The 576,716-nt window shown below is 41.3% G+C and overlaps 6 protein-coding genes, 2 long non-coding RNA genes and 1 pseudogene across 24 annotated transcripts; 5 read left to right on the top strand and 4 right to left on the bottom strand.

Moving 5' to 3' along the window:
- Window positions 1-47,660: 47,660 nt before the first annotated feature.
- On the top strand, window positions 47,661-127,103 carry RALY (RALY heterogeneous nuclear ribonucleoprotein). Of its 11 annotated transcripts, none has more exons than XM_060124390.1 (12): window positions 47,662-47,922; window positions 48,946-49,018; window positions 57,370-57,571; window positions 83,640-83,722; window positions 119,120-119,384; window positions 120,489-120,561; window positions 120,750-120,797; window positions 122,830-122,999; window positions 123,715-123,828; window positions 124,035-124,231; window positions 125,490-125,538; window positions 126,743-127,103. In XM_060124390.1, the coding sequence occupies exons 5-11, from the start codon at window positions 119,129-119,131 to the stop codon at window positions 125,532-125,534; spliced, it is 903 nt and encodes a 300-aa protein (XP_059980373.1). In that variant the 5' UTR covers window positions 47,662-47,922; window positions 48,946-49,018; window positions 57,370-57,571; window positions 83,640-83,722; window positions 119,120-119,128; the 3' UTR covers window positions 125,535-125,538; window positions 126,743-127,103. The 11 variants fall into 11 exon arrangements, with proteins under 11 accessions (XP_059980369.1, XP_059980373.1, XP_059980372.1 ...); XM_060124393.1 differs by lacking the exon at window positions 47,662-47,922 and adding an exon at window positions 48,000-48,789 and having other exon boundaries at window positions 83,640-83,774; XM_060124387.1 differs by lacking the exon at window positions 47,662-47,922 and adding an exon at window positions 48,001-48,789.
- A 9,312-nt stretch (window positions 127,104-136,415) lies between these two features.
- EIF2S2 (eukaryotic translation initiation factor 2 subunit beta) lies at window positions 136,416-154,123 on the bottom strand. Its single transcript, XM_060123341.1, has 9 exons — window positions 153,979-154,123; window positions 148,516-148,693; window positions 146,941-147,044; window positions 143,742-143,877; window positions 142,940-143,040; window positions 142,185-142,333; window positions 139,790-139,846; window positions 137,545-137,630; window positions 136,416-136,895 (listed from the first exon to the last, which is right to left on the bottom strand). The coding sequence occupies exons 1-9, from the start codon at window positions 153,991-153,993 to the stop codon at window positions 136,720-136,722; spliced, it is 1,002 nt and encodes a 333-aa protein (XP_059979324.1). The 5' UTR covers window positions 153,994-154,123; the 3' UTR covers window positions 136,416-136,719.
- Window positions 154,124-154,337: 214 nt separating this feature from the next.
- ASIP (agouti signaling protein) lies at window positions 154,338-366,491 on the top strand. 2 transcript variants are annotated; one of them, XM_060123983.1, is made up of 10 exons: window positions 154,338-154,451; window positions 156,596-156,671; window positions 156,922-157,043; window positions 252,539-252,702; window positions 263,096-263,169; window positions 264,555-264,636; window positions 265,965-266,011; window positions 363,533-363,702; window positions 364,947-365,008; window positions 366,265-366,491. In XM_060123983.1, the coding sequence occupies exons 8-10, from the start codon at window positions 363,543-363,545 to the stop codon at window positions 366,439-366,441; spliced, it is 399 nt and encodes a 132-aa protein (XP_059979966.1). In that variant the 5' UTR covers window positions 154,338-154,451; window positions 156,596-156,671; window positions 156,922-157,043; window positions 252,539-252,702; window positions 263,096-263,169; window positions 264,555-264,636; window positions 265,965-266,011; window positions 363,533-363,542; the 3' UTR covers window positions 366,442-366,491. The 2 variants fall into 2 exon arrangements, with proteins under 2 accessions (XP_059979966.1, XP_059979965.1); XM_060123982.1 differs by lacking the exons at window positions 154,338-154,451; window positions 156,596-156,671; window positions 156,922-157,043; ... (3 more) ...; window positions 265,965-266,011; window positions 363,533-363,702 and having other exon boundaries at window positions 363,711-365,008; window positions 366,265-366,472.
- Window positions 176,905-179,673, top strand: LOC132505771 (tigger transposable element-derived protein 1-like). Its single transcript, XM_060123981.1, has 2 exons — window positions 176,905-177,266; window positions 177,757-179,673. Exon 2 carries the CDS (start codon window positions 178,716-178,718, stop codon window positions 179,313-179,315), a length of 600 nt encoding a protein of 199 aa, XP_059979964.1. The 5' UTR covers window positions 176,905-177,266; window positions 177,757-178,715; the 3' UTR covers window positions 179,316-179,673.
- LOC132505829 (uncharacterized) lies at window positions 308,220-313,143 on the bottom strand. 2 transcript variants are annotated; one of them, XR_009535550.1, is made up of 5 exons: window positions 313,019-313,143; window positions 311,858-311,955; window positions 311,364-311,559; window positions 309,366-309,451; window positions 308,220-308,488 (listed from the first exon to the last, which is right to left on the bottom strand). It is a non-coding gene; the product is annotated as an uncharacterized LOC132505829 (long non-coding RNA). The 2 variants fall into 2 exon arrangements; XR_009535551.1 differs by having other exon boundaries at window positions 308,220-308,474.
- A 9-nt stretch (window positions 366,492-366,500) lies between the features above and the next one.
- Window positions 366,501-368,434, top strand: LOC132505776 (uncharacterized). The gene is made up of 2 exons (XR_009535525.1): window positions 366,501-366,802; window positions 368,177-368,434. It is a non-coding gene; the product is annotated as an uncharacterized LOC132505776 (long non-coding RNA).
- A 9,271-nt stretch (window positions 368,435-377,705) lies between these two features.
- On the bottom strand, window positions 377,706-394,288 carry AHCY (adenosylhomocysteinase). Of its 3 annotated transcripts, none has more exons than XM_060123443.1 (10): window positions 394,133-394,288; window positions 388,565-388,755; window positions 387,347-387,422; window positions 385,531-385,680; window positions 384,329-384,441; window positions 383,648-383,855; window positions 383,469-383,556; window positions 383,251-383,368; window positions 382,252-382,446; window positions 377,706-378,852 (listed from the first exon to the last, which is right to left on the bottom strand). In XM_060123443.1, the coding sequence occupies exons 1-10, from the start codon at window positions 394,158-394,160 to the stop codon at window positions 378,721-378,723; spliced, it is 1,299 nt and encodes a 432-aa protein (XP_059979426.1). In that variant the 5' UTR covers window positions 394,161-394,288; the 3' UTR covers window positions 377,706-378,720. The 3 variants fall into 3 exon arrangements, with proteins under 3 accessions (XP_059979426.1, XP_059979427.1, XP_059979428.1); XM_060123444.1 differs by lacking the exon at window positions 394,133-394,288 and adding an exon at window positions 391,671-391,735 and having other exon boundaries at window positions 377,843-378,852; XM_060123445.1 differs by lacking the exon at window positions 394,133-394,288 and adding an exon at window positions 391,707-391,728 and having other exon boundaries at window positions 377,843-378,852.
- A 54,908-nt stretch (window positions 394,289-449,196) lies between these two features.
- LOC132505833 (S-phase kinase-associated protein 1-like) lies at window positions 449,197-449,710 on the bottom strand (annotated as a pseudogene).
- Window positions 449,711-455,945: 6,235 nt separating this feature from the next.
- Window positions 455,946-576,430, top strand: ITCH (itchy E3 ubiquitin protein ligase). Of its 3 annotated transcripts, none has more exons than XM_060123057.1 (26): window positions 455,946-456,051; window positions 460,446-460,523; window positions 468,175-468,206; window positions 501,882-501,972; window positions 509,848-509,989; window positions 512,354-512,478; window positions 513,376-513,513; window positions 520,737-520,782; window positions 529,430-529,587; window positions 531,333-531,522; window positions 532,830-532,925; window positions 534,788-534,962; window positions 539,880-539,949; window positions 545,368-545,452; window positions 548,749-548,877; window positions 553,328-553,400; window positions 554,254-554,325; window positions 556,826-556,914; window positions 558,657-558,816; window positions 559,120-559,253; window positions 559,554-559,694; window positions 564,245-564,365; window positions 564,799-564,903; window positions 566,843-566,939; window positions 570,801-570,873; window positions 572,986-576,430. In XM_060123057.1, exons 4-26 carry the CDS (start codon window positions 501,903-501,905, stop codon window positions 573,083-573,085), a joined length of 2,589 nt encoding a protein of 862 aa, XP_059979040.1. In that variant the 5' UTR covers window positions 455,946-456,051; window positions 460,446-460,523; window positions 468,175-468,206; window positions 501,882-501,902; the 3' UTR covers window positions 573,086-576,430. The 3 variants fall into 3 exon arrangements, with proteins under 3 accessions (XP_059979040.1, XP_059979041.1, XP_059979039.1); XM_060123058.1 differs by having other exon boundaries at window positions 468,175-468,219; XM_060123056.1 differs by lacking the exon at window positions 468,175-468,206.
- Window positions 576,431-576,716: the final 286 nt, after the last annotated feature.

The raw sequence follows: 576,716 nt of genomic DNA, 5'->3' as shown, positions 1-576,716 counted from the left end.
TTCCTTCTCTTCTCCTTCAATAATTCTCTGAAATCCCTCTATTTTGCAAGCTATTCAGCCCTCTTCTCAGCTGAACATAAGTGCCATAGTTATCTGCCTTGCTGTTATCTCTGTCTCCTCACGTGAGCACTCAGGAGTCTCGTTTTCTGAGTCATTTTCTCCTTCTTACAACCAATGGTGTCTTTCCTAAGGCATGAGGTATGAAAGGAACCCAAGAGGGAGGAGGCTAGAAAGAGAACTGTCTTCACTGACAATCCCCAGTCTTGGGATGGGCTCCTCCTGATGCACCTCTTTGGGCTTCTCACTGTCTCCACACTCCCCACTCCCCACCCAGTAGCTCTATCTAGAAACTAATGAGATATAAACAAAAGCCTGGAATACACAATAAACCTCGGTGTTTCCTGTTATTTAATATTTATGGAATGGAATAAAATAGTGGATGCAGTGAGGTGTAAACAGGCCCTTGGGTGCATGGGGCTGCTCTCCATTTCAGACAATCTGGAAAGGAGTGAAGCAATGCCATGCAACCAGGGGGTAATTGCTCTGGCAGCACCTCAACATGCAATGCACTGTGGCCTAACAGCTTTCAAATTTGTCTCCACCCTGTGTCTGGCTCTTAGCAGGGGCTCAGTGAATGTGTCAAGCTGAACTGTGAATCTGGTTTCCACACACAGCTAGCTCCCACTCAGTACTGCCCTGAGACCCAGGCAGGTGTGGGCTCCTGCTTCAGCCTCACACCTGAGGGGCCCTGCACTTTGGAGTGCCTTTCTCAAAGGAAGCCCCCTTTTGGTGTCTGAGACCAGATGGGGCTAGCAGTAGTATTCAGGTCTGGTGCCCTAAGCCCAGACCTGGTTCTATGTTAAGTCCTAGTTGCCAGAAACATACCTGAAATTTCTCTAAGAATACCTCTGGGGGCTAGGACTGGCTAGGGTGGGCAGTGCCATCTGCATGGGTCTCCCTGAGCCTGAACTGGGGTCTGCGTGGGTTTCTGTCCTACTTCGCCCCTTCAAAGTGGTCTGCAACCCTCTACCCAACTTGTGGGGTTGACCAGATGACCTGAGGAGCTCCAGGATCATGCCTGTGGGGTGGTCCTGGGGCCTCGCAGCAGGACCTGCTTCAGGAGGGTGGCACAGGAGCAGAAAACTCTCTCTGGCTGGTGTGGTATTCCTTTTGCGGTAGCACATGAGATTGAGTTTCTAGAATGATGCGGACACAGAGTTTGAGTGACTCACAAGAGATGCAGGAGGGGTTTGGAGCTCTGGGCTATTAATGGCCTACCACTGACCCTCGGGCCTGACCCATATACATGGGCCTGGGCAGTGGCTCTCACACATCTGTGTTCAGACTATAGTGCCACCTCTGGTCTGCAGCACCCATGGTTGCAGGGTGGCAACAGGTGTCCTTACCCTGTGCACTTTCTGCTCTTTGACTCCAACCTTTCTGCAGGCCTTGAGTCAGGTGTCAGACAGTCCTCTGGGTGTGGCTGTACCTACTCATTGTTCTGCAGTGTCCACGGGCCTATCAGTGTCCTTCCTTGCCTCTGAGTGATAAAGCAAGTCCTGCTCTTCTGGGGTGGCCTCAGGCTTTGCTGGATGAGGACAAACAGTTTCTGCATGTATGGAACTCTTCTTGCTCCACCCATGGGCTCCTCATCTATGCTCCCCAGTGGTAGTGGGGTGTAGTAGGCAGGAGTGAAGTCAACACTGAAACAGATCCCATTTTAGGAATGCAGTGAATTGGGACCCAAAGTGTTCAAGGGAAGACATGGTTACAAGACGTGTTGTTCTATACTAACAACTAAAAATTCCAAGTTGTAAATTGGACCAGAAAATGAATGATCATTCACAGATTCTCCACACTCTGGGTAAGACTTCTATCAGTGGTCATCATCAAGGAAGCATGACCTTTGAGAGTCAATGGAAGCCAGTATTCACTGGCAGCGCAAGGGAGGATGCAGCCCCATGAGTAATGGTGTAACCATCATTAAATAAAAGGTATTAGGGGGCTTCCCTGGTGGCGCAGTGGTTGAGAGTCCGCCTGCCGATGCAGAGGACACGGGTTCGTGCCCCGGACCGGGAAGATCCCACATGCCGCAGAGTGGCTGGGCCCATGAGCCATGGCCGCTGAGCCTGCATGTCCAGAGCCTGTGCTCTGCAACGGGAGAGGCCACAACAGTGAGAGGCCCACGCACAGCAAAAAAAAAAAAAAAAAAAAAAGTATTAGGAAGATCTGTATTGTTTCAATATAAACAGAGACTGAAGAACATGGCATTGTAAACAATAATAGTGTTACTGCCTTTTTCTCAGAGTGGGAGATAGGACATTAGCCCAGAACAGCACATTTGACAGTAAAGTACAGAAAGCAATGGGTACCACAAAGAATCTTCATGTGCACATACGTATCTCTTCTGTACCCATAAATAAATCTCAATGAATCACTATACCTCACACAGGCCCAGGAATTTTATAATTCTAATCAAGTTATTCACTTAAGCAGGGGGCTCCCCAAAACATATTTGTCTAGGGTCCCATGCACCCTAGGGACAGTGCTGTTCCTACTTTCAGATACAGTGTCTTCCTTGAGCTCACCAATGGACCCCACCCGCATCCATTCATCCTTCTTCTAGTATTCACACCCCAATTTTCCTTGGAGAAAACACTCTGCCCCATAATCAGTCCATAGGGAATCTGATAAAACTGAAATCACTCTCCACTCCGGGGGTGAGATTCCTCACTCATCACATCTCATTCTTCTGGCCCCAACAATTGTTCCTGGGTGGGCATGTGGCCCAGTCAAAGCCGATGAGATACAGTGAGATTTTTACTTGGGATTCTGGAAAAGAGACTTTCTCTTTTCTGCAGTACATGCAACATAAAAACGTATAAAAGCTGCATCTGCTGCTGCCATCCTGTTAGCACGTGAGGCCTGGAACTCAAGCCAGCAACTGAAGAGGCACAAGGAAGGGGCGGAGGGAACTAGGAGCTGGTGAGTTCACCTGATCTTCCGATCAAGCTGCATCTGAAGCCAGACACCCTTGGATTATGAACCAATAACATCCCCTTTTGCATAAATAGTTTTAGTTGGATTTCCTATTATTTGCAGCCAGATTAAAACCGACTAGATTATTGCAACCAGATTATAGCATCTGAGGGCAGTTGCCTTTATTGCCCTTAAGCCAATGCCTTTTCAATTCCATTTTTTTTTTTTTTTGGCTACCTAACAAAGAACGGCTCATGCGATATCCACCAACCTCTGCCCACTTCCTATTCTTGCCCTCTCTCTGCCCTACAACTGAGGCCTCTTGACATCTACTGCAGGCTCAGCCCTTCTCCTACCAAGGAAAACCCTGCTCTGAGTTGGAGGGGCCAGTAACTCTAGCCCCAGTACTGGCTTGAATGAGCCATTCTCTCCCATCCCGTAGCCTGCCCAGCTTTTTCAGTTTATAACCAGGTTCGCTACTCACCAAGCTCTAGGGTCTCAGTACCCTAGAGACCTCTAGGTACCCTCAGTACCTCAGTTATGTGCTTGGGATTTTTAAACTGAAATAATCAGAACGACCCACTTTGCCAGCTTGCAAGCATAAATATGGCCAGTTTTTCTTGATTTTTCACTCATTTGAGTTCTCACATGCCCGCATTTGTAAAAAGGCCCCAAATCTTCCTTTTCAGGCCTCCACTGATCCCCGGATTTTCAAAGCCGAGGGGACGATTTGGGCTTAGGGCATCAGTAAAGTTCTGTAGGGAGCTAGGAGGAAGTGTGATCAGTTCACTATAGCCATTGCTCCCCACTGCCACACGGTGTGGCTGTTGAAGACAGGTTCTGTGTAGTCCCCTGGCTGCTTCTCCGTAGCTGGTGGATGTCCTTGCTGGGTTCCTGCACAGGTCACAGTAGCACCCCCTTTGGGCTTCTTCATAGCATGTATCACATTTTAATTACATATTTGTTTACCTACTCATTGTCTGACTCCCCCATAGTGTGTGTACATTCCAGGGGTGCAGTTTCCATATCTGCTTTATTCATCACTACTGCACTACTGTATTTAGAGCAGAATAGGTGCTTATTAAATATTGCTTAAATCAATGTAAGAATGAAGAAATGCATGCATGCATGAACGAATAAATGAAATGAAGTTTCTGAAGCAATGGCGAGACAAGACAGAGAAAGGTAGTTTTCAGAGACAGAATCTGGACCCACCCCTTGGGAGATAAAAGGCAAACACTTGGCACATATGCTTCCACTCCCCACCCTTTTGTCCTTGGAGTCACTAATCAACCACGTCTTCTTTCTTTCCTACTGAAGCTAAAGACAGTTTTTGAATCCTCAGTACAATAGTCCAGCCATCTCCCATAATGAATGGGGGAGGCAGACAAAAATGAAACTTTTTGCCATGCTTTCCCTGTGGTAATAGGTTACAAGAGAAAGTTCTCATGCTGGCAGTTTTAAAATGTTGCCCCCAAATCTTTGATACTCCCCCTAGTGAATGATGGGATCTATGTCCCCTTCCCTTGTGTCTGGGCTCTGTGAGTGCTCGATTAATGAATACGGTAGAAATGATGTTGTACCAGTTTCCAGGCACAGGCCTTAAGAAACTGGCAGCCTCCACTTTCTGTCTCTTGGAAATCTCTTTCTTGAAACACTGCCACCATGCTGTGAGGAAGCCCAAGCAGCTTTGAGAAGAGTCCTACATGGAGAAGAACTGGCAGCCAGCACCAACATGCCAATCACATGGGTGAGCCATCTTGGAAAGGGACCCACCAGCCTCAGGGAGCTGTCTCAGCTGACATTGCATAAGCAAAGATGTGCTCTCCCTCCTGAACCTTGCCCAAACTGTACGCTCATGAGAAAAATAAATGGTTTCTGTCTTAAGCCACTAAGTTTGGAGTGTTATGTTATTTAGCAGTTGTAACTGGGACACTTATGAAACTTCAGCCTCAATTCTTCTCCTATGCTTCAGTCCCTATAATCAAGTTTGACTCAGTGACCCTGCTTCACATGCCAAGTCCCCTTCTAGACTGGCATTGTTTTTTTATTTTATTTCACTTTTTATTTTAATTGAAACATAGTTGATTTATAATGTTGTGTTAGTTTCAGGTGTACAGTAAAGTGATTCATATGTATATATATTTATGTATACTCTTTTTCATATACTTTTCCCTTGTAGGTTATTACAAAATATTGAGTATAGTTCCCTGTGCCATACAGTAGTAACTACTATATATGTTACTACTATAGTAGTATGTATATGTTAATCCCAAACTCCTAATTTGTCCCTCCCCCACTTTCGTTTTTGGTAACCATAAGTTTGTTTTCTATGTCTGTGGGTCTATTTCTGTTTTGCACATAAGTTCATATGTATCTTTTTTTTCAGATTCCACATATAAGTGATAGCATATGATACTTGTCTTTCTCTGTCTGGCTTACTTCACTTAGTGTGGTAATCTCTAAGTCCACCCATGTTGCTGCAAATGGCATTATTTCATTCTTTCTTTATGGCTGAGTAGTATTGCATTATATATATGTATATATGTGTGTGTGTATATATCTATATCTATCTATCTATCTATCTATATCTTCCATGTCTTGGTTATTGTAAATAGTGCTCCAATGAACATAGGGGTACATTTATCTTTTCGAATTATGGTTTTCTCCGAATATATGCCCAGTAGTGGGATTGTTGGGTCATATGGTAGTTCTATTTTTAGTTTTTTAAGGAACCTCCATACTGTTCTCCATAGTGGCTGTATCAAGTTACATTCCCACCAACAGTGCAAGAGGGTTCCCTTTTCTCCACACCCTCTCCAGCATTTATTGTTTGTAGATTTTTTGATGATGGCCATTCTGTCCGGTGCGAGGTGACACCTCATTGTAGTTTTGATTTGCATTTCTCTAATAATTAGCGATGTTGAGCATTTTTTCATGTGCCTGTCGGCCGTCTGTACTGGACCTGCATTCTGGAGAGGCAGCTTCCTCCTATCCCAGTCATGGCATGGGGTGGGGGACTTATTCTGCTCCTTACGTCTCCCGTCCTGTAGGAGGACTGCTTAGCCTGTGGCCCACGTGGCCTCTCTGGCAGCACATGCTGAGACCTTGGATGTTTCATGACAGACTGTGGCTTTTGAACTTGGGAATGAAATGTGGGTGTCATTTCAAGCCAGTTTCCAGCCCTTTCATTCCGATGGCTGTATTTGTCAACACCTGAGCAGAGAACTTAGAACTTAGCAGAGGTTTTCTGTCGGTTGGGGAAGCTGTGTGCCATGTCCAATTCACTGCTTCCCTGTCATGCCCTGTCACTCTTCCTGGATGCAGACTCCTGACTTGGAGGAACCATGTCTAAAGCCTCTGTTAAGTGCTTCTGAAACATGTTTAGATGCCGTTTAGCCGCTTGGATGAGCCAGTGACTGCCTCGCTAATCTGACGAACTGCTGCAAACAACCTGCTTGCTTCCCTCCTCCTGGCACTGGGCACCAGCAGCCTTCTCACCTTGAAGATACTTTGAATTTTAGGAGGCTAAGGGAGCCTGGCTTTGGAGCTAGACAGATGTTAATTCAAATTCCAGCTTCATGATGTGAATGTCTTACATTCCTGTAAACTTGGGCAGGGAATGTCACCTCCTTCATCCTGAGTTTTCATATCTGTTCATGGATATAATGCCAGCCTCACAAAGTGGCTATGAGGAGTCAGTAAGCTAAGGCACACAACCCATATGTTAGCTGTGTATTAACCAGCCTCTTGAGATTGACCCAAGGTGGGTTCAAATCTCCCACTTGCCCTTCTATGCAGGTTAATGCTTGTTCAGGACTTAGAACAGTACCTGTTCGAAAGTGCTAAAGAAAGTCCTGTGAATTTTATGGGCCACTTTTGTGCACCTCTGACTCCAGGCTTCTGGTACATCTGCCTAGAAAGGTGGTGGGATTCAGTGTTGAGTGTGGACTCTGGGCACAAACTTCCTGGGTCTGAATCTTGGCTCCAATTCTTACTCTAAATGTGATCTTGGGCTAGTTAACCTCTCTGGGCCTCAGTTTCCTCATCTGTAAAATGGAGATGATAAGAAAACCTACCTTTCAAGGTTGTTATAAAGATGGAGTTATAACTGATTCACTTTGTATAACTGATTCACTTTGTTATAAAGCAGAAACTAACACACCATTGTAAAGCAATTATACCCCAATAAAGATGTTAAAAAAAATAAAAAAATAAAAAGATGGAGTAAATCACTGTATATAAAGTGCCCAGAACAGACCCCACGCTGTATAAGTGATTATGATTCTGCACTGTGTTTATCAGATGTAAAGTCTCACCCCTTCCTTAATTCCCATACATAAACTCCAACTCAAAAATTTTTGTGTGAGTACTGCAGAGCTTACAGAAAACATTTGGGTGCAACGGGCAAAGGAGGAATCTATCGCTTGTTACAAAACAACTTCAAGTTGTCTTTAGACATGGCAGTTCCTAAGCTTCAGCCACGCCTCCCGTGAAAACCCCTCACCATGTCACCCCACATGGTCTCCATCCTCTCACCTTCTCTCTGGCTCCTTGTTTCTCTCCCTCCAACTACCTCCATTGCTTCTTCTCAGCCTTCTACCTGGGATTGCCTTCCTCACCCCTGTTCCAATTCTTCTCCCTCTTGTACACAAAATGACTCTTCTCTCCTTAGCCTTTACTTCTTGTACAAAAAACATCCAATACCCTCTAAAGTGCTCAGCAGAACGCAAATGGGGACTTCCATTTAACTGGCCCCCTTCTTGGAAGACGGTTTGATTCATAAAAAGTAGTGCTATGTCATGATGTAAGGATGTAAAGACTATGATAGATTCAGTATAAATTATACAGTTTCAATTATTAGATAAAATTTATATGTATTATTTTATATTTACCCTATTATCCTTCTTACTTCCTTTCTCAGTAGACTTGGGCTCTTACTGCACCAGGGAAAAAGAGCTACAGCTGAATGGGAAGAAAAACCAAAGAAGTTATTTCCTAAAGATCCAAGTCCTGGTGATTAAAAGGTAATTTATACAGAATTTTTAAGGGTAATTTTGGCAACAGGTACTTTTCTCCTTGTAGTGTTGATGTTAGGACATAACCCCCACACGAGACAGAAATCTACAGCATAGTAAGTGTCGATGGTCTTTCCTTAGAAGGAAGAGAATCAGGCTTTTAGTAGAGCAAAAGAATAAAAGTGAATACGTGAAATCTTTGCACAATTATTTGAAAGAGAGAACTCTGATTTGGCAATATGACAAGTTTATGTGGACCCTTGTTCCAGCTACAAACACAGAGAAATTCTGGATAGAAATCTGAAAACATATCTTTTTTTAAAAAAAGAAATTTATTTATTTATTTGGCTGCACTGGATCTTCATTGTGGCATGCGGGATCTTTTTTAGTCGCGGGATCTTTTAGTTGTGGGATCTTTTAGTTGCGGCATGCGGGATCTAGTTCCCTGACCAGGGATCAAACCCTGGCCCCCTACAGTGGGAGCGCAGAGTCTTAACCACTGGACCACCAGGGAAGTCCCAAAACATATCTCTTTAATATACACCTGAGTTTAGAAGGAGAAAAGGGAAATCCTTAAATGCCTGAAAATAAGTGTGATCTTAAAGCAAGCACAGTGAACTCTCAGCTGATATTGCAGCAGCCCCCAGGGGACATCCATGGACTTCAAGGACTAGGGACAGAGGTTTTAATATCCATGCAGGTCAGGAGATGTGGCCTTGGGGCCCTGTGAAACAGTGATCTGGAGCTAAGAGCCTTTCCATTCAAAGCTGGAGCCTGGAAGGACTCTTCTCCCTGTGAAAAGGAGATCAGAAGTCCTCCAGCTCAGAACCAGAAATAGGCCTGGGGACAGGACAGGTGACTAGGATGGGAATACAGACACAACGGGGCAGGACACAACCCCATTTGTCAGTGTGTGAGCATGGATAGGGGAAAATTGACGCTGAGTCTCAGAGTACAAGATTGAATAATAATGAGAATAACAGTGGCCATTTACTGTGCACCTACTATGTTCTGCATACCTCATTTAATTCTCGCAACAACTTGATGAGTTAGGTGCTACTGACGTTGCTACCGGAAGGCTGAGTTTTTGGATTTGGACAACGTTGAGTTGAGAAGGTGGTTGCCTACTGCTCCAGCTTGGGGAGGGTTTTTGCAGGATAGTAGAGGCACATTCTGGAGATAATTTCTCAACCCAGTGGTTTTTAAACTGTGCCTGTTGGAAGTTCAGGGGCTGCCTTAGGCAGCAAGGGGAGGGTTTATTCTGGGAGGCTTTGCTGTACCCATCCCCCCTTCAACCAGAGCAGTTCCCACTGATGTCTCTTTTACATATGGTGCTTCTTCTTCATGAGATTTGCTTCACCAAAAGGGTTCTGTAGCAAAAAACAATAAAAAGAAACTACAACAAAAGAAAAAAAATTAAAAAGAGACAATCAGGTGAGGTATCTAATTGCTATCACACAGCTGTCCCTCACCCTCACAGAATCCCATGATGCTCATATGTTGTTAGCACTTGTTTTGCTGCCGCTGGACCGTAAGCTTGCAGAGGCTTTGTTCTCTGTTGTTTCCCCAGTGTCTGGCCAGAGGAGATCCTCCATAAATATGGAAAAAGAAATTATGCCAGGATTTCCACTCCCTTGGCTGACCCAGGAAACCTGCCTGGTAGAGACTTGGAAGTGGGGCTCTGTCCACAGGGTGTAGGCTGCTTTTTGCCCCTGGGAGGCCCTCCCATAGCAAAAGAAGAATAAAGGTCCATTTCCTGTTCATTATATTTACCTAAAAGGGAAGACATTCTCTGCCTCTGGAAAATCCTTAATTGCGGCTTTATAAAGAGCCTCCACATGCAGAAAAGGGGGAGAAATTAATTGGTCTTCCAGGGAGCAGCTGAACTGAGGTCTGGTAATTGAATTTCACAATGGATGCCTCCCTCTGGGTGGCCTGTGTGTGATCTGGAATGGATATTTGAAGATTTCCTCAAATAGGAGCTCTGGGCTCCTCAAGGTTTACATTTTTCAGTGGGTATTACTCATTTACACTTTCATCTTAGACAAGATGAAGGGAAATTTACATCATCTTACAAATTCTAAAATGATAGACGGGAAAGACAAAGGGGTAGGGGAACCTGTCTTCATCTTGAGATGCATTTGGCAAATCCTTTGCAAAGGCTGGAAGAGCCAGTTCAGAGAATAAATTATTACTCAAATGCAGGCTGCCTCAGAGTGAAGCTGCAACCCAACTAGCAGGTACCAGAGCTTGGGGACTTTGTTCCGAAATGAAAGGTGATAGGTGAGATTGGGAGAGGCAAGGGACACACCAGGGCATGATGATAATTGATACCTTGAACTTGTAGATATATACTGAGATGCCCCACTGAAGAATTAACTAGCACAGTGACCTGATAAGGACTTAATTTGTGTGTTTTCTGTCTCAACAAAACAGTTACCAGCAAATCACCGTGTCCTTGGGAAGGATATACAAGGTAACGCACCAAACCCAACCACTGCCCACCACCAGGGTGGGTATCAGACATTTTGGGTTTCTCAAGTCTAGGTCAGTGCTAGAAATGTAAAGTATATTTCTAGAAATATAAAGTATATTTCTAGAAATATATAGAATAAATAGAAATATAATATGAGCCACAAATGCAAGCCACATATGTTTTTTGCTACAATTTATATTTAAAATATACATTTAAAATATTTTATTTATTTTTCTTTACTTTCTTATTGAAGTATAGTTGATTTACAATATTGTGTTAGTTTCAGGTGTACAGCATAGTGTTTCAGTTTTTTTGCAGATTATATTCCATTATAGGTTATTATAAGATATTGGGTATACAGTAAATCCTTGTTGCTTATCTATTGTATGTATAGTAGTTTGTGTTGGTTAATCTCCTACCCCTAATTTTTCCCTCCTCCCCATCTTTTATTTTTCATTTATATGATTTCTTATTTTATACTAAGTCTTTTAATCAACGTGTGTTTTAGCTTAGAGTACATCTCAATTTACACTAGATGCATTTCAAGTGCTTAATCGCCCCTTGTGGCAAGTGGCTACAAATTGGACCGTGCAGATATAGTTCTTCCTATAGGCAGTGAAGGCAAGGAGTAGAACGAACACTTTGTGATTCAAGGGTTACAAAGGAAACTGAAGAGGATTCCAGGTTAAGAAAGTTGATTGAAATGTCCTAATAGTTTGCTCCTTTTCTAATACTTAAGAAGATGAGCAAAAAATAATAAAAGCAGGAATAAAAAAGCCAAAACAACAACCTGGCAAACTGAATAAAACTGATGACTGTTGTGAGGTGAATTGTGACTCCCAAAATTCATATGTTGAAGTTCTAACCCCTAGGACCTCAGAATGTGACCTCATTTGGAGACAGGGTCTTCACAGAGGTAATCAAGTTAAAATGAGGTCATTAGTGTGGGCCCTAATCCAGTAATGATTGATGTCCTTATATATAAGGGAAATTTGACAGAGACAAGCCTAGAAGGAAGACCAGATGAAGAGACAGAGGCAGAAGACAGCCAACTACAGGCCAGGAGAGAGACCTTCAACAAATGGTTCAGGGACAACTAAACATCCATGTGCAAAAGAATGAAGTTAGATCCTACTTCACACCAGGTACAAAAATTAACTCAAAATGTATGAAACATCCAAATATAAGAGCTAAAACTATAAAACTCTTAGAAAGAAAATAGGTGAAAATCTTCGTAACTTTGGTTTAAGAAGTAGTTTCTGATATATAACATCAAAAGCACAAAAAACAAAAGGAAAAATAGATAACTTGGACTTAGACAAAATTTTAAAACTTTTGTGCCATAATAGTATGGGAAAAGACAACCTACAGAATGGAAGAAAATATTTGTAAATCATGCATCTGATGAGTCTAGTATCCAGAATACATAAAGAATTCTTACAACTCAACAGTTTTAAAAGCCCAGTTAAAAAATAGGCAGGGACTTCCCTGGTGGTCCAGTGGTTAAGAATCCGCCTTCCAATGCAAGAGACTCAGGTTCGATCCCTGGTTGGGGAACTAGTATCCCACATGCCGTGGGACAACTAAGCCCGTGTGCTGCAACTACTGAGCACGCAAGCCACAACCACAGAGCCCGCACTCCTCAGCTACTGAGCCCACGCAGCACAATGAAGAACCCACGTGCTGCAACTAAAAACCCGACACAGCCAAAAATAAAATAAATAAATATATTTTTAAAATGGGCAAAGTATTTGAATAAACATTTCTCCAAAGAAGAAACACAAATTGCTAGGAAGCACATGAAAAGATGCTCAACACCATTAGCTGTTAAGAAATGCAAAACAAAACCACAGTGAGATACTGCTTCGCACCTAATAGAATGGCTATAAAAAGAAAGGAAAAAAATGGCTAATAAGTGTTGGAATGGATGGAGAGAAATTGGAACCCTCATCCATTGCTGATGGGAATGTAAAATGGTGCAGCCACTTTGGAACAATCTAGTAGTTCCTCAAAAGGTTAAACCTAAAGCTATCATATGACCTAGCAATTCCACTCATAGGTTTCAACCAAGATAATTAAAAACATGTTCATACTAAAACTTGTACAGAAATGTTTATGGCAACATTATTCATCATAGCCCTAGAGTGGAAACAACCCAAATGTCCATCAACTGATGAATGGATAAACAAATTATTGTATATCCATACAATGGAATATTATTCACCATAAAAAGGAATAATGTACTGAAACATGATACAACATGGATGAACCTTGAAAACATTATGATAAATGAAAGAAGCCAACCACAAAAGGCCACATAATGTATGATTCCATTTATATAAGATGTTCAGAATAGGCAAGTCCATAGAGACAGAAAATAGGTTCATGATTGCTAGGGGCTAGGGAGGTGGGGAGGGAAGGAGTGAAAAGTGACTGCTTCTACAAATAATAAATGCTGGAGAGGGTGTGGAGAAAAGGGAACCCTCTAATACTGTTGATAGAAATGTAAATTACTGCAGCCACTATGGAAAACAGTATGGAGGTTTCTCAAAAAACTAAAAATAGGGCTTCCCTGGTGGCGCAGTGGTTGAGAGTCCACCTGCTGATGCAGGGGACGCGGGTTCGTGCCCCGGTCTGGGAAGATCCCACATGCCGCAGAGCGGCTAGGCCCGTGAGCCATGGCCGCTGAGCCTGCGCGTCCAGAGCCTGTGCTCTGCAACGGGAGAGGCCACAACAGTGAGTGGCCCACATACCACACACACACAAAAAAACCTAAAAATAGAGTTGCCATATGATGGAGCAATCCCATTCTGGGGCATATACCCAGACAAAACTATAATTCAAAAAGATACATGCACCCCTATGTTCATAGCAGCACCATCCACAATAGCCAAGACATGGAAACAACCTAAATGTCCATCAGCAGATGAATGGATAAAGATGGTATATATGTGGTATATGTATACAATGGAATATTACTCAGCCATCAAAAAGAATGAAATAAGTCATTTGCAGCAAGATGGATGGACCTAGGGATTATCATATAAGTGAAGCAAGTCATAAACAGAAGGACAAGTACCATATGATATTATTTATATGTGGAATCTAAAATATGACACAAATGAATATATCTATGAAACAGAAACAGACATAGAGAACAGATTTGTGGTTGCCAAGGAGGGAAGGGAAAGATTGGGAGTTTGGGATTAGTAGATGCAAACTATTATGTATAGGATGGATAAACAAAAAGGTCCTACTGTATAGCACAGGGAACTATATTCAATATCCTGTGATAAACCATAATGGAAAAGAATATGAAAAAGGATATATATATGTATAACTGAGTCACTTTGCTGTATAGCAGAAATTAACACAACACTGTAAATCAACTGTACTTCAATAAAATTAAAAAGGAAAAGGAAAGTGACTGCTAATGGGTACAGGATTTCTTCAGGGGTGATGAAAATGTTCTGAAATTAGTGGGGGTTCTTGCACAATTTGGTAAATATACTAAAGCCCACTAAATTGTATACTTTAAGGTGGTAAATTTTATGATATATGGCTTATAGTAAAAAAAATTATAAATGCCTAAAAGAAATTCATGAGACTTATTGTTAGAACACAGTAAAATTGATAAAAATCTGTAAATTATAGAATAATTTTATTTAAAAATTATAAAAATAAATTGTTAAAAAATGTAAAAAATATATAAATAACAAAAACTGGGAGGTAAAAAGAAGTAAGAGTGCTCATCATTTTTCAAAGTGGGGAGATAGAAAAAACTGAAACATATAATTTAAAATAAAAACATAATGACCACAACTTTAATGTTTTTGTAATCTCTCCTTTGTAAATTTAGAGAGAGATTTTAAGAAATGATCTCTTGAAATAAAGAAACTTTATTTGGCTTTCAACAATCCCTTTAGTTTCTCTCTAGTTCCTTTTTCTTCTAGTAAATTATAATAACATAAATGTAATACTTTTAAATTAAAAATTGAATCTATAACATAATCCCATTTTAATAAAATATTTCTATCTCACTCTTATCTCATCTTCCTAATTTTACAATGGCATAGAAAGATGTTTCAAATAGTGTTCATCTCTTGTAATTTCTAGACCACAGAATTTGGTGTGGTTTTTATTTCTACTTTCACATTCACCTTTTTCTGCTTTATTGGAATTCTTCATAATAGGGTGGAATAATTTTCCCAAAACAATAGAGTTAATTTTCTAAATGACTGCAAGAAAATATGCCAAGATATGCATCCATCTCTACCCTGATCACAGACACTGGAAAATTAGCAAAGTGAGAACAGTTTTTTTCACTGCTCATGTAATTTATAAAACCAGCTTACCACTGGTGTCAGTGCCTGTAACAATTTATACATGTAACCCAGATGTACCCTAGAGTCTCTCACTGTGGGTGATCTTGGTAAGATTGATTCAGATTCCTGGTCCACAGTCTGCAGATCCACAAAGTACTCTGCAAGAGTCTGGACACTCCAGGGGTCCACATGCTCAGTAACATCCACCTCTGGGGCCTGGTTCCGGCATGAATCTGTGACCCAGATGTGAAACTCAGTCACACACAGACAAATAAACCACCCAAGTCACAAAAAGCATTCATGGGTAAAATTAAATTTTTTTCTATGTTGGTAAAAAATTTAAATACAGAAAAGAACAGAGTAATCTAACAAACACCCATGCCCTCCAACTCTCAGAATTTAATGATATCATTTTATAGTTTTTGCTTCTGATTTTGTAAATCTAGTAGGGTTAAAAGTGAAATCTCCTATGTACACTTCCCTCCTCAGAAGAATTCACCATCAGGAATTTGGTGTCTGACCTTCCAAATCTTGTTTTCATATTTTCACTGCATATATTGTATCCATAAATGCTTATAACATTGTTTTGTGTGATTTTAATATATACAAAAATGGTATCATACTTTATTTTCTGCAACTTCCTTTTTCATGCAATAATGTGTTTTTAGATCTGTCTTTGATGATACATATATATATATATAGATATAAATATATGAGTAGTTCATTCATATTAACTGTTATATAGTGTTTCATTGTATGAATATTTACAAATTCATCTATCTAAAGCTCTACTTATAGACGATTAAGGTTTTTCCAATTTCCTCTATTACAGACAATGCTGCAAAGGGCAAACATTCTTGTACATGTTTCCTGGTACACATGTACAAGTATTTCTCTATAAAAATCTAGAGGTGGGATTGCTGGTCAAAGCGCATGCGCATTTTGTACTGTGCTAGATAAATAATACTACCAAATTGCTCTCCAAAGTAGATGTCCTGGTTTACACTTCCACTAGCAGAGTGGGAGAGTTCCTGTTTCTAAAGTTGGATAGCATGCAAATAAACAAAGAAATGGTTACATCAGTGAAATGCAGAGAAGTTCAAAATAACTATTAGGCTCATCTGTGCTTAAATGTCCTTCTGCTACCCCATCTCCATGCATACAGACCCACGGCCAGTAGGGTATTCCACCTGCTGCTTCTACCCATATTGTTCCCAGTCACATACCATCACGCTGGACAACTTTCTCCTCCTTATCTACTTTTTATGCCTCCACCCCCAGTCTCATCTTTCTACCTCCTTCACTGGGGCAAAAAAAATAAATTCCTTCCATTTTCTCATGGAAAGTTGCTTAATCATCCCTTGTGTTGCTTGTGGCCTGATACTCTTGCCCCAGTTTTACTTTCTATATTATCAAGATGGTTTCTCAAGTACAGTTCTCTCTTGTATCAGTTAAGAATTGCTACATAACTAACCCATCCAAAATTTAACTGGCTTAAAACAACACTATTTATTAGCTCATGATTCTCTGGGTCAGCAATTTGGGCTGGGCTCAGCCAGGTAGTGTTTCTAGTCTTGGCTAAGTTCATTCATACATTGTGGTCAGCTTGGTGCCTCTGCTTCTGGGGGATGGTTGGCTGTTGGCTGGGGAATAGCTATGACTTGGCTGCATGTCTTTTATGCTCCAGCAGGCTAGCTTGGGCTTGTTCTTATGGTAGTGGCAGGCTCCAAGGGTGAGAGCAGAAGCATGCAAGACTTCTGGAGGCTCAGGTTCAGAACTGGTACAGTATCACTTCTGCCTCATTCTATTGACCAAAACAAGTTACAAGGCCAGCCTAGATTCAAGAAGTGGAGAAATAGACCCTATCTCTTGATTGGAGAAGCTGCAAAGTCACATTCCAATGGACGTGGACACAAGGGGTGTGTTTGTGTGTGTGTGTGTGTGTTTGTGCATGAGTGGAGGATTTCAGGTTGAGTTCTCTGGGAAGTAAACTCTGAGATGGAGATTAGCATGCAGGGAGTTATTTGGGGAGTGCTCTTGGGATCAACACCTATGGAAGAGAGAGGAAGGAATAGGATGGAGCAGAGGGAGAAGTCAAACTATGATGTCAGAACAAAAGCCTCAGCTGATTCCATGGGGGACTCTGAAGCTAGGATAACTCTTCAAAGTTGTCCTGAATGGGGGCAAGAGGACCAGGTATCCATGCTCCCAAGTAGATCAATCATTGTATACAGGCTGCCTCAAAAAGGCAGCTGCTAAGGAAATTCTCAAAGAAGGCTTACAGCTAAGGGTCTCCTGCCAGCAGTACTCCCAGCAGCTGGTGGAACAAGTCCTTCATTCTTCAAGGGCGGGTGGCATGTCTGTGTGGAATATCAGAGTCCACAATACTGCCACATCTCCCTAAGAATTATGGTGCTAATTTTTTTTGATAACACAATTGTCTCTTGTTATATATGTACACATTAAACATTTGTAATCATGTGTTAAATGTGTTGTCCTAACTGTGAACAGATTTTATTGATTATATGATCACAATGCTAAATGTCACTCCTTTGAGCTCAGTCTTCATAGTGTCATTGCTCACTCAAAACTTTAAGGAATAAGGAGAAACTTTGCTTTTTCCACTAGAAAGTTAGGCAAGAACAATTTCAAGCCATGCTGGCAATGGAGTCACCAAAATGTAATTAAGGCAGAGATGTGATGTTCTTTTCAGTAGCAGTAGAGCGAGGCTAAGATCTGGGTCACAGAGAGATGATCACTCAAAGGGGAACATGGGAAGCAAGGATGGGAATTTGCTGGAGAATCAAGTTGTGAGAGGAGGAAGAGAATGAGCGAGGCACTAAAGGATAAATAAACAGCTCCATCAGAGCGGCTCTTGAGATCTGAGCAGATATTTTATGCCTTAGCAGGGCAAGTTGTTCCGTACGGAAAAATTCCAGAGGAGCCACTAAGTCAGGATTTGGGCAGTTGGATGGAGAATTGTTTCCACCTGCAGCAAAGGAGAATCCCTGTGAATCCCTGTGACCACATAGGAAAGTCTTTGCTTTTTGGAAACAAAAGGCGTTGACTTTTATATGGAGGCTGACATAGCGGCAAACTTACAGGACAGGCCAAAAAGGAGGAAATTACAGAGTGGTCAGCAGCAAGGCCTGAGAGACCCACAGAATGTCAGGGCCTCTCAATTTAAAGTGGAGAAAACAGTTCAAAGTGATTAAGTGATAGGACCAAGATCACACCATGGGTTTTTTGGCTATTCTCTTTACTCTCCGTATCTATCCTTCACCCTCCCCGCCCCGAGGCATGCTGTGCCCCAGCAGCTCACCTCTATGGACTATGTCAGCTGGATCCTTTACTCTCTGGCTTCCTGTTGGGCTTGCCCAATGGGAGCCACCTGCAGAAGACTGGAGGATGGAAGGAAAGAGAAATGAAGTTATTTATTTCCCCAGCTCCCTCCTCACTGGGGACACAGGCTGGAACCATTCTAGAAAACCCTCTCCTACAACTCCAGCTCTTTCCACATTCCCATAAGCACCCCCTCTCCTTGCCCCTTCAGGCCTGGAGTCATAATGCCCCTTCTAATGGTTGCAATCTCTGAGGTGTTTCCCCATCCTTTACCAGTTTCCCTTAACCCTTCTTGCACCGTTATAAATTCTTCTTTATTCTCCTTGATTCCATTTGAGTGTGCCACCTCTTTCCTAATGCTACCCTGAATGATGTATCACTTGGGCTAGCCCGTTGTCCCTTCTGGCTGCTCAGACTCAGAAACCCATACTTATGTGTGGAGAATTTCCCACCAATATGAGTCTTAGTGGGAAGTAGAGCTCACTTCCTGACGTAGAATGTGGAAGTGCTAGTTGCTTGCTTTCTCAGGCTCCCTTGCAGCTAGGGTTTGGGCATGGAACTTAGGCTCAGGCATTTAGAGGTACACACTATACTTTGACTGAGGAGCCACAGAGACACAGAGACAATGGAGAAGCCCAATCTGGTGACAGTGGCCACAGAGGCAGCAATATTCTGTCTCTGGAGCAGCCCAGGCAGTAGGGCCAGTGGCAGTCCCTAGCGTCAGGTGTGAAGCTTTAGCAGGATTAAAGGGAAGCTGAAAGGTCTGACATTCTGTGGTAGGGGCAGCAGGGTCCTTCCCAGACTAGCCCCGTGCTTCTGCCACGGTGGTGGCCATTCTGGTTCTCCAGCCTTCCCAGCAATGCTGAAAGCTCTCCAGTGTCTATTTCACTGATTCCTCTTCTGCTGAAATCTACCAGAGTCAGTTTCTGTTGCTTGCATTTATGAATTCCAACTGGTTGAGGTTTCCTTGTGTGGAGTGCATCTGGCTTCACAAGGAACCAGAAAACAGCCAGGGGCCATGGCAGCCACTCTCTGCCTCCCACTCTTACCTTAGTTTCACTCACTCTCTCTGTGCATCTGCCACGTCCTTCTCCAGCTGTGGCTTTGTCTTAATTCATGAGAAGACAGTATAGCCTATTGGCTGGGAAGCACCCACTTTGAGGCCAGAATGCTTAGGTTTGAATCCCAGATGCATTGCTTACTAACTGTGAGGCTTTGGTCAAGTTACTGCACCTCTTTCCTCTTCTGTACAATGATCATAGTAGGGTCTTCTTGTTTTGAGGACTAAATAAGATAATATATGTAAAGCCCTCACCAAGCTACTTGGTTCATAACAACCATCAATAATTGTTGCTATTGTTATCTTCACCAGCAGCATTATTACCATCACCATGATTCAAGGGCCTTACAGAGACTAATTAGAGCAGATATCTTAAACTCCAGTTCCAAAAGGAGCCAGGCAAGCAACAGGAATAAGTGACATGGAGCCGTGTGTAAAAACACACTGGGGCAAGGTGGAGACTATGGAATATGGAAGATTGTGTGCCTATCTAGAGGGAACAGCCACTTCTCACCAGCAGCCATTTATTGCCACGTGGAATGTGAGCCCAGTGATGCCCAACTTTCCACTGTTTCAAGAGAAGCCAGAAATCCAGATTTTAATGGGAAGCTTGATGTTTCTAATATCAAAAAACCACTAGATAGGACAAACAAAACACTCCCGGGGCCATTATGGGCTGTAGATGCCACTTTGTGTGTTCTGAATGCAGATCTCTGGGTCCAGTTGAAATTCTCAGGGAGAGAATCTGGTTGGGTCAGGTTTAGATCACTGACTCAATCAGCTATGGTCATGGTTCACTGCCCACCCAGCAGGGAATGTGGTTAAAATTTTTCTGAGAAACAGGTGTGGGCAAGAATGTGGTGATGAGCTCATTTCAGAGAAGAGAAGCAAGGACTGAGGAGGTTCCCCAAGAGTTGCTTCTCTGTGGATGCCAGGGACACTGAAGGCAAATGCATCCGGAGTGTGATAAGCCCCAGTAACTGCAAACTTAAGATGGGGGCTTATTTATCTTATATAAAAATGTGTCTGGTGGAAGCAGAATAGGGCTGGTACAAAGGCTCAGATATAGCCACGTGATTCCAGATTCCTTCGATCTTTCTACACCTCCATCTTAGCATGTAGGCTTTCATTTTCATGCTTGTTACCTCATGGTTGCAAGATGGCTGTAGCTGTGACCATCATGACTATTTTCCAGGCAGAGAGAAAAGGAATCGAGAAGTGAAGGACGGTCCTTATGTAAGGATTTCCCACAAAGCCCCAGTATAGTTCTTCTTCCATCTCATTGGCTAGAACTGACTCTTATACCTGTACCTAGCCACAAGGAAATAGGGAAGGTGAATATTTTTAGCTTGGTACATTGCAGCCCCCAAAAATATCAGGGTTCTGTTCATTGGGAACAAGGAGAAAATAGACCTCAGGTAGGCAATCAGCAGCCTCTGCCACCTCCTCCATATAGGTACTATGTACCCAGACCTTGGATGAGCACTGGACACAACAGGCTGAAATCCACAGCCTGCACAGCAGAAAGTTACAGAAATGGTTGTGAAACCCAATGCAGCTGGGCCTGGATCCAAAGAGAGAAAAATCAGCCTCTGGTTCCTTACAGCTTGGCCCCACCAGAGCCCAAGCATGGTGGGAAGAATGTGTGATTAACACCAGCAGCAGTTTCAGGAGGCACCCAGGGGATGTTCCAGAGAGAAATATGTAACTGGCATATCTGGTTTATAATGTATATATTAATCCCTGACATGTAACTTGAGTAATATATGTAAAGCAAAAAGTCCAAGTGCTGATTTAGGAGGCTTATTAACCCTGTCAGCAGAATTCATGTTCTATTTGCACAGCGCTCTGGGTCCAGCATCTCATCTAGGGCAGCAGGAAGGAGAAGACTTTCTGATGGATGCCAGCTGATGGCAGAGGCCTCACGCTGGTGGGGGTGGGGCATCAGTCAAGTGCTTGGAGCTCCTAGTAAGGGATGGCAGAAGCTCATCTTGGCAAGGACTGTGGAACTAGACCAAGTTCCAGCTGGAGCTAGGGGCAGATCCATCCCCACCCCTCAAAAAGGAAGAAGTCTAGAAAACCGAGGGCTTTGGGGTTCAAAGCCAGCTCTGCCACTTTTTCACCATGTGAATTTGCATAGGTTGCTTCAGCTCTTTGAGTTTCAATTTCCCCATCTGTAAATGGGAATCATAATAGCACTTATCTCACAGGATTTGTTGTGAGGTTTGGATAAAAACAAAAAATGACAACAAACCAACAAAGTACTGAGCATTAACTGTGGGCCAGTAATATTCCAAGTGTTTACATGTATTATCTCATTGAATCTTCACAGCAACCTCATGAGGTAGATACTATTCTGATTCCCAATTGATAGTTGAAGAAAATGAGGCACAGAGAGGTGAAGTAACTTGCTCAAGGCCACACGGCTTATGACTGGCAGAGCTGAGGTTCAAATCCAGACAGTCTGGCCCCTAAGTACACACACTGAGATGCTTCAACAGACTGCTATATTTTGTGCGAAGCACTCAGTAAAGGGTAATTCTCGGGAGTTCCCTGGCAGTCCAGTGGTTAGGACTCGGTGCTTTCACTGCCATGGCCTTGGGTTCAATCCCTGATCAGGGAACTAAGATCCTGCAAGCTGTGTGGCCAAGAAAAAAAAGAGTGGTGGTAATTCTCTAGGCCAGTGACGTTCAATAGACCTTCCTATGATGATGGAAGTGTTTTGTAATTCTGTAGTGTCCGATAACAGTAGCCACTAGCCACAGATGGCTATTGAGCTAGCTTGATTAAGGATCTGAATTTTAATTTAATTTAATTTAATTTAATTTAAGTTTAAATACTCACTTGTGGCTAGTGGCTACTGTGTGGGACATGGAGCTCTAGGCTGCCCCACCCACTCAGCCCTGCTGCCGGGGTTTAACCCCTTACATCTGTTAGAACCTCAGAGAGATTAGTGGCTTGCCTGGTAGGGGTCCAGTAATAGGGTTGTGTGAGCTGAACAAGGAGAGTGATGGTTCAGTCCTTTGCAGTGCCAGTTAGAACATGCTCTGGGCGTCACCATTCAGAACGCTGTTCCTTTAAGAGAATGGGAGCTCAAGATCCCAAGCCTTCCAGAGAACCCCTTAGCTGTAAGCTCCAGGATCCTAGACACTGTCCCAGTCAGTAAGATTATATAACAATCATGGTCCCTACCCTCCTGGAATTGGCAGTCTAGCGGGGGAGAAGGATATTAAACAAATGACCACTCAATTAATTATGTAATAACAATTAATTAAACTCACACCTGAGTGTATGCCAATGTCACAAATGATAAAACGGCAGTTAGAGAAAGTGCCTTGGGAACCCTCAACGGAGAGCAATTAATTGTGTATGGGGCTTTAGGAGATGCATTGGTCAGAAAAGCATCCAAAGGAAGGGAACCTTGAATTTGGTCTTAAGGGGCTGGAGATTGTAAGGATGAAGTGTGCAGGAAGGGCATTCCAGCCAGAAGGAACAGCATGGGCAAAGGCACAGAGGTGTGATAGTACTTCAAGTGTTCAGGTAAAAGGGAACATCATGATTCAAGGGGTGGTGAGAGAGGATGAGCCTGGGAAGATCATCCGGGGACCACATCGTGAAATGTCTTAAATGTCATGCCAGGCTGCTGTTCTTTATCCTAGGGGTGAAAAAGCTTTCTCAGCAGAGGCGAACAGTTAGATTTGTTTCAGAAGGCAGGTTATGCTGCACTGAAGAATGTGGAGTTCTGCCGTTCTCTAGATGGGCAAAGTCTTTCTGGTCTCTCCAATCCTACCCTTAGCCCTTCTAATCCACTCTCGACACAATAGCTAGAAGAATCTTCTTTATTTAAAAAATATTTATTTATTCATTTATTTTGGTTGCGCTGGGTCTTAGTTGTGACACGTGGGATCTTCATTGCAGCATGTGGGCTCATAGTTGAGGCATGTGGGCTTCTTAGCTGCAGCACGCATGCGGGTTCCCCAACCTGAGATCGAACCCAGGCCCCCTGCATTGGGAGCGTGGACCACCAGGGAAGTCCCTAGAAGGATCTTTTTTGTTGTTTGTTTTTCTTGTTTTTCATATGGTTCAAAAGCTAAAAAAGCCAACATTATCAAAATGTCTATACTTCTCCCACCCTCCCCCTTCCCCATCCACTTCTCCCCACCCTCAGGGATTCCTCAGGGAATCACTTGAATTAGTTCTGTGTGTATCCTTCCAGATTTCTCTATGCATGCAAATACTCTCTTCCAATCCTTTTTTTCCTTTCACTTAACTGTGAGATCTTTTCACATCAGTAAAGAAAGCTTTCCCACTCTCTCTCTCTCAACATAAAACATTTATAGATTTACATGGAAGTGTAAGAAATAATACTGAGAGATTCCATGTCCCATTTGTCCAGTTTCCCCAAATGGTGACATCTTGCAAAACTGTGGTGCAATATCACAACCAGCATATTGACATTGACGCAGTTAACGTATAGAACAGTTCCACCTCCACGATGATCGTGTGTGTTGCCCTTTTACAGTCACACCACCTCCTTCTCCTCGCCTTCCCTTGCTCCTGGCAAACACTAATCTGTTCCTCACATCTATAATTTTGTCATTTGAAGAATGCTGTACAAAAGGAATCATACAGTATGTAACCTATTGGGATCAACCTTTTAACTCAGCTTAATTCCTGGAGATTCATCCAGGTTGATGTGTGTATCAATAGTCTGTTCCTACGCTGACTAGTATGCCATGAAATGACATACCACAGCTCTTTTGATCCTTCACCCATTAAAAGTCATCTGGGCTGTTTCCAGTTTGGGGCTCTTACAAACAGTTTGGATTGTATGATAGTTGCATGTTTAGTTGTTTTTTTTTTAAGATTTTTTTTTGATGTGGACCTTTTTTTTTTGTCTTTATTTAATTTGTTACAATATTGCTTCTGTTTTATGTTTTGGTTTTTTGGTCGAGAGGCATGTGGGATCCTAGCTTCCCCGACCAGGGATCGAACCCACACCACCCGCAGTGGAAGGCAAAGTCTTAACCACTGGACTGCCAGGGAGGTCCCTGCATGTTTCGTTTTATAAACAACTACCAAAATGATTTTCAGAGTAGCTGTACCATTTTACATTTCCACCAACAATGTAGGAATGATCCGGTTTCTCTGCATCCTCACCAGCATTTGCCATTGGCACTATTTTTCATTTTAGCTATTCTGATAGGCATGTAGTATTATCTCATTATGGTTTTGACTTACAGTTCCTTATGGCTAATGATGTTGAACATCTTTCGTGTGCTTATTTGCCTTCTGTTTATCTTCTTTGGTGAAAAGTCTATTCATGATTTTTGCCCATTTTCTAATTGGATTTTTTTTCTTGAAAATCCCTTGTCAGATATGTGGATTGCAACAAGTTTCTCCCAGTCTGTAGCTTGTCCCTTCATCCTCTATTGTTAAAAGGAGCAGAGCAAAAGTTTTTTTTTTGTTTTTTTGGGGTTTTTTTTTGCGGTATGCGAGCCTCTCCCGTTGCGGAGCACAGGCTCCGGACGTGCAGGCTCAGGGGCCATGGCTCACGGGCCCAGCTGCTCCGCGGCATGTGGGATCTTCCCGGACCGGGGCACGAACCTGTGTCCCCTGCATCGGCAGGCGGACTCTCAACCACTGCGCCACCAGGGAAGCCCAGAGCAAAAGTTTTTAATAAGTCCAATTTATCAATTTTACCTTTTATGGATCATGCTGTTAGTGTCACATCTAAGAACTCTTTGCTTAGCTCTAGACCCCTGTATTAGTTTGCTAGGGCTGTACCACAAACTAGGTGGTTTAAACAACAGAAATTTATTTTCTCATAATTCTGGAGGCTATAAGTATGAAATCAAGGTGTTGGCAGGATTAATTTCTTCTGAGGCCTCTCTCTTTGGCCTATAGGTGGCCATCTTCTCCCTGTGTCTTCACATGGTCTCTCCTCTGTGTGAGCATGTGTCCTAATCTCCTCTTCTTATAAGGACAACAATCATATTGGATTAGGACCCATGCTAATGACCTCTCCTAGGGGTTGCTCTTGGAGCCCTGAGCCACTGTATAAGAAGTTTGACTACCCTGAATCTGCCATGCTATAAGGAAGCCCAAGCAACATAGAGGAGCCACGTGTAGGTGCTGTGGTCAAGTCCTTACTGAGCCCAGCCTTTGAATAATCCCAGCCTAACTTATACATACTTTTAGCCTTGTTTACTTATATTTTTATGTTAATCTATTTTTTTGTTTAAATATAAAGGAGTTCACAGACTTCATTCCTGGATAGTACATTGGGACAACTAACATTCATGAGAGATGACTCATGTCAGAAGCTGTGAAGGGTCTGAGAGTTTACTCTGCTTACAAGCTGAGAAGCTAGACCGCTTCATGGGTACCAGCAGAAGACGGAGTTCTGGGGCAGAGCCAGGGACTGTATTACTTACAGAGAAAGAGTAGCCAGATTGTCAGGCATACTCTGATTTCCCATGTCTCCCAAGTCCCAAGGAGGTGATACAGGAGGGCCTGCACACACAGTGAGTTGTGTTATAGGAGAAGAATACTGAGTTTGGAGAATCTACCGCTTCTACACTGAGCAGTAACTAGTCAGCTCTTTGTCTGGGGAAGATATTACTTCATCTGTTAAGGTTGCTTGCTACAAACACAGTCCTGAGAAATGGCCTGAGTAGAAGGCAGTCAGAGCCTTGTGTTCTTGGCATATCCAGCAAGAATGTGCATGGAAGCTTAGGGCCCATGGCTTGTTGGGAGAGGTGGATTGCCTCTCCCAACAAACCATATCCATGGATATGCTGACCACAAACTCCATGCCTGAATCAGATAGGCTTAATTGTGCTGTGAGGTCCCAGAGCTAAAACTTCACCATTCTCTCCCCAACTCCTGATTCCACTTAAACCAGTAATAGTAAAAGGTAAAAGATTTGCTCACATCAGGATTTTAAGTTTTATTAGTAAAACAACCCAAATGTTGCCAGTCTTCACTAGTTTGCCTGTTCAAGGGAAATCACGTTAATGTGTTCTGTCAATTAGCTATTGCTCTAGTAATGCCACATAACAATCAACCTTAAACTCTAGGCAGCATATAACCACATTTAGCTTTGGGTTATGAGTTTCCTGGTAGCTGCGTGGTTCTGCTGCATGTATCTCTCATTCTCCTCCTAGAACCAGCGGGCTAACCAGAACTTATTTCTCTCCTGATGATGGCTGAATGGCAAGAGAGGGTGCCCAATGGCACAAACATATTTCAAGCCCATTGACCAAAGCAAGTCGCATGGCCAAGCCCAGAGTCAAGGGGTGAGGAAGTATACTGCATCCACAGAGGTAGAGGGGAGGGAGGGAGATACTCCTGACAACAGTCAAATCTATCATCTATCAAAAGCCCGTGGTGTCTCTTCTCAGCATTTTTTACTCATATAGGACCTCAAGCCCTCAAGCCCTCCTCCATAATTTCCCTTCAATCCCAAAGTATTAAAGAACAATTAACCCTCAAATGATGACTATTCATACAGTGAACTCCTCCCCCACCTCCCACAACAGGGCTTTAGAAAAACTTACACTCATTTTTCTCAATTAACTAACATTTCTTCCCAATAATAAAAAGGAAATAAAACATTGATTCCAAGTTTATTTCTCTAAGCTCCCTCCTCTGCCCACCAGGCTGGGGCCTGCTCTTGGATTGACAAATAACCCCAGTGCTTTATGTTCGAGCTGTTACATGCACATGAGGCCTTCTCTTTGAGAGGAGATATGAATTGTGCAATTCCTCATAAAGAATGGATCTGTTCTAGTTTTTATGGTTATAGAAGGTTATAAAAGGTAATAATTTAGAAATGATTCAGGAAAGAGAGAGAGAATAAGAGTCAGAATAATAGCTAAAGTGTATATTTTCTTTGCTGCCTTATAGAGTGAAAGAGAATACACCGAGGGTCTGGGCTTTACAAGGAGGTTAAATAATAAGTATCTGACTCAGAGTGTTGTGTTATAACAATATGTTTTCCTCAAGGTCTTTTTCCCCTTTATCCCTGATGTGTGTGTGTGTGTGTGTGTGTGTGTGTGTGTGTGTGTGTGTGTGTGAGAAAAGAAGAATTAAGCAGGGGTGTATGTATTCCTAGAAGTCCCCGGAAGGTATTTCCTATATGCAGTCATCTCTGTGTTCTTCTCCCTCTCTCTCCAGCCCCTGCCTGTGAACATCTGTTGCCTGGGAGGCCCTTTGAAAGCTCCCCATCTTTTCCATTGCTGAGGATATCTGTATTAGTCAAAGATTCTTTGCTCGAAGTGATAGAAACCCAACTCTAACTACTTTGAGCAGGAAAAGGGGATTTATTGGCTCACATAACCAAACCATGGATCGTACAGAGTGGAGGTGACCCCAGCAATGACTGGATTTAGACATCCAGTCTAAAATGCTGTCAAGCTTTTCTCTCTCTCTTCTCTCTTGCTTGTTGGAGTCATTCCTGCCTCTCACAGATGGTTGTTCTCTACATGGAGGGGAATGTGGCCTCTGGCAACTCCAGAATCATAGCCTTCCAGCTTTAGCAACTCCTGGAGGATAGAGAACATTTCCTCAGCTCTGGTGTGAAAAATTCCAGATGTCTCTAACTGGTCTGGCTCATGACTCCATTTCCAGAAGAAAAGTGGGGAACACTAGCATAGTCATTGGGAAAAATCATTAGGAACCATGAAACCACTTTAATTTGTATGAAGTGCAGTGCTCCTTATGAGAATTATAAAGTTGGTTCTAAGCCCATTCTCCAAACTGCTCCTTAGAAGGCCCAACTGTATAATGGCTGGGGGTGGGGCAATCTGGGAAAACTTCCCACATAGATGCCCTGTGACCTTGCCATAAAGCAACACACTATCCCAGGAGGCAGCTCCTTCTCACGCTGTCTTTGGGGGCCCTCTGGGTTTTGTCTCTGTGGATCAGTCGGTGGGTCAGTTTCAATTCCTCCAGGGTAGCTGGCCTGGGATGTGAAACTGGACAGCAGTTGCCCATGTCTTTGGAGCAGTGTTGCTGGGAAACATGATCGCCCACTGTCCCTGGGCCCCTGGAAGGGCTGGCGACCAGCGGCTTCACGGCAATTTTGACTCCATTCCAACCTTGACAAGGTTGGCATTCCAACCTTGACAAGCCTTGGTCTTACAAGCCTTGGGACTCACAAGCCTTGAGTTCTAGAGCTGGCTCTCACTGATCAGTTCCCTTCTGTCATCCCCTTGCCTCTTCTTCAGGCTCTCCCCAAGCATATCTCCACTTACCCAGAAGCCTTAGCGAGCAATGCAGAATATTCTGAAGATTAGCCCTTTGTCAAAAGATTGGCACTTAACTATACATTTACTTATTTTAAATTAGACTAAAATGTTTAAGGTATATATGCATCATATGTTATGATTAATCCACATTTGAACTAATATTTTTGATGCACTGATCAAATATCTGTTTCGATAACATGAGATAAAAGAGCTTCTACTATATTTGTTTATTATCTATCATCCCCCCAATAAAATATATAATGGATACGACATTTAAAAAATATTAAATGGATGATGTCTTAGGGTTCCCTTAGATGCAGACCTTGGGTCCAGAATTTGAGACCAACTAGTTTATTTGGGGGATGATCCCAGGAAATACCGATAGTGGAGTAGGGAGGGAAGCAGAGAAGGAAAGCCCGTGAATAAATCATGTGTGATCAAATAATTTACCACTGTGGGCAACTGAAGCCTAATCCCACTGGGGAACTCTGGGAGGCAATTAAGAACACCCCTCAGAGTTATTCCATACAATGGGTGAAGAGGATGGTGTAGCCATCAACTCCCCATTGGTCATTGATTTAAGGGTATTTTTGTGGGCATTACATCACTAGTACTTCTGCCTTGTCCAGTGTACAGGCCAAGCATGCTCCTGTGGCCAGGTCTTTTGGGTCATAGCTGCAGTAATCATCCTTGGAGCTTGGGCGTTGCTGAGGGGATATGGGCGGGGCTCTGGCAGTTGGCTACAGATGGGTTTTCCTTTCTCTAAACCAAGATATCCTGGGGTTTCCTACCCTACCACTGAATCGGGGGGAGGGGAGGGTGGTCCACATATAGGTCCATGTGCTGTCCCCTGGCCTCTTAGGTAACAGTCCAAGGACAGCACAAGGATCCATATGTGGATTGGCCAACACCCAGACACGATCTTGGGTAGAGGAAGGGGTGAAGGCACAGAAAGGTGAACATTTTACTCAAAAGATACTAAGCATTAACTTATGTGAGATGGTTTTAGACTGGAAGAGACTAAGTTACTGTTAATAATCAGGTTTATATTTTTCTCTCTCAATAATAGATAGGGGAGGCACAAGAAAAAAAAAAACCTGTCACTTATAAAAAGTAAAGAACCTATACTTTTTTTGCACCTATGAGATGTAGAGGGTAGATTTCAATCCTCCCACAAATATGATCTCCATGAGGATGGGGTCTTTACCTGCTTTGATTGTTGCCATATTCATAGCTCATAGCACTGTGCCTGGCACATAAGATGCTGAACAAATATTTGTTGAATGAATGTGTGCTCTATAGTTCCCTACCAGTGGCCCCTTCCCTTCTGAGATCCAAGCCAGTTAATTTCAATTAGTTTATTGCAACTTCACCCAGAGGTGGGCAGGAGTGCTGGCATTTTTTCTCAGACGATTAAGCACTTTAGTAGAGAGCCAGGGTGTGAGGGGCAGCTCTCTGCACCCCACACAAGCCCAGCTGGACTCATAGAGAATGGTGAGGCTGTCAGAGCACAAGCTGGTAACTGATGGCCTGCGTGTGTCCCTTCAATTTAATGCCCTCTTAATTAATACAAGTAATGTCTGGGTTGTCCCTTGCTGCCACTACATTTCTGTCTCCAAGGCTCATTGTGATTAGGGATGAACAGATCTCCTCAGACCCCTTAGTCCCCACGGTCATGGAGTAGAGCTGGATTCCTGGCCCATCACTGCCCTCTTAGCTGGACGAACTTGGGTGAGTTGTGTTCTGTCTCTGAGCCTCAGATTCTTCATCTGGATAGGGCAGCAGCCTTGAACATGGCTCTAGGCTTTTCCTTCTGCAAAGCCTTGCCTCATAGTGAAAACATATGTGACTCTTCAACATGGCAGGCCGCTAGAGGACAAATGTATGGACACCAAGGGGAGAAAGTGGCAGGGAGGGGTGGTGGTGTGATGAATTGGGAGATAGGGATTGACATGTATACACTAATATGTATAAAATAGATAACTAATAAGAACCTGCTGTATAAAAAATACATTAAATAAAATTCAAAAATTCAAAGAAAAAAAAGAAATAAAAATTCCAGTAAGAAAAACAAAAAAACCCAACAAAACCCAACATGGCAGGCCACACACTTCTTCACCCACAGGGATTCCCTTAATGATATGGGTCTGGAGTCAGCCAGACTTGGGTCCAAATCCTGGGTTCAGCCACCTCTTTCTGGCTGTATGGCTTTAGACAAGTCACTTAACATCTATGAGCTGCACTCTTTTTTTCTAATTAAACACACACACACACACACACACACACACACACACAGATGCCAGACACTGTCCTAAGACTGCAGAGTTCGAATCCTGAATCTAGTGCTGGCTAGCTATATGACCTTGCAAATCTCTTAACCTCTCTGACTCTGTTTCCTCATCTTTCAAGTGGGAATAAAAATGTTTTCCTCCAGGTTTGCTGTAGGAAGTAACTGAGTTTATATATGTGAAGTACTTAGAACTGTGCCAGCAACATAGTGAGCAAGGATAAATGTTTGCTGTCATTATGGCTACCCATCTCGCTGAAATTTTACAACCCATTCTGGGAGGAAGTTTGAATTTCTCCACTTCTAAACTGAGGGTGATAACGCCCGCAGCATAACCACCCATGGTTATGATTATGAAAAGTAACATAGGCAAAATAACAACAGCTAATATTTATTGAGTATTGCAGTGAACCAGGTATTATATTGTGTGAGTCAGAAATGTGCTTGACAACAAGTAGCATAGATGAAAAGTAACCGTGGCACATACATTTTATGGAGTTTTATTTATCTAACATAAGAAGTCTGGAGGAATCCAGGCTCTTTCCATCTTTCTGCTTTAACATTCTTATCAAGTCAACCTCTGTTCCCAAGATTTCAAGATGGCTGCTGTTCCTCTGTCCATCACGTCTCTGTTCCAGGCAGAACGTGAGGGGAAGCGCAAAAGGCTGAAGAATGTCAGTTGAGCCTGTCTTTTTAAAAAAACTTTTCTGGGACTTCCTTGGCAGTCCAGTGGCTAAGACTCCATGCTCCCAATGCAGGGGCCCCGGGTTTGATCCCTGGTCAGGGAACTAGATCCTGCATGCTGCAGCTAAGACCCAACACAGCCAAATGAATAAATAAAAATAAATAAATAAATATTAAAAAAAACGTTTCTGGTAAGTCACACCAAGCAACTTCCACTTGCATATCATTGGCCAAAACTCTGTCATCTGTGTTGTTCGTGCAACCCTACCTGCTAGGAAGCCTAGAACACCAGGCCAGCCTTCATGGCAAGGGAGGTTGTAAAGAATTTGGGGGTAGCCAATTCACAATATCTGCCAAATATACAGTTTCTTATTTAATCCCCACCAAAACCTTGAGAAACTGGAAACATGATGATTTCTGTTTTACAGATGCGTAAACTGAGGCCAGGAGAGGGACAAGCCCAAGGATACATAGCTTACAAGTGTCAGAGCCAGGATTCAAACCCAGGTGTGTATGACTGGAGGGCCTGGGCTCTTCACCACTAGGTGATGCTATAAAGAGTCTACCACAATGCCTGACACAAAGTAGGGGCTTAATAGGTGTTACTTCCCTTCCACTCTTGGCCCTCCATGAGGCCCTGTCAACTTTAGGCATTTGAGGCTGGATCTCTGCACCCCTTTCCCTATAGTCAGAAGGGTGAGAGGGCTGGAGTCCATGGAGAGAAAGATGGTGGCCACACCCAAGGTTTCCCTGTTACTCAGGCTCTATGAGCTGAGTGGGATAGAAGGAGCTGCTCTGTGTGTGTAGGGCAGAGGAGGATAGGTAGGAATACTTCTTTGATGCCAGTGTAAACTCTGGAAGGACATTTTGAAATTATTTGGTCAAAGGTTTCAAAACAGTAGCCTGAAGGCTAAATGGATGTAATTTTTGGTCCTACACAACATTAAAAATTCAATTGAATTCATAATATTTTAACATTGGAAAACTTTGCTTCATAACCTATATTTCCTATCTCTCTAAGGAAAACATAACCAGGCTATCTGGCCATGCTGGGCCCAGCTGGAGCTGGGTAGCCACGACCTCCCTTAGATGGGCATGCGCTCACCCACTAACACAGCTCCCCCCCACCCCGCACCCCCCCACCCCCCCACCCCCCGCCCCTGCCTGCTTCCCTTGTCTGTTATCGCCCAGGTCCTGTGAACTTCTGAGTTTGTTTCTCCCTCACTGAACCATCGGAAAGACTGAGGCTCAGAGGGGAAAGCAGAAGCAGTTCGAGCTGTCTAAGCTCATACAGCAAGGCAACGGCCAACTTCAGACTGGGCCACTGTGACTCCCAGGCCAATGCTCCTTCTACACAACACTTCCTTCTGCTGCTGTTTATAAGGTTTTTTCATGCGCAGTGGGAAATGCTGTAGAAGGAGCTGATTACGAAGCGGATGAGCGTGGCAACTCTGCCTCTGCTTGGCTGGGGCTGTCGCTTTCCTCCTTGGGCTTCAGCTTTCCTAACAGGGGAACAGGAATCACACTCTCTTAGATGTGAGAAGGCTTTGAGAACTCTGTGGAGCTAGGAAAGTTTATTAAACATGATTGCTGTTTTGTTTTGTTTTGTTGGCTACGCCCCGCGGCTTGCGGGATCCTAGTTCCCGGACCAGGGATCAAGCCCTCGCCCTCAGCAGTGAAAGCATGGAGTCCTAACCACTGGACTGCCAAGGAATTCCCATGATTGCTGTTTTGATTGTCTATTGCTAAGTTAAAAAGCACCCCAACACTTAATGGTTTAAAACAACCATTTAATTTGCTTGTGATTGTGCAATCTGGGCTGGGCTTAGGTGAGTGGTTTTTCTACTGATATTGCTGGTGATCACTCTTGTGGTTGCATTCAGCTGGCAGGTAGGTTGATGGCTGGGATTCTGATTCTCTCCATGTGGTCTCTCCAGCCACACTTCGTAGATGGTTGTTCAGGGCTCCCAAGAACGAGCATTCCAAGAGGACAAGCCAGCATGCAAGCATTTATTGTCTCTGCTTGTGTCATGCTTGCTGATGTCCTATTGGCCAAAGTGTGTCACATGGCCAAGCCCAAGAGGAGATTACATAAGAGCATGGCTAGGGACTTCCCTGGTGGCGCAGTGGTTAAGAATCCGCCTGCCAATGCATGGGACACGGGTTTGAGCCCTGGTCTGGGAAGATCCCACATGCCGCTGAGCAGCTAAGCCCATGCACCACAACTACTGAGCCTGTGCTCTAGAGCCTCTGAGCCACAACTACTGAAGTGCACGTGCCTAGAGCCTGGGCTCCGCAGCAAAGAGAAACCACCACAATGAGAAGCCCGCACACCACAACGAAGAGTCGCCCCCACTTGCGGCAACTAGAGGAAGCCTGCGCACAGCAACGAAGACCCAACGCAGACAAAAAAACAAAAAAAAGAGCATGGCTAATGGGAAGCGTGGTTCATTGGGGTCCACCAAAATAATGGCATAACACAAGTATTTTCATGGTGTCTGACCAATGGCTAGAGTAGAGACAGTGCACCTCGCCTGCAGGATGACATTTGATAGTCCCTGAGTCTCCCTACTCAGAATTCTCTCTCCTGATGAACCAACCCAGAACCTGATGCTACCTTTTGCTTTACAGCTTTGGACTGGCAAGACCAGGTTTTCAGAAACCAGATTAGGTTTCAACCCATGGTACCAATCCAAATGATTTTTTTTTTTAAGAAATAATTATTCCATGCATTTTCTAGCTCTTTTATTTATTTTAATTTATTTGGTTGCACTGGGTCTTAGTTGCAGCAGGCGGGCTCCTTAGTTGAGGCACATGGGCTCCTTAGTTGTGGCATGTGAACTCTTAGTTGAGGCATGCGTGTGGGATCTAGTTCCCTGACCAGGGATTGAACCTGGGCCCCCTGCATTGGGAGTGCAGAGTCTTAACAACTGTGCCACCAGGCAAGTCCCCCAGTCCAAATGATTGATTGGCTGCCTTCCATAGTGAGGTGGGGGGAATGTCCTGATTGGCCAGGACTGAGTCAAGTGCTATCACCAGAGCTAGGGACAATGGGGTCAGCCCATTCTGAACTAAACAGGACTAGTGATAACAGTTGAGATTTAGTGAGTGTTTGCTATGCACCAGCCACACCTTATGTGAATTAACTCATATAATCCTCCCCACAATTCCCCATAATCCATTTTTTTTAGTTTTATTTTATTTTTTTATACAGCAGGTTCTTATTAGTTATCTATTTTATACATATTAGTGTATATATGTCAATCCCAATCTCCCAATTCATCACAGCACCAATCCCACCCCACACCGCTTTCCCCTCTTGGTGTCCATACATTTGTTCTCTACATCTGTGTCTCTATTTCTGCCCTGCAAACCAGTTTATCTGTACCATTTTTCTAGGTTTCACATATATGCGTTAATATATGATATTTGTTTTTCTCTTTCTGACTTACTTCACTCTAGACAGCCTCTAGATCCATCCATGTCTCTACAGATGACCCAATTCCATTCCTTTTTTTGGCTGAGTAATATTCCACTGTATATATGTACCACATCTTCTTTATCAATTCGTCTGTTGATGGGCATTTAGGTTGCTTCCATGACCTGGCTATGGTAAATAGTGCTGCAATGAACATTGGGGTGCATGTGTCCTTTTGAATTATGGTTTTCTCTGGGTATATGCCCAATAGTGGGATTGCTGGGTCACATGGTAATTCTATTTTTAGTTGTCTAAGGAACCTCCATAGTGTTCTCCATAGTGGCTGTATCAATTTACATTCCCACCAACAGGGCAAGAGGGTTCTTTTTTCTCCACACCCTCTCCAGCATTTGTTGTTTGTAGATTTTTCTGATGATGGCCATTCTAACTGGTGGGAGGTGACACCTCATTGTAGTTTTGATTTGCATGTCTCTAATAATTAGTGATGTTAAGCAGCTTTTCATGTGCTTCTTGGCCATCTGTATGTCTTCTTTGGAGAAATGTCTATTTAGGTCTTCTGCTCATTTTTGGATTGGGTTGTTTGTTTTTTTTAAATATTGAGCTGCATGAGCTGTTTATATATTTTGGAGATTAATCCTTTGTCTGTTGATTCATTTGCAAATATTTTCTCCCATTCTGAGGGTTTTCTTTTTGTTTTGTTTGTAGTTTCCTTTGCTTTGCAAAAGCTTTTAAGTTTCATTAGGTCCCATTTGTTTATTTTTGTTTTTATTTCCATTACTCTAGGAGGTGGATCAAAAAAGATCTTGCTGTGATTTATGTCAAAGAGTGTTCTTCCTATATTTTCCTCTAAGAGTTTTATAGTGTCCGGTCTTACATTATGTCTCTAATCCATTTTGATTTTATTTTTGTGTATGGTGTTAGGGAGTGTTCCAATTTCATTCTTTTGCATGTAGCTGTCCAGTTTTCCCAGCACCACTTATTGAAGAGACTGTCTTTTCTCCATTGTATATCCTTGCCTCCTTTGTCATAGATTAGTTGACCATAGGTGTGTGGGTTTATCTCTGGGCTTTCTATCCTGTTCCATTGATCTATATTTCTGTTTTTGTGCCAGTACCATTATTGTCTTGATTACTGTAGCTTTGTAGTATAGTCTGAAGTCAGGGAGTCTGATTCCTCCAGCTCTGTTTTTTTCCCCTGAAGCCTGCTTCGGCTATTTGGGGTCTTTTGTGTCTCCATACAAATTTTAAGGTTTTTTGTTCTAGTTCTGTTAAAAATGCCACTGGTAATTTGATAGGGATTGAATTGAATCTGTAGATTGCTTTGGGTAGTATAGTCATTTTCACAATATTGATTCTTCCAATCCAAGAACATAGTATATCTCTCCATCTGTTGGTGTCATCTTTAACTTCTTTCATCAGTGCCTTATAGTTTTCTGAGTACAGGTCTTTTACCTCCTTAGGGAGATTTATTCCTAGGTGTTTTATTCTTTTTGTTGCAGTGGTGAATGGGATTGTTTCCTTAATTTCTCTTTCTGATCTTTCGTTGTTAGTGTATAGGAATGCAAGAGATTTCTGTGCATTAATTTTGTATCCTGCAACTTTACCAAATTCATTGATTAGCTCTAGTAGTTTTCTGGTGGCATCTTTAGGATTCTCTATGTATAGTATCATGTCATCTGCAAACAGTGACAGTTTTACTTCTTCTTTTCCAATTTGTATTCCTTTTATTTCTTTTTCTTCTCTGATTACTGTGGCTAGGACTTCCAAAACTATGTTGACTAATAGTGGTGAGGTGGACATCCTTGTCTTGTTCCTGACCTTAGAGGAAATGCTTTCAGTGTTTCACCATTGAGAATGATGTTTGCTGTGGGTTTGTCATATATGGCCTTTATTATGTTGAGGTAGGTTCCCTCTATGCCCACTTTCTGGAGAGTTTTTATCATAAATGGGTGTTGAATTTTGTCAAAAGCTTTTTCTGCATCTGTTGAGATGATCATATGGTTTTTATTCTTCAATTTGTTAATATGGTATATCACATTGGTTGACTTGCATGTACTGAAGAATCCTTGCATCCCTGGGATAAATCCCACTTGATCATGGTGTATGATCCTTTTAATGTGTTGTTGGATTCTGTTTGCTAGTATTTTGTTGAGGATTTTTGCATCTATATTCATCAATGATATTGGTCTGTAATTTTCTTTTTTTGTAGTATCTTTGTCTGGTTTTGGTATCGGGGTGATGATGGCCTCATAGAATGAGTTTGGGAGTGTTTCTTCTTCTGCAATTTTTTGGAAGAGTTTGAGAAGGATGGGTGTTAGCTCTTCTCTAAATGTTTGATAGAATTCACCTGTGAAGCCATCTGGTCCTGGACTTTTGTTTGTTGGAAGATTTTTAATCACAGTTTCAATTTCATTACTTGTGATTGGTCTGTTCATATTTTCTATTTCTTCCTGGTTCAGTCTTGGAAGGTTATACCTTTCTAGGAATTTGTTCATTTCTTCCAGGTTGTCCATTTTATTAGCATAGACTTGCTTGTAGTAGTCTCTTAGGATGCTTTGTATTTCTGCAGTGTCTGTTGTAACTTCTCCTTTTTCATTTCTAATTTTATTGATTTGAGTCCTCTCCCTCTTTTTCTTGATGAGTCTGGCTAAAGGTTTATCAATTTTGTTTATCTTCTCAAAGAACCAGCTTTTAGTTTTATTGCTCTTTGCTATTGTTTTCTTTGTTTCTATTTCATTTATTTTTGCTCGTATCTTTATGATTTCTTTCCTTCTACTAACTTTGACAATTCCCCATATTACTTATATGAGGCATAGAGAGGTTAAGGAACTTGCCCTGGTCACACAGCTAGTAAAAGGCAGAGATAGGATTCAAACTCAGGCAGTCTAACTTTGGCATCCACACTCTTTATGGGCTGGACCAAGAATGGGAGTGGAGGTTCATAGGAAAGTCGGGAACTGCTGTCAATAAGACGGGGACATGATACTGTGCAGGCAAAAACAGTATCTGTAACCGACAACCACCCATTAACACCCTTTAAAAACATGATGTATCACTTAGAACACAATTTGAAGAACAATTTTATGTTCTTTATGCAGAAACCTGCATAATTGTGCATCTTCCTCTCTATTCCAGCTAGGACTCTTTCAGTCTTAGGGTCTCCTGATTGGATCCAAAGCTAAGTTTTTGGGCCACATGGTCAAGAACTCTTGAGGTACAACAGCAAAAAAAACATCTGACTGAGAACTGTTAAAATATGGAGAAGTGGATTTGGAGAAGCAGATGGAGAACATAAAGGGGAATGTGCTGGACAATTGCAGAAATGCATCTGGGAGGCCAGGACAGAAGCAAGATAGATTGAAAAATCTCAGGAATTGTATGTGATTCTTCTGAATATTGGGGGTGGAAGCCCTTGCGTATCTGTTATTTCCTGGGCACTCAATCCTTTTTGAATAAGATGCTCTAGAGATGGTTTTTCTCATTAGAACAGGTGCCACAGACGCAAAGCTTTCCTTGTTTATATTTCTTCTAATGTGCTTCTGCTTGAGCAAGCGAGCCCTTAATGTCAATTTCAATTAATGCTGCAGCATCTGATCTTGGTGTTGCTTCTTATGGATGCAATGTGTGGGGGTGGGGGGTGGAGCGAAGTTCACTGGGAAGTGGGGGGAGGTGTCCCCTCTTGTTAGGAGACTGGAAGGCCCTGGTGAGGGATGCATTGGGAGGGAAGGTGTGGAATGATTTTCTCCCTACTTAATGAAGGCCATACTTTAAAGATGCCAGCCTGTCGTTTGATTAAAAAAAAACTAATTTGGAGACCTAGTAGTCAGGTAGAGAGGAGAGACAATGCTCTGAGGGCTGAGCCGGTGAGAAATGTGACACACACAGCCTTGCATTGACATATGAGAGCTTCCCCCATAACCTAGAATGCCAGGAGCAGGTGCTCCAAGCTTGCTATCTACTATCATGGGGATCCCCTAATTCTGCCACAAAGCTGGTGGTCTCACACTAGTGTGAGTGTGACCTGAATTCAGCATGGCAGTGGGGTGGAGCAGTTTGGGGTAGGGGAAGCAGAGCAAGGTTCATAGAGAGGCAGAGACAATCACAGTCTGCCAACTCTTCTTCCTTCTCTTCTTTCCTTCCTTCTTAACAAAGGGATTTCCTTTGTTCCCTGCCAAAGGGAATTTGTTTGGGATAGAGAAGATATGGATTCATGTTTTGCAAGAGACCAACCTCAGGAATGATTCTCTTCCCTTTGAGAAGTCAGGGCTCTTGTTTTTCATCTTCTTTATCATCAATAACAATCATTAGAAGACATTACCATTTCTTGAGGAACTTCTATGTGTCAGGGGATACTATACACATTATTTCTAGTCTTCCCAGCAACTGTCAAGGTAAACATAACTTATGCCCACTTTACAGAGGTGCAATTTGGGGCTTAGCTTCAGGAGCTTGTCCAGTAAGAGACAGGTTTGGGGTTGGAACTAAGGCCAGATCATTTGATTTCTGGCTCTGATGTCACCAATGACCGAACACTTGGGAGCTCCAGGCTCCTAAGACTTGCCAACAGGTGCATCCAAATGTTAAACACAGAATTGAACCTGCCCTGGAGTAGAAGTGGAGAAGGCTCTAGCCCTAGTTCTGCAACTCTCCTGCTTTCAGCGTATGTGATGTGTGAGTTCCCCTCTCTAGGCCTACTTCTCTATCTGTAAAATGGGCAAGTTGGACTAAATGTCTCCAAAGGCCAGCTCAATCCAGTCTAACCTGAGAGCACTCATGGGAGCTTCTTGTTTGACTGTGCTGGAAGGCTACAAAAGTGGACAAGACAGGCTTCCATATTCTAGCTGAGCTGGATGCATGCTTTAATAGTTATAAACCAAGGGCAACAAATCTTGGAGAGTGAAGCATTTCATTTATACTTAGCTAATTGCAAATGTGTGTGGCAAGGGAGATAAGATAGGCTTCTTGGAGGAGAGAAATTCTCCTTCCCCTTCTCTGGCCATATGGTTCCAATAGGCACTGCCATCTACTTATTCACCCAACCTCTCTATTCACAATAATTGGTTAAAGAGTAGGCACCCGGCTCAAGGTGGGCCGGTCACAGTACCTGGCCCCGCACCCATGGATAACTGGTCTAGGGATGAGCACCTACTCCTGTTGGACCAATCTAAGTCTTTCCCTTAAGGAAGGCTTAAAGTTCTGTCAAGACTAGAAGCAGAAAGCCTCCGTCTCACTAGTGGAGCAGCTGAGAGTTGTTGAGTGCTGAGAGTTGCTGCAGCCACGTGTCCAGCCTTGAGGGGAAAAGCTCACACACAGAGAATGAAAGACAAGGACTGAGGAAAAAGAGTCCTAGCAACATCCAAGTCCCTGATCCTGTCATTTCAATTCTCTGAGCCTGGTTGTCCAGCCTTCCCATCAGTTCTGGGAGCTCCCCAATACCCTTTTAATAAATTCCTTTTCTGTTTCTGTTAGCCTGAGCTTTTTAGGGTTTTTTTTTTTTTTTTTTTTCACTTTGTAACTGAGAACCCTGGCTATACCCTGGGGCTCTGGGGCAATGCTAGTGGGGCTACTCCTCACCCCAGTCAGGGAGGGGCCAAAAGAGGGTTTATTCTCAAGCAGGTGGACAGGAAGGAGGGTGTGTCATTCCAGTTGGGAAGTGCATTAGCTTGGGAAGCAGGAATCCCTCCCTGTCACTGAACCTTAGGCAAATCTCTGTACCTTTCTGAGCCTCAGTTTCCTATCTGTTTCCTTATCACCTGGAATAGAATGGTGATTCTCAAAGCCGTGCTCTGCAACACCCTGTGGAGGGACCACTGTTTGAGGGTGGTTTGTGGCTGGGGTGGGGAAGCCTAGTAGGCAGGACTCTGGGTTCCCCTCCCTCACTTCAAACAAAGCCACTCCTCTCCCCCATCCGATTATACATTGCCTTTCTGTGAAAGGTCTGCCTTAAAAGAAGTCTCTGTAGCTTAACAGGTTTAAAACCCCTGGATGAGATGTCTTTGGGGACATTTTCTTTTCTAATAGTTCATGAGTTTATGGGTTATAGGAGAAAGAATAACTTTCACACTGATGATAAAACCATTCTGAGTGTTTTGCTCTATGTCAGGCACTGAATGCTAAGTGCTCTACATACATTTGTCTTATTTTAAAAAGTCCTGGGGCTTCCCTGGTGGTGCAGTGGTTAAGAATCTGCCTGCCAATACAGGGGACATGGGTTTGAGCCCTGGTCTGGGAATATCCCACATGCTGCAGAGCAACTAAGCCCGTGCACCACAACTACTGAGCCTACAAGCCGCAACTACTGAAGCCCACGTGCCTAGAGCCCGTGCTCTGCTACAAGAGAAGCCACTGCAATGAGAAGCCTGCACACTGCAATGAAGAGTAGCCCCCTCCTGCCACAACTAGAGAAAGCCCACGCGCAGCAACAAAGACCCAACACAGCCAAAAATAAATAAAATAAATTAAAAAAAATCTTTACTGTTAATTAATAAACAAACAAATAAATAAAAAGCCCTTAGGACTTCCCTGGTGGTCCAGTGGTTAAGACTCCACGCTCCCAATGCAGGGCGCCCAGGTTTGATCACTGGTCGGGGAACTAGATCCCGCATGCTGCAGCTAAAGACCCTGCACGCCGCAACGAAGATCCCACGTGCCACAACTAAGACCCGGTGCAGCCATATAAATAAATAAACAAGTAAAATATTTAAAAAATAAATTAAAAAATCCTACAGCAACCCTATGATGTGGGCTCAGATAAGACCCTGGGACTTATTGGTGCAGCCACTATGGAAAACAGTATGGAGGTTCCTCAAAAAACTAAAAATAAAGTTGCCATACGGTCCAGCAATCTCACTTCAGGGCATATATCCAGACAAAACTATAGTTTGAAAAGATACATGCACCCCTGTGTTCATAGCAGCACTATTCACAATAGCCAAGGCATGGAAACAAACTAAATGTCCATTGACAGATGAATGGATAAAGAAGATGTGGGACACACACACACACACACACATATATAATGGAATGTTACTCAACCATAAAAAAGAATGAAATAATGCCATTTGCAGCAACATGGATGGACCTAGAGATTATCATACTAAGTGAAGTCATAAAGAGAAAGACAAATACCATATGATATCATTTATATATAGAATCTAAAATATGACATAAATGAACATATCTATGAAACAGAAACAGACTCACAGATATAGAGAACAGACTTGTGGTTGCCAAGGGGGAGAGGAGTGGGAGAGGGAAAGATTGGGAGTTTGGGACTAGCAGTTGCAAACTATTATATATAGGATGGATAAACAAGGTCCTACTGTATAGCACAGGGAAATATATTCAATATTCTGTGACAGACCATAATGGAAAAGAATATGAAAAAGAATAAATATGTATAACTGAATTACTTTGCTGTACAGCAGAAATTAACACAACATTGTAAATCAACTATATTTCAATAAAATTAAAAAAAATTAAAATCAGGGGAAATAAAAAAGAACCTGGGACTTGAAAGGTGAAGTAACTTGCTCGAGAGCACAGAGTGTTGTTAAGCAGTGAACAGGAGTTTGGATCCAAACTGATTAGAAGGCATGAACTGGCAGCCCACAGGCCAAACCCAGCCTTAAGATGTGTGTCTTTTGGCCAGCACAGTGTTTTTTTTCTTTTTAAAATTTGAATTAGTTTCCAGCATTTAAAAACAAGAAGATTTTTGTATAAGAATTTGAATTTAGAGCTTATTTTTCTTCTCAGACCTGGCAGTTGCCCACACTGGGAGCCCATACTCTCACATGAGCAGTAGGTGCCTTCTTTAGAAGGAGCATGAACTCCCAGCTTGCTGCAGACCCCATGACTCCCTACTGTCTTATACCTGACCCACTTTGCTCATTTATGGTACTTACTTGGCTCTGTTGGTATCTGATTTTGCAATCCCTGTTCTAATGACAAGCCTGTATCTTCCTTAATGAATTCTTCCTTCTTACATCCCTCCATCTCCATCTGCTCCTTCTTCAGATCCTGCTGACTCTCCCCATCACCTCTCTGTTGTCTGCTCCCTCCTCTTCATTCACCTGCTTTCCTCATCTCCTTTTTTCTTTGCCTCCAGTGAAGACACCTGTTGGGTCCCTCTACTCTTCTCTCCCCTGAATCCATCTTCTTAATCCTCATCTGGGTAGCTCTACAAATATCATTGTCAAATCCCTGAAAAAGGACTTGCCCATTCAGGGTGAGCTCAGAAGGCAGAATTAATTCCAGTGGTGGACAGAGGAGGTCACTGATAGCATGTGTTGGGGCTCAGATGGCCCTGGGTTCAAATCCTTGCTCCTTCACCTACCATTTGTGAGATATTGGCCTGTTACATTTCCTCATCCACGAAATGCGGACAAAAACAGATCCTAGAGTTGAACCAGATTGCTTTTAAAGGTTCTTCCAACCTTGACACTTTATCATTTCAAAGCAACTTCTGCTCAGAACCTTTCAATGATTCCCACCATCTACGAAGTTGAGTGGAGAAACCAGTTCCTCCAGATACTAGTTCTACCCTACCTTTTATATCTCATCTTTCTCAACTCAACTCATACCTTGCACTGCAGAAACACTTAGCTCTTACATTCCTGCCTTCATATTTGCTATTCCCTCTGTCTGGAATCCCCTTCAGCATTCTGTAAACAAATACCTCATAAAAATGTGAGGCATTAATACCTCCACCTGTTGAACCCTACTCATCTGTTTTTGTTAGGAGGTCTCTTTTTACTGTAAATTACACACACACACAAAATCCCAGCTCAAAATACTCAAACTCTAAAGAGGTATTGGTCCATAGAAAAGTCCAGAGGTGGGTCAAGCTTCAGGTATGGCTTTATCAGGTCTCTGGCTCATTTTTTCTGCAATATTTTCTCAGTCCTACCCTCCTCTATGTGATGGCTTTGTTCTCTAGCTGACTTCCCTCATGGTGGCTGTGATGGTTAATTTTATGTGTTAACTTGATGGGCTTTAGCCCAGATAGCTGGTAAAACATTTCTGGGTGTGTCTTTGAGCGTGTTTCTGGAAGAGATTAGCATCTGAATTGGTAGACTAAGTAAAGAAAAGCAATGTGGCTGGGCATCATCCAATCTGGTGAAGCCTGAATAGAACAAAAGACGGAAGGGTGAATTCACTCCTTTGCTTGAGCTGAGACATCCACTTTCTCTTGCCCAGGACATTGGACAGCAGTGCTCCTGGTTCTTGGGCTTTTGGACCTGGACTGAATTTACTATCGGCTTTCCTCATTCTCTAGCTTGCAGAAGGTAGATCATGGAACTTCTCAAGCCCACACAACTGTTAACCAATTCCTGTAATAAATCTCTTCTATATATCTAAATATATATTATTGGTTCTGTTTCTTTGGAGAACCCTGACTAATATGGTGGCTAAGGAAAAATTCTGCCGCAACTCTAGGCACCAGACCCTATACTACACTGCTCAGAAGGCAAAAGGATGTCTCATCCTCATTCTTTGCCTTTATTGGACCAATAGTGGTAGATCTTTAATAATTAGAAGGTAGGACAGTATAGTGATTCAGCATGCAGGTTCTAAAGTTGGACCCCACCACTTATTAACTGTGTGACCTTGGGAAAGTTAATCTCCGTGCCAGAGCTTCTGTACAATAGGGATTATAATAGTACCTACCTCATAGGGCTGCTGTGGGAATCAGCTTGAAAAGCGCTTAGCAGATTGCCTGGCAACTAGTAAATGCTCCACGTTAGCTAGTGTTGCCAGCACATTTCCTCAGAAACATCTCCCTTTACACTCTAATCTTCAGGGATTCTTCTGGACGATGCAGAGTATTCCTAGCATTTCTTTGTTGAATTCATAGCCATTCATTCAACAAATATTAAATGAGGACCCACTGTTCTGGGTACTGAGGAATGAGCAAAACAGACAAAATCCTATCTTTGTGGTGATCACACTGTAGTGGAAGGTAGGGATGGGAGAGAGACAATAAACATGTAATATTTCAGATGGCGATAAGTGCTATGGAGAAAAATTCAACAAGAAAGTGTGTGAGGAAGTGCAGAGGAGTGGAGCATTGCTATTTTAAATGTGGGTCACTTCCTCAGAGAGGCCTGAGGAAGTGACATTTGAGCAGAGACCTGAAGGAGGAGTGAGCCATGCCAATACCTGGGAGGAAAGCATTTGAGGCAGACACAAGAGCAAATGCAAAGGCCCTAAGGTTAGCCGTATGCTTGGCATGTCAGAAGAACAGGAGGGAGGCCAATGTGGCTGGAGTAGAGTGAGAGGTGGTGAGAGCAATACAAGAGGGGATAAGAAGAGTAGGAGGCAGGTCACACAGGACCTTATAGGGCATGAACATAATCCTGTGTCAGCAGGATGCCAGCGGGGAAGATGATGTCACCTGCACAGGGAAGTTTTATAACTGAGGCCATGAACAGGAAGGGATGAGTGCTTCAACTTTCCTGGTGGGGTGGGGGGGGCTGACGGGAGGTCAGAGAAGGCCTCTCAGAGGAGGTGGTTCTTGAGCTGAGTGTTGAAGGATGAACAGGAGGCATCTAGGCAGAAGGGAAGGAGCAATCCAAGTGCCTTGTCAGAGGGTGCTGAGAGATTGTGGTGTATTCAAGCAAACATGGTAAGGCTGGTACACAGAGAGGGACGTGAGGAGCCAAGGAGTGGCCAGAAACAGAGCAGAGGAGGTTGGGAGGGGCCAGATTCATTTTTTTTTTAATAGATTTATTTATTTATTTATTTATTTATTTATGGCTGCGTTGGGTCTTTGTTGCGGCCCACGGGCTTTCTCTAGTTGCAGTGAGCGGGGTCTGCTCTTCGTTGCGGTGCACGGGCTTCTCATTGCGGTGGCCTCTCTTGTTGCGAAGCACGAGCTCTAGGCGCCCGGGCTTCAATAGTTGTGGCGTGTGGGCTCAGTAGGTATGGCTCATGGGCTCTAGAGCGCAGGCTAAGTAGTTGTGGCACACGGGCTTAGTTGCTCCGCGGCATGTGGGATCTTCCCGGACCAGGGCTCGAACCCATGTCCCTTGCATTGGCAGGCGGATTCTTAACCACTGCGCCACCAGGGAAGCCCGGGGCCAGATTCATTAATTGGTTGACTGACTCATTCATCCACTCAAATTTTTATTGAACACTAAGTCTGGTTACACAGTGCCGTACACAACAGTCAAAGATTCCTGGTCTCATAGAACTTACCTTCTAGTGAGGAACATGGGCAAAAACACATAAACAGATCAGTAAATGACAAGACTAAGAAATGCCATGAAGGAAATGAACAAGAGGTCAAACCAGGGAACATCTTTAAGCTGGGTGTTCAGGGAAGGCCTTTCTGAGGAGGTGATATTTAAGCAGAGACCTGAGGCGTTAGAACAGGTGGGGGAAGAACGTTCCTGGCCTTGGTCTCAGTTGTCACCATCTCTCTAGTTTGATTTTTCTTCCTTTTGAAGCAGCGACAGGTCATCAAACAACACAAGTGCAGCTATAACTGCTGGTCTGGCAGAGCCAGGCAGGATTCTTTTCAAACTCTGCTTCGTGCTCAGGAATCCAGTCTTTCAGGCAGGTTCTGGGGGAAGTGCTGTGAAAAATACAATCACAGAATCACAGGTCGGACGATGCATGGAGAATTTGTCTTCCTAGAGTTCAGGGAAGTCTACAGCTGAGGACTGAAGGGCTTACCATCCTCGTGTGCTCCGGCTGTTCCGTGGAGGCTGGAACACTGATTTAGGTGAGAGTTCTCGACAGGAGAACTCTATTCAGTAGTGAGGACAAACATCCAGATCCAGATCAAATTATAAAACATTTCTCGCACCCCAAAAGGGTAAAGCTGCTTGAATTTAACCTTTTTCTTTTAGGTGAAAGTGGCACCTCCTCCCCTGACCCGCCCTCACGGAGGCGTCTCCGCCCACTCCCAAAAGGCAGCGTGGATCTTCGCCTTCTCTACTCACCAGGTTCCCTTCAAAGGGAAAGGCCCTGGCGCTCCGTCCCACTTTTTCTCTTCCGCATCCCTCGGGCACCGCCCACCGCCCACTAGTTTGGGCCCCATCTCCAGGCCCCGCCCACCTCCAGCCCCCTCCCGAACCCCATCGCCCTTTGGGTCACGCCTCCTTCCGGCTCCTCCCCAGAGTGGCCACCTTTGGGCCCCCTCCTCCCGGCTCAGCTTCCGGGCCCGCCTCCTTCTGTCCCGCTTCAGTCTTTCCTCCGTTTGGGGCTTCTCTTCAGCCCCGCCTCCAACACGCCCCGTTAAGGGCCCCTCCTCCCCCAACCTCGCCCGGGCCTCCCTCCACCCTTGACTCCTCCTCTGGGCAGGCCTCCCTTTAGCCCCGCCCACACCCCCTCCTTTCAAGCCCGGCTCTGCGAGGCCGCCAATGTCTTCCATACTTGTCTCGCGCGCCTCTCTTCACTGCATCATCACTCTCTCAGACCCACCCCTCTTTACGCTCGGTTCCAGTGTAAACCAGTCTCTCTTCCCGCCCTAGCCCCGCCTCCTCAGGGTCCCACCTCAGTCCTTCCTCCCTGTCAGGCCCCTCCCCGACCCCTCCTTCCTCTTCTCCCCGCCGTAGCTCTGGACCTTTCCAAAGCTAGGTTGAGGGGGTAGGAAGAGCCCCTGCGCCTCGGGGGCCGGGCTGTGTCACGGCGGGGCTGCGGACTCCTCGCGCTTGAGTCGCCAGGCCCGTCTCTGCAGACAGAGGCGGGGGCAGGGGGTGGCGGGGCCAGGGCCGGAGTGGCGGGCGGGGCCGAGTTGAGGGAAGCCGCTCCGGACACCCCCACCCCGGCACGCCTCAGTGGTGCCGGCCAAAGGAAGGACTGGCGACTGCGGGGCTCGCGCCGCTGTCAGTGCGGCGGGGTGCGCGAGCAGCTCGGCGCAGGGTGGGCAGAGCAGAGAGAAGCTGAGGGGGCGGTAGCGGCGGCAGCGACTCCCGCGCGTGTATTCAGTTCCTCACGCTGCGGCCGGGGCCGTCTTCTTCCTCCCTCCCTCGCTCCCTCCCTTCCGCCCCCGAGTGCGGCGGCACCGCCTCCTTCCGCGCCGCGCGGCTTCCTCCAGACCTCTCGGGGCGGGTGAGTGGGGGCCGCGGGCGTCTCCTTAAAGGTGTGGGGAGGGGGTGCTCCTTGTTCCTTTTCGGTCACCCACTTCTTCGCGCCGGTCGCTGCCTATTTTTAGAAACTCTTTTTTTCGGCCGTTCGGGTAGTCCCGGGAGCCGGAGTAACTCCCGGCACCCTGCCCCCTCACCTTCTCTCCACCCGGGCCTGCCGCCCTGGGTCCCGGCAGCCCTGGCGTTCCTTGCCCGCCTCCTCCTCGCGGGTCGGACGTGGGCCGGGAGTTGGCGGGGTGGGCCCGCGCCCGCTCGGAAGTTGGAGTCTTTTGTGTTCGCGCCCCGCCCCGCCCGGCGAGGGGAGGAGGGGGGAGCGGAGGCCGCGCTGGGGAGGCCTCGGGCGGGCCGGGTCCCGGCTCTGGCCTCGGCCCCGGGTTTCTTCCGGCTCTCCCTCTCGGGCTGGGTCTGCGGGTTCCTGGAGGCGATCAAAACTGGTCCCGCCTCGCTCCCTACTGGCCTGAGCGCCTCCTCGGCCCCCCTTTCCCGGTCCTGGGCTTGTTGCACACCTTGGGCTCATAGAGGAACAACAGCAGGCCCTCGAGCTGGGGCCGTGTTCCGCGCTTCACGCAGCCTTTTCGCCGCCGAGCCTCAGTTTGCCTTTCAGTGAACAGGGAGAAAGAATGTCGCCTCGCAGGGTGTTTGTGGATTCAGGGAGGAAACTAATGTGTGCGAGAAGTGTTTAATGCCAGCAGGTAACATTTAATGGACTTGACTCAGGAACTTCGCAAGCCTTATTTCATAGAATGCTCACGACGGCCTTCTGAGGTTATCCCCATTTACAAAAGCAGCAATCAAGGCGCAGAGAGGTTAAGTAATGTGTTCTAAATCACAGGTAGGAGCCACAGAAGTGTGAAGCCGTGGTGCTGGTACCTGTTATTTATTTCTTAGTGTGAACTTGTGTAATCTCTTAGTGCAGAACCGATTTTGAGTCACATCGTTAGTTGGGATACCTAACTAACTCCGTTCTCCCTGATTCCTTGCCCGTTAGAAGCTGATGGATGCAGAGGACTCCAGATCTCAAGCACAACTGAAGTTCCCTGGGGTTTTGGCTCAGGGAAGGTGTAAGTCATTTAAAGCAGTGAGGTTCATCCGTTTTTTGTTTTTTTGTGGCTTGTTCCTCCCACCAAACCTTGCTTGTTCTCTATAGGGTTTAGATTTATAGCTCCTGGTTGGGGGAGGGGGAGCAGAAAGTGGTTCAAGTCAATTGCTTCAACTCCCTGCCTTCAAATAGAGATTTATTTCTCTTATTTTCAGATAAGGCCCAGAGGGGTAAAAGTGAACTAAAATTAACTTTGGTAAGTGTTCTAGTTTTCCAGTGTGTTTGATCCCTGGTTTGATCTAAAGATCAGGCAGGGGAGTTCCTAGGCCAGCTCTTGCCATGTCTCCTGATGTGTGCTTTAGTTCTTTGGAGTCTGGAGGTCTGCTGTACTCTCCCCTTTCCAAGATTCTGGATTTAAAAGTAGTGGTATGTAGGACCTGGAAGGGGTCTTATCTGGTCTAACTTTTTTTATCTGCCTTTTCCCTCTTTCCTGTTAACTGAATCTTGGAAGGGGGAAGTAAGTTGTCTAAATTCACAGACTGCTTTAGTGACAGAATCACAACTGGAATTCCAGTCTTCTGACTTCCAGTGCAGTAATATTTTTATTTCTACTGTACTCTGCCACCTTTTGAAAGGGCACTAAACTACTTATTCAGGTCTGAAGACCAAGAATCCCAAGTAACTTGAAATCACAAAGAAGTTGTTTAGTCCCAGCATTAAAAGGAGGCCAGGTTTTGTGCACAGGAGTACCAGTTCTCATAAGTCACCACTGTTATTTTATAGTACTTTATTTATGGTTTATAGGTTTGTTTTATAACTGTTACCTGATTTCATTTCTCATCCAGTTCTGTGAGGGAGCTCTCAGAGTTTGGTTTATATCTCCTTTTTACAACTCTAATTGAGAATTAAGACATAGCAAGGTTAGGGCACTTGCCTTACTTAGATCACTGGATTAACAAGTGGTGAGTACAGGGCATCTCTCATGGACAAAGGATTTCATTTGATGTGGCATCATGAACTCAGTCACTCATTGTGGCTCTCTGAGCCTCAGTTTCCTTATCTGTAAACTATCACAGGGTTGGGTGGGGACTATGAAAAAATGGCTATGAAAGTGCATTGTAGTAGTAGGCTAACATTTATTAAGTACTTTCCATGTACCAGTCACTGGATTAAGGACTTTCTATGGAGTATCTCATTTAGTCCTCAGAGCTACTGTATGAATTAGGTATATTATTAAATTCCTTTTGCAGAAGAAGAAACAGGATTAGAGAGGTTACATGACTTGCTCAGGATCATGTAATTGATAACTGCAGACAATATAACTTTAAAGCTGGTATGCTTTTAATTTATTTTTTGTAAAAATACATGTAAGATAAAATTTACTATTTTAACTATTTTTAAATGTACAGTTCTGTGGCGTTAAATATATTCACATCGTTGTGCAACCATCACTACCATCCGTGTCTAGAACTTTTTCATCTTCCTCAGCTGAAACTCTGTATAAACACTTCCTCTCCTCTCCCTCCTGGCAATCATCATTCTATTTTCTGTCCTTGTGAATTTGACTACTCTAGGTATTTCATGTAAATGGAATCATACAATATTTGTCCTTTTGTGACTGGCAAAGCTGGTACTCTTAGTGCCTCCCTTAAGCCCTAGGTGCTCTGAAAATGCAAAATGATTATTAGTTCTCATCTGCAGTAAGGTGTGGCATGCAGCTCCAGAGCAAGAACCTAGGCCTGGCTGTACCACTCTGTTTAAGCCTCCCCCCCCCCCTCACCTTTGCCCCTTCTGTATCTTCCAAAGGGAACTCCTGCTCTTGAAATAGAACTCAGAGGACTCCCCACCCTTGCTTTGTTTGCATCTTCCTTTCTGGCTGTCCTGGGTTTGGGCATATGGGACTGTAGTGATCAACAATAGCAGTGCTGTGACAGCAGCTTGGATCAGAACTACTCAGGATGATTAAATGGATTATCTTTATGAAATGCTCCCTCTTTGTGCCCTCCTCTTTCCATTAAGGCACACAAGAGCGATTAGCTTTTGGGTTCCTAGAGGGTATTTATGGCTCCTCATTGCTTGCAGGTAGTTAAGATGGGATTAAATGCTGCATTTAGTCTTTCAAAATTCCCTTTGTTTTGACTACTTCTGTGTCTTTGTGTGTTTTGGGTGGTGTGGTGGTGGGATGTGGTGTTTATGTTTGTGAAGTGTAGTTGGAATTTTGTCATGATGCCAGCAGGGGGTTGGGATGGGAGGTGTTCCAGAGATGGATAATAGGGCAACAAACACAGATCTGAGTATGTTGCACTTTCTTTAAAAATCTGATGGCCCAACATTGCCTACATATTAAAGTTTAAACCCCTGAGTGTGATAATAAGGTCAGAGTGTATTGAAATGTTTATTGGATAGAATCTTGTAGTTGAGGGACTTAAAATCATGTAGACCAGCCAGCCACCCAGCCAACATTTGAATAGGCTCCCCGTTGAGATTCTGTTTCATTGGGCACCACATTATTGGAAAATTTTCCATTTACAGAACAGTTATTAAACATCTGCTCCGCACTGTACTAAGCTTGGAAATTTGGGTGTCTCAGGGGGAAGACAGGCAAGGAAACAGGCAGTGTGGGAAGTGTTGTGACAGGAACAAGCACCATGAGAGCACGGAGGAATGGAACTAACCCAGCCTTGGAGGGTCAGGGTGGGGTGGTTCATTGGAGAAATTGGCTAGGCCTAGACCTCAGAGAAAAGACTAAGCTAGGAAAAGAGGAGATTTGGGGAGCTGAGGAGGAGACAGGTAAGACTGTTCTAGGCAGAAGGGAATAGCAAGTCTAGAGATGGTGGTGGTAATAGGTGAGACTTTTGGCCATTTACTATATCTACCAGATGCCATTTTAAGCATTTAATGTGTGTTAACTCATTTCTTTCCATAACCATCTTGAGGGGTACATACTGTTATAATTCCCATTCTGTAGGTGAGGAAGCAAACCCAGAGGGGTTAAGTAAGTTTCTTAAGATTTCTGGGTGGAGCATGAAGCATGAGATGGGTGATGTAGCAAAAGATGAGACTGGCAAGGTGGGCAGAGCAGAGGCCAAGTCATGAAAGGCCCTTATTGCCCAGGTTGAAGAGTTTGGACTTCATTTTGGTGAGGGGACCATGATCCTGTATGCATTTTAGAAGGATATCAGTGGCTCTTTGGGGAGTGGATTGGAGGGCTAGAGCACCATGGGCAAAGAGACCAGTTAGGAGGCTTTTGCAGTAATGCAGGTAAGAGGTGATGGTGTTTCCAATGAAGGGTGTGTGTGTGTGTGTGTGTGTGTAGAAAAGAAGATGGAATTAAGTTGTGAGACACTATCAAAGATTGTTGGCGTGGAGGGTAAGGAAGAAATCAAGGAACACTTCTAGATTTCTACCTGGTGCAGTTGTATAGATGGGGATGCAGTTTATTGAGGTGAGGACACAGGAGAAGGTGGGGGGAAGATTTCTCATGCAGGGTCTTATTACATCTGCTTTCATTTACCTTCATCCAGTTATTGATCATAGTTCTCCAAGGGGAGGAGAGGGGAAACAGGGGTGAGGGAGAGTATGGCACAGCAAATTTGATAACTATCCCTGGCTAAACTGTTGTAGACACTAGTTTTGGAAAGGAGGAAATAATTAGAACCTAGACATTCCAGACCTTGCACAGCTCTGAAGACTGCTTATGTTAAAGTCAAGGAAAGCTTATGTTTTCTCCAGACAACATTCTTTGGCATTGCTCTCCCCATGTGCTAGTGTCCCTCTGTAATTCACCTCTGCTTACTCTGCTAGGCACTGAGAAAGCAAAGATGAATAAAACATAGCTTGAGAAGCTTGCATTCAAAAGGGCAGCAGATCTCAGCTTAGGTACTGTAGTGGAGGGGAGAGAGTGGGGTGGGACAGGATGGGGAGGGACTAAGAAAGATTCTTATTATGGGCAGGAGTCAGGAGACTCTGCTCTGTGTGCCAGTCTTTTCCTCAGGTGGCAAAAGTCTACACCTACTCAAAGGGCCAGGTTTATTCATTTGAATAGTGATGAAAAATAATGACTAGATGACCCCCAGGGTCCCTTCTAGCAATAACATTTTATGATTCTAGATGATGATTCAGACAGTATATCTCTTGCAGAGGTATTTTCTTCCTTTCTTTTCCCTCCCGCTTCCTCTTCCTCCCTTTTCTTCCTTAGGCAGTAGTAGGGATGTCGGGGTGGAGATAGGGTTTTCACATGAGTGTCTGTTAAAAACCTAGTTTTATTCAGTTTTAGCTTTATGTATAAAATGTACAACTGGAGGAGAGATGATGGCAGTAGTAATATTAGCTTGCTGTCCTACAACTGACCCCTGGGTACTGTAAGGAAAGTTTCAGACCCATGATGGATGCAGCTCACAGACTCTCAGGACTAGAGAGAAAGGGGCAGTAGGATAAACTGGGAGCCTAGTCATGAGCCTGAGGATAGTTGGTCTGGTCCCTGCTACTAATAATTCAGTGTATGGGCTTGGCCAAGCCCCTTTCCTTCTCTGGCCCTGTTGCTTCATAAAATAATCAGGGGGCCAAAGGGTGAGCCCTGGGTACAGAAAAAGGATTGGAAGTTCCTCTCTAATGAGGAATAATTATTGAATAACTAGAGACAGGCATCTGCCCAAGTATTGCTAGTTATGTCTTCTGGCTGTTTCTACAGCCCTTCTTTTTTCCTCAGTCTTTCTGTCACTTCATAATGGCCTCCATATGAATAAATCTGCTGTGCCTCCTGGGAGGAGGGGAGGAAGGTTGGGATATTATCTCTGGGTTCTGGTCTACATCCCCAACGAGCCGTTCAGGCTGCCTACTGCCCCCTGCTCTCCATGCTGGGGTAGGGGTCGGGAGTTTTTGGTTGAATACTCAGCTTTTCTTAGGCTCAGACATATGTATTTGGAGTGCTCCACTGACTAAAGTGCCAATCTGGCCATCCTCCCAACATGCCCAGTGCAGTTCCACTGGGGGGGAATAGCATTCAGTGGGCCTTTGATGCTTGCCAAACTCATGTTAATTGTAATTACCTATTACTCCCTGGGATCTCAGTCTTCCTGTCTGTAAAACAAGGGGGTTGGGCTGATGTCTGGTTTTATGGGAGTGGCTTGAGAATTCATTTCTGGAAGAAGAAGGGGCTTTGTTAGAGTATTGAGAGTATCTCACAGGGTTAAATTCTGGGTTTGCAGATACCTTTCAGTATATAAAGAGATGGATATTGCTTTTTAGAGTGGACAGATTGCTGAAAAATTGCTTGTGATATGAATTTACCAAATTGTCTACTGAGTTCCATTATAAACGTGGAGCTGTTGTCCCATTGGACAAACTTGGAGTCCAAGACTAAAAAGTTACATTTAAATATGTAGCAAACTGTTTAAAATTATAGGATAAAAGGAAAAAAAAAAAACAACACTATAAGATTCCCAAACACCACTAGGACTGGAAAAACACTAGACCAGAAATTTACATTTCCTTAGAGCTTTGGCTTTATGAGGTAGATACTCTGCTGTGGTTACCTGGCCCTTGAAATGCCATCTGTAGAGACTGAAGAGTTCTGTTTATTTGTCAAGGTAAGAATCATTGCCTTATTCCAAGTAAGTATTCTCATTTACAAGGTCAGATTTACAACCTGGTCAACCTATTGTTGGCCAGGTTTTCTTCATTCCAAAGGCATTTATCTGGTATTTAGCTATCTCCTGTTTGTTTGTTTTATTAAGGATTTCACTAAGCCTAGTTAACGTGTTTGCATGGTGTCTGTTGATCTGTTTGTCTAGTTTCCTTTGTAATTCTTTGTGCTAGTGAAAGCAAGCTGAGCAGTAGATTTAAAAGAATCATTTCCATAACTCATTATTTCTCTGGGTCTGGGTTTCCTTTCTGGAAGGTATGATCATGCTACACTGAGAAGTCAAATGTTGTTTGCTGCTTACACAGACCGTGTTAAGGCTTTGGGACTTTGTTCTTCCAGATAGTTGTAAGCTGACACTGAGGAATGGTGCTCTCAATATAATGATAGCTGTGCCTGAATCAGTTGAACACAAGAATAACTTCTCTTCATACCTTAAAGACTCACCCTAAATTGATTTTTCACACCAATTAAAGTTAACTAAAATTAGGGTGTTAGGTAGAGTTACCATGCTAAGTAGGTTACCTAGCTGCTGTAGTAAGGTTATGCTTGGAAGTCCAACTGCTTTCCATCCCTAAGTTCAACCATTTGTTCTAGGAATTTGGAGTACCTACTATGTGTTCTCCCTATGGAGAACATACAAACCAAACAATACATGATTCCTGCCCTCAGATTGCATTCAGTCTGGAGAGAGAGACAGATAAGTACAGCAGGTCCTAGCTTATTCTTACCCGTGCTTCCTTGGCCTGTATGGTTGAGGGTTCAGACTGGAAATGGCAGAATTGATGGATGTATCACTAGGCAAGGAGACCTATTTGAGTATCTGACTTCCAGTGTTCCAATTTGGTTTTGGCCTTCCTTCCTTCTCTTCCTTTCTTCTGCCTGTTATCTAGATTTTCTTCTCTATTGCTGACGTGTCCAGCAGCCAGTGTGTAAAGTCAAGAACCTTAGGGTAGGGGACAGCATTGTCCTTCAGGTTTGGGTGTCCAGACATCTGCCTAGTGCTTTCCCTATTCTTCTCACATCAGTTCTTTGGCTGGTTTCCAGAAAGGGTTGATATTGTCTAGCTTCTTATTTAGGAATGAAGAAAATTGTTTCATATTAAATTAAATTTTATACTCAGTTTTGAAATAAAATAGCTATTTTGCTTGCAAATGGAATTATTTGAGGTGTGGTTTCTGGCATTTTTTTGACTATGCTGCACAGCCTGTGGGATCTTAGTTCCCGAGCAGTTATTGAACCCAGGCCCTCAGCAGTGAGAGCATGGAGTCCTAGCCACTGGACCGGCGGGGTTTCCCATTTGGTCAGTTTTTGACTTACTAATTATGACTAAACTGTGGTTCTTGAAGCCCATTGCTGCTATCTCTGCCAGCCTTCTTTGAATGCTTTGCAGCATGGAGCCCTAGGAAATGGAGGGAACGTTGAGGTTACCCTGTCTTGAAGGGCTCTTCCTCTTCCCTTGTCCCTATTCTCAAAAAAAAAGTGTTATTTGGGATGCTGTGTTGTGCTCATGATTTCTTCCAACAATTTCGCATTGCCTGGGAGGTCTAGAAGAAGAGGAAATACGCCTGTGTTCGTCCTCAAAGGTTGGGGACAATATTGAGATCAATTTGGCCAAACTGTATGGAGCCCACTGAGTCCTCCCTTGGTGCTGTGAGGGATGAAAATGTGTAAAGCATACTCTTGTCTTCAGGGAACCTGTGGTCTCTTTGGGGAGACAAGGTAATCATGAAGTTGTAGCTGATAATAAGGCAGTTTGGTGTAGAGAGCTTGGTTTGGAAGACTAAGGTCTTACTCTTGTTCCCTGGAACTAATTTGGCCAGGAAAACTGGAATAAGTCATTTTCCCCTCTCTGAACCTCCATATTCTCATCTATAAAATGGGGTTAATAATCTGTATCTTGCCTTCCTCACAGTGTTATTGTGAAGAGCAAGTTAGATGTTACTAAAAGTGCATTATAAAACCAGATGATACAATTTATATGTGAAGAATTCATGAGTCATTTGTCAGAGGTAATAGGTAAATAGCAGAGTTTTCTATAGAAGGAGAGATCTCTTTGGGCTGGGGTGATCAGGAAGAGTGGTCTGGACCAGTCTTGGGATTGGGAGAAAGAATGCTAGAAGCATTTAGACAGAGGCAATGATGGAGCAAAGGACTATAGGCAGAACTGTTAAGGGGCAGCAGTGAGTGTTTTAGGTTTAGTAGTTATTGACAAACAGTTTTCAGAAGCATACCAGATCAAACTCTCATCAGCTGTGTATGAGAGAATTCCTTTTGCTCCATGTCCTTGTCAACAGTTAGCATTATCTTTTTATTTTATGTCATTCTTGTTGGAGTGTAGTTAGAGAAGTGAATTGTAAGAACCACGATAGGAACTCTCAGGTGGTACCATACAGGGGTAAAGTGATTGGTATAGGAACTCTCAGGTGGTACCATACAGGGGTAAAGTGGTAAGTTCAGAGGAGGGAGAGATTGCTTCATTTGTGGGTGTGTGGTGCCTAGGGAACATCTATGGAGGACTGAGCATTTGAGCTGGGCCTTGTAGGATAAGGACAGTGACCATGTATTATCTAGGACCATCCCAATGTCTAATATTCTGTCTTGCTGTGCTTATAAATTATGAAACACCAATATTTTTATGTCTTGGCCAAATCTCACAGACTACCCAGAAGCAGCGCCCGGATATCTTTTCTCAGTTGCAGTGCTTCTCTCTCCTCCCACTTTGTTTCCAGAAAGTATGATCACAGGAGATTTAGGCTCCAGAGATGGAGAGAGGACATTCTGTGCAACGGGAACAACTTGAGCGGAAACACAGATGAGCAACTAGATCAAGCAGCATCCATATTCCAGCTAATGAGCAGAGTGGGGAGGACATGTCCCATAATTTGGGGGTTGGTGATACCTTCTCATAGTCTCCTGGAGCAGGTGGAAAAGGTAATAATGTACTCAAGCCAATTTGTATTTAAATTGATAGGATGAGAATGACCCCTTTGCCTATAATTACATCATTTCGGGGAAGAAATTAATCCAGCAAACAGTCATACTTGAAGTATGTCGAAAGAGAGTTTGTCTTCTCTTAAAATGGAGGGGGAGGAAGGGGAACGCCAGGACCTAAAGAACTTAGTCTCTCAGCACTCATCTATTACTTGTATATTTGCTTGGAAAAATTATCATTTCTTTGTCAGCTTTTATCCTGCCTGGTAGACCCTAGCTGGGTGTTTATTTTCTGTAGTTTTACCAAATCACTTTGAAGGCTGGTGTGAACACTGATCATGTCTTAGAGTCTTTCTTCTTTGTTCTGTCAGCAAATACTAGAAAATGTACCTTAAATTACCTGTTTTTGGGAAACAGGGTGGCCCTGCCTGCTCCCACAGAGGCATGTTAAACATTAGTCAGCTCCTGAACCTGTGTTAGGTCCTGGGGTATTTGTCAGGGGACACTGGGGGTGTTAGAGCTGCCAGTGGGGACATTGACCAGAGGGTATCTAGGCCTTCTGTCAAGGAGACTTGTCAAGTACTTGATTAAAAATCTGACCTGGGTTCTAGACCTAACTCTGCCATTTATATTAATAATAGCTGCCATGGGACTTCCCTGATGGCGCAGTGGTTAAGAATCCGCTTGCCAATGCAGGGGACACGGGTTCAAGCCCTGGTCCGGGAAAATCCCACATGCTGCGGAGCAACTAAGTCCATGTGCCACAACTACTGAGCCTACGCTCTAGAGCTCGCAAGCCACAACTACTGAGCCTGTGTGCCACAACTACTGAAGCCCATGTGCCTAGAGCCTGTGCTCTGCGACAAGAGAAGCCACCGCAGTGAGGAACCCCCGCTCATCACAACTAGAGGAAGCCTGCACGCAGCAACAAAGACCCAACGCAGCCAAGAAAAAAAAAGCTGCCATGACTTGGGTGCCCACTGTGTTGAGATAGCATATTGGTGCCTTGTGTTCATACTAATAGAGCTGATATTTACTGACGGTTACTATGTGCTGAGAGCCCTTTTGTGTGTGTGTGTGTGTGTGTAACCTTTATAATATAAATTTATATATAATCTTAAGGCATATCTTATATGTAAAATTAATGTATAAGACAAGACATTTCATATAAAGTTTCAACATATTGTATATGTTGTGTATACATATACAATTGTATATATTGTATATAATTTGTATATATTGTATATATAGTATATAATTTAAATATAATATACCTAAGTATATATTAAAAATCATTCTTACCTCAACCGTAAAAAGTAGGTTCTGTTGTTCCACATCATATAGGTAAGAAACTGAGATACCAGTAGGTTAAGAAATATGCCCATAGTCACACTGCTAGTAAATGGAGTTGCCAGGATTTAAACCTAACCAAATCTTCTTTTTTAATATGGAAAATTTCAAACATATACAAAGTAGACAGAATAGGTTAATGAAGCATGATGTACCCATCATTCAGCTTCAGTAGTTATCTATTCATGGTCAATCTTATTTCATTTATACCCTTACATACTTCTCATCCTGTGCTTTGAAACGTGGGTATGATATTTTGTCCTTAAGTATTTCACAATGTATTTTTTTTAATTTTTAAACTTTTTATTGTCGTAAAGTATATGTAATATAAAAGTTACCATTTTAGTTATATAGTTCAGTGGCATTCAGTATGTTCACATCATTGTGCAACCATCACTGCTCTAGATACTTCTTTTGTTAAAAAGCTTTCACAGTGTATTTTTTAAATTATTTATTTATTTATATTTTGGCTGTGTTGGGTCTTTGCTGCTGTGCAGCAAGCGGGGGCTTCTCTTCATTGTGGTGTGCGGACTTCTCATTGTGGTGGCTTCTCTTGTTGTGGAGCATGGGTTCTAGCATGTGGGCTTCAGTAGTGGTGGCATGCGGGCTTGGTACTTGTGGCTCGCAGGCTCTAGAGCGCAGGCGCAGTAGTTGTGGTACACGGGCTCAGTTGCTCCGTAGCATGTGGGATCTTCCTGGACCAGGGCTCGAACCCGTGTCCCCTGCATTGGCAGGCGGATTCTTAACCACTGCGCCACCAGGGAAGTCCCACAATATATTTCTGAAAGATGATTTTTTAAAACACAACCATTATCACATAATAAAATTTAACAATTCCTTAATACCATCAAAATCCAGATTGTGTTCGAATTTCCCATTGTCTTATAAATGGCACAATCTTATTTTTACAGTTTGACTTAGGATTTACATAAGGTCCATACATTGTAATTGGTTGTTATGTCTTTTAAGTCTTTTTTAATTATAAGTTCATCTTTTTCCCCTTTTATTTGTTGAAGGAGTTGGATTGTTTTTCCTGTAGAAATTTGCTCATTGCAGATCTGTGGTTTGTTTAATATGTTTCTCTGTCCTCTGTGTTTCCTGTAGATTTGTGGTTGTATCTAGAGGTCAGTATCTCTTAATCCTCATAGCAGCCCTACAAAAATAGGTATTCTTATTTTGCAGACGAGAAAACAGACTGAGAAAGGTTGGGTAACTTGCCCAGGGCCTCACAGCAACCATGGATTTGAACAGACCTTCTTGCCTTCAAAACCTATGCTCTTTTCTTTTCACCGTTCATCCATTCTGTGAGCTTAAGCAAATCATTTTCAGTTCTCTGGGCCTTAGTTTCTTTGTGTGCATTGAGAGCTCTTACAGAAGTAGTGTTCTGTGTCCCTGTGACCATTTTAGTGCCCACCATTTGACGGCATGATACTAGATGCTGTGGGTGATACTCATATGAATAAGACTGTTTTCAAGGAGCACGTAGTCAGCCAGGGACTGAGGACCATACCCTGTTTCAGACATGGAGCCTATTTTGGCCATTGCGGGGCTATAGGATCCTTAATCCCCCATAGGATTCCTAACTAACCTCCCTACATCCTGTCTTGCCCTCTCTCAAGCCATGCCCCTCTCTGCTGCCAGTTGCCTTTTCCTAAAAACCATTTTTGTTGTGTTCTCCCTGCTCATAAATCCAGCTTGAGGGATCTGATAAATAAGAAAAGTTTTTCCAGCAATAAACCTTCCCTCCTTGGATTGAGTTGCTATTTCAAGGGCAGCTAGTCTTTTTTCTTTTCTATTTGGCAAAAGTATTATTGCTTTTATGGAAATGGAATCTGGAGATGGTAGAATAATGATGGAGTGAAGCATGGGGAATGCCATCTTGATTCAGGGGAGTGCATACATTTAGCATTGTACTGTTTACTCCCAAGAACATCCGACCGTAATGGGGCAATTGTGCTGTTTTGCAAAGAAAAGGAACTTTTAGTTGTGGAGTCCAGGGAGAAGACTCTTAAAGGTATCCTTTTGAGATACCTTCATCTTATTTCTGAACCTTCATCTTATTGGCTAACCAAGCCATTAAAATGAATGTGTTACATAGGAATAGAGTCAAGCAGAGCAGTGTTTTCGGTCTGTAGTAATTTGGGTGGCAGACAGGTGGCATTGGGGTCCAGGTTGATGTACAACTGATACAGGTAGTGAAGTCAAAAGTCAGGAGAAGTAAAGTTTAGGGCATTTGTATCACTGGAGTGCCTTGCATATAATAGTTACCTAATATCTTTTTAGAGTCTTTAAAAAAAATACTTTGACAGTGGATCAAGCCAGAGGAGAAGGCTGTGAAATCATGGATTCTAAAGCTCAGGAGCCAAGTGATCCAGGACCCTGGATAGCTCCTTGGAAAAGCAATTCCTCTGACAAAAGTTAAAGAGTACTTAAGGGACTCCTAAGTCCTTTCTGTTCCAGATCTTTTCAGAGGATCTTACGTTCTGGATCAGAGGTTGCAGACTGGCAGGTCTTGGATTGTGTCTAGCCTGAACTGTATTTATTTTGAGTTGGACCCCAGCCTGGGAACATTAGGGTTTTCAGTGGAGATACTATGTATGAGATCAGAGGCCTGGGCATGTGGGCTATGAGGGTGAGTGATTTCTCCTGAAGAGGGAGTAGGATTTTTTTTTTTTTTTTTTTGCGGTACGTGGGCCTCTCACTGCTGTGGCCTCTCCCGTTGCGGAGCACAGGCTCCGGACACGCAGGCTCAGCGGCCATGGCTCACGGGCCCAGCCGCTCTGTGGCATGTGGGATCCTCCCGGACTGGGGCACGAACCTGCGTCCCCTGCATCGGCAGGTGGACCCCCAACCACTGCGCCACCAGGGAAGCCCGGGAGTAGGATTTTTGAGGAAGAAGAAGGGGCTGGATCCTGATACTGACCATGAGCATTTTCCTATTCACAGGAGTGGGAATAGTCCCCAGTTATTCTACAGGCTTCACTCCTTGAGCCTGGCACCAGGGACTCTTCGTATCATAATTGGCACCAGGCCAATTTGGCAAAATGCTTGAGTTTACAGAATCATGTTTTTCATTTCTCTCCCTCATTCCACATGCTACTTCCTTATTGGCTGACTGTTCTAGATAGGGCATATTTATTCTCAAGTTTGTCAAAGCCCACACCATTTCCTGTTGTTTCTTTGCTACCCAAGCCCAGTGTCTGTTGCCATTTATCACCAGGCTAGCACTTCTTTCTTTGAAACACTTGGTCAGCTGTACTTATTTTTGCTACCTGCTTGGTCCCTCGGGGCCAACTCGGCACTAGATGGAACTCTAATACTGAAGGGACTTAACCCAGTTACAGTGCTCTTAGTCCTTGGGACTAGATGAATTATCTTATTTTACCAGGAACTTTTGGTGCCTCTGTTGCCTAGAAAGTCTGTCTCCTGGCTTGTCTTAGGACTTCATAAGGACAGCAAAGTAGTCAAGTCTCAGTGAACCTTGTCCTTGTAAAATTGGCATTTTTTGCATCTAACAACTCACAGGCGGGGGTGAAGTCTGCCATCTCATGGAAGAAACCACAACATCTAATATAAATCAAAACTGTTTTACTTATAAGTTAAGTTAGTAACTGGTCTTTTTTTCCCCCTAGCTGCAGTGAGAGCAGCTCCTGTGTGTTGAAAGTAGGTGGCTTTCTGAGTAATTGACTGTTCTTGCTGCCTGTTCCCTTTGGCTTCTTGTAATTACTGTAACATCATCATCCAGTATGTGGAGAACCATGGTAATTTCCATGACAACTGATCATGATTTCCCAGATAAAGGGAGGAAGCTAATAAGTGTTAGGAACTTGAAAAGGGTATTGGGCTAAGTTCTTGTGATACTAGTAGAATTTGGAGCTGGGAGTGACTTTTCAGCAGCAACTGCCTAATTAAACTTTCCCAATTAATAGACAAGGAAACAAGTCTAGAGAGGTTAAACAACTTGCCTAAGGGGTCCCTAGGTTGTGGAATACACTTGAGATCCTCAGTCTAGTGTTTCTTTGTGCCTTCTGTTCCGTATGGCTTCTTTCCATTATGTCCCACTGGACCATGAGCTCCACCAAGGCAGGATCCACATCTGTCTTGTTAATTAATGTTTTCTCAGCACTTACCACAGGACCTAAGTATTTTTTGAGTGAACGGATAAACTATGTTGGAGTTCTCAGACTGGGACACATGAAATCACAGGATAAACCATATACCTTCCTGAAGTGTACTCAAATTTTTTTTTTGTAGTTGGATTAGTTTAAATAGTATTACTAGTAGTTTATAAGTTTACTCTTACATTAAGTCATGTTATGGAATGGATAATAAGTTAGCATAAATTTTTTAGATAAAATGAGAAGGCATCAAATAAATTACAGGATTATAATAGGCCCTTTAACCTTTACCCCAGAGGGTCTAGTGTTGACAGATCTCTGATATATTTAAGAGAAGCTAGAAATCTAATTAGAAAAAAGAGGTCTGATTTTAAATGTTGGCAGTTAACTCAAGTTTGTTTGTTTGTTTGTTTGTTTTTTAAACAAATGTGTGGGTCAGACAAAACACATCCTTGGGCCTAAGCATCCATTTGTGACCTATGAGATAAACAGGTCTGGGCAAGAACAAGACTTTGGACAGAGCCACATGGATGATAGTGTCAGGGTTGGCTTCCATTCTGAGTCTGGCTTCTTGGCTTCAAACTGGCCATAGGTCGGAGTGGAAAGAATGAAGTTAAGACTTGATAGGTTAGGAAAATTCCCACATTAAATATCATTCTCTGTGGATAGCAGCTTCTGTAATATCTTAGCCCTTAGAGAGCATCACATTTACTCCCCTTGTTTTGCAGATTGAAATAAAGTCCAGAGAAGGTAACACAGCTTTCCTCTAGGAACCTAAGCAGCAGCCTTAGGTCTTGGGCAGGCCCCTGCTTCAAACGCTAGACTTCTGTTTGGTGCCCCTGCCTCATGCTCTTAGGGCATGGGGCTAGGGGCTTCTGGCATACTTTGGGATGGTTGGTAGAGCTGGGCAAACTCCACTTCTTAGTACAGCCCTATCATCCTAAGCAAAGGGAGGGTTGAGGTGGCAGTAATATGCTCAGCCTCATCTTGGTGCAAAGGGTCTATTTCTGTGACTAGCATCATATTGACCTTATTCTTTCTACCTAGAAAGATGTAGAGGACAGCTCAGCAGCAAAAAGCCTCAGTGCCAAGATAGATCTGTTCCCTCCTGTATCTTCCTTGCCTCTTCTTTTCCTCTTCTTTTTCTTCCCTTTCAGCTCCTTCCTCCTTGAACCCTGCTACCTCCCTTCTGCACCCCCCGCCCCCGTCCTTTCTTTTTCTCTCACTGTTGCCCTTCTCCTCCATGCGAAATTCTTGTGATGCCACTGCAGTAGGCAGAGCCTGGGATTGGACCTGGTTTCCAGGAGTTTTGAGAGGACCTGCTCTAAAGTAGGGCAACTAAATAAAGGAGATTATATGTATTTAAAATGTCCCTTCTCCTTCCCCACCTCCACCCCAGGTTGGAAAGGATAAAATCTCAACTATGGACTTGACTATAAGGCTCATATAGTCTGGTGCCACCTCTCTTTGCTGCCTTCTGTCAGCAGCACAGTGTTTAACACCCACTGTTCCCTGTGCTCCTGTTCAGTAGAATGACTTCGTTTTGACTATTCCCTCTGAGTAGAAACTCTTTTGGCTCCTTGTTGTCTTTACCTGACAAACTCTTACTCATCTTTTCGTACCAGTTCAAATGCTACCTCTTCAGTGAAGCTTTCCCTGATCACTCCATGAGCAGAATTAATTTTGATCTTCTTTCTACTTTGCTCCTACTTCTGTAGTTGTACTCTGGTGCTGTATCACACCTGAATCTGCTTTCATTCCTGAAATTGAGACCTTATGAACCAAGACACAGTGTGTTGTTTATCTCTGTTTCCCATGTGTCTCTGTAACAGGCCTGGCACAAATAGTACTTGCAGAATGAATGACAGAAATATATGTACATAGATACCTGTGGTATTCGGTTGAGTGAATACTATAGGTGCAATATGATAAAGTGCTCTGGCAGTTTATGGAAGTTCTTGGAGATAACTTCTGAGAGAAATCTTGGAAGCTTCTAGAAGCTGGTAGTATTTGAATATTTCTTTTGAGATTTAGGGGAAGTTCAGTTGGCAAAGATGGTGAGAAGAACATTCCAGGTGGAGGGAATGGTTAGAGTAAAAGCAATGAGAGAGTACAGAGGTCAGGCCCCACCTACTAATTTACTCTTGCCCTAAGCTAGAATTCTTTCTAGAATGTGTGCTAAATTTTTAGGCCAGCCTAAAGGAAATTCTCTTTTCTCCCGTCTTTTCTACCTTTTTTCTTTCTGTTCTTTCCTTCCCTCTCTCGTGACCCACTTGTCTTTTACTTTTGATTTCTTCTCAGTCCTTTCCCTTTCTTTCGTCTTCCCAATGCTCCAGTTTTTTGTTGTTCTTTTTTGTAATTTTTTTTTGTCTGTGCTGGGTCTTCATTGCTGCACGTGGGCTTCCTCTAGTTGTGGCATGCGGGGGCTACTCTTCGTTATGATGCCTGGGCTTCTCCTTGCGGTGGCTTCTCTTGTTGCTGAGCATGGGCTCTAGGCGTGCGGGCTTCAGTAGTTGTGGCACGCGGGCTCAGTAGTTGTGGCTCACGGGCTTTAGAGCACAGACTCAGTAGTTGTGACGCACAGGCTTAGTTGCTTCATGGCATGTGGGATCTTCCCGGACTAGGGCTTGAATCTGTGTCCCCTTCATTGGCAGGTGGATTCTTATCCACTGTGCCACCAGGGAAGTCCCCCCAATGCTCCAGTTTTTTGTTTTTTTAGCTTTATTGTTTACCTTTCTCCACCTAATTCCTTCTTTCTTGCCCTCTTCCCCAGGCAACCCAGGAAATCCAGGCCTTTGGGTTGAGATGTGAATCAGCTACACAGTATTTAACTCCAAATACCACCTCCTCTTGTGAAGCTAAGAAGTAATCATGGCATAATTGCTTCTCATCTGTCTCTTATGTTTTATTGGCATTGACTTTTTTTTTTACCTCCCACTATGGTGGGGGTGTTGTTATCATCTTATTTTTTTTAGTAGTTGTGAAAATGTCAATTTTAATGAGAAATTTCTGCAGACAGGCCTGCCCTTGAGTGGTATGAGCCTTCAGGCAAAGCTAGGGCTGGTTGAGTCAGAAATGCTCATTGGTCTGTTTTCTCATGCATACAGGTCTCTGGGTCACACAGACACATACACACTCCCTTCTGTCCCTACAGGTTTGTATGCTTTGCAACACATACGCACGCAACTGAGTTACAAAGGTGCACATATTTCTTCTGTTCCGTACACACCAATACTTATCTCCCTTACACCTTATACCCACACATTTATCCTCCTATACCCTTGTCCCACTGTTTTCTACCTAGATACACAGAATTGTGTGTGCCACGAAAGTATCTGCAAGCCTGTCTTACAGACACCACACTGTCCTCTCCCTTACGTATCCACACAAGTACTCCCCTACATACAGACACATCTGCCCATGCCCCAGTCCCATACACTCAATACCACACCATCTCCCACTATTCCTTAAATCTCCCTCCTTAATTATTTCTAATCTTCTTAGAGACATTTTAGTTTCAGACTAGTTTTGAAAGGAAATATCTTTGTCGACAGCCAAGCTAGCATTAGGAAGTCTGAACCATTTATGACAGATCCTTTGACTAAGGCCTCTAGAGTAACCCTGTTATTGTGGAGGTGGGGGAGGGCTGGCTCAAACAATAGCGGATTGCTTCTAAATGGCACTGTTATGAGCCAAGGTGTATTTGAGCCTAGTTCCAAACTGGATCCTGTGATTTCAGCGTTCACTTCTATTGGAAGGTGATCATATACTGGCAAAAGAGCCAGAGCCACTGTAGATGTTCCAAATCAGACTTTCTAGGGTGGGGCCTGGAAGACTGTATTTTTAACAAGTTCCCAGAGTCCTTCTGTTGTGTAGCCAGGTTAGGAAATACTGATGTAGAGGAAGGAACTAGAAGTGAGAAGATCTGCGTTATCTTTCTGTACCACCTTGGACAAGTTATCTTTTTTTGGACCTTAGCTTTCTCAACTGTAATATAACAAAGCTCATGCTCATAAAGGACCTTTTCAGCTCTAAAATTTTATGCTGCTTTATGATGAGTTCAATCTGGGATACTTTTCTACGATAAAAGTGTCCATTCTCTGTCTACCTTGGCCAAGGCATTTCAGGCTTTGGCCAGAGGCCAGCAGAGGCAGCCTGGGCCCTGACCTTCTGTCAGAAGCACTGCCACAGTTCCTAATTAGAAGTGGATCGATATGGGCCTGCAGCCAGGCCTGGGGAGCCTGGGAGGAAGCTGGAGGAGTACTCCTAGCTGGGGAGAATCTGATTACTATGAAATCGATATGTTTTCCTCACCTTTATAAACTCATATATAATATAGTGCTAGGTACATAATACAGGCCCCCTCAGATGGCAGCATCATTTAGTGTTAATATTGGGTTAAGCCTCTTTGTATGTTCATTTCCCCTAACAACTTACCGGGATAGGTTGAAAAGGAAACTGGAGTGAAGTGACTTGGCTGCCCTATGTCACATAGCATGTTCTCTGTTGTACTGCACTACAGCATTTCTGAGCATTTGCAACACTTTGATTCCAAGCCAATGAAATTTTTTTTTAATTTGGAATCTTTTTCTGTTCAGAATTTTCCTTTTTTTTTTTGGACCCGCCACATGGCATGTGGAATCTTGGTTCCCCAACTAAGGATCGAACCTGTGCCCCCTGCATTGGAAGCTTGGAGTCTTAACCACTGGACGGCCAGGGAAGTCCCTTTTTTTTTTTTTTTTTTTTTTTAAAAACCAGGGCCATCCCTTACCCTTCTACAGACTGAACTGGAGCTGAGGCCTTCTCCCTGGAACCCTTCAAAGACTGGAGGAAATCCCTTAAAACCAGTGGTTGAGGAGGATGGGGGGAGATGCTCTGCTTGCTTTGGCTTTCTCATCTCCTTTCCAAGGTCCCTAAGGAATGAGCAGTCTCTGGTGGGAGAGATCAATCATCATTTGGGATCAGTGGGAGGGCTGAGTCAGGTTTTTGAACTGGCCCCTATGCAAGGAGGGGCAAGGGACTCACGACCAGATATTTCTATGCGTTGTAGAACCCGAGGGCTTAATGTGCTCAGCTACCAGTGTGCTCAGACCAAATTCCCCCTACAGCTGGTCATTCAACAAATATTTGTTGAGTATCTCTTATGTGTCAGGGCTTGCGCTAGTGCTAGCTAAGGATTCCTTGATAAAGACCCAGTCCCTGCCCTGAAAGACCTCACAATCTAACATCAGAGTCAAACAGGGAAACAGACCATAGTATTCTGTATGTGCCTTAATAGAGGCATACGCAGGATTCTCTGGGATCACAGAGGCATGGAAGTGGGTTTTTCTGGGAGAGATAACTTTGATCTGGCTTTGAAGGAAGAGTAATAAGAGTAGAGGCAGGCAAGGCAAGGAGGACACTCCAGACCAGGGAACTAGCACAAAGGAAAGCATAAAGATGTGTCCAGGAACAGTTGATAAAGGGGTGGACATTAGAGTAGTCCCTAACATGTAGCCAATCAGATTGACAGCCCTTGCCCCTCACTATTACAGCCCTAAGGCTGTAATAGTAGTCACTGAATGGTAGTAACACAGGAGCAGGTAGGGAGAAGAAGGTGGATTTATTAGCAGATGCTGACTGAAACTTAGTTTCAGGGAGGAAACTAGGGAGGAAAGCTGAAGAGCAGCAGCCCTCTGCACTCTGGGCCAAGCCTGCAGAGATGCTGGGGGTTCTTGGCAGTGGTTTGAAAGTTCGTTGGCTCAGGCACAGGGCTTTTGCTTCTCTGACTGCAAAATCCTCTGCTTGCCTTCCCCTCCTTTCCTTTAAAAAAGAAATTAATGGAATCTGTTCAAAGTATCCCTGAAATGAAATTACATTTTTAACTCTAATTACCCTAATTAAAACTTGACAGCTGTAATCCTGGAATGGCAGATATGCTAAGTACCCCATGCCTGTGACAAGCTTACTTACCCAGATGGAATGTTGTTCTGTTCTGGGCTTAGGAGAAAAATTCTTTTGTATGTTTGTTTTGTTTTTCCCCATTAGCAATTTAGTCTTTGACCTCACAGCTTGCTCAAGCTAGGATAGTCTTACTTGTAGGCTACAGGCTTGTTCAGGACCCCTTAATCTCAGTAGAGGTCCCTTTGTATCCAGAGGAGATGCTTCTGATGATTTTTACCACATACCTTTGAGTTCTCACTTCAGTTGAGGTTGGATTGAATGCCCTGAGCCTTTCCCGGGGTGAAATCTCCTGTCTTTGGGGGATCTGCACTTGTTAGAAGGCTGTCTGCTGATCTAGGGCTAAATCTGTATCTGGGATCAGTTTATAGCTAGTATTAAGGATACAGTTTGCGGTCAGGGACCAGAAGCTCTGAAAATAGGATCCCTCTTCTCTTCACATGTATCAGCATAGGCTAGAAGCCACCTAATGAAATGCCTGGTCTTGGTCCGTACCTTAACTAGTTACCTGGCCAGACAGGGAACATGATGGGGAGGGAGGGAGGCAGGCAGCCCCTGAAGCAGCCTGAAGGCTCTGTTGATGCTGTGAGTCATCTCATGGTTCTGTTAGAACCAAAGATTACCATGTTCGAATGACTTTCTCTTAGCCCAGAAGCCTGTTCAGTCAGTGGACACTGGGTGTTATGTTAGGTACTGCAAGGGATACAGAGTTGAATAAGACACACTCCATGCCCCTGAGAAGCTTAGTTGAATAAGACACACTCCATGCCCCTGAGAAGCTTGGGGGGAGTAGGGAGACAGTAGTGGGTGAGGGATAGCCATATAGTGACTAATTATGTAAGGCAGAGCCAGAAAAGACTTCTCACAGGTGTTGGCATTTGAGCTTGTCCCTGAAATAGATAATATTGGCAGAGGAATGGAGAAGGGCATTGCAGGTGTTAGGGAAGAGCATGGTGGAAGGTAAGAAGTTGCCAGGTGACAGCCTGCTGTGATGGAGTACAGTGTGCAGGGAAGGATATGATAGAGGATGACGTAGAGTTTAAACTATCCTGTAGGGAAAGGGGATCCATTGAGGGTGTAGGATTGTGATATGAGTGTGTGTGGTGGATTGAGGGACAGGGTGATTGGAGACAGGAGATTAGTTAGAACAGATGTCAGGCAAACTGGACTGTGGGCTGAATCAGTCTGCTGCCTCTTTTTGTAAAGTTGTACTGGAATACAGCCACACTCATTTGTTCCTCTATGTCTGCTTTCATATTACCTTGGCAAAGTTGAATACTACAGAGACTGCTGGCCCTATACAGAAAAAGTTTGCTGACCTCTGAGTTAGAAGGTAATTATGAAAGTTCTGGAAGAGGAGATAAATGTCAGGACTAAGCTGGAAATGAATTGGAGGTGTCAAATGAGACTTTTCAGAAGAAGGGACAGCATGATTTAGCAGAGAACACCTGCCCTACCTACCTCTCAAAACTTTGTAAAGGTCAAATTTGCTGAAAGTCACCATATCACAAAGGACACAGGATGCAGGCAAGTCCTGATTTGCCCTTATTAGCTGTGTGACCTTGGGCAAATCACTTACTTTCCCAGAAGTTCAGGTGAATATTGTGAATAGAACAAAGAAAAGAATCAGATTTTTCCTCATGGCACAGAACTCTTATTCTGCTACTTCTCTATACTTCACCCCCCCCCATTTTATAAATCTGAGGGCCCGCTATTGGAAAGGACAGGTATCCTAGAAAACCTGGAACTTAATTTACAGTTTGAGTTGTGAAGTTGGGGATGGGTGGGCAGAGGGTTTTGATCTCCCGGAGCCGCTGGTGTTGTGGGAGAAGGGCTCATGATAGTTTGAGGACATCCTGTGCCCTTCCCCTTCCCTAACTGCTGGCACTTGTTCTGGCCAGATTGAGTTTATTACTGCCCTTTAACTTCCAGAGCATATTCGCCCCCTGCAAAACTAAAGGCTGGATTGATTTCTTTCTCAGTCACCTTTCAAAGCAGGAAACTATGTAAGTACCACTTGATATCCCTTATGCGTCTCTCCCTGCCACTACACTGAATCCCTTATGACTCACTCCCTTTTTCCTAGAATGTTGTGCATCTACCCTGGTGGATAGGAAAAATCACTAGATGGGAGACCGCAGTGGTGGGTTCCAAACTCATTTCTTCCTTTAGTTTACTGTGTGACCTCAGCCAATTTGTTTCATGTTCCTGGCCCTTCATATGACTTCAGCTACCCCTTAGGATCTGGGCTTTCTTCTTTAAGACCTCAACTTCAGAGCACAACCTCTTCCCTTTTTTTTCTTTTATCCTGTGTTCTCCCCTCCTTTCAATCTAGAGTATTTGTGTATATACGTACGTCATTTGCTTCCAATTCACTGCCTTTGACTGTGAGGAGAATAGTCATATCTCTAGCTGTTTTTACTGGCAAGGTTCTAGGAACTGGCACTCAGTCTAATTACTGAAGTGGAACAGACACTGGAGGTCAGGTCCAGCTGACCCTAGGGTTCAGCAGGCATGGTGTCTCTAGGATGGACAGTCTAGTTCAGTACAGGTAAACATTTGGCCCTGATATCCTTAATAGAGTATAAGAATAAAGGCCAGGCACTGATCCAGGCAATTTACATTTTTTGTGTTCCTTTATCTCATAACTCTGAGACAGGTGATATCATCACAGATATCATTTTACAGATGTGGGAACTTAGTTTTAGAGGATCGTTCAGTAGACAGAGACTGACTCATTGAGGATACAGGGAAATACCTAAATATTCCCTCTTTCCATAGGGGAGAGTGGTGGAAAAAACAGACAGTAATCAAAGCTCTTAAGAGGATATAGGGGAGCAGGTAAATCATAATGCTTAAGGATACCCGGTTTAGGTGGCCAGATCCAGGGCCCAAACCCAGATCTGTATGCGTGGTATTTCTACTATACCATGTTGCCTTCCCTGCAGAAGGATGGGGAGAGTGGCAAACTCAAGAATAAGTCTAGGCTGGCAGGAAGTCTTTGAGGAATGGACACTGGTGGGAAGGCTTAGTCTTGGATTCAGAGCTGGGCTTTAGTCTTAGGAGGGCTTGAGGTGTTAGGCAGGTGACCTGAGGCAGGCGTTCTCACATGGACCTGGGGCCATTTGTAGAATACAGTACATGATTTTGTGCCCTCTAGAAGTTGAAGCCTGGTGGTCAGCAGTGGCAATATCCTGGAATACCACAAGGAACGCCACACTCAACTCTGTAGTACAGGAGAACAGAGAGGAAGGGTTGACATCCAGGCCGTATGGGTAGGAGATGGGAGTTAGGGTGAAGACTATTTTAAATATTTCCTGCCTGAAGTCAGAATTGTTTGAGGACTGGATTTGAGTTGCTGACTCCAACCTGAAGTGATAGAGCTAGGATAGAAGTGAGAGGGAAGGGAAGAGATTTTAGAGGCTGACATTCTGTCTTCAGGTTAAAAAAATAAAAAAGATTTAAAAATTGTGTTAGATTCTACAAATTAGTCCAGTTTAATAACTTGAACCATTTTCTTCTCAGCACAGCCTTTGCATATGCTGGCTCCTTTTCCCAGAGGCTCTGTCTTCCTTTTTCTCTGACCATGGCTAGGCAGGCAGGTCATGGCTAGCTCTGAGCCATAGCATCCTTCAGTCTGCTGCTTCACCCTGGGTCTTTTTCCCTGTGATGCACCCAATAGTGCTAGATTCGAGGCCTTTCTCACCTTCTGAGATGGCCCACACTCTTGTCTGTGGAGTCTGTTTCTCCCTGAGTAAACCATCTTTCATTTTAGTTTGGCTCGCTCTTGAATGCTTTCCTGTTCAAGAACCCACACTCGGCGGCCATCCCAGGGACTCGCCTAAGACCTGGGATGTGAGCATCCTCGTGCCCCACTGTCTTTCCTGCAACAAGGGGAGATGTCACTTGGGGATATCACAGCACAAGTTATGGTAGATCCCAGTTTGTATGTTTTGAAGGATAACCATTGTATAAAGTACTGAACTGAGATTTTGCAAATATCTGTCGGTTGTTAAATTCTTTTTAAAGACATGTCTCCCTTTTGGTGTTGTTATTTAAACTACGAAATTGTCTTAATCCAGTTTCCAGATTCGGTTTTTGGCATGAGTGATCGTCTGCTAGAGATCTGTGACATAGTTGGAAGACTAGGAGAAATACTCCCAATAGATAAAACAATGAGGAATTCCTGAAAGATGAGATAAAAACAGATAAATGGGGTAACCCCAATAAAAATGAGGACAAATACTCCCCACCAAGCGAAAGAGAGAAGTTCCCCCCAAAATTAGTTTTCTGGACAAAACTCTGTGATTACCCTGAGATAAGAAGCAATGACATGGACAGTTGGCCAGAAAATTAAGTAAGATAATCACTGGTCAGTCTCCTTAGCAGACAGTCCTCTGACATTTAGGATAAAGCCATGTGTCTTAGTCCGTTTGGGCTGCTAGAACAAAAACACCTGAGACTGGGTGCCTTCTAAACAACACATGTATGAAAAAAAAAAATAGTGCTAGATTCGATTTCTTCATCTGTGAAATATGAGGTCCTAGTGTTCTATACTAAAGTGGTCTTTTATCTGCCAGACCTGAAATTCATTCTTAAGGCTAGTTCTGACCCCACCCTTGGTATCTACAGTCTTCATGTAACCGAGCTGAATCCCAACTAAAATTAACAGATTGTTTTTTTGCCTGACCATCTACTTGTGATTTAAATTTTGGGGTAAAATTGGCATTGTCTCTCAGATCCCGGCTTTCTGCCCCAGAACCCCAGTTCTGGGACTGAGTCCACTTCTGCAGAGCATTGTCATTGCTTTTTAAATACCTATTCAAAAACTGGTATGTAAACTTGAAATTTGTAGTTCCAGTTTCCAGGTACACTGAGGACACCTCCAAATTTATTCTGTACTAGAGGAAGTCTAGTACAGAATGTGGGATGGGATGATGTGGGAAGTGCCCTGATTGGGAGTAAGGAGACTGATTCTGGCCCTGCCACTGCCTTCCTTCTGTGACTTTGGACAGATCCTCTCACTCTGGTCTTACCACTCCTTCTGTAAAATGGTGGGGCCTCTTCCAGCTCTGGTCTTACCAGGGACAAAAAGCCATCTTCTGTACAGTTCAGTTGCAGAGCACTGTCTGGCCCCAGCTTTGGTGTGTTGGTTACAGATTATAAAGCCTTAGATTCTCGCTTCCAGCTCAAGAGGGGGAAGGGGAACCTTCCAACTGTTTCATTAGCATGGAGAAAAGAAAACAGTAATTACTTGTGCCTCCCTTGAGGATTCCTTTGGGGTTGGTCTTTCAGGGAAGGAGAAAGGGGAAACTGGAGGCAGCTTCAGCTGAGGAAGGAGAAATACTGTTAGCTGCCCAGAAAAAGCAGAGGCAAGAATGGTTGTCTTGCAGGTCTGTTGTATTCTCTGGACATTCTTCCAGGCAGCCTAGAGACTGCCTGGATTGAGTTTCATCTATTTATGGCATGTATAGTGTTCTCATACATGGACATGGATTGGGCTCATGGAGCGCTAATGTCACCTGTCATTAAGAAGGCAGCTGCACTCCAGGGCCTCTTTTTGTGATATGCTGGGCATCCTGACACCTGTCTTTGTTGGGGAGTAGAAGTGGGTTTTACTGAGTCATTTTGTGACTTGGCTGCATTTTTATTATGTTGTGAGGTAATTTTTTTAACCCCCATGGCAACACAGCCAGTTGGTTTATTATGCCAGGGCATAGGCAACACACAATAGAGCCACTCATAAGAGTCAAGGTCAGGTATTCTTGTGACTGGAAGGAGTCTAGAACTGCAGGACCATGGTGTTTGATCCAGGCTGGGAAAAGCAGGCCTCACGAAGATTGAAGCAGTTAGAGTTTCGAGGCCAAGAGGTTAGGGGGCAAGCTGGACAGAACTAAAACAGATTGGCAAGCGTGGCTCCTGGGACAAGGACTATTTGCTCTATGGCCAGTCTTATACTCCCTACTGTCTATGAGCCGTTGTGCATCTTCAAGTGCTGACTGTAGCAGAAATGGGTCTGAGACTGCCTGCAGGTGAGCCCTGCCTGATTGAACCTGGAGCTGTTATGCTAAGATTATGTCCTGTGGCTGCTCACTCCTGTCTCGGTTGTCACCCCGGAGGCCTAGAGAACCTAGCTTCTATTTTCCTTCCCTCTTCTGAGGAAGATATCACTTTAGAAACACCTCTTTCAGGGACTTCCCTGGTGGTCCAGTGGTAAAGAATCTGCCTTACAATGCAGGGGACACGGGTTCAGTCCCTGGACAGGGAACTGAGATCCCACATGCCGTGGGGCAACTAAGCCTGCGTGCCGCAACTACTGAGCTCATGCACCTCAACTAGAGAGCCTGCGTGCTCTGGAGCCCGCGCACTGCAGTGAAAGATCCTGCGTGCCACAAGTAAGATGCGACACAGCCAAAAAAACAATAAAAAGAAAAAGAAACACCTCTTTCAGTCAGTCTTCCTGTATGCCCTGGAGATTGCTCTACTCTAAACACCAGAGGTTTTATAGGGACGTACTATTTTTTTTTTAAATTAATTTATTTTTATTTATTTTTGGCTGCATTGGGTCTTCGTTGCTGTGCGTGGGCTTTCTCTAGTTGCAACAAGTGGGGGCTACACTTTGTAGTGGTGTGCAGGCTTCTCATGCAGTGTCTTCTCTTGTTGCGGAGCACGGGCTCTAGGTGTGCGGGCTTCAGTAGTTGTGGCACATGGGCTCAGTAGTTGTGGCTCGCGGGCTCCAGAGCACAGGCTCAGTAGTTGTGGTGCACGGGCTTAGTTGCTCCATGGCATGTGGGATCTTCCCGAACTAGGGCTCGAACCCTTGTCACCTGCATTGGCAGGTGGATTCTTAACTGCTGCGCCACGAGGGAAGTCCCTGGGACGTACTATTTTTTTAAAAAATTTGTTTTACAAATGTAGGAAATAATTTCTCCTATCAAAATATCTTCTTAGCCCCCTGAAGCACTCCCTTTCTCTTGTCTTAGGTCTTTTGCTTGGCTCCCCACCCTACCCAAAGCTTTTGATATCCAGGCCCCAGTTCTTCTCTCAGATTTTTCTTAATTTACTTCCTGGCTTCTTTCCCCTACTTACCAGCCCTAGATTCCTGGTTTCCATATACTCCTGTAAGAACCTGTTCCCTTTTTTTTTTTTTTAAATTATTATTATTTTTTAATGGAATGCGCCAAAATAATAGTCTGGCCCAAGGGAAGGAGTGCTTGTCTTAAGAGTAAACTTCCAGTCATCTGGGCCATAGTAAAGTGCTTCCCAGAAATAGGGACAATGTGCACACTCAGGACACAGTACATGCTGACTCTTGCAAAAGTGTTCATACGTAGCATTGTATTCCCTCCCGGTATAAGGTGTTTTGATCAGGTATTTGAGTTCTGCCCTGGCACCTCTCATGACTTTTTGCCTGTTTGTTACAACACTAGAACATCTTGTCATTTAGGGTGTGGTATTCAGTTTGGCAAAAGGCCCTGTCTCCTCTTTTACTGTGACAAATGTGAGAGCCCCTTGGGAAGGCCTGGTAAGTCCAGTCTGCAACTCTGGAACTTGATGGTGCACTTGCATTTCACCCCTGCCCATCTTTTCCCCAGGCATACAAAACCAATAGTTGCTTCATCGAGTACAAAATGGGAGAAGTTGGTCCATTCCCTAACACTTCATTATTGGAGCCTATTTTGGTATGTGGGGGACGCCTTATTTTTGAGCATGAGAAAGTGCAAGGTATATATGTAGTAGAAAGGACACAGTTTTGCAGTCAGACCTATTGAAATAAGTTCTTTTTCCCGGCTGTGTGGTTTTAGACAAATTACTTCTCTGAGGCTCAGTTTCCTCCTGTAAGATGGGGATAATTCTATGGATTTCAAGAGGTTATTAGGAATAAATAAGAATAATTAAGGCTTTGGATCTTAATGGTACATAATAAGGTAATAGCAAATGTACATTTCTTTCTTTTCTCCTAGGCCTTTTTTATTGCTTGATTCATCCTTTGTGGTATTTAAATGGAAAAATAATATCTATCATTAAGTCACTTATGCCAGGCCCTGAGGTAAGGGCTTTCCCATGCTATTTAATATATTTCTCCCAATAACACATTTATGAAGCAGGAACCTTTTAAAACAAATGTAGGAAACTGAGGCACAGAAGGTAAATACGTTGCCTAAGGTCACAAAGCTAGTAAGAGACAGAGCTGGGATTCAAACCCAGGTGTGTGATTCTAGAGCCTGAGCTCTTCACCACTAAATTGGTCATTACTACTTTTTGTTACTTTCCCTGAGTAATATGTGACTTCTACTGGTTCTTACCTTCTTTGTACTTGGAACTGTTGGTATTTGCATACATGTAGCTCTTGAGCTTTTTCAGTCTCAGTTGGTGCTTTACTGTCTTTTGATGGAGGTGCAGACAGTGACAGTCTCTGCCACAGCTCTTCCTAAGTCTTTTCACTCAGAGCAGATCTCTTCAAGTGAAAGGTGGTACAGCCCTCTTTTTATTTTATTTCATTTTTTAAAGAGACCATCCCCTCATTCCTTCTTTACCTTTATATCAAACTAAATAGATTTAAACAGTTAAACTGTTTCTTGACAATCTTGTTTGATCCATCAAAAAATCCTCCAGAATAGTAGATACTATCACCCTCATTTTACAGATATGGAAAAAAGGTCCAGGAAGGTGAAATGACTTGACAAGGTCACACAGTGCATTATAGGTAGAACTGGAACTAGCCTTTAGGTTTTCTCTTAGCCCAGGGCTCTCTCTGTTGATTTAGTAAGAAAGAGAGATACCTGTATATAATATGTATATCAGGGCTTATTAGCCTGGAGCAACCTTTGTAGAAGGAGCAGAGGAATAGAGGAAGAACCTTCATGTCTTCTGATCTCTGCAGGCCTCAGCCTAAACCAGGTGAGCAAGGGTTAGGCTGGGGCAGGAAGGTGGTGAGAACTGAGGATGGGAGCCCTGAGGAATTTCACTTTACCTCCTGCTGACAGATTTGGTCTGGGATTTGGACAAGCAATTTCCTTCCATTTAAAATATATAAAGAGGAATTCCTACTACTGCTCTTAAAAAAAAACAACAAAAACAATTTTGTTTCTGGAATCAGAAGGAAAAAAACTTTTCTCAAAGTCTAGGTGTCAGACATTTTAATCCTGCCCTGGCACCCCCTTCCTTTTTGTTTCCTTCCTTACCTTCTCTCCTTTCACCCCTTTCTTCTACCTCTCTTTTATCTGTTAACCACCTAACTTCCTTTCTTATCCTTTTCTCTTCTCATCTCTTCCCTAACTCCTGAAAACAAGAATGGGAAAAGGGTACCTTCGGCTGAGAGACTAGTAGGTAGTTGATATAGATATTGGGGCTGAGAGTCAGAACGTGGAGCTTGAGATTTTGGACCTTACTTCTAGACCTTAGAACAAAGGTTGATAGGGCTGGTGTTTTATTCACTCACAGGTTCCCTAAATACTTAATGCCTCCTACGTGCCAGGCTGTGTCAGATACTTGGGCATTTTAGTTAAAAAGACCCTAAACCTGCCGTAAGGTCACAGTCTTATGGGAAAGACATAGCAGCAGTAAACCTCCTCTTCGCTCCTCTCTTCTCTCCCCAGCCCCCATTCAAGTCATTGGATTTTTGAGGTAGAAAGAACTTCAGAGTTTATCTGGTCCCTTTTCATGTTGCTACATAATGAGTAAGGCAGACCATGAAGTCAGTAAGCAAGCACATTAGGCTTTGGAGTAAAGCAGACCTAGGTTCAAATCTTAGCTCTGCTACTTACCAGCTGTTTGACCTTGAATGACACACTTAGCCTCCTCCCCATCTTCAGTTACCTTGGCTATAAAATGGGCATGCCATCACTTGCTTCACAGGGTATTACAAGGGTTACCAGCATAACACCTAGCCCAGTGCCTGGTGCATAGTAGCCCACGTCTTCCTGTCACCCTGCATCAAGGCCTGACCTAAGCCCTTGCTCTAATGAAGCTTCTGAGGCCACTTCTAGTCAGACTGATTTCTTTCTTTCTTTCTTTTTTTTAAATTAATTTCTTATTTATTTATTTTTGGCTGCATTGGGTCTTTGTTGCGCACGGGCTTTCTCTAGTTGCTGCGAGTGGGGGCTACTCTTTGTTGCGGTGCGTAGGCTTCTCATTGTGGTGGCTTCTCTTGTTGTGGAGCACGGGCTCTAGGCACGCGGGCTTCAGTAGTTGTGGCACACGGGCTCAGTAGTTGTGGCTCACGAGCTGTAGAGCGCAGGCTCAGTAGTTGTGGCACACGGGCTTAATTGCTCCACGGCATGTGGTATCTTCCCGGACCAGGGCTCAAACCTGTGTCTCCTGCATTGGCAGGTGGATTCTTAACCACTGCGCCACCAGGGAAGCCCCAGACTGGTTTCTTTTTCCACTTTTATAATACATAGCACTTTTGAAACTGTTAGGTCCTGCCTAATGTTCTTTTTTTTCAAATTTTTTAAAAAATTGAAGTATAGTTGATTTACAATGTTGTGTTAGTTTCCAGTGTACAACAAAGTGATTCAGTTATGTGTGTGTGTGCGCGCACGCGCATTCTTTTTCCTATTCTTTTCCAGTATGGTTTATTACAGGATATTGAATATAGGTCCCTGTGCTTTATAGTAGGTCCTTGTTGTTTATTTTATATGTAGTTTGTATCTGCTAATCCCAAACTCCTAATTTATCCCTCTCCCACCCCCCTCCCTCTTTGGTAACCATAAGTTGTTTTCTGTGTCTCTGAGTCTGTTTCTATTTTGTAAATATTCATTTGTATCATATTTTAGATTCCACATATAAGTGATATCATATGGTATTTGTCTTTCTCTTTCTGACTTATTTCATTTAGTATGATAGTTTCCAGGTCCATCCATGTTGGTGCAAATGGCATTGTTTCATTCTTTTATTTATTTATTTATTGGCTACGTTGGGTTTCCTTTGCTGGGCGTAGGCTTTCTCTAGTTGCGGTCAGTGGGGGCCACTCTTCATTGCGGTGCACAGGCTTCTTATTGCGGGGCTTCAGCAGTTGTGGCATGCCGGCTCAGTAGTTGTGGCTCATGGGCTCTAGAGCGCGGGCTAAGTAGTTGTGGCACATGGGCTTAGTTGCTCCATGGCATGTGGGATCTTCCTGGACCAGGGCTTGAACCTGTGTCCCCTGCATTGGCAGGTGGACTCCCAACCACTGCACCACCAGGGAAGCCCTGTTTCATTCTTTTTTATGGCTGAGTAATGTTTTGTGTGTGTGTGTGTGTGTGTGTGAGTGTGTGTGTATGTATGTATGTGTGTACACACCACATCTTTATCCATTCATCTGTTGGTGGACATTTAGGTTACTACCATGTCTTGGGTATTGTAAATAGTGCTGTTGTGAACATTGGGGTGCATGTATGTTTTCGAATAGAGTTTTCTCCAGATAATATGCCCAGGAGTGGGATTGCTGGATCATATGGTAACTCTGTTTTTAGTTTTTAAAGGAACCTCCATACTGTTTTCCATAGTCTGCCTAATATTCTTAGTCATCCTTTGTAGGAAGCTGACACAGTCCTACTAGGACTTTACTCCGCAGTTCTTGCCAGGAGCCTAAGGATAAGATTTGTTCTCATTCATCCCTGCATCCTCTATAACCCCTAACCCAGAGTTGTGACCATGGCTAAGAAGGCCCAGGAATTGTTTTCGATTAATTGGGTAGAAGACTTGGGGTTTTGCAGCTGACAAAAAGAGCTGTTAAAGATTTGGCTGGGTCTCCCATCTCAACCCTTCCCCTTTCCTCTCCTGTTGTCACATTGATTCTTACAAAATCCCTATATTGTAGGCTGGATGGGAATTGTATCCCCATTTTGTAGTTAAGGAATCTGAGGCTCAGATTAAAACTCAGGTCTCTTGCTAGGAGATAGATTTAGAGTAAGATAAGAGTAGTAGGGGACTACCCTCGTGGCACAGTGGTTAAGAATCCGCCTGCCAGTGCATGGGACACGGGTTTGAGCCCTGGTCCAGGAAGATCCCACATGTTGCGGAGCAACTAAGCCGGTGCGCCACAACTAGTGAACCTACGCTCTAGAGCCTGTGAGCCACAACTACTGAGCCCTCACGCCACAACTACTGAAGCCCATGAGCCTAGAGCATCTGCTCCACAACGAAGAGCAGCCCCCGCTCGCTGCAAATACAGAAAGCCCCCGTGTAGCAGCAAAGACCCAATGCAGCCATAAATAAATGAATGAATAAATAAATAAATAAATGTTTGTATGTGGTAGGAATTCGAACAGAAATCTTAACTGACTAGGTTTTCCCTGTCTGGAAGCAGTAGGAATCTTTACAAGGAAGAACAACAGGGGAAGTGTTCTGAAGCCTTAGTGGATGGTGAGGCCAGAGCCAGGTAGTAGTCACAGCCAGAGATGTTTCAAGAACATGACAGAGAGGTAAGAAAGGGTTCAGGATAACTTCACTGAATTGCTAGGCCTTGAAGATTAAGAAGGATTTGAATATGTACAAATGAAGACAGGCGTTCCAGGTGAGGCAACAACATGGATAAAAGTATGGAAGCTGGAAAGCCCACAGTAGAGGTAAGGTAGATAGATGATGACCAGACCCATGGTATGACAGTCTAGAGAGCAAGGCTGAGGTGATTGGGAGCCATGACATTTTTTTGAGCAGGGGAGTGGCATTAGGAACATTAGTCTGGCAGTGTGGGCTCAATAGATTGGAACAGGAAGGATCGGGGGAGACTAGTGAAAGAGAGACCAGGGAAGAGGCTGCTGTAACAGCCTGTCCTTGTAATGTCAATAAATTCTAAGAATTATTCCAGCAGTGCAGGCAGGAGATAATGAGATCCTGAACCAAGAGGAAGTTGACACAGTAGGGAATAAAGAAGATGATTTGGATGTAGAGCTGTTAGAGACTGAAAACAAAAACAAAAAAAAACCGTACAAGGACTTGGCAATTGTGGGAATGAGGGAAGAAGGGGTTGGAGAGCATGAGTGAACATTTTGAAGTCTAAATATGTACTTGGTGAGAGAGTAGCATTGACATATATACACTACCAAATGTAAATAGCTAGTGGGAAGCAGCCTCATAGCACAGGGAGATAAGCTCAGTGCTTTGTGACGACCTAGAGGGGTGGGATAGGGAGGGTGGGAGGGAGACGCAAGAGGGAGGGGATATATGTATACATATAGCTGATTCACTTTGTTATACAGCAGAAACTAACACACCATTGTAAAGCAATTATACTCCAATAAAGATGTTAAAAAAAATGTACTTCGGAGAATTGTTGGTGAAACATGGGGGCTGGGAAATAGAGATGAGTTCAGTTTGTTGACATGTTAATTGGAGGTGCTGATAGTCCTTTCCTTTACCACCCACCCATTAGTACGTCTGCCTTTGTGCTTTGACCCTGCCCTACAGGGATCCTTTAGTTCCTTGTGTTTGCTGCTTTGTTCAGGAGTGGAGCCCCTCACAGATCCCTCTACCCAGGTCTTAGAGCAACTGTCATTCCTTCTCTGAAATAAAATAGTACATGTAAGGTGCTTAGCCCAGTACCTAGTCTATTTCAAAGTGTGCATTAAATGTTAGTGGCTATTAAATGGCTATTGTTGTCGTGGTTATCATCATAGCTTTGTGATCACAGTATCCTCTGGAACCACCTGGCTGAAGGACTCGGGAGTCATTCAACTGGCATTCAGTAAAAAACTTGGACTGCAAGTAAATGGAGAGGATCTCAGACTTGGGTATAAATGGGGGCTGTGAGCCATGTCAGCTAGGACTAGAGAATGCGTTTCCTGTGTTTTTTCTTCTGTTTTTGAGAAGTGGTATAGTGTGTGGTTAAGAAGGCAAGCCCCGGAGGTTGGACTTCCAGGGTTAAAGTCCCAGGTCTACCATCTATTAGCTGTGTGACTTGGGGCAAATTTACTTAACTTCTCTGTCTGTTTCCCCATTAGTAAAATGGGGAAATGTAATAACACACCAACCTGACAAGAGTTTGTAAAGATTAAATGAGTTAATACAAATAAAGGGTTTACAACAGTGCCTGGCATGTGCTACTATTCTCCTTACCCCAGTCATTTCTACCCCACATTCCAAGTAATACATAGGAGTTTCTGTTTTCTCTTTACCCCACATTCCAAGAAATATATAGGAGTTTCTCTGTCCCTTACCCAGCAGAGGAGGAGGTGAGCAGAGAAACCTGAAATCAATCTCAGAGTGCTTGAAAGTTTGTCCCAGCTGGGTTCCAGGTTACTGAAGCCTGGAGGAACCTCATTCTTCCCATCACTGTATTCTATGTTGACTTTCTTGTTCTTTAGCATAACAAGCTTACTCTTGCCTATTGTTGCCTCAGGGCTTTTGCACTTATTTCCCCTCTCTGAAACACTCTTCCCTCTGATCTTTGCAGGTCTTAACCCCCTTACTTTATTCAGGTCTCTGTCTAGCAATTGCTTCTTGGAGAAGTCTTCCTTGACGGATTTATCTAAAATAGACCTCATTCTCACTCCTTGTCATTCTTTCCTGACTCTGCTTATTTTTCTTTATAGCACAACCTGAAACTATGTATTTACTTATTACCCTATCTTTTGCTAGGATGCAAGACATGTAAGGGCAGGAACTTTGCATGCCATCATTGACCTAAGTTCATGCCTGTTCTGAGCAAGACCCTGACTGATTTCTCTCTGTTATAGGTGAGCCCTCTTCCCTGAGACAGTTGGTGCTGACCCTGTAACGCAAAAGAGGAAATTGCTGGCTGAGCTCAGCCTTGGTACTGGTGAGTGAGAGTGCCTAGGCAAACTCTGGGCAAACTTGGGCCAAGATACAAGGTAACTAGTTTGGAGCTTATTTTTACCCTTAGTACAGGTAACTTACAGATAATTACTCTCCTACTCCATGCCTAAGAGACTGTCATAGGCAGCCTTTTCTACTGGGAGGAGAATTGAACTTGCTTTCCTGGAGCTGCCATGAGACAGGGTGGGATCATTTGCCATGAATAAAGCAAAGCATGCTCAATTCCTTCTGGCTTCTACCAGCTGCTTTCTGCTGGGGGGTATTCTGGACCTGGCAACTAAACCCCTTCTCCCATAAGCTCTCTTAACGTGAATTCATAGCCCTTAGAGACTTTTCCTGATTTCAGTCTTGATTGTGACCTACCAAGCCCAGAGTCAGCTTCAGAAAATCCTGTGGTTTTATCAGTCCTGCAGAATGTAATCATCAATGGAGGTGAGGACAGAGTGATTAGAGTGGGGCTGTGTGAAGAGGGAAGTCCAGGGAATCTTAGAAGGAAGACTGCAGATGGTGAAACAGGAAGGGAAATCAACATATTAAGAACCAATAGTGTTATGGATCCCATTTAAACTAGACAAAACCCCATCTTATAGATGAGAGAATTGAGACTCAGGAAACTGAAGTAACTTGCCCAGGCTTACACCTGGGAATCCGTAAAGCTGATATTAGAACCCAGGTCAGTCTAACTGTGAATACCATTGTTCTCTCTGCCTTGGCAGGCTTTCCTTGGAATGCTAATCTCCCTGGAATCATGATTTTTCTTACAAAGTTCAAGAAAACAGACCTCCTTAGGGATTCAGGAAGGAGGTCTAGTTATTTGAAGGGCCCAGCAGGGCAGGCAAGAGTTGGGGGGGTCCTTTCTGAGCAATGGCATTTTTAGTGAGGGGGAAAGGAAGAGCCTTCAAGCAGGCGGAGGCCAAGGCTAAATATGACTGGAAGGAGAGGAAAACACCTATAACACGTGGGATTCCATAAGCACTTGGGCCAGCACAGATGGGGACCTGGAGAGCTGAGTTGCAGTTGGAAAACCTGGGTTTTTGTCTTCTCGTTCAGTATTTGCGCTTGGATAATCTCCATTTCCCTATTTGTAAATTGGAGTGCCTCACTGCACCCATATGTCTATTTTGTGTGCACCAACCATACAGGATATTGTAGACAATCAAATGGGAGATGCAAGTTGGAAAGCTTTGTGAACTGTAAAACAGCATGACTGAAATGAGAGGTGAGAAGAAAGTGTTATAAGTATCCTTGGCATCTCAGTCCCTGACCTGATTGCCACCCAACGCCCCAAAGGTAAAAGGGAAGGTTTTGCCTTGGAAATTTACACTGTAAATTTTCTCCCAGGCCCTTCTCCTCCTCTCCTTCTGCAGGCCCTACCGGAAGTTCAGTCTTTCCACAAGTTCAGTCTTTCCAGGGTACAGAGACAAACCAGGCAGCATTGGCAGCCATGATTTGCAGCATGTGGGCTGCAGAGTGCAGGTTTAAATGCACTCACACAGCCTGGCTCCAAGGCCACTGCCAGTACAGATACTATAGTTGGTTTCAAGAGTCCATCCCCAGCATGTTAGAACAGGAGGGCTATTCCTCTTCTGGCCCTAGGTTCCCTGCCTTCCCCCAACCCCCACCCTCCAACTGCTAGTGAAAAAGGCACTTGTACTGCAGTCTCATATCTTATCAGAGGCCGTGGGCATTCCAGTTTTCCCACCATTTCTCTTGCTCTTGGCCAGTGACATAGGTCACTCTCTTCATACTCTGTAACAAGGGGCATTCTGTTCTTCCGTCTGCCTGCCTGAGGGTGCACAGAGGGATCTGTCCTCCAACCTGATGCTCTTGGAATCCACACTGGCCAACATACCCTCCTATTCTGAATCTCCAGACTCTTGCTGTCCTCTCTTTCTGTCTTGGTTAATCTAATGTTCTATAGCTTCTGGCCTTTACATGGCCTGGGCATCAAGCTTGGCTTTTATTGTTTTCGTGACAACTGCCCTGTGAAAAAGTTCCACTATTGACTATTTTAAAATATGAATGATTCTGTGTAAAAGATTGTATAATATACTGATACCCATATAGTATCTTATTTATCTAACATCCTCAATTTTCCAGAGTCCAGCTGAAAAACAAGAAGGTAGCAACGCATTGTCATCCTTAATACCTTGCACAGCACTCATTTATTCCTATTTTTACGTTTTGTTGTAACAAGCTTAGCAATCTGGTTTCTAAACCTCCATAAGATTAAGAGCGGCGTATAAAAAGGGGAGGAGGAGCTGCTATATTAGCAGCAGCTAGTGGTGAGAGCTGAAAGCTAACAGTAAGGGAGAGGTAAAAGAAGAATGATAAGAAAGAGAAGTTAAAATGGGTATGAAGGTCAAACTTTAGGGGCAACAGCCCTATAGACATCTATGCATTTCAATAAGGTGGAGCTAGGTAATTTTTAAGGTAGTTCTAGGTTCTTCTTGAGGGACAGAGGTATCAGAATGTTTAATTATTTGTAGTATCTACGATATTATCAGGTGCTATATTGAATACATAAATTGATTTTGTTTTCATAACAGCTTGGGAGGTAGGTGGTGATATTGTCATTTTATAAGTTCCAGAGACTTAGAGAGGGATACACAGGCAGTGACTGGAAGACCTAAGCTTAGAACTTAGAAGAATCTGGCTTTAGAGAACCAAGTTTTTTCTCTTCTACACTGGTTCTTCCTCCATGACCTAAAACCTTGGTCCTTCTCAGACTCTTGGGACAGTGGTTCCCACCCTCCCAACCCCGCCTTTATTCATTCTCCTATACATGAATATCTTTTTAAAGACGTCCATTCATTCAGTGTGTATTTATTGAGTGTCCACCATGTGCCAGGCACAGTTTTAAGTGTTTGAAATGTAGCAGTGAAGAAAATAGTTTTCTGTCTTGTATCCTAAATTCTAGTGGAGGATAAACAAATGAATACATAGGAATAAAAATAAAGCAAGGTAAGGGAATAGGGAGGGACTGTGTGATGAAAGAAGGCCTCTGTGAGAAAATAAAATCTGTTCAGAAATATGCACGAGCTGAAGTAGTATGAGCTATGTGTATATCTTGGGGAATAACATTCCATGCATAGAGTGCAGCAAGTTCAGAAGCCCTAAAACAGGAGCACGCTTAGTGTCTTGAGGAACAAAAGGAGGTCAGTGTAGCTAGAGATGAAGCAAGCAATAGGGAGAGTGGATTATGGAGAAGAAGTCACAAGGGTAGACAGGGACTCAGATCATGTAGGGCTTTATTCTGAGTGAAATAGGAAGCCACTGGAGAGTTTTGAGTAGAGGAATGACATAATCTTAATGTCCACAAAATCGCTCTGCGTGACTGTACCGGCTAGGACCTCTGGTACAGTGTTGAACAGAATTGGTGAAAGCAGACACGCTTACCTTGTTCCCAATTTTTTTTTTTGGCGGTACGCGGGCCTCTCACTGTTGTGGCCTCTCCCGTTGCAGAGCACAGGCTCCGGACGCACAGGCATGCTCTGCGGCATGTGGGATCTTCCCGGACCGGGGCATGAACCCGTGTCCCCTGCATCGGCAGGCGGACTCTCAACCACTGTGCCACCGGGGAAGCCCTCTTGTTCCCAATTTTAAGGAGAAAATATTCAGTCTTTCACCATTAAGTGATGTTAGCTGTAGGGTTTTTTGGTAGACTTCTTTTATCAGGCCAAGTTAAGTTCTTTTCTATTTCTAGTTTACTCAGAGGTTTTATTATGGATGGATGCTGGATTTTGTTTGTGTGGTTTTTATCCTTTATTCTACTAACATGGCACTATGTTATTGATTTTTGGATTTTAAATGAAGCTCATTCCTAGAATAAATCCCACTTGGTTATAGTGTATAATCCTTTTTGTATGGTGTTGGTTTTGGTTTACTAATATTTTGTTGAAGATTTTTGCCTGTATTCATGAGGCATGTTTGTGTCCCACTGGAGCGGCAAGCCTGACAGAAGAGTGACTGACAGCTCCTAGAGGGCAGTTTTAAGGCTGTTGACTGTGGCAGAGAGGTAGGGATCTGAGCCTAAGAATAAGGCCAAGAGATCAAAAACCCAAGCTGGGAAACCATAAATCAGGAAACCAAGGTCCATCAGCAAGTGTGATACCAGAATCATGAGATGAGTAGGACATGAGTAAAGGGGACTTATGACCTAATGGGGCAGATGCAGAAAAAAGCCCCAAAACTATCCTACAAAAGATCACATTAACACAAAAGCAGAAATTGCTTCCTTTGAGTTATCTGTCATTTTGTATCAGGAGTCTCTACTGGTCTCCCTTACCTTCATCTCCCTCCCCATCTCCTCAGTTAGCATAATATATCAAGAGTTAGTGTACTTAAGTGCATAGGGCAATAGACAAAGTTATCTACAGGATAACTGGTCTTTAGGAAGATTAATTGGATAACTGGTCTTTAGGAAGATTAATTAACTCCATCTTTCCCACCATTGTGTATATTCTTAAAAACCTCAGGCTGTATGCTGCTGGGGAAAGAGAGGAAGCTTTAAAGCCAAAGATTTGAATCCTTGCTGTGACATTCATTTCCTTTGTGACTAACCTCTCCTAGCTGTAGTTTCCTCCTCTGCAAAATGGGAACAATAATGCCTATACAGTTATTGTGATGCTAATAGGAGATGATGAAAAAATGCCTGGTCTGGATTGGTGTTCAGCCACTAGTGGTTGAAATAAATTCTGATACCCTGTGTTCAGTGTCAGATTGTAGTAGAAGGTGAGTATTGTGACCCAGGCTCTTAAGCCTGTTCTACTAACTCAACCTTGGGAAAGCATTTAATATCTCTGGGCCTCAGGTTCCTCAGCTCCAAAAAGAGGGAATGAAGTAGAAATTTGTTCTATAATTGCTGGTATGTCTCTTCCAGTTCTGTGCCTCCAAAGTCACTTTGTCTGTCATTCAAAGGAAAAAAAGAGGAGGGGGCCGAAAGAGAAGACTCAGATTCAGTCCTGCTTAACGCTGCAGCAGAGACAGAAAGGAAGAGCCATTACCTACAACGAGAAGTGTTTGGGAGTCGGCTGCAGGGGCAGTGACCTGCCTGTCACTCAGCATTTGGAAAAAAAATATCAATGAGAAAATCAGAACGGCCTGGAATGTTGGAGACTGAGTAGATAACGAGTATGAGAGAGTCCATGCGACATAGAACCCAGTTTGTGCTCTGTCACCCACTTTCTGGGTGTTCCCAGTCAAGCTGTTTCTCTTTTTGCAGCCTCCGTATCCCCATCTGTAAAATGAATTAGGCAATGTATTCTCCAAGGGCCTCTTCAAGGCTTCCTAAAATTTCATTGTCTGTTCTTCTCTGACTCTCAAGTTGGCTTGTACTCAGCTTTTGCCCTTGGTGTTGAGGATTTCATTTATAGAAGGCTTCTTAACTAGCAGGTTAGCACTACAGTATATATTTAGAATGCTCTTGAAACCACAGTTTCAAGCTGCTAAGAATCATAAAATTTTCAGGTCCTCAAATGCCTTGGTCCACCTGGTTTCACCCCGTCAGTTAACACTGAGAGATGATGCAATAGAGTGGAAAGACTACTGGCTTTAACAGCAGACCTGGAATTCAGATGCCTGCCTGTATTAGCTTAATTTCTCTGAGCCATAGAAAATGAGGATAGTGATAATAGAGTAGGCATGTAAAGAATTGTTATTATTTGGAGGAGAAAGAAAAAACTGAGGCCTGAGAGATGATGTCGCCTGCTCAGAGTCACGCTCAGACCAGCACCTAGGTCTCTTGTGTCTCAGTCCAGGGTTTTCTCCTCTGGAGCCAAGGTCAGCTGTACCCATACGTAGGTAGTAGCAAAGATTGGAACTGAAAGCTTGTCAGCTTTCTTAACATCTCTGCCAGCAGTCTTCTCAATTCCCCTGTGGCGTGTGTCAGTAACACAGCCCGTACTTGTTTTAGAAAGAAGCTCTTCATAAGCACTCCTGTTTGATTTGCTTTGGCTGGTACAGGATCCAGATGCTCTTAGATAGCACAACAGACTCTCCAAATCAGCCCATTCCCATTCTGAGCCACTCACGGCTCTGATATACTTGCTGGGGTTCGTCCCCTAGTCCTCCCTACCTGTCATGTGAATCACGTTCAGTCATCTTTTGCTATTTGCCCTTTCCCTGTTGATGGAAGTCACATTTATCAAGTGCCTACTATGTGCCAGGTATTGTCATAGGTGTTTTAAGTTAAAATTATCTTTGTTAATCTTTATAACTCATTAAGTTATTAATAGCTCCAGAGGGAAAAGCTGAGCCTCAGTGAAGTAAATGAATTTGCCAGAGTTCATATACTTAGTCTGTGAAAGAGCTGGGTTTTGAACTCAGGTCCTCCTCCTTCCATAGACTCCAAGCATTTAGTATAGTAAGCTCTTTCCTGAGTATCATACTTCCTCTGGCCTCTGCCCTTCCAGGAGGGTAGAGTGTTCAAGAGTGCCCAGGAAGGGGTATGCAGGGGCTTTAGTATAATGGGAATATCTCCATGCCTTCAGTGCATTTTCCCATGAGTTTCTTCTGCTCTACCCTGCCTCAAACCAACTTCTCTAGGATCCACGTGTGTGGCCCAGAGGTCCAATCACTAAGTGAGAGGCCGGGTTTCCATCTTCAACATGGAACATGGACTACCTAGTAAGAAGTGTACTTGTCATTTTCCAAGTTGAATGAGGGGAATATTCCAAGCAATAAGCCCCTTGTATGCCCAACTCTGAAATGTAAGGAAGGAAGAGAGAGGGTCTATACATCTCAAGTGTGATGAGCCTCCTTCAGGGACCTGGCAGGAGAAGAGAATAATATAAAAGATTTAAGAATAAGATTGCTCTAATAGGTCTTCAAATCTGTAATCATTTTTCAGTTTACAAAGTACGTTACCTGTAGAGATTTTAGTCTAAGGAAACTGAAGGCATCTGCCTTTATGTGGCAGAGTCAGCTGCTAGAGTCCAACTCCTTAGCCTTGATAAGGCCAGTGAATCTAAGCCCTCCCTGAAAGGGTTCTGTCCTTGGCCTTGGGTTCCACTCAATCTTCATTTGCAAAAGGGACAGGCCTTTAGTCTCTGCCCTTTTCTGAGCCCTCCTCTGCCCACTTGTCCCCTTCCTCACCCCTTCCTACTCAACTGCTAGGGCCTTCTTAATGAGACCCTCTTCTAATGATATGTTTTTAAGTATAGGGTAAGAGGAGATATTTTTGGCTCTGTATTGTCCCCAGGATCATTTGCCATAAAATGATGGAATTTTAGGATGTCAGAGTGGGAAGAGATCTTAACTAACAGTTATCAAGTTTATGGAGGAGCCCTTTATTTAAACATATAACTCAACATCTCAAAAAGAGCTGCTCGTTAGAATTGGCAGTGGTGGGCCCAGAGTCCACCAGTCTAGCCTCCCCCTTATCAAAGACAGGCTGTGAGGCATCTGCCTTAAACGTGCATAGTTGCCAGGAACACAGTTTATAAAACAACACTGACCTAGATCAACTTACCCGTTTTATAATTGTGAAATTGAGGCCCAGCAAGGGGCAGTAAGTAATAGGCCCAAGGTCACACAATAAATTAGTGGCAGGTCTGACTCTCAGCTTTGTGCCCTTTCTGCTACACTGAGCTTTATGTCATTTCATAAGTGACCACCTGTTTCACTTCACTAAATCCTGTGCCTGGATGTCAGGCTTCTTTTGCCTCCTGGCATCTGGTTCCTGTGAGGTAGGTAGGCAGGCCTGTGGATGTGTGTACTATGTCAGGGCGTAATTCTCATCCGTGTGAGCATGTGTCAAGTTTTGTTTAACTCAGTGTGGGAACCAGCAGAAAGAGAATAGCTGAGAAACTGGATTTATGTTCTTAGTGGAAAAAGGATTGCTGAAATGAGATTGCTAAATTAGATCCAAAATTGATAAATGTTCTAATAAAAATGTAACATTTCATGTTATCTTTTCTACTTCTCAGTTTGCTATATGTTAATCTCTAACTTTGCAGAGTTTTAAAATATTTGGGCCCTAACTGTTTGTGAACAGTAAGTCAAACAAAATTCCATTCTCCAAGAGTATCAGATGACTCTCAGATACATACTAAAAAAAATGTCCTAACATGACTTTAAAAGTTCACACAGTTATCTTTTTCCCTTACTTCCAGTTTTTGGATAATTTTCCTTAACAAAGCACCGCTGAAAATCATCAGAGTCTCTGGTATTAAAGCTGGCTAGAGCTCTCCAAGTCAGGAGGGCATCTTTCTGCTCAGGGCACAAACCCGACTTCTTTGCAGAAACTTCTGCAGGTAGCAGCTATTAGCAGGACGTTGAGCTGTCTCCTACAGCCCTACTCACTGGCTTGGAGCTTGGTCTTTGCTAATCCTAGACTTGCTTCTTCCCCTTCACCTAGTCATGGAGGCTTTTTCCCTGCTCTGGTTACCCTCAGGGCCATCTTGGATGCAAAGGGGTCACAAAGTTCCACCTGGAGGAAGTTTGTTCTGAGCAGAGTTTCACTGAGGTAAAGTAGGCAACTGCTTTCATTATGTGGTTTTGTCTCTGAAATGTTTTGCCCATCTTCTTATCCCCAGTGCTACCATCCAAGGCCAGATCTTAATCCTCTCTCACTGAGACTTTTTCATTGTCAACTAGCCTGTCTCCCCATCTCCAGTCTTTGACCCTGAAATATAACCCCCTTTTTCTCTCCATAGGTTTTAAGATATAGATCTTATTCCTATCACTTTCTTGCTCATAAAACCTCTAGAATAAAATCCAGTGTCCTTAGCATGACATTCAAGGCTCTGCAAATACTATTTCTCCTCTTTCTTTCCAGCTTCTTCTCCAGTCCCGTAGGAGTTCATATTAGTGGGTAGAAGTATGAGGGAAACCAACTTTTGGTTGGAAGAACTATCTGATCAAGTGTGCCAGTGAAGGTTAAGAAGTGTTATTAGTTGTGGTGCCATGTTGACATCCAATATGATAAACATTTGTGCCAGGCACAGAGGTAGGTCCTTAGGGATAAGGAGAAGGCAAACACATGGTCAAGGCCTTTGGAGCCCATAACTGATCAAGGAGAAGAGGTAGATAAAGTAAGTAGGTGGCAGTGATGAGCACTATAATGGAAGCATGTGGAGTGCTTTGGGAACTTGGAGGAGGGGGGGACACTAACTGCCTGAGAGATCAAGGAAGGCTTCACAAAAGAGGTGATATTTGAGTTGGACTTCAAAGGTGAGACATTTGACAGTCGTGAAAGATGAAGTATTTGGCAGTTGAGAAGGGGAGTCTGTAGCTTCCAAGCAAAGAGACCAATGAGGGCAAAGGCACAGAAGCTCACATGTGTGTCTCAGAGAGTAAACAGTCCGTTGTAGCCAGAGCATAGGATTTCAGGAATGGAGTATGGTTAGGGTTAAAGTTATCAAAGTAAGTTGGGGCTAAACTGCGTAAGGCCTCATTTTCCAGGTTAAGGAAATACTGTGTTTCACATCTAGCATATGATAATAATTCTTGAATTAAGTGGTATATAGTTGTCTATTTGTGCATGTGTGTAGTTGTGTGTTAGGATGTGATTGTTACATTTGGAGATGATTTTTGAAGACCCTCTGAGGCAAAGCAAATATCAAAAATTGGAGCCAAAAGGACAGGTTAAACCTAAGTTCACCCAGGCTTGAACTTTGAACTTCTGAGATTTTCACCAGTTCCATAAGCCCAGTTAATCATAGCATGCCAGAATTGGAAGGGACCTTAGGGGTCCATTCAACAAATGCCTGATACTATTCCTGTAGCTGAGATATGGTAGTTAACAAAACAAAGACTGCCTTCATGGAACTTGTTTCAGTGGGGGAGACAGAAAACGAGTAAATCATTAATTATTAGATTATTTCATATGTGTGAAGATATGCAGGCTAGGCCCCAAGATAAGAGCATGTTTGTAGAGAAACTAGGAGGCAGAGAGTGTGGTTGGAACAGCACCAAAGAGAAAGAAGAGAGAGGGGAGAGGGGACAGCTGAGGCCAGAACATATAGGACCCTGCATTTGGCCAATGGGAAAATGAGGCTAATAGCCAGGGCCACATAGCAAGTTAGTAGGAAGGCCAGGATTGGTAACTCTCCTGGTTCAGTCTCCCTTCCCTTGCCTGCCTGCTGTCTTCTGGCTTTTATCCAAGATTAACTTGGATCCCATTTAATTTCTTTATTCTCCTCTCCCTCACTTAGCTCTCTTTCTCTATCCCTGTACCCAAGGTTCCTATCATACCGTTACTGTGTTTCATTTCAGGCTTCTTTGTTTAATCACAGCATTAGCATTTCCCAGACTCACATTTGTACACATGACCTGGTAATAGAGTGATTCCTGGAAGGTCAAAGTTAGAGAGGTCCCTGGACATCTTTTAGTTTGATCCTCTGGTATTAGAAACCCAGAAAGGATGAGTGACTTGCCCAAGGCCACTTAACTAGTTAGTGGTAGAACTTGATTTCCTTTGCCTCCCAGTCTATGGCTCTTCAGTTTTGGCATGCTACCTCTCTTTCTTTAGTGTCCAGCAAAGGGGAGTCAAGTTGTGATCCACATAGTTGGCAAGAGCAGCTAGCATTCAGTGACCCTCTGCCATCTGCCCCTTAGCTTTTTATTTTGTCTTTGTCATGTGAGTTTACTGTTTTATTCTGGCCAATGTCTTTGAACTACCACTCTTTGCAAAGACAGTATGTTGCTAAATTTCGCATCTTAGTTCATGCTATCCCCCCTACTTAACCGGCAGCCTGCTCTTAACTTCCAGTCTACATCCAGGCTTGTCTTTTAAGCCCAGCCCATATTATCTTGAGAGAAGCAAATGTAGAAAGAGCATAGCGTTTGGAATTGGATATATCTGGATTTGAATCCCAGCTTTGGCATGTACTGGGACAAAGTAATCTTGGATAAGTTAGTTGACTTCTGAGAGCAGTTTTCTCATCTGTAAAATGGGGATGTTAATACCTGCTTGATGGGATCATTGGAAAGATTATTTAAAATGTTATATGGGTATACCTCAGCATTCTGTAAAGAGAAACTTAGTAATTCTTCCTCAAAAGCCCATCCTGAATGCCCTCTCCCTTTTTCCTAATTATCTAATAGCCAGCACTTCTTGGGTGGGTTTCTATGTGCCAGACACTGTGCTAAGTGCTTTAAAAAAGTATTTATTGGGAAATTCCTTGGCGATCCAGCAGTTAGGACTCCGAGCTTTCACTGCCGAGGACCTGGGTTCAGTCACTGGTTGGGGAACTAAGACCCTGCAAGCCATGAGGCACAGCACCCCCCACCCCCCAAAAAAGTATTTATTACTGCATGTGAATCTATAATTATCTCAAAATTAAAAGCTTAAAAAAATTTTAAACCACTGATCTCATTTTTTCTGTATTTATTATTCCTGCTCTTGGTAGATAGATGCCAGGTTAGGATTCAATATATGCCTGTGTTCCGGTTCTTGCTATTTTCTAGTTCTGTAAATTTGGACAAACCTCTTGACCTCACTCTTAAGCATTTTTCCCACCAGAGTCCTAAAATTCCATTTCATAGCCATTTGGAAACCTGACTTGCTTACCTTCTCACCTTGGAATTTGCCTCTGTTGATGACATTGCAGTGGCAACTGGGCTGGCCCTGTGTGACTTGGAGAGGACAGTATGGGAGCCAAGAGAACTAGGCACCCGGGAGCTATTAGATCAAGGATTGGCAACTCGTCATAAATCAAAAGATTTCTGGGGGAGGAGTCTGGGGGTAATGTCAATGGTGACTCTACTTGGATTATGTTCTCGGGGTGAGATTGCCAACGTCATTGAATGGAAGGACCAGCAATACACAGGCACTCTTGCTTGTGCCTGGGCAAAAGACAGCGTGTTGGTGGCAAGTGTCCAACATGGCCACGGCTGCCCACAGGCCATCTCTGCCATTCAGGACATCAGCTGCTGGCCCTGCCAGCCCTGGGGCAAGGTTGCTGTGGTTTCATAGAAAGAGCCCAGTCTCTGGAATTGCAAGTTCAGATTGTGAGTTCAAATCCCTGTCTACCAACTGCTGGTTGTGTTCTTCAGCTAGTTCCTCAACTAGTTCCTTAGTTCCTTAAAATTCTTACTTTGTCTCTCAGAGCCACAGTTTCTCTGTCTGTAAAATAGTGCTGTTGAGGGAGTTCCCTGGTGGCCTAGTGGTTAGGATTCCAGGCTTTCACTGCCGCAGCCTGGGTTCAATCCCTGGCCGGGGAACTGAGAGCCCATCCTGCAAGCCTCGCCGTGCGGCCGAAAAAGAAAAATAGTGCTGTTGATACCTACTTTGGGGGTTGTTGGGAGGATTCAAAATACCTTAGGCAAATAGGTGTCACACAATACCTGCTACTTAGTTGGGTGAATGGCAAGTTGATCTGCTGCTATTAGCTCTTTGAAGACCAGTATCCTTGGGAGGTGGCATTCAAGTCAGGGCTACTCTGATTCTCTTAACCACCTCCCCACTCACCCCCAGAAACACCCTAGACCCCTTCTCTCCTTCCTCAAGTTCAGAGCCCAGAAGTATTGTCTGTCTCACCAGGTGGCATATTTGAGTAAGCAAGATTGTTACATAGCAGACATACAGGACCAGGGAAAGTAGCTCAGGCAGCAGCTGATGAACAAAAGGCTTCTCTCTGTTCCTAATAAATTGGTCCTTGGAGATCCTAGCTTTGAAATTCTAATTGACACAGGAAGGAAAAGATTCATTAGGCTCTGGTCTCATTAACGTGTTCTGCTGCTCACCTACGATTTATTCTTGGCACTTCATCAGGAGAAATTAAGTAAACCAACAGGCTGGGAGGCTGCTGACAGCATAGTTCCATGTACCTGGTGCTGCTCTTGGGGTGAGGATATTGGACCTCCCATCCTCTGGAGCACACAGCTGGCTTCAGAAGTTCCTCACCCTTAGGACTTAGCATGAGTCTAAGTCTCATATATTGTCGGTGCTTTTGAGTTCATTCATAGATGATAGCTCATTTATGGATGGTCCAGGAAGGACTGGGGCTTGCCCGAGATCACTGAGCACAGCAGTGGTGGAGCTAGAATTAGAAACAGTCAGCCCTCCTGACTTCCAGGCCAAGAATCTCCTTTGGATTTCTAGATCCACTATTTCAGTCATTCAACCATCAACAGATACTTTTGACACATGCTGTGTGCTAGGATTCTATGATAAAACAGACATGGAGGGGGGGCGGTGGAGAGGGAATACCTGACCCAGTATTAGGGGAGATTAGAAAGGCCTCCAGGTCTGAGGGTTGAATAGGAATTAGCTCAGCAAAGAAGCATATGAGGAATGTTCAAGGCTAAGGGATCAGCACCTACAAAGGCTTAGAGACTCTCTCTAGTAATGGAAAGTCTTGCTAGGGTGGAGGAATTGAGGAAGAGATAAGTTATGATGAGTCAGTCTATGAGGTTTGGGCCACTTCCTGTTATAAGATCTCTATACCTGGGATTAGGAGTCCTGGATGTGTTTCTACTGCCATTATTTCTTTAGCATCTTTCTGGTGTGCCAGTGCTGGGCATTGAGGTACAAAAATGCATAAAATATATGTAGCTCTGTCCCCCAGAGATCTGTTAGTTTAATGAGGCTAACAAACTAATAAATAACTCCTATAACAAATAAAAGGAATAATTACCTTTGTTGGAGGAAGTCAGAGTTGAGCTGTGTGTTACCATCAGTATTTTCTCTGGGCTTCGATTATCTCACCTGTCAATTTAGTGATAACCGCTGTCCTGTGTAGCTCATGAGCTGATGGGAAGACAGCTCTGTAATGACTGATGTTTGTGTGGCATTTTGTGGGTTACAAAACACTCTTTCATCATTAATTAATTGAATTTTAACTATAATCTTATGACTTAGGAAATCTTCCACCAATTTACAGATGAGGAAACTAAGGCTGAGAGAGGTTGAGGCTTGTTTATGGTTTTACAGCTTTTGATTAACAAAAGCTAGGATTAGAAATCCAAATCTTTTGCTCTCTTTTGCAGTACAGTGAATCTGAACAAACTGTGGAAGGTAGAAAGATGGCAGCCTTTCTGTTCCATACTTGAGTGGCACATTTCCCTCTCCCTTCAATAGAAATGCAAAGAATGACTTCAGTGTGAGAAAAGCAGACTTAAATTGCCTGGGGAGAAAGAAAAGGAGCTTATTTCAAGTCTTCCCCAGACTGGGCTCTGAACTTTTAAGACCATGTGTCCCAATGCTCTGTCAGCTCCCACTATTCCATCTCATGCCATTTACAGAGTAGATGTCTCAACTATTATGTCACTGGCTACAAATAGCAACTTGTGGGGTAGACAGAGCCTGCTTTACATGTTGGTAAACTGAGGTCCACAGAAGTTAAGTAATTTGCCCAGATTCACTGAATTATATTCATGCCAGAATGAGGACTGGAATCCAGGGCTCCTGACACCACAGGTGCTCTTAAGTCATAGAAGAATGCTCCTTTGATTCATTCAGTTCACACAATTCCTGAATATACCCCATGAGCCAGAGACTTTGTTTTACAAGAGAACCTCTGGTTAGACTCAAACTATGTTGGTGCAGTGCCTTCCTCTCTACGAGCAAGGACTTTGCTATTTATTTATCTGTCCCTGACCAGGGCCTGGTTCCAAGAATGCTTTGCTATTGTTTTTGGCCTTACTCTGTCAGAAGCTGAAGGGAGCAGATGGCCACAGCAGTGTGGATCATGAGGGTGTGATCCCAGGCTGGGCTAGAGAATGAGTTGAGAGCCCTACTCATCTACTACTGTTTCTACGGTCAGGGCCCTGCCAAGGTGTTGTCCATCCCAGAACAAATTGAAGCTGGCCAACCCTGCCCCCTCCTACTCCCATACACAACATACTTATTGATCTTCTGGATAGATTTTATACAAAGGCTTCTATGATCTGCTGTCCCAAATGACCCTTTGGACCTATTTCCCAGGCATGTTCCACTATTTAAGGAGTCTCCTATATCTACAGGCCTCCCAACACTCCTACCCTCACTGCTGTTTTTACTTGTGACTCCTTAAGCAGATTGGCTGCTTAGTGTGACTCTGACAGTTAGCCTAAAGAGTACTCAATACTGGGAAGTTGATGTGTTTTCTGTTTATCCAAAATCCTAACTGGAAAATTCTAAGGAACACTATTTTGGAGCGGGGCGGAGAGGTGGGGTGACTGGGATAAGGACAGTTGGCTTCATGGGACGCCTACAAGAACCTCAAGTACCTTAAAAAATCATGAAAGGAAATACCAACATTTGTTCACAATATTTCAAGTGCCCCTTATATTCATATCTTTATATATTACAGAGCCCTTTCATACCTATTACTGCCTTTGAGTCTTAAGGCAACTCTGAGGGCAGCAGTGCAAGGATTACTATTCCCACTTGGCAGTTGAGACCAGGGAAGGTTAGGGAAGAAGGTTAGTGATCGATCTTCTGGTAATTATGGTGGCAGAGCCCCAAACAGAACCAAGAATTGGGAGACAGGTAGTCCTAGGTTTGAAATCTGGTGCTCATCATATTCTAGCTGAATGACCTTGGGCAAGTTACTTAGCCTCTTCAAGCCTCAGTTTTCTTCTCTGTAATAAAAGGATAACTATCTCTTACGGTTGTCTAAGCATTAAATAATATAATGTATGGACAAATGTGAGCACAGTATGGAACAAGTATTAGGAGCTTGGTAACTGCAGGTTTCCCATCTTAGTGTTTTAAGTGTCTTGTATTCTGACTCTCACCCTCAGAATGGGAGAAAATATTTGCAAACGAAGCAACTGATGAAGGATTAACCTCCAAAATTTACAAGCAGCTCATGCAGCTCAATATCAAAAAAAAAAAAACAAACAACCCAATCCAAAAATGGGCAGAAGACCTAAATAGACATTTCTCCAAAGAAGATATACAGATTGCCAACGAACACATGAAAGGATGCTCAACAGCACTAATCATCAGAGAAATGCAAATCAAAACCACAATGAGGCATCACCTCACACCAGTGAGAATGGCCATCATCAAAAAGTCTACAAACAATAAATGCTGGAGAGGGTGTGGAGAAAAGGGAACCCTCTTACACTGTTGGTGGGAATGTAAATTGATACAGCCACTATGGAGAACAGTGTGGAGGTTCCTTAAAAAACTAAAAATAGGGACTTCCCTGGTGGTGAAGTGGTTAAGAATCCGCCTGCCAGTGCAGGGGACACGGGTTCGATCCCTGGTCCAGGAAGCTCCTACACGCCACGGAGCAACTAAGCCCATGTGCCACAGCTACGAGCCCATGTGCGGCAACTACTGAAGCCCGTGCGCCTAGAGCCCATGCTCCGCAACAAGAGAAGCCACTGCAATGAGAAGCCCATGCACCGTAACTAAGAGTAGCCCCCCGCTCACCGCAACTAGAGAAAAGTCCATGTGCAACAACGAAAACCCAACACAGCCAAAAATAAATAAAATTAAAAAAAAATAATAGAACTACCATACGATCCAGCAATCCCGTACTGGGCATATACCCTGAGAAAACCATAATTCAAAGAGTCATGTACCACAATGTTCATTGCAGCTCTATTTACAATAGCCAGGACATGGACACAACCTAAGTGTCCATTGACAGATGAATGGATAAAGAAGATGTGGCACATATATACGATGGAATATTACATAGCCATAAAAATAAATGAAATTGAGTTATTTGTAGTGAGGCAGATGGACCTAGAGTCTGTCATACAGACTGAAGTAAGTCAGAAAGAGAAAAATACCGTATGCTAACATATAAATGGAATCTAAAAACAATGGTTCTGAAGAGGCTAGGGGCAGGACAGGAATAAAGACACAGATGTAGAGAATGGACATGAGGACACGGGGAAGGGGAAGGGTAAGCTGGGACGAAGTGACAGAGTAGCATTGACATATATACACTACCAAATGTAAAACAGATAGCTAGTGGGAAGCAGCCACATAGCACAGGGAGATCAGCTCGGTGCTTTGTGACCACCTAGAGGGGTGGGATAGGGCAGGTGGGAGGGAGATGCAAGAGGGAGGGGATATAGGGATATATGTATATGTATGGCTGATTCACTTTGTTATAAAGCAGAAACTAATACACCATTGTAGAACAATTATACTCCAGTAAAGTTGTCACACAAAAAAATTAGTACTCTCACTACAGTGAAGTGAACTACATGAAATGAAATTCTGTAAGCCAGAGTATCATTTAAGTGCCTCACTGGGTTAGTGGGAAACAGGGATGCTCCAGGCACTGGTTAAGTACTTCTGATACAAATCACAGCGGGTTAGAGCTGACCAGGGACCCGAGAGATCTATTCCAATGTGTCTTCCTCAGAAGAGACGTTAATAATCTAGGAAAAGTCAGACTGAATAATGCAAAGTACATTTCTTTATTGTTGACTTCTTAGAGCCTTAGTGTGCATGTGACTGGGGAGGGTGGGGAGGAAGGCATGGAGTATGACAAGTTTCCTGTTTTTATTTGATCTTGGAGCCCCTTTTCTGAGGAACTCTCATTAACATCTTGAGGAACACTGGTTTTTCATGGAAGAGTTCATGCAACACTGATATGGTTCAGTTCCTCCATTTTTTGGATGAGGCAATTAAGGTCTGTGATCAAGTTTACAGAGCCAGTCCACAGTAGAACAAAGTCTAAAGTTCAGGGTGCTTGACTGCCCCTTGGGCCACACCACTATTTCCACTCCATTGTTCTTACTCTTCTAGCCGGCAAATCATAAAATTACAGAGGATTCTGCAAACCACTAATCAGAGAGCATTGTTAGAGCATCAAGCTTTCTGTTCTGTTGTGTTTGTGCCAGTAAGCAGGAAAATGAGGAAACAACAGGCTTAGTGGCCACCAAATGTTTCCAAACAGTTGAAAGACCAGGGGTCAGGTAATTTTAGCTCAGTGTCTGGAAAGGTGCCTCTAACCCACAAAGTTTTAAGTCTGTTCTTCTTTTAAGAAGTTTCAGTTGCATCCAGGGGGTTCATCCAAGAGGCCCCATAGTGCAGTTTCCAGTGATGAACACTGATACCAGTAACTATGGGAAAGATCCTGAGAGGAATTTGAAGAGAACGTGTCAGATTTCTGCTTTTCCATCACCATCTTACATGGAATTCAGTGGTTAGGAATGTGCCGCTGGTTTCTATCCAGACCTGGCAGAGGTAGTTGTCCTTGGCATTTATTTGGGGGGGCTGTCCTTGCTTTTACTAAGCCTTCTAGTTTAGCTCTAGTAAAAAATACAGCATTTACCTTTGCAAAGTTGTACAGTAAACTTTCCAGAACACATCTGATACACAAAACAATCCTATGACCTAGAGGTTATCTTCCACGTGTCGTTATGAGGACACTGAGGCTCAGAGAAGGGGTAGTGACTTTTCCAGGGGCTGACAGCAGATTAGTGATATGTTCATTGTTGTATTACAGGTGCCTAGTGCAATCCTGACGTATAGTAGATCCTCAAGTATTTATTAATTGAAAAATCGGTACATTTCCAGGACTGAACTCAAGTCTTCGAACTCTTTGCCCAGTGTTTTTTCCTTTAAACCAGCATGGTTGGGCCCAGTGGTTGGGCTCATCTCAGGGTCACCAGATAATTCAGAGAGTAGACTGGGTCTCCCTTGCTGTGTTGATTTCCAACGAGGATGGCAGTTTCTAGCCTTTGTTGCTCTCTGCTTGGTGAGGACCTTGTACATCTTCCCCACCACAGAAAGCTTAGATTCAGCAGTTTCTGGGCTAAAGATTCAGCCTCTCTTTTGAGCCTCTGCTCCTTGGAGTCTACTGAACAAAGACACCACTGGTCCCCAGCTTCTCGCTTTGATCCTCCTTTGTTGTCTCTCTCATCACTGTTTTGCCTGTCCTTCTGCCCTACTGATGGATGAGGAACTTGGGTTCTTCCCATGAACTTCAAATATACAGTTCACTTTTAAGGAGCTGCCATGTCAGGAACACTGGGGAACCATTTACTGAAACAGTGCCCACCTAGGGTTCTTTCACCTTTTGCATCTACTTTTTGCCAGGGCAGTGCCGGAGGCTGGGATTGCAAAGATTAATAAAAGAGTCTCTGCCTTCTAGGAGTTCAGAGTCTAATGGAGAAAGACAGATACGTAAATCACAAAGGTGCAGCACATGTTTCTGTGTCAGAGGTCTGTAGAGAATATCAGGGTCCAGAGGAGACAGTGACTGTATCTTCCTGGGGGATGGAAAACAAAGGCTATCCTGAAGAGTTTTCATCAAGGTTATGACATCAGTGGCTTTGTGCACTGAAAACCGTTCTGGCTCCAGCCTCCATCACCAAATCAGAAATTGGTTCTGGTCCTGCTTTATTGATGAAGCAATCTCTCTTAACCTTATGCAATGTTAAGAGTGTGGTATTTGGAGCCATCTATTAAATGGGACCAGTAGTAATAATAATTTCATTTAGAAAGCTCCTGAATGCTTCACTTGCTGATATGTTATCTCACCGAATTTTCACAACCTTATGGGGAAGGTACTGTAATATTATTCTCATTTTACAACTGAGAAAACTAAGGCACAGAGGAGTTAAGGCATTTACCCAGCATCATACAGCTGATACATGGCAGAGCGGGGATTTGAACCCAGGTAGTCTGACTCCACAGTCGTTGTCCTAAGAGTCTCAGGGCCATTGTGACCTTGATATAATTCTTAACCTCAAAGAGTTGTTGTAAGAATGAGAAGTAAAATACTTAGCAAGGCATCTACCACAAAATAAGCAATTAATGAATCATAATGATCATTTTTTATATTACAAAACAGCCTTTCCTAAAGGATTGGGCTCCTGCAAAGATGTCTCCTTTCTGTCTCCCAAGTCTCCTGGCTTCGTTATCTGTACCACCTCCTTCTTTGTTTCTTAAAAAGTATGAATGAGGAAGAGGGTGGGGACAGTGGTACCTGGAGTTCACTTCAGCAGGTACTCCCTGAGCACCACTCTGGGCCAGGGTTATCCTGAAAGGCAGGAGGAATGCCGATATTAAATAGATTGTGGTCCCTGCCATCCATGAATTCACAATCTGGGAGGGGAGATGACACAGAAACAGATCATTTTAATATTGCCTCCTCAGATGGATCTTAGGCAGTACATCAGATCCCATTGCCCACAGCTCATACCACTACTAGCAGGGCATGAATGACTTGCTATTATATTAATTGTTGAAATAATCATCCTGTTAATATCCTTGTCATTAAAGCAGATGTTATTAATGTAGAAAGTTGTAATACTTCAGAGAAGGTCAGCAGCTACTCAAAGGAGACTTTTAACGTGCTCAATTGGAAAAACCTATTTTATTTTAATGCGGGGGTCGTGGTGGCACTCCTAAACTGCCAGTAGAGCTGAGGGAGTCCTTGGCTTGAGGAATGTACTATGGGGAAGGATTTATGACCCTCAGGCCACCCCGCTGGCCACCCGATGTGCTGCTTAGTTATCACATACTTTATAGTTTCTTGTACGCAGGCACATTTTTTTATTTGGCAGAAGGAGCAAGAAGCGGGGAGGTAGCTTTCTGAGGCAGTACATCTGCCAAGAGAGGCAGTGACTGAGCTCCCGCTGAGATTGGCTGGCGCTATGCCAGGGCAGTAAGGGTTTCTTGAGTATATGTATTATTGCAGGAGGTACCTCCAGTTAGTTGATCCATGAGCATTATTGGAGCCCCTGCCATGTGCCTAGCAATGTGCTAGGTGCTGTGAAAAATACCCCAAAAGTTCTTCACTGCTTGGCAAGAGAAGACTAACATATGAGACAAAAAAAGTTGACACAGTGGGATGTTGTGATCGGGGTTTGGCTTCTGTAGTTAAGACGCTCAACACCTATAGGGACTTCTGAGGCCCTTCTTACTGAGCTTTCTTCTGCATATGACATAGGACTGGGTCATGGCTCCCATGAAGTCCAAGCTCTTCAACAGTCCCCAAGGGCTTTCTGATCTGGCCTTTTCCAGGCTCTCTGCTATCATCTCTTGCAACATCCAGTCTTAGACTCTACACTCCAGCGAAACCGCAATACATATTATCATTCACTCAGTGTGGAAACACTGTCCAGTTTCCACAACTTTGCTCATGCTATTTCCTCTTTCCTAAGTGTTTCCTCTCATCTATGTATGGGTCAACTTCAACTTATCCCTATGGACAAGATCAGAACTTGTTGATGACTCCTTGCTGACTGCCTCCTCTTCCTTCTGTCCTGTCCCTTTGGTAAGTGACATGCCTCTGAGTCCCCACGTGTTCCTATCATAGCCCTTATCCAGATGAAAGGGATGAAACATAGTTTCTGGTTTTCATCACTGGACTGTGTGGACCGTGAATTCCTCTGGGGCAGGGACTGTAAATACTTTGTTCACTTCCATACTTCGTACAGTGTCTGGCAGAAACAGGTACTCAATAAATGATTTTTTGATAAATGAGTAAATAAATTTTCAGCATATTATTCCTCTAAGAACCTACAATAACTTCTTCGTGGCAATCAAAAACTCTGTAGACTCAAAACTTAGTGTAACAATCGTGGGAGACTATTATTTTCATGTATACATGAAAACAACAATGAGGATTTGCTTTTCCCCTGTTAACTACCCCCACCCCCTATCCCCCCCCCCACCACACATACTAATGCAGTACATGATTCTGGTGAGGTTGCCATGAAAGTGGCATTCATTGGTGATAGCAGTGTAGATTGGTACAGCACTTTTGGACAACAATTAGGCAGAGTGTGTCTCAACCATAAAAATGTTCATACATTTTGACACAGTAATTCCACTTCTGGGACACTCTGTCCTAAGGAAATAATCCAATATATAGAATGAACTTTCCCTCAGATGCTATTATTTATAATATTGAGAAATTGGAGAAAGCTTAAATGACCACCTAAACTGTGACCAGTCTAAATTATAAATCCACTCATGGGGAAACTATGAGTTATTAAAAATGATAATTATTTTAAAATGATGCTTATTGAAAGCTATGCAGCAATAAGGACAGATACGTTATATATACTATGTTATAATGTTAGTTGAAAAAATTATGTTACAGAATTGAATCAGTGATCTAACTATGTAATCCAAATATTACATAGCACAAGAAAAAACACTGGAAGGCAGTATACCAAGATGCTAACAATAGTTATGTCCTATAGAGGGGTTGGGGTTTAGGTGATTACTTACGGTAATTTCAAAAAATAAACACACAAGTACTTGGGCTTCCCTGGTGGCACAGTGGTTGAGAGTCTGCCTGCCAATGCAGGGGACACGGGTTCGTGCCCCGGTCCGGGAAGATCCCACATGCTGTGGAGCGGTTAGGCCCATGAGCCATGGCCGCTGAGCCTGCGCGTTCGGCGCCTGTGCTCCGCAACGGGAGAGGCCACAACAGTGAGAGGACCACGTACCGGAAAAAAAAAAAAAAACAAATAAACACACAAGTACAAACACCCAAATTAATGGCCAAGAATTTTGAAATAATAAAGCAAAACTTTAATTTTGGTTTTAAGCAAAGGAGGCATGTAGTGATATTGTGACGGTGTAGAGGATGAATTGAGTGGTAATATGAATGGAGAAAGAAGGGCTACATTCTAAAAATATTTAGGAGGCCAAATCAGCAGGGCTTGGTTTTAGTATGTGAATCAGGAAATGATTCACTGTGTGGAGGGAAGAAGTATATGGAAGTATGCCTAGTAGAGAATATCAGCTCAGGGAATTTAATGACTTGTCCAAGGTCACACAGTTAGTAAGTAAATGATTGATTGATCCTGATCTGTCTCTATCCAAAGCTCATGCTCCTGCAGTTGAGAATCTATCTATTAAAGTTTGGGGAAAACTTTTTTTTTTTAATACCAGCTATTGCAGTATAGAAACATGTTTAGTGTAGTGTCCTTTTTGAGGGGAAAGGGGACCAGAAAGGATTAGTTAATTCTTTCTAAGAGGATGATGGGGGGAAAAGACCGTAGAGACCACAGCTGCTTCTGTCATGATCAGTTGAATAAATTAGTTTAGAAGTTAGGTATTGGGCATGTTATGCTTATTATTTTGGGGGCTGGCTTTTTTTTCCCCCTAAGTTGTTGTGGTTCATTGGTTTACTTTTTTGGTTTTTTAAAATTTATTTAATTAATTAATTTATTTTTGGCTGTGTTGGGTCTTCGTTGCTGTGCGCGGGCTTTCTCTATTGTGCCGAGCCGGGTCTACTCTTCGTTGCAGTGCATGGGCTTCTCATTGCGGTGGCTTTTCTTGTTGCAGAGCACGGGCTCTAGGTGCACAGGCTTCAGTAGTTGTGACTCGCCGGCTCTAGAGTGCAAGCTCAGTAGTTATGGCGCACGGGCTTAGTTGCTCCGTGGCATGTGGAATCCTCCCACACCAGGGCTCGAACCCATGTCCCCTGCACTGGCAGATGGATTCTTAAGCACTGTGTCACCAGGGAAGCCCTCATTGGTTTACTTTTATTTGATGCTCGTGGTGGCTGGGCCTCCTGAACTTAGGTATGCAAATGTGTACTATATTACATGCAAATGAACATTTTGGTCATTACGCCAAGTTTATCAATGATGCTGCAGCTATGGGAGTGAGAGAGTTCAGATTGGCAGCTTCCAGCAAGGGACATTTATCTAAGCAGCTCCCTGAAGGGGTCACCTGAGCAATAAATGCCCCATCCCCATATTGCATCATATAGACTAGTCCAAGAAAAGGCGGTTGTAAGTTTGATACTTGGGGTCAGATACCTAGCCCTTCAGGAAGAACTCAGTTCATACCAATGTGCTCATTATGTGACCCTGGGCAACTGCCTTTGTCTTTCTGCACTAGGGTTTACTCATCTGTAAAGCGGGTTGACTTATAATCCCTTAGAGGATTGTTGTGTATGAATTTGGTAGCTTTAGTGAAGAGGCTTGTAAACCACGTTTAAGGAGTTGGACTTGATTCTTGGTGGTGCGAAGCTGCTGAAGGGTCTTAAACAGGAGACAAGGATGCACTTGCTCAGTGGTTCACTCAAGAGGCAGAGCTTAGTAATATTTGTTGAATTAATGTTGTTACCAGAGGGACATAGTGGCTATGACAGTGGCATCATTCTCAGTGGTCCTCTTTGGACCAAACATACAGCACTGTGGGGTGATGCTTAGAGCCCTGAGTTGTGTTTAGATCAGCACCCTGGACAGAGGTCAGCTTTCTTTTCTCCTGTCTGAATGTGGGAAATTAAATATGTATATTTATATGCCAGTGCATACGTTTTCGGCAGGATCAAGCCTTAGTGGGACTGTGAGGGGTAGCATTAGGTGTTTTCAAGGAGAAGGATTGTTGCAATGAAGAAAATACTGATTTCACAGGAAAGGATTTTAATCAACTGCCCTTATACCTGAGGGGCACAGTGCTTGGCTGCAGTGCCAAGTTGTGTACCATCTACCGCCTACTTCCAGCCAACTGGCTCACTGCCAGGGTGCCTCTGTCTAGGAAGACCTGCAGGAGCTGTCCATCCCAGGGAATATCCCTGTCCACATTTTTGTAGCAATCTCAGGTAACAGTACACTCCCCTATGTTATCTCCTTTGACCCTCACAACAACCTGCACTGCAAGTGAGCAGGGCAGGGATTTTCATCCCCATTTCACAGATGGGGAGCCTGAACCTCAGAGAAGCGAAGTGCCTTCCCAAGTTCACACAGCTAGTGGAATTGGGGTTCAGGACCTGGGACTCCACAGGCAAGCAGGAATTCAAAGCTAATAATCCCCTGTTACTATTTTAACTTGGGGCAGGGTCTGTCTTGGGAGGGGTTAGGCCGCCCTCTCTGTTCCTCCAATAGGAAAATGGGGACGTGTACACTACTATGGCACAACCTGCTGCAGCCTTGCTCAGAATAGAGTAGCCACAGAATGTGGAGGTTCCATCGGAGATACCGAACAGTGAGCCAGCAGAGGTTTCTTGCAGTATCAGCCCTTGCAGCCCTGTTGCCTGGAAGGGGAGAACAACCTGCCTTCTGGGTCTTCAAGGTACAAAGAGGCCTTTCTGGGAACCTTCACTTAGGGGCCTCTTGCCGCCCGCCTTCTCAAGTTGTACTCTCTGGGGACTGCTTTACTCTTGATACTCATTTCTTTATTCATTTAACACTTAATGAGTGCCTACTCCCATGATTCCTTTTATGTTCAAGGCACATTTCCAGATACTAAAATTTATTGCATCCACAATGATAGTATTCTTTCCTTGATCATAGTTCAGCTCTAGATTAATGTTACAGTAGAACTCACCACTTTTTATACTCACAAGAAAAAGTTCTTCTGGGTTCTAACAATAACAATACTAATAACAGTAGCATATTTCTGATGTGCCAGACATTGTTTTAAACATGAATTAGATTGTTTTATCCTCCAGCAACCCTAGAGATATGTATCACTACCCCCATTTTATAGGTGAGGTAACTGAAGCATAAAGAACTTAAGACACTTACTGAGGGTCATGTCACACAGCTGGTTCAGTGGCAGAATGAAGGCACTTGGCTTCAGAGGTTACTCTCTTGACCATATTACATGGCCTCTCACATGGCAGGAAACATTTAGGCTTTGATTCCTGCTTGATGGCAGCACCCTGTTCACAGCAGCAGGTTGTACCTCTCTAGACACCGTGTCATACGACCCACTCAGCTCTGGGTTGTGCTGAAAAATAGTACTACCCTATTAGCTCAGTTAGAACAGAAAGAAGTTATGTACACTGATGAAATTTTATCCATGCACCTGGAAGATTCAAGGTACATTATTATGTCTTGGCACACTGGTTAAGAGCTGCTCATCTGCCCCAGCCAGTCACACTGTTGGGTGTACAGTGGCATTCAAGAATGAATCTGATATCCATCTTGCTGTCAATAAACTCCCTAGTGGGAGAGAGAAGACTACTGTGTAAATAGCTATGATACAAGACTGAAAATTAGAAATACCAGAAAGAAGAGTTACAACATGCTTCCCCTTCCTGGCTGGTTTCCTCATGTCCTCTAGTCTGGGGAGAGAGGGTCTAGAAGTACTAGCCTCTTCAGGCACATGCCTTCCTTTCAGATCACTGGGCTTCAGGAAGGTGTTAGTCCTCATTAAGCCTGGATCATCTTGACTTGCAGGATATAGCATGATCTAGGGCAGATGAGCAAGATAAATCACCTCCTAAAGCGTTTGGTGGCAAATCCTTGAACTCATCATTGACCTGCATCCTCTTCTCTCTTTCTTGAGAAGAAAGTAAAAAGACTAGGATAGTTTTTTATAGTCTAACACCAAAGTCTACAAGAAATCAGGTTAAAGGACTCGAAAGAAATGAAATAAACTCTATTTTTTGTTTGCTTTGCTTTTTATAGAGGTTGACAGGGATGGGTGAGAGTGGTTTAGAGCTGTGCTACTCAAATTATAGCCCACTGAATAGATAGGATGCTAGTTCGCAAACTTGCTGGTTTGTGATGAGTACAGAAATTGAGACTAAGCGCTTAGAGACCTTTACAGTAATTTGACATTTTAATTGTATTTTACAAATGTATTTGTCTGTAATGGATTGGAAGTTTAAAAAGCAAAACAACAAAAAACTGCTTCTTCACCGCAAGTAGTTTTGAGAAGTACTGTCTCAGTGTGACAAAGTGAAAAAAAGCTTGTCTTGTCTGTAAAACAAGATTAATAATACCTACCTCAAATTGATGTTAAGTAATATTTTGGCATACTTAATATGTGCCTGCCACTGTTCATTGTACATGTATTATCTTATTTAATTCTCACCACAACTCTGAAATAAATTTTGTTCTGAGGCTTGGATAGGTTGAGGGACTTTTCAGAAGTCAAACCCTGTGATAAGTGTGTAGGTGGGATTTGAATGGGCGCTAGCGCTCTTGACCGTTATGCCATGTTCTGTGTAAAGAGCCTGGCATGCAGGAGGGCTCCCTGTCACTCCACTAGAGGTCAAGAGGTCTGGAGACCTGCTTTCTTATTCTGTCACTGATCCTAACTTATTTTGTGACCTTGGGCAAGTCACTTATTTAAACCTTAATGATCTCATCTACCCTCAGTGGTAGGGACTATATTTTATTCATTTTTGGTTCCCCAGCATTTAGGTGGACAGGGCTTGGCATATAATGGGTATTGAGTACTGAGGCAATTGATTACACTAGATGATCTCTAAGGGTGCTTTCAGTCTCTACTCTGAACATCATAGGTACTTTATCCTCTTCCCTCTTGAGCATCATATTCCCCACCTACTCCACCGGCAGCATGACCTTATTTCCGCATGTCTGTTTGTCTTAAGCAGTCTTGATTCTGGGTACTTTGAGACAGCCCACACGATGCCCATGTTTTTACTCGTTTTTTAAATGTGTCTAGAATAAACCCACCAGAGATAACACAAGTATGGGGTGGAAGGGGCTGACTCACAAAGTCAGAAATGTGCCCTTACTCCATTCTTAGCCAGTGGGGCCTGGGCCTAGGGCAGCTCTGCTGGCAGCCCTGCCAGGCCTGACTAATGGCTGCAGCCTGGAGCAGGGTTTTCCATGAACTTCATCGGGGTCTCCAGTAATTGGAACATGGCACCTTCTGCCTTGTAATGGATGGCAGAACAAGAGGGGCATTTGTCACTGCCTGACTTCCCTGCGGGGAAAGAGGCTCATAAGTCACAGCTGACAAACCCTTTGATGACTTTTAAACTTCATTTACAGAAAAGAATAGCTATAATCAACCAACGGCAAGCAGTGACTAATCTTGCCACATCACTGTGAGGAGCCAGCCCCTTGAGTTATGGGAAGGGGGAGGAGTCCATCCCCCAGGCTCACAGCAAGTGCTTATTGGCTCTTGGACTTGAGAGTATGCACTCAGCAAGGCTGCATGAGTTTTTTCCCAAAGGATCAGAAAGTGTTAGAAACTGATCTCCTGGCAGGTAGAGTGCATGCCTAGCACAAAGCCATTCTGGGCCAAGGTTAAGAGCACTACCTCTTGTCTCATACAGACTGGTCCCAGCTCTGCCATTTCCTAGCTTGTGTAGGACTAAGCTCCAACTAAGCTTAGTTTCCTCATTTGTGAAATGGACACTATATATACCACCACCTACCTCATAGCAGAAGACATAGTACAGTTCCTGGCATGTAGTAAGTGCTCAGCAAGTATTGGTAATGTTAACCCTGGAAGGGCCCTTCGTGGTCACATGCTCCCAAACTCATGGTCATGTGGTACATCAGCAGCGAAGCCAGGACCAGTCTTCCTATTGGAGCATGGAGGGGATGACCTCTGGCAAAAATAAAGAAGCCAACAATCATTTGTATTTCCCCAACTCTAACTCATTGTTGGGGATTGTAAGCCCAAGTTTGTACCTACCTACCCTTTGTTGCCTTTCCCTCCATAGCTCTATGGGCTGCTTGTCATAGATGCTAAACCTCAGCCTAAGGCCATAATCAAGGGTAGGGTTAGAGTGCAAGATACAGGGAGGGTAGAGTATATACTCAAACCACACTGTGGGAAGAGATGGCTGAGGCCCCAGCTCTACCTTCTGTTTCTGCTTTGGGGTCTCCCCTCATGGCCTAACAGATGCTGATACTAGTGTTAGAGTATAGGACTAGAGACCTCATGGTGTGGTAGAGAGGTGAGTCAGTGGCTCAGCAAAGCCTGGAACTCCTCCCAACCAGTGTTCTTTCCTCTCTCAGTCCCAAACAGTAGTGATTTGACAGGCATGGGGAGGGGGCACTCTACGAAGTTTTTAGGTTTGGTACCAGATAGTAGGACAAGGGAGAGAGCATGCATAGGCCCCCTACCCCTGACTCCCTTATTCTCAGGTGAAGCGTTGGAGCACTGGGAGACAACCTGGGTAAAGAGGATTAGAGCTGGAATGTGGAGGATCTAGACTGCCAGGCTAGATTCATCTCTTTGCATAGGGCATTGGGCATTTGAGTTTCTTATGTAAATATCTACTGGTCTCAGCCATTATACTGGGCACTTTACAAATATTGTCACTAATCCTGGGAGGTTGGTATAGTTCCTATTTTGCAGTTGAGGAACCTGAGGCCCAGTGAGGATAAGAGACATGTCCAGGGCTATGTCTCATAAGTGGTAGGACTGGGATTAGAACTCAGTCCTGTCTGACTGCAGAGCCGTTTCTGCTATTTCATGTTTATTCTTTTGTTATTAGGAAACAGTCAAGAAACAGGTTCCTGGAGAGAAGGCTTTCTTAAAAACAAGTAGAGGACAAGGCCCGTAAACACTGTTCCCCAGCACCTCCACAGTGCCAGCACAGAGGAGAATACTCAAAAATGTTTGTTGAATGAGTGAAGGAGATAGGAGTTGGGTAATAGAAATAGGTATAATCCCCTATTCATTTATAGTATGTTACAGATGTACAGAGAACTTTCACATCAATTAGCCTACTTGATTTTTATATCAGATTTGAAAGGTAGTCAGGAAAAAGATTCTTTCTTTTTTCAGAATAGGTTGATAAGACTCAGAAATTACGAGACTTGTTTCAGGTCACATGACTAAGAGCAGCGGAGCCAAGCCTCCTGAGCCTGCAGCCTAGACCCCTTAAACTCTCCACCCATTCCAGGGGCCCTCAGTGTTCAGGTTGTTGGGAACTAGGATTTCTCTTGGGAGTGGGAATGGTCAAGAACTAAAGAGCATTCCTTGGGAAATTAGTCCTGTCTGGCCAGTAATGATCATTTGGGCAGTGATAATGAGCTGGGGCCTGGAGAGTTTAATGAGATTAACAGATGTTCTGTCATCCCTAGCCGCCTGGTAACCAGGAGCCTCTGGACCAAGGAGGCCCTAGGTACTGATCAGTATAATTGCTTGGCTTCTCCCCATCACTGATAGCTATTTTCCTTTAAAGTCACCCAGATGGCTCCAGGGTTATCTAAGGGCAGAGGTCTGGCCACAGGCTGGTGTGACCACTCATCCCCATGCTTGGGAATAAGGCTGGAGATGTCCAGCAGAACGGGCCGAGAGAGAGGCTCTAGATAGCACTGGTTGTGGGGGATGGGGACCAAGAGCAGCAGAGATCCAGTGCTGAGGAGGATTTACAGAGTTGGAGAAGTGGGTGTTCTGATGGTTGAGTGCCTCAGAGGTCAGGCTGAAGACTAGGTCCTGATAGGCAGCATTGGGAGGGCATGAGGTTTGATAAGGCAGAGTCACAGGCTTAGAATAGTTGAGACAGTGGCATGTAGGTGTCAAACAAGAAGCCTGGATTCAAGTCCCCTAGCTACTCCCTTCACCAACTGGGGGACCTTAAGTAAGTCCCATATCTTTGCTGATGATCCTCAGCTTTTTCATCTATAAAATGGGATTAACAGTGTCAGGCTCAAGAAAATAAACTGGGGTTTTCTTTACTAAAATCCTGTGCAAATATGAAGCATTGTAGTAGAAAAGGGAAAGGGGTGAGGAGGACCAAGGAGAGGGTGTGGCTGGTTCAGGGTGACACACTCTTACAATGGGAATCAGTACCCAAGGCATCTCTATGCATAGGTTTTTGGAGTCAAACACACCTGGGTTCCAGTTCTGGTTTTGCTCTGTTAACCAGTTACTTGGTCTCTCTGAGCTTTCTTTCCCTATCTAAATTACCTCCTCATAGGGCTGTTGTGAGAATTAAATAAGGTGAGGTTTGTAAAGTCTCGTGACACATAGTTGGCAGTCAGTAATTAGAGGCTATTCTTATTGTGGTACCCCTCTGGGAGGCTCGTTTACTCAAAGTTCAGGGGTTCAGGTACCTTTTAGGGCTTTTCTGCCTTGACAAAGCCCTGTCACTTTACCACATGTTCAGGCTTGGCTCTTCCAAAACATAGCTTCCATCTGAAATGTTTCATCTGGGGAAAATGATTTGTTTTTTGCCAAATTTTCTTTTCTTATTAGCCTGAAGGAGCCAGCCCATCCCTTTGAGCTGTAAATTGCATTTCAAAGCCTGTGTTCCTATGGGTTTTAATTAGCTTAAGATCCCAGCTTTTATGCAGCAGTTGTTTTAGCAGGTAAAAGTGAAGATATTTATTTGGGAGCCAGTCCCCAGTTTTCTCAAACACAGCGTATCTAGACTGCCTTCTCCAAGCTTCTCACTGTCCTGGGGACTTGTCTCCTGGCAGCCCAGAAGGAAAAATGAAATATAAGAACCCTAGACGTAGAGTCAGAGGACCTGTGGGGTTCTTGGCCCTGCTACTCACTGGCTGTGGCATCCTGGCCATGTCCATTCCCCTCTGTTCCTCAGAGTAAGAGCATATAAGCTCCATGCTCACTAAGGTCCCTGCTAATCTGACATTGCAGAAGTCTCTGGGAACAAGTTGGGTTCTTGAATTCTCACCGCTCCCCCCCGCCCCTGCGCACCTCCACAAGAACAATCCCTCTACCCACCTCTCCTTAGCTCATTGCTAAGCATGGGGCCTCCGGGGACTACAAACACCTTGCTCTCAATTACACAGCTAATCTGTGAGGCAGAGCTTGGCCCAGGGGGGAAAATAGCTTATCAAGTCAACCAGCTTCTGCTGAATAGGATGTCAGTATTTTCTAGGGCTCCCACTCTAACCTAGTGGGAAGCCCAGAAGAGCCAAGATAGAATTGTGTGGAGAGGATTGAGTTGGGGATGGTTGGTGTGCGGACCAGGGTGTTTGGGTCACAGGCTAGAAAAAGGTGCCTGGAACCCTAGCCTCTAGTAGTCCCCCCAACTCCTCCATACCCCTACTTAAGGGCCACAGCTAGCCCTTCTCACCACCTTCTGGGATATTACCTTCACTGCCTCGTCCCTAATGTTTATTGAGCATTTACTGTGCAACTTTGTCAAGCTTGCCTCTAACATTTGCAGGGAAGAACAAGAGTATAGATGGAGACCCACGTACCATGTGTCTAAATATTCAAAGGTTATAACTTATAAGTGAGGCTAACAAATTGGTATTTTCATAACCTGGAAGACCGTATCTGAATTTGGGATTCTGTAACTTAACCTAGCAGTTCTAGGAGAGCTAGTCTGAGCATGCTTTCTTTTCATTTTGCACCCCCAACTCCATTCCTCAGTTTGAGGAGCTTCATGGACATGTGAGTGGATACTTAAGCTTTTCTGAACCCCCAGAGATACCTACCCCTTGAGATTATGTACAGCAGCAGCACAGCCTGCCCTCTGAAGAGCGTGCAGGCCTTGAAAGCCGATTGTGGGCTATTTGGTTGGGCAATACAGCGGTTAGGTTCCCGGAGCATGCTTCAGGCAGACATTTCTCCTTGGCAGTGCAGGGCAACCACATACATATATTTCCCAAGTGTCTTCTCTACAGATCAGAAAACTGACCCCCGTGTGACATGGCTTCTGACTGCCTTTCCTTAGCATTGTACAGAATGTGCTCCAGCCTGACCTTGACCCTCATCTAGAATGGGCCCAGAAATGGCAATATTAGTAGAACAGAGATGTTCAACTAGTCAGAGTAACTTTTAGATCTTATAAAGAGCTTCACAGTTTGCAAAGGCCTTTTATATACATCGTCCCAAACCCCAGGTGATGAGAGAAAAGACTGGGTAGAGGCAAACCCAAAGACTTTGCTCACCAGCCAAGGAGTGAATGCTGATCCCACTATAGCACCAAGCACAGGTGCTCAGCAGTGCTTCCTGTTCAGTAGTGTTAGAGCTCACTAACACTACTGAACAGGAAGCAGTCTGAGGGAACCCAGCGATGGTCATGTCCCTGCCAGGGCAGTGGCAGAGCCAGCAGTCGTCAGTAGATCTCCGAACCGTCAACACCCCCTTCTCTTCTTTCTGTCTTGGTCCACACACCTGACCTGGTTGGCTCCCTCCAGCCAAAGCAGGTGGCATCTCCCTGGGCCAAAACTTCATGACTTTGAGCTGTCTCCAGGAGATAGCTCTGGAGATAGCTCAAAGGAGAGAGTTATCTGATGCCCATGGAGGAGCCCCACAAATTTCTTGTATACCCATGGATGCACAAGGAATTAACCTTTGAATGGCTTGTCATCCAGGTAGGAGAGGGATTGTCAGAGAACTGTGAGGAATGGGGAACCCACATACATCGAGCGTTTCTTTCTGCATATGGGCAGTGTGTTAAGTGTTTTCACGGGCAGTCTCTTTTGTGTCCCTCACTGCTTTATAAATGTTTATGATTGGATTCAAAGGCAAACTGAGTAACAGAAGAGTTTGTCTTCCCACGCCAGCTCCAAAACTGGCACCAGCTCCTTCATCAGTAGCAGTGCCCTCTCAGCCCTCAGCCTTTACCTGCGATGACACACACTTGAGTAGTATCCTTGCTACTGCAAGCCCATAATAGGAGCAGGTTCTTCCCCAGAATCGTTCTCAGGTCCAGCGTATGGTTTCCTTGCAAACAGTACCATCTGCTGGTCAGAAAGTGCTAACTTCTAAGCTGGAGGATTGAGGAGAAAAGGGTCTTTAAAACCTAGTGGGACAAAAGATACAGATATCCCAGCTTATACTCAGCTCTTCTCTAATTCACTAAAAATTTGAAACTCCCTATGCCCTAAAATATTAGGTAAATAGGCAGGTGTTTATGGTTAGCCTAAGCTGATGAGAGTTTTTATGCATACTGCCTGGTGGTTCTTCAGCACCTTCTGCAATAGCTCTATTTAAGATAGGAGTGTTCCAAAAGGGAGTTGCACCAACCCATGTTGGTGAGCAGAAGATGGCCAAGAAGTATAAATGCCCAGGCTTACGTAGGCCTTTTCTACTGAAATTGAGCTTCCTTTTCCCTTTCCCTTTGGAGCCTGTGCCCAGATTATAATCTGTCCAGGAAGGGGAGTAGGAGAGAGTTGTACAGCCCTTTGGGGTAAAAAACATTGCCTGAGTATAGAGAGCAAAGAGCAAGTATAGTATCTCTAAGCAAAGGGGACAGAATTTGAATAGTAAGTGTAAAATGGATAACTCTAAAAAATTAATTTATTAAAAACAGTTCTCAGATAAATATGCTGACTTACTGTAGTACAGTTGACCCTTGAACAATGCAGGGGTTAATTCGAGTATAACTTACAGTCAGCCCCTTCCACATCCACAGTTCTTCAGCATCCGTGGATTCAACCAACCATGGGAACCATTCAGTATTGTATTTACTGTTGAAAAGTATTTGCATAAAAGTGGACCCATGCAGTTGAAACCTGTGTTGTTCAAGGGTCAACTGTATTTAAAGTGGATTTAGCTCTGGGAAAGAGAGTGATAAATTTGATAGAAATGGGCTTTAGGGACCAACGACCTGGGTTTGAATGCCTGTTCCTGGCAAGTTAATGAACTTGTTGGAGTCTGGTTTTGGTAAAATATGAAGCATAATGATAACACTCATGGAGTCTTTTTTTTTTTTTTTTTACATCTTTATTGGAGTATAATTGCTTTACAGTGTTGTGTTAGTTTTCTGCTGTACAACGAGGTAAATCAGCTATAAATATACATATATCCCCATATCCCTTCCCTCTAGGTCATCACAAAGCACCAAGCTGATCTCCCTGTGCTATGCAGCAGCTCCCCACTAGCCATCCATTTTACATTTGGTAGTGTATGTATGTCAGTGCTACTTTCTCACTTCGTCCCAGCCTCTGCTTCCCTGCTGTGTCCTCAAGTCCATTCTCTTATGTCTGCATCTTTATTCCTGCCTTGCCACTAGGTTTATCAGTACCATTTTTCTCGATTCCATATATATGCGTTAGCATACAGTATTTGTTTTTCTCTTTCTGATTTACTTCACTCTGAGAGACTGTAGGTCCATCCACCTCACTATAAATAACTCAATTTAGTTCCTTTTTATGGCTGAGTAATATTCCATTGTATATATGGGCCACATCTAATTTATCCACTTATCTGTCGAACTCATGGAGTCTTGGAATTATTCAATATTGCATGCTACCCTTAGCTCACAGTGAATGCTCAGTGAGGTTTAGCTCATTTTTTTTCGAAATGGCTGGTTCTAATAAAGACAGTCATGGTCCATGTCTGAATCAGACTGAGCAATTTTCTTAATATGAAGTTGTTTTAGAGCATACATTACTTGCATTTACCATGTGACCTCTTTACCATGGTTCTACATTGAAGGAACAGAAGAAAAGCTGTGGAAGATCTTCAACTTTAGATCCTGCAAGGGGTAGCGTTTGAGATGAACATTAAAGAAAGAGTGGATTTGAAAGAACTGGAGTCAATATGAAACTTATGTAATGTTATAAACCAATAAACCTCAAGTGTCTCAATTAAAAGAGAAGAATTGAGTCAAGCAGACCAGGGTTCAAATCCCTGTCCTGTTATTCACTAGCATTGTGACCTCTGACTTTGCATTTCCTCCCTTATAAAATGTCCTAATTCTGCTTATCATGTCAGTACCAAACGACAGAACGTATGTAAAACACCTATATGAGGTCAGCAGCCAGTGAAATGAACAAAAATGGGGAAGCTGGATGCTGTAGGGGCGTGTGTGTAGGAAGGCACAAAGCAATCCAGTTTAGTCAGGTTGTGGGCCATGGGCAGCCCTTGAGCCCAATCCGGGTTCCCAGCCTCACAGTGGCTTTCTTTCTTCAGGTGGCCACCATGTCCTTGAAGATCCAGACAAGCAACGTAACCAACAAGAATGACCCCAAATCCATCAACTCTCGGGTTTTCATCGGAAACCTCAACACAGCTGTGGTGAAGAAGTCTGATGTGGAGACCATCTTCTCCAAGTATGGCCGTGTGGCCGGCTGTTCTGTGCACAAGGGCTATGCCTTTGTCCAGTATGCCAATGAGCGCCATGCCCGGGCAGCTGTGCTGGGAGAGAATGGGCGGGTGCTGGCTGGGCAGACCCTGGGTAAGCATCTCTCCATGGCCCTGCCCCTGGATTTCTCCTGGGCAGGTGCTGGCCTGCATTCTTTAGCTTCCCTCTTATCCTCTTTTCTATCTTCTCCAACCGTCACCCACTATAAGATCAGTGCCTGTATGGGAAAATTTTAGAAGTTTCAGGAAAACACTTCTGTTCTGTCCCTGCTTTCACAGTGTAAGCGTTCCAGTTAAAATGCAGATTCCCCAGAGAAAGGGAACAGAGTGGACTAGCACAGCCTCTTACATTGGGCTGCATTTGGCTTAGATTAGAACCCTTTCTGAGAGCCAGGAGGAGGGGCTGGGAGCATAAGGTGAAGCAGGTGCTCTTGGTCGCGGTGCTATGTACATGAGATGTGGCCGTGCTGGAGGCCTGCCCTGGAGCCTGTATAGTGTTTGTATATGTTCACGTACTTCGGTATATTTGTGTATGTTTGAGAAGGATATGTGTCCCTGAATATGTGGTATGTGGATGTAACTGAACATGTGGGGAATATGTGGACACATACTTTACTTACATGTATATATGTAGAGTTATGTGTGTATCAGAATATACTTGAGTGTGTAAGCAGATATTCATGTATTCATTTACCAAATATTTATTGAGGTCCTAACATTTGCTGAACTCTGCTGTAGGCATAAAGATGTTTGGTAGAAGGTTTGTGTAAATGTGCATTGGCTCATTTGCATATGGGCAGTTAAGTATAGGATGTTGGAGCCACGTCTGAGTGTAGTTGAGAGTGTGTGATCTTATTTCCTGGATATGTGAACGTATGTGTGAGGATGTGTGTCTGATGTATGCGTTTATGTGAGTGTACTTGAGAAGGCATATAATTTGATGTACGTGGCCGTGTGTGTGTGTGATTGTGAGCATGCATGCATGTATCTGAATGTATCTGAATGTGTAAACAACTATATGCATGTGATGTGTGGGTATGAGTCTAATTTGTGAAGACACCTGTTGTCCATGTTAGTGAGCGAAGTCCATGTGTATCTCATGTAAACACATAAATTGCTGCACACGTGCATGAGGGTGATATTTGTATGGGTGCTGATATCCTGTCAGCATCTGACTCTGCCTTCTCCCTCCATACAGACATCAACATGGCTGGAGAGCCAAAGCCCAACAGACCCAAGGGGCTAAAGAGAGCAGCATCTGCCATATACAGGTGGGGCGCTCTGTCTTGTTTGTCTGTCTCTGGGTGGGATTGGTTCCTCTTTCCACAGAGGGAGTGAACACTGGTGGTGACGGTATGCCAAGCCTAGAATTTGGGGAGGTGTTTGGAGATGAGGGCCTGCGAAGAGTGGGCTGAGTGGCCGTCTCTAAGCCCCGGCCCTCTCCCCTTTGTTTCCCCAGTGGCTACAGCTTTGACTATGATTACTACCGGGACGACTTCTACGCCAGGTGAGCGGGGGAGGGGCGTGCCCAGGCATGAAACAGCCAAGCTGGAAGGGTCCTGAGAGATTGCTGGTGCAGCCCACTCAGTCCTCCAAGTGGGAACTGAAGCCCAGAGTTGTGGACAGGCATCTGCCCAAGGCTGCTCTGCAAGTTAGTGGCAGAGCTGGGACTAGGGTCCAGTTCTATAGGTGCCCAGGCCAGAGCTCTCCCCAGCCCACACTGTCTCCCAACTCTCTGACCACCCCTCCCCTTCCTAATCCTGGGGTGGGACTCAATGGGACTGGACAGCCAGGGGACCTATAAATGTAGCAAGTTGGAATACAAAACAGGTACAGGGCCAGGTGCAGGGAATTTGAGCCCTCACGCTTCTGCTGTTCAGTTTCCTTACCTCTCTGAGGTGCCCAGCCAGCTGAAGGAACCTCAGAGCTCAGTCTGAGCTTCTTAGCCTTATGTTTATAGCCAAGAGGCCAGCAGTCCTTTGGAGGTCTGAATTAGTCCCTGGTAGGCTGTGGCCCACCCCCAAGCCTACCCAGACCCCAGCGTCCATGGCACCAGCCACATTCTTGTGGAAATCATGGTGGGGGCTGGCCCAAGCTTCTCCTCCTTCCTGCTTCTCTCCCTCCCTCCCTCCCTCTCAGCCTGCCCCAGGCTGTCCCAGAAGAACAGACCTCTCTGAGCCTCAGTTTTCTCACCTGTGAGTGGTTTCAGGAGACAGTGCAATGTAGTGGAAAGTGCCCTAGCCTGGGAATCAGAAGACCTGGGTGCTAATCTCAGCTCTGCCACTGAATAGAGTGCACAACTTTGGGCAAATCCCCTCCCAGTTTGAAATGGGCTTGTACCAAGTGATCCCTCAGGGCTCTTCCAGCTCTGGGATTCTGTGGTTCAGTGATTCTGACCAAGGCCAGAGCCGCCCCCTCCCCTTAGGGGCAGAAATGCAGGGTCTGGGACTGGGTCCATTCCCAGAGACTCTCCATCTCCAGCCATCACCACCCCAGGGCAGGGGCTCCCTAAACAAAGGAGTACCAAGGCATGGGGCGTTGAATTGCCTAGTGATGGCAGGTAACCTGGCTGTCATCAGGAAAGTGATCCCACAGTATACCCCTGTGGCTGCTGTTCTGTGCAGAAGGGTGGTAGCAGCAGCAGCGGTGGGAGAGGCCCCTACTTGGCTTACTGAGTTTCTGCCTGATCAGGAAGAGAAGCCCTCCTGGAAAGGGCTGGGTGATGGCGTCGGGGGTGCAGCATACTGTCTGGTATAGAGGGTCTGACCGAGCTGCCTAACCTTGATACTCCACTGGGCCCCCTGCCCCTCCATCCTCAAAGTCGAGTGAGAAGGATGGGGTGACTGGGGCCCAGAATGAGGAAAGGGGCTTGGACTCCAGCCTCATGCCTCTGAGGTCATAGGCCCCTGAGTTGAGGGTCTCGGTACCCTGGCCCTTCACCTATCACACCTTCTAACGTGTGTTTTTAACCAAGTTCTCTCATGCTCTACCCTCACGGCAGCCTTGGGGGATGTGGGGGGCACAGAGTTTGGGGTAGCCATCCTCACTAGGCAGATGGGAAAACTGAGGCTTAGGCAGGCTTAGGGATTGACTCTCACTCCCTCACCTCTCTGTTTCCAGCTGGGGATTTGTACTGCTTTAGAGAGATTTGCAAACTCTGACCAGAGCTCGGGGTACAGTTGACTGAGCAGAAGTAGGTCAGGTAATAGAGCAGGACTGGGTGTCAGGGTGATCTAGGGAAGTCTTCTTTCTGGGGCTGTTGTCAGTTTGCTCCTCTGTTGAATGGGGCTATAACCATTACCACCTGTCACCTCCCCTGCTCTTACCCAGCTTGAATGGTAGGAAAGGTGGATGTAGTAAGGTCACTGAGGTCCAGAAAGCCCTTCCTCTTCACCCTCAGGACCTAACTGGGAGCAGGATGAGGTATACAGTACAGGCTACCCAGCCCTTCACCAGCCCTACATGTGTTGGTCTAGGGTCACAGTGCCCTCTGGTGGCCACAGGCCATGCTGCAGCCTCTGGCCCGTTTGCTCTCACAGGCTCTTCGACTATCGGGGCCGCCTGTCACCAGTGCCAGTGCCCAGGGCAGTCCCTGTGAAGCGACCCCGGGTCACAGTCCCCTTGGTCCGACGTGTCAAAACCACCATACCTGTCAAGCTCTTTGCCCGCTCCACAGCCATCACCACCACCGGCTCAGCCAAGATCAAGTGTGAGTGACTATATATCTTCTTCCTAGGTAATTTTTATTTTTGTCATTAGCAAAATAATAGAATTACATTTTTTTACATTGGAAAATAGATAAAGGAACAAATCTCCCACAGTTCTGCAGCTCTAATACAACCAAGTGAGTATTTTCATGCATTTCTAAGAGGAAAAGACCGACGTTTGTGGAGGAGGGTCTTGGGTTAGGCACAGAGTCCAGTGCTGTGACGTGGAGCCCAGTGAGGAAATGGTGTCATCTTTCCTTTAGTAAGCACAAGGACAGGTCCACACAGGCTCGCTACTCCACATTCATTCTGGTGTGCACACGTGGTCAGGCACCCAGGAAATCTGATTGTAAAACACTCACATTTACACACCTTGAAAGACAGATACCACTCTCTAACATAAGCAAAGACACATGCTTGCTCAGGTGCACACAGAGGTACACACCACACACCTCCATTCTTATCCATCCCCAGTCCCTTTCAGAGTTGGAGGGGTCGGGGATGGTGGGGGAGATCCAGGTTCACAAGGGCCTCCAGAAAGTCTCAGGGGGAAGCCACAGGCAGCTCAGGCCTTTTCCCTGGCCAGAAAAAGACCGTGGACAAGGATAGTTTCTGCCACTGGCCTGTCTTCCTAGTTGACAGAATGGGGCTAGGGTCTTGTGTTAGTGTCAAGCTCCCAGCCCTTAGGTGACATCCCTGTACTCCCTCCACTCTCAGTAAAGAGCAGTGAGCTGCGTACCATCAAGACAGAGCTGGCCCAGATCAAGTCCAACATCGATGCCTTGCTGGGTCGCTTGGAGCAGATTGCCGAGGCGCAGAAGTCCAATCCAGGTCAGCTTCCAAGGGTCCCTGCCCAGATCAGTGGCCAGGGGCACAGGGCAGAGTGTGGGGAGGACAGTGCATGGGGCAGAGAGGGACTGTGGCCTCCAATCCCACCTGGACCCACTGTGCTGAGGCCTAGGTTACGCTAAGGTGCTACCCCGGGTAGCTGTCCCAGGTTGATTTTTATTCCCCTCATCCCCCGCTTCCGCCTGAAGATGGCAAAAAGAAGGGCGAGAGTGGCAGTGGCAGTGGCAGCGCCATCGGCAGTGGCAGTGGCAGTAGTGGTGGCAGCAGCCGGCCACCGGCCCCCCAAGAGGACACAGCTGCTGAGGCAAGCATGCCCCAGGGAGAAGCAAAGGCTCGAGACGACGGTGATGAGGAGGGGCTGCTAACACACAGCGAGGAAGAGCTGGTGAGGGCATGCGGTGGGGGGGCAGGGGGAATTGGGACTGGGACTGGACTTTGCACGCTTGGTTGCAGGAGGGCTGCAGGGAGAAGGGGAACCTCTGAGCTGGTTGGCTGCCCTATGAGCTCCCTCCTTCCTTCCCAGGGATTCTAGTCCTGTGAGGAAGAGGGGGGAACGAACAGGGAGTACTTAGCTATTTCAGCTGCCAGTCAGAAATCCCACTGAGGACTGGGGCAGACCTCTCTCTAGCCCAAGGCCCATTCTAGACTCTGTCTTCTACATGAGTCGGAGAAGGGAAGAGTCACGGACTCAAGCAAACACACACGGTCTGCAGAGTTCCAGGGAGCACGAGGGGTTTGCCTGGGGAAGCCACGGGGAGTGTGGATATCTACTCCACCTGAGGATTTTCTAAAAGCCATTGTTGCCTCAGAATGAAAACAGGCTGTCTCAAGAGGGAGTGAGCTCTGTTTGCTATTGGAATTCTTCAGACTGAGGCAAGGAGCTCATATTAAGCGGGAAAGTAGACCAGATTCTGAGTCTATAAGATGTCTGTTGTGTGCCTAGTTCTCAGTTACCTAACACTGAGCACCAGGCCCTGTAGTTCACACTTTTTAACTTCATTTAACCTTAACAGCAGCCCTGAACTCTGCAAAGTATTACTCTTGTCACATTTTACACCATGAAGAAACTGAGACTCAAAGGAGTCAAGTAGCTTGCCCGGGGCGTTGTAGCTAATAAGGGTTGAGCCAGGATTGGAGCCTGGCCTTCAGCGGGTCTGTGAATTTTCTCCACATGGCTGGGTTCTGGTGTGAGGACAGATAGGCTTATGGCCATAACAGTTGAGAGGTCTTTCTCATGCCCAGCCTGTCTCTTCTTATTTAAACCTAGCCTGATACCCCATCTTACTCTTTCAGGCATAGTAGTCTCCATAGAGGCCCTAATGAAGGCTTCGATGCTCCTAAGATGGGGAGCTCACCAGTCTACTAGGCTTTCAGTCTGCTCCAACCTAAGAAGGTCTTTCTATGCAGAATGTGCCCCCTGGCACACCTAGAACTTCCTTGACTGGTCCTTTCTCTCCTGCGGGTCCTTCAGACTACCCTGTTGGGATCCCAAGCCAGCCTTTAGTTAGACTGGTCCCATAGTTATCCCCTTTGGCTGTCCCTCCCCCTTTCTGAGTGTGGTCTCCATATGTGCTCTGGGCCCCAGGGTAGGACAGAGCTTGCAGTGAGTGATATGTGGTCCTTTGTTGTCTCCTCCCTATCAGGAGCACAGCCAGGACACAGATGCGGAGGATGGGGCCTTGCAGTAAGCAGGTACGGGGGTCCTGGTGGGGAGGGGTGCAGTAGACCTGGCAGGGTAGTGCTGTGCCCAGCAATGAAGGCTCTGTCGTCCCCAGACATCCTGCCATGCCCATTTGTAAGGGCTTGGTGGGTTGCAGAGCAGGCAGCCGTGGATGGGCTAGCCAGGTCCGCCCAACAGGAGTTCCCTCAGAATACTCCGAGCTACATTGCCTGTCTCCACTTGTAAAGAGCTCTGAGTCTACTGGAGGAGGACAAACCATTACCACCCAGTGTGAGCAGGATGACAGGGACTGGAGAGCCAGGGGCTCATAGAGGGGTGTGGTGGAAGAGGTGATGTGTAGCTGAGCCTGTTGAGGATTGAGGGAGAAGTGTCTGAGGGAACACCCTTATCGGAGGCACAGAACGCTGGCAGTCCTTGGTGTGTGAGAAATGGCCAGGAGCCTCCTGTGGCTGCAGTCCCGGCTCTGCACAGTGGGGAGAGGGAGCTGCTCATCATCAGAGGGTGATGATTATGCCAGACTTAGGGGCTGGGATAGGATCCTGTCAGGAGGAAATGCCCTGCGCACCCCAGCCCTACAAGGTCGTGACTGTGCCAGTGTAACAGATGTAGAGACCTGAGGCACTGCAGGGGGCAGGGAGATGCCACGTATCTCACAAGATCCCCAGGTGGTAATTGATGGAGCCTAGATTTGAACCCAGTGGTGTGGGCCTCAAAGCTCATTCTCTGGTTGGTATTTACCACCCTGCTCTACCCGACCCTAGAGGGAAACCAGGCCACAGCAGCTCTGCCCATACTCTGCCCCATTCCTTTGGGGGCCGTTTCCAGAGTAAGACAGGCTTGGGTGGAGGAGGGCCTCAAACAGCAGAGGTGTCTATACGCATGACACATTCATGCTATGAGATGCTCCACCATACATTTAAGTTTAGGCAATCTTCGTGGTTTGTTTTACCTGGGAGGCTAAGTTTTACCTTGTTAAGCCAGTTTGCAGGAGAGGTGCTGGGGACTCAGGTGAGGAAACTGAGGCTCGGGGAAGGGGAAGATTCACCCAAGGTTTCATGGCCAGAAAGTTATGAGGCCCAAGCCAGAGTTCAGGCATATCTTTGTTTGCAAACAGCAAACACCATTCCACTCTTTCTTCTTCCCACCCCGTGTTATCAAGAGCACGAAGGGGCTCTTCCTCTCAGCCTTAGTCTCTCTTTTGTGTCTGTTTCTCAGTCTGACAGGAGCAATGGCCACCAGCAGGAGAAGGGCGTACACTGTACCAGGCCTCAAGCAGGGCACCCACCCCTGGATAACCACCCCCAGCGGGTCCCAGAGGAGAGCTGGCAGCAGGCACCACCTCCCTCACAGGTCCCAGCCAGTGCCACATTCTCTGCAGATGGAGTTATCAGCATCCCCTTCTCATGTACCCTCCCTCCCTGTTGGCACTGCCCAGGCCAGAGGGCAAAGAACAGAGTTTCCCTACACTCTGCTTCCCCTCCCCAGGACACTCCCAGGCTTGGGGTTTTTCTATAGGTTTGGAGGAGGGTGGGGCCCACAGGGAGGGGACCCTGACAATAAAGAGATTGGATCCCAATTTGCTCTGAGATGGGATGGTTTGTGTTTTCTCATGAAGGTACCCTGGCCCTCCTGTCCAACCAGAAAGCAGGTCTGCTACACCCGCTTCTGTTCCCTCCTTCACTCCTCCCTGCCAGAGAGAGCATTGTCTAGGGTGCCTGAAACTGATCTGTCTGGGCCTTAGTTTCCATGGCTAAAATGGGGATTAAAATGGCCAGTAGGGTTGTTCGGGAGGGTCAGTGCCCATGAGAGCAACTTCGTGGTAGAAGTGCCAAGCGGTTTTGATCCACTTGGTCAGGCAGTGGTAGGTCCAGGCCTCAGTTTCTAAGTCTGCTGTTTCCCAGCTCTAAAATGGTTCTAGAACTCACCACTTCCTCCCCTTCTGTGTCTTGGTTTAGGACACTGTTTTTTCACAGGGATCTTGGGCAGCAAGGGGAAAGAGGCTAGAGGCTGAGGCCTTCAGTCAGAGACCCAGACCTGGAGTGAAAAGTAGCCCCTTGGAACTGGTCAAAAGACTTCAATCTGGAGAGTTGGAGAGTTGAAGAGGGTGTCTAGAGGAAGGGGCTAGGTCCACAGGGAGTGTCTCATCCCCTTGAAGAGCCCTTGGTGGCACATACCACTACAATCCCTGAACCTACAATCTGTCCTTGCACCCAGGACATCAGAGCCTAGCTTAGCTGACCCACTTGCACACCTGGGTAGGTCTTCATGTTCCCCTCTGTACAAGGTGGGGAACTGCTGCCCTTGACTGGAACTTGGGCAAAGTCCAAAGGGGTTTTGGTGCCTGGTAAATATCACACCTAGGGCTGGCACTGTGTTCTGTGTCCCCAGAGCTTAGTGCTGTGCACCCATTGTACTGTAATAACATTTCTAGACTCTACAAGGACTACTCAGTATGCTTTACTGAGGCACTCACTTTTCAGAGCTGGGGGGACAGGTACAACAGCATGGGCCATGGGCTTCTTTAGTATGCCAGGCATAGAGGCCATGAGAAGAGCAGGGAAGACCCTTTCCAGAGTTGTGAGCATCTGCCCTACCCAGAGGCCCTGTTTTATCACCCTGGCACCAGGAAATATCCTGGACAGAGTAAAAATGGGATTCCCCAACCTGGCGCCCCAGAAAAGCCCCTGAACTACTTCAGCTGCTAAGAAAGCTCACAGTTGGGCCCTTGAGTTGAGAGGTTCATATCCACAAAAGCCTGCATATACCTGCCCGTCATCCCTGTGTCTGGGACCAGAAAAGACATTTCCCATTGCATTGCTCAATAGTTTTCATTTTTCTTTCCAAACTCTGAAAAACAAAAGGAGATCATGAAGAAATGTGATACCAGATTCTGCCCAAAGCACTGATATCCTCTAGATACTTTCAAGATCTTAAGTATCGATTGTGATCCTAGCAGGACTATCATAGCCAATGGGTTTCCTGGATTGTGAGCTAATGCTTTCCCCCTTTTACTGCTGCCAGTATGGTTTGTGACCCTGGCAGGTCTTTTTCCTTGCCAGGTCTCAGTTTCCTCATCTGTGTGAGGGACTGGCCTAGATAGGGACAGTAAATGGCCCTTATTTCAGTTGTATAACAAACCACTCTGAAATTCAGTGCTTTAGTGAACATTTATTAGCTTTTGATTCTGTAGCTGGGCAATTTGGGCTGTGAGCCAGCTGGGTGGTTCTTCTGCTTATCTCATCTGGGCTCTCATGTGGCTGAAGTGAGCTGGCAGATTGTCAGGAAGCTGATTGGTCCCAGATAACCACCCACTTGTCAAGTGGTTGGGCAGTGGGGGCAACTGGGCCACACGTTCCTAGCATCTAGCAGGCAAGACAGGGTAAGCCCTGATACGCAGGTGCTCTTCAATCTCCTTGCTTGTGTCATGCTTGTAAGGGTCTACTGGCCAAAGCAAGTCGTATGGCTAAGCCCAATTCCTCATTATGACCGTAATTTGTTTTTAACCTATCTCAGGCCTCATTTCACTTGCCAATTCAAAACATTTAGTAGCAGCTGCTGGAATGCTTTTTGAAGATTTGGAGTTTTTAGACTATTAGGAAATAGTAACATGATAGTTTGGTCATGTTTTTTATGGGCAAGGAATTGAAATATGGGTATGTGACTGTCAGGTATTAGCCAACCCTGGCCAGGTTACATCTTGTCCCATAACATATATACTATGCAGTGGGCCATATGATGAGACCACAAAAATACAGACGGTAGAGTAGGGCAAAAGATTCTGAGCCAGGTGTCCTGGGTTTGAATCCCAGTTGGGCCATTGACTGGCTTTGGGCATATCAAAATCCCTCTACCTGTGGCCACTTTCTGAATATCTGCTGTATAGAAGGCACATTTTACACTTAATCTCCACAACCACCCTTTTAGGTGGATGTAGTGTGAACTTCTGGTTACAGGTTATAGAAACTGAACTTAAACCTGCTTAAGCAGGAGGAAGTTAACTGTTTCACAAATTTAAAAGCCCAGGCGTAGATTTTCAGACCCAGTGGGACCCGGGGGTTCAGGAGCTGCCATCAGGAATCTTTTTCTCTATTCCTCAGCTCTGCTTCTTCTGTTGGTGGTGTTCTCAGGCAGCTTCTAAGTGGTGGCAGAGCATGGCCACAGGGCCTGTGAAGGGTGGAGGGAGGAAAAAATCCCCAAATGGAAAATACGAGTTCTACAGCTAGAAGAAAGGGGGCTTGGGCTGACAAAAACAGGTCTTCGTTGTGTGATTATGACCATTTTATAGATTTTATAAATGTGGATGTTCTAGAACATGGCCCCATTGACAGGTGGTCTTTATATCCTCTCCCCTTTATCTGGACTCTATTTTATCAGTAGAATACAGTGATGGTGATGCTGTTATGCCAGTCTCCCAGTCCTGTTCTTAAGAACTAGCAGTTTCTACTTCTGTGTTGGGACCCAGCCACCATGCTGTGAAGAGGCCATGTGTACATGTTCCAGCTGACAGCCAGTATCAACTGTCAGACATGAGTGAGGGAAGCCTTCAAGATGACTCCAGCCCAGCCACTGTCTGGAGAACCGAGTAAGAACTGCCCAGCTGACCTAGTCAAAGCCCAGCACCATGAGTGATAATAATCGAATGATTGTTGTTGCTTTAAGCCACTAAATTTTGGAGTGATTTGCTATATATCAGTTGATAACCAGAACACAAACTGAGACTCAAAGGTTTAAGTAGCTTGCTCTACTTTGGGGAACTGGGTTAGGAGTAAAGACCTTCTGTTGAATTGAGTTCCTATCTAGACTTTTTGTTGTGTGACCTTAGGCAAGTCACTTAACCTCTGTGAGCCTCATCTTCCTCATCTGAAAAAAGAAAAAAAGAACCATTCTTTTTATGACAATACTTACTGAGAGCACTTATTAGATTCAGGTGATTTTCTCTTAAAAAGTAAGACCATAATTTCCTGTTCTGTTTTTTTTCCTACTTATTTTTATACTTACCTTGTTTCAAAATGTTATTTCAGGCAGCTCACAAAGAAAAAGTCAATAGAATATTATAAAAATGAGGCAAAGGAAGATAACAGCAAGGAGGCCTTTTTTGGTGTAATAACTCTATGAGTTACTGCAGTCAAGAGGAGTGCGTTGGTCTAGTGATTAGGCCCATGGGGCAGCCCAGTTAGCCATCCTGCTTGTATGAATGAACGGATACGTCTCTCCTCTGACTGGTCAGTGGACTCTTGGTGCACACATACTCCTCTCTGCACCTCCACCTCAGTGTACCTCTCTGGGAGCCCAGATGATCAGGGTGTCCTTCCACAAAAGTACAGCAGCCAGGTCTTGTTTGGCCAAGTGCATGGGTTTGGCTCTTCTGTAGACTGAACAGAAACTGACAGGGTTACCCATTCTTACTTTCTGACCTGGACCCCGTCTTTCCCCCCAACTCTCCAGTCCCTTTTAATAAGCCCCTTTATTCCTCAGACCCCACCTTCAGTGTCTTCTCTGTGCCCTGCCCTGCACACCCCAATGTCCAGCTCCCTGACCACACAGGGAGCTGCCTAAGGTGAGAGACTGCCTCATTCATCCTTGCACATAAGGGTTTAAAAAAGGAACATGTGACTTGGTCACCGACATAATTATGGAGCAAATACAAACAATCCAATCCAGCATCTACCTTTGTCTTCTTAATTATATTCTACCTCTGCAGAATCTATAGAAAGGGATATAACATATATACGTTAACATATATGTTAGCATTTCCTGGGTGCTCTGAGTTCTTTAACACAGATCGCGTCACCTTATTTAACCCTCACATCAATCCTCCAGAGTTGGAGATACTCATCCCTTGTTACAGGTTGGGAAATTGAGACTCTGGGTTGAATAATTTGCCCAAAATCTTGTCACCTGGAAGGGGTGGAGGCAGGTTGCAAACCTGGGCAGTTGATCACCACATGCCCCTGTCATAAATGACTCTGAAATTCCTCTCCCGATTCTTGTGACAACAGTCTCTCCTGGCTTTCCTCCTCTGCATACTCAATTTGCTTTGCTGACTCTTCCTCTTATGCCAGCATCTCTTCATCCGCTTTAATTTTTATGTATAAATTCCTGGCTGACCAAACCTATGGCTTCAGACTCCACTTTCAGGCCTCCACAATCTCCAACTCTTAACTTAATCCTCCCCAGGAGTGCCAGGGGACATACACAGATACCCATCTGATAGTCCACAAGGATCTCAGTTGAGCCCTGACCAGCCCCCATCTTTATCTATCTTCATGAGTCCTGCATCTTGAAGAATGGCATTTTTGTCTACCCCGTTGCTCATGTCAACATCTTCCACTCCTAATTGTCAAATCATGTTAGTATTTCCATGGTATGTCTTTGCTCTAACCTGTTTTTCATCCCACTGCCTTAATAGTTAAGCCCTTTTTATCTCTTACATAGACTTTACAACTTCTTAACTAGCCTTCCTGCCACTTACTTCCCATCAGTCTTTCCTCTTTACCACCAATCAGTTATCCACGGCTCAGTGGGTAAATTCCAGACCCCTTAGCATAGCATGTAAGCCCTTTAGGATCTGACCCTCTTCCTTTCTCTCTCTAGCTCAATACCTCCCCCAGTCTGCCCTCTGTTCTTAAGCCACATAGAACTAATTGTGAAGAGAACTGTCTGATTTCTGTGCTTTTACACATGAGGTTGCCTCTACCTGGAATGTTGTCTTCTCCCACTGGTTAACCCTCATTTATCCTTTATAGCTCAGCTTAGAAGTCACCTTCTCAGACACCTTCCTGGCCTGAGTTAGCACTGGCCCCTCCTGTGTGCTACTTTTATTACAGCTCTTACAGATTATATATATTTACAACTGGTTTGGTCATCGGTCATTTTCACTAAACTGTAAGCTCCTGGAGGGCAGAGAACAGGGTCTGGAGCCCAAGTGCCTGGGACTGCATCCTGACTCCCCACTTACCAACTAAGTGACTCCTTGGGTGAGCTGCTTATCCTCTGAGTCTCCATTTCATCTGTAAAATGGAGATAACAGTATACCTACCTCAAAGGGTTGCTGTGCTTATTAAATGAATAAATATATATAAGCACCTAGAACAGGACCTCACACAAATTAGGAACTTTGGTAGTACTAGCCATTTATTATATAAATGATTATTTAAGAATAGCCCAGAGGGAATTTCCTGGTGGTCAGTGGTTAGGACTCGGCCCTTTCACTGCTGGGGCCTGCGTTCAATCCCTGGTCAGGGAACTAAGATCCTGCAAGCTGTGCAGTGCAGCCAAAAAAAAGAATAGCCCAGATTCTGGGCCACGTGAGAGGCATCTGTCATAGTGCATTGGTATATCTGGGACTGAAAAGTGAAGCAGTTATAATTCTCAGAGGCCAAAATAGTTTATGATACTGAAGATGTTGCCCAGCATGATATGATTAGGTTTGGCCAACTTCCCATGTAGTATTTTGGCTTTAATTTCGTTCCTGGCTCATTTAAAAGCTCATGAAAATCTGCAGCTGATGAATATAATTTTAAAAGGTGTCCATTAAAATGGTGGTGTTCAATAAGAATGTCCATTAATACTTATCCTTTAGAACAGCTGGTTCTCCAGTGGCTTCAAATGTTGTGTTAAAACAGAAGACAAGCTTAAATCAAGGGGCAGTGATTAGAAGGGTTCATGAATATCTCCTATTAGGGAAGGTTTGAAGGGACAGGACTCATGGCAATCACAGGGGACCCAGTATTTGGTCCTTTCTTCTCTGGAGAGCACCATGATTAATGGGACAAAGATTGAAGGACTATGCCTCTGTTGCAAACCCTTGGGAGAGTTTGATGCTCCTATGGCCAAGGGTGGCAGGGTTTATCAGGATCACTGAGACAGGCAACCACCCCAAGGACAGCAGTCTTTAACAAGGTCAGTAAACCCACCGTCATCATAAACATAGAAGCAATACCTATAGTCTTCAGGATTGGTACACTTGGCAGGGCCACCCTTTGGGAAAAGGAATATGCTTACAAGTACTATCAGCCATTAAGTCTCCTCCCCTCTGACCAGGGAAATTCACCCTAAGGGAAGTATGTATTCAACAGAAGGAAGATACTGCATAGTGCAAGGCAGACCTGCGTTAAGAACTTTACATACACTATGTCATCATCTTTGAGGTAGGCATTTTCTCATTTTATGGATGAGAATACAGGCTATAATCAATGGTAGAGGACTGCCACTCCAGACTGTTGAGAGCCTACACTCATAGCATTTTCAAGAATTAGCAAAACCCACCAGTAGGGTACTGACTTAATAAACTATGGCATAACATGAATAGACTCTTCTGCAGTTATTTTGTTTGTTTGTTTGTTTTTTTGGTGGTACGCGGGCCTCTCACTGCTGTGGCCTCTCCCATTGCGGAGCACAGGCTCCGGACGCACAGGCCCAGCGGCCATGGCTTACGGGCCCAGCCGCTCCACGGCACGTGGGATCCTCCCGGACCGGGGCACGAACCCACGTCCCCTGCATCAGCAGGCAGACTCCCAGCCACCACGCCACCAGGGAAGCCCTCTTATGCAGTTTTAAAATTCTAAAGATACTAACTTGGAAAAATGTTCTTGATACTGAAAGATTCTATGGTGATAGGATTATGGCAATTAAATTTTTGAAATTATAAATTTATCTTCTCAGTGAGAAAAAGACTATATACCACATACTATAAAGCCCAACTTCTAAAAACACATTGTAAAATCTAATGGTCTGTTCAAATGTGAAAACTTAGTATTGCCAGGGCAAAGAATCTGGATTGGGGAGGCCAGGTCAGAACTGGGGCCTCACACACCACAGTAGTACTTCTTCCAGGCTGACCAGCCCAGCATTCTTTCTGAACACTTAGCCTGCAAAATGTTTGGGGGGAGAAGGGGCTACAAGTCTGCATAGTCTATGTTCCTCTTAAAGAAACTCAGATACTAGAATACTTCCTACCACTTACAATCCACAAGCTAGGCACTGCTTGCTCTAGGCATGGGGATACATCATTGAATAAGCATACTCCCGGCTCTCAGCACCTACAGTGGCCTGAGGGGAAACAACAGTTGACATGCAGTGGGCAGGGACCTCTGAAGTGTAGAGTGAGCCAGGAGATCATCTTAGGGAAAGCTTAAGCTTTTTTGTAGGTGAGGCTGGGGACAGGTATGGAGTCAAGAGGTTTTTATAAAGACTACAGATATAACTGCATGTTTATGTGCTTATGAAAATGCACATCAGCATACAAAAGACTTAGGCAGTCACGGAACATGTTTAGTCTCAAACTCTTCTTTACCATGGAACATCCCACCCCGCACCCGGCATAATTAGAACACTCTTCAAGACTGCTTCCTAAGACACTTTGGAAATGGTGGTCTGGTTCCCTTATAACCATGGCTCTTGATCAGAAACTCTCAATGGCCTTTGCTTTGTCACTCCATGAAAGGTTCCTTCCAGCTGAGCTGTGGTTGGTATGAGGTAATATAGTAGACAAAAGAGAGGCTGATGCTATTGTGAATGGGTAACCTTAGGGCAACCCATCATTTTAAATGGGTCTGCTACAGTCAATCCAATTTTAACCAAACAATACCTCAACTGGACTATCTCAAAGAGTTAGGATCATTCCAGAGAATCTGTTTTGAGAATGGAGTTAAGAACTGGAGTTGAAATTGCCAGCCTCTCACCAAACTGTAAAGTCCCATGTCTCCCCACTAAAGAAATGAACAAAACACACATATATATGCACAAAAGCGCTAATTCCACAAGAGGCACTGATCCTTGCTTTATTCACACGGTAACATCTGACATTGGGAATTGTGTGGTATAGATACAAAAGAAGGAAGATGAAATCATAAACAGCAGTTGAGTTCATTAGGACAGTGCTGGCAGCTCAGCCAGTGTGTAGTCCCCTCAGGTCCTACTGGGTTGAGGGAATGCTCTGCCCCCTCCACTGCTTCTTGGCCAAGATGCTTTACAACACTTGGCCTATACTTTAAAATTAAGGGTCACAGTGATTAAAAACAACACGGTCAAGACATTCAAGGCTGAGTGACTGCTCCTGGAATAGTCTGGCAACAAGAAAGTGAGGAGCAGCATTATGCCCTTATCCTTGGCAAGTACGTGCAAGGCAGATCACAGCAGACATGTAAGATGATCTTTTCCCCTGTGCTCAGTGGAGAAATACCTTTTCGGCCAAAACCACAGAAGGCAGAACCAGAAGGAAGCCCCAGAAGCACCACACAAGCAATATCACCTCTTAGTTTCTCATGATCACATTTAAAAGCTACTTTAATACAAAAATAGAAACAGCATTTGTGGTGGGTCCTTTTCAAATCCAGAACACAAGCTGGGGAGGAAAAAGAAAAGCTTCCTCTAGCATCATGGTTTGGACTCTCAAGAGTTCTCTCTACTGCACATGCCACACCACTTCCTCACCAACAGAGGCCCAACGGGTTTTTCTTGGAGTGCCAGTTACAAGACACACCCAAAGGCTGTTATCTCTAAACTTCTCTTAGTGGCCAATAAGGAAGAAAATGCTAAGGAAGGTACTTAGCACCTTGTATTCCCTCATGTGGTAACAGCTGGAGGACTTAGCAGTGAGGTAGTGGCAACAATCCTCACATAATGAAAAGAATTCAAGTCTATAAAATCGTTCTCTGGACACTGAAAACAAGCTGTCCTCCCAGACCTCATCCTCCAACCACCCTCTCACGTGAAGCTGTGTCTACTCCCGGTATACCGGGAAGCTGAGAAGGAAAATGGCTACCCAGCTGAAGTTTCTCAGGACTAGGATACAGAGACCTCGCCAGAGCCTAGGCACAAACTGTTCTGCTGAATTCATTAGGCATAATTTTTTTTTATAGAAAAGAAAACTGAAGGACAAACCAAATTGAAAGAATCACTGTTATAATAACTTTAATTTATCTTGCATTTTACAGAAGTCTATGAACGATTTTAAAAAAGCACCGCCTTACCCCATCATATTTCTCTGACAGTTGTTAAAGTAGGCAACGAGTATGTCAACAGCTTGAGCAACGGCATCTTGCAAGAATTTCAGACCAACCGGCCACACACCAAAGAACTTGGCAGCTTTTCTATCTTGTTTTTAATACAGTGGTATATCCACTCTGATGGTAAACCTGTCCAGCCAAATCTCCACAACACACTTTGCAAAATCAGTGGTGATTAGCAAATTAGTTAGCTTTGGCACGGAGCTGTGCTCGCTTGCCTGTGACAGCCTGGAAGCCAGTTTTGATGCTGGCAACAGAGCATCGAGAATGACAAGTTTCACACTGTAAGAAGTAGAGTCGGGTGTCCTTTTGCAGGATTGTGTCCGGTGATCGGCACGTGTGACAGGTGACATATTCCTCTGCAGGAAAAGCAACATAAGGAATTACCTGGTAGCCACAGTGAGCCAGAGGTTTCTTTCTTCTGAAACACTTCTACTGACTGCAAGCCCAAACCAGGAAACCCAAACCCAAACCCAAACCAGGAAAGCTTAGCTTAGCTACACTTAGGTATTCTAGGGGTAAGAAAACACAAGCTATCTGATGTGATGCTTCACGTACTTAACAACAGGTTGAAAAAAGACCCCGAATGTCCAAAGAAGCAGTGACATTTGCCAAATGCCTACTCCTGGCTGTGTTTACAGGAGAGCCACTTAGAGAACTTACTAGCTTTCCTAGGTGGGAACAGATCTGCCAATTTTAAGTGATTAGGAAGGTAACAACTGGGTCAGGCCAGGTGTGAGTGCAGACAGATTTCTCTGACTTGGCCTTCAGCCTGGAACCAACCAGCAGCCTTGATCAGCTGGGTCGTCTTAGGAAATCCAAATCCCTCCCCATGACCCCTAATCGGCCACCAAGAGCCACCTCCTACCCAGCTCCCCACCACTATCATTTTCCCTCATCTTCTAAGGCCAGCCTTTCCAGCTTCATTAAAAACCAATGGCGGTCCCCCAAAATATTTCAGCCCAATAAGAACATTTCAGAGCGACATGTTAGAAATTATAAACTTACTGATATATCTTCTCAAAACATTTTCTATCTGTTTCTGTTGGAATCTTCCTTTAATTACAAGTTGGTTATTACCATCTATAGAACCACTGTGAAAGAAAACAAAAATATCTCCATTATTATTTTCTTCCTATAAGGAATCAAATTCCAGGGCCTTTACATTTAATGAACTTAAAATATATTCAATGGCACAGGATAAGTTCTAGGAGCAGTACTACCTGGTTTCTCAAAAATTATTTTTAATTAAGTAGTTGGTACCTGATGACCCTATTTCCTGACATTAAATTCAATTTTCAATTAATTAAGTCTACAGCAACAAATCTGATTCGTTAACTGATTTTAAGTCTAAAACAAATTTATTCCTTAACTGTCTGTGTGATGACCCATTCACCCAACAAAAGGACAATCACACTTTTACTGAATGCATACCACATGCAAAGCAGTGAGGTAGGCTATAAACACATGCAAAGCAGTGAGGTAGGCTATAAATACAAAAAATATGAAAGGAACTACAGATATCTTTAAAAATTCTAAGACTAAATCTTTTGATTCAGTTACATACAGCTGATGAACATGTTCTAAAACTGTGGTGATGGTTAACTATGTGAACAAATTAGAAACCACTGGATTGTACATATTTACATGTGTGAATTGTATCTGTAAAGCTGTTACAACCCTCCCCCAAAAGTACAGTTGAAATCACAGGCCTCATATTGTCAATGGTGCTTAAAAAGAAACTTTTTGAAAAGAAGTTGCTGACAAGTACTTTTGAGAAAGCAAAGCTCTCTGCTAGACGTCATGTGTTAAAAATTACAAATCACAAAGTGAAACAACAAAATTCAGCCAAGCAGCATTAAATTTATATTTGCTCCGTATCTTATTATAAAACTGACTTTTGCAAGAACCTCTCCTGTGATTCTCCTTTAACTATAAGAGTTTATTATCATCCTGCATGAACTGCAACCCCTAATCTCTAGGCTACAGTGACTTCAATGCTTGATGCAAGAAATTTTTTTCATTCACTGTCAAAAGAAATTGAATTTTCTCAACAACCGTGTAATATTTAGCCCATTGACCATAAGTTCACTGGTCACAACTTGTTATAATTTACCTCACCTCTACAAAAACTAAATTATTCTGAGAAGTAGGAAAAACACTACCTTTTACTCCTTCATCAGTTAATACAAGTTAAAAACAATGATTGTAACAAATTTACATTTAAAACAATTCTTCCACAACACAGTCCACATATCTACCACTGGTCAAGTAAATTACTCCGTAACCCCAAAGCAAATACAGCCAATTCCAACAAACTGAGTTTCAAGAGTAGGAAGAGAACAGGACACCTCAGTTATCTCTATACTGCCAGCAAGGCACAGGATTAAGGCTCTTAAGAGTTCGAGCTCCTGAGAAAGGCAGACCTGAGTTTACATCTTGACTGCAATTAACTAGCTATGTTACCAACCATACAACTTCATTTCAGCAAACCTGTTTCCAAATGTGTAAGACAAGGGTAATATTAGTTTCTAACAGTTCACATAACTGTTTAAAGATTGAGATGGTACCCAAAAAAGTGCTTGGCATACAATGGGCACTCAATGTCTTAGTCATATTTATTATGTCCTAATTCTGCATTACTTATTTTTAAAGGGACATTCAGCTTCCTATTCCTAGCACTTATGGCCAAACTAACTGGGATGGGCTCCATGGGACACTGGCCCTCCCGAACGGTGATGGACTGGCGTGGTGTCTTCAACAGGAGAGCCCTAAAGACAGGGAAGTAACTATTTAATTATGGATACCTGTTTCAATGTTTTTCCCATGCCACTAATCAATTTATAAGCTGTACTTCATCCACAGCCTATTTACAATTTAGAAAATAAATTCTGTCCTAAGAAAATGGCTTCCTCTGAAATCTGGTATTTGCTCCATAAAAAGACCCAGGAATTCCAATTAACGACAGGAAATTCTCTAAACATGGCAGAGCCATGGTGCTCACTCTGGTATACCAACAGGCCTGTTCACAGATGAGCCAATGTGAACTTTGTTTCCTATTCCCAAGTAACCAACCTCCCACAGAAATGAACAAGTTTTCCTCCTTCACTGCCCTAAAAGTTCCTCTGACAATAAAGTGAATGTTTTTTTTTTTCTAAGCGTGTTACATATCTTTTCAAGTTAAGAGAATTTCTTATGAAATGTCCATTAATACTGTAAGTAACTATACATAAACGTGAATATAGTTTCTTACCTTGTACCCAATTCAGCCAATAAAAATGCAAGGAGATGTTTGGGCTGACGATGTAATCTAAAAAGAAAGTCGAATAATATAAACCTTATATTTCATGGAAATCTAACCAAACTTCTAAAAACCTCACCCTGTTCACTGTTTTAATTTGTTATTACGCAGCTATTAGGTGAATTTTAGCACAGTTCATCAAACTCTGAAATGAAGATAAATGATACCATTTGTTTACATTTCAAAGCCCATAAAACAATATTACATTTTATTTACAAACATATACACATTGGTAAATGTCTATAAACAGGGACAGGAAAGGTAAATACGAACTTTAGAGGATAAAATCTTTTTCTAGGAAGGAAGGTAAAAGGGATCAGAAAGAGATATAAAGATGGCCTTAAACTGTAACTGTAAAGCCCTCTTTGTAACGAAGCAAAAAGATCTGAAGCAAATGTGTCAAAAGGTCAAAATACAACAAATTGAGGTAATGAATACTTGGGTATTTGTTATGCTAATTCCTATATATTTCCTGTTTGCAATTTCTTTATTTAAAAAGAGCGAAGTGTTTCACAGCAGCACAATAGCAGAAAATTTAAAACAGCTAAAATATTCACCAACTGGGAAGTAGTTAAATAAATTACGGTACATCCATTCTATCTTGCTTTTAAAATAATACAGGTCTCTAAATACAAAAAAAACAAAAAGATGTATCCACATAAAATGAAAAAAGCAAATACAGAGCAAGGCCACTCAGTATTTTCACTTTTTTTTTTTTTTTTTGCTGTACGCGGGCCTCTCACTGCTGTGGCCTCTCCCGTTGCGGAGCACAGGCTCCGGACACGCAGGCTCAGTGGCCATGGCTCACGGGCCCAGCCGCTCCGCGGCATGTGGGATCTTCCCGGACCGGGGCACAAACTCGTGTCCCCTGCATCGGCAGGTGGACTCTCAACCACTGCGCCACCAGGGAAGCCCCTTTCACTTTTTAATTCTATTCATTTGGCACTGTTTGAGCTTGTTCCAATAAGTAGATATTACTATTACAATTTTAAAAAGTTATTTTTAAAAAGTTACAATTTTAAAAAGTTACTTTTTCCCAAAAATGTAATGAGTAAGGGTTGGTGAAAATATAATAATAACACTTACGTTGCTACTGGGAGTATAAACTGGTATAAACTTGTTGGAAAGCAACTGCCAATGTTTGCCATAAAAATGTCCATTCCTTGTGACTAGGCAATTCCATTTTGGGAATTTTTGCCCTAAGGCTCTATTGAGTTCTGCCGAGATACATGTATCTCCCAATGCATCCCAATGCAGCCATAAATAAATAAATAAAATATTTAAAGCCTTGTGCTTCAAAGGATGGCAAGAAAGTGAAAAGACAATCCATACAATGGGAGAAAAAAATTTATCTATATATATAAAAAAATATGTTGTATTCCTAAAAACATTTAAAAGACTAATGATAAGGGTAAAAATTTCACAATATATTAAGAGAAAAATATGTTAAAAACCAGTACAATACCAATTTATTTAAAAATATGTAGATGCATAAAAGTAGCAAAACAAAAATATTAAACTATAATTACCTATCTCTTAATGGTGGACTTACAGATGACTTTTTTTCTTTAGTAGGTCTATATTTTCTAATTTTTCTATAATAAGCATATACTACTATTGCCATCAGCAAAAAAGTCTAAAACCTTTTAAGTCATGCCTAAGCAATGAAAACAAGTGGTTACTCTGGGCAGGGAATTTTTAGTGATTATATTTTCTTTGTTTACTGTTGTTTTCCCTTTTATCTGCAACAAGCATGTATCACTTATGAAACTAAAAAGAACAGGAGATAAGGTCAGTTGCCCTAAGGAACCTGCCAGAAAAGGTGTAGCTGAGGAGCTTTGAGAAGAGCCAGCCCCAGACAGTGACCTGGGGGTGAGACAGGCATGGAATGCGATGGTAATTAAGAATGTCGAAATCTCATCAACTGTGTCTTGGCAATAACCATCCAAGGAAGAAGGACATTAAATTCAGCTGCTTTCCCAAAGCTCACTGCTTGTACTTGCTTGGCAGGCCCACCCCAGGCTGATGAGCTTTTCCACCTCCCTGGGCTCTCCAGGCCCCTGTCTAAGGACTACAGTCAGCCTTCTTACTCTTCACTCCATCTGGTTAGGATCGTCTCATGAGTCAGCATGAGTGGGCTTCTCTCACTTCTGGATGCCCAATAAAACAAGCCTAAAGACCTGTGAGTCAAAAGAACTGACGGACTCGAACTGTGACCTCCCTCGACCCCACCCTGACACCTGTGCATTCTTTCTACTTTTTAATAGAGTCCACAATAAGCATATTTAACATACACTCCACTGAGAATCTAGCATTTGGGACGGAGACTCTGCATTAACCAACTTACAATTTACAGATATCTGTAAAGTTGACAAAAGAAGTTTTCTTGGTTCCTACTCGGACGACCTGTGGAGGTTTCATGACAAATTTCCTTTTCTCTCCAGCAACCATATCTGGATTCTTTTCCCTCATGATGTTGAACACTCGATTCAGTAGCTATAGAGATAAAGTGGTATTCGTGTACAGTCTTATTAATAGCAGGAGTATAACGTTCCCACTTGAGTCATTGTGCTTTTCCTTTAAACAGAACAAACTTTACTTTTTACTAAATGTACACACACATCACATGTTCTGGGAGCTCCCTGAAGGCAAGACTCAATTCTCAACCAGGAACTGGTCCCTTATGGATGCTTAATAGTTCCTTGTTCAAAGTTAAAGGAATGAACAAGCCCCTAATTCTACTGTTTCTGTGGGAAAGTATATAGTACCTGGAGAAGTAAAATTCAGACTACCCTGAACAAGCAAACTCCAGACTACTATGGCCCCCTATTCGCCACTCCCTCTCCCTACTGTCCCCCTTCAGTGGGGCTCCAATGGCCTCAGAAGTTCATGGATTCAGATGGAACAGTGAGTACTATAATGAGTGCCACATTGTGGACAGCCTGCCCCAAACATCGGCATCAGGCAGTGCGACCTCTCTGGGTCTGTTTCATTATCCACCTATACTTCAATGGCCCTTTCAATTCAGGGAACATTTATCCTGCTTTTGTTTTGAGTTCTACTGAACAGTTCAGCCCCCTTTCATAACAGAATTTGTCTTACCTCCTCATATGTGTAGTCTCTTTCTGAACCTGCCCAAGCAGGGCCTGTCTGGTTACTGAATGAGATACCATCATCTTTTTTGCTGTCTTCATCTTCTAAAGCTACAGATAACAAAGACTGTAAGAATGAGGGGTAGAGCCTGATACAGTAACAAAAAGGGGAGAAGGGAGAAGCAGATCTAGAGAAATGAAAGCTTCAAAGACATCTGGTCTTCCTTCCCACAGCTGCATTCACAACAGCCTCAAGCATAAAGGCATCAAGGCTCACAAATAACCCCATATTCCTTAAGGGGATGTTACGATTTTCAAAAACCACCCTCTAGGAATGTGTGGTAATACAAACACATTGAACTGTCTTGATTTAACAAACATAAGATAAAATAATGCACTGGGATAAATAGAGGAAAAAATGTTCAATTGTTTTGAAGCACTTAAACATATACATCCATAAAAACCCATCTGCTGACTATACTAAAGTTCTCTAAAGCAGCTATAGCACTTAGAAGCTAATAAACAGCACTTTTAACAAAATAGTAAAAGATTTTTTAAACATTTAAAATTCAGTTACAGTAATTGTCCCAGTAGTCTAAATCAGTATGCTTTAATGTAATCACAATTGCCAAGTTCTTCCCCCATGAAATCTTTTAAACTGTCATTATGAAGTTAGATTCTGTTTCCTTTTAGCTTCCATTATTAGGCAGTGGAAATAAGGGGCAAGAAAAAATAAATAAGGAGGCCACCCATGGAAGAGACTAGACCAAAGGCTTGTGTAGCCTAGAAATGAGCTAAGTTCCCAGTATTACCTTCATCTTTCTCGAGTATTTCGTCCTCATCTGGGAACTTGACATTCTTCTTTTTCTTCTTTTTATTGCCAAGCATAATGTCAAGGTCATCCTCTGGTTCAGCTGGTTCTTGAACATCACTTTCAATCTTAAGGTCCTAAGAAAGTGAGATAAGAGTCTCAACATTTTGCTACTAGGATTATTATTATTTTTAAATGACATGGGCTGACACGGTTTTGGAGGAAAAAAAGATATTCAAAACTGAAGTTACAGATCAGAACTCTCTCTCACAGGTGAACCGAACTGGTTCAGAGTCTGTCATTTAAACTGGAAAAATTTTAAGACACTTTTGTGGGACCTTTTCCTTTCTTTTATCCACCAGCCTTGGGATCTTACTATAATTATTGTCCATGTTTTTAAATCAGGCCACTGTCAGAATCAAAGAAACAAGGATTCTTAAATCTTCTCAGTGACAATCTTCAGCAGGAATGGGGTTCAGGAATGTTTTAAATAAGTTTCTAAGTATTCTGATGCAGTTCGTAGGAGGGTTTTTTTTTTCCTTCTGACACCAAATACGTGATGTTTTTCCACCTCAATTCTCCAACTCTCTGACACTAACTAGGTGACCTACAATTCAATGCAGTTCTAACACTACCCAGAGTTAGTGACAAACTCCATGGGTTTAAGGGCTCAGTCACATAAGACTGTCTTCATAGAGGCCAGGTACAAGTATAGAGTCCCCACGTTTCCCATACATATGTCCTACTTCAAATTCAGAGGTTCCCACACACCCCTGGTTCAATAATTTGCTAGAAGGACTCAAAGAATTCAGGAAAACACTTAACTATTACTTTACTATATTATATATATATATATATATATATACACACACACACAATATTATAAAGGATATGCTCAGAAATAGCCAAATGGAAGACATGCATAGAGCAAGGAAAGGGAGGCAAGAGTGCAGTGCTTCCATGCTCTCTTCAAGTATACCACTCTCCCAACACCCCAGTGTGGTCACCAATCCTGAAGCTCTCCAAACCCCACTGTTCAAGGGTTTTTTATGGAGCTCACCCATGAAAGAAACCCATGAAAGGTTTTTTGTGGAGGCTTCATTATGCAGGTATGATTGATGAAATCACTGGTTCTTGGTGACCAAACTCATATCTAGAGATTCCAAGAGTCTTAGGAGCTATGTGCCAGGAACCAGGGACAAAGACCAAATATTTTTTTTTATACCACAGCCAGCCTGGCACCAGACTGAGGAGGTCTTTGGGCATCACTTCAATAGATAAATCCATGAAAGAGGGAGAAGGCAGAACCCACGGAGAATTAGGGTCCTATGATGAATGGATAGAGACAAGGTAAAGCTTGATCCCAAGATTAGCTGCTATAGTCATGGATGTAAATAGGGCATAACCTTGAAATGAGATATAAAAAACCCCAGAAGAGCAGAAAGGGCCAGTTTCAGTCTCCAGCCTTCTAATCTCACCTCCTTTCACCAGTGTATCCAACTCCCTGCCCTGAAGTGTGCCATCCACATCACCCATCAATATCTATTTTTGTGCACCTACATCCTGAACTACTCTGTAAATGGCTATAGTAATTTTAGAAATCTAATCAGCAGAAAAGTTGGAATAGCCGGGACTAAAAGAAGCTCAGCCTTGAGATGCCAAATCCAGCTGTGTAGTCTCAGTGCCACTTTTGGCCATCAAAGACCAACCAGCCCATGTGTATTAGCTGGATAACACCAGACAAGAAATCTGATACTAACCTAGTCTCTAATAAGATGGCAGTCAGTAAATGAGAAACTCAGACATGCTAAATATAAATGAGCACACATCAGCCAGCTTCTAGTCCTATATTATTATTTATTTTATCCCAGTAAGATCTATTTCCAACCTGAGGCTAAGACCCAGTGAAAGGTAGAGAATAGCACATAGTGTTTTTGAAGATTTTTCAAAAGCCCTGTGGTGCTCTGAAAATTCAGGGGGAGAGTAACCCAAGATCTTTAAAATACTTCAGCCTCAAGTTAATGCCCATGTCTTGCCTGATAAGGGTACTTGTAACCTCTTACGTTATGACTTCAGTAGCAGAGAAAAAAGTATCCAAGCACTAAATTAGAGCTTGTAAGTGGCTCTTCAGGACAAAAGCTACTAGAGAAATTTGTTAAGCAAGACTTTCTGTGGCACATCTCTGATGTGTCACCTTGTTACCCAGGATATTTATATCTCATTCATTCAACATAATTTGAGCATTTCTCTTTATCAATTTCCTTATAACAGTAGGAAGAGAAGAAAATCCCCAAACAGGGAGAGAGTAGGATAAATCCAGGTAAAATAATCTTGTTCTAAAGAACTCTAAATTATCCCTGAACCTCCAAAAACAGGAAAAATATCTTATTTGTTTCAGTACCCTAACAATTAGCACACAATGCCTGACTCACTATCATCATTAACATATATTTGCTGAATTAACCAAGTCATTAAAATTGTGACATTGTTTCCAAAACTCAATGAATTACTGCTATGTGTGGGATACACCTTATTTACTTGAATTTGAGCAAATAAATAATTTACCAAAGAAAAATTTGGGTAAAGGGCACAAAAGGGGACAACTTAGTGCATGTGTATGTGTATTCTCACTCCTTCTCTCTCATAATTCTGAGATATTTGTATTAGAAATCAATCCAGTAATAAGACAATTACAGGGCCTCAAGTCCCTACAAGATCAGAGAACTCCATAAAACCAACCTGAGTGCTCTGGTTCTCCTACAGACTATAAAATCATCAGCCACCAACCACCACAGGCTGGGGTTCATTCTTTGCTGCTCAGAAGAATACACATAAATTTGTGTATCCTCAACATGCTACCAAAAGTTTAACAGAAGAAACTATATTTGCTCTATAGGATTTCTCACAGAAGTCTCTCTCCTCAGCCAATCTCAGTATGATTAATGACAAGTGGCATTTTGTAATCATCTTAATGGCACACAATACAATGTGTAAAACCTAACTTTACATTCCTTTGAACCATCATCCCTTTAAGATACCTAGTCAGACAAAAATCCCAAGAAACTGACCTTAACAGTGGTGACTAAATACTTAATAACAAAAGCAAAACTAGTAAGAGATGAGACAAACAGGGAGAAACATCAGCCACTAGCAACCTTTCAAGAGGTCAAATTTTACCTTCAATAAGAAAGCAATACTACCTTTACACCTTCCTCAGCTTCATCAATATCAAATATCTTTTTTGTTTTTTTCTTCTTTTTCTTCTGATTAAAGAAGTTCAAGTCATCTAGATCATCAGAAGCATCTAAAAAGAGAATTGAGATTCTCAGTTATTAACAGCAGAAGGCGAAGCATTAAATTATGAGTTAAACCAATGTTTCAGCTATTAATCGATCAAGTCACCAGAATAGCGAGATTGGTATTAATTAGCACAGTAATTCCTCCACAACCACAAAGGTTAGGGTTCTGAAAACAAAATGGCAGGTCAACTCAAAGCTTTGTAGGAGAAATCTGGCTAGGGGACCATGTTGGGAATATTTATTTAGTAATCTGACCATATGATGCCTCATTGTTCCCAAGACAAAGTCAGGGTTCTAACATAATTTCCAAGGCTCTCCAGCTTTCTCTCTCTACTTCTGCTACTCTTTCATCTGTGACACCTTAATTCCTAGTTCCAGCTCAACTGAACTACCTCCACTTCTTAGTGAAGTGTGTGTCTCTCACCTTCAAGCCTTCCTATGGGCCCTCCCACACAGCTCTTACCTTCATCTCACAGGATCTTTGTTAGGAGTTACTTCCACCAAGAAGTCTTCTCTAAGCCTATCCCTCCTGTTCCCCAACTGGGTTAGGTGTCCCCTAGGTGCTTTGATAGTACCTTCTACCACTTCAACAGAGGTGTTTACCAGCTGCTTGTCTATCTCCCAATGAGATATTAAGGGGCTATGCCTTTCTCACCTAAATCCCAGTGCCTAGCTCAACGAGCTACTCAATCAATCAGGCTACAATATGAATAAAATGAGATTTTATCCACCATTAGTGAGTAATAATGGATTTGGTTCAATAAGTTTTCCATTTGTTCTGCCCTACTGTACACTAGAAATATTTTTAAATGCCCCACTACAAAGTTTTTCAAGGAGCTATTTATGAATTAATTTTGTCTTAATAAAAGAATGATTTACTTTCCAAGTTTGTTTTAAACATGTATAAGATGCTTAGCACATGGTATATGCTCAATGAATGTTAATTTTCTCTATCCCTAGTACAGTGTCTTCTATTCAATAGGCATAAATGTTTACTTAATCATTTATTTCTAATTGTCAAATGCTGTCTGTGTTAAAGCACAGAGTGAATAACTCATGCTGGTGTCTAAACCCAAACATTTTAGGCTGTAATTTTAATCTCTTCTATATGTTTTCAAACTTGTTAAGACACAAAACTGTTTATCTTGGTCCCATTTCTTCCTGCCTACACTCAAATACAACCACCATTAAAACTGGAAAAGAGACATCCCGAAAGGCTAGACTAGAAGAACCAGCCCTGGAGTAACAAAGTTTTGTCATCTCTGTCTTGTGGATTCAGTGGAATTTTCCCTGAAACAAGTCTTATCAGAAATCTGGCAAGGTCCCATGCACACAGACTGTTGATGGCCTCAGCTTCACTGTAATAGATAGCCTCTCAGGCTGAAAGGACACTGTGTGCACAAAATCCAAAACACACTGATGGAAGAGAACCAGGTCTCCCAGGACAACAGTGACTCTCTCATGTCTGCCACTTACCTTTTTTCCTACTGTCCTCTTCATCAGCTTCTACATCTTTGTCCTCAGTTGGCTCTGGCTCCACTTCTTTTGTTTCTGAGGGCTGGGTTTCTTCTGTCTGGGCATCCCCTTCCTCATCTAACATAAAAGGCTTCTTCTTCTTCTTTTTCTTCTTGCTCATAGTAGGATCAAAAATCATCTGTTTAAAAGATAATTAAAAAGAAAAGGGGGCCACGTGATTAGTTTTAATGATACTCACATTCCAAGTATGCTGTATTCTCAAAAGGCATACTCTTAAAAGAAAGAGTATTTGACGCATTAAAGTATCTAAAAGGATTTTACAAAAAATATATATATATATATATGTACACACACACACACACGTAACCTTCCTTATACTATTAAAAGTTGAGGGGGTGGGCTTCCCTGGAGGCGCAGTGGTTGAGAGTCCGCCTGCTGATGCAGGGGACACAGGTTCGTGCCCCGGTCCAGGAAGATCCCACATGCTGCGGAGTGGCTGGGCCCGTGAGCCATGGCTGCTGAGCCTGTGCATCCGGAGCCTGTGCTCCGCAACAGGAGAGGCCACAACAGTGAGAGGGCCGCGTACGGCAAAAAAAAAAAAAAAAAAAAAGGAAGTTAAGGGGGTGCTTCCCCAAAACATATGTACATGTCTTTTAATTTAAAATTATCACAAGATAACAGAATTTAGGAAAGGGATCTTAGCAATAACTCATGCTTCACCCCTCGCTTTATGAATGAGAAAACCAACGCCTAGACAAGTCATACGTGTTTTATTTAAGGTTGGTAACCTGGGGTTGCTATACCAGGAGACTTGAACTGATAAAAAAAAACTTAAAAAAATTTTTTATCCTGAAACTCAGACAAGCCTTTAAGGAAATCCATCAGCAGCCCTTCATGTAGCAAATCTCTGAGTAAAAGAAACTTCTATACAACCTTTTACTCTGCTTTTTGTTTCTGGAACATTAAAAAATACAGATAAAGTGTTTAAAAGCACAAGTCTAGAACCTAACTGACTGAATTCAAATCCTGACTCTGGTTCTTACTTTTGTTACCCCAGGTAAGTTCTTGCCCTCTCCTTGCCTCAGCTGTAAAATGGAGATCAGTAGCAGAAACAAAACCAAATCTCACGAGATTATTAGGAGAACTAAATAAGTAAATAAATATAAAACACTTGGCGCAGTGCCTGGCACAAAAGTACTCAATAAATGTTAGCAATTATTATACAATTTATATAATGCTTTACAGTTGACAAAACATGGTATCTCTTGATCCCTATCACTGAAATTTCATCAACTCAGGGTGATCTAATTTCCAAGACATATCAATGAAACTCAAAAAAATTCCCAAAACTGATTCTGATTAACTTAAATTCCTTTATGTCCCAAGTACATTAAGGAAACTGAGCTACACTGAAACCAAACTATGGTCTGTAATAAGGTAGGGTAGTATAAATATAGTCCTCACCCAATACAGAAGGATTTGCAAGACATTCTGGAAATTGATACAGCCTCATTTCAAAGTTATCCCCTCCAACCTTAAGAAGGCTCTAATTGTATAAATGAGCAATTCTGAAAAGCAGTCAGTCTGAGGAACATGATCTGGCAAACTTAGAGAAGAGGATAGAAGAGCCAGGAGGAAGGAGTTCCCCACTGCTGACCTACTGGGTCTTGAGTCACCCTACATGGAGTGCTGTAATCTGTTCCAGGGAAGAAGCTATAATTCATCCTTATTCCTGAAATATGGAAGTTTGGCAAAAGGACAGACAACACTCCAGGCACTATAAATTTGGTTGTCTGGCAGGGCTTATAGTTCACTTACTGCATTTTTTTCAAGCATCAAGTTCCCTAGAATATTAATTATCTTTTAACTATTATTCAGCAAGACAGACTAAAGGTAAGGGGGATCCTAAAATCATCAAAGGACATCCTCACAACCGCCCTGTTATGCTCTGAAAAACATTCATATAGGTCCACAGGGAAACAGTACGGTTGTAGCCTTGTAAAGGGTTATAAACATGAAAGAACTGTACACTGAAGTAATTAACACCTCTCTCAATTACTCTCTCTGGATACTTAAGACATAAACTCATTGCCTCATTTTATTCACACCACTCAGCAAAACCAGACTTTAAAAATATGGAAATAGGGATTCCAAAATAGTGCCCAAAGCAGACGTCCCCCAAACCACAAGGTCACATCAATCTTAACTTTAAAAATGTGGTTTCTGGGACTTCCCTGGTGGTCCAGTGGTAAAGAATCCACCTTACAATGCAGGGAACGTGGGGATCGGGGAACTAAGATCCCACATGCCGCGGGGGCCCGCGCAAAAACTACTGAGCTTGCGCACCTCAACTAGAGAGCCTGCGTGCTGCAAATTAGAGAGCCCGTGAGCTCTGGAACCCGGGCACCACAGCTACAGAAGAGAAAACCCAACACCACAACTAGAGAGAAGCCCGCGTGCCACAATGAAAGATCCCACATGCCTCAATGAAGATCCTGTGTGCCTCAACTAAGATCTGATTGCAGCCGAAAATAAAATAAATAAATCTTTTTTTAAAATGTGTTTTTTTTTTAAGACTTTCATATCTGACTTAACAAATTATCACAGTCCATATGTTTTGTTTATGAAACTAGCTGGGATGTGAGATGCAAATAGTTGCTCACAGTACACTTATGGAAAAGCAGACTCTTCTGGGCTTTCTTTTTTTTAACTCTAGATAGAACAAAGCCTTCAAGTTTTCTCTTTTCAACTTCCCACACTGGGTTGGGTTGAAGAAAGTGAGGAAAAGGGACAGCAGCAAAAGTTACCCTGACAATAGCCTAAAGTGCTTCAGCAAGTTGGAAGCCTACTCCCATCTATCATACCTTATTCAGGATGTTAACTTTAAGGCCACAGCACACCCCACCCAGAAGGCAGGAGTGAGTTACAAAAGCACCCAGAGAAGCAAGGTGAGCAGAACAAATGCTCTGAAGAAATGTGTCGTCATCTCTGGGTGATAGGATTCTGGGAGATTTTTATTTCTCTTTGCATTCTTCTGTGTTTTGTATACGTCATACAACACATATTCCATTTTTAATCAGTTTCTTTTGTAAAACACCTTACTATGTTGTGTGACAACCTGACGTTCCGATACTTTGTGGATGGGGCCTAGTAATAAGCAATAATCTTAGCTATTGACAGCACTTTAATGCCTGCAGATTAGGGACTTTTTCCTCACAAGGCAGCACTCATATTTCTAGAATACTGCTTTTTAGAGGTCATGGTTCCACTAGTTTAAAAGAGATTATGTTATGTGAGTTTTGGGCTTATTTGCCAGGTTTAAAAGGAAGTGTGTGCAGTTTATGACAACTATACATTAAAAAACTATTAAAAGAAAAAAAGGAAATGTGAAAAAAGAAATAAATTACTTTTTAATAGTAGGTTCTTTAATGCTCTATCCTGGCTACCAGGCAGCACTACTTCCACTGTAGGGAATCCATCACAGTTTATAAATCATTTCTATGTACAAATTTTCACTCGATCCTTACGTCTGTAAAGTAGCCAGAAGTTAAGGATCGGCCTAAGAAAACTTATCTATCCAGCAGTATTAAAGGAACCAGAACCTGCACATACCTTCAGAGTGGAAGCCAAAGGCAGGATTCTAGTCATACTAACTTGCTGTGTGATCTTGGGCAATTTAACCTCCCTGAGCCCTTATTTCCTGTTTACAAAATGGACTGGTAGATCTGAGAAATGCAAAGCTGCTTACTACTTTATGGGCTTCCAAAGTCCTCTGCTGGAATGCTAGTTCTGACATCTCTGCTTGACGAAATCCTTTTCACCCTTCAGTAATATTCCACTTCCTTTGACATCTGATCCCACTGCTAAAACTGAACCCTCCAGCCCTCCAAATCGCTGTTAATGGCTCTATTTCTACCTCCTATACCAACTAGTAGTAAATCTCTTACAACACTTGCAAGTACTTTACCACAGAAAACCAAACACAGAATAGCACCCCAGAGAACTCTGCACTATATAGGTACTTTATTTGTTAAAGGTTATGAAAAGCTTAGAAAATGGGTAGAAACAAAACAAGCATGAGACACTGCCAGTCTCAGAACTTTTGAAATACAGTGGCCTAGAGCAATGTCTACCATGACCTCCAAGCAAGAACCACACACCTCCCTTAGACTCAGTTTCCTTCCTAAGAGAGCGAGACCCTCCTAGTCACCTAAATGGAGATTTGGAATTCTACTACTGGCTCAGCCACTTACTATTTGATCATGAGCATCATACAACTCTCTAAAAGCCTCGGTTTTCTCATTTCTAAAATGGGCATAACAATACCCACCTTAAAGGGTTGTCATGAGAATCAAATGAGAGCTCAGAATCCCCTCCAGAATAAAATCCAAATTCCTTAACTTGGTCTTCAAATCCCTCCATGAACTACCTACTACCTATACTTCAAGGGATTAACTCTAACCAAATTGGATAATATTCTACTCCCTTGCCCTGGATCAGGCCTTTCCACTACTTGAGGAAATTCAAAGTATTTCCAGGGTCTACCTCAAAAGCCAAAGCTCGAAAAAGCCTCGAATTTTTCTCTTCCTTCTCTCCGAGGCCCTATTGGCCAAGCACTCAAATGTTTACAGAAATTAATTATAAATTCAAGGGGTTTTTTCTGGTGGGGAGAGCTGGCCGGTAAGCGGTAGCTCTCCCAGCAGTGTTTATACCTACGGATATCACTTAAAGTCAAATTTCATTTTAGGTCGTTTGGTTTTAAATAAACTGGGATAAATCTGGCCAAAAAGGGATTTGAGGAAATTTGCTGAGGTACAAGCACGACAGTATAAAAAGACCCAGGCATCTTTGCAACTCAGACTTCCCGCTGACGTCGCTGAGAGCTCTGCTAAGGAAGGCTCCGGGACTCCCGCCCTAAAACTTTCCGAAAAAGTTAATCACTTTTTCAGGCTGAAGGATCTTTTCCTCTCGTCCTACCCCCCTCTACATGAGAACAAGGGTGGGTGCCGGGCAGGACAAGCCAGCCTGCAAAGTTTTAAACTAGGGCGCTCCACCGGAGCCAAGAGACGCTCCTCTAGGCACCACCAGCGCCCAGAGAGTGAGAGTTGAAGCTGCACCGTCAAATCGAAGGGAATGCAGGAGCCGCCAGCCCCAATCTCGTTCAGCTGCGGCATTAACCGGGCATGCAAGCTCTCTTCTGGAGGGCGACTCAACGTGCTCTCCATTCCGGAAACGCCGGCCACGGGAGGACGCCGGCCTCAGCGCCGCCACCCTGAGGATAGCGGGGCACGGCCAAGCCGCGGTTCCGGAGCCCTCGCCGGCTCTGCCGCTCCGCGTCGCCTAGGCCCGGCTGCCCCACATGGCGGCGGCCGGCCGCTAGGCCGCAGGCCCAGTCTCCCACACTGGGGTGGGTCTGTCTCACTGCCTCCGTCCCTAGACCTAGCGCCAGCCTCAGGCCCTCACCTCGTCCCCGGACATGGCTGCGGCTCGAGTGGGCTCGGCACGGACGGAAAGTCTGACAGGTCAGCCCCAGGCCCAGGCTTCAGCGTTGCTCCTGCCGACACTTCTCCCACCACCGCACTAGGCTCTTGCATCAGCGAAAGGGAACAACACCCCGCCCTCTCTTCCCAAGAGTTAGAAATGCGCCTGCGCAGAGACCGCCAAGGCGCAGGCGCGCGGCGAAGCCGACCTAGCGCGCTCCGACTGGCGCGAGTTACCAGGCGACGCCGCGGCGACAGGCAAGCCGGGACTTGTAGTCCTCCTAGGAGAGGCGGGCGCTAGCGCGGCCGCCCCGCGACCCGTGCGCGTGCGCGTGCGCCGACGTCTGAGGAAGCCGGCACGGAAGGTTCGATTTTGCCTGGGGGCTGCCCTTACCTTAGCTTTTGGAGGCGTGGAGAGGCCGCGCAGTTCTGCGTCGCTTGCGGAGTGAATTCGAGGTGGTTTCTCCTGGGTTAGGGTGGTGGGTAAGGCACTCAGTAATATGAACCCGTCGGGGCTTGTTTCCCTGCTGCTCCCTCCACCGTGCCCCATTGGGGTGTTCTAGTGTTTCAGGAACTCAAAGTTAGAGCTAGAGGCGCACACCTCACTAAAGGGTTTTACTTCACGAGAAATTTAACTCAACAGGCTGGATTTGAACTTGGGAGGTCGGCTTCTCCCTGTAGACGGGAGAGGAGACGTCCCCTGAGGAGAAGCGGCCTGGCAGGAGGCATTCTGTTGGGAAACCTTGAAATCCTTGTTTGCGAAGTCTCTGCTTGAACGCTGCGGGTGCAGTTCCCCTTGAGGCATGATGATAGCAGTTACCCTTTAGGGGGCTTTCACTATTGTCAATGCCTTCCAGCCAAATACCACCGAGATCACCTGTCTAGTTGATCAAAGCTGGGCTTCGACTTCCCTGGTGGTCCAGTAGTTAAGAATCCGCCTGCCAATGCGGAGATACGGGTTCGAGCTCTGGTCCGGGAAGATCCCACATGCTGCAGAGCAGCTAACTCTGTGCACCACGAGTACTGAGCCTGTGCTCTAGAGCCCGCGAGCCACAACTACTGAAGCCCACGTGCCACAATTAACAAGCCCAGGCGCCTAGAGCCCCTACTCTGCAACAAGAGAAGCCACCGCAATGAGAAGCCCGCGCACCGCAATGAAGAGTAGCGCCCCCAGTCGCGGCAACTAGCGCAGCAACGAAGACACAACACAGCCATAAATTTTAAAAAAACCTGAGCTTATTGTCTCCTTGTAAGGAGGGGAGACACAGCATGAGGCACAGGGAGACATCTCAGGAAGAGGGTGCTGGAAAGAATTTACAGGGTTTGGGCTTGTGTTAGGTAATTTGGAGGAGGGCTCCAGGAAGCGGGCCTTCTCTCTGGATTGGATGCTATTAGGAGGTGAAGGTAATTCTATGATGGGGTATTTTAATCATTATTATCTAAAAAGGGAGAAGCACCCTCATGTTAGCCAGGATAGGGGGATATTTGGTCTTTTTGTTTGTTTGTTTTTCTTTTGTGGTTGGGACAGCATTCTTGTTTGTATTCAAACATGTTTATGGAGTGGTTTTGTTTTTGTCTTATCCATCATGGTCACAGAGTGGCTTTGTCTGATGTTGGTGTTTTGTGAAATTGTTTATGTTCAGTAGGGCAGCACATCCTAGTTGATAACACCAGCCTAGCTCCCCATATTCAGGAGGTGCTTTTCTCCCTCTCACTGTGCTTCATATCACTTAGTGTATATTCCATGCTTTGGGCCTCAAAACAACTGTGTGAGACAATCCACAAATAGTTTGTACTCTCCATTGGATACTAGTCCCTAATGTAAGTGTGGTAGGTAAAATTAGGTCCCTGCCTCCAAGGAGCTTATAGCTCAGTGAGAGTGATCCAAGCCCAGGCAATCTGATGCCAGTGGCTGCTGCTTTACCACCTTGAGAATCTGTATTTCTAAGGGGACTACACTGCCTCCTCAGTAATTTTCAGCTACTGATATCTGTGCATACCAGGATTTCTCAACAGCAGCACTCTCGACATTTTGGGCCAGATAATTCTTTGTTATTGGTGACTGTTCTGTGCAGTGTAGGATGTTTAGCAGTATCCCTGGCCTCTATTCACTAGATGCCAGTGGCACCCTCTCCCTAATTGTGATGACCAAAAATGTCTCCAGCCATTACCAAATCACCCCTGGTCAAAAGCCACTGGTGAATACCATGTGTATCCTCCTGGTCTCTGAGACCTCCAAACAAATATTTGGAGCATGACAGTCCCCAAATCACTTTGAGTGGGGAGGCCTTGAAGAGGAGAGAAGGAAACAATGTGGCCTACGTTTTTGAAAAGCCCATCCAACTAGGAGAATGAAGACTGAGACAAAGAGAAGACAAGTGGGAAAAAACAAAGGTAGAAGAGAAATGATAGAGGCAGAGAGGAGCTCATAGGAAATCACCCTTAAGTTACTTAGTTCATGCTAACAAAGTTAGTTCATGTTAATAAAGACAAAGCCTTAATGAGGCCTCGCTGTACTGCCACTCCCTGTTTGGGAAATGCTGGTCTGATTAGCAAATAGTGTTGAACACTTCTGTGAAAATATTTATTTTCTTTTACAGCATGGTACCAGATATGACCTCCCTGAACTGGTTGCTTGCAAGAGACTTTCTTCAGAGATTTCAGGTTACCCTCAAGGTAGTTGTTTTCTTGGGAAAGCCAAGATTCCCTGGGGAGTTGGCAAAAGTCACAAAGCAATGGCAGCTAAGTGTTTCCAGGTTTTCCAAGAGATAGATTGTACTTAGATTACGCTAATAAGAACATCAGCACAATAGTTATTTGTATTTTCCTAACCTGTTTCATCCAGGAATCTGTAAAACATATAGACATTTATTAATTTTTTTCTTATAATGGTGAGGGAAATCATTGACATTCTCCTATTTTATAGATACAGAAGCCAAATTATGGAGTCCACAAAAAGTAGTGAGAAATCCAGAACAGCCTCCTGGAATCTTCACTCTGGGCCATTCTTGATGCTCAGCACCACCCCAGATCTCCAGCTTCCTAGTAGTAAGCTACTGAATTTTATGTTTTCATAGGCTTTAAAATATTCCTTAGTCTCTTCACCTGACCCACAAAAACAGGCCTATAGAGGCTATGATTTTAAATAGTGACGGTACTTGAACTAGAACCCAGATCTCATGATATTAGTCCAGTACTCTGTCTACTTAAGCAAGCCCATACATTCTTGTAGGAGATGTTTAACTTAAAGAAAATATAATTAGGATAGAAATTCTAATGCACAGGGAAATCCAGACCTATTCAATCCTTTTCATTCATTTCATGGGGACTTTACGAGTTAGCTTTGATGAGTAAAAGAGAAAGTCACTGAGGTATTAATGAAAAGCATTTAGTAACTCTGAAATTAAATTTGTCTTTGGGTTGATGAGGTAGATGGGAGGTATAGTGAGCACTGCCCCCTTACCCAAAGAAGTCTTGAATAGTTTATCCTCCGAGAACTAAACCAACAGAAATGAATTCTTAATTATTTAATCATATATAGAAACGACTTATGAGATAATGTGTCAATGGGGAGATTTAGGAATCTAGTCTAATGGAAATACTGTCTCCAAATAATGTCATTATGTCAATGATTCTCAAATCCATTATTTCCAATCCAAATTTCTCCTCAGAATTCTAGCCTTACATGTCCAAGTGCCTATTTCTTTCCATTTGCTTGTCTCACAGAGATCTCAAAGTTATTGTGTTTATAACAGAACTCTGGGTATGTCCCACTGCAAATCTTCCTCATCTCAATTAACAAGGCACTGCTCTCTACCCAGTTGCTTAAGTCAGAAACTCAGGAGTTAACTCAGTTCCTTCCTTTTCCTCACTTTCTTCATCCAATTCATTATCAAGTCTTATTGATTCAATGTCCAAAATAAATCTCAAATCCAACCACTTTTTTCTCTACTGCCACTAGCCTGGTCCAGGCGATAGTCATCTCTTTCTTGGATACTGCAACAGTCTCCTCTTGCCCCTTTACTTCATAACACTTAACACAATTTGTTTAATTTATTGGTCCATTTTTCTTACGTGTGATTTAATAATCTCACTTCACTACTAGAATGTATATAAAGTGCTTGAGGATAGGTACAAAATCTTTTTTTTTTTTGGCTGCATTGGGTCTTCGTTGCTGCATGTGGGCTTTCTCTAGTTGCGGTGAGCGGGGGCTACTCTTCATTGCAGTGTGCGGACTTCTCATTGCGGTGGCTTCTCTTGTTGCGGAGCACAGGCTCTAGGCACACGGGCTTCAGTAGTTGCAGCACGCGGGCTCAGTAGTTGTGGCTCGCAGGCTCTAGAGCGCAAGCTCAGTAGTTGTGGCACACGGGCTTAGTTGCTCCGCGGCATGTGGGATCTTCCCGGACCAGGGGTCGAACCTGTGTCCCCTGCATTGGCAGGCAGATTCTTAACTACTGTGCCACCAGGGAAGTCCTGTTATTTATTTTTAAGTGCGTATGTCCTTTCTTTCCAGCTAGATTATAAAATCCTTGAGGGCAATGACTATGTGTACTGTTGCCTCCTACAGTGTGTTAAGTCTAGTAGGATCTTGATGTAAATTGTGTTGTGATTTACAGGGTTACTTAGTGTCTTGGCATCTCTACAGAAGACTTCAAAACTCTTGAGGAAACCACAATGATATACCACCTCACACCAATTGGATGGCTATTAGGGAAAAAAAAAAAGAAAGAAAATGACAAGTGTTAACAAGGATGTGGAGAAATTGGTGTACTGTTAGTTGGAATGTAAAATAGTACAGCCACTGTGTATGGCTGTTCCCCAAAACAATATGGTGGTTCCTCAGGAAATTAAAAATAGTATTACCGTATGATACAGCAATTCCAATTCTGGGTATGTATCCAAAAAAATTGAAAGCTGAGTCTCAAAGAGATATTTGTATACCTATATGTATAGCAGCATTATTCACAATAGCCAACAGGTGCAAGCAACCCAAATGTCCATTGATAGATGAATGGATAAACAAAATGTATTATATACATGTAATGGAATGTTATTCAGCCTTAAAAAGAAGGAAATTCTGACATGCTATAACATGGATGAAACTCGAGGACATTATGTTAAGTGAAATAAGCCAGTCACAAAAAGATAAATACTGTATGATCCCATTTATATGAAGTACATAGGGTAGTCAAATTCATAGAAACAGAAAGTAGAATGGTGGTTGCCAGAGTCTGGGGGATGAGGGAAAATGGAGAATTGTTGTTTAATGGGTATAGAGTTTTAGTTTTGCAGGATAAAAGGTGTTCTGGAGATTGGTTGCACAACGTGGTGAATGTACTTAGTTGTACACAAAAATGGTTAAGATGGTACATTTTTTTTTTTTTTGTGGTACGCGGGCCTCTCACTGTTGTGGCCTCTCCCGTTGCGGACCACAGGCTCCAGACGCGCAGGCTCAGCAGCCATGGCTCACGGGCCCAGCCGTTCCGCGGCATGTGGGATCTTCCCAGACCGGGGCACGAACCCGTGTCCCCTGCATCAGCAGGCGGACTCTCAACCACTGCGCCACCAGGGAAGCCCAAGATGGTAAATTTTATGTTATGTGTATTTAACCAGAATTTTTTTTTCAAAAGACAACTGAATAGGGAATCAAAAGGCCAAGGTTGGAGTTCCTTGTTCCTTGATGACTAATGAATCTTGAGCAAGTCACTTTTTCACTCATGCCTTGATTTCTTCATCTTTAAACAGGGTAATAAAACATTCCCAGCTTCTGGGTGTATGTAAGGATCAGAGAGAAAAAAAAAAAACAAAAAATGAATAACTCTTAAGATAATATTTTTGAGTAGTAGTTCCAGTATTCCAGTGTCCCTGATCTCCTTTAATATTCATTACAAATTTTATGTCTTATTTCATAACAAAATATTCCTAAAGATGTCTTAGCGATAACCTGTTACCACTTCAAAGGATATATACGCTGAACTCTTTCAACTTGGGTTGCTCACCTTATAATTTGGTCCTGGGAAAACAGCAAATATAAAGCCTTTATGAGGGCTATTGATGACCTAAGATCCTAATTACTAATGTGGTTTAGCATTAATTGAGCAAATACAAGTTTAGGATTCTCATGTGAACATAATAAAGCTGGTCCCAAATTAAGGGGATAAGAGGAAGAATGAACATCTGTTGAATACCTAATAACTGTTAGGCCCTATAACAGATGTGTTACATGCATTATCTCATTTAATCCTCACAACAGCGTTGTCAGATTAATAGCATCATACTCGTTTTATAAACGGGGAAAACAAAGCTGAGAGGTTGTCACTTGCCCAGGATCACACAATGAATGACAGAGATGCAATCAAGTGCAGGTCTGTGTGACTCTAAAGCCCATACTCTTTCTACTGTTACACTGCCTCTCAAAATATATTTGACTATGCCTCTTGGTAATAGAGTTAATGGTAAATATTATATATTTGATATATATTCATACATTTATATCAATTATCTTACCTTAGTCATTACAAGTAAGATAGACTGTGGTAGGAACAATTATCACCACTTTATAGATGATGAAACAGATAGAAAATTTAACTTACCTAACGCCAACATCAACCAGCCAATAAATAATAATAACAGGACTTGAAAATAGGTACTGCAATTCTCAGACCCATGTGTTTTCCACATCAGCCTCATGAGAGCAGAATTTTATCTCTGAATTTTCTGGTTCTGACATTTTTTTATGGGAGCGAAAGAGTGAGCATCTTGAAAGTCCTTCAGTTCTCAGTATACATGGACAGATTAAACACGTCTTCATCCTTATTCTCTCCTCCATTCACTAAAATGATATTGAGTTAATATTTTTAATGTTATCAGTCCACAAGGACAAAGGGAATGAGAAAGATAACAGGGCTTCCCTGGTGGTGCAGTGGTTGAGAGTCCGCCTGCCGATGCAGAGGACATGGGTTCCCGCCCCGGTCCGGGAGGATCCCACATGCCGCGGAGCGGCTGGGCCCGTGAGCCATGGCCGCTGAGCCTGTGCGTCCGGAGCCTGTGGTCCGCAACAGGAAAGGCCACAACAGTGAGAGGCCCGCGTACCGCAAAAAAAAAAAAAAAAAAAAAAAAAGAAAGATAACAGCAGATGAAGGATATCAACAACATTTTGGAAGATGGAAAGTTGAGCCAAGAAAATTGAGTTCCAAATACTGGGGAGGGGTATACTAATGAGAGGCAAGTACGTTCATGTTGCAGAACACTAAAACATCAGGAATTGAAAGGAGCAGATACTGTAGCAGCAGAGATATGTGAGGGGCCAAAAGGAGAGGGATTGGCTGAAAGTCTATTTAAGAAGTTAAACTACCAGGCTCCTTCCTCATCCTGCTCAGTTAGGCAGCTATGCCTCTATGTCCCTGGTTTATTCTGTGAAAAATTGAATTAGAGAAGTTCCAGACTGAGGTACCAGGTACAGCTAAAGGTCATAGCTGAGGAGGCTGGGGTAGGAGGATACCACACTGAAAACAGAGATCAGATGAATATCTACATGCTGAATGATGAAACTCGCCCAGCCTTCTTGCTCTACTTCACTCCAGGGATGCTGACAGCAAGGCTTATATTCTCGAGGCAGGACAGCAGAGGATTAATTTTGGGAGAAACTTAAAATTGGATAACCCCAGAAGAAATATCTATAGATAATGATACTTGAGGGTCTCCCAACAAAACAAATAGGTCCCCACTTTATCAACCTGTGATGAAACCCACCAACTGACAAACTCTTCCGCCTAACATAGACCTTCCAAATACCTTTGTAATGACTCACTCTTAAATATGAAGGGACAGCAAAGGATCACCAGATAGTTGAGATAAACCTTCACCAAGAAAGACAGCATCAAATAGAAATGGAAAACAGGCAATATAGAGAGCAGAAGAATATTTTTTTGAAAACAATAAGCATCCTCTGCCTCTGATAGTATAAAATAGTGCATCCATAAAGCAAAGACAAGTTGCTCCAAAAAAAAGGAGGAATCAGAGAATAATAGCTCTGGGAAATTTTTTTAATAGCAAAAACAAATAATAGAAGTATTAATGTATAAAATTGAGGAAATCTCCCAGAAAAATAGAACGAAAAGACAGACCTGAAAATAAAAGAGAAAAGATAATTAGAGAATGAATCCATAAGGTCCAATGTTAGGCTAACTGCAGTTTTAGAAATGGAGAAGAAATGAAGGGAAGAAAATTATCAAAGAAATCACAAGGTCTCTGATAACTGAAGGACACGAGTTTCCAGATTGACAGAGCCTGCTGAGCGCCCAGCATAATGAAGGGGAAAAAACCCAAACCAAAAGAACTATGGGACATTATCATGAAATTTCTAAAGACAAGGGATAAAGAGAAGATCCAAAAATCTTGTTGATAGGAGGTGAAGAGGGAGCAGGGAAAGGGGAATGGATTATTCATAAAAGAGTAGGTAATAAGAATAGCATATTCCTTAACATTGACACTGGTGGTTAGAAGACGATGAAACAGTGCTTTCAAAATTCTGAGAGAAAATTATTTTCAACCTAGAATTCTATACTAAGTCATGTTATCAATCAAGTGTGAGGCACAATTAAAGATTCAAGGATCAAAAAAATTTACTAACCCTCAAGCTTTTCCTGGGACACTACTGGAGGATGTGCTCTACTGAAACAAGAATGACAAAGATAGAGGTTTTAGGAAAGAGGGGAATCAACCTAAGAAAGGTAAAAAGAAGTCCTAAGATGATAGCTCTACAGCAGACCTGTACAGTGAGGGGTAGTCCAGACTAAAGGGGAAGGAGTGCTCCTGGGGAGTATTTCCAGTAAAACTCTTAGTGTATATGACATGTTTGGGTGTGCTGAAAATAGTTAAGGCATTTTTACATTTCTGTTAGAGAGTCTGGAACAGTTAGTGATAATGATACAGAAAATTTGGCAAACAAAAAACTGAGGCAATTATTAATTGCAAGACAAACAAAAAGTTACATGAGAAAGGAAATGTAATTATAATACAATCAATTGATCCAGAAGTAAACCACACTTTTAGAGTCATAATAAGGTTAATATGAAACATTGATTTAATTTAAATGTGATATAACAATATTGTGAGGCTGAAGGGAGGGAAAGCATAAAGTGTTGGATCTTTATCTTTTATATCAGGTACTGTTTAAAGTTTACAAATCAAAAAGAAAACAGTAAAAATATTTAATTTAGAAAAATGTTAGTAAATATGCAAAGAAAAAAAGCCAGTGAATGAGTCTGGGAGGGTATGTCAGGCTTTGGGGAGGCCACGGCTTTTTTTTTTTTTAAGTCTGTGTGTGTGTTAAAATATACTCCTGCTGTGTTTTGTTATGAGCCTTGTAGTTCCACATGACTTTTTTTAAACCACAAGACTTAAAGTATTTACATGTATTACCTTGATAAACGTTAAAAATATCAAACATAGAAAGAGAGAGCAAGAAAGAGAGAAAGAAAATCTTGTGTCTATCCAGACCTATGATATAAAATGACGTTATGAATTTTCTTTATAGATAAGTCCTGGAAGAATACTAGAAAATAACAACACTAGATATTTCAGAGGAATAAAACCCTAACTATTTAGGCCATTTTTTTAAGTATCGCATTTAGTTTGGGGTGTCAACAGTTGCTGCCTTCTTGCAAAATGAGAGAAATAAGGTGGGATACTAGAGCATTGCTATCCTCTGAGTTCTAATCAGTCTTACTGGCTGATTTTTCTAAATTGTGAAAACAAATGTCATCGATCTTCTGGAATCTCAAAAAGATGTTATCCTCAAAATTAATGTTGTGAGACTATCTCATATATGGAATTAGGAGACCTAGGTTTAAATCCCCTATCTATGACTTACTGGCTCTGTCACCTTAGGTATATTATTGATTCTGGCCCTCCCGTTTCCTCTGCTTACTCCAGAAGCTAAATTGCAATGAAAAATGTTCAAGAAGAACTGCTTCATGCTAAATCCCTCTAGTAGTGAATATGCTCCAGTGTACTTATTAGGAATTATTCAGTCTCCTCTATTAAACTATAAGAACTTTAAAAGTACCAACTATATCTTTGCCTCTGAAATTTTCCACATCCTATTATTGCTGTTCTCTGCTTCTAATGGACACCAAATCAATGTTGCCAGAGATTTACTGACCATATTGTGAGGAGAATGTTTGTCATTAAATGTTCCCATAATTCCTTGTTTAGAAAAGACAAAAAGTTCCATATGCTCCAGGAAGATTCTATTTTCATTGTTAAATTTAGGCTTAAGTTGGACGTAAACAGTAAAGTAAAAACAAAACAGTCTGTCTTCTTCCAAAGAAAGAGTTCCTTAATGATTTTTATATATGTAAATATATATATAAATATATATATAATATATAATATATTTTTAAAAATTTTTGGCCATGCTGCATGGCATGTGGGATGGCATGTGGGATCTTAGTTCCCTGACCAGGGATTGAACCTGGGCCCCCTGCATTGGAAGTGCTGAGTGTTAACAACTGGGCCACCAGTGAAGTCCCATAATGATTTATATTTTTATAAAAAGGAAAGATTTTATCCAAAACCCTGGAGTACCCCCAAAGATTTGGTAAACTTAACCGCTATTGTTACTGATATCTGTGTTCTTATGAGTATTAACAAAAGAATTTATGACACATCTAAACAAAATTATAGCATGAAATCTAGAGGAAGCCTGGTGAAGGAGATATAAAGAGAGTTTTTATGATCTTGAAAAGTACAAACGGGACTTCCCTGGTGGCACGGTGGTTAAGAATCCGCCTGCCAATGCAGGGGACACGAGTTTGATCCCTGGTCTGGGACGATCCCACATGCTGCGGAGTAGTTGTGGCGCACGGGCGCACTACGCCCGTGCGCCACAACTACTGACCCTGTGCTCTAGAGCCCACGAGCCACAACTACTGAGACCACGAGCCACAATTACTAAAGCCTGCACTCTGCAACAAGAAAAGCCACCACAATGAGAAGCCCGTGCACCACAAAAAAGAGTAGCCCCCGCTTGCCGCAGCTAAAGAAAGCCTGCACAGCAACGGAGACCCAACACAGCCAAAAAAAAAAACGTACAGAGTAAGACTTAATTTGTTCAACAATACCTAGAATGTTAGAACTTTAACTCACCTTTGGAAATTTAAAATACACTTTCAGAAAATAAAAATTAAATTAAAATGCCCACTAGATAGTGGACCTTAAATTTTTTTTTTTTATTTTATTTTTTGGCGGTACGCGGGCCTCTCACTGTTGTGGCCTCTCCCATTGCGGAGCACAGGCTCTGGACGCGCAGGCCCAGCAGCCATGGCTCACGGGCCCAGCCGCTCTGCAGCACGTGGGATCTTCCCAGACCAGGGCACGAACCCGCGTCCCCTGCATTGGCAGGCGGACTCTCAACCACTGCACCACCAGGGAAGCCCTTGGACCTTAAATTTTTAAAAGTAACCATTTCATATATTTGAGAACAGTATAATTTTTCAATTAAGGCTATATTATTATAGCTAATATTTAGTGAATGCTTCCTTTTGAACACTCCTCTAAGCTCCTTAATATATTGTTTTCCTAACCCTGTGAAATAGGTACTGTAATTATCCCCATTTTACAAATAAGAAAGTGGGCTCAGAGATTAACTAAATATCATCTTCCAGATGCGATCTGATCAGTTCCCAGATATTATACCTTCTTTAAATATGACAACTTTTCCCCCCTTTTATTTATTTATTTATTTTTAAATTTTTGGCTGCATTGGGTCTTTGTTGCTACATGCAGGCTTTCTCTACTTGCAGCAAGCATGGGCTACTCTTCGTTGCAGTGTGCGGGCTTCTCAATTGCAGTTGCTTCTCTTGTTGCGGAGCATGGGTTCTAGGTGCGCAGGCTGCAGTAGTTGTGGCATGCGAGCTCAGTAGTTGTGGTTCGTGGGCTCTAGAGCGCAGGCTCAGTAGTTGTGGCCCATGGGCTTCATTGCTCCGTGGCATGTGGGATCTTCCCGGACCAGGGCTCGAACCTGTGTCCCCTGCATTTGGAGGCGGATTCTCAACCACTGTGCCACCAGGGAAGCCCCCTAAAGTTGGGTTCCTTTGAAATGACCCAAGGCTCTCTTAATATCTTCCTTCCTAAATTGTACTCCAATTCCCTTTTTTTTTTTTTTGCGGTACGCGGGCCTGTCACTGCTGTGGCCTCTCCCGTTGTGGAGCACAGGCTCCGGATGCACAGGCTCAGCGGCCATGGCTCACGGGCCCAGCTGCTCTGCGGCATGTGGGATCTTCCCGGACCAGGGCACGAACCCGTGTCCCCTGCAACGGCAGGCGGACTCTCAACCACTGCGCCACCAGGGAAGCCCTCCAATTCCCTTTTGATGGTGTTAAACTCATTCCAGTTTAAGATTGTTCTTGGTGTAGCCACATGACCTGGTAGCTTTTATTATCCTCCCACATGTATAATCGCTTGTTAGCCTCTTTATTTCTAGCTTCCTCTAAGTATTTCTTCTCAGGTTCTTGGTTTCCCAACATACAGTGTTACTTCTCTACTGTTAGATAACTTTTTTTTTTTTTTTTGGTGGCGCTGCATGGCTTGCAGCTTCTTAGTTCCCCGACCAGGGATGGAACCCGTACCTCCTGCGGTGCAGGCCCAGAGTCCTAACCACTGGACCACCAGGGAAGTCCCTAAATAACTCTTTTAAACAAACAAAAAAATACCTTTAAATAGCCTTATTCTTTCTGAGAAATCTCTTTTCCTTCCCCAAGGTCCCTTCCACCCAATAACCTCAGTATAAAATAGTCTCTTTCTCTGCTGAAACTTTGTAGTACTTCACTTATGCCTGCTTTCTTGATGTTATTTGTCATGTTCTCTCTAGCATTAGAGTTGTCTGTATTCCTTTACTGTTTGCTAGAATCTAAACCTCATGGGACAAGAGCCATATTTTACACATTTTTGTATTCCTTTGTATTCCTTGCACATAATAAATGTTTAGTGGGTGTTGTTTAATGAATGAATAGGCAAATGAATAAATGGAGTCCTATCTAGTGGTGTGTTAAGAGTTGCTCTTACTAGATTCTGAATGCTAATTGTTAAATTTTCAGGAATTTTGCTAGTAGGCTGTTAAACTATTGGTAGCTTGAAAACTGACCATGGTAGAAGTATTCCCACCAATGTTTTGTTGCACAACACAACAAAGTTTTTTTTTCCACCAGAGAGCCAGTTATTATTAAACAGTTATGTATTTATCAAACATTTACCAGCACACCACTGGTCCTATTCTTCCATAATAGAAAGCTGTATATACCTCTTTGTGTTAATATTAAAAAGCTGAAGAATTTCTAAGCCATCTTTTCTAATCTCAACATTTTACAGATAAAGAAATTGAGATCCAGAGAAGTGAAGTGGTTTGTATATGTCATACATCTAGATAGTAGCAAAGCAGAAACTGGATTCCAGCTCTTCATTCTTCTGGTCATTTCTTCTTTTTATGCCACCACATTGACTTCATTTCTATGTTGTTTTACTGTTTTGTTCCTTGGTATAACTTCAGATAAGGTCGTAAGTATAGTTCCACACATAGTAATTAAGAGGCATCAGTGAACAGAACACAGCTTTCTCTACTCTTTGTTCCTTTTGCAAACAGATTTAACACATTTGTTTTTGGAGAAAGAGCAGATTTTGTTCCTGAGTTTTATGGGCTGAGAAAAAAAGTTTTGCGTTTAATGTTTCTTTATTGTTTAGTTAAAAAATTTTTATTGAATAAAAGAGACTGCGTTTCATAAAAGTACATTAGGGCTTCCCTGGTGGCACAGTGGTTGAGAGTCCGCCTGCCGATGCAGGGGACACGGGTTCGTGCCCCGGTCCGGGAAGATCCCACATGCCGCGGAGCGGCTGGGCCCGTGAGCCATGGCCGCTGAGCCTGCGCGTCCGGAGCCTGTGCTCCTCAACAGGAGAGGCCACAATGGTGAGAGGCCCGCGTACCGCAAAAAAAAAAAAAAAAAAGTACATTACATGACACTTAGAAATGTGTTTGTAAACTTTTATTGCACACTCCCCGAGAATGACTGAAAGCCAGGCAGCAACAATTTTGTCTCTTCCACAGTGGCATGGCTGCCCAGTAATACCTTCTTCACTGACCTGCCTTGTTTTCTAAAATTCTCACCATTAGTTTGACAATATGGGATCAAGGTATTTGTTAAAATGCACAAATGTTACCTCGGAAGAAAAGAGCAAAAAGCCATTTTTAGAACACTAGAGGAATAAAAATAGGACAGATATTTTGTGATTTTGAAGGGATAAGGGTGATAAAGAGAGACCCAAGATAGTGTAGGAATTTCCAGTAGGATAGATAGGACAAGCTTATCTTTGGTGATTTGTCACAACTTAGAACCCGTGGGGACTTCCCTGGCGGTCCAGTGGTTGGGACTCCACCCTTCCATTGCAGGGTTCAACCCCTGGCCGGGGAACTAAGATCCCCATATGCTGCATGGCACAGCCAAAAAAACAAAAAGTTTGAAAAAAAAAAAAAAGAACCCATGACAGCCAGAGGATAGCATGAGAATATTGGTCATAATCAGTGGATTTATTGGAGACTTCAGTGAGATCTTGGAAATATGGTTAACTTCTGAGAACAGAACTAGTAAGAAACAACCTGGGCTTGTCAGACCTCTCTTGGAGTATTATCATTAGAAAATTTGTAGACAAACTGAAACACTTTCCAGGGAGAAGATTGTGACAGAAAAATCCACCTTCAGTAAATATTTATGTTCCAGCACTGTTCTGTACATTGGGATACCATCAGTGAACAAAACAAAGATCCCTGCCCTTGTTTCTGTTTGTTTGGTTGGTTTTTTGTTTGTTTGGCCCCACTGCGTGGCATGCGGGATCTTAGTTCCCTGACCAGGGATTGAACCCATGGCCCTTGCAGTGGAAGCATAGAATCCTAACCACTGGATCGCCAGGGAATTCCCCTCCCTACCCTTAGGGAACTTAAATTTTTGTAAGGCTAGACAGACAATAAACAAAATGAATACTGACTACAGTTTGTTAGAAGGTGAAAAGTGCTTTTGATAAAAAGAAAAAAATAGACAAGGCAAAGTGAATCATGTCAAGAATATCAGGAAAAGTTGAAGGATGATAGTTCTGTTCCTTCTATGAAGTATGTATAATAATATTTACCATTGCTGTAAATATTGAATATGGTTCTATTTGTTAAGTACTTTGTACTATGCCTAACATACTTGACAGTAGACAATAAAAGCTCTGCTCCACATCATCTTTACTCCAGGATCCAGGTCTTCTATCTGAAGTATTGTCTGTTTTATGGAAGAGGGAAAAGAAGCAGGCAAACCACTCACTGGCTCTTAAAGCTTCTGCCCAGAAGTCACACATCACCAATTTTATTAGACCAGGTCACATGGTGTGATGGTTTTCAGAATATGTCCACAAATTCTTTGACACTCCTCCCTTCAGAAAGTGGAGTCTAATTCCTCTGCCCTTGAGTGTGAGCTGGACTTAGTTTCTTGCTTCTCACAAATACATGATGACAGAAGTGATGATGTGTGACTTCCAAGACAGGGTCATAAAAAGCATTGCAGGGGCTTCCCTGGTGGTGCAGTGGTTGAGAGTCCGCCTGCCGATGCAGGGGACGCGGGTTCATGCCCCGGTCCGGGAAGATTCCACATGCCGCGGAGCGGCTGGGCCCGTGAGCCATGGCCGCTGAGCCTGCGCGTCCGGAGCCTATGCTCCGCAACGGAAGAGGCCACGGCAGTAAGAGGCCCACGTACTGCAAAAAAACCCCAAAAAAACAAACAAACAAACAAAAAAAAAGCATTGCAGCTTCTCTCTTGGTCTACTCACTCTGGAATAAGCCAGGTACCATGTCATGAGGACACTTAGGTAGCCAAATGGTTAGACCCATATGGTGAGGAACTTAAGCTCTTCACTAACAGCCAGTGAGGATCAGAGATCTCTTGCCAGTAGTCATGTGAATGAGCTCTCTTGGAAGAGGATCTTCCTGCTTCACTCAAGCTTTCAAATGTCTGCAGCCCCAGGAAACATCTTTTTTTTTAAATTGAAGTATAATTGATTTACAATTTTGTATTAGTTTCAGGTGTACAACATAGTGATTCAATATTTTTATACATCACAAAATTATCACCACAATAAAGCTAATTTCCACATGTCACCAGCAAAGTTATTACAATATTATTAACTATATTCCCTATGCTCTACATTACACCCCCAAGACTTGTTTACTTTATAACTGGAAGTTTGTACTTCTAAATCTACCTCACCTATTACACTCATTCCCCCCTTCACCTCCCCTCTGGCAACCACCAGTTTGTTCTCTGTATCTATGAGTCTATTTTTGTTTTGTTATATTTGTTCATTTGTTTTGTTTTTTAGATTACACAGGTAAGTGAAATCATGTGGTATTTGCCTTTCTCTGTATGGCTTATTTCATTTAGCATAATACTCTCTGGGCCCATCCATGTTGTCGTAAATGGCAAGATTACATTCTTTTTTATGGCTGAGTAATATTCCATTGTAGATAGATAAATAGATAAGTAGATATAGATTTTTAATTAATTAATTTATTTATTTATTTTTGGTTGCATTGGGTCTTCATTGCTGTGCACGGGCTTTCTCTAGTTGTAGTGAGCGGGGGCTACTCTTTGTTGTGGTGCGCAGGCTTCTCATTGTGGTGGCTTCTCTTGTTGCGGAGCACGGGCTCTGGGCACACAGGCTTCAGTAGCTGTGGCATACAGGGTCAGTAGTTGTGACTCGTGGGCTCTAGAGCACAGGCTCAGTAGTTGTGGTGCACAGGCTTAGTTGCTCCATGGCATGTGGGATCTTCCCGGACCAGGGCTCGAACCTGTATCCCCTGTGTTAGCAGGCAGATTCTTAACCACTGCACCACCAGGGAAGTTCCAGTAGATGTAGATTTTGAATCATTGTGTTTTCATTTTCATTTGTCTCCAGGTATTTTTAAATTTAAATTTTCCCTTTGATTTCTTCAATGACCCATTGATTGTTTAGTACCATGTTGTTTAGACTCCATCTGTTTGTGTTTATTCCAGTTTCTTCCTTGTAGTTGATTTCTGATCTCACACTATTGTGGTCAGAAAAGATGCTTGATATGATTTCAGTCTTCTTAAATTTATTGAGACTTGTTTTGTGGCCTGGCATGTGATCTATCCTGGAGAATGTTCCATGTGCACTTGAAAGAATGTGTACTCTGCTGCTTTTGGATGGAATGTTCTATATATAGCTATTAACTTCATCTGATCTAATATGTCATTTAAGGCCAGTGTTTCCTTATCGATTTTCTGTCTGGATGATCTGTCCATTGATGTATGTGGGGTGTCAAAGTCCCCTACTATTATTCTGTTACTGTCAATTTCTCCCTTTATGTCTGTTAATATTTTCTTTATGTATTTAGGTGCTCCTATGTTGGGTGCATATATTTTTATCATTATGTCTTCTTGTTGGATTGATCCTTTTATCATTGTGTAATGTCCTTCTTTATCTCTTGTTATGGTTTCTGTTTTAAAGTCTTTTATCTAATATAAGTATTTCTACCCCAGCTTTCCTTTTGTTTCTATTTGCATGGAATATATTTTTTCATCCCGTCACTTTTAGTCTGTGTGTCTTTAGATCTGAAGTGAAAGTCTTGTAGGCAGTATATATGTATATGTGTGTGTGTGTGTGTGTGTGTGTGTGTGTGTGTGTATGTCTTGTTTTTGTATCCATTTAGCTGTTACGTGTCTTGTTGGAACGTTTAGCCCATTTACATTTAAAGTAATTATTGATAGGTGTGTACTTATTGCCATTTTGTTAATTGTTTTCTTGTTGTTTTATGGTTCTTTTTTGCTCCTTGCTTCTTCTTTTACTCTCTCCCCTTTAAGATTTGATGACTATCTTCAGTATAATGTGTGGATTCCTTTCTTTTTGTATGTGTATCTATTATAGATTTTTAGTTTGTTGTTACCATGAAGTTCATATAACTAACTATAACTCCCTCTCTCCCTCTCTCTCTCTCTCTCTCTCTCTCTCTATATATATATATATATATGATTATTTTAAGTTGTTGAGCTCTTAATTTTTAACGCATTCTAATAACACTGCATTTTTACTCCTTCCCCCATGTCTAATTTTTTTGACATCATATTTTACATCTTTTTGTTTTGTGTATACTTTACTTATTGTGAATATAGATGATTTTAATTCATTTGTCTTTTAACCTTCCTACTAGCTTTATAAGTGGTTGATCTACTGCTTTTACTGTATGTTTGCCTTTACCAATAAGATTTTTCCTTTCATATTTTTCATATTTTACTTGTGTTCTTTTCTGCTTAGAGAAGTCCCTTTAATGTTTCTTGTAAAGCCAGTGTAGTGGTGCTGAACTCCTTTAGCTTTTGCTTGTCTGTGAAACTCTTGACCTCTCTTTCAAATCTGAATTATAGCCCTGCTGGGTAGAGTATTCTTTTTTTTTTTTTTTTGGCTGTGCCATGTGGCTTGTGAGACATTAGTTCCCTGACCAGGGATCGAACCCATGCCACCTACAGTGGAAGCGCAGAATCCTAACCACTGGACTGCCAGGGAATTCCCCTGGGTAGAGTATTCCTGGTTGTAAGTTTTTTCCTTCTATCATTTTGAGTGTATTGTGCCACTTCCTTCTGGCCTTCAAAGATTCTGCTGAAAAGTCAGCTGATTGTCTTATGGGAGTTCCTTTGTATGTAACTAGTTGCTTTTCTCTTGATGCTTTTAAGAGTCTCTCATTATCTTTAATCTTTGCCATTTTAATTATAATGTATCTGGGTGTGACCCCTTTAGGTTCATCTTGTTTGAGACTCTCTGTGCTTCCTGAACTTGGATGTCTGTGTCCTTTATCAGGTTAGTGAAGTTTTCAGCTATTATTTCTTCAAATAAGTTCTCTGCCCCTTTCTCTCTTATTCTTCCAGGACCCCTATAATGTAATGTTAGTATGCTTGATGTTGACCCAGAGGTCTCTTAAACTATCCTCATTTTTTATTTATTTTTATTTTATTTTATTTTTTTACGGTACACGGGCCTCTCACGGACCAGGGCACGAACCCGTGTCCCCTGCATCGGCAGGCAGACTCTCAACCACTGCGCCACCAGGGAAGCCCATCCTCATTTTTTAAAAATACTTTTTTCTTTTCAGCTTGGGTAATTTCCACTACTCTTTCTTCCTGTTCGCTGATCCATTTCTTTGTATCATCTAATCTACTGTTGATTCCTTCAGTGTATTTTTAATTTCAGTTATTGTATTCTTCAGCCCTGTTTGTTTCTTCTTTAATTATGTGACTCTGTTAAACTTATTCCTGTGTTCATCCATTCTTCTCCCAAGTTCACTGAACATCTTTATGACCATTACCTTGAACTCTTTATCGGATAGGTTGCTTATTTCCACTTCACTTCGGTCTTCTTCTGGGGTTTTGTCTTGTTTCTTTGTTTGGAACATATTCCTCTGTCTCCTCATTTTGCCTAATTCTCTGGGTTTATTTCTATGTATTAGGTAGGTCAGTTATGTTTCCTAATCTTGGAGAAGTGGCCTTATATAAGAGATGTCCTTTGGGACCCAGCAGCACATTCCTCCTGGTCACCAGAGCTGTATGCTCTAGGAGTGCTCACTATGTGGGCTGCATGGACCCTTCTACTGTGGTAGAGCCAACTGCTGAGAGTACACTAGTAGGCAGAGGTGACCCCTGGCCTGGTTGGCTGCCAGGCCCGTCCTTGTGTGGTGGTTGTCGGGCTGCTAATGGGGAGGACTGGGTCCCAGAGCAGCTGGCTGCATGACCTGGGGGTTCCCAGGGCTGGTGCTAGCCTGCTAGTGGGTGGGTAAACCCCCAGTGCTAATAGGCTAGAGGGAGAACTTCTAAATGGTGCTTCTAAGCACCAGTGTCCTCATGGTAGAACAAGCTCCCATAAATGGGCTGCTGCCAGTGTTTGCATCCCCGGGGAAGTCCCAGTTGCCTCCTGCTTCTCCAGCAGTCTCTCCAAGATCAGCAAGTGGGTCTGACCCACTTTGAAATTACTGCCTCTCTGCTGAGACTCAGAGTGTGAGATTTTACACACACCCTTTAAGAGCAGAGCCTCTGTTTCCTAGAGCCCTCTGACTCTGTTCTGGGGGCTCCTCTTCTCATGCATGACCCCTCAGCTGGGGAGCCAGATGTGGGTCTCATACCCCTCACTCATTGGGATGAACCTCTGCAATTGTGATTATCCTCCTGTTTGTGGCTCACCTACCCAGGGGTACGGGTCTTGACTATACTGCATCTTTGCCCTTCCTACTAGACTTGTTGTGGTTCCTTCTTTATATCTTTCGTAGTAGAAAATCTTTTCTGCTAGTCTTCAGGTCGTTCTTACAGATAGTTGCTCTATAAATAGTTGTCATTTTGGTGTGCCTGTGGGAGGACGTGAGCTCAGAGTGAGCCATCTTGGCCAATGCTCCTCTCCTCAGCAAAACCATGAGAGACCTGAGCCAGGACTACCTAGCCAAACTACTCCCAGATTCTTGACATACAGAAACTATGACATAATAAATATTCATTGTTTTTAACGGTAAAGTTTTGGAGTAATTTGTTGTATAGCTATAGATAACTAATACATACGGCCACCCCTTAGTTCAATGGGGCAGAATATATAATCCTCATGCAGAGAGAGGTATAGTAAGGAGAGAAATTGGAATATTTGGTGAGCAGTAATATCTATAACAGTAGGTAAAAAATATATATATATATATTTTTTTTTTTTTTCTTTTGCGGTACACGGGCCTCTCACCGCTGTGGCCTCTCCCATTGCGGAGCACAGGCTCCGGATGCACAGGCTCAGCGGCCATGGCTCACTGGCCCAGCCGCTCCGCAGCATGTGGGATCCTCCCAGACCGGGGCACGAACCCGTGTGCCCTGCATCGGCAGGCGGACTCCCAACAACTGCTCCACCAGGGAAGCCCTAAAATATATATTTTAATTTAATTAATTAATTTATTTATTTTTGGCTGTATTGGTCCTTCATTTCTGTACATGGGCTTTCTCTAGTTGCGGTGAGTGGGGGCTACTCTTTGTTGCAGTGTACACAACATCATTGCGGTGGCTTCTCTTGTTGTGGAGCACAGGCTCTAGGTGAACAGGCTTCAGTAGTTGCAGCACGCAGGCTCTAGAGCGCAGGCTCAGTAGTTGTGGCACACGGGCTTAGTTGCTCCGTGGCATGTGGGATCTTCCTGGACCACTGATCGAACCCGTGTCCCCTGCATTGGCAGGTGGATTCTCAACCACTGTGCCACCAGGGAAGCCCCTAGCTAAAATATTTAAATCTAGTCCTCTACCTTTTCATTAGACAAATATCTAAAGCAAGGAATAAATCATATAACCTCTGTACATTTACTCCCTTTTCCCTATCCTGTCGTCCAGGAAGTTCCATAATCAGCAAGTAAGGAGGTGTTTAAGTCTGGGTTCTGATACCCCCTTTCTAATCCCTACCCCCTTCTAATTCCTAGAAGTGTTGTCAGATTCCATTCTTTTCCCTGCTTTTGATCCCTCCTTAGTCCCGAATCAACCGGTTTTATATTCTGACTCTACTACTCAGTTTTACAAAGAAAGGAGATTTCTTTTTCTAAGCTTTCCCCTCTTTTCCAATTTAAGCCTGGAGTCCTTCATTCTCACTTTCTGGATATTTCACTAATACTTCTTTCCTTTCTCCTGCCCCAGTCCCATCATTCACAGAGAGACAGCTTGGAACAGAGCATTGGCCAGTTTATAGGCATTAAAAACTCTCATTCAACCCTAAGCATGACGTTGGCTTTGTTCAAGTTTTTCAAAATGGAAATTTATATTGTTTTTCTGTTTATAAAGGAAATAAAGGCTCATAAAAAATGAAACAATAGAGAAATAAAAACTGAAAGTTCTCCAGAATTTTTATTATGCATATACAAATAAACACATATATTTTTACACAACTGGCATTGTAAAACACATTCTCTTCTATAACTTTTTCAGTTAATAAATTGTGGTCTTTTTTCTATGTCAGTACTAACCGATCTATCTTATGATTATTAAAACTGCACGATAGGGACTTCCCTGGTGGCGCAGTGGTTGAGAGTCTGCCTGCTGAAGCAGGGGACACGGGTTCGTGCCCCAGTCTGGGAAGATCCCACATGCCGCGGAGCAGCTGGGCCCATGAGCCATGGCCGTTGAGCCTGCGCGTCCAGAGCCTGTGCTCCGCAACGGGAGAGGCCACAACAGTGAGAGGCCCACATACCGCAAAAAAAAAAACCCAAAAAACTGCGCAATAAAGGGGGGCCATAAAGTCTGGAAAAATAGGGAAATACACATAATTGATTTATTGATATGACATTACAATACATAATATGTTCAATGCTTTGTCGTTCATTAACAATGTGTAGTTCAATGCTCTGTGCAATATTGCAATGAACATAGTAGATAAATACAGAATTTCTATCAACTCCTACACATGCATCTGAAATGCATTACCTCAGTTGATTGTGGACTTGGTTTCACTGAATAAGCCTGTTCCTTTGGTGTACACCAGAAGTAACCAAGGGGGTAAGTATCTATCTGATTTTTTTAACATCTTTATTGGAGTATATTTGCTTTACAATGGTGTGTTAGTTTCTGTTTTATAACAAAGTGGATTAGTTATACATATACATATGTTCCCATATCTCTTCCCTCTGCGTCTCCCTCGCTCCCACCCCGCTAGGTGGTCACAAAGCACCGAGCTGATCTCCCTGTGCTATACGGCTGCTTCCCACTAGCTATCTATTTTACGTTTGGTAGTGTATATATGTCCATGCCACTCTCTCACTTTGTCACAGCTTACCCTTCCCCCTCCCCATATCCTCAAGTCCATTCTGTAGTAGGTCTGTGTCTTTATTCCCGTCTTGCCCCTAGGTTCTTCATGACCTTTTTTTTTTCTTAGATTCCATATATATGTGTTAGCATATGGTATTTGTTTTTCTTCTATCTGATTTTTAATAAACTTATGCTTCCAGACTCTGTGGCCACTCTATATACCACTGTGTGGATATCCTGTAATTTATTTAACCAGTCCTCTTCTAATGGGACATTTAATGTCAAAATGGATGACATTAGAAATTTGATGTTATTGCCAAACTGCCTTCCACAGAATAAAATCAGCTTATGTTGCCACTAACATTTGAATCAGCTTATATGACCACCTACAGCACATGAGACTGACTCTTCCCCCACAAATTCACCAACACAGGTATCACTAATCATTTAAAATTTTGCCAGTATGATTCCTATTATTGTTTTAATTTGAATTTATATAGGGAAGTCGCTGGAGGTCCAGTGGTTAGGACTCCGTGCGGCATAGTCAAAAAAAATTGAATTTATTTAATTATCAGTGAGGTTGAGAGTATATATTTCAGTGGTTTTAGTATGTTTGTTATGTGATATAACATGTCTGGTCGTTTTTGTTTTTGGTGGTTTTTATTATAAAATAAAACAGATACAGAAAAACACACTCACACACAGAGCTTAGCGAATTATTACAAAGTGCACTCCTTTTTAACCAGTCCAGAAAGATGTGAACTTTCAAAGATGCAAACGTGTGTTCGCATGTCCAATCATGTAAGTTAGTTCACGTGTCTGGCATACATTGTCACATGCATGCATCCTCTACAAGTGCTTATGCTTTTGTGTACTTTACTGTACAGTACTGTATAGATATAGTACAGCATCTTTATTTCAAGCCCAGGATGTCCGGAAGCAAGCATAAAAGCAGCGGTGACATAGCTGGTACTGCTAAGAAGCGCCAAGTGATAACGACGGAAACAAAAGTGAAAATAACTGAGAGAGTGCAGTGAGGCGAAAAGATGGTAGACGTCGCCTGTTCTTATAATATGAATCGTTCAACCACTGGTGCGATTCTAAAGAACAAGGACAAGACCATGAAATATGTGAAGTCTGCTGTGCCAGTGATGTTGACGGTAATACCGAAGAAGCGTGGAAAAGTGATGGAGGAGATGGAGAAACTTCTCAGTCTGTGGATGCAGGATCGGCATCAGCATCGAGTCCTGGCTCAGCTTAATGCTGATTCAAGAGAAAGCTAAAAGCCTTTATGAAGACTTGAAGAAGAAACACAGTGAAGAATCAGAGGGTGCATCTTTTAATGCCAGCCATAGCTGGTTTCATCGTTTCAAGGCTAGAGCCAACCTTCACAACGTAAAAGTAAGTGGTGAGGCAGCGAGTGCAGATACGGTAGCTGCCCAGGAATTTCCTGAAACACTTTGAGAAATTATTGATGAAGGTACGTACTTAACCAAGCAGGCTTTTAATGTGCACGAGACAGGACTGTATAGGAAGAGGATGCCAGACCGAAGTTACATCAGTAAGGAGGAAAAGTTGATGCCAGGCTATAAAGCAGCAAAGGATAGGCTAACTCTGTTGTTTCGTGCCAATGCTCCCAGCAATATGAAGCTGAAGCCACTCTTAGTTTATCATTCAGAGCCCAAGAATCCTTAAAATCATAGCCAAGGGCTCTTTTCCTGTTGTGTGGAAGAGTAACCCCAAAGCCTGGGTTACACAGGCCATTTTCCAGGACTGGTTTTTCCACCACTTTATCCCGGAGGTAGAGAAATATTGCTTGGAGGAGGATGTCCCATTCAACCTTCTTTTGCTGCTCCACAATGCTCCAGGCCACTCCCCATTCATGGAGGACTTTCATCCCAGTGTCAAAATAGTGCATCTGCCACCGAATACTACATCACTCATCCAACCTATGCACCAGGGAGTTATAGTGACTTTCAAGAAATATTATTTATGTCATACTTTTCGTCAGGAAGTAAAGGCAAGTGACAAATCAGGAACAACCTTGCAAACATTTTGGAAGGACTATAACATCTACAAGGCCATAAAAAACATTGACTTTGCTTGGCACGAGGTTACGGCCATCACCATGAATGGCGTTTGGAAGAACTTTTGCCTGCGATTGGTTCACAATTTTTGTGGATTTGAGAAGGTGGATGAGGAGCTGAAAGAGGTCTTCAGCAACTTAGTGACCCTCAGAGAGAAGCTGGAGCTAGATCTGCAAGAGGATGACTTCATTGAATTCCTTGCCATGCAACATGAGGAGCTTACTAATGAAGACCTGATTAAGTTGGAGGCCCAGAAAAAGGACAAAGAGAGACAAGAGGAAGAAGAAGTAACTGAAGAACCAAAGAGATTCACCACTCAGGAACTGGCAAGGGGATTTTCTTTATTTAAGGAGGCACTGTTAGTTTTTGAGGCACAGGACCAGAACATAGAATAGAACATGAAGGTTGCAGCAGCTGTTCAGAATGCAATCCAGTACTACCATGTCATCTATGATGAGAAAAAAAGAGCTACTACCCAGACATCACTGGATTGTTTTTTCAAGAGGGTAAATAGAACTGAATCCAGCAAGGAACAACCTGTGCCATCAACATCAGGCGTGAGTGAAATTGCAGCTTGCCCTCCATCTCCTATTGCTGATGATCCTTCAGCTCTACCATCTCCCACCTCTCCCTCATCCAGTCAGTAACTCTTCTTGCCTGTTCACTCGGTGCCAGCCCCTGTATGCCAGCTGTTGTACTGTGCTACTGTACTTTTCAAGGTACTGTACTGTAAGATTAAAAATGTTTTCTTCATTTTTTGTGTTTGTTTTTAAAGTATTATTTGTGTGAAAAGTATTATAAACCTATTACAGTACAGTACTATATAGCTGATTGTGTTAGTTGGGTACCTAGGCTAACTTTGTTGGACTTACAAACAAATTGGACTTACGAATGCGCTCTCAGAACGGAACTTGTTCACACGTAGGGGACTTACTGTACGCAGGTCAAGAAATAAAACTTCGTTAGCTCCCTCAGAACACTTCCTTGTACCTTATCCCAATCATATAATCACCTTCCTCCTCTCAAAAATAACCACTATCCTGACTTTTATAGCAATAATCTCCTTGCATTTCTTTATAGGAGTGTGATACTACAGTTTAGTCTTGCCCTTTTAAAAAATTAATATATCTGTTTTCTTTGCTCTGTGTTTTAAGTCTCTTTTAATTTATTGTTTCTTTCTCCATCCTTTTCTTTTCCTTAGAATTTATCTGTTGAAGAACGTGGTCCATTTGACTTGTATAGTTCCCACAGTTTGGATTTTACTAACTGCATTTCAAGGACAGTTCAGCATTGTTGTATGTCCTTTGTATTACCTACAAATTAGAAGCTGAATGCAGAGGCTTTATCAGACTCCAGGTTTGATTCCTTTGACAAGACTACACATTACGTGTGATTGCCTGGTTGTTGCTTTTTTGTGTGTGCTGTTAGCAGCCACTGATGCTCCTTGCCTAGATCCATTAATTCAATGGAGGTTAGATCCATTCATTCAATGGAGATCCATTCATTCAATGGAGGTTAGAAATGTTCTAATCCTTTTGATTTATTTGCTGAAATATATCTATAAAGACATGCTCCCAATTATCTACTACTTACTTACCCAATGGTAGAATTCCTAATGGGAAGGCAGGATAAATGCTTGATCCTTTCCCTTTATTTGCCAGTTTTCAAGATAATGAATTGGTTCACTCTCATACTCCAAATATGATCAACTTTTTAAAATATCACTGTGAGCTCAAGGACTTAAGCATATATAATCAGTTTTAATCCATTACACTTACTATTTTATATTGACACTCCAATTGTCCCATTTTTGCCCAGTTAGCGCTTTTTCAAGTTGTTTCCTGAGTCATTTTGACATGACCAGTTGTCCTTTTTTTAAAAAAATAAATTTATTAATTTATTTATTTTTGGCTGCGTTGGGTCTTTGTTGCAGTGCGCGGGCTTCTCATTGCAGTGGCTTCTCTTGTTGTGGAGCGCAGGCTCTAGGCACACGGGCTTCAGTAGTTGTGGCGTGTGGGCTCAGTAGTTTTGGCTCACAGGCTCTAGAGCACAGGCTCAGTAGTTGTGACGCATGGGCTTAGTTGCTCCGCGGCATGTGGGGTCTTCCAGGACCAGGGCTCAAACCCGTGTCTCCTGCATTGGCAGGCAGATTCTTAGCCACTGCACCACCAGGGAAGCCCGACCAGTAGTCTTTGACAGCTTCCTTGCTAGGTGGTATGACAAAATGTTCCAGATTCATCTTGTACTTTTCCTGCCCCGGCTCTAGAATCAACTATTTCTCTAAGACACCCTAGTTTCTTTTAGTGGGGAATGGTATTTCAACATCACAATCAGAGCATTAGAGATTCTTATTACTACTGGTTAGGTCACTGTTTTTAGACCTTGTCTGGTTGTGTTAACATCTTCCCTTAGTTTTTGATAATTTCACTGTACTGTATCTAAGTATGGACTTAGGTTTATTTTTATGCTCAGTATCCATTATGCTTCCTAAAGCTGAGGGTTTTGTTTCCTACATCAGTTTTGAAAAATGCTTAACTTCATTCGAAATTCCAATCAGTTTTCTAAAGTGGTTGTTAATTTTGCACTCCTATCCACAGTGTATGAGCATTCCAGTTATCCCACATATTCATCAACAATTGGTATTGTCAGTCTTTTAAACAACCAATCTGGTGAATGTGTAGTGGTATCTCTGGTTCTTATTTGCATTCTCTAGGTGAATAATGATGTTGAGCATCTTATCAATTGTTTGATAGCCAGTTGGATATCTTTTGTGATACGTTCAAACCTTTTGCTCAGTTTTTTAATTGGGTTGTGGTCTCTTTTTTATGGATTAGTATAGTTCTTTATATATTATGGATACAAATCCTTTGACAGTTGTATGTGTTGTGAATATTTTCTTCCAGTCTGTGCCTTACCTTTTCACTTTCTTAATGGTGTCTGTTGATGAGCTTATAGGCTAATTCTTGCATATTGTGGGATGTTTCATTGTAAATTTTGTAATTTTTGAATTACATTTTGTAATTTTCAAGAACCCAACTTTTTATATGATCTGGGTTGAGATTTCCCCTCGAGAGAGGGGTTGTATTTGCTCTTGTCAAGTGTCTTAATGTAGGACCAATTTTTTACTTTAATGTTTTGACTTGAAGGTCTAAAGACATACAGTTAGTGCAAATATGATCCTCAAACCCACTTGATGGTGGGCCTATGGTTACAGATTCTTGAGGGAGACTTTTTTTCATGCAGAGCAAGCTAAAACAGACATACTTCCTTGTTATTTCTTTTTGATGGTGGAAAAACTCTGATCCCAGTTTTTCCTCGGTACCCTGCTTCACTTTCTGTCCAGGTGTCTTTTAAAACACCAAATCCTTGGGACTTCCCTGGTGGCGCAGTGGTTGAGAGTCCGCCTGCCGATGCAGGGGACACGGGTTCGTGCCCCGGTCTGGGAAGATCCCACATGCCGCGGAGCGGCTGGGCCTATGAGCCATGGCCGCTAAGCCTGCGCGCCTGTGCTCCGCAACGGGAGAGGCCACAACAGTGAGAGGCCCGCGTACCACAAAAAAAGAATCCGCCTGCCAATGCAGGGGACATGGGTTCGATCACTGGTCCAGGAAGATCCCACATGCCTCAGAGCAACTAAGCCCAAGCACCACAACTACTGAGCCTGAGCTCTAGAGCCCATGCGCCACCACTACTGAAGCCCGCATGCTCTAAGGGCCTGCGTGCCGCAACTACTGAGCCCGCGTAATGCAGCTACTGAAACCTGCACACCTAGAACCTGTGCTCCACAACAAGAGAAGCCACTGCAATGAGAAGCCCACGCACTGCAACGAAGAGTAGCCCCCGCTTGCTGTAACTATAGAGAAAGCCCGCGTGCAGCAACAAAGACCTAATGCAACCAATAAATAAATAAATAATAAATAAATAAATAAAACACCAGGTCCTTGATTACTGAGACAGGCAACCTCCTCCACCCCCTGATCAAGTCATATTTATCCAACAATTTTAACTCCCTCTTTATTTTTAGTCCCTCAACTTAAAAAAAAAAAACCTTTCTTAGGAGCTCAAATGTACTATTTAAAATAATGTTTATGGTATTTTAATCAGCAATTTTAGGTGTTTTGTAGCAGGGGGGTTTTCAGAAAATATAGACTGAAATATTAGTAGGAATACGATGCTAAATATTTCTGTACCCATCAAATCATTCCTTCTCTCATCTCCTCACAGTCCCTTGGGAGAAAATATGTAATAAAGATGTGAGAGACTCTCTAGTCAATGCAGACTTACTTGGAGTCTGAAAAGTCAAAACAGTGTAGCATAACTTTCCTCATTAAGATTCTGCTTAATCCTTAAAGATTTTGTTAACATTTGGTTTTGCTTAATTTTACCCACATCCTGTTTTCTCAGAGATGGGCCTTATATGGGGGTTCTAATGGCTTCTTGAACATCAAATAAATCTTAAAAGTAAAACTGTGATAGATTGAGTGTGAATGAATCAAACAGGGATTAAATTTCCATTAAAATACATATGGATTTAATAATTAGCAGGAAAGCTCCTCCTAATCAAAAAAATGTTTTAGGATAATGTTTGAGCTGTTAGAGAAATAAAAAATGTTGCTGGACTGTATTGTCTCAGCTTATAAAGATTCCCTCTGAAACTCTGATGTCACAGCCATAGACCAAATAGTCCCAACCAGCGAGTGACAAAGCTAGTAGTTTCTGGCAAATAGTAAGCATTTAAGAAATTTTAGGTTAATCTCTATTTTTCATGTGTTTGAAACACCCCTAAACTTATTTCAATGGAAGAAACTTCTTTCATACTTGCCCTCAGTCTAGTAGAGGAGTCAATGTGCAAACAAATGAAAACAATAGAATGTGCAGGGAATGGTACAGAGAAAAGGAGGGGTTAGTACTGCAACCTAAAGCAACACAGAAAGTCAGCCCAGATGATGCTTGACCTGAGTCCTAAAAGAAGAGCTGTTTTGCCTGCTGCACTACTATCAGCAGAGGGACAGCATATGTAAAGACTTAGAGGTGGGGAAAAGAGCTTGGGATGTGGGGAGAACTACAATTGAGAGTGGTGCAGTGAAAGACAGGGCTACATGGGCAGTTAGAGGTCTGACTAAAGAGGATTTGTGTTCCAAGATCTTGGGTTTTATCCTGAAAGATCAATATTTTGATTACCATCACAGCACTTTAGCACTCGTTTTATATGTACTTTTAATATCACCTTCATCAAGGCATAATTTATATACAATAAAATGCACCTATTTTAAGTGTACAGCTTTGTGACTTGACAAATTTATATACCTATGTAACCACTACCACTCAGTCTATAGAATTTTACCATTATCTCAGAAAGTTCCCTTGTGCCCCCTTCTCAGTCAATTTCCCCAACCCCCAACACACACACCTAGGCAACCACTATAGATTTCTGTCAATATAAATTAGATACAGATTTTTGAAAGCTTTGATTAAATAGAATTACATAATATATACTCTTGTGTAGGTATATATTTCTTTCGCTCAGCATGATATTTTTGAGATTCACCCATGTTGTTGTGTATAACAGTAGTTTTTTTTTTATTGCTGAGATTTCATTAGTTTTATATACCACATTTTGTTTATCTAATCACCTGTGGTGGACATTGGTCATTTCCAGTTTCTGGCTATTATAAAGCTGCTATAAACATTTGTGTATAGGTCTTTGTCAGTAGTCACTTTAACATGTGTTGTAGCTAATAAATTTTCTGGAAAGACCCTACCATCCCACTACCTCTAGCCAAAGTATCTGTGTGTGTTGCTGGGAGTGAAGGGAAGGCAGCAAGAAGAATTTGTTTCAGGTTGGGACAGTCATGGTACCTCATTCCCCTGCAACAGTAATTGGTCTGAGGAGCAGGCATGCAACCAAAGATTAGTTAGAGTCTTTTCCCAGAAGAAAGAAAATCTTTTTTCCCTTGGGTTGCTAAAATGGGACTATATAAGCTTGAAGGTGCCACATCTTTCTTCCCTGGTGCCATAGAGGAAGCCCTTCTGTGGTAGGAGAGAATAAGAACAATGTATGGGGGGAAATGGGGGTGGGGGGAGAGAGAAAGAGAATTCCTGCCTCCTCCAGGACTTACTTATGCCTGACAGGAATACCCACATTTAGACATAACTGGGAATCCAAAGAACCTAATAAAGAGAAAATGGAGGCTAAAGGAGAAAGACAGTGGAGACAGCTGAAACTCATGGATCATATTCTCAATGTCCTGAGTTCCATAATGCCAACCTTTTCTTAACTTTGAAATTAAACAAGGAAGCTGCCAGCCTGAGGCCTTGACAAAGAGGGGTAAGTTGACTCCTCACCGTGGATCAAGGATATCACTAAGAGAACCGTTTCCCTACCACTCTTGCCTCTCCACCCATCCACAGTTCATTTCAACAGATATGTATTGATACCTGCCTGTGAATAGACTAGTGTGGTGGAGTTTGGGGATATAAAGATGAATAAGACAGTCTCTCCCTTCCAGGACCTCACATACTAGTAGAGGAGGGATAACTCACTCAGCCTGGAGGTGAGGGCTATAAGGAGCTAAATCTTAGAGGATAAAATGAGAAAGAGACAAGAGCACTATAGGCAAAGATATGGAGACAAGAAACATTTAGTGTTCTAGAGTATATGGTCAAAGATAGGGCATAGCCAGAAATAATGCTGTAGAAGCAGGAGTTGGGTCATGAAAGACCTAGAATGCCACACTAATGTAAGACGTTTATATTTTACCTTGTAGACATTGGGAAGTTGTATTAGTTTTTGAGACCTGCTAAACAAAGTACCATAACTTGGGAGCTTAAACAACAGAAATTTATTTTCTCACAATTCTGGAAGCTAGAATTCCAAGATCGAGGTATCGACAAGTTTGGTTTCTTCTGAGACTTCTTTCCTTGGCTTTCAGATGGCTCTCTTCTCCCTGTGTCTTCACACGGTCTTCCCTCTGTATGTGTGTCTAAATTTCCTTTTCTTATAAGGACACCAGTCAGATTGGATTAGGGCCCGCTCTAATGGCCTCATTTCAACTGAATTATCTCCTTAAAGACCCTATCTTCAAATACAGTGACATTCAGAGGTACTAGAGGTTAGGGGACATATGTTTCATAAAAACATATGAATTTTTAGGGGACACAATTCAGCCCATAACAGAAGCCATTGAAGGATTTTAAGCAGGGAAGGGCATGAACAGATCTGTACTTCAGAAACATTACTGGTAATAGTGTGGAGGATGGACTGAAGGAGGACAAGACCAGAGGCATGAAGCCTTGTTAGGAGGCTTTTGGAATTGTCCAGGCAAGAGATGATAAGGGCCTGAATTAGAGAGCCTACTCACAGACTGCTGCCTGATTAGAATATTCGTCACTTCTGGATAGAGTGGCCCATGAGCAGTTGTGACTCTTCCCACTAGGACAACTTTCACTATATAAGATGTTTCTGCACATTTGGTTTGGAGGAGAAGGGTAGGTGGAATGAGGCGGCAAGAAGTTCCATGAAGGATTTTTCAACCACATCATGGTTTTATAAGGTTCCCTAACTTTGGATTGTGTTCCTTTACTTGTCACTGTTTCTATTCCTGTTCCTACTCTTGTTATGGAGATTTGTTTTTGCTGTGGTAGAAAGATCACAAATTATAGAGTTGTGGCTACTTGGAGCCATAATTCTGGTGAGCCATAATTACTAGGTGAGTAACCTTGGGGAAGTCATTTTATCTCTCTGAACTTCAGAGTCTTTTTTAGTGTAAAATGGGATGATAATAATAATATCTACCTCACAGGTTTGTTGAAAGAATTGAATGAGATCATGAATGAAAAGTATTTCGTAGAGACCCGTACATTTGTTATTTATTCTCCTTGGTACTCCCAAAGGATATTTTTATGTCTGTAGGTGGGAGTGGGAAACAGATATTCTTTACAGAGAATTTGGTGGCTATGATTTATTGAGTTACCTGCCAGGAGCCCTAGATATGAGCCCTAGAGTATCTCTTTCTTCTGGATGGGGATCCCCAGGTCACAGGAGTTGATTGGGTGGTAGTTGTATCAACATTTGAGAAAAATATGACTCTTCTCTGGGTTATTTGGATCTGATTACCAGGAAAGAAAAAAAGTACAGTTTGATTTCAGTAAATGCTAGAATTTGGGGGCATATTTAATATCACTAAAACAAAGAAGGGAGAAAGTAGACAAAAGCAGAGAAACAAGGGGTGAGAGCCACAAAAGGGAATATAAAAACAGAAGACAATAAGAGAAGAAACTAGAAAGGAAAAATACAATGACTTTCCCAAAATGTCTCCTATTTCAGACTTCTTATTTATGTCTCATTTCTTTAAGTATTATAAGAACCTCAAGGGAAAGGAGAGGAACTGTTCTGTTTAATATCATTTATGTATGTCTGGACAATGTCAACTCATTATTAATACTGTTGCTAGCAAGACATGATTCCTGGAAATATTGACTTAGGTTTGTTATTATGTATAATAATTAGTATTTCTGTGAACTATATACCTCAGTCAATGCAAAGATTTTGCAACTTTTTTAAAAAGATGATTTAGTTGATCAAACATATAATTCTTCTAAAAACCATACCTTAGAGGGGAATGTTTCTTCAAAGAAGTCTGACATGTTTTCATATGAGAAAACATTTTCTTAAAATTGAAACTGAATACTAACAATATTCCTTGATAATCCACCAAATTTTTTTATAAAGAAACTAGAAAACATGGCAAGAATTGGTCCTCAGGTGAGACCAGGGATCAATGATTCATTCGTTCAACATATACATATAGGACATGAGGTTTTTTGGTCAGGTGCTAGGTGTAGAGTGGCTGAATAAAACATAGTGCCTGCCGATTGTGTGGGATGCCTCAGCCTCAGCCAGTGAATGAGGTGGAGGAGTGAGGGCGAGGAGGAGGAGGGGGAGGAGGAGGGGGAGGAGGCAGGGAGCCAGCGAGTGCCCAGGGTGAATCAATGGAAACCCCCTCACAAAGCTGGGAAAGCACTTCAGCCGCAAAACAACAACATAGTGCCTGCCCTTGTGGAGTTTACAGTCATGTGGGAGAGTTAGATAGTAAAAAATACATAAATAAATATGCAGTCAACATATAATTACAAATTGTGATAACTTTTATGAAGGAGAAGAACAAGTTGCTATGAATTAAAATAGCGGTGGAGACTTTAGATGTGCGTTGTTAAGGAAATGACATTTAAACTGAAACCTGAAGGATGAGTAAGAGTTAGTCCTAAGAAGAATGGGGAGAAAGTAGCCTAGGCAGAGGAAACATCATGTTTTAGTCCTGAGGCAAGAAAGAATTCATCATGGAGTTCGTCAAAGCAGACTCATGTAACAAATCTCAGGTAAAGCTCAGTAAAGAAAATCCTTCTCTTGTTTCTCCTGTCCTTATAGTTAATACTAATGGCTAAATGTCTTGGCTATGGTCAAGGCTGAAATAACTGCTAAGAGTTGAAACCCATGAGATCAGGGCTAACTCTGTCCCTGGGGAGGACAAAGAGATTCGGGGGATGGGGTGGGGAAATCTAACCTAAGGATCTAGCATAAACTTTATTTATTATATTATCATAGGTGGACTACTTAAAATTTAGATATTGGATTTTTCTAGACATTCTGCCATAGTTTTTTTTTACTATGTGAATTTTCCTGGTGATCTAGTGACCTCTGTGATTCCTGTGTTCCCTATTTCTGTTATTGCTACTCCTCCTGCCATCACCACCTCTGTGCCAATTTCCCAGGCCAGGCACCTTGGAGCCACCTTTGACTTTTCTGGCACTTGGCAGGAACAATAGATTCCACCTCTGCAGTGTCTCTCCAATGAGTTGCCTCTGGTCCATTCTCATGGCCACTGACTATGCCCAGGCTCTCCTGCTCAGTTCCTTGGCTCCAGCCTCATCCAACTTAATCCATCCTTCAGGTTACCACCATGTTAATCTTCCTTGAGTACTGTTCTAATTCTGCCCCTTTCTTACCTCTGACCATTTGTTCTGTAAAGAAATTCCCATAAAACTGATTTACTCTTAAGCCTCAGAAAGTGTCATCTTTAAGATTACCTCAAACTTTGTTCTTATTCAGTCTAGAGTACTTCTTCTTCTCCTATCCCCTACTCACTGTCTGGCCATTTCAACCCAACAGTCTTCCAGTGATTTAAGCCATTCTTTTATTCATTCAATAAATATTTATTGAATGTCTATTATGTGTCAGGCATTGTATTAGGCACTGGAGATACACAGTGAGCAAGGTAGATACAGTCCCTGCCCTTGTGGAGCCCACATTTTCACAAAAGGATGGTAAAGGTACAACAAAAGAAATATAATAAGCCAGAATAAAATAGGAGCATTTCCCTTACAGCAGATTAAATAAGTTCCTCAGACCCTTCAAGCTGAAAGGCTGCATTGAAATTAGATTGCGAAGCTAGTGGGTCAAAAGTTACTCATCATAGGTATAGTGTAAGGTAGTAGAGAGAAATAAGGTTGGAGCGGTTAAGACCAGTTCATGGAGGGCCTTGAATACCAGGCTAATGAGTTTTAAACAGTTTATAGACAATGAGAAGGCATTCACTTTTTCTGTTCCCTTAAAATTCAGATTCTAAAGAACTGCCAGCTTTCCTCATACCCAGCCTTCTTTAACAAAACTGGAAAAGGTGCTACCTATTAATCTTTACACTTTATGATTGACTAACAACCTACATTTGAGGTTGTTTCTTTTAATATTTGCATTTTAGCCAGCTTTTGTAAATTTACACCTTTTTTCCCCCTAATAGTGAGATCAGAGGCGAAAGAAAGAAATGTCAGAAATCATAAAGACAAGCCATAAAATTCTGTATTCACCTTCTTCCCAGGCAGACCAAACTGGAACCTCCTAAACTTCCCTAGAAACACTGGGGTCAGAGGACCATGTATCTTCCTAGTCTTCTCTATATCTGTTGGCCCTTTCTGCTTTCTCTGGATTGAGCCTCTCCTTCAGGCCCCTACCAGCCACTCCTCTGAGAGGAAAGCCCAGGAAAAGCTCTCCCTCCTCTGTCTTTACATGCCCTTTCCTCCCTCTTCCCAAGACTTCCAGGTGGTCTATTTGGTGCTATTTAAAATAACATTTAATGATATGTGCAGACCATAATCCTTCTTAACTGACAACCTATGACAATACCTCTTTGCCACCTAAATTACCTAGACTGATAGTAAGGAGATTTTAAAAAGAGCCATGTTGGAATTTGTCCTTACAAGTAATATTATTGAACCCATAGACAATTAATTGTGAACACAGTCATATTACTTCAGTTTGGCATGGGTTTACAACACATCATGCTTTTATGGTTATTTCCAAACAACTTCCTGTCTACTCTCAGCCCATACATACCAGGACTCCCACATGTAACTCTTCTAATCACCGTAGAGGTAGCAATTTCCCAAACCATGTCCCTTTGCTGTTCCTAACTTCTGAGTTTAAAATGCCCTCTTAAAGCCTCTTGAACCCCAACTACTAAGGTATCACTTTGAAATCTGCCTGAAAAAATGTCCAAACTATCTATTTCCTTCCCTGTCATACAAATTGGCTCGTATGTTCTCACCATACTTAGTTCCTTTTCTAGTCGTCTTTACAACTTTTTCTAGAAATGCCTCTTCATACCACAGGAAGCACAGAGCTATATGTATTTTTGTTGTTCTTATTGTCACCTCTGTTCAAATATTAGGATAAATACTAGTTAGGAAAAAACCCAAAACCCAGTTATATTTTGATTATCTTAGCCTTAGACAGACTAGAATTAGTCACAACCCATACACAAATCATGTATGATTGGGAGAATGATGTTGTTTTAGCACGAGAGATAGTGGTAGAAACGATGGAATTTTGTCAGCTATTCCCAATGTAGGCTTCTTTTGCTAAAACTGCATAAAAACATGTGTCAATAGAACTCAGAGCATGATTGTTATGGAACTTGACAGCAGGGCTGCACTTCATCATTCCGGGCAGCACACATCTGGGAATTACCACTGGAAAAATGTCTTTGTGCTGTCCCTATTCTTTATCACAGACATCTGCTTTGGAGGGGAGATTTGGATGGAGTAAAGTTTCTAAGCAAGTAGGGAAGGCCTAGAAACAAACACTTCAAAGTGCAGACCATATTCCTTTCTCCTGATGTATTAGATTCTACAACATTTAAACTTTTTCCTGTCTGGAAGCTGGTACCAGTTTTCTCCCCTTGCCGTTCTTTAAAGGGATATAGAAATTCACTTTGACTAGAAAACACCTGAGAAGAGAACAGCTGGTCTTCAAGGTTGGAAAAACATTTGTCAAATGTTCTCTTGCCTCCTGTGGGGTAACTCTGAGCTATTGACAATTTCCTTTTTCTTCCTGAAGCTGAATCAGACAGGCATTACAGAACAAACACAGTCCCAAAAAAGAAGTCTCAATAGAAAGTTTGGGGTTTTCTTGCTTTCTAAGCTGTCTTGGCTTATCTTCCCTCCTAAGGCTTGCTGATATCTGACTACTTTGGGGTTAAGTGTAGTGGATGGAATATAGGGTAACTCGGAGCTTCTACTATTAAACTCTTTTATTTAAATGTTCTAGGATTAACTAGCTGCTCTTTTACGAAAAAAAAAAAAAAGCCTCTGAAGGAGTATGTTGATTTGAAAGGTTTACTCATCATATTCTAGGAATAGCTTACATTTTCCCATATTCTCTTTCTTTAGTAAGAAGTTCAAAATTAAGGAATCAATACACTCATATTTGTTAATGAAAATGATATCTGGCAAGTTACCAAAAATATAGGTGTAGGAGTAATTTTTTTTTTTTTGTGGCTGCGTTGGGTCTTTGTTGCTGTGCGCAGGCTTTCTCTAGTTGAGGCAAGTGGGGGCTACTCTTTGTTGTGGTACATGGGCTTCTCGTTGCAGTGGCTTCTCTTGTTGCGGAGCACAGGCTCTAGGAGCACGGGCTCAGTAGTTGTGGCTCACGGGCTCTAGAGCACAGGCTCAGTAGTTGTGGTGCACGGGCATAGTTGCTCCGTGGCAAGTGGGATCTTCCTGGACCAGGACTCGAACCCATGTCCCCTGCATTGGCAGGCAGATTCTTAACCACTGCGCCACCAGGGAAGCCCAGGAGTAATGTTTTAATCGCAAATAACTCTTCAGATGTACAAGAAAAATCTTTTCTTCTTCTGACTCAAATAGTGAGATATGAGGTATGAGAATAGTCACTTTAGAAAGACAAGATTAGAATTAATAAGGTCATCACCTTTAGATTTAGGAGGTAAGTGTTTTAGGGCTAGAACAAGGTTATCACCAGTCAGTGCAATCAAGGTAAGGACTCGAGAACAGAGGACTCATTTATTTATGAACCAAGTTTTTCACCCTTCTCATTATTGGCTATACCCTATCCTTAAGATTTGATCTTTCTTCTCTAGTCCTTTTATTTATTTATTTATTTTTAATAAATTTATTTATTTTTGGCTGCATTGGGTCTTCGTTGTTGGGTCTTAGTTGCTGCACGTGGGCTTTCTCTAGCTGTGGTGAGTGGGGGCTACTCTTTGTGGTGCACGGGCTTCTCATTGCAGTGGCTTCTCTTGTTGCAGAGCTTGGGCTCTAGGTGCACAGGCTTCAGAAGTTGTGACACGCGGGCTCAGTAGTTGTGGCTCGCGGGCTCTAGAGTGCAGGTTCAATAGTTGTGGTGCATGGGTTTAGCTGCTCCGTGGCATGTGGGATCTTCCTGGACCAGGACTCAAACCCGTGTCCCCTGCATTGGCAGGCAGATTCTCAACCACTGAGCCACCAGGGAAGTCCCTCCAGTCGTTCTAGAGTATGGTTCTATTTCCTGAATATCTGCCAATATTCCTAGCCAGATCCAATTGTGTTAGCCTAATAGTATGAGGAATTCAGAAGGTTAAGTACTCATTACTTTGGTTTTTACCCCTCATGTTTCCTGTCCTCCTGTCCCTTTTTAAAATTATGAATCTTCATCCTTCTGGATTTTAGCTCTAGTTTTTCCTCTGGAGAAGCTTCTTTGACATTCTGTTTGTGCTAACAACCAGTCCTTCATACTTCACTCTGTTTTGACCCTATCGGGATTTCCCAGGTGGTGCAGTGGTTAAGAATCTGTCTGCCAATGCAGGGGACACGGGTTCAAGCCCTGGTCCGGGAAGATCTCACATGCTGCCAAGCAACTAAGCCCATGTGCCATAGCTACTGAGCCCGCGAGCCGCAACTAATGAAGACTGCACGCCTAGAGCCCTTGCTCTGCAACAAGAGAAGCCACTGCAATGAGAAGCCTGCGCACCGAAATGAAGAGTAGCTGCCACTCGCCACAACTAGAGAAAGCCCGTGCGCAACAATGAAGACAAAATGCAGCCAAAAATAAATTAATTAATTAAAAAAACAAACAAACAAAACACTTATCAAGCTATTTCAATAGCTGTTTATTAGACAGAGAACTACCTCAGAATAGAGGCTCTCATTCATCTCTATATCCCAGACACTGGTAAATAAGTGTCCATTGAATGAATGGATGAATGAACAAGTGAACAGAGGTCGTTCTTAAAAAAAAAAAGACCTGTTTCTAAGGTTACCAGTGACCTCCAAATTGTTAATAGACAGGGAATTTCCTGGCAGTCCAGTGGTTAAGACTCAGAGCTTTCACTGCCGTGGCCCAGGTTCAATCCCAGGTTGGGGAACTAAGATCCTGCAGGCCACATGGTGTGGCCAAAAAATAAATTAATTAAAATAAAATAAAATAGTTAAAAGACAATCTTCTGTCCTTATCATTCTTGACTTTTCTAGAGCATTGGACACTGCAGAATATTCTCTTCTTCTTGAAATTCCTCTTGTCTCTTATCTTTGATGACAAGTCTCTCCTGGCTCTCCTCTTCCTTCTCTGTGTACTCCTCAGTTTCCTTACTGACTTTTCCTCCTCTGCAGCACCTTAAATGTTAGAGTACTCCATACTTCGTTTTCCACCCTCTTTTGTTTTTCAGTACATGCTCCCTGGGTGACCTAATCAGTGGCTTCACACTCTTCACTCATGTCTCTGAAATCTCCACCCTCTAATTCATTTATTCCCTCTAATCAGGGGAAGAATATATTCAGCTATCTATGTCCACAAGGACCTCAGCCTTAACATGCCCTAAACCAAGCTCCTTATCTCTCCTTTTCTGTCTAGCCCCAGTCTATGTTTTTGTTCATGAATCCCCCAACTTGGGAAGTGATACCATCATTGTGCTCATGTCAGCAATTATACATTGCAGAAGAAAAGACTAAAGAACTTGAAGATATAGCAGTAGAAACAATCCAAAATGAAGCACATAGAGGAAAATGACTTACAAATGAAAAAGAGTCTCAGTGGGACAACTTCAGGTGACTTAATATATGTATAAATATATATCCATATATATCCATATATATAAATATATATCCATTAATATATAAATGGAGTCCCCATAGGAGAAGGGAGGGTACAGAAAAAATATTTGAAGATATAATGACTGAAAAATTTTCAAATTTGATGAGAACTATAAAACCATAGATCCAAGAAGTTTAACAAATCTTTAACACAAGAAGCATGAAGAAGACTATATCAAGGCACATCATAATCAAATTTCCTAAAGCTTAGATAAAGAGAAAGTCTTAATCCCTATTCTTCATCCCTGCTGCCTTAGGTTTGGTCCTCTTATGTCTTAGCTGGATATTTACAGTAGCCTCCAACTAATTTCCTTACCTCTGATTTACTTCCCCACCAGTCTTCTCCTTTTCACCACTGTCAGAGAAGGGAGTTCTTGACTACTCACTGAATAAAATCCAAATCTCTTAGCATGGCATATCCAACCCTTTCCTCGCTCTCCAACCTCAATACCTCCCTTCACCCACAACTACTTGCATCCTGTAGCCACGTGGAACTATTTGTGGAAAGAGCTGTCCTCTCTCTGGCCTCTGTGCCTTACATGTACTGTTGCCTTAGCCCTTCCTTTACTTGATTTATAAATCTATGGTTCCACTAATCTCTAAGTTTTTGGAAGGCAGGGACTATCTTTCTTCTCTTCAGTGCCTGCTACATAGCTCAATACATATTTTCAAGTGAGTGAAATTTTCATTTAAAATTATTTTTATTTATTAACAGCCCAACAGTCTGGGAAATCTATTGTCATACACCTATACATTGAGATCAAAGAGAAACTGTCTTTATTTTCACAAGCCAGAAAAGTTTCTTCTCAATACCAGGTATTGCTGGCTGTTAATACATTTGTCTTTGGCTTCACTTAATTTTTAGCTTACTGAGATTCATGAAAAATTTCACTTGATGATGGTGCTTAAATAAACTATTAAAATGGTATCATTTAGCATCAGTAATACGCACTAAAATGCCTGAGAATGGCTGTGTTTTCTAGATGTCTTAAATATGTGGCAGTTTCTTTTATGAATGAGCATTCAACATGTTCCATTTCCACAAAAAAAGATGGGAGCTCTTTTGATAACTGCCAGAAAAGAAAATCACTGAGAGTGTATATTCATTCCTGCAAACAATTAGGGATAGTTTTTACACATATTCAGAGACTATCTGCATAGGTATTACAGCCTCCATGCAGAAACTAGTGGCCCATTCACTGCCATTGGGCTTGTAGAACATGCCCAGGTAGATGGAGAAGGCATAGACTAGGGCTTTATAAATTAGTAAAATTAATGTTTAAGACCAACTGTATTGAGGTAAGTAGAAATGTGATTTCGTTAAATTGTTTTTAAACTAATTGGATTGAAATTCATTAAAAGTTCCATTAGTGAGTTCCCCGTCAAGCAGTGAATCTGAAGTAGGATTGGGGAAGTCATATGCCCTTATGAAGACATAGTGTTGTTTTCAAAGGGCAGTCATCAACCCTTGAAAACTACAAACTATCCACCCTGTATCTGATTATGTGGAAGAAGGATTTTGTTCTCTGATGTAAATGTGCTACACATGGAGATCCATTCGTAGTGGGAGAGACTCAGATGTTAACCCCAAATTATAATGTTATTGGCCATGTTAAGGGTACTATAAGAGGACACAGTTTTATCAGGAAATGTTTGATAGGCAGTGGGAGATATATATCTTGAAAGAGATCTCAAATTCTGGAGATATTAATTTGAGTCATGAATTTGTATATGGGAATTGAAGCACTTAGAGTGGGTGAGATCACTCAAAGAGAATGTATGAAGCTGGAAGAAAATAGTGAAGTCATTATTATCACCATCTCAACCATTTACTGAATGATTCTTACTGTATGCTAGGGATAGTGCCAAGTACTTTCTATGCATTATCTCATTTATCCTTCACAAAAACCCTACACGGTTAGGTGCTCTGGAGTCTTTGGCAATGCTAACATTTAGGAGACTGGCAGCTGAGGGTGCTCTATCAAGTGGGTCTGTAAAGGAGCCATCAGAGAAAAAGGAGCCATCAGAGGAAAAGGAGGAGGTGATGTCATAGAAATCAAGGCAAGATAGTATTTGGGGAAGGGAGAGGTCAGCAGTGCCACGTGCTGCAGAGATGCCAAGGAAAATGAGGAGTACAGAGGAGCCACTGGCTTGCCAATTCAGAGGTTGAGGATGACCTGGGAAACATTTTCAAAAGTGGTGAGGGAGGGATGAGAGACATATTACAAAGGGTTGAGGAAAGAATGGAATGCGCAGAGGAGAGGCAATTAGAAGGGGAAATTTAGGCTGGAAGGGGAAATAGAGTGGAACTTAAGAGGAGAGTGGTAGGGGAAGGGAGAAAAGAACAAATAGAAAAGACAAGACTAAGAGCCTAGCCAAGATGTACCGTTTCCAGAAAGAAGGTAAGTATAGAAGAGAGAGAAAAGATGGAGCACGAAGGTATGATTAAGAGGTCTAGTGTTAGGGTGAGCTTTGAACAGGGAGAGGGTCTCTTAGTGAGATTAAAAGAAAGGAGAAGTAGAAGATATAGAAAGAGCTCAGGGGAGTTTACTACTAGGGGGTTCTGTTTTGTTCTGAAAAGTAGGAGGAAAAATCACCTGCTTCAAATTAGGTGGGCAGGGGTCTTGAAAAAAGTGGGAAAGATTTTGATACGGGGCGTAACTACTCATATTCAAAAAGATGTACTCTAATCTGCTGAAGACTTTAAATCAGAGTTGAAAAATAGGAGAAAGTATATCCTAATAGGTCCTCCTCTTTTATAAAAAACCATGTTCCCAGACTCTCTAGATAGAGCCCTGCCTTGAATTTGGGGCATGGGGTTTTCTCTGTGGAGGGGAACTGAAAAAGGTGGTATGTAAAAGAGTAAAGGAGGAGGACAAAATGTGGAAAGTGCTCAAGAGCAGGTTATACACGTTTCAGAAATGCAGGGAAGGTAATTAAAATAGCCAAAACCCCTGTGTTTTCCTCAAACCCTGGTTTGAACCTAAATGTTGGATAGGCTGCACTCTAAATGTGTCCAATGACAAATTTCTTGGAAAATTAACTACCTCTTGAGCTCTGGGAGAGATCTATACCTAACAGTCATCTTTAGAGGGCAGTGGTGATCTATCCAGGGATGTTATTTTTAAATCAAAGCAAAATGTCTAATGACAAGTTAAGTATCTGTAAGGAAGAACATCTCCATTTCAAAGTATCACTTGAAATGAAACAGACATTCTATTACAGTGTTTCTCAGATTGTGCTCTGAAGTACAATTGCATGGGGAGGGGGTTGGTTAGGGGTTGGGAGCAGGAGAGGATAGAAGAGATGAACGTTGTGTTTTTTTGAATCCCACATCAGACCTACTAAATTAGAATCTCTGGAGTGGGGCCTGAAATCTAAATATTTTACAGATGTTCCAGGTAATTAAAAAAATGCTTTATTATGGAAAATTTCAATCCCATATAAAACCATTATCATACTAGATAATTCTTGGTTACACTAAAGATCTGTCTACTTCGATCATTGGGAAATTATGAGCTTATTCCCACATTTCCATCCACGGTTCCAAGGCTGTATGTATCTCACTGACATATCATTTCCCCAAAGGTTCACGATTATGTTTACATAATGGCAGATAGGTGTTTTAAATCGTGAATGGGTGTAGAATTTAAATTTTTTGGATACATATTGAGATGATTATACAGTTTTGAACTATATAAGTAAAGTTTCTAATGTAGAAGCATTCCGTTATAAAAATCCTTCTTGGTAGTGAAATTGAGTTTGATTCCTTTATATTTTACTTGGGATTCTTGCAACTATGTTTATGAATAAGATTGGCCTGGATTTTTTTTTTTTTTCTTCTCTTACTGTCCTTGTTGGATTTTAGCTTCAAGGGTATGCTAGTCTCATAAACTAGCACAATTTATCAACATGTTTTAGCAACTTTTTTTTCAGCATTGCTTCTTATACTCCCCTATTTCCTTCTTGGTTCATTTTTATTTTGTTTTGTTGTCTTTTTTTAAACCAAGAGTTGACTAGCTAATTCATTCAGCAAATACTGTTTGCTCACCTACTATGAAAAGCACAGTTTAATTCTGACAATACTGTGGTAAGTCAGTTAAAGTATCACTGCCATTGCTTTTTTTTCTTTTTACCTTTTGACCTCCTTCACCCATTTCTCCTACCCCCGCCACGCCCACCGACTTTGGCAACCACTAATCTGTTCTCTGTATCTATGAGCTTGTCGTTGTTGTTGTTGTTGTTGTCGTCGTTGTTGTTTTTAAATTCCACAAAAAGAGCGATCATAAGGTATTTGTTTTTCTCTATCTGACTTCTTTCACTTAGCATAATGCCCTTGAGGTCCATCCATTTTGTCACAAATGGCAAGATTTCATTCTTTTTTATGGCTAAATAATATTCATGTGTGGGTGTGTGTTTGTGTATATCACAATTTCTTTATCCATTCATCCATTGATGGAAACTTGGTTCATTTTTATACTGGTTTGAGTACATTCCTTAATACATCTTTCAGCACGATTGTTTTGATGGTAAATTCTAAGTCTCTGTAGTTCTTTAAATGCATTTATTTTGCTTTTACTCCTAAATTATAGTTTATCTGGGTATAGTCTTTTAGATTCACCCAGTCCATGGAGCCCTCTGGATTTCAACAGTTCTGAACCCACTTTATGTTCATTTCTCAGTTCAGCATTCCTGAACTACATAGGTAGTATGAATTTGAACCACGTGGCTAATTTAGTGCATACTTGGAGATCTAGTTTCTCTCCAATATCTGTTTTCTATCCACAGTCCTGGCTAATGAGCCATAATTTCCTTGTGAACCCAAAGTATCAGAATAAAGAGATATGGGTGTAGCTACTTTGAAAAACAGTTTAGCACTTCCTCAAAATGTTAAATACAGAGTTACCACATGAACCAACAATTCTATGCCTAGGTATATACCCAAGAGAAGTGAAAACACATGTCCACACAAAAAGTTGTGCGTAAATGTGCGTAACAGCATTATTCATAATAGCCAAAAAGTAGAAGCAGGGCTTCCCTGTTGGCGCAGTGGTTGAGAATCTGCCTGCCAATGCAGGGGACACAGGTTCGAGCCCTGGTCTGGGAGGATCCCACATGCCGTGGAGCAACTAGGCCCATGAGCCACAACTACTGAGCCTGTGCGTCTGGAGCCTGTGCTCTGCAGCAAGAGAGGCCGCGATAGTGAGAGGCCCGCGCACCGCAATGAAGAGTGGCCCCTGCTTGCCGCAACTAGAGAAAGCCCTTGCACAGAAACGAAGACCCAACACAGCCAAAAGTAAATAAATAATAAAAATAAAGGAATTCCCTTAAAAAAAAAAAAAAGTAGAAGCAACAAAAACATCCACCAACTGATAAACTGATAAACAAAATGTAGTATATTCATACAATGGAACATTATACAGCCATAAAAATAAATAAGTACTGATTCGTGCTACAACATTGATGAATTTTGAAAACATTATGCTAAGTATCCAGACACATAGGCTATGTGTTGTATGATTTCATTTATATGAAATATCCAGAATAGACAAAACTACAGAGACCTAAAGTAGATTAGTGGTTGCCTAAGGCTGGGGAGTGGACAGAAGGGTGAGGGGGATGAGAATGGCTGTTCATAGGTATAAAGTATCTTTTGGAGATGATAAAAATATTCTAAAACTAGATTATGGTGATTGTTGCAGAACTCTGTAGATATACTGAAAACGATTGAATTGTACACTTTAAGCTGGTGAACCTTACAGTCGATAAATTATATCTAAATAAAGCTTTTATTTAAAAAAAAACTAGAGCAGGGGTTGGCAAATTTTTCTGTAAAGGGCCAAAGAATAAATATTTTAGACTTTGTGCACCATGTGGTCTCTGTCAAAACTATTCAACTCAGCCACTATAGCATGAGAGTGGCCATGGACAATATGCAAATGAATGAGCATGGCTGCATTCCAATAAAACTTTATTTACAAAAACAGGTGGTGGGCCAGATTTGGCCTGTGGGCTATAGTTTGCTCACACCTAAGCTAGAGTGATAAGAAAAAGCTTAAGCCATGGAGGTATTGGAACCAGTTATAGGTCATAGTCTACAATTTTAACAATACTACTGCAAGAGCTATCTGGCTTCAGCTTTCACTTCAACTTCTTTTTTATTTTTTAACATCTTTATTGGAGTATAATTGCTTTACAATGTTCTGTTAGTTTCTGCTGTATAGCAAAGTGAATCAGCTATATGTATACATATATCCCCATATCCCCTCCCTCTTTTGCCTCCCTGCCATCCTCCCTATCCCACTCCTCTAGGTGGTCACAAATCAGCAAGCTGATCTCCCTGTGCTATGCAGCTGCTTCCCACTAGCTATCTATTTTACATTTGGTAGTATATATATGTCAATGCTACTCTCTCACTTTATCCCAGCTTACACTTCCCCCTTCCCGTGTCCTCAAGTCCATTCTCTATACCTGCATCTTTATTCCTGTCCTGCCCCTAGGTTCATCAGAACCATTTTTTTTTTAGATTCCATATATATGTGTTAACATACAGTATTTGTTTTTCTCTTTCTGACTTACTCTGTATGACACACTCTAGGTCCATCCACCTCACTATAAATAACTCAGTTTAGTTTCTTTTTATGGCTGAGTAATATTCCATTGTATATATGTGCCACATCTTCTTTATACATTCTTCTGTTGATGGACACTTAGGTTGCTTCCATGTCCTAGATATTGTAAATACTACTGCAGTGAACATTGTGGTACATGTCCCTTTTTGAATTATGGTTTTCTCAGGGTATATGCCCAGTAGTGGGATTGCTGGGTCATATGGTAGTTCTGATTTTAGTTTTTTAAGGAACCTCCATACTGTTCTCCATAGTGGCTGTATCAGTTTACATTCCCAACAGTGAAAGAGGGTTCCCTTTTCTTCACACCCTTTCCAGCATTTATTGTTTGTACATGTTTTGATGATGGCCGTTCTGACAGGTGTGAGGTGATACCTCATTGTGGTTTTGATTTGCATTTCTCTTATGATTAGTGATGTTGAGCATTCTTTCATATGTTTGTTGGCAATCTGTATATCTTCTTTGGAGAGATGTCTATTAAGGTCTTCCACCCATTTTTGGATTGGGCTGTTTGTTTTTTTTGTTATTGAGCTGCATGAGCTGCTTGTATATTTTGGAGATTAATCCTTTGTCAGTTGCTTCATTTGCAAATATTTTCTCCAATTCTGAGGGTTGTCTTTTCATCTTGTTTATGGTTTCCTTTGATCTGCAAAAGAAGTTTTATCAGGTCCCATTTGTTTATGTTTGTTTTTATTTCCATTTCTCTAGGAGGTGGGTCAAAAAGGATCTCGCTGTGATTTATGTCACAGAGTGTTCTGCCTATGTTTTCCTCTAAGAGTTTGATAGTGTCTGGCCTTACCTTTAGGTCTTTCATCCATTTTATTTTTATGTATGGTATTAGGAAATGTTCTAACTTCATTCTTTTACATGTAGCTGTCCAGTTTTCCCAGCACCACTTATTGAAGAGACTGTCTTTTCTCCACTGTATATTCTTGTCTCCTTTATCAAAGATAAGCTGACTATGTGTGCATCGGTTTATCTTTGGGCTTTCTATCCTGTTCCATTGATCTATATTTCTGTTTTACTGCCAGTACCATACTGTCTTGATTACTGTAGCTTTGTAGTATAGTCTGAAGTCTGGGAGCCTGATTCCTCCAGCTCGGTTTTTCTTTCTCAAGATTGCTTTGGCTCTTCAGGGTCTTTTATGTTTCCATACAAAGTGTGCAATTTTTTGTTCTTCTTCTGTGAAAAATGCCATTGGTAGTTTGATAGGGATTGCATTGAATCTGTAGATTGCTTTGGGTAGTATAGTCATTTTCACAATGTTGATTCTTCCAGTCCAAGAACATGGTATATTTCTCCGTTGTCTTTAATTTCTTTCATCAGTGTCTTCTAGTTTTCTGCGTACAGGTCTTCTGTTTCCTTAGGTAGGTTTATTCCTAGGTATTTTATTCTTTCTGTTGCAATGGTAAATAGGAGTGTTTCCTTAGTTTCGCTCTCAGATTTTTTATCATTAGTTTATAGGAATGCAAGAGATTTCTGTGCATTAATTTTGTATCCTGCTACTTTACCAAATTCATTGATTAGCTCTAGTAGTTTTCTGGTAGCATCTTTAGGATTGTCTATGTATAGTATCATGTCATCTGCCAGGAGTGACAGCTTTACTTCTTCTTTTCTGATTTGGATTCCTTTATTTCTTTTTCTTCTCTGATTGCCGTGGCTAAAACTTCCAATACTATGTTGAATAATAGTGGTGAGAGTGGGCAACCTTGTATTGTTCCTGATCTTAGGAGGTAATGGTTTCAGTTTTTCACTATTGAGAACGATGTTGGCTGTGGGTTTGTCATATATGGCCTGTATTATGTTGAGGTAGGTTCCTTCTATGCCTACTTTCTGGAGAGTTTTTATCATAAATGGGTGTTGAATTTTGTTGAAAGCTTTTTCTGCATCTATTGAGATTGTCATATGGTTTTTATCCTTAAGTTTGTTAATATGATGTATCACATTGATTGATTTGCATATATTGAAGAATCCTTGCATTCCTGGGATAAACCCCACTTGATCATGTGTATGATCCTTTTAATGTGCTGTTGGATTCTGTTTGCTAGTATTTTGTTTAGGATTTTTGCATCTATGTTCATCAGTGATATTGGCCTGTAGTTTTCTTTTTCTGTGACATCTTTATCTGGTTTTGGTATCAGGGTGATGGTGGCCTCATAGAATGAGTTTGGGAGTGTTCCTCCCTCTGCTATATTTTGGAAGAGTTTGAGAAGGATAGGTGTTAGCTCTTCTCTAAATGTTTGATAGAATTCGCCTGTGAAGCCATCTGGTCCTGGGCTTTTGTTTGTTGGAAGATTTTAATCACAGTTTCAATTTCAGTGCTTGTGATTGGTCTGTTTATATTTTCTATTTCTTCCTTGTTCAGTCTTGGCAGGTTGTGCTTTTCTGAGAATTTGTCTATTTCTTCCAGGTTGTCCATTTTATTGGCATATAGTTGCTTGTAGTAATCTCCCATGATCCTTTCTATTTCTGCAGTGTCAGTTGTTACTCCTTTTTCATTTCTAATTCTGTTGATTTGAGTCTTCCCTTTTTTTCTTGATGAGTCTGGCTAATGGTTTATCAGTTTTGTTTATCTTCTCAAAACACCACCTTTTAGTTTTATTGATCTTTGCTATTGTTTCCTTCATTTCTTTTTCACTTCTTTCTGGTCTGATCTTTATGATTTCTTTCCTCCTGCTAATTTTGGGGTTTGTTGGTTCTTCTTTCTCTAATTGTTTTAGGTGTAAGGTTAGGTTGTTTATTTGAGATTTTTCCTGTTTCTTGAGGTAGGATTGTATTGCTATAAACTTCCCTCTTAGAACTGTTTTTGCTGCATCCCATAGGTTTTGGGTCATCGTGTTTTCATTGTCATTTGTTTCTAGGTATTTGTTGATTTCCTTTTTGATTTCTTCAGTGATCTCTTGGTTATTTAGTAGTGTATTGTTTAGCCTCCATGTGTTTGTATTCTTTACAGTTTTTTCTCCTGTCATTGATATCTAGTCTCAAAGCGTTGTGGTTGGAAAAGAAACTTGATATGATTTCAGTTTTCTTAAATTTACCAAGGCTTGATTTGTGACCCACGATATGATCTATCCTGGAGAATGTTCCATGAGCACTTGAGAAGAAAGTGTATTCTGTTGTTTTTGGATGGAATGTCCTATAAATATCAATGAAATCCATCTTGTCTAATGTGTCATTTAATGTTTGTGTTTCCTTATTCATTTTCATTTTGGATGATCTGTCCATTGGTGAAAGTGGGGTGTTAAAGTCCCTTACTATTATTGTGTTACTGTCGATTTCCCTTTTATGGCTGTTAGCATTTGCCTTATATATTGAGGTGCTCCTATGTTGGGTGCATAAATATTTACAATTGTTATATCTTCTTCTTGGATTGATCTCTTGATCTTTATGTAGTGTCCTTCTTTGTCTCTTGTAATAGTCTGTATTTTAAAGTCTATTCTGTCTGATATGAGAATTGCTACTCCAGCTTTCTTTTGATTTCCATTTGCATGGAATATCTTTTTACATCCCCTCACTTTCAGTCTGTATGTGTCCCTAGGTCTGAAGTTGGTCTCTTGTAGACAGCATACATACGGGTCTTGTTTTTGTATCCATTCAACCAGTCTATGTCTTTTGGTTGAAGCATTTAATCCATTTACCTTTAAGGTAATTATCGATATACATGTTCCTATTACCATTTTTTTCATTGTTTTGGGTTTGTTTTTGTAGGTCTTTTCCTTCTCTTGTGTTTCCTGCCCAGAGAAGTTCCTTTAGCATTTGTTGTACAGCTGGTTTGGTAGTGCTGAATTCTCTTAACTTTTGCTTGTCTGTAAAGGTTTTAATTTCTCCATCGAATCTGAATGAGATCCTTGCTGGGTAGAGTAATCTTGGTTGTAGATTTTTCCCTTTCATCACTTTAAATATGTCCTGCCACTCCCTTCTGGCTTGCAGAGTTTCTGCCGAAAGATCAGCTGTTAGCCTTATGGGGATTCCCTTGTATGTTATTTCTTGCTTTTCCCTTGCTGTTTAATATTTTTTCTTTGTATTTAATTTTTGATAGTTTGAATAATATGTGTCTTGGCATGTTTCTCCTTGGATTTATCCCGTATGGGATTCTCTGTGCTTCTTGGACTTGATTGACTATTTCCTTTCCCATTTTAGGGAAGTTTTCAACTATAATCTCCTCAAATATTTTCTCAGACCCTTTCTCTTTCTCTTCTTCTTCTGGGACCCCTATAATTCGAATGTTGGTGCATTTAATGCTGTCCCAGAGGTCTCTGATAGTGTCCTCAATTCTTTTCATTCTTTTTTCTTTACTCTGCTCTGCAGCAGTTATTTCCACTATTTTATCTTCCAGGTCATTTATCCGTTCTTCTGCCTCAGTTATTCTGCTATTGATTCTCCTCTAGAGAATTTTTAATTTCATTTATTGTATTGTTCATCATTGTTTGTTTGCTTTTTAGTTTTTCTAGGTCCTTGTTAAACGTTTCTTGTATTTTCTCCATTCTATTTCCAAGATTTTGGATCATCTTTACTATCATTTCTCTGAATTCTTTTTCAGGTAGAATGCCTATTTCCTCTTCATTTGTTTGGTCTGGTGAGTTTTTATCTTGCTGCTTCATCTGCTGCATATTTCTCTGTCTTCTCATTTTGTTTAACTTACTGTGTTTGGGGTCTCCTTTTTGCAGACTGCAGGTTCATAGCTCTTGTTGTTTTTGGTGTCTGCCCCCAGTGGGTGAGTTTGGTTCAGTGGCTTGTGCAGACTTACTGGTGGAGGGGGCTGGTACCTGTGTTCTGGGGGGTGGGACAGGATATTGTCTTTCTGGTGGGCAGGGCCGCATCCTGTGGTGTGTTTTGGGGTGTCTGTGAACTTACTATGATTTTAGGCAGCCTCTCTGCTAATGGGTGGGGCTGTGTTCTTGTCTTGCTAGTTGTTTGGCATGGGGCATCCAGCAATGGAGCTTGCTGGCCATTGGGTGGAGCCGGGTCTTAGTGTTGAGACGGAGATCCTGGGAGAGCTGTCACCGATTGATATTATGTGGGGCCGGGAGGTCTCTGGTGGTCCAATGTCGTGGACTTGTCTCCTTCACCTCGGAGGCTAAGGCCTGACACCTGGCTGGAGCACCAAGAACCTCTGACATGTTGACCTCCAAATGGAAAAATCCTTTCTTTGTGTGAATAAAGGTGGCCTTCGAGTTCCAGGTTTCAGGGAACTGGCCCACGGTCCCAAGGACAGTCACGGCTTTAGCTGGTGGGGTCCCTCCAGAGCCTCAGTGAGGCCACCCTCCCATTGGGCTCCAGGGCAGCTCAGTGACAGTGGAGGGAAGAGACCCCAAGCCTGGAGTTCCAGCTCTATGGAAACCTGGCTTCAACTTTTTCTTACTACTCTGATATTCATTTCTAGCCCCTGGGGATTTCTTGTTTTGTTTTAGAAATCAACCATGGTTTTAAATGTATTTTTGTATTTTATCCATTAATTCTTTGTGCTTAGAAATGTCAAGGAGACTTCCTGCCTCAATCTAGACTGCCAAAATGGCCAAAATTTACATATACACTAAGTCCCTGTGTATTCCTCCAATCTCATCTTTTACTACTCCTTTACTCTCTCAGTACGTTTTAGTCACACTGACCTCTTTCCTGGGTTAGGACCTTTCAAATAGCTCTTTTCTCTGCCCCTAAATCTTCACTTGGCAGGCAACTTCTTATCATCAAGTCAAATGTCATTTAGCCCTCTCCAGATACTCAATCTAATTTGTTCCTCCTCACCCCCAAAGTCTATCTCACTACCTTATTCTTTTTTCTTCATAAGAGAGTCATTAGGCAGGTGACTTTGTCTCTGCCCAAGCTCTGAGTAGGTACTTTTCTTTTGGGATTCTGTTCATGAGTGAACAGTGCTAACTGGGCCTCCAGCTTTCATCACTGTGTGTTCTGCTTTTGCTCCTATCTGCCCATGGCTTGTGTTCAGTCCTGGTTCCTATGGGTTCTGAGGCTTTGGCTTCTACTTGTTACTGTGGATTCTTGGGTATTTGTTTTTATTGTTTGAGAGAAATCTCCCCATTTTTGCTTCTTGAATATTTTTCATCTTCTTGTTTTTGAGTACAGCCCAAAATTTTAAAAATATATACATTACATGTATAAAATTATATAAAAATCAGCACAATACATATAAATATATATATATTTAAAATTTTATCTACTGTTTTATGGGTTTGTAGCAGAAGAGAGGAGATTGCAATATGTAAAAATTTTTAACAACTTGACACAGAAGTCACAGATAGCCATTCTTTAAAAACAATGTCATTGCTGCCATTGATCTTTTTCAACAAGTAACATGATTCCCTTGATGAAATACAGGACTCAGTCCTGTCTGGAACAACAGTGGGGTTTCTGTCTCTTCTAGTAAGCTCATTGGGGCTCACTAAAATAGGTAGTCTAAAATAGTCTGTTTTATGGCCTCCTACCCTGTTTTCCCCTTTGCTACTTACTGAAGTGTTACAGACTGATTGATTGATAGCTGCTCCTAGCTGCACTCTACCACTGTTTGACCAATCTCCATTACTCTAACTGTGAACATTCACCCTCTTTTCTTTGTCTCCACTCCCCACCTCACCACCCTCCAACACACACACACACACACACACACACACACACACACACACACATACACACCATAACACTAGATTCCCTGCTTCAGTTGCCTTCCTCTTGAGCCTGGAGTTGATAAGCAAAGTTTGATGAGTTGTGCCCAAGTGAAGTAAACAGTCCATTTTAATGGGGCCACCTATGCAAACTACTACTCTAATTTGCTTTATATATGTTCTCCAAAAGTAAATTGCCTTCCCTGCACAAAATGCAGTTATAAGCATGTATACTTTTATTATATAAATATAGCCTATTACTTTTTAGTCTCTAAAATGCAAATGTAGCATGAATACTTTGGTTAAATGAGAAGCAGAGTGGTTCTGAATAGCGAGGCTGCATTGATCTGTTTCTTAGTTAATGGTCACACTTAGTTCAATAAATATTTTTGAGCACTTACTCTGACCAGCTTATAGTGGAAGGTTTAAGCTGCTAATACAGAAGGACTCCAGAAACAGTTATTTAAACAAGATAGATGTGTTTTTCTCCCTCATGCAACAACCTGGGAGGCAAGCATTCCAGCAAGGAAAATGGAGATTGAAAGACAAAGCAATCTCTGTTGTACCAACCTTGTGCCAGGCTTTGTAGTAAGCCCAGGGACAGATCCAGGTTTTATAGATCCTGAAGCTTATACAAAATTGGAGGCCCTCTTTAAGTAAGAGAATATAAAATAATAAATACAAAATTAAGTACAGGAACCTGAGCAAACGAAGGTCCCTAAAGTGAAAGTTTAATTAGCTTTTCAGTAAATCCAGCCATAAGTAGGCTCCTGCCGTCCAGAGCAAGATTTAGATTGTCTAAACAAGTCAATTAGAGACCTATATAAGTTGTAGTATAGTAGTGTAATTGACTAAATGGTCTGAAATAATTTCAGAATCTTTTGCCTTACTAAGTGTTATGGCTAGTCATGAAGGATTGAGTAAAGGGAAAGAGGAATGTTTGTTGGAGTTATCCATAAAGGCTTCTTAAAGAAGGTGTAGCTAGATCCTAAAGGATGGGGCAGACTTGGAAAGGCATAATAAAGGGCAGAAGCTATTCCTGGTAGGGATCCACATATGCAAAGTTTTGAAGGCAGGAATGAGCAGAGCATTTGGGAAATGTGGGGACACTTAGACTTGTCAACTGAAAAAAAAATGCACAACGTAAAAACTGTGAGTTAAGTATTATTCTGAGGACTATAGCCCAGGATATCTCTCAGCCACTCAGATAGCTCTGAGGGAATTCTCCAAAGAGATAAGGGAGGAGCCAGGATACACGTGAACTTTTTTTGCTGGGAAAAACATGTAGTCGAGCATAAAAAGATTACTGCCAATCACAAAGAACAGACATCTCAAATTAATGATTTTAGTGCTTTTCTATGTACAGGAAGTTGCAAGAATCTCGGGGTCACTGAAATTTCTCCTTAGAGAATTATCTTAATTATCTAGGGGCCAGTATATCCAAAGCATAGAAAGCTTCCTGTTTTTCTCCATCCTGAATTCCCCTCAGGATACACTGTGGGCGACTGCAGTGGCTAATGACTTGATCCTAGAACTGGAATGGCAGGCAACATTTTTTTCTTTATAGACTGGAACTAGACTTAATATTGAGGAACAATAGGAAGATTAGGCAGAGACAAATGATGAAGTGTCCTGCTGAGATACCAGAGTGAGGCTTCTGGATTTGATTAGACTAAGAGTGGGCAAACTGTGGTCAGCAAGAGGCCAAATCTGTCTTACCTCCTGTTTTTGTAAATAAAGTTTTATTGTAACACAGCCATGACCACTTCTTTACATATTTCTGTGACTGTTTTCCAGCAAAGGCAGAGTTGAGTGATTGCCACAGAAACCTTATAGCCCACAAAACCTTTATAGAAAGTTTGCTGGTCCCTGAGATAAAGCACTTGACGCAAGTGGGATTTTAGGGAAAGACTTTGATTATTAGTTTAATCTAAGACTGTATGCTAAAACCGATCTAAGACTTAAGGCATTTTCAGAAGCTTTCATCCATAAATGATGAGAATCTTAGGTCAAAGAACAGGGAAATACAAAATCCTCTAATAAAGAAGAGAATTAAGGTTTTACTGGAGACCATTTTTTAAAATCTGATATATTTACAGCTTCTTAACTAAATCTCCAAGGCAGGTTTAGAAAACTTTAACTGAAATTTAATTTCCTACTTTGCAGAAAATGTGCCTTAAGGGATAATTTAGGTTGAAATGAAATCTCATTGTCTTGCTTTAAAACAGTTCTTGAACCATTATTTGTTTTTTCTTGCTGTTCTTTTGTTTCTGAATCTTTCACAAAACAATTGGGACCAATTATCTTCCATGCAATTAAAATCAAATAGTTTGTGCCAAGCAGCTCTTTAATGCAGCTGCTTCCCCTTAATCTTGGGCATTTTTTATGACACAGTTTTCCCTCCTGAAGCTCTCTCATTCTCTGGTGGGGTCATTTGCAAATTAACATTCCCAGCAAATGTTTTATAGGCTTCACATTTTTCTAAACAATATCTTCTTCCCTATGGTGATGCCCAGGAGCACACACACATTCAATGAAGTGTTTTTATATTCACAAACCTGCAGCAGAAAACAGTTTAAGGTTATCATAGCTTGGGAATTACACCTAGGAAATAAAAATGTAACATTTAAGATGATGACAAAATGTTCCCCCTAAAAAATTACTTTCACTTATTGATATCTGTGCCCCAAATTTCCACACTTTCACAATCAATTAACATTTATTGAAATCTTAAAACGTGCATGGCCATGGAGACACCAAGAAATATGACACCTGCTTCCTGATCTCTTATAATCTAGAGCAGCAACTCTTAAACTTTTGGTTTCAGGACCTCTTTCCACTTTGTAAAATTTGAGGATCCCAAAGCTTTTGTTTATGTGAGTTTTATCTATTAATATTTACCCTATTAGAAATAAAGAATGAGAAAATATTTCTTTATTCATTTTAAAATAACAATATTATGCCTATTACAACGTAACAAAAATACCATATTTTTATGAAAACTATATTGTCTAAGACAAAAATGTAAACGGCCTAAATCAGCCAAGAAAACCATATTTCTCAGGTTTTTAAAAACCAATGTCTCTTTCAATATACTGAATATCTTTCTTAAACTACACATAATCTCTTTTTAAATTCCCCTATCTTGAGAAACCCTACAGCAGAAGAACAAACTGCACCAGGGATGCATTCACACTCAGCATAGCCTGTGGAGATGGTCTTAAGGAAGCATTTTCATCACATATATAAACAGGGAAACATCAACGTGATGATTTTACATTCTACACACTTGACTATCTTGTAAAACTTGGAATGTGAATTTTAGGATCAATTTAGAAGGCAGAATTTGTAAATATACTTAGCTTACCAATAAGAAGATTTCTCTTCCAGTAATATATATTAGGGTTGTATAGTTTAATGAGAAGACCAAGTTTATCAGTGCCATTCAATGCAAATATTGCAGTTTCATTCATAATTGCAAAATCTTGGTAGCAACCCAGATGTCCAAAAAAAGTAATGAAAAGATTGGAATTATTTTACATTTATGTGAATCTCTTTAATGTCTGGCCTAATAAAAGACAACTGGATTCGCATATCTGCTTTTGCATTTAGTCTGTCAGGATATCACGTGTCATATAGCATCAAGAAAATTCCACTTGTGAGAGAATCAGAGTTAAAAAGGCAAATAATGTCTTAATATTATTTTGAAAATAGTTTTGACCTCATGTACCAACTGAAAGGTTCTCAGGGACCCCGAAGGGTCCTTGGATCCCACTTTGAAAATCCATGTTCTACAGTGAGAAAGGGGATCTATATATGAAAAAGAAAAATGACAAAATAGGCAGCATATTTCAAGTGACAAAGAAAAGGAATTTCAGATTTTCAAGGGAGCTGTAATAACACTGGTAAAGGGAAAGGTAGAGATAAGGAAGGAGGAAAATGTTCTGGAAAATAAGTAGGATTAGACCTTGGCCTTAAAGGAATCATAGGGCTAATAAGTGGAGCTCTTAGAAGAGGGACTTCCAAAGGAGTAATTGAATAAAAGTACCAGCAGAAATAGCAGCCATATGCAGGAGGCAGTAAGGAAGCCAATCAGTTGAAAAGGAGGATTTTCATGTATCAGTGGGTGAGCATTCTAGCTCTTTTAAGCAAAAGGGAGAATGTTTTCATGTAGAAAAATTAGATCAAGAAGAGCTATCAAGAAGAGCAGGATCCCACCTGTCATCCAGTCACCATAGCCTGACAGGAAATCTGTTAGGAAGGGTGCTGGGTAGGTGGAACTAAAAACCACTACCATATGGTTGGAGGAGCAATAGATGATAGTGATGGAAAAAAAGTTAGGGTCAGCCTATAAAAGGCCTTGAATATCATACCAAAGAGTTTGGACTTTATCCTATGAGCAACAGGGAGCCACTGAAAATTTTGACCAGAGAAAGAATATGATCCTTGAACTTACATAACCCTTGTCACTTTCTTCAGGTCAGACCACGTCTTCTTCATCCCTGTGTCTTTCAGTGCATCACAAATGTAGCCTTGCTAACAGCAGGCTGTCAATAACAGTTGAATTGTTGAGTGATCAGATTCATATAAATAGACTTTGGGGACGTGGTACACAGGACAAAGATAAGAGGCTATTGTGGTGTTTATTATATTATTATTCACTTATTCAATAAATATTTGTTGAATATGAAATATGTACCAAACAGTGCTGGGAATTTGCAATTCAGAAATAAAGTTATCGTTTCTGCTCTTGAGGAGTTTATAGTGTAGTGGAAAGGAGGCAGTCAACAAATCAAACACTATCTTCTATTTGATAAATGCCCTGAGGGAACACAGAAGCAGACTGCCTAATACAGTCCTAGAAGGTTGTGGAAGATTCCCTGTTGTGAAAAAAATCCTCTCTCGTATATGCACAAATGCTTTACCTGGCCAAAACGTTGCTAGCAATTTTAGAAATGAGAGAAATAAAGAACTGTGTCATTTCAGTTGTGAGGGATAGAAGCAAGAAGCATGATTTAACTCAGAGCTTAATACGAATAAAACAGTGAGTCCCGAAAAGAAGTAAACTGCTCATCCATCCCACTGAAACTACTGAGGGCAATTATAATCACACTTTTATTCATGTTCACAAAATGAAAGAACAAAAGAACAGGTGAGTACTAACTGTGTGCAAGGCAGTGTGCTAAACCCTCTACATATATTATTTCCTCTAACTCTTATTGCAGCATTGAGATCATTACTATTATTATAGCTCCCTAAGAACTTTACTCAAAGTCCCAAGACCAGTCCAGAAGCCCAGGCAAGATTGAAGCCCAGGTCTGATGACTGTGTCATGCTGCAGTCTTTATGATCAGAAAAGATTTTGATTCTCCATAAGTGAAAGAAAGAAAAACAGCCTCAGCAAAGGGATGGGAGGGTAGGAAGAAAATGAACAGAAGTGAAATCCATCGACTCCACAGTTTTGCCTACAGCATGCCTTGGTTTTTGATCACATCGGGGAATAATATAAAACAATAATCAAAAGAGTGTTAATCATTGAGTTACAAGAGGACAGTTAGAAATAGGAGGGAAAACTTAGGGTATGAAATTGTAAGTCTGTTATAATGGACTTTTAAACATTTTAATAATTAAAGTAATCTCTCATCTGTAGAGCTGTGGTTACTATAGAAGCATTATGCTTTGGGGGACAGGATCCATTTTCTCAGGACCTACTATAAGTCATTTGAAGAAAGGCCCATAAGATAAAGTAAGTTTAGTTCTTTCAAGGACAATAATGAGCCTAATTTTAGGTATGAAGAGTACATTCAGTTTCAACACAAAGACTTCCTGAAGGGAGACTATTTTCTCCATAAGTAGAAGCTTCTAAAGACTTTAAAGACTCCTATGTCATCTGGCGAGATAGTTCCAGCCAGTTTGAAAGCAGCACTTATGGAGCTTTTAGTAGTGTGGGGGCCTGGGATCTAGTACTGTTTCCGTGGAACATTGGGTGAGTGATTCCACCATTCAAGTGTTAGTTTATTCATCTGAAAAATGAAATAATTCTCTCTCTCTCCCATACTAAGTATGTATAAGGACAAACAGAAGAAAAGAACACTAGTAAAAGTAGAAAGCAAAATAAGAGGTGATTTTCATTTCAAATAAATTATTTAAAACATTTGTTTAAACCTATTGAACTTCTAATAAGTATTAGCTCATTCATTCACTTACCTATATTTCCAAAATAGTCCAAAGCCACCATCATCTATTTCCTGGACCCTGGAATAGACTCCCAACAGGTCTGTCTGCTTGTATTCTTACACCTCACCCAATCCATTCTCCAGCAGCCAAACTTGTCTTTTCAAAACATAAAAGAGCATTTCCACAATGACCATAATGGAGTAATAGTATTCAATTAGCCCTTCCACAATTAAAAAAAATTCTGAAACTGGACAAAATGTATGAAATAAATGTCTTCAGATGTTGGACATGTATAGCACAGGACTGTGATCCTCAAGAGAAGGGAAACAAACAAGGTGAACCACATGATTGTTCTTGCCTTTTTCTTGGGAGTAATTTTCAGCTACAGCACAGGGAAGGGGACCAAACAGAGTTCAATGATTTCAACAAGCTGAGGAAACAGAGATTGGAATTCAAAGTTATAAGGCAGCTGGGTTTTGTGGGACAGTGTACCATAGAAAAGAGATCTGTTCATAGAAGGAACACTAGAAGTCTATACAGGGATCCCCTTGAATCTTTGCTACTTTTACTACTAGTGCTAAACTACTTAGCTGCACACTAATTGGATGAGATTCCATGAGACTGAATAAAGAATAACTACTAAGGAAATAACAATTACCAGAGATCACACTGGGCTGGGAAATGTTCAAGCTCCCATAAGCCAGAGTGAAGAGACATTGCCAAACATTCAGTAGAGACTCCAGAAAGATCCTGGAGACTGGGCATTCAGTAGAGACTCCAGAAAGATCCTGCCTTAGGAATTACAATAACCTAGTAATAGCAAAAAAGTTGTTTTAGAGTCTCTTTAACAAAACTTGAAAACATGCCTCAAAAGTATCAAGATGATCCTAAGTAAATTAACAACTGCTTAAAAAAGAAGAGAAAAAGAAAAAAGAAACTACTTGCTTGAACAAAACTCAACACTATTAAAGAAGACAAAAAAATCCACTCAACAACATAGCCTCATAGTCTTCATAATATCCAGTGTACAATAAAAAATTACTAGATAGGCAAAGAAGCAGGAAAATGTAACCCATAACTAGGAGAAAACAAATCAATAGAAACAGACCCAAAAATGACAAGATGATGAAAACAGTAGACAAGGATTTTAAACAAGCTTTTATAAATATGTTCAAGGACATAAAGGAAGATGTGAATATAATAAAGGAGACAGAAATTCAAGAACTGAAAAATAAAGTACCTGAGGATTTCCACTTTCTGGAAGATGGAGTAGATGTACTTTTTTCTATTCCTCTCACTAAGTACAACTAAAAACACTGGGTGTTATATATAAAACAAACATAAGAAGACTCTGAAAGATGGAGAGAAAAAAGCAAACTGACTGGGGACCTTGGGACCTGGGGACCTGAGGAAAGACACAGTGATGAATTCCCTTGGTTTTATTTTTACCTCACATATCCCAAACAATGCCTATGAATTGGGGGGGTCCGCAGGGGAATGATGTAAAGGGAGGTAAAGTTATTATAGTTCACCAGAACTGGTAAAATGAAGACACGATAGATTGTGATGTTATGTATACATAATAACATACCTAGAGTGACCACTAAAAGCTTACCCTCCAAGATAAGGAATAAGGCAAGGATGTACTCTCTCACCACTCCTATTCAACATAGTGCTAGAAGTTCTAGTCAGTGCAATAAGGCAAGAAAAGGAAATAAAAGACATACAGATCAGAAAGGAAGAAATAAAACTGTCCTTATTTGCATATGATGTAATTGTCTATGTATAAAATCCCAAGGAAGCCACAAAAAATCTCATAAAACTATTAAATGAATTCAGCAACATTACAAGATACAAGACATAAATCGATTGTATTTCCATATACTGACTTTAGACATATGGACACCAAAATCAAAACTACAGTACCATTTATAAATTCTCAAACAACAGCAACAAAAAAGAACTAGTTAGATGTAAATCTCTAACAAACCATGTGCAGGACTTGTATGCTGAAAACTACAAAACTGTTAAAAGAAATCAAAGATCTTAAAAAAAATAGAATGTATGGGTAGAGAGAGGATCATAATATCTGGAACGTACTTTCAAATGGTTAAAAAAAGAAAGAGAGTGAGAGCAAATAATAAAGCAAATGGAGCAAAATATTAACAATTGGTGAATCTGGATAAAGGGAATACGGATGTTTCTTAGACTATTCTTTTGACTTTTGTGAAAGTTTGAAATTGTATTAAATAAAACCATTTAAATATCATATTAAAAATAAATGTATGGAGAGACGTACTGTATTCAAGGATTAGAAAACAGCCTAGTAAAGAGGTCAATTCTCCTCAAATTAATATAGAGTATAATTCAATTCCTATCAAAATATCATAAGTTTTGATATTGACAGACAAGATTATTCTAAAATTTATATAGAAAGGCAAAGGAACTAGAATAGCTAAAACAATTTTGAAAAAAGAATAAAGTAGGAGAATCAGTCTACCTAATTTCTACACTTACTATATAGCTAAAGTAGTCAAGACTGTGATAATCAAATTTCTGAAAATTTGAGGATACATTATATACAGGGAAATAATAAGAATTACTGACTTTTCATCACAAACAATACAAGCCATAAAACAATGGAATGACATTTTTAAAGTGCAGAAAGAAAAAAATGTTAACTCAGAATTCTATATCCAATAAAAATATTCTTCAAAGTTAAGGCGAAATAAAGACATTTAAAGACAAAAGCTGAGAGAACTTGTTGCTAATAGACCCATACTATAAAATTTTTTTAAAGGAACTTCTTTGAGCAGCAGAACTTTGTTCTATAATATGAATGAACAGCATCAAAAATGATAACCATGTGGGTAATGGTTTTCCCTATCTTAATTTCTTAAAAAATAATTGACTACTTAAAGAAAAAATAATAACAGTGTTTTGTGGGATTTATAACACATTTAGAAGTAAAAGTATGACAAAACTACCAAAAGGCAGGAGGAAGGAAGCAGATACTTTCTATTGTAAGGTTCTTAAGTTATACATAAAATGGTAAAAAAAGAAAAAAAATTGAAAGTCTAGAAATAAACCCATACCTCTATGGTCAAAATCAGTTGATTTTTGGTGACAGTGCCAAAACCATTCAACAAATGGTACTGGGACAACTGGATATCCACATGTAAAAGAAAGAAATTGGGCCCATAATTCACACCATATATAAAAATTTACTCAAAGGCCCAAAGGTAAGAGCTAAAACTATAAAACTCTTGGAATGATACAGGTGAAAATCTGTATGACCTTGCATTAGATAATAGTTTCTTAGATATGACACCCAAAGCACAAGCAATCAAAGAAAAAATAGGTAAATTAGACTTCATCAAAAATAAAAAAATTTTATGCTTCAGAGGACACATAAAGTAAAATGACAACAGAATGGGAGAAGAATTTTCCAAATTATATATCTGGTAAGGATCTAGTATCCAGAATATACAAAGAACAATTCAACAGTAAAAAGGAAAATATCTCAATTTTAAAATGGGTGAAGGATTTGAATAGACATTCCGCCAAAGAAGATATATAAATGGGCAATAAGCACATGAAAAGATGCTCAACATCATTCATCATTAGGGAAATACAAATCAAAATTACAACGAAATACAACTTCACACCCACAAAAATGGTTACAATTTTTTAAAAGGACAGCTGTTAGTAAGGATGTGGAGAAATTGGAACCCTCATACATTGCTGGTGGGAATGTAAAATTATGCAGCTACTGTACAAAATAGTTTGGCAGTTCCTCAAAAAGTTAAGCATAGAATTACAATATGACTCAGCAATTCCACTCATAGGTATACACCCAAGAAAATTGAAAACGTCTACACGAAAACACTTAACATGAATGTTCATAGCAGTATTATTCATAATAGCTTAAAAATGGAGACAACTATCCATCAACTGATGAACTGATAAACAAAATGTGGTATATTTCATACTATTTAGCCATGAAAAAGAATGTGAAGTGCTGATACATGCTACAACATGGATGAACCTTGAAAGCATTATGTTAGGTGGAAGAATCCAGACACAAGAGACCACAGGTTTTAAGATTCCATTTATATGAAATGTCCAGAATTGTTCAACCCATAGAGACAGAAAGTAAATTAGTGGTTGCCAGGGATGGAATGAGGAGGAAATGGGGGCTAACTGCTAATAGGTAGTGTACTTCTTTTGGGGTGATGGAAATGTTCCGGAATTAGATAGTGATGATAGTTGTACAACATAGTGGATATACTAAAAACTACTGAAGTGTACACTTAAAAACAGTGAAATTTATGTTATATGAATTATATGTCAATCAAAAATGAAAAACAAATCACAAGTGTTATACTTTAATCATATCAATAATTACATAAAATATAAATGGTCTGAGATAGCTGAAGATAGTGATGGCCACTTGGCTACCTGTCTCACACTGTTTCTTCCAAAAACAATACAAAAACAAAAAATAAATAAATCTATGCCTTCAGGATGAATTAAAGACAGAGAATTCTGAAATTTCAAAATAACTGTAAGAGGAGAAAAATCTCCAAATTAAAGCATGTAACTTCTCTTGTTCCCACCACACTCCTGCCCTACTGTCAGGCTTCATGGTGAGCAGACACATGGAGAAAAACTGGGGAAGAGAGAAGAGATGGCTTAATGATGGGGCTAAAGTCTGGTCTACAACCACTCACTAAGTCTGGATATTTCCAAGAAATATCCAGATAGATTGGAATAGGGGAGGAAATTAAAAGTATAGGTAATTTAAAGAGGAAGTCTTCAAAAGACATAGTTTTGGGGGTGGGGGGAAGGCAAAGAGTAAGTCAAGGATGACTGCATCAAAGATGCACTTTTTTTTTTTTTTTTTTTTTTGCGGTACGCAGGCCTCTCACTGTTGTGGCCTCTCCTGTTGCGGAGCACAGGCTCCGGACACGCAGACTCAGCGGCCACGGCTTACGGGCCCAGCCGCTCTGCGGCATGTGGGATCTTCCTGGACCGGGGCACGAACCTGTGTCCCCTGCATCGGCAGGTGGACTCTCAACCACCGTGCCACCAGGGAAGCCCAAGGATTGACTTTTTAATACATGGTATTGGGACAGCTGGATAGGCATTTGGAAAAACATGAAATTAGATCCATACCTAATGTCATACATAAGAATAAACTCCAAGTGGATTAGAGACCTAAATGTAAAGAATGAAATCATGTACTAGCGGAAAACATGGTCAGTTCCTCTTTAACCTCAAAATAGCAAGAAGTTTCCTATGACAAAAGCCAGAGCAATAAACAAAAAGATTGATAAATTTTACTACATAAAATTTTTAGTTTTGCATGGCCAGAAAAAAATATTCCATAAAGTCATGAAACTTATATACAGGGTAAAAATATTTGCAACATATACCACAAAGGACTAATATCCCTAGTATATAAAGAATTATTAAAAACTGAGTGGCAGGGACTTCCCTGGTGGTCCAGTGGGTAAGACTCCACACTTCCAATGCAGGGGGCCTGGGTTCATGCCACAACTCAGAGTTTGCATGCTGCAACTAAGAGTCTGCGTGCCGCAACTAAGAAGACTGCAAGCCGCAACAAAGATCCTGCATGCCGCAACTGAGACCCGGCGCAGCCAAAAATAATAAATAAGTGGCAAAGGAAAAAAGCCTGAAAATAAGAAAAAGAAAAATGGGAAACAACCTAAACAGACTTTACACACACACACAAAAGATATAAAAATGGCCTTCAGATATATGAAAAAATGCTAGTAGGTCTAAATTATTTCAGAATATAAAAGATTTTAAATATATGAATTTTGTGGTAGGCAGGATTCAAAGATGGTCCCCATGACCTTTTTCCCTTAGGGATTTTGAAGATGCAATTAAGATCACTAATCAATGACCTTAAAATGTTGATATTATCCAGGTGAGCCTAACGTAATCACGGGAGCTCTTTAAAAGAACAGAATTAAAAAAAAAAAAAAGCACAGAATTTTGGGGACTTCCCTGGTGGTCCAGTGGTAAAGAACCTGCCTTCCAATGCAGGGAATGCCCACTTGATCCCTGATCAGGGAACTAAGATCCCACATGCCGCGGGACAACTAAGCTAGCGTGCTGCAACTACTGAGCTCACGCGCCTCAACTAGAGAGCCTGCATGCCACAAACTACAGAGCCCACACCCTCTGGAGCCTGCACACCACAACTAGAGAGAGAAAACCCGCCACAACTAGAGAGAAGCCCGTGCACCACAATGGAAGATCCCATGTACCACAACAAAGACCTGCAGCCAAAAATAATAAATAAATTAATTAATTTTAAAAAGGACATCTTTAAAAGAACAGAATTTTCTCCCTCTGGTGACAGAAGGAATCAGTGAGATTTGAAATGTGAGGGGGATTCTGCAGCTGGACTTGAAGGATTCTGTTGCTTACTACAGTGTGAGAGGTCCACAAGAGACGTAATACATGTGATCTCCAGGAGGTGAGAGGTGCCACCAGCTAAGAGCCAGCAAGGAAGTGGGAAACTCACTCCTATATTTGTAAGAAACTAAATTCTGCTAATAACCTGAATGATCTTGGAAGCATACTTCCTTCAACAAGCCTCCAGATGAGAATGCAAGCAGCCAAAACCTTAATTTCAACCCTGTGAAACCTTTACAGTGAATCCAGTTATGCTGTGCCAGACTTCTAATGTAAGAACTGTGAGCTGCTAAATTTGTGGTAATTTATTATATAGCAGTAGAAAACTAATACAAATGGACTAAACATTCCAATGTCAGATTGGATGAAAAAGCAAAACCAAACTATATGTTGTTTACAAGAGATACACATATATAGGAACACAGAGTAAAAAAGAGGCACAATACTAACAGGGAAGCCCAGTACTAATACATTTTAAAAGTTCAAAATAATAACAGAATAGGCTGTCTTATCTATTATATAGTCACAACAGAATTACATTAAAAATCAATAATGAGGGCTTCCCTGGTGGCGCAGTGGTTGAGAGTCCGCCTGCCGATGCAGGGGACACAGGTTCGTGCCCCAGTCCGGGAAGATCCCACATGCCAGTGGAGCGGCTGGGCCCGTGAGCCATGGCCGCTGAGCTGTGCATCCGGAGCCTGTGCTCCGCAACGGGAGAGGCCACAACAGTGAGAGGCCTGCATACCACAAAAAAAATAAAAATGAAAAGTTATCTGGGAAAATCTCCAATTATTTTGATATTAAAAAAACATGCCACTTCCTAATCTATGAGGCAAAGAGAAAATCTAATGAAATCAAAATATTTTGAAGGGAACGATAGTTAAAAGCACATATCAAAAGTTACGGGATACAGTTATGCAGTCTTCAGAGAGAAATTTATACCTCTAAGTGCTTATATTAAAAACGAAGAAAGATTTAAAATCAAATGATCTAAACTTCCACATTTAGAAGCTAGGAAAAAGGAGAGAAAATTAAACCCAGAATAAGCAAAAGGAAGGACATTATGAATGTAAGAATGGAAATCAGTGCAATAGAATATAGACAAAAATTTGAGAAACTTAGTGATATGACATTGGTTCTTTGAAAAGATTAACAAAATTGACAACCTCTAGCAAAACTGATTAAGAAACAAAGAAGAAACTCAAATTACTAATATTATGAATGAAAGAGAGGATATTCAGACCCGACTGAAAAATATAATAACCAAAATAAAAAATTCATTTTTGAGCTCAATAGTAGAATAAAGATAACAGAGGAGGGAGCCTGCTGAGCTCCCAGGCCGACCCACTGCCCTTCAAATCCCCCTCCAGGCCATGTGGGTCCTTGAGGGCATAGGAGGGAGGCCGGGGAGATCAGGAGAGGCAGATGGGAGGGGCCCACTCAGACCCCAGACTGGAGGAATAGCAGAGGAGAGGAGGGTGTTTGCCCCACCCACTCGAGCCCAGGAAGCCTGCTGGGCTCCCAGGTGAGGTACCCTGCCCTCTGAGACCAGGGGTTGGAGGCAACCTGGGCCCCTTCTGTTCCTTGAGCCTAAGCCCCACCCCCCACAGCCCCCAGGGCCTTTTCCAGCCCTGTGGGTCCTGAGCATTGGCCCTGCCCACTGTCCAAACCTCACCCTTGCTTAGGCACCGCTCTCCACAGCCAAGGTCTGCCCCCCTTTTTTTCCCCCCTCCTCCTCTTTTTTACTATTGTGGTACTGAAGTACCTTCCAGTTGTTGATTCATCTATATTTTTATTTTTACATTCTTTCTAACGTATCTGTTTCCTAGTCTAATTTTATTTTTTCCTTTGTTATTGTTCTCTCTCTCTCTCTCTCTTTTTTTTTTTTTGCCACCCACGTGGCTTGCAGGATCTTGGTTTGCAAGCCCGGGGTCAGGCGGAAGCTCCTGCGGTGGGAGCTCTGAGTCTGCACCACTGAACTAACAGAGAACCTTAGACCCCAGGGAATAGTCATCAGAGTGAGGTCTCACAGAGGTCCTCATCTCAGCACCAAGACCCAGCCCTACCCAATAGCCTACAAACTCCAGTGTTGGAAGCCTCAGGCCAAACAACCAGTAAAATAGAAACACAATCCCACTCATAAGAAAAAAAATGAGACAGCAAAAAAATATGTCACAGATGAAGGAGCAAGGTAAAAACCTAAAAGACCAAATAAATGAAGAGGAAATAGGCCATCTACCTGAGAAAGAATTCAGAGTAATGATAGTAAAGATGATCCAAAATCTCAGAAATAGGATGGAATCACAGATTGAGAAAATATAAGAAATATTTAACAAAGATCTAGAAGAACTAAAGAACAAACAAACAGAGATGATCAACACAATAACTGAAATGAAAAACACACTAGGAGGAATCAATAAAAGAAAAACTGAGGCAGAAGAACTAATAATTGAGTTAGAAGACAAAATGGTGGAAATAACTGCCAAGGAGCAGAATAAAGAAAAAAGAATGAAAAGAATTGAAGACAATTTCAGAGACCTCTGGGACAACACTAAGCTCACCAACATTCGAATTATAGGGGTCCCAGAAAAAGAAGAGAAAAAGAAAAGGTCTGAGAAAATATTTGAAGAGATTATAGTTGAAAACTTCCCTAACATGGGAAAGGAAATAGTCACCCAAGTCCAGGAAGCACAGAGAGTCCCATACAGGATAAACCCTAGGAAAAACACACCAAGACACATATTGATCAAACTAACAAAAATTAAATTCAAAGAAAAAATATTAAAAGCAGCAAGGGAAAAACAAAAAATAACATACAAAGGAATCCCCATAAGTTTATCAACTGAATTTTCAGTGGAAACTCTGCAGGCCAGAGGGAGTGGCAGAGTATACTTAAAGTGATGAAAGAGAAAAAGTTTCAAGCAAGATTACCGTACCCAGCAAGGATCTCATTCAGATTCGATGGAGAAGTCAAAAGCTTTTCAGACAAGCAAAAGTTAAGAGAATTCAGCACCACCAAACCAGCTTTACAACAAATGTTAAAGAAACTTCTCTAAGCAGGAAACACAAGAGAAGAAAAAGACCCACAAAAACAAACCCAAAACAATTAAGAAAATAGTAATAGGAACATACGTATTGATAATAACCTTGAAGGTAAATGGATTAAATGCCCCAACCAAAAGACACAGACTGGCTGAATGGATGCAAAAACAAGACCCATATATATGCTGTCTACAAGAGACCCATTTCAGACCTAGGGACACATACAGACTGAAAGTGAAGGGATGGAAAAAGATATTCCATGCAAATGGAAATCAAAAGAAAGCTGGAGTAGCAATACTTGTATAAGATAAAATAGACTTTAAAATAAAGACAGTTACAAGAGTTAAGGAGGAACACTACATAATAATCAAAGGATCAATCCAAGAAGAAGATATAACAATTATAAATGTTTATGCACCCAACATAGGAGCACCTCAGTACATAGAGCAAATGCTAACAACCATGAAAGGAGAAATCGAGAGTAACACAATAATTGTAGGGGATTTTAACACCCCACTTACACCAATGGACAGATCATCCAACAGAAAATAAATAAGGAAACACAAGCTTTAAATGACACAATAGACCAGATAGATTTAATTGATATTTATAGAACATTCCACCCAAAAGTGGCAGAATACACTTTCTTCTCAAGGGGACATGGAACATTCTCCAGGTTACATCACATCTTGGGTCACAAATCAAGCCTCGGAAAATTTAAGAAAATTGAAATCATATCAAGCATCTTTTCTGACCACAATGCTATGATATTGGAAATCAATTACAGGAAAAAAAAAACTGTAAAAAACACAAATACTAGGAGGCTAAACAGTGTGCTACTAAATAACAAAGAGATCACTGAAGAAATTAAAAAATACATGGAAACAAATGACAATGAAAACACGACGACCCAAAACCTATGGGATACAGCAAAAGCAGTTCTAAGAGGAAAGTTTATAGCAATTCAATCTCACCTCAAGAAACAAGAAAAATCTCAAATAAACAATCTAACCCTACACTTGAAACAACTAGAGAAAGAAGAACAAAGAAAAGCCAAAGTCAGTAGAAGGAAAGAAATCATAAAGATCAGAGCAGAAATAAATGAAATAGAAACAAACAAAACAATAACAAAGATCAATAAAACTAAAAGCTGGTTCTTTGAGAAGATAAACAAAATTGATAAACCCTTAACCAGACTCATCAAGAAAAAAGGGGAGAGGATGCAAATCAATAAAATTAGAAATGCAAAAGGATAAATCACAAATGACACTGCAGAAATACAAAGGATTATAAGAGACTACTACAAACATCTATATGCCAACAATATGTCCACGAAGAAATGAAAAATTCTTGGAAAGGTACAATTTTCCAAGACTGAACCAGGAAGAATTAGAAAATATAAACAGACCTATCACAAGAAATGAAATTGAAACTGTAATTAAAAATCTTCCAACAAGCAAAAGTCCAGGACCAGGTGGTTTCATAGGCAAATTCTATCAAACATTTAGAGAAGAACTAACACCGATCCTTCTAAAACTCTTCCAAAAATTGCAGAGGAAGAAACACTCCCAAATTCGTTCTATGAAGCCACCATCACCCTGATACCAAAACCAGAAAAATGTATCACAAAAAAAGAAAATTTAGACCAATATCACTGATGAATGTAGATGCAAAAACCCTGAACAAAATACTAGTAAACAGAATCCAACAGCACATTAAAAGGATCATACACCACGATCAAGTGCGATTTACCCCAGGGATGCAAGGATTCTTCAATATACGTACATCAATCAATGCGATACACCACATTAACAAATTAAGGAATAAAAACCATATGATCAAATCAATAGATGCAGAAAAAGCTTTTGACAAAATTCAACACACACACACAAAAAAAGCTTTTGACAAAATTAATCTATTTATGATAAGAACTCTCCAGAAAATGGGCATAGAGGGAACCTACCTCAACATAATAAAGGCCATATATGACAAACCCACAGCCAACATCATTCTCAATAGTGAAAAACTGACACCATTTCCTCTAAGATAAGGAACAAGACAAGGTTGCCCACTCTCACCACTGTTATTCAACATAGTTTTGGAAGTTTTAGCCCTGGCAATCAGAGAAGAAAAAGAAATAAAGGAATCCAAATCAGAAAAGAAGAAGTAAAGCTGTCACTCTTTGCAGATGACTTGATACTATACATAGAGAATCCTAAAGATACTACCAGAAAACTACTAGAGCTAATCAACGAATTTAGTAAAGTAGGAGGATATAAAATTAATGCACAGAACTCTCTTGCATTCCTATACACTAATGATGAACAATCTGAAAGAGAAATTAAGGAAACACTCCCATTTACCATTGCAACAAAAAGAATAAAATACCTAGGAATAAACCTACTCAGGAAGTAAAAAACCTGTACTGAGAAAACTATATGACACTGATGAAAGAAATCAAAGATGACACAAACAGATGGAGAGATATACCATGTTCGTGGATTGGAAGAATCAATATTTGAAAATGACTATACTACCCAAAGCAATCTACAGATTCAGTGAAATCCCTATCAAATTACCAGTGGCATTTTTTACAGATCTAGAACAAAATATCTTAAAATTTGTATCGAGACACAAAAGACCCCGAATAGCCAAAGCAATCTTGAGGGAAAAAAATAGAGCTGGAGGAATGAGACTCCCTGACTTCAGACTATACTACAAAGCTGCAGTAATCAAGACAATATGGTACTGGCACAAAAACAGAAATACAGATCAATGGAACAGGATAGAAAGACCAGAGATAAACGTACACACCTATGGTCAACTAATCTATGACAAAGGAGGCAAGGATATATGATGGAGAAAAGACAGTCTCTTGAATAAGTGGTGCTGGGAAAACTGGACAGCTACATGTAAAAGAATGAAATTAGAACACTCCCTAACACCATACACAAAAATAAACTCAAAATGGATTAACAACTTAAATGTAAGACCAGACACTATAAAACTCTTAGAGGAAAACATAGGCAGAACACTCTTTGACATAAACCACAGCAAAATGTTTTTTGACCCACCTCCTAGAGTAATGGAAATAAAAATAAACAAATGGGACTTACTTAAACTTGAAAGCTTTTGCACAGCAAAGGAAACCATAAACAAGACAAAAAGACAACGCTCAGAATGGGAGGAGATATTTGCAAATGAAACAACAGACAAAGGATTGGTCTCCAAAATATACAAACAGCTCATGGAGCTCAATATCAAACCAAAAAACAATCCAGTTAAAAAAAGGGTGGAAGACCTAAATAGACATTTCACCAAGGAAGACATAAGATGGCCAAGTGGCACAAGAAAAGATGCTCAACATCCCTATTAGAGAAATGCAAATCAAAACTACAATGAGGTATCACCTCACGCTGGTCAGAATGGCCTTTATCAAAAAAGCTACAAACAACAAATGCTGGAAAGGGTGTGCTGAAAAGAGAACTCTCCTACACTGTTGGTGGGAATATAAATTGATACAACCACTATGGAAAACAGTATGGAGTTTCCTTAAAAAACTAAAAATAGAACTACCATATGACCCAGCAATCCCACTACTGGGCATATAACCTGAGAAAACCGTAATTCAAAAAGAGACATGTTGGGGCTTCCCTGGTGGCACAGTGGTTGAGGGTCTGCCTGCCAATGCAGGGGACGTAGGTTCGTGCCCCAGTCTGGGAGGATCCCACATGCCGCGGAGCAGCTGGGCCCGTGAGCCATGGCCACTGAGCCTGCACGTCCGGAGCCTGTGCTCTGCAATGGGAGAGGCCACAACAGTGAGAGGCCCATGTACCACAAAAAAAAAAAAAGAGATGTGCACCGTAATGTTCATTGCAGCACTAATTACAATAGCCAGGACATGGAACCAACCTAAATGTCCACTGACAGATGAATGGATAAAGAAGATGTGGCACATATTTACAATGGAATATTACTCAGCCATAAAAAGAAACAAAATTGAGTTATTTGTAGTGAGGTGGATGGACCTAGACTCTGTCATACAGAGTGAAGTAAGTCAGAAAGAGAAAACAAATACTGTATGCTAACACATATATATGGAATCTAAAAAGAAAAAAAAGGTACTGATGAACCTAGTTGCAGAGCAGGAATAAAGAGGTAGACATAGAGAATGGACTTGATGACATGGGGTGGGAAGGCAAAGCTGGGGCAAAGTGAGAGTAGCATCGACATATATACACTACCAAATGTAAAATAGTTGGCTGGTGGGAAGCAGCAGCATAGCACAGGGAGATCGGCTTGGTGCTTTGCGATGACCTAGAGGGGTGGGATAGGGAGGATGGGAGGGAGGCTCAAGAGGAAGGGTATATGGAGACGTGTATGCATAGGACTGATTTGTTTTGTTGTGGAACAGAAATTAACATGGTATTGTGAAGCAATTGTACTCCAATAAAGATCTGTTAAAAAAAAAAAGATAACAAAGAAGGGACTTCCCTCATGGCACAGTGGATAAGACTCTGCGCTCCCCATGCAGGGGGCCTGGGTTCAATCCCTGGTCAGGGAAATAGATCCCATATGCACGCTGCAACTAAGAGTTTGCATGCCACAACTAAGGAGCCCACGTGCTGCAACTAAGGAGCTGGTGAGCCACAACATAGGAGCCCACAAGCCATAACTAAGAAGCCGGTGAGCCACAACTAAAGAGCCCTGGATCCACAACAAAGAAACCTGCCTGCCGCAACTAAGGAGCCCACGTGTTGCAACTAAGACCCAGCACAACCAAATAAATAAATAAATATTTTTAAAAAATAACAATCTACAAACAATAAATGATGGAGAGGGTGTGGAGAAAAGGGAACCCTCTTGCACTATTGGTGGGAATGTAAATTGATACAGCCACTATGGAGAACAGTATGGAGGTTCCTTAAAAATCGAAAAATAGAACTACCATATGACCCAGCAATCCCACTACTGGCCATATACTCTGAGAAAACCATAATTCAAAAAGAGTCATGTACCACAACGTTCATTGCAGCACTATTTACAATAGCCAGGACATGGAAGCAACCTAAGTGTCCATCAACAGAAGAATGGATAAAGAAGATGTGGCACATATATACAATGGAATATTACTCAGCCATAAAAAGAAACAAAATTGAGTTATTTGTAGTGAGGTGGATGGACCTAGAGTCATACAGAGTGAAGTAAGTCAGAAAGAGAAAAACAAATACCGTATGCTAACACATATATACGGAATCTTAAAAAAAAATGGCTCTGAAGAACCTAGGGGCTGGACAATAATAAAGACGGAGACATACAAAATGGACTTGAGGACACAGGGAGGGGGAAGGGTAATCTGGGATGAAGTGAGAGAGTGGCACTGACATATATACGCTATCAAATGTAAAATAGATAGCTAGTGGGAAGCAGCCTCATAGAACAGGGAGATCAGCTCGGTGCTTTGTGACCACCTAGAGGGGTGGGATAGGGAGGGTGGGAGAGAGATGCAAGAGGGAGGAGATATGGGGATGTCAGTATATGTATATCTCATTCATTTTGTTGTAAAGCAGAAATTAACACACCATTGTAAAGCAATTATACTCCAATAAAGATGTTAAAAAGTAAAATACATCTGGAATAAAAAAACAACAACCAACATAAGCAAACTCTTAGAAAAAGAGATTAGATTTGTGGTTGGTTATCAGAGGTGGGGGGAAGAAATGAGAATTGGATGAAGACAGTCAAAATGTACAACTTCCAGTTGTAAGATACATAAGTACTAGGGATGTAGTATACAATGTGATTAAATATAATCAACACTGCTGTATATTATATATGAAAGTTTGTTAAGAGAGTAAATCCTAAGAGTTTTCATCACAAGAAAAAAAATTAAACAGATAGCAAGTAAGAATAAAAATAAATGAAATGACTAAGTGTTGACTTAAATAAGGTTTTTGGCATAAACTCATCTTTGATATATTTTTAAAATTGACTAGGGTAATAGTTTGTTCAAACACTACCATTGTTTTCATGGGCCAGGGACAGATAGTTTGTAATGTCTATTATTGATAATTTTTGGATTCTTGGCATGATGTAAATAAAATGCACTTGGATAAAAGATTTTTGATGTTGGTAAACAGTGCTAGAATATGACATCCTAATGTGTACACACCTAGATAAATCTGTAATGGTTTCTCCTCAAATTGAGTTCAACATAATGTAATATAAAACCAGTTGTGATAAATTCTCCAGTAGCAATGAAGTAAGGAATAAAGCTTAACCATGTGCCCCAAACCTTGAAAAGCAACACCAAAGTAAAGAAAGAAATGATATGTGGAATTTTCGTGTAGCACAGCTTCCGACCCCCACCCCACCCCAAAGAGAGAATACTGAGAAAAAAAAATAAATTATTTGCTTTTAAATCCTGAGTATTCCTACTAATAGCCTTCAATGCTGAGCTATGCTAGCTGATACATAAGTTGAGCAGACCTGGAAACTACAAATGTAAAGCCACTGTGAGTAGAAGTTCTTGGGGTTCAACTTGAGACCGCAGCTTAGATAGAAAGATCATACACAGTTCTTCATCTTTCAGGGCATGAAGCTGAGTGGATGATGAAATTTTGCTATCATAAGAATAGAAAATATCTCTAACTGTGATAGCTCAGACTGGTAAAATTTGGGGATGGTATGTATTTCGTTATTTATACTTTTCTTTCAATGTTTATATTTTTGAATAATGAGTTTGTATTATTTTTATTATAGCAATACTTACTTTTTTTTTACTTTTTTTTTTTTTTTTTTTTTTTTTTTTTTTGCGGTATGCGGGCCTCTCACTGCTGTGGCCTCTCCCACTGCGGAGCACAGGCTCCGGATGCGCAGGCTCAGCGGCCATGGCTCACGGGCCTAGCCACTCCGCGGCATGTGGGATCTTCCCGGACCGGGGCACGAACCCGTGTCCCCTGCATCGGCAGGCGGACTCTCAACCACTGTGCCACCAGGGAAGCCCCTGTTTCTCCTTTTTAAATACAATTTAAATATCTAGTAGCATTGCCTTCATGTTTAAAATAGTATTTTTGAGATTTCTTATGGTTTTCATTTTCAAGTAATAATTCTTTGTCTTCTGAGAAAATGTAATATATGGGCATAGGAATTGTCTTTGTGATGGTAATTTTCAAAATCATGTTGATTTAATGTTGTAATTATGAGATATCCTCACAAGTAGGCTTCGAACTTGGTTTTTACTTTCAATTACCTTTTCAATTAACTAAGAAGTGCTTCACAGCTAAAAATTAGTCCAAATAAGACCTTTGAGAATGAAGGGGTCATTTTGAGAGAATGACCAGCCAAGCACTTTCAAAGGATTATTTTCATAAGCAGAAACATTAAAGAGATGAGGTGCTTTATGATTTTGACAGCCTGTAAGAACATGCCAAGAACTATATTTTAAAATAGATAACCAACAAGGACCTACAGTATAGCACAGGGAACTTGGCTCAATATTCTGTAATAACCTAAATGGGAAAAGAATTTGAAAATGAATGGATACTTGTATGGGTATAACTGAATCACTTTGCTGTATACCTGTAACTAACACATCATGGTTAATCAACCACACTCCAATATAAAATAAAAATTAAAAAAAAAAGAACATGCCAAGATAGTAATGACCACATGAGTCGATAACTGCTAATATTATGATAAACCTTCTTGTGTATGTATGTATTTTGTGAATATCTTTGATTATCCCATTATACTTCTTATATTTCTGCCATGGCCTCTGAGCCTGCGCATCTGGAGCCTGTGCTCCGCAACGGGAGAGACCACAACAGTGAGAGGCCCGCCTACTGCAAAAAAAAAAAAAAAAAAAAGGAGAAACAGGTATTCCTTCTTCTAAATTGATAGCAAATAAGTTTATGACTTGAAATAAAATGTGATACTTGAAGTATATTTAAAAATATTTGAAATATAAAGACATTTACCAACTCTACAGGGAAATCCAACATAGCACCATAAGATATTTTACATCAATATTACCCAAGTCAGAAAAAATTTATAAATAATTTTATATGCAAATACTATCATTGAGCCTGAATCATTAGCATTTAGTAACACAATGGGGAATAAAGCTCAACTTTTGGGCAGTTAAAAAAAAAAAGATGCCGACATAGAGAATGGACTTGAGGACACAGGGAGGGGGAAGGGTAAGCTGGGATGAAGTGAAAGAGTGGCACTGACATATATACACTACCAAATGTAAAATAGATAGCTAGTGGGAAGCAGCTGCATAGCACAGGGATATCAGCTTGGTGCTTTGTGACCACCTAGAGAGGTGGGATAGCGTGGGTGGGAGGGAGACGCAAGAAGGAGGGGATATGGGGATATATGTATATGTATAGCTGATTCACTTTTTTATACAGTAGAAACTAACACAACAATGTAAAGCAATTACACTCCAATAAAGATGTTTAAAAGAATGTTTGATGGTTGAAAGCAAAAATTATGATATTGTCTGATAGGTTTTTTTCTGTATGTATATGTAATATAGAAGACAAACACATCATAAAGGGGGGAGAGTAAAGGGACTAATATAGTGGTGAGGTTTCTATGCTGAACTGGTAAAACTCCAGTTGTAAATGCACTGTGAAAGTTAAATACTTATACTGTAATCCCTATAACAACCATGCACATACACAAAAACTATAGAGTTAAAGAAAAAATAAGCCCACAATAGATAAAATGGATACTAGAAAAAAATTCAAATTACCCAAAAGAAGGCAGGGAAGGGGAAAGAGAGGGACAAAAAGAGAGGAAACAAGCAGTAAACAAATATTAAATGGTAGATCTAAGTCCGAACATATTCATTATTACATTAAATGTATAAAGTTCAAATGTATCGATTAAAACGGAGCTTCTCAGAATGTATTTTTTAAATGGCCCAGCTATATGCTGTCTACAAAAAAAGCTCATTTCAAATATAATGATTAAAAGTAAAAGGATAGAAAAAAGATATAACAGACAAACACTACTCAAAAGAAAGCCCAGTGGCTTATATAAATATCAGACAAATTATTTTTTTTGAATTTTATTTAATTTATTTTTTTATACAGCAGGTTCTTATTAGTTATCCATTTTATACACATCAGTGTATACATATCAATCCCAATATTCCAGTTTATCCCACCACCCCCCACTGACTTACCCCCTTGGTGTCCATACATTTGTTTTCTACATCTGTGTCTCTATTTCTGCCTTGCAAACTGGTTCTTCTGTACCATTTTTCTAGATTCCACATATATGTGTTAATATACGATATTTGTTTTTCTCTTTCTGACTTACTTCACTCTGTATGACAGTCTCTAGGTCCATCCATATCTCAACAAATGACCCAATTTCATTCCTTTTTATGGCTGAGTAATATTCCATTGTATATATGTACCACATCTTCTTTATCCACTCCTCTGTCGATGGGCATTTAGGTTGTTTCCATGTCCTGGCTTTTGTAAATAGTGCTGCAATGAACATTGGGGTGCAGGTGTCTTTTTGAATTATGGTTTTCTCTGGGTATGTGCACAGTAGTGGGATTGCTGGGTCATATGGTAATTCTATTTTTAGTTTTTTAAGGGAACCTCCATACTGTTTTCCATAGTGGCTGTATCAATTTACAATCCCACCAACAGTGCAAGAGTGTTCCCATTTCTCCACACCCTCTCCAGCATTTGTTGTTTGTAGATTTTCTGATGATGCCCATTCTAACCAGTGTGAGAAAATACCTCATTGTAGTTTTGATTTGCATTTCTCTAATAAGTAGTGATGTTGAAAAGTTTTCATGTGCCTCTTGGCCATCTGTATGTCTTCTTTGGAGAAATGTCTATTTAGGGCTTCTGCCCATTTCTTGATTGGGTTGTTTGGTTTTTTGATATTGAGCTGCATGAGCTGTTTATATATTTTGGAGATTAATCCTTTGTCCGTTGCTTCATTTGCAAATACTTTCTCCCATTCTGAGGATTGTCTTTTTATCTTGTTTATAGTTTCCTTTGCTGTGCAAAAGCATTTAAGTTTCATTAGGTCCCATTTGTTTATTTTTGTTTTTATTTCCATTACTCTAGGAGGTGGGTCAAAAGGATCTTGCTGTGATTTATGTCAAAGAGTGTTCTCCCTATGTTTTCCTCTAAGAGTTTTATAGTGTCTGGTCTTACATTTAGGTCTTTAATCCATTTTGAGTTTATTTTGTGTATGATGTTAGGGAGTGTTCCAATTTCATTCTTTTACATGTAGCTGTCCAGTTTTCCCAGCACCACTTATTCAAGAGACTGTCTTTTCTCCATCGTATATCCTTGCCTCCTGTGTCATATTAGTTGACCATAGATGTGTACGTTTATCTCTGGTCTTTCTATCCTGTTCCATTGATCTGTATTTCTGTTTTTGTGCCAGTACCATATTGTCTTGATTACTGCAGCTTTGTAGTATAGTCTGAAGTCAGGGAGTCTGATTCCTCCAGCTTTGTTTTTTTCCCTCAAGATTGCTTTGGCTATTCGGGGTCTTTTGTGTCTCCATACAAATTTTAAGATTTTTTTGTTCTAGATCTGTAAAAAAATGCCACTGGTAATTTGATAGGGATTGCATTGAATCTGTAGATTGCTTTGGGTAGTATAGTCACTTTCAAATATTGATTCTTCCAATCCAAGAACATGGTATATCTCTCCATCTGTTTGTATCATCTTTGATTTCTTTCATCAGTGTCATATAGTTTTCTCAGTACAGGTTTTTTACTTCCTGAGGTAGGTTTATTCCCAGGTCTTTTATTCTTTTTGTTGCAGTGGTGAATGGGATTGTTTCCTTAATTTTTCTCTCAGATTTTTCATCATTAGTGTATAGGAATGCAAGCGATTTCTGTGCATTAATTTTGTATCCTGCAACTTTACCAGATTCATTGATTAGCTCTAGTAGTTTTCTGGTAGCATCTTTAGGATTGTCTATGTATAGTATCATGTCATCTGCAAACAGTGATGTGTTACTTCTTCTTTTCAAATTTGTATTCCTTTTATTTCTTTTTCTCCTCTGACTGCCATGGTGAGGACTTCCAAAACTATGTTGAATAATAGTGGTGAGAGTGGACATCCTTGTCTTGTTCCTGATCTTAGAGGAAATGCTTTCAGTTTTTCACCATTGAGAATGATGTTTGCTGTGGGTTTGTCATATATGGCCTTTATTATGTTGAGGTAGGTTCCCTCTATGCCCACTTCTGGAGAGTTTTTATCATAAATGGATGCCGAATTTTGTCATAAACTTTTTCTGCATCTATTGAGATGATCATATGGTTTTTATTCTTCAATTTGTTAATATGGTGTATCACATTGATTGATTTGCATATATTGAAGAATCTTGCATCCCTGGGATAAATCCCACTTGATCATAGTGTATGATCCTTTTAATGTATTGTTGGATTCTGTTTGCTAGTATTTTGTTGAGACTTTTTGCAACTATATTTATCAGTGATATTGGCCTATAATTTTCTTTTTTTGTAGTATCTTTGTCTGGTTTTGGTATCAGGCTGATGGTGGCCTCGTAGAATGAGTTTGGGAGTGTTCGTTCCTCTGCAATTTTTTGGAAGAGTTGAGAAGGATGGTGTTCACTCGTCTCTAAATGTTTGGTAGAATACAACTGTGAAGCCATCTGGTCCTGGACTTCTGTTTGTTGGAAGATTTTTTATTACAGTTTCAATTTCATTACTTGTGATTGTTTTGTTCATATTTTCTATTTCTTCCTGGTTCAGTCTTGGAACGTTACACCTTCCTATGAATTTTTCCATTTCTTCCAGGTTGTCCCTTTTATTGGCATAGAGTTGCTTGTAGTAGTCTCTTATGATGCTTTGTATTTCTGCAGTGTCCATTGGCACTTCTCATTTTCATTTCTAATTTTATTGATTTGAGTCTTCTCCCTCATTTTCTTGATAAGTCTGGCTAATGGTTTATCAATTTTGTTTATCTTCTCAAAGAATCAGCTTTTAGTTTTATTGATCTTTTTTATTGTTTTCTTTGTTTTTATTTCAATTATTACTGCTCTGATCTTTATGATTTCTTTTCTTCTACTAACTTTGGGTTTTGTTTGTTCTTCTTTCTCTAGTTCCTTTTGGTGTAAGGTTAGACTGTTTATTTGAGATTTTTCTTGTTTCTTGAGGTGAGATTGAATTGCTATAAACTTCCCTCTTAGAACTGCTTTTGCTGCATCCCATAGGTTTTGGATTGTCATGTTTTCATTGTCATTTGTCTCTAAGTATGTTTTGATTTCCTCTTTTATTTCTTCAGTGATCTCCTGGTTATTTAGTAATGTATTGTTTAGCCTCCATGTATTTGTGTTTTTCATGTTTTTTTCCCCTGTAATTGACTTCTAATTTCATAGCATTGTGGTCTGAAAAGGTGCTTGATATGATTTCAATTTTCTTAAATTTTCTGAGGCTTTATTTCTGACCCAAGATGTGACCTATCCTGGAGAATGTTCCATGTGCACTTCAGAAGAAAGTGTAATCTACTGTTTTCGGATGGAATGTCCTATAAATATCAATTAAATCTATCTGGTCTATTGTATCATTTAAAGCTTGTGTTTCCTTATTAATTTTCTGTTTGGATGATCTGTCCATCGGTGTAAGTGAGGTGTTAAAATCCCCCACTATTATTGCATTACTGTCAATTTCCTCTTTTATAGTTGTTAGCAGTTGCCTTATGTATTGAGGTGCTCCTATGTTGGGTGCATATATATTTATAATTGTTATATCTTCTTCTTGGATTTATCCCTTGATCATTATGTAGTGTCCTTCCTTGTCTCTTGTAACATTCTTTATTTTAAAGTCTATTTTATCTGAGTATTGCTACTCCAGCTTTCTTTTGATTTCCATTTGCATGGAATATCTTTTTCCATCCCCTCACTTTCAGTCTGTATGTGTCCTTAGGTCTGAAGTGGGTCTCTTGTAGACAGCATATATATGGGTCTTGTTTTTGTATCCATTCAGCGAGCCTGTGTCTTTTGGTTGGACCATTTAATCCATTCACGTTTAAAGTAATTATCAATATGTATGTTCCTATTCCCATTTTCTTAATTGTTATGGGTTTGTTTTTGTAGGTCCTTTTCTTTTGTTGTGTTTCCCACTTAGAGAAGTTCCTTTAGCATTTATTGTAGAGCTGGTTTGGTGGTGCTGAATTCTCTTAGCTTTTGCTTGTCTGTAAAGCTTTTGATTTCTCTATCGAATCTGAATGAGATCCTTGCCGGGTATAATAATCTTGGTTGTATGTTCTTCCCTTTCATCACTTTCAGTATATGGTGCCACTCCCTTCTGGCTTATAGAGTTTCTACTGAGAAATCAGCTGTTAACCTTATGGGAGTTCCCTTGTATGTTATTTGTCATTTTTCCCTTGTTGCTTTTAATAATTTTTGTCAATTTGATTACTGTGTGTCTCGCCTTGTTTCTCCTTGGGTTTATCCTGCATGGGACTCTCTGAGCTCTCTGGACTTGGGTGGGTATTTCCTTTCCCATGTTAGGGAAGTTTTTGCCTATAGTCTCTTCAAATATTCTCTTGGGTCCTTTCTCTCTCTCTTCTCCTTCTGAGAGACCTATAATGCAAATGTTGTTGTGTTTAATGTTGTCTCAGAGGTCTCGTTGGTTGTCTTTATTTCTTTTCATTCTTTTTTCTTTATTCTTTTCCACAGCAGTGAACTCCACCCTTCTGTCTTCCAGGTCACGTATCCGTTCTTCTGCCTCAAGTGTTCTGCTATTGATTCCTTCTAGTGCATTTTTCATTTCAGTTTTTGTATTGTTCATCTCTGTTTGTTCTTTAATTCTTCTAGGTCTTTTTTTTTTTAACATCTTTATTGGGGTATAATTGCTTTACAATGGTGTGTTAGTTTCTGCTTTATAACAAAGTGAATCAGTCATACATAAACATATGTTCCCATATGTCTTCCCTGTTGCGTCTCCCTCCCTCCCACCCTCCCTATCCCACCCCTCCAGGCTGTCACAAAGCACCGAGCCAATATCCCTGTGCCATGTGGCTGCTTCCCACTAGCTATCTACCTTACTACGTTTGTTAGTGTGTATATGCCCATGACTCTTTCTCGCCCTGTCACAGCTCACCCTTCCCCCCCCCATAACCTCAAGTCCGTTCTCTAGGAGGTCTGCGTCTTTATTCCTGCTTTACCCCTAGGTTCTTCATGACATTTTTTTCCTTAAATTCCATATATATGTGTTAGCATACGGTATTTGTCTTTTTCTTTCTGACTTACTTCACTCTGTATGACAGACTCTAGGTCTATCCACCTCATTACAAATAGCTCAATTTTCTTCTAGGTCTTTTTTAAACATTTCTTGCATCTTATTGATCTTTGCCTCCATTCTTTTTCCAATGGCCTGGATCATCTTCACTATCATTATTCTGAACTCTTTTTCTGGAAGGTTGCCTATCTCTAATTCATTTAATTGTTTTTCTGGGGTTTTATCTTGTTCCTTCATCTGGTACATAGTCCTCTGCCTTTTCATTTTGTCTATCTTTCTGTGAATGTGGTTTTTGTTCAACAGGCTGCATAATTATATTTCTTCTTGCTTCTGCTGTCTGCCTTCTGGTGGATGAGGCTATCTAAGAGGCTTGTGCAAGCTTCCTGATGGGGGGTACTGGTGGTGGGTAGAGCTGGGTGTTGCTCTGGTGGGCAGAGCTCAGTAAAACTTTAATCTGCTTGTCTGCTGATGGGTGGGGCTGGGTTCCCTCCCTATTGGTTGTTTGGCCTGAGGTGACCCAGCACAGGAGCCTACCTGGCTCTTTGGTGGGGCTAATGGCGGACTCTGGGAGGATTAACGCCAAAGAGTACTTCCCAGAACTTCTGCTGCCTGTGTCCTTGTCCCCACAGTGGACCACAGCCACCCCCTGCCTCTACAGGAGACCCTGCAACCCTATCAGGTAGGTCTGGTTCAGTCTTGTATGGGGTCACTGCTCCTTCCCCTGGGTCCTGATGCACATGCTACTTTGTGTGTTCCCTCCAAGAGTGGAGTCCATGTTTCCCCGAGTCCTGTTGAAGTCCTGCAATCAAATCCCGCTAGCCTTCAAAGTCAACTCTGGGAATTCCTCCTCCCGTTGTCGGACCCCCAGGTTGGGAAGCCTGATGTGGGGCTCAGAACCTTCACTCCAGTGGGTGGACTTCTGTGGTATAATTGTTCTCCAGTTTGTGAGTCATCCATCCAGTGGTTATGGAATTTGATTTTATTGTGATTGTGCCCCTCCTACCATCTCATTGCATCTTCTCCTTTGTCTTTGGATGTGGGATATCTTTTTCGGTGAGTTCTAGTGCATTCCTGTCGATGATTGTTCAGCAGTTAGTTGTGATTCAGTGCTCTTGCAAGAGGGAGTGAGACAAATTATTATTTGAAGAAATAATAACTAAGAACTACAAAGTCTCAGGACAAAGAAAATTACCAGGGATTAAGAGGGTCAGTACATAATGATAAAGGGTAAATTCACCAAGAATATATAATAATCCTAAATGTGTATATATCTAACAGAAGAGTTTCAAAATACATGAAGCAAAACTTCATGTATAGAATTGAAATGTATAGAATTTCTATACATGAAGCAAAACTTCATGTATAGAATTGAAAGGAAAAATGGGGGACTCCACAATTATAGTTGAAGTATCAGCACTCCTTTCTCAGTAATTGATAGAACTACTAGACAAAAATTAGTAAGCATATAGAAGAACTCAACCAAATGGATCTAACTGACATTTATAGACTACTCCATCTAACAACAGCAAAATAAATATTTTTTTCAAGTGTACATGGAAAAATTAATCAGGTATACATGGAAAGTATAATCAAGACAGGCCATATGCTGGGCTATAAAATTAACCTTAACAAATTTAAAAGAGTTTATATCATGCAAAGTATGTTTTTGGACCATAATGGAATTAGACTAGAAATCAAAACCAGAAAGATAACAGGAAAATCTCCGAATATTTGGATAGTAAACAACATGTTTCTAAATAATCAAAAAGTCAAAGTATAAAAATTAATAAAAACAACAGCAAAAAAAATCAGAGTCTCAGGTGAAATTATAAAAAATTTTTACTGAACAAAAATAATACAACAAATCAAAAATTTTAGAATGCAATGCTTAGAGGGAAATTTAGCACCAAATGCTTATATTAGAAAAGGAGAAAAATCTCAAATGAATAAACTAAGCTTTCACTTTAAGAAATCAGAGATGAACAAACTAAATCCAAGGCAAGTAGAGGAAGGAAATAATAAAGGTAAGAGAGGAATCAATGAAACTGAAAACAGAAGAAAAAAAAAAAGAAGGAAAAGAAAGCACTTCTTTGAAAAGATGAGTAAAATTGATACACTTCTAGCAAGACCGACAAAGACAAAAGATACAAATTACCATTAGCAGTAATGAAAGTGATTATACACTCTTAATAAGAGAGAGAGGGGCTTCCCTGGTGGCGCAGTGGTGAGAGTCTGCCTGCCGATGCAGGGGACACGGGTTTGTGCCCCGGTCTGGGAAGATCCCACATACCACGGAGCGGCTGGGCCCGTGAGCCATGGCCGCTGAGCCCGCGCATCCGGAGCCTGTGCTCCGCAACGGGAGAGGCCACAACAGTGAGAGGCCCGTGAACCACAAAAAAAAAAAAAAAAAAAAAAGGATAATAAGAGGGACTTCCCTGGTGGCACAGTGGTTAAGAATCTGCCTGCCAATGCAGGGGACACAGGTTCGTTCCCTGGTCCAGGAAGATCCCACATACCGCAGAGCAACTAGGCCCATGCACCACAAGTACTGAGCCTGTGCTCTAGAGCCTGTGAGCCACAACTAGTGAAGCCCATGCGTCTAGAGCCCATGCTCTGCAACAAGAGAAACCACCACAATGAGAAGCCCATACACAGCAATGAAGAGTAGCCCCCACTTGCCACATCTAGAGAAAGCCTGTGAGTAGCAATGAAGACCCAACACAGCCAAAATAAAAATTAAAATTAAAAAAAAGATAATAAGGGAAGACTGTGAACAACTATGCACATACATTCAAAAACTTAGATGAAACGGACTAATTCCTTGAAAATCACAAGTCACTCAAGATGAAATAGATAACCTCAATATTTCTATAACTATTAAAGACATTGCATTCATAGTCAAAAGCCAGAAAGGAATCTCCTGTCCCAGATGTTGCAGCTTACATACTGTACTATTCCATTTTTATCACATTTTCAAAAAGACAAAAAACTATAGTGATAGAGAAAAAAAGAGTGGTTGCCAGGGGTTAGTTAGTGATGAGGGCAGGGTGGGGAGTAGGACTACAAAGGAACAGCACGAGGGAACTTTCTGGGGTTATGGAACTGTTCTGTATTCTGTTCGTGAATCTATACATGTGTTAAAATGAACTGTACACACAAAAAAAGTCAATTTTACTGTATGTTCACTTAAAAAAATTTTTTTTGTATAACCAGGACTCCTTGGGCAAATGATTGATTCCAGACCTGGGGCACAGGAGGTACAAGATGAGCCTGGAACATCTTGTTATGCTATAAAGTAAGGAATTACTCAAAATAAGAATGGGCACGTGTCTTGAGGGCAAAAGAGCCAGCTTGAAGGAGTTCATAATGACAATATCTTGAAATTTTAGCACCAAAATAATTAAAGACAGTAATAAATTATACACAATTAAAAATAGAAATCTATGAATCCCAACTTATAGCAAATAGATACATACATACATTTATACATACATACATACTGTTGCTTACAATAGAACGTCTAGTGCTTACTGCTAAATACAGAGGCAATACTGAGGTTGTGAAGTCATATTTTGCAGCCATCATAACAAAGATCAGCTCAGGCAAGAATATCAATGAATATTAAATCTAGGAGCAAATTTTTATGAGGTGCAGGATATTTGCATGATCTTAAAGTGTGTCCCCATAGATAGTTTATTGGTTATCAGGGAAAAATTAGTAACTCTACAGTAGAGAAATCAAACAACTTGACCAGGTGATCACAACATCACAAATAAGGGATAGATGGATATTGTATGCCTTAATGGATATTAAACTCTGAGGAGAAGAGAGCTTTTATGTAGTATTCTGATCAGAAATGCATAACCTGAATCTAATTATAAGGAAACATCAGACAAACGAAAACTGTTTCTGTTTTTTTGGAATGTTCTATTTTTTAAAATGTCAATGTCATAAAAGACAAAGAAAGGCTGTGAAAATGTTCAAGATTAAAGAAGACTAAAGAGACTTGACAACAAAATGCAGTGCCTGACTTTAGACTGGATCTTGTGTGAGAGGTGGGGGAAATTCCGTAATTGACGTTATTGGGTCAATTAACAAAATTAGAGTATGGGGACTTCCCTGGTGGCACAGTGGTTAAGAATCCACCTGCCAATGCAGGGGACACGGGTTCGATCCCTGGTCCTGGAAGATCCCACATGCTGCAGAGCAACTAAGCCCGTGTGCCACAACTACTGAGCCTGCACTCTAGAGCCTGCAAGCCAGAACTACTGAGCCTGCATGCCGTAACTACTGAAGTCTGCGTGCCTAGAGCCCCTGCTCCGCCACCAGAGATGCCCCTGCAACGAGAAGCCTGTGCACTGCAGCGAAGAGTAGCCCCCGCTCGCGGCAACTTGAGAAAGCCCATGCGCAGCAACAAAGACCCAACGCAGCCAAAAATAAATCAAAAAAAAAATTGGAGTATGGACAATTGACTAAAGTTTCATATCAATGCTAAATTTGCTGAAGTTGATCAACATCGGGTGGTTAAGTCATAGGATATCCCTATTCTTAGGAAATATACTCTGAAGTATTTGGAGGTAAAGGACCATGATGCTTCCAACTTATTCTCAGACTCTTCAGAAAAAAACTGTGTTTATGTGTGTGTGTGTGGCAAGATGTGTTGTGTGACTGTGTAGAGAGACACAGACAGTGAAAATGATAAAGCAAATGGATAAAAATGTTAACAGGTAAACATAGGTAAAGGAAATATAGGCAATTTCTGAACTATTTTTATTTTTCCCAATTTTTTCATAAATTTAAAATTATTCCTACCTCAAATTTTTAAAATTTTTTTCTTCAAAAGACACTGATAAGAAAATGAATAGGCAAACCTTAGCCTAGGAAATATTCACAATACACATACAGGACAAAGGATTTGTATATAAATAACTCCTACTCAATAATAAAAAGACAAACAAGCCCAATTGAAAAAGGGATAAAAACTGAGACAGGCACTTCATAAAGGAAAATGCACAGGTGCACAATTAACATATGAAAAAATCCTTAACAGCATTATGCATCAAGAAAACACAAATTAGGGACTTCCCTGGTGTCACAGTGGTTAAGACTCCATGCTCCCAATTCAGGGGGCCCGGGTTCAATCCCTGGTCAGGGAACTAGATCCCACATTCATGCCACAACAAAAGAGATCTCGAGCACAACTAAGGAGCCCACCTTCTGCAACCAAGACCAGGTGCAAGCAAAATAAATAAATTGAAAAAAAAAAAAAAAGAATCCACTCTAATGGGAAACATTTCATTAAAAAAAGCACACACAGGATATACAGACTGCCAACAAACATATGAAAGAATGCTCAACATCATTAATCATTAGAGAAATGCAAATCAAAACTACAGTGAGATTGATATCTCACACCAGTCAGAATGGCCATCATCAAAAAATCTAGAAACAATAAATGCTGGAGAGGGTGTGGAGAAAAGGGAACACTCTTGCACTGCTGGTGGGGATGTGAATTGGTACAGCCACTATGGAAAACAGTATGGAGGTTCCTTAAAAAACTACAAATAGAACTACCATATGACCCAGCAATCCCACTACTGGGCATATACCCTGAGAAAACCATAATTCAAAAAGAGTCTTGTACCAAAATGTTCATTGCAGCTCTATTTACAATAGCCCGGAGATGGAAACAACCTAAGTGTCCATCATTGGATGAATGGATAAAGAAGATGTGGCACATATATACAATGGAATATTACTCAGCCATAAAAAGAAACGAAATTGAGCTATTTGTAATGAGATGGATAGACCTAGAGTCTGTCATACAGAGTGAAGTAAGTCAGAAAGAGAAAGACAAATACCGTATGCTAACACATATATATGGAATTTAAGAAAAAAAAATGTCATGAAGAACCTAGGGGCAAGACAGGAATAAAGGCACAGACCTACTAGAGAATGGACTTGAGGATATGGGGATGGGGAAGGGTGAGCTGTGACAAAGCAAGAGAGAGGCATGGACATATATACACTACCAAACGTAAGGTAGATAGCTAGTGGGAAGTAGCCACATAGCACAGGGAGATCACCTCGGTGCTTTGTGACTGCCTGGAGGGGTGGGATAGGGAGGGTGGGAGGGAGGGAGATGCAAGAGATATGGGAACATATGTATATGTATAACTGATTCACTTTGTTATAAAGCAGAAACTAACACACCATTGTAAAGCAATTATACCCCAATAAAGATGTTAAACACACACACACACACACACACACAGATTAAACCACAATGAGATACCACTTTACACCCACTAGAATAATAACAACAACAACAACAAAAGAAAAACTGTCACTGCCAAATGTTGGTGAGGATGGATGTGCAGCAAACAGAAATCTCACACATTGTTGATGGGAGTGTAAAAATGATTTAACCACTTTGGTAACGTCTGTCAGTTTCTCATTAAATTAAACACACACCTAACCCTACACACCTGCAATTCTACTTCTAGTTATTTACCCAAGAGAAATGAAGCCATATGTATATAAAAAGACTTGTACAAGGATATTCATAGCAGCTTTATTTATAGTGGACAACTCAAATGTTCATCAACAGGTGAATGGAGAAACAAACTGTGGTATATCCATTAAATGGAATCCTACTCAGAATTAAAAAGGAAGAAGTTTCTGATACAAACTGTGGATGAACCTCAAAAACATTATGCTAAATGACAGAAGCCAGACACAGAAGAGTACATATTGTATGATTCCAATTATATAAAGTTCTAGAATAGGTGAAGCTAATCTGTGTGAAAGAAATCTAACAGTTATTATGAAGGAGGGTGGGGAATGATTGGGGAGGGGCTTGAGGAATCATTCTAGGCTGATTGAAATGTTCTGTATCTGATAAGGTGTGAGTTATACTGGCATATGCAGTTTTCAAAACCACACTTTACACATGCAGATTGCATGTGTATATTGTGTATTGTATGATTATTGTATATTTCATTGTATGTTAATCATATCTCCACTTTTTTAAAAAGGAAAAAAATAGATTATGTCACTACCCTGTTTAAAACTTTTTGCTTCCTGTTGCTAAGATCCAAACTCTTTACTGTGGCTGACAAGGCCCTGAATGATCTAGTCTCTACCTGTCTTTGCAGCCTCATCTCCCATTCTCTCCTTCTTGTTCACTATGCTCTAGCCAGGTTGGTCTCCCTCCTGCTCTTCAAACATGTCAAGCCCTTCCTGCCTCAGGATCTTAGTACTTGCAGTTTCCTCTGTTTAGAACACTCTTTTCCCAGCTCTTTGCATAACTGGTTCATTCTCATTCTTCAAGTCTTATCTCAACATCACCCCCTTAGAGAACCCTTTCCTGACCACCCTGTCTAATGTAAGCCCCTTCCAGTTACTCTTTGGTATTATCCTAATCATTTTCTTTTTAGCACTCTCATTTTTTGCTATGATTCTGTTTTTCATTTTTCAGTTGTTTGTTCTTCATCTCCCTCCACTTCCATTGTTTTCATTGTTCAATACTGTATTCCCATTGCCTAGCAAGGAGTCTGGCACATAGCAGGTACTTAATAAATATTTGTTGAATGAATGAGTAAATTGTCCTCTAAGGGTAGAAAAAATGAGAAGATAATTCTTCAGTAAATACAGAAAACAAAATTGAGGAACATGTGTTTCCATCCAATTTGCCTAAAGAAGTATTCAAGAATTTCTTGGAATAATCTGGTACATCCACTGGGAAAAATTATTAAGGGAAAAAAACATGGTTTAAAACTGTTAAAGGTTTTTGTTGTTGTTGGTTTTTTGGGGGGTTTTTTGCGGTATGCGGGCCTCTCACTGTTGTGGCCTCTCCGGTTGCGGAGCACAGGCTCCGACGCGCAGGCTCAGCAGCCATGGCTCACGGGCCTAGCCACTCTGCGGCATGTGGAATCTTCACGGGATGGGGCACAAACCCGTGTCCCCTGCATCAGCAGGCGGACTCTCAACCACTGCGCCACCAGGGAAGCCCTAAACTGTTAAAGTTTAATTAATTTTATAATACACTGATAAATTAAATTCAGATAAAATTTTTTTTTCTTTTTTTTTTTTTACATCTTTATTGGAGTATAATTGCTTTACAATGGTGTGTTAGTTTCTGCTTTACAACAAAGTGAATCAGTTATACATATACATATTTTCCCATATCTCTTCCCTCTTGCGTCTCCCTCCCTCCCACCCTCCCTATCCCACCCCTCTAGGTGGTCACAAAGCACCGAGCTGATATCCCTGTGCTACACACCTGTGGCTGCTTCCCACTAGCTATCTATTTTACATTTGGTAGTGTACATATGTCCATGCCACTCTCTCGCTTTGTCACAGCTTACCCTTCCCCCTCCCCATATCCTCAAGTCCATTCTCTAGTGGGTCTGTGTCTTTATTCCTGTCTTACCCCTAGGTTCTTCATGACATTTTTTTTCTTAAATTCCATATATATGTGTTAGCATATGGTATTTGTCTTTCTCTTTCTGACTTACTTCACTCTGTATGACAAACTCTAGGTCTATCCACCTCATTACCAATAGCTCAACTTCATTTCTTTTTATGGCTGAGTAGTATTCCATTGTATATATGTGCCACATCTTCTTTATCCATTCATCCAATGATGGACACTTAGGTTGTTTCCATCTCTGGGTTATTGTAAATAGAGCTGCAACGAACATTTTGGTACAAGACTCTTTTTGAATTATGGTTTTCTCAGGGTATATGCCCAGTAGTGGGATTGCTGGGTCATATGGTAGTTCTATTTGTAGTTTTTTAAGGAACCTCCATACTGTTCTCCACAGTGGCTGTACCAATTCACATCCCCACCAGCAGTGCAAGAGTGTTCCCTTTTCTCCACACCCTCTCCAGCATTTATTGTTTCTAGATTTTTTGAGGATGGCTATTCTGACTGGTGTGAGATGATATCTCATTGTAGTTTTGATTTGCATTTCTCTAATGATTAATGATGTTGAGCATTCTATCATGTGTTTGTTGGCAGTCTGTATATATTCTTTGGAGAAATGTCTATTTAGGTCTTCTGCCCATTTTTGGATTGGGTTGTTTGTTTTTTTGTTATTGAGCTGCATGAGCTGCTTATAAATTTTGGAGATCAATCCTTTGTCAGTTGCTTCATTTGCAAATATTTTCTCCCATTCTGAGGGTTGTATTTTGATCTTCTTTATGGTTTCCTTTGCTGTGCAAAAGCTTTGAAGTTTCATTAGGTCCCATTTGTTTATTTTTGTTTTTATTTCCATTTCTCTGTGAGGTGGGTCAAAAAGGATCTTGCTGTGATTTATGTCACAGAGTGTTCTGCCTATGTTTTCCTCTAAGAGTTTGATTGTTTCTGGCCTTACATTTAGGTCTTTAATCCACTTTGAGCTTATTTTTGTGTATGGTGTTAAGGAGCGATCTAATCTCATACTTTTACATGTAGCTGTCCAGTTTTCCCAGCACCACTTATTGAAGAGGCTGTTCTTTCTCCACTGTACATTCCTGCCTCCTTTATCAAAGATAAGGTGACCATATGTGCATGGGTTTATCTCTGGTCTTTCTATCCTGTTCCATTGATCTATCTTTCTGTTTTTGTGCCAGTACCATACTGTCTTGATTACTGTAGCTTTGTATTATAGTCTGAAGTCCGGGAGCCTGATTCCTCCAGCTCCATTATTCGTTCTCAAGATTGCTTTGGCTATTGGGGATCTTTTGTATTTCCATACAAATTGTGAAATTTTTTGTTCTAGTTCTGTGAAAAATGCCAGTGGTAGTTTGATAGGGATTGCATTGAATCTGTAGATTGCTTTGGGTAGTAGAGTCATTTTCACAATGTTCATTCTTCCAATCCAAGAACATGGTATATCTCTCCATCTATTTGTATCATCTTTAATTTCTTTCATCAGTGTCTTATAATTTTCTGCATACAGGTCTTTTGTCTCCTTAGGTAGGTTTATTCCTAGATATTTTATTCTTTTTGTTGCAGTGGTAAATGGGAGTGTTATCTTGATTTCACTTTCATATTTTTCATCATTAGTGTATAGGAATGCCAGAGATTTCTGTGCATTAATTTTGTATCCTGCTACTTTACCAAATTCATTGATTAGCTCTAGTAGTTTTCTGGTAGTATCTTTAGGATTCTCTATGTAGAGTATCATGTCATCTGCAAACAGTGACAGCTTTACTTCTTCTTTTCTGATTTGGATTCCTTTTATTTCCTTTTCTTCTCTGCTTGCTGTGGCTAAAACTTGCAAAACTATGTTGAATAAGAGTGGTGAGAGTGGGCAGCCTTGTCTTGTTCTTGATCTTAGTGAAAATGCTTTCAGTTTTTCACCATTGAGGACGATGTTGGCTGTGGGTTTGTCATATATGGCCTTTATTACGTTGAGAAAAGTTCCCTCTATGCCTACTTTCTGCAGGGTTTTTTATCATGAATGGGCGTTGAATTTTGTCAAAAGCTTTCTCTGCATCTATTGAGATTATTATATTGTTTTTCTCCTTCAATTTGTTAATATGGTGTATCACGTTGATTGATTTGCATATATTGAAGAATCGTTGCATTCCTGGAATAAACCCCACTTGTTCGTGGTGTATGATCCTTTTAATGTGCTGTTGGATTCTGTTTGCTAGTATTTTGCTGGGGATTTTTGCATCTATGTTCATCAGTGATATTGGCCTGTAGTTTTCTTTCTTTGTGACATACTTGTCTGGTTTTGGTATCAAGGTGATGGTGGCCTCGTAGAATGAGTTTGGGAGTGTTCCTCCCTCTGCTATATTCTGGAAGAGTTTGAGAAGGATAGGTGTTAGCTCTTCTCTAAATGTTTGATAGAATTCGCCTGTGAAGCCATCTGGTCCTGGGCTTTTGTTTGTTGGAAGATTTTTAATCACAGTTTCAATTTCAGTGCTTGTGATTGGTCTGTTCATATTTTCTATTTCTTCCAGATTCAGTCTTGGCAGGTTGTGTATTTCTAAGAATTTGTCCATTTCTTCCAGGTTGTCCATTTTATTGGCATAGAGTTGCTTGTAGTAATCTCTCATGATCTTTTGTATTTCTGCAGTGTCAGTTGTTACTTCTTCATTTTCATTTCTAATTCTATTGATTTGAGTCTTCTCCATTTTTTTCTTGATGAGTCTGGCTAATGGTTTATCAATTTTGTTTATCTTCTCAAAGAACCAGCTTTTAGTTTTATTGATCTTTGCTATTGTTTCCTTCATTTCTTTTTCATTTATTTCTGATCTGATTTTTATTATTTCTTTCCTTCTGCTAACTTTGGGTTTTTTTTGTTCTTCTTTCTCTAATCGCTTTAGATGCAAGTTTACGTTGTTTATTCGAGATGTTTCCTGTTTCTTAAGGTAGGATTGTATTGCTATAAACTTCCCTCTTAGAACTGCTTTTGCTGCGTCCCATAGGTTTTGGGTCATCGTGTCTCCATTGTCATTTGTTTCTAGGTAGTTTTTGATTTCCTCTTTGATTTCTTCAGTGATCACTTCGTTATTAAGTAGTGTATTGTTTAGCCTCCATGTGTTTGTATTTTTTACAGATCTTTTCCTGTAATTGATATCTAGTCTCATAGCATTGTGGTCGGAAAAGATACTTGATACAATTTCAGTTTTCTTAAATTTACCAAGACTTGATTTGTGACCCAAGATATGATCTATCCTGGAGAATGTTCCTTTAGCACTTGAGAAAAATGTGTATTCTGTTGTTTTTGGGTGGAATGTCCTATAAATATCAATTAAGTCCATCTTGTTTAATGTATCATTTAAAGTTTGTGTTTCCTTATTTATTTTCATTTTGGATGATCTGTCCTTTGGTGAAATTGGGGTGTTAAAGTCCCCTACTATGAATGTGTTACTGTTGATTTCCCCTTTTATGGCTGTTAGTGTTTGCCTTATGTATTGAGGTGCTCCTATGTTGGGTGCATAAATATTTACAATTGTTATATCTTCTTCTTGGATCGATCCCTTGATCATTATATAGTGTCCTTCTTTGTCTCTTCTAATAGTCTTTATTTTAAAGTCTATTTTGTCTGATATGAGAATTGCTACTCCAGCTTTCTTTTGGTTTCCATTTGCATGGAATATCTTTTTCCATCCCCTTACTTTCAGTCTGTATGTGTCTCTAGGTCTGAAGTGGGTCTCTTGTAGACAGCATATATATGGGTCTTGTTTTTGTATCCATTCAGCCAATCTGTGTCTTTTGGTGGGAGAATTTAGTCCATTTACATTTAAGGTAGTTATTGATATGGATGTTCCTATTCCCATTTTTTAAATTGTTTTGGGTTTGCTATTATAGGTCTTTTCCTTCTCTTGTGTTTCCTGCCTAGAGAAGTTTCTTTAGCATTTGTTGTAAAGCTGGTTTGGTGGTGCTGAACTCTCTCAGCTTTTGCTTGTCTGTAAAGGTTTTAATTTCTCCATCAAATCTGAATGAGATCCTTGCTGGGTAGAGTAATCTTGGTTGCAGGTTTTTCTCCTTCATCACTTTAAATATGTCCTGCCAGTCCCTTCTGGCTTGCAGAGTTTCTGCCGAAAGATCAGCTGTTAACCTTACAGGGATTCCCTTGTGTGTTATTTGTTGTTTTTCCCTTGCTGCTTTTAATATGTTTTCTTTGTATTTAATTTTTGACAGTTTGATTAATATGTGTCTTGGCGTATTTCTCCTTGGATTTATCCTGTATGGGACTCTCTGTGCTTCCTGGAGTTGATTAACTATTTCCTTTCTCATATTAGGGAAGTTTTCAACTATAATCTCTTCAAATATTTTCTCAGTCCCTTTCTTTTTCTCTTCTTCTTCTGGAACCCCTATAATTCAAATGTTGGTGCATTTAATATTGTCCCAGAGGTCTCTGAGAGTTTCCTCAATTCTTTTCATTCTTTTTTCTTTATTCTGCTCTGCAGCAGTTATTTCCACTATTTTATCTTCCAGGTCACTTATCCGTTCTTCTGCCTCAGTTATTCTGCTATTGATCCCATCTAGAGTATTTTTAATTTCATTTATTGTGTTGTTCATCATTGCTTGTTTCATCTTTAGTTCTTCTAGGTCCTTGTTAAATGTTTCTTGCATTTTGTCTATTCTATTTCCAAGATTTTGTATCATCTTTACTATCGTTACTCTGATTTCTTTCTCAGGTAGACTGCCTATTTCCTCTTCATTTGTTAGGTCTGGTGGGTTTTTATCTTGCTTCTTCATCTGCTGTGTGTTTTTCTGTCTTCTCATTTTACTTATCTTACTGTGTTTGGGCTCTCCTTTTTGCAGGCTGCAGGTTCGTAGTTCCTGTTGTTTTTGGTGTCTGTCCCCAGTGGCTAAGGTTGGTTCAGTGGGTTGTGTAGGCTTCCTGGTGGAGGGGACCAGTGCCTGTGTTCTGGTGGATAAGGCTGGATCTTGTCTTTCTGGTGGGCAGGTCCACGTCTGGTGGTGTGTTTTGGGGTGTCTGTGGACTTATTATGATTTTAGGCAGCCTCTCTGCTAATGGGTGGGGCTGTGTTCCTGTCTTGCTAGTTGTTTGGCATAGGGTGTCCAGCACTGTAGCTTGCTGGTCATTGAGTGAAGCTGGGTGCTGGTGTTGATATGGAGATCTCTGGGAGATTTTCGCCATTTGATATTATGTGGAACTGGGAGGTCTCTTGTGGACCAGTGTCCTGAAGTTGGCTCTCCCACCTCAGAGGCACAGCACTGACTCCTGGCTGCAGCACCAAGAACCTTTCATCCACATGGCTCAGAATAAAAGGGAGAAAAAGTAGAAAGAAAGAAAGAAAGGAAGAAAGGAAGGAAGGAAGGAAGGAAGGAAAGAAGAAAGAAAGAAAGAAGATAAAATAAGATAAAATAAAGTTATTAAAATAAAAAATAATTATTAAGAAAAAAAAAAGACAGATAGTACCCTAGGGCAAATGGTGGAAGCAAAGCTATACAGACAAAATCTCACACAGAAGCATACACAATACACGCTCACAAAAAGAGGAAAAGGGGAAAAAATAATAAATCTTGCTCTCAAAGTCCACCTCCTCAATTTGGGATGATTCGTTGTCTATTCATGTATTCCACAGATGCAGGGTACATCAAGTTGATTGTGGAGCTTTAATCCGCTGCTTCTGAGGCTGCTGGGAGGGATTTCCCTTTCTCTTCTTTGTTCTCACAGCTCCCGGGGCTCAGCTTTGGATGTGGCCCCGCCTCCGCGTGTAGGTCGCCAGAGGGTGTCAGTACAGATATTTTTCACTCCACATATCTGAGATTCACTTGGTACATTAATTCATTAATGACTCCTCCTGCTGGTGTTGGGGGGGTCTCCTGCAGAGGTGGGGGGTGGCTGTGGCTCACGGTGGGGACAAGGACACTGACAGCAGAAGTTCTGGGAAGTACTCCTTGGCGTGAGCCCTCCCAGAGTCTCCAGATAAAATTTAATCGAAATTTGGAATATAAAATTAGAAGATGTTAACAATGTGTTCAAACTTGAAAAAAGTGAATATCTTGGGAAATAACAAAATGTCGTCTTGCAGGACCAAGAAGTCATCTAGAATAACCAATATTGCAAAAGTCAGGAGTCATGAATTTATCAGGAATATCTTATATTTGTATTAATCACTTGATCCTCCTAGTCATTTGATAGACAAGCCAGAGCTCACATATAGGACGTCTCTGAATCCCCTCGCCCCAAAAAAACCGAGTTGCCAGCGTTGATGAAAATGTGAAATAGCCTGATATGTTGTAAAGAGCACTGGGTAAGAAATCAAAAGCCCCCAAGTATAGTTCACAATTCTTCCACTAACTAGCTGAGTAAATCACTTAATTGCTCTGGGCTGAGGGGTTTTTAATATGTAAAATAAAAGAGATGTACTAAATTGTCTCCAAGAGCTCTTCCCATAATAAAGTTCTTCAAGGTGGAAATGGAAATAAAATTGGAGATGCATTGCCTAGTAAAGGTGTCCCATGTCCAACATGGTCATATGTGCTCAAGGTTTGAAAATAGAAAGTATTTAGCATGCTTATTTATCTCATTTTTTCTTAGAGAAGGAACAAAGCCTCTCTGAAGTATCTTCCACCAGGGGAATATCTCCACTGATGTCTAGAAAGCTCTTTGGTTGGTGAAGGAAATGACACCATGGACTCCAGAATACTGTCAGGACAGCTTTCAAATCCAATGGGATGACTATACAGGCTAGTAAAAGAAAGGTAACTTACAAAGGGAAGAAAATTCTTTGTGTGCATCACACTCTGTACTAATTACTTTATATAGCTATCTCATTTACTCTTTACTTATGATATGTTTACTATTCCCATTTTTTAAATATAAATGTTTAGATAGAGGAGAAATTGAGGTTCACAGAATATAAGTGATTTGGAAGCCCATACCCTTTCCGCATTCTATCCCATCTCTGTCCAGAGAGTTAAATTCTTCCGTGGAACTTTCTTATTCCTTCCACAGAAGTTTCCTTGACCATCCTGACCCAAGGTGATTTCTTCTTCTTCAGAGATTCTCTGGTGCATATTACCTATACTACCAATTTTACACCTATAACTTTATGCAACGTTGGTTATATTTGACACATTTATTAATCAGTAAGTATTTATTAAACAGCCACCATGGAACTCCACTAGGCAGGGGGATACACAAACGAATAAGACACAGTCTATGCCCTCAGGAGTTAAAGTTTAGTGGAGGAGACAACCTCATCAGCAGTCTATTAACACCCCGATCCATTCTAAGATTAAATCACTTTCTCTACTCCTCTCTCCTCCAGTTCAGAACACTTCCATTTCAGCTCTCAGTCAAAAACAAAACAAAACAAACAAACAAACATACTAATGATGAGCTGGAAAGTAACAAAACTGTGCCTTAAGGGAAAGGGGAATTTTAATTAATGAATTAACAGTAGCAAATACTCTATAAACATCGAGGACAAAACAAAGAGGAGGTAATAATTGACTGAGAAAGTTAAATTCTAAGCAATAGCACTCTTCCCAGGCAGCACAGAATGACTGGTAACACACTGCTGTCTTCCTAACACATCCCGGGGGTCGGGGGGTGGGGGTGGGGTTGGTGGTGGTCGGGGGTGGGGGTGGTGGTGGGGTTGGTGGTGGTTATCTCTTGCTGGTAACTAGGCATGGCTTCAGGAACAAGACTATCTATTCCAGCCACTGTTCTAGCCAGTTACACTACTAACAACATATTTCTAAGATAGTCTTCTTGAGTGAAATGACTGTTTTCTAACAGATGGCGAAAGTCCACAGATAAAAGTTATGTGGTACATAGAGCAAAGTCTGGTACATAGAAAAGATTCTGCTCAGCTTTGGTTTCTTCCTGGTTATTTTAGTCAGTCTAGATCTTGTGCTCTAGCAGTGTTAAGTTACTTTCTTTTTCTTCAGTGTCATACTCTGGGATACTGAGTTAATTTAATCCAATTTAATGAGCACTTTCAATATGCAATATGGTTGGTACTTAAGGGAAATAAACATGAATAAGAGGATTCCTGCTGCAAAGAGTTGGGAGTTGTGCAAATAATTATCTAGACTATGGACCTGGTAATGTCATGTTCTGTGACAAGTACTTCTGCTCTTGAGAGCCATATACAAAATCCAGATATATGGCCTAGCACATTCTACCCCATAGTGTAAGATTAAATTACTGTCATCTCCAAGGTTCTGGGCTGCAGTATGTTAATGAGGAGTCCTGGTCTTGCTTACTAACAGGCTTTTCCCAGAAATGAACTTGCAAGCATTCTCTGAAGTGGAGCTGAATTCAGACAGAGGATCTATTGGTCTTACCAGTGTAACCTAGGATCTGAGAAAGAGAGACCAATCCCTGTGACTTCCTATTACCCAACATCTTTCCTAGAGGTACCCTAGAGGTACCAACCCAAGCCTCACCCCGCCTACTAAGCAAGAGATGAGGCAGGTGAATAGATTCCCTTTAAAATGTAAAGGGTAGGGTTAAGGGACTGAAATTCATTGAGCATCTACCATGTGTTACACAAAAATCTCATTTATAAGTTTATATTAACACTCTGGAGTATCATTGCTCCCATTTTACATCTGAGGAAACTGAGGCCCAAAGAGGTTAAACAACTTGCCCAAGGTCACATCGCTTGTAAGTGGTGTTGATTCAACTTCGAGAATGGCACTGGATGGAGACCTAGTTCAGAAATCTGCTGGATCCTGGCTGTACCAGGGACCTATCATGGCTAAGTGATATTTCAAATTATCAAACTGCTCCAAAGCCATGGACAGGAGGCCCCCACACAGCACGATCAACTCCAAGAAGACCTAGACAATACCTGAAATTCAATTTCACTAAATCCCTTTGGTCTCCAAAATTCAGTTTTTTGCACCTTAATTTCAGGGTGACTCCAGATTAGAAACGTGAGAGCTCAGTTGCCATAAAGCAAAAGAACTCACACCAGGGAAACTCCTGCTGAGTTGGCAACACTCTGGGAAGTGGAGATCCTTGAGGCAGAGGAAGCCAGGGAGCAGGAGAATATAGAAGCCCCGTAGCCCTGAAAGAACTGAAGATCCGGGAGGCCAGGCAAAAACGGATCAGAGGGGTGGCCCCACAGCTGATGGTCATTAACAGCTCAGGGCTGCATAAAAAGCAGTGGGAAGGCAGGGGATGGTTTCTGTCAGGCTGCCAAAGTTGAACCAAATCCTGGAGCCCCAGTTCACTGACCCTTCCCACTCAGCAATTTCCACAGGTAAGTCCAAAGGCGAAGTGCTTCAGGAATCTGACAATTTAATTCTGCTTTCCTGATATAAGGATATCATCACCAAAACTAGAAAGAAAATGGGCCAGTGATTATGACATGATTTTTTAATGAGGTCAACTTTCATTTTTCTGTAGGGAGCTTGCCAGGAATTCTCTAAAACAATAGACAACCCCCAAATCATTTATATTTAACTTTGGGATTTGGAGTGGCACTTGGCATCAGGTTCCTGAGTATGTTTAACCTGGGTTGAAAATAAAAATTGGTAGTCTTTGGGAATGTACAGATTGGTGAATGAGGCACAAAGGGGAACCAACTGTTCATTTAGACGTTGTCATTGATAATCCACAAATGGGGAGGGGAGTTATAAATGAATAATTCTAGCCACCATCAGAAGCTGGTTCTTTGTTAGAATTTGGGCACAGAGCCTCAGCATGAAACTAGGCTGGGGAGAATGATTCATTAGCCTGAAGACTTCTGAAATCTTTTCCACAGCAAGTTTATACCCTTTCGGAGAGGAATTTATTTTCAATCTTTGTTTTCCTTTGGCCTCTAAAGTTCCTTCTCAGAGAAAAAGTCAATTCCCTGCTCTGGACTAGGGCAAAGTACTTGAGGTTTGCCCGTTTCATCCCTGTCCACAGGCCTAGTAACTTTAAGATGGACTTCCTCAGGGTTGCAGGTCTACTGATGGTGTTTTCATTTATCTCTTAGGAGGGCCCTGAATTTTCCAAACTGCCTTTGAGAGACTCATATTTTATTTTATAAATAGTAGTTAGTACAGACTTTATGTATCCATCACTCATATCATCTGTGCAAAATCAAGAAAATATACTCTAGTGGATACAAACTTAGAGTACCAGGCTCTTAGATAGGAGAGGTAACGGAAGTCCCTCGATGGTTTGTTTTCAGTGCAAGATGTACCTGGAGCACATCACTTACTGTAAATGACCTTTACAAGGGGAAGTTACTTTGGAGTGGTTTCACCACATGAAAATGAGACAGGACCATCACAAGTATAAATAAAATCGCTTATCAAAAGCCATATCCTCAAGTCTAAAAGAGGAGGAAGAACTATTCTTTGCAAGGTTCAAACCTCAGAACAGATTCTACTCTGCTGGCGTGTGGCATTTCCGCATCCTGCTTAGACTATCCATCTGCCTCTGCGATACAGACCTTCTTACAGGCCCAGGCCAGCCTTAATGCCTCCTGCTGACCACAGGCATTCAGGGAGAAGAAAATTCTGTTGCTGCCTTATTTCTGTCTCTGGAAAGGATGCCTCTCCTCCTAGCCTGCGGCCCTTGGTCAGGCGGGACTAATGGACTGCTGTCTTCAGGACCCACAGAGGCAGGCAGGCAGGCAGGCTCCTGTCAGCTCTGCCACTGCTCCTCCACAGCCCTTCCAACGCAGGCCACAGGCCGGCCAAGGTCTTCACCAGAAGTCTAGGCAAGGATTTCAAGTCCTTTTAAGAATTCATACTGGGTCACGCTAACCTAGGGCTCTCAGTCAACAGCTGGGAATATCCTCTGTGAAGGATATAAGGGGGGGACTGCTGGCTCCCACCTCCTGCTCATTCAGTGGGTTGGATCTATTGCAGTCTTGGAATCAGCACAATCACACCTGCCTTTACCAGTTAGTTTACAGAACACCTCAGATGAGAGTTGAGTAAGATAAGAGATATAAAAGCAATTGGTAAACTCCAAAGTCCCAGAAAAATGTACAAGACAATATGACCAAAGCTTTCCTAACCCATTCCAGAGTTTAGTCCTTGGATTTCTGTCCTTTTCTCTATTCCCATTCTCCCTGGGTGACCTCATCTGTTCCCCTGGTTTTAATTATAACCTATATGCCAGTAACACCCAAGTCTGCATGTCTAGCTTAAATCTCTCCCCAGAACTTTAGTTTTTATTTCTAATAGATTCCTAGATAACTATTTCAGTGTATCCCACAGATATGGTAGAGTAAACGGAACTCACCCGCTTCTTCACTCAGCCCTTCTCTTCCTTCGGAATTTAGCATTTAATTGGTGATACCATCAGCCACATAGTCACCTGAGCTAGACGCTAGAGAGCCTTCCTTGATTTTTGCTTTGCCCTCATCCCTTTGCATCCAAGGCCCTTAGGTCTGTTGCTTCTCTCCCAAACTTACTAATTCAGGTGCTCATTTGTCTTTCCCCTGTATTATTCTGCTTTAACCTTGATTATTTTCTCTGGTCTTCTTGTTTCCCGATATGTCACATCAATCCACCCTCCATACCTCTGCTAGCACAATATTTGTAAATTAAGTCTGACCATATGTCTCTCCTATTTAAAATGTTTCAGCAGCATCACAGGATATGGTCCAGGCTCCTTAATCTGATATATGTAAGGCTCTCCCTGTCTGTTTCTCCTGACCTTTGGGCCCTTCCTGCCCCCATCCTTATTTCCCTCCACATATTTGCTATCACTGACTGGCCTTTCTGTCTGAAATGTGGTCCCTTTCTGTTGTCAACACCCCAACCCCACATAGCTAAATCCTATTCATCATTTAAGGTTCAGCTCAGATATCACTTCTTCTGAGAAGCCTTCCCTGACTAGCCCCATCCCCTGGTCCATAAGGTGCTGGCATATCTTATATATACCTCTATCAATGCACAAGGCTCATTTATTATTTATTTTTATAATTATATTATATTATCTCTTCTTCTGGACTGTAAGCTCTTTGTAGGCAGAGACAATGTCTTTATATCCACCATTTCTAGTAGAGTGCATGGCATAAACTAAGCCCCCAATAATTGTTTGACTGACTGAATGTCAGAAAATTAATCTTAGCTTTTAAAAAAAGTCTCCAATGGTAAAAACTGAAAAATTATTTTAGCTAACCTCAGTTACCTAGCATCTTCTTGCCCTAAGTCCCTGAACATTTTAGGTAGTGAACTGAATTGATTTCTCTGAATATATTTTAAGTTTATACGAAAAATTACATAGTGATATTGAAGAAAGGCATTCCTTAAACGTTCCAGTACCCAATTTGATGATCGAGTGTCTTGGCTTCTCCCCTTGTCTCCCCACTACTGGGTCTCCAAAGAGTTCCACTGAGACACACACAGCTCAGATATTCTTCTCCCCAAACCAGAGCTCTGATGTGGCCACCTGGGGGCAGTGCAGACTTGTGGATGGACTTCACAGTAAGGCTTAGGGAGTCCCAGCGCTGAGCAGTCCCAGTCTGTGTGCCACTCGGCCTAGTTCCCTTTCCTCCCACTTTGACTCAGGCTCCTACTGAGTTGACATGAGGCTGACCGGAATAGGTGCTCAGGTGTGAGGCACACTCACAGAGCAGCATGCATGCCCATACCCGTATCCTGGAACACTTCTAGCCTCCAACTCCTGAGAGGCAGGGTTAAACAAATCAAGCTGGGGGGTTCCTTGAGCCAGGAAACCTAAATACTTTAAAGGAAAATGTGAAGGCTGGCATTAAACACTGTTCCATGACACACAGGTTGTGAATATGTCATATTTCTGTAGTTATCTAAATTAAATATCCTTGGCTCCCATCCACCAGTGGGTGGAAAATCCAATTTTGGTCCTCTTTTCAGGAGCTCGCAGGTATTTCAGAAATGTCTCTCAGTTAGTGCCTGCCGCCTTTGGAGCTCTTCGCCCGTGACAACTGTCTGTTCTAGGACCCTTTCTCTAGGCCTAACTGGGGCATAGAGACCTCTGCTGAGGCTCCATAATAGCAGTGCCTTTGGTCACCTCTTTGAGCACAAAGTCATCCCCATTCAAGGTCCTACTGTGCCAGGGGTCTGTAGGAGAGTGGGAGCAGGACCTGGCTGCTCAAGGAGACTGCAGTGCCCCTTACCACCATCCCTTTCAGAGCCAGGCTCAGGACATTCTCTCTCCTCTGCCCTCCTCTAATCCTAAGAGCCCTTCTTTGTCTCAGACAAAACAGCTGTATCCCCTCTGAGACCTGGGCTGATTTCAAAAACAAAAGCCTGTTGATTTCTTTTATTTTTCTTTTCTGAGGCGAATGAAGCCCTGATCTCCAGAACAAAAGGCCCTCAGTTACTCTTTTGGGATGGCGAGTGTAGAAGATAGGAATAGTTCATTCTTTCACAAAGAACAGAAATGGCTGACACCACAGAAAATAAGGCAAGTTAATTCCTCAAGCAGGTTAGCCTGTCAAACACTAAAGCACTGCTTATCTCATACTTTGTTCCCAGAGTAGGGAGCCTCTCCAGGAAGAGGCAGTAGGCCATACTGCAGGTAGAGATCCACACTGATAATGTTCCAGCTTCAGACTGGGGAGTGCTTCAGGTTGAAAGTAAGCAGCAAACTTAGGCTCCCCCATCTTCTGTGTAGGTCCCAGATTGACTAGGGAGGATGGAGCTGGTACTCCCACGTTCCAATTCGCTGGGGCTGGCCTCATTTAGGCCTGATCTCTGGAAGGAGTTTGAAGAACCTATGAGAGAATTACCCCAAGACCACATCTAACCATTGAATAATGAACTGGATAATGGAATAACAGAAGAGAGCAATCTTGATTACTGATTTTTTGGTATACATTTTTATTTTTTAATATTTAATTAAAATATCCTTATTTTGATGACTGAGATTTTTGACACCCCCTTAAATTTTGCACCTTAGATGCATACCTTGCTTGTTTCACCCTAGCTTGTCCATTGGCATCTGCCCCTTGCAGAGCTACCTAGAGCCCTCGTAGTTCATTCACAGGATATAGCCTGAGCCTAGCTAGATGAGACCCTTGGTGGGACACCAGCGTCTCAGCCTGACCTTGGGTGAGAGTGGGGGAGCCCAGCATCCTGGGCTAGCATTTCTCCCAGACCCTCAGCTGGACTGTATTGAGGTCACACCTGTAAGGTATTGTACAATGAGACATCTGAGCATCAAGCCAAGAGTCCTTTGATTGATTTTTTTTATAGATGGAGAGAATTTGCTAACATACCACTATTAATCAGGGGTCATATGAGGATCCAAGAATTTCACAAAATCTAGGTTGTTCTGATTTGATTAAGATCACATTCTTTAGTGTGGCCCATAATAAGGCCAGCCCTTCACCACTTCATTTCATCTGTTTCTAGCCTCACGTCTAGTCATTCCCCCATGTACACTATACTCTTGTCACAGGGAACAATTTGGTCTGCTTGCTGTTTTCGAAGCATAAGTACTTTCATGCCTCCGTGCCTTTGCTCATGTTGTTTCCTTGCCTGGAGTACTTTTTTCTTCCTCTCTGCCTGATGAACTCTTTACTTATCTTCAGGCCCAAATAAAATATCATCTGCTCTGTAGTTTCCACTAATATGTTCCCCTTATTGAAGTGCACTGACACTCCTGATAGTCTCTGTCCCATTTTCATGTAGCTGTTTTTTACGTGTCTCTTTATCGGTGAACTCAGTGAATGGCTTGAAAGAGCAACTCCTGAGGTTACTTCCTCTCCCCCTCCTCTTCATTCATTCTCCCCATCCTATGACTTCATTCATCTTTGTATTCACAGCTCTTAGCGTAATGCTTGCCACCTAGGAGTAGGAGTACTTAACAAACATTTGTTGCATTTGATGAAAGTTGCAACACATCAGGCAAAATGTGGTTCTTTTATTTTCATTTTCTATTTCCACTTCTCAGGAAATTTTGATTACTGGTCTCAATTTCCTCTCCTGATCATTTCTGTTCTTTCTGACCATATGCATCTCATCCCAGTTTTACCTAGATTTTCTTGGCTAGCTCTCCCAACCCACTCCACTCATTCAGCACATATTTATTGAATACCTGCTGTTCTGCATGCACTATTCTAGGCGTTGAGGATACAGCAGTGAACAAGATAGATGGGATACTTTCATGGAGCTTACATTATGGTTGAATAACTGGACCAAAACAAGTAAATGAACAAAATAATTTCAAATAATGATGAGTTATAGAAAGGAAATAAAGTGATGTGATAGGGAGTGAAGAGACATTAGTCGGGTGAGCCCTCTCTGACAAGGAAACACTGAAATCTGGAGGATACGAAGGAGAAAGCCATATGGAGATCTGCAGAAAAAAATTTCAAATGGAAAGGTCATCAAGAGCACAGGCCTAGATACAAGATGAAATGACTGAAAATTATAAAGCATTATATAAATAAACAAAATGATTGCTTCAAGACTTTCATTAGCCTGTCAGTATACCGTCATCCCTTTCGCAATAGAGTAGCTTCAATCCCTTCTGAGAAGTGATTGACTTCCCTTAACCTCCACTGTCCCTACCACTCAAATCACAGAATTTTCTTCCAGTGAATCCCATTGAAACTCACCAGAAGTTCATTTGACTGAAGCACCAATCCATGGGATTAGATGCTTTGTGTGGTCCCTTTTAAGGGACTTCCCTCCCCTATCACTTCCAGAAGGACTAGGTGCTGCTCTTCCTTCTCCAGGAATACTCAAATGGAAACCCAGGGGCAGCATTAAGGGGAAAAAGTCAGTTCTTTGGACAGATACACACAAGTGGGAGAGCCTGGAGTCCACTTCTGTGAATCCCAGGAGTGTCTCCTCACCCCTACAGCCATTCTTGTTATCCTTTCTCCACACTGTGTGTTGCCCTCCACTGAGCTGCCATGCCCAGCTGGTGAGGGAGTCCAAAAGAGCTGGCCTCCTCTCTTAGATACCAGAGCAGCTGCTTAAAGAGGCTGGAGGGCTTCCTGTCGCTGGAGACATGAAACACTCTCAGTAAGCCAGGAGCCAGAATCAAAACCACATGGTTTGCTTTGCAGTAAAGATCACAGGGCCTGAAAAACTAGAGGAAGGAGGGCCAGCCAGGAAACAAGTTTTGGGAAGAAGAGGGTTGTGCCTATCCCAATCCTGGCAGCCCTGTACTCACAAGTATGGCCCCCCTACCTAAGGGCCCTCCTGTCCTTGAACTCATAGCCCATTTCCACTCTCTTCAGACCCAGATTGGTAGAATTTCAAACAATAAAGGCCAGAGAATGAGATTATCCACTCCCTGGAACATCCTGGTCCCCTAAAGTCCTCCTGACCAGATGCCCCCCAAACGAAAACTGTCCCAACTTACTCTTATCTCTAATGAACTGACATACCCCACACCTTAAAAATATTAAACTAGCAGCCCTTTATCTAGTTGTTTACTGTGAATCTAACTAGATACAGGTTCTCTAAGATTTTTCTTAGATTTTTAGATTTATCTTAGATTTTTCCAAGGTGCTCCTGAGGTAGATAGAATCCATAAGCATTAAAACGAAATTCATGCTAATGACTCCTTCTAAAAGGATAAACTGCATGGTTCTAATGTGGAAGCCTGGATTTGGATCTGCTGTAGGACTTTAAATGCCAGGGCTTCTGTTAGTTCCAGTGCGTTCCTGTTCTTACTGCTACGTGAGTGGGGATTGTTTAAGGACACTAAACAAGTTTTGCGGAGGAGGTGCTGCATGCCTGGAACTGGGATACCTCACAGTGTCTTCTGCTTTGCAGACCAAGGCCAAGGCACCCAAGGAAAAATTGAATCCTAATTCTCACTGTCCACCTGCTGCCTCCCTGCTCCCCAACCCCAGCCCATCACTTCAGTGGCTTCCTGTAAAAGGCAGCATTTGTGGGAAAAGCTCTATGTCCACAAGTCTCCATGTCCATGCAGAAGAGTTTGGGGCAGCTGGCTTTGTTTTAGGGCCCAGGCTGACCCATAAATGGGAGGAACATTCCAGGTAACCTTTTACTATAAGAAAGGAATAGAGCCTCAGTGCCTCAGGGTTGAGAGCCTGCTCCATAAACCTCTCCCATAATCTGTTCACCCAGGGCAGATCTGCAGTCTGCTGGGTCGTGGAAGAAAAAGCAAAAGCAAACAATAAAACAAAAACAAATAAACATGAGTTTTCCTAACTTTCTTCTGCAGGTATTTTCTTGGATGGGAAGGGAAATGAAAAATCTCATAGAGAGAATGGTTCTCCTTCTTGGCTACTGTTGAAAGTAAGTGTTTACAAGGTTGCGTGATCAGGGATTTAAGGGTGGGATTTTGTCTTAAGCTTCAAAAAAGTTGCAAAGATGATACTGTCCCTGCCTCCCAGACCTCCTGACCTGCTCCACTATATGCTTAAGTCAAAACAGGGAGCAATCTCCTGAAGCCCTTTGGCTTCAAAGAGGACCCTCAATTCTAGCCACCAAAGACATAGCCCTCATTCTAGAAGCTCCAACCATACATTTGCAGGAAATTTAGAAAAGCTGGAGTTCAGCCTTTGCTCCTTTCCTGATGTTATTTCTCATTGCCCCTCAAGGGCTATACACAGAACGCAAGGGACTGGCTATTTGGGTGAATTCAGTGAGGACATTGCCAGTTATAACTCATTCTTATCAGCCACAGAAATAGGATTAAGTATCAGACGCATGTGCCAGAATGTGTTAGGCATTGAGAGGTTGATAGGATTGTTTTGAAGCTTTTGACCAAAATTAATTATATTTTAATATGTTCTATATATTTTTGTATAGACCCTATCTTATTTAAGCATCACAATAATCTAAACTTTGGAAAGGGAAAGTATGACTCTCACTATTATACATACAAACACAAAGAGATTAAATGACTTGCCCAAACTCATCTAGCTTTGTTGTTACTAGAGTCAAGACTAGAACACTGATTGCCTAACTTCCAGTTCAGTGCGTGTTCTGCCATTTCAACTTAAGAACAAATATCCTCCAAAAAGTTGCAGTAAATCAGGGTATTAGCAGTCACTGAAGCCCTTCCCTGGGCTCCCATTATAATTATGGGGTCTTCCTCTTTCAAGGCTGAGTCGTCGTTTGCCAAAATGTGCTCCCCCAGATTCACACACAGTTCACGTGTGTGGAACACCACCAGGCACTTTGCATATCATTATCTCAATTCATTCCCCAGTACCTCCATTGAGGATATTATTTACCCATGGTACTGATAAACCGAAGCTCAGAGAAAGCAGATACATTAGTTTAAAATCCTAGAGCTTGTAAGCGGCAGTCGGAGCTGAAACCAGGTCTTCTGATACTCTGATCCTCTTTCTTGATACCCAAGGAATCCAGAAACATTAGCCATAATAGGAACCAAACATAGATCTCCTCAAGACATGAGTAAGTTTGTGGACTTTACCTGCATGAGGCAGATTCTAGTGCTGGCATATCATGTAATATAGTAGAGAACCTTCAGTTTCTCCAAAAGTGGCAACTATCCTTCCCACTGGGTGTCCACACAGAAACACGGGAGCATGCTTACGTGGCACATTCTGCCCCGCCTCCCCCTGCCAGGGGTTTGATCACAGCTACAGCATCTTGACAGCATATTTAAACCAACTTGCAGTAACTGGCAACAAAGTATCATTCTCTGACAGGCTGCGGGTCCTTGAGCTTCTGCAGACTTTGGAAGAGGGAATCCTTAACTGAAACATTCAAGAACCAGGGGGTCCCAGAGAGGTATGTAATAAATTCCATTCAGATGTTGGGACTGGTTTTTTCCTTTCTTTCTTTCTTTTTTTTTTCAATCACATTCGAAGAGCGAACAAGTTCTTTTCACCTTATCAAGCAAGGTGAGAACATTGCTTCCTTTATTCTTGAGTGGGTCTGCACCAAAGGATTGAGAGGGCTAACAGCATCTGAGTAATTAAGGCTGTCATCTGAGTTATCTGAGAGCACTTTGTACATGTGACAGAATTATCTGAATAGGTAAATGGTGTTGCAAATACTTCAGCAAAATCCAATTACAGGCCTCTGAGTCCATTCTAATTTACGGCTCCCACACTGTTTACCTGCAGTATAGGCAGCGCATCCGTTTTGAAATTCTTCTAAGAAACCATGACTGTGCAAATTGGTCCAACAAATAGCTGAATGTACACATTGCTCTGTTAGAGACAGAAAGGCAGACGTAGACATAAGTACTAAATTTTATCTCATGGCATCTGAGCAGCCTAGATGGCCTGACAGTTTTGTTGTGCTACAATATATGGGTAACAATTGGGTCATTAGATAGCTCACAAAACTCCCCTCCAGCAGCCCAGGCTCTCCTGGGGTTAACTCTTGCTGTGGGACTGGGATGAGGAAATACAGACCTTCCCAAGCTGCAGCTGCAATTGACACCTCCTTTACCCCACACCTGAGCTCCCGCTCCCTGGAAGAGAAACCTGAGCAAAGATAGCCATGGCAGCAGAGAAGGGCTCTCCTTGGCAATGGCTGCTTCTGACTTCAGAGCTGTGGGCACTGAGCTAGAAAGCAGTACAGAGAGAGAGGACCAGGAACTAAATGACACTGGGAAATGGGAAACTCAGAGGAGAAAGGACCTGACTTTCTTCCCCTCGAAGACGGGTGCTTTGCAAGGTTCATCTTTTCATCTGGACTGTTGAGTCTCAAAATTTTTAGTCCTTAGACTATTTGAGCAAAACAAGAGTGTCTCACCTATTTACTAGACTAAACAAGCCAGCAAACAAACAAACAAAAAACCACTTTTGAGCTGTTTTTGCTGAATCCCTGTGATTATTTGTACCTCCCTTTAAATATGTTTGTTTTGATGCTTTTAAGTTTTGATTGAAATCCACAGCGGAAAATATTGTTTCAGAGGGAAAAAAAACAAACCACCCAACATACTTCTGTGCCTTGCATACTGACCCAACCCACAGAACAATTGGAAGAATCTTTGCCAACCCACCAGAGATCCCTGGATTCCACTTGGAGAGCCCATCGATCTAAAAAACGACATCTTGATTTCAGAACCCTTCTTTTGATCTGGAATTATCTATTATTGACCACAGAAAGCTGCTACTGACGATTGCCGGAACAGTATCCTGTAGAGCGCGAGGTGAGCCCAGTGAGGGAAGAAGAAATCTCTTTCTCTTTCTCAGCGGGTGTTTTGGTACAGTGCGATATCTATGCTTAGTATGATATCTGTGAGCTCAATTTCTTCTTCTCTTTTTCTTACTCTTCTTTTTCCTTTCTCTCCCCTCCTTCCTCTTCCTCATTTTCTTCTACTTTGTTTGTTTCTTCTATAGTAAAAATTTCCCCAAGCCCTCGGTGCCTAAATGATTTTTGCCTGGTACATTCCACTAATTGAAGTTTCGTAATCACAGTTTCTTATTCGGGTGTGAATTTTCCTATATCTGAGCACCCAAATTATCGTAAACGCAGCCGGCCCTTGCCCATGCCTTGTGTACAGTTACCTGATATAGTACCAGAGAAGAGAAGCCTGCAGGTTTGTGCCTTTCACTGTACCAAAATGCAGAGCTCTATTGACATACGTGTAGGAAAGGAGAAGAACCTTCGTGGAGGGAGCAGCCATGTTGCAATGAACCGACAACACAGATAATATGAAGAACAAATCCAGGGAGAAATGGAACCATACGCTGGAAGTATGAAGTTACAATAGTTCCTTTGGTCAAACTGCTCTGAAAATGCAGGAAAAGACTCTCACTCATGTTGAAGGTAGGGCATGTGTCTGCATCTGCTCTGCTTAAACCACAGGGATCTCATTAAGGATCGGGGCACTGACACTGATGGCTTCATTCTGGGCATGACCCTCAGCAGGATGGCCCCATGCAAAGGTAATTAGCAGGAATGGAGGGATCATTATAGCCTTTTGATTTGGTCACCCAAACATCCTGTCAGACAGATGTAGAAAGGAGACCAATCTTTACCTCAAAAGAAGTAAATTGTGGTTGAAGTGTCTGGTTTCAGTCTCTCTTAGGTTGAGGCTTTGAAAAATAGACTTGTGGGTCTAGGAAACCACATACCAGATTCAATTGCTTTGGAGCCCTGAGAATATTCAAGGATATAAGGAAATATATAACGCAATTCAAGACAATTATTTTAATTGGCGGTTTTACTGTCTAGTGCAGTAAGCCTCATTTTGTGTAGGTGGCTCGGGGTTGGAATGCAATCTGGGAAAGGGCTGTTTCTGGTTCTTCAAGACAGTCTGAAGGATTATCAAAAGTTAAAATAACATAAAACTTGCCATCTTTCGGTTACACCATGAATCTTTCTCTCTTCCAAGCACTTCTACATATGGGTAAGCATTCTATCAAAGATGCAGTTACAGTCCAGCATGAGGAAGCAAAGGAGCCCAAGTGTTCAAAGTTGGACAAAAGAGCCAGGACACTAGTCAAAAAGAGAGAAGAGCTATTACAGAAGAGAAATAGAAAATAGAAACCAAAAAGATCAGATGTCGGTGTATGTGTTGGGGTTGGGGGATGGTGGAGGGTAGCAGAGCGTCATCTTTGATTGACATAAGAAAGAATATAGTTCAGGGAGAATGTGCACAAAGACATAGATCATGGCTTGAGAGAAAACTGACTTCAGTTGGGTAGGGAACATTTATTCAGATTTTGGGGAGAAAATTGGAAAGAACTGTAAAGCTAAAGTCTGTATCCAATTTGAATACCTATGCAGCTGGGTCTTGGGGCCAAAGTAGTCCTTAGATCTCCTAGAGGTCTGCATTTGCTCAAAAGGCAGCTCTCTTGAGGAAAAAGAAGACGAATGGGGGCATTGCAGTGGGGGAGAGGTCCATAAGCCCTTCTCATGGCCTGCGCACAGGTAGGACACAGCCACAAATTGCCTGCTAGACAGACACCAGTTCTGTCTACATCTGTTCCCGAAACCTGTGCTTACAGATTCTTTCTTTATATTCAGGTGTTTTTAAGAAGAATCAGCTTGGAGCAAAAGTACTAAATTCAAAACATTCTAAAACCACAATTTAAATCTTATTTAAAAGATGAGAAGTGTGACTCTTTCATTTGTTTAGAAATAGTCACTGCAGACAGTATCCCATGTGTTTCACTCTTTCCTTGGTTTGTTCTGCTCTCAAGTGCCATCAGGCCTCATTCAATACAGTCAGTAATTGGACTTTTAGAAGAGGGGAAAGTGGTTATTTAAAATTGCCTCCTTGTGTCCTGTAGTTGCACCCTTTGACATTTGCTTCCAGAAAAGCGTATACAGTGATGACTGACTAGGTATCTGCTTTAAGTTAGTTCAACTGTGAAATAAATTAGGAGGCCATCCCCATCCTTAGCATCACTGTAAGTTAGGGACGCAGAGAAAAATTCACTGGACCCTAGTGAGGGCATTCACGGATTAGAGCTTCGGTGTGGTCAGGTGACCTGATTCACAGGAGCAGCAGGCCCTGGTGCACAAAGCTCAGGAATAGGAATTAGGAGACCAGTTTCTAGTCCTGCATCTACTTCTAACAGCCTGTGAGGCCTTAATCTAGTCATTGACCCGCTCAGGGCAGCCATCTTTCCGTGCATAAAATGGGAAGACAAAGACTAGCTTCCCCTACTTGTGGATAAGATGAAAGCTGAAAGTATCTGCCTTAGCTAGGGGAGAGGGAGTGGGGTCAGAGGGAGACAGTTGTGACAGCTGACTTTGTCACTTGATTACTTAATTTTTAAAATCTTGATCTCCCTCTTCACTGGGATCCTGAATGGTCTGGACACACTTTTATTTTCTTTTAAGTAAAGTTGTTATTGAAAGTTTTTCTGTTTCTATTAGACAAAAAAACCTTCAACTTGACGAATTTTCACCACATAAACACACCCAGGAAACCTAAACCTAGATCTAGAAATAGGACATTACCAGTACCCAGAACCCCCTCATGCCCTCTTTAAGTACCTTTCTTCCCAAGGGCAACCACTAACCTGACTTCTAACACCATAATCAAGTTTTGCCTGTTTGAGGGTTTATGTATGTGTGTATATACTTTGATGTGTGACTTCCTTTGCTTAATATTATGTTTGTAAGATTCAGTTATGTTATTGCATGTAGTAATATTTTGGAGTTTTTTGGGGTTTTTTTGTTTGTTTGGTTGGTTTTTTTGTTGTTGTTTTTTGGCTGCACCACGCGGCTTGTGGGATCTTAGTTCCCCGACCAGGGATTGAACTCTTTGCCCCCTGCAGTGAAAGGGTAGAGTGCTAACCACTGGACCGCTAGGGAATTCCTACATGTAGTAATATTTTATTTTCATTGCTCTATAATATTTCATGAATTTATATACCGCAATTTATTTATCCATTGCCTTATTGATGGACATTTAGGTTGTTTCCAGTTGGGGACTATTATGAACAGTTCTATTAGGAACATTTATGAACAGTTTTTTGCTGAACATATGAATGCATTTCTATTGGGTATATCTAGAAATGGAATTGCTGAATTATGGGACGTGTGAGTTCTGCTTTAAGAGATACTGCCATTTTTCCAAATTAGTTGCATCATTTTACACTCCCACCAGCCATGTCTGAGATTTCTCCTCAACACTTGGTATTGTCTGTCTTTTACATTTAGCCATTTTGGTGGGAGAGTAGTGGAATGCTTTTTTATTTTAATTTATATTTCCTTGATGACTAATGAAGTTGAGCACGTTTTAATATATTTATCGGACATTTGGATATACTGTTTTGTGAAATAACTTTCAGGTCTTGAACCTATTCTTCTGTCGGGTTGTCTGACATTTTTATTGATCTATAAGTGTTCTTTAAATATTATGGACATTGTTGTGAACATGTTGCAAATATCATTTCCCACAATGCTGTCAAATCATATTGGAGCCTGAGGCAAAGGAAAACTCAGAAATACTGATACCTATCTTTATTTAAAATTATGACATTTTGCTCATCATGGATTTTTAAAAATTAACTCTGCTTTTTAAAAATATTGCATAATGTCTTATTTGTTTTGATTACTGAGGGGTTTTTTTGGTGCCCCTTTAAAAATTGTGTCCAAGCTTAGCACCTCACTTGCCTCACCCTAAACCTGGCTCTTATTCTATTCTGTGGCTTGCATTATAGTCTTTCTAGTGTTATTTGTTGAAAAGGAGTTCCTAATTTAAATTAAAATTAATTGAATTGGATTTTTCAAGCTTTTCTTTTATGGTTAGCATCTTTTTTAAAACTTCTGTTTAAGAAATTTTTTCCTACTTAAGTCATAAAGATATTCTCCTATAATTTCTTTTAGAATAGTGCTCTCCAATAGAACTTTCTGCAATGATGGAACTATTCTCTATCTGTGCTGTCCAATATGACAGCCAATATGATGCAGCTATTGAGTACTTGAAATGTGGCCAGTATGTCTGTTGCACTGAATTTTAAATTTTATTTCCTTTAATTAATTTAATTAAATATAGCTAGTGGCAATGTAGTCTGACAACGTTGTCCACCTGGAATTGATTTTAAGATATGCTATAAGGTCATGTCTCCTTTTTTTCTTCCATATGGATATCCAGTTGACCCAGGATCGTGTACTGAAAAGACTGTCAATTCCTTTTATAATTTACCAATATATGTGAATCTGGTTCTGGGATGTCCATTCTTTTTCTATCTATCTATTAGTTCGTCTTTGTGCCAATTCCATGCTGTGTCAAATACTGTAGCTACTATAATAAGACTTAATACATAATAGAATAAGTTTTTCATGTTTCTGGTCTTCCCCAAGAGGTCTTGGCTATTCTTGAACTTCTGCATTTCCACATAAATTTTATTTATTTATTTATTGAAGTATAGTTGACATACAATATTATGTTAGTTTCAGGTGTACAACATAGTGATTTGACATTTAAATACATTATGAAATGATCATCATGATAGGTCTAATAACCATCTGTCACCGTACAAAGATATTACAGTATTATTGACTATATTTCTTATACTGTATATTACATCTTGTGACTTATTTATTTTATAACTGGAATTTTGTCCCTCTTAATCTCCTTCACCTATTTCACCCAACACCCTATACCTGTCCCCTCTGGCAATCAGTTTGTTCCCTGTTTTCTGATACAGTTTGTTCTCTGTATCTATGTCTATTTCTGTTTTGTTTTGTTTGTTTTGTTTTTTAAGATTCCACACGTAAGTGAAAACATATGGTATTTGTCTTTTTCATTCCGACTTATTTCACTTAGCGTAAGTTGTGGCATGTTGTGGCAAATGGCAAGATTTCATTCTTGTTTATAGTTCATGATATTCCATTGTGTATATATACCACATATTCTTTATCCATTCATATATCAGTGGATATTTAGAATGCTTCCACAGCTTGGCTGTCGTAAGTATTGCTGCAATGAACATTATTGTACTGAACATATATTATTCACACGTGTTTCAATTTAGTGGGTTCGTTTCCTTTTGTTTTCCACCCAGAAGTGGAATTGCTAGATCATATGGTAGTTCTATTTTTAATTTTTCGAGGGACCTCCATACTATTTCCCATAGTGGCTGTACCGATTGATATTTGCACTAACAGTCCACAAAGGTTCACTTTTCTCAACATCCTCACCAATTATTGTTATCTGTTGTCTTTTTTTGCTTTATTTTTTTTAACATCTTTATTGGAATATAATTGCTTTACAATGTTGTGTTAGTTTCTTCTGTATAACAAAGTGAATCAGCTAAATGTCTACATATATCCCCATATCTCCTTCCTCTTGCATCTGCCTCCCACCCTCCCTATCCCACCCCTCTAGGTGGTCACAGAGCACCGAGCTGATCTCCCTGTGCTATGCAGCTTCTTACCACTAGCTATTTTACATTTTGTAGTGTATATATCAATGCTACTCTCTCACTTTGTCCCAGTTTACCCTTCCCCCTCCCCATGTCCTCAAGTCCATTCTCTACATCTGCATCTTTATTCCTGTCCTGCCACTAGGTTCATCAGAAACATTTTTTTTTTTAGATTCCATATATATGTGTTAGCATACGGTATTTGTTTTTCTCTTTCTGCCTTACTTCACTCTGCATGACAGACTCTAGGTCCATCCACCTCATTACAAATAGTTCAATTTCGTTTCTTTTTATGGCTGAGTAATATTCCATTGTATATGTGCGGTACACCTTCTTTATCCATTCATCTGTCAAGGGACACTTAGGTTGCTTCCATGTCCTGACTATTGTAAACAGTGCTGCACTGACCATTGTGGTACATGTCTCTTTTTGAATTATGATTTTCTCAGCGTGTATGCCCAGTAGTGGGATTGCTGGATCATATAGTAGTTCTATTTTTAGTTTTTTAAGGAACCTCCATACTGTTCTCCATAGTGGCTGTATCAATTTACATTCCCACCAACAGTGCAAGAGGGTTCCCTTTTCTCCACACCCTCTCCAGCATTTATTGTTTGTAGATTTTTTTTGATGATGGCCATTCTGACTAGTGTGAGGTGATACCTCATTGTAGTTTTGATTTGCATTTCTCTAATGATTAGTGATGTTGAGCATCCTTTCAGGTCTTTGTTGGCAATCGGTATATCTTCTTTGGAGAAATGTCTATTTAGATCTTCTGCCCATTTTTGGATTGGGTTGTTTGTTTTTTTGATATTGAGCTGCATGAGCTGCTTGTATATTTTGGAGATTAATCCTTTGTCAGTTGCTTTGTTTGCAAATATTTTCTCCCAATCTGAGTGTTGTCTTTTCCTCTTGTTTATGGTTTCCTTTGATCTGCAAAAGGCTTTAAGTTTCATTAGATCCCATTTGTTTATTTTTGTTTTTATTTCCATTTCTCTAGGAGGTGGGTCAAAAAGGATCTTGCTATGATTTATGTGATAGAGTGCTCTGCCTATGTTTTCCTCTAAGAGTTTGATAGTGTCTGGCCTTAGGTTTAGGTCTTTAATCCATTTTGAGTTTACTTTTGTATACAGTGTTAGGAAGTGTTCTAATTTCATTCTTTTACATGTAGCTGTCCAGTTTTCCCAGCACCACTTATTGAAGAGACTGTCTTTTCTCCACTGTATATTCTTGTCTCCTTTATCAAAGAGAAGCTGACCATATGTGCATGGGTTTATCTCTGGGCTTTCTATCCTGTTCCATTGATCTATATTTCTGTTTTACTGCCAGTACCATACTGTCTTGATTACTGTAGCTTTGTAGTATAGTCTAAAGTCAGGGAGCCTGATTCTTCCAGCTCCGTTTTTCTTTCTTAAGGTTGCTTTGCCTTTTTGGGGTCTTTTGTGTTTCCATACAAATTGTGAAATTTTTTGTTCTGGTTCTGTGGAAAATGCCATTGGTAGTTTGATGGGGATTGCATTGAATCTGTAGATTGACTTTGGTGTATAGTCATTTTCACAATGTTGATTCTTCCAATCCAAGAACATGGTATATCTCTCCACCTTTTTGTATCATCTTCAATTTCTTTCATCAGTGTCTTATAGTTTTCTTTATACAGGTCTTTGTTTCCTTAGGTAGGTTTATTCCTAGGTATTTCATTCTTTGTGTTGCAGTGGTAAATGAGAGTGTTTCCTTAATTTCTCTCTCAGATTTTTCATCATTAGTGTATAGGAATGTAAGAGATTTCTGTGCATTAATTTTGTATCCTGTTACTTTACCAGATTCATTGATTAGCTCTAGTAGTTTTCTGGTAGCATCTTTAGGATTCTCTATGTATAGTATCATGTCATCTGTAAAGAGTGACAGCTTTACTTCTTCTTTTCCTTCTCTGATTGCCATGGCTACAACTTCCAAAACTATGTTGAATAACAGTGGTGAGAGTGGGCAACCTTGTCTTCTTCTTGATCTTAGAGGAAATGGTTTCAGTTTTTCACCATTGAGAATGATGTTTGCAGTGGGTTTGTCATATATGGCCTTTATTGTGTTGAGGTAGGTTCCCTCTATGCCTACTTTCTGGAGAGTTTTTGTCATGAATGGGTATTGAATTTTGTCAAAAGCTTTTTCTGCATCTATTGAGATTGTCATATGGTTTTTATCCTTCAGTTGGTTAATATGGTGTATCACATTGATTGATTTGTGTATATTGAAGAATTCTTTCATTCCTGGGATAAACCCCACCTGATCATGGTGTATGATCCTTTTAATGTGCTGTTGGATTCTGTTTGCTAGTATTTTATTCAGGATTTTTGCATCCGTGTCCATCAGTGATATTGGCAAATAATTTTCTTTTTTTGTGACAACTTTATCTGGTTTTGGTATCAGGGTGATGGTGGCCTCGTAGAATGAGTTTGGGAGTGTTCCTCCTGCTATAGTTTGCAAGAGTTTGAGAGGGTCGGTGTTAGCGCTTCTCTAAATGTTTGATAGAATTCACCTGTGAAGCCATCTGGTCCTGGGCTTTTGTTTGTTAGAAGATTTTAATCACAGTTTCAATTTCAGTGCTTGTGATTGGTCTATTTATATTTTCTATTTCTTCCTTGTTCAGTCTTGGCAGGTTGTGCTTTTCTAAGAATTTGTCTATTTCATCCAGGTTGTCCATTTTATTGTCATATAGTTGCTTGCAGTAATCTCTCATGATCCTTTTATTTCTGCAGTGTTAGTTGTTACTTCTTTTTCGTTTCTAATTCTGTTGATTTGAATCTTCTTCCTTTTTTTCTTGTTGAGTCTGGCTAATGGTTTATCAATTTTGTTTATCTTCTCAAAGCACCACCTTTTAGTTTTATTGATCTTCGCTATTGTTTCCTTCATTTCTTTTTCACTTCTTTCTGATCTGATCGTTATGATTTCTTTCCTCCTGCTAACTTTGGGGTTTGTTGGTTCTTCTTTCTCTAATTGTTTTAGGTGTAAGGTTAGGTTGTTTATTTGAGATATTTCCTATTTCTTGAGGTAGGCTTGTATAGCTATAAACTTCCCTTCTTAGAACTGCTTTTGCTGCATCCCGTAGGTTTTGGGTCATCATGTTTTCATTGTCATTTGTTTCTAGGTATTTGTTGATTTCCTCTTTGATTTCTTCAATGATATCTTGGTTATTTAGTAGTGTATTGTTTAGCCTCCATGTGTTTGTATTTTTTACAGTTTTTTTCCTGTAATTGATATCTATTCTCATAGCGTTGTGGTTGGAAAAGATACTTAATATGATTTCAGTTTTCTTAAATTTACCAAGGCTTGATTTGTGACCCAAGATATGATCTATCCTGGAGAATGTTCCATGAGCACTTGAGAAGACAGTGTATTCTGTTGTTTTTGGATGGAATGTCCTATAAATATCAATGAAGTCCATCTTGTCTAATGTGTCATTTAAAGTTTGTGTTTCCTTATTTATTTTCATTTTGGATGATCTGTCCATTGGTGAAAGTGGGATGTTAAAGTCCCCTACTATTATTGTGTTCCTGTCAATTTCCCCTTTTATGGCTGTTAACATTTACCTTATGTATTGAGGTGCTCCTATGTTGGGTGCATAAATATTTACAATTGTTATATCTTCTTCTTGGATTGATCCCTTGCTCATTATGTAGTGTCCTTCTTTGTCTCTTGTAATAGTCTGTATTTTAAAGTCTATTTTGTCTGATATGAGAATTGCTACTCCAGCATTCTTTTGATTTCCATTTGCATAGAATATCTTTTTTTTTTTTTTTTGCGTTACGTAGGCCTCTCACTGCTGTGGCCTCTCCCATTGTGGAGTACAGGCTCCAGACGCACAGGCTCAGCAGCCATGGCTCACGGGCCTAGCCGCTCCGTGGCATGTGGGATCTTCCCGGACCGGGACACAAACCCATGTCCCCTGCATCGGCAGGCGGACTCTCAACCACTGTGCCACCAGGGAAGCCCTGCATAGAATATCTTTTTCCACCCCTTCACTTTCAGTCTCTATGTGTCCCTAGGTCTGAAGTGGGTCTCTTGTAGACAACACATATACAGGTCTTACTTTTGTATCCATTCAGCCAGTCTTTTGGTTGGAGCATTTAATCCATTTACATTTAGGTAATTATTGATATGTATGTTCCTATTACCATTTTCTTAATTGTTTTGGGTTTGTTTTTGTAGGTCTTTTCCTTCTCTTGTGTTTCCTGCCTAGAGAAGTTCCTTTAGTATTTATTGTAAAGCTGGTTTGGTAGTGCTGAATTCTCTTAACTTTTGCTTGTCTGTAAAGGTTTTAATTTCTCTGTTGAATCTGAATGAGATCCTTGCTGGGTAGAGTAATCTTGGTTGTAGGTTCTTCCCTTTCATCACTTTAAATATGTCCCACCACTCCCTTCTGGCTTGCAGAGTTTCTGCTGAAAGATCAGCTGTTAACCTTATGGGGATTCTCCTGTATATTATTTGTTGCTTTTCCCTTGCTGCTTTTAATACTTTTTCTTTGTATTTAATTTTTGATAGTTTGATTAATGTGTGTCTTGGCATGCTTCTCCTTGGATTTATCCTGTATGGGACTCTCTGCGCTTCCTGGACTTGATTGACTATTTCCTTTCCCACGTTAGGGAAGTTTTCAACTATAATCTCCTCAAATATTTTCTCAGACCCTTTCGTTTTCTCTTCTTCTTCTAGGACCCCTATAATTCAGATGTTGGTGCATTTAATATTGTCCCAGAGGTCTCTGAGACTGTCCTCAATTCTTTTCATTCTTTTTTCTTTATTCTGCTCCACAGCAGTTATTTCCGCTATTTTATCTTCAGGTCACTTTTCCATTCTTCTGCCTCAGTTATTCTGCTATTGATTCCTTCTAGAGAATTTTTAATTTCATTTATTGTTTTGTTCATCATTGTTTGTTTGCTCTTTAGTTCTTCTAGGTCCTTGTTAAATGTTTCTTGTGTTTTCTCCATTCTATTTCCAAGATTTTGGATCATCTTTACTATTATTACTCTGAATTATTTTTCAGGTAGGCTGCCTATTTCCTCTTCATTTGTTAGGTCTGGTGGGTTTTTACCTTGCTCCTTCGTCTGCTGCATATTTCTCTATTGTCTCATTTTGTTTAACTTACTGTGTTTGGGGTCTCCTTTTTGCAGACTGCAGGTTTGCCGTTCCCGTTGTTTTTGGTGTCTGCCCCCAGTGGGTGAGGTTGGTCCAGTGTGTTGTGTAGGTTTCTTGGTGGAGGGGACTGGCGCCTGTGTTCTAGTGGGTGGGGCTGGATCTTGTCTTTTTGGTGGGCAGGGCCACGTCTGGTGATGTGTTTTGGGGTGTCTGTGAACTTAGTATGATTTTAGCCAGCTCTCTGCTAATGGTTGGGGTTGTGCTCTTGTCTTGCTAGTTGATTGGCACTGGGCGACCAGCACCAGGGCTTGCTGGCCGTTGGGTGGAGCTGGGTCTTAGTGTTGAGATAGAGGTCTCTGGGAGAGCTCTCACAGATTGATATTATGCGGGGCTGGGAAGTCTCTGGTGGTCCAATGTCCTGAACTCAGCTCTCCCTCCTCAGAGGCTCAGGCCTGACACCAGGCTGGAGCACCAATACCCTGTTAGCCACACGGCTCAGAAGGAAAGGGAAAAAAAAAAAAGAAAAAAAATTATTAAAATAAAAAATAATAATAAAAGAAGAGAGCAACCAAACCAATAAACAAATCCACCAATGATAACAAGTGCTAAAAACTATACTAAGATAAACATAAAAGTCAGAAACAAATCAGTCATAGACAGCAGACCCCAAGACTTCAATTGCTCCCAAAGTCCACCACTCAATTTTGTGGTGATTCGTTGTCTATTCAGTTATTCCACAAATGCAGGGTACATCAAGTTGATTGTGGGGATTTAACCTGCTGCTCCTGAGGCTGCTGGGAGAGATTTCCTTTTCTCTTCTTTGTTCACACAGCTCTTGGGGTTCAGCTTTGGTTTTGGCTCCACCTCTGTGTGTAGGTCACCCTCAGGCATCTGTTCCCACCCAGACAGGACAGGGTTAAAGGAGCAGCTGACTAGGGGGCTCTGGCTCACTCAGGCCAGGGAGAGGGAGGGGTACAGTAGTTATAATTGGAATGCGGGGCAAGCCTGCAGTGGCAGAGGCCAGCGTGATGTTGCAACAACCTAAGGTGCACCGTGTGTTCTCCCAGAGAACTTGTCCCTGGATCACGGAACCCTGGCAGTGGCGAGCTGCACAGGCTCCTGGGGGGTGTGGAGAGTGACCTGTGCTTGCACACAGGATTCTTGGTGGCTGCAGCAGCAGCATTAGCCTTTCATGCCCGTCTCTGGGGTCCAAGCTGATAGGCATGGCTTGCACCCATCTCTGGAGCTCATTTAGGTGGTGCTCTGCCTTCTGTGGGCAGACAGGGAAGGAATCCCCTCCCCTCGTGCACCCCGAAACAATGGTCATTTGCCTCTTAGGCAGGTCCAGACATTTTCCCGGACTCCCTCCCAGCTAGCAGTGGCCCACTAGCCCCCTTCAGGCTGTGTTCACACAGCCAATCCCAGTCCTCTCCCTGGGATATGACCTCTGAAGCCCGAGCCTCAGCTCCCAGCCACCAGCCGCCCCGGTGGGTGAGCAGACAAGCCTCTCAGGCTGGTGAGTGCTGGTCGGCACCAATCCTCTGTGGGGGAATCTCTTCGCTTTGCCCTCTGCACCCCTGTTGCTGTGCTCTCCTCTGTGGCTCCGAAGCTTCCCCTCCCGCCCACCCTCTGTCTCCACCAGTGAAGGGTCTTCCTAGTGTGTGAAAACTTTTCCTTCTTCACAGCTCCCTCCCAGAGGTGCAGGTCCCATCCCTATTTTGTCTGTTTTTTCTTTTTTCTTTTGCCCTACCCAAGTACATGGGGATTTTCTTGCCTTTTGTGAAATCTGATGTCTTCTGCCAGCGTTCAGTAGGTGTTCTGTAGGAGTTGTTCCACATACAGATGTATTTTTGATGTATTTGTGGGGAGGAAAGTGATCTTCACGTCTTACTCCTCCGTCATCTTGAAGGTCCCCCCGTTGTCTTTTTGATGATAGTGATTCTGACAGGTGAGAGGTATTTCATCAGTTTTGATTTCCATTTCCTTGATGATTAGTGATGTTGAGCATCTTTTCATGTATCTGTTGGTCATCTGTATGTCTTCTTTGGAAAAATGTCTATTCAGGTCCTCTGACCATATTTTAATTGTTTTTTTTTGAGTGGTATGAGTCTTTTGTATATTTTGAATATTAACCCCTTATCAGATATACTGTTTGCAAATATCTTCTCCCATTCAGTAGGCTGCCTTTTTGCTTTGTTGAAAGTTTCCTTTGCAGTGCAAAAGCTTATTAGTTTGTTGTAGTCTCATTTGTTTATTTTTGCTTTTGTTCTCCTTGCCTGAGGAAACAGATCCAAGAAAAGTATTACTAAGACCAGTGTCAAAGAGTTCACTACCTGTGTTTTCTTCTAGGAGGTTTATGATTTCAGGTAAGTCTTTAATCCATTTTGAATTTATTTTTGTATATGGTGTAAGAAAATGGTCCAGTTTGATTCTTTTGCATGTAGCTGTCCAGTTTTCCAACACCATTTATTGAAGAAGCTGTCTTTTCCCCATTGTATATTCTTGCCTCCTTTGTCATAGATTAATTGACCATATAAGTATGGATTTATTTCTGGGCTCTCTATTCTCTACCATTGATATATGTGTCTGTTTTTGTGCCAGTACCATAGTGTTTTGATTGCTATAGCTTTGTAGTATAGTCTGAAATCAGGGACCTTGATACCTCCAGCTTCGTTCTTCTTTCTCAGATTGCTTTGGCTATTCAGGATCTTTCATGATTCATACAAATTTTAGAATTATTTGTTCTAGTTCTATGAAAAATGCCATTGGTATTTTGATAAGGATTGCATTGAATCTGTAGATCACTTTGGGTAGTATGGATATTTTAACAATTAATTATTCAAATTCATGAGCATGGTGTATCTTTCCATTTATTTGTGTTGTCTTCAATTTCCTCCCTCAGTGTCTTATAGATTTCAGAATACAGGTCTTTCACCTGCTTGGTTAAATTTATTCCTAAGTATTTTATTCTTTTTGATGAAACCATAAATGGGATTGTTTTCTTAATTTCTCTTTCTGATAGATAGTTATTAGTGTGTAGAAACTCAACAGATCTCTGTGTATTAATTTTGTATCCTGCAACTTTACTGAATTTATTTATTAGTGCTAGCAATTTTTGGTGGAGTCTTTAGGGTTTCCTATATATAGTATCATGTCATATGAAAACAGTGACAGTTTTACTTCTTCCTTTCCAATTTGGATGTCCTTTATTCCTTATTCTTATCTGATTGCTGTGGCTAGAAACTCCAATAGTGTGGTTGAATAAAAGTGACAAGAGTGGGCATCTTTGTCTTGTTCCTGATCTTAGAAGAAATGATTTCTGCTTTTCACCATTGAGTATGATGTTAGCTATGGGTTTGTCATATATGGCCTTTATTATGTTGAGGTATGTTCCCTCTATATCCACTTTGTTGAGAATTTTTATAATATATGGATGTTGAATTTTGTCAGAAGGTTTTCTCCATTTTTAAGAGGATCATATGATTTTTATCTTTTGTTTTGTTAATGTGGTGTAGCACATTGATTGATTTGCAGATATCAAACCATCCTTGCTCTTCTGGGATAAATTCCACTAGATAATGGTGTATGATCCTTTTAATGTATGGTTAAATTCAGTTTTCCTGCATTTTGTTGAGTGTTTTTGCACCTATATTCATCAGGGATATGACCTGTAATTTCCCTTTTTTGTGATGTTTTGTCTGGTTTTGGTATCAGGGTAATGCTGACCTTATAGGATGAGTTTAGCAGCATTCCTTCCTCATCAATTTTGGAATAGTTTGAGAAAGATAGGTATTAACTCTTCTTTAAATGCTTGGTAGAATTCACCTGTGAAGCTGTGTGTTATTTTGTTTGTTGGAAGTTTTTTTATTACTGAATCAATTTAATTGCTAGTAATGTCTGTTCAGATTTTCTGTTTCTTCTGATTCAGTCTTGGGAAGATATGTTTCTAGGAATTTATCCATTACTTCTAGGTTGTCCAATTTGTTGTCATATAATTGTTCATAGTAATCTCTTATGATCCTTTGTACTTCTGTGATGTCAGTTGTAAATTATCCTCTTTCATTTCTGATTTATTTACTTATTTGAGCCCATTCTCTTTTTTTTTCTTGATGATTCTGGCTAAAGATTTATCAATTTTGTTTAACTTTTCAAAGAACTAGCTCTTAGTTTCATTAATCTTTTCTAGTTTTTGCCTCTATTTCATTTATTTCCACTATGATCTTTATTATTTCCTTCCTTCTACTAACTTTGGTGGTGGTGGGGTTGTTCTTTTTATTGTTCTTTTAGGTGTAAGGTTAGATTGTTTATTTGAGATTTTTCTTGTTTCCTGACATGGGCATGTATCACTATAAACTTCCCACTTTGAACTGCCTTTGCTGTGTTCCATAGATTTTGCAGTATTGCGTTTCCATTATTATTTGTCTCCAGCGTTTTTGTTCTCTTTGATTTCTTCAGTGATCCATTGGCTGTTTAGTACCATGTTGTTTAGACTCCATGTGTTTGTGTTTCTTCTAGTTTTTTTTCTTGTAATCGATTTCTAGTCACATACTGTTGTGGTCAGGAATGATGGTTGAGGGCTTCCCTGGTGGCGCAGTTGTTGAGAGTCTGCCTGCCGATGCAGGGGACACGAGTTCGTGCCCCGGTCTGGGAAGATCCCACGTGCTATGGAGTGGCTAGGCCCGTGAGCCATGGTCACTGAGCCTGCGCGTCCGGAGCCTGTGGTCTGCAACGGGAGAGGCCACAACAGTGAGAGGCCCGCGTACCGCCAAAAAAAAAAAAGAAAAGAAAAGAAATGATGGTTGATAGGATTTCAGTCTTCCTTAATTTATTGAGACTTGTTTTGTGGCCTAACATGTGATCTATCCTGGAGTATGTTTCATGTGCATTTGAAAAGAATGTGTGTTCTGCAGTTTTTGGATGGAACATTCTTTATATATCTACTAGGTTCATTGGTATAAAGTGTAGTTTAAGGCCAAAGTTTCCTTACTGTTTTTCTTTCTGGATGATCTATCCTCTGATGTAAGTGGGGTGTTAAAGTCCCCTACCATTATTGAATTGCTGTCAATTCCTTCCTTTATGTCTGCTAATATTTGCTTTATGTATTTAGGTGCTCCTATGTTGGTGCATATATATTTACAAGTGTTATATCTTCTTTTTGGAGTGATTCCTTTATCATTATGTAATGCCCTTCTTTATCTCTTGTTACAGTCTTTGTTTTAAAGTCTATTTTGCCTGTTATAAATATTGCTACCCAAGCTTTCTTTTTTGTTTCCATTTGCATGGAATATATTTTTCTGTCCCCTCACTTTTAGTGTGTGTGTCTTTAGATCTGAAGTGAGTCTCTTCTAGGCAGCATATATGTGGCGGTTGTTTTTTGTTTTTTTTTTTTGTAGCGGTTGTTTTTTTATCCATTCAGCCACCCTGTGTCTTTTGAGTGGAACGTATAGTCCATTTACATTTAAATTAATTATTGATAGGTATATACTTATTGCCATTTTTTAAATTGTTTTCTGGTAATTTTTATTGATCTCTATTCCTTTCTTTTTCTCTTGCTCTCTCCCCTTATGATTTGATTACTTTCTTTAGTGTTACATTTATATTTCTTTCTCTTTATATTTTGTGTGTCCTTCATTGGTTTTTGGCTCATGGTTACCATGAGGTTCTTATATAACAACCTATGTATTTAGCAGTCTATTTTAGGTTGATGGTCACTTAAGTTTGAGTGCACTCTAAAAACACTACATTTTAACATCTCCCCCTGACACTTTATGTTTTTAACTTCATATTTTACATCTTTTTGTGTGTATACCTTTACTAATTATTGTAGATATATATGATTTTACTAGTTTTGTCTTTTAGCCTTCATACTAGCTATGCAGGTTGTTGATCCACGACAATTACTATATGTTTGCCTTTATTGGTGAGATTTTTTCTTTCATAATTTTCGTATTTCTAGTTATGACCTTTCTTTTCTGTTTAAAGAAGTCCCTTTAATATTTCTTATAAGTTCAGTTTAGTGGTGATAAACTCCTTTACTTTTGCTTGTCTGGGAAGCTCTTTGTCTCTCCATCAATTCTGAATGATAACCTTGCCAAGTAGAGTATTGCTGGTTGTAAGTTTTTTCCTTTCAGCACTTTGAATATGTTTGCTACTCCCTCTGGCCTGTAAAGTTTCTGCTGAAAAGTCACCTGGTAGGCTTATGGGGACTCCCTTGTATTTAACTAGTTGTTTTTCTCTTGCTGCTTTTAATTCTCTCTTTATCTTTTACTTTTGACATTTTAGTTATAATGTGTCTTGGTGTGTTTCTCTTTGGGGTCATTGTTTGGGACTCTCTGTGATTCCTGGAGTTGGGTGTTTGTTTTCTTTGCAATGTCAGGAAGTTTTCAGCCATTATCTCTTCAAATAGGTTTCCTGTCCCTTTCTCTCTTGCTTCTCCTTCTGCGACCCCTATAATGTGAATGTTAGTATGCTTGATGTTGTCCTAGAGGTCCCTTAAACTATCCTCATTTTTTGTTGTTGTTGTTTCTTTTTTCTTTCTGCTGGTCTGATTGGGTGATTTCCACTACCCTGTCATCCAGATCACTGATCCATTCTTCTGCATAATCTAATCTGCTGTTGGTTCCCTCTAGTATGATTTTCGTTTCAGTTATTGTATTCTTCAGCTCTGATTGGTTCTTCTTTATATTTTCTCTTCCTGTTGAAGTTCTCATTGTGTTCCTCCATTCTTTTCCTAAGTTCAATGAGCATCTTTATATCGTTACTTTGAATTCTTTATCTGGAAGGTCGCTTTATCTCCATTTTACTCCATTTTCTTTTCTGAGGTTTGTCTTGTTCTTTTGTTTGGAAAATATTCTTTTGTTTTCTCATTTTGCCCAATTCTCTGTGTTTGTTTCTATGTATTAGGTAAATCAGCTACATCTCGTGTTCTTAATGGAGTGTCTTTATGTAGGAAGTGTCCTGTGGGGCCCAGTAGTATGGACCACCACCCCACCCTAGCAGGTTTTTATTCTTTTTTTAAATGAGTACCCTACAGTACCCTATGAGTATCATGAATCAAATAGGAACTTTTCTATCTCCCAGACAATGTAAGGATCTAAAAACACTTTAAGTTCAATTATCCAACACACACACACACACACACACACACACACACATACACCCCTTTTGTGTTCTCAGTGCCATATATTTTAATTATATATTTTAAAATTTATACTTCAAATATAGTTTTATATAAATTTTATTTGTATTTTTGTTATTGTCATTGCCATTGTTTTATACAATCAGTATTAAATTTACCCATTGTCTTTAACTTTATGTTGCTCTGTATTTTTCTTTTCAGTTTTGTGCTTTTCCTTTTTCCTTCCACCTGAAAAATACCTTTTTAGCATTTCTTTTTTTCTTTTTTTTTTTTTTTGCAGTACGCGGGCCTCTCACTGTTGTGGCCTCTCCCGTTGCGGAGCACAGGCTCCGGATGCGCAGGCTCAGCAGCCATGGCTCACGGGCCCAGCCGCTCCGCGGCATGTGAGATCTTCCAGGACTGGGGCACAAACCCATGTCCCCTGCATCCGCAGGTGCACTCTCAACCACTGCACCACCAGGGAAGCCCTTTAGCGTTTGTTTTAGCGTGAGTCTACTGGTGACAAATTTTGCAGTTTTTCTTTTTCTGAAACTGTATTTCCATCTTCATTTCTCAAAAATCATTTTGCTGAGTGTAGAATTCTAACTTGACAGTCATTTTATTTCATTTTGAAGATATTTTCACATTGTTTTCTGGCTTCTGTTTCCTTGAGAAGTCAGCTGTCAGTCTTAGTTTTGGTCTTTTGCAAGTAAATTGAGTTTTTTCTCATTCTAATTTTAAGATTTTTCTCTTGGTCTTTGGTTTTTAACAGATTTACTATAATTAGCCTTGGTGTAAATTTATTCTGCTTAGGCCTTGGGATATTTCTTGAATCTGTGTCTGGATAAAGATATCAAAAATATAAAGATAAAAACTTTAGAAAATACTCAATATTCTCAAATAGTGCTTTTGCCCCATTATCTCACTTCTAACCTACTAGGATTACAACCTTTTAGTATGTCCCATATGTCTCTTACACTCTTTTCTATATATCTCATCATCTTGTATCTCCACGTAATTCTTTTTTTAAATTGAGATATAATTTACATACTATGGAATTCACCAATTATAAGTGATTCAATGATTTTCACCAAATTTAAATAATTGTGCAACCATTAGAACTTTTCTATCACCAAAAAGTTTCCTCATATCCATTTGCAGTTATTCCTACTTCTGCTACTTCCAGCCCTAGGCAACCACTAATTTCCTTTTATCCCCCTAATTTTTTTTTTTTTTTTTGGCTGCATTGGGTCTTCATTGCTGTACACGGGCTTTCTCTAGTTGTGGCAAGTGGGGGCTACTCTTTGTTACCATGCATGGGCTTCTCCCTGCAGTGGCTTCTCTTGTTGCAGAGCACGGGCTCTAGGTGAGCAGGCTTCAGTAGTTGTGGCATGCAGGCTCAGTAGTTGTGGTGCATGGGCTTAGTTGCTCCACAGCATGTGGGATCTTCCAGGAACAGGGATTGAACCCATGTCCCCTGCATTGGCAGGAAGATTCTTAACCACTGAGCCACCAGGGAAGTCCCTCCCCCTAATTTTTTTGTGGTAAAATACACATAACATAAGATTTACCAGCTTGGGACTTTCCCAGTGTTCCAGTGGTAAAGAATCTGCCTTCCAATGCATGGGGTGCAGGTTTGATCCTTGGTCAGGGAACTAAGATCCCATGTGCTGCGGGGCAACTAAGCCCGCATGCCACAACTAATGAACTCGCATATCTTGAGACAGCCTACATGCTACAAACTACAGAGCCTATGCACCCTGGAGCCCGCATGCCACAACTACAGAACCCACGTGCCCTGGAGTCTGCGTGCCACAACTAAAGAGAGAAAAACCTGCATGCCACAACTAGAGAGAAGCCCGTGTGCCGCAACAAAGAGCCCACATGCCACACCGAAAGGATCCCACATGCCTCAACAAAGATTCCACGTGCTGCAACTAAGACCCAACACAGCCAAAAAAATAAAGAAAATAAATAAATAAAATTAATAAATATTTTTTTAAAAAGATTTACCAGCTTATCCATTTTTAAGTATATAGTTCAATGATGTTAAATACATTCATAATGCTGTGAAACCATTTCCAATATCCATCTCCATAAATCTTTTCATCTTGTAAACAGTGAAACTCTATACCCATTAAATGATAACTCCACATTGCACCTCATCCAAACCCCTGGCAACCATCATTCTACTTCTGTCTCTGTGGTTTTGACTACTCTCAGTACCTCATATACGTGGAATTATACAATATTTGTCTTTTTGTGACTGGCTTATTTCACTGAACATAATGTCCTCAAGGTTCATCCATGTTGTAGCTTAGGTCAGAATTTCCTTCCTTTTAAATGTCAAATAATTCATTTTTATGTATATATCACCTTTAACTTATCCATTAATCTGTTGATGAACACTTGGGTTGCCTCCATAATTTAGCTGTTGTGAACAATGCTGCTATGGAGTACAAATACCTCTTTGAGACTCTACCTTCAGTTCTTTTGGGTACATGTTCACAAGTGAAATTGTTGAATCCTATGGAAATTCTATTTTTAATTTTTTGAGGAACCACCACACTGTTTTACACAGTGGCTGTACCATTTTACATTCCCACCAATAGTGCACAAGTGTTCCAATTTACCCACATTCTTTCCAGCACTTGTTATTTTCTGTTTTTAATAGTAGCCATCCTAATGGGTGTGAACTATCTCACTATAGTTTTGATTTTTATTTCCCTAATGATTAGTGGTGAGCACCTTTTCATGTGCTTATTGCCCATTTATATATCTTCTATGAGGAAATGACTATTCAAATCTGTGGCCCATTTTTTAATTTGTTGTTGTTGTTGTTGAGTTTTAGGAGTTCTCCCTATATTCTAGATATTAATCTTTTAATAGACATATGATTTGCAAATATTTTCTCCCATTCTGCAGGTTGCCTTATTACTCTGTTGATATTGGCTTTTGATACACAAAATCTTTTAATTTTATGAAGTCCATTTTGTCTGTTTTTTCTCTTGTTGCCTATATTTTTCGTGTCATATCCAAGAAATCATTACCAAATCCAATACCATGAAGCTTTTTTCCCTGCTTTCTTCTAAGAGTTTTATAGTTTTAGGTCTTCACAGTTAGTCTTTGATTCAGTTTTAGTTAATTTTTGTATATGGTGTTCGGAAAGGTCCAACTTCATTCTTTTGCATCGTGGATATCCAGTTTTCCCAGCACCATTTGTTGAAAAGACTATTTCCCCATGGAATGGTCTTGACACCATTGTCAAAAATCAAATATCATATATGTGAAGGTATATTTCTGGGCTCTCTATTCTATCATTGTTTTATATGTCCATCTTTGTGCCAGTACCACACTGTTTTGATTACTGTATCTTTGTAGTAAGTTTTGAAGTTAGCAAGTATGGGTCCTCCAGCTTTTTTCTTCTTTTTCAAGATTGTTTTGGCTATTTGAGTCTCTTGATAATCCATATGAGTTTTAGGGTGCTTTTTTTATTTCTGCAAAAAATGTTTTTGGGATTTTGATAGGAACTGCATTGAATCAGTAGAGTGCTTTGGGTAGTATTGACATCTTAGCAATATAAAGTCTTCCAATCCATGAACATGGGATGTGTTGCCATTTATTTAATTTCTTTCAGCAATGTTTTGTAGTTTTCTTTGCACAAGTGAGTATTCTTTTTGATGCTATTTATTCTTCTTGATGCTATTGTAAATGGAATTGTTTTTGTAATTTCTTTTTCAGATTATTCATTTTTAGTGTCTAGAAATGCAACTTAGTTTTGTGTGTTGATTTTTTATCTTTCTACTTTGCTGAATCATGTATTAGTTCTAACAGTTCTTTTTTTAAATATTTATTTATTTTCCTTTTTTTTTTTTGGCTGCATCAGGTCTTTAGTTGTGGCACACGGGATCTTCATTGAGGTATGTTGGATCTTTTCTCATTACAGTGTGCAGTCTCTTTGTTGTGGCACTCAGGCTTCTCTCTAGTTGCAGCACACGGACTTCTCTTGAGTTGTGGCATGCGGGTTTTCTCTCTCTAGTTGTGGCGTGAAGGCTCCAGAGCATGTGGGTTCTGTAGTTTGCAGCACCTGGGTTCTCTCATTGAGGCGTGTGAGCTCAATAGTTGTGGCACATGGGCTTAGTTGCCCCGTGGCATGTGGGATCTTAGTTCCCCGACCAAGGATCAAACCTGCATTCCCTGCATTGGAAGGTGGATTCTTTACCACTGGACCACCAGGGAAGTCCCCCTAACAGTTCTTTTGTGTAGAATCCTTAGGGTGTTCTACATATAAGATTATGTCTTCTGCAGGTAGAGATAATTTAACTTCTTCCTTTCCACTTTGGATAACTATTTCTTTTTCTTGCCTTATGGTTCTAGCTAGAATTTCCAGTACTACATTCAATAGAAGTGGTGAAAGTGGGCATCCTTATCTTGTTTCTGATCTTAGAGGAATAGCTTTCATTGTTTCACCATTGAGTATGATGTTTGCTGTGGGTTTTTCATACATGGCTGTTATTGTGTTGAGGCAGTCTCCTTCTAGTCCTAGCTTTTTGAGTATTTTTATCATAAAACGGTGTTGAGTTTTATCAAATGCTTTTTCTGTATCAATTGAGGTGATCATGAGTTTTGGTTTTTTTCCCCTTCATTCTGTTAATATGGTGTAAAACATTGCTTTTTGTATATTGAACAATCCTTGCATTCCAGAAATAACTCCCACTTTGTCATGGCATATAATCCTTTTAATATACTGCTGAATTCAGTTGCTAGTATTTTGGTAAGAATTTTTGCATCAGTGTTCATAAGATATATTGGTCTGTAGTTTTCTTTTCTTGTAGGGTCTTTGGCACTATGAGTTAGGACGTATTTCCTCCTCTTCGATGTTTTGGAAAGGTTTGAGAAGGATTGGTATTCTTAAATGTTTAGTAGATTTCACCAGTGAAGCTGTCAGGTCCAGGGCTTTTGTTTCTGGGAGACTTCTTATTTACTGATTCAATCTACTTACTAGTTATAAGTCTATTCAGATTTACTATTTCTTTGTGATTTACTCTTTGTAGATTTTGTGTTTCTAGGAGTTTGTCCATTTCATCTAGGTTATTCAATTTGTTGGTGTAAAATTGTTCATAGTACTCTCTTAAAATCTTTTTATTTCTGTAGGATTGATAGTAATAGCCCCACTTTCATTTCTGATTTTAATAAGTTGAGTCTTTCCTTCTTTTTTCTTAGTCTCTCTAGCTAAAAGTTTGTCAGTTTTGTTGATATTTTGGAAGAACTAACTTTTGTTTTCACTGATTATCTCTATCTTGTCTGTTTTCTATTTCATTTATCTCTGCTATACTCTTTACTATGTATTTCCTCCTGCTAGCTTTGAGTTTAGTTTGTTCTTCTTTTTCTAGTTTTTTAACATGTAAAGTTAAATTGTGATTTGAGATCTTTTTTGATTTTTGATGTAAGTGTTTATAGCTATACATTTCCCCATCATCCCTGCTTTCATTGCATCCCATAAGTTTTTGTATGTTGCATTTTTGTTTTCATTCTCTAAATATTTTATAATTTCCCTGGTGATTTCTTCTTTGATCCATTGATTGTTTAAGTGTGTTGTTTAATTTCCAAAAATTTGTTAATTTTCCAGTTTTACTTGTGTTATTATTTCTAACTTTATCCTGTTGTGGTTGGAGAATATACTTTGTAAGATATCTATCTTTTTAAATCTCTTGAGACTTAATTTGTGACCTAACATATGGACTCTCCTGGAAAATGTCCCATGTGCACTTGAGAAGAATATCTATGCTTTTGTTTTTGGATAGAGTATTCTGTATATGTCTGTTAGATCTAATTGGCTTAGCATTAAGTCTTCTATTTCCTTATTTATCTCCTGTCTGGTTGTTTTATCCATTATTGAGTGTGGTATATTAAAGTCTTCAGCTATTATTTTTATGTCCATTTCTCCCTTCAATTCTGTCAGGTTTTGCTTCATGTATTTTGATGATCTGTTATTAGGTGAGTAAATGCTTATAACTGTTGTATCTTCTTGCTGTACTAAAGCTTTTATTAATATATAATGTCATCCTTGTCTCTTGTAACCGTTTTTGTTTTAAAGTCTATTTTGTCTGATATTAGTATAGCCACTCCTGCTCTTTTTTGGTTACTGTTTGCATGGAGTACCTTTTTTTTTTTTTTTGGCCACACTGTGTGGCATGTGGGATCTTAGTTCCCTGACCAGAGATCAAACCCACTTCCCCTGCAGTGGAAGCACAGAGTCTTAACCACTGGACCACCAGGGAAGTCCCTGTGCATGGAATACCTTTTCTCATCTTTTCACCTTCAATCTTTTTGTCTGTTTGGATCTAGCATGAGTCTCTTGTACATGGCATATAGTTGGATCATATGATTTTATCCATTCTACCATTCTCTGTACTTTTATTGGAGAGTTTAATTCATTTACATTTCAAGTACTTACTGATAAGGAAAGACTTAATGCTGTCATTTTGCTATTTGTTTTCTGTATGGCTTGTTGCTTTTTTGTCCCTCATTTCCTGTCTCCATTACTATCTCCTTTTGTATTTAGTTGATATTTTTATAGTGAAATATTTACATTCCTTTCTCATTATTTTTGGGTATATTCTATAGCTGGTTTTTTGTAGCTATCATGGAGATTACATTTAACATCCTAAAGTTATAACTCTCTAATTTAAATTTGTACCAGCTTAATTTCAATAACATACAAACACTCTGCCCCTTTACACCTCCATCCCACTCCTCTTGGTTGTTGACATCACAAAATTATGTCTTTATACATTGTGTACCCAAAAGCATAAACTAGTAATTCTTTTAAATTAATCAGTATCTGAAATTATGTAGAAAACAAAAAATGAAGTTTCAGTGCAAATTTACAGTAATACTATCTTTTAGACTAACAATTATTTTTTAAATGTCTCAAATAATCTAGAAAACAAAAACTAGAATTACAAACTTTTTTCCATTATTGTACTTTTCAGCTCCAGAATTTCTTTTTGATTTCATCTTAGGTTTTCTGTCTCTGTATGGACATTTCTATTTTGCTCATACATCATTTTTTTCACTTTACCCACATTTTCCCTTAGTTCTTCAAGCATCTTTAAGATGGTTCTTTTAAAGTCTTTGCCTAGTATATCTGCCATCAGGTCGTTTTTAGGAACAGTTTCTGTTGATTTTTTTTTCTTTTGAATAGTCATATTTTCGTATTTCTTTGTGTGCCTTGTGATTTTTCTTAAATCAGACATTTGCATTTAATAACGTGGTATCTCTGGAAATCTGATTCTTCCTCTACCCCAGGGTTTGCTGTTTTTGTCATCGTTACTATTTTGTTTTGTTTTTAATTGTTGTAGGCTGTCTCTTTGCCCAGGATCAGCCTGAGGTGTAAACTTAAGGTCTTCTCAGTCCTTTTCTAAGCCTTTCTGTGGGCATGCATGGTCAATTTCTAATTTTTCCTTATGCAGTTGTTTTTGAATGTCCTACTCTTTAATGTCCGGCTCCCAAAAAGGGAAAAAGAAAAATTAGGGGGAAAAGGATGCTAACTCCTTAAATTGCATGGAAGTTACTTTAACTGGAGAGAGAGGGGCTTCCAACAATGTGGGGAGGTGCAACAATATTGGCCACCTGCCTCTTTGTCTACACCTCTGTGACCAGAAGCAACAATCAGCAATCAGAGCACGCATCCCAATATTTGGAGGATGGGATACTTTTTGCCCAGCCTCATTCCTGAAAGCTGTGTGCAAGCTCCCTCCACAAACACGCACACAGCTGCCTGCCACAGGTAGCTGATACTATGCTAAAAGCCAAATTAACCACAATTTACTGTCTAAGCCTTCCTCTAGAAGTTGGAAGCCTTCAATAGACTCTAAAGTTCCTAAATAGTTGCATTAGACAGATTCTGTCAGCACAATTGTTGTCTAGGTGGGGAGGTAGTTTCCTTATGCTCCTTTACCATCTTCCCAGAATTCTTCTGTAGGAGTTCTTCATATGTTATAGACACAAGTCTTTGCCACATATGTATATTGGAATATTTTTTCTCAGTCTGTTGCTTGCTTATTAATTTTCAAAATGCTTCCTTTTGATGGGAAAATATTTTAATTTTCTTGAAGTCCAGTATTTCAATTTTTACTTTTATGTTTAGTACATTTTATGTTATGCCTAAAAAAGCTTTGCCTATTCCATGGTTACAAAGATTTTCTTCTAGAGCTTTATCATTCTAACTTTTACATTTAGGTCTGTGATCCATCTTGAATTAATTTTTGTGTATGGAGTGCAGTAAGGATCAGAATTACCATTCCACGAGATATCCAGTTTCAGCATAATTTGTTAAATAGACTTTCATTTCCCCATTGATCTTATTTGGTGTCTTAGTTGATAATAAATTGACTGTATAAGTCTGGGTCTATTTCTGGACTCGATTCTTGTTATCAATCTATTTCTGTGTACATCTATTGTAAGTTTGATGTAGCTTTATGGTAAATCTAGAACTCAGGAATGTAAGTACTCTAACTTTGTTAATCTTTTTTCAAAATTATTTTGGTTATTCTAGGTCCTGGATCCTTTGAATTTAGAACCACCTTGTCAATTTCTTCAAAAAAGCCTGCCGAACTCTAAAGATAATTTGAGGTTCCATATATTTTCTCCCTCCAGAGAGAGGGAGAAAACTTTTTGTTTTTGTCAAGCAGATGGCCTATAGGATGAATACCTTTATCTAATAAATGTCTGAGAAATTCAAAGCTGGGCTTCAATCCTTCTGAGGACTGGTCTATTTCCAGTTCATCCTTACTCCAAGGGTGAAGTGCTTCTTGGTCCCAGTCTGAAGCCTGGGTGTTTACCAGGGCCCTTCCTCCTTTTCAGGCTCTTTACTACAATTTTTTTTCTTGACATTCCTGACTGGGAAATTGCTGAAAGCTCTTTTCAGCTTTTCCGTGCTGTTTTTGTTTTCAGAGTCAGCAATTATCTTCAGGGTAAAGTTTCCCCAAACACCAGGCTCACCTTTTTTGGCTTCTCTTTTCTTTCAGATCTTGGATCAGCAAATTCTCACTGCTTTGGTAACTCTTCTATGCCTTCAAATTGGTGTTTTAAAAATAATAATTTGTCCAACTTTTCTAATTGTTCTCAGCAAGAGGTGTGTCTGTAAAGCTTAATTAGTCAGCCTTTGCCAGAACAGGAACTCTGATGTATTTTTTTAAAATACAAGTTAATTAAAGTTAACTTGGTTTTGGAACATATTTTCAGACTTTCCTAATGATTATGGAGATAATTGGCAATTACCTAGAGTGGTGGAAATTGTTAGCATGGGGGTTTGCTTCAGCATTTTAGGCAGGAAAATACCACAGGCCCTCAGACCAGAATGAGAGAGGCCACAAACAGAATGTGATGTTTGGAGCTGCTCACCAAGGATACTTGGTGTGTCATATAAATTTTCCACTCCCCTATTTCCACCCATAATTGGGAAGTTAGAGGTAATATACCTTTGCTTATCACCTTCATCCAGCCCCACTGAAGCAAAGTGGTATTACCCATTCAACATTTTTTCATTACTGAGCTATAGCAACATGTGAGTTTTATAGCTGGATAATACTAGTGAGCATTCCTCCTATTTGCTTTTAGATGCTGATAGTGGAATCTGCTCACTCTAGCTTAATCCCAGGTACTTCTCACTATGCTGTCACTTAACAGGGGAAATCAGGTTGGTGGAGGTGAAAGCAGCAAAAGGAAAGGAGAATGTGCCCTATTCAAAAATTTTAATTTAAGCCTCTGAAGCTTCTCAAATCAAATGTGAGGATAGCTAGAAGCCTATGGCTCTTGTACACAGATGTACACACATCAGCAGCTGTATAGATTTCCATACACATGCTCCCAAGTACATGCATTTTACACACTCAAAGGTATATAGACATAGACTGATAGCTTCTGTAGAACAGGTATGGTGAGAACAGGAAGCTTAACCTCAGGCTAAACTAGATAATACCATATAATCCACTGGATACTATGTGGAAAGAGGTGACTCAGATGACCCTCTTGCCCTCTTTTTTTTATAGTTATTAGAAAATATTGCCTATATTCCGTATGTTGTACAATATATCCTTGTAGCTTATTTATTTTATACATAGTAGTTTGTACCTCTTAGCCCCCTACCCCTGTAGTGCCCCACCCCCCTTCCTTCCACTGGTAATCACTAATTTGTTCTCTATCAACAAGTCTGTTTCTTTTTTGTTATATTCGCTAGTTTATTTTTTAGATTCCATGTATAAGTGGTATCATACAGTATTTATTTGTCTCTCTTTGTCTGACTTATTTCACTTAGCATAATACACTCCAAATCCATCCATGTTGTTGCAAATGACAAAATTTAATTCTTTTTTATGGCTGAGTAGTATTCCATTATATACATATACCACATCTTACTTATCCATTCATCTGCTGATGGACTCTTAGGTTGCTTCCATATCTTGGCAATCATAAATAATGCTGTTATGAACACTGTGGGGGGGCAAATTAGTGTTTTGGGGTTTTTTTTCAGATATATACCCAGAAGTAGAATTGCTAAGTCATATGGTAGTTCTATTTTCAGTTTTTTGAGAAATCTCCATACTGTTTTCCACAGTGGCTGCACCAAGTTACATTCCCACCAACAGTTTACAAGGGTTCCCTTTGGTCCACATCCTCTCCAACACTTGTTATTTGTGGGGTTTTTTTCTTTTACATTATGGCTTATTACAAGATATTGAATATAGTTCCCTGTGCTATACAATACCTCTTGCCCTCTTGAGGAAGGACAGGATCAAGAAGCAAGAGCTGACTTTAGCTGATGCCTATTATGTGCCAAGTATGGTGCTAGGACATCTTACATATATTATCACATTGAATCCTCATATGATCCTACAGAATAGGTATGTTATCCCCATTTTTAATTTAAGGCCCCAAAAGGCCCTAACAAATGTCAAATGGTCAGTGTACTTGCAGAGCCAAGATTCAAATCTAATTTTGCCTGGCTCCAAAGCCTATTCTCTGAAAGTATGAAAAAGAGGCAGAATTTCTTATTTAAACAATTAGAGTCTCCAATAGAGTTTCTAAATAGAAGCATAATTTATGACTTTGTTTATTATTTCTCTCTCACGGTGACCATCAGCATCAGTTTCAGTGAATAAGAGTCTATTGAGCACTTACTAAATGCTCAGTTACTAGGATTTTATGGGCAAGGGTAACATCATATGTGAACAGTGAGAGGAACAGAGCACAGAACTATTAGCATTAACAAGCTTTTTCTGAACACCTAAGCACTGAACTGGTTATTCAGAACATAAAGGCAAGAAGTAGAACACATGGTCCTCACTCTCCAAAGCTTACAGCCTAGTTACTTCAGATGTCATTTATGCTGCATCTACATGTACAGAATCTACACATACCTATAAAAGGCACAGAGAATACAAAGACAAGTAAGCCTGGACCTTCTCTCATGTAACTCACAGTCTAAGGGTGAGTCAGACTCACAAACAGGCACTTTCAATATAAGATATTGAGTTAAAAGTAAGCACAGGATGTCACAGGAGCATGGAAAGGGGACATTTAGCTCAATATAGGGGTTCAGGGAAGACGGAAGAAATGACTCTTGAACTAACATGGGGGAGGCAGAATTAATGCATCTGAAACACTTAGCAAGCAGCACTGACAGTGTATGTGTTCTGAACAGAATGATACAGATGATATGGCACTACAGAAAGTCAATGAATATTCCATGACTGAGCTATTTCCCCTCAATAACTTCAGAGTGGGAGCTATCAGACTACAAACTTTTCCTTCTCTTACCTTTGCTTTCGTAACTCCTAAAGCCCACTCTTGTTATGGGGAGTTTTTCTTCCTCCCTCCCTTCCTCCCTCTTTCCTTTCTTTCCTTCCTACCTTCCTTCCCATCTTTTCTTTGATTTTTTTTCCCAAAAAATAAGGAGGTCATAAGAGCTGGAGAAACTGGGGAAGTCTTCAAGCAGAGTGTAAGACTTGAAGGATTTATGGGATTTAAATATAAAAAGGGAGGACACTGAAAGGGAAACAAATGCCAACTATTGAGTCCATCGACTCACATTTTGTGAATCCTTACCCTGCCTTCTATATCACGTTCTGGGAACACTGAGATGAATGTGGCCCATGAGTTGAAATGAGCAGTACATGTTCGTGGGCAGTAAGTGGAAATCATATCTAGAATAGTGGGAAATAAAGTCTAATAAGCAAAATGGGATAGGTTGTAAAGGGCCTAGAAAACAAACAGAGGAGTTTAGACTTGATATGTTTTAATATCAAGAGTCCTTTTAGGCTTTTGAGCAGGTGAGGGGGAAAAAAGTGGGTGGGAGAGATTTGAGAGAGGGAAGACTGGTATTATACAGACTAACAAGAGGCTGTGTGTGAGCCTAATTCTGGTAATAAGGGTCTCTAGGGTATGGCAGAAAGAATGGGAGGAAAGGAGCAGGGCACATTTTAAAGAAAGAATGGACAGAGCTTGAGGATATAGAGAATCCATACCTCCAGGATATCAGTTTTTAAACCTTAGGAAATGCCTAGTTACAGGCTACAAATCCTAAAAGAAGTTGGGTTAGGAATGGTAGGCTACAGAGAAGAAAGGAAATGAAAAAAAAGGCTGCAGACTGATGATGAGGTTATAACTGCTATGATCTGTGGCTAGTAAGTAGCCCAGGCCTTAGGTGTCTTCCAGTGAGGTTTAGGGCTCAGGGTTTGTGAAGTACCTCTTTTTGGGGGAGGGGGTACCACACCTCTTGGCTTGTGGGATCTTAGTTCACCACCCAGGGACTGAACCCGAACCCACGCGCTCGGCAGTGAAAGCCCACTGGACCGCCAGGGAATTCCCTGAAGTACCTTTTTGAAAAACAGGTAAAGTCTCTGAGAACCATGGTTTCGAGGGCACTATTTATCAGATTGAGCAACTCCAAAGCTAAAGACAGAGCAGGGGTCATTTTAGAAGGCTTTGCACGCAGAGAAGCTTGTGAAAAACAAGTTTTAAGGAACTAGATTCTGAGGTCCTGACTTGTGGGTCTGAAGTGGGGCCCAGGAATCTTTACCAAGCTTCTTAAGGTGATGCTAATGAAAAAGATGCTCAGGAGACCCTTTGAGAAACATTTAGAGAAAGATAAGCTACCTGCTCAGGGAGGACTGGGCTGGTATCTGCAGGTATGCCTTCTCCAGATCCATGTGACTTCACCACACGGAGCCTCAGGAGTGCTAGACCATTCTATCCCATCAAAGTTATTCTGCTCCACTGGCTGTGAAGGAGAAGGAGATACTCAGGTTCCAGGACACTGGCTCAGACAGACCTTATTGAGTGAGTCTAAAGACTTGTAGACGTCAAAAGGTTTTTAAGAATAATCATCATAACATAGTAATGAATCAAAAACATGCAGACATTTGCTTAAATGACCCTGTAGAGACTGGAGTTTAAAAAAAGGAAGGGGATGCCCAGATTCAGGGGTCTAGCAGAATGGACTTGCTTGAGAAAATCAAGCAAGACAACCAAAGAGGACTCTTGGGATTGCCCCACCAGGACTTCTGAGGCCACTCTAATGAAATGACTTACCAGTGTGGTAGAGTAGCCTCTATGGCACCCACATTGGCCTAACTCTGGTTGAAATTGCACAACCAGGGTGGGCTGACAATCTTTGGGACACAAAACAAGGTCCAACATTCAAGGCTTGGCAGACCTGACCAAGACTTTTCTCCTGCCTTTGAATTTATATAGTTCCTTAATTATATGCCCCTTAACACTTTTTCTTTTGTATTAAAAGTTGTGCTCATCTCAACCTTCCTTTTAGATTGGAAACTGCATCTTTTCCATCTTTATACCTCCCACAGCACTTCCACTAGGCTTCATGAAATACAGTCATCTTTGTTACATAGAAAATTCTTATATGAGTTTATTTTCTCAGACTTAATTTGGTCCTACTGACCTTTCTGGTTCTAGTACCCCACAATTAAAATTAATATAGCTTTATAATACTTTTTAATATCTCATAGGATGTGTTCCCCTTATTATCCTTCTTTTTCAATATTTTCTTATTTTTTGGCCACGCCACGTGGCTTGCGGGATCTTAGTTCCCCGACCAGGGTTCGGACCCAGGCGCCTGGCAGTGAGAGGGCCGAGTCCTAACCACTGGACCTCCAGAGAATTCCCTTTCAATATTTTCTTGGTTATTCTCACTGTTTTTCTCAAATGAACTTCAGAGGCAATTTACAAAAAACTAAAATAAAATTGCATTGGGATTCAGATGGCGATTATGTTCAATTTATACATTAATCTGGGGGAAATTTTTTAACCATAATAATTCTTACCTCAAGGAAAATAGCTTGTCTTTCCACTTTTTCAAGTTTTTTCTCATATCTCTCAGTAGAGCTTATAGCTTTTTTCGTATACATCCTTATAATTGCTTAAATGCATAATTGCATAATTGCCTAATTATTTTTGTAATTCTTTCTGCCATGAATTAGATATTTTTATTTTGCCATTTTCATAGTTTTTAAGTCATTATTGTTGGCATATACAAACACCACTGGTTTTTAAATCTTTATTTAGTAACTAGATCTACAACTATTTTAGAACATGTGTCTCATATGTCAACTGATCATATTGGCAAAAACACTTTACCTGTCTGTTATGTACGTAATTTACATTAATTAGCTAGTGCATTTTCTTGGACCATTATTAATGTAAATTAGGTTTAATCAGGAAGTGCTATTAAAAACTTAATCGTACATTGTCTGCAAGACAGTGCCATCCAAGAAAGCCACAAAATTTAATTAAAAAAAATTTTTATTGGAGTATAGTTGATTTATAATGTTGTATTAATTTCTTCTGTGCAGTAAAGTGAATCAGTTGTACATATACATATATCCACTCTTTTTTTAGATTCTTTTCCCATATAGGTAATTGCAGAGTATTGAGTAGAGTTCCCTGTGCTATACAGTAGCACAAAATTTAATTTTAAAACAAGTGACAGCTTTGCAATAAAAGAGCAGTGTCCTCACTTGGCTTATAGTTTACTAAATTTGAATACCCATGCAGAAACTAATGGTACTAGTAAGTAAGTTTGGTAATAACAGCTACCATTTATTGAGATTTTACTATGTACCAGCCATTAGGATAGACATTTTGTATTAGTTATTTCAATTAATGCTCACAACAACTCTAGTATATAGATATTAATATTCTCATTTTACAGATAAGAAAACTGAAGCCCACAGGGCTAAAATTGCCTATCTATGGTTACATAGCTAGTTAATGATAAAGATAGAATTTAGACCCAAGTTGTCTGACTTTAACTCCAAAAGCATGCTTTTGACACTTAATTACTTACCCTAAGAGGTATAATACTGTAAATTTACAACAGTAAATACTGTAAGTTTACTATAGTATATACTTGACTCTCACAGATGGTTAAGACCACAGCATAATTCTGTTCAGTGCCTTAATTTTGTTACCTCAAATAGAATGAACACAACCAACCAAGATGGGATAACTGGGACTGAATTTACACCTAAAACAACTTAAAAAAGGAATAAAATACTTGAAAAAAATGGTTTCAACGGATACCAGGTTATGAAAGGCAGTGATCCCTGAAAGATGGAAAACAAATGATACTTACAATTTTCTTAGCTAAACTACTGAAAATTTTCCAGGCCATGCTGCAATGAGGGGGAAACCAGGCAAACTGGCAATCTTCTTGAGTTGAGGAGAGACAATGCTGGGAATCTTTAGAGGTCAAGGCATATACAGCTTTTGGGGCAGAGTTTCAGAGAGGAAATTGCTGCACAGAGAAAGAACTCCAGAAATCTTCAGAAGATCCCTCCTAGAGTATACAGCAGAATATGAAGAAACTACCCAAGGCTGGGGAGAGAACCACTGAAAAAGATTAGTGGGGAAAAAAACCAATATCACACAGGGCTGGAATGAGTACCTCTTCTACCATTCACCGTGGAAAAATCTCATAATTCACATGGCATCAGGATGAGTACTCAGAAGGGTTTTGCCTTAATACTGGGAAAAAATTAGTCCCAGACTAAAGATTGCTGTGGTCCAGCCTAACAAAGCTTAATATCAAGACCAGAAAGAATAAAAATGTTTCCAAGTACCCAAAACAAAGCTCAAGAATATTTACAGGAATACAAAAATATACATCACCCAACAAGGTAAAATTTGCAATGTCTGGCCATCCAAACAAAATTTACCACACATTCAAAGAAGCAGGAAAATATGAACCTATAATTTGGACAAAAATCAATCAATAGAAACCAACCCAGAAAAGATACATATGATAGAATTAGTAGCAAGGACATTAAAATAGTTGTTGTTACCTTATGCCTTATGTACAAGAATCTAAAGAAAGGATTGACCATGATAAGTGGAGACATGGAAGATATAAAAAAAGACCCAACTCAAATTTATAGAGATGAAAAAGATACTGGATGAGATTAATGGCATATTAGTTGTTGCAGAAGAGATCAGTTAACTTGAAGACACAGAAATAAAAAATGAAACAGAGAAAAATGACTGAAAAAATATACATACAGGCATACCTCATTTTACTGCACTTGCTGTTTTTTACAAATTGCATTTTTTACAAATTGAAGGTTTGTAGCAACCCTGCATTGAGCAAGTCAGTTGGCGCCATTTTTCCAACAGCATTATTTTTAAATTAAGGTGTGTACATTTTTTTAGACATAATACTATTGGATACTTTATAGACTACAGCATAGTGTAAACATATATGCACTGAGAAACCAAAAAATTTGTGTGAATCACTTTATAGCGATATTCACTTTATTTCAGTGGTCTGGAACTGAACCTTCAGTATCTCCAAGTTATGCCTGTATACAGATTATCAGTGAACTCTGGGACAATTTTAAGCAATCTTATATATGTGTAATTGGAATTCCTGAAAATTGAAGGAAGGGAGAATCAGAAAAAAATATTTGAAAAAATAATGGATGAATCTTTTCTAATAGTGATGAAAACTATAAACCCATAGAGCCAAGAAATTCAACAAACCTAAACAATATCAGATTTCTTGTTGGGTATAATGAAAATCAGAAGACAGTGGAGAAGACATGTTTAAAGTGCTGAAAGAAAAAAAGGCCCCTGACAACCTAGAATTCTATACCCAACAAAAATATCTTTCAAAAATGAAGGTGAAAGAAAGATTTTTTTCAGATTAAAAAGTTGAAAGAATCACCAACAGAACTATACCACAAGAAATCTTAAAGAAATTCTTCAGGCAGAAGAAAAATAACACCAAATGGAAACTTTGTACATTCTATACACAAAGAAAGGAGAGTATCAGAAATGGCAACTACATGGGTAGATAGAAAAAAATTATTTTTTATTATTTAAATCCTTTTAAAGATAGTTCAACTTTTTTCCCATTTTTTTATTGTAGTAAAATACACATAACAGTCCAACATTTTAAAGCAAATATAATAACAATGTTTTGTGTGCTTTAGAACATGTGTAGAAGTAAAATGTATGACTCAATGGCACAAAGTCCAGAAAGGAGAAATGGAAGTATACAGATATAAGGTCCTTTTTTTTTTAAATAAATTTATTATTTTTTTAAATCTTTTTTTAAAATTTAAATTTATTTTTTGGGGGGCTGTGTTGGGTCTTTGCTGCTGCGCATGGGCTTTCTCTAGTTGCAGAGAGTGGGGGCTACTCTTCATTGCAGTGCACGGACTTCTCATTGCGGTGGCTTCTCTTGTGGCAGAGCATGGGATTTAGGCACACAGGCGTCAGTAGTTGTGGCACATGGGCTCAGTAGTTGTGGCTCATGGACTCTAGAGCGCAGGCTCAGTAGTTGTAGTTCACAGGCTTAGTTGCTCCACAGCATGTGGGATCTTCCTGGACCAGGGCTAGAACCCATGTCCCTGCATTGGCAGGTGGATTCTTAACCACTGTGCCACCAGGGAAGTCCTTAAGTTTCTTATACTACATGTTAAGTGGTATAACATCACTTCAAGGTAGACTGTGATAATTAAAGATGTATATACTCGTAACTCTAAAGCAACTACTAAAATAACATAATAAAGTTATAACTAATAAGCCAATAAAGGATATAAAATAAAAAATACTCAATCCAAAAGTAAACAGAAAAGGGAAACAAAGAACACATGAGATAAATAGAAAACAAAGAACAAGATGGTAGATTTAAACTCAGTCATATAAGTAATCACATTAATGATTATTAAATGGTCTAAATATCAGTATTAAGGTAGACATTGTCAGACTGGATAGAAAGGCAAGACCCAACTGCAAACTGCCTCCAGGAAGCTCACTATAAATACAAAACCACAAATAAGTTAAAAGTAAAGGAATGGGAAAATGTTATACTAGCACTAATCAAAAGAAAGCTGAAATGGCTCTATTAATGTCAAATAAAGTAGATTACAAGGCAAAGAATATTACTAGGGATAATGATAAAGAGATCAATTCACCAAGAGGATTTAACAATCCTAAACGTTTATACACCTATCAACAGAGTTCCCAAATACATGAAATAAAAAACTGATAGGCTTGCAAGGAGAAAGAGGCAAATCCACAATTATAGTAAGAGATTTCAACATCTCTATATTAATAATCCATAGAACAAACAGAAAAACGTCAGTAAGGATATAGAAGACTTGAATAATACTATCAACTGGTATTTGACCTAACTGGTAATTATAGATGAATCCATCCAACAATAGCAGAATACACATTCTTTTTAAGAAGAGAATGTTTGTCATGATTGACAATATTCCAGAACATAAAATAAGTCTCAATAAATTTTAAGTTACACAAGATATGCCCTTTGACCACAGTGTAGTTAAATCAGAAATAAATAACAGAAAGGTCTCTGAAAAATGCTCAAGTATTTGGAAACTAAATAACACACTATTTGGAAACTAAATAACACACTTATAGATAATCCATAAGTCAAAGAAGAAATCAAAAGAAATGTTGTAAAATATTTGAACTGAATAAAATTTATGAGATGCCAATAAAGCAGTACTTGGAAACTTATACTGCTAAATTCCTATATTAGAAAAGGAAAGATTTCTTAAATCACCTTAAAGAACTAGAAAAAAAAAAAGCAAATGAAACCCAAAGAAAGGAAATAATAAAATTGAGGAAAAGAGGAAATAATAAAGATTAAAACATAAACTAATGGAACAGAAAAGAGAAAAAACAATAGAGAAAATAAAGGAAAATAAAAGTTGGTTATTTGAAAAGTTCAATAAAATTGATAAACCTGTAGCCAGACTGATTAGGAAAAAAAGAAGGAAGACCTAAATTACCAAGTTAGAAATTAGAGAGAGATATCACTAGAGTCTACAGATATTGAAAGGATGAGGGAATACCAATAAATCAACAATTTATTTTTTTAATAAATCAGCAATTTAGATGAAATAGACAAATTCCTTGGAAGACAAAAACTGAAAGTTCACTCAAGAACAAAATCATATAACAATATTACCAAATCTATTAAAGACATTGAATTTATAGTTAAAACTCTTCCCACAAAGAAAATTTCAGGCCCAAATGACTTCACTGGTAAATTCTACTAAAGATATAAGGAAGAAATAATACCAATTCCACACTAACTCTTCCAGAAAATTGAAAAAGAAGAGAATGTATGCCAACTCATTCTATGAAGCTAGAATTACTCTCAAACCAAAATCAAAGGCATTACAAAAAAAGAAAACTAAAGACCAATATACCTAATGAATATAGCTGTAAAATTCTTTACAAAATTTTAGCAATTCAAATCCAACAATGCAATAAAAAGGATAATACATTATGACCCAAGTGAGATTTATCTCAGGAATGCAAGGTTTGCTTAAACATTCAAAACAATGTAATTTACCATTTTTACAGACTAAAAAAAACCCCTATATGATTGTTTCAATAAATGCATTAAAAAGCATATGAAAAAATCCAACATCCATTTCTGATTTTTAAAAAATCTTAGCAATCTAGAATAGAAAAGAACTTCATCAATCTGATAAAGGGCATATACAAAAACCTACAGCTCATGTTATATTTAATGATTAAAGACTGAATGTCTCTTTCTATGATAAGGAACAAGGCAAGGGAATCTGTTCTTACATCTTTTATTCAACATTGTACTGGTGGTTTTAGCCAATGCAGTAAGGCAAGGAAAAGAAATAAAATTCACCCAGTTTGGAAATGAAATATTAAAACTGTATTTATTTGAAGAAGACATGATTGTTTATGTAGAAAATCCAATGAAATCCTCAAAAAGTCTGCTAGAACTGCTAGTTTTAGCAAGGTTGAAACATTCAAGATCAATATACAAAAATCAATTGAATTTTTATATAATAGCAGAGGCAATAGAAATTGAAATGTAAAAAAAATCATTTATAATAGCATCAAAAATATTAAATTATTTGTGATAAATCTATACAAGATCTATATACTGAAACTATAAGACATTACTGAGAGAAATTAAAGAAACTCTAAATAAGTAGAGATATACCATGTTCATGGATTGGAAGACTCAGTACTGTTAAATATCAATTATCTTCATATTGATCCAACACAACCTCAATCAGAATCCCAGGAGTTTATTTTAGAAATTGACAAGCTTATTTTAAAATTCATGTGGAAATACAAAGAACATAGAATAGAATAGCCAACACACTTTGAAAAGAGGAACAAAGTTTGAGGACTTACTCTCCCTGACTTTAAGACTTGGAAAGTAATCAACAAAGTGTAGCATTAGAATAAGACAAATAAGTCAATAGTTCAAAATAGAGAGTCCAGGAATAGATTCACACATATATGGTCAATTGATTTCCAACAGTTACAAAGTATAGTCTTTTCAGTAAATGGTGCTAGTGCTGGAACAATTAGATAACCATAAGCAAATGGTTATGAACCATTTGGAGTTCATTTTATGAACTCCAACCAATAACCTCACACCATATACAAAAATTAATTTGAAATGAATTGTAGACATAAGTGTAAAATCTTGCTGTATGGTGAGATAAACAATAGAACGTTTAAAATAAAACATAGGAGAAAGTTTTGTGACCTGAAGTTAAGAAAAGATTTCTTAAATATAACATGAAAAGCACAACGTACAAAAGAAAAAATTAGTAAATTAGACTTTATCAAAATTAAGAACTTCTACTCTTCAAAATACACTGTTAGAGACAATGAAAATCCAAGCCTCTGACTGGGAGAAATTATTTACAAATAACTTACCTGTCAAAGGACTTGTTTCCAGAATATAATGGGATATATAAGAAAACAAACAGCTCAATTTTTAAATAGGCAAAATAGTTTAACAGACACTTTATCAAAGGAAATATATAGATGGAAATAAGCTAATTAGAGAAACACAAATTAAAACCAAAGTGAGATACCACTATACACACCTATTAGAATTTCTAAAATTAAAAAGACTGATCATATCAAGTGTTGGTGAGGACATGGAGCAAATTGAACTCTCATGCACGTCAGATCTAGGATTTGATTTTAACCTACTTATAAGTTGATAAGTTAGCTTATTGTTGTTTTGTGGGTGCTGATAGAGACATGAGACTCTTGGGTCAAAGTAATTTATTACTCACCAAACAGCAAGCCGCATAAGCATCAGCCTTTTGCATCAGTTCCCCTTGCCCTCAGATTCAACAGGGGCAACACAGAGGACCCAGATGCTTGTCTGCAAACATGGTGAAATGTTTTACATGAGAGGAATGCTGAGCTTGGGGAACCCACTGTTTTTTGTTTGTGTTGTGCTGTTTTATTGTAACACCTACCTATAGTTCATTTTATTTACATATCATGTAATTTTCTTTTTTAAGATGTTGGGGGTAGGAGTTTATTAATTTATTTTTGCTGTGTTGGGTCTTCGTTTCTGTGCAAGGGCTTTCTCTAGTTGTGGCAAGCGGGGGCCACTCTTCATCGCGGTGCGCAGGCCTCTCACTATCACGGCCTATCTTGTTACGGAGCACAGGCTCCAGACACGCAGGCTCAGTAGTTGTGGCTCACGGGCCTAGTTGCTCCATGGCATGTGGGATCCTCCCAGACCAGGGCTCGAACCCGTGTCCCCTGCATTAGCAGGCAGATTCTCAACCACTGTGCCACCAGAGAAGCCCCCCGCTCAGTTCTTAATTCTGTGATTCTCAGATCACGAATTCATTCACTTCTCACTGGATATTAATTGAGCATCTCTGGGGCCAGGCCCTGCACGAGGACCTAGGGATACAGTGGCAAACAATGTATTTAAATGCCTTCCCTCGTGGAGCTTACATTATAGGAGAGAAATACAGGCACTGAACACATCACACAAATAATTATAATTTTATTCACTCTAAGAAAGAAAAGTACAGGTTGCTGTGAGAATATATACTGGGGAGTCCTAACCCAGTTTACGGGGTCAGAAGGTTTGTTAAATAGGTAACAAAAAAGGCAACAACCAGGCAAAACTACTTGAGGCTAATTCCATCTCATTGTGCAACTACTATAGGAATTCAAATAGTAAACAGTAGAGTTAAACCACAGTGCCTTTTGGCATCTCCAATAAGTTCATAATACCCATGAAACCCAGTGGTAGTATTTGTTCCTATTATTCGTTATACAGCATTGAATCTTTCAACAATTCATGAGCCAGTTAATGCTGTAAAAACAAGGAAATGTCTGTGGTGGAAGTCTGTCAAATGGGCTGTGCCTCAGATAGATGGCCCCTCATTCCAGTTGTCCCTGAGATGTCATAAAACCTTTCCCTAAAGATTTTCTTTCATAACTGGAAATGGAATTTTTCTCTTGCTCCCACTTTCAACCCAAACTCTCCTAAACCCAAGATTACAGAGGCTCTAAGGCAAGTTCCGCAAACTCTGTCCCATTGTTTGCTGGAGAAAATCAGACTGGGGTCTCTGTGATGCCTCTGGAGTTCATAGAATGGCTATGGGGGCATTGGGTAGAAATGAAGAAATGGGAAATTGGGGCAGAATTGGGGTCCTCTGAGAGGGAGAGAAGAGTGACTGCCACTTCAGTACTGGGAGGCTTGAATCTCAGCCCTGACTTGCAGTCTGACCTCAGGGTGACACTGAACCCCTCTATTCCTATTTCTTCGTTGAAATATTTCCTTGACTCATCTTAGGAGGATGGGAGATGTGCTCCCTGAAATCAGGAAAAAATCTTCTAAAATCTGTAATGTTCTATATTCTTTTATCTTCTATAACTTATTTTGCCTATTTTTCCCTGGGCTGCACACCTATAATGCATTTAACAACTATCTTTTCCCCTGTGTGGTGTAAGGGAAATTTGAGAGGCAGTATATTCAAATAGTTCAAAACAAGTCATTTAACTGCTCTGTGCCTCTGTCTTCTCAACTATTAAATGAGAATAATTCCTAGTTTATAAGGTCATTGTGAGAGTTAATTGAGATAAGATATATAAAGTACTTAGCACAGGGGCTGGCACATGGTAAGAAATCACTATTTGGTAGCTGTTATTATTATTACTGCTGGCTACGCCATATCCAGATCTTTCTAGAGGGTAAGAAAGCTAATAAGTGAGGATTATAAGATGGTAACCTGAGTCTTGGACTGCTATTTATATCACTTACACTGCTATTAACTCATTTTCCCTTCACTTTGAGCAATGTAAGAAAAGAGGGGTTTACAGAGTAGTAAAGGATTAAGCAGAAATTGCCAAAAGGATTGAACAATCACCTCAGTGGTCAATTGTCTGAATTGTTTACTATAGTATCTTGAGTGCCCATGATGCTTGACACAAAATAGAAGCTCAAAAAATATTTTAATTTGTTGAAATTGAATGAATTAATATACTGAAACTCATTGAGAACCTAGATGTTTGCTTTGTGTGATTTTAGACCTTCAGGAAAGTCAACCCAGTCCAAAAATTGCTTAGTTCATTACCTGCGCTAGTGTCAGACATGCTGTCACTCAAGATCCATTCTTTTGAGTTAAGACTTTGTATCATAAAAAGGCTGTTAAAGATGCCTGAAGATGCCTCTTTACAGAGAACCTAGAAACTCCTTCATACTGCAAGCAAAAAGGAAGGAAAGAAGGAAGAGAGGGAGGGCCTTAAATAGTGCTGGGGATTTCTCCATTGTTCCACTCAATACTGTTATTATGAGTGTTAAATGGGAAGGAGGAATTTGCTATCTCCTTATTTTGCTGTAATATTGGCTTCCCTGTGCACCGATGCTGAACAGAAGTACGGAGACAGAGATTTTGGAGGAAGAGAGATGGCTTTATTTTTCTGCCAGACAGAAGGGAAGACGCAGCAGGCTAGCGCCTCAATAACTGTGTCCCTCCCTCCTTTGGGAATCGGAGAAGATTTTATATGCGGGGCTCACAGTCCCGGGTATATGATAAGGATCAAAGTAGTGAAAGTCTTGCATTCTTCTTCTTCCTTCATTATTTCAAAACAGTCACAGCTGGCGTCAGGCAGCCGGGTGATTGGGTCCATTTGTCTCTGGTTATTGGCCTGCGACCTTTTTTCTGAAATGCAAATGCTACAAGGGGTGATTTGCTGCAAGGGAGTGCAGGATGTAATTCACATAATGTTAAAGAGTAATAGGTTATTCCTGTCCTGCCTCTAGACGCAGACTCAGAGAATGGACTTGAGGACACGGGAAGTGAGAGAGCAGCATTGACATATATACACTACCAAATGTAAAATAGCTAGTGGGAAGCAACTGCATAGCACAGGGAGATCAGCTCGGTGCTTTGTGACCATCTAGAGGGGTGGGATAGGGAGGGTGGGAGTGAGGTGCAAGAGGGAGGGGATATATGCATACATATAGCTGATTCACTTTGTTATGCAGCAGAAACAAACACAACATTGTAAAGCAATTATACTCCAATAAAGATGTGAAAAAAATAAAGAGTAATAGGTCAGCTTTGTGAAGTACAAATCTAGTTACAGACACTATAGATTAGTAATAGTTAAAAAAACACAAAAACTAGGAGTGATTAACTCTTTCAGGCCAGGTTATGTTTCTTCTCTAGCCTGTTTACTGTTCCCTTTATTTTCCTTGTTCTCAGGAGAGGGAAAACTTCATTTCTATTTTTGCTGCAACAAATTCCCCACTGCTAGTTCATCCCCTCCGTATCAACAGAGGAAAGGAAACAGGCGTCATTCATGTCTGGCTGAGGACAGAACTTCAGTTTTGCTCCACTTGACAAACACCAGCTGTCCGGCCCAGGGGCCCATCTATCTCATATTTCAAATCCCCCCTGAGAGACATGACCCCCAAGAAATCTTTATTGGGAGGATGAGGGATGACAGTCTGTCTTCTGTAGCTTCTTTAGGCTGGCAACGGGCTCATAGACCCTACCTAGTTGGGGTCACAGAGCTCTCACCCTGTCTGATTAAGGGCCCCAGGGTACCTTCTGTTGTTGTTTTGGCAGGATCTGTTCTGAGAAATGGCTGGAATCTTTGCATCATCATTATCTTGATGTGAACCTATTGTAATCTGGAAGAGACAGAACTTAACAAGTAGTTTAAAAAAACAGAAGCCAAAGATCAGTAAAAGAATTATTATAGCCAGGGTCCCAAGCAGGATTAAAAGCCATGTTCCCTTTGGTAGTAATTTTGATCCTGATCTAGATAGAGTCAGTGCTTGGGTTACCCTGTCTAAAGGAATGGAGCCATTTGGTGTGTTCATATATATAATTTTATGTCCTCTTCTATTAGCCCAGTGTGATTGATGTAGGTGTAACAGACCCTGTTAGAAGTATTTGGAGGAGCGACAACCTAAATGTTAATAGACAAAATCGATCTCATTTCTTTTTAGGAGAATAAGCCTGAAACCCAGTCTAGGCCTGGCACTTTGGGGAGAATTGTAGCCAGGTAGCTGGTTATCTAGTTTCATCAAAGTAGGTTTTAACCTTTGATGTGATATTAACATATAAGTAATGGGAGCTATTGGTCACTACATATGTGTTTTCTCTTTTTGTTAATATATGATCTAAAGCAATTTTATCATCTAAAAGTGTAATAGTTACAAGAGGAGACCTTTAAGAAGTAAGGTTGCAGTTACCAGCTGCCAACAGACATTGTTTTGAGAATGGCTGGTGGCATCCCAAATCTAACACAGCTCAGAAAACTCAAGTTCTTAGCAATAAAAGAACTTGCCTAAAATCACACCATAGTGTCACCATTAATGATGTCAGTGTTTCTCTAGGTATGAGAAGATGCAAGAATTGGGGCTCGTAAAATCTTCTCCTGAATGTATTTAACTATCTGAAGGCCTGTCCTGTCAATTTTTCCCAGAGCATAGAGTGCCTCATTTCAGATCTCCACCCTGAACTCCTTGTAGCGGGTGTTGAAGGTCATCAGCTACAGCAGCTCATGATTTAATCCTTGTAGAAGTAGACGGCAAGTGTCAGTTTTCAGTCAGCAGGACCCCTTTTTGGTCATAATTTCAACCATGGTTTGGGGCATTTCATGACCATTTTGTCCCATGGTGCTAGGAATGCTCATTCCCAGGTCTGGCAAAGATTTTGCTGATAGGCCACTCCATGTGCTGTTACTGGACTAGGCCTTTACTTGTATCCAAAAGTCTCTGGACATCTGTCTTCCTAGTCTCTTATGGTCCAGGACAATATTCCCTCTTGTTGCTTCTTCTCATATCTAGAGTTAGACTATTGCAATCATTGATCTCATATGGAACTATATATCATCATTTTATCAGACGCTCAGTTACACTTTTGGTAACGTAAGAAACAATCTTTTTTTTTGAAATAGGCAAAATACAAATAGCATAGCTGGCAGTATTAATAAAGTCATAAGTAAGAATTAAGCCAAAAAGTTCCATTAGGTGCAGCCTGGTATATCCCAGGTCGTGTTAGTCTGTTCTGTACCAATCCTATTCTTCAGGGAAATTATATTTTGGCATTGTCTGTAAGGTACTCAGCCCAGTTTCCTAGTGTTACTAGACTGATTATCCTTAGTATGATTTAATTGTTCCCAGCACAGAGGAGCCTTTAACCTTAAGTTACCATAGCGTGGTGTTAATTATATAAATCCATCCCATAATTGTGGGAGGTTTTATTCCTTGGCTGAAATGTTGCTTGTTGCTCTGATTGAACTTTGAGTAATAGAGGAAAATTCATATTTATGGTAAGGGTCAGAGCAGGTGTTATTAATTGGTCAGGTGAGGGGATCTCATCCAGTAATATCAATAGTGGCCTGAACATGAGTATAATTTTCCTTTTAAGATAGATTTCCTAAGAGTCAACCAATTAGAGCCATGGAGTGGATAAATCCACTCAGGTAACCCAGAAGTACTAGACATAGGTAACTGGCCACAAACCCAACAATTGGATTGATTTTTAAAACTAGCATAGGATCATGCCTATGATAGAAAAACATTTGATACATACGCAAAGGTCCAAGAAGTCAAGAAAACATTATAAATGAGCAGATGAGTCAGGTCCAGGATCTTTGGTAGGCTGTTTACTTCTGATGTTGTCTTTTTCTCATCCTGGTGTGAGTGTAGTTTCTTCTCTGTTTGAGCGTTGTTTTAAGGTGATTTTGAGGTCAGCAATTCTCCCTATAGGCCAGTCCAGTGCAGGGGCCCTTTGTGAGTGGAAATTAATCCAAGAGATAATCCCCTTTAGTTTTACTGTGTATGAGCTAGTTAAGAGTACCTGATAAGGGGGCTTCCCTGGTGGCGCAGTGGTTGAGAGTCCACCTGCTGATGCAGGGGACACAGGTTCATGCCCCGTCTGGGAAGATCCCACGTGCCACGGAGCGGCTAGGCCCGTAAGCCATGGCCGCTGAGCCTGCGCATCCGGAGCCCGTGCTCCGCAACGGGAGAGGCCACAACAGTGAGAGGCCCGCGTACCGCAAAAACAAAAAAACAAAAAAAGAGTACCTGATAAGGATCCTTCCATACAGTTTGGAGATAGTCCTTTAAATTATGTCTTTTCCAGTATGTATAATCCCCTGGTTGTAGGTCAGTGGGCATCTGATCTTCATCCAAAAATAGATTACTGAGATAAGCTTTAGAAACAAACTTAGAATGTGTCCTTTAATAATTCAATTAAACTTTTTAGCAATATAACATAACAGCAAGGAACTATCTGGGAAGTGAGTCTTAGTAAACACCTTAATTAACAAAACTAGAATTTAATATTCAGTAAAACATAATTTTTTTTCTTCATTGTGAGGGCATTAACCCTGAAAAACCCGGAAGGCTTCATCCCATCAAATAAAAAACGAGGTTTGTCAGGGAGCACAAAAAGCCAAGCAGCTGTCTTGGATTTTCCATAGCCCTGACTGTTTGATTTACAGCTATTGTTTACCCATTTTAAATTCCCTGATTTAGGAGTAGACTGTCATGTTTTAAGGACATCAGGATGGGAAAAGTCTGACAATGAGGGGTTAATTTTTGTAGAAGCATAATGAACTTTATCTACATGTGCCATAATCTTCATAGATCACTGTGAAATAATACTTATTTACTTTACCAAAGTAACAAAAGATTTTAAAAGTAAGTGTAAATCACTTAAAGGCAAATAAATTTATATAGTCTGTTATTAAAGCAGCATTCCAAGAAAACTTTGTTCTCTTAAGAGAGAGAAACCAAATTTCAGTCTAGTCTCAATAAACTTGGCCTGATGATTTATATAACTGTAATTAATCATATAGGCTTTTTTTTTTTTTTTTTTTTTTTTTTTTTTTTTTGCGGTGCGCGGTTCTTTCACTGTTGTGGCCTCTCCCGTTGCCGGAGCACAGGCTCCGGATGCACAGGCTCAGCGGCCTCTCGGGGCTTCCCTGGTGGCGCAGTGGTTGAGAGTCCGCCTGCCGATGCAGGGGACGCGGGTTCGTGCCCCGGTCCGGGAAGATCCCACATGCCGCAGAGCGGCTGGGCCCGTGAGCCATGGCCGCTGAGCCTGCGCGTCCGGAGCCTGTGCTCCACAACGGGAGAGGCCACAATGGTGAGAGGCCCACGTACCGCAAAAAAAAAAGTTAAATTAAATTAAAAGACCTCTCAGGAAAGTCACACCAAGGGCTTGTCACAGATTTCGCTTACCAAATCTAGATGAATTCCTCCTTTTTCAGGGTCCCGAAAATACCTTGAGATTTCTGTACCTGTTAGTGAGGTAGCGTTCCTAATTTATCTGATAAAGGTGCTGGGGACCTAGGAGTTTCCAGTCTCTGGAGGGAGCAGATAGAGAGAAAAGATAAATGTTTTAATTTTACCCATAGGTGTAAATTACCAAATTGTTGTAAACCATAAGTAGCTTGAGGAGGAGAGCTTCTTTTTATCCGGTTTAGCATTATGGTCTGAAAGTCAGAAACTTGTATTTATCCAAAAGTCCTTTTTATAAATCTTCTTGAAGAGGAAGAATTTTTGCAAAGGCATCAGAGTGAAACCGTTAAGCGTCTATAATGACAAAAGACTTAAGGCAAGTTTAAATTCTGATTATAATGTAATTAACAAGGTAACTTGGTTACTGTTGTGACATGACACAAGATAATAACTAGAATTATAACTGATAACATTTTACCAGGACATATCAGAATTTTTTTGAAACTCCATATAAGTTCTAGACTACCTATATTAGTAATAATTACCATAAAATATAACCTAAGAAGATTTATTACACATTTGACAATACTTCCCATGTACTTTTTTTTTTTTTGCAGGACGCAGGCCTCTCACCGTTGTGGCCTCTCCCGTTGCGGAGCACAGGCTCCGGATGCGCAGGCTCAGCGGCCATAGCTCACGGGCCCAGCCGCTCAGCGGTATGTGGGATCTTCCCGGACCGGGGCACGAGCCTGTGTCCCCTGCATCGGCAGGCGGACTCTCAACCACTGCACCACCAGGGAAGCCCCCCATGTACTTTTAACATACCACATGAACCTAATTATTGTAATATCTCTCTTTGGGATGTTTCAGGGGCCCTCTGAAGCACCCCAAAGTTAGCTAGAGGTCAAAGAAACTTCATTACAATTTGATTTGGGATGTTTTATCAAAAAAATCAAAAGAGTTTAGAACACTCAGTCAGATAAGATCATACATCACTGTGAAACAATAGTTATTCACTTAGCCAAAGTAACAATAAAAGATTTTAAAGGCGAATATCGAACTGATCACTTAAAAGGTAAAGAATATTAAAATCTGTCATCCATGGCAGTTCAACATCTTAAGAAAACTTGTACCATGCATAAAACTCTTTTCTCAGTGTCCACTTTCCACAAACCTTTTCTATCACTTTCTGTATCGATCACTTTATTTTTCCATTCAGAAACAGCCACCTGTAAGTCAGATCTACTTCCTTTTTCCTTAATAAAATGCAATTCCATTCCTCATACCTTCTTTACTAAAAACACACATCCTACTTTCCTTAAGCAACCATGAATTGTCCTTTATATCAGCACTCTGTAGACTGGTAAACATACATCCAAATAATAATTTTTGAAGAATGTGCTTTCTTATAGAAAGTATCTCAGTGTGGCACCAAACACATTTTTAATAGTTCTAAACCTTTTGTTTCTCTGTAAAAGGAAGCCAATGTTCAATAATTAATGTTTTAATATCTTATTTTATTTGGAAATGGCCTGGTTATTTAATAAACTTCCATCCTTTAACTTAATTTAGCACAACTCTAAATTTTCAAGTCGTCAAACATCTGGAAAGATCATTCTTAAGAAAATATTCCTAAAACATAATTATTCCTAAAAATTTCACCCAAAACTCTTATCTCATTTGCAATTTTTTCTTAAATTTTCTTCACATCGAGTTATTTTCATTGCTGACAAATTTGTAACAGATATAAGATCTTATTTAGTTTATATTAAACCTAGGCACAATAAAAGTAATATACTTAAGGTTGATGGCTCTAAAGACATGTCTATATTAATTAGATCAACAAACAAACATTAATACCAGGTCCTAATTTAATTGAATATTGAATATTTCCCAGTTCACGTGAACCTGAAATTTATTTAATTTTTCTTGTATTTAGAATTGTTTGATTTGTAAGCGCTGACTTTTAAGCCAGTTAAATAGAGCTCATTTACAGGGCTTCCCTGGTGGCGCAGTGGTTGGGAGTCCACCTGCCGATGCAGGGGACACGGGTTCGTGCCTCGGGCCAGGAGGATTCCACATGCCCTGGAGCGGCTGAGCCCATGACCCGCTGAACTTACCCGTCCGGAGCCTGTGCTCCGCAACGGGAGAGGCCACGACAGTGAGAGCCCCGCGTACCGCAAAAAAAAAAAAAAAAAAATAGAGCTCATTTACAAATTAACCTCAGCAATACTATCCAAAGACAAAAGCACATACTGAGACATACACATATATCCAGACAGAGAGAGATCTGAGAGTTTCCACTTGAGATTTAAAATATCTCTTTGCCTCTTTTTTTTTTTTTTCTCTTGGCTTGAAGTTCTACTAATGAACGCAAGGCTGAAGTCTCAGGCAGAGTGGGCTACGTTTGTAGCTCAAGGACATGATAAGAGTTAACTTCAAGGTTTGTCCTAGGCATATTTTTGTTCTCTCAGGGTCAGAATTTTGAAGAAAAGTATTTTAACCAGCTAGCTTTTTCTAACTGCACATGCAAAAAGAACTGGTTTTGCAATTTTAAGAAAAGTTTTATTTTAACCAGTTTTCTCCAGTCTAAAGAATATTGTGGCCATACTGTCAAAAATCATCTTTCTCTTTCTGTGGTCATGATTTCATAGCTAAAATTTAAACCAGATAGTGCTCAAATTGGCTCTGATAACAGGGGTAGACTGGCTAATAAAATGTTGTCCCATCAGGGATTGTCCCTCTGGGGAGGTGGGGTCTTAGTTTGATCAGAAGAATCTGAAGGAGTGAGGGAACTTGCAGGAGTGGCGGAAGCTTGGTTTTCCCCCTCCCCGAGAGTTGGGAGAAGTTAGAAGAGGATCATTTAGAATGTCAGGAGAGGTAGTTTTTTTGTTTGTTTTTGTTTTGTTTTTTTTCTGACTCCTCAGGCTTTTGATTATGGAGCCACCTAGAACAGGATTATAAGAGAAGGGGCATAAATTCCTGAACATAAGGGAACCTCAGTCCATTTTTCCCATCCTGTGGCAATAAAGATCTAATTGTAGGAGACCCATTTGCAGACCATTTTTCTTTGTCATTGGATCATAGCTATAGGTCGACCTGTCATTTAAAATTTTCCCTAAGGGTTCCCGGGTGGGGGTGGAACCTTAGAGGAAGCGCTTCCCATTTAGACTCGAGCAGTTGGTAACAGACGTTAGAGGTTAGCGCGCTCAAATCAAAACATAAACGTTCACCTTGTCAGCTGGAAGTCGCACATAAAACATAAACCGTAAAAGAAAACAGCAAAGGGATGTTCAAAAAGAAAAAGGAGAAACATATGGCGGAGACCCGCCCAAACGTGACTTCCAAATCCCACTCGACCTGGACCGTTGCCCCAAAGCAGCGCCTTACAGCAGAATCTCCCTTTGCAGGGAGAATTCCACATCAGGATTTTCCCTTTGCTGGGAAATCCCAAAATTGGAACCGAAGTTCCCGTAAGGGGACGGTCAAAAGTCACGGAGTGCTCTCGGGGAGACTCACGTAGGTGCTGACGGTGTGTCGCGACTTCCCTACGCCCTCTTTCTGATCCTCCAATATTTAGTGTTTTCTCAGAGTGGAAGTCCAGGCCGGCGCGGGCAAGAGAAGAGAAGTTGTCCTCAAGGCAAAAGAAGCCTGGCAGCTCTTAGGTCAGCCTCTCCCCGGTTCTCCGCCGCAGCCTCCGAGTTCCACAGCCCAATCGGTGGGCCGGGTGGGATCAGGGCACAGCTCTGCAGCAAGGAGTCTCTGGCGATCTGGCCTCAGAGATATCCTCCAACCCTCCGCTCTCTCAAAGGAGGCTGGCGTGGAGAGAGATCCCCGAGTTTCCGATCAAGCCGAGGGGTCCTGCGGGCCGCCTGCCCCACAGCAGATCCCTGACGAGCCCCCATTTTTTTGCGGAAATATTGGCTTCCCTGTGCATCGATGCCAAACAGATATACGGAGACAAAGATTTTGGAGGAAGAGAGAGATGGCTTTAATTTTCTGCCAGACAGAAGGGAAGACACAGCAGGCTAGCGCCTCAATAACAATGTCCCCCCCCCCACTCCTTTGGGAATCGGAGAAGATTTTATATGCGGGGCTCGCAGTCCGGGGCATGTGATAACGATCAAAGTAGTGAAGGTCTTGCATTCTTCTTCTTCCTGCATTATTTCAAAACAGTCACAGCTGGCGTCAGGCAGCCGGGTAAAATTGGGTCCGTTTGTCTCTGATTATTGACCTGCGACCTTTTTTCTGAAATGCAGATGCTACAAAGGGTGATTTGCTACAAGGGAGTGCAGGATGTAATTCACATAGTGTTGAAGAGTAATAGGTTAGCTTTGTGAAGTACAAATCTAGTTACAGATACTGCAGATTAATAACAGTTGGAAAAAAAAAAAAAAACTAGGAGTGATTAACTGTTTCAGGCCAGGTTATGTTTCTTCTCTAGCCTGTTCACTGTTCCCTTTATTTTCCTTGCTCTCAGGAGAGAGAAAACTTCATTTCTATTTTTGCTGCACTCAGGCTGTCTCAGTTCTTTCTGATGAGCTTCTTACCAAGCTAACTGTGAGTCTAATGGTTAAAGGATCATGGCCCCTAAATACAAACCAACTCTTCAATCTGGTGCTTAACTGAAGTAACAGCAATCTGTTCGAACATTGGAGGAAAAACTGGCTGTGTAAAATATGTGAAGACAACATGGCATCCTCTTAAGGGGTTTCAAGGGCAATTTTGACTATATGCAATTTTCATTATATATACTGACTTTATTTATTTATTTATTTAAAAATATTTATTTATTTAGCTGTGCCGGGTCTTAGTTGCAGCACGCAGGATCTTTGTTGTGGCGTGCGGGATCTTTTAGTTGCAGTGTGCAGGATCTAGTTCCCTGACCAGGGATCAAACCTGGGCCCCCTGCATTGGGAGCACGGAGTCTTAACCACTGGACTACCAGGGAAGTCCCTATACTGACTTTAGAATCTAACCCCACGTCACGATATGCCTTCACTATATTCATTTTAATCTGCCGTCACTCATTAATCCTGTGTCTGTGTGTCACACATGTGTGCATTCTATGACTAAAGATGGAATGATAGCTAGTTGATATTCTCAGTGGAAAAAGAATAATTAAGCAATTTGTAAATTATGTTCTAAATTTGTATTAATTTATATTCTAATTATTAAGCATTTAAATGAGATCTTCTGCCTTGATTACAATTTTCAGTAAACGAGCTTCAGTTTTGACATTGTATTTTTAGTTTTTCCATTCAACAAATATTATTGTGCACCTACTAATACTAGGCATAGTGCTGGTTATCACATGTTTCCTTGAAAAACAATAACCACAAAAGTTTTTGTGAAAATCTGCTTCCTCCAAAGCCACTGAGGAGTGATGAAAGAACTAGACCTTGAGCGAGGCAGGGTAGAGTCTGAAATCTGCAAACATAGAAAGGAAAACAGTGTAAATACGTGCTAAGGCAGAAAATGTGAGGTCTGAATGAGACTTTATTGACTCTGTAACATGTCTGGCAAAAGGGTGCTTGGTGCCATCTTTGGGAAATATTCTTTCTAGAGTTAAGTGCCAAAGAGTGCCTGGCATCAGGAAAAACAGCCTCTCCGTTGTTGTGATTTAAATGATCTCTAAGCTGTTGGAGATCAAGGGGACACTCTTTGGGACTGAAAAAAAAAGAACATTGCACCTAGCGACTACAGAAAACATTTTTAAAGTACCCTTGGAATATTTATGAAAACTGAACAAATGCTAGGCCATAATGTGAGCCTAAACACATTTTTAAAGGATTAGTATCAAATAGACCACATTCTGGAGCCACAGTGCAATTAGGTTAGAAACCAATAATAGGAGTTCCCTGGCGGCACAGTGGTTAAGAATCCACCTGCCAATTCAGGGGACATGGGTTCAAGCCCTGGTCCAGGGAGATCCCACATGCCACAGAGCAACTAAGCCCCTGCACCACAACTACTGAGCCTTCAGTCTAGATCCCGTGAGCCACAACTACTGAGCCCCCACACCACAACTGCTGAAGCCCACGTGCCCTAGAGCCTGCGTGCCCCAACTACTGAGCCCATGTCCTGCAACTACTGAAGCCTGTGTGCCACAAGTACTGAGCCCGCATGCTGCAACTACTGAAGCCCACACACCTAGAGCCCGTGCTCCGCAACAAGAGAAGCCACCAAAATGAGAAGCCCACACACCGCAACAAAGAGTAGCCCCCACTCCCCGCAACTAGAGAAAGCCTGCACACAGCAACAAAGACCCAAAGCAATGCAATCCCTATCAAACTACCAATGGCATTTCTCATAGAACCAGAACAAAAAATGTCACAATTTGTATGGAAACACAAAAGACCCCGAAAAGTCAAAGCAATCTTGAGAAAGAAAAATGGAGCTGGAGAAATCAGGCTCCCTGACTTCAGACTATATTACAAAGCTACAGTAATCAAGACAGTATGGTACTGGCACAAAAACAGATATATAGATCAATGGAACAGGATAGAAAGCCCAGCGTTAAACCCACGCACATATGGTCAGTTTATCTTTGATAAAGGAGGCAAGAATATACAATGGAGAAAACACAGCCTCTTCAAAAAATGGTGCTGGGAAAACTGGACAGCTACATGTAGAAGAATGAAATTAGAACACTTCCTAACACCGCACACAAAAATAAACTCAAAATGGATTAAAGACCTAAATGTAAGACCAGACACTATAAAACTCTTAGAGGAAAACATAGGCAGAACACTCTATGACATATACCACAGCAAGATCCTTTTTGACCCACCTCCTAGAGAAATGGAAAGAAAAACAAAAATAAACAAATGGTACCTAATGAAACTTCAAAGCTTTTGCACAGCAAAGGAAACCATAGACAAGACCAAAAGACAACCCTCAGAATGGGAGAAAATATTTGCAAATGAAGCAACTGACAAAGGATTAACCTCCAAACTATACAAGCAGCTCATGCAGCTCAATATCAAAAAACAAATGACCCAATCCAAAAATGGGGAAAAGACCTAATAGACATTTCTCCAAAGAAGATAAACAGATTGCCAACAAACACATGAAAGGATGCTCAACATCACTAATCATTAGAGAAATGCAAATCAAAACCACAATGAGGTATCACCTCACACCTGTCAGAATGGCCATCATCAAAAATATCTACGAACAGAGGTTTCCCTGGTGGCACAGTGGTTAAGAGTCCGCCTGCCGATGCAGGGGACATGGGTTCGTGCCCCAGTCTGGGAAGATCCCACATGCCGCGGAGCAGCTGGGCCCGTGAGCCATGGCTGCTGAGCCTGCACGTCCGGAGTCTTTGCTCCACAATGGGAGAGGCCACAACAGTGAGAGGCCCGCATACGGAAAAAAAAAAAATCTACGAACAATAAATGCTGGAGAGGGTGTGGAGAAAAGGGAACCCTCCTGCACTGTTGGTGGAAATGTAAATTGATACAGCCACTATGGAGAACAGTATGGAGGGTCCTTAAAAATCTAAAAATAGAACTACCATATGATCCAGCCATCCCACTACTGGGCATATACCCTGAGAAAACCATAATTCAAAAAGAGACATGGGGTTTCCCTGGTGGCGCAGTGGTTGAGGGTCCGCCTGCCATTGCAGGGGACATGGGTTCGTGCCCTGGTCCGGGAAGATCCCACATGCCGCGGAGCGGCTGGGCCCATGAGCCATGGCCACTGATCCTGCATGTCAGGAGCCTGTGCTCCACAACGGGAGAGGCCACAACAGTGAGAGGTCCGCGTACTGCAAAACACACACACACACACAAAAAAGAGACATGTACCACAATGGTCAGTGCAGCGCTGTTTACAATAGTCAGGACATGGAAGCAACCTAAGTGTCCATCGACAAGACGAATGGATAAAGAAGATGTGGCACATATATACGATGGAATATTACTCAGCCTTAAAAAGAAACGAAATTGAGTTATTTGTAGTGAGGTGGATGGACCTAGAGTGTGTCATTCAGAGTGAAGTAAGTCAGAAAGAAAAAAACAAATACCATATGCTAACACATACATATGGAATCTAAAAAAAAAAAAAAGGTTCTGATGAACCTAGTGGCAAGATAGGAATAAAGACACAGACATAGAGAATGGACTTGAGGACACGGGGAGGGGGAAGGATAAGCTGGGACAAAGTGAGAGAGTAGCATTGACATATATACACTACCAAATGTAAAATAGCTAGCTAGTGGGAAGCAGCTGCATAGCACAGGGAGATCTGCTCAGTGTTTTGTGACCACCTAAAGGAGTGGGATAGGGAGAGTGGGAGGGAGACACAAGAGGGAGGGGATAGGGGGATATATGTATACATATAGTTGATTCACTTTGTTATGCAGCAGAAACTATCACAACATTGTAAAATAATTATACTCCAATAAAGATGTTAAAAAGAAAAAGAAGACCCAATGCAGCAAATAAATAAATAAATAAATTTTTAAAAAGAAACCAATAATAAAAAGAAAAACTGAAAAACCTCACATATTTATAAACTTTAAAACTTAATTTCTTAACTCACAGTCTAAAAGAAAAATTATAATGGAAACAAGAAAATACTTATAACTGAACAGTAGTAAAGCTACTATGTATCTAAATGGTTGAGATGCAACCAAGCACTGTTTAGAGGGAAATTCATAGCCTTAAAGGAAAAAAAGGGAAGAAAGTGTTAAAATTAAAGAATTAAGCATCCAGTATATGATGTTAAAGGAAAAATAGAAGAATAAACTCAAAGAAGGCAAAAGAAAATAAAAATCAGAAATTAATGAAAAAGAAAGCAAACATCCAATGAAGAAGATCAACAAAGCCAAAATTTGGTGGTTTGGAAATACCACTGGTAAAATTAATTAAGTAAACAAGAGAAAATGTAAAAATAAACAATATTACAAATGATAAAAGATGATGTGATAGGTGGTGAAGAGATTAAATAGATACAAACAATAGTATAAACAATTTAGGCAGCAAATTTGAAAACATATGAAATAGATAAATTCCAACTGATTGGTGAAGAAATAGAAAATCTGAATTGTCCCATGACCATTAAAGAAATTGGACCATAATTTTAAAATCTTACCATAATCTGTATGATGCACTCTGATAAGCCTGGAAAGTAAGGTCTACCAAAATTTCAAAGAATAGACAATCTTACACAAAGTTTCCAGAAATTTTTTTTTTTTAATTTTTAAGGAGGGACACTTCCCATTTCATCTTATGAAGGTAGAATAACTTTGATACCAAAACCAAACAAACATAGTGAAAGAAAACAAGACAGGAAAAAACAGTACTGTGTGACCAAGTTGGGTTTATACTAGGAATGCAAAGTTGATTTAATAATGAAAAATAAATTAATTTAATTCACCACATTAACAGATTAAAGGAGAAAAACAATACGATTATACCAATTGATGAGGAAAATCCAAGATCTGTTCATGATTCAAAAATAAAAAAGGCATGGGAATTCCTTGGTGGTCCAGTGGTAAAGAATCCGTCTTACAATGCAGAGGACACGGGTTTGATCCCTGGACAGGGAACTAAGATCCCACATGCCACAGGGCAACTAAGCCCGCGTGCCACAACTGCTAAGCTTGCGCGCCTCAAGAGAGCCCGCATGCCCAAACTACAGAGCCCACGTGCTCTGGAACCTGCGCACCACAACTACAGAGCCCACACGCCCTGGAGCCCATGTGCCACAGCTACAGAAGAGAAAACCCCCACGCCACAGCTAGAGAGAAGCCTGCGTGCCACAACAAAAGATCCCGCATGCCTCAGTGAAGATCCCCCATGCCGCAACTAAGATCTGACATAGCCATAAATAAATAAATATAAATAAATAATAAATCATTTAAAATAAAATAAAATAAAGGGGCTTCCCTGGTGGCGCAGTGGTTGAGAATCTGCCTGCCAATGCAGGGGACACGGGTTCGAGCCCTGGTCTGGGAAGATCCCACATGCCGTGGAGCAACTAAGCCCGTGAGCCACAACTACTGAGCCGGCGCATCTAGAGCCTGTGCTCCACAACAAGAGAGGCCGCGAGAGTGAGAGGCCTGCACACCGCGATGAAGAGTGGCCCCCACTTGCTGCAGCTAGAGAAAGCCCTGCACAGAAACGAAGACCCAACACGGCCAAAAATAAATAAATAAAATTTAAAAAATAAATAAAATAAAAAAGGCATGGGTCTTCCCTGGCTATCCAGTGGTTAAGACTGCATGGGGTGTGGGTTTTATCCCTGGTCCCAGAACTAAGATCCCGCATGCCGCACTGCACAGCCAAAAAAATAAAATAAAAGGCAACAGAAAGGAACCTCCTTAATCTAATGAAGAGCATCTCTATTACCACAAGTAATTGTGAAATGTTAAAGTATCCCCTTTGTTGAAAGATTAGCAAGAATGCTTCATCTTATTCAACATTATACTGAAGACCCTAGCCAATACAATAATGTAAGAATAAGAAATAAAAAGTATACAGATTGGAAAGACGCAGATGTAGAGAATGGACTGGAGGACACGGGGAGGGGGAAGGGTAAGCTGAGACGAAGTGAGAGAGTGGCATTGACATATATACACTACCAAATGTAAAATTGATAGCTAGTGGGAAACACCTGCATAGCACAGGGAGATCAGCTCGTGCTTTGTGACTACCTAGAGGGGTGGGTAGGGAGGGTGGGAGGGAGATGCAAGAGGGAGGAGATATGGGGATATATGTATACGTATAGCTGATTCACTTTGTTATACAGCAGCAACTAACACAACAACGTAAAGCAATTATACTCCAATAAAGATGTTAAAAAAAAAAGTATAAGGATTGGAAAGGGAGGGAGCAAATGGTGTTTATTTGTGGGTATATGTTCAACTCTGCAGAAAATCCAAAAGAATCTCTAGGTGAATTATTAGAATTAAAAGAATTTAGCAAGAGTTATGGGTAAAAATCATGTTATAAAAGTCAGTTGCAACAATTAGTAAATAAAATTTATATAGAGACCATTTACAATCATAACAAAAATTAAAAATACCTAGGAATAAGTCTAACAAAAGTTGTGGAAGCCCTATGGAGAAAATTTTAAAATTGTATTGAAATACAGTGAAGAATACCTAAATAAATGAAGAGATAGGTTCACATAAAAAGATACTGTAAAGGTGACATCTCCTCATATTGACATACATTTAATGCAATTTTGATAAAAATCCTAACAGTTTTTCTGTGTGTAAAATTTGACAAGATGTTTCTATAATTTCTATATGGAAGAGCAAAGGACCAGGAATAGCCAAGACATTCCTGATAAAGAAAAAGCCAAAGGACTTCCCCTACCAAATATCAAGATTTATAATGCTATAATAATTAAGACAGTATCTTAAAACAAATATACCAATGAAACAGAAAAGAAATCCCAGAAACAAACTCAAGCATATGTGGAAACTTTATTTATGACAGAGGTAGCATTACAGAAAGGAAGGAAAAAGATAAGCTTTTAAATAAATTGTGCTGGGACAGTTGTTATGTATAGGAAAAAATTATACTGAATTTCTACTTTATGCCATATACAAAAATGAATTCTAAGTTTACTAAAGATTTAAATATGAGGAACTCAATAGATATTTGATGATATTAAGAAATTTTTAATATTTTAGGTATGATATTAGTATCATAGTTAACGTTTTAAAGTAATTCTTATAGTTTAGAAATATATTCTACAATATTAATGGGTGAAATATTATGTTCTAGTGGATGTAGTATGGGAGTATAGATAAAACAAGATTGGCCCTGATATGAACTTTTTAATTTAATATTTATTTATTTGGCTGCACCGGGTCTTAGTTGCGGCATGCGGGATCTTTTTTTTTAGTTGCAGTATGCGGGATCTTTAGTTGCGGCATGTGGAATCTTTTGTTGCAGCATGTGGTATGTTTTGTTATGGCATGCAGGAATTTTAGTTACAGCATGCAGGCTCTTAGATGCAGTATGCAGGATGTAATTCCTTGACTAGGGATCGAGCCTGGTCCCCCTGCATTGGGAGCATGGAGCTTAGCCACTGGACCACCAGGGAACTCCCTGATTTGAACATTTTTGATGCTGGGTAAAGGGAATAAAGGGGTTTAATATGCTATTTTCTCTATTTTATATGTGTTTGAAATTATACACTATCAAAAGTTAAAGAGATTTTAATGTGAAAGGTAAACCTATAAAACTTTTAGAAAACAATATAGAAAAATATCTTTATGACCATGGGATAGGAAAATATTTCTTAAACATACAGAAAGAAAAATAAATTTGACTACATTAAAATTAAGAATTTTGATTCATCCAAAATACCATAAAAAGAGTACAAGGGCAAGCCACAAACTGGGAGAAAATATTTACAATACATATAACCAACAAAGGATTAGTACACAAGATATTTATGAATCAATAAGAAAAAGACAATCAATGGGAAAATGGGGAGAAGACATGAACTGGAATTTCACGAAAAAGAAAATTCAAATGCCCATAAAAATATGAAGGGAATGCTCAATCTCTTGGTAATCAAGAAAATGCAAGTTAACACCGTAATGAAATACTGTTTTATATAAGATGGGCAAAATTTTTTAAGGTCAAAAAGTAAACAAATATTGGTGACATAATGGGGCAAGAACAATTCATATCTACTCCTGACAGAAATGTTAAATTGGTAAAATGAAGGTGGAAAACAGTTTGGCACTACCTAATTAAGTTGAACATGCATATAACTTTAAAACTATCAATTCCATTCCTAAGTAAGTATATGGAGTAACCAATGTATGTATGCCCAGGAGAATATTCAGAGCAAAAAAGAAAAAAAAAAGAATATACAGAGCAGCACTGTTATTAATGGCCCACACTGGGAGCAACTCACATGATCATCCTAGTAAAATATGGATAAATAAATTGTGGGATATTCACACAATTGAATACCATACAGCAGTAAAAGTAACTAAACCACAAATTCACACATCAACAGGTAAAACAAAAGAAACAAGTCCCATAAGATAAAGTTATGGGACTCCATTTAGATAAAGTTCAAAAACAGGCTAAGTGGGCTTCCCTGGTGGTGCAGTGGTTGAGAGTCCGCCTGCCAATGCAGGGGACACGGGTTCGTGCCCCGGTCCGGGAAGATCCCACATGCCGTGGAGCGGCTGGGCCCGTGAGCCATGGCCACTGAGCCTGCGCGTCCGGAGCCTGTGCTCCGCAACGGGAGAGGCCACAACAGTGAGAGGCCTGCGTACCGCAAAAAAAAAAAAAAAAAAAAAAACAGGCTAAGTTAAACTGTTCATTGTTTAGAGATTCATACTGATGATGAAAGCAAGCAAGGGCATTATTCAGCTGAAATTCAAGGTAATAATTTTACAGTGTCTGGAAGACCCTTAAAGAATGGTGCTAATTCCAGATAGAAGTAAAATTTCATTAAGGAAGATATTTTTGGATAGAAGTGTTAGGGGCCTCTTAAATAGCACCAGAGGGAGCTAGGCTCTTGTCTCTGAAAAGATGGTTCAGGCCTCACCTCTCAAAGCCACTTCCTTCCAATCAGCAGAGATGAGTACGGCCCTCAGAGGCAGTTCTGCCCCAGAAAAACTATTCCAATAAGTTCCAGATATGGTGCAGAAAGGGCGACATCACCACCCCAGGCAGGCCACATGGTCCATGCCTAGCTCACCCCACACAGGGAACTGCAACCTGAATGAGGCAGCCCAGTGACCTAGTCAGAATCTTTCCTGGAAATACCATGTACTAGGTCAGCATTTCAGAGTTTTTAGAGAGAGTTCACAAGCATCTTCTCATCAGATCATGTCAACCCTGTGACATGCCCCTTGACCTTGGAGAACTTCCCAAATCGCACACTTATTAGAAGTCATCTGGTCACCTATATTATAGCCCTTTTGTGAAAACCAGCCAATGGACTCTTGAGAGATGCCCAACTCAACTCTACCCAATGTGGGAAAACCATGAGGGTCTTCAAAACTAACAGAAATGTCAATTATCTTGGAAAGAGAGCTTAATTATCTACACTTGGAATGCATTAGAAGATATTTATAAGACCTCGCCAAACTTTGAGAAAGAAGGAAACTAGTGTTTATTAAGCAGCTATTATGTGTCTGGCACTGTGCTTGGAGCTGTTTATGGGTACTTAATAAGTACTTGTTAAATGAATGAATTTCTCACAATACCACTATAAGATATCCCATTTTCAGATGAGGGATGCAGAGAGATTTAATAACTAGTCCAAAATTACACAACTAGGTAATAAATGGCAGTGCTTGAGTTCAAACCCAGGTTTTCTGGCATATGATCTTTTCTTTCAACATACCCCACTGGCTTTGAAGAGTTGGAATGGTGCAGAGAGAAAATAGAATGTTCAACATTCCTCTTGAAAAGAATGTTTATAGCCTGAAGTCAGAATCAAGAGTCATAATACAGTATTTCCAAATGAACTTAAATGTTTATTCATTTTGAATAACTAGAAAAATGTGAGGTTCTCTTTATAATTTATTGTGAGGAGTCATCATTATGCTTTGATTACAAAGGTTAGTTCAAGGAAATACTGATTAAGTCTCTGACAAGCAAATCAAATGCTCCATGGGAATATGAGCAGACTTTTACTTACCCATGAGCATTCATGGACTTGATGAAGACAAGATATCATAAAATATAATTAAAGCAAATAATTAACCTTGACAATTCAAACATAAACAGAACAGTACTAAGGAAATTAGCTATTTATTCTTCTCTTGGTTTTCAGCTAAAATAAGTAAATGATGGATAATTAGTTGATAAAAGACCATATCTAGAAGGTCTAAAAAGACAGAAATGAGTCTGATCCTATTAGATCATAACAGGGTCTCTTTTGAGCTGGATCAGACCTAAATGAGATCATCTAGGTCCCCTTGAGAAACGCTCACACATGTGCACAAGGAGATTATAATCCAGGATGGCCCCTGACCTACCTACCCCCTCTATAGGAAATACTATTTTAGAGTTAAAACTGTAGTATAGTAGTTAATTATCTATCCTTCTAAAGATATAATTATCTACATAGATAAATCTCAAACTAAATCTTTAAGTATCCACATAGATAAATCTCAAATAATAGTAGCAAACACATAGTGGTTACTACGTGCAGGCATTATTCTATGGGCTTTACATGTTTTAACTTATTTAATTCTCACAGAAGCTCTATGTTACTATCCCTACTTTACATATGGGGAAACTGAGGTTCAGAGACGTTAAGCAATTTACCCAAGATCATGCAGCTAGTAGTGGTAGAGATAGGGTATGAGCCCAGGCTATCTGCCCTGGAATCTTAGAGCTTGACCACCAGGCTATACTACTTCTCAATAGTATGATATTGCTGAAAATCAAGATGTAGCAGGAAACATATGGTATGTAACAATTTATGTAAATGTTTAAAACCCTCAAAACATTTCTATGTTTTTTTTTTACAAAATCATATACCTAGAAGTGTAAAAATATTCATGGGAGTGGTACTCACCAACTCAGGATAGTGTTTACCTCTGGGAGAAGGAGGAGAAATGAATGGAGAGCTATATTTATAGCATTCTATTTCTTTGTTTAAAACTTTGAAGCAAATATGGGGACAACATTAACATCTGTGGTGAGCACATGGGTGAATATCACAGTTTATGTGACTTGTCCAAAGTCACATAAAAGTAACAAAGATGGAATTTTTTTAATAGATCACTTAGTCTAATTCTCTCATTTAGGATTTGAGGTCAGTCTGTATAGATTAGGGAACCAACCAGATAGTAATTTGTTCAAGGGCCTACTGCGAGTCAGTGGCAGGAACCAAGTCCCCGGACTTCAGAGCACTTTTCACCCTCACCACCATCCTTTCCCACATCCTGCCATTCTCATACAATCTGTTTTACCTCCTGATTTATCCCCAAAGGCTCATAATTTTGCCTGCTGGACAACCTGTGTTTGTCCTTTTGGCTAATTACTTTTAAGGAAATAATAATGTTCATTACTCATTTATATTCCATTGCTCCATACTTGAATAGGATTATATTTTAGAGTCATAAGGCCCAATCAGCATCGGAGCCAAGTCTTTCTCAGGAATTTTATGTCTTTTCTACTTTCTTTCCCTCCTTTTTCTTCTTTTTTCCCCCACTTAGTTCTATCTTTCATAGCCTTCTATTCCCGTCACCTAAAATCCATCAGATTCAGGATGTTGCCTCCTCCCCATTCCATATTCAAACTCTTGATTTATCTGAAGAGCTTACTTGGTGGGCCATACAATGAATTAAAATTTAGAAAGCATTCACATTTGTGGAGTGCTTCACGGTTTTCAAGGTGTCTACATGATTTCATTTGATCTTCTTTTCAGCCCAGGATGGTAGGCAGGTGAGATAGTAGGTTCAGACAGTTCATGTAACTTGCCAGGATCACAGAAAGAAAGTAAAAAAACCTGAACAGGAATCCAGATCTTCTGACTTCTTATTCACTTCTCTTTCCAATTGCCCCTGTCTCCATAAACCACCAGAAATAAGTTGGTCCCTAAAAATAAGGATAAATCAATGTAGGACCATGCCACTACCTATCACATTCTTCTACCACCATCCCCACTAAAACAAACAATGCTTGCTGCCTAGCCCTGTATTAAGCTGCTCCCCTCTAAAGAGTCTCAAAGCTTCACATCACCCAGGGGTCATAAATTGTGACCTTGTAAATTCTACTTTATTCAAATAAAACCCAAGTGAGTGAGAAGAGGAGCACCACAGCCTAATAACTTACCATGTCAGCAGAAGGGCAGCCCTTCAACTGTTGAAAATTTACGTAGAAATTTGAAAATCATGAGACCAATATTGAAAGTTCCCAGAGAGATTTTACTAATAAGGCAGGCTGGGCCTCAGCAATCTACCCACCTAGAGTTTAGCTTCTCCACCGAGTACTCCTTAGTCCACCCAGAATTTCTGAAAGAAGCTGAATTAAGCCCTTCTTTGGCAGGATTTGTTTTTCCAGGTTAACTCATTAGGGCAAAGTTTCATTCTCTCTCCTGGGATCCATTCTGAACTAAAGTCTCATTAAATCCTGTGCATGAGTATCCTCAGTGCAACCACTTCCTTTCCAAGCCCTTGCAACCTCAGTGTCAACACCAATTCTAATTCCAAAGACTGGGGAGAAAAATAGGGAGACTAGACCACAAGGCTTGTGGCCACCAGAATGAGTATGAAGACAGTCTTTGCTTGGCTGAAAGCAAAGAGATGAGATGGGGAAGCCAGCTACTGGGACTTCCCGGGGTCTTTTAAAAATCTCACAGCAACACATCTTGCCTCTGCTGTGTAAGGACAGGGAAGATGCTCAGCTCTGGCTTCCCTTAGAGAGGCTGATAAAGGGCACTGTAAGTAGGAGAAAATTTTTTTCTTTTCTTCTGCTGCCTACAGAAATCCTGGCTCCTCCTCTGGGTTCTTCAAATAACCTGGGTTGCTAGAGATCCCCTACGTAAAATAAATGCTACCCTTTACTTTCGCTTCTTTTGTAAAAACTGCTCTGTTTACTACTACTTTTCTGATGATGAAACATTTCTTCTTTTCATTGTGGGTCAGTGAGAATCTTCCTGCCAATGAGATGGAGTGAAGTTTAAAATAATTTTTATAGCATGGTTGTTTGTTTTCTTATTCTTGTCCTTGAAATTACAGACAAGCAAGTCCCAAGCCTCCTCTGTTGCAAGGTGAGAAATTTCCTTTGGCCTCCATTTTTTGAGGGGAAGCATGTGAGTCTAGCTGGCAGCTTAAATTTGCTTTCAGAGTGAGTGAAGCTACTGCGACTTTGGAAAGTTTAAAGAATTTGTTGGTCATCCCTCATTTCTTCATTTTCAGGAAAGCTAAACAGATTTATTTGTTTCACTTTTGTGGGTCAGAGTAGTTAGGAGTTTAGCATAAAGAAAGCAATCTACCTTTCGCTAATTAGTAGCTTCTTATTTCTCTTTACCCTGCTTTTTCCATTTTCTAGCAGTAAAAGAAAAAAATTCCATAGAAAGAGGTACTTTAAAAATCTCAGCCCTGACTCCAGAATCATATTTTAGCACTTCTTTAAATGTCTTCAGAAAGTCACTTGTAGGGACTTCCCTGGTGGCGCAGTGGTTAAGAATCACCAGCCAATGCAGGGGACACGGATCCAATCCCTGGTCTGGGAAGATCCCACATGCCGTGGACCAACTAAACCCACGCGCCACGACTACTGAAGCCTGCGCGCCTAGAGCCCGTGCTCCGCGGCATAAGAAGCCACTGCAATGCGAAGCCCGCGCACCGCAATGAAGAGTAGCCCCCGCGCACCGCAACTAGAGAAAGCCCTCGCGCAGCAACGAAGACCCAATGCATGAATAAATAAATAAATAAAAGTCACTTGTAGTATCAGATTTCTAATGACTCTCACAGAGTAGAATTTGGGATTTAGGATCAGTCTGCATGTGAAGAATTGGTTCATTTCGTATTTATTAGGGCAAAAAACAGACAACCAAACTTCCATTTATTGCAAATCTTCCTTTTCCTTTCTAAGTGTTTGGTTTTTCAGAGTGGATGCCCATTTCAGCACATTTTAATGCCCCTTAGAGGAAAGCTCGGGTTAATATTTTCAATTGTGGATTCATTTGTTTTGCTTCAGCAACACTGGACATTTGTTCTGCCATTTCCATTGGAGAGGCTCTAGGAGGCTTAAGAGATGCAACATTGGATTCACTTTGGGTTTTCTTTGGCTATTTTGGGGACCTTTGTGCGATCAAGAGATCTTGACCCCTGAACTTGCCTTGTGGTCCAGTGGTTAAGAATCTGCCTTCAAAAAAAAAAAAAAGAATCCGCCTTCCAATGCAGAGCATGCAGGTTCGATTCCTGGTCGGGGAACTAAGATCCCACATGCCACCGGGCAACTAAGCCCACGCGCGCTGCAGCTAGAGAGCCTGCACACCACAACTACTGAGCCCGCGCACTCTGGAACCCGCATGCCACAACTAGAGAAGCCTACGTGCCTCAACGAAGACCCAGCGCAGCCAAAAAAAAGAAGAGATCTTGACCCATTCCAAAAAACAATTTCACATGTGTCTGTCTCAGAACCTGTTCTACTTTGTCTAAACACAAAGTTTGTCTAATTCATACATCGTTTTAAGATTTGCTCAGCTGTATTTCCTTTGGTCTGCCTTGATCCTTTTCTGCAGAAAATTTCTCAGACATCAAAGCCTCTTCCCTTCCTTCTGCTGGAAAGTTGTTGAGAGCTGTAGCAGACCATCCACCCAGCTTCAGGCCATTCTTAGTAAGTTCAGAATACATCCCATGTAAAAGGAATTAAGAAAACCATAAGACAGCATGATGACTGGGGAAAAGAAAAGAGAGAGAAGTAATTTCTGGAGAGTAAAACCAAAATCAATAAAGTCCCCACTAAGGTCTTTGTTGAGTGATAAGCACTAAATCAGTCCGAAGGGAATGATGTCAGGACGTTAATCATTTTAGCAGCTCCTACCAGCATTGTATTCCTTATATACTTTGGAAAGGCATATCTGGGAAGCCAGGACTCTTGACACCTGTTTCAGTAGAACAGGGCGACAGATTTCACACTGACATGCAGCTGCCTGAATGATTTGTGTCCTTTTGCTTCTTGAGGAAGAACACAGCATCAGGCCTTCTCTCGAATACTAACTCAGAACCCCTTAGGCAGAGCCTGGGCCTAACACATGGTTCTTGGTCTCAGAAGAAGAGTCCTGAAGCAGGCTGTCCACATAAGACCCAAACCACCCATTAGAATATTATTCAATTTGTCATCTGTTAGGCATAAGAATTAGACTAGTCAATTCAGTCACAACAGTCAAATCAGTCTCTTTGTATAGATATAGCCCAAGAGATCAAATTGTTTTGGTATCGTATGAAAAAGTTATTCTGATGTTTGTTAAGATGGTAAGGAAGACTTTATTCAAGACTATTGCAATAGGGATGTTGCAATAGGAAAGGAAGATCAGGCTCAATTCAGAATACAACAAAGACCGTTGGGAATTTTTAGCCAATGATTAGAGTAAGAGGGTCAGAGGATGGAAAATTACTAAGAGGAGACATCAAGAGTAAGGCGATCCTTGCTAAACTGACCTAACAGGATTCTCCCTAAAGTCAGGTTTGTACATCAGAGGTGGGGGATGAGAAACTTAATTAGATATCGAGTGATCAGATATCAAGGGTGGGAGGATTCTCACTAAATTGACAGCATTCTTGCTAAACCTGAGCTATGCAAGCCAAAGACAGAATGGAGGGCCAAAGTCAAGGCCTAGTTAAGAAGAGGGCTCAGAGGAGCCTAACTAAAGTTTGGTCAGGGAGAGAGTCTTTGTCAGTATCCACAAGCTTTCTTCTCTTCCTGCCATCCATTCCCATCCTACTTTCCCCAACCCCACCAGCAACAAAAGAGAGGTCTCCACTTTCCTCAGCCAGCCACCCCTTATACTTCCCAGATTTCCTCATTATCAAAAAACGGAGTGTGCCAGACTTCCCTGGTGGCACAGTGATTAAGAATCCGCCTGCCAATGCAGGGGACACAGGTTCGATCCCTGGTCCGGGAAGATCCCACATGCTGTGGAGCAACTAAGCCTGTGCGCCACAACTACTGAGCCTGGGCTCTAGAGTCCGCGAGCCACAACTATTGAGCCCACGTGCCTAGAGCCTGTGCTGCGCAAAAAGAGAAGCCACCACAATGAGAAGGCCGCGCACCACAACGAAGAGTAACCCCCGCTCGCCACAACTAGAGAAAGCCCGTGCGCAGCAACGGAGACCCAATGCAGCCAAAAATAAATAAATAATTAATTAATTTTAAAAGAAAAACAGAGCGTGCCAGACTCTCAGGACTCCAGATTCAGCATCTCAACTAGCAGATGTATCTCTGACTCATTCCAGTCTCTGATTGCTAGGGTCGGTTTACTCTGATGAAAGAGTCAAGGCCCTCTCCACTTTGGGAAACTTGCTTTCCAGATGTGGACAACATCCCTGACAGACCCACTGGCAGCATTTGCAATCCCCACCCCGAGGGACAGTAAAGGAGGAAGAGCTAGTGGTTAAGCAAACACATCACCCTTCCTTTAGCTGGAACATTTTTAGTCAATCTGACAGTCAACAACTCTCACTGATAGACACTGAGTGTATAGAACTGAAGGAATTCTAAAACCAGGGTTTGAGAAATGGGGTAAATACTGTTTTGTTTTTATTTCTACTGTAGCAAGCTGGACTGGGCCAGGATGGCAGACCACCAAGCCAAGAAGTTTGTAATTTTCCTCCTTTTTCTACTTCACGCAAAGGTACCAACCTTCTTGTGTGGCTCTGGAGTCTGGAAGACTTGGGATTCGCTGCTCTCTCTGTCACTTACTACCTCTGTCCCTTGGGCTGCTCTGGGTTTCAGTTTCCTCAGCTGTGATATATAGATTGTTAAAAGGATTAAATGTACATAACGTGCCTAGAGCAGAGCCTGGCATATAGCAGGTACTCAATAAATAGAAGCTATTATGATTCATGTCTCTGCCCTTGTCAGTAATTAGCAGTTTGAGTTGTCTTACAATGAAAAGAGTAGCACAGTGGAAGAGATTCTAGTCTTGACTCACTGATTCAAGTGTCTCCTTGGGAAACCCCTTTCCTCCTTGGAGCCTCAGTTTCCTTCTCTGTAGAACCAGAGTGAATGGACAAAATCAGTGTTCCTCACACATGGCTGTATATCACAATTGCCTGGAAGCTTATTGAAAGTATGTCTCCCAGGCTCCATCCCTGGAAATTCAGATTAAGTGGGCTTAGGGCAGGCTTTGGGGTTTATATTTGGTAAAATTCCGCAAGAAAAGGGATGAACAAATGTGGTATGTTTACCGTGTAATACTAATCAGCTATTTAAAAAAGAACAAACTACTTATGCATGAAATAAAGTGGGTGAAACCTCAAAAACATGTTGAGCAAAAGAAGTCAGATGCAAATGATTTCATTCAGTATGAGTCCATTTATATGAGTACAGAAACCAGCAAAATTGATCTATGGTGGTAGGAGTCAGAATAGACGTCACCTCTGACAGATAAAAATGGGTATTGCCTGGAAAGAGGCACAAGGGAACTTTCAGGAGTGGAAGAAATGTTCTATACCTTGAGCTGAGTGGTGGTTACACAGGTTTGTAAAGTTAAAATTCATCAAGCTGGATACTTAAAATTGGTGCATTTTACTGTATGTAAATGATATCTTAACAAAGTACTGTTAGCATAAGGGCAAAATATTCCCCCGACGACTCTAATGCATGGCCATGTTTAAGTTTCCTGGACAAGATGATCCGTAAGTTCTCTTCCAGTTCTAAAGCCCTATGGTTCTTATATCCCCATCTCAGGCCCCCTTACCAGTCCCTTTTACCCACAAATTAGGTTATATCTTTTACCTTTCTCGATCAAATACAAGATAAAAGATATTAAGAAAAGCCAGAGTCCTGAGCATATCCTAGCACTCAGATAAGGGATGCTAATGAAATTTAAGGGTTGTCCAAGCCCCAGTATGACAGAACAAAGGCCAAGGAAAAGACATTAAGTCACCATCAAATCTGACTTGTCACCTGTCCTGTTGTCCCAAGGGGACCAACAAATCTGAGGATTTTCTGTTGCTGGTTTTCTTTTCTATTCATTCATTCATTCATTCATTCACCAAATATTTACTGAGTGCCTTGCTTTGTGCCAGGTACCTCTGGGTAGTGGGAGTAGCAAAATGAATATGATAGCAAGGTCCCGGCCCTCAGGAAGTTTGAATTCTACAAGAGAAGGAAAGCCAATACGAAGGTAAACAGAGATAATTGTTAATTGTGATAAGAGCTATGAAAGAAATAGGATGATGGGATAGATAAATACTGGGGAAGGACGTTTTTATGGAGGAGGTAATATTTGTACAAATATCCAGAGGTTGCCAATGATCCAGCCATGGGAAGAACTAAAAGAATCAAGTTCAAGGCCAGGGAATGAACATTAGGGGCAAGGTAGAAAAGAGCATATTTTAGGAACAGAAAGGAGTACAATATGTCTAGAATCTAGTGATTGAGAGGGAGAGTCTATCAGATGAGGTCAGAGAGAGTAACAACAGGGCCTTACAAGAAATCGTGATCTTATTTCAAGAACGATGGGAAACTATTAAAGTTTTTAAGCAGGGGGTGATATGTGATTTTAATTCCCCCTCCCCCCGCAAAAAAAATCACTCTACTCTTTTGGAACAGGACAAGAGTGGAGACAGGATATCAATTAAGAGACATTTACAGTTGAGCAAGCAACAGTCCCAGAGGTTCAGAATCCGGGCTGAACTGCTGTGCAAAGCTACCCTAGTTTGGTAACTCGGTTAACCAAAGACAGAGAGCAAGAAAAAACAACTTCAGAAGTTAGTGAATTCCTCATGCTCAGTTGGCCTTGTCTTTCTAATGTTTTCCCCACATGTCATAGATGAGACTGAATAAAGGATCCCTCAGAATGTTGAGCTCAGTCCCTGAAGTGCCTTTCTTCAGACCCAATCTTGAGAAGTGAGCCACATTTATGACGGGGGCTTCTCCAGGTCCTTTTCATCAGTTTCTTTCTCTCTTTTGGGGTCTCATGCCCACCCTCAGCAGAATCTGCCCTCCTAACACAGTGCCCCAAAGCTCTCTGGACCTTTCTTTCTTTACTTCTCCTTCTTTTCCTCTCCTCAGAGGTCTGCCCTTAGATAGGAAAATAGAAAACTAATCCAGTAACACTAATTGCTACCAACTTAACCATGACTGAGAGCATTTGCACTTGATCCTTATAGCCCATAAGACATGCTATGGAATCTGGATAGTTAAGGGAAGATTTTCTTTTGTTTTGTTTAGTTTTGTTTAGTTTTGTTTTGCGGTACGCGGGCCTCTCACTGTTGTGGCCTCTCCCATTGCGGAGCACAGGCTCCGGACGCGCAGGCTCAGCGGCCATGGCTCACAGGCCCAGCCTCTCCGCGGCATGTGGGATCTTCCCGGACTGGGGCATGAACCCGTGTCCCCCACATCGGCAGGCGGGCTCTCAACCACTGCGCCACCAGGGAAGCCCAGGGAAGATATTTTGAGGCAGAATGTGGCTTAAATTCTATTTTGTGAGTTATCCCACTCTGTCTTCCTAAAGAACTCAGACTAGCCAACAGAGGTTGTCTGAAGAAAAACATTAACTGGAGACACTGTTGATCTTGGACCCTGTGGCCTGGAACAACAGGTAGAGGGATCTGGAGCAACAAAGGGTGGGACTGGCTTTCCATAGAAATCTTAAGAGATGACAGTCCAGGCAGTCCCCAAGTAGAGGGCCCCCTCTTGTCTGGCAGAAGACAAGAGTCCAGAAATAGGCCAGAACAATGGGTCTGGAGGAGGCAAGACTTAAACAGGCTTTTGAAGGGAAGTATAGGATTTGGAGGAGATGATGAATGGCCATGGCATTCTAAACAAGGTGAATGGGGAATTCCCTGGTGATCCAGTGGTTAGAACTCTGCGCTCTGACTGCCAAGGGCCTGGGTTCAATCCCTGGTCGGGGAACTAAAAGTCCCACAAGCCATGTGGCATGGCCAAAAGTAAAAAAAAATAAAAGGTAAACAAGGTGACTGAAGCTCTCACTTGCAAACTAGAAAGTACAAGTCCACAACTCTGCCCCTAACTTGCTCCCTATTTCCCACCCATGATTGTAGAGAGAAAGGCTGAAGGTCAAGCATAAACCCATGTCTGACAACGGCTGATTCTGATTGATGCTGATGGTGCTACCTTTTCCTTCCTTCTCTCCTCTCCTGACCTAGGCAAGCTGGAGTCCACTTAGGGATGAGCAACACTAAGTCACAACCCTGGTCTTGTGAGTTGGATGAACCATATGTTTGATTCTGGTTAAAGGGAAACATCCCATTCAGAGAGAAACGGAACCAACATCTTGGCTTGGCTATAAATAATTGCCTCACTCTTAGAAAGTCTAAAGACCTAAGAGCTCTGAACACTAATCAACATCTCAAAGGGCCATGATCTACCAGGTACAGAGACCAGACCACAGTATAATTTACCTTTTCTTTTTTTCCCCCTTATTATATTGTGAGAATGTTTTTAAATATGGAAAATTTCATGTAACCTCCACCCAGAATCATCCATATTTATTACCATATTTGCTTCAAGTCTTTTTTATTTAAAAAAAATTACAGAGATAATTCCCTGGCAGTCCAGTGGTTAGGATTCTGCGCTTCCACTGCAGGGGGCATGGGTTCCATCCCTGGTCAGAGAACTGAGATCCTGTAAGCCACCTCGGGTGTGGCAAAAAAAAGCCCACAAAAACAAACAATTACAGATAAAGTTAGAGTTTCCCTTACCCCCCAGCTCCAATCCTCATAATTCTTCTATTTCTTTGTCTTTTCCTCCCTACTTATCTTTCTCCTCTCTACTTTCCTTTTCTGCCTGTTTTATTCTCTTGTCATTAATTCTTTTAGTTTTTTCTTTTTTGGCCATGGCTCGCAGTTTGCGGGATCTTAATTCCCCCAGCAGGGATAGAACCTGCACCCTCAGCAGTGACAGCACAGAGTCCTAACCACTGGACCACCAGGGAATTCCCTCTTCTCATTAATTCTAAAATCTAGTGAGTTTAATATTTTACATTCTCCTCTCTAAATATGTTTTTTTTAAAAAGAAGACTAATTTAAAAGGAGGCTTCTTTAAGGCTCTTGATTACTTTTTGGGTGCATATCTGGTTGCATATCTCAGTTGAAACAGGTTTCCATCCCAAGATAAAAGTTGTGATTATTAAGTTATATGGTGCTTTTTCTTGTATGACTTTTATTTCAATGTATTTCTTTTTTTAAAAATTTATTTAATTTATTTATTTTTGGCTGAGTTGGGTCTTTGTTGCTGCATGTGGGCTTTCTCTAGTTGCAGCGAGTGGGGAGCTACTCTTTGGTGCAGTGTGCGGGCTTCTCATTGCAGTGGCTTCTCTTGTTGCGGAGCACGGGCTCTAGGCGTGTGGGCTTCGGTAGTTGTGGCATGTGGGCTCAGTAGTTGTGGCACACGGGCTTACTTGCTCCACAGCATGTGAGATCTTCCTGGACCAGGGCTCGAACCCGTGTCCCCTGCATTGGCAGGCGGATTCTTAACCACTGCACCACCAGGGAAATCCTTGTATAACTTTTACTGTTTTGGTTTTTTGTGTGTGTTTTTTTGTGGTATGCAGGCCTCTCACTGTTGTGGCCTCTCCCGTTGCAGAGCACAGGCTCCGGACGTGCAGGCCCAACGGCCATGGCTCACGGGCCCACTCGCTCCATGGCACGTGGGATCCCCCCAGACTGGGGCACGAACCCGCGCCCCCTGCATCGGCAGGCGGACTCCCAACCACTGCGCCACCAGGGAAGCCCCCTTGTATGACTTTTAAATTGCCTTTAGAATGTCTAGAATTCTAAAGATATTTAAAGCAACTTGCAGCATTAGAATGAATTTTTGGCCTCTCAATGTTACAGCTTTGAGGAAAAACACTCAACAGGCTATCTCAGTTCTGGTTGTGTCAGCTTAAAATTAAAATCATTTTTAAATTATAAAATCTCATGACTTAGGCCATATATTACTATCCTTACCAGACTTGGCTGTAAATCACTGTCTATTTCCAGAAATCAGATTTATTCTCAGAGGGCAAATTATTACCATCAAAAGGAACATTCAACAGAATGTGTTACATCCTCTCTGAAGGGGATGCTGCTCATTTAGAATCACCCCAAGTCGTGTTACTGAACTCAAGTCCAGCTGCTTGCTGCTCTAAAATTAATAGTCGAGAGGCAAGTGTTAGTAGAAACAGAAAATGTTGCTTTTAATCAGAAAGCCAGCATTCTGGGGAGAAGGTGGAATCAACTCCGAAGATTCTGCTCATCCATGAAAGTTTTGTTTTGTTTTGTTTTGTTTTGTTTGCGGTACGCGGGCCTCTCACTGTTGTGGCCTCTCCCGTTGCGGAGCACAGGCTCCGGACACGCAGGCTCAGCGGCCATGGCTCACGGGCCCAGCCTCTCCGCGGCATGTGGGATCTTCCCGGACTGGGGCATGAACCCGTGTCCCCCACATCGGCAGGCGGGCTCTCAACCACTGCGCCACCAGGGAAGCCCAGGGAAGATATTTTGAGGCAGAATGTGGCTTAAATTCTATTTTGTGAGTTATCCCACTCTGTCTTCCTAAAGAACTCAGACTAGCCAACAGAGGTTGTCTGAAGAAAAACATTAACTGGAGACACTGTTGATCTTGGACCCTGTGGCCTGGAACAACAGGTAGAGGGATCTGGAGCAACAAAGGGTGGGACTGGCTTTCCATAGAAATCTTAAGAGATGACAGTCCAGGCAGTCCCCAAGTAGAGGGCCCCCTCTTGTCTGGCAGAAGACAAGAGTCCAGAAATAGGCCAGAACAATGGGTCTGGAGGAGGCAAGACTTAAACAGGCTTTTGAAGGGAAGTATAGGATTTGGAGGAGATGATGAATGGCCATGGCATTCTAAACAAGGTGAATGGGGAATTCCCTGGTGATCCAGTGGTTAGAACTCTGCGCTCTGACTGCCAAGGGCCTGGGTTCAATCCCTGGTCGGGGAACTAAAAGTCCCACAAGCCATGTGGCATGGCCAAAAGTAAAAAAAAATAAAAGGTAAACAAGGTGACTGAAGCTCTCACTTGCAAACTAGAAAGTACAAGTCCACAACTCTGCCCCTAACTTGCTCCCTATTTCCCACCCATGATTGTAGAGAGAAAGGCTGAAGGTCAAGCATAAACCCATGTCTGACAACGGCTGATTCTGATTGATGCTGATGGTGCTACCTTTTCCTTCCTTCTCTCCTCTCCTGACCTAGGCAAGCTGGAGTCCACTTAGGGATGAGCAACACTAAGTCACAACCCTGGTCTTGTGAGTTGGATGAACCATATGTTTGATTCTGGTTAAAGGGAAACATCCCATTCAGAGAGAAACGGAACCAACATCTTGGCTTGGCTATAAATAATTGCCTCACTCTTAGAAAGTCTAAAGACCTAAGAGCTCTGAACACTAATCAACATCTCAAAGGGCCATGATCTACCAGGTACAGAGACCAGACCACAGTATAATTTACCTTTTCTTTTTTTCCCCCTTATTATATTGTGAGAATGTTTTTAAATATGGAAAATTTCATGTAACCTCCACCCAGAATCATCCATATTTATTACCATATTTGCTTCAAGTCTTTTTTATTTAAAAAAAATTACAGAGATAATTCCCTGGCAGTCCAGTGGTTAGGATTCTGCGCTTCCACTGCAGGGGGCATGGGTTCCATCCCTGGTCAGAGAACTGAGATCCTGTAAGCCACCTCGGGTGTGGCAAAAAAAAGCCCACAAAAACAAACAATTACAGATAAAGTTAGAGTTTCCCTTACCCCCCAGCTCCAATCCTCATAATTCTTCTATTTCTTTGTCTTTTCCTCCCTACTTATCTTTCTCCTCTCTACTTTCCTTTTCTGCCTGTTTTATTCTCTTGTCATTAATTCTTTTAGTTTTTTCTTTTTTGGCCATGGCTCGCAGTTTGCGGGATCTTAATTCCCCCAGCAGGGATAGAACCTGCACCCTCAGCAGTGACAGCACAGAGTCCTAACCACTGGACCACCAGGGAATTCCCTCTTCTCATTAATTCTAAAATCTAGTGAGTTTAATATTTTACATTCTCCTCTCTAAATATGTTTTTTTTAAAAAGAAGACTAATTTAAAAGGAGGCTTCTTTAAGGCTCTTGATTACTTTTTGGGTGCATATCTGGTTGCATATCTCAGTTGAAACAGGTTTCCATCCCAAGATAAAAGTTGTGATTATTAAGTTATATGGTGCTTTTTCTTGTATGACTTTTATTTCAATGTATTTCTTTTTTTAAAAATTTATTTAATTTATTTATTTTTGGCTGAGTTGGGTCTTTGTTGCTGCATGTGGGCTTTCTCTAGTTGCAGCGAGTGGGGAGCTACTCTTTGGTGCAGTGTGCGGGCTTCTCATTGCAGTGGCTTCTCTTGTTGCGGAGCACGGGCTCTAGGCGTGTGGGCTTCGGTAGTTGTGGCATGTGGGCTCAGTAGTTGTGGCACACGGGCTTACTTGCTCCACAGCATGTGAGATCTTCCTGGACCAGGGCTCGAACCCGTGTCCCCTGCATTGGCAGGCGGATTCTTAACCACTGCACCACCAGGGAAATCCTTGTATAACTTTTACTGTTTTGGTTTTTTGTGTGTGTTTTTTTGTGGTATGCAGGCCTCTCACTGTTGTGGCCTCTCCCGTTGCAGAGCACAGGCTCCGGACGTGCAGGCCCAACGGCCATGGCTCACGGGCCCACTCGCTCCATGGCACGTGGGATCCCCCCAGACTGGGGCACGAACCCGCGCCCCCTGCATCGGCAGGCGGACTCCCAACCACTGCGCCACCAGGGAAGCCCCCTTGTATGACTTTTAAATTGCCTTTAGAATGTCTAGAATTCTAAAGATATTTAAAGCAACTTGCAGCATTAGAATGAATTTTTGGCCTCTCAATGTTACAGCTTTGAGGAAAAACACTCAACAGGCTATCTCAGTTCTGGTTGTGTCAGCTTAAAATTAAAATCATTTTTAAATTATAAAATCTCATGACTTAGGCCATATATTACTATCCTTACCAGACTTGGCTGTAAATCACTGTCTATTTCCAGAAATCAGATTTATTCTCAGAGGGCAAATTATTACCATCAAAAGGAACATTCAACAGAATGTGTTACATCCTCTCTGAAGGGGATGCTGCTCATTTAGAATCACCCCAAGTCGTGTTACTGAACTCAAGTCCAGCTGCTTGCTGCTCTAAAATTAATAGTCGAGAGGCAAGTGTTAGTAGAAACAGAAAATGTTGCTTTTAATCAGAAAGCCAGCATTCTGGGGAGAAGGTGGAATCAACTCCGAAGATTCTGCTCATCCATGAAAGTTTTGTTTTGTTTTGTTTTGTTTTGTTTGCGGTACGCGGGCCTCTCACTGTTGTGGCCTCTCCCGTTGCGGAGCACAGGCTCCGGACACGCAGGCTCAGCGGCCATGGCTCACGGGCCCAGCCTCTCCGCGGCATGTGGGATCTTCCCGGACTGGGGCATGAACCCGTGTCCCCCACATCGGCAGGCGGGCTCTCAACCACTGCGCCACCAGGGAAGCCCAGGGAAGATATTTTGAGGCAGAATGTGGCTTAAATTCTATTTTGTGAGTTATCCCACTCTGTCTTCCTAAAGAACTCAGACTAGCCAACAGAGGTTGTCTGAAGAAAAACATTAACTGGAGACACTGTTGATCTTGGACCCTGTGGCCTGGAACAACAGGTAGAGGGATCTGGAGCAACAAAGGGTGGGACTGGCTTTCCATAGAAATCTTAAGAGATGACAGTCCAGGCAGTCCCCAAGTAGAGGGCCCCCTCTTATCTGGCAGAAGACAAGAGTCCAGAAATAGGCCAGAACAATGGGTCTGGAGGAGGCAAGACTTAAACAGGCTTTTGAAGGGAAGTATAGGATTTGGAGGAGATGATGAATGGCCATGGCATTCTAAACAAGGTGAATGGGGAATTCCCTGGTGATCCAGTGGTTAGAACTCTGCGCTCTGACTGCCAAGGGCCTGGGTTCAATCCCTGGTCGGGGAACTAAAAGTCCCACAAGCCATGTGGCATGGCCAAAAGTAAAAAAAAATAAAAGGTAAACAAGGTGACTGAAGCTCTCACTTGCAAACTAGAAAGTACAAGTCCACAACTCTGCCCCTAACTTGCTCCCTATTTCCCACCCATGATTGTAGAGAGAAAGGCTGAAGGTCAAGCATAAACCCATGTCTGACAACGGCTGATTCTGATTGATGCTGATGGTGCTACCTTTTCCTTCCTTCTCTCCTCTCCTGACCTAGGCAAGCTGGAGTCCACTTAGGGATGAGCAACACTAAGTCACAACCCTGGTCTTGTGAGTTGGATGAACCATATGTTTGATTCTGGTTAAAGGGAAACATCCCATTCAGAGAGAAACGGAACCAACATCTTGGCTTGGCTATAAATAATTGCCTCACTCTTAGAAAGTCTAAAGACCTAAGAGCTCTGAACACTAATCAACATCTCAAAGGGCCATGATCTACCAGGTACAGAGACCAGACCACAGTATAATTTACCTTTTCTTTTTTTCCCCCTTATTATATTGTGAGAATGTTTTTAAATATGGAAAATTTCATGTAACCTCCACCCAGAATCATCCATATTTATTACCATATTTGCTTCAAGTCTTTTTTATTTAAAAAAAATTACAGAGATAATTCCCTGGCAGTCCAGTGGTTAGGATTCTGCGCTTCCACTGCAGGGGGCATGGGTTCCATCCCTGGTCAGAGAACTGAGATCCTGTAAGCCACCTCGGGTGTGGCAAAAAAAAGCCCACAAAAACAAACAATTACAGATAAAGTTAGAGTTTCCCTTACCCCCCAGCTCCAATCCTCATAATTCTTCTATTTCTTTGTCTTTTCCTCCCTACTTATCTTTCTCCTCTCTACTTTCCTTTTCTGCCTGTTTTATTCTCTTGTCATTAATTCTTTTAGTTTTTTCTTTTTTGGCCATGGCTCGCAGTTTGCGGGATCTTAATTCCCCCAGCAGGGATAGAACCTGCACCCTCAGCAGTGACAGCACAGAGTCCTAACCACTGGACCACCAGGGAATTCCCTCTTCTCATTAATTCTAAAATCTAGTGAGTTTAATATTTTACATTCTCCTCTCTAAATATGTTTTTTTTAAAAAGAAGACTAATTTAAAAGGAGGCTTCTTTAAGGCTCTTGATTACTTTTTGGGTGCATATCTGGTTGCATATCTCAGTTGAAACAGGTTTCCATCCCAAGATAAAAGTTGTGATTATTAAGTTATATGGTGCTTTTTCTTGTATGACTTTTATTTCAATGTATTTCTTTTTTTAAAAATTTATTTAATTTATTTATTTTTGGCTGAGTTGGGTCTTTGTTGCTGCATGTGGGCTTTCTCTAGTTGCAGCGAGTGGGGAGCTACTCTTTGGTGCAGTGTGCGGGCTTCTCATTGCAGTGGCTTCTCTTGTTGCGGAGCACGGGCTCTAGGCGTGTGGGCTTCGGTAGTTGTGGCATGTGGGCTCAGTAGTTGTGGCACACGGGCTTACTTGCTCCACAGCATGTGAGATCTTCCTGGACCAGGGCTCGAACCCGTGTCCCCTGCATTGGCAGGCGGATTCTTAACCACTGCACCACCAGGGAAATCCTTGTATAACTTTTACTGTTTTGGTTTTTTGTGTGTGTTTTTTTGTGGTATGCAGGCCTCTCACTGTTGTGGCCTCTCCCGTTGCAGAGCACAGGCTCCGGACGTGCAGGCCCAACGGCCATGGCTCACGGGCCCACTCGCTCCATGGCACGTGGGATCCCCCCAGACTGGGGCACGAACCCGCGCCCCCTGCATCGGCAGGCGGACTCCCAACCACTGCGCCACCAGGGAAGCCCCCTTGTATGACTTTTAAATTGCCTTTAGAATGTCTAGAATTCTAAAGATATTTAAAGCAACTTGCAGCATTAGAATGAATTTTTGGCCTCTCAATGTTACAGCTTTGAGGAAAAACACTCAACAGGCTATCTCAGTTCTGGTTGTGTCAGCTTAAAATTAAAATCATTTTTAAATTATAAAATCTCATGACTTAGGCCATATATTACTATCCTTACCAGACTTGGCTGTAAATCACTGTCTATTTCCAGAAATCAGATTTATTCTCAGAGGGCAAATTATTACCATCAAAAGGAACATTCAACAGAATGTGTTACATCCTCTCTGAAGGGGATGCTGCTCATTTAGAATCACCCCAAGTCGTGTTACTGAACTCAAGTCCAGCTGCTTGCTGCTCTAAAATTAATAGTCGAGAGGCAAGTGTTAGTAGAAACAGAAAATGTTGCTTTTAATCAGAAAGCCAGCATTCTGGGGAGAAGGTGGAATCAACTCCGAAGATTCTGCTCATCCATGAAAGTTTTGTTTTGTTTTGTTTTGTTTTGTTTGCGGTACGCGGGCCTCTCACTGTTGTGGCCTCTCCCGTTGCGGAGCACAGGCTCCGGACACGCAGGCTCAGCGGCCATGGCTCACGGGCCCAGCCTCTCCGCGGCATGTGGGATCTTCCCGGACCGGGGCATGAACCCGTGTCCCCCACATCGGCAGGCGGGCTCTCAACCACTGCGCCACCAGGGAAGCCCAGGGAAGATATTTTGAGGCAGAATGTGGCTTAAATTCTATTTTGTGAGTTATCCCACTCTGTCTTCCTAAAGAACTCAGACTAGCCAACAGAGGTTGTCTGAAGAAAAACATTAACTGGAGACACTGTTGATCTTGGACCCTGTGGCCTGGAACAACAGGTAGAGGGATCTGGAGCAACAAAGGGTGGGACTGGCTTTCCATAGAAATCTTAAGAGATGACAGTCCAGGCAGTCCCCAAGTAGAGGGCCCCCTCTTGTCTGGCAGAAGACAAGAGTCCAGAAATAGGCCAGAACAATGGGTCTGGAGGAGGCAAGACTTAAACAGGCTTTTGAAGGGAAGTATAGGATTTGGAGGAGATGATGAATGGCCATGGCATTCTAAACAAGGTGAATGGGGAATTCCCTGGTGATCCAGTGGTTAGAACTCTGCGCTCTGACTGCCAAGGGCCTGGGTTCAATCCCTGGTCGGGGAACTAAAAGTCCCACAAGCCATGTGGCATGGCCAAAAGTAAAAAAAAATAAAAGGTAAACAAGGTGACTGAAGCTCTCACTTGCAAACTAGAAAGTACAAGTCCACAACTCTGCCCCTAACTTGCTCCCTATTTCCCACCCATGATTGTAGAGAGAAAGGCTGAAGGTCAAGCATAAACCCATGTCTGACAACGGCTGATTCTGATTGATGCTGATGGTGCTACCTTTTCCTTCCTTCTCTCCTCTCCTGACCTAGGCAAGCTGGAGTCCACTTAGGGATGAGCAACACTAAGTCACAACCCTGGTCTTGTGAGTTGGATGAACCATATGTTTGATTCTGGTTAAAGGGAAACATCCCATTCAGAGAGAAACGGAACCAACATCTTGGCTTGGCTATAAATAATTGCCTCACTCTTAGAAAGTCTAAAGACCTAAGAGCTCTGAACACTAATCAACATCTCAAAGGGCCATGATCTACCAGGTACAGAGACCAGACCACAGTATAATTTACCTTTTCTTTTTTTCCCCCTTATTATATTGTGAGAATGTTTTTAAATATGGAAAATTTCATGTAACCTCCACCCAGAATCATCCATATTTATTACCATATTTGCTTCAAGTCTTTTTTATTTAAAAAAAATTACAGAGATAATTCCCTGGCAGTCCAGTGGTTAGGATTCTGCGCTTCCACTGCAGGGGGCATGGGTTCCATCCCTGGTCAGAGAACTGAGATCCTGTAAGCCACCTCGGGTGTGGCAAAAAAAAGCCCACAAAAACAAACAATTACAGATAAAGTTAGAGTTTCCCTTACCCCCCAGCTCCAATCCTCATAATTCTTCTATTTCTTTGTCTTTTCCTCCCTACTTATCTTTCTCCTCTCTACTTTCCTTTTCTGCCTGTTTTATTCTCTTGTCATTAATTCTTTTAGTTTTTTCTTTTTTGGCCATGGCTCGCAGTTTGCGGGATCTTAATTCCCCCAGCAGGGATAGAACCTGCACCCTCAGCAGTGACAGCACAGAGTCCTAACCACTGGACCACCAGGGAATTCCCTCTTCTCATTAATTCTAAAATCTAGTGAGTTTAATATTTTACATTCTCCTCTCTAAATATGTTTTTTTTAAAAAGAAGACTAATTTAAAAGGAGGCTTCTTTAAGGCTCTTGATTACTTTTTGGGTGCATATCTGGTTGCATATCTCAGTTGAAACAGGTTTCCATCCCAAGATAAAAGTTGTGATTATTAAGTTATATGGTGCTTTTTCTTGTATGACTTTTATTTTAATGTATTTCTTTTTTTAAAAATTTATTTAATTTATTTATTTTTGGCTGAGTTGGGTCTTTGTTGCTGCATGTGGGCTTTCTCTAGTTGCAGCGAGTGGGGAGCTACTCTTTGGTGCAGTGTGCGGGCTTCTCATTGCAGTGGCTTCTCTTGTTGCGGAGCACGGGCTCTAGGCGTGTGGGCTTCGGTAGTTGTGGCATGTGGGCTCAGTAGTTGTGGCACACGGGCTTACTTGCTCCACAGCATGTGAGATCTTCCTGGACCAGGGCTCGAACCCGTGTCCCCTGCATTGGCAGGCGGATTCTTAACCACTGCACCACCAGGGAAATCCTTGTATAACTTTTACTGTTTTGGTTTTTTGTGTGTGTTTTTTTGTGGTATGCAGGCCTCTCACTGTTGTGGCCTCTCCCGTTGCAGAGCACAGGCTCCGGACGTGCAGGCCCAACGGCCATGGCTCACGGGCCCACTCGCTCCATGGCACGTGGGATCCCCCCAGACTGGGGCACGAACCCGCGCCCCCTGCATCGGCAGGCGGACTCCCAACCACTGCGCCACCAGGGAAGCCCCCTTGTATGACTTTTAAATTGCCTTTAGAATGTCTAGAATTCTAAAGATATTTAAAGCAACTTGCAGCATTAGAATGAATTTTTGGCCTCTCAATGTTACAGCTTTGAGGAAAAACACTCAACAGGCTATCTCAGTTCTGGTTGTGTCAGCTTAAAATTAAAATCATTTTTAAATTATAAAATCTCATGACTTAGGCCATATATTACTATCCTTACCAGACTTGGCTGTAAATCACTGTCTATTTCCAGAAATCAGATTTATTCTCAGAGGGCAAATTATTACCATCAAAAGGAACATTCAACAGAATGTGTTACATCCTCTCTGAAGGGGATGCTGCTCATTTAGAATCACCCCAAGTCGTGTTACTGAACTCAAGTCCAGCTGCTTGCTGCTCTAAAATTAATAGTCGAGAGGCAAGTGTTAGTAGAAACAGAAAATGTTGCTTTTAATCAGAAAGCCAGCATTCTGGGGAGAAGGTGGAATCAACTCCGAAGATTCTGCTCATCCATGAAAGTTTTGTTTTGTTTTGTTTTGTTTGCGGTACGCGGGCCTCTCACTGTTGTGGCCTCTCCCGTTGCGGAGCACAGGCTCCGGACACGCAGGCTCAGCGGCCATGGCTCACGGGCCCAGCCTCTCCGCGGCATGTGGGATCTTCCCGGACTGGGGCATGAACCCGTGTCCCCTGCATCGGCAGGCGGACTCTCAACCACTGCGCCACCAGGGAAGCCCCATGAAAGTTTTTAAAGGGAAAAGGGGAAGTAATCTCAGTTAATCATTGAGATAGGGAATCAGACTCATCGCCATCTCCCCCAGTGTTCAGGCTTGTCAGCTACTTGTGATCTTTCTTTAGATGATATATTTTTCACACAATTTGTGAGATTACTGAAGGGGAAGCTAAGGAAGAGATTTGGTCATCTGTTAATTACTTATTCTTCATTTCTACTTCTTTGATCTACAGAAAAAACCAACAGATTAGGCAAGGTATTGTGTGATCAAAAGATTTGAAAGGTGTGCTTGGGCTGGAGATGAGTAGAGCATGGGGGTGTCTGGCTTAAGGTTAGTTACATTATAGCTTTGCTAAATTGACAAGACCAAAGAGGCCTCCTCCAGAGAGCTCTTTCCTGCCAAAAGCTGCTTATACTCAGAGTTAGAAGAGACCTTAAACATCTAATCCAAATGCTTTTTTGTACAAGTGAAGAAAAAGATGCCCACAGAGAGAAAGTAACTTGCCAGAAGTCCCACAGTGAATTCCTGGCAGGGCTGGGTCTAGAACCCCTGTCCATTCTTTGGTGTCTGCTCCACTGAGATGTCTGATGCCTGGAGCACTAGTAAGACAGCTGCAGAGGATGTCTAGAAGCAGTCTCATCATTATATAACTTACTGCTGCAACTGCTGAGTGTAATTTAATGTTTCCCCCAATCCGCAAACTTCTTTATTTTCTCAAAACTTCTTTACAGCCACCATGTCATACCATCAGTGTCAGCTTTCTCAATCTTGTAACCAGAAATGACTTCATGGGTGTGCACTTGAGCAGTTGCATAGGGCCTCACACTTAGAGGGCTTCATGCTTGCTTAGTTTAATGCTCTCCTTGAAATTCTTAATTTTTTAGCACATGGTCCCACATTTTCATTTTGCACAGAGCCCCACAAATTCGGTAGCCTACCTGTAACTTACATCCTAGCAGATAGGAATGAGAAGGAAAATGGTCTCCCTGTTTTATTAGGCGATTGTAATGAAATACCTAGAACTATCCCCTGGGAGAGGATCAGGAACTTGGCACCTGTACTCCTGACTCCGGCCACTGACTATTTCCCAACCCAGGCCACCAGCCTGGTTTGGATATACAGGACCTAATGATCTCCCCAGTATGAGATTTGGCTTCTTAAGAAAAACTCTAGCCAAATAATGGATTAAAATAGGATAGAAATCTCAGTAATTGGCTTTGGCTATGCACATCTGGCTACCAGTGGCCTGATGGCTGTAAAAGGAAGTCACTCTCTAGGGCAGGAAATTCAAGGAGACTGCCAAAGGGGAAAGGCAGAGGCTGTATGCTGCATAGAGCCATGTGAAAGAGGGAGGAACTGGCAAGAGCAGCACAGAATGTTTGAGCACTCCAGGAGCTGCAGCCCAAAATTGGAAGGAGGCTGGGGAAATTAGAGAGGTTCTTGTTCAACAATAACTCACAAAATCATCCAAGACCCTGTGCAGTTTAACCATCCTCTTTTTTCTGCCTACCCAAGGCATTTATTTCACTTGTACCTCAACTCTAGCACTTCTCTCCTCATTTTTTTTTGTTAGTTATTTGTTTGTCTTCCCTGCAGGATTGAAAGCCATCTAAAGGCAGGGACTCTTTATTCATCTTTTTTTTTTTTTTTCTTTTTTTGGCCGCACCATGGTGGCTTGTGGGATCCTAGTTCCCCAACCAGGGATGGAACCCACACCTGCTGCAATGCAAGCGTGGAGTCCTAACCACTGGACTGCCAAGGAATACCCATATTCATTTATATTGAGCATTTAGTAAATTAATTCAATTGAGAGAAACATTTACTGAGGGCTTATTTTGTGCTGAGCTTAGGCACTGGGGCTAGGGGTAGTAGGGAGGGGATGAGCATGGAGATGAATAAGGCACAGGCTCTGCCCTTAATGAGTCTTCAATCTAGAAGAGACAAGGCAAATGAACAAATCATTACAATACAGTGTGTCTAGGGAGGAGAGAATAATTAACTCTCCTGGAGGGGACAGTCAGGCAAGGCTTCCCACAGCATTCAAAAAATTTTTGTTGCTTAATTGGCTGTTCTAGGACAAAACTAAGTAGATAAAACATATTGCCACTCTCCTGCTACCCCAGAAGTTATCAGCACTAATAAGCCTGGGTGAACATTAAGGAATGGGCCGGTAGCCCCATTGGAGCCTCCTAAGCTCAGTCTGGCCAGGCGTTTGTAGTGGATGCGAATCACCAGCTGCCCAGGTGGATGAAAGATGTGTAAGACAGTGGTATCCTTATGCAGCTGCTGAACATCTGGTGTGGGGAATCTAGGTAACTATGAATGAGAGATATTTCTTCTCTGGCCCTGACCCTCAGTATTTGGTACAGCTAGTTTGTCTGGAAACTAAACCACAACAAAAATTGTGTGTTACTTCTCCCAGGTTTTGGCATATCAGAAACTGTGGCTGATGAGCCAGAAGAGTTATAGGCTTTGAGAATGTTCCAGGGCAGAGAAAAATATTGACAATATCCTCTGCTCTCATGTGCCTGTGATTCAGGATGAGGCCGTCAAGTTGCAGGAACATAATATACCAAGAAGGGGTTTTCATTTTAGCTCCTAGAAGCTGAGTGGTTCTGAGTTTTTTAGGGGCCAGAGACACACTTATAGATCCAGAGAAAGCTATGGACCTTCTCCCCAGAAAAATGCACATATGCACAAAATTTTGCAGACAATTTTAGGTTAAGATTCTCTCCTGCTATAATTTCCCTTTCCTCCCAAGTATATGTTTTGTTCCAAAAGACTGGTCAGAGGAAAATCTGCCTCTGTCACCACAAGCCTATATGAGTTGCTCCTCCATGTTGGATGCATACCCAACACTGCTTTGATTCTAGCAGCTTCCTTCTTCACAGGGTTGAGTTTCACCAGACCCCTAGCCATTGGTGCTTGGCAGGACTGATGGAAGCCACTATTACAATCAACTGAGCCCCATCTCCTCCCCTGCAGTGCCAGCTTGCTGGCTGCCCAGACACCCTGGTTTCCCTCACAGGTGCCACCAGCACAGCCCAGGGCAGGCTGTCAGGACTGCACCTCATTACACCTAGTTTGGTCAGCAGCTAATATTGTTCACTGTCTTCAAGAAGACTGCTGCCTTCACCTCTTCTTCTGTTCTCATCTCTTACTATACCTCTGTCCCAGTAGGTGGTTAGCCATCCCCCATCACTGGAACATTATAACCCTTTCCTTTGCTTTTAGGATCAAGGCCTTTACCCTAAAGGATTAAGATATCAGGCTATCCCAGTGCCATAGCTAAGGGGTTGTATACAGTGTACACTCGGTGTACGCTGCATACTGATACACCGTCTCCTCACCTTACCATACTCAGAGATGCTCTGGACACTGCTGTCTCCCATATTCCCTCAGTCAGAGCCCTTACACATTAGTACTCATGTGCGCGCACATGTGCGTGCACACACACACATCAACAGCACTCCTGAGGTATATAAACCACTTACATTTAGCCATGACTTTCCATGCCCTCTTTTCCAGAGTTTAATCAGATTCAGTCACACTCATGCATTTATAAATCCCTCAACTCTTAAGGATACACAACAAGTGGCCTTTACAAAATCCTTTGTGCAACTGCTTATCTCCCCAAAGTCCAGGAAGCAGGAATCAGAAATTATGGATTCATAGAATTTAAAAATAGAAAGGTCTTTAATTCTTTAATTAATTAAACAAATCTTTATTAAATTTCTACTCTGCGCCTCGTAATCTGTACTGAGTCATGTAGTCCTATCCTCTCATTTTGCAGATGAGAAAGCACAGGCCCAAATGGGCCAAGGGTCACACAGCCACTTAACTGGCAGGTATGTCCGTGTAACCTGATTCCCCTTTCTGGATTCTTTATATCCGCATACTGAAGAGAAACTCATCTTAAGTCCTAAGCAGTAACTTAAAGCAGATGATGAGTTTAAGAGGAAGAATTGTCATCAGTGCTACCACAGATCAAAGAACAGTCTATACCACCACAGAGTGGAAAGACAAATTACTCTTGAGAAAAGCAATTGCACAGGTAGTCATTGTTGTCAGCATTATGATCCTGTATTAATAGGTGGAGTGTGTGTCCCATGTTGAGGGTTTGTATAGGTCCATAATCCATTACCTGAAATTGCAAAATCCCAAAACTCTGCTGTAAGTTTTTTTTTCCTTTGGTAACTCATTTGGCAAAAAACCTGTCCTGAATTGATGCGAATCAATTCACAGTCTTTGTTTATCCTTTGTTTGTTTATCCATACCTTTTTGCTACAGAAGCATCAGTACATTTTTAATGGGTGCTTCTAGAGCCCTTATATGTGGTTTAATATAGAAGATATTGTTTTTCTAAAATTCTGAATCCTAAAAACAAAATCTGACCCCAAGCATCATAATACACCTAGGTATTATGGACATATATTACATTTAGAATATACATATCTCCCCAGGATTTGTGTAAGGAATATTGGTTCTTACCTTCTCCCAATACACAAATAAGATTAATTCCACTGAGACTTTACCTTTCCCAGACTCAGTCTAGCTTTATAATTCCACTAAGTTACTTAGATTCTAAGAAATTGTATTTTAAGTTTATTTCTTAAGAGTTACTTGCACAGCAAAGGAAACTATTTTTTAAAATTAAGTCCTGTAGGAGCTCCCATAAGGTTAACAGCTGCTTTCTCAGCAGAAACTCTACAAGCCAGAAGGGAGTGGCATGTTATATTTAAAGTGATGAAAGGGAAGAACCTACAACCAAGATTACTCTACCCAGCAAGGATCTCATTCAGATTCGAAGGAGAAATCAAAAGCTTTACAGACAGCAAAAGCTAAGAGAATTCAGCACCACCAAACCAGCTCTACAACAAATACTAAAGGAACTTCTCTAAGAGGGAAACACAAGAGAAGAAAAGGACCTACAAAACAAACCCATAACAATTAAGAAAATGGTAATAGGAATATACATATCGATAATTACCTTAAATGGGAATGGATTAAATGCTCCAACCAAAAGACACAGGGTCACTGAATGGATACAAAAACAAGACCCATATATATGCTGTCTACAAGAGACCCACTTCAGACCTAAGGACACATACAGACTGAAAGTGAGGGGATGGAAAAAGATATTCCATGCAAATGGAAATCAAAAGAAAGCTGGAGTAACAATACTCATATAAAATAGACTTTAAAATAAAGAATGTTACAAGAGACAAGGAAGGACACTACATAATGATCAAGGGATAAATCCAAGAAGAAGATATAACAATTATAAATATATATGCACCCAACATAGGAGCACCTCAATACATAAGGCAACTGCTAACAACTATAAAAGAGGAAATCGACAGTAATGCAATAATAGTGGGGGATTTTAACACCTCACTTACACCGATGGACAGATCATCCAAACAGAAAATTATTAAGGAAACACAAGCTTTAAATGACACAATAGACCAGATAGAGTTAATTGATATTTATGGGACATTCCATCCAAAACCAGCAGATTACACTTTCTTCTCAAGTGCACAGGGAACATTCTCCAAGATAGATCATATCTTGGGTCACAAATCAAGCCTCAGTAAATTTAAGAAAATTGAAGTCATACCAAGCATTTTTCTGACCACAACGCTATGAGACTAGAAATCAATTACAGGGGAAAAAATGTAAAAAACACAAACACATGGAAGCTAAACAATACGTTACTAAATGACCAAGAGATCACTGAAGAAATCAAAGAGGAAATCAAAAAATACCTAGAGACAAATTACAATGAAAACACAACGATCCAAAACCCATGGGATGCAGCAAAAGCAGTTACAAGAGGGAAGTTTATAGCAATACAAGCCTACCTCAAGAAACAAGAAAAATCTCAAATCAACAATCTAACCTTACACCTAAAGGAGCTAGAGAAAGAAGAACAAACAAAACCCAAAGTTAGTAGAAGGAAAGAAACCATAAAGATCAGAGCAGAAATAAATGAAATAAAAGCAAAGAAAACAATAGCAAAGATCAATAAAACTGAAAGCTGGTTCTTTGAGAAGATAAACGAAATTGATAAACCATTAGCCAGACTCATCAAGAAAAAGACGGAGAAGACTCAAATCAATTAAATTAGAAATGAAAAAGTTACAACAGACACCACGGAAATACAAAGCATCCTAAGAGACTACTACAAGCAACTCTATGCCAATAAAATGGACAACCTGGAAGAAATGGACAAATTCTTAGAAAGGTATAACCTTCCAAGACTGAACCAGGAAGAAATAGAAAATATGAACAGAACAATCACAAGTAATGAAATTGAAACTGTGATTAAAAATCTTCCAACAAACAAAAGTCCAGGACCAGATGGCTTCACAGGTGAGTTCTATCAAACATTTAGAGAAGAGCTAACACCCATCCATCTCAAACTCTTCCAAAAAATTGCAGACAAAGGAACAGTCCCAAACTCATTCTATGAGGCCACCATCACCCTGATACCAAAACCAGACAAAGATACTACAAAAAAAGAAAATTACAGACCAATATCACTGATGAATATAGACGCAAAAATCCTCAACAAAATACTAGCAAATAGAATCCAACAACACTTTAAAAGGATCATACACCATGATCAAGTGGGGTTTATCCCAGGGATGCAAGGATTCTTCAATATATGCAAATCAATCAATGTGATACATCATATCAACAAATTGAAGAAGAAAAACCATATGATCATCTCAATAGATGCAGAAAAAGCTTTTGACAAAATTCAACACCCATTTATGATAAAAACTCTCCAGAAAGTGGTCATAGAGGGAAGCTACCTCAACATAATAAAGGCCATATACGACAAACCCACAGCAAGCATCATTCTCAATGGTGAAACACTGAAAGCATTTCCTGTAAGATCAGGAATAAGACTAGGATGTCCACTCTCACCACTATTATTCAACATAGTTTTGGAAGTCCTAGCCACGGCAATCAGAGAAGAAAAAGAAATAAAAGAATACAAAATGGAAGAGAAGAAGTAAAACTGTCACTGTTTGCAGATGACATGATACTATACATAGAGAATCCTAAAAATGCCACCAGAAAACTACTAGAGCTAATCAATGAATTTGGTACAAAATTAATGCACAGACATCTCTTGAATTCCTATACACTAATGATAAAAAATCTGAAAGAGAAATTAAGGAAACACTCCCATTTACCATTGCAACAAAAAGAATAAAAGACCTAGGAATAAGCCTACCTAGGGAGACAAAAGACCTGTACTCAGAAAACTATAAGACACTGATGAAAGAAATCAAAGATGACACAAACAGATGGAGAGATATACCATGTTCTTGGATTGGAACAATCAATATTGTGAAAATGACTATACTACCCAAAGCAATCTACAGATTCAGTGCAATCCCTATCAAATTACCAGTGGCATTTTTTACAGATCTAGAACAAAAAATCTTAAAATTTGTATGGAGACACAAAAGACCCCGAATAGCCAAAGCAGTCTTGAGGGAAAAAAACAGAGCTGGAGAAATCAGACTCCCTGACTTCAGACTATACTACAAAGCTACAGTAATCAAGACAATATGGTATTGGCACAAAAACAGAAATACAGATCAGTGGAACAGGATAGAAAGCCCAGAGATATATCCACGCACCTATGGTCAACTGATCTATGACAAAGGAGGCAAGGATATACAATGGAGAAAAGATAGTCTCTTCAATAAGTGGTGACGGGAGAACTGGAGAGCTACATGTAAAAGAATGAAATTAGAACACTCCCTAACACCATACGCAAAAATAAACTCAAAATGGATTAGAGACCTAAATGTAAGACTGGACACTATAAAACTCTTAGAGGAAAACATAGGAAGAACACTCTCTGACATAAATCACAGCAAGATCTTTTTTGATCCACCTCCTAGAGTAATGGAGATAAAAACAAAAATAAACAAATGGGACCTAATGAAGCTTAAAAGCTTTTGCAAAGCAAAGGAAACTACAAACAAGATGAAAAGACAACCCTCAGAATGGGAGAAAATATTTCCAAATGAATCAACGGACAAAGGATTAATCACCAAAATATATAAACAGCTCATGCAGCTCAATATTTAAAGAAAAACAACCCAATCAAAAAATGGGCAGAACTAAATAGACATTTCTCCAAAGAAGACATACAGGTGGCCAAGAAGTACATGAAAAGCTGCTCAACATCACTAATTATTAGGGAAATGCAAATCAAAACTACAATGAAGTATCACCTCACACCAGTTAGAATGGGCATCATCAGAAAATCTACAAACAACAAATGCTGGAGAGGGTGTGCAGAAAAGGGAACCTTCTTGCACTGTTGGTGGGAATGTAAATTGATACAGCCACTATGGAGAACAGTATGGAGTTTCCTTAAAAAACTAAAAATAGAATTACCATATGACCCAGCAATCCCACTACTGTGCACATACCCAGAGAAAACCATAATTCAAAAAGACACATGCACCCCAATGTTCATTACAGCACTATTTACAATAGCCAGGTCATGGAAGCAAACTAAATGCCCATCGACAGACAAATGGATAAAGAAGATGTGGTACATATATACAATGGAATGTTACTCAGCCATAAAAAGGAACGAAATTGGTCATTTGTAGAGACGTGGATGGATCTAGAGACTGTCATACAGAGTGAAGTAAGTCAGAAAGAGAAAAATATCATATATTAACGCATATATGTGGAACCCAGAAAAATGGTACAGATGAACCGGTTTGCAGGGCAGAAATAGAGACACAGATGTAGAGAACAAATGTATGGACACCAAGGGGGGAAAGTGGTGGTGGGGGTGTATTTATACACTAATATGTATAAAATGGATAACTAATAAGAACATGCTGTATAAAAAATTAATTTAATTTAAAAATTAAAAAATAATAATTAAGCCCTGTAATTCACTATATCCTTAATTAGTCTAGAGATGTTACCTAGTGACATCTCCTCACTGCCCATTGTGCAGTGGCTACTATTTATATTAAGCCTGCTGGTTGCTGTGATGGTGATAATTCCTGCATTATCAGGTGTTCAGAGGAAGTGATGAATGTGATCTTTGGGTCTCAGTTCATTCCCCCCAAACTCCAGCCACTCCTTTTCTAACTCACATTTCCCAATTACTCTTTCACTTCTTTGCAGGAATTCCCAGCATGTTTTTTGGTTAGTTTTATGTCAGTCGTGATAAGGAAAACCCAAAAAAAATAGAATAACTGCATATAATGCCTCTCAATCGATGACATGACTTTTGTGACTTGCCTTAATCGGAGCTTTTCCTTAATCAGAGCTTCTCCCCAACCCATTCCACCATATCTCCATTCTTTCCTTGCCTTTTTTTTTTTTTCTCATTTCAAGTTGAATTTATTTCTGATTTGTCCTTCTAATTAATACCCACTGATACCAGAGCTCTGCTGCTTGAAAAAAAAAATGGTCTCTTGGGACTTCCCTGGTGGTCCAGTGGTAAAGAATCCGCCTTCCAATGCAGGGGACACGAGTTCGATCCCTGGTCAGGGAAATAAGATCCCACATGCCACAGGGCGACTAAGCCCATGAGCCTCAAGGAGAGAGCCTGAGTGTCCCAAACTACGAAGTCCACGCACTCTGGAACCCCCGCACCACAACGAGAGAGAAAACCTGCACTCCACAACTAGAGAGAAGCCCGCATCCCTCAACGAAAATCCCGCGTGCCACAACCAAGACCCGACGCAGCCAAAAAATCAATCAATTAATTAAAAACAAGAAAAATTTTTTTTTAAAAAATTGCTTTTGGAAGAGATTGGGGATACAAAATAAAATCTTATACAAGATTGATCTTATACAAAAATACACATTTAATTTTATGCAACTAATCAAAATATTATCTTGCGATTTCCAATGATTATATTTCTTATTTGTATTCCAGGGGTTATTGCACTGCATCTTTATGAATTCTAGGCAGCATGGTGTAATAGAAAGTTTCAAAACATTATGATAACTACTCAGAATGGATATTTTCCCTCTGCCTCTAATAATCAAAACTTACCAATCCTACCTCTTGTCTCATTAGGACCCAGCCCTGTCCTAAAACGAATCTGATAAATTAATGACAAGTATTATTGGTTGGTAATGGCACAAGTTAACTTTCCCAAGTCACATTGGTCTTTTAATAAGGATCATCAATACCTTTACCCAAAGAAGCAGTTAATTACTTCAATCAGTTAGTAGATATTGAGAGAGCAGACGTGACGTGCTTGCTTGCCTAACAGCCCCTCGCAATTCTCACAATCTAGACAGGGTCAGCAGACTTTTTCTGTGAAAGGCCAGAGAGTAAATATTTTATGCTTTGTGGACCACATAGGGTCTCTGTTGGGTTTTTTTAATAGAACACTTTACAAACGTGAAAACCATTTTTAGCTTGAAGACTGTACAAATGCTACACGAAATATGGAAAGGGCAAACGAATACTGCAGTCATTAACAGCTACAGATTCCGCCTCAGTGGTTAGTAAATAAATGCTTGTATAACAAGCTAAGTACTGTGCTTAGGTCAGAAGTTGTCAGGCTTAAGAAGTGGTAAAGGACGAGCTTTGTATGGGGACCAGGTAGTAGTCAAGCTTGGCTAGGATATATACTTCCTATAGGAAAAGATAAAGCTGGAAAGGAATGTGGAAGGCAGGTTGAGAGGGCTCTGGTGCCTTTTTGAGGCTATGGATTATGTATTTCATTTGGTAGTCAGGGTAACCCCTGCAGAGGAATAGAATGCTTGGAACCAGCAGCAGCCTCTTAATTGGTTTTCCTTCCTTTCAGTCTTGTCCCCTCCATCTCCTCACCCCAGTCAGAGGGATCTTTCTACAATGCAAATCTGAACAAGTCCCTCCCCCTATTCAAAACTTTTCATTCATTTTCCATCGACCTTAAGATATTGTTCAGGGCTTCCCTGGTGGCGCAGTCGTTGAGAGTCCGCCTGCCGATGCAGGGCACACGGGTTCGTGCCCCGGTCCGGGAAGATCCCACATGCCGCGGAGCGGCTGGGCCCGTGAGCCATGGCCGCTGAGCCTGCGCGTCTGGAGTCTGTGCTCCGCAGCGGGAGAGGCCACAACAGTGAGAGGCCCACGTACCGCTAAAAAAAAAAAAAAAAAAAAAAGATATTGTTCAAACTCCTTACCATGGTTTACAAGTCCCATCATGATCTGGCCCCTGCTTCCATCTCCTGTTATGTTTATTTGCCAACCTTACTGATCTTTTCTAGTTCCTCAAATGCACCATCCTCTCTTGCCTTTGGATCTTCATGTATATGGTTCTCAGTGTCTGCAACACTGCCATCACCACCTCCACTCTCCTCTTCAACATGGATAAGTCCAAATCAGCCCTCTGTTTTCAGCTTCAATACAACATGCTTCAAGAGACCTTCCCTAGTCCATGCACTAGTTGAGGTCTCCCATAGCACAAGCTTTATTAGAATAACTTATTTAACTTGTCAGTCATCCCTGATAGAATGTAAGCTCTGTAAGGACAGGCATCATTGTGTATCTTTTTTTTTTTTTTTTTTTGCGGTACGCGGGCCTCTCACTGTTGTGGCCTCTCCCGTTGCAGACCACAGGCTCCGGACGCGCAGGCTCAGCGGCCATGGCTCACGGGCCCAGCCGCTCCGCGGCATGTGGGATCCTCCCGGACAGGGGCACGAACTCGTGTCCCCTGCATCGGCAGGCAGACTCTCAACCACTGCGCCACCAGGGAAGCCCCTTGATCACTATTTTTACCCAAGAATCTAGCATAGCACTGGTTCATAGTTGGTACTTAACAAATATTTTTTAACTAGATGAATGAATGTAGGTATGAATGAATGAATGAAAGGAAATGGGGCTTTATTTAAAAGGAAGCTTAGTCTGGTTATATGTTCTAGAGTTGAGGAGGCCAGTGAGGAGGCTCTTATGGAAGACCAAGTGGGAGGAACTAGGCTGCACGGACAGAAGGAATGGAAAGGGAGGGAGGGTTGTGAGAATTGGGGGGAGTGAAAATCACTAGAACTTAATGACTGATTGACTGGGTGTGGGCAACAAGAGAGAAGGAGAAATTGCTCTCCAAGCTGAGAGCCCAGCAGCATCATTAGAGAGAGAGAGAGGGAGTCCTGCTAGGAAGAAGGGTCCAAGTTACTGCTTGGGGCTGGTCACTGTGCTAGGTTCATGGTCACAAAAACGAGTAAAACATGACCTTTTTTTTATCAAGTGGGAGAGACAAACACAAACAATGTGATAAAGTATTTGACAGAGAACAGTACAAAGTTCTGAGAAGCAGAGGATGGAGCAAATTACTATGCCTCAGTCCCCAGACTTTCCTGATAAATGTTTGTTTGGGTTAACTATTGCTGATAGGGACTAGAAACCTCTGAGATGGAACTGCATGGAGCTGGGAAACGTAGGGCCTCAAAAAATGTTTTGGGCTCTAGGGCCTGAGGAGAAGTATTGTCCCACCACACAAAAAAGATGTGAACTGCTTGAAAAACCTCTGTATTGCCTCTTTCTGTTTTATACATTGGGATTCTTCAAGTCATTGTTTATTTGAAGAAAGAGCTCCCCTGCTAAATGAATGCAAACCATTCACCTAGCCCACTCCCCTCATTTTACCAAAAAGAAAATTAGAGTCCATTAAAAAGAAAAAAAAGAATGGATTTGTCCAAAGTCACGCCTTTACTAATGCTTAAGCCAAGACAAGAACTCAGAGGTCCTGACTCCGAGCCCAGTGCTCATTCTGTTGACTCACTACCAGGCTTTGAGAAAGAAAATTGGTGGCCAGTTCATGATAGGCAAATAAATGCCCATTGATGAAAGGAGCTGAAGGAATCAGAAGAAATGGAGTGAGGGCTGAGAGAGGTAGAGGACGAACTTCAAAAGGAAGGGACTGTCCCCTCTACCTTTAAGAAGTTTAGAATGAGGTTGGGGGCTGGCTATTTGGGTCCTCCTTCTCCTGGAATGTAACAGAAATGGAGAAAATTTTACTCTAAGCAATCTGAGGGCTGGGAGGAATAGGCTAGAAATTGCCAGGCTGAGCCCAGGAATGGGCAGGACCAGCACAAGCAGATTGTTTTATTCTCTTCTCACCCACTATGCCTTATGGCAGGGCCAGAGAACCTTGGCAAAGCAGTCTCAGCTTTTTCCCAGAACAGAAAGAACACACACAGGGTGGGTGAGGAGTAGGGATTCCACACTCAGAGAAGATGAAGATGCTGTTGAAGCTGTGAGCCCTCACTAAGCCAAACCTAGACATTCATGGGAAGAAATCCGCTCTGGGATCTGTCTGGTTCATCAAAATCCAGCTAGCAATAAATCGATAAATATAGTTAGCCTATTTGAACAGGTCCATCCTATCCTCCTGACGCAAACCATATCTGCATTTATTTCCTCTGGATGTCGGAATATAGCATATGCAATGACTTACACACTTGTCCAAAAAAGCCATTTATCCCTACACCGTCTCGTTTAGTCTTAACTCATGAGCCTTGTTCTCTGCACTTCAGTAAGACCTCTGCCACTGTGAGGCATTAGTGGGGACCTTTCAACAACTCTGCCCAAGCCTAGGGTCTCCTGGGGCTACTGACTTAAAAAACCCCAGCGCCCCACCCTCTGGAAGGCAGAGACCAATTGCAATGCATTCCTTTTCTCCTTACATCGATCTCCCTCCCTTTTTAAAAAAATAATTTATTTATTTATTTATTTATTTATTTATTTATGGCTGTGTTGGGTCTTCATTGCTGCGCGCGGGCTTTCTCTAGTTGGGGCAAGTGGGAGCTACTCTTCATTGCTGTGCACGGCCTTCTCGTTGTGGTGGCTTCTCTTGTTGCGGAGCACAGGCTCTAGGCGTGCGGGCTTCAGTAGTTGTGGCTCACGGGCTCAGTAGTTGTGGCTCACGGGCTTAGTTGCTCCATAGCATGTGGGATGTTCCCAGACCAGGGATCGAACCCATGTCCCCTGCATTGGCAGGCAGGTTCTTAACCACTGCACCCCCAGAGAAGTCCCTCCCTCCCTTTCTTGTCTTTCTTTCTTCCTCTCCCATCTCTCCTTTTCTCTCTTCTTCCTTCATCAGTTCCCCTTCCCTGTCCTAAGCCTTGCTGGTCCTCCAGCTCCCCTGGGACACTGGGGTGTGGAATGGGGTCAGAGCACCAGCCCAAAGAAAGCAGGAGGGCACATCCATTTGCCAGGACCCCTGGCCCACCTGACTGCCTTCTCTGTCCCACTCAGGCCTCCCGGAATGGATGTCACACGCCTCCTCCTGGCTACCCTGCTGGTCTGCCTGTGCTTCCTCACTGCCTACAGCCACCTGGCACCTGAGGAAAAGCCCAGAGATGAAAGGAGCCTAAGGAACAACTCTTCCATGAACCTGTTGGATTTCCCTTCTGTCTCTATTGTGGGTAGGTAGCCTAGCCTGGGGCCCAGCCTCCAGGCTCTGGCCCAAGAGAACTGCAGGATGTCAAACACACTCCCCAAGCTGATACCAGGATCTACTGCCATAGGTCAGAGCTCCTTCGTGCTCATTCCTCAAAACAATCCTGGAGGAATAAAGTGCCCCTTAACTCATTTGGTTTAGGAAAGCCCTGCCTGCCACCAATCGAATACGCAGCTTAGCATGTTAGAGGCTCTGAGAAACCTTAAAGTCATGACAATTGGTGAATTTGGTTTAACTTACCATTTCTGAAACTTAATGAGTCACGGAACTCCTATCAATGGTAAAAATTTTAGAAAATGCTGCAGAATATAACCAAGTTTGGGATGAACTAGTCCTTTCATGCCAGGGTTGAGAATTGAAAATGACTGCTTGGGAGAAAATATCAGGGGCATTAGAGCCTGGCATGGAGATCTTCTGGCTCGACTTCATCTGACAATAATAATAATAACATATATACTTATTTTGTGCTAGGCACTGTGAAGTGAGTATTATTTTTATTCCTATTTTATTTCACAGCTAAGTAAATTAAGTCTTAGAAAAGTTAAGTAACTAACACACAGTTCTTAATTGGCAGAGCCAGAATTCAAACCCAGGTGTTTAACTCCAGAACCTAAGCTCAAAACTAATATTCCTTGCTGACTTGTCTCTCACTTCAAAAAGAGGATATTCTAGATATATCAGGGAAGGGACTGGGGCACATTAACATTGATTGATCACCTTCAGTGTGTCAGACTTTCTGCTTTATAAACATACCTCATTTATCCTCAAGACAACTCTTCAAGGTAGGTATTACAGTATCCTACTTGCAGATGAGAAAACCAAGTCTTAAGGAGATTAAGTAGGTTGCTCAAGACCACAAAGCTGTTATATCGCAGAGTCAGGATTCAAATCAGGTATGACTGGCTCCAAAGCTCTGAGAAATGGAAAATAGGGATACAGGAAAAACAAGTCCATCCATGTACAAGACACTGAGTCCATTTTCCAGGGCCACCTTTGCTTTCCCTCAGAGGACTCTGCTCCCAGTCTCTGGCTCCAGGTCTGCAGCCAGGCTAACAAGAACCTGCTGGCCTAAGTCCCAAGATGTGATCTATCCAGCCAACCCTTCATCTTCTCCCCTACCCTGGGGCTTCCTGGAGCCCCCTCTGCTCCTCCCACTTCATTGCAGCTCAGGGCCCTCAGAGACTGGCTTTGCTCCTTCTCTCTTTGAAGCACAGAACAAGAAATCCAAAAAGATCAGCAGAAAAGAAGCGGAAAAAAAAAGATCTTCCAAGGTAGGCCTGGGAGCTCACATTGTTGGGGTGGGACTGGACTTAAAGGGAGAGGATCCCCAAGCTCTGGCTAGGAACTAAATAAAAGATATCCCAGGCCTACATGCCCACAAGAAACTGAAAGCTACCCAAACTTCCTGGCCTCAAGCCCTGAACCAGACCCCCAGGAGCTGAGGCCCAGAAAGCTAAGGTTCACTGAGCAAAATAGCTTACCTGCTAAAAAGCATCTTCCTATATACTAGCTCACACCCTGCCTGAAATTTCACCATCACTCATTCTTTTGGATGAATGCAATGTTTCCCAAACCTCAGTCATTTCAGAACCATTTCCACAACTTTTACCATATCTGAGTTTCACCTATTTAATATATTTGTTTAAAATTAAAACTTTAATTTTAAAACTTTTCTATCATGGTTATATAGTTATTTAAAAACCTATATAACCAATATAGAAAACCAGTATCACTTGACATAAATAGAAAGTAACCCTAAAAATAAGTAAAATGAAAATAAAACCTTGTTTTTTGAAAACTTAGTTCCTCAATTGCACTAGACACATTTCAGGTACTCAGCAGCCACATATGGCTGACTGGTGGCTGCCTGTATTGGACAGCACAGCAAAGAATGTCCCCAGAAAAGGGAGTAGCAAACTCAAAGCTCCCGCAGTAGGAACTCATTTCTTGTGTTCGGTGCACAGAAGGCAGTGTGGTAAAGACCGGTGGGAGAGGTGGGAGGGCCAAACCACAGAGGGCCTCAAGGACCAAAGTAACGGGGAGGAGGGTGTGCTTTAAGCCCGAGTGTGATGCCATCATAGGTCTTCTGAGAGGTCCCTTTTGTGCACTGGAGGTCGGACTGTAAGGGGGCAAAAGCCGCAGACAGGGGCCTAGCCCAGGGTAGCAGCGGTAGTGAAGCAGTGGGTAGACTCCAGATCTATTGTGAAGGCAGAACTGACAGGGATTGTGGCTACACTGGAAGGGGAAGACAACAGAGACGGTAGTAAAAAACGGTGGAGCTGAGTGGGATGCCCTAGGGAGAGAAGAGGCCAGGCCGGAGCCAGTTAAGTTTTGATGAAGTGGGGCATTGTTGGGGGAGCAGGCGGGGACCCGCTGGGATGCCCTGTGGGCATCAGTCGAGCGGGCGGTGGGCAGAAGGTGGGGATGTCTGGTCGGGGGCCTCCATAGTCCAAGGAGTCTCCAGGCAGAGGTGAGGACGAGTGGGGCGGACGTGGACTGCTCGGGCAGACCCGGCGTTTCCCCGCAGAAAAAGGCTTCGATGAAGAAGGTGGCACAGCCCCGGCCCCCGCCGCCCGGCCCCTGCGTGGCCACCCGCGACAGCTGCAAGCCGCCGGCGCCCGCCTGCTGCGACCCGTGCGCCTTCTGCCAGTGCCGCTTCTTCCGCAGCGCCTGTTCCTGCCGCGTACTCAACCCCACCTGCTGAGCGCGCCTCTGGGTGGTGGGCGGGGTGGGGCGGGGCTTCCACGGGCGGGGCTCCCCGGACGGGCCCTTCTGGGGCGGGCAATCTCTAGCAGGTGTGACTACCTAAAACAGGGAGTGGGCGTAGCTACTGACGTTGGGCGGAGCTTTTAGGAGGCGGGGCTTCAAGGAGACTTGGCTTGGGCTGGGCTAAAATCCAAATATATATAGGCTATTGAAAGGTGTGTGGCTGTTTCTTTAAAGAACCCGAAAGATCCTTTTCCCTTCGCCGAGTCCCCTTCACCGCAGAAGTTCCGCGGGCTGCGCACTTGCTCTCTCCTGGTCCTGGGGAAACGTGGTTACCTGGCCCTGAGGCTGCCCTCCTGGTAAGCCCATCTCTGGGTGTGGCCGCCAGAGACAATGCTGCCTCCTTCCTTTAAGCCTGGGAACACCCGAAGCTGCCTCCAAAACCAGGGAGGCAGAAAGGAACCATTAAGGAACTACCTTTCAGTGTTTCACCCTTTCCCCCTTCTAAGAAGCTCCCCTCAGCGCCCCCAAAACAAGAAAGGCTACAACTCCATACACAGTCTCACTGGGCTGTCTGTCCTAAGGGGTCTGCGGATACAAATTGGGGTGGCTGATTGTGACTGGGCATTGCTCTGGCCTGAGGACCCTAGAGCCTTACTTAGGAGGCTCCCCCAAAATGGCTAGCCTAAGAGACAAATAAAGAAGGGCGGTAGTCTACTGGAGGGGTCTGAGGACCTCAAAGAATCAAAGGAAAAGCCATACAACAAGCCTCGGAAAGGTTAGGATTCTGAGGGATGTGAAAGGAGCCAGGTCAAAGTAAACAATGGGCAATGTTTTCAGGGCAAGACTATGGGATAAGTCACCTCCAACAGCTTCAGTTCTTGCATGGGACCATTCATAATTCAAATGCCCTAGAAAGAGAATCTGATTGAGTTTTCCCACTCCCAGGCTAAATGAACACTGATCATTGGTGCCTAGCCATTTTTAATTCTGAAAACCTAGAGTTTGGGCTCTCCCAAGTAGGAAACAGGTGTTCAGGAATCCTTCCTCACTCCCTGTCCCAGCTCTGTCAGCCAGGAAGGAGGCAGTGGGCCTGGGTGTGGTGAGTAGGCAGCAACTTTTGTCCTGGATTATCAGGGGCCTGTCTCCTAGTGTCCCAAACTGTTGCCTGAGATTCTAAGAGATTCTGAGTCTGTGGGAAACTGAAATGCAGCATTTTATCTCTGGAAGGACCCTGGGAGGTGCTGTTTTGGGGAGAGAGGTGGTAAAGGTAGGAACAGGGTCTGTGTGGGCACAGTCACATGAAAACTCCCAGCACCTTGAGAGGAAAGGGTTCTAAATGACATCACCTACTTGCCCTGCTTGGCTGAGGGTATCCCTGCCAGTAGAAAAGCTGAGGTTTCACCTGTCAGCATCTCCCAGAGCTGGAGCTCTTCCCCAAGGAATCACTATAAGAAAGAAGAAACTGCAAACGATGGTGATGTAAGAAGATAATTTTTTTTAATAATAATAACAAGGCCTGCCTGTACATGAGAAAGAGTCTAGAAAGAGGCTATGTGACAGAATAATGCGGAGCAGTTGCCTCAGCCCTGGTAACCACCATGTATCTCGGTCCTTGGAGGTGAGGACAGTGGGGCTCCGGGGTCAGCACAGATGGGGCCACCTCCCCTGACGCACTTGTCAACTTACAATCTTCCCTCTTTCAAATGTTTTAAAACTCCCTCCTTTCCAAGGACCTTTCTCAACTGGAGACCCTTGTTGTGCCTGCAGTGACATAAGCAGTACGGAATGGAGGAGGCAAACATCAGACCCTGGACTGGACAGAGCTCAAGCCACCTAGATGGAGCACACACACAAAAAGATGGGTGCTCCAGGCTAGGCTGGGGACACGATTCTGCACATTGGGAAAGTCTGTGTTTCTCTGGGCTTCTACTTACTTGTCTGTAAAATGGGATATAATCACTCTTGCTGTTCTTGTTATAAATCTGAAATAGTGTTGCTTCTTATACCTTAACACAACAATCAACATACACACACAGACACAGAAAAGCTACCAGTTGCTTGTTTTTGTTTTCTGTCAATTTGGCTGCATGTCCACAGGGCAATAACCTTTTGTTCCTTGTACCACAGTTGCTGCTGAGTAAATGTCATCAGTAATTAGAATATTGGGAATATACTGCAGCCGCTGCTCCTGTGTTTTCCAGACATTGCTCACCTACCAGGCACCATTTGGCTCCCTATGAGTGAGGCCAGAGATGCAAAGCCAAAGACCCAGTCCGTTAGTGACAAAACTACTAGGCTGCTGAGTCCAAACAACCGCATGGAAGCCCAACCCATTCACTCATTCAGCAAATGTGTATTGAGCACGTACTAGGTGCCAGGCATTGTGCCAGGTGCTGTGAATACTGTGGTGAACAAGTCCAATCCTCTCTTTACAGAGCTCATGGTCCAGTGGACCATGACCACCAGCCCTTGTTAAAGGTAAGAACCATTGTTAGCATGTTTGGTCTGTTCCCTCAGACTCTCAGTTCTTACTTCTGTTGACTCAGATCCCTGGTTAGGTATTTATCTGCCCAAGTTCCCTTTCAGCTTGAGAGCCTAAGATTCATCCACCTTTTCAGAATTCCTCCTCAAGCCTTAGGGTCCTGAGAGAATGGTTCTGGGTCTCTGCAAAATCCTGCCTGAGTGACCAGAATTGAAATACATCTGTGACTCAGAGTTGTGAAGATCTGGGACACACACACCCTATTTCCCACACCATTATTCATATTTCTCTCCCCCCTGCCCCACACACACACGAAGTGCAAAGGTGAATTCTGTCCTAGATATATTTGTTCTACTTTTGTGGATATTGATTTAGGATCATTTCTTCCTGTAGAGCATGGCCTTACACTTGTGCCAAAGTTCTCACAGTGTGGCCATGAAGAAGTCACTGACCTCTTGATGCTACTACCATTTCCCCATTTGCAAAATTCGGAGAAAATCAGTCAGAATGTTTTGGTTGCAAACAACAGAAACGATTCTGGCTAGCCTAAGAAACAAATAAAGGGTGGCGGTAGTCTACTGGAGAGGTCTGGAGACCTCAAAGAATCGAAGGAAAAGCCATACAACAGGCCTCAGAAAGAATAGGTCCCTGAGGGATGTGAAAGGAGCCAGGCCAAAGAAACCAATGGACAGCGTTTTCAGGGCAAAGCTATGGGATAAGTCACCTCCACCCACTTCAGATCTTGCATGGGACAATTCATAATTCAAATTCCCAAGAGAGGGAATCTGATTGACCTGAAGTGGTACCCAGGAAAGGGTGGCCCATCTTGATAGTCCCACAAAGTCTGTTCATAATGTGGGAGGGGTAATTCTCCAATTTAAAAAAAAACAAAGATACAGTTACTGGAGGGCAAAATCCACGACTGGCCACTATGAGAGAGCTGGTCTCTGGATTTATTCTGAGGACACTTTTGGCACCAGAAATTCTGCAACATAATCTGAAGCAATGGTTTTCATTTTTTTTTTTTAGGAGAGGTACCCTTTCCTCAGTTGAATTCTTAAGGGGGAGCCCCATTATATAATACACATTAAAACAGTTTTAAGTTACTATAAGGTTGTAATGATGCACACAAAAATTTGAAATCAGCGATTAGAGATTAACGGTTGCCCTCCCATATCAGCCTCAGCAACCAGTTTGTTTCCATCTTTTGTTCTGGTTGCACAGTACCGAAAAAGGTCTAATTTACACCGAGAAGTTGTTGCAAAAAGGTTTTAACAGCTCACCCTGTGACCTCATAACAGTCTCCTGTTAAACAGAAACAGCAAGAGGTTTATTTCAAAATCTAGTCCAGGTGGTCTCCAACATGATAAAATTTGGTGCCTAACACATGTAAACATGAATGTTTTTATTACTTTTAAATGGCTTCAAAGTTTTTCAAAGCAGAAGTTGAAGTTATGGTTCTACAGAAGCAATATACTTCAAAAACCACTACCCTGGGCTTCCTTGGTGGCGCAGTGGTTGAGAGTCTGCCTGCTGACTCAGGGGACACGGGTTCGTGCCCCAGTCAGGGAGGATCCCACATGCCGCGGAGCAGCTGGGCCCGTGAGCCATGGCCGCGGAGCCTGCGCGTCCGGAGCCTGTGCTCCGCAACGGGAGAGGCTGCAACAGTGAGAGGCCTGCGTACCGCAAACAAAAAAACAAAAAAACACCACTACCCTGAGGGGTAGCAGATCCTCAGGACCTCAAATCCCTTCCTGGCTTGTGGACCACAGGCCAACCTAATTGGCAATCTTTGGATCCTTACTCTAAGTGCCTCCACCTGTTTGAACAATTACAGCATCTTCACCCACTGTCAAGAAATTACTCCCAGTCATACAATAGGAACTTTATAAAGGAATTTAACTCCAAAAAACAATTCCCATGTGTGAAGGGGACAGGATAGGTAAAGAAAAGAATTTAATTTTAACTGAATTAGCCAAACCATCTGTAGTGAACTTCAGATTAGTCTAGAATAAACGTGTTCCTCCCTTTCTTCTTCCATGCATGAAGTATATTTATTGTGAGGCAAAGGGGGTGTGTGTTGTGGGACTGGGGGTAGGGCAGGAATGTCTTCTGTTTTCTCAGTAAAATCATCAAATGTTTATGTTCGCTCCAGAAAAGAGTTTTATACTGATGGCTTGCAGAGAGACAGTAGCTATTGTCAGCTCTCCCAGCTGGCTACGGGAGCTGTAGAATCTGGGAGGTGGCGCCGCCTAATGGTGATGATGACGATGATGATCATGCCTTCTTGTTATCTGCGGAGCCCAGCAAATAGCTTCATTCCTTTGACTCTTGAAGATTTTCACATCTTTCAGAGCTCCTCTTTGGAATTCCTGGACCCAGTGGCTGCATAGACTACCAGAGCAATAATAAAATCATGACTACTAAAGAAAAATTAATATAATGATGATAATGATAAAAACCTTCCTAAATTACCTAATTTTATAAGATCACATTTACAAGCCATTAAATTAGCTGATTCCTCCCCAAATCAAAAACTAGAGCCTTATGACTTTGGGGAAAAGTTTAGTTTTTTGCGTTTTTTTTTTCTTTTTTTCTCTCATTATTTATCCCAATGTCTACCAACATCTGGAATTCTGCATAATGTATACATGTCAGAGGTTGCAAAAGAAACGGAGAGAAGGGGCCTGGGGGGGGGGGAAGGGAGGACAGTGCAGCCCCTGAAGAGCTGGGAAATAAAGAGGGTTATTTGATAAGGGGAAGGGGACATTGAATTCAGTGATCAGCCAAGGGCTACCCCTTTAAAATCCCAAAGCAGCCTTAGTTTCCCAGTCTTAAATGATTTTGAAATTAATTGATCTTTGTCTAACAGAACCTCCCTGCCCCCACTACCCAGGAAGGTCTAACTGTACTGGAGCACCTCAAGTAATCCTCAGTAATTTCACCCAAACCAGAATCAGGGAGCCCCCTGCACTGGCTCTGAGACGAGTGCAGAGCCTCTGGAGGGTCCTGAGATGCTCCGCCTCCCCCCAGGATGCCTCTGAGGTTGTTGCCTGCCTTTTGCCAGGGACCCAGGGCTGCTGCTAACAGCCTGAGGCCTGTGTGATTTGTAACTATCATAATATCATGCTAATAATGTCTATTGATTGAGCAGCTACTTCATGCCAGGATGATACCCAAGCTCCCAAATTTGCTTCTTGAGGTAAGAATTATTGTAAATAAGGGAACTTGGGGCTCAGAGAGGCTAGGTATTGTGCCTGGACCTCACACCTCAGCGCTGGGATTCACACCCAGCCCACCTCATTCCAAAGCCTATGCCCTTAACCACCAGGCCACTGAAAGCCAGGCAAAGGAGATTCTGTCTGCCTAGAGCCGACACCTTGCAGGAGCCTCAGCCCCAAGGTTTTCTCCCATTTTCTCTCCTGGTGTCATTTCTGTCTTCTCCACCTCAGCAGAACACTTGAAATTGCCAGAGACGGCAACCCTGTTCAAATGGGCTAAAGGAAAAAAAGGGAACTTTGTTGTTGTCACAGCACTAAACAGTCCAGTGGGTAGATCTAGTTAGCCTAAAGCATGGCTAGATTCAGGTCCTCTGGAATGTGTCACTCTGTCTCGCAATTCTATGTTGGTGTCACCCTCAGGCAGGCTTCCCCTCATGGGGGCAAAGAAGCAGCTCTAGGTTCACATTCCTGCCAAGCCTGGGAGCCCTACTGAAGAGGGCACCTTTTCTCCATTTTCAGGACAGGTGGGTCTCTTTTACAGTTGCCACCTGCTGTGCAACAGGCACTGGGTGGGAGGGGTCGCAAGGGAACTTGTTAGAAATGCAAATTATAGGGCCCCATCTCAGGCCTACTGAATCAGAAGCTCTGGGGGTGAGCCCAGCAATCTGTGTTTTAACAAGCCCTCCAGGTGGTCCTGACACACTCAGGTTTAAGAGACACTGGGTTAGTGGGGATCTGTACAAGCCAGCAGTTAGAAGAGCCAGCAAGTTCCCCACAAAGAGACATGCTGAGGCAGGGTATTCTGTTGGACATACTGTGGGTGTACGTTCCCAGCTACTTCTGTTTCTCTCCCTTGTAATAAGGCAAGTATGAGAACTGTGAGTGGGGGCAATCATACTATCAGGGTACTTAGCAGTGTGAATGTAGGTACCAACTATTTATGGAGTTGTCAGGAAAAGCCCACTGCCCAGCACCTGGGGTCTTTTGGGACCCCTCGGAGGTTGTAACTCCTCCAGCCAGGGAGAGGAAGCCAGCAGACCTGAGGGAATCTGGCTCCAAGCGCAGCCCGCACTGGGTGCAGGCAGCCCAGGGTAAGCTCCTGGGATCACTGTTGGACAGTTCTCTGTATTGCACCACACCAGATTTCTAGTAAAAATCCTGAAATCCTGGGGTTGAATCTGGACCAACTATGTGAGCTATGTGCCTATCCTTTAGCCAGTTTGGAGAGTGTATCCATGAGGAACTTACTGAAGCTGATTGACAAGGCCTGATCACATAAGCACCCCTGGCTGCCTCCATCACTTCAAGCAGATTTCCTAGCCTTGTCCTCTGGGGTAGTCCTGAGTGGGTCTCAGGGATAAGAATCTGGATTCCTGAAGTTTCCTGAAACCTCAGCTCCCCAAAGCAGAGCCGACCCCTGCCTGCTGCCTCTTGTAGTTCTCCTGACATAAGCAGGCCCTCAAGCCCTCCAAGCTCCTCATTACTTGTCTCCAACAAGACTTGAAAAGGGATTCCAGCACATCTAGCCTAGCAAGGCCCTCCCACCATAGCCTGCCACGTGGAGGTGGGCAGAGGGCCTTGGTATGCAGGAAAGAGCTCTTGCCTAGAGGCAAGCAGGACACCTAGATCTGCAGGGTGACTTTGGACATCACTTAAACTCTCTGGGCCCGCATTTCTCCATATACAGATGCTGGATTTGGCTCTATAGATGCTCTAAGTTCCTTCAAGTTCTAAGATCCTAAGATTTTTCTAAAGTACTGTTTAATTTTCTAAATATCCTAAATTTCCTGCCTTCCAAACAGCTCCTTCCCACCCAGTGGTGCCTGACACAGCCCTGAAAACTTGACATAAAACTCTTTATAGGGCTTCCCTGGTGGCGCAGCAGTTGAGAGTCCACCTGCCGATGCAGGGGACACGGGTTCGTGCCCCGGTCCGGGAAGATCCCACATGCCGCGGAGCGGCTGGGCCCGTGAACCATGGCCGCTGAGCCTGCGCATCCGGAGCCTGAGCTCCGCAACGGGAGAGGCCACAACAGTGAGAGGCCCACGTACCGCAAAAAAAAAAAAAAAAAAAAAACTGTTTATATATTTACAATAGCCAGGACATGGAAGCAACCTAAGTGTCCATCGACAGATGAATAGGTAAGGAAGATGTGGCACATATATACAATGGAATATTACTCAGCCATAAAAAGAAATGAAATTGAGTCATTTGTAGTGAGGTGGATGGACCTAGAGTGTGTCATACAGAGTGAAGTAAGTCAGAAAGAGACAAACAAATACCATATGCTAACACATATATATGGAATTTAAAAAAAAAAGGTCATAAAGAAACTTTTCTTCAAGGTTCTTGAAGAAAAGACGGGAATAAAGACGCAGACCTACTAGAGTATGGACTTGAGGACACGGGGAGGGGGAAGGGTAAGCAGGGACAAAGTGAGAGAGTGGCATGCACTTATATACACTACCAAATGTAAAATAGCTACTGGGAAGCAGCCGCATAGCACAGGGAGATAAGCTCGTGCTTTGTGACCACCTAGAGGGGTGGGATAGGGAGGGTGGGAGGAAGGGAGGCTCAAGAGGAAAGAGATATGGGGATATATGTATATGTATAGCTGATTCACTTTGTTATAAAGCAGAAACTAACACACCATCGTAAAGCAATTATACTCCAATAAAGATGTTTAAAAAAGCCCCCAAAACTCTTTATATACATGCTATATCACCGACCCTCAAAACAACCATCTGAGGTAGGTACTTCTGTCCTTGCCCAAAGTCACATGGTGAGTCAACAGCAGACCCAGGTCTCCTCCCTTCAAAGCCCAGTCCACTGTTCCACAAAATCCCCCAGGTCTTAACCTCCCTTCTCACTTTCCTGGAAAAAAAAAATCCAGTTAGACCAGATACTATAGGACCCTTGGCCAATTCCTTCTTTCCCCATGAGGCCCAGGCATCAGGAGTGGAGTTGGGGGGAACAGTAGACACATCAGTTTTCATTGTGGATACCTGGTCAGTGTCAAACACGTGACAGATTAGCAGATCTGAGATCAGAGGTAAGGCTGAGACCAGATGTGAAAGGAGAGGGTGTTTTTTTTTAAAATGAAAGGTTCTGAGAACTGGCAGGACACCTCCAAAGAGGAAATGAAAAGGCCAGGATAGCAGAAACCAGAACCCCTGGGGACTGGATGTGGGGGACTACATTGGATCTCACAGAGGGGACATCTGGACAGGTATTTCTTGAGTCTGGGAGCAGACAGATTTGAGGGAAGGGAGCGTGGCTGCCACGAAGGATAAGGCGTTTAACCTCTCCGGCTCAGATGAACAGCAGTCTCCCCCTTTTCTACTGAGAAGAGCTGGGATTCTGGTCTCAGAGTCCTACTGGGTACAAAAGCCAGCTCACTCTCTCAAAGCCTGTTTTCTGAACTGTACAACGGGAATTCAAGTCTCTACAAGGTTATCAGGAGGAATAAGTAAGTGCTTACTTAGAGCAATGGCTGGTACACAATTAGCTGTAAAAGAAATGGCAGTGGGCAGCAGTGGATCTCGGTCTGTTTTGACCATTGGTGTCATGATTGGTTGAGAGGTGGTTCCTGTGTCGTTTGTTGGCAATAATAGTTGAAGTGCCAAAGTTTTAAAATTATTTACAGCAGAGTCATAGCATACACTCATGTAACCTAATGCAACGTCAACTATATGCATGGAGAAAAAAAGGCTGAGAATTAACTGGGCAGGACACGTTGATGAGCATCCAAGCCCGAGAAAGCACGGGGAGGGTCTATTGAGCCTCTAGTTTTCAGCCCTTCACGCCCATCAGACCGCAGGCCATCGACAAGGGTTTTGCTTGACACCATATGCTTTTAAAAGTTAGACTAAACAAGCCCTTCTTTCTGTCACTCAGATGCATTTGCACTCAAATAGTAGAAGAAGTGGAGTTTCAATGCCAGATACAGCCAAGGGCATGCCAAGCATGATGCTGTGGACTCATGGTTGGGAAAACTGATCTGAGAGGCAGGATTGGCCTCAGTCTCCATCTCCTCATGTTCTCCTGTGTACTCAACTCTCACTCAGCTCTGGAGGAAGAAATACTAAAGAGAGCCCCATCGGCAACCCACTACCTTCTGTCAAAACGTCATGCCTTGAGTAGGGCAACCTTCACTTAAACACTCGCCATTTGTCTCACACAAGTGCCTGGCCCAGGACTCAGACCAACCTGAGGTGGGGTCCAGGCAGCACCACTTACCGTGTGATCTTAGGTCAGGCCATTTAGCCTCTCTGAATCTCTCCACTAATTAATACCAGGTAATAGCCAGAGGCTGAGAATACAAAAACAAGCCACAAGTATGAATGTTCAGTCAAGTAGGGTTGTTTCAGGGATCTGTGCAGCTCAAGGATTAAAACTAAGGTCTCATCCTAGTGTTCAAGGGCTTTTGCTTTCCTGTCTCCCAGGCCACCTTTCTAGCCCTCTACCTCATAGCTCCCCCTATATTAAGCTCCCTGCCCCCTAACTCACTCCTGCTTAAGTTGTTCTGCTGCCCAAAATGCTCTTGCCTTCAATTCCTATTAAAAATCTTTAGTTCTTTCAAAATCCATTTCAAGGGACTTCCCTTGTGGTCCAGTGGTAAAGAATCCGCCTTCCAATGCAGGGGATGCAGGTTCAATCCCTGATCGGGAAACTAAGATCCCACATGCCATGGGGCAACTAAGCCCACGCGCCGCAACTACTGAGCTTGTGTGCCTCAACTAGAGAGCCCGCATGCTGCAAACCCCAGAGCCCATGCGCTCTGGATGCACCACAGCTAGATAGAGAAAACCTGCGTACTACAACTGGAGAGAAGCCCACGTGCTGCAATGAAAGATCCCAAATGCTGCAAGTAAGACCTGACGCAGCCAAAAACATAAAAAGAAAATAATAAAATATTAAAAAACAAAACAACAAAATCCAATTCAAGCATCACCTTTTCCCTCCTGCCTTTCAGTGCTGCCAGGCACTGAACTCTAAAGCTGAGCAGAGAAAGGGAAGTGCCAAGAGATGGCAAATCTGTTTGTATGCCTGCCTTCTCCTTCTAGCTTGAGATTCCCAGCAGGCTGGGGTTAGGTCTCAAACATCCCAGCATCCCCATCAGGCCTTCCATGAGTGGAGGACCCTTAGAATAGTCCCTAGTTACCCTTCCCAGGCAGGTTCTTGTTTTTCTCTGACTTCCAAGACCAGAACAGGGGTTCAGTAAATGACAATTTAGGCAAATAGAGCACCCCATTTCCCACCCACCTTCCTGTGATTTGAATCATGATGAGGCCAGTTGTAACTGTGGACTTTAGGAAAGACGCTTAACTTCTGTAAGTCTCCATTCTCATCCATAAGATTAGGATAATAGTATTACTAAGCTTGTTGCGAGAATAATGAAACTACAAAGCACCTAGCACTCAGGAGGTGCTCAATAAACAACAGTCCCCCCAGGAGCAATGGATCAAGCCCAAGTGGAAATGGGGAGAAAACAATATTATAAATTGGAACAGAAAAAAATAAGGTAGAGGAAATAAATACAAACAGAGATTACAATAAATATAAATAGGTTAATCTCACTTATTAAATGACGCTTAGGTTGGGTAAAAAACAGGCTGTTTACAAAAGACACACCTGAAGACACAAGAGTTCTCTCTTCATTTTACACAGTCTTCCAAGCCCAAGGGTGTGCCTGCAGCCCGTCACCCCACACTGCAACACAGCAGACTATTACAGCACATCAGACTATTACCCCTTGGCTTACACCCTACATCGTTGGCAGTGGATTATCTATAAAATAAAGGCTCAAAATTCTTTTAGGCACCAAAATTTTTATTAACCCACCTTCTTGCTCTCTTTTAACATTATAAACCAAATTAATCTCTTTTTGACCCAGAGTTGTGAAGAGAACATCAAGTTACAATGCACTTTTACGTTTCTCTGGCCCCTCTCAACCTCTGGCTGTCACTTCTCTCGTCCTTTCTTGGCTATCCCTTAACAATATATTCCAACCCCTGTAAAATAGGGACTAAAAGTACCAACCTCATCGTTCTGAGGTTTAAGAGAATGCCAAGCACTAAGCCGGGCTCTCAGGAGCATTCAAATTCCAACAGTTCCTCCACACCCTTTGACAGAGCTCCTTCTCATCTGTCATGGGCTGAGGAACCAATGAACCTATAAACCAAGAACATGGGTATAAAAAGTCCATAGGCCAAGTGAGGGCCTGGATGGTAAAGTGCATGGGCTTTGTGAACACCACTGCCAACTTCCAGCCTAAGGAAGGACTGACTGAGTGAGCAGTTCCAGAACCCCTGAGCTCATGGCTCCCTGTGGGTAACTCCCGTGTACCTCGATCATGACCAGGGCTTGAGGAGGGACTTCTCAATTCCCCCTGCCACACTTGGAACAGTATGAGGGATGCAGCAGAGGCCAAAGACTGAGTGACTAGCCCCAGGGAGTTGATGGGGAACATTATCAAACCAATCTCAAAGGTGGTGCCATTTGCTCTTGGGGAGGAGAGGTGGGACCCAGGCAAGGACAGCAGCTGGAAGGCAAAGGGCGGGCCTGGTTCTCAATAGCGGTAGTGATCAGGTTTGAAGGGGCCATCGCAGGACATGCCCAAGTACTGGGCCTGCTTCTCAGTCAGCTTGGTCAGCTTCACATTCAGCTTGCCCAGGTGGGCTTCAGCGACTGCTTCATCCAGCTGGGGAGAAACACAGAAAAAGCTGGAATCAGTGCCATGCTCTGGGATCCCTTACCTGCATCTAGCTGCCAAAAGAGGCAGGAACTGTTCTGTTGTGACATCTGCGGAGTGTTAAGCATATTACTTCATCCTATCCTCACAGCCAGCCTCCAGTGTGGCTTTTGGCTACTCAGCTCCCCTTCTTCAAGGGGGAACCAAGCTACATCCTCCCCTCCAAGCAGCCCTAATGGGACAATCAATTACATCTCCTTCCTTACCCTCCACCAACCTAAGCAGCTAACCAAAATGCTTCTCTGGAATTTATCTATGGACAGGACATATTTTCATGACAGGGGCTTTCAGGATTCCTAAACAGGGAGGCTATCAGTCTCTGCTCACCAGGGGCAAGTCTATTTGACAAATGAAGTGAATGTAGGGGGAAAAAAGAGCCAAGAGACAGAGAAAGAGCTCTGATGCCCCTGATCCCTGGATCCAGTGTCTGAATCTTAGACGCCTCCATTACAGAACCAATAGAGTTCCTTTTAGATTACACTGGTTGTGTTTGTTTCAAAATACATCCTTAGCACTGGTGGTATAGTGGTGAGCATAGCTGCCTTCCAAAATATGTCCTTAAAATCTTTGTCTATAAATTCATAAAACTCCTTCCTTCAAGAGGTGGAGCCTAAAAAAAAAAAAAAAGAGGTGGAGCCTAATTCCTCACCCCTTGAGTGACTCAATTCTAATGAATAGAATAAAGCAGAAGTGATGGTGTGTGACTTGGAGACTGGGTCCTAAAAGGCACTTCAGCTTCCTCCTTTGCTCTCCCCCTGAATCTGGGGGAGGCCAGCTGCCATCTCATGAGGAAACTTAAGCAGCCCTATGGAGATACTCATGTGGCAAGGAACCACCTGCCAACAGTGATGTGAAGCGGATCTTCCAGCTCCAGTCAAGCCTTCAGATGACTGCAGCCCCGGCTGACATCTCGACTACAACCTCATGAATTAAGCTGCTCTCAAACTCTCAACCCACAGAAACTGAAATAATAAATGTTTATTGTTTTAAGCCAGCAAGTTTTGTATTTAAACTGCTATACGGTTAACAGATAACTAATACACCAGCTTGAACAGGGTTTCTATCTACCACTCGCCACTGAAAGGATCCTGACTAATTAAAAAATTGCCATCTCCTTTCACAAATGTGGAAATCAAGGCTCAGAAAGGTGCAATGACTTGCCCAAGGTCACAAAGCTAGTTAATGACAGAGCTAGGATTTGAATCCAGGGTCCACCTGGCTCCAAAGTCCCATAACTTGTCTCAAGTTATCGTCTCCAAGGCAGCTTTGAAGAGACAGAACAGAAACCAAGGAGGACAGAGGCTGGGGTTAGATAAGGCCTATTTCTAAGTCTGACCAGTGCTGAAATGCATAAAGTGGGCCTGAGAAGAAGGGCAAGTGGCTGTACTTAGAGAAGGATCAACCTTAAGCGGGGCTCTCACTTTCTCAGCATCCAGCTCCGGGTGGGGCCTCTTTCTACCCCCAAGTCCCATCCTATAATGGCACAATAGCCTTTAACCACAGCCCAGCCCAGACAGCTTTACATTCCCAAGTGGTTTCACACTCACGGTCTCATTAGAGGCTCACAAACACCCTTAAGAAGGAGGCCAGGGTTTATTCTTCTATTTAACAAATGAAGAAACTGGGGAGAGGCAGGCAAAGGCAGGAGCAGAGCCCAGCCCTAAGTCCTAAGTCCACGTCAACTCTGGAGGCAAAATGAAGGTCTCCAGTGCCCAGAGGACACAATGAATTCTCCCTTCTCTTGGCCTGGCCTAGCCGAGAACACCCTTCCTTCTCCCTGCTGGGGAGGACATAACGGTTAACAACTTGGACAGGCAGGGGTGGGACATACTCTTGGCCCAATACTTTGCAGCTGTGGAGGCAAGTCACCCTCTGAAGCTTAGTTTCTTCTTCTGTAGGCTGGGTCTCTCAGAGCTGGTACAGAGATCAGTGATATTCAAGAGCGCTTGGTGCAAGTACCTTAAGAAATGGTGGCTGCTGTCTCTGTCATTGTTAACCAAGGTACGTAATCCCTCTCCCACATCTCGCATGTGAGATGTGAAGCCTGTCCCCAACCCGTATCTTGGCAGTGATGAAGGAAGAAGACGAGATGGGGCCAGGTGCTGGGGTAGGAGGTGAGCTCTTTGCCTTCTCACTTCCAACCCCAGCCTCATTTTAAAGGCCTGCCCAATCTCTCACTATATTCACAGTCGTATTTCCTCCAACTGAGATCAGATGAGGGGTCGAATGAGACTTTTTTAACCGCACAACCAGCATGGGGACCTGGCAGGCTGCCCAGGACAGGACAGCCCCTTGAGGCCCTTACAGGTAAAACCCCTGGTCAGGCAAGACAGTGCCTGAGGAAGACTAGGGGGAAAGGAGTTGGCTGGCTCGGGGGCAGACAACCCGGCCTCTTCCTGCTTCTCATCAGTTGGCAGACCAGCTTTTCAAAGGGTGGGAGGAGTGGTATGAAGACTCCACCGCAGCCTCTCCAGCAGCTAAGGGCTGGAAGCAAGAGCTACTCTTACCATTTAGCTGAGAGGGAAACTGAGGCCCAGTCAGGCAAAGTAGCAAAGCCAAGTTCACCCATGACACTGGCAAAAAAAAAGCCAGGACTAAAACACAGTGTTCTGATCTGTGGGAGAGGGCGGAGGCAGGGGGTGTTAGGACAAGCACTGGATTTGACGTCAGACGACCTCATTGTCATGGTTAATCTGACCACACACTCACAACACGTCAGGTGCCATGCTCAGTGTGTTAGTGGCATCATCCCATTCCAAGGCCACAATCACGCAGCCTAGAGGCTGCATTCGGCTTACAAACACGTCCAAGTTAAAAAACCTGGTTATATTTAAAAGCTGAATATTTCACATAAATATACTCATATCTAGCTTCCTTTGAAACGTCAGGAGCCCTGGTCCAGTGGGTCCAGGTTGCTCACAGGCAGCCAACCTCTTCAACTGGGGCACGTGCTCTTTGGTCAGTTCCCACCCAGCCCATTTGCCTGCCCAATCCCTGTGGGCATGTGGGTTTGTGACCTGTGATCTAAGGAAATCCTCACAATCCTTAAGGAGGTACCATCACCTTCGTTTTACAGATAAGGAAATGGAGGCACAGTTACACAGCCTCTAAGTGGTAAGGGTGAGATGCAAACCTGGGTGTGTCTCACTCCAAAGCCCATGCTCCTCTCACCACCCAGCCCTGCCACTCTGGGAGTTATTCCCTGCTTTGGACCCCAATTTCCTCCTCTGTTAAATGGAGAGAATGATTTCTGCCCTGCGGAGGACACTATGAAGATCTTCAAGGCCTGCATGGAGAGCCCAGGGCTGGACACATGACCCTTGGCCAGGGGTGGAGGTAGGAACCCACCTTCTTGGGCAGGAAGTGGACCCCAACGGGATACTTGTCTGGGTGGGTCCACAGCTCAATCTGCGCCAGCACCTGGTTGGTGAAGGAGTTGCTCATCACGAAGCTGGGGTGGCCCATGGCGCAGCCCAGGTTGACCAGCCGGCCCTCGGCCAGAATGATGATGCGGCGCCCATTCTTCAACAAGTAGCGGTCCACCTACAAGTGGGCAGCACAGCGGTAAGGGCTGGTGGGCACAGCTCCCAGTGTCCACCCCTATCCTCATCCTACCCTCCTGTCCAGCAGGCCTCCCGACCTCCAGCAGGGCCCACAAAGGGCCTGGACTGCCCCAGAACAACCTCCAGCACAGGGCCTGGCACACACAATTAATAAGAGCCAGTATTCGTTATGCAACCCTGAGCGGCAGACCTCATAGGTCTGCTGTGAGAATTTAAAGAGCTGACATGTACAAGGCACTTAGTTTAAGTACTACGTATTAGCTAATGTTATTATTATTGGCACATGCCCTGGGCTAAGAACATACATATAACCATATATACATATATATACAATATATATATAAAATTATCACATTTAATCCTACTAACAACCCTGTAAATTAAGTACTGCTATTATCCCCAGTCCACAGATAAAGGAACTGAAGTTTAAAGGGTTAAGTTCTTTGTCCAGAGCCACACATTACAAAGTGGCTGCAACATGAGCCTGGACAGTCTGAGGACAGATCCCACGTTCTCAATCACCATGCCTAGTAACAAGTTGAATGCAGTGGTACTCAACCTTGGCTGCACTTCAGAACCATCTTGGGACCTTTAAAAATGGGGATGCCTTGGCCTCACTCCAAGATTCCAGTTTAAGCAGCCCTGAAACCAGTCCCTCTTCCGCCCATCCCACTGCCCAGGTTGCCAGAGCCTCATCACCTGACTTCCTGGACGGCCAGCCCACGAGCACGCCCCCCTCGGTGCTCCATCCACCAAGCCTGCTGGCAGGGCTGGGGCTTCTCACCTGGGGCTTGATGTTCACCTTCTCCACAGCGTTCTCGTTCAGCCACTTGACGTCAATCTCCACGTCAAAGTGTCCGATGTTACACACAATGGCGTCATCTTTCATCTGTTCAAAGTGCCTGTGGAGGAGCCCCAGCCTGTGACAGACTGTCAGGGACCAAAAGCAGCCGCAAGCCTGCCCCCTCCTTCACTCCCTGGGACCCCCCGCCTGGCGCCTACCGGCCGAGGATGATGTCAATACAGCCCGTGGTGGTGACAAAGATATTGCCCTCCTGACAGGCCTCATCCATGATGGTCACCTCATAGCCTGTGTAGAGACAGTGTCTGTGCGTCATCCAGGGTGGCCTTGCCCCCGCTCTGGCCCCAGTGGCTGACAACCAACCTTCACCCTATCATACCCTCCATGGCAGCCTGAAGCGCATTGATGGGGTCGATCTCCGTGATGATGACACGGGCCCCGAAGCCCCTGAGGGCCTGGGCACAGCCCTTGCCCACGTCGCCATAGCCCGCTACCACCGCCACCTTGCCCGCAATCATCACGTCCGTGGCCCGCTTGATGCCATCTATGAGGGACTCCCGGCAGCCATAGAGGTTGTCAAACTTGCTCTGAAAGGAGAGGGGGCAAGGCGGCTACGGGGGCAGGCGAGGCCCTAGGGCCTCAGACCCGCTCTCAACATCTCAGCCTGGTGGGCCTTGGGCTGATCACCTCCTGGGACCTCTCCCCACCAGCTAATGTGCTCATGTGCCCCTTGCCCGGCTCAGTCCCACGACTTTCTCCCTGGCCTTTCTCTGCCAGTCCAGAAGGCTTCCTGCGGATCAACTACGAGAGATTGTCCGGTCAAAGAATCTGCTTCACGTTAAACCTCTTGATGCCCAGCTCTGAGGCTCACTGCACAGTTCTTTGCCTCTTTAATGCCTTTAATGCTTTGCCTCATGACCCTAAGTCTACAACCCCTTTCTCCCCTCAAATGAGGGCTAAGCCCCTAGCCTGCAGCCTTCCCAGGGGACTTTCTGCAGGGCCTACTCCTGAGCTGCTCTGGGAACCAACAGCTGGAGACATCACTGCCCCACAGGTTCACCTTGGTGACAGAGTCGTTGACATTGATGGCAGGCACCTTCAGGATCCCGCTGGCCATCATCTTGTACAGGTTGTGGACCCCCGTTGTGGTCTCTTCGGAGATGCCTCGGATGCCTGAACAAGAGAGGAGGGGATGAATTTCAGGCTAGGAAGGAGTGGCCCAAGGGACAGGGTGGCCTCTGAGATGAAACTCCAAGAGCCTCAGAGAGCCCACAACTGAACTCACCCAAATTCCTTACCTTTCCCTCCTAAAGCCGCTCCTCCTTCTGGGTTCCTATCTCTGTAACGGACACCACAGCCCACCTAATCACCTAGGCCAGCATGAGGGAGGAGCCACCACCATCACCAGGCCTAATGATTCTACCTCCCAACAACTCCCGAACTCATCACTTGCACTGTCACTGCCCTAGTCCCTGCCACCACTGTCACTTGCCCATCCCAGCCACAACTCATCCTCTACACAGCAGCCATTTTTTTTTGCTGTACGCAGGCCTCTCACTGTTGTGGCCTCTCCCGTTGCGGAGCACAGGCTCCGGACACGCAGGCTCAGCGGCCATGGCTCACGGGCCCAGCCGCTCCGCAGCATGTGGGATCCTCCCAGACCGGGGCACGAACCCGTGTCCCCTGCATCGGCAGGTGGACTCGCAACCACTGCGCCACCAGGGAAGCCCACAGCAGCCATTTTTAACATGTACATTTGCAGGGAAGTCTTTTCAGTACCATCCAATTACTTCCCTTTACTCTCAGGATCAAGCCAAACTCTTTTCTCAGTCTATTCTATTAAGTCTTTACACATCTGATCTTCACTAAAGCTCCAGCCACAACCTGCAATTCTCCCCAGTGAAGGAAGCTGCCATGCTGGCTAACTTTCTGTTTCATGAATGGTCTATCCATTCCTGCCTCAGGGCCTTTGCACTCACTACACTACCCCACTTTCCTCCCCACCTGCTTTTAACAAAGCTGACGGCTTCCCAGCTATTCTCAGCCCTGGCCTTGGCATGCCCTTGGGCCAGCCAGGCCTCCCCTAGCCACCCAGCCCCGAAGCCAGGCCCCAGCACACCTACAGGAGCCTGCTGTTCTCCCATCTTCCACAGAATCTGCTGCTCGAGGAACTGGGAGTCCTGCCAGGCCTGCTGATTTCATGCGGGCAAGCAGGCCCCGTTTAAATCACTAGCACCCAGCCCACCCACCCATCCTACTCACCTGACAGGAGCTGTGGGTACTTGGTGTGGATGAGGTTGGTGAGGTCACCACCATCGTCCAGAATCATGTTGAGGGGCCCGTCCTTGAAGTACAGCGTCTGCTCAATGCACCACAGATATTCCTCGTCCGTTTCACCCTTCCAGGCGTACACTGGAGAGTGAGTGGCACATCAGGGCCTGGCCCTCCCCACTGGTACTTGCTCCAGGGACCTACCTGGATAGAGCCAATACTATCTCCTTCCTAATTCCCATCCCCTGCCACCTCTAGCACCTCTGAGGACTCAGCAATGGTAAGAACACAACTTGGAGCCAGAGAAATCTGAGTGCAAATCCTGGTTCTGCACTCACCAGCTGTGTGACTTTGGGAAAATCAGTTCACCTCTCTGAGCCTCAGTTTCCTCATCTATAATAGTATGGATTATGAGACAGAGGCCAAGTACAGACACCCCCCCCCATATATAGGTATCTGGAAATAATTATTTCCTTTTCTACCTCTTCTGTCTGGGCCCCCAACCCAGTGACCAGGGCTCCTACCCACAATGCCTACTGCTAGGATGGAGGTGCACAGGGGCAGGAAGCCACACTCAGGTGGACCCAAGCGAGACAAGATCCAAGATTCATTATGCACTGAAAGGACTTGGTGGGCCAGCAGCCTCCGTGGTAGGTTATCCTAGGCAAGGTCTGGCCAAAAACTACTAACAGCAGCTACCACGTATGGAGCACTTTCTCTGTGCCAGACATTACTCTAACTGCTTCATGCCCCGTCTCATTTTTCCTCACAGAAACTCTGTGAGGCAGCCATTACCATCATCATCACTTACAGATGCCCAGAGAGGGGCTAAGATGTGCCCAGATCACTCAGCATGGCATTCCTGAGCAGGCATCAGAACCCAGGGCTCCTGGGAATTCGAGGGCAGACCAGTGGTTAGGACTCTGCACTTCTACTGCTAGGGGCCCAGGTTTGATCCCTGGGCCCCTAGGGTCAGGGAATTAAGATCTCGCAAGCCGCATGGTGCCGCCAAAAAAAAAGAAGCCAGGGCTCCTGACTGCCAGCCCAGGCTCCTCCCATCATATGGGACAACTGAGACACAGGTGTGGGGCTCCCATGAACCTCCTGTGAGCAAAGGATACCTGCCAAAGCAGGGCCAGCTTCCCCTCCCCCAAACTGGGGCAGACAATGGTATTAAAAACAAAACCTTTCCCAGAAAAGGGCCATGGAGCCCAAACTAGGCTGAGGAGTTGGGGACAGGCTGTTCCAAGCTTGGTCAGTCTTTGGAGAGGTCCTCCCCCACTCTTTACTCTCCACCTGTGTCTGGTTAGAAGGAACTGTGAATGTCCTATTTCATCATCATCAGAGCTAACCACTGCCCTCCTCAAGCCCAGGCAGACTTGTGTCTATTTCCCCAGCAGCTTGTGAGAAAGTCTTTCCTCTTTGGTCCTGGTATTTCCCCAGCGCCCTAGACCATCAGATACTACACAATGGACCTCTGGGACTTTTTTATGCCCAGTATCCCTCCCTGATTCTTTCGGAAACAGACCCACATCATTCCTTTAGAGGATTTCCCCTCTTCAACATCATGTGGTTCCCAATCATTAGATCCCACCCTTCCTGATCACATGACTTGAACTGGGCAAGTAAGTGCCTTCAATAGGATTTTAGATGACAGTTGGACAAAACAGTTCTTTCCAATGGGTCACTAGGCTAGGATTCTGTGGCCATGACTCCTCTCCTCTGCCGCAGGGAAGTCTGTAGCAGTAAAAGTCAGTGAAGCCATCAGCAGGAGTGAAGCCATCCCCCAGCAGCAAGCTGGCCTCACCTGGAATGCCAGCCTTGGCAATGGCAGCTGCTGCATGGTCCTGGGTGGAGAAGATATTGCAGCTGGACCACCGCACCTGAAAGAGCCAGCAAAACAGGGCTGCTCGCAGACAGTTCAGAAGACCAAGGTCACTGGACAGGGATAAGAAAACGCCCTGGAGCTAGGGCCGAGAGGCTCGGGATCTACATCCAGCCAGTTCTGCAACCTCAGGCTGGGTTGCAAATGGCAACCAGTGGATGGGAGCCAGAGCACTGACAAGACCCAACTTATGTTAAAACATGGCTCTGCTGTGTGGAAGGGAAAAGGCTCCACACGGAAGCAAGGAGACAAGGGCAGAAGCTGTTGTTAGAGTTCGGACAAGAAATGCACCTCTAGCAGTGGAAGCGATGATGCGTGTACTTTGAGGGCTGAGCTGACAGGATTGCTGCAGGGTCCGTTGTTGGAGTAAGAGAGCAAGAGGAGTCAGGGACGACCCCAGGTTCTGAACTGAGAGGGCCTGTAAGGCTGAAGTCTGCATCTGCCTACACGGGGAAGCCTCCAAGAAGAGAAGGAAATCATGCGTTCCTTTGGACATGTTGAGACTGAGAGGTCAATCAGATCTCCAAGTTGAAGTGATACATCAGCTGCTGGGTATACAAGTCTGGAGTTCCAGGGAGAAGTCCAGGCTAGTACATAAAACTGGGAGTCATCACCATATAGACAGCATTTAAAGCCATAAAATCAGATTGCCAAGAGCGTGAGTATAGAAAAGAAAGAAGAGGTACAAGGACTGAACCCTGGTGTGTTCTGTAGCTGACTTTTGCTGCTCTGCCCTGCCCCCTCCTTTGGGAAACATCTTGCCCCCAGAGAAGTTGGAAGAGCTGCAATCATTGGTACACATAACCCAGGCTGAACCAATCAGAGCGCGCCATCCTTCCAGCAGCCATGATTGGCCAAGGGCAGGCACATGACCCCAGGAAGGCCTGGGAGAGCCAGTCCTTAGACGACTCAGTAGGACGCCGGGCTTGAGTTTTTCCTATTAGAGCTCCCCAGTCAGGAGAATGTGAACTGAGGGCAGTCAGACACCGTCTTCCCAGGGAGAGAAAATCTGCAGAGCAGTCACGACAAATGGAGGTGAGGGGGCACTGTGACAAGGCTGTAGCTGGACCCCCTGCTGGGCCTGAGGGGGCACAAGACTGGAGTTCCCCACTGCACAAGAACTGCTGCTGCCGGCCTCACCTCAGCACCCAGGGCAACGAGGGTCTCAATGAGGACAGCTGTCTCCACGGTCATGTGCAGGCAGCCGGCAATGCGGGCGCCCTTCAGTGGTTTGGAGGCCGAGTACATCTCCCGCATGCGCATCAGGCCCGGCATCTCATTCTCTGCGAGGTCCAGGGCCTTGCGCCCCCAGGCGGCCAGGCCGATGTCAGCTGTAGGGGCAGGATGGATGGGAGTTCGTGAGCCACCTCATCCCACGAACCACAAAGCACCGCCACTCAGCACTCCTCCACTTGCGGACTCGAAGCACTAGACTGGGTAATCTGGTCACTGCACTCTCTCACTCACGCAACAGGGATTTATGGAGCCAGGGCAGTCAAAAAAGAAAGACATGGTCCCTGCCAGTAACCACAGCTTACTTACAGCCTTGTGGGAGAACACATTTAATCAAAGAAGCACACAGGACCATGAATATTACAACACAGGTAAGTGCCCCCTTGAAAAATAGCTATCGGCCTATATATACCTCCTGCTACCCTTTCTGCTGCCACCTACCAACGTCCTCATTCCCTAAAGATTTTAGCTCCTGGCTCTCCACATTCCTAGTCACCACTCTTGGTGACTTCAGCACTCATAAATGATATAATCTAACACCTTGGACTCGGCACAGCTCCTTGATCTCCTTGAAGATATAAAAATGCTGCTCCAGTCCCAATGTTTCTCTCCACATGGAGGGAACTCATCTGTGTAACTAACACTCTGGGCCTCTCTCTGCCCCAGGGGAAGTGGAGTGACTTGTCTAGTAAACTTAGGAGGAATAAATTGGGCATGTGCAGTTCAGGTCTCTCTTCTTTTGCAAGCAAGCAGCAGCCAACCTACCTGCAGGAAGTGTGTTCTTCCACATAGAGACCTACCCAGGCCTGCCCTGCCTGTAACTGGTGGATTAACGGCTGAGTTTGGGGTTCAGTTAGCATGATCATTGGGACTTTGACAGTAATCTACATTCTCTGGCTTCGATGTTATTAGTCATCCCTTGGTCTCTACAGCAGATTGGTTCCGGGAACGCCTGTGGACACCAAAATTCTCAGATGCTCAAGTCCCTTATATAAAATGGCATAGTACAATGAATACTACTCCTCTCCCTTATAATCTCACCCTCCCTCCCCTGCCACACTAGCCCATTCTCAAGGTCAGTCCCTAGGTCAGTGTTTGCAAACTTCCCTGATAAGGGTCATCTGGCATGCTTACAAGTCTCCCCTGGGGAATCAGATTCAGTAGGTCTAGGATGGGGCCTGGAACTCCTCGTGATTTTTATCTTTAGGGGAGCTTAGATCCTGCCAATCACCCAAAAGGGGTGGTGGGTGGGAGGCAAAGGACTATAGAGAATTTAGTAAGAAATAATAAAACCAACTAAGTCACTCTGCTTCCTACTGTACATCTAAACAACTTCACAGATGCAATATACCCCCCATGGGAGGGACTACTCCTACTGTGCCTCAGCACACACCCACTCCACCCCTGCCCACTTCGGCAGGCCATCACCCATGATACTCTCCCTTGGAAATCTTGATTTCAAGCAACCGACTCTGGCCATGTCCCATCTTTCCAAAACTCTCTGTCTAGAGCCCAAACTCCAATAAAGCTGCAACGGGTCAGGTCAGAACCTTTAATCCGTTTATCCTACCAATTATCACTGTCCCTCACTGCACCCTTCATGTTCTCAACATGGTCCACAATTTAGATTCCACTGTCCCTTCTACCCTCTTGTTCTCTGAGAACTCCTCAGCAAAACTCCCACCCTGGTTAAACCCAGCCCTCCACTGCACCCACGTCATTGAGCCCAGCAGGAGGAAAATGATGACCACACCAAGAGTTTCATTTATTAAGACCACAAATCTCAAGGGACACTCCAGCAATCTTATTACATCTTCTTAGTAAATTTACCACCTTTCCCACTCCAAACTTCTAACCTTTCCTCATCAACTGATGACCTCACTTCACAATTCATCGAGAAGAATTCAGAACAATGCCACTCTTCCTCCAGGAATCCACTAGTCCTCCTCACATGTAGTTACGGACCAGGCATTCCTTTGTTACAACAGACAGAGCTGTCTCTGCTCTGTGGGGTCTGATCCCGTATTGTTTTACCTCCTTGATGACTTCACTACTCCACTAAAACTGCTCTTCTCAAGGTCTCTGTAAGGCCTAATCCCCATAACTAATGGTCAACTACCTATGTTCATGTTTCTCCCTGCAGCACGAATAGCACTAAGTACTCTCTCCTGAAACCCTTTCTTTGCTTGGCTTCTATGCCTGTCTTTCCGTGGCTTCCCTACCACTTTCCTGGATCCTCTTCCTGTTACAGACTCTAAAGTTTAGAAGCCCTCAGGGATTCATCATCTCCCTCTTCTGTCCTACCAGATGAGCTCATCCCATTTTATGGCTTGAAATACCTTTTCTATGGAAATGTCTCCCACACATTCATCTCCAGCCCAATCTTCTCCCCTGAACTTGAGACTCATATAATCCAACTGCCTATTCAGCATCTCAATTTGGATGCCCAACTAGATTATGTGTCAAGTTTGAGCCCTCGTGACTCCTTGCCTTCACCCCCAAACTTGTCACTCCCCAAATCTTCCCATTTTAGGAAATGAAACCACCATTCGACCAGCTGCTCCAGCCCAAAACTTACGATTTCTTGATTTCTCTTTCTCCCTTGCACCCCCTTTCAACCCATCAGCACACTGTTGGCTCAACATCCCAAATACAAGCAATCCAACAGCATCTCATCACCTTGGATCACTGAAGCCACCTCCTCAGTGGTCTCCCTGCTCCCACGTACTATTCTCCCCACAGAAGTCAGAGAAACAAACTTTTCAATTTTAAAATATATCACCTCCATTCTTCTGCTCAAGTAAAAAACAAGCCAACATCCAATGGCTTCCGCTTAACCATGAATAAAATCCTAACTCATCACATGGCTTTAGGGTCCTACCCAGGTGACTGCCCACCCTTCTCCCCCATCTCTCCACCCTCTTCTCCCCCTCTCTAGTTGCTTAACCACATGAACCTCCGGGTGAGCTAAACTCATTCCCACCTCAGGGCTTTAACCAAGCAGCTCTCTTACCCTGGAAGGCTCCTCCCCAAGCACCTGATACAGTACCTGGCACACAGCAGGGGCTCAACAAAAACCTGGAAACAGGAAAGAACTTGGTATATTGTTGCTGGAGGAACAGAGTGTGCCAGGGTGACTCTAGTAGAGGGAGTAAGATGATGAGTCAGGACTTTATTCCTATAGAGTTTTAAGGGGAGTATCATGACCAGACTTGTCTTCCGAAAAGCCCTCTTTGGTTGCTGCATGTATCTGTGGAGCAAGAGACCCGGGGACACCTTTGAGGAGGGAGACCAGGACTGGGGTGGTGGCCACAGAGACAGAGAATTGAGCAGATCTCCTCACTTATAAAATGGAGACAATACTACTATATTATCCGTATGCATGTCTGTCCCACCCTCATCCTTGAGTCACCCTTGTACCTCTAGTGCCCAGCTGGGCCTGGCACAGAGAAGGGGTCCACAAATGTTTACCAACCACACCTGTTGTTAGGACTGAATGAGAGAAGGTCCACGAAAGGGGCTGGCAAGAGACAGGGTTAGCAAACAAGAAACAAATCTGAACCTAGTCCAACTCCCAGCATTTACCAATGAGGAAAGGCTCAGAGAAGGGTTTGCCCCAGGTTCCACAGCCAGTCAATGGCAGAGGCAGAACTGGTGGCCAGGGAGGGCTACAGCCAGAGGCTCCTGGGAGGCACACAGCAGTAGCGGACAATGGTTCCCGTCCTATCCTAAGCTTCACCCCCTCTGCCACCACCTGTCCCTCTAGCCAAAAAGAACTCTTTCACTGCCCTCAGGACAGCTGTGTCAGCCCTGGTGTTTTCGTGGGTCCCTCAGCTCCAAGGGCACAGGAGGGTCTGGCACTCTAAGCTCTGGGGGTTTTGGTGCCCCGGAGAGCTGAGGACTTGCAGAGGTTGCAGTAACACCTGTCCCAGGACAAGCTAAGAGGCATAATAGCAAAACCCTCTCTGAGCCTCAGTTTCTTCATCTGTAAAGTGGGAATAATCATCCCTAACCTTCTATGAGCCCTGAGGATTAAAGAAGATGCCATATGGGCAAGGTCGGGCACACTGTGCCCTCCCTGATGGAGGCGTCCTTCCTCCAACCCTACCTAGCCAAGCTTCTCCACTTCCAAATGCAGCCTTATCTGCTGCCACACAACCCAAAGCCCTCAACCCTAACCCATCCAACTCTCCACAGTGTAACATGTCCCCATTCCAGTTCTGCCACTGGACCTTGACTTAGTCTTTCTGGGCTTCAGTTTCATCCACACAATAGGGACAATAACCTTCTCTGGCCTGCTACTTGATAAACTACTATTGACAGGTTGTTATTTTCCACAGTCTTTGCAAGTCACTTCCTGTTAGGGCTTCAGTTTCTTCCTCTGTATCATGAGATAAAGTCCACCTCTAAAGATCATTCTGTAAACAAATGTAAATCCCCAGATACATAGCAAGTGCTCCATGAATGATGCTTTTCTCCAGGTTGAATGGTGTCTTGAATTTACTTTAAAAATTGCTAGCCAGGCTGAACTGGTTTTTGCTGAAAGGTCATTAGGGTTATTCCAAATGTGGTCACTTATATACAGTGGTGAAAAGGTGGGCACAGCCTGGGTTCATATCCTGCTCCACCACCTCCCAGCTGTAAAAATGTGGGCAAGTTACCTTTTTTCCTGGGTTTCAGTAAACCCATCATAAGATGAGAAAGTAATAGTCCCTTCCCTAAAAACCCATTAGAATAAAATGAATTAATCTATAATAAACGTAGAAGGCAATGCCCATTCCATAGTAAACGCCCAATAAACGTTAACTATCAGTGTATCAGCTTCAATCCATAGAACAGGAGGAAGAATTTTTCTAACCACTCCAAAATTTCTTCGAGATTCTCTGTATGACTGTACCTTCTGGCGAGGTGGGTGACCCCAAAAGGTTGAGTAACAAGCCCAAAGTCCCTGGTAAGTGGACTAGCCCGGCCTCAGGCTTAGTCTCCAGGCCTCTCCCCACGTGCCCTTCGGGGCCCCAGTGCCCTCGCCTTCCCTGTAGGAGGCTCAGAGAGGGTGGGCACTTGCCCGGGACCACCAAGTAGCCAAGGAGCCGGTCCAGGCCCAGGAGGCAGGATCCAGGCCCCCTAGGTCCCGGCAGGTGCCACTGGTCCCAGGCCGTGGCCAGGTGCCCGCTGCCCGCCTGCCCCAGGAGGCTCTGGCAGAACACGCCGCCAGTTCGCTGCTCCGCGGGCCTCGCTGCTGCACCGGCCTCGCGGGGCACGCCGGGACGCATAGTCCGCGGCCGCCTCCGAAGACCCGCTTGCGGCGGCGGGAGAACTCCAACCCCCAGACGGCCTCGCGCGGCCAAGACCGCGTTGTGCCGGCGATTCAAGGGGGTCCTTCTGAGCACCCCGGGTCGGCTCCGCGGCAGCCGCCCCAACAGGCCCCCAGCGGAGGCGGGGCAGACGCGGCCGACTGCACGTCCTGGAACTCACCGACTTTGTAAGGCAGCTTGTCCGACATGTCGGCGGCGTTTCCGCACGGAGTGATGGATACGAGCGAAGGGTGCCGAGCCGCGGGCCGAGGACTGGAGCGCGGCAGGCGGCGCCGGTTAGGGGCCTGCGCGTGGCGCCGGCGCCTTTAAATATCTTCCCCTGGTTTGCATATTCATGAGTCCCGCTGGATCTGAGCCATAGGGGCGGGGCAAACGCACGGGGGCGGGGCCGGAGTGAACTTTGGTCCCTGCTGAGCGCAGTTTTTTTCCCATGCGGTCCTTCCACCTCCCGCCCTGGGCAGCGAAGGGAGATGGGGATAGGCCTGAGAACTAACTCGAGGCTGTTCTTTCTTTCATTCGTTCAACCAGTAACACTGATGTCAGAACCGGGTGAAACTGAAATTCCAACCAGTTCACTTCCCCGAACCTCAGTTTCTTCTTCAGTAAAGTGGGCAGAATGATACCTACCATACAGATTCTAAGTTGCAATATGTCAAGTTCCTAGCACATCCTAGACCTTCCACCCTCCTCCCACTATCCTGAGTTTAGTTAAATTTGTGTGCGTGTTTATACTTTTACTACATATGTATAAATCATTAAATGCTTCATAGAATTCTTTCTGTGTTTAAAACCTTCATATAAATGGTACCATACTGAAAAAAAAAAAACAATGGTACCATACTGTACTTATCCTTCTGCAGTTTGCTTTTTACTGTTAAGAGCCATGCATAGACTTTGAATGTATTCATTTTTGCTTCTGTATAGAATTTCATTGTCTACATCCCATGATTAATTTATCTGTTCTCCAGCTTGCTGGCATTCGGGTTGTATAGTCAGTCTGCCATTATTGCATACATGGAAAAATGAACATTGTCTCTTAGTGCCCATGAGTTGGTGTCTCTGGGCCATAAGTGTACTTAAGGGTGAAGTTTATGAGCTGAAGGCACATTTTTAACTTTCCTAGATATTGCCAAATTGTTTTCCAAAGTAGTTTATCCTCTCACCAGCAGTGTCTGAGAGGGCTTGTTGTTCCACATCCCTGTCACCACTTGTCAGTCTGACATAAATTTTTGTTAAACTGATGGGTGTGCAAATCTCCTTGTGGTTTTAATCGGCCACCTGAAGACTCTTTAACATCTCTCTAGGAACCCTCTGCCCTAGCATCCACCCAGCTGCTATCTCCTTCCTCTCCTTCTCATACTTTTTCAGAGTTGACCCATTCTGTGTCTGTGCTTTCTCACCACCCACTCAGTCCTCAGCTGTGTGATCTCCACCCCCAGGTCTCTGCTGAAACTGCTCCAGCCAAGGTCAGCAGGGAACCTGGCTGAATCCAAAGGATGTGCCTCAGTCTGCATCCCAACTCACCTCACTGCTGCACACAATGTGCCCTTGGCCTCCACTTTCCTGACTCTCCTCCCACTCTCCACAGGGTAACTTCTCTGGCCTAAGCAACTTCCTATCCTTCACTAGCGACTTCAAGTGTTGATGTTCCTTTTTTCTCTTACTCTGCTCCATCTTCCAGGCCCATCTCACCCACAGTTATGGCTATTGTGACCACTTATATCCAGGTAATCCCAGTGTTCATGGAATAAAACACTGCCTTACCCCAGACACTGCCTGTTTCGCTTCTCAATTACATGCCCCTTCTCCCTGGAGTTACCACTACAGTGATTAATGTTTAATGTCTTTATCATTCCCTTGCTTTTTAAAAATGGATGTTACTACTTCTATGACTCTCCTAAATAATACACTGTTTAGTTTTGACTGTGTTTTGCCCTTGTATAAATGAAATCATACTGAATATATTCTTCTGCAAGTTGCTTTCTCATTCAACATTGCTTCTGAGAGTCATTCATGTATATACTGTAGCTATGGTTCATTTATTTTCATTTCTGTTTAATCCACTTATTTATTCATTCTATTGTTGATGGACATTGGGTTGTTTCAGGGTTTTTTTGTTTTTTGTTTTTTATTTATTTTTGGCTGCATTGGGTCTTCGTTGCTGCGTGTGGGCTTTCTCCAGTTGTGGCGAGTGGAGGCTACTCTTTGTTGTGATTTGCGGACTTCTCATTTTGGTTGGTTTTTTTGTTGCGGAGCACAGGCTCTAGGTGCGTGGACTTCAGTAGCTGCTGCACGCAGACTCCGTAGTTGTGACATGTGGGCCCTGGAGTGCGCAGGCTCAGTAGTTGTGGCACACGGGCTTAGTTGCTCCGCGGCATGTGGGATCTTCCCGGACCAGGGATCGGACCCGTGTCCCCTGCATTGGCAGGTGAATTCTTAACCATCATGCCAGCAGGCAAGTCCCTGTTTCAGTTTTTTGCTACTACAAAGAATACTGCTCTAACATTCTTATGTATGTGTGTAGATCGATACAGATATAGATATAGATAGATATAGATATAGAATTTGGGAGTTGAATTACTTGAACAGATATGCTCATGTCCAACTTAACTAGGTAATATGAAACTGTTTCCTAAAGTGGTTGCATCAGTCTATACTCTGACCAGCAGTGGATAAAAACTCTTGTTTTATGCCCTTATCAGCATACCAATTTTTTTTTTTCCAATCTGGCAGGTATGAAATGATTTCTCATTGTGGTTTTAATTTGCATTTCTTTGACAACTGTGACTAATGAGGTAGAGCATGTGTTCATATGTTATAACCCATCTGGGAGTCTTTGTCTGTAAAAGTTCCATTCATGTCTTTGCCTGTCTAAAACTAGGTGGTTTGTTTTTCTTTTCAGCTAATAGGAATTCTTTTTTTTTTTTAATTTATTTATTTTATTTATTTTTTATTTTTGGCTGCATTGGGTCTTTGTTGCTGTGCGCAGGATTTCTCTAGTTGTGGCGAGCAGGGGCTACTCTTCATTGCGGTGCATGGGCTTCTCATTGCGGCAGCTTCTCTTGTTGTGGAGCACGGGCTCTAGGCACACGGGCTTCAGTAGTTGTGGCACGTGGGCTCAGTAGTTGTGGCTCACGGGCTCTAGAGCGCAGGCTCAGTAGTTGTGGCACACGGGCTTAGTTGCTCCGTGGCATGTGGGATCTTCCCAGACCAGGGCCCGAACCCGTATCCTCTACATTGGCAGGCGGATTCTCAACCACTGCGCCACCAGGGAAGCCCAATAGGAATTCTTTACATATTCTGGATAATAGTCCTTTGCTAATTATATGTGATGCAAATATCTTCTCCAGGTTTGTGGTTTGTGTCCTCACCCTCTCTCTGTTGTTTTTTGATAAATAGAAATTCTTAGTTTTAATATAGTCAGATTTATCAATCTTTGCCCATAGTGTTAGTGGCAGTTTTTGTCTTGTTTTAGAAAACCTATATACCCCAAAGTCATAAAGAATTTCTCCTATATTGTTATCCCAAAGTTTTATAGTTCAAATATGTATGTGGTGTGAGGTAGGAATTCTATTTCATTTTTTTCCCATAAGGATAAGCACTTGTTCCAGCACCACTTATGGGATAGTGCACCCTTCTCCCAGTGACCTATAGAGCCATCTCTGTCATACATTAAGTGTCCATAAATCCACGGGTTATTCCTACCTCTCTATTTTGACGCATTGATCTGAAATTGGGAAATCAAATTAGTTGAAATTACTAAAGATTTATAATAAATCTTGATTTGGTAGGGGAAGTCCTCCCACCTTGTTCTTCTTCAGGGGTATCTTGTGGGAGTTCCCTAGTGGCTTAGTGGTTAGGATTCTGGGTTTTCACTGCTGTGGCCTGGGTTCAATCCCTGACCAGGGAACTGAGGTTCTGCAAGACGTGCAGTATAGCAAAAAAAAAAAAAAAAAAAAAAAGAGCATCTTGCACTGTCTTAGACATTTTAGAGTCACCTTGTCAAGTTTTAGGGGGAAAAAAGCTTTTCTGAATTTTTACTAAAATTGTATTAATCTGTAAATTACTTAGGGGGAGAGTTAACATCTTTATGTCATTGAGTATATCAACATTAACATGGTACATATTGATGTATATATTGATATATATTTTTATATACATATATATTTACATGCATTTCTGCACTTATTTATTTTATTTTGTGTTTTTGGTTTTTTCTCTCTCCATTTATTTAGATCTTCTTTAGTGTATTTCAATAAAGTTATTTATTTTTCTCGGGACTTCCCTGGTGGCACAGTGGTTAAGAATCGCCTGCCAATGCAGGGGACACAGGTTCGAGCCTCATCTGGGAAGATCCCACACTCTACGGAGCAACTAAACCCGTGCGCCACAACTACTGAGCCTGCGTGCTACAACTACTGAAGCCCATGCGCCTAGAGCCCGTGCTCTGCAACAAGAGAAGCCACCACAATGAGAAACCTGCACACCACAATGAAGAGTAGCCCCCGCTCTCTTCAACTAGAGAAAACCCACACAGCAACGAAGACCCAATGCAGCCAAAAATAAATAAATTTTTAAAACAAACTTATTTATTTTTCTCTATAAAGATCCTGAATATATTTTGTTAGATTGATTTCTAGGTGTTTTTTTATGTTATTTAAAATTTTTTTATTTTTTAGATGTTTGTGGCAGATGTTTACAAATGAATTACTTTTAGTAGATTGATCTTCTGTCCAGCAGCCTTGATGAACTCTTACTTGCTTTTTTTTTTTTTTTGCGGTTCGCAGGCCTGTCACTGCTGCGGCCCCGCCCCCAGACGCGCAGGCTCAGCGGCCAAGGCTCACGGGCCCAGCCTCTACACGGCACATGGGATCCTTCCGGACCGGGGCACGAACCCGTGCCCCCTGCATCAGCAGGTGGACTCCCAACCACTGCGCCACCAGGGAAGCCCCTCTTACTTGCTTTTAAATACTCGTGTTGACTATGTACACAATCATATCCTCTGTAAGCAAGGATAATTTTGTTTCTTATTTTCCAATCCTGACACTGTTTTGTCTTTTTTTTCTTGCCTTACTGCACTGGCTGGACTTCTAGTACAACGGTAAATGGAAGAGGTGGACATTGGCCCCCTTATCTTGTTCTACTACCTCTTGTGTCCTTCATCTGATTGACTGACTGGCACCTCCCTCCACCAAGTAATTGCACATTTTATCATCATCAATAGAGCTATAGGGAATTACCTGGCAGTCCAGTGGTTAGGACTCCAAATTCTCACTGCCAAGAGCCAGGGTACAATCCCTGGTGGAGGAACTAAAATCCCATAAGCCTCACGGTGCGACCAAAAAAAAAGAGAGAGAGAGCTATAAAATCCGTTCCCCCTCCCCATGACCAACAGCCTAATTCCATCCTTCATCACCTCCCAGCTGGATCAGTGCACCAGCCTCCTCACTGGTCTTCAAGCATCCAGCCTAGCTGTGTCCCATTCATCCTCAACCCTATAGCCAGAGTGATATATATATATATATATATATATATATATATATATATATATAGGCCATACCACGTGGCTTGCAGGATCTTAGTTGCCGGACCAGGGATCAAACCTGGGTCCGTAGCAGTGAAAGCATGGAGTCCTAACCACTGCACCGCCAGGGAATTCCCCAGAGTGATATTTTGAAAACACAAATATGCCTATATTTTCCTCCTGCTTAAAACTGTTCATTGGCTTCCGGTTGCCTAAAGCAGTGGTCTCTAAAGTGTCTTTTTGATCAGTTTTTTTTTTCTCAAATACTATTACATTCCTTACAACATGACTGACAAGGACAGGAGTTCACAGGAGGAGGAGAACTGTCAGCTTCACCCTTTTCTGTTTGTTCGCTGTTGTGACTTTAGCATTATCTGGAACTTGCCATTTCTTTGCAGGAATATTTTGAAGCCAATTGTCCATTTTGTGGGGCTAATATAGGAAAACTGGTAACATGATATTTATGTTTGCTTAGCCTGACAGAGGCACACACTACACACACAGTGTACTGCAGAATTCTGAAAGGTGGGGGTAAGGACCCCACTGCCCACCCCTCCCAGGTGTGGACCCCCTTCCCTCAGGAAGTCTCTGCTACCTCACATGACACTGACCTCAGACAAAGGTCAGACATACAGACCAAGTGAGAGTAATGGTGTCAATTACTGACAAAAATCCATCCTAAGTGTACATCGTGCTTTGGGAGATAGCAGCTAAGGACATATTTGCTAATGTATGTAGTTTAAGTTCATTTGAACAAAACTTTCGGGGATTGCTGGCCTCAGGAGAAGGTCCAAGCACCTTCCAGGCCCTCCTTGGTGTGGTCCCTGCTATGAACCTCACCTTGTCTCTTTGCCCCCAACAGTAGCACAGTTCACATTATAGCAACTCAAAACTTGTGGATGGTTCTCCCACACCATGTTCTTTCCTGCCTTGATATTCTCTCCTTTCTCCCTGGATGCTCCCTGACCCCACACTTCCTGTCAAAGTCCCACTTGTCCTTTAAAGCCCAGCCCTTTCTTGACACCCCCACCCAGGCCAGAATAGATGTCTCCTCTGTGCTCCCACAAAATCCCTAATGCAACTCTAGCACTGTATTTTCCACATTGTTTCATATCATCTTTGCGGGGAGGCGGGACTCTTTCTCTTTAGCCCCAGGATCCAGCACAGACCCTGGTTAATTTTTTTAAATAATAATATAAATATTAATAAAACCAGAAGTTGAGGTCCTTCATTTATTCATTCATTAGGTATTGATCAAGTTCTACTAACTGCCAGGCACTGAGCTAGCTTCTGAGAATGCAGCTGTGATCAAGCCAGACACAGCCCCTGCCCTCATGGAGTTTGCATTCTAGTGGGCAAGGGGTGGAAAATAAAGAAATGAACAAGCAATTTCAGATAAGGATTTTTTTGTGCTGCCCAAAGGCCTTTGCACATGCTATTCCTTCTGCTTAGAAAGTTCTTCCTGACCCTTTGCATGAGAAGCCACTGATCTTCCTATAAATCAGGTGTGCCAAAATGTAGCTTTATTATTCTTTTTCTGTGACTCAGTGGAGAGAAGGAAGCCCTTCCAACCTGAGACTTTTGAAGTCCCTTCCAACCTGAGACACTGTGTTTCCCATTGCAGCAGTGTTGTCAGCCCTACTTTGATCCCTTGGGTTCCTAGGAAAATCATCCTGGGGAATTCCCTGGAGGTCCAGTGGTTAGGACTCCCGTCTTCCACTGCAGGGGGCACAGGTTCAATCTCTGGTCAGGAAACTAAGATCCTGCATGCCATGCCTCGTGGCCAAGAAAAACAAAACAAAAACAAAAAAATCATCCTGGCACATAGTAGATGCTTAATTTGTTGTCTGATTGACTGGTTGAATGAATGAATGTAGTTACATTTTACCTTTTGGACAATAAATCAAATTTATTTTTCATTCTAACATAGAGAAGTTGAAAAATAGAGAACGGGGAAAAAAAGCATCTGTCTTAGCCTGAGTTTCATAGAAAGTAGAACTCACAACGTAGGTTTAAGTTTGGACCTTTAGGGTGTGTGATCCAGGGGTGCAGACTGAGGGAGGACGAGGGAGCAGAGCAGAGAATGACCAGGTGGACAGCTGTATCACTTGGCTAGCCACCGCTCTGGGCTGCTCTATCTTACCGTGGAACCACCTGAGGAACTGAATGAAATGTGTGCTACCCACAGCTAGCTACATAATTTGCGATGCCCAGTGTAAAGTGAAAATGCAAGGCCCTTGTTCAAAAAGCATTGGGGTGGCAGAATTCCCCAGTGGTCCAGTGGTGAGGACTCCAAGCTCTCACTGCCAAGGGCCCAGATTCAATCCCTGGTTGGGGAACTAAGATTCGATAAGCCCCAAGGCTCAGCCAAAAAAAAAGAAAAAAAAAAAAAGCACTAGGGGGAGGGGAGAGTGCCATCAAAGTACTAAAATACAGAAATACAGAAGCTTTCCTTCTCTTCCGCAGTCTCTCTCCTGACTTATCATGTTTCTTATTTGCTATTTAATGTCACAGTAAGTAAAGAAAAATTTTAATTTAAACTTTACCATGCATCTTTATATTGTACAATGCAGTTTTTTGTTTGTTTGTTTTGTTTTGTTTTAGTGGTATGCGGGTCTCTCACTGTTGTGGCCTCTCCCGTTGCAGAGCAAAGGCTCCGGACGCTCAGGCTCAGCGGCCATGGCTCACAGGCCTAGCCGCTCCGTGACATGTGGGATCTTCCCGGACCGGAGCACGAACCCATGTCGCCTGCATCAGCAGGCGGACTCTCAACCACTGCGCCACCAGGGAAGCCCTACAATGCAGTTTTAAAGGTAAATATAAGAGCATTCAGTTCATATGTAGAATCACTAAAATAACAGAATTTGTATTTCATAGCTTGTATATGCATAAGTGTTTTGTTCTAACCAGAAAGAGTAAACAGTGCACACAAAAAACTTCCTTTGGGACTTCCCTGGTGGTCCAAAAGTTAGGACTTGGTGCTCACCCCGGTGGGGGAACTAAGATCCTGCAAGCTGCATTGTGCCAAGGAAAAAACAAAACAACTTCATTTTACTTTTTGATATTCGCACATTATATGTGCACGTTTTATCAGCACTCTGCCCTCAGCTTACTGGTGAGTAAGGAAGGACCAAAAGGAAGAGGAACTATGGATTTCCCCATCTTTCCTTTCCGTCTACATTTTCAGTGTGTTTGGCTAATACAGAGTAACATGAGAAAGACATGGCAGAGTCCCTTGGTTGTTAAGGTTTTTCTGTGTTCAAATCAAGCTCTGGTTTGTACTGGTTTGTGCTCTCTTTGAGTCTTGCTGAAATCCATACATCGTGCTCTGCTGGAATTTTGCGTCCATGGGACTTGGAGACCGTGATATTCACGCAGATATACATTGTCTGTACCATCATTTGAGAGAAAAAAGGGGGAATTATTGATCCACCAGCTTCCGACCCCAACAGGTCCAAGTGTCTCCCCACAGGTCATTAACCTGCCTGAGCTTCCAGGAGATGCATGCAAATGCCCTGAGCAAGAAACCTTGGGAGGGGAGCTAAAGGTATGGGCCAGGCCTGGGGCAGGCACAGCCGGGGATGCCCTGCAGGAAACTAGTAGGAGCCTGTGCAGAATTGGTTTCCCCAGCAGGCCTGGGATGAGAGGCAGGTGAGGTGGAGAGAATCCGAAGTGGGGCAGAGGAGGGTCTGACAGAACCACACAATCCTGCACCCACCACCCCGACAGTGCTGTCACTGCTTACTGTATTTTTTATATTTTTCCTTGTCGTCTTTACCTTTAATATATATATATTTATATATACATAAATATACTCATATAATTTTTATGTCACTATATGAGGATAATTTTCCTCCATTGTTTTGAGATATAATTCACATAGCATAAAATTCACCATTTTTAAATGTACAGTTCAGTCGTTTTGGTATAGTCACCGAGATTGTGCAACCATCACCATGATCTAATTCCAGAACATTTCATCACCCCATAAAGAAACCCTCTACCCATTAGCAGTCCATTCCTATTCTTGCCTCCCACCAGCCTCTGGCCACCACTAACCAATGTATTTTCGTTTTTGATAGGTTTACCTATTCTGGACGTGTCATATAAGTGCAATCATATAATATGTGACCTTCTTTTCATTTTTAGTTGAGGGGTATTTTATATACAGTGATATGCACAGAACTTAAGTATTATCTAGGTGAATTTTGACAAATGCATACACATGTAACCTATACTCCAACAAGAAAAGTGAATGTGTTTGAGGATAATTTTTTTTTAAGTGTTCATTTATTTATTTGGCTGTGCCAGGTCTTAGTTGCCACTTGTGGGATCTTTTAGTTGTGGCATGCAGGATCTAGTTCCCCCACCAGGGATCAAAGCTGGGCCCCCTGCATTGGGAGCGTGAAGTCCTAACTGCTGGACAACCAGGGAAGTCCAGAGGATAATCTTTTAAAAGTGCACATAGAGGGGGCTTTCCTGGTGGCGCAGTGGTTAAGAATCTGCCTGCCAATGCAGGGGAGATGGGTTCGAGCCCTGGCCCAGGAAGATCCCACATGCCGCGGAGCAACTAAGCCTGTGCACCACAACTACTGAGCCTGAGCTCTAGAGCCCGCAAGCCACAACTACTGAGCCCATGCGCCACAACTACTGAAGCCTGTGCGCCTAGAGCCCGTGCTCTGCAACAAGAAAAACCACGAGAAGTCCGCTCACCGCAGTGAAGAGTAGCCCCCGCTCACTGCAACTAGAGAAAGCCTGCGGGCAGCAATGAAGACCCAACACAGCCAAAAGTAAATAATAAATTCATTAATTTTTTTAAAAAGTGCATGTAGAGTGGACATGTCACACCACTCTCATGGAGTAATAGGGGTTTTCCATTTTTTCACTACTAGAAGTACAATGAGTTGTTCATTCATGCAGAATTTCCTATATATTTTGGATAATTTCCTTGGGAAAAAAAATCCTAGAATTTAGAGTAATTTGACCAAAGGACAGAATCATTTTTAAAGATTCTCCTGATTTTATTGCCATGTTGTTTTCTAAAAGTCATCTGTTTGTCACTGCATGTTCATCATCATTTATATTATCCTTGTTTTCTTTCTTTTTTAAAAAACAGTTATTTATTTTTGTCTGCATTGGGTCTTCGTTGCTGTGTGTGGGGTTTCTCTAGTTGTGGTGAGCGGGGGCTACTGTTCCTTGCGGTGTGCGGGCTTCTCATTGCGGTGGCTTCTCTTGTTGTGGAGCACGGTCTCTAGCTGTGCTGGCTTCAGTAGTTGTGGCTCGCAGGCTCTAGAGCACAGGCTCGGTAGTTGTGGTGCATGGGCTTAGCTGCTCTGCGGCATGTGGGATCTTCCCAGACCAGGGCTCGAACCCATGTCCCCTGTGTTGGCAGGCAGATTCTTAACCACTGCACTACCAGGGAAGCCCATCTTTTTTAAAAATTTATTTTTGGTTGTGCTGGGTCTTAGTTGCAGCTGGTAGGCTCCTTAGTTGTGGCATTCGAACTCAGTTGCAGCATGCATGTGGGATCTAGTTCCCTGACCAGGGATCAAACCTGGACCCCCTGCATTGGGAGCAAGGAGTCTTAACCACTGTGCCACCAGGGAAGTCCTGGTGGACTTCTTTTGTTTTCTTTTTCGCTAATTTAGTAAGTGAAAATGATACATAATTTAAATATACATTTCTTTATCATCAGAACAAAAGTGTCCTGCTCCAGAATAAGCCTAGTGAGAACCTCCCACTGAAAATTTAAGACTCCATGCTCCCAATGCAGGGGGCCCAGGATCGATCCCTGGTCAGGGAACTAGATCCTATATGCATGCTACAATTAAGAGTCTGCATGCCACAACTGAAGAGCCTGCATGCCGCAACTAAAAGATCCTGCGTGCTGCAACGAAGATCCTGCACGCAGCAACAAAGATCCCACATGCCACAACTAAGACCCAGCACAGCCAAACTGATTAATTAATTTTTAAAATACTTAAAAAAAAAAAGAAACAGTAGAGAGAGAGTCCATGGCCCCTTTACCTGGTTTCCCCCAATGGTAACATCTTGCAAAACAATGTACAAAATCACAATCAGGATATTGACGATGATACGGTCAAGATACAGAACATTTCCATTACCACAAGAATCCCTCATGTCACACCCACTTCTCTCCTATTCCTACCCCCTTCTGAGCCCCTGGCAACCACTAATCCGTGGTCCATTTCTATAATTTTGTCATTTCAAGAATGTTATATAAATGGAATCATACACTGTGTGACCTGTTGGGATTGGTTTTTCCACTCAGCATAATTCTCTGGAGATTCATCTGGGTTACTGCATCTGTCAATAGTTCAGTCCTTTTTACCCCTGAGTAGTATTCCGTAATATGGATGCACTACTTTTGTTTAATCAGTCGTCTACTGAAAGACATCTGGTTTGTTTCCAGTTTTTGACTATTACAAATAAAGCAGTTATGAATATTTGTGTACAGATTTTCATGTGAATATAAGTTTTCATTTTTTAGGGATAAATGCTCAGAAGTGCAATTGCTGGGTTGTATGGTAATTGCATGTTCAGTTTCATGAGAATAAGTTGACAAACTTTTCCAGAGAGGCTGTACCACTTTACTTGCCCACCGGCAATGAAGGAGTGATTAAGTTTCTCCACGTCCTTGCCACCATTTGGTATTGTCACTATTTTTTATTTTAGCCATTCTGATAGATGTATAGTAACTCTCATGTGGTTTTAATTTGCATTTCCCTAATGGCTAATGATGTTGAACATTTTTTTCATATGTATATTTGCCATTTGTATATCCTCTTTGGTGAAATATCTCTTTCATGTCTTTTGTCCATCTTCTAATTGAACTGTTTGGAGTTTTTTTTACTGTTGAGTTTTCAGAGTTCTTTACATATTTTAGATACCAGCCCCATGCTGTATGTATAGTTTGCAAATATTTTCTCCTATTCTATAGCTTGTCCTTTTATTCTCTTTCTCTCTCTCTCTCTCTCTCCCTACTTTTTTTTTTCACCATGCTGTGTGGTTTGTGGGATCTTAGTTCCCCAACCAGGGATTAAACCCAGGCCTACGGCAGTGACAGCACCAAGTCCTAACCCCTGGACCACCAGGGAATTCCCTTTTATTCTCTTAACAAGGACTTTTGCAAAGCAAAAGTTTTCGATTTTGATGAATCCGATTATCAATTTTTTGTTTTATGGACCATGCTTTTGTTTTTAAGCTAAGAATTCTTTGCCTAGTCCTAGATCCCAAAGATTTTTTCCTATGATGCTTTCTAAAAGTTTTATAGTTTGCATTTTACATTTAAGTCCATGATTCATTTTGGATTAATTTTGGTATAAGGCGTGAGGTTTAGTTTGAGGGGTTCTTTTGTCATTGTTGTTTTTTGTTTGTTCGTTTACTTGTTTTGCCCATGAGTTTTCAATTGTTCCAGCACCATTTGTTGGTTATCTTTCCTCCACTGAATTATTTTTGCACCTTTGTCAAAAATCAATTGGGCACATTTATTTCCATCTATTTCTGAGTTCTCTATTCTGTTCCATTGATCTATGTGTCCGTCCCTACAGTCTTGATTACTGTAGCTATTAAGTCTTGAAAGCAAGTTAACTGATTTCTCCCATTTTATTCTTCTTTTTCAAACTTGTTTTAGCTGTTCTAGTTCCTTTGCCTTTCCATATAAATTTTAGCATAATCTTGTCTATATCTACTAAAAAAAAAATCTTACAGGAATTTTGGTAGGAATTATATTAAACCATATATCAGTAGGAATTATATTAAACCATATATCAGTTTGAGGATATTGATTCTTCCAACCCAAGAACATTGTATGTTTCTCCATTTATTTAGATCTTCGTTTTCTCCCTTATCAGTGTCTTGCAGTTTTCAGCATACAAGTCCTGTCCATATTCTGTTAGATTTATACCTAAGTATTTCTTCTTCTTTTTCTCCTCTTCCTCCTTCTGAATGATATTGCATTTTTAGTTTTGGTATCCATGTGTTCGTTGCTAATGTATAGAAATACCATTGATTTTTGTGTGGTTCTTTTATATCCTGCTGATATAAGATTACTCTTGCTGAACTTACATATTATGGAAGCTTTGTTTTGTTTTTGGTAGATTCTTGGAATTTTCTATGTAACCAATCATGTCACGTACAGATAGGGACATTTTATTTTTCCTTTCTGATCTGTATGCCTTTTATTCCTTTTGCCTTACTGCAACTGACTAGAATGTCCAACACTGTATTGAATAAGAATGATGAGAATAGACATCCTTGCCTTGTTCCCGATTTTAGGCGGAAAGTATTATCTTTCACCATTAAGTACATTAGCCATAGACTTCTTTGTAGATGCGCTTTATCAAGTTGAGAAAGTTCTTCTCTATTCCTATTTTTCTAGTGTTTTTTTAAAAAATCATGAACAGAGTTGAATTTTGTCATGTGCTTTTTCTGATATCAGTTGATCTCATGACGTTTTTCTTCTTTAGACTGTTAAAACAGTGGATTACATTGATTGGTTTTGAAATATGACACCAACTTTCCATCCTTAGAATAAGTCCCACAGTTATTTTAATTATTACTGAATTCTATTTGCTAAAACGTTGTTAAGGATTTTTGCATCTATATTCAGGAGGAATATTGGGCTGTAGTTTTCTTTCTTTGTATGTCTTTGTCTGGTTTTGGTATCAGGATAATATAGCTTCTTAAAATGAATTGGGAGGTGTTCCCTCCTCTTCTATTTTATGGAAGAGATTGTGTAGAATTAGTGTTAATTCTTCTTTAGAACTTTGGTAGAGGGAATTCCCTGTCAGTACAGTGGTTAGGACTCTGCCCTTCCACTGCAGGTGGCGCAGGTTCCATCCCTGGTCAGAGAACTAAGATCCCACAAGCCATGTGGCGTGGCCAAAAAAAAACCAAACAAAAAAACCACTTTGGTAGCATTCTCCAATGAAACTATCTGGGCCTGGAAATTTCTTTAGAGTTTTTAAATTACGAATTCAGTTTCCTTAATAGTGTTAAAAAATAAAATTCAACTGAATTAATTTTAAAGATCTTATTGGGGACTTCCTTGGTGGCACAGTGGTTAAGAATCTGCCTGCCAATGCAGGAGACATGGGTCAAGCCCTGGTCCGGGAAGATCCCACATGCTGCGGGGCAACTAAGCCCATGTGCCACAACTACTGAGCCTGTGCTCCAGAGCCCACAAGCCACGACTACTGAGCCCACATGCCACAAATACTGAAGCCCACGTGCCTAGAGCCCATGCTCCACAACAAGAGAAGCCACTGCAATGAGAAGCCCATGCACCACAACAAAGAGTAGCCCCCACTCGCCGCAACTAGTGCACAGCAATGAAGACCCAACACAGCCAAAAATTAAAATTAAAAAATTAAAATTAAAAAAAAAGAAAGTTCTGTTTTAAAAAAATAAAGATCTTATTGGCTTTACTCGATGATTCATGAATCAGGCAGCATCTCATCTGGCAGACAGAAAGGAGCTCCAAGGAGCTATACAAAATCAAAGACTTTTATAGGCATGAGGGAGCAGGACAAGGAAATTAAATTTTCCTTTAAGGGATGTTAGGGTCCATCAGGCATATTACCTCACTAGCGCTGACCTGGTGATTCCTGATTAACCTGTTTAAGATTCTATTTCTGGAAGAGGCCGAAATTGTAATTAAGTTTCTGTTTGATGATGTGGAACTTAACATAAATGACTCCATTTGGGGCCTGTTGTCTTGATTTTAACAATAGTTATAGGGCTATTCAAATTATCTATTTCACATTAAATGAGTTGTGGTAGTTTGTGCTTTTTGAGGAGTGGACCATCTTGTTGAAGTTGTCAAATTTATGTGTGTAGAATTATTTGTGTTCTTATTATGCTATTTCTTTCTTCCAGTTTTATTGAGATATAATTGACAGACAGCCCTGTGTAAGTTTAAGGTGTACAGCATAATGATTTGACTTACAAACATCATGAAATGATTATCGCAATAAGTTGAGAGAACATCCATCATCTCATATAGATACAAACTTAAAGAAATAGAAAAAAATATGTTTCCTTGTGATGAGAGTTCTTAGGATTTACTCTCAACAACTTTCATGTATAACATGCAGCCATGTTAATTGTATTTATCGTGTTGTACATTACACCCCTAGTACTAATTTATCTTATAACTAGAAGGCTGAACCTTTTGACTGCCTTCATTCTATTCCCCCTCACGCACCCCCTCCTTATGCTCTTGATGTCTATGTGGTCTGTAGTGATACCCCTGTTTCATTACTGATATTGGTAATTTATATCTTTTTTCTTTGTCAGCCTTCCTAGAGGTTTGTCAATTTTATCAACCTTTTCAAAGGGCTGGCTTTTGGTTTCACTGAATTTCTGTATTGTTTTTCTGTTTTCAACTCATGGGTTTCTGGTCTTATCTTTACTGTTTCCTTCCTTCTGCTTGCTTTAGGTTTATTTCGTTCTGCTTTTTCTATGTTCTTGAGGTAGGAGCTTAGATTATTGATTTGAGACTTTTCTTCTTTTCTAATGTATGCATTTAGTGCTGTAAATTTCCCTCCCAGCAATGCTTCCACACAAATGTTAATATGTTATACTTCTATTTTCATTCAATGTAGTTTTTAAATTTTTATTTATTATTTTTTGGCTGTGTTGGGTCTTCATTGCTGTGTGTGGGCTTTCTCTCTAGTTGTGGCGAGTGGGGGCTACTCTTCGTTGCAGTGCGCAGGCTTCTCATTGCGGAGGCTTCTCTTGTTGCGGAGTACGGGCTCTAGGCACACAGGCTTCAGTAGTTACAGCACGCAGCCTCAGTAGTTGCGGTGTGCGGGCTTAGTTGCTCCATGGCATGTGGGATCTTCCCGGACCAGGGATCAAACCCATGTCCCCTGCATTGGCAGGCAGATCCTTAACCACTGCGCCACCAGAGAAGTCCTCAATGTATTTTTTAATTTCCTTTGAGACTTTCTCTTTGACCTAGGGACTACAGATATCCTCAATTTTCTATAAAAAAGTTTGCTATATGCTGCTTCACTTTTATGAAAGACCAACTAGTACCTATTTTCACTAATTAAAGAAATCCCAAAAAGTATTTTCACTTTTACAAAAAAAGGAAAAGAGCAAAAACAGCGTTCAGCCTTTGTTTTGCAGCAAACTATTATAGAGGCAGTGCGCACACCAAGCTGCAAGAATGGCACCTCCAAGCTCCTTCCCCAGGAACTATACTCAGCATCTCAGCATCAAGCCGCCATAGCTTTGACCTGTGTCTGTGAGCATCTGTGCTTTATCTTGACTTATTTTGTGCATCTACTAGTAAAATGTGTCCTAAGGTAATTGCTTGTTTGCTTTACACCATTTTGGCTTAGGAAAAGTTTCATAGGAATGCTCTACTTTCAGACAGCAGGGAAAACCTGCATTTAAGAAGTGTATTGTTGAGTGTTCAAGTGTTTGATATTTTCCCATTATCTTTCTGTAATTTGATTTGTAAGTTTGATTCCATTGTGATCAGAGGACACACTCTGTATGATTTCAATTCTTTTAAATGTGTTAAGACTTGTTTCATGACCCAGGATGTGGTCAATCACAGTATATGTTCTTTGGGCACCTGAAATGAATGTGTATTCTTATGTTGTTGGGTGGATTATTCTATATGTGTCAGTTAGCTATTTTGGTTGATGATGTTGTTTAGGTCTTCTATACTCTTGCTGATTTTCTGTCCAGTTCTATCAATTTTTCTATAATTATAGATGTGTCTATTTGTCTTTTCAGTTCTATGAGTTTTGCTTCACATGGTTTGCAGCTCTATTGTTCCCTGCATATGCATTTAGGATTGCTTTGTCTTCTTGGTTGATTGACCCTTTTATTATTATATGATGAAAAAGAAACAAACAAACAAAATCAGGGAGGGGAAGAGATTCCTTATTAGTGCCAGATGGGGGTGGAATCCATGTGGTTTGGGGGAGGGGTTGATTCATTTTCTTTTTAAGTTTACTACCAGATTGATAAAAATAAAGTGTGATAATTGTTAGTTACCTGTTGGTAATGCCGTGGGGAAGTAGGCCCCCTCATACATTGCTTTTCGTGTTGTACATTGGTCCAACTTTCATGGGCAATACTCTGGTAATAGCTAACAAGATTACAAACTCATACACCCTTTGACCAAGCAGTTCCACTTCTAGGAATTTTTCCCAAAGTGTAAGCACACGTGAGTGAAATGACGTTAAGAGCAAAAGATTGGAAATACTCTAAACGTCATTCAGTAGGATACTTGTTAAATAAATGATGGTACAGTCCACGTGGTGGAATACTTTGGCAGCCACTTTTTTTAAAAAAGGAGATGTTTATCTATAGATATAGAACGATCGATTGTCAAGATAAAATGTTAAGTGAAGAAAAAAGAAGGCAACTTGCAGAACGGTGTGCCTAGTATGTTATTCTGTAAGTGGAAAAAAACACACAAACAGGGCTTCCCTGGTGGCACAGTGGTTGAGAGTCCGCCGGCCGATGCAGGGGACACGGGTTCGTGCCACGGAGCGGCTGGGCCCGTGAGCCATGGCCGCTGAGCCTGCGCGTCCGGAGCCTGTGCTCTGCAACGGGAGAGACCACAACAGTGGGAGGTCCGCGTACCGAATAAAAACAAAACAAAACAAAAAAAACAGGTTTTTGCCTATATATGAAATATATAGAGATAGATAGATACATACCTACATATATATCAGGCTGGGTACACAGACAACCGCTACCAGTGCTTGGAGGGGGGTGGTGAGGAGACCTGTCCCCGCCCACTCTGCTGAAGGCCAGAGTGGACAAATAATTGTCAGACGCCCTTCCCCCAGGCCAGGCGGGAGTGGTGGGCTCTGGGGAGGCCGCGGGGCACCAGAAACAATAGGCAGAGACAGGCCAGGCCCTGTGGCCTCCCCCCCGCCACCCCCCACCCCCCCCGCCCCCCTCCACCCCCCTCCACCCCCAACCACCCCCACCCCCTCCACCCCCCACCACCCCCACCCCCTCCACCCCCCACCACCCCCACCCCCACCCCCGGCCTTTGAACCTGCCCTTTCAGTGTTTGCGTTTGCAGACACTTAGGTCCCCAGCTTGGAGGGTGGAGAGGGGCGGAGAGGGAAGGAGCCTGCCCATTGGCTAAGGGGTCCTCTAGACTGCCTTGCTCAGACTCTGAATTAATTGGGAGGCTGTGAGATGCGGGAGTGGATTTCAGACGCTGAGGACGCCCGCTGATGGGAGTGAGATAGAATGATGCAGTTCTCTGGAGACCTCCCCCACTGCTGCACCCCATCAGGGTGTCTCCCCAGCTCCCTAACTTCTTCCACGCCGCTAATTCCAGGCCCCCTCATGTTTGTAAATGCCCCTCGGGTCTGCCTTGATGTCACTGCTGGGCGGCAGAGTACAAAAATGGGGGGATTTCTTAGAGATCTTGGAACAGTCCCTCCCCTCCCCCGCCCCTCAGTTCTTCTTATCCCAGACTGTTCTGCGTGGTGAGGGGGCCGACGAGAGTCCCGGGAGCTGGCTGCGCCCACCCACCGACATGCTTCTCCCCTTGCAAGAGCCCTCCAGATCCAAAGAATACAAGGGAATGTTCTTCACTAGCAGAGTGCCCTGAGTCTCAGTCTTTCCACCTGTAAAAAGGGGATGGGTTGGGAAGGAGGTGCGACTATATTGCCGAAATTGTCTGATTATGTGTCTGTCCCACTACTCGCAGGAGGGTCAGGAAAGTGTCTGGTTTTGCCCACTGCTGTATTCCCAATGCCTCGCTCAGTGCCTGCCACACAGAAGGCACCCAATATTTGTGGAATGAATTACTGCTCTCAGATGTCTGCTTAGGAGCCCATCTTGTGGTGTCTCTTCAGCCCACAGACCTGGCTGTCCTTGCGGGGTGGGGGGAGGTCAGGAGCTCCCTGAATCCAGGTCTCTCATGTCCCGGACAGAGGCTGGAGCCTTCCCCAAGGGGGCTGAATGTCCTCTTGGGTCAGTTCCCACTCCAGTCCGGGCTTCCACGATCCTATTCTAACATTTGCTGGGACCCTAGGAATCCAGCGGCGTGGGATGTTCCTACTCCTTTTCATTTCTCAGATGATCCTTTCCCTCGCGGAGAGATAGACATTGCCTAAGGAATTCCACAGAGGAATACAAGCTGAACACAGGATGCTCTGCAAGCTTGAATCAGGGCTACCTGGCTCAGTGTGGCCAAGGGTCAGGGAGGAGGTCCTGAAGCGAGATCTGAGGCAGGAAGAGTTCAGCAGACAAAGAGGGAGGAGGAAGTTCCCCAACCCGCTGCCCCCGCGCCGGGCTCCTTTGGCTGGGACTCCTGACAGCACCCCGCCTCTGCGGTCCGCCTCTCTCTGGCTGGAGCCAACCTTTACCCCGCAATGCCAGGAGAGGGCACCCTGTTCCTAGCTTTGGCTTCAGCCTGCCGCAGTCCTGTGATCTCACACAAACCTCCCAGCTTCCCTGGAACACAGGCAAAATGCACTTTATGCAGCCTCTCACAGAAGAAACTAAGACTCGGAGAAGTTTGATGGACATAGCTAGTGAGTAGCCTTTTGACTTGTTTCACGTGCCTTTAGCCGGTGCAAGTATCTGCTCTGAGTGTTGATAGTGACACCCTGTATAATACTAGTCAACATTCGAGTACTTCCTATGCACCACCCTATATGTAGGTGCTGTAGTTATACCCCATCTTATAGATGAAAACCTGAGGCTTATAGTGGTTGATCTGCCCAAAGTTAGGAAGCACCAATGATGTCTGATCGAGAACCTCTGCTGATAAGCACTGTGCTACTCTGCTTTCCCATCATGCTCTCTCCTACACCCCACCACCCTGCATTCATTTGAGAGTGCTAGAATACAAGAAGGAACAAGAAAAGACCCTGGGGCTTCCCTGGTGGCGCAGTGGTTGAGAGCCTGCCTGCCAACGCAGGGGACACGGGTTCAAGCCCTGGTCTGGGAGGATCCCACATGCCGTGGAGCAACTGGGCCCGTGAGCCACAACTACTGAGCCTGCGCGTCTGGAGCCTGTGCTCTGCAACAAGAGAGGCCGCAACAGTGAGAGGCCTGCGCACCGCGATGAAGAGTGGCTCCCGCTTGCCGCAACTACAGAAAGCCCTCGCACAGAAAAAAAAACGAAGACCCAACACAGACAAAAATAAATTAATTAATTAATTAATTTCAAAAAAAAAGAAAAGACCCTGCTCCCTGGAGTGCCATCTTAAGTGAACATGTGTGTGTTTATGCGTGAATACGGTACAAACCCTCACACACATGTCCATTCACACCTGTATACTTTCCTCACCATCACACGCAAATCCACACACACACACATATTCACTCATACATATTCACACTCTCCCATACTCACTCACACATATTCAGCCACTTGCCCACACTCTGTTAGGTGTTAGATCAGATGTGCTTTAACTGCCAGGGCTCTGGGGTCTGAGGAATGTTGAGCCAGTGATCTGTGAGCTGTTTGTGAAGCCCTTCCTTTCCTCTTCCCTTGCATTCATTCCACAAACATTGCTGGCGTCCACTCAGGGGCAGGCTACTGCGGAACACAGATGACTCAGACCTGGCCCCTGCCTTCAAGGAACTTCCTTCCTGTGGGGAAAAATACTCACCAAGCCCTTCCATACAGATCACTGATGCCAGGGCAGGTCTGAGCAGAGGGTCCAGAATGGACGGAGAAGATAACGCATCAGCCTTGGGCTGTGGAGTTTTCTCAGAGGAAAGGCACCCATCTGGGTCTTCAGAAAAAGCCAGGCAGAGAAAGCAGAAAGAAACCTGCCCAGATGTGGGAATATTTACATAGTCGTGGCAGAGTAAAAAGAGAGGCGGGAAATAGCAGCTAACATCATGAACTGTTTCAGACCCTTATTGCAGATAATCCTGTTTAACCCCCTCAACAAGCCTATGAGATAAAAATCATTATTAACTGTATTTTTTTTTTTTTCCACACCACGCAGCTTGCGGGGATTCCAGTTCCCCGACCAGGGACTGAACCTGTGCCCTCAGCAGTGAAAGCACAGAGTCCTAACCACTGGACCACGAGGGAATCCCCTTAACTGTATTTTATAGATAAGGAAACTGAGGGAAGGAAAACCCAGCTGGTAAGCTGCAGAGTAAGGGTCTGAACCCAGCTCTGCCTTGCTCAGGGTGTAGGCTCTTGGCCTCATAGCTCTGCTGCTTTGGCCTTGATCACTTCTGTTTCCCACACATATACACCCTCCCTCTCTGTCCCTCTGGCCCTGAAGGGGACACTCACACGTGCACCAACATAGCGTCACCCTCCCTAATCCCTCCAAAACTCATCTCAGTACCCTGGTGATTCTTTTAACCAATGTATAGCGCTGTTCTGCCCAAGAAGAACTTCCAGTGTGCCCTCAGGCATCACACAGTTTTGTTTTGCATTTGGTCCCCAGCTTTGTAAAATGTGTTATATGTGCCCCTAAATTCCTCACAGATGACTGAAAGCTCAGAAGTCTGTGACCTCCTTCAGGGCAGCCACCAAACCTTGGGCACCTCTGCATCCCAGCGTCCAGCTCCAGGGCTGGCCAAGGGCAGCTACCTGGTTAAGGTTTGTGGACTGGAATGGATGAGACGTAAATTTGAACAGAGATTAGAACATGGTAGTCTTTGGGATGTTTGCCTCCTAAACTGATGTTTTCTAATGTTTTGAATTAGTTGCCACTTTTTTTTTTTAATTAAGGGAATTCACATGGCAATCCATATTTCTACCTTCTCTTTTAAAAATTATCAGATCTGGCCACTGCGACTACGTTGTCATATAGCAATGGGTACGTGAGCTATATATTAGTTGTCTTCTTTAGATGGTGTATAAGCTCTCCAGGCCAATATATATCCCCGCCCCTGGCCCACTTCAGTTGTTCTGCCAGTCTGATCTCTGACTTGAAGTTTTCTCAATGGTCCGGGATCATCCTAATGAACGTTGGTTGTCGTTCGCATTTGCACAGCGCCCACTGATTCTTTGCCCCTATGCTGGACGTCCCCACGTTGCACAACTTCCTGAATTCATGAGTTGGTTATAATTTACCTATCTTCTGGTTGCCAACCTGGATCCTAGTAGTAATCCCTTAGACTCAAGCTTCTGGGATGGATCCTCACAGCCTCCCTGTGAGGTCGGCAGAGCTGAGATCCTTACACATATTACAGAAAAGGAAACTCAGGGATGAGCATTTGCCTGAATCATCACGGAGTCAGCAGCGGATGAGAGCCAGCCTAGAGCTAAAGAGCTCACACCCAGATAAGGAGATTGATGAGCCAGTGGTCTTGTGGTGTGAGGATCAGATGGTGAGGGTTGTGCTCTGAGATCCTTGATCTTGGGGGTAGAAGAGCAGGGTCCAGAAGGAGGACAAAGAGCTGGGCATCACCTCCCCATATGGGACACTGAGGCTAATTGTGGGTAATTCTCTGCCCTGGCATCTGGTTATCTATTGCTGTGTAGCAAACCACCCATGTTTAGTGGCATAAAACAACAACAATCATTTTTTATTATTATCTTTTGGATTAGGGAGTTGATTGGGCTCAGCTGGGCAGTTCTTTTTCAGGGTCTCTTGTGTGGTTGCAATCAGACAATGGCTGGGCTGGTGCCATTTGAAGGCCTCCTCACTCACGTGACTGCCAGTTGATGCGGACTGTCAGCTGGGATCTCGGTGGGGCTGTCAGCAGGAAACCTGCACATGGTCTCTTCATGTGGCTTGGGTTTCCTCATGGCATGGTAGCTGCGTTACAAGGTTGAGCGTGCCAAGAGAGAGCCAGGCAGAAGTTGTATCACCTTTTTTTAAAAAACTATTTTTTTAACTGCACTTTATTTTTTTTGTTACAGTATTTTTATTTTTTTAATTTTTTTATTAATTTTTATTGGAGTATAGTTAATTTACAATGTTGTGTTAGTTTCTGCTGTACAGCAAAGTGAATCAATTATACATATACATATATCCACTCTTTTTTAGATTCTTTTCCCATATAGGTCATTACAGAGTATTGAGTAGAGGTCCCTGTGCTATACAGTAGGTCCTTATTAGTCATCTATTTTATATATAGTAGTGTATATATGTCAATCCCAATCTCCCAATTTATCTCCTCCCCCTAGAACTATTCTTAAAAAATTTTTTATCTAGATTTATTGAGATATAATTGACATATAACATTGTCTAAGTTTAGGGTGCTCAATGTGATGATTTTTTTTTTACATCTTTATTGGAGTATAATTGCTTTACAATGTTGTGTTAGTTTCTGCTGTATAACAAAGTGAATCAGCTATATGTATGCATATATCCCCATATCCCCTCCCTCTTGAGCCTCCCTCCCACCCTCTCCATCTCACCCCTCTAGGTCGTCACAAAGCACCGAGCTGATCTCCCTGTGCTATGCAGCAGCTTCCCACTAGCTAGCTATTTTACATTTGGTAGTGTATATATGTCAGTGCTACTCTCTCCAATGTGATGATTTGATACAGGATATATTGTGGAATGATTACCACAATAAGGTTTGTTAATACATCATTCACTTCACATAACTACCAATAATTTTGGGGGTTGTGGTGATGGTAGTGGTGAGAATATTTAAGATCTATTCTCTTAGCAACTTTCAAGTATACAGTACAGTATTGTTAACTCTAGTCACCCTGCTACACATTAGATCCCCAGAACTTACTCATCTTAAAACTGGAAGTTTATACTCTTTGACCAACATCTCCCCATTTCCTCCACCCCCAGCCTTCCAGAAAGGCGACCACCATTCTATCCTATTTCTATAAGTTTGACATTTTTAGATTCCACATATAAGTGAGACTATACAGTATTTGTCTTTCTCTTTCCAACTTATTTCACTTAGCATAATACCCTCAAGATTCATCTATGTTGTCCCAAATGGCAGTATTTCCTTCTCTTTTATGGCTGAATAATATTTTTACATATATAATATATAAAATATTATATATATACAATAACACACACATATATATTACATTTACTTTATCCATTCATTCATCGATGGACACTTAGGTTGTTTTTTTTGTCTTGGATGTTATATGTATCACCTTTTATGATCTAGCCTTGGAATTCATATGGCATTATTTCCACCACACTGTTAGTTGAGGTAGTCACAAAGACCCACCCAAGATCAAGGTAAGGGGCCACAGACTCTACCTCTTTTTTTTTTTTTTTTTTTTTTTTGCGGTACGAGGGCCTCTCACTGTTGTGGCCTCTCCTGTTGCGGAGCACAGGCTCCGGACGCGCAGGCTCAGCGGCCATGGCTCACGGGCCCAGCCGCTCCGCGGCATGTGGGATCTTCCCGGACCAGGGCACAAACCCGTGTCCCCTGCATCGGCAGGCGGACTCTCAACCACTGCGCCACCAGGGAAGCCCGACTCTACCTCTTGATTGGAGAATGGCAAGGTTCTAGAAGAGCATGAGGGATGGGAAATATCGTCAGATGCCTGGAGTCAAATGCCTGGATTAGAATCCTAACTCTACTATTTATGGTCCTGAGTCTCAGTTTTCTGATCTATAAGTTGGTGCTAATAATAGCACCTGCTTCATGTGATTGTTGTGAGGATTGAAAGAGATAAGGACCCAAAGTGCAGGGTACCTGGCACATGGCCAGTGCTCAGTGGGTATCACTGTTGCTGGGACAGCTCATCTCACTAAGCTCTGACCAGCGTAGTTTACCACCCCCAGGCCATTGCCTGTTTATGTGTGAAGAAGCCTGGAAGTGTGTTCAAAGATGTGTGTGCAAGTGGGTCCATGGGCACATGCCCATAGGAGCTGAATGAACGAGTGTGTATGTGTGTCAGTGTGAGTGGGTTTACAGGTAGAACCTGGGTAGAGGTCTGCCTGTGTACACGAGGCACATGCAGAACCATGGATGTGCAGGAATGTGCGAAACGGGGAGTGAGAACGACTCAGGCCAAGGATGCGTGTGTGTCGCAGGTGTGTGTAATTAGTACTGGGGGTGGGTAGATTGAGCCATGAGGGCATACAAGAGTGTGAGATAGGCCAAGCATATGTGTTAGATTGTGTGGCTATGTGTGTGTGAAAATGTGTTTTCCAGAAGATGCCTGTCCATGCTTGATGCTTGCAAAAAAAGAAAGTGTAGAAACAAAGAAAGCTTTCAGAACTTTCCAGGGATGTTCGAATCAAATGAACTCCTGGGGACTATACCAGCTGGAAAGGTGAGGCGAGCCAGGTGGAGGGGTGTGGAGAAAGGCTTTTCTGAGGTTCATAATCACGCTTGGGCTGGGATCCAGGGGTCTGTTAGGGCTGCTTCCCACACACTCTTGCCTCTTGAGCTTGGATGACAGCTATGTATCTGGGCCTGCCTCCTCCTCAGCCCCATTGCTATTAGTAGATAATTTGTTCATTCAGTCAACGGATATTTATTGAGAACCTACTGCGGGCCAGGCACTGTGCTAGAGCAGCGGTCCCCAATCTTTTTGGCACCAGGGACCAGTTTCATGGAAGACAATTTTTCCACGGACGGGTGGTGGCACGGGTGGTGGGCGGTGGTTCAAGGCCGTAATGCGAGCGATGGGGAGCGATGGGGAGCGACAAATGAAGCTTTCCTCGCTCGCCTGCTGCCCACGTCCTGCTGTAAGGCCTGGTTCCTAACAGGCCGCGGACCGGTACGGGTTTGTTGGCCGGGGATTGGGGACCCCTGTGCTAGAGGCTGGGGATATAGCAGTGAACAAAGCCCCTGTCCTAGAGGACGTCCTACTGGGGGGACGTTATACACATAAACACATGTACCATGCACAAGTGTAACATCAAGTGGGGGTGACTGCCATAAAGAAAACTAAAAGGAATGGGGTGACTTGGGAGGTGGGGAGATACTCTAGAGCAGGGATCCCCAAGCCCCGGGCCATGGCCCGGTACCAGTCCGTGGCATGTTAGGAATCCGACCGCACAGCAGGAGGTGAGTGGCGGGCGAGTGAGGGAAGCTTCATCTGCCGCTCCCCATCGCTCCCATCACCGCCTGAACCATTGCACCACCCTCTCCCCCACCCGGGTCTGTGGAAAATTGTCTTCCACGAAACCGGTCCCTGGTGCCAAAAAGGTTGGGGACCGCTGCTCTAGAGGATGTCATAGCCTCTCTGAGGGGCAGAGAGCTGAGGGTGTCTGGGGGAAGATGTTTTAGGCAGAGGGAACAGCAAGCACGAAGACCTTTAGGTGAGAACGTGCTGGCACCCTCCAGGAATGAAGAGGCAGCCGTTGAGGTTGCAGTGCAGTGCACTAGGGGCAGAAGGGAGGAAATTGGGTCATACAGCTGCCAGGAGATGGAGGACCATGAACTTTTGCAAGAGAGGACAACCCTCCTTCTCCTTTCTCTTCTCCACTACCCTCATGTGGTAGCTTCCTGGGGCTGCTGTAACACATTACCATGGACTTGGGTTGCAAAACAACAGAAATTTATTCTCTCACAGTTACGAAATCCAAATAACGGAAGTCCAAAATCAAGGTGTCAGCAGGGCCACACTTTCTCTGAAGACTTGGGAAGAACTCTTTCTTGCCTCTTCCAGCTTCTGGTGGCTCTAGGAGTTCACTGGCTTGTGGCTCTATCACTCCAGTCTCTGCCTCAGTCTTTTTTTTTTAATATAAATTTATTTGTTTATTTTTGGCTGCATTGGGTCTTCGTTGCTGTGCGCGTCTTTCTCTAGTTGCAGCGAGCAGAGGCTACTCTTCGTTGCGGTGCATGGGCTTCTCATGGCAGTGGCTTCTCTTGTTGCGGAGCTCAGGCTCTAGCCTCGTAAGCTTCAGTAGTCGTGGTATGTGGGCTCAGTAGTTGTGGTGCAAGGGCTTACTTGCTATGCATGTGGGATCTTCCCGGACCAGGGCTTGAACCCAGGTTGCCTGCATTGGCAGGCAGATTCTTAACCACTGCGCCACCAGGGAAGCCCTCTGCCTCAGTCTTTACATGGCCTTCTCTTCTCTCTCTGTCTCTTTCCTCTTTTTGTCTCTTCAATACTTGTTATTGGATTTAGGATTTAGAACCCACCTGGATAAACTTATCTCCGTAACTTAATTGCATCTGCAAAGACCCTTTTTCCAAATAAGGTCACAATTACAGGTTCTGGGATTAAGATGTGGCTACATCTTTTGGGGGCCTCCACTGAACCCACAGTACTTCATTTTCCCGGGATCTAATGCAGGGTCACGTGGGCTTCTCTGAGTTTCAGTTTCCACCTTTGTCTTTTTTTTCTTTTTTGGCCATGTCACACAGCTCACAGGATCTTAGCTCCCCGAACAGGGAGTGAATCCACGCCCTCGGCAGTGAAAGCACAGAATCCTAACCACTGGACTGCCAGGGAATTCCCTTCAATTTCCACCTTTGTAAAAGAGGACAATAACATAGATTCCTAGGGTTGTCAAGAGGGAGAGATGAAATCATGAATGTAAAATGCTTTCTATAGTTCTTCGCATATAGTAGGTGCTCAACTTCGAATTTTTATTATTTGGTAGATGTTTCATGAAATTAATCACTTTATCAAGTTTCTTTTTTAAAAAAATAAATGTATTTTATTTATTTTTGGCTATGTTGGGTCTTTGTTGCTGTACGCCGGTCTCTCTAGTTGTGGCAAGCAGGGGCTACTCTTCATTGCGGTGTGTGGACTTCTCATTGTGGTGGCTTCTCTTGTTGCGGAGCACGGGCTCTAGGCATGTGGGCTTCCATAGTTGTGGCTCACAGGCTCAGTAGTTGTGGCTTGCAGCCTCAGTAGTTGTGGCTCGTGGGTTCTAGAGCACAGGCTCAGTAGTTGTGACACACGGGCTTAGTTGCTCCACGGCATGTGGGATCTTCCCGGACCAGGGCTCGAACCCATCTCCCCTGCATTGGCAGACGGATTCTTAACCACTTCACCACCAGGGAAGCCCTGTCAAGTTTCTTGATTCTTTTGAGTCCAGAGCCTATACTAGGCACAATGGCAGTCAAAAAGGAAGGGGTAGGCCCAGCATTGGATACCCCTTCTGAGTCTTCTCTGGTTGGCAAAGTGTAACCACCACCTTCACCCTTTGTGATGGTTAATTTTATGTGTCAATTTGACTGGGCCATGGGTGCCCAAATTAAACTTTATTTCTGGGTGTGTCTGTGAGTATTTCCAGATGAGATTACATTTGAATCAGTGGACTCAGTAAAATAGATTGCCCTCCTAATGTGGGTGGGCATCACCCAATCCACTGAGGACCTGAACAGAATGAAAAGTGGAGGAAGAGAGAATTCATTTCCTTCCTGATTTCCGCTTGAGCTGGACATTGATGTTCTCCTGCCCTTGGACTAAATTACACCACCAGCTTTCCAGGGTCTCCAGCTTGCCAATGACAGATCACGGGACTTCTTAGCCTCCATAACTGCACGAGCCAATTCCTTATCTCTCAAGTTACTGATACTGGGTTGTGGTGAAGGAAACTCCCGGTGTTTATTGCAGGACCCAGCAGGAGTACAAGCAGCTCATGCTCAAAAGACCTGAACTCCACGATGGCTTTCAGGGAAGTGTTTTTAAAGGCAATATATAGGGGTGAGGGCTACAGGATTCATGAGTTTCTTCTTTTTTTTAATTAAATTAAATTAATTTATTTATTTATTTGGCTGTGTTGGGTCTTAGCTGCAGCATGCGGGATCTTTCATTGCAGCACATAGGCTTTTTGTGGCGGCCAGCAGACTTCTCTAGTTGCGTTGCACAGGCTTCTCTCTAGTTGTGGTGCACGGGCTCCAGAGCACACGGGCTAAGTAGTTGTGGTACGTGGGCTTAGTTGCCTCGCGACATGTGGGATCTTAGTTCCCCGACCGGAGTTCAAACCCGTGTCCCCTGCATTGGGAGGAGGATTCTTAACCACTGGACCACCAGGGAAGTCCCTCATGACTTCCTTCTGATTGGTTGGTGGTGAGGTAACAGGGCGGTGTTTTGGGAAACTCAATCATCAACCTTCTGGTTCCAGCCAGTCTGGGGTCTAATGCTTGCGTTTAGTGCATAGTCACTATCTCGCACCTGGGGAAGGGGAGGGGAGGCTTAGTTCCTGAAGAACAGCTCAAAGATATCCTTCAGATTGTTATGTATATCCCTTGAGGAGGAACTAGAACTCTGTTTTATTGCTGAACTACTGTCATTACTTTTCTTGGTTTTCTGCTTTTCCTTTGTTTCTGCATTTCCTCCCTTCCCTAATAAGTAGCTGCCTATGCCTGCTCTTTGGAACTCTGGGGAGGCTTAGGAGACTAAAGGCTTTTTCTACAAAAAAGAAATGGTGACACAAAGGGGCTTTTGTACCCAGGAAGGCCCTGCTTGGTCCCTCTCTCTCTCTCTCTCTCTGTCTCATATACCCTATTGCTTCTATTTCTCTGGAGAGCCCCAATACAGATTTTGATACTGAGGGTAGTTTTAGAGGAACAGACCATTAAGGATGAGTTTTCTGAATTGGTTCTGGGGTTCCTGAAATTGGCCTTCTAATCTTTTATTACTCTATTTTCTGTAGTAAAGAGAGCAGATCATCTATGGTGTGATTTGGCAATAGAGGTACACAAATTACCTGCATTGGATACTCCTAAGCAACCACTTATAAGAAGCAGGGAGCTGGGTGACTATGTATATAAGAGTTTCAAACATTTTTGGGAAACTAATTATTACAATTACCTTGTCTGGTTGCTTCTGATGTCACTGGACAAAGTGGTGCCAGAAAAGAGAGAGTTCATAGGTTCAGATTCCTAGCTTCAAGCGTTGCATAAATGACCTAAGAGTTTCTCTCTTTTTTAAAAAATCAATTAATTAATTTATTTATGTATATTTTTGGCTGCGTTGGGTCTTTGTTGGTGCGCGCGGGCTTTCTCTAGTTGTGGCGGGGGGGGCGGTGGCTACTCTTCATTGCATTGCACAGTCTTCTCATTGCGGTGGCTTATCTTGTTGCGGAGCACGGGCTCTAAGCGCTCGGGCTTCAGTAGTTGTGGCTCGTGGGCTCTAGAGCTCAGGCTCAGTAGTTGTGGCGCCACGGTCTTAGTTGCTCTGCAGCATGTGGGATCTTCTGGGACCAGGGCTCGAACCCGTGTACCCTGAATTGGCAGGCGGATTCTTAACCACTGTGCCCACCAGGGAAGTCCCCGACCTAAGAGTTTCTATGTGTGTCCTGAAGGAACGAATCTCTTATCTTCTGTTGCCAAGGGGCTGAAACTATTGAAAAATCAAAGGCAGAATCTCGGCCTGAGAGGGGCTGAGTTACAATGTAAGCTGAACTCCCAGCCTCAAAGTGTGTCTACTATTAATAGTAAAGTAGTAAAGTAGTAAAGTGAGGGCATTTATTGGGAAAAAATGGGATCCTGTAAGTTAGAATGGAGATGTGTAAAGGACCCTGTTGGAGCTGAAGACATTGAACTGCTAAATTCTAACGAGTCTTCTCTGCCAGTGGAAGAGATGTCCCCACCCCACAATGGTATCTGCCTTTACAAAGCCATCTGAGGGGATTAACGCTGCACAGATTGAGGAAACTCTAATGGCCTCCCCTGAGGCAGTTGCCATGCAACATAATGCTGATTCTCTTCAGAACTCATCCCACCATCCTTTGCTTCTAGACCTATAACTAGATTCAAGTCCCAGCAGACCTCTGAAGGTGAAGTACAATATGTAAACCATGGACTTAATCGGCCAGTTTGAGCCAAATAAGAAGGAGATGGAAGGGAATGCAGGAAGGTGGTTAGACTTCTTGATTTTATGGGAAGGGACCACAAAGCTATTCAGCTGCAAATGTGCTCTATTCTTGAAAGAATCCATTACCCTACAGGTGATTCAGAGACCACCAGGGCTGCCTCCTCAATTTCCAAAGGATGGAGGGGTCATTGCCTCACTTTCAGAGGCCAGATGACCTCTGGAGTTAAGTGGGGGCTTGACTCCTGCCTGGCAGAACCCTGGGGACAGGACCCCGCAGGCCCCGCAAAACTGAGGGGTAGGATGTTTACCCCAGTGGGTTTGGAGGGCAGAGTACGGAGCCAAAGAGGATTATTCTCGAGACTTAGGGTCTCCTGGAGATTACCTTGCCAGATTTCGGACTCACCTGACACCCTTCAGGCCTTCCTTATTCCCTCCTCCTCCCTTTTGGAGGGGGAATGTCTATCCTGTGCCTGTCCCACCAATGTATTTTAGAAGCACATATCTTTTTGGTTTTACAGATTCACATCTGGAGCACAGTTTGCCTCCTCAGGATGAATCATACCTGGAGTCTCAGCCATATCTGATTTTAGATGATATTTAGATGAGACTTTGGATTTTAGAGTTGATGCTGGGACAAGTTAGGACTCTTGGGGCTATGGACAAAGAATGCTGCCTGCCATTTCAATAAACAAAGGATGTTGCAGCCAAAAAGCCATCAGCCACTACAACAGCCCCCCAATGGTGTACCCTGAGGGGAATTCAAGATGGGGGAAAACAGGATACTTGCCCTAGATTATTAAGATGCATATCGAAGGAATAATTTCAATGAGCCCAGACTCTTGCATCTTGATTTTAGGACCTTAGAAAAGCACTAAAATCATTAGTTTGAGATGTCTGGGGTTTTTTTGTGATTAGCAGTAATCTTCTGATGTTCCACTACACGTTTTTTTGTTTGTTTGGTTTTGGTTTTTGGGGTTTTTTTCTCAGCAAAAACTATATATCCTGGCTCCTCCCTTACCTCTTTGGAAGAGTCCCTCAGAGCCATCTGAGGAACTGTATCCTGGGCTTAAGTCCTCAGTAAGTCCTCCTAATAAAACATAATTCTCAACTTTTAGGTTGTGCATTTTTTTTCCAGTGGACAGGCTGTTGAGATGGAATGAATATTTTGCATTTGAGAAGGACATGAATTTGGGGGGGAGGGAGGGGCAGAATGTTATGGACTGAATGTTTGTGTCTCCCCCAAATTCATAGGTTGAAATCTAAACCCAGTGTTATGGTATTTAGAGGTGGGGGTCTTTGGGATGTAATTAGGTCATGAGGATGGAGCCCTCATGAATGGGATTAGTACCCTTATAACAAGAGGCCAAAGAGCTAGCTTGCTCTTTCTGCCATGTGAGACCTGGAAGAGGGCCCTCTCTATAACCTCACCATGCTGATCTCAGACTTCCAGCCTCCAAAACTGTGAGAAATAAATTTCTGCTTTTTTAAGCCACCTTGTCTATGGTACTTAGTTATGGCAGCTCAAACTGATGAAGACACACTTAATCAGGAAAACACAAATTAAAACTACAACGAAAACTAATTATACACCTATAAGATTGGTAAAAAAATGAACAGGTGCTCATTTAAAAGTGTGTTGATGAAAAATCCATTAACAATCAAGCTAAGAAGAAAAAAAGAGAACTTTATTCAAGCCAAACTGAGGATTATAACCCAGGAGACAGACTCTGAGGGGCTCTGAAGACTGTTCAACCTGTCAGGAGCTAGAGATACAGTTTTATACATTTTTGAGACAAAGAATTATCTATCATATTGACAGGTTGACATTATACATAAAGTTCATCAGAGATGTTTATGTCAGGTATGCATGTAAAGAGCAAGACTTTAGGTCAATGTGACCCCTGTACAGGATGAGAAAGAAATATTAATCTTAAAAATTATAATGCGGGCTTCCCTGGTGGTGCAGTGGTTAAGCATCCACCTGCCAATGCAGGGGACTCAGGTTCAAGCCCTGGTCCAGGAAGATCCCACATGCTGTGGAGCAACTAAGCCCATGCGCCACAACTACTGAGCCTGCACTCCAGAGTCCACATGCCACAACTACCGAAGCCCATGCACCTAGAGCCTGGGCTCTGCAAGGAGAAGCCACCTCAATGAGAAGCCCGCGCACCACAAGGAAGAGTTGGGTTTCCCTGGTGGCGCAGTGGTTGAGAGTCCGCCTGCCGATGCAGGGGACACGGGTTTGTGCCCCGGTCCGGGAAGATCCCACATGCCGCAGAGCGGCTGGGCCCGTGAGCCATGGCCGCTGAGCCTGCGCGTCCGGAGCCTGTGCTCCGCAACGGGAGAGGCCACAACAGTGAGAGGCCCGCGTACCGCAAAAAAAAAAAAAAAAAAAGAGTAGCCCCTGCTCACCGCAACTAAAGAAAGCCTGCACGCAGCAACAAAGACCCAAAGCAGCCAAAAATAAATAAAAATTTAAAAAATAAAATAAAAAACTGAATAGTAAAAAATAAAAAATTATAATACTGGTGTCAGAAGAAAGGGACTTTCTCAAAGTTTGATTACATCCTCCCACCTTGAGGAGGTCTGGTTAATGTATAATGCAGATGCACATTGCACATTGGGAAAAGCCTGTCACAAATGGGAGCATGTTATGTGTGTGTGTTTTTTTTCTTTTGCTCAGGCATGTTTACTAAGGTTGTGTGTGTTTCAATTCTGACTTAGTTTGATTGTCCTGCCATTGAGAAATTTATGATTTTTCCTCATTAAGTGAAAAACAAGCACGGACTGAGAAAAGGTATTTACAATACATATATCTGACCAAGGACTCATATACAGAAAACATAAAGAACTTCTATAAGTTAATGAGAATAAGACAAATCCAGTTAAAAGAATAAAATGAAGAAAGAATGAGCAGAAGACTTGAACAGGCACATCACATAATTAAATATCTCAATGGCCAATAAGTGTATAAGGATGACTCAACACTATCACTCATCAGGGAAATATATATAAAACCAAGAGATACACTAATCAGAATGGCTAAAATTAGGAAGACTGATAATGCCATTGTTGGCGAGGATGTGGAGCAACAAGAACTCTCCTACACTGCTGGTAGGAGTGAATATGAGTACAACCACTTTGGAAAACTGGCAGAATCTATTAAAGCTGAACATATGCATACCCTACGACCCAATACTTCCACTTTTAGGTCTATACCTAAAAGAGAGAAATGAGTTCCTATTTTCACAAAAAGATTAGTTCCCAGATGTCTATAGTAACTTTATTCATAATAGACCAAAACTGAAAACAATTCACCAACTAGAGAATGAATAAACTAATTGTGGTATATCATACAATAGAATTCTATACAGTAATAAAAAGAACACGGCTTCCCTGGTGACGCAGTGGTTGAGAGTCCGCCTGCCGATGCAGGGGACACGGGTTCGTGCCCCGGTCCGGGAGGATCCCACATGCTGCGGAGCGGCTGGGCCCGTGAGCCAAGGCCGCTGAGCCTGCACGTCCGGAGCCTGTGCTCCGCAACGGGAGAGGCCACAGCAGTGAGAGGCCCGCCTACCGCAAAAAAAAAAAAAAAAAAAAAAAGCACAAACTACAGGTACACCTAAAACATGGATGAATATCAGATACTATTTTGAGTGAAAGAAGCTAAACAAAAAAGATCACGTACTGTGTAGTTCCACTTGTATGAAGTTCAAGAGCAGGCAAAACTAATTTATGTTTATGGAAGTTAGAATAGTAGTTACTTTGGTAAGCGGGTGGGGGACTCTGAACTAGGTAGGGGAGCCTTCTAGTGGTCTGGAAATACCTTAATCTGGGTAGTGGTTGTATGGGGTTTTCTTTGTTTGTTATTTTTAAAATTTTTTGGCTGCACCATGCAGCTTGTGGGATCTTAGTTCCCCAACCAGGGATCGAAGCCTGGGCCCTCGGCAGTGAAAGCGTGGAGTCCTAACCGCTGGACCACCAGGGAATTCCCAGTTATATGAGCACTTAGGACAAGTACATTTTATTTACTTAACTGTATGATCTATTTTAATCAAAACACTAACAAGTCTGTCGGTACCAAGTGTTGGCAAGGATGGGGAGCACTAGGACTTCTCATGCTTCAGTGGTAGGGGAGGAGTAAATAGGTGTAACCGCTTGGAGAGCCATTTAGCAATAACTTGCAAAGTTGAAGGTGTGCATTCCCTTTGACTCACCAGTTCCATTCCCAAGTCTATAACTGAGAGAAATTCACACATTTGCACAAGAAGACATGTGTACAGTGCCATTCATTGCATCATTGTTTGTAAATGCAAAGTATTAGAAGCAACCTGATATCCATCAACAGGATAATAAAATATGATGTACTCATACAATGTAATTATATATACCAGCTAGGTTAGAAAGAAGAGGTAAGAGAATCATAGGTAGTAAATCTAGGAGGGCCTCAGAGATCAAGGTTTTAGACATAATGAAATTGAGGCTCAGAGAGGTTGACTGATTTGTCTAAGGTCACACAGTAAATTAACAGACAAGTCAGGTTAGGCCTAGTTTTTTCCAACTCCCAATCCAGTACTCATCCCTGGGGATACAAAAGGAAATTAGTTGTAATCTCTGCTTGGGAAACTTCCTTGGGGGCAACAGGCACAAATATGGAGAAGTAAGCACAATCTTGCTTTGGATGTAGTGACACTCTTCCCACAGGGACATTCAGTGCCATGCTCAGGGCCAGGTTGCCCCATCACAAACTACCTCTCTGAGACCATGCCAGGATTGCTCAGGGACCCTCTGCAGGTACTCCCACCAGAGGGGGTTGGGGCAGAATGAGGACATTGGCTCCAGCCTCTTGCACTAAGATTCTCACCCTATCAGGATCTGAATTCAGTTCCCGCCATGGCCGCACTCTTGTCCTGCCTCCAGCACTCCCACCCTCAACCATACCATCACCGCTTGCTGCTCCAGGCTCCCCTACCCCTAGCCCCTCTCATATCAGTCCCTATCTAAATGTTTCCTCTATAGCCTCTGAACCTCTATTTTCCATACAAAATACACTTCTTGACCTTCCCAGAATTCCCCTTCCTTCAGGGCCTCTGTAGTCCCCCTCCAAAGCCTTCAGAAAGGATACTCCTTCCCCTAGGGCCCTCTCAAACACAGGCCCCTAGTATCCTGACCACCACGTGCATCTCAGAACCTTCTTCATTCCCCAGGGCTCCTTCTTCATTGTTGCTTCTAATGAAGGATATTAATCATCCTTTTTAGCCACCCATCATCTGAACTCCTTTCCTCTGTTTGGGGAAAATCCCCTGCCTCTGAAACAGAGCCCGGCTACCATACCAGGAACTAGAAATTCCACCCTTGCTGCTAGGGTATTGTCATATGCCCTAGGCTCCACCAGTCAGACACTCAGAGGTCTACAGAGACTATGGGGCAGCCATGTCTGGGCTGCTGCTGGCAACAGTGCTGTTTTCATAGGGCCAATTCTGCCCCACGTTGTAGGGCACTGACCTTAGCTAGGTAGTCTCCAAGCCTGGTTCTCCCTACATCCAGGAGATTCTGTGAGTTTGATTTTGGAGAGACAGCAGTGAGCAGCAGCTGGAAGTGAGACTGGGATCAAACCCTGGCCGTGGCAGTGAGAGCGCCAGATCTTAACCACTAGACCGTGAGGGCCAGCAGCTGAAGTCTGGGCCCCAGCTCCTGTCTGCCTTGAAAAAAAATTTTGACAAGGAGACAGAAGGTAGAGAGGAAAGTAAAGCGTTTATTAGAAAAACAGAGTACATGCCGACAGACTCAGGGGTGAGCTTAGGAAAAAGTCACACCTTTGGGAAGTTTAAATCATTTATAAGGGGCAGCCTTCCATATCTTTGTTTTCCTCTGGCCAATTGGCTTGTTTTCTTTTTACCCCATCACTGATTTGTCTCAGGGCCCTCCCTCATGTGTGTGCACATCCTTTAACCAAGATGGATTTTAGCACAAGGGCCTTTGGGGGAGTTAGCACAACTTATTATGGTCTGGTGTCCCCTCCCCTTTTGACCCCCAAGGAGCCTTTCTGTGCATGTGCAGTCAAGGCCTCCCTGACCCCAAGGGTGAGGAATATGTGACCTCTTGATCTTTTTTTTTTTTTTTTTTTTTTTTTTTGCGGTACGCGGGCCTCTCACTGTTGTGGCCTCTCCCGTTGCGGAGCACAGGCTCCAGACACGCAGGCTCAGCAGCCATGGCTCACGGGCCCAGCCGCTCCGCGGCATGTGGGATCTTCCCAGACCAGGGCACGAACCCGTGTCCCCTGCATCAGCAGGTGGACTCTCAACCACTGCGCCACCAGGGAAGCCCAACCTCTTGATCTTTTACTCAAGCAGTGCTTAGCCTTTCTCTGCCCCTGCCATTACTGTTATCTTAAAATGTCCACAGGAGACAAAGTCCAGCTATTTTCCGAGGGCCCCCATAGGATATTGAATATAGTTCCCTGTGCTATATTGTAGGACCTTGTTGTTTCTTGATCTTTAAAATGGAAAGAATGTTGTCCAAAAAACTTTTGGCTCCCTGTGTACCAATGCCGAATAGAAATATGGAGACAGAGATTTGGAGGAAAAGAATTAGAGAGGCTTTTTATTTCTCTGCCAGGCAAAGGGGAAGACATGGTAGGCTAGCGCCTCAAGAACTGTGCCCCCCCTCTCCTGGGGAATTACAGGGGGTCTTACAGGTGGAACTTACAGTCCAGGGTAAGTGATAAGCATCAAAGTGGGAAAGGTCTTGCATTCTTCTTCTTGCAATATTTTAAAACAGTCACCACTGGCGTCAGGCAACCCGGTAATTGGGTCTGTTCGTCTCTGGGTTATCAGCCTGGGACCTTCTTTCTGAAATGCAGCTATGTGAGGTGATTTGCTACAAGAGAGTGCAGGGAGAGTAAATACCAGGTGCATGGTGTAAATTACACAGAATTAGGGGGTGACAGGGGCAGGATTAGAATTAGGGGGTGACAGGTTAACTTTGTGAAGGACAAATCTAGTTACAGACACCACAGATTAGTAACAGTTAAAATAAAACTAGGATTGATTAACTCTTTCAGGCCAGTTTATGTTTCTTCTCTAGCCTGTTCACTGTTCCCTTTATTTTCCTTGCTATCAGGAGAGGAGAAAAACCTCACTTCTATTTTTGTTGCAACAAGAATGCTAGTGATCACAATCTGTAGGGCTGAAATGAGATACACATGTGAAGCATGGAAGATGGGGCCTGGTTCCTCCTAGGTACTTGGGTGTATTTTCACAGTATTTACCCTCTGGAATACTGGGCAGCAGTTAAAAAGAACTAATAAATCTGTATATACTTGTATAGAAAATAAATCTCTAAGTCATGGAGCAAAGTAGGAAAAGTTAATTGCAGAAGAACATGACCTCCTTGGAAAGCAAAATGATGTGTTTCTTTTCTTTTCTTTTTTTTTGGCTGCGCTGTGCTGCTTGTGGGATCTTAGTTGCCTGACCAGGGATTGAACCTGGGCTATGGTAGTGAAAGTGCCGAGTCCTAACCACTGGACCACCAGGGAATTCCCTAAAATGATATATTTCTATATGTTTATGCCACAAATACATAAAAACAAGATCTGGGAGGATATGTACCACATTTCTGATGGTATTACCTCTGGGGAAAAGGAAAATCTTTGTTTTTTTACCCCTGTGTTCTGCCACTTACTAGTGGGGTGATTTGGGGCAAGCTATATTGCCTCTTTGTGCCTCAGTTTCCTCATTTTTAAAATGGGGATACACTAGTAGCTACCTGATAAATAGGTGTAAGGGGGGGACCCCTTCCAGGGCCCAAGAGTGGGCTCTTGTCTAACACTTGGAAATGAATTGTCCAAGGAGACACACACACTGACAGAGCAAGAGACTTTTTTGGGAAGGGGCACCTGGGCAGAGAGCAGCAGGGTAAGGAAACCCAGGAGGACTGCTGTGCCACGTGGCTTGCAATCTCGGGTTTCACGGTGATGGGATTAGTTTCCGGGTTGTCTCTGGCCAATCATTCTGACTCAGGGTCCTTCCTGGTGGCGCATGGGTTGCTCAGCCAAGATGGATTCCAGCGAGGAGGATTCTGGGAGGTTGGTGGGACATACGGACTGGCGTCTCCTTTTGACTTTTTCCGAATTCTCCCAGTTGGTGGTGGCTTGTTTGTTCTGTGTTCCTTACCAGGACCTCCTGTTGTAAAACAACTCATGCAAATGGTTACCTGGCCAGGGTGGGCATTTTCAGCCAGTGTTTCCCCTAACATAACTGTTAGCTATAGCTCATGGAATTAAATTTCTTTTCACTCTTCTGTGCCCTTTCACTGTACTAAATAACCTCTCTGTCTTGGTCAGAAGTGGGGGACAGCCTCCCCCTCACAATTCCCTCAGGGTCTCAAGCAGAGAAAAAGCTTTAAAAAGTTTGAAGGATTGTTTTGGAGACACAGGGTTAAGACAAAGAATCCAGGGTAAGGACAAGGAGTCGGCTGTGAGGAGGTGGGTGTGGGTGTGAGGGAGGGATAGCAATAGGGCCCAGCCTCCAAGAACAGGGCCTAATTACCGTATTTCACCAAATTTAAGATGCATAATTGTAATATGTGCCATTATTTTATGAAACACTTCCTACTTTTAAAAAATGCCGCAATTGGGCTTCCCTGGTGGCGCAGTGGTTGAGAGTCCGTCTGCCGATGCAGGGGACGCGGGTTCGTGCCCCGGTCCGGGAAGATCCCACATGCTGCGGAGCGGCTGGGCCCGTGAGCCATGGCCGCTGAGCCTGCGCGTCTGGAGCCTGTGCTCCGCAACGGGAGAGGCCACAACAGTGAGAGGCCCGCGTAACAAAAAAAAAAAATGCCACAATTAGTTTGACTTGTCATCAACTGTTCTAGATATTCAAAGATATTAAAAGGCAAACAGATATGCATTGTAGAATCATTAAAATATGGGTGCCTAAAGCACTGAATGATTATAATGCCCTCACCTCAATTTTTAAAATATCCCACTAAACTATAAAATAAGTGTAAGAGGATTTTTCCCAGTGACGATTACTTTGAAGTGTTTTGGGGGAAATGTTAAATGTCAAGTTCTTTCCCTAAACCATATCTCATCTCCTTTGTTCCCCTGCATGGGCTGAGTCAGCCTGTTGGGTGACCCAGGCCTGCCCTGGGGGAGGGGGAAAGTCACACAACTGAGTCCTTTGAGCCTCTCCCCTGCCCCGAGGGCAGCAGCAGCTGGAAAGGGGCCCGGCTTTATGGGGGAACAATGGTGCCAGCCAGCTGCGGGTGAAGCTGGGCTGAGCAGCCTGGCCTGGCTTGGCCTGGTTCCAGAAAAGTGAGCCTTGCACCTGAGAGTTCCATTCCACTTGGGCAAAGGTCTGAGAGATCAAGGGAGAGTGGAGAGGGAATTCCCTCAGCATTCCTGGTGAACAGTTCTATGCATGGAATCCCAGAACCTCTCAGCCAGAGCTCACTCAGGGCCCATGGAACTGAATCACCCCCATTATAAAGATAAGAAAAAAAAAGGCCTCAAAGGGGCTGGAACTTGCCCTTAGGTCACACCATAAGTCAGTGCCAGAATCCAGGTTCCCTTTGATTCATCAAGTCCACTATCAAGTGATGATTTATGCAATCTTTTATAAACACGCCCAGGTCATGTTGTTTTGACAAAGTATCTGTCTGACACATCAGATTAAGCATCTGACCTATCTGATCACTGGAATGAGACGAACAGGACTTGAGGTATGAATACCTCCAGGACAGGGGAGATCTGTGAGTACCTGCCTGGCTTCCACTCCTTCAAACCACTACTTACTGTGACATAGTGACTGCGTTGGTTCGAAGGCTACCTCTAACACTTCCCAGGTACATGATCTTGGGTAAATTACTTTGCCACTCTGGTAACAAGCCTCCAAGACAACAAGCCTCTGTGATTTTTACCTCCTGGTATTCATACCCCTGTATAGTCAGTCCCCTTACACAGTGATTAGGGCTGACCTGTGTAACCACTAGGATATTGCACAAATGACAGTGACTTCTGAGGCTAAGTCAAAAGACACATTTCAGCTTCCACTTTGCTCTCTTGGGTCAGTTGCTCTGGGGGAAGTCAGCTGCCATGTTGTAAGGACACTCAAGCAGCCCAATGGAGAGATCCACATGGCAAGTAACTGGGATCCCGTGCCAACTACCAACTGATTTGCCAGCCACGTGCATGGGCCACCTTGGAGCTGGATCCTCTAGCTCTAGCTGAGCTTTAAGATGACTGCAGCCCTGGTTGATCTTGCTGGAACCTCCTGAAGTGCTCCAGGCCAGAATCACCCAGTTTTTAAATTCCTGCTCTTAAATTCCTGACCCACAGAAATGTGTGAGATAATAAATGTTTATTGTAGGTGTAAACTTAAGTTTTGGGGTAACTTGTTACACAGCAATAGATAATGAGTAGAGTCACTTTTTGCCTCTCTTTCCTCATCTTTAAAATGGAGATGATGATCATACCTGCTTCATAGAATCATAGGGAGGATCCGTGGAATGATGCGTGGGAAGCATCTGACTCATAGCAGACACTAGCAGATGGGAGCCAGTACTGCTGTGTTATTTTATGGTCTTCATTAATTGAGAGCAGAGGCTAAGTACCATGTGAGGAAGGGCCAGGAGGGAGGATGAAATAGAAGCACCCAGTTTCTTACTTATTTTCCAGGCAATTCCGCTCTGATTCTACACTTGCATATCCTCTCCCAAGACAGAAGTCCTTCAGGGAACCTCGATCCCATGTCCTTAGAAGGCAGTGCAGAGACTATTTACTGCTTCTGGAGCATTCCCCTTGAAGGTCTTAGTCTCTACCTACCCCTGCCACCCACCGCCCCCCCGCCCCCTCCGGAGCTTATTTCTTGTTCATCTGCCAGGAAGCCCTATCAACAGACTTTGCTTCGTCTCAGCACTTTCCAAGGATGTTCCCTTACCCCCAGCAGCTCCCCAGCTAAGGACTGCTTTGCTCCTTAATCTATCTCTGAGAACGGAGTTTAAATTTTAGCTCTGCTACTGATTTGCCTTTTGTCCAGTCGCTCAACCTCTTGAGCCCCATTTCCTTATCTGCCAAACAGAGACAGTGAATTTTGCCTTAGAATTGTTGAGGGGAGAAATGAAGCCAGGCAACACTGAGGTATGAATGCCTTGTTAAATGGAAAATAAACTGTTAAACACCTTCAGTCTGTCAGGTGCTGCCCAGCTCCTAGCTCTGCCCCCTTAGGCTTCTCCCCACAGCTGGAGCCACTTAATTCTGACAAGCAGGCTCTGCCCTGCTCTGGGCTTGAGAACAACTTTGTTTTTTAATCAAGGGATTTTAACGCGATTTTATCTCTTTAATCAGGGGCTCAGCTATAAGTTTGAAAATGTGCCCTTGTACCTTCTTCCTATGTCCAAGCCCAGTTTAAAATAAATTACTTTTAAATCGCCAAATTAATAAAAATCACAGTATAGAATATTGATCTTTAAATTTGCATATACATTGGAATCAGCTGGAGGGGCTAATGTTGATGCCTGGACCCCACCTCCAGAGATTTGGATTTAATTATCTAGGATGTGGCTTCAGTGTTAAGGATTTTTAAAAGCTTCCCTGCTGGGACTTCTCTGGTGGTCCAGTAGTTAAGAATCTGCCTTCCAATGTAGGGAACACAGGTTTGATCCCTGGTTGGGGAACTAAGATCCCACATGCGGAGGGGCAACTAAGCCTATGTGCCGCAACTACTGAGCCCGTGCACCACAGCTAGAGAGAAGCCCACCAGCCACAACGAAGAGCCTGCTCACTGCAGTGGAGGATCCCGCATGCGGCAACTAAGACCTGATGCAGCCAAATAAATCTTAAAAAATATATATTTTGCAAACACAAGAAGCTATAGCACATTCCTTCTGCTTGCTGTGTATTGTTATGTGAAAGTTTGTCTAATGGAGTTGACAAATACATTAGAAACATATTGCAGGGTAATAAAGTGGGAGGATTATTCTAAGCTAGACAGATATAAACATATATCAATTAAACATGATTCTTCCTCACACACACACAAAAGAAGCTCCTGCTTTATTCCCCTGAATGAAACAGCTGTTTTCAAGACACTCGTCATCAGATAATGAAGGACAGTGATCCCTAAGAGACTAGAAACAAATGAGGTGAGACCTATGATTTCCCCAAATTACTGTCTGGAAAGAGTTTTCAGGCCATGGTACAGGGAGAGGGAACCCAGGTGAGCCCAGCAAGCACTCTGACTTGGGGGGACAGAGCTGAGAGTCTGGAGAGAACAAGAGGCTAGAGTCTGCAGAGTACCAGAGAGGGGAGGATTGCAGAGAGAGAGAGAACTCTGGAGAACTACTGAAGTATTCAGCTGAGTACTCACTAGCATATGCATGTGAAGAAATATCCAAAGACAGGGAGAGAAGCACCCAAAAGGATTAGAAGTACCAGTGTTCAGTGTTCATGAACAGCAGGAATAGTGCAAGTTCCCATCAGCCAGACTGGGAAACCTCATGATTCACAGGGCATTTGCATTAGGTGGAGTACACAGTACTGGAGAAAAATTAGCCCTAGACTAAGCACTGTTCTGGTCCCACCTAATCTTAAAAGCAAGACCCCAAAGGATCAAACTTTAAATAATTTAACTGCATCCCAGAACAAAGTTCAAGAATACTTAAAGAATTACAAAAATGGGCTTCCCTGGTGGCGCAGTGGTTGAGAGTCCGCCTGCCGATGCAGGGGACACGGTCTGGGAAGATCCCACATGCCGCGGAGCGGCTGGGCCCGTGAGCCATGGCCGCTGAGCCTGCGCGTCCGGAGCCTGTGCTCCGCAACGGGAGAGGCCACAACAGTGAGAGGCCTGCGTACCGCAAAAAAAAATAAAATAAAATAAAAATTGGAGTCACTGGCACAGGGGATGGTAATTTTACTTTTTTAAAATACATTTTAATTTTGAAAATATTCAAATATACAGAAAAGTTGAGAAAATAGTACAATGATCACCCGTACACTCAACATCCAGAGTTAACAATTGTTAACATTTTGCCATATTTGCTTTATCTACACATAGGTGTGTGTGTATGAGTGTGTGGGTTTTTTTACTGTTCGTTCATTTGTTTGTTTTGCTAAACTTTTTGATAATGAATGTTAGACATCGTGAAACTTCAGCCCTGTGTACCTCAGTGTACATGCCCTAAAAAGAAGGACATTTTCCTTCATAACCATATCATTATCACACACAGGAAAATGAATAATTCCCTAATATCTAATTTCCAGTCCATAATCAGATGTTCTTAATTGCCCATTTTATAGCTTTTTTTTTAGAACCAGAATCCACTGAAGGTTGACAAAGTATTTTGGTTTTATATCTCTTTAGTTCTTCTGGTCTAGAACAGCAGTCACCCTCCTCTCCTTACTTTCCATGGCTTTGATATTTTTGAAAAGACAAGGCCAATTGTCTCGAGGAATGTCTTACATTCTGTCATTAATTGTGGTGTTATTTAATTTATTCCTCTGCCTTTTATGATTCCTATATATTGGAAACTAGTTCTGAAGGTCTCATTATATTTGGGATAAGTAGTTTGGGCCAAAATACAGTGCTTCATAAGTCATGTCAGGTACTTCATATTGTACCACTTCTGTTGGCACATCATGTCAGGCTGTCCCTGTATAAGTGATGCTAATGTTGATCAATCGGTTAAGGTGATGACTGACTGCCAGATCTCTCTTTTGGAAAAAGGATCTGTTTCCTCTTTGCAATTATCACCTGTGGGGTGATACATTGTGATGGTGGAAACATCCTATTGTACAACAGCCTTTCACCGATGGTTTTGTTACTGAACCAAACTGGGTCCACCCACCTGCCATGCAGTAAAGCCAATCTACTGACACCCGGTTGTGGTGAAGGAAAGTCCAGTGTTTACTGTAGGGCACCAAGCAAGGAGAACCTGCAGCTTGAGCTCAAAAGACCTGTCCTGATGGCTCTCAGGGAAGGGTTTTTAAAAACAACATTTAGAGTGAGGGTTGCAGCTTGTGGACTCTGATTGGTTGGTGGTGAGGTAACAGGGTGGTGTTTCAGAAATCTTAATCATCAGCTTTCTGCTTCCAACCAGTCTGAGGTCTAGTGCTGGGGGTCAGCACGTAGTCACCATCCTCCACCTGGGTGGGGTTTTAGTTTTTGCAGAACAGCTCAAAGATATGTCAGATTTTTACATATATTCCTTGAGGAGGAACTAGGACTCTGTTTTATTGCTGCATTGTTGTCATTACTTTTCTTGCTTAACTGCTTTTCCTTTGTTTCTGCATTCCCTCATTCTCTCATCAGTAACTGCTTGGGTCTGCTCTTTGGAACTCAGGGAAGGCCAAGGAGACTAAAGCCTTTTCTCTATAAACAAGAAATGGGGGGACACAAAGGGGCTTTTGTACCCAGGAAGGCCCTGTAGGGTCCTGCTTCGTTTTAATCCCCACTTTTCTTTGATACTCTTCAATCCTGAGGGGAACAGGGACAAGAAAGGTAATAAAGTTTTGGTTAGAGAGGTTGATCATAAACTCAGTAAGGAACTCAGTTTAAGGGGACTCAGTTTCAGTTTTAGCAGCTACTGATTATCATTCATCAATCATTTCAGTGGGAGATGCAAAATGGTAATCAAATTTTTTTGATTCTGTCATTCTTTCTACATTTATTAGCATCACTCTTTTTTTTAGCATCTTTATTGGAGTATAATTGCTTTATAGTGTTGTGCTAGTTTCTGCTGTACAACAAAGTGAATCAGCTATATGCATACGTATATCCTCATATCCCCTCCCTCTTGCGTCTCCCTCCCACCCTCCTTATCCCACCCCTCTAGGTGGTTGCAAAGCACCGAGCTGATCTCCCTGTGCTATGTGGCTGCTTCCCACTAGCTATCTATTTTACATTTGGTAGTGTATATATGTCAATGCTACTCTCTCACTTCGTCCCAGCTTACCCTTCCCCCCTCCCCGTGTCCTCAAGTCCATTCTCTACGTCTGTGTCTTTATTCCTGTCCTGCCCCTAGGTTCATCATTTGTTTTTTTTTAGATTCCATACATATGTGTTAGCATACGGTATTGGTTTTTCTCTTTCTGACTTACTTCACTCTGTATGACAGACTCTAGGTCCATCCACCTCACTCAGTTTCATTTCTTTTTATGGCTGAGTAATATTCCATTGTATATATGTGCCACATCTTTATCCATTCATCTGTCAGTGGACACTTTGGTTGCTTCCATGTCCTGGCTATTGTAAATAGTGCTGCAATGAACATTGTGGTACATGACTGTTTTTGAATTATGGTTTTCTTAGGGTATATACCCAGTAGTGGGATTGCTGGGTCATATGGTAGTTCTATTTTTAGTGTTTTAAGGAACCTCCATACTGTTCTCCATAGTGGCTGTATCAATTTACATTCCCACCAACAGTGCAAGAGGGTTCCCTTTTCTCCACACCCTCTCCAGCATTTATTGTTTGTAGATTTTTTGACGATGGCCATTCTGACCGGTGTGAGGTGATACCTCATTGCAGTTTGGATTTGCATTTCTCTAATGATTAGTGATGTTGAGCATCTTTTCATGTGTTTGTTGGCAATCTGTATATCTTCTTTGGAGAAATGTCTATTTAGGTCTTCTGCCCATTTTTGGATTGGGTTGTTTGTTTTTTTGATACTGAGCTGCATGAGCTGCTTGTATATTTTGGAGATTAATCCTTTGTCAGTTGCTTCATTTGCAAATATTTTCTCCCATTCTGGGGGTTGTCTTTTCATCTTGTTTATGGTTTCCTTTGCTGGGCAAAAGTTTTTTTTTTTTAATTTTTATTTATGTATTTATTTATTATTTTTGGCTGTGTTGGGTCTTTGTTTCTGTGCGAGGGCTTTCTCTAGTTGCGGCGAGTGGGGGCCACTCTTCATCGCGGTGCGCAGGCCTCTCACTGTCGCGGCCTCTCTCGCTGCGGAGCACAGGCTCCAGACGCGCAGGCTCAGTAGTTGTGGCTCACGGGTCTAGTTGCTCCGCGGCATGTGGGATCTTCCCAGACCAGGGCTCGAACCCGTGTCCCCTGCATTGGCAGGCAGATTCTCAACCACTGTGCCACCAGGGAAGCCCTGGGCAAAAGCTTTTAAGTTTCATTAGGTCCCCTTTGTTTATTTACTTATTTATTTATTTATTTTTAATTAATTAATTTATTTATTTTTGGCTGTGTTAGGTCTCTGTTGCTGGGCGCCAGCTTTCTCTAGTTGTGCTGAGCCGGGGCTACTCTTCATGGTGGTGCACGGACTTCTCATTGCAGTGGCTTTTCTTGTTGCGGAGCACAGGCTCTAGGCACACAGGCTTCAGTAATTGTGGCACGCAGGCTCAGTAGCTGTGGTACACAGACTTAGTTGCTCTGCAGCATGTGGGATCTTCCTGGACCAAGGCTTGAACCCACATCCCCTGCATTGGCAGGCGGATTCTCAACCACTGCGCCACCAGGGAAACCCCCCTTTGTTTATTTTTGTTTTTATTTCCATTTCTCTAGGAGGTGGGTCAAAACGGATCTTGCTGTGATTTATGTTATACAGTGTTCTGCCTATGTTTTCCTCTAAGAGTTTTATAGTGTCTGGCCTTACATTTAGGTCTTTAATCCATTTTGAGTTTATTTTTGTATACGGTGTTCTAATTTCATTCTTTTACATGTAGCTGTCCAGTTTTCCCAGCACCACTTATTGAAGAGGCTGTCTTTTCTCTATTGTATATTCTTGCCTCCTTTATCAAAGATAAGGTGACCATAGGTGTGTGGGTTTATCTCTGGGCTTTCTATCCTGTTCCAAGTATCACTCGTCTACAAGGAAGAGTTTTCCTTTCTCCTAAGAATGAATTACAGGTCCTACTAAGAACACAGGTGAAATGCTTAACTCTTTCCTTTTTTTTTTTTTTTTTTGCGGTACGCAGGCCTCTCACTGTTATGGCCTCTCCCGTTCCGGAGCACAGGCTCCGGACGCACAGGCTCAACAGCCATGACTCACAGGCCTAGCCGCTCCGCGGCGTGTGGGATCTTCCTGGACCGGGGCACGAACCCGTGTCCCCTGCATCGGCAGGCGGACTCTCAACCACTGCGCCACCAGGGAAGCCTATCTCTTTCCTTTTAATAACCAATAATTAGAGTAAAGAGCCAACATAATAGTCATCTCCAGGACTTCCCTGGTGGTGCAGTGGTTAAGACTCCGCTCTCCCAATGCAGGACCCCGTGTTTGCTCCCTGGTCAGGGAACTAGATCCCACCTGCATGCCTCAACTAAGAGTTTACCTGCCGCAAGTAAGGAGCACACATGCTGCAACTAAGACCCGCTGCAACCAAATAAATAAATAAAATAAATATTTAAAAAACAATAATAAATAAACACTTAACTGCAATTACTTATTTAAAAAAATAGTCATTTCCAACAGTGGCAAGTGAGTTCTGCGTCTCTCTGTGTTATTTTATAAACTCATAGATTTTTATTTATTCAATGTTTTATAATTAAGTACATTCATTTTTTATTGTTAATACTCACATTGTCCCAAATTTGGTCAGTGAAAGCCTCTTCGAGCTGTTTTTTGTTTCCTATTGACACACTCTTATTAATCCTGAGTGCATTCATATTTTTTGGCATAACAAGATGTTCCAGACTCTGCTTATAGTTTTCCCCTGCAAGCTCTAGAATCAGCCATTTCTCCAAAGAGCCCAGGCCAATTTTAAAGAATAAGATTTGGGCTCAAGTTATGCTCATCGCTACTGACTTATAATTACTTCCAGGCCCTCCTGTTCATTGGAATGTTCTAGGAATGAATATATATGTAATCATGAGGTTATATATTTTTTCCAACTCATAAATGTTTTTTCTGAACTTCTTTGACTTTATATTCAGATCTCTTTTCCCTTTTATGAAAAATTTTGATTCCTAATAGTAACATATTTACTTATTTGCTTTATCCTACATGATACATGCAATAGTTCCAAAATTGCCATACCAATATTAATTTTTTTTATATATTGTTATATAAACAACAAGGTCCTACTGTATAGCACCAGGAACTATGTATATTCAACATCCTGCAATAAACCATAATGGAAAAGAATATGAAAAAGAAAGTAACTGAATCACTTTGCTGTAAGCAGAAATGAACAACATTGTAAATCAACCATACTTCTACTGAAAAAAAAAAAGAATGAAAAAGAGGACAGACTTCAGATCCTATAGATTTGAGAAAAGAAAAAAACATAGTGACAATGGAAATACTAGGTGAAGTTTTGGTCCTCAGAATTTGTGGTCTCAGAGAGTTCAAGGACGGAAGGGAGGAGGTGGTAAAGGAAAATTGAGGGTTCAGACTTGGTGTGCAGATATGACCCTGGGAGACCAAGGTCACTGGAAATGAGACCAAGGAAGGCTCTCATGTTGAACCAATCATTCTAGAAGGATGACAGGAGTAGAAGTGAGAAGTAAGACAATCAGTCTTTCCACAGGGGAGGAAACAGAGGTCAGAGATGATGAGGAACATTCTCAAGGTCATATAGTGATCTTGGCATTGAGGCTGGGATTTGAAGCCAGCTCTACCTAACCTCAGAGCCTGGGTCAAATTATTATTCTACTGTTGAATCAGTGAGTTCAGCCTCTGGGGATGGGTCTCTGAGTTGCTTCTGTCTCTTCTCCTGTACCAGGCCACCTCATGCCAACGACTGAATGGGTTACCCCAGTCACCTGCCCCCATCATCTCTGAATCCTGCATGCTTCCCTCTGTAGTGGACTTCTCCTCACCTTTAGCTGGCTGTCTCCAGAATTTGTTCTACCCTGGTAGCTGAGTCTATAGTTCCAGATCCTGCTGTTCATGGCCTAGTCTGTCTCACGGCTACACCGTCTTCTTACATGGACTGTAGGAGAAATGATAGTGAAAATGAAAATAACAACACCTGTTTCTATTACCTTTGTCAAGCATCCACTCTATGCCAAGCTTGGCATATATCTTCTCTCATTTGGTCCTCACGACATCTCATTATTGTCCCCATTTTACAGATGAGAGCACTGGGACTCGGAGAGATTACATCACTTGTCCAGGACCACACAGCTGGGATGTTGCAGAGCTGGAGTCAATCCAGAATATTTCTGGCTTCCACAGTCCTTGTCCTTTGCAAATCATGAAAATTAAATAAGATATTGGACAAGACAGCCTTTGTACCAGTATAGCACAGTCTCATTAAAATAACTTTTCAAAATAATTCCGTGTTTCCTGGCCTCCATCTGCCAATGCAACCTGGCATCCCCTATCAAGTCTCCTCCAAGAATTGCTTGGAATCTCTGGGGGTGTCTTACCTGCATTCTAGAAGTAGTCCTGCCAGCTGCCATGTGACCTTATTATTGCTAACCCTAAGTGAGTAGGCGCTTACAGTGTTCCTGGCATCTGGACTAGCCCTTTACACACATGATTTCACATACATGTCCACACACCCCTAAATAAATAAACATATGTATAAAAATATAAATAAAATATTGTTTCTATTTCACAAATGAGGCATAGAGGAGTGAGGGTAGTAGCTGCTGATAGAACCCAGAGCTCAGGGTTGTCAGAGAAAGCTGTAGTGTCTGTTCCCTGCAACTGTGACCGTGGCGTCTCTCCTGGCTGGAATCCTCAGGGTGATTTTTGAGAGTTGTTCCTAACAGTACACAGCCCCCAGGTCTGGTGCTCAGGCTCTTATGGAGATTCTATGAGCCACCCAACATCTTTTAATAAATTTCTTTTCTGCTCAAACTCAGGAGAGTTGGTTTGTTTGTTTGTTTGTTTGTTTTAAGATGTTGGGGTAGGAGTTTATTAATTTATTTGTGTATTTTTGCTGTGTTGGGTCTTCGTTTCTGCGCGAGGGCTTTCTCCAGTTGCGGCAAGCGGGGGCCACTCTTCATCGCGGTGCGCAGGCCTCTCACTATCGCGGCCTCTCTTGCTGCGGAGCACAGGCTCCAGACGCGCAGGCTCAGTAGTTGTGGCTCATGGGCCCAGTTGCTCCGTGGCACGTGGGATCCTCCCAGGCCAGGGCTCGAACCTGTGTTCCCTGCATTAGCAGGCAGACTCTCAACCACCGCGCCACCAGGGAAGCCCCAATGTGTTTTTTTTTTTTGCAGTTAAGAATCCCGATTGATACACCCTACAACCCTGTCAGGTATCTGTATCATTTGTATTATTTTAAAATTATTTTTGAGTTATTTAATTTTTTAAAGTAATGATATAGGCACTTGTGAATCCACCACCCCACAACAAAATGCAGAGCCTTGACAATAACCTGCATCTAACACTATACCCTCCTCCCCACCCAACTCTTTTCCTGACCAAGGTAACCATCTTGAATATTATGCTCATCATTCCCTCTCTTTTTTATTTTTAAAAATGCCTATTGAATTATAACATGTATATGTAGTAAAATCACAAATATTAAGTGTACAATTCAAACTTATATGTGTGTATGTACAGATTTTTGTGTAACCAGATCAACATACAGAACATTTCCCATGCCTCAGAAGGTTCCCTCATGAGGGAGGCTCCCCTCCCCGCTAATTCTTCCTGCTCTAGGGTAACCAGTATTCTTATCCCTATCACCTTATGTTTGTTTTGCCTGTTCTTAAACATTAAAAAAAGTACACTTCTCCTGATGGGTACTCTTTTTTGTCTGGCTTCTGTCACTCATTGTTATGTTTGTGCAATTCATCTATGCTTTTGCCTGTGGTAATGGTTTGTTCTTTTTATTACTATATGTATAAACATAGCATAATTAATTTTATTAATTCTCCTATTGATAGCATTGGGGTTGTTCCTTTACTTTTTTTTTTTGTTCCCTTACTTTTCTTGGTATATTGCTTTATTTCATCTATATGTATTTCTAAAAGTATCATTTCCATGTTTACAACTGAGGGAACGGAAGCTCAGAGAAGTTAGGTGACTTGCCTGAGGTCACACAGCAAATAAGCAGCAAAATCAGGTTGACTCCACATTCCTGACCTCTACACCTCAACTGCAAAGGAGTGGGAGAAAGCTCTTCCTCTTTCCACTCTCTGGGACTGAGGGATGGCCCTGGGTGTCCAAAAGACCCAGGTGGCCTGACCATCCCTGGAGGCAGCAGGATTGTATGCAGCCTGGGAACTCTGTGCTTGTGACATGAGCCCATTCTGACCCTCCTAGGCAGCAGTCACAAATACCAGACAACTTTCATGACCACTGTGCTGTGCAGTGTCTGGAAGGCTCAGGAATCAGGGCTCAGCTTCTGTCCCTCTCTAGCCTCAGGCCAGGCTGAGTGAGGTGTGGAGCCACCAGACAGGCAGGCCCAGGCAGCTGTGATGGATGGCCCTGGGCTGGCTCCCAGCCACACTTGTCCACACCCTACCTTAGTACTTTGTCCTTGTCTGTATACACTCTGTGATGAGACTTACTCATATTTTTCTTTAAATCAACCCACTTTAAAAAAAAACTTAACGATTTTAGTTAATTCTTTAAAAATTTTTTAATTTAAAATTTTTCAAATAGCTAATATAGATATCTGATACATTATTTAAAAAGTATGAAAATGTTTTCCTCCTACTTTGTCCCCCAGCCACTCAATTTCTTTAAGAGATATACAATCTTATTCTCTTCCTTTGTGTCATCCAGAGATGTGCTATGCATATACAAGCAAATGAATATGTAATCTATTCATTTTTATTTTTGACCAAATGCTTAGACCTTATTTCCTAAATAAATTGGAGATGGTTTCATATCAGTACATGTAGATCTGCCTTGCTCCTTTTTTTTTTTTTTAAGGCTAGCATAATTTTCTAGTACCGTAATTTATCTTATCCCCTACTGATGGACTTTGTCCTTATTTCCGATCTTTTCCTATTACAAACAATGTTATGATGGATCACATGTTCATCTGCTATTTTGCTCCTTGCCTATTTATCTAAAGGATAAATTCTTAGACATGGAACTGCTGGAACAAGTGGTGTATGTGTTTTTTAAAACAACTTTATAAAAAGTATAATTGACATACCATAAAATCTACAATTCAATGATCTGTAGTAAATTTATTGTTTTTCAATCATTATCATAAACTATTTTTAGAACATCTTCATCACTCTAATAAGACCCCTCATGGTCATTTACATGAGTTAATTCCCATTCCTACCTCCTGTTCCAGGCAACCACTCATCTACCTTCTGTTTCTATAAATTTGCCTTTTCTGGACATTTCAAATACATGGAATTAAATATACAATATGTGACCTTTTGTGTCTGGATTCTTTCCTTTAGCTTAATGGCTTTCAGGTTCATTCATGACACAGCATGTATCAATAGCTCATTCCTTTTTATTACTGAATAGTATTCCATTGTATGGATATGGCACGTTTTTAAAATTCATTCTTCAATTGATTGACATTTAAGTTTCTTCCCCCCACTTTTTGGCTATTATGAATAACGCTGCTGTGAACAGTCACATGCAAGTCATTGGCATTCATTTTTTTCATTTTTCTTGGGTAGATACATAGAAGTGGAATTGTTGGGTCATATATGTAGAAGTGGAATTGTTGGGCCATATGATAAATATATGCTTAGCTTTTTAAGAAACCAACAGACTGTTTTCCAAAGTGGCTGTACCATTTTACACTTCTACCAGCAAAGTATGAGACTTCCTGTTTCTCCACACTCTTGCCAACTTTGTTATTGTCTGTTTTTTTTTTTTAAATAACCACTCTGGTGGGTATAAAATGGCATCTTATTTTGTTTTTCACTAATGGCTAACGATGTCGGGCATCTTTTCATGTGCTTATTCCTGTACTTTCTTTAGTGAAATGTGTTCATATCTATTGACCTTTTTTATTTTTTAATTAAAATTTTTTTTAATTAATTAATTAATTAATTAATTTTTGGCTGCGTTGGGTCTCTGTTGCTGCACGGGGGCTTTCTCTAGTTTCAGTGAGTGGGGGCTACTCTTCATTGCGGTGCACAGGTTTCTGTTCGTGGTGGCTTCTCTTGTTGTGGAGCACGGGCTATAGGTGCATGGGATTCAGTAGTTGTGGCTCACCGGCTCTAGAGTGCAGTCTCAGCAGCTGTGGCACACCGGCTTAGTTGCTCCATAGCATGCGGGAACTTCCCGGACCAGGGCTCAAACCCATGTCCCCTGCATTGGCAGGCAGATTCTTAACCAATGCACCACCAGGGAAGTCCTTATTGCCCCTTTTTAAATGGGGTTGTTTGTCTTCTTATTATCAAGTTTTAAGAGATTTTTGTATGGAGGGTGTTGGGGGAGGGATGGATTGGGAGTTGGGGATTAGCAGATGCAAACTATTATATAGAGAATGGATAAACAAGCTTCCATAGTATAGCACAGGGAACTATATTTAATACCCTGTGATAAACCATAATAGAAAAGAATATGAAAAGGAATGCATATATATGTATAACTGAATCACTTTGCTGTACAGGAGAAATTAATGCAACATTGTAAATCAACTATACTTCAATAAAATAAAATTTTTAAAAATTACCATACCAAATTCTACCAAAATAGTTACCTATGAAATAATATGATGTCTGGCATTTGCTTCAAAAGAAGCCATCGGCAGAGGTAATAGATGAAAGCTATTGTTAATGAGTTGCTATTTGAAGCTGGCTGAAGCTGGAAATCCATTATACTATTTTCTTTTCTTTTATGTATCTTTGAAATTTTTCATAATGAAAAGTTTTTGTTGTTGTTGTTTTCTATTTCGGACAAATTTTTGCAAGTTGTTTTATTTACAATGCCAACTTTTTGTGTGTGTGTGTTTTGTTTTGTTTTGTTTTCGGTACGCGGGCCTCTCACCGCCGTGGCCCTTCCTGTTGCGGAGCACAGGCTCCGGACGCGCAGGCTCAGCGGCCATGGCTCACGGGCCCAGCCGCTCCGTGGCACGAACCCGTGTCCCCTGCATCAGCAGGCGGACTCTCAACCACTGCACCACCAGGGAAGCCCTGTAAAATCATTTTTTTTTTTTTTTTTTTTTTTGCGGTACGCGGGCCTCTCACTGTTGTGGCCTTTACTGTTGCGGAGTAAAATCATTTTTGATACTGAATGTCTTTCGAATCTCCTCAGCAATTTTCCCCTTGATCATACTGGCAACAGTCTTGCAGGTAACATCAAGCAAACCTTTGATGTCTAAGTAGTTTGCTGCCAGTATAAGCTCAAAAAGTGTTCCTTGGTCAACTTTCAGGAATTTTTGATCCCAAACAGGGATATCATCTGTTCGATTTTCTTTGCTCTCATCATCCTCAGGAGGAGGAGGACCATCCTTGTGGTGGGTGCACCACTGAATGACCTTTTTTAATATTGCTGCATTAACATTTGGCTAGGGGACTGGATCATCATCTCCTTCATTATCCATTCCCAAATTTTCCAACGTGGTCTTAATAGTCACAGATTGTTTTGCAATTTCAACATCAACTTCAAATATCTCTCCATCACAACTCTGCAACTTAATTGAAGGCATGGTGTTAGGATTCAAGGAGATGGCAGGCCAGAGGTTGATGAGAGCAGGGCGGCGTCTGCAAAAAGAAAAACACAAAAGCTGAGAACAAGGCCAACACCTGTTTTGTTTTTTTTTAATTAATTAAATTATTTGTTTTTATTTTTGGCTGTGTTCGGTCTTCGTTGCTGTGCGTGGGCTTTCTCTAGTTGCAGCGAGCGGGGGCTGCTCTACATTGCAGTGCGCGGGCTTCTCATTGTCGTGGCTTCTCTTGTTGCAAAGCACAGGCTCTAGGCCCGTGGGCTTCAGTAGTTGTGGCACATGGGCCCAATACTTGTGACCGGGCTTCAGTAGTTGTGGCACGTGGGCCCAATAGTTGTGGCTCGCAGGCTCAATAGTTGTGGCTCATGGGTTCTAGAGTGCAGGCTCAGTAGTTGTGGTGCACGGGCTTATTTGCTCTGTCGCATGTATGTGGGATTTTCTGGGACCAGGGCTCAAACCTGTGTCAGCTGCATTGGCAGGTGGATTCTTAACCACTGTGCCACCAGGGAGGCCATTTTTTTGTTTTATTTGTTTGTTTGTTTTTTTATGGCCACTTTTGGTATACCACCTAAAATCATTTTGTGTGCATCATCAGTCCACAACCCCTTGGAAGATACTGGCTTAAAGGATAAGAGTGAGGGCTCTAGAATCAGGCTGACCAAATTTGAATCCTGCTCCACCAGTTACTAGTTGATCTCAGGCAAGTCCCCAAACCTCTTTGGCACACAGCTGCCTCGTGTGAAAAATCAAGCACTAATTTTAATTGAACACTTACTATGGTCCTGTACTGTGTTAATGCTCTGTCATTTTATCCTCTCCACAACCCTAAGAGTTTAGTCCTGTTTCACAGTTGAGGAAGCAGCCTGAACACACGTGACTGAAGCATTTGACCTTTCAGGACCTGCCCCTCCTCCCTCCAAGTTTAGAAGGTCCTCCAGGACTGAAAACAAAGTCACATGTTCCTATATCTCTAATTGCAGCCTTTACCGCCTCTGAAGTTTACATGAGTCAAGGCTGAGTTCTAAGATTCCCCGGAGTTTCTGGTCTGATGACACCTTTCCATCTTGCATAATGTGACCTAGATGCTTGTCTCTTGATTCCATTTTTGCTTGAGGAATTTGCAGGCATGACTTTTTTTTTTTTTTTTAAAGACAGGTATAATTCAGTTTAGGATAGACATTTCCAGTGAGAACTGTGGGCAAGAAGTGATTCTGGTCTGCAATCTGTAGCTATGGGCCAATGGGGCTTTCCTAGGAGAGGGACAACTTCATGTTTGAGAGCAAGAAAAGAGGTACTGAGGATAATGAACAAGACTAGGAGAAGCTCTGGCATGCTTTATATTATCTCAGGGAGTTCTTCAGTCCTGCAAATGCTCCTCTGAATCTAAATCCTCCCAAAAACTGGAGGAGGAGGTGCTGAGCACTTTTTATGGCTATTTATTACTGGTCCTTGGAGGCATTTAATTTCACTACCCCAATGGAGAAAGTGTATAAAGCCCTGGAAGTAGGGTTACCAAATAAAATACATGATACCCAATTCAATCTGAATTTTAGATAAACAATAAAAAAAATTAGTGTAAGAATGTTACATGCAGCATTTGTCACATATTTATACATGCAGCATTTGTCACATATTTATACTAAAAAATTATTAATTTTTTATTGCAATTCAGATTTAACTGAGCATCCTACTTATTGTTTTTTAAAGAACCATTTTGGTTTTTTGGTGTTGTTTGGGGTTTTTATAATTAATTAATTAATTTATTTATTTTTGACTGTGGTGGGTCTTCATTTCTGTGCGAGAGCTTTCTCTGGTTGCGGCGAGCAGGGGCCACTCTTCATCGCGGTGCGCGGGCCTCTCACTATCGCGGCCTCTCTTGCTGCGGAGCACAGACTCCAGACGCACAGGCTCAGCAGTTGTGGCTCACGGGCCCAGTTGCTCCACGGCATGCGGGATTCTCCCAGACCAGGGCTCGAACCCGTGTCCCCTGCATTGGCAGGCAGATTCTCAACCACTGAGCCACCAGGGAAGCCCCTTCCTACATTTTTATTTTCTAAATCTGGCAACAGTACCTGGGAGGGAGGGACTGAGGTGCCTAGGGACAGAACTTGTGTACCTCATTTTGCAGATGACAAAACAGTCCTTTTTAAAAAATAAATTTATTTATTTATTTAATTTTTGCCTGCATTGGGTCTTCACTGCTGCACGTGAGCTTTCTCTAGTTGCGGCAAGTGGGGGCTTCCTTGCAGTGCGCGGGCTTCTCATTGCGGTGGCTTCTCTTGTTGCAGAGCACGAGCTCTAGGCACTCGGGCTTCAGTAGTTGGGCCATGTGGGCTCAGTAGTTGTGGCTCACGGGCTCTAGAGTGCACGTTCAGTAGTTGTGGCACATGGGCTTAGCTGCTCCGTGGCATGTGGGATCTTCCCAGACCAGGGCTCAAACCTGTGTCCCCTGCCTTGGCAGGTGGATTCTTAATCACTGTGCCACCTGGGAAGTCACTTCTTTTTTTAAAAAAAATTTTATTTATTTATTTAGGCTGCGCCGGGTCTTAGTTGCGGCATGCAGGATCTTTTAGTTGTGGCATGTGGACTCTTAGTTGCATGCCGCAGCTGAGAGTCTACATGTCTAGTTCCCCGACCAGGGATCAAACCCAGGCCCCCTGCATTGGGAGTGTGGAGTCTTACCCACTGGACAACCAGGGAAATCCCAACAAAACAGTCTTAAAGAGGGAAAATGATGAGCCACGACCTCAGGTCTTCAGTGGTTTCTTCGGATCCAGATCTGAGGCTCCCACAAGCCCCATGCAGTGTCTTCTCTCCATCAACACACAGTTCTGCCACTTTTCAAGTGTTTCCCTTCCTCTGGCATTGAATGCAGAATGGCTCCAGGGAAATGGGGGACAGCAGCATGACTAGCAGTGTGACTAAGTGTTCTGCAGGGAAAGCCAGTAAGTGACAGGTGGCATGTGGGCTGCTGGGGTTTCTCTCCCCACTCCTTCCAGCTCTTCATCCCTGCTTCCTTCTCTCTCCAAAGGCCTGGGAAACTCCTTCCCTTGCTGGTGGGGGCCTCTCCCAGGCTTCCTGCCCCTGCTGTAGCAGGTCTGGGTCCTGTCCCAGTTTGACCTGGCTGTCCAAGGCAGAAGAGGGTATAGGTGGCTCAAGGCTCTATTAGCCACCAGTCCTACATTCTGACCAGGCCAAGACTAGACTGGCTTTTGGATCAGGGAACTTGGGAGCCAGAGCCACACAGCATGGGAGATGAGGAAATGCCCAGGCTGGAATTCTCTGCCCTTACCAACCCAGCTTCTCCTTGGAGAACCACCAACTAACTACTTACCCTAGATGTCCTAGAATCTTCACAACATCCTAGGAGGTAGTATCTATTATTCCTATTTAGAGATTTGGCCACTGAGGTTCAGGGGATTTCCCTAAAACCCCTGAAGTAACATGTTGATAGTCAGAACTAGCTCCTCCTTGATCTACGTGCCTCTGAAGAAGCCTGACATTAATTCTGCTAGGTTCTACCTCCCAGATCACAGCTAATCTACCCTTGGTATGAGCAAGAAGGTTAGGATATCATAGTCCACCCAGCATAGTGGTTCTCAAAATGTGATCCCTAGGCATCAACATCACCTGGGAATTGTTAGAAATGCAAATTCTTGGGCCTGATTCCAAAACTTCCTGACTTAAGAAATTCTGGGTGTGTTACTTGGCAATCTGGGTTTTAATAAGCCCTCCAGCTGATTCTGATGCACTCTAAAGTTTGAGAAGCTGGCATGTAGTAGAAAGAGATGCATTTTTGGAATAAAATGAGTATACATTTAAAACATATATTTGTTTTGTATATACTTTTCTTGACATATAATATACAGAAAAATACACATATCATAAATATGCAGCTTGATGAATTCTCACAAAGTGAACATGCCTGTGTACCAGCACCCAGGTCAAGACACAGAACATTTTTACCAGCCCCAAGAACCCCTTTTTTTGTCTCCTTCCTGGTATTACCTTCCCTCAAAGGTAATCACTATCCTGACTTCAAACACCATACATTAGTTTTGCCTAACATTAGATAATTTAAAAATTGTATATGAAGACAGAATCTGGAGCGGACTTCGGTTGGCTCCCTGGTTCCTGGCTGAGTGATCTGGACCATTCATCTAATTTCCTTGAGACTCATTTCCCTCTCTGTATAATGGGCATAAAAAATACCTCATACCTTAAAGGCACACTGTGTTCCCCAATCTTGCCTAGTGATAAGAATCACCTGGGGCACTAGTTAAAAAATCCACATTCCCCCATTCTTTTTTTTTTTTTTTTTTGCGGTACGCGGGCCTCTCACCGCCGCAGCCCCTCCCGCCGCGGAGCACAGGCTCCCGGGTGCGCAGGCCCAGCGGCACGTGGGATCCTCCCGGACCGGGGCACGAACCCGCGTCCCCTGCATGGGCAGGCGGACTCCCAACCACTGCGCCACCAGGGAAGCCCTCCCCCATTCTTAATAGGACAAAAATTGGTTGGGGGTGCAGAGGTAATTTAAAAAAAATTTTTTTTTCTAAATTTATTCTTTTGTTTTTGTCATGTGGCGCTGTGCAGCTTGTAGAATCTTAGTTCCCCAACCAGGGACTGTACCTGCGCCCTCCACAGTGAAAGCGTGGAGCCTAACCACTGGACCGCCAGGGAATTCCCTCTGCCTCCCAATTTTTTTGTAAAAGCATAGATATATGGCACATAAATTGATAAACAGTATGTTTGTGATATTAAAATTTCATGAGGGAATTTAGGAAAAAATGTCTAGGACTTCCCTCGTGGTCCAGTGGTTAAACCTCTGCTCTTCCACTGCAGGGGGCACGGGCCTGGACCGGGAACTAAGATCCCGCATGCTGCAACGGGGGCCAAAAAGAAAAAAAAAGTGTAAAAATGTTCCTTACAGGGATGATAATTTCAAAAAAAGGTGAGAAACACTGCCTACCACAGTGATTCTCCACGTGTGGTCTGTGGTTAAAAATGCAAAATCTGAGGCCTGACCTCAGAGTTACCAAATTGGAAATCCTGGGGGTGAGGCCCAGCAAACTATGGTTTAAGTCCTGCGCTTGATTCTGATGGGCACTAGAGTTTGAGAACCATTGCGCTAGACAATGTGAATGGGGTGGGGTTATAGGAATCTGTATGTTTAACAAGCTCTCCTAAGGTACATTGCAGGAAACAATGACCTGGAGGATTTGAAAGTATTTGAAAAGTGTAAGTGACTTTACAGATGGTAAAATACTATACTATTTTCATTAAGAGGAACATGCTAAACAATAATAGCAAAGGTCACTAATTACTAAGCACTTAGTTGTGCCTCTGAGTCCACTTGCACAGCCTGTTCTCACAACCCATGACGGAAGTTAAGAGGTTGGACTCTGAAACCAGACTGCCTGGGTTCTTACCCAACTTGTGACTTGGTTTGTGCATCTGTAAAGTGAGGAAAATGAAGGTACTTCCTTCATAGATTTGTTTTGAGGATTAAAGAATCTTATTGATCAGGGGACTTCCCTGGTGGTCCAGTGGGTAAGACTCCATGCTCCCAATGCATGGGGCCCGGGTTCCATTCCTGGTCAGCGAACTAGATCCCTCCTGCATGCCACAACTAAGAAGTCCACACGAAGTCCACATGTGGCAACTAAGACCCTGCATACCACAACTAAGACCCCACGCAGCCTAAATAAATAAATGTGTTAAAAACCAAAAAAGAATCTTATTGATCAGCTCTTAGAACACCTGCCATGTTGGCACCACTTACGTTTAAGCTGTTTTCATCATCCCTAAGTGCACCCTGTTAAAAGGTGGAGTTGAATCCAATCAATGCAACTCCTGAGTGTACTTTCCTAAGGACTAAGCTACAGTTCAGTGGTTCTCAAAGTGTGATCTCCTACCAGTAGTACACCAGAGAGCTTGTCCGAAATGTAAATTATTAGGTCCTATCCCAGATCTGATGAATTAGAAACCCTGGGGGTGGGGCCCAGTAGTCTTAAGTTTTAACAAGCCCTTCAGGTGATTCTGATGCACGCTAGAGTTTTGGATCCGCAGCTACAGCTTTTAGAGGTTCTGGTGTGTGATTAGGACGGTTTTCAAAAAAAGCCTAGAGGTACTGGGAGCAATCCAAGCGTCCCTCCCACCTGACTGAGCGCAAATCCCGATTTAGCTGCGCTCATCAGCCTCTGCGAGCTCTTCCTGCCGGCAGCGGGCTAGTGCGCAAGACCTTCTGGGGCTTGTAGGCCAGATCGCTCTCGAGCTGGAGGCGCCTGCGTGTTGGCCGCCAACTCGCTCTAGTAGCTGTGGTCCGGGCTCGGGACCGGCTGCCATCTTAGTCGAGGGACGCAAGAGTCGCCGCCGCCCCGAGTCCCGGTAAAAACCCGTGGGCGGACTGGAGGCAGTTCTGGGGAGAGGGAGGGTCCTGGATAAGCGTGTCCGAGGAGAACGAGGGATGGAGGAGTGCGGCGCGTCAGTCGGGACCCCAGAGCCGTGGCTGCTTCCTCTTCCCTCAGAGCCGGTGCCCGTGGGGGGCGCGGGGAGCTCGGGCTAGTGGCAGGGGCCCGGCGGGGGTCGGGGTGGGTCGGCTGGACGCACCCAGCGGCCACTCTTGGGCTCAGGCGTCCGGAGCCCCTAGCCTTACGGGCGCCAACTTATGAGAGGACTGGGCCGCAGTGGGCGCCCGCAGGGTCTGGCCCCGAGCCCCTCAGCCCCGCCCGGGGGCCACTCTGCCGCGGCCCGGCCTACGCGCGGGGCCGGGCGGCAGCGGCAGGCGCGGGCGACGTGGCCCTGCGAGGGGCGGTGGCCGGGCCCACCTGCCACCCGCTGCCCTTCCCGAGACTTTTTGGAGCCCCCACTCGCGAGAGGGGCCCAGTACAGCGGCTGCCTCTCTTCTCTCTTCCACTCCCCTCCTCCCTCCATTGTCCCCCAGCATGGTGGTCCCGGCCCCGGCGTCCTCCTCCGCGCCCGCTGTCGGCGCGGAGTTTTGCAGACGTGGAGCTGTCAGTGTCCTTCCTCCTGAGAGTGCCCTTTTCTTTAGTGGAGAGAAGAAAAAAAGTAGCCGTGATGAGGACATGACTTAGGGGTGACTAAGTGGGGAACTCAAGTTTTCAGACTTAGCTCCGGGCCGCGACTCAAAGAGAGATAAACACACGGTTTTTTTGCCTCAGGTAGACGTTGGGCCCCAAGTTAGCGATGTAACCAGGTGAATTTGCAAACTACCCGGAATCCACGGTTCGCAGCAACAACTCAGCTTGTTGTCTTGGTTATATTCATATCTTAATCTTGTTAGATTTTCTGCCATTATTCAACAGCTTCATTATACTTTTTTGGGAGTGAGGGGTGGGGAAGGACGAGTGGGATTTTTCTTTGAAAATTAACGAGGCACTTGAGCCAGACACCTATCATTGTACTTAGTTGGGGTCTCGCATGTATTCCTAACATAATTAGGTCTTAAGGAAGTACTAAAGGCAGTGTATTTCCACCCTGAAAATGGGCTAAGGATTTGTTTCTCAGCCGAAGTAAAGTTCTCATGGCAGCTCTGTTGAGAGGCTTCACTGTGTATTCATAGGTTTACTCAAGGTACGATTACTTCATTTTTAAGATTTAGAAATGAAGGTGGAAATTCACCTGCTTTTTTGAACAGTGAATGTAAATTTTTTGGAGTGTGAGTCCAAAAGGAATTCCTTCATCTTCATTATATGAGTCAAGTCAGCAAGGATATGATATGAAATAAACAAGTGCAGAATACTTCTTCACTGTATTCTAGAATAAATCATTTCTACATTAGTTAAAGAACTATCTTTACACCTATTGGAAGAGACAAACCACTAGCCCCCAAATTTGACCATTAGAATAATTAGGGGAGCTTTTGAAAAGTAGAAATTTCAGGGCCTCATTCCTTGAGATTGATTTAATACCTTTGGGTTAAAACTTGCCTCAGGCAATTCTGATGGTCTTAGGAACCATTGAGACAAACAATACTTTGGATAAACCAAAAAGCTTTGAGACAGTAGAGGAGGTAACCAGTTGTGTGCCGGTTGACCTGAGAAGGAGGAAGGATCTGCTTCTGGACCTAAGTTGGGTGTTAGGTGATGAGTAGGATGGGGATTGTGATGGGGAAAGGGAAGGAGGGCAGACAGAGGAAACACCTTAATACTGTGCGTAAATGGGAGAGGATTGTGGAAGAAAAAGAGAGCAGGGAGTGGGATGGGGAAGGAGAGCACTGTGGATGTGAGGCCAGAAAGGTAAAAGGCTACTATATGAAAAGTTCTAAGTATAATGCAAAAAAACTTGTTTTATGTTGTTAGCAATAGATACACATTTTTGAACAGGGAAGTGATATGAGTAGATGTTTGCTTTAGAAAGATTGCTTTGGTGACAAGAGTGAAAAAGGATGGAAGAGTGGCTGTTGCAGAGGTCTAAGTGAGAAGTGAAAGGCTTGACCTTGTAGAGAGGCTGTGGGGATGATCAAGGGATTGGATTTAGTTCTTTACTAGTGCAGTATTGTTGCCCTGTTTTTGTATGAGGATTTCTTTAGGACTCGTCTGGGTAAAAGGTTCCTTTTCTGTCAAAAGAACCCATTAACAAATCAGAATAATATTGATAGGTTATGTATGTTAATGGTATCAGAATGTATTGTTCTTTAGCATCCTTGATCAGGTGCAATTTGTAGAATTTGGAGATTAGACTGAAATTTATGACTATCAGTACTATTGATTTAAGCTTGTTGGAAGTGTTTTTCTCCCACCCTCAGAAACTTGGTTGTAGAATTTTAGAGTTGGAAGAGATTGTAGAGATTATCTACAGTCTGCAGTGGCAGATATATTTTGTTTTATGGGCCAACTTTCTTTTTCATTTGAAGTAGCTACCAGAGCCCTGTGTTGAGAAGGATTTTGATCTTATGCATTCTCTGGGAAAGTGAGTTATGATTGATTAGTGATTCCTCCTGTAGACACTAGTTATCTAATGGGTAGTATATGTGCCAGGTATATGCTATTCTTAGACTAGTCCAACCTGTTAGTTTTCTGTTTGTTTAAAAAAAAAACTGGGACTTCCTGGTGGCACAGTGGTTAAGAATCCGCCTGCCAATGCAGCCTCCAAGCCCTGGTCCGGGAAGATCCCACATGCCGAGGAGCAACTAAGTCCGTGTGCCACAACTACTGAGCCTGCACTCTAGAGCCCACAAGCCACAACTACTGAGCCCGTGTCACAGCTACTGAAGCCCACATGCCTAGAGCTCATGCTCTGCCACAAGAGAAGCCACCATAAAGAGAAGGCTGTGCACCACAACGAAGAGTAGCCCCCGCTCGCTGCAACTAGAGAAAGCCTGCATGCAGCAACGAAGACCCAACGCAGCCAAAAATAAATAAATTTAAAGAAGAAAAAAAAAACTAGTTAAGAATCAGAGCTAGAAATAGAACCAAGTTTTGTAACTTGTAGCCTCTTCTCCAGTGTATCAAGATGAATGTGTGCTAGTAAAGAGCTTTTGGTATTAGACCAAAAGAAAAAAAGTATTTCTAGCCTGAGCCTCTTCACTGTTTAGTTAAGAGTTTAACAAGGAACTTTGGCCTAGAAGTGAGTTTTGTTGTATTCATTCTGGCTTAAGAAATTTGTGTTGGGACTTCCCTGGTGGCGCAGTGGTTAAGAATCCGCCTGCCAGTGCAGGGGACACGGGTTCGAGCCCTGGTCCGGGAAGATCCCACATGCTGTGGAGCAACTAAGCCCGTGTACCACAACTACTGAGCCTGCGCTCTAGAGCCTGTGAGCCACAACTGCTGAGCCCGCATGCCACAACTACTGAAACCCATGCACATAGAGCCTGTGCTCCGCAACAAGAGAAGCCACCTTAATGAGAAGCCCGCGCACTGCAATGAAGAGTAGCCCCCTACTCACTGCAACTAGAGGAAGGCCGTGCACAGCAACAAAGATCCAACGCAACCAAAAATAAATAAATAAATTTATTAAAAAAAAAAGAAATTTGTGTTAGTACTCATAGGAAATAGTGTTCCCCCCTACCCCCCGGCTTCCTTTCTTATTCCTCACTCTTCTGTTTTGGGTTTTGGGGATTGGTTTCCTTTATATGAATTAAGGCAAAAGTGTATAAAGGTTTTTTCCCCCCCCTCCTATATTATAGCACCTGGTCAAATTCTGGGCTCATAATAAGCACTCAGTAAAGGCATGTTGATTTTTGTGGCTGTAAATGATACTGGCTTTGAGTCAATATAAATTAGCAAGGGGGCGGGTTGCAGAACTGAATTGCAGCATTCTTTGGTTGAGAGGTCAACCCTCAGCTAAAAATGTTGGGTTGGAAACTAGCCTCACGACTAGAAGTAGTTAACCAGAAGCTGTTCCTTGCCTCTGTCCTCTTTCAGTCTAGCAGTGTACTGTCCTTGGAGAACTACTGCCAACTCAGCTCTTTACTTCTTTTCAGAACTGGCTATACTCTGATCCTTGGAGTACTTTTCTTTTCTTATCCCTAGGAGCTTCCAAGTTGCAAGGATAGTCCTTACTGTGACCCCAATAGAGTATGTGTTTTTATGGCCATCCTCGTTTTGCCATGTAGCCGTATGCAGGTGGGGGTCACCCCTTACAGAATGTGAGTCATTTTCTCCCCAACTCACCTTCTTATCCTGCCTGCTCCATCAAAAATTATCTGTGCCATGAAACTTTTTAAAGGACATTGTGCTGTCAGATTCCTGAGGTCATTGCTGATCTGATGTGTTTAACCATAGGAATAATGTGTTAATGGACCCTCCTTCCTCTCTCAGGTAACATGCATTTAACAGTGGCCTTCTGGAGACAGCGCCTTAACCCAAAGAAGTGACTTCAAACAGTGAAAACTTCAGGTATGGTGGCGTGCCTGTGAGAGAGATTGGGGGGCAAGAATGTTGCTGAGGGTGAGCCCTGGTCATATTAACAGCTGTGAGGAGGTATGGGGAGACACCAGTGTTCATGCTGGCTAAATCAGTTGGTTGAAGAAATAGACATTTCTACCTGGACCTGAAACCCAAAGCTGCCTTTAGAAGGATTAGCCATATTGTACAATGTGAGCCACATTGTACTGTTAATTTGAGTCCTGAGGACTGACTTTTCTGTTTTTCTAGCTTCCCTAGACATACATAAACTTTTCCCACTTGTGCTATTTTATAAACATTTATCTCTGTATACTTGTCCAGACATGTGCATGTATATGGTTAAAAAGTGTAGGAATTAAAAAGAAGACAATATGGTTCAGTGGAAAAAGAATAGAGGACTTGGAAAGAAAAGGTCTGGGTTTTGATTTGATTTTGCCACTGACAAACTGATAGTTGGCAAATTACTTAATATTGACAGGACTTAGTTTATATATCTGTAAAATAGATGTGTTGATTCCTACCTGCCTCCCTGGCATTGTTGTGAGGATCAAATATTGGGTTGGCCAAAAAGTTCTTTCGTTCTTTTTCTGTAAGATGTTATGGAAAAACCCAAACAAACTTTTGGCCAACCCAATAAAATAATACATATTAAATCTTTAGAAAAAAAATGAATTCACAGCTTAAGGCATTATGTAGATCTACAAGGTGGGAGGAGTTGGCAATAATATTTAAAAGGAAAGCAGGACAGGACAGATGCACTTTAAAAGATCAGGAAAGGAAAAAAAATAAAAGATCAGGAGAGAGAAAAGGAAGACTACTGGGTAAGAATAAAAGTAGAGCATAGGAAAAGTCAAGCAGTAAGAGAATAGGGGGTGAATGAAGTAGAGCACGTGAATTGGTTGGTGAGAAAGCTGAATAGGAAGAGAGGATCCCTTTCATTTGCCTAACCCTAACCTTGCAACTGTTGTCATTACCACCTTTCTTCATATGTGTCTTATCCATACTGGGCTTCTTGTCTCCACTGTAAACGTCATAATAATAAAATGTTTATCATTCATTCAACTGTGTGACCCTTTGTGTTTAGCGTATATTTTTGTTAACAAATTGCCTTATAAATGCCAAGAGACCAAGGCTGTGACTTGCTTATTATGGTATCCCACGTCACTGCTATAATCAAATATGTGCTTAATCTGTTTTTTTTTAATAATTATAGAGAGAAAAGAAGGAGATAGGCTGCTTTGTGAGAGTTACTAGGGAAGGGAAGTGGTAAGAGGAAAAGTAGATAAATAAGAGATAGTAAGAAAAATTCTCAGGATAATGAAAGGAAAGACATGAAAATGAGAAAAATATGTAGAACAAGGGAAAAAGATGGTGTTATCTGCAGTTAATGGAACAAGGCAAATTTCATATCTTTAATGGTGATATAATACCTCACAAAAAGTTATGTGCTGGGAAAGATCATTCTCCATACCAAATATCTTTAAAATATTTCTAAAAGTATCCACTTCATCCTGAGCTCACAGAGTAGTTCTTTGTGGAAAGAAAACTGGGCCAATATTCAGGAGACATGGGTTCTGGCCTTGGTATTGCTTGTTACTTAAATTCTGTGATCTTGAGCAATTCGCTTAAATCTCTCTGGACTGCATTACTTGTCTATTGAAAGCATGAACACAATGCTCTCTCCTAGCTCATTGATTATTCTCTGTGCTTCATATGCCAGCTCACTAATTTTTCAGGGCTTTGTTGATACAATATAGGACTGGTCTCAGGAAAGCTTATAATAGGACTTCATAAAATCCAGTGCTTTATAAATGAGAAGCCATTTTATTTAAGTTCTATTTTATTTATTTATTTATTATTATTATTTTTTTGGCTATGCTGCATGGCTTGCGAAATCTTAGTTCCCCAACCAGGGATTGAACCATGCCTCCTGCAGTGGAAGTGTGGAGTTCTAACCACTGGACTGCCAGGGAATTCCCTTAAGTTCTACTTTAAACATTGGTAGAGAGACTTACAGGAAATCTAAGTATAGGAATGTTAAGTTTGTAATACTCAGTAAGCATTTATTGAGCCCCTGTTATGCTAGGTCCCAGAGGGTACTCTGCCTCAAGGATTTTGTTTTTGTCAGGAAAACAAACTTGTTCACCGGTAATTATTGTAAACAGCAAGATGATAAATGCTATAATAAGGATTTTGTTGCACTGCAATTTAAGATACTTGGATATCTTGGTTCCTTTAATATAATTGAATATATGCTAACTGCTGCTTTGTGCTAGGCATTGCAGGGACTCATGGAAAAAGCAGTCCCTGCCTTCAAGAAACTTGCAGTTTTTTTTCACATCTGCAGACTGTTTACCCAAATATATATAACCTTCTACTCCAGGAGAGAGAAGGAGTTTTGTACTGAATCACTTTGTATTTTTTTTTTTTTTTTTTCGGTACGTGGGCCTCTCACTGTTGTGGCCTCTCCTGTTGCGGAGCATAGGCTCCAGACGCGCAGGCCCAGCGGCCATGGCTCATGGGCCCAGCCGCTCCGTGGCATGTGGGATCTTCCCGGACCGGGACACGAACCCGTGTCCCCTGCATCGGCAGGTGGACTCCAACCACTGCACCACCAGGGAAGCCCCTAAAATTTAGTCTTTGATTCTTCGTTCCAGAGAGTCCGTTCAGTTGGTCACAGAGGAAAGTATGGTAGGGAATCATGTTGTAGGGGTTAACAGTATGTACTGGAGTTAGATTGTCTGATTTTGAATTCTGGCTCTACCGTGTCCTGGCAGTATGACCTTGGCCAAGTTGCTTAACTTCTGTTTTGTTTGTTTAATTTATTCATTTTATTTATTAAGTTTTTGGCTGTGTTGGGTCTTTGCTGCTGTGCATGGGCTTTCTCTATAGTTGCGGCAAGTAGGGGCTACTCTTCATTTCGGTGTGCGGGCTTCTCATTGCGGTGTCTTCTCTTGTTGCGGAGCACGGGCTCTAGGCCTGCGGGCTCAGTAGTTGTGGCTCGCGGGCTCTAGAGTGCAGGCTCAGTAGTTGTGGTGCTCGGGCCTAGTTGCTCTGCGGCATGTGGGATCTTCCCAGACCAGGGCTTGAACCTGTGTCCCCCACATTGGTAAGCAGATTCTTAACCACTTTGCAACCAGGGAAGCCCTGCTTAACTTCTTTGTGCCTTAGTTTCCTCATCTGTAAATTGAGAATAATAGTAACATGTATCCATAGGGTTGTTGTGTGGACTAAATGAGATAATGTATTTTTGCTTGAACAATAGTTGGCTCAAAATAAGCAGGAAATGTTAATTGCCAGTATTACTGTTGTCATTATCACATTATCATCATCACCAACCTTGTCCTTCTTAAAATTATCTTCTTAATTTATTAATTCAGTAAATTTATCTAGGGTGAGCACTGTAAAGTCAAATGCCTACAAGGGCTAGATGAACATTTTAATTTTTTTTTTTTTGCGGTATGTGGGCCTCTCACTGTTGTGGCCTCTCCCGCTGCAGAGCACAGGCTCTGGACGCACAGGCTCAGCAGCCATGGCCCACGGGCCCAGCCGCTCCACGGCATGTGGGATCTTCCCAGACTGGGACATGAACCCGCGTCCCCTGCATCGGCAGGCGGACTCTCAACCACTGCGCCACCAGGGAAGCCCTAGATGAACATTTTAAACAGTAATGATAGATCAGATTGGGACTTAAGTGATTTAGGGAATTCATGTCACTCCAGTGAGGCAGCTGTTATGCAGCTTTGGCCCACTTTATTTTTTTTAATTGAGGTGAAATTCATCATTTAAAAATATATAATTCAATGTTGGCTCACTGTTGATCTGGCAGGGGGCTGAGGGGGGGTGGCGTGTAGACAGAGTGTGGCCTGAACATCTTAACTTTTTTCTGAACAGAAGCTAGAATTCCAGATTTTGAGAGAAATTTTTATTTTTAAATGTTGGCAACTTAATGAATTCATAAAAAACTCTGTGAGCCAAGCAAATCACCACTGTGGGCAGGATTTGTCTTGTGGGTTGCCATTCTGCAGCCTCTGATCTGGGGCTCAATTTTTTGCAGCATAACCCACGTTCCCTTCCCTCTGGGAAGAAAGTCCTTACCCACATAGGGATTTTTAAAATTCAAGGGATACCTTAGAGAAGTCTAGGGCTGAATGAGGAGTATATAGAATAATTAAGGCAAAGAAGAGGAGAGAAGTTATTTAAAACTGGGATTCAGAATGGGCAAAATGGCAGGAATGGACTTGAGATGGTGGAAGTACAGTGAATTTAGATTAATCTGAAGAGGGTTTGTGTGGTCCGCGTAAGAAGAGAAAGTTTGGAAAAATTAAGAGACAAGTGTAGGGGCAGAAAAAATTTCTCTTCTTCCCTTCTAGGTTCTTTGACTGGTCTAATCATTGATATAAGACAGATTAACAGGAGAAAAACAGATTTCCTAAATATGGTATGGGAGCCCCATAAAAGTATGAGACCCAAAGGGCAGCCACCTAATAGAGGCTTATATGAACATCCTGACCTAAGGGAAGGGGTAGGGGTCTGGGGATACAAAAGGAAGAGGAGAGGAGATGTTTGGAAAATAAGGTTGCCTTGATGTGAGGGTAAGTTTCTTAGGTAAAAAGATATCTCTGGGAATAGTTCTCTTCTTGATACAGGCCTCCTTTCCAGTGTAAATTTAGGCAGTTGAGGGGGAGGTAAAGAGCTTTTACTGAATCTGCTAAGTTTTGATTGTTTTTAGCTCAAAATAATCCTTATGCCAAAGTAGCATATTTTGGGGTGAAAAATTCTGCTCCCCTTCACCAGCCTTTTTATTTTGGGATAACCTTATTTTGGGATAACCTTAAGTCTTGTTGACTGACAGGATGAAATGGTATTTTATGAAGATTTATTCGGTAATATTGAGGTCTACAGTATTTAACTAGGGTTGGTAGTGTCTGGAGGTAGGGAGAGCAGGCTAGGGAGGTGGTAGTGAGAATGGAAAGTGAAAGACAGAAGCTTGTATTTGGGTCACTCTGTGACAGTAGGACCCTGCAGTAAAGAGGGCAGATTTTGAAAGCTTTTCCCATATTCATTCTTCTGTAAAAAAAAACTGGGATATGTGAGGATAATACTAAAGAGGCTATTCCTCTTTTTTTTTGGCTGCGTTGGGTCTTCGTTGCTGCGCGCAGGCTTTCTCTAGTTGCGGTGAGTGGGGACCACTCTTTGTTGCAGTGCACGGGCTTCTCATTGTGGTGGCTTCTCTTGTGGAGCACAGACTCTAAGCCTGTGGGCTTCAGTAGTTGTGGCTCACGGGCTCTAGAGCACAGGCTCAGTAGTTGTGGCGCATGGGCTTAGTTGCTCCGTGCCATGTGGGATCTTCCTGGACCAGGGCTCGAACCCGTGTCTCCTGCATTGGCAGGTGGATTCTTAACGACTGTGCCACCAGGGAAGTCCTGTCCCTCTTTTTTCATGTTGTGGATCTTCATTACTCAGCCCCAGCACCCTCTTTAATGATGGATCACGTACATAGTCTTATGATTTCCCAGCTTCATAAGAATAGAAAAGGAAGAAGCAAAGTAGTTCAACTGCTTATTACATTTCTAGTTTCACATTTTTGGTCAGCTCAGTTAATCTCTGAGGAGTTTATGTAGACTTCAGTTTTGGGGGTTTTTTTTTGGTTTTTTTTTAGACTTCAGTTTAAACATGGAATTTTTGTATTTAACAAGGTTTGGAAACACTAACAAAAGATTTTTTCATGGAAAAGATGTAGAATTTTGTTGCAGAAACTTGACAAAGTAATTAATTTATGATTTAGAATGTTTAAAAAAACTGATAAATGTAGAAAGGTGGAATGTGTTTATTTTGTATAATCAGAGAAAGTGATTTTTAGGATTTAATTTTCACGAGGCCTTTTGTTCTGTTTATACTTTCTCATGAAAATTTTCTTGACATACACAGGAAGGTTAATTTCTTATTCTTGACTGAAATGCAAAATGTAGTTATTGTAAGTAGTCTTTTTTTTTTTTTTTTTTTGCGGTACACGGGCCTCTCACTGTTGTGGCCTCTCCCGTTACGGAGCACAGGCTCCGGACGCGCAGGCTCAGTGGCCATGGCTCACGGGCCCAGCCGCTCCGCGGCATGTGGGATCCTCCCTGACCGGGGCACAAACCCGTGTCCCCTGCATCGGCAGGTGGACTCTCAACCGCTGCGCCACCAGGGAAGCCCTGTAAGTAGTCTTTTTTAGAAAGTAATTTGAATAGTGTGTTAGATATAGCCTGAGCATTCAGAATATTTGAGATAGTAACATTTCCCTCATTGATGAATAAGAATACTGAACTGGGCCTATGAAAAGTAGACAAAGTTGCCGCCATCATAGATATGCAGCAACAGCGTCAAATTGAGCTAAATTTAAGTCTCATTTAATGGAAAAGGGATTTGTTTTTTGTTCCTTGAACTTTTGAAGCATGGTCTAACCTAGATTTTGGAGTTCATTTGTTCTGAAAATTAAAAGGGATCTTTAGGTGGCTCATTTAATTATAGGTCTTCTGTGGAAGGAAAAGAACGTGGAAGAGGGATTAGCTGCATTTGTTTCTGTGGAAAGCTAGTAGTCAAAGGGAAATCCTAGATTATCTTTTTTTTCCCTTGAATTTTTGGAAAGAAAGAATTACTATAGGTCTTAATTAAAAACTGTATTATGTATGTATTGAAATGTGCAGAACCTAGGTACTGCTGCTTTTCCTTGTCCAGAATATTGCTGACATTGATCTGCAGTCATCTATTCTCCCTTTGTCTTTATTTCATCTTGTTGGGGTTTTAGGAGAGTATGGAGATGTAGCACATATGTTCAGTCTTCCCTGTTTGATTTTACTATGTAAATTGATGTTTTCATTTCTAAGGGGCAAAGAAAATGATGAACTTATCTGTCCTGATTATTTTTTGTTTGCTATTGTGGTAAAATATACATAACCAAATTTACAGTTTTAACCATTCTTAAGCGTTCAGTTCAGTGACATTAAATCTATTCACATTGCTGTACACCTATTACCATGCATCTCCAGAATTTCATCATTCCAAACTGAAACTCTGTACCTATTACTAAGCAATAACGCCATTCCCCTCCTCTAGTCCCTGGTTACCACTATGCTAATTTTTGTCTCTGTAGAATTTGACTATTCTAGGTACCTCATGTAAGTAGAATCATACAATGTTTGTCCTTTGTGGCTGGCTTATTTAACTTACCACAGTGTCTTCAAAGTTCATGTTGTAGTATGTTCCAGAATTTCATTCCTTTTAAAAAGCTGAGGGCTTCCCTGGTGGTGCAGTGGTTGAGCGTCCGCCTGCCGATGCAGGGGACACGGGTTCGTGCCCCGGTCCGGGAAGATCCCACATGCCACGGAGCGGCTAGGCCCGTGAGCCATGGCCGCTGAGCCTGCGTGTCCAGAGCCTGTGCTCCGCAACGGGAGAGACCACAACAGTGAGAGGCCCGTGTACCGCAAAAAAAAAAAAAAAAAAAAGCTGAATAATATTCCATTTTATGTGTATATCACATTTTGTTTATCATTTCATCTATTGATGGACATTTGGGTTACCTTTTGGCTATTGTGAATAATGATGCTGTAAATGTGGCTGTATAAATATCTGTTTGAGTCTCTCCTTTCAGTTCTTTTAGGTATATTCCCAGACGTGGAATCAGTGGATCAAGTAGGAATTCCAGGTTTTTTTGGTTGTTGTTTTTAAATTTATTTTTTTAATAAAGTATAATTGTTTTACAGTGTTGTTAATTTCTGCTGTATAAGCAGAGTGACTCAATTATGCACATATATACATTTTTTTTTTTTTTTTTTTGCGGTACGCGAGCCTCTCACTGTTGTAGCCTCTTCCGCTGCGGAGCACAGGCTCCGGACACGCAGGCTCAGCGGCCATAGCTTACGGGCCCAGCCGCTCCGCAGCATGTGGGATCCTCCTGGACCGGGGCACAAACCCGCGTCCCCTGCATCGACAGGTGGACTCTCAACCACTGTGCCACCAGGGAAGCCCTATACATTCTTTTATATATTGTTTTCCATTATGGTTTATCCCAGGATATTGAATGTAGTTCACTGTGCTATACAGTAGGACCTTGTTGTTACTAATTCCATGTTAACTTTTTTAGGATCCACCACCATTTTTTCTGCAGCAGCTATACCATTTTACATTCCCACCAGCAGTTCGCAAGAGTTCCAATTTTCTACACCCACGCCAACATTTCATTTGTTTTCTTTTCTTCAAAGAATAGTCATCCTGATGGGAGAAGTGGTATCTCATTGTGGTTTTTATCTGCATTTCTCCAGTGCTTAGTGATATTGAGTGTCTTTTCATGTGCTATTTGTATATCTTTTTTGGAGAAATGTCTGTTCAATTCCTTTGCCCATTTTTTGATTGGGTTGTTTGGTTTTTTGGTGTCTTAATTATCTTGTAGGCTGCAGCCTACCTCTTCTGGGTCTTGTGCTAGTCGTCCTCTTTTCCTGTGTTGACAAAGCAGCTAGAACCATTCTCTAATATATAGTCCCTCAGTAAATGAATGTTTGATAAAATGTTAAAAGTAGTGCTTTCTGGAAAGCTGAAGGTTGGTTGGGGCACGACCTTCATTTCTCTAGTTTTGGAATTCTCTATTCTCTTTTAACCATTTACTTGGTGGGGTAAACATTTATAAAGGATAGGGAAAGAAGTCTCTGTGTCATCCAAGTTTTATTTTATTTCTATTTATTTATTTAAAAAATATATGTATTTATTTATTTATGGCTGCGTTGGGTCTTTGTTGCTGCAGGCGGGCTTTTTCTCTAGTTGTGGCGAGCAGGGGCTACTCTTCGTTGCGGTGCGTGGGCTTCTCATTGCAGTGGGTTCTCGTTGCGGAGCACGGGCTCTAGGCATGTGGGCTTCAGTAGTTGTGGCTCGTGGGCTCTAGAGTGCAGGCTCAGTAGTTGTGGCGCACGGGCTTAGTTGCTCCGCGCCATGTGGGATCTTCCTGGACCAGGGCTCGAACCCGTGTCCCCTGCACTGGCGGGTGGATTCTCAACCACTGCGCCACCAGGGAAGCCCCCCAAATTTTATTTTGGAGAAGGAAAATATGGGATCTTGTTAAAAGAAATTTGGCTCTTAGAGGACTTGCTCTTCCTGTTTGCCTAAGGAAATATGAATCAGGCTGAGGTATCCAGACAAAGGTTTAATTTTTTGTAATTCTGAAGGGAAAAAGTCTGTTTTAATTATTTCAGTGATTACTTGATTTTGTGTGATGATTTGGAATTTCTTATTTTGAGACTGTGCTCTTTGGTAGGGTTCTTTTTGTTTTTGTTGAAGAGGGGTTTGGGAGTGGTCCTAAACTCAATATATATTTTAATAATTTTTAAAAGGACCAAACTGAATAAGTTCAAGTACAACAATGACATAAGTATTTTTTTTTCATTTGTTTCCCTATTTTTCTCTTTTTTGGCTGATTTATGGAACTGTGGTTTTAAATCATGAAATTAACGTTGATCAAGGCTAGAGATCTCGGTTTTTGGCTGCGTCTTCTGTTCTGACCTTGGACAATCCATTTTGATTGGGTTGTTTATCTTATTATCAAGCTGTAAGAGTTCTTTGTCAATTCTGGATGTAAGTCCTTTATCAGATATGCATTACATTTAACAAATATATTCTCCCAGCCTTTGGCTTGTCTTTTCATTTTCTTAATAGTGTCTTTTGAAGAGTAGAAGTTCCTAATTTTAATGAGGCTTAATTTCTCAGTTTTTTCTTTTATGGATGGTACTTTTGGTGTCACAGCTAAGAAATCTTTGCTTAACTGGGCAATCCATTTAACTTTCCTGGATTTCCATATGTTTATCTGTGAGAACCAATATGTGTGTGGTATTTTGCCTTCTTTGAAATGATATATATTTTTCTAAAATAAGTTTATTTATTTATTTATTTTGGCTGTGTTGAGTCTTCGTTGCTGTGCGCAGGCTTTCTCTAGGTGTGGTGAGCAGGGACTATTCTTCATTGCGGTGCGCAGGCTTCTCATGGCGGTGGCTTCTCTTGTTGCGGAGCACGGGCTCTAGGCACGCGGGCTTCTGTGGTTGCAGCATGTGGTCTCAGTAGTTGTGGCTCGCAGGCTCTGGAGCGCAGGCTCAGTAGTTGTGGCACATGGGCTTAGTTGCTCCGTGGCACGTGGGATCTTCCTGGACCAGGGCTCCAACCCGTATCCCCTGCATTGACAGGGGGATTCTTAACCACTGCGCCACCAGGGAAGCCCTGAAATGATATTTTTAATCAGTTCCTTTGGGACTCAAAGTAGAGGAGGTAGTCTTGGGATAGAATACTAAGGTGAAAATTTGCTGACCCAAATTGGAGTGTAGAATTGGCTCTGCTTTCATAATCCTACTTGTTTCCTAATGGATAAGTGGTAATGTGTTTCTGTTCCCTCCCCCCAGTATTTAGGGCTCTTGGAAGTAAATGATTCTCTCTCTAATTTTTTTTCTGGGTTTTTTTTTTTTTTTTTTTTTGCGGTTTGCGGGCCTCTCACTGTTGTGGCCCCTCCTGTTGCGGAGCACAGACTCCGGACCCACAGGCTCAGCAGCCATGGCTCACGGGCCCAGCCACTCTGTGACATGTGGGATCTTCCCGGACCGGGGCACGAACCCGTGTCCCCTGCATCGGCAGGTGGACTCTCAACCACTGCACCACCAGGGAAGCCCTTTTTCTGGGGTTTTAATACAATGTTTATAACAATGCTTTTTTAGTTGTTTTAATATAAATGCATGAATTTGTTTATAAAGTATACATAGACATTACTCATTAATTCATTAGTATTGACATCTAGTTTACTTGATAGTTCTTAAATAATGTGTAAAAATGATCTGAGAAAGGTTTGCTGGAAGGATGGGGATAGTGGCTATCCAGGGTCTTATTTTGAGGAGAATTCATGTGTTTTAAGAGATAGAAATAAGAGTTTCTTGGAAGCCAGGAAATTCAACTTTATATTTAATTAGATTGTATAATTTCACACAAGCATTGGTTGCAAAAGAGAGCAATAGTTAATAGTAGTACAACAGTAGTTATATTTATTGTGGTATGTCAAATCCTTTAAACTCTAGCAGTAAGTAGTCAAAGCCAGGACACAGCTTGTAATAGTAGTTAATATTATAATGTTTGTCAGAAAGCTGTTTGGGAGAACTGGGAGAAAATTGCCTTCTGCAATACTGGGTACAAAGTTCAGACCTGCAAATGAATGCTAAAGGTTCCGATTCTGGTGCCAGTTTTCTTAAACTCTTATACTATTGAACCTTGAAAGTTGCACCTTCCTTTATTTCTCTTTGAATAAGATAATTGTCTTTTTATGTATATGCTTTAGAATCAACGCTGGATTCCCATTTGGCTGGAAAATGGGAAAGAACTGTCAGTGATCAGAGATCATTACGTGATGTTCAGAGCCAAGGTGTCACTGTTGTGGGGGATACGGGGTGGTCCACATCCTACTTCCCTATTAAGGTAACTTTCTCCAGTAAATAGGAAAGGAGCTTTTCCCCATCATGAGTGGGTTGGAGTTCATTTTCTCTCCTTTTCTTGAGAAAGTAAGTTATGGAAATGAGTATTTACTTTCTGCTGTAACGCGAAGAACTCTCATCCCCTCTGACAATACTTAGTCAACACGTACACCAAGGTTAGCTTCTTTGTTATCATTAGTGGAGAATGGGATCTAAACATTGCTCCTTAGTTTCTGCTGCTGTGGCCCCAGTGAACAGGAATTAGTTTTCAACCCAGCTGGGTAGTGTGGCTACTGGTTGCATACACAGGAACCATTACCAACTCCCATGTTTCCACTTCCAACTGGATTGAGCCTGGGGTCCATTCTTAATAAATATGTATTTATTTATTTGGCTCCTCCGGGTCTTAGTTGTGGCACTCGGGATCCTCGTTGCTGCGTGCGGGATCTTCTTTGCAACAGTGGGATCTAGTTCCCTGACCAGGGATCGAACCCTGGCCCCCTACGTTGGGAGCACAGTCTTAACTACTGGACCACCAGGGAAGTCCCTGGAGTCCATTCTTCATAGTAGTGGCTGGTGAATGAAGACAGATTTTTCAAAACGGGTCCTTTGATACGTAACTCTTTTGAGTAGGGGTTTGGGAACTTGACTGAGTGGCCCTACCCATGGGAGACTACTCAGTATTTACAGTTACCATGTATGCTTCTGTATTTTAGTAGGGCTGAGAGTTTGACTTCATTTGGTTTTAGTTCTCTGAATACCACTGTGTACTTCAGCTCTTTGAACTCTGTACTTTCTGCTTCAACAAGCAAGTTTTCTCCTTACTGGTTTTGTGTGTTTTCTGAAATGTCTTTTTGGTGGCTTCTTTTTTCTATTTGGTTGCATTGGGTCTTCATTGCTGCGTGCAGGCTTTCTCTAGTTGTGGTGAGCGTGACCTTGTGCACAGGCTTCAGTAGTTGCAGCACATGGGCTCGGTAGTGGCTCGTGGGCTCTAGAGTGCAGGCCTCAGTAGTTGTAGCGCACGGGCTTAGTTGCTCCGGCATGTGGAATCTTCCGGGACCAGGGATCAAACCGTTTCCCCTGCATTGGCAGGCGGATTCTTTTTTTTTTTTTTTTTTTGCAGGCGGATTCTTAACCACTGTGCCACCAGGGAAGTCCCTGGTGGCTTCTTTTAAGAAATTATAGGCCTATATGAAATTATTATTTATTTATTATTATTATTTTTTTTTGCGGTACTCGGGCCTCTCACTGTTGTGGCCTTTCCCATTGTGGAGCACAGGCTCCAGACGTGCAGGCTCAGCGGCCATGGTTCACGGGCCCAGCCGCTCCGCGGCATGTGGGATCTTCCTGGACTGGGGCATGAACCCATGTCCCCTGCATTGGCGGGCGACTCTGAACCACTGCGCCACCAGGGAAGCCCTATATGAAATTATTGAAGGGTTTTCTAGGTCACAGTAGATGTGACCTATAAAATAACTGATTATGTTGGATATATTATTCCTGAAAATAAACCAGGCAAATTTCATAATATCCTGGTTATTTAATAATTTATCTATAAATAGGATATTTTAAAATAAGACTAGAAATGTAGTTTGTCTCTTTGTTGCTTATGGGGCAAAATGTTACTAAAATAATCTTGTGAAATGTCTTTTTCCACATTTTTTTTCCCACTGCCTTTCAGGAAGATGTTAAGGTTAGAGGGTTTTTTTAAAAAAAATATTTATTTGTTTATTTATTTTTGTCTGTGTTGGGTCTTAGTTGTGGCACACAGGATCTTTGCTGAGGCATGCGGGATCTTTCATTGTGGCAGGTGGGCTTCTCTCTAGTTGTGGTGTGTGGGTTTTCTTTTCTCTAGTTGTGGTGTGCAGGCTCCAGGGCACGTAGACTCTGTAGTTGTGGTGCGCGGGTTCCAGATCGTGTGGGCTGTATAGTTTGTGGCACATGAGTTCTAGTTGAGGTGTTCGAGCTCAGTCGTTGTGGCACGCGGACTTAGTTGCCCCGCGGCATATGGGATCTTAGATCCCTGACCAGGGATCAAACCCACGTCCCCTGCATTTTAAGACGGATTCTTTTCTTTTCAGATTTTAAAATAATTTTTATTTATTTATTTATTTTTATTTTTGGCTGCCTTGCGTCTTTGTTGCTGCACGCAGGCTTTTTCTCTAGTTGTGGTGAGTGGGGGCTGCTCTTCGTTGCAGTTCACGGGTTTCTCATTGGGTGGCTTGTTGCAGAGCATGGGCTCTAGGTGCGCGAGCTTCAGTAGTTGTGGCACTCGGGCTCAGTAGTTGTGGCTCACAGGCTCTAGAGTGCAGGCTCAGTAGTTGTGGTGCATGGGCTTAGTTGCTCCGTGGCATGTGGGATCTTCCCGGAGCAGGGCTTGAACCCATGTCCCCTGCACCGGCAGGCGGATTCTTAACCGCTGCACCACCAGGGAAGTCCCTAAGGCAGATTCTTTACTACTGGACCACCAGGGAAGTCCCAAGGTTAGTTTTTATTGCTGGCAATGTGGACATTCTGTCACATTTTTCTAGTGTGATAGTAAACATTACTCAAAATAAATGATATAAAAGTGTTAAGAACTGGCCCTATTTTAAGTTTCTTTGTAACTGACAGACTAATAAGTAATAGATTATTTTAATATTGTACTAGATTTTAGATTCAAACTGATATCTTCATTGGTTCAAGTCAGTGGTTTACTAGGTGAAGATATAGGCTCTGCATCACTGTATTTGGTTGTGAAGGGACTTCCCTGGTGGTGCAGTGGTTAAAAATTCGCCTGCCAATGCAAGGAACCACGGGTTCAAGCCCTCGTCTGGGAAGATCCCACATGCCGCGGAGTAACTAAGCTCTTGCGCCACAGCTACTGAGCCTGCACTCTAGAGCCTGCGAGCCACAACTACTGAAGCCCGCACGCCTAGAGCCCATGCTCCGCAACAAGAGAAACCACTGCAATGAGAAGCTTGCACACCGCAACAAAGAGTAGCCCTGGCTCGCCACAACTAGAGAAAGCCCACGCACAGCAACGAAGACCCAACGCAGCTAAATAAATAAATGAATTTATATTTAAAAAAAAGATAGGTTAATCTAGCTGTGAGATGTAGAGGTAGAAGAGAGATACTAGAAAGGAAGAATGTGTCCTGGAGAGATCTCCGCAAGATACGTAGGCGATCTAATGTTAATTTTTTTTTCCTTTTTGTTGTAGAAACTATTTTAAGAGCATTTTTTGTCATTCACATTGGGAATATGCTTTTTATAGACAGATTTGTTGAGATGTAACCTACACATAATAAAATTCATTCTTTTTAGGTATACACGTCTTTGAATTTTGATAAACACTTGGAATCTTTACTTGTGCTCTTTTGTAGTCATTCCTTAGGAAGCACTGATGTGTTTTCTGTCCCAATAGTTTTGCCTTTTCCAGAATGTCACGTAAATAGAATCATAGAGTATGTTAGTTTCCTAGGACTGTTGTAACAAATTACCACAAACTGGGCAGTTTAAAACAACACAACTTTATTTTTTCAAGTTTTAGGAGTCTAAAAGGCCAAAATAAGGCATCACTGGAGTTGGAACCTCTCAGAGGGAGAATCTGTTCAATGCTTCTGATTGTTGCTGGCATTCCTTGTCTTGTGTATACATCTCTCCTGTCTGTGTTTCCATCTTTACCCTGATCCAGTATAACTTCATCTTAACTTGATTACATTTGCAAAGATCCTATAAGACCAAGTAAAGTCAAATTCGGGGTTCCGGGTGGACATAAATTTTGGGGAGACAGTATTCAACCCAGTACCCAGAATATGTAGCCTTTAAAATTTTTAATGTTTTAAAAATTCATCATACAGTAAGATTGGCTTTTTTTGGGTGTACAGTTGTGTGAATTTTAACACATTTATTGATTCTAGTAACTAATAACACAATCAGGATACAGAACAACTTCATCACACCAAAAACCTCCCGTGTTCTGTATTTTTGTAGTCATATCCACCCTCAGTTAACCTCTGGCAGCCACAAATTTTTTTTTTTTTTTTTTGTGGTACGCTGGCCTCTCACTGTTGTGGCCTCTCCCGTTGCGGAGCACAGGCTCCGGACGCGCAGCCTCAGGAGCCATGGCTCACGGGCCCAGCTGCTTCGCGGCATGTGGGATCTTCCCGGACCGGGGCACGAACCCGTGTCCCCTGTATCGGCAGGCGGACTCTCAACCACTGCGCCACCAGGGAATCCCTGGTAGCCACAAATTTGTTCTTCATTCCTTTAGTTTTGTCTTTTGGAGACTGTCACGTAAATGGAATAGTACATATGTAAACTTTTTGAGACTGGGTTTCACTCAGTATGATGCCTTTGAGATTCCTCCAAGTTGTTGCATTTTTTAAAAAGCATTTATTGCTGAGTAGTATTCCAGTGTATGAATGTACCGCAGTTTATCGATTTACTTATTGAGGGAGACTTAGTTGTTTCACATATCTTGCAATTGTGAATAGAGCTGCTGTAAACATTCTTGTACAGATTTTATATGGACATATGTTTTTATTTCTGTAGGCAAGGTTTCTCAGTCTTGAAACTATGACATGTTGGTCTGGATAATTCTTCGTTGTGGAGGGCCATCCTTCACACTGTAGGACGTTTGACAACATCCCTGGCTTCTGCCCACTAGATAACAATAGCACCCGCCCCCACCATTGTTAAAAAAAAAAAAAAAAGTCCCAGAGGACAAAATAGCCTCTGATTGAGAACCTCTACTCTAAGGTAAATACCTAGGAATGGGATTGTTGGGTCATGTGGTAAATGTGTTGAATTTTATAAAAAATGGGCAAAACGTTGTCCAAATTGGATGTACCATTTTGCGTTTCATCCAGCAAGTACATGAGGATGCTTTGCATCCTTGCCGGCCCTTGATATTGTCAGTATTTTCTTGTTTGTTACTCTAATAGGAGCGTCGTGGTATCTCATTGTGATAGGGTACTCTTTATTTTCTTTTTTTAATCAGTTCTTTATTTTGAAAAAAATCGACAGAAAAGTTGGAAAAAAATAGTATAGTGAATACCTGTAAACACCTTGCTTATATTGACCTCTTGCGACATTTACTTTTTCTCTAGATGTACTTTTAATTTTGCTGAACCGTGAGAAAGTCATTTGCAGCCATCATGATACTTCACCCCTGAACACCTTTACGTTACTTCTCCCAAGAAAAAGGATGTTTTCCTGTAGGACCACGATAGTATGTGTTAGTATTTCTAAGAAAATTAACAATTCCATAATGTCATCTAATATATTCAGATTTTCCCAGTTATCACCGAAAGTCTTTGGTGTTTTTGTCCCTACGTATAGGATCCAGTCAAGGTTCACACATTTAGTTGTTTTGTCTTTTTAGTGTCTTGATCTAGAACAGTCCTTTTGCCTCTTTAGTTTTTCTTCTTTTTTTTTTGCCACGCAGTGCAGCTTGCAGGATTTTAGTTCCCCAGAGATTGAACCCGGGCCCTGGCAGTGAAAGTGCTGCTTCCTGACCACTGGACTGCCAGGGAATTCCCTTGCCTTTTTAGTTTTTCAGTGTTAATTTTTTAAGAGTCCAGGCCAGGTAACTGGTAGAGTGTCATGTATTTTGGATATAATCATTTTCTCATTATTAGATTCAGGTCAAACATTTTGGGGGCAATAATACTAGTCTAGGTGATATCGTATACTCTTTTTTTTCGTTATATTGGGCGGCACATCAATGGTGGAATGTCACTCTAACGATGTTGGTAAGTTTATTTACTTGGTTAATGTGATACTATAAGATCTCCATAATAATTGTATACTTTTCACTTTGTAATTAGTAAGTAATATGTGGTGTAATACTGTGAGGCCATATAAATATCCTGTTTTCTAATACCCTTTCATCCATTGGTTTTACTATTGTATTAGTTATCTATTGGTGCATAACAAATTATCCCAAAATTTAGCTGCTTAAAATAACAAACTTTTTATCTTACATGGTTTCTGTGGGACAGAAATTCAAAAGTGGCTTAGCTGGATGGGTCTGACCCTGGATCTCTTGAGGTCACAGTCAAGATGTTGGCTGAGGCTGCAGTTATCTGAAGACTACTAGGGCTGGAGAATTAGCCTCTAAGGTGTCTTTCTCATGTGGCTGGCAGGTTGGTGCTGGCTCTTGGCAGGAGGCCTCAGTTCCTTGCCACATAGCTTGTTTCCCTGAGAACAAGTAACCCAAAAGAGCAAGTGGCATTGCATTTTAAAAAAAAAACTGTGGTAGAGCACACAAGATAATAAATTTACCATAGTAGTCATTTTTAAGTGTATATGTTTCAGTGGTATTAAGCACATTCATATCATTGTGCAGTCATCACCACCATCCACCCCCAGATCTCTTTTCATCTTGCAAAATTGAAACTCTGTACCCAATCAACAGTAACTTCCCATTTCCTCCTCCTGTGAGCCCAGTTAACCACCGTTCATTCTGCTTTCTGTCTCTGATTTTGACTACTCTTGGTACCTCATATAAGCGGAATCATCTTTTTGTGGCTGGCTGTTTCACTTAACAAAGTGTGTCCTTAAGGTTCATCCACATAGTAGCACATGTCAGAATTTCCTTCCTTTTTGAGCCTGAATAATAATCCATTGTATGTATTTACCACATTTTGCTTATCCATTCATCTGTTAATGGACACTTGGATTGCTTTCACATTTTAGGCATAATGAATAATGCAGCTGCTATGTACAAATACCTCTTCAAGACCTTGCTTTCCATTTTTGGGGGGTATATACCAAGAAGTGAAATTGCTGGATCAATTGGTAATTCCATTTAAAAATTTTTTAGGAAATGCTATACTGTTTCCCACAGCAGCTTACTGTTTTACATTCCTAGCAGTATGCACAAGGGTTCTAGTTTCTCCACATTCTTGACAACATTTTGTTATTTTCTGGGGGTTTTTTTGGTAATAGCCATCCTAATGGGTGTGAGGTGGTATCTCATTGTGGTTTTGATTTGTGGCATAGTGGTGTTGAGTATCTTTTCATGTACTTAATGGCCATTCTTCTTTGGAGAAATGTCTATTAAAATCTTCTGTCCATTTTTGAATTGACTTGGTTTTTTTGTTGTTGAGTGAGGAGTTCTCTGTATATTCTGGATATTAATCCCTTAGATGAACGATTTGAAAATAATTTCTTCCATTTTGTAGGTTGCCTTTTCACTCTTTTGATAGTGTCCTTTGGACATGTTTTAAATTTTCATGAAGTCCAGTTTGTCTGTTTTTGTTGTTGTTGTTACCTGTGCCTTTGGTGTCATATATAAAAATCGTTACCAAATCCAGTATTGTGAAGCTTTTGCTCTATTTCTAAAAGTTTATAGTTTTAGGTCTTTCTTGCATCTAAGTCTTTGACCCTTTTTTTAAAAAAAAATATTATTTATTTGGTTGCACCAGGTCTTAGTTGTGGCAGGTGGGCTCCTTAGTTGTGGCAGTTGGCCTCCTTAGTTGCAGCAGGTGGGCTTCTTAGTTGCAGCAGGCAGGCTTCTTAGTTGTGACTCACCAACTCTTTAGTTGTGGCATGTGGGCTTCTTAGTTGCAGCAGGTGGGCTCTTTTTTTCGGTTTTTGTAAGTGGTGGTAGGTAACAGTCTAACATTGTTTTGCAAGTGGATATCCAGTTTTCTCAGAATTGTTTGTTGAAAAGACTGTCCTTTCCCCATTGAAAGGTCTTGGTACCGTGTCAAAAATCATTTTGCCAGGGAATGGTGTGGGAGAGGGGGGTTGGGGGGAAGAATCATTTTGCTATATATGTAAGAATTTATTTCTGAGCTCTCTATTCCAATAGAATAAGTCTATATGTCTGTATTTATGCCACACTGTTTTGATTATTGTAGCTTTGTACTGTTTTGAAATCAGAAATGTGAGTTCTCCAACTTCGTTGTTCCTTTTCAAGGTTCTTTTTGCTATTTAGGGTCCCTTGAGATTCCATATGAATTTTAGAATGGATTTTCTATTTCTGAAGGAAACATCATTAAGATTTTGATGGGATTGCATTGAATCTGTAGATTGCTTTGGGTAGTATTGACATCTTAACAATATTTAGACTTTCGGTACATAAACACAGGATGTCTTTCCATTTATTTGTGTGTCTGTTGATTTCTTTCAGCAGTGTTTTGTAGTTTTCAGGTTACAAGTCTTTTACCTCATTGGTTAAGTTAATTCCTGAGTGTCTTATTATTTTTGATGCTGTTAGTAAATGAAATTGTTAATTTCCTATTCAGATTGATAGTGTATAGAAATGCAATTCATTCGTGTTGATTTTTTATATCTTACTACTTTACTGAAATTCATTTATTAGTACTAATAGTTTTTGCGTGTGGAATCTTTAGGGTTTTTTACATGTAAGATATCATCATCAAACAGAATTTTTTACTCCCTTTCCAAGGTGTATACTTTTTCTTTTTCTTGCCTAATTGCTCTGGCTTGGGCTTCCAGTACTGTATTGAATAGAAGTGTTGAGAGCGGCCATCCTTGCCTTGTTCTTGATCTTAGAGGAGAAGCTTTCATTCTTTCACTGTTGGGTATGATGTCAGCTGTGGGTTTTTCATGTATGGGCTTTATTATGTTGAGGTGGGTCCCTTCTATTCCTAATTTTTTTTTTTTTTTTTGTCATGAGAGGGTGTTGAATTTTGTCAGGTATTTTTCCTCCCATGAGTTGAGACAATCATGTGTTTTTTTCCCCTTCATTCTGTTAATGTGCATTACATCAGTTGATTTTCATATGTTTAACCATCCTTGCATCCCAGGAATAAGTCCCATATGGTCATGGCATGTAATCCTTTTAATATGCTGAGAAATGTCTGTTTCTCCCTTTATTTATTTATTAAAAAAATTTTTTTTTAACTTGGCCACACTGTGCAGCTTGCGGGGTCTTAGTTCCCTAACCAGGGTTTAAACATGCACCCTCAGCAGTGAAAGCGTGGAGTCCTAACTGCTGGACCATCAGGGAATTCCCTCTCCCTTTAAATATGTGTTTTTGCTTCATATATTTGGATGGTCTGTTATTAGGTACATAAATTAGGTACATAAATGTTTATAATTATTGTTATATTCTTGCTGTATTGGATCTTTTTAATAAATTATGCCCTTTGTCTCTTATAACCTTTTTTGATTTAAAGTCCATTTCATGGACTTTAAAGTGACATTAGTATAGTCACTTCTCCCTTTTGGGTACTGTTTACATGGAGTATCTTTTTCCATCCTTTCACTTTCAACCTGTTGGTGTCTTTGGATCTAATGTAAGTCTCTTGTAGACAGCATATAATTAGATCATGTTTTATTTTTATTTTTTTTAAGTTTTATCTTTTTTTAGCCATACCGTGCGGCTTGTGGGATCTTAGTTCCCGGACCAGGGATTGAACCCGGGCCCTTGGCAGTGAAAGCATGGAGTCCTAACCATTGGACCACCAGGGAATTCTCAATTAGATCATGTTTTAAATCCATTCTGCCAATCTGTCTTTTGATTGGAGAGTTTAATCCATTTGTTAATCCATTTGTATGTAATTACTGAGAAAGGAGGACTGACTTGCTCATTTTACTGTTTGTTTTCTATATGCCTTATAGTTTTTTTGACCCTCATTTCCTTCATGACTGTCATTGTGTTTAGTTTATATTTTGTAGTGAAACATTTTTATTTTTTCATTTCCTTTTGTGTATATTCTATAACAATTTTCTCTGTGGTTACCATGGGAATTACATTTAACATCCTAAAGTTATAATACTCTAATTTATAATAGCTTAATTTCAATGACATTCAAAAACTGCGCCTTTACTGCTTTGTTACCACCGATTTCAGTTACTGATATCACAAAATGCATCTTTATACGTTGTGTGCTGTGGCATTGCCTTTAATGATATAGTCTCTGAAGTTGCATATTGTCACTTCCTGCCACATTCTGTTCATTAGAAGAGAGTCACTAAATCTGGCCTACATTCAAAAGGCATGGGATATTAGGTTCCATCTTTGTCAGGGAGGAGTGTCAAATAGTTTGTAGACATATTTTAAAATTTGGGGACTTCCCTGGTGGCGCAGTGGTTAAGAATCCACCTGCCAATGCAGGGGACACAGGTTTGACCCCTGGTCTGGGAAGATCCCACATGCCGTGGAGCAACGAAGCCCATGCGCCACAACCACTGGGCCTGTGCTCTAGAGCCCCCGAGCCACAACTACTGAATCCCATGCGCCTGGAGCCCATGCTCCGCAACAAGAGAAGCCACTGCAATGAGAAGCCCGCACACCGCAACGAAGAGTAGCCCCGATCACTGCAACTAGAGAAAGTCCGCACGCATCAACGAAGACCCAAAGCAGCCAAAAATAAATAAATAAATTTATTTTTTTTAAATGCTAACATCTGTTCTTGCCTGGCTCAGTTATTTACATTAGAGGTTCTAAAATGATGATTCTTTCATTCCTTCATTATTAAGCTGAGCTGAATTTTGCTGGGAAACTCAGTCCCCGTGACAAGTCTCCAAATAGTATTTCCTGTTCTTTATTACATTTTTTATTACATTTTAATATTTTTTATTTTTATCTGAAAATCTGGTTTATTAGATTACTTAACATTTCTCTGCCTGTTTCATCATTAAAATGAAATGGGTGTAGTAATATCTACCTTAGAGGGAGTGTATTAATTTCCTGTGACTGCTGTAACAAATTACCACAAACTTAGCATCTTAAAATAACAAACTTGGGACTTCCCTTGTGGTCCAGTGGTATAGAATCTGCCTTCCAATGCAGGGGACGCGGGTTCCATCCCTGGTCAGGGAACTAAGGTCCCACATGCCGAGGGGCACCTAGAGCCCACGTGCTCTGGAGCCTGTCCACCACAACTAGAGAAGAGGAAACCCGCACACCACTAGTGGAGAGAAGTCAGAGCGCCACAGCAACAGATCCCATATGCCGCAACTAAGACCCGACACAAAAATATAAAAAATAAATTTTTTAAAAAACTACTTTAAAATAACAGAAACCTTTTTTCTCACGGTTCCAGAGGCCACAAGTCTGAAATCAAGGTGTCAGAAGGGCCTCGTTCTGTCCAGAGCTCTAGGAGAGAATTCTTCCTTGCCTTTTCCAGCTTCTTGTGGCTCCAGATATTCCTTGGCTTGTGGCTGCATGATTCTAATCTCTGCCTGTCTTCATATGGCCCTCTTCTCTCCTCTGTGTTTCTTATAAGGACAGTTGTCATTGGATTTAGGGTCCACCTGGATAATCCAGGATGATCTTATCTTGAGATTGTTATTATTTTTTTCCCCTCTGCCACCCGGCATGTGGGATCTTAGTTTCCCCGACCAGGGATGGAAGCCACGCCCCCTGCATTGGCAGCGTGGAGTCTTAACCACTGGACTGCCAGAGAAGTACCAAGATTCTTAATTATATCTGTAAAGACACTTTTTTCCAAATAAAGTCACATTCATCGGTTTCAGGGAATAGGATGTGGACATATCTTTTTGGGAACCACTATTCAACCCACTACAGGGAGAGTCTATTAAATGAGTTACCACATGTAGAGTTCTTTAAAACTGTTTACAGCATGTGATTATTCAACAGACTAATTATTTTTTGTTATTATGATGCTTGTGATTTATAGCAGCCTCCTGGATTTAATACTTTCTCTCTTTTATACCGCTATTTTAGCAGTTTAAATTTCCATACCTGTCACGCATACCTAGGGTGACTATATCTCATGGTTTGCCTAGTATACTCCTGGTTTATTCCTGTTGACTTCTAACTGACCAAGAGTTCAAATTTTTTAATATATTCTTTCTCTCTCAACTCCATCTGAATTCCAAGGGTGCCAACCCTGGTTATGATTTTTGGTTTTTTGTTGTTTTTTTCCTCACTGCACAGCTTGCAGGATATTAGTTCCCCAACCAGGGATTGAACCTGTGCCCCCTGCAGTGGAAGCACGGAGTCCTAACCACTGGACCACCAGGGAATTCCCTGTGTTTTGTTTTTTGCTCTTTGTGTTGCGTTGTCATGAATATGTTTTATGTTCACAAGTTTGTATAGTTACCCCAAACTAGTTGGCTTTTTTTTTGCGGTACGTGGGCCTCTCACTGTTGTGGCCTCTCCCACTGCGGAGCACAGGCTCCAGACGTGCAGGCTCAGCGGCCATGGCTCAGCCCAGCCGCTCCACGGCATGTGGGATCTTCCCAGACCGGGGCACGAACCCGTGTCCCCTGCATTGTCAGGCGGACTCTCAGCCACTGAGCCACCAGGGAAGCCCTAGTTGGCTTTTGAGGTAACATTTTTTGCCTTTTTTCACTTAAAAGTTTTTCTGCTTTTCACTTTGTCCATGGTGCTTGTCAGTTTTCTAGGTTATTATGTAGTCTTTTGGGTTTTCTGTGAAGACATTCACATTGCCTGTAAATTACAAGTTTTGTTTCTAATGTAACAGCAGAGCTAGGGCTTGGTGCCCCTTTTGTTGATTTTTATAGTCAATTCTTTTTCTGTTGTGCTAATTTCTCCTCTGTGACCTGTTAGTTGACTAAACTTGAGGAAGTCCCCTATTCTCTTCCTGTTGTCTTTTCACCCACAAGTGATTGTCTTCTGGGTCATCTTGTCTGAATTTCCCCTCCCCACAAAGTCAAAATTATTTACTACCACTTGTACTTCCTTACTCATGTGAGGAAATTTTTACATGTAGAGAGTACAGTGTCAGGACTTCCCTGGTGGTCCAGAGGGTAAGACTGTGTCGGGACTTCCCCAATGCAGGGGGCCCAGGTTTGATCACTGGTCAGGGAACTAGATCCCACGTGCCTGCTGCAACTAAGAAGTCCGCATGCTGCAACTAAGAAGTCCGCATGCTACAACTAAGAAATAGATCCGGCTTGCCGGCAACTAAGACATGGCACAGCCTAAATAAATAAATATTAAAAATAGAGTACAGTGTCAGTTTTCTGTAATTCTGATTATTATGGCTCTCCCTCGCATTTTAATTTCTAGGCAGGCAGAAGCCCTCTTTGTAAGTCTGTGCTGTTTGCTATTATGACGGGAAGCTTTCTGCAGAGTATATTTGTTGGCTGCTTTTATATTGTCATCATAGACCTAAGAACAACAACAACAGCAAAATTACCCTTTATTACCTCACTTATTCACAAAGAGGCTCTTATGTATAGGTTACTAGTGCTCCCATTTATTTGGAGAAATGCTGGAAGATGGTGAGTGCTTTGGATTGTAATCGATATTTTTAAGTCTTTTAATGTCTCAGTAAGAAAGTTATCCTACATTCAAGGAGTTAGAGAAAAATTCATTTTGAGTATAATAACTTTTTCATGTTTATTTTGATTCAACATATATTTGAGAGCTTACTATTAATATACTTAAGATACTCTGTAAGGTTCTAGTGATGTAAAGATGAATTGCCTTGACCTCAAGAAGACAGTTTGAAAGGTGAGAGTGATTTGCAAACAGATAAGAGACAGCTGTTGAACACTTAACTGGATTTAAGCCTTTCTATATGACTTTACAGGTATTATCTCAGCCTTTAAACCGAAACTACAATTAAGTTATCCCTGTTGTATGGATGAAGAAAGTAATTCAATAATTTGCTTAAGAATGGTGCTGAGATGTGGATCTAGATTTATTTGACTCCAAAGCCTGCACATTTAATTACTGTGTTATAATATCTCTTGGAATACATGCTATAGGGTAGACTAGAAGAAGAAATTAATTATTTCTGCTTTGAAGTTTAGGGGAGGCTACCAGATGAGATGCTTGAGCAGAATGTTGACGGATAAGAGAAGACCAGATCACTGGGAATTTAGGGAAATTGCGGGGCAAAGTTTGAAGAGAAGGAACAGGATAAATAAATCACAGAAGTATTAAACAGATGACATTTTGGGGAAGGAACTTCACTTCTGTGTGATTGGAGCATGGGGTCTGTGTGGGAGAATGGTATATGAAGTACGAGAATAGGCAAGCCAGGATCATGGCAGATCAGAGGTGTAAAAAGTTCATTTTAAAAATCCTTTGACAACACTGTGTGGACAGATTGGGGCAAGGCAAAGAGAAATACTGAAATGAGTACGATAGTACAGGGAGAGCCAAATGAAGGGAATAGTAATGGGGATAAAGAGGAAGATGTTTAATTTTTTTTTAATTAAAAAAATTTAAAAGATATTCCACCCACATCCAACTGTTTTATTCTAATGTCTTAAATTTTGCCTCTTCCGTATTTCGCAGTTTTAAGCCATCATGGTGTGATGTATGTAGGATGTTATCGTTTTTCACATTGATGCTTGAGAGCAGGTGTTAGCAAACTATGACCCATGGGAGGAATCTGGCCCTCTGCCTGTTTTTATAAATAAACTGTTATTGGAATAAAATACATTTTATGTGTTGTCTGTGACCACTGTCACACTACAGTGGTAGTTGAGCAGTTATGACAGATCATATGGCCCACAACTGTGAAATATTTACTCTCTGGCCCTTTACAGAAAAACTTTGCAGAGCAGCAGATTGAAGACGTTCTTTGATCTAATAACTAAAGTGCACGTGATAGTGCTTACTTAATACTGTATGTTGGGCTTTGTTAACTAGGTGACTGACCACATTAGTCATTCAGAATCTACCCATAGTGTATTTGGAAATTTTTTGAACCCAGGCCATGGCAGTGAAAGCGCCAAGTCCTAACCACGGGACCACCAGGGAATTCCCATGGAAATTATATTAATTAGACTCTCCCAAATTGCAAGGTTTTTTAGGTAATGGGAGGTTAATGTAAAGTTGTTTATGAAATTAAAGAACGGAAAACTCAACTGCATAGTCAGGTTTCAAAAGGAAAAACAGGACATGTTGCTAGTCAGTCCTCACAAAGACCGAAAAGTAGTTTAAAGCTGCAAAATTATTCAAGATTACAGCATAGCCATGGCAACCAAGTTATTTTGTCAGCCTGGCAGTGCAGGTATCAGTTGATTCCCAATTCCAGTGCTCTGACAAACTGAAATCTGTGTACAGATCTTGCAATTTCACACTACTCAAGAGCTGACCAAACTGGTGTTGGGGAGAGTTTTCATGATAGTTACTTCTTTACCCTAAATTTTTTTTTTAATGGCACTCTGTTTTTGTTTAATGAATATTGTATCTTTTCATCTCTCTGAGGATATTAATATATTTTGCTTTTCTTTGGCATCACTTTTCTTGATAGAAGCTTTCCACAACTTTATCATGTTTAAGGATGTGGGCAGACTGGGGGCTGTGAGTGCATGTAGAGAGGAGAGGGCTTGTTAACTGAGAACCTCACTATAGGGTTACCTGGTGGACTGTTTGGGGAACTTGATAAGGCTTGTCCTATCTCCTGCCTGGGTGGTTAAGTCTTGGCTACAGTGAGCTGGGAGCCTAGTGGGAAAAAAGGATGGGAATTTAGTCATTCCGTTTGCATATGTTCCTTTAATTCTTGTGTTCTTCATACTGTTCTTCAGCCTTCAGCTGTACCTGGCATCTTCCATTGCAGAGATGCTTGAGGGAAAAAAAAAAACAGACCTGAGCCTTTTGGTGTCAAGTAGGGGATTTAGGAATCAAAATGCTTGGTAAGCAGCTTTCAAGCAATTCTGCTTCTGTGTCCCAACTTTACTTCCTACTTCCAAAATTGACTGGTAACTTCTCTTGGGGGCACTGCAAGTAAACAAACCATCTTGGTTCTTGGCTTTTCCCTGTTGCCAGCATAGGACAGGAGTCTGCTTTATTGAGTGTGCTGTCAAATAGCATTGGTCCATCTGCTTTGTAGCTTACTGAAGTTATTGTACTTGTTTGTTGTTACCTTTACTTTTTCCTGACCTTTATTACTATTATTACTTTTTTAATTTTTAAAATTTCTTCACCAGAGTTTAGGGGAAATTTGAAAGGGGATTCAGATGCACATGTGTAATCAATCTATCATCTTCTTGTGAAAGTCCTTTCCCCACATACTTTTTTTTCCTTTTTGTTTACTTTTTGCATTCTTTTGGATTCATACAGTTTTCCCTCAAATATTTTTTTCTCGGTAGTGATTTGGAATTTGTGCACTGTTTTTATTTTTTTACTGCTTCTCTTTGAAATTGTTTTAATTGATTGATTGATTGCCGCGTGGCTTGTGCCATCTTAGTTCCCTGACCAGGGATCGAACCCATGCCCACAGGGCAATGAAAGCACAATCTTAAGCACTGGACCTCCAGGGAATTCCCTGAAATTTTGACTTGCATATTAACTTCACAAAACTGATCAGTATCTTTGCCTTGGCCTGAACAATATAAGGATCTTGGAACAATTAACTCCAGTTACCTCCATTCCTGACTTTAATGCTGTTATTCAGTATTTTAGCTTTGTATTTTTAAATCCCCAAATAAGACATTGTTTTGTATATTTTATTTTTTTAATTCTTTATTAAAAATTATTTATTTAGGCTGCGCCGGGTCTTAGTTGCGGCATGCGGGCTCTTAGTTGCGGCATCAGCCTTCTTAGTTGTGGCATGTGGATTCTTAGTTGCAGCATGCACGTGAGATCTAGTTCCCTGACCAGGGATCGAACCTGGGCCCCCTGCATTGGGAGTGTGGAGTCTTACCTGCTGGACCACCAGGGAAGTCCCATGTTTTGTATATTTTAGATTTACCTTATGTTTACCACTTCCTTAGTCACTTTTATATCTTGAGTTGCAGAGCTTCCTTTGAGGATCATTCTGCTTATTCTTCAGGTACATCCTTTAGAAATTCTTCTAGTGAAGGTCCATTGGTAGTAAAATATTTTAGTCTGGAAAAAACTTTTCCTCTAAATTTTGTTTCTTGTTTTAAACACCTTTATTGAGATATAGTTCACATACCATACAGTATACCTACTTAAAATGTACAATTCAGTAGCTTTTAGTATATTCAGAGTTGTGCGTCCATCACCACAATCAATTTGAAAACATCATTGCCCCCCAAATAATCCCAGTGCCCCCTTAGCTGTCACTCTCAATCTACATCCACTCAGCCCTAGCCCTAGGCAGCTAATAATTGACTTACCATCTCTGTAGATTTGTCTACTTTGGGCATTTCATATAAATGGAACCATAAAATATATTGTCTTTTGTGACTGGCTTCTTTCACTTAGCATAATATTTCAAGGTTTATCCCTGGTATAACATTTAACGAGTGCTTCATTTTTTTTTATTGCTGAATTTCTTTTTATTATATGAATATACCACATTTTATTTATCTGTTCATTAGTTGATGGACATTTGTGGTGTTTCTGTTTCTGGCTATCATGAATAATGCTGCTGTAAACAGTTATGTTCAAGTTTTTGTGTGGACATATGTTTTCGTTTCTCTTGGGAATATACCTAGGAGTAGAATTACCTATTACCTATTTTGAGGAACCATAAAACTTTATTTCACTGCAGCTGCACTACTTTACATTTTTACTAGCAATGTGTGAGGGTTCTTCATATCCTTGTCAACACTTGTTACTTATCATTTTGAATAGCTCTCCTAGTAGGTGTAAAGTGGGTATCTCATTGTGGTTTTTATTTGCATGTCTCTGACTAATGATGTTTAGCATCTTTTCATGTGCTTATCGGTCATTTGTATATCTCCTTTGGAGAAATGCCGTTTCAGTCCTTTAGACAATTTTATAGTCATCTTTTTGTGTTGAGTTGTAAAAGCTCTTTATATATTTTAGATACTTATATTGGATATATGATTTACAAAGATTTTCTCCCATTTTGTGGGTGGGCTTCTCACTTTCTTGATGGTGTTTTTGAAACACAAGAGTTAAAAATTTTGATTTATATCCAGTTTTTATGTTGTTGGTTTTGGTGTTATAGCTAAGAAACCATTGTCTATGTAATGCAGCATCACATAGAATTATACCTGTTTTCTTCTACCAAATTTTTAGTTTTAGCTCTTGAATTTAGGTGTATGATATAGTGTGAGTTAATTTTGTCCATGGTTGTGAGGTAGGGATCTCTTGCACATGACTATCCATTAGTTCCAGGACCATTTGTTGAGAAGTTTGTCTTAGTACCCTTGTCAAAAATCAGTTGGTCATAGATATTTGGGTTTATTTCTGAACTCAATTCTATTCCATTAATCTGTATATCTATGCTTATGCCAATAACACACTGTCTTGATTACTGTAGCTTTGTAGTAAGTTCTGAAATTGGGAAGTGTGAATTCTCTGACCTTGTTCTTTTTTGAGATTGTTTTGACTATTCCTGGTCCCTTGTATTTCCATATGAAGTTTGGAATCAGCTTGTGAATTTCTGCAAACAGGCAGTTGGGATTTTGATAGTGATTGTGTTTAATTTGTAGCTCATTTGGGGGTTAATCTGTAGATCATTTGGGGGACTGTTACCATCTTAACAATGTCAGGTCTTCTAATCCACGAACATTGGATGACTTTATATTCATCTAGGTCATCTTTATTTGGGGGGGGGGGTGCTGCGTTGGGTCTTCGTTGCTGTGCATGGGCTTTCTCTAGTTGCAGCGAGCGGGGTCTGCTCTTTGTTGTGGTGCTTGGGCTTCTCATTGTAGTGGCTTCTCTTGTTGCGGCTCACGGGCTCTACGCGCGTGGGCTTCAGTAGTTGTGGCTCGCAGACTCTAGAGCACAGACTCAGTAGTTGTGGTGCACGGGCTTCGTTGCTCCGTGGCATGTGGGATCTTCCCGGACCAGGGATTGAACCCATGTCCCCTGCATTGGCAGGTGGATTCTTAACCACTGCCACCAGGGAAGTCTCTAGGTCCTCTTTAATTTTTAGTTTTACACTTCTTTTGTTGAATTTTCCTAAGTATTTTATTATACTATTGTAAATGGAATTCTTAGTTTCACTTTCAGATTTTTCATTGCTACTGTATAGAATTACATTGGCTTTTGTATGTTGATCTTATATCTTACAACTTTGCTGAACTTATTTTATATATATATATATATATTTTTTTTTTTTTTTTTTTTTTTCTGTGGTATGCGGGCCTCTCACTGTTGTGGCCTCTCCCGTTGCGGACCACAGGCTCCGGACACGCAGGCTCAGCGGCCATGGCTCACGGGCCCAGCTGCTCTGCGGCATGTGGGATCTTCCCAGACCGGGGCATGAACCCGTGTCCCCTGCATCGGCAGGCGGACTCTCAACCACTGCGCCACCAGGGAAGCCCAGTTTTTTGTTTTTTGATAGTGTCCATCCTAACAGGTGTGAGATGAGGTCTCGTGGTTTTGATTTGTGCATTTTCTGGATAATTAGTGACGTCAAGCATCTTTTCACACACTATTGGTTATATGTATGTCTTCCTTGGAGAAATGTCTGTTCAAGTCCTTCGCCCATTTTAAAACTGGGTTGTTTGGGGTCTTTTGCTTTTGAATTGTAGGAGCTTCTCGTGTATTTTGGATATAACTCCTTATCAGATATATGGTTTGCAAATATTTTCTTCTGTTTCACAGGCTGTCTTTTTACTGTGTTGATTCTTTCCTTTTGCAGAGCAGAAGCTTTTTAGTTTGGTGTAGTCCCTGTTGTCTTTTTTGCTTTTGTTGCTTGTGCTTTTGGTGTAATATCCAATAAATCATTGCCAAGACCAATGTCACAAAGCTTTTCCCCTATATTTTCTTCTAGGAGTTTTACAGTGTCATGTCTTATGTTTTAGACTTTCATCCATTTTGAGTTGATTTTTGTTTATGGTGTAAGATAAGGATCCAATTTCATTCTTTTGCATGTGGATATTCAGTTTTCCCAGCACCACTTGTTGAAGAGATTATTCTTTCCCCATTGCGTGTTCTTGACAACCTTGTTGAATATTAGTTGTCTGTATATTTGTGGGTCTATTTCTGGGCGCTCTATTCTGTTGCATTGCTCTATATGCCTATCTTTATGCCAGTACCATACTGTCTTAATTACTGTAGCTTTGTAATATTCTAAAAATCAGGTAGTGTGATATGTCAGTTTTGTTCTTCTTTCTCAACATTATTTTGGCTATTTGGATCCATTTGAATTTTAGGATTTTTTCTATTTAAAAAATTCCGTTGGGATTTTAATAGGGATTGCATTGAATCTGTAGATCACTTTGGGTAGTTTGGACATTTTAACAATACTTTATCTTTCAATTCATGAGTGCAGGATGTCTTTCCATTTATTTGTATCTTTAATTTCTTTCAGCAATGTTTTGTAGTTTTTATCTCCTTTGTTAAGTTTATTCCTAAGTATCTTTTATTTATGATGTTATTGTGAATGGGATTGTTTCTTAATTTTTTTTTCCGGATAGTTAATTGTTAGTGTATAGGGATGCAGCTAATTTTTCTATGTTGATTTTGTATCGTACAGGTTTGCTGTATTTTAAAAAATTAGTTTTTAACAGTTTAATTTTTATTGGAGTATAGTTGATTTACAATATTGTGGGGGGTTTTTTGTTTTTTGTTTTGCAGTATGCGGGCCTCTCATTGTTGTGGCCTCTCCCGTTGCGGAGCACAGGCTCCGGACGCGCAGGCTCAGCGGCCATGTCTTACGGGTCTAACCACTCCGCGGCATGTGGGATCTTCCCGGACCAGGGCACGAACCCTTGTCCCTTGCATTGGCAGGCGGACTCTCGACCACTGCGCCACCAGGGAAGCCCATATTGTGTTTTTTGTGTGGACTCTTTTATTTGGGGGGGAGGTGTCGCACTGCACGGCACACTGTATCTTAGTTCCCCCACCAGGGATCCAACCCGTGTCCCCTGCAGTGGAAGTGTGGAGTCTTTACCACTGGACTGCCAGGGAAGTCCCTGTGTGGAGGCTTTATTGAGTTTTTTATATATAAGATCATGTCATCTGGGGACAGAGATAATTTTCCTTCTTCCTTTCCAATTTGGGTGCCTTTTATTTCTTTTTCTTACCTTAATTGGTTTTGCTAGGACTTCCAGTACTGTGTTGACTAGAAGTGGTAAGAATGGGCATCCTGTCTTGTTCCTAGTATTAGAAGAAAAGGTTTCAGTTTTTCACCTTTGAGTGTGATGTTAGCTGTGGCCTTTTCATATGTAGCTTTTATTTTGTTGAGGTAATTTCCTTCTATTCCTAATCTGACAGTTTTTATCATGAAACAGTATTGAATTTTGTCAAATGCTCTTCTGCATCAGTTATGATGATCATGTGATTTTTACCCTTAATCTTTTAATGTGGTATAACACATTTATTATCTTTCTCTTTTAAAAATATTTTAGTTTTACTGGAGTATAGTTGATTTACAATGTTGTGTTAGTTTCAGGTGTACAGCAGAGTGATTCAGTTATACATATATTCATTCTTTTTTAGATTCTTTTCTCATATAGGTTATCACAGAATACTGAATAGAGTTCCCTGTGCTATACGGTTCGTCCTTGTTGATCATGTTAATTTTCATATGTTGACCCAGTCTTGCATCCCAGGGATTAATCCCACTTGGTCATGATGTATTAATCCTTTTAATGTGCTGTTGAATTCGGTTTGCTAGTATGAAAACTGAACATTTTGAATGTTACAATGTGGCAACTCTGGAAATCATATTCTTCCCCCATCTCATGGTTTCTTGTTGCTGCTTCCTGTGGTTGTCATTTGATTGTTCGGTGACTTTTCCAAACTAATTTTGTGCAGTCCTGTATTCTTTGTCTTGTGTGGCCACTGAAGTCTGTTCTGTTAGATTAGTGGTTTGACAGATAACCTTTTCATTGATTGACTAATAAAACACTGGTTTAGGGCATCCCTGGTGGCGCAGTGGTTGAGAGTCCACCTGCCGATGCAGGGGACACGGGTTCGTGCCCCGGTTCGGGAGGATCCCACATGCCGCGGAGCGGCTGGGCCCGTGAGCCATGGCCGCTGAGCCTGCGTGTACGGAGCCTGTGGTCCGCAACGGGAGAGGCCACAACAGTGAGAGGCCCGCATACCGCAAAAAAACCCCCATTGGTTTATAACATTATATGTCTCATGTGTACAAAATTATATTTTGACTTCTGTATACACTACAACATGCTCACCACCAAGAGCGTAGTTTCCATTCGTCACTGTACAGCTGACTCCCTTTATCCATATCACCCTTCCCCCACTTGCTCTCTGCTAACCGCTGCTCTCTTCTCTCTGTGTGCTCATTTTTGTTTGGTTTGGTTTGAACTCCCCCCCCCCCCCACCATATGAGTGAAATCATACAGTATGTGTCTTTCTCTGTCTGACTTATTTCACTTAGCATAATACCCTCCAGGTCCATCCATGTTGTTGCAAATGGCAAGATGTCCTTTTTTTTTTTTTTTTAAGTTAATTAATTTATTTTTGGCTGCGTTGGGTCTTTGTTGCTGCGCATGGGCTTTCTCTAGTTGCGGCGAGCAGGGGCTACTCTTTGTTGCATGGTTTTCTCATTGCAGTGGCTTCTCTTCTTGTGGAGCACGGGCTCTAGGTGTGTGGGCCTCAGTAGTTGTGGCTCGCAGGCTCAGTAGTTGTGGTGCATGGGCTTAGTTGCTCTGCGGCATGTGGGATCTTCCTGGACCAGGGCTTGAACCCATGTCCCCTGCATTGGCAGTGGATTCTTAACCACTGCGCCACCAGAGAAGTCCCAAGATTTCCTTTATTTTTAAAAGAATTTTTTACGGCTGAGTAGTATTCCATTATATATATATTGCATCTTCTTCATCCATGGAGAGGCACTTAGGTTGTTTACATATCTTGGCTATTGTATATAGTGCTGGATTGAACATAGGTATGCATATATCTTTTCAAATTAGATGTTTTTGAATTCTTTGGATAAATACTTAGAAATGGAGTAGCTGGATCATATTGTAGTTCTATTCTTAATTTTTGAGAACTCTCCATAGTGGCTGCAGTAATTTACACTCCTACCAACAGTGTATGAGGATTCCCTTTTCTCTACATCCTCTCCAACCCTTGTTACTTCTTGCCTTTTTTTTTTTTTTTTTTTGGCGGTATGCGGGACTCTCACTGTTGTGGCTTCTCCCGTTGCGGAGTACAGGCTCCGGACGCGCAGGCTCAGCAGCCATGGCTCACGGGCCCAGCCGCTCCGTGGCATGTGGGATCTTCCACGACCAGGGCACGAACCCGTGTCCCCAGCATCGGCAGGTGGACTCTCAACCACTGCGCCACCAGGGAAGCCCAATTTCTTGCCTTTTTGATAATAGTTATTTTAATGGTATGAGGTAATAACTCATTTGTGGTTTTGATTTGCATTTCCATAATACTTAGTAATATTGAACATCTTTTCATGTCCCTGTTCCCTATCTGTATGTCTTTGGAAAAGGGTCTGTTCACCTCCTCTGCCCATTCTTAATCGGGTGGTTTAATTTTTGGTTGTTCTTTATGTATTTTGAATATTAACTCCTTATTGGATATGATTTGCAAATATCTTCTCTGAGTAGGTAGGTTGAATTTTCATTTTGTTGATGGTTTCCTTTGCTGTGCAGAAGCTTTTTAGTTTGATGTAGTCCCATTTGTTTATTTTTGCTTTTGTTTGCCTTGCCTGAGGAGACATATCCAGAAAGATATTGCTAAGACTGATGTGTGTTTTCTTCTAGGAGTTTTATGGTTTCAGGTCTTACATTCAAGTCCTTAATCCCTTTTGAGTTGACGTTGTATATGTTGTAAGATAGTGGTCTAGTTTCATTCTTTTGCATGTTAACTGTCCAGTTTTTTCCCAACATGATTTATTGAAGAGACTATACTTTCTCCACTTTATGTTCTTTGTTCTTGTTTTGTAAATTAATTGTCCATATATGTGTTTATTTCTGAATTCTCAATTCTGTTCCATTGATCTATGTCACTTTTTCTGCCAATTTTTGATTACTATAGCTTTGTAATATAATTTGAAATCAGAGTGAATGATACTTCATGCTTTGGGTTTTTTCCCCCCACTCAGGATTGCTTTGGCTATTTGGGGCCTTTTGTTACTTCTTACAGATTTTAGGATTTTGTTGTTGTTGTTGTTCTATTTCTGTGAAAAATGTCATTGGGATTTTGATAGGGATTACATTGGTTCTGTAGATTGCTTTAGGTAATACGGACATTTAAAAATGTTAATTTTTCCAGTCCCTGAGCACGAATACCTTTACATTTTTTTGTGTTGTCTTAAATGTCTTCCAAGAACGTCTTAAAGTTTTCAGTGTACAGGTCTTTCACCTACTTGGTTAAATTTATTCCTAGGTATTCTTTTTGTTGCAATTGTAAATGAGATTTTTTTGTTAATTGTTTTTTGATGATTCATTGTTAGTGTATAGAACAGACTTGTATATTGATATTTTTACTCTGCAACTTAGTGTATTTGTTTATTTCTAATAATTTTTTTTGGTGGTTTTTTAATATTTAAAAACATGCTATATTTATTTCTTCTCTGATTTTTATTAAATTGTAGGACACTTAGCTGGTGTTGGAGAATTGCTTGTTGGTGTGGGGAACATACTCACCGCACTCACTCACATGTGGGAACTGGTGAAACCTTTACACTGTTAAGAGAATGAAAAGAGAAGCCATAGGCTGTGAGAAAATATTTGGAAAACACATAAAGGACTTATATTTAAAATATACAAAGAACTCTTAAAATGCGACAGCAAGAAAACAAATAATAAATGAGCAGAATATCTGAACAGATATCTCACCAAACAGTGTACATAGATGGTAAATAAGCATACGAAAAGAGGCTCAACATCATATGTCATATGGGAATTACAAACTAGGCCAATGGTGAAACGTCATTGTACACCTGTTAGACTGGCTAAATTCCAAAAAACTAACAATACCAAATGCTTGTGAGGATACGAAGCAGTAGAAATTCTACTTTCAATCCTAATAGGAATGCAGAATGGTACAGCTACTTTGGAAAACCATTTGGCAGAGCTAAAACATAGGTTTACCCTTATCATCCAGTAATTGTAGTCCTGTTTACCCAATTGAGTCGAAAACTTATATCCACAAGGAACCTGAACATGAATACTTATAGCAGCTTTATTCATAATTGCCAAAAACTGGAAGCAACTAAACATATCCTTCAGTAAGCAAATGTATATACTGTGGAATAAACACACATGAAATATTACTCAGCAATTTAAAAAAAAGCTGCCAAGCTCTGAAAAGATATGGAGGAAACTTTAATCATACTGCTGAGTGAAAGAAGCCAGGCTGAGGCTCTAAATTGTGTGCTTCTACCTATCTGACATTCTGGAAGAGGCAAAATTATAGAAACAGTAAATAAATAAGTGGTTGCCAGAGGTTCTTAGTGAGGGAAGAGGGATGAGTAGGTGAAGCACAGGGGACTTTTAGGGTTGTGAGATTATTCTGTGTGATACTATAATAGTGGATACATGGCAGTTATGTGTTTGTCAAAATCCATAGGACAGGGGGCTTCCCTGGTGGCGCAGTGGTTGAGAGTCCGCCTGCCGATGCAGGGGACACGGGTTCGTGCCCCGGTCCGGGAAGATCCCACATGCTGCAGAGCGGCTGGGCCCGTGAGCCATGGCCACTGAGTCTGCGCGTCCGGAGCCTGTGCTCCACAACGGGAGAGGCCACAACAGTGAGAGGCCCGCGTACCGCAAAAAAAAAACCCCAAAAAACAAAACAACAATAACAAATCCATAGGACTGTATAAGGTTCACAAAGAGTGGACCTAAATATAAATTGCAGACATTAGTTAATTAAAAAAAAACAACAACTGTGGAATATTCTAGACACTGATTAGCAAGGCAGACAAGGTTGCCTACCTTTGTGGACCTTATAGTCAGTAAAAAATTTAATCAGAAAAATTTCAGCGGTGTGATAGAAAGTAATAGGATGGCTACATTAGATTGAGTAGTCAGGGAAGACCTCTCTGAGTATTTGAGTATTAACTTGAGACCTGAATATAAGATGTTAGCTATTTAAAGGTAAGAGGGAAAAACATTCTGAGCAGAGGGAACAGTTAGTGTAAAGCCTGTAAGTCTGGAATGACCTTAGTGTGTTTAAGAAATAGAAAAAAATCCATATTTGCAGTGGGTAAGGGAGAGAATGATACGAGGAGAAGTCAAGAGAGTAGGTCATGGATGGAATGTAGTGGGACTTCTGTAAGCCAGGGTGAGGAATTTGGATTCTATTTTAGGTGAGATAGGCAATTATTGGATGTTTAAGCAGAGTAGAGCATGATCTAACTTTCGTGTTTAAAAGAGTACCCTAGTTGCTGTGTGGAGAATGGGTGGTGGGAGGGAGAGGGAGCAGGTGCAGAAGCAGAGAGACCAATTTAGTGACTTGTAGTAATTTGTTGACAGGGAAGGGATGGGTGTTTGTGGCTTGGACTAAGATGGTTAAGAAGAGGAGAAAAATAAGCATATATTTTAAGGTATATAGCAGGGTGTATTTTGCAGGTAGTATCTTTAGAACTTGGTAATGAGGGAAAGATAATGCCCACAGCTTTGGCTTGTGCAACTGGATGGATGGTGGTGCTATTGAGGCCAGGGAGAGTTTCAATTTAGTCTTTTTTTTTTTTGGCTGTGGTGAGTCTTTGTTGCTATGTGCGGGCTTTCTCTGGTTGCATCGAGCAGGGGCTACTCTTGGTTGCAGTGAGTGGGTTCTAGGTGTGTGAGCTTCAGTAGTTGTGGCACGCAGACTCAGTAGTTGTGGCGCAGGGGCTTAGTTGCTTCATGGCATGTGGCATGGCATCTTCCTGGACCAGGGCCCGAACCCGTGTCCTGTGCGTTGGCAGGTGGATTCTTAACCACTGTGCCACCAGGGAAGTCTCCTCAGTTTAGTCATTTTAACCATGCAGGCAGTTATAAATAATGGTTAGACCTAAGAGTCTGGAGCTCAGGGGAGAAGATGGGACTTGAAGTGTAGATTCTCAATCTACTCTGTCTTGCCTGTTTTTCAAAGTGTACAAGTAGGCTACACATTTTCTTTTTAAAAACTAAAGCAATACATACAAAACCAAAGTTCCCCATGACCACCTCCTTTAGTACACAGACCCTCTCCCCTTCTCCACGAAGGTAACCACTATAAACAGTTAGGGATGTATACTTTTTCTGCTTTTGTTTGCCTGTTTTTCAAAGTGTACAAGTAGGCTACACATTTTCTTTTTAAAAACGCAAGCAATACATACAAAACCAAAGTTCCCCATGACCACCTCCTTTAGTACACAGACCCTCTCCCCTTCTCCACAAAGGTAACCACTGTAAACAGTTAGGGGATGTATACTTTTTCTGCTTTTGTTTATAAGTATATTTACCTACAAGAATATATACTTTGTTTTTGTTTGAAAAAATACCATCACATTATATATATTCTGTAACTTAAAAAAAGTGTTCTTGGAATCATTCCATTTCAGTCATTAGTAAGTTGTTTTGATAGCTGCATAGTATTCTGTGGTATGAGTATGTTATTTATTTAACTGGTTGCCAATTGATACTTAGGTTTCTATAGTTTGTCTTTACAAATGGTATTTTTTTGTTCTTAGAGATTTAAAATACTTAAGTAATTTTGATTATGTAAAACTAATATGTATCAGTACCTACATGATTTTTTTTTAATATTTATTTTATTTATTTGGCTGCATTGGGTCTTAGTTGCACAATCTTCATTGTGGCCTGCGCTGTCTTTTATTGCGGAGTGCAGGCTGTTCCTTGCGGCATACAGGCTCCTCAAGTTGTGGCACGCAGGCTCTGTAGTTGTGGCACATGGGGCTCTCTAGTTGTGGTGTGGGCTCAGTAGTTGTGGCTCTCAGGCTCTCCAGTTGTGGCACGCAGGCTCTAGCGCTCACAGGCTTAGTTGCCCTGTGGAATGTGGGATCTTAGTTCCCTGACTAGGGATCAAGCCCACGCTCCCTGCATTGGAATCATGATGTCCTAACCACTGGACCTCCAGGGAACGGAAGCCTAATTTTGCCTTATTGTATTTGTATATTTCTTACATGGGACCTGGCAGCTAGTGAGTGCTGAGTAAATTTTGCTTGAGTTTAATCTTTACTTTGACCCACTCAAAATATTCTTAAAATTTTTATCAAGTCCCCGAAAGCCTAAGAACAGGTTATTTTAAAAACATATTTAGGGACTTCCTTGGTGGTGCAGTGGTTAAGAATCTGCCTGCCAATGCAGGGGGCATAGGTTTGAGCCCTGGTCTGGGAAGATCCCATATGCCGCAGAGGAACTAAGCCTGTGTGCCACAACTACTGAGCCTGTACTCTGGAGCCCACGAACCACAAATACTGAAGCCCATGCTCCGCAACTGGAGTAGCCACCGCGGTGAGAAGCCTGCGCACCGCAATGAAGAGTAGCCCCTGCTCGCCACAACCAGAGAAAGCCTGCACACAACAACAAAGACCCAACGCAGCCATAAATAAATTCAAAGAGTATTAATGATAAATAATAAACATTCACAGAGCAATTTTTTTTCCCACAGATATAATCATTCAGTCTTACAAAAGCCCTGTGAGGTAGAGGTGGTATTATCCCCATTTCTCTGACAGGAAACTGGGACCTAGAGAAGTTATATGACTCAAATAGTATCATATAGTGAGTGTTGTAGCCAGGAATCAAACCCAGGTGTTCTGACTTTGTTATAAAATCTTTTTTATTGTATACGAATCATGCCCTTTCCACAGGGGGATTAACTCTTCCATGATTATTGGCTGAAGAAGATATGTTAGAGGTGTTCATTTAGTATAATTCAGTAGCCACAGGCCCTGTTTTGGGCTTCTGGGTTTCATCAGTGAACAAAGCAAAAAGATCCCCCATTCACATGGAGTTTATATTCTAGCTTAGGGAGTCAAAACCAATAAACATAATTACCAAGTAAATTACTTAGTATGTCAGAAGGTCACATAGTTTATAGGAGAAGAAAATGATCATCATAAGTGGAGCAGACTGTTAATATTGTGAAGAAGACAAGTAGAATGAACATCTAAAGGCAAGAATGTGCTGGCATATTTCAACAATAATAGGGAAGTATGTGCCTGAGTAGGGGAGGAGAGTAGCAGGGAAATAAGTTCAGGAAGTAGGGAGCAGTGGAAGCATGTATCATATAGGGTCTTTCAGGATTCAGGCTTTTACTCTGAGTAAAATGGGAAGGTTTTGAAAGGTTTTTTAACATTTTAAAAGAATCATCCAGGTTGTGTTAAGAATAGGTACTAAGGCTAGACAAGGGTGGAAAAAGGGAGACCTTTTAGGTTAATCTAGGAGAGGGGCATAATTTAGGAAAAAAATGGCTGTCAGAGGTGGGTCTGGACAGATTGGTGGTAGAGGTGGTGAGAAATGTCTAGATTCTAGATATATTTTTACAAATAGAGACATCAGAATTTGCCAGCGGGTTGGAAAGGAAATATAAAAGAAAGGAGTCAAGGATGACTCCAAGGTTTTTGGCTTGAGCTGCTGAAAGAATGAAATTGCCATCAACTGAGATAGTTTACATAGAACATCAGGAGTTCCATTTTGGATCTGTTAAGTTCAGAGTGTCTTTTAGATACCCAAGTGAAGTTGTTTAGAATTCAGGAGTGAAGTCTGTAATAGAAATATAAAGTTGGGACTTGTTGATATATAGATGATATTTAAAGCCATAACAGTGGATGATATCCTTGAGGAAATGAGTATGGAGTGATGAGAGAAGAGGGAAACAGAACTGAGTCCTAGGACTTTCCAGTATTAGGAGGGTGGAGAGAAGAGAAGGAATCATCAAAGGAGTCTAAGAAGAAACAATCAGTAATGTAGGACATAAACCTAGAGAATGTGTCTTGGGAACGAAAAGGAAGAAAAACCATGGAAGAAGGAATGATCATGTCAGATTTTGCTGATAGGTTAATGCAGGATGGATACTAGAATTGAAAATTATATTTAGCAATGTGAAGGCCACTGGTTATTGTGTGGCCTTCAGTGGGACATGGAAATGGCCTGGCTAGCACTATTTACATATTTTTCAAGTGGGAATTTTTGATGTTTATAGTGTTTCCTTGGCCCTGTTCAGGTTTGCCGTCCTGTTGGTGTTATGTCTGACAGTGGATCACAGCTTGGTTCAATGGGTAGCCTGACCATGAAATCACAACTTCAGATAACTGGTAAGTCTTAAAAAGATCTACTGCTTTACTTCCCACCCCCCACTCCCAAGATAAAAAGAAAAAAATCTTAAAATCTTTAGTGGCTGTGACGTATCAGGTTCTGAATGAATGAATGAACATAATGTTTAGATATGTAAAAATTACATTTTGATTTCAGGATATTCTTGGGTATAGTATAGGATTTGGGTTTTTTTGTTTTTTCCATTAAACATGCTTCGGCAATTGCTATTGTTTTTTGTTTTCATTTGGATTTTATTAGCTTTGTTGAGATAATTCACATACCATACAGTTTACTCATTTAGAAGTCAATGATTGTTAGTACATTCTCAGAGTTGTGCAACCAACACCAGTTAGAACATTTTCACCACTGCAGAAAGAAACCCCTGCCCCATATTCCCCAACCACCTTCAGCCCTAGCTAACTATTTTTGTCTCTATAGCTTTGCCTATATTGGATCTCTCATATAAATAGAGTCATAAAATGTGTGGCCTTTGTCTCTGACTTTTTTCACTTATCATAATAATGTTTTCAAGGTTCAACCATGTTGTAGCATGTATTAGTATCTAATTTCTTTTTATTGCCAAATACTATTCCATGTGTGGACATACTTTATCCATTTATCAGCTGATGGATGTTTGGGTTGGTTCCACTTTTTGGCTATTATGAATAATGCTGTGAACGTTTGTATGTAAGTTTTTGTGAAGATGTATGTTTTCAGTTTTCTTGAGTATATACCTTCTACTTTCTGGAGTAGAATCACTGGGTCACGTAATATCCATGTTTAGCTTTGTGAGGAATTCCAAATTATTTTTCAAAGCATCCACACCACTTTATATTCCCACCAGTGATGTATGAGGGTTACAATTTTGTAAGCATCCTTGCAATGCTTATCTTTTTGATTAGAGACATCCTAATGGATGTGAGCTATCTCATTATGGGTTTGAGTTGCATTTCTCTGATGGTTAAATGATGATGAGCATCTTTTCATGTGCTTATTGGCCATTTGTATATGTTTTTTGGAGAAATGCCTATTAAATATTTTGCTGTTGTTACTTTCCTAATATCTCTTTGTTTCTTCCTCTAGCCATACTAATCAAGTGTATCACTTTCAGATTAATGTTCTTAAAATGCCTCCTGATTTGTTCATTCCTGCTTAGAAACCTTCAGTGCTTCTCCTTGGCTATGGTATTGAATTTCTTTAAAACTGGGCTAAGACGTTTTACAGGCTCCATATGATCTCTTTGTAGGTCTTTATATATCAATAGAAGCTACTTGCACTAGCCAAAGTGAGGCACTGGATTTTCTTCAGACATGCATGTGTCTATCACACAATGGAACCCTAGACTCTCTCCCTTTAATTTAATGGCATTTATTGATTATTTTAGTTTTTACTATACCTGGCTTATATCCACTTCTAGGTTATGAATATGAGGTCATATACTGTATAATTATTGTCCTCCTCAAAACCTAAAAGTGATTGAGTTATAAAGAAGTAACACTTTAAGTTGAAAGCATGATAGAATTTATTCTTGGGAATTCTTTCACTAACTCCAGTCTCTTTCCTTAGGAATGTCTGATTCTCAGTGAAAGATATTAATATTTCTCAGATTCTAATTGTTTCTCCCCTCCGCATTCTCAAGCTACTCTGAGTAGCTGATTTACATTGGGCCAGGCTTCTTAAGACTTCTTTTTTGGGGCAGCTTATTGTTAAAACCTTTGATTTAAAGAATTTCTGATAGATTGTTTCAACTTTTCAGGTTACATAAGTAATACACATGCTTTTTATTTTTAAAAACTGAGTAAAATAGTAAAGTGAGGAGTCCTTATTATTTATCATCTCAATCCCCAGATAAATAGGTTTATATTCCTTTAGACTTTTCTTTGCATAAACTGGCTATCTTATTTGCTATCATTACTGTCATAGTAAGAAAAACATTTAATGCCTAAATGCATTATGTCCTCAAGAAGACATAATTCTTAGCCATTTATAAGCTTTTTAATCTTGGGTCTAAAAATCCTGAGAATGTACAAGTATAGGGCAAAAACATTTTAACAAACACCATGAATTATGGATAAAATCTATTTGCATATTTAGCAAAAATATCATTAGATATGGGACAAATGGAGAACATCAGATAATGAACAATAAAGTGCCAAGTTGACTAGAATCAAGTGTCCTTCATAATTCATTGTTTACTTCTTTGCTTTTGGTGCTAGAAACCTCAGAACTAAGTTTTTTTGCACAAATCCCCTTAATTGACATTGTAGTTTTTAGTCTGTGTTAATGGATTAGCATAGTTTTTTTTTTTTTTTGCTAAGCTCTTCAACATCTTCCAAAATTCAAGGAAGGCATAAATATGCAAGTGTTAAGTGTAAATGCCATGGTATATGGTAATGGTGTGAAGAGAAAATGACTTTGGTCCGGAAAGAGAGATCAATATTTGACTAGAGTTACTGTGAAAGGAGGCAGTGCTTGAAGCATTGCTACTATTTAAAAGTAGAGGACTTCCCTGGTGGCACAGTGGTTAAAAATCTGCCTGCGAATGCAGGGGACACGGGCTTGATCCCTGGTCTGGGAAGATCCCACATGCTGCAGAGCAGCTAAGCCCGTTTGCCATAGCTACTGAGCCTGTGCTCTAGAGCCCGCGAGCCACAACTATTGAGCCTGTGTGCCACAACTACTGAATTCCATGCACCTAGAGCCCGTGCTCCGCAACAAGAGAAGCCACCGCAGTGAGAAGCCTGTGCATTGGAGGAAAGAGTCGTCGTCCCCATTTGCCGCAACTAGAGTAAGCCCACGTGCAGCAACGAACACCCAACACAGCCAAAAATAAGTAAATAAATAAATAAATTTATTAAAAAAAAAAAAAGTAGAAAGGTAGGGAGTTCCCTGGAGGTCCATTGGGTAAGACTGCGCTCCCAATGCAGGGGGCACGGGTTCGATCCCTGGTTGGAGAACTAAGATCCCACATGCTGCCTGGCATGGCCAGAAAAAAAGTAGAAAGGTAGAAAAGGATCTTTCAGGAATGAACACGACAGAGCAAATGATGTGAAGGAGGGAAATGCCAAGACTTCCCTTGATGTCCCTAAAAGCCACTGCTGCAGAGCAGGGACCCATGAGAATTAATGGGAGTGGATCATCTCCTTCAGGTGTGTCAAGGCTACCAAAAAAAAAAAAAAAAAAAAACATTGCTAAGGGAGATGAGAAGTAACCAGAGTTTTTAACAAAGAGCAGACAGCTGGATTTGTGTTTTAAAAGTCGGTGTAGGGACTTCCCTGGTGGCGCAGTGCTTAAGAATCTGCCTGCCAATGCCGGGTACACAGGTTCAAGCCCTGGTCTGGGAAGATACCACATGCTGTGGAGCAACTAAGCCTGTGTGCCTAGAACCTGTGTCCGCAACAAGAGAAGCCACCACAATGAGAAGCCCATGCACTGCAATGAAGAGTAGCCCCTGCTCACCACAACTAGAGAAAGGCTGCGTGCAGCAACAAAGACCCAATGCAGCCATACATAAATAAATAAATAAATAAATAAACTTTTTTAAAAAGTTGGTGTAAAAGACTCATAGGGAAATTTAGGGTCAAAAGTTAAAATGTTACTCTGTGGTTCTGCTCAAATTTATTTCTTTAACTCTCACATACGTACATTACACACATGTATGCATACATTATTTGTTTACAATGTATGTTTGCTAATTGCTGCCCCTTACCAGATGAGGGCAAGTAGAAAATTTATTTCAGAGAAATGACACGTATTATAAGTTGTAGCAAAACAGTTTTAAAATATTAAATGATAGTACTGTTGATAAGTGGATTGTTTAGAGAACTTCATGTGTGTGTGGTTTTTTTAAAATTTATTATTTTTATTTTTGGCTGTGTTGTGTCTTCGTTGCTGTGCGCGGGCTTTCTCTAGTTGTGGTGAGCAGGGGGTACTCTTTGTTGATTTGCGTGGGCTTCTCATTGCGATGGCTTCTCTTGTTGTGGAGCACGGGCTCTAGGCGCGCAGGCTTCAGTAGTTGTGGCATGCAGGCTCAGTAGTTGTGGTGCATGGGTTTAGTTGCTCTGTGGCTTGTGGGATCTTCCTAGACCAGGGTGCGAACCCGTGTCCCCTGCATTGGCAGGTGGATTCTTAACCACTGCGCCACCAGGGAAGTCCCAGGTTCCACTGATTTTTACTCTTGCATTTCCTGGATCATTCTTTATTCTTTATCTCCAGTTCCATGGTCTGGGTCCTTTACTTTGGACATAAGTCTGTTTTCTTACATCCTTCCCTGTCTTTAGCCATTTCCTGTTTAATTATGTTCTGTACATAACTTCCGCTATTATTACTGAGCTTATCTGTGTTTTGATGCTTGCTGTATGCTAGCATTATACTTACGTGGGCAAAATAAATTCTTTGGTATTTCCTAGAAATTTTTTAGTCTCAATCCTTACTCCAGACTCATCATTTGAGGAAGAGAAACCATCTTATTTTAGTTATTACAAATTGAAATTAAACATTACTGCATTTCCCCAAATTTACTAGAACACCGTATATTTAGCTCCCAATGCTTAGAGACCAGGAGAGTCCTTCATACTTTAAAGTCAAAAGTTTATATCCAGTTCTGCCCAGCCAAGACATAGTTCTGCTACAGAGACCTCATGTAGCCTCTCATGACTTCTGACCACAGAGGTAGCACTTGCTTTAACTGGTTTTATCTCTTATCAGTTCATCATACTGCTCATCATACCTGGTCTCAGCACCCCTGTTTGTTTTACCTTGTTCATTATAGCCTCCTGATTCACAAAATAAATTGGATAAGCTAAGGATTTACTTCTACTTTCTTTAAATTGTCAGGATTTTAATTTTGTATTGGAGAGGTAGGATGAAGAATCAGTCGGGTGAAAATGTTGACCTTCAGAACAGAAGAATCAGAAGAACATTAATAAGTACCATGAAATCATATGCAATAGATTGTGTGTGTGTATGTGTGTGTAAGTAACTATAAAGCAGGGCAACTTGTTTTCTACCATGGCTAATCATTTGGTTCAACAAATGTATTAAACGCCTGTCAGGTTTAAATCACTAAGTGCTCTACGAGTTATAAAGACTGGTTATAACCTTGCCATGAAGGGGATTACAGAGTGAGCTAAACAAGTAAGAACTGATAAACTTACTAAGAACTAAGACAGAATAGAAAGCTGTAGGAGCCATATATAAATAGGAAAATGCTGTGGGGGCATAGAACAGGAACAGTTTGACTTACTAGGTTTAAAGAACCATCCGGTCAAAGAGAGGGGAGTATTTGTCTCTCAAGAAGTAGGATTTTATTGGGTGAACAGGAAGAAGGATCATGAGTGGAGGGGGTAGCACGTATGAGGCATGAAAGTACTAGACACTTGGGAGGGACAGCAAACAGCTAAGAGTGGTTAGACTACCACAGGCCTGGGTGGAGTTTGGTATAGGAAGACGCTGTAAACGTACAGAGTAAGCAATGTAAAATGCCCCAGAAGAGTTTAAACTTCATTTTGCAGGCATTAGCAAATCATTGAAAAGTATTGACATCACATCCGTTCTAGGAAGATAATTCTGGTAGCTGTGAGAGATTGCATTAGAGAAGTGAGAGTAAAAACAGAGAGTTGTTAGAGGCCTCTTGGAGTGGCCCAGGTGACAGATGATACTGACATTTTTCTGATTCCTTTTCTTCCAGTTTATAATTTACAGTTTTTTAATTCCTTTAATTTACTATGGGAATTTAAATTTTAGGAAGTAGTACATTGATCTATTTTAGAATATTAGGACTGTAATGAAAGTTTTATGCAATATAAGCTTTGAGATTTGAACACTTAAATAATTTCTCCTGTCCAGGCTTTGCCATGACCCTTGGGTAAACTTTTAAATTTTGTTGAGCTTGTTTTTTTTTATGTATAAAAATTAAGATGATAATACCTATCTCACAGAATAGTTCTGTGTATCGAAATGACAGTCTTTAAGTGCCAGACATAGTAAACACTAACAGTTGGTGTTGGTTTCCATGACTCTTTATTTTCCCATTTAAAGTTTCCTAAAATGGCTCTAGTGGGGTTGGATGGGAGTGCTTGGCAAAATAGCTTTCAAAAGTTTGAATCCTAAAAAGCCACTAAGGGCAGGTAATTTCCTCCCTGTCAGGCCTGCATTGCTCTTTGTTCTAGGTTTAATCAGTTTTAGAGGATCACAAGATCCCCTGAAATAAAATGAACTTATGCATGAGTGTGTGGGCTGTTTTACCTTTTCTCAGACCAGAAATGTATTAAAAATAGGGATTTTATATTTTTCTTTGTCAATCCTGTGATTAAATTAGGCTTTGTATTAAGTGATAGGGGCTTTATAGTACATATTAGTCAGAGATAGGTCTGATCCCCACTTGAGTATTTTCTGTTCTGAAAGACATTTTACTTAGTGTTTCTACCTAGATGTCTCATGAGCATCTCAAATTTTATATATTCTTTATAATACGCTTGATTTCCTGCCCATTCTACCCTTCTCAAACTTGTGCTTTCCCAGATCTTTTCCATCTTATTAAATGATAGCGCCTTCTATCCAGTTATTCATGCCAGAAACCTGGGAGTTATCCTTGCTTCTTTCCCCTAACTCACTCATGAAATCTAATCCTGTTGGTTCTCCTTAGAAAATGCTTATTCCTCCCCATATCCATGTTTACCACCCTAGTCCATACTACTGTCGTCTCTTAATTAGATGGCTCTAGCAGCCTCTTAAGCATAAAAGGACAAAAGTATTTGATAAACATGAAGTTGGGAGATTCAGGGCCGCCACCTGGAACTGTGCCTGCTAGGGTACCCAGACTGTCTATGTGTTGGTCTGTATATTGAGCTTCTTGGGTAGCTGCTATATAAACTTTTCTAGCAACTCACAAGGGCCCATTAGTCTTGAAGGGCACTGGCATTCTCTGAACTTTGCTGTTGGAGTATATATCCAGGTGGTAGAATATTTCCTTGGCTGTGATCGTCTCATTTATAGGGGACTAGTGAGTTGTCTCCTGTGGGAACCAGGGGGTGCTCTACTAGATTTGAATCTACTCTTCGTACCTTCCACACAATGCTTGGACAAGGCTATTTCATGGCAAAAGTGACTAATTCAAGGGTGAAGGCTAAGGATGTAAGAAGCTCTTGCTAAGATAATGAGAGATATATGAGATGCTAAAAATAATCTTAGTTTGTAACTCTCTTCTTTCATTGGCTTTCTAGAATGCTTAGAATAAAATCCAAATTCCTTATCTTGGCTTACAAAGCTAAATGTGATCTTATCTCATTTACCATTTTTCCCTGTTTGCTATACTTTTCCTCAGGTATGCCAAGCTTTCGTACCTCTGTCTGGAATTTTCTCTTCTTCCTACCTTCAATCTTCACATGGATAGCTCCTTGTCATTTAGATGGTTGCTTAAAAGTACTTCCTTAGAAGACTTCTTTACTGCCAAGTCATACTCTGCCACATTAGGCTGTTTTTCATCACAAGGACTTATCTCTAATTGTAAACTGCTCTGTCCACAGTTTAGAGCAATATCTGATAACATGGTAGGCATTCAAATATTTGTTTACCAAGTTTGTCAGTGTACTTTTTAATTGACCTCAAGATTTCTGGGACTGTTGATACTGACAGTTGGGGGGGGGTCTACTGATGGGAATTTGGTTGGATGGTGTGGGGAAGTCCTATATTTTTTAATATGATGGGAAGAAATACAGAGGTTATATGTGAATAAAATTTGTGAATATTTTAGAGCAAACTGCTTCTCTGAGTAAAAATAATAATGCTGTGTTTAACCTTTATGAAATTAAATCGATTTGAAGGATGAACTAACATCTCGAATATTGAAATATTTTCTATTTTATTTTACTTAGTCATTTCAGCAAAACTTAAAGAAAATAAAAAGAATTGGTTTGGGCCAAGTCCTTATGTGGAAGTCACAGTAGATGGACAGTCAAAGAAGACAGAAAAATGCAACAATACGAACAGTCCCAAATGGAAGCAACCTCTTACAGTGTAGGTTTGAAAGTATTTTCTATGGTGTATTTTGTTTAGTAGGTGAGCAGAAATGCAGCTTTAAAAAAGTTTCTCACTTTTTTCTTTGTTCCTCCTCTCTTTTTTTTTTTCCCCCTCTTATTCCCCTGTTCTTAGGACTCCTCCTTCTAGTCTCCTTTCTCTTTAATTATTTGTTTTCCCAGTCTCTCCTTTTCATTGCATTGTTGCCGCTGAAAAGTAGCTGGGAGATCCCAGGGTCACTGGCCTAGAAAGATTAGCAGCTCTTTCCTTAATTTAGGTTTGAAATAGAGGGCTATGAGTAGCTCACTTTATTTTTTTAATTTAATTTTTAAAAATAGTTTGTGTTTTTTAAAATTACAGTGCCCACATAGAACCTACACAGGGGTTTTTTTCCTTTAAAAAAATTATGCTATACATTTTATACTTAACTATACGTAGCATCCTTTATCGTTGAGTACGTATGGGTCCAATATCCCTTATATAGCTATGTAATATTCTTTAATATGAATGGACTGTGATTAATTTTACTAGTTCCCTATTGATCGGTTGGTTTCTAATGTGCTATTAGACAGTGTTGCAATATACATCCCTGTGCATATGTCTATATGTTTGTGTTTTTAATCTGTCATTCGAATTCATAGAAGTAGGATGTAGCTCAATTTCAACACTTATTGACGAGGCCTCGGATGTTGGTAGGAAGGGAATTATAGGTTAATTTTAATTTTTCTACTAAAATGGAAGCAAATGTATGATTTACCAACAAATGGATTTTTAAATAATATAATGTATTTGGTTTGTATATTAAAGTGTAGTTCAAAATATAACCAGTTGTTATCTCATCAAATATAGACAGATTGCTTTCATTACCTAACATTTGGAATTCTTGCATTTTTTTCTCTTAGAGAAACAAACCTGTAACTAAAAAAAGTTTTATTTCTAAATGGTGAGATGAGACATTTGAAATGATAAGCTCTTCTCTTCACATGATATACATGCTTATGTGGACAGTATTTATTCCTAATAAATGACAAAACAGATTAGCTAAACCTATATTATTGTTTAACATGGATTTTTGAAGTTGTAGGGCATCTTGATGTACTTTATGATTTTGAGCAAATGAATGAAACTTAAGAATTTACTGAAGGTCATCTTGAAACCTATTTGCAGAAGTATCATTCTAATGTTCCTCAGCTGTATTTATTTCAACATCGTTTCTTAGACTTCATTTTTAATTAGTGCCCCATTGGAGATTTGATCTAAATTAAACAATATGTGAGTAACATTTTTTAAAAAAACAAATCTTCAAAAGGCCACAGCCTCTATTAGCGACTGGAGATGTTCAGAATAATAGACTGAATACTCATCTACTTTCTACCAACTATCTGTGCTCACAATAAATGTACTTTAGGGCTCTTGAGCCGATAACGACATGAACTCCTTACTGGTTTAAAAGTTAAGAAAAAAGAAACTCTCCTTGTAGCCCTATATGGTAGCGTTATTCTTAAGTCCAGATGTTCGGGGGAACATAGCCCAAGATCTTCTGAATTTTTAAGTTGCAGCAGATTGGGCTGCAATTTTAACACAGCTTCCATTGTTGGGTAGTAGGCTTTGCAGACTTCTCTCAAGATTTGAATTGAAATAATTTAGAGTAGACCTCAAAGTAAAATTAAATTTACTAACTCTTTTATTCCATCCCCGGTAGGTTATATAGTGTTCCTGTTTTTCTAATTGAAATAGTTTTTATACAGTTTATTGCAAATTCAGATTTCTATTCTGTATTGGCATTTAGCAAGGTCTGGAAGAGTCTTTATTTGACAGTTTTCCCGGACACTTTGCCTCTAACAGTGTGAAACTTGGGGTAATATAATCCTCAAATCATTAAGTAGCTGACCAAGAAACTTCTTAGTATAAATTTTAATGACAGATTTTTGTTCACAGTCTGCCACCGAGTGGCTGTGTGATCTTGGGCAATTTGCTTAACCTCTCTGAATATCAGCTTCTATATCTGAAGATGGGAGTGGTAATTCTCATCTCAGGGTTGCTGTGAAGATTAAACGAAATAATCCTAAACTCAGCATACTACCTGACATAAAATAAGGATTTAATTAATTAACTTTTTTGTACTACGAAAGTAAAACTGATTTTTCAACAGTTTGTAGCATGGTGAGCACTTTTACTTTTGTTGATGATATACATGCATGAAATTGCCCCTATAGTTCAGTGACAAGTGAAGATGGCCATAGGCAGTATTGGTTATACGGTAAACTGTAAGGTGTGCAGTGAGAAGATTTTAATTATAATTTATTTACAATCTTGTTGTGATATGTAAGGACATTATTTTTCACCTTTTTTTTTCACCTGTAGTATCGTCACCCCTGTGAGTAAATTACATTTTCGTGTGTGGAGTCACCAGACATTGAAATCTGATGTTTTGTTGGGAACTGCTGCATTAGATATCTATGAAACATTAAAGTCAAACAATATGAAACGTATGTATGTAAAAACAATAGAATATGCTCAGCTTTTGTTTTTCTGCAAGAAATTCATGTGCCAAATGTGAAGAAACTATGTTCACTATTTGTTTTTAGGTTTACTTGGTTATGATATTAATAGGGAGATGAATCTTGAACTGTTTAATGCATTCTGAGTAACCGTGGTTTGGCCATTCATTTTGGATCTGATATTTTAAATAAATATTTATTTAGTAAATAGGTATTTATTGAAGGCTATATACTCAATTATGGAAAACAAAAATATAGAGCAGAGCTGAAGGAAAAATGTAATCTCACTACAGAGAGACAAATGTGGTTAATATTTTGACATTTCCTTTTCGAATGCTTATTTTAAAAACTTCCTCATTTTAGATGGTTGTGGTTTTATTTATACATGTATATCTCTATCTTTAGAGATCTATATATACTTATAGATACATAAAAACTTGAAACATGCTTATTTTAATTAATATATCATGATTTTAAAACATTTAATCCCTTGAGTATCTAAAACATACTTCAAAGGATTTTATTTCTCATTTAGGATTTACGAGATGAAAATTCATTCTTAAATTATGTTTTCAGTCAATATAAGTCAGGCATATATTGCTGACTAGTCTTAGTTGTCCTGCTGGCTCATTTTGTAAAAGAGAATGAATATAATAAGTGAGATGATTAAGCTATTTAGTATCTTACATTGTGGATATTAACCATTAGGAAATTTTGTTCTATTTTTAAAATGTTTTTGGTATCAAAAGGCCTGAAACCTTGGGTGAAGTGTATTAAAACAAATTGTGTACACATAAATGTAAAGTTTTTCTGACAATTTTGTTTTCAACAGTTAAGACTTAAAGGAAAAAAAGTGACCATTTTCTATAATTTTGTCTCTTCCAGTTGAGGAAGTAGTTGTGACTTTACAGCTTGTAGGTGACAAAGAACCAACAGAGACAATAGGAGATTTGTCGGTTTGTCTTGATGGGCTGCAGCTAGAGTCTGAAGTTGTTGCTAATGGTGAAACTACATGTTCAGAAAGTGAGTAATCACTTATTATATAGGGTCTTTAATGATTCCTCTTACATTAGCCACTGTAGTATGTTGTAATTATTGCTGTTCTTTTCCACATTAAAGAAATTATTTTATTTCCTTTTTAGAAAGAGACATTTTTCATTTTAAACTTTTAGTGCATTGTTTCTATGAGGAAAACATTTTTCTATAAGTTGAAAAGCTAGCCAAGTAAAAGCCATATCACAGTTGGCCCTATGAGCGATGAATTGATTTATAAAGTGTCCGTTCTGTAGGCCAACAGTGGCAGTTAGTATGGCACATTTGATGCTACACCTTCTCCAGTGCTAATGGCAGACATAGTTTACTCTCTGTAGCAGTGTCTGATTGAGTTTAAATTTGACTTGAAATCCTTCTTAGTACTGTACCAGACAAGCCAGTAACAAGCTGGAATCCATTTGCCATTCCTCTTCCATTTTTGTAGGCTACATTTATTGAGATGTCTTTGAGTTATAATAATGACAGAACCAATTCTTTATATGTATGCTGATATATTTTACAGTTTATGATTTACTCGTGTTTGTTAAAGGAAATAAATATGAGCTGTAATTAAAAGAAGTTGGCTAGCACCTGAGTTAGTGCCTGCACAGCTAGCATGCTTAATTAAAACCACTTCTCAGTGGATTCCCTTTAGATATTTCCAACCCTTATTAATGTGCTAATAAGTGTATTTTCACTTGAAACACAGATTGTAGAGGCCCCAAGACAAAGCACGTATTAATGGTCTCCTTGATTAGTCTGACAAAGATCTTTTTGTTTACTTAGAAACTGCCTTATGAAACATTTTGCAGTTGTCAGGTGCTGCTGTACTTCTGTTCCTACTTTGGAAGACTTCCTACTTCCTTTCTAACTCATGACCCTTTTTAATAGCAGAACCTTTAAGATAGTCCTGGTGTGTCTTCCAGTTTGGTTCTTTGGGGTTAATGAGGGTGGAAAGAAACTTCTGAATTCATTATACTGCTTCAGAGTTGACATGTTCATTGTAATTGACTGTTATTCACAGGAACTCTGTAATAGTTACATTTTTCTATAAATTGGAATTCCTGAAGGTAATAAAAGTTAAGTTACATTGTTAAACGGCTCTAAAACCTCAGTATTTATAGCTTCCTAAGTTTTTTTTCCTACAAATTGAAACTGCTACTAATGCAGAATATTTAATAATTAACAAAAGTAAAGCATGTCAGCCTTCATATTTCAGAGTAGACTCTAAACTGCATATTATACTTATGACTTTACTGTTTGTTTCCTACAGAAGTGGACATTTCTATGTAACCAGTTTTTGACTCAAGTAGGAAAATAATTGACAGAATTTAATCTCATTCTTTGAAGTAAAGAGAGGTTTTAACTGGGAAGTCACAGTGGATTTTAGGGCTAGAGTTGCCACATACAGTAGCTGCCATTTGTTTAATGTTTACCATGTGCCAGGCACTGTGTTGGTGTGTTTACATATATATTCATTTAACCATCACAATTTTGTAAGACATTCTGCATATAAAAGAAAGTGAGGCTCTGAGAGTTTAAATAGTATGTCCCGTATCACACCAACAAGTGCGATGCAGAGTCAAGATTGAAACACAAATATTTGTTGGTTTCCTTTTCTTTTCAATATACTTTCCATTTCACAGTTAAAAACTTAGGAACTTTAAATGAAATCATGAGTTGTTATAAGTAAGCAAAGAAAACCCAATTAAGTCCACAAGCATCTGTGGTGGGAACTTCACTTGTATTGTTTTTTGATTGATTCCATTAACTATAAGCCAGAAATGAAAATTAGAGTTTAGCGCTAAAATTGAATTTCTGTCATCTGAGCATTGTTTGGTTGGTTTCTTTTGTATTCTAATATTTTTCTAACGTTACAGAGTTTTAGTGTTTTTTTCCCCTCTGTGTGTTCAGTCAAGTTTTTGTGGCTTTGCTGTACAGCAAAAACTAATACAACATTTTAAATCAACTATACTCCAATAAAAAATTAATTAAAACACAAAAAAGTTTTTGTGGAAGAACTCATGGGATTTTAGACTTTAATATTTTTGGTTAATTTAAAAATAATGCTTATAAAAAGATCTGTTTGAATTTTGGTATTAAAAGTCACCAAATAATAGCTTGTTATATATTTAGATATACTGCGAAGATTTTTCTAATAAGATAGATAGCATTATCTCTTTTGATAGTTAAATTTTCATTTTTTTGGTAGATAAAATTTTCATTCTTTTTGGTGGATAAATTTTCTAAAAATGGCAGTTATATAAGTAAACTCTTTTTCAGGTGAAACAGATTTTACTCACTATGTTTGTTTGTTCTTCCCACTTCAAGCTTTATTTAAAAACCAGAGAGCTTTATGTTCCCGTTCTACCTCCCCTACCACTGTCTTCACTCAGGGAACAAGTTTAATATCCCAACTGAGAGTGTCATTTGTAACATTTTCTTTGATACTCTTCCTTATTTTTCTGTTTAGGAAGTAATTACATAATTTGTCTTGATGTTTTCATTTTCTTAAGTACAGAGTTAATCTGCTTTTATGAGTCTTTGGGAAGAAGAAGACTTTATTTAATTTGCTAGTTAGGTAGACTTACTGTAGCTCTCAGATCTAAATTAACCTAATAAATTGAGCGTAGGTAGTTGTTCATTTCTGCAAGAACTTCCCATTCATGTATTTTGACTTCTTGGGTGGGTGGTGGTGGTTGATTGTTAGTTTAACACCTGTCTTCCCAAATATGGCATTCAACAAGAAACACTGAAAAGTATCATCATCAAAGGCATTAGTTTTCCTAAAGAGAAATAAAAGTCTATTTTACTTTTAAATTTATGATAATAAAATAGGAACATATTCTTGTAAAGATCTTTATTCTTTACCATGGATGCTCTGGAAATGTATTTAAAATTAATTTGGGGATAGTTGTTGGCATATGTGACCTCCGGTTCTTATTGTGTATGTTCCATTTTGTTTTGGTTTTATCTCATTCTTTCCCAGTCTTTCTCATTAAACTCTAGTTTTTGTGGTTTCTTTTGATTTTAGGGTAAATAGTCATTTTCATTTGTGATTATAATGTTTCTTTTCAGTAAAATAAATTCTAAGAAACTAGATGAAGTTTTTTGCTATACCAAATATTATTTGAAATTGCTATACCTCCACTGGGTCTGGGTACCAACTCATTATTTTATAGAGAGAAACTTTGCTGTAATGGTATTTTTTAAAATTTGACTTATATTTGATTGATTATTTTAAATGTTTGCTCAGAATATTAACTAACATCACAAAAAAGCCAGCAAAACTTCCTTTACACACTTACTTTTTTTAATCTTTATCAGTGCTACTTTAAAAATGGAAGTATTGGGAATTCCCTGGTGGTCCAGTGGATAGGACTTGGTGCACTCACTGCCAGGGACCCAGGTGTGATCTTAAGAATTAGAATATGAACAATATCATTGCATCCACCCGTGTTCTCCTCCCTATATCAATCCTTGTCTTTTTCCTAGAGATAATCACTGTTCTGAACTTTGAATTTATCATTTCCTTGCTTTAAATTTTTTTCACATATGCATGTGTCCTTTTGCGCTCTATGAAAATATCAGTGTTGCCTTTTAAGATTTATCCATTTTGTGTCTGTAACTCACTTATTTTCATGGCTGTATAATAATCCATTGGGTGAATATACCACAGTTTATCCTTTTTTTTTTTTTTTTGCGGTACGCAGGCCTCTCACTGTTGTGGCCTCTCCCGTTGCGGAGCACAGGCTCCGTACGCGCAGGCTCAATGGCCATGGCTCACGGGCCTAGCCACTCCGCAGCATGTGGGATCTTCCCGGACTGGGGCACGAACCTGTGTCCCCTGCATCGGCAGGCGGACTCTCAACCACTGCGCCACCAGGGAAGCCCCAGTTTATCCATTTTTATGTCAAAGGATATTTGGACTCTTTCCAGTTTTTTGCCATAATGAACATAAGTGATACATTGAACATTTTTGTATTTATATATGTCTCCTGGTACATAGGTTGAAGGGTCTTTGTAGGCTGTATACTTGGGAGTGGGATTCCTAGGATATGACACAAGTGCATTTTCAGCTTTACAACATTTATTGTTTCTTCAAATATGCCTCTTTTTTGTTATTCTTTTAATTTTGATGAAATTTACAAAATAGATACTTAACCTTATAAAGTGTGCAATTCATTTCCATTTAGTGTATTCACAGTGATGTGTATCCACTACCTCTCATTTCAAAACTTTTTCATCACCCCCCAAAACCAAACCATTATCCGTTAAGTAATCACTCCCTATTCCCCCTCCCCTCCATCTCCTGGTAACCACTGGTATGTCTCTATGGATTTACCTTTTCTGAGTGTATCATAAAAAAGGAATCATAGAGTATGTGACCTTTTGTGTCTGGATTCTTTTGCTTAGCATATTAGTTTTGTTTCTTTGTTTGTTTTGGCCACACTGCATCTCTTGTGGGATCTCAGTTCCCCGACCAGGGATTGAACCTGGGCCACAGCAGTGAGAGCGCAGAGTCCTAACCATTGGTCTGCCAGGGAATTCCCTGGATAATATTTCATTGTGTGTATATATGCCACAATTTTTTTTTATCCATTTGTCCACTGATGGACATTTGCCTTATTTCCACCTTTTGGCTATTAATGAATTATAAATAATGCTGCTATAAACATTTGTGTCCAAGTTTCTTTGTGCATGTCTTGGATATATACCTAGGAGTGGAATTGCTGATGCTTGTTTTTGATAGTTTCTTATTTCTTGCTTGTTAGTTTTCTTTTGATGAGTAGGTTTTTTATATTCTCCATTTGAAAATTCCAGTATCAGAAATATTTGGGGATATAAATGTTTTGACTCTCCTTCATTGAGGCTTGTTTTCTTATATGTTATGGCTCTTTGATTGCCAGTTTATATTTGATCTTAGTCTGGGGGAATCTTAAGGGCCTAATAAGTTGGGGATTCTTTGGCCAGAGAAAATTTCTTTTGCTTCTGTTAGTGCCGGATGTGTCACCTACCTGGGAATACTTCAGCTCCTTTCCAGGATCCCCAGCCTAATGTGGATGTCTCTGGTTCAGCCCCCTCACCTTGTTTCTGATCCACCTCAGAGCCCTCAGGGTAAAACTGTCTTTCACATTTGCTTACTGCACCCTGCTCTTGCTCTCGTATCAGTTCACTTGTTTGTTCATTTTGCTTTTGAGATTGCTAGGCACCCAAGTAGTAGAAATAGTGTGTTAAATTGCTTCATCTAAAAGCTGGTTCTTCTGTGGCAGGAGGATCCTTTTCAGTAGAATAGAAGAGATCTTTGTTGATCTTCTAACAAAGTGTCCTCTGGATAAAATGTGTATTTAGAAATCTGATCAGGTTTTTATTTTTTTGGAGGAAATTTGGATTGGGAATACTTTTAAACAGCAGTATGTTTATAAAATGCCAACTTAAGTACAGCCTTTTTCCTCTTCTTGGACATTCATTGTATAAGTGTTGGATAGATTTATATTAACTATTCTCTTGTTGAAAGCACAAGATTAGATCTAAATAATGTCATAAATTTCATAGTTATGGCTTTACTCTGTTGAAGTGAAATAAAAGATTGAACAAAAATAACCCTTGTTCGAACTTTGAAATGTAAATGTCAGGAAACAATAATAGTTAATATTTATGGCGTGCTTATATGTGCTGGGCACTGTTCTAAACGTTTAATTTTCATAACTGTTCTATGAAAGTAGGCATCATTCATTATTGTTCCCATTTTATACACGAGGTAAAAGGCACAGGAAAATCAATAGTATTCCTCTAAGGTCACAAAGTTAGTACATGTTGAACCTAGAATACACACCCAGGCAGTCTGGCCTCAGTCCATGTCATTAAATATGTACTATGCTTCACTGTAGTAAATGATAAAGTTTAGAAGTAGCAATTATTGGTAGAGTTAAATGGATTATTTCAAATTATCTTCTTATTTTTTGAAAAATAATGGAACACTGATTTAATTTATGATATTTTGTTTTGGTTTTCTGATTTCATTTATGTCATTTATCAGCTATTTTAGGGGAATATATTCCATATAAAAATAATTCTTATAAAATTGAAGCATACCGTTTTCAGCCAAAATGTATTTCATTGTACCGTGTTTTTTAAAACCATTTTTAACAGCTTTATTGGCATGTATTTTATATTTCATAAAATTTACCTATTTCAAGTGTGTTAATTTAATGATTTTTAGTAATTTAATGAGTGATCTAATAATTTACTGTAAATCAGATTTAGAACATTTTCATTCGCTAGTAAGATCCCTCCTGCTTATTCACAGGAAATCCCATTTTAACCTCTAGCCTAGAGCAACCACTAATCTATTTTCTGTCTCTAAAAATTCATCTTTGCTGGACATTTTATGTAAATGGAATCATAACAATATGTAGTCTTTGTGTCAGGCTTCTTTCACTTAGCATAATGTCTTTTCAGGTTTATCAGTGACATAGCATATTTCAGTAGTTTGTTCCTTTTTATTATTGAATAATTTTCCATTGCATAGGTATACCACATTTTATCTATCTACCTGTACCATTTTTTTTAAATGTAACATTTCTAGATAAGACACTTGCCAACCTTGCTGAGTATGATATAGTAGTAATATAGTGGTGTCTCAGCATCTTTTTAATGAATTAGTTCATTAATTATGCTTTGGAGTAATATAGTGATTTCACTGTTTGAAACTAGAGACTGTATTTAGGGACTATTATTCTTTAGCTAAACGGACCTAGACTGTTAAACTTGAGTTCTTTTTGCATTTCATAGTTTTTTAAACTTCTCTATATACTGTTTTTCAGAATCTATTTTATCATCGTCCTGCTGGTAATCAGCACTTTTTTGGAGAGGTAGTTGACTCCTCCCCAAAAGATGACTAAAATACATTTGAATTAGAATCAAGCGTGACATATTTCAAACAAGGCAGAAGCAGCATATGAGTAATATACCCTGACTAATTAACATCTCTTACACATAATAATCATTTGCACAAAATTTTGGTAAAACTTCTCAATCACAAGAACATTTATCATATTTTCCTTTTAAATATCATGTTGGACTTTAACTCTGTTCCAGTATATTCTTTACTAGAAAGATTTGGTGAAAGGTTTTGTTTACATAGCATGTTTAAGAAAAAGGTGCAAACCACTTTCTGAAACTCGTTTTCTGTACAACTTTTATTGTTAAAGGTGCTTCACAGAATGATGATGGCTCCAGACCCAAGGATGAAACAAGGTAAGAGTTCACTTATTACATACCACAGAATGCAGAAAGAAACAAGGGAGAATGAATAAGTTTCATTTTAGTCAAAACTTTTAAATTCAGATTGATATAAAAATGAGTATCAAAAATTTCAGGGCTCAAGGTAAGAAAGGAAATATTTATGGAAAATTCAAGACCCTAAGCTTATATGACTGCAGTTCTCTAGAGTAGGCCAGAGATACCCAAACGCTAATACTTCTTCAGCTTATAGAAAAGTGAATATGTTGGCACTTTTCCAAAGGTAGGAAAGTTCAGAATCCCAGGGTCATCATTGGGCTATTTTCTTTTCTAGGAAAGCTGGGCTATAATTTTTCTCACTGGGATTAAAAAGCAATAGAAAAGGTTTTTAAAATTAATAACTGTCTGTAGACTGGAAGACAACTTATGCCTCTTGTGTTTCTTTTTATTTTTCTGTTTCATAGTTTTTTTGAAGTCATGAAATTTCCCTCATAAAGATGTTTTAATACTTCAGATTTCTTTGGTCAAATAACTTCTCTTTTGCCTAATAAACCCATACTTTTGCATTAATAAGTGAGAATGTGGTAGAATTTTATAGTGCATTGAAAGGTTCTGTTTTGCCACTCTCATTTCTTTTTTGCAAAATCTCTCTTATAATACTTCATGAAACTACTCTAGACGGCTGTAAGTTTCTTGCAAAGGCATTGCTAGAGCCCTGGCTTCATGCCATTTATTTAATCAATGCTTTACATTTTCCCAAGTGAATCATTGTTCACAAATAATCTGAGGAACAATGTCTTCTAGGTTTATGAGACTGCCAGACTAATCTTTGAGCATGTTTTTTGTGTTAAGCATGAATTCCTTTGCATTAGCCTTTTCCAGAGAGCATACCTCTGAGATGATGGGTTTGAAAAACATTTTGTAAACTGTCAAATGCTGTTTAAATGTTGCTACACAACAATCATGGTGGTGAATCCCTTGCTTTTGTTTGCAGACTTCATAACTACAAGGCATGTGAACAAGGCAAAACCTCCCCCTCCCCTCAGTCATTTAAGAAGCTTACTAAACAGCTTTAGGTTCTTTTACTGTAATTCAAGCACTGCCTATATCATCAGTATAGTCCTGTTGGTCTCCTTTCCCCCATAGCATGTCTGGATGTTGTATATTTCTCAGTGTTGTCTTCTGTCACTTTTATCAATTACCAAGATGATTGGTGCCTGGCATTCAACATTTTGCTTTTGGATGTGCCTTCTTGACTGCTAATCTTTGATTTGTATATTGTGACCTTATTATATTAGCATCTTGGTTCTCCATGTTTCGATCAGGTACATATGTATGGTGAGATAAGCAGGGGTTTGTAAGACTGAAGCAGAAAACAAAGCCATAGTAGCACTTAATTTTTAGCTAATTGCTTGTCACATATAATGGTGGTGATAAGTTCACACTGACAATTCTGTACAGTATACAGGTTTCCATATTGGTTTTCAAAATTCATCTCAGGTTTTAGCTCCACAATCACTCATTAAAGGAACTAAAGTTAACCACCAGTGCTATTTTAGTATCACCATGTTTCTCAAGCTTCAGAGTACATTAGAATCACCTGTAAGACTTGTTCAACAACAGATTGCCCAGTCACAGATTGCCAAGCCTTGTGTCCTCCTCCCAAATTGTTACATCTAGGATGGGGCCCAAGATTTGCATTTCTAACAATTTTCCAGGTGATACTGATAGACTAGGTCCTACACTTCGAGAACCACTATTCGGGAGACATACAGGTATTTCTTAGATTTCAACAAACTATTATGGGAAATCTTTCAGTTATGTAACAAAGTCTATTTCTTGAAAATCTAGGCTTGCACAGCTTGGCAGAAGTGTCACTCGATCTTAATCTCATCCTCTTTTACTTCAGAGCTGGTTTGAATCCTGTTTCTTTTTTGAACTGCTTTTACTTGTATTTATTAGAAAATGATACATGATTTTTAAAATGTGAAACAGTCTATAAAATGTATAAAAACTTCATGGAAGAAATGGCATTTGACCTAAGACCATTAAGCATAGTTATAATTTGGATATGCATGTCTTGAGGGAATTGGATGAAGGAGTCTAGGTGGAAAGAAGAAAAACAGTCATGGAGGTGGGGAAGAACACAGGGGTTTTATTGGAAATCTTTAGCCTCAGTATTTGGCTGAAAATAGAGTAATTGAAAGTGGGAAATGGCAGGTGGTGAATTTGAAAGTAGAATCATTCTGTATTTATTGCCTCTTACTATGTGTCAGGCAGTATGATGAACAGGTTTCCTGTTATTTCAGTTAATCCTTAAATATTTTTATGAGGTAGGTATCATTTTTACAGGTTATGAGAAAACTGAGGCTCAGAAAGGGAAAGAAACTTGCCTGAGTTAATAGTGTAAGTGGCACTGTTGAACCTGGGACTGCCTTACCTTCAGAGCCCGAGTGTGTTTTACTGTTGCCTAAAGTGGAATGCTTCCCCCCCTGCCCCGTGCCCATGTAAGTGCTTATCCCTCAATAAATGTTATTTTTAGTACTGCAGAGGTTGGAGCCAGATGGAGATTTTGGTTTGCAAGTATAGGCTTCTAGAATCTTTTTCTCTGGAGAGGAATGTCTTTTAAAATATTTGAACAGAGCATTGGTATGATCAAAACACCATAAGAAAAATTATTTGACAGTCAGTATGTAGTTTGGATTGTATGGTGGTGGTGAAGGTGGGAAGACCTCTGTGGGAACTTATTACAGTAATCCACTGAGAGATAATGAGGGTTGGAACTGGAGCAGTGGTGGTAGAAGAGTAGAGAAAAAACGTGCCAGTGAAATCAGTGGGACTTAGGCATTGAGCATCAAGAGGCACAGGAGAGAAGAAAAGTCAAATTGCCTGCGAGGGTAGCAGAGTCACCCACAGAACTAGAACATAGGAGGAAGAGTGGCTTTAGCATTGGAGAGTTATTCTATATCTCCTGCATTTAGCTGATAATTTGGTACCAGGGGATGAGAATGAGACAAAGATTCGAGTTCTGATTTGGAATTATTTTAAAAGATGATTTTTGAAATCATGGAATTTGAGACCCTAGGCAAAAATTTGTGGAGAATGAAAACTAAGATAAGAACAGAACCATAGGGACCTATATTTAGTAAAGTGGAGGAAGAGGACAAACCAAAGAAGGAATGGTTTAGAAGTGGGGAGTACAGGATTAGAAAAGCAGTGTCACAGAAATTAAGAGAAAAATGTTTTTAAAAGATGTGTATTTAACATTATCAAATACTGCAGGAGAGAATGAGATCTTAGCCTAATCAAGCCAGGGAAAACTTGCTGTATGGAAAAAGAAAAATCAGGTTAGAACTTCAGCTCGTCCCCAAATGAAGGTGGATTCTAGGTTTTTTAAATTGATTTTTAAAAGTGAAATTATAAAACCTTTAGAAGAAAATATCTCTGAATACATTTAATTATGTAGAAATATAGAACTCTTGTATGTTCAAACATGTAAAAGCAAATGATCACTATTTAACCAATATGAAATTAGTACCTTCAGATTGTAAAAAGCTCTCACAAATAATGAGGAAAAATTATTCCTTTGTAATAGAAAAATGTACAAAAGACAGACATACAGTGAGTGCATGGAAGAGGAAACTCAGATGGCCTATAAATGAAATACTGTTGAACATTCATGTTTTTATTTACCAAATTGACAAAGATTTAAAAGTATATAAATGGGGGCTTCCCTGGTGGCGCAGTGGTTAAGAATCCGCATGCCAACGCAGTGGACACGGGATCAAGCCCTGGTCCAGGAAGATCCAACATGCCACGGAGCATCTAAGCCTGTGCGCCACAACTACTGAGCCTGCTCTCTAGAGCCCGCGAGCCACAACTACTGAGCCTGTGTGCCACAATTACTGAAGCCGACGTGCCTAGAGCCCATGCTTTGCAACAAGAGAAGCCACTGCATTGAGAAGCCCGCACACTGCAGCGAAGAGTAGCCCCTGCTCACCGCAACTAGAGAAAGCCCGCGCACAGCAATGAAGACCCAACACAGCCAGAAAGGAAGGGCGGGCGGGAGGGAGGAAGGGAGGGAGGGAGGGAGGAAGGAGCAATGGGATAATATATTAAAATGTTAAAAGTATATAAATACTTTATAGTGAAATGGGCATTTTCATATCTATCTGGTGGAGAACAGATCAATTATTACCTTTAAAAATATTTTTTTCTTGGGTGCAGTGGTTGAGAATCTGCCTGCCAATGCAGGGGACACGGGTTCGAGCCCTGGTCTAGGACGATCCCACATGCCATGCAGCAACTGGGCCCGTGAGCCACAGCTACTGAGCCTGTGCGTCTGGAGCCTGTGCTCCGCAACAAGAGAGGCCGCGATAGTGAGAGGCCCGCGCACCGCGATGAAGAGTGGCCCCTGCTCGCCGCACTAGAGAAAGCCCTCGCACAGAAACGAAGACCCAACACAGCCAAAAGAATAATTAAAAAAATATTTATTTTCTTAAGTTAGCAATCAATATTTCAGTTTAAAATATTTGCCTGCTTTGCCCCAGCTATTCTATTCTGGCAGTCTACCTGAAGGAAATAGAAAATGTCACTCCCTTCCGTAAAAAAGATTAGATTATGGTATATCCATAAGATAGAGTATTCTACAGTCATTAGAAATGTTTTCAGATAATTTGGGTGAAATGCTCAGTATATAATGAATAATAAAGAAACAAAAACTCACCCAGGATATGAAACATTGTATGATCATATAAATAGTATAATCAGTCATAGCCAATGCAAAAGGACGGACAAGAGATTATCTCTTAATGGTAATAATCTCTAGAATGTACGATTGAAGGTAATTTTTATTTTATAACTAGAAATTTTTATTTTGAAAACCTCTTGATTAAAATGCACTAAATACATTAGTTGAATAAATACCAAGAATTACAGTGAAGGAAAGGAGAATGAGAGGATAGCTAGAAGAGTAATTAAGATTGAGGAAGTGTTTTAATTATACTTGTGACTGAGAGGAACAATCTAGAAGAAGGAAGATGATGGAAGAGAGAAGAAAGGTGTTAAATGATGGTGAAAAGCCCTAGAGCATATTATTTGTGTCCTGAAATCAAAGACCCACAAGACAAATTAGCCTCGAAGAAGTGAAGATAGATTTTCTTTTCCCCAGAGGTGGGAAACAAACAGATGAAGATATTAGTGGCATAGAGAAATTTTAAAATAGAGAAAAAAGAAGGATAGCTGATAATAATCATTTTAGGGAAGAGGTGGAGTCAGGGTCATCTACAAATTGGGATTAGGTATTTGAGGAGATGGGAAAAGTTTTCAATGAGCAATGGGAATGTGGCCAGGAGTAGATTAGAGATGTAGAAAATGATTGATTTTCAGGCAGTATGGACAGCCCAGTTGAAGTTGTTGAATAATGTGAACTGAAGTCCATGTTGCCTCAGTCTTTTTGAAGTGATCAGGCTTTAGGAAAGTGAAGTTTGTTAGAATAGAAAGATATAGACACTATAGAATGGACTTGAGGACACGGGGAGGGGGAAGGGTAAGCTGGAACAAAGTGAGAGAGTGGCATGTACATATATACACTACCAAATGTAAAACTGATAGCTAGTGGGAAGCAACCGAATAGCACAGGGAGATCAGCTCTGTGCTTTTTGACCACCTAGAGGGATGGGATAGGGAGGGTGGGAGGGAGACGCAAGAGGGAAGAGAGATGGGGATATATGTATATGTATAACTGATTCACTTTGTTTTAAAGCAGAAACTAACACACCATTGTAAAGCAATTATACTCCAATAAAGATGTTAAAAAGAAAAAAAGAAAATACACTAAAGGATTCTGCCACCTTAAAAAAAAAGATATAGACTAGAGAAGCACAATATTAACATTTTCTATCTTTTGCTTGGGTCTGCGTAACTGTATAGGACCTAGCAAAAGCTCTTTGTCCTTGCAAATTACTGTTAAACTTTTTATTACTGTTAATTTTAACACCACCACACTAATCTCATTGAACCTGTGGTGTAGGTTGTCATAGTCATCTGTCATTTCTAATTCTTCAGCTTCTGGGAGACTTGAGCTTTGATTTGTTTTTGTTTGGTTGGTTTTTTGTTTTTATTTATTTTTGTTTTTTAATATTTATTTTTTGGCTGCATCAGGTCTTAGTTGCGGTGTGCAGGATCTTTTGTTGCAGCGCCTGGGCTCTTCATTGCAGTGCGTCGGCTTCTCTCTAGTTGTGGCACGTGGGCTTAGTTACCCTGCTGCATGTGGGAATCTTAGTTCCCCTACCAGGGATCGAACCAGTGTCCCCTGCATTGCAAGACAGATTCTTAGCCGCTGGATCACCAGGGAAGTCCCTGTTTTTGTTTTTTTAAACAGGAAAAAAGTAGTCACTTAGGCAGCACAAAAAAAGAATTTTTGTCTTGTGAGTCATTGGAAATGAGAACCTCAGGACTTTCCTTACTAGACCCAGCATAAGATTTGTTAGGACCTTTTGTAGAACTATCTGCCCCTTTAATTTGGTACTTTACCTGGTTTATTTACTCTAGTAATACACATGTAATTTCTCAGCTGGAACATTCTCCAGGGTTACTTGTTGACCCCAGAGAACAGTAGTGGGAAAAGTAAATGAAGGACTAGTTGTAGTGAAAAGATTGCTTGGGGGTGGCGAGTATTGGGCAATAGTGAATTAAGGTACTTGGGAAAGTAGCCTATGATGGAGCCCAGGTGATACTTGAAGAGAACTGATGGACCGTGAAGATAGAGAGGGGATTAAAGTCATGATGAGACTGAATAAAAGATACAGTAGGAGGCAAGTAGAAGGAATAGAAGGTTGTAGGAATTTCAGTGTTTAAGGTCTAGGAGGAGGAGTGATTCTAACTAAGTATCAAGAAAATTTAAGGAATCATAGTACACAGCTTGTCAGATAATTATGTTGAGAAATTGAGGCCAAATACTAGAAGGGTGAGCAGCATGGATGTTAAAATCTCCAAAATGTTAATCTTCAACAACAGAACATAACATTTTTGGAATCCAGTTTCTGCTGTACTTCTGTTTGTCGTAGCAGATTTATCTCATGCCCTGAATGTTCCCCCTCCCTGACATATCCCTAAAACGTGACCAGTAGTGGAAGTGTAATTTAGTTGAACATTATAGCTGAGAAGGTTTTAAGGAATCATTTAATCCAGGTAAAAGCACTTTTGAGGTACAGAGAGATGAAATAACTTTTCTTTGGTCATATAACTTGTCAATAGCAGAGTTGGAGCTCGAAACCTCAATTTCCCATTTTTGGTCCATTCTGCCAGTTGTTTGTCTTTTTAAAAGCATCAAGAATCTTTTTTTCAAACTAATTAATCACCTCTTAAAATAGTATAGAGAGGCAATACGCAGAGTCTCAAAGAGGTCTACGACTCAAAAGGGGGTATATGACTCTTCACCTAGGGGAAGGGGAGCAGTGTCTGACTCTTGCTGCATTCCGTTCATATTCTGGGGTTGCTTGGTCTTCTTGCAAGTGGTCAGCACTAACCAGGTGCTGACTGCCTGTTACTGAGCTTTTCCATTTATTCAGAATAAACATTTGAGAAACCCCGCAAAGCAGTATTTGTCATGCCCTGCTGTTCACACACATCATCTGGAGATCTTGTTAAAATACTATTTCTGATATAGTGGGTTGGGAGTGGAGTCCAAGATTGTGCATTTCTAACAAGCTCCTGTGTATCGTGCTTGCTTCTGGTCCAAATACCACACTTTGACTTCTGGAAAACATAGTATGAAAATGATTTAATGGTACTGCCTCTATTTTAGTTTCTTGAATCTATCAGATTTTATTCAGGCTTGTTGTGAGGTCCAGGAGTATGGATTAATACTGAGTAGTGGTTTCCAGTTACCAGGTAGTAGATATCAGAGCTTTAGCCAAGGCATCTCCAAACTAGCTAACTCATGCCTTGCTTTCTATTTCTAGTCAATGACTAGACTCCCCTGGGAAAAGGAATCACCTGTGTTTAACTGACAGTAACTTTGTATCTGACATTTCTATTAGTGTTCTTCCCCCTTTCTCTCCAATTGATGTCATTGCTTTGAAGAAATGATAGTTCCTTTAAAAAAAGGTCTGTGGGCACCTCTTTTCTAGATCACTTACCTTGAACATTTTGTATACCATTTGCTGGGATGGGGCGAGAGCACCTATCCCTGGGAAATAAGTGTACTTCTTTCTCCTGTTGTGGAACAGTCAGCTTTGCCCCATACCTAAATAATATTAAGAGCCAGTGGAAACCAAGAAAATGATGGTTAAGTTATCTATGCTTGTGATAAAATAGTGCCCTTTCTAAGGCATTTGGAATTTTGAGAATTTGACTCCATTTCTACTTATACAGGGCCTCTGAAGAGTTATTTGAAATCTGAACCAGCACACCTAATAGTTCTGATTGGTCCCCTAAGTACTTCTGTGCCATTGAGTAACCCCTCACATATTTCTATATAGCTCTGAGGAGCTATATGTAAGACTACCATAAGAGCTGTTTATGTATTTGATAAGGCTGGCCAGAAATTAGGAAGGTTTTCTCAAGCTCCTAAAACTTTAAGTTTTGGTCTTCCTGTTGTTTTTTTTGTTAAATTCAAAGAGCATTCTTTTTCCCTTCTGTTCCTGGCTGTCTTACCCAGAGCGAGCACAAATGGATCAGACCATCCTGAGGATGCAGGGTCTGGTGAAAATAGGAGGGTCAATGGGAACAATTCTCCATCACTCTCAAATGGCGGTTTTAAACCTTCTAGGCCTCCAAGACCTTCACGACCACCTCCACCTACCCCACGTAGACCAGGTGTGTATTCTAGCCATACACTAGGGATGTAGGTCTCAGTACTGTGATTATAAAATTCTTTTTGGGAATTGATCCTCAGGTAAGTGTCAAGAGACCCTTTTAGGTTGGTTTTCTAGCTGAATTTTTACATTTAAGATTTTGGCCAAGAATGATCTTTCAATAGTTAACCAAGATGTGCCTGTTCCTCAAGTTTTTCTGCCAGGTGTGAAGTTATTGAGGCAGGTGCTCCACTGCGAATGAAAATCTCGCGTGTGCTGGGAGTTCGCTGATGGGCTAGTAGTTAGGATCCTGGGCTTTCACTGCCATGGCCTGGATTCAGGGAACTGAGATCCTGTAAGCTGCACAGTGCAGCAAAAATTTTAAAAAAAAGGGAAATCACATGTGTACTATAAAAAGTAGAGGCAGGGGCTTCCCTGGTGGCACAGTGGTTGAGAGTCCGCCTGCCGATGCAGGGGACGCGGGTTCGTGCCCCGGTCCGGGAAGATCCGACATGCCGCGGAGCGGCTGGACCCGTGAGCCATGGCCGCTGAGCCTGCGCGTCCGGAGCCTGTGCTCCGCAACGGGAGAGGCCACAACAGTGAGAGGCCCGCGTACCGCAAAAAAAAAAAAAAAAAAAAAAAAAAAAGAATGAAAAAGTAGAGGCAATATAGATAAGATTGCAGCTTTCTGTCAGGGTTTGTAACTGTGGACATAAGCATTTCATAGAGTCAAGGATCTGGTCAAGGTTATATCATTATATCCTTTAAAAAGACAATCCAGTAAATAGCAAATAACCCAACAATGCTAAATGATATTCAGATTTTAAAGCAAAAATCACACAAGTAAACATTTCATATAGTAAAAATATAAACATTTACAGTTGGAATATTTATTTTTCCTGATTAGCCAGAATAAATCTTTTAATCTCTCTTTACTTCCCTCTGTTAGTATGTGAACAGGAAATGTAAAATAATCCAAATATTATTAGAAAAGTAAATTGGTTGTCCACAAATCATTTTATTAAATGACATTGTGTTTAAATATGTATCTTCCCCCTTTTCTTCTGTAGATAATTGTGTTCATAGTATATTCCCAGTCTTTAAGATCATATACTACTTTGTCACAATATTAGTTACTTCCTCCAGGAATTGTTTTGTCAATAAGTATTTTTTTAAGATGTAATATGTACTCAAGCAATAATATTCTTTCTTTCTTTTTTTTTTGGGCCACACTGCAAGGCTTGCAGGGTCTTAGTTCCCCAAGCAGGGACCGAACCCAGGCTCTTGGCAGTGAAAGCATGGAGTCCTAACCATTGGACCACCAGGGAATTCCCGCAGTGATATTCTTAAAAATAGTATATTCAGTCAGATCTTCCATATTATAGGTAACGCCAAAAATTAGTCTCGGATCTGTAGGCATTCATAGGAAAGACAGTTTTAAGGATCTGGAAAATTACTAAATGAACTTATACGCAGGGACCAACACTTTTCTGTTCTAAAAGTTATTTCCTGTGGCATCAAGAAATCATCTGTATGTGCTTTGTAATTAATAATGAGACATGGAGTAAATGGAACCTTACAAGTTGTAAACAAGCCTATTAAGTGGGACCATTGGCTATTTCCCATTATTTATCTTACTTAAGTAATTTTCATCTGCATGTCCATATCTTAAATTTTATATTTATCATCTACCTTTTTATTTAAGTTAAAATTCTCCTGAATTTAGATTTCTGAAAATTGTTTTTCTATTTTCCTCAAATCTTAAAGCATCTGTCAATGGCTCACCATCTGCCACTTCTGAAAGTGATGGCTCTAGTACAGGCTCTCTCCCACCAACGAATATAAATTCAAATACATCTGAAGGAGCAACATCTGGATTAATAATTCCTCTTACTATATCTGGAGGTTCAGGCCCTAGGCCATTAAATCCTGTACCTCAAGCTCCCCTCCCACCCGGGTGAGTAATTGCCTTTGGTTAACATGTTTTCTTTAGACTTCTGCATATACTTATTAATAAGGGAAATAGTACTGAACTCCATTCTTTAAAAAACTGTCTTATAACTCTGTATGTGTGTATGTGTGTGTGTTGGGGGAGGTCTAGAGTCAAACTGAACAAAAAAGCTTTGCCACATTTGAAATTTCTCCCTCATTTCCAGAGCAAAGTGAAAGAAAAAAAAATTTTTTTTATTGAAGGACTCTGAGCCATAGAAAGTTCACCAAGACCAAGTAATAAAATAGTCGCCTGATTCAGATTGTCTTTTCTTTTGAAGGGGGGGAAAATCACTTAATTTTTTTACCATTATAAAGTCATAGCAGAGTAATAATAATTTAGGAAACTGAGAGGGATTACAAATCTCATGTAAATCTCTACTGATTATTTTTTAAATTAATAATACTCTGATAGTTATACACACACACACACACACACACACACCCCACACACACATATTTTGTGGCATTCAAATTAATCCAGAGCTCAGAATGCTAAACAGAAATTAATTGACTAAGTGATAAATTTTAAAACTCTCATGATGAGGAGTTTAATTGCTTAAAGAGACTGTATTACTTATGTGGGTAGTTAGGCCATTTTCCTTTTTGAAAGCCTACATGGGCAGCCAGATTAAAAATTGTTTGTGCAAGGGATTAGAAGTGATTGGTTCTTCGAAACTTTGTTGGTTTATTCCAACAGAGTGGGTGCTCTTAGAAGTGACTGGTTCTTCTAAACTCTGTTGGTTTATTCCTGTCTTTTTTACTTTGGGGTTAAACCTACCAAGGAGACTTCAATACTCATATTGCCTTTTTCTTTGGTACTGTTGTGCAGGAGCACATCTGAAAAAGTCTTATTCTTTGATTTCAGTTTTTCTAGTACCAGAACTGCCCTTTGCCCTTCAGTTAATAGCTGTCTTTCGTCAGATTTTATAACAATAATTACAGTTTTCTTTTCCACTCAAGTCCTATGTATACCCTGATCAGATTGAGACAGTTTTTGTATCCTGAATGCATTGCTTTAAGCCTCTTTAGAAATATAAGACATCTCCTAGAGCAGATACTTCTGCAGGAGAAATCTCATCCACCGTGTGTCACCCTCAGTATAACATTTCTTGACTTTATTCCTAAATTCTTTTGGTATCTGCTTTATATACGGACATGCTTATTTGTCTCAGCTCTGTCATATCATCATATAAGAGAAGACGACAAATACAGGATTAAAAAACCAGGCTATTCATACATGTAGCATATCAGCTTTTTAATTTTATGTTTAAGTTGGGAGCAGAGAGTGGACCAGCATGGACGAGTTTACTATGTAGATCATATTGAAAAAAGAACAACGTGGGATAGACCAGAACCTCTACCTCCTGGGTAAGTGTCTGTATTGAAGAAGAAAAAAAGTATTTATTCAGAACTATAGATTATATCTATACAAAAATCTTCCCTACCTTCCTACTTTTCCTCTTCTGTCGATCTTGTCTCTCTCTACTTTGTTTTATGATAGGTGCAGACTAAAAAGAAGAGAGTCAGGGAATTGATTGGCCATGATGAATGACTTTTATTTTCACTCATTTCTGACCTAAAGAAAGATTCCGTTTCCTTTGTGAACTTTTACCTGGCTCAAACTGCAGGGTTTTAATTTTAGCTTTTTTTTTTTTAACTGTATAAGAATTATAGCCCCTATCCTATATATGGTAAAGTTCATATTATAAAAAACTATAATAGTGAAGTCATTGCAAGATAGTTGGGGAAATATTAATATATTAATAATAATAAAATGAGGATATATTAATAGAATGTTAAGCATTTAACATTTATATTATATAAAATAATTGGAATAAAAAATATTTTCATTTGAGGGAAGTCAGTAGCAAATCTGGGGAAATATTTAATCTTGCTAGTAATCTTAAATACACACCTAAAAAGTACAGTGTTGGTGAGACTGTAGAGGAACTTTACCTCATAACATTGCTAGTGGTAGTATAAGTTAGTTACAACGCTCACAGAAAGGATATATAACCATAATAATACCCATACCCTTAGTAACCCTTTCCAGGAAATTCATCCTCAAGAAATAATGCAAAGGAAGAAAGAAATTTTTGATATATAAATGGTATTTATTATTTTACTACAGTTGGCGCTCCAATATTGGAGGGGAAATATTGGGGGGGAAATTCCAAGATGTTTCAAAAGACAAAATTTTGAATTTTGAAAATTGAATTTCCCAAGCCCTGGGAACTATTTACATAACATTTTATTGACAGCTATTTATGCAGCATTTACATTATATTAGGTATTACAAGTAATCCAGAGATGATTAAAGTATACTGGATGATGTGCCTGGTTATATGCAAATACTGTGCCATTTTATATGAGGGACCTGAGTATCTGAGGAGTGTTCTGGAACCAATTCTGTATTTGTAATATTAGACTAGTAGGCATAACCCTAAATAATCAACCAGGTAGACATCACCAAGTTATTTTATCAACGTTCACTTGATAGGTTATGTACCCATTTGAAATGATAAATAAGATAGTTGTATTCTTGTGAAAAAGGGCTTTTTCTGACATCTGTGAAAAGCACCCTCTCTCCCCCCCCTTCTGTGTGTGTGTGTGTGTGTGTGTGTGTGTGTATGTTTCTGTCCCTATTAGGATTGCAACAGTCAAAAGAACATTTGAAAGAAAGAAAATGAGAGGTTTTGTCTTAATGATTGTTTGAGACTTAATCAGTAAGATACATTGTTTTAAAAACCTGATACACCTTAACTTTTAAGAAAGAAATTTTTACACACATTCCTCTTAAGTTCACTTATAGACCATTTAAAATATATAAAATAGGGCTTCCCTGGTGGCACAGTGGTTGAGAGTCCGCCTGCCGATGCAGGGGACATGGGTTCGTGCCCCGGTCCGGGAATATCCCGCATGCCGCGGAGCGGCTGGACCCGTGAGCCATGGCCGCCGAGCCTGCGCGTCCAGAGCCTGTGCTCCACAACGGGAGAGGCCACAGCAGTGAGAGGCCCGCGTACCACACACACACTATATATATATATATATATATATATATATATATATATATATATATATATATAAAATAAAACACTTCAGGTAAATCAAAAGTAGTATTGCAAGGGAAATTCTTACCAAACCTGTACCAGGGCTAAAATGAAGTCCTGTTTAATTCTTATCTGTTTCATGAGTATTTGTTGAATCCAGTTGTTTTTGTCCTGATTTAGCTGGGAACGGCGGGTTGACAACATGGGACGTATTTATTATGTTGACCATTTCACAAGAACAACGACGTGGCAGAGGCCAACATTGGAATCCGTCCGGAACTATGAACAGTGGCAGCTCCAACGTAGTCAGCTTCAAGGAGCTATGCAGCAGTTTAACCAGAGGTTCATTTATGGGGTGAGCATATGTACTTGCATTATAAACTTAATGAGTGTTTGATTTTTAACCTTTTCTTGCATATGAAATGTAAAGCAGTAAAAAGAAAGTACAAGTAGGATGGCAACCCAGTTGTTGCTGTTGATAGATTATTATTTTTAGACCTTGTTTCCAGTATTCTGTGTAGGTGATTTATTCTTTTCTTTTTAAAAATTCCGGAAGTTCAACCTCCTTTGCTTTGTTACTGTTGAAAATAAAAAAGAAGTTAGGACAACTTAAAATTCATTTACGAAAGAATAGTAAAAATAAATCCAAGCAGTTTAGAAAGAAAACAGTTATGAATTTAATACTGCCTAACTTAGCGGAACATTAGATGGCTTGGGTCTAATAGCACCTGACTCAATTGTAGTGAACTAATGATAGAATTGAATCATTTTGTAACATATAAACGTAAAATTTATGCAATAATTATTTGGTGCTGTGGGAGACTAAAGAAATTTGATTCCTTATAGGATGATGTTAAATATATTATTATGGCTTTAAAACCATATTATCTTTGGTATCAAAACATCTCATTTCTGGAAATGGTTTAAATTTTACATAAACCAACTCTCCAAGAGTTCAAGAGAAGCTGACCCTCTCCATTTTCATCTCTTCTCTTCTACTACCATCAGTATCATCCCTGTTAGAATCCATAAGAGTAAATTCCTATTCTTACTAGAATTACCTTTTTTTTGCCTTTTCTCCATATTTCTGTTTCTTGGACCTCATCATCATCATAATCACTCACTGATGTAGATAAATGCACCTTTATCAGCAGGTTTCCCTTCACTACGTGGTTATGACTAAAATAACTTTCTTTCACGCAACAGTTTTTCTTGCCACCTTCTGTCACAGCAGAAGATAGCTGTCACTATCTTCCCCTTCCCAGTGGTTTTAGAGTTGAAATTAATTTTTGTCTCGTCTGCTTCACCGTTTTCGTTTTATTTTCTCCAATGCTGTTTTACATCTTCCTTTCTTTCTAAATTATAATCACCTTTGGTATGCCTGGCCAAATTTCTTTTAGGTTTGAATACCTAGCTTGCCTGCCTTCTTAAAAGCTAGTTTCCACATAGGTGTCCAGTGGAAAGAGGATGGGCTTTGGAGTCAGGTACATCTGGGTTCAAATCCTGGTTCCACAGTTACTTTCTCTATATGACTTTGAGTAAGTTACTTAACCTCATCAAGACTCATTTACTTTATGTATACAATAGATCCATATATAAAATTACCTCAGAGGGTTTTTTTTTGACGATTCTGTAAAATAAAGTTCCTAATATGTTTGGCACATACTGGTTACATAGAAATGTTAGTTTTCAACTTTTCTCTCCCTCATATCCACAATTGCAAATGTGCCCTTTATCTCACTTTTATAATACATGATCTTTTTTTAATACATTTATTTATTTATTCGTTTAATTTTTGGCTGCATTGGGTCTTTGCTGGTGCACACGGGTTTTCTCTAGTTGCTGAGAGCGGGGGCTACTCTTTGTTGCAGTGCATGGGCTTCTCATTGTGGAGGCTTCAGTAGTTGTGGCACACGGGCTTCAGTAGTTGTGGCTCGCGGGCTCTAGAGCACAGGCTCAGTAGTTGTGGCACACGGGCTTAGTTGCTCCGCGGCATGTGGGATCTTCCCAGACCAGGGCTCAAACCCGTGTCGCCTGCATTGGCAGGCGGATTCTTAACCACTGCACCACCAGGGAAGCCCCTATAATATATGATTTTTTATTTATTTTTATTTTCATTGAAGTATAGTTGGTTTACGATATTATATTAGTTTCAGGTGTACAACATAGTTATTCAAATTTTTATAGATTATATTCCATTTAAAATTGTTATAAAATAGTGATATATTCCTTGTGCTATACAATATATTCGTTGTAGCTTATTTATTTTGTACGTAATAGTTTGTACCTCTTAATCCCCTACCCCTATCTTGCCCCTCCCCCTTTCCCTCTTCCCACTGGTAACTACTAGTTCTCTATATCTGTGAGTCTTTTTCTATTTTGTTCATTCATTTGTTTTAGTTTTTAGATTCCGTATATAAGTGATAACATACAGTATTAGTCTTCCTCTGACTTATTTCACTAAGCATAATACCCTCCAGGTTCATCCATGTTGTTGCAAATGGCAAAATGTCCTTTTTTTGGCTGAGTAGTATTCCATTGTGTATATATACCACATATTCTTTGGCCATTCATCTGTTGATGGATACTTTTTTTACTTCCATATCTTTCTTGGTTATTGTAAATAAAGCTGCTGTGAACATGGGGGTGCATGTATCTTTTTGAATTAGTGTTTTTGTTTTCTTCAGATATATATATCCAGGAGTGGAATTGCTGGATCATATGGTAGTTCTATTTTTGGTCTTTTTTTTTTTCTTTGGCCACACCATGTGGCATGCAGGATCTTAGTTCCCTGAGTAGGGATTGAACCCGTGCCCCCTGCAGTGGAAGCACGAAGAAGTCTTAACCACTGGACCACCAGGGAAGTCCCTGCTTTTAGTATTTTGAGGAACCTCCATACTGTATTCCAAAGTAGCTGCACCAATTTACATTTCTACCAATAGTGTACAGGATTCCCTTTTTCTTTACATCCTCACCAACATTTGTTTTGTGATGTTTTCAATGATAACCATTCTGATGGGTGTGAGGTGATATCTCATTTGTGGTTTTGATTAGTGATGTTGAGCATCTTTTCATGTGCCTGTTGGCCATCTGTATGTCTAGTACATGACCTTTGAAAACACTCTTTTTAAAGACAGATTTAACAGATTCTTGGAGCACCTACAGTGTGTATTGCTTTATTGTAAACTTGACCAATTAAATAGAGTCTTTGGAACTTTTCTAGAATTGCAGCTTTTACTCATCAACCATTTTCTTTTCTTTTTTTTTTCTTCTATCCAAATTCTTACTCTTTGCTCTTGTTATAAAGTGGTTCTAAATTATAAAGAACTTAAACAGCTTATTTTAGTTACGAACTGAATTGAACATTCTTAATACCAGCTACTTAAAAAGTGGTGGGGTGTTGCTGATAAAGTCTGTTTATTGGGTAGATGCAGTGGCCTTTGTTCTGACCGTGGTTACGGGGGCAGTAGATGCTCATACACCTAGCTTTTTTTTTTTTTCTTTCGGTACGCGGGCCTCTCACTGTTGTGGCCTCTCCCGTTGCGGAGCACAGGCTCCGGACGCACAGGCTCAGCGGCCATGGCTCACGGGCCCAGCCGCTCCGCGGTATGTGGGATATTCCCGGACTGGGGCACGAACCCGTGTCCCCTGCATCGGCAGGCGGATGGACTCTCAACCACTGCGCAACCAGGGAAGCCCTACACCTAGCATTTTTAACCTCAGAATGGATAATGTATCACTGTGTAATGGCTCTGGCCCATGGTTTCATTGTGCCTGTACCCCCCACCTTGTCTGTCCAGGGAGAGCCTGTGGGATAGGCTTGGGTCTTAGAAAATTATCAAAACAGATTGTCATATGCCAGACTACTCCGACCTGTACTGTAACCAGGGTTCAAACCTTGTGTAGTGTTTCTCCTTGGTTACCCTGTTTTCATTATTGTGTGTGTCAGGAGGAGCAAGGCCACTGCTTGACAGGTCTGTCTTCCAAGAGCTTTTAAATGAGAAATGGAATATATCTCATATGCTTTTAAAACTTTTTCAGTCAGTTAACCTAGTTGCTGTAATAAGTCATTGACATGGGGGTGGGGGTTGGGCAGGAAAGGACCAACAGTGGGGGAAACTGCTATAAATTTAGACTAAACCAAATGCAGTATGATGACTTTGTTTGGATTCTGATTTGACCCAGTAAGCAACCAGAGACATTTAATTAGGGATTGTGTATTAGATGATAAAATTAACATAGATTCTTTGCTAGGTATGATAATGATATTGTGGTTGTATAAGAAAATGTTCACAAATTTTAGAAAGGCATACTAAAATACATAGGAGTGAAATGATGACTGCTTTTTTTTTTTGCTTCAGCAAAGAATATGGAAGAAAAATAAAGAAATGTGGTAGTTTTGGTAATTGTTGAATCTCGTTGCTGGTATATGGGGTGCACTGTCTTATTTTACTTGTGAGTTCTTTTTCCATAATTTTTTTTGAAGCAGTTAGTCTATTATTTATTTGCCTTATCTTACTTAAAGGAGTAAGGGCTTAACCACATCTTACTGAAAGACCACAAAGTATCCCCCACTTCATTATACATTTAAACTAAAACACAGTCATTAACCCTTCACACTACACACTCAGTATGACTTCTGCTTCTCTTTTTCCAGTGGTTGACTCCTACTTTCCTTTTATCTAACCAAACCTCTCTCTCCACCAATGTGATAATTTCAAACAAATTTAAGAAATCTTCTATACAGTTCTAGGCTTGTCATCTCCTTCCAACTGGAATTCTTTTCTTTTACTCATCTGACAGCCTGTTCTTCCTGCTCCCTCAACTCTCTTCTCACAATTCTTTGTATATACCATGTCCTGTATATGATCGTCTATTTTTGAGTTATAAATACAAAATTTTTCTTAGCCAGCTGATGACTCTGAGTACTGTTATTTATAAGTAACTCTTGGGAGATTTATGTATCTCTCTAATTTACTGATTTGGAGCTAAAGAAGGGGAAAAAATGGTCATTTGGGTGTAAAATTACTTGTAATATTTGAATTTCAAATAGTTTCAAATGTTAAATAATGTTGACAAAGTTTTTTTCTTCATGAGAGTACATTGGCTTTTATTCTTGACCTTGTCATACTTCTCTAAGATGTGAACTCTGTAAGAGTATGTTATGTTGCACATGGCCAGGGAAAGGCATATCAGAATTCATAAGCCTGCTCTCAAGTTATCTGTTTTAAGTTGTTCATTATTTCACCATTTTTGGGGTTGTTCTTTTTAGAATCAAGACTTGTTTGCTACATCACAAAATAAAGAATTTGATCCCCTGGGTCCCCTGCCACCTGGATGGGGTAAGTCACATGGATTTTTAAATTGAATTCAGTTATTTTAACAATTAGGTATTTATGGATGGATGATATACTCTGCGCTTGCTTGAGTGAATATCTGGAAAGCTTTTGGGGTGTGCTGGTTTAATTCAGAGTGCCAAATAGGCATTTGATTTCCCAAAAGTTCTAAGTTACTCTTCTAAAATATAAAAATATTTTGCCCACTCAGCATGAGAAGAAATGGATTATGATACACATGAAAGTCTGGATGGACCTCAAGGGCATTATGCTTAGTGAAAAAAATCCATTTCAAAATATTGTATACTGTGTTATTCAATTTATATAACATTCTTGAAATGACAAAACTATAGAGATGAGAAATAGATTAGTAGTTGCCAGGAGACAGAGCCACTGGTAGGTGGTTACAAACATAGGAGGTAATGTAAGTGGTTCTTATGTAGTGGTGGAACAGTTCTATATCTTGACCGTGGTGGTGATTACACAAATCTGTACATGAAATAAAAGTGCATAGAACTGTATGTTTACATAAATGAATTCAAACTTTAAAAATGAGTGAAAATTGAATAAAGTTCGTAGTCAGCAGTAATGTACCAGTGTCAATTTTCTGATTTTGATATTGTGCTATAGCTACATAAAATGTCACCATTGGAGGAAACTGGTTGAAGGGGGTATATGAGATTCTTTGAACGATTTTTGCAGTATGCTGTAATACTTATTTCAAAATAAAAAGCTTTAAAGATATTTTGATCATATTGGTGCTTCGAAAACACAGTTCAGAGGTTGATTGAGTTGATGTTATCTGAAAGAACAGTGGAAGGGGGAACATATTGGGGTGGTGACTGTGTCCTGCATGAGCATGCTCTGTTATCAAGTATCTTAGTTATTAAAACTTTTTATAGACTTTAAGATGAGCCTGCCCTACCAGATTATTTTATATCCATTATATAAGTCATAGAGCTGTAGCGAGTTTCCAGAGTAAACACGGCAATATAGAAACAGTTTTGCACGGAAGAGAAAGAGAATATAGAAAGTGCAAAACAGCAAAGTAAAGCCATTTATGGAACCAGTTGAAGTTTTATCTTCAGGAGCTGCAGATATTTCAGAAAGTGATATTTCTAGATAGTCTTGTTGGGAAACATCAGTTTCTCAGATAGATTGCTCTAGCGTTACTTTATTTAGGAATGGAGGGGAAAAAATTGATGTCAGTGTCACATGAATCTGGGCAATAAATGATACTGGCTATGTAAGCCTGCTTTTCAGTTACCCCATTGCCCTTAAAGATATTTATCCCTAGCATTCCTAGGAGTCAAAGAAGTAAAAAGATATAATAGTTCATAGTTATAACTGTTATTGTCACTAGCTTGTAGCAAAGGGAAGGCACATGAAAGTTGTGAATTTCTGTCTTTACCAGTGTCTGGTAGTTTAGTAAGGAGTCTTTTGGATCTGTGGGAGCCTTGTAATGGACAGTTTATTATTGGTATGAAGTACTTCAGAAGAAGGGATGTTGTTCTTTTGAGGCATATTGAACTAGACCTGCTTGGTTGCATTCCCAGACATGGATGGTCTTCTCAGCTTTATTTCTAGAGTTGTTTTATGTTTGTGTTACAGAGGAGAAACGATATACCTGTAGGTCGTGTATTCATCCTCTTAATTTTAGTGCAGAAAAACCATGACCTGATTGGCTTTTGTTAGAAACACAAACTATTTTGCTCCTTCTCCAGGGCAGCTGTTACAAAAAATTGTTTCTCGCTCAAAGAAGCATGAATTGCAGGCTATGTTGCCTTTATTTGTAAAGCTTTTCTTGCAAATCTGGTCCTTGTCTTCTGTATTTATTATTATCCTCAACATCAGTATTTCTCATTTTTACTTTAGCCAACAACACCTCCATAAAATACTGCCTCTAGAGGCCCAGTTCCAGCTTATATATGTTATCAGAATTTTGCCTTGGTTATTTTACATTCTGCTTATTTTTAGGTTTCATACTCCTGAAGTTGAAGTGCAACCCCTCCCCCTTCTTAAATGAGTTCACGATCATCCTATTATTTAGACTGATTACTGCTTTATGATTCTCTGCCTTTGGGGCATATGCATTATTTGTTGAGCCAGTGACAGCACTGGTACTATCACAAATGAGAACCACCCAGTAGACCCTCAGCATTGATCCAGGAAATAAAATCCCAGTTTACAGCCTGTGTTGATGTTCTAAAGTTGTTAGCATTATTTTTGTGACACCATGTATCCAGCTTCTTCACCCTTTCAGACTTCTGTATGCTAGGACTAGACATTACTACCTTACAAGCTGACAGTGAAGAATTTTTAACACATGCAAACTATAGAGGCTGGAGAACAAAGAATGCTTTTGGTTCAACAATATGTCTAATAGGGCTTTGTGTAGAGGGTTTACCCATCAAGTATAAAGCTATTTTCTCATTTTCAGAGTTGCTATGAAAGAATACATAGAACAACAAGAAGTTTCTGTTTTTCAGTGTTTTATTCATCAAGTCAGGAAGTGGTTTGATGTGCATTCAGGCTTGGTGTTCAGTTATTTAGGAGTTGTTTACCATGTGATTTTTTGAACGAAGTAAGAAATCAACTCTGTAGTCACAGTACTTCTCAGTAAGCAGGTGAGCCTTCAGTTTGCAAGCGCATCACCTTTGAAATTTTGTTTTTCACAGCCTCTTCCAAGAAATGCTTTTATCAGTACTATATACTTAGAACAAACATAGAAATAAGTTTTCTATTAACTTTATCTTACCTCATGTTAGCTTTTTTTTGTTTTGTTGGTTTTTTGTTTTAAAAATGTTTCTAAGCTTTTATTTAGAAAGCCTACCTAGTAAAATCACAACTACAAAGTGTGTGAGCTATAATCTAAGTGCACAAACTAAATATTTAAAATGTCAAACATATGTTTTTCACTGAAAAGAAAATCTGCTTAGTTAAAAGTTAAAAATGAGGGACTTCTTGGTGGTCCAGTGGGTAAGACTCTGTGCTCTCAGTGCAGGGGGCTGGGGTTCGATCCCTGGTCAGGAAACTAGATCCCACATGCATGCCGCAGCTGAGAGTTTGTATGCCGTAACTAAGAAGTCTGCATGCCACAGCTAAAGAGCCTGCACGCTGCAATGAAGATCCTGTGTGCCACAACTAAGACCCAGTGCAGTCTAAATAAATAAATTTTTTTTTAAAAAAAAGACATTTAAAAATGATAAAACCAAAGCACACAAAACAAGTTCAGGAATAAGGCAAAATTACACCAAAGCCTTAAATCTGTTCATCTGGAAGGAAAGGAAAAAGGAATAGCTCCATGCCATCCCTAGCTTCATGCCACCATTCAGTAAACACTGACCATGGGTAAGAAGAGGGTGTTCTTAGCTGAGGTCAGCTAACTGACCTCATCAGCTCTGATATGGTTGGCAGGGTGCTCAGACTTCAGAACCCTTGGAGAACCCAGGCGGTGACTCTGTTCATGTTAGCTTTTTGAAGAGAGAATATCTGGCCCTGAAATCTGAACTTACGTGGCAGTTAAAAGGTGAATATACGCTCAACTATGCACTTAGGATATTAATTTTAGATTATAAAAGTTACATAAAAATTACTTGTACACAAGAAATTTATTAATTCTGTAAGTGTATTTAAAAATTTAAATTTGACTGCCAAGAACATTAACTTATTTTGTTATTATGTAGCTACAACTGTGTAGCACTGTGGGTGCTTCTTTTTGCCTCAGAGACAGCTCTTAAAGTTGGTTACATGTTTCCACACTCAAGGTTCCATGACCGGCAAAGCCATTTTTATTATTCAGGTTGTGGCAGAAGATGCAGAGTCCATTTTCTGTATGTAATACACTCTAGAAGTTCTATTTCCATTTTAGGTCAGCTGATATAGAAACTACCTGAGATGTCAGGAGCAGATTCATGATACCAATATATCCCTTCTGTGCCACCTCCACCCCAACCCCGACCCCCTGCCCCAGTATCATCACTGCTACTTACGATCATGGAGTCAGTCCTGGAGATAAGTTAAAAGTTACCAAACACTAACTTTACGAGGCTATATAATTTGGCCTAATACTCATTCTGCAATATTTTGCTTAAAGAAAGATCCAAAGGATCTAAATAAATGTTGTTTGAAAAACATATGAATGTTCAAACCATAGGAAATAAAAATTGGCTTTATCACCATGGAGTTAAGCTTAAATTTTTTTTTTTTGAAAATTGCTAATTTTAAGATAACCATGCTTTGTAAAATGTGGGAATCCATTTCATACTATTGAATACTTCAGTTTTCATTTTTAGACATTTTGGCCAAATTTAAAAGATTCAGACACTGGAAGAGACCGTTCTTTTGAAGAATTAATTTGTAATGGATCAAAGAAGTCAATAGTTCAAAACAACAGAACTAGTATTAATATTAAAATTTCAAACCTAATTTGGTTATTAAAAGAGAAAATAATATCCACACATCTTGTAAACCTTAATGAGAAATCTCAAAGAAGCGGGGCAAATTGTGTAGAATGGGTATAAGAAAACAAGGAGAATTCTAAAGCAAGAGGCAGGTGGGTAAACAAGCAGCTGCTTCAGATACAGTAAATTAAAGAGCCGAGCCCTTCTGCCCAACCCTTGTGTAAAAAGTTACTATAGATATTTAGGATTTGGAAACTGGTTGTATTAAGAAACAGGATATATTTTGAAACTGTCTTTTCTAGTTGAATAATGCCTAGCATATAGCAAAGAAACAATTAAGTTATATCCCCCCATTGTATTTTAAGAATTGAGATGGTGTGATATGAAAAAAAATCTCTGAATGCAGACGTCAGTTTCCATCCTCTAGCTGCTACTTAATTCTGAAATTTGGGGCAGATCTGAGTTACCATATCTTCAAAATAAACGAAAACTACCTACTCTGTGGGACTTTTAAGGTTAAAATGAGGTCATATATGCAGAGTTAAAACAGTTAATTATTCTTGCTGCTGGTTGGATTGAACAGAAAGGTCCTACAGGCAGGACATTGTGAATTATGTCTATTTAGTTTCTAGGACAGCACCAGGGACCGGTTTTGTGGAAGACAGTTTTTCCAAGGTGGGGGCAGGGGTGGTGGTGATGGGGAATGGTTCATGTGGTCATGCGAGCCAGCAAGCAGTGGGGAGCAGCAGACGAAGCTTCGCTTGCTCACCCTCTGCTCACCTCTTCCTAACAGGCCGAGGACCCAGGGGTTGGGGACCCCTGTTTTAGGATAAAATGATATTTTATAACTTGAGTATGTGGATTTAATAGTGAGAGAATAAATTAAACCTTTAAAGTTGTGATTTAAAAACTACAAAATCAACAGCAGTGAGAAATGGGCAAAATCAGCTCATCTTATTTTAATTTGAGGAAGAAGACTATGCCAACTCTAATGCTTTGCCTTTTTTCATTTGTTTTAAAGAGAAGAGAACGGACAGCAATGGTAGAGTATATTTTGTCAACCACAATACTCGTATTACACAATGGGAAGACCCCAGAAATCAAGGGTAAGAACTTGCAGTTATTAGTGTATAGATAACTTCTTAAAGATTGTACCCTGTTTCCAACTCAGTTATGAAAAATATCAAACCTACATATTCTTTCCCCAAAGGCCTTAATTACCCATATACTTAAGAGAAAAAATTACACTATTACTTCCATATAATGAATGTGGGTTTCTTGAGAGTACAGGGGGGAAAAATACCTCACTGGTATATATGAGTGTGTGTGTGTGTGTGTGTGTGTGTGTGTGTGTGTGTGTGTGTGTGTGTGTGTGTGTGTGTGTGTGTGTGTGTGTGTGTGTGTGTGTGTGTGTGTGTGTGTGTGTGTGTTCCCCCAAAAAATACCTGTTTGTTGTTAGTAAGACCAGATTACTAATTCTAAAGTGGGGTTTTGCAACCTGACATCTCTGGATAGAATTCAGGGAGTATGTGACTTAGAGGGGAAAAATACATATTCATTTTCAGTAACCTTTACCTGAAACTGAGTGTTCTTTCCATTATGATTGTAGGCCACAACCATAATATTAGAACTAACAATGCCTAGGACTTTGCCACCAGTAGAAATCACAGGTTTTTAATATCTTTCTGCAGTTGTTGCAGATATCTCAAAATATTGTTTACACACATCATTACAAGAACTTGCTAGTTAATAAGCCACTAAAGAGATATATTATTTATTACAAGTTTATCTTTTTAATATTTATTATGTATATGTAATTGTTTTTCTTTATAACATTATGTGATAGTGTATGTATTAGTTTGCTAGAGCTGCTTTAACAAAGTACCACAAACTGAGTGACTTAAACAACAGAAACTTGTCTTATACATATTTTAGGAAGCTAGATAGAAGTTCAAGGTCAAGGTGTCAGCAGAGCTGTGCTCCCTCTGAAGGCACTAGGAAAGGATGTGTTCCAGGTCTCTCTTCTGTCTTTGATAGTTCCTTGGCTTGTGCAGCGTAACTCCAGTGGCATTCTTCCTGTATGCATGTTTCAAGGTCCAAATTTCCCCCTTTAATAAGGACATCGATCATATTGGATTAGTGGCCCACCTTATTCCAGCATGATCTCATCTAATTACATCTTTAATAACCCTGTTTCCAAATAAGGTCGCATTCTGAGGTACTGAGGGTTAGGATTTCAGCAGAAGAATTTGTGGGTTGACACAATTCAGCCCATAACAATATGTAATGCTGTGTGTTTATCAGATTTCCAGAGGGTTCCATTCTGCAGGGAATTTGGTAAGCTATATAGTCAGAAGGCACAGTCCCCACAAAATTGACCTCACTTAAGACATCAGGCACAAGCTGGGAGGTCTCCAAGACTACTCTCACTTCAAACTGACTGACTACAAATTTAGGGTGTCTACCCAACCACTTTCAGGTTCAATAACTCACTAGAGAGACTAGAACTCTCTGAAACCTCTTATACTCACAGCCTCCTTTATTACAGGGAAAGGATACAAACTAGAACCAACAGAAGGAAGAGATGTATAGGGCAGAATGTGAGAGGGTTCCAAATGCCCAGAATTGATGTGGAACAGTATGTGTTGAGTATTGCCAACCAGGGAATCTCACCCTAGTCTCTAGTATCCAGAGTTTTTATTGGGGCTCCATCATGTACTGCCTGCATAGCTAACCTTTAGTTTCCAGCTCTTCCCCACAGTTTGGGCTAATACCTATAGTGTCTAGTTACTCCAGAGGTTAGAGCTGATATGACATATTCCAAAGCCTCCCTCATAAATCACATGATTGACGGTCTGGTGTTCGAAGCCCCTAAGCAAACAGAGATACACTTGACAGGCAGGACATTCCAGAGGCCTAGAGATCATCTCCCAGTAGCTGAGGGCAGAGGTCTGACCTCTGTTTGGGCGTGATTAAATCTTCACAACTACCATAGGTCAGGGTTTTAAGAACCTCTATTTTAAAGGTGTGCTTTAAATTTAAAATCTATTTCTGGGTACCAGCAAATCACAACATTTTATGGAGTTATGGTATTTAACTTAAATATTTTCAATTTCTTAAAAAGGAATAATTAAGAATTTCATAGGTAACATTTCTAATTTCTCTTTAAAATTCTGTCACTAAGGATAGAATAGACCATGTCACCTTTCTGTAATTTGCTTTAAAGTTTCAGAGCTAAAGTTAGAATCATATTTAAAGTTTCAGAGCTAAAGTTAGAATCATATTTTTATAAATAATACAAACGACCCAGTTCTATCCAATTTGTTTTCAAGAAAACAACTTGTTACTGAGCCCATCTTGCAAATATGATTACAACAAATGAGAAGTGTTATCTTCTTAAATTTTTAGTAGTCTTTTTTGTCTGACATTTGTATTTAGTTCTGTAAATATAGTTAAATGATCTTAACTTTTTGACATAGTTCACAAAGTACTGTTCTAGGCAATGGTTCTAAGCCTTTTGTTCTTCTGAAGTACACTTGAGGAAAGTGACACTCCTGTCAGCAGTAGTGGCTCTCTAAAACAGTGAGATTAAATGCCTCTAACCCCTCCTTTTCTTCCTTTCTGTTGTGAACTTGAACATTTCCATTGCTTTGCCTTCTCACCAAACCCACCAGATGAGAAAAATGAAACTGTAGAATAGAGAAAAATGAACTGGAAAATATGGATGAAACTTAGAACACTGAAGTTTAGACAGATTAAGCAAGGTCTAAAGATAGGTATTAAGGAAGTGGGTAGGAATACTCCATTAAGAACATTTGAGTTGCCTTAATAGGAATAATAGAGATTCTGGCCAAGGGGAAGGGCTTCACTTGGAGGTTTGACAGACCATGTCTTGTTTAGGGAAATGGTGAGTAGGCGTACACTACACAGGGTTCATGGAAGGGAGTTGGAGGTAGAGTGCAGAGGTAAAACTGAAAGGAAACATAGAGGGCAGAGTATCGAGACAGAGTGAGGGCCAAATGGAGGAGTTTATGTCTTATAATTGGTTAGTGGTGAATAGTGATATCACTTTTAGAAGAGAAAGAATTTGTTCAGATCTCCGTTTTAGTACTCTGTCAGCAACGTGAAATATGAGTACAGGACCAGAGTGAGACTAGAGGCAGCAAAACCAGTTAGACTGCTGTTATGAAAGTTTAAAAGAGAGATGAATGACTGATGGTTGATGGGCCTGTTGACATGTTTAACATGCTTGTAGGATTTTAGTAAACAGGTGGAAAATACTGGACTAAATGGTTTTCTAGAAGATTTCTACCGCCTTTATGGGTATTTTTAGTTTCTGTACTTGGCAAACAAGGAACTCTTTAACATTTTTTGTTTATATATGTTTCTGTGTTTTATATAGTCAATTAAATGAAAAGCCCTTACCTGAAGGCTGGGAAATGAGGTTCACAGTAGATGGAATTCCATATTTTGTGGACCACAATAGAAGAACAACCACCTATATAGATCCCCGCACTGGAAAATCTGCCTTGTAAGTTTTCTAAATGTTTTGATTAAAAGTAAAACTGATTCCTAAGATTTTTTTTTTTTTTTTTTTTTTTAACGGTACGCGGGCCTCTCACTGCTGCGGCCTCTCCCGTTGCGGAGCACAGGCTCCGGACGCGCAGGCTCAGCGGCCACGGCTCGCGGGCCCAGCCGCTCCGCGGCATGTGGGATCCTCCCGGACCAGGGCACGAACCCACGTCCCCTGCATCGGCAGGCGGACTCTCAAGAACTGCACCACCAGGGAAGCCCCGATTCCTAAGATTTTTATATAAAGATCTCAATTACCAAAGAGTGCTATTTCTTGAGGTGGCTTGCCTGTAGGTCTCTGATCACTAAATGTTTTGTATTTCCATTAGCTTCTTAAATATTTTCTCCTAGAGACTTTCCATATTTGTTATCATCTATTCACAGCATTAAATGAGAGTGTTTAGAAATTATCAGTACAGTACTGCTCACCAATTAATCCCTGATTTCTGATACCTACTTTCTTTCATTTCTATCACCTTTTAACTTGAAAACTCCCATTACTTTTTCTTTTCCATTTTTGAAAAGTAACTGTGTTTCGTTGATTTGCTTAATATGTTTTGTTTAGGGTTTTTTATTTTTTAAATTATGGTCAAATAGACATAACAAAGTTGACCATTTTAGGTTTATATCTTAGTGGTGTTAAGTACACTTATTGCTGTGCAACCATCACCACGATCCATCTCTAACACTTTTTTATTATCCTATACTGAAACTCTGTACCCAGTAAACTGTAACTCTCCAGTCTCCCTTCTCCCCCAGTCCCTGATAAGTACTGTTCTACCTTCTGTTTCTGAATTTGACTAATCATACAATGTTTGTCCTTTGTGACTGGCTAATTTCACTTAGCATCATGTTGCCAAGGCTTATCCATGTTTTAGCTTGTATCAGAATTTCATTTCTTTTTTTGTTTTTTTTTTGGCGGTACGCAGGCCTCTCACTGTTGTGGCCTCTCCCGCTGCGGAGCACAGGCTCCGGACGTGCAGGCTCAGCGGCCATGGCTTACGGGCCTAGCCGCTCCGCGGCATGCGGGATCTTCCCGGACCAGGGCACGAACCCGTGTCCCCTGCATCGGCAGGCGGACTCTCAACCACTGCGCCGCCAGGGAAGCCCTTTCTTTTTAAGACTGAATAATATTGCATTTTATGTATTACCACATTTTGTGTATACATGTGGTTCATGGACATTTGAGTTGTTTCTACCTTTCAGCTATTGTGAATGATGCTGTGAACATGAGGGTACAAATATCTGTTCAAGTTCTTGCTTTCAGTTCTTTTGCATATATATTCATAATTAGAATTGTTGAATCAAATGACAATTCTGTGGGTTTTTTTGTGACGTTGCCATACTGTTTTCCACAGCGAATGTACCGCTTTACGTTCTCACTGATAGAGCACATGGGTTCCAGTTTTTCCACATCCATGCCAACAGTTGTTACTCTGTGTGTGTGTGTGTTTGGGTGTGTGTAATGCCATCCTAATTAGTATGAAATGGTATCTCATTGTGGTTTGTATTTTTCTAATGATTCATGATGTTAAGCATCTTTTCATGTGCTTACTGACCATTTTTTGTATCTTAGAACAAATGTCTGTTTCAGTTCTTTGCCCAGTTTTGAATCAGGTTGTTTTTTGTTGAGCTTTAGAAGTTCTCTGTATATTCTGGATATTAATCCCTATCACATATGTCATTTGCAAATACTTTCTCCCATTCTGTGTATTTCCTAAGCATTTCATAGCTTTAGCTCTTACATTTAGACCTTGGATTCATTTTCAGTTAATTTTTGTAAATGGTTTTAGTAAGGGTTCAACTCCACTCTTTTGCAAGTGGATATCCAGTTTTGCCAGCACCATTTTGTTTAGTGGTCTTGGCACCCTTGTCAAAAACTATTTGACCATATATGTGAAGGTTGATTCCTGGCCTTTCTGTTCTATTTTTCTGTATGTCTGTGTTTATTCCAGCACCACACTGTTTTGACTGCTGTAGCTTTTACTAAATTTTGAAATCAGGAAATGTGAGTCCTCCAACTTTGTTCTTTTTTGAGATTGTTTTGGCTTTTCAGGGTCCTTTTGAGATTCCATATGAACTTTAGTATGGGTTTTTCTATTTCTGCAAAAAAAAAAAACAAAGACATTGGGATTTTGATAAGGATTGCATTGAAGTTTTCTTTGGTTAGTGTTGACATCTTAACAATATTAAGTCTTCTAATCCATGAACATAAGCTGTCTTTACATTTATTTGTCTTCTTTATTTTCTTCCAGCAATGTTCTATAGTTTTCATTGTGCAAGTCTTTTACCCTGTTGGTTAAATTGATTCCTAAGTGTTTTACTGTTTTTGATGCTATTTGTAAACGGAATTGTTTTGTAAAATTTCCTTTTCAGATTGTTGATTGTTAGTATATAGGAATACAACTGATTTTTGTATGTTTTGTGTTCTACTTTGTTGAATTTACTTAGTGCTAACAGGTTTTTTCGTCTGGAGTCTTTAGGGTTTTTTATATATAAGATCATATCATCTTCAAACAGAAATGTTTTCTTCTTCCTTTCCAATTTGAATGCCTTGTCTTTTTCTTGCCTAATTGCTCTGGCTAGAACTTCCCATACTGTGTTGAATAGAAGTGATGAAAGCAGGCAACCTTGCCTTGTTCCAGATCTTAGAGGGCAAGCTTTCATTCTTCCACCATTGAATGTGATGTGAGCTGTGGGATTTTCATATATAGCTCTTATTATGTTGAGTTGGTTTCCTTCTAGTTTGTTGAATGTTTTTTATCATAAAAGGATATTGAATTTTGTTGAATGCTTTTTTGCATCATTTGAGATGATTGTGTGGTTTTTTTCCCCTTATTAATGTGTGGTGTACTGCGTTGACTTTTCATATGTTAAATCATCCTTGCATTCCAGAGATAAATTCCACTTGGTCAAAAGGATTAAAATGTTAATCCTTTTAATATACTCCTGAATTGAATTTACTAGTATTTTTTTTTTTAGGATTCTTGCATCTATGTTCATAAGAGAGATTGGACTGTAGTTTTCCTCTTTTTAATTTTGTTAAGCACATTATAAACATACTTTTTAATTTTTTTATTTTAATTAAGTTGTACTCGACATACAGTATTGTTTCAGTTGTACAATGCAGTTTTGTTTTCATGTAGCACCTTTGTCTGGCTTTAATTTCAGGACATTGCTGACCTCTCGTTATTTTTTTTTTTCTTTTTTTTTTTTTTTTTTGTGGTACGTGGGCCTCTCACTGTTGTGGCCTCTCCTGTTGCGGAGCGCAGGCTCAGCGGTCATGGCTCACGGGCCTAGCCGCTCCGCGGCATGCGGGATCTTCCCAGACCGCGGCACGAACCAGTGTCCCCTGCATCGGCAGGCGGACTCTCAACCACTGCGCCACCAGGGAAGCCCGTCGTTACTTTTTTTTAATATGCAGAAAATATAAAACTAAACTTTCATGTTTCAAACAAACTAGGAATTCAGGCCAATTAGGTATTAATGAAATTAGATATGTAATAAATTACAAACAGATACTGTTGTATCATTAATCTTAGTTACAATTAAGTTTGGGCACATATAGCAGAAAACCCCAAAACAATAGAGGCTTGTATGAAACAGAAGTATATTTCTCTCCATCATTAAAAAATAGTCCAGTGGGACTTAAATAGCACACTACTGAATAATCCATGGCTCAAAGAACTGGCTCAAAAAAAAAAAAAAAAAAAAAGAACTGGCTCACTAGAAATAAGGAAATTTTTTTTACTTTATGATAATAAAAGCAAAACGTCACAATTTGTGGGATTTAACAAAAGTAGTCTTGGAGGAAGACTTAATTGCTTTAGAGGACTAGATTAGAAAATAGGGTGTAAAATCATTGATCACTGCTTCCACCTTAAGAAGCTAGAAATAGAAAAGTTAATTAAATACAAAATATGCATAAAAGCAGAAATCAATGAAATGGAAATGAGAGAACAGAAAAATCAAAGCTACAAGTTGGGTCTTCAAAAATTTAATAATATTGGTAAACCCTAGTAAACTTGAGAGAAAAAAGGAGAAAAACTGGGAAATGTAGTCTGCCCAAGTAAATCTCAAGACTCTGTTAAGGTCAAAGGAGAGAATGGATTCAGGAATAGACACTGTTCTCAGACAGAACCTCCTTTACCTAGTCCTGTTATATTTGGCTGTATATAAGAGAGAATCTCACAACAGGGGCTTTAAAAAGATCAAAGTTTATTTCTGTTTCTTACTTAAAAATAGTCATGGGACTTTTTTTTTTTATTTTAAAGATGGTGTTAGGAGTATGCTGTACTAGGGCATTTTTGTATTTGACTACTGAGTTCTTAGGGAGTGTGGTATTGTGCTTTCCTTCAATATTTTATCTTACAAGAAACTATATATGTCATATTAACATTCTTCCTCAGAGACAATGGACCCCAGATAGCCTATGTACGGGACTTCAAGGCAAAGGTTCAGTATTTCCGGTTCTGGTGTCAGGTTAGTATTGGGACTGTATTTCTGTACTCCTTTTATTATGTTGCTTACACAGTCAGTGATTGTGAAAATAATTAACCTGTAGAAAAAGAGGTAAAATGGAAGCATTGGAATTTTTCTCCTATTTTTAGGTCAAAGAAATAGATTTATCCCTTAGATAATTTATGGCTTCTCTTGTCCGGAAGAATAAATTTGAAACCATTTGAATAAGGAAACATTGCTACTCATTCCAGTACTCATTATTTTCAGATTGAAGAAATCTTAAAACAAATGAGTTAAAACATTTCTGATAGGTAAATTATAACCAGCTCCTTTCATATCTAGCATTTGATATAAATGACGTTGATAGATCCGTACATATGTATCACTTTGATAGATACATTAGTACATATATATGGTTATATTCAGAGTATGTTTAACAGATGTGATCAATTATTTCTGATGTATTATAAATGTTTACTGAATTAATGATTTCTTTATGGGGTCTAAATAAAATTAATGTACTAGTCAAAGTGTTACTATGATGAACATTTTTAAACTTCAAACTCTTGTACTGGGCCTGTGCAAGCAAAAAGAATTTGAATTAGCTTTTAGAAAATTTAAGTAAAGATTTGTTTGACTCATTAAGTAATCACTGTGCATACGACATCTTGCTTTCTTTTGTTTCTTATGTATCAGATGATCTATAATTAGCATGAATACTCACAAATGCATGGTTAAACATTATTAAATAAAAGTTCATATTCATAGTCTGCTTGTTACTGTAAGCAAAAAAGTAAGTAAAATTTTACCCTTTTGGTTTTTTGATAGGCCATTTTAATGGTGAGAGTTGACTTAAGACATTCTTATATTTCAGCAACTGGCCATGCCACAGCACATAAAGATTACAGTGACAAGAAAAACATTGTTTGAGGATTCCTTTCAGCAGGTACTGTTTCATCTACTTAATGGTTTTCCCCCTGGCTTCCAGCCCAAAACCTTTTGGTGCTAGCAGTTCAAACACTTTGGAACTTTTTGAGATGGAGTCCTTGAATTTTTTAAGTCTAATCTCATTGCCAGCTACCTTAGTACTTAAAATTGCGGAAAATGCAGATAGCTTTGTGTGTGTGTTTTGTGTATGTGTATGTTCTGTGCTTTTGAAGTGTCAGAGTAACTTAGTATTTGTTTCAGGTTTCCATTTCTAAGCTCAGTGTTTGATGTGAAATAGATATTTAAGTAAAAAAATAGGCTTTTGGTAGACAAAAGTCTGGAAGTACTGTATGAACATACTGGATACAGATAGAAAAAGAGAGGAGAAGACTTTGTTTTTAAACTTCTGTATTGCTTGCATTTTTATAATAAGCATATTTACTCCTATAATTTAAAGAATTTTTTATGTAGTAAAAAATGTAATTGGTCATTGATGACAATATCTAAAAATAATGTTTTCAGGAGTAGTCAACAAATGTTTTAGCTGTCCTCAGAACCTGAGTTAATTTACTACTTACCTTTATTTTACAACTTTACCAACCAACTACAGCTAAGTATTAAGTGATTTTGATATATTAAAATGACCAGTGGAAAAAAATGTCTTAATATGCAAACATCCAGTTCGTCCTTGTTTTATGGCCACATGTGGTTGTGATTCTTTATTATCAAACCCTTATGATAATTTTGGTAGCTACAGCTTTGAGAAGTGCTAAACCGAATGTAAAGGAAAAAGAGATTGTCTGAGATAGTTGACAATAGCTGTCTACTTACTTTCAGAAACAATTATATATATTCTTTACTAATGGAACCTCAGTTATTAACATTGAAGGGAAATGCCAGTTGGCATCCTGCTAAGTAGGAGCAGATATTTTTTTAGGAGCAGAGCTTGACTAAGGCCACTTAGAGAATTATGAGTCATTCTCTTGATCTGATGTAAGCAAGGCTCCAAGGCCATTCTCTACCCCGTGATTACCTATTCCTTATTTTCATGTTCGTAACCAGTATGCAGTCACTGAGTAGTCAGTCTCTGGTGGGCCAGTTTCTTGGAACATAACTTGCCAATAACAGTGTTGAAAAGATGTGAACATGAGTAAATGTCCCTTTAGCTATTGATACCTAGAGACTTTCGCAGAATGACAGACCAGATGATGCTAAAACAGTTTTTAAAACTCGTCACCCTAAACTCTACATCCATCCAATAAACGTGAAATAAAAAGAGAAAATTTTGATCGCTTTGGAAGAGTGACGTATAGCAAAATTAGCATCAGATTTTCTTCATAGCATTTGGATAAAGTTGTTTGGGGTAGTAAGTGTTTTTCTTGACACAGCACAACTGCTTATGGGGGAAATTGCAGGAGAAACATTTCTTTTTTTCCTTCATACTGGCATTTGTTAAAAGGTATTATTTCAAGGTATTTTTTTCTGGGGGGACAGCAAGCGAGATCAGGGACAGCCCTACGGTTTGGGGAGCAGCCACAGGGACAAGGAATAGCCAGAAGGAACAAGAAATGAACAGAAAGGATAATTTTAACTTATAACATTTCTCATTTGCATTGCTATATTTCTAGCCTGTAGTGTTGCGGAATACTTGTCATAAGCATTGAATTTTTTGTTACATCTGGCATTTTCTTGTTTGAGTGGGATATGAATTCATGAAAGTGTGGGAACTGAGAGAGCCCTAGCATAAGCAGGTCACTTACTGAGCCTCTCTGGATATTTAAATGTGATTGTTCATTCTTATCCTTTCATGAAATAGAATCATTGTACGGACTTTATTCTCTCCAGGCCCTGTCATTTTTTTTCCTAAGAGTAATTAATGTTTGTAATCTTCTACAGGCCCAATTTTGGGCAAGTAATTAAATACTTTTAAAAAGCAAGAACCCAAATGACCTCTTCATTGTAGCTCAATAATGGTACTGTCCTTCAAATATGAAGATGATCTTATTAACCACTGTAGTAGAATACAAAATTTGAGTAGTTTTTCCAGGTTTCCAGGTTTTTTCAAATTAACTATATTTTCTCTGCAGCCTCTGTTTTTCATTTCCAAGTTAGCCAATTAGTTATTATGTGTACCTTTTGGCTATAAAACAAACCCAAACCTACCCAAACCAAAAAGGACCTAAGCTCTGCTCATGGTCACAGTTACTCTGCTCTAAGCAAATGAGAGAAAGAAGGAACTTTGTCAGTAGTAGGATCATTTAAAAGAAAATTATATATGTATAAAGTATACAGAAATATAGATATGTATAATTTATAAAACATTATGAAACTTTAATGTATTTTCTATATGTGTGGTGTTGACCAAACCACAGACAGCATTCTATGTCATGGGGAATTTAAGTTACTTGTAATGCAGGAGATTTCTAACCTGGAAGTAAGTGGTATAAGGTGTTTCTACTTTTACTGATTCTTTTACTTCTTCTTTTTTTTTCTTTTTTCTTTTTTTTTTTTTTTGGTAGATAATGAGCTTCAGTCCCCAAGATCTGCGAAGACGTTTGTGGGTGATTTTTCCAGGAGAAGAAGGTTTAGATTATGGAGGTGTAGCAAGGTAGTGATAATATGAATACTCAGAACTTAGTTCCTTTCCTCCAAAGGTATCATTACACTTTGCTTGCAAGTATTATTTTCTCAATTTTCTGTTTCAGGAAAATGAAATGTAGCAAATTTTTGTACCTTTATTAATGTTGCAATTATAAAATTTCAAGAAACATTAATTCAGCACTTTCTAAGGTACTGCTAGTTGATTTCACCCACATCACTCCTTTAATCCTCAGGATAACTCTGTGAGAGAATTTTGCAGGTAATAATGAGGTTTAGGGACTCACCAAAGACATATAACTAAGTTGTAGAGCCTGGATGCAAGCCTTACATCATCAAACCAGAAGCCAGTGCTCAGTCCACCACCTCATATCTGTTCCACAGAACATACAAGGCCCTATAGTGTTCAGGTCACTTTCTCCATCACAGATTCCTGATAGAGATAATAGTCATTCAGTTCCCAACTGAGATTAATATATGTTTTGAAAATATAGAAAGCTGTATAAAATAGGAGTTGAAATTATAAATTCTCCTTTCTTAATATTGGAGCTTCTAATCAAACCCCTAGAAGATAGACCCAAGCAGGAAATTGCTTTGCTTATTCCATAACAGTATATCATAGCAGGTTAAAAATTTGCATAGTGGTGGCAGTATGGAAAGCCAAGGACTTTGTAGTCAAGACTGGATTTGAATCCTTTTTCTGCACTCAATAGTATAGCTTGGGGCAAATATCTTCATCTGTAAAATAAGAATGATCATATCTACTTCTCTGGGATTATTGTGAAGAGTAGAAATACTGTTTATTAATATCCTAGTTCAGACCCTGTGTCTTTGTGGGGTCACTAACTGGTGGCTACATTTGAGGGATTTTTACTTAGGTTTTGTTTCAAAGCTCACATTTCAAATGTATGAAGTAATCACAGGTAAATAACAAATATGAATAGAAACATTTAATTTTGTATTAGGTAAAGATAATTCAGGGGGGCAATCATTCCTTCTTAACTAGAAAATTAACTAGCAGTATTAAAGTATAAGCAGGATTACTACCAGAGGCCATAAATCAACAAGAAAGGAAATCTCAGGCACGAGCTGATACCACATATATTGCCCCAGATTCACTCTGCCTACTGTTCTTCCAGACCTTCACCCATGTTACGTAGTTAATAACTATAATCTTACATTAGTGTTGGTTGGTATTTTCACAGCATTTGAATTAGAGCTTCTCAGTATTTTCCTAATGAATGAGTAGCTTGAATTAAGTGCTTTATTGCCTCTGTGAAATTGGAAGGTTTTTCGTATTTATCTAAGATTTAGAGAGCAGTGGAACTTAATGAGCATCACTGAGGGGCTTTGTAATGGATGGAATAATGTTAGACTTGTTTCAGCTGTTCTAACCACATGGGTCAACAGTGAATTTTAAACTTGCCTATGTATAGTATTTCACTGATTCTAAGACTAAATTTTTCATATTTTAACATCTCTGAAACTGAGATGTGTATTACAATTGGAAAAAATTTGTTAGTGGTTCATCAAATAATGTTGTCTTTAAAGTCAGTGATGTCTTAGATTCTTTGAAATATGCAGTGTGTAAATATCTCTGTACAATAGATGGCAGTTTGTACAGAAGCAGTGACTAGAGAAATATCACCATCAGGGGAGTATAGATTCCTGAGAACTTTATAACACTGCTCTTTGATTTATTGGTATGGTTACTTACAAGATTTTTCATCCTAAATTTTCTTTTGATTTCAGAGAATGGTTCTTTCTTTTGTCACATGAGGTGTTGAACCCAATGTATTGCCTGTTTGAATATGCAGGGAAGGATAATTACTGCTTGCAGATAAACCCCGCTTCTTACATCAATCCAGATCACCTGAAATATTTTCGTTTTATTGGCAGGTTTATTGCTATGGTAAGTGCAAGTGGAGAACTGTTTACTTTGCTAATTTAGCAATACTAAAGCATTGTTTCTTTAACTTTCTCATTTGAAATTTTCTCATCATTAAGATATGTCTAAGATTGGGCTTGTTATATCTGCCTTTTCCCCAGAAATATTCCATAATAGATCATATGACAGGGGAGTTTGTTTTGTTTGTTAGATGAGTTCTTCATTCAAAAAACAAAAACATTCTGAAATACAATGAGATATATAAAATCTTTTATATCTTATAAAATATAAAATTATCTTTAATGGTATTGTTTTCTTCTTGCATAGGCTCTGTTCCATGGGAAATTCATAGACACAGGTTTTTCTTTGCCATTCTATAAGCGTATCTTGAACAAACCAGTTGGTCTCAAGGATTTAGAATCTATTGATCCAGAATTTTACAATTCTCTCATCTGGGTTAAGTAAGTTTGTTTCCATTTAATTTATCATTGTTGTGTTGGTAATGTATTCAGACTGTAAGCATGTAATTGGTTTACTGAATTTAAATGGTTTACATTAAACCTGTCTCATTATTCAATATGATAAATTTTATAGAAATATCTTAGGCAAAAATGTGATTTTAGAGCATAATGTTCCAGTTTTGTTGTTAATTCCAATGTTACAGTTTAACAATAGTTATTTAAGAACATAGTCCTTTAGTTAAAAAAAAAAACTCTTACATGACTGAATCAGTGTAACAGTGTTAACTTTCATTTGGGCAGAGAAAACAATATTGAGGAATGTGGTTTGGAAATGTATTTTTCCGTCGATAAAGAAATTTTAGGTGAAATCAAGAGTCATGATTTGAAACCCAATGGTGGCAATATTCTTGTAACAGAAGAAAATAAAGAGGAATATATCAGGTAAGAGAGAATGCTCCTTTTGACATAGTTTTTAGCCTTTCTGTTGGACTGTATAGTATGTTGATAATTGCTTAGTAATAATAGTGGACAGTATTTCAAAAAATAATATTTGCCTTTATACTAATTATTATGAGAACTCATGTATTATTAAGGATGCAATACACCACGTCATACCTTGTAAGTACATTGAGAGAGGAAGAAGAAAAGTGCTATGGGAGACATCCTTTCATCTAGCTATAATCATGGAGCAAGAATCTGATGGTATTTAATTTGAGCCTTGATGGTTGGGAAGGATTCAGTTATGTAGAAATAAGAGCAAAAGTTATATGCAGAGTTACAGAGGCTGGAAAGCACAAGTCACGAATCGTAAATAAGAGTTGCCATGGTGTGTGATGCTGTCAGGCAGCTCAGAATTGGTAGCCCATTTGCCATGTCCTGCATTTCAGAAGCCAAGGAAAATGAAGAATCTTTAGAAGATGTTGTGGCTAATAAGTTATGATAACCCTTAAGAGAACAGTTAGAACTATAGCCCAATGGTAGGTATAGAGGCCAGATTACAAGAAATTAAGGACTAAATTCAGTAGACAGTCTAAATTTCTTTTTAACGAGTCTGGCAGCAAAGCCCATGAGAGGACAGATTCTTGTGGAGGCAGCAAGGTAGAGGGACTGACTATCCTGCAGGTTAATTCAAACTGTAAACCTTACAAAGAATTAGTCTAGTGGATGCTAATGAGTTTAATGCCTCCCTTTCTGATATATTTCAATTTAACCAGAAATATGAAGATTTATAAAGTAATAGAAAAGAATTTTGGTCATATAAAACTTTAAGTTTTTCTCCAGAAGTGGGAGTTTTAAGGCTAGAAGCAGTGCTGGATCACTTTCTTAAATACCAATTCTGTAACTACTATGCCATGTAACATCATGGCATTGAAAAGAATCTCAAATTTATATGCAGATATTTTTGTGGGGAATATTTGAAGATCAGGTGAAATTTTTAAGTAAAAAGATGGTTTTCTTAGTGTAGTCTCTTATGCTTTGCATTAGTTCACACTTTTAGCCTCGAGTTATTAGTTCACTGACATATTCTCAACACCAGTTCAGTCAGATAGGGGTGAGATTTCACATAGCTGCTGATTCTTGAGTTCCAGTTTCTGGATCTCTTGCCTGCTTTTCTACTTTTTAAATATTAACATATCCTCTCCACATTTCTTGTGATTAATATTTGCATGGTATATTTTCCTCCATCCTTTATTTTCAATCCTTTGTCTTTCTGTTTAAAGTATGTTTCTTAAAAGCAGCATATTCTTAGGTCTTACTACTTTTATCCATTCTGATAATTATTACTTTTAGTTGCAATTGATACATTTAAATTTAATGTTATTACTGATATGATTGGACTTAAGCCTGCCACCTTGCTATTTGTTTCTTCTATTTCCCAATTTCTTTTGTTCCTCCTTTCCTGTCCTCTTTTGTATTAATAATTTCTAGTTTTCTTTTTATATATCTTTGGTTTTTTCTTAGCTGTATACCTCTTTAAAGTTTAGTGACTGCTCTAATGAATATATGCATCCTTAACTTATCACCTTTAATTAATATTATGCTAATACATTAATATATGTAACATAATTTATAATTAATATACTACTTGTACATTATAAGAGGCTCATAATAGTATAATTCTGTTTATCTCATTTCAGCCATTTGTGCTATTGTTATTTTATTTCTTATGTTTATAACCCCATAATACTATATTCTTGCTTTAAGCAATCAATAGATTTTAAAAGAAATTAGGGAATAATAGTCTTTTATATTTACTCACGTTACTATTTCTGGTTCTCTTCATTTCTTTCTGCAGATCCATTTTTTCCATCTGGGATCATTTCTCAGCCTTAAAAACTTCCTTCACCATTTCTGTTAGTGTGTGCCTGCTGGCAATAAATTCTCTCAGCTTTTATCCAAAAACATCTGTATGTCATCTTCAGTTATGAAGGATATGTTCACTAGATTTAGAATTCTAGGTTTATAGGGGTTTTTTTTCTCTCTTTTTTTTAAACACTTTCTTTCAATAATGTCATTCCGTTATTGTCTTCTATTTTTGATGATGTGAGCCACTATTTCTGTTGTTTTCTGGATGAAATGTATGTTTTTCTCTGTGGCTTTTAAAAGATTTTCTAAAGGTTTTTTAGCATTTTGCCTCGTATATATGCGCTTTTATGTTCTCCTGATTGATGCCATTTCAGCAGTTATGGAAAATTTTTGTGCTTTTTCTCTGTAGATGTTCCTTTTGCTTCATTCCCTCTTTCATACTTCAGAGACTTTGGATACATGTATATTTAACCTTTGATATCATCCCAGAAGCTGTTTATATTTTTTTCATTTTCTCTGTGCTTCAGTTTGGGCCATTTTGATTGATCTGCGTTTGAATTCACTGCTTTTAAGTTCATCCAATTAAATTTTCATTTCAGATATTCAGATATTCTTTCATTTCCATTTGCTTCTTTCAAGAGTTTCTGTGTTGAGAATCTTTATCTCTTCATATATTTTGTCCATCTTGTCCTATAAATTATTTAATACATTTTTAATAGCTTTTAGAAAGTATTTACTAACTTCAGCATTGGGCTATCAGTTGGCCTTATTCTATGGATTTTTTTTCTCTTATGGGTCACATTTTCCTGCTTCTTTGCCTAGGTAGTCATTTTTTATTGTGGATGATACAGGGTAGAGACTCTGAGTTCTTTTTTTCCCCCCTTTGAAAAATATTGAGTTTTGTTTTGACAGGCAGTTAAATTAAGGACAGATCACATTGATTGTGTGGAAGCTTGCTAGAGCTAGTCTACTTCCATTTTGCTTTTAATCCTAAAACATAATGTTTATTCCTAGAACATGGTTCATAGTCCTTACAATGGAAAGCCCAAGGTGTTTTACCATTACCTTGTGAGAATTAAGCTTAAATTCTGTCTCTACAGCCCTAGGTGGCTGCTGAAATTTCTGGTTGGATCTTTGGCTTTCCATTTGTTCATTGCACAGGGTTCCTTGGAGTTTCATCGTCCTAGACATGTGTATTTAGGAGTGAGCTAAGGAGTTGAAGTGTGTTTCTGTGCAGATTTGGGAGCTCCTTTTCTTTGTCTTCTTTCTTCTAGGGGTTTTTCTGTAGCTGCTTTGGCAGCTTTAAGCTCCCAACCTCATGTCTCCTCAGCCCAATAATACTGTTGCTTTTAGTTTGAGTTTCATTTCCCTGTGCTCTTTGTAAACTGGGAAGTGCCCTCAAAGGAAAAGCCTAGTAAATGCGGCTCTGCTCCAGTGTGCCAGCTTCCTTCAAGAATCTTGTCCCCACCAGTTTCTGCCTGCCTTTGGTTTCTCTCTGATGCCTTCAGGCATTTGTTTTCTGTAATTTGCCCAGTGTTTATCATTATAATCACCCGGAAGATTAGTCCAATACAACCTACACTGCCATTTTCCAAAATTTCAGAGTTTTAATAAACTTTAGGACTTTGGTTGTCTGAAATTGTCATGAAGTAATCAAATGCCTAAAATACATGTTTGTTTGCTTGTTAAAATTGTTAAAAATATTCTGTAATAAAACAAAGTTTGTATTTGATGTGATTTTAACTCTGTTAATATGTATCTATGTAGATGAAGATTAGAAGAAAATCTAATCTGATTCAATCAATATGTCCAAAAATTTGAGTCAGTCAGTAGAATTTGAGCACTGAATATTTGATATAAAGGAATTATTGCTCACTTTTTTGGTGTGATGATAGAATTGTAGTTACGTTTTTAAAAAACATAAAAAAATAAAGACGCAGACGTAGAGAATGGACTTGAGGACACAGTGGGGGAAGGGGAAGCTGGGACGAAGTGAGAGAGTAGCAGTGACATATATACACTGCCAAACTTAAAATGGATGGCTAGTGGGAAGCTGCTGCATAGCACAGGGAGATCAGCTAGATGCTCTGTGATGACCTAGCGGGGTGGGATACTGAGGGTGGAGGGTGGGAGGGAGGCTTAAAAGGTAGGGAATATGGGGATATATGCATACATATAGCTGATTCACTTAGTTGTACAGCAGAAACTAACACAACATTGTAAAGCAATTATACTCCAATAAAGATGTAAAAAAAAAAAGAAAAAAACTTTAAGCTGCTTCAAGAAAGGAATAGCTTATACTCCTGAATCTCCCCCAGCATTGAGCATAGCATTGCGCATATTTGAGGTTAAGACCTTAGTTAATGATGAACTAACCTTGAGTTACAGAGATTTTGCATAATAAATTATGCAAATTAAAATAAAATTAAAAGAGACCTCATCTTATAGAAATATATACTGAAATGTTTGTTTAAAATGAAATTATATGCTATCTAGGGTGGATAGGGGCATAATGAAATAAGATTGGTATTGAAGCTGAGAGGTCTGTACATAGGGTTCATTTATTTTACTTATATATATATTTGACACTTTTCATAATAAAGTTTTTAAAAATTATTTTTACACTCAGAATTTAAAGGTAAAATCTAAACTTCCTCATAGTTTTTTTTATATTTATTTACCAGAATGGTAGCTGAATGGAGGTTGTCTCGTGGTGTTGAAGAACAGACACAAGCTTTCTTTGAGGGCTTTAATGAAATTCTTCCCCAGCAGTATTTGCAGTACTTTGATGCAAAGGAATTAGAGGTAATGAGTTGTTCTTTCCTCTGCAGCATGCTGGTAAATAATGCCTTCAGGTGCCTGTTTTCAACTCACTTTACCATCTTTCCAATGGCAAAAGTATTTTTTATTCTGGCAGTATGTTTCTGAAGCATCCCCAGAGGTTAAAAGAAGTCCATAATTTATCCAAATATATAAAGTGTTACCAAAAAAAGAAAAGTATTAGAACCTCTATCCAGTGAGTGACTTATATACCTGAATATGTGTATATATGACACCAATCATGGAAACTCAGCTTTTACAAATAATATAGATAAAATTCTTGATACACAGTTTATAAGCCAAAGCCTCCTGATTAAATTTTTGAAAGTTGTTTAATACTAGTCTTAACTATGTCTAGCATTTTTATATAGGTTGTACAGTTACCTAAAGAAACCATTTGTCTTTTTCATCCCTAAAGGTTCTTTTATGTGGAATGCAAGAGATTGATTTGAATGACTGGCAAAGACATGCCATCTACCGTCATTACACTAGGACAAGCAAACAAATCATGTGGTTTTGGCAGGTTTGTCTCAGTTTCTTTCTTTTGGAATACCGTAATTTTTGTAGAAATTGCTTACCACATATGGAAATGAGTCACAGAAAAAGTGTACCAGTATGTTAAGGATCCTCATTCCATTCTATGCATTACAATAAATGAATACCGATTATAACAGCATTCTTTCACTATTGCCAGGTAAGCAACACACACCTTGCACCGTTGCCCAGAGTATAAGACAACCCCAGATAATAATATTCCCCTGCATTTGATCTAAATGCTTTTGGAATTTTGTAGAACTATCTGAAGTATGGTTTTCATCATTCATAGCTCATTAAGAATTATTTAATGTTTAGAAGGTGTAACTTAAGGGAGAGCCTTGGTTTGGAATCATAATGGTGTCTCTTCACAAAATTTCTGCTATAAGCACATGAAAAGTTGCTCAGCATCACTAATCATTAGAGAAGTGCAAATCAAAACCACAGTGAGACATATACCCATTAAAAGGTGGCTATTATAAAAAAAAAAAAAAGAAATAATCATCCTTGGTACGGATGTGGAGAAATTGGAACTCTCTTGCGTTGCTGCTGGCAATATAAAATGGTACACCACTGTGGAAAACAGTTTGGTGGTTCCTCAAAACGTTAAACATAGAATTAATATGGTCTAGCAATTCTACTCCTAGGTATACCCAAAAGAATTGAAAGCAGGGACTCAAACAGAAACTTGTATAACTATGTTCATATCAGCATTATTCACATTAGCCAAAAGGTGGAAGCAATCTAAAATGTCTATCAAGAGATGATTGGATAAACCAAATGTGGTGTGTATATATATATATATATATATATATATACACACACACATACATACAGTGGAATATTGTCCAACCTTAAGAAGAAAGGGAATTCTGACATAGGATACAACATGGATGAACCTTAAGGATATTATACTAAGTGATATCAGCCAGGCACAAAAGGACAAATATTGTATGATTCCACTCATATGAGGTATCTAGAATAAGCAAATTTGTAGAGACAGAAAGTAGAATAAAGGCTACCAGGGACTGGGGAGAAGGGAGGCAGAAGCAAGGAGATAAGTTTAATGAAATGAGTTTTTGTTTGATATAATAAGAAAGTTCTGTAAATAGTGGTGATGGTTACACAACAGTGTGAATGTACTTAATGCCATTGAATTGTACACTTAAAATGGTAAATTTTTATGTTAATGTATATTTAACCACAGTAAAAAATTTTTTTAATGCCTTCTAATTATGTAAAGAAATTTATGTAAAGAAATTAATAAGAAGCTGAGGTGACTGGGCTTCTGTGACAAATACAATTAGTACAGTAGGATAAAAATTCTTTACAAAAAAATCATTGGCTGAGACAAAATTCTTGTGCTACAGGCTAGAAAGAATTCTCTAGACACTTAATGTTTTGAGTCAGAATTGTAGGAGTTAAAAGCCACATAATTCTGGCAACACATAGCTACACCAAAACATAAAGAACACTGAGAGAAGAACATTACTGGGATATATCTTGGTCAGAATTTGTGAGCTTGATTTCGTTTGTTCATGAAACCAAAAAGTCTGTTCTGACTCAATCTCTTTGTCCTTCGTAACCACATGAATTTCTATAGGACAGGCAGATCTAGAGGGAAAAGGAAGGGTGCTCTAGAAGAGCTGATCTTGAGACTGCATGAGTAAGGAGCTCTTGGGCCCAGGGCACTCTTCTTTTTCTGTTTCCCTATAAGGATGTGGTACTAGGATTGGTATAGGGGAAGGTTGGTAGGGCTTTTGACAAACATGGAGAAGCTCTACCATCCACAGTGGTGGATTCAGTCATTTTCCAGTGCATCTGACACTGGGAGTTTGGTTAAGATTTGAAATGATTTTTTTCTTTCTTGTTTAGTATTCTGAACGTCACATATGACCTATGTATCTCTTTAAATGTGCTTTTAACAGTTTGTTAAAGAAATCGATAATGAGAAGAGAATGAGACTTTTGCAGTTTGTTACTGGAACCTGCCGATTGCCAGTTGGCGGATTTGCTGACCTCATGGGTATGTCAACAGGATCACTTTTCCTATACAGAAAATTGTTTATCACACTGCTGTTATATTAATGTGTATACAGTGTATCAAATAACAAAGACAAGTATATTTTCTTAACTAGACACAGTTAACCTGGATTTGTATCAGCTTTTAAATCACTTTGTAATCCTTACCTCTAGAAGTTTTTAACTCTTAGGCTAGACCCCACATTTTAATGGTCTTTTAATGGTAGGATAATGGTCTTCTATATATGTAGATGTTTCCTCATTCAGTCATATGGCAAACATTTCAGTGTCTCCTATGAGAGACACTACTATTGTTTGTATTATATTTTAATGACTTGTTTACCACTCTTCCCTGTTATACCTGGAGCTCCTTGAGATATAGATCCATATCTTCATCTTTTTATTTCTAGTGCCTAGTACAGTGCCTGTCACATAATAGTCACTGATTAAATTGTATGTTATTTTGAAATGAATGACCTTAAGAATATTTATTTTGTGACTAAATAAGTAAATTCAAGTCTTTCTTTAACACCAACACTATGCAAGTACCATAAGAGGATAGAAGTTGTGATCCCTAAGTCTGTTTCAGCTGGAGAAGAGAGAGTCAGAATTAAAGAATTAAATAGGCAGTTCTGGATATAGTGTGTGGAACCAGTTCAAGACTTTAAAAGCCAGACCAAAAGAATTTGGACATCACTTAGGGTTTTGGAAGCTATGGGAACTTGTTGAAGACAGGTGAACTTGCTGAAGCTGCCTTTTAGGAAGATTTGATAGTAAGGTATAGCATGCAGATGGAAGCTGGAAATAGGAAGAATGATTAGAGCAATGATAAGAACCTGATCTTAGGAGATAAAATAGGGATGGAAAAGAAGAGAGAAATGCTAGAGAAGTTCCAAAGGTAGAAATAGGACTTGATTAGAAAACGAAACATAAAGGAAGAATGTTTACCATGTTATGAAACATGGAGAAGTTGTGAAGTGTAAAGAATCTGCTGAGTTTAAGGTGACTGTCAGGCAACCAAGTAGAAAATCTCAGTGAGGGGACAGTTTTACAGGTGTTGTTAAAGCACGAGTTTAGAGGTAACAGTAGAGAGAGAAAGTAGACTCATAAGAGCAATGAAGCAGTGACATTTGAAGCTGTGAGAATGGATGGGCTTATGCAGAAATAGAATACAGAGAAGAGTAGAGAGCTGATGCTTAGAAACATTTAGGGGTGAGACATAACTAGCCTAGAGACAGACTTAAAGGAGAGGCCAGAGAATAAATATTTTAGTCTCTCCGAAGCAATATAGAAGGGAAGTTTTTATCTAGTGCTACAGAGAAAGAAGTCTCAAAAAGGATAATTTGTAAGTCCTTTGAGAATGCTCTGTAGTTTGAAAAAGAAACCATGTTGGCGGTTGGAGAGGTAAGGAATAGTGACCAAAATGAAGAAAAAACTGGTACAAGCTTCTCAGTATAAACTGGAAGTCTGATTATTAAAAAAACAAGAACTAGGTCTTCTCTTGGGAATAATATTTGGGGTTGGATGGAGCAGTCTAAAGCAACACAAAAGGATACCTGTGGAAGACAGACAGTGAGATTGTGGTTCATCAAATTTTAGAGGACATTGGTTTAACCTTTCATCCACCCAATGTAGGAAAAGAAAATTGTAAGAGTGATGTATATAACAATTTAATCTGGTGGTTCTTGACCTTATCAGATCTAATATCCCATTTTTTTTAACATATTTATAATATCCTCACGGAATGAAGTTGGTAGATGTGAAATAACGTATCTACAATCTCCAAAAAATACAGATACATAACACTAACTGTAATATAAAGAAGAAAGTTTTAAAAAATTATTTATAAAGAAATAATATTTATTTCAATACATGTATGTTTGGGAAAAACTCTATTAGAAGACACAAAATGTTGTTCCTATTTAGAAGAAAAGATTTGGGCTTAAGAGGTCAGAAGCCCTTCTGTATAAGAATCACTGGAATATGAAAGAACAGATAGAAAAGGTAAGAAATAATAAATAGACAAATAAATATAAGAAAAAGAGGGAAATAATCTAAGTGAATTAGGGATGATATACCTGCCAGAATAAATTATAGCTGATCAAAGTAGAGAAAAATGAGGTAGATCTTATTTTAAAGTGTAGTGTCTAATCACGAAATTCCAGTATAGGCCAAGGCTCTGATATGTACAAAAGCTTCAGAGACCTTTTTAAAGTTGAAATAGGCTGAAAAATAGGAAAAGAGGTGCAAGAGTCTATCTGGAAGTTGTTTCGTTTAGGGACAGTGTCAGAGTAAGATTGAAAACAACAGGCAACCTGAAATTAACTTCATTATATAATGTTTACAACATGATGTCTTACAATTCCATAAAACTTTAGAAAGCATCCAGGGTAATAGTATTGATAATATGACATATTTGTAAAATAGCCTTTATCAATGAAATTCACTAAAATCCTTCATTTCATATTTCTCTGCTATTTTATTTAAAAAATTTTTATTTTTGTCTGCGTTGGGTCTTCCTTGCTGTGTGCAGGCTTTCTGTAGTTGCAGTGAGCAGGGGCTACTCTTCGTTCAGGTGCATGGGCTTCTCATTGCAGTGGCTTCTCTTGTGGAGCACGGGCCCTAGATCTAGGCACATGGGCTTCAGTAGTTGTGGCACGTGGGCCAAGTAGTTGTACTTTGCGGGCTCTAGAGCCCAGGCTCAGTAGTTGTGGTGCAGGGCTTAGTTGCTCCACGGCATGTGGTATCTTCCCGGACCAGGGCTCGAATCCATCTCCCCTGCATTGGCAGGCGGATTCTTAACCACTGCACCACCAGGGAAGTCCCTCTCTGCTATGTTAATATTTGATTCTAAGTCTATTAAAAGCAATCCAGGCTCTACTGTTACATACTAATTAGCACTATTAAACGAAACTTTCCATCTGTGTGGTTAGAAATGCTGTAATATATTGAGAGAATGTGCCAGTACATAAACCATTTAATAATTTCATGCTTAATTATTTAATCATTTTAACTATCCTTTTTCATAATGACCATATCCTATGTTACTGGGCTTTTCGCATAACTACTTGTGAAAACACTTCAATGTGATTAGATACAAAAGTACTACCACTTTATATTTGTACTGGGTTTAGTCAGGTGGAACATGAGAAAGTTCTTTGGGTATGACTATCTTACATATGGCAGAACAATAAGTGTGCCTGGCCCCTTCTTATTTAAAAGTCCAGTAGTATACCAGTCCTTATGACCACCAGTAAATGCTTTTTAGGGAGCAGTAGTGACCTTTTTAGAAAACCAGTGCTTAAAGATAACCATTAACAGCTGACTCCAACACAAGGTAAATGAGAGGCAAGAATGGGGTGTTAGGTGTGTAAGGGTCTGCCCTATAGGACCTATAAGCACAAGCATTGTTAATATTGAATTCACTAGGTTGTTTACATTTTCTAAAGTTTTAACAATTTTCTGTTTAAATCAAGTTTTGTAAGACAGTGAGCTGTAGTTTCCCCATTATGTTTAAAACTAAAATTAAGCTTTTTATGTGTTCTCTTATGTGAGGTATTGTTAATTATAGCATTCTGTTTTTCTGGCTAAGGAATACTAGATAAAAGTGCATTTTCTCCTCTTGGGCATACATTAACAATGTGGTTCTCAAACTCTAGCTCTCAATCAGAATTGCCTGGAAGCTTGTTAAAACACTGTTGCTGAGCCTCACCCCCAGAGTTTTTAATTCAGTTCAGTAGGCTTGGGTTAGGGCCTATGGATTTGTGATTCTTAACAAGTTCCCTGGTGATGCTGATGCAGCTGGATTGGTGATAACAATTTGAGAACCATTGCACTATCAAACTGTTGATGATTTCACTTTTAGGGAGCAATGGGCCACAGAAATTCTGCATTGAAAAAGTTGGGAAAGAAAATTGGTTGCCTAGAAGTCATACCTGGTAAGTAAAATCAGAAAGATTCAGTTATGTGTATAACTGAATCACTTTGCTGTACACCTCAAACTAACACAACATTGTTAATCAATTATACTTCAAAATAAAAGAAAAATTAAAAAGAAAAAAGAGTGTAGAAAATAGCTTTTTCCCATTTATCCTGTATATACTAAAACGTGTTAGAAATGAAATACTTTCCCCATGGTATTGAATTATTTTTAATAGCTTTAGTGAGACATAATTTATGTAACAAAAAACTTACCCATTTTAATTCAGTGATATTTAGTAGATTTTCAGAAAAGTAACCATCACTATAATCTAGTTTTAGAGTATTTCCTTCATCCCAAAACAATCCCTGTTGCCATTAACAGTCAATCCCTCCCCCCACCCCGAATTTTTTTTTTTTGAAATGTGATATTTAGAAAACTTAACTTTTCTCTGTAGGCAGAGGAAGAAATCAAGTCTAGATAGCTGTAGGGAGAGCTACTCTAACATGGTGACAGAAATACTATTTTCTTATTATAAATGTAGTTTAACCACATTTCCAAAAATGTACAAAACTAAAAACAAACCCTAATCTTAAATACAATATATTGGAATTCAACCTAATGTCAACAATAGTTGAACTTTATTTTGTGGGACATTTCAGTGGTCATATATATACCTTGCTGGATATTTGTTTATTTTCCCTATCTACCCTTTTTATTTGTTTTATTGTTTGCTCCTTTGTATTTTCATACATGTGGCTTTTTAAAAATAACAGCTTGGCATGTTTGTTGAAAATCAATTGACTGTAAATACATGGGTTTATTTCTGGATTCTCAATTCTATTCCATTGATCTATATGTCTGTCCTTAATGGCAGTAACATTGCCTTGATTACTGCAGCTTTTCAGTGAGTTTTGAAGTTAAGTATGCATTCTCCAACTTTTTCAAGATTGTTTCTGCTCTTCTGGGTTCTTTGGATTTCCATATGAATTATAAGATCAGCTTGTCCATTTCTGCAAAGAGGTCAGCTGGGATTTTGATGTGAATTGCTTTGATCATTTTGGGGGAGTAAGGTCATCTTAACAGTATTAAGTCTTCTGATCCATGAATATCAGGTGTCTTTCCATTTGTTTAGGTGTTTAACTTATTTCAACAATGTTTCATGGTTTTCATTACACAAGCCCTGCATTTCTTCTGATAAATTTATTCCTAAGTATTTATTCTTTTTGAAGCTACTATAAATGGAATTGTTCTCTTAATTTCATTTCAGATTATTCATTGCTAGTATATCGAAATACAATTGATTTTTTTACATTCATCTTGTACACATATATTTTGATTTGATCTTTTCTCCCTTTTTTTAAACTTGGAACAGATTGTGCCATTACATTATTGTGAATAGCTTATCTCAGTCACACATGAAAACCAGCCTCATTACTTTTTCAAGTTCCATGTTTCCATTTGTTCATTTCCATAACCGTAAATTTATTTTCCCTTTGTGGATAGCATTATTTCTTCTGTTGCCAAACATCTACCTGCACCTTATCCTAAAAATATAGCAGAGGACCAAGGCTTTAGGGCAGATTCACTACCTGTTACCTTGTGAAGGTGTTCTTAATATGGCCCAAAATTAGAAGATGCCTTTAAAAACTCACAGCTAAGAATAGGACAGAGAAATTCAGTCAGACCAACATATTAGATATTAGAGCCGAAAACTTTTTTATTCTTAATGGGATATACTTAAAATCTTTTGATAAGAGACCTATGACTCACAAAGCCTGAAGTATTTACTGTCTAGCCCTTTACAGCAAAAGTTTGCTGACCACATATAGATTAGGGTGGATGGGAAAGCTTGAGAGGAGTAACATTTTACTGAGTACCTGCTGAGCGCCAGTACTGTGCTATATATATGCTTGTTTATTCTTCACTCTATCCCGAGAGATAAATATTGTTGTTCCCATTTTACCAAAGAAAAAACCGAGACTCAGAAAAGTAAAAAACACATGCTCAGGGGCCCAGTGACAGAGCTGGGATTTGAACCTAATTTTGCCTGGCTTTAAAACCATTGTTACACTGCCCATATGATTCTTAGTATATTTCCTTTTCTCAAGCTAACAATTCTTACTTTTAGTTTTAACCGCCTGGACCTGCCACCCTACAAGAGCTATGAGCAACTGAAGGAAAAGCTGTTATTTGCTATTGAAGAAACAGAAGGATTTGGACAAGAGTGACTTCTGAGAGCTTGCACCGCCAAAGGACAAGAACTTATTTGCAATGTTTGTCCTTTTCCTTCTTTGCCTATTGCACATCTTGTAAAATTGGACTGTGACTGTTTAGAGAGTTACCTTGAGTGTAAGTAAATTAATGTTATCGTTGAGACTTATCTCCCAGTGATTCTGGATTTCTTCTCAATGTTCCAGAACTCAGATCTGCAAATGACTAGTCAAAACCGTACTTAACATGGAATTAACATAAAAATGAAATCTGCCTTGTCTTATTCCACTAGATTGTTTCCTTAACAAAAATTTTGTATATGTGTATCAGAAGTCTCATTTGGGAGTAGGGTTTTTTCTTTTAGAGATTCTGAAAATATGCAGGGAAGTCCCTTGGTAACTAAAATATGTAAGATCTTCCTGTTAAGCCTCATGGTAAGAGGTATTTGTTTAAAATAGCCCAGCTTCTGGGGATGTGAGCAAACTTCTGGCTTGTGCTCTCCCTCTTATTTCAGCCTGGCCTGACTGTTGTTTTTCCTTTCCGGAGCATGAAATCCATGCATCATTTTGATGTTATCTCTAGAAAGGAGAGATGTGAGACTCTTGTATCTCTCTACAAAGTAGTTTTGTTAATTTGAATTCAGAGAGAAGTTGGTCCCAGCCTGCAAATGACTGCATAACTCTCTTCATTTGGAAGTTTGTTGTAATTGCCTTGCAAATACTAAACTTCACAAACAATATTAACACTGTGCTTCCTTCACTGTCTGTATAAAAGTTAACCTAGAATTGGAATTAATTTAGCTGAATTATTTGAAGGCCATCAACAATTTTTATATGTTCCTGTATATTAATTGCATCTTTATAATTTTATCATAATCCAGCAACTTCAGTTACGTTTAATTATTGCTAAGGAGTTCAAGTTATAACTAGAGTGCTTTCTAATCCAAGTAGAGGTCAATGAAACATCCTGTAAAATTACATTTTCATTAGGGAGGGAGAGCTGTGGTACTGGCTAAAAAGAAGGGAGTAATACGTTTATTCACAATACATTTCTAGTAACCACAGAAATGTATTCTGTATGTGAATTAAAACTTTTTAAGTTGATAATTTCTCTGACACCTGTTAGAGTAGTTATTTCCATTCTTTCCCTTGTCCTGATCTGGATATTCTGTTCACCTCTAAAAATTTTAACAGGTTTTCCCCATGACTGTTAGATTGCTCTGTTAGTAACTGATTAATGAATGCACTTTGACCTTCTCTGTGGGAACTTTTTTAACTTAGCCTGCTTAGACTCTGTCAGGATGACAGCTGTCAGAGGTTTGACTTTATGGACAGTGGGAGGAAGCCGAAGCCAGCTGAGTGCCTATCATAGCTGAACCCTGAGGACAGCCTCATAACTCATGAGATAGGGACTTTGGCAGGTTTCAGTACCATAGCATGAACAAATAGCATTGAGCCAAAAATCAGCAGAGAATAGCAAACCCCTCTCGTATATGGAAAGAAAATGGGGGTTTTTGTCCCTAACTACTCTTCCTTTTACATCTTGGAAAAACAACAAAAACACTTTGCAACTTGTGTATCTGTACTCTAAAACACTGCCATCATAAAGCATACTTACGTGAGTGAAAGGGTTGCCTCATCCAGAAATTGTTAGTGTAAAGGGAGAGATGGGGCTCCCCCCAATCCTATCTTTATTTTGATTTTATTCTACTTACTCTAGGAAATGTAGTACAGTCTCTAAGCCCTAGTTGTTTTCAAAGTAGTGACTCTGCCTTTTTGTTGGTAGGGGGCAAAAAACTCTTGCTTTGTCTTACAGAGCGAATGTCTGCCAACTACCCATTTGTTACATAAGTCTGAATTTTGGTAATATATGGCTATGGAGATTAAGCCTTCTATAAAGACTTCCTATTGAGGTGAATGCTCACATTGAAATGTAGTTACCTACAATATTTACTAGAGATTTATGAGATTAAATTAAGAGATAATGTAAGAAAGTAGACTTTTTTTGTTCTACATAATGCTTGATGATTCATTTAGGGACCTAGAAATATTGTTCAAAAATGTATAAATATCATCCAAAAGGCTTTCTGCCCTATATTTTTAAAATACAGAATAGTTATATTTGAAGTAGTCCTGGCCCTAGTTCTATAGGGCTTGGCTATTTAATATTTTTATGGAAGAAACGTTTAGTTCTGGAAAAGGTAAATGCTTGTATATATTTTTGCAGCCTGGGATCTCCCTTACTCCATTTCTTCCTTTAATTTAAATGGCCACATGTATATGTCTTTCCCTGCTGTGTTAGGAAAATGGGGGCTGGATATCCCAAGAATCAGAGGTTATATAAAAATACTGCAAATAGACAGCAGACATAAATATCTACCAAATACTATCTTAAATTTTGGTCCAAATTGATCATTTGGAAATAGATTTATTGTAAGTGTTTAATTAGAGCGATTTCTTAAATCTGAACTAAATTGCTTTTAGAGTCCATTTTTCTTTGTAAGCATTGTAAATGCTAATAAATACTGTTAATTTTTTTACTGCATGTTATGTTGAAATAAAAACAAAGTAAAATGAGCAATTGCCTTATTCTTCTGCTCTTTTGGGAGGCTGGGGAATGCAGCATTTCACATAATCTGGGTCTGGAGGGAAGGACCTCACTTGTTTCATCAAATAGAGTGATTTAAAACTGGTCCAGCAGCTCATAATAATGAATTACTGCTCTGTCTTTTATGATCTTATATCAGAGTGCAGAAGAATGTAATTTCATAAGACTTACAATAATTCTATTTAAAATTCAGGTACTAGTTTTTCATCAGGAGATTGACATACCAATGTCAATTCATCTGAAATTTTAGTGAAACATGACTCACCTGCCCAAAGAGGTCTCATCCTAAATGAACTATTTCAGTCAAACTCTCTCTGCTACTTTTTATTTACCTGGTTAATAATCTGAAATGTTATTAGGGATGACTCATGGAATTAGATTTCTCTATTTTTATATCCCTCCTTGTTTTGGATGTAACTCCATCCTTTTAAACTCCTTTAGGTTAACTACTTCTATTTAATATTATTGGCATCTCCAGCCCCCCTCATTTTTTTGTTTTTCTTTTAGAGTTATTTACAAAATTATTTGTATATATGCTATGCTTTCATTAACCAAAAATGGAATGGCAGCACTGGATTGTATATTACTGTATTGGAGTTCCTTTGTTTTCATGAACTGTAATTTCAAACACTCAGGTAACTTTACAAATACCACAAGGAGTGAAGTGCTCTTATAAAGGTCCTGCAGGGGGCTGCCTCACTTGCATTTCCCTAAAAGTTGTAAGACTGTTTACAATTAAACTTTTTGGTCCTTCATTTGCACACTTTTCTTTTAGTCTTGAGTAAGGTTTTCCCCACTTGCAGGGAAGCCTTCTATGTGAACAGGTCATATAGATTTCTGCCCCTCTGCTTTTGTAAGTGAGCAGGTTACAGCCTGTCTTGTACTGTGGAGTAGATAGAAAAAAAAACTAGAAAGTCTCAGGTGAGACTGTATTTAGTGCCTATGTTGAAGAGAATCAAGATGAAGACATCTCCTTTTCTGGGACAACCAAAGGTTTCCCTAAGACAGGATCCCAGCCATAGGTGCTCAATAGAAAATTAC

The sequence above is a fragment of the Lagenorhynchus albirostris genome, chromosome 15, assembly GCF_949774975.1.
Source record: "Lagenorhynchus albirostris chromosome 15, mLagAlb1.1, whole genome shotgun sequence".
Taxonomy (NCBI): Eukaryota; Metazoa; Chordata; class Mammalia; order Artiodactyla; family Delphinidae; genus Lagenorhynchus; species Lagenorhynchus albirostris.
This window is presented reverse-complemented; position numbering and strand designations above follow the sequence as displayed.

What these genes read in the sequence shown, in the direction of transcription:
- ASIP (XM_060123982.1), top strand. Translation starts at nt 364,658, where the DNA reads ATGGAAAATAGGGATACAGGAAAAACAAGTCCATCCATGTACAAGACA. An exon ending in AAAAAAAAAGATCTTCCAAG is followed by an intron (nt 365,009 to 366,264) that starts GTAGGCCTGGGA and finishes GTTTCCCCGCAG; the next exon opens with AAAAAGGCTTCGATGAAGAA.
- LOC132505771 (XM_060123981.1), top strand. Translation starts at nt 178,716, where the DNA reads ATGGAGGACTTTCATCCCAGTGTCAAAATAGTGCATCTGCCACCGAAT.
- AHCY (XM_060123443.1), bottom strand. Translation starts at nt 394,160, where the DNA reads ATGTCGGACAAGCTGCCTTACAAAGTCG. An exon ending in TCGTTGCCCTGGGTGCTGAG is followed by an intron (nt 387,423 to 388,564) that starts GTGAGGCCGGCA and finishes TGGCTCTTTCAG; the next exon opens with GTGCGGTGGTCCAGCTGCAA. An exon ending in TCCACTTCCTGCCCAAGAAG is followed by an intron (nt 378,853 to 382,251) that starts GTGGGTTCCTAC and finishes GTTTCTCCCCAG; the next exon opens with CTGGATGAAGCAGTCGCTGA.
- RALY (XM_060124386.1), top strand. Translation starts at nt 119,129, where the DNA reads ATGTCCTTGAAGATCCAGACAAGCAACGTAACCAACAAGAATGACCCC. An exon ending in CGGGACGACTTCTACGCCAG is followed by an intron (nt 120,798 to 122,829) that starts GTGAGCGGGGGA and finishes TTGCTCTCACAG; the next exon opens with GCTCTTCGACTATCGGGGCC. An exon ending in CGGCTCAGCCAAGATCAAGT is followed by an intron (nt 123,000 to 123,714) that starts GTGAGTGACTAT and finishes CTCCACTCTCAG; the next exon opens with TAAAGAGCAGTGAGCTGCGT.
- EIF2S2 (XM_060123341.1), bottom strand. An exon ending in TTGGCTGAATTGGGTACAAG is followed by an intron (nt 137,631 to 139,789) that starts GTAAGAAACTAT and finishes TTTCTTTCACAG; the next exon opens with TGGTTCTATAGATGGTAATA. An exon ending in TGTTTTGAGAAGATATATCA is followed by an intron (nt 136,896 to 137,544) that starts GTAAGTTTATAA and finishes CTTTTCCTGCAG; the next exon opens with AGGAATATGTCACCTGTCAC.
- ITCH (XM_060123056.1), top strand. Translation starts at nt 501,903, where the DNA reads ATGTCTGACAGTGGATCACAGCTTGGTTCAATGGGTAGCCTGACCATG. An exon ending in CGCACTGGAAAATCTGCCTT is followed by an intron (nt 548,878 to 553,327) that starts GTAAGTTTTCTA and finishes ATTCTTCCTCAG; the next exon opens with AGACAATGGACCCCAGATAG. An exon ending in CGGATTTGCTGACCTCATGG is followed by an intron (nt 566,940 to 570,800) that starts GTATGTCAACAG and finishes TTTCACTTTTAG; the next exon opens with GGAGCAATGGGCCACAGAAA.